General features: G+C 45.7%; 6 protein-coding genes, 5 long non-coding RNA genes, 2 other non-coding genes and 1 pseudogene across 30 annotated transcripts; 10 read left to right on the forward strand and 4 right to left on the reverse strand.

The window, feature by feature from the left end:
* The first annotated feature begins 37,259 nt into the window (after positions 1–37,259).
* On the forward strand, positions 37,260–56,450 carry LOC132655199 (uncharacterized). The gene is made up of 3 exons (XR_009592898.1): positions 37,260–37,362; positions 43,309–43,414; positions 56,222–56,450. It is a non-coding gene; the product is annotated as an uncharacterized LOC132655199 (long non-coding RNA).
* LOC132655198 (uncharacterized) lies at positions 49,651–68,899 on the reverse strand. Of its 3 annotated transcripts, XR_009592897.1 has the most exons (4): positions 68,600–68,899; positions 54,023–54,460; positions 53,250–53,335; positions 49,651–51,004 (listed from the first exon to the last, which is right to left on the reverse strand). It is a non-coding gene; the product is annotated as an uncharacterized LOC132655198 (long non-coding RNA). The 3 variants fall into 3 exon arrangements; XR_009592895.1 differs by having other exon boundaries at positions 53,250–54,460; XR_009592896.1 differs by lacking the exon at positions 68,600–68,899 and adding an exon at positions 64,977–68,254 and having other exon boundaries at positions 53,250–54,460.
* A 5,625-nt stretch (positions 68,900–74,524) lies between these two features.
* Positions 74,525–74,596, reverse strand: Trnat-cgu (transfer RNA threonine (anticodon CGU)). The gene has a single exon. It is a non-coding gene; the product is annotated as a tRNA-Thr (tRNA).
* A 9,359-nt stretch (positions 74,597–83,955) lies between these two features.
* On the reverse strand, positions 83,956–193,345 carry Rab11fip4 (RAB11 family interacting protein 4). 5 transcript variants are annotated; one of them, XM_060387177.1, is made up of 15 exons: positions 193,049–193,345; positions 164,796–164,883; positions 163,394–163,482; positions 108,552–108,781; positions 104,639–104,764; positions 103,952–104,086; positions 103,685–103,720; positions 103,103–103,202; positions 102,731–102,834; positions 101,608–101,748; positions 98,811–98,892; positions 98,064–98,201; positions 97,831–97,986; positions 96,750–96,893; positions 83,956–95,949 (listed from the first exon to the last, which is right to left on the reverse strand). In XM_060387177.1, exons 1-15 carry the CDS (start codon positions 193,205–193,207, stop codon positions 95,833–95,835), a joined length of 1,845 nt encoding a protein of 614 aa, XP_060243160.1. In that variant the 5' UTR covers positions 193,208–193,345; the 3' UTR covers positions 83,956–95,832. The 5 variants fall into 5 exon arrangements, with proteins under 5 accessions (XP_060243160.1, XP_021486643.2, XP_060243162.1 ...); XM_021630968.2 differs by having other exon boundaries at positions 104,639–104,833; positions 193,049–193,344; XM_060387179.1 differs by lacking the exons at positions 163,394–163,482; positions 164,796–164,883; positions 193,049–193,345 and adding an exon at positions 129,688–129,795 and having other exon boundaries at positions 104,639–104,833.
* On the forward strand, positions 134,607–140,681 carry LOC132655201 (uncharacterized). Its single transcript, XR_009592900.1, has 3 exons — positions 134,607–134,748; positions 136,537–136,697; positions 140,009–140,681. It is a non-coding gene; the product is annotated as an uncharacterized LOC132655201 (long non-coding RNA).
* Positions 142,284–154,733, forward strand: LOC132655200 (uncharacterized). Its single transcript, XR_009592899.1, has 3 exons — positions 142,284–142,481; positions 142,994–143,102; positions 152,050–154,733. It is a non-coding gene; the product is annotated as an uncharacterized LOC132655200 (long non-coding RNA).
* On the forward strand, positions 151,887–151,993 carry LOC132655526 (U6 spliceosomal RNA). Its single transcript, XR_009593326.1, has one exon. It is a non-coding gene; the product is annotated as a U6 spliceosomal RNA (small nuclear RNA).
* Positions 193,346–203,004: 9,659 nt separating the features above from the next.
* Positions 203,005–439,601, reverse strand: Nf1 (neurofibromin 1). Of its 8 annotated transcripts, none has more exons than XM_060387183.1 (60): positions 439,473–439,601; positions 395,294–395,437; positions 393,202–393,285; positions 389,809–389,999; positions 384,157–384,263; positions 371,246–371,313; positions 370,943–371,018; positions 370,114–370,271; positions 367,925–368,098; positions 367,393–367,515; positions 366,841–366,915; positions 365,267–365,296; positions 361,243–361,374; positions 360,493–360,537; positions 355,510–355,644; positions 352,323–352,436; positions 344,735–344,814; positions 342,669–342,792; positions 340,393–340,548; positions 338,033–338,282; positions 337,480–337,553; positions 337,210–337,293; positions 334,631–335,071; positions 334,129–334,268; positions 333,720–333,842; positions 333,100–333,183; positions 332,027–332,143; positions 331,280–331,461; positions 330,590–330,801; positions 326,103–326,264; positions 325,867–325,970; positions 318,856–318,991; positions 313,458–313,520; positions 308,268–308,426; positions 307,328–307,425; positions 305,466–305,612; positions 302,787–302,933; positions 300,733–300,843; positions 247,010–247,442; positions 245,915–246,255; positions 241,620–241,822; positions 239,835–240,028; positions 238,981–239,121; positions 238,131–238,410; positions 237,499–237,713; positions 234,064–234,125; positions 233,813–233,927; positions 233,092–233,193; positions 231,067–231,207; positions 227,778–227,904; positions 226,251–226,382; positions 225,219–225,354; positions 222,765–222,922; positions 218,145–218,267; positions 217,447–217,577; positions 216,987–217,087; positions 214,280–214,422; positions 213,715–213,761; positions 212,507–212,723; positions 203,005–206,106 (listed from the first exon to the last, which is right to left on the reverse strand). In XM_060387183.1, exons 1-60 carry the CDS (start codon positions 439,530–439,532, stop codon positions 205,964–205,966), a joined length of 8,595 nt encoding a protein of 2,864 aa, XP_060243166.1. In that variant the 5' UTR covers positions 439,533–439,601; the 3' UTR covers positions 203,005–205,963. The 8 variants fall into 8 exon arrangements, with proteins under 8 accessions (XP_060243166.1, XP_060243165.1, XP_060243167.1 ...); XM_060387182.1 differs by having other exon boundaries at positions 340,393–340,551; XM_060387184.1 differs by lacking the exon at positions 365,267–365,296 and having other exon boundaries at positions 340,393–340,551.
* On the forward strand, positions 208,268–209,487 carry LOC110545070 (POU domain, class 5, transcription factor 1-like; annotated as a pseudogene).
* Positions 252,996–257,250, forward strand: Evi2a (ecotropic viral integration site 2A). The gene is made up of 2 exons (XM_021663097.2): positions 252,996–253,213; positions 255,988–257,250. The coding sequence occupies exon 2, from the start codon at positions 256,008–256,010 to the stop codon at positions 256,677–256,679; it is 672 nt and encodes a 223-aa protein (XP_021518772.1). The 5' UTR covers positions 252,996–253,213; positions 255,988–256,007; the 3' UTR covers positions 256,680–257,250.
* On the forward strand, positions 261,886–270,336 carry Evi2b (ecotropic viral integration site 2B). The gene is made up of 2 exons (XM_021663091.2): positions 261,886–262,004; positions 268,633–270,336. Exon 2 carries the CDS (start codon positions 268,648–268,650, stop codon positions 269,986–269,988), a length of 1,341 nt encoding a protein of 446 aa, XP_021518766.1. The 5' UTR covers positions 261,886–262,004; positions 268,633–268,647; the 3' UTR covers positions 269,989–270,336.
* Omg (oligodendrocyte myelin glycoprotein) lies at positions 278,986–281,711 on the forward strand. The gene is made up of 2 exons (XM_021663098.2): positions 278,986–279,147; positions 280,024–281,711. The coding sequence occupies exons 1-2, from the start codon at positions 279,145–279,147 to the stop codon at positions 281,350–281,352; spliced, it is 1,332 nt and encodes a 443-aa protein (XP_021518773.1). The 5' UTR covers positions 278,986–279,144; the 3' UTR covers positions 281,353–281,711.
* LOC132655202 (uncharacterized) lies at positions 439,500–452,591 on the forward strand. Of its 2 annotated transcripts, none has more exons than XR_009592901.1 (6): positions 439,500–439,615; positions 441,031–441,124; positions 441,237–441,333; positions 443,081–443,202; positions 444,962–445,802; positions 447,393–452,591. It is a non-coding gene; the product is annotated as an uncharacterized LOC132655202 (long non-coding RNA). The 2 variants fall into 2 exon arrangements; XR_009592902.1 differs by lacking the exon at positions 439,500–439,615 and adding an exon at positions 440,152–440,374.
* Positions 452,592–523,052: 70,461 nt separating this feature from the next.
* On the forward strand, positions 523,053–542,220 carry Wsb1 (WD repeat and SOCS box containing 1). Of its 4 annotated transcripts, XM_021639788.2 has the most exons (9): positions 523,053–523,387; positions 528,681–528,849; positions 530,431–530,696; positions 532,556–532,687; positions 534,245–534,345; positions 536,626–536,798; positions 537,349–537,462; positions 538,503–538,610; positions 539,042–542,220. In XM_021639788.2, exons 1-9 carry the CDS (start codon positions 523,348–523,350, stop codon positions 539,199–539,201), a joined length of 1,263 nt encoding a protein of 420 aa, XP_021495463.1. In that variant the 5' UTR covers positions 523,053–523,347; the 3' UTR covers positions 539,202–542,220. The 4 variants fall into 4 exon arrangements, with proteins under 4 accessions (XP_021495463.1, XP_021495465.1, XP_021495466.1 ...); XM_021639790.2 differs by lacking the exons at positions 523,053–523,387; positions 528,681–528,849; positions 530,431–530,696; positions 532,556–532,687; positions 534,245–534,345 and adding an exon at positions 534,353–536,278; XM_021639791.2 differs by lacking the exons at positions 523,053–523,387; positions 528,681–528,849; positions 530,431–530,696; positions 532,556–532,687; positions 534,245–534,345 and adding an exon at positions 534,353–535,363.
* The last annotated feature ends 34,496 nt before the right edge of the window (positions 542,221–576,716 follow it).

The following is a 576,716-nucleotide window of genomic DNA, read 5'->3' on the forward strand; positions in this document are numbered from 1 at the left end:
TGCCATTTAGACCGCAGAACTCGGGCTCCTGCCCAGATGCACATGAGTCATCAGCTACGTGCTCACGGGGCTCCAGCTGGCTCTCGTGTGCCTGGATGCTCCAAAGATGCCTTTTCAGCATGCCCCAGAGAAGCCACCAGAGAGGTAGTCCCCATTAGTCAGGGGAAACAGGAAGACCGAGTGGCTTGCCGAGGCACATGTGGCAGTGTGGCCAGTGTGCGGCAGGACCCGGACTTGAACTCCGACTCCAGAACTGGGGCATTGCCGATGAGGGTTACAGCGACCCTGAGACCTTGCTTCCTGCCCTGCTGCTCACCCCTGCTGCTCACCCCGACCATGCCCATGTCCCTTTTCTGGTCCTTTCGTACTCCTCAGAGTCAGGCCCCGGTGTACAGGAGGAAGCCAGGCTCTCACAGGGCATTGCCTAGCTGTCCCCACCCCTGGCTGAGGAGCACAAACACTTGGGGGCATCTGCTTCCATCTTTGACACCTGGTCACACCCCAGACTCCCTGAGTCAGGTTCCCATGAGGTGGGGCCCAGACTTTGAGTATTTTGAAATCACCCCTGAGGTGGTTCTGCAGCGGTTACAGCTGTTCTGGAAGAGTCTTAGGTGTGTCCGTGTACAAAGCAAAGCGCACAGTCAATCCTGGTGTGTGAAGCCGGGAGGTTCTGCCTCTGAAAAACATCTCAAAGAGGAAATGACTGGCATGTGGTCTGAAGGATGTGTAGGAGTCTCCCTAGGACTAGAGTTGGGATGAGAATAGGAAAAGGTATTTCAGGTAAGGAAACCTTTTACACTACTAGTCAGTAGGGACACACTCAGGAGACGATTTAGTGCAGCTGTGGGCTCTGGCAGTCAGCGGCACAGGACCTCTTCACTTCACTTTTGCTCGGAGACTCTTTTAGGCCCTTGGTCGTTTTCTTTTCTCTGTACCCCCTTTCTTTCTTTATTCACCAAAGGCAGCAGAACCTGCCAGCATCCGAGACTGGAGGGGGACAAGCCTCTCCAATCACAGGCTGTCTCCCCAGGGCGTCGGGCCTACAGATGGTATGGCAATCATACCCAGAACCAGCAGGTGCCAGCCATGCCTACTGGTGGAATGCGGGCTCAGGAAGCTCTCTGAACCTGTTGGCTTTGGAAATAGCTGATACAATGGGTGTGGCTCCCTCACGCTACCTGGCACCTAGGCTGGCACAGCTTTTTATAATCCAGGTTGGGTTTTCCCCCACCCCCTCCCCACTGGACAAAAGACACAGAGTGGTGGTCCAGTCCTTTTCGTTTGTTAGTTAGTTGGTTTGTTTCCTGCGCCTCTGCTTGCCTGTCTGTGGCGTGGGGGAAATCCTTCACCCTGGAAACAGTACAGGTCTCTGGAACCCAGATGGGTTATAACAGACGGACAGCTGTCACACACACCCCCATGTCACCCCATGTCACCTCGCCACCAGGCAGTGACATGTGTAGGTTAGACAGTCAGAAGCCTCTCTGGAAAAGATAAGAGCTGGATTAGCCACGAGAAGCCCTCTCTCCTCTGAGCAAAGCTGTGAGGATGAGAGCCTGGGACCTCTAGATCCTTCTGTCCCCCACCCTAAGCGAATGGGGCTGAGGCCAGAATTGGGGCTCTCTGACTGGAACGGAGACGAACCCACATGTGTCCACAAGCTCGTCCGCTGCTTTCCCACCTTCCATGATTCTTTTTCTGGAAAATTCTAAGAATAATTTTTCTCCTTTTGCCTAACGCAGTTCAATGTTTCCCCCAGCCTCCTTCTGTGCCCACTGAGGCTGATGGGTCAGCTTTGGGTTGTCAACCCTGTTTTTAGATGACAAAACTGAGAAATCGAGAGACTTGCCCAAACTCAACCAGGGCATGAGAGTTGGGTGAGGATTTGGGTTTAGAAACCCTGCCCTTTCCTTTCACCCCACTCTGCTTTTGGCAATCCCAGCAGGCTCCTTGGAGGACCCCCGGCTCTGTATCAGCTGAGACAGGTCAGAGCAACACAGGCCACACCTGGATTTGAACCGAGGAAAGCTAGTCTAAGGGTTTAGTTATAGAGAACAGGAAAAAAACAAACAAACAAACAAAAGCAAGTTTCTTAGAGGAACCCCTTGAAAATAACTCTAGAATAAGACTCCCAGCACCAGGACTGAAGAAACTGAAGGTAGGGGGCTAGGGGGTGACAGTGACCTGGGGGTGAAGACCAGTCCCCAGGGCTGTTAATCCTCCTGTAGAGGAGGTGTGCCACCTGGCCCTGCAGGAAGGCGGACAGAGCTGGACACCGGGACAAGTTCCACTTCTGTGCTGTGCTGACAAGGATGGCGACTGGTAATAACCTGTGCCCCTCTCCTGCCAGCCCCTTTCCTGCCAGCCCCTCTCCCGCCAGGGCCTACTGTGAGTAGCATCAGAGAGAAGGACCCCTGGCAAAGGAGCCTGGGTAATTTTGGCTGCAGAACCAAGCTGAGGAACAACTGGTAAGCTCATAGGGAGTATGGCCTCTGTCCTTTCCACTCCGGCCAAGGGCCAGGTTGTCCCAAACAAACACGCGAGCCCATCACCTGTTCCCTTCTCTGGGCCCAAGGCCTGTGTTTTGGAACATGGTGTGACCTGAACACAGTCCTGTCTGCCCAGCAGGCTCTGAGCTGCCAGAGGAGGCGTACCCTGGGCCCTCCCATGAGAATCCTAATTCTGCTTTGCCGGAGTCTTCTCCAGAGGGCTTGGCAAGCCCAGACAGCCAGCATGGTCTTGTTTTAGGACCATTGGCCTCTCTCTGTGATTACCAAACCGTCCTACCTGTCTGGAAGTTTAGCCGGCACTCCAGTCCGCTTAGACATGGGTGCTGATCTCAAGGCTGGATGAGAAGATGGCCCTTGGCTTGGGCTCCTCCCTGGTGCCTCGCCCTGTGCTTGGCACCAGAAGCCCTGTCAGTGCTGGGTCAGAAATGAGGCCTGGGAATGCTGTGTTCAGCAGCCATCGGGCCCCTGGGGCTACTGGAAGCTGTTAGACTCCTGCCTGTCTCTCTCTCTCTGCCTTACTCACTTTGCTCATCTGATGAAGAAAAAGCATGGGGATTTGGACATTAGTCATACGCTCTTTCATTACTTCCAGACTGGAGGACATAGACCAATTATTTGTACCCTTCATTAAATATGAACCCTTGCAGCCGTATAGGTTATCGGCATGAGCTCCTCTATCCCTCACAAAGTATGTGCTGTTGCCTGTCACATGTATATGTACCGTAAGCACTACAATATGCTACTGTAATTCTGCTTTTAGGCAGCAATACACATTTAATCATTTTGCTTAGTGCCTAGTACTTTGCTTTTTACCTTGAGGTAGGCACCTCATGAATTACCCAGGCTGGCCCTGAATTCGAGCGTCTCCTCCCACTTGGCCTCTTGTCGCTGGGATACCAAGCCTGTGTCTCCCAGATTAGCTTTTTTCATTTTCTAAAGAGACAAGGTCTTGCCATGCTGCTGGCCAGTCTTGAACTCTTGGGCTGAAGTGATCCTCTCTTAGGCTGAAGTCTGCCTCTCTGCTCCCAACGTGGCTGGGAAGCAGATCTGGGCCCCTGCATCCTGCTGATCACCCACGTGTTGAGGAAACCATAGGGCAAAGTGTCCCATCCGTCTGCGATTTCTCCACCCCCTGCACGTTCCTATAATCTGTTTCCACTCCGTATCATTCCCTGCCCCCCACCCCAAGCCTAAGACCTTCCTCTGCCAGTGGATCCCCATAGTTTCCAGTTTTTGGTGGTTTTTTTTTTTTGTTGTTGTTGTTTGTTTGTTTTTTGGTTTTTTTTTTTGAGTGAATATTTCCCTTTCATTCACATACAAAAAAGGATTTTTGTGGATATTTCATTTTGAATTAACAGTTGTCTTTTTCTTGTATTTTTCCCCCCGTGCTTTAAAGATGTTTCTGTCTTTCCGATGGGATGTGATAAATATTTATATCATTGTTCTCATGTATGAAACATGCCACCTTGTTCCTAGCTGTGTTCACAATTTGTCTTTATGTTTGTTTGTTTGTTTGTTTTTTGTGGCCTGGTTATATGCTTAAATTTGTACTTCGCACTTATCCTGTTTAGGGCTCCTGAGTATGTAAATCTATATCTTTCACCAAACTCTAGAAAAGTTCAGCCACCATCTTCCTAAATGTCCTCTGTGCCCCTTCCCTCTTTCTGTTCTTTCCCAGACTCCTATTATGAATATTCAGAGTTTCTGATACTGTCCTGTGGAATGCCAGAGCTCCTGTGAGACATCCGTGTGATGCTCAGTTCTGCTCTTTTTTCATTCCTGGCCACCCATCTTGCTCAGAAATGGTCCAACATGGACATGTAACCCCCTCCAGAGTTAGGACCCAGCCTTCACAGGTTAAAATTGATTGGACAGTGTTTTGTTAGGGTTACCATTGCTGTGTTGAAACACCATGACCAACATCAACTTGGGGAGGAAAGGGTTTATTTGGCTTCTACTTCCAGATCATAGCCTATCATTGAAGGAGGTCAGGACAGGAACTGAAGCAGGGCAGGAACCTGGAGACAGAGGCAATGCGGAAGCCATGGAGGGACACTGCTCCCTGGCTTCTTCCCCAGGACCTGCTCAGCCTGCTTTCTTACAGAACCCAGAATCACCAGCCCGGAAGTGGCCCCACCCACGTTGGGATGAGCATCTCCATCAGTCACCAATTAAGAAAATGCCCTACAGGCTTCCCTACCACCTGCTCTTTCAGAGGCATTTTCTCACTTGAGCTTCCATCTCTCTAACGACTGTAGGACAAGTCAACTCGGCATAATCTGGCTAGCTCATGCAGCCAATAGATTGGCTCCCCTTTGGCCAGTGACTAGCTGCTATCCAGTCATATACGTGGACGAGGACTGGTGAGTCGTGTGCTTACGAACCTGATGGCCCGGAGGTGCACTTTCAGCAGACACTAAAGGGTGCCTCCTAGAGAGGGAGCCGCAAAGCAGATTCATCTGGCCAATGCTGAGCAAGGCTGGGTCTTACTCTTGGGTTAATAACCCACCAAGCACCCTGGTTCCCAGAGGTTTGGGCAGCCTAGCTCCTAAGTTCTTCCCATCTAGGGACTCAGGCCAGTCAAGGGATGTACAGGACCTGAGCCCATCCACGTGGCCCAGGAGACCCTTAAACTCTCATCCTAGTGACCAAAGCCTACCTGGACTGCTGTTCTGCTCTGATCCCCTCTCAGAGTCATCTATACTCAGTTTGTGTGTTGATAATATTGTCTCCTTAATCTTTAAAAAAAAAAAAAAACTTACTAGAATATAATTACATCATTTCCTCCCTTCCTCTCTTCCCTCTATCTCCTCCCAAACTTCCCCATTCTTTCAACTTTATGGCCTCTTATTCTTTAGTTATTGCTGTTGCATACTTATGAATAAATATATTAATCCAACCTGCCGAGTCTGTTCAGTGTTATTTCCATGTACATATAGTTTAGGGCTAAGCCCTTGGGATTGGATAAGCACTTAGGCACTTATGTCTCGGGGAGACTAATTCTCCTTTTCCAGGTGGATTTTAATTGCCTGTAGCTCTTCACCTGAGGGTGGGCCCTGTTGACATGTGAGCTGGTGTTCAGGTCTTTAATTTAAGCAGCCATATTGTCCAGATTTCATGGGTACAGCTTCTGTGTTATACCTAGAGGCAGACTTCCTGGTCATGTAGCTCTTACAACCTTTCCGCCCCCCCTCTGTAATGTGTCCCGAACCTGGTGCGTAACGGTTGTGCTGTCGATGTGTGTGCTGGGGTTGGGCGCTATGTGGTTCTCTGCTGTTGGGCCAGTTGTGACTCTGCCGTGGTCTCTATCTAAAGAGAACGAGGCTTCTTTGAGCGGTGAGAGTTACACCCATATCTGAAAATTCAGGTGGGTTTTTAGTTCTTTAAAATAATTTCTAAAGCAGACACATGTATGTATTTGAATACGTGTATGTGTGTGTGTGTGTGTGTGTGTGTGTGTGTGTGTGTGTGTGTGAGAGAGAGAGAGAGAGAGAGAGAGAGATTAGGCCAGAGGTCAAGGAACCACACACCTTGCTTTTTGAGACAGGCTTTCCCACTGCGACCCGAGGCTCGCTGATGAGACCAGGCTGCTAGCTAGAGCACCCCAGAAGTCCGTCTGTTTCTGCTTCCCCGCCTGGCACTACACCTGGCTTGTTCACCTCAGCCCATCCCACCCCCACCCCCATGTATTCCGGGGAGCAGACTCAGGTCCTCGTGCTTACCTGGCAAGCCCCTTCCCAGCTGAGCTGTCCTCCCTGGCCCAGATTGATTTTTGCTAAGCTCTCAGCCTACAGGAGCTAACTCTGATCAGGCGACAGGGAACACACGTCAGAAGAGAAAGCAGTGGAAGCGATGGGGTCGGTGGCCGGTGGGACCCCGCATGTCCCCTTTCGCAGATACGACTAGAGAACTTGCTGGTCCGGACTGCTCCCCCGTTTGTGTCCTTCGATCCCCCTGCCCTCCAGCAGCCACCTTCCTCAGGGCCTTTGCAGAAGCAGCAGGAGGCCTTTCAGGCCCAGCGCTGCAGTGTGCTGTCTCCATGGCAGCAGCTGTCTCTGCACCAAGCATACTCATGGAGAAGCTAGGAAAAAAACAGCCAAGTTCCTTGAGACCTGACCTACGAAGCTAAAGAGACTTCTTCCCTGCTGCCCCCAGGAAGGAGCCTCAGAGAAGCATAGTGACAGGAAGACGCTGGGGCCTTGACCACATGGCTCACTGCGGCTCCACTGCCAAGTGACAACAGGCCGGGAAGGCTGTCCCCTCCCTGCAGACAGGCTCCTTCACTCAGAGGTGCTCCCCGCAGGTCTGTATTATGAGCTGAATTGTATGGCACCCCCCTCCTGGTTTGTACACTGAGTACAGATCAAGAGAGGTCTTCAGGGAAGTGATGAAGCCTACAGAGGGTGCTAAGGGAGAAACCGAGTTCATAGGACTGTAGTCTTCCTGGAAGAGAACACTTTTTTTTGTTTTGTTTTGTTTTGTTTTGATAGCCTGTGAACACCCAGCCAGGTGGCCATTTGTCAGTCACGCTGGTCTTAGTCTTCGGTTATGCAGAAATAGCCTGTATTGAAGTGTCCTGATCTGAGGTCTTTTGGAAGCCTGAGAAGACCGAGCTGGTCAGGCTTCTCCTTGATTACATTCGAAATCAGAGGATCCGGGAAACCACAGCCGAGACCCCGTCCTAACGCGTTAGAAGAAACTGCATTGGTTTTCTTCACGCTGGCGGCAGGCCTGTTCGTCTTGAGGTGGTGTGGACTACCTTGATCCGGGACTGCTGAGAGGAGGCTGCACCAGCTGTGGAGGAGTGTGGCTTGGGGTCTCACGGACCAGTGAAAAGAACGGGGGTCTTGGATCTTTCCTCACCCCAGCAGCCCCAGCGGTCATACTCTTGAAGCTGCACCTTCTCCCCGTGAACCCCAACCTCCCCCAGTGTCCCTGGGTGCCCTGTTGGCCATTCTTGCATGCTAACACATGAGTTGTCCACCTCCCTGGGATTTACTCCCTCCTTTGTTCGCACAGCCAATGTCCAGCCGCCCTGCAAGTCCAGCCCGTCCTTTGGGTCCTCCCCAGGGAGTCTCCTGACACCTCTCACCTTGGGTTAGTCGCTTTTCTTGTTTCTGAGACAGAGTTCCTGACCACTGAAGGGAGGAAGAGGACGTTTGGGCCTCCAGTTTGAGGCTACGGTTCATCTTGCAGAGGAACCGTGGCAGCGGCAGTTTGAACTGGCTCCTTTGAGTCTGGAGTCAGGAAGCAGAAGAGGAAGGAGGGTGCTCTGATGGATTTCTCCCTTTGTATAAATTTATTTTTATTTTTTTACAGTCTTTGTGCATGTGTGCTTGTATGCACATCAAAGGACAAAAAATGTCAGTCCTTGCTTTCCATCTGCTGTTTTCCACTCTCAGGACTAGCTGGCCCTCAGCTTCTAAGGATTACCCCATTTCCAGCTGTAGGAGTGCTGGGACCACTCTGCTGTGTGTAGATTTACCCGGGTTCTGGAGACCAGGTCCTCATGTCTGTGTGGCAAGTGCTTTGCCCACCGCTGGCTAGTTTTATGTCAGCTTAGTACCAGCTGGAGTCATCAGAGAGGAAATCTACTGCTGTGAGGAAACATCGTGACCAAAATCAACCTGGGGAGGAAACGGTTTATTTCAACTCACAGTTCCACAGCACAGTTCACCACTGAAGGGAGGTAGGGCCAGGATTCAGTCCGGCTGGGAGCCTAGAGGCGGGAGCTGATGCAAAGCCCCGGAGGAAGACTGCTTACTAGCTTGCTAATTATGGCTTTGCCAGCCTGCTTTCTTGTAGCATCTGAAGAATGCATACATACATACATACATACATACATACATACATACCTGTGTGTCTGGACAATTCATATATTATATAATAGAATTTATTATATTCTATTATATAATATTATATTATACTATACAATATAAATATTATATATTTTTATGTGTGTGGCTTTGGATAAATTTAACCACACATGATTCCATTAAAAGGATGCTGGGCTTCCCCTGGAATGACAGGACAAGTGGGAGCCAGGTTGGCTATGAAACCAGCAGTGAACTCCCTCAGAGCAGTGCAGAAGGCTATGGGTGTCTCGCAGTGACACCGAGCCAGCTAGCGAAAGCATCCATCTGGGCATTAGAAGTAAATATTATCAAGTAGGCAGATTTGCAATCACAGAAACCACGAGCAATGAGGGCTGGCGGTACTAGTTAGGACTGTGGCCCTAAATGCAAGTTTCCTGTATGTACACGGCATTTCCTGCCATGTGTTTCCACGCCCGTGACTCCTGTGAGGGAGAAGCAGTGGAGGGATCTGCTAAATAATAACCACAGTGTACCATTGTCCAGCTGGATCTTTACTTGATCTCACAGCAAGCGCTTGAGAGCGAGGCGTGGAGGAGAGGCGGGAGCCCTCAGTTCCCCTGGCATCCAAGTCATCTGTCACAAAGGACCCGTCATCGCCCCCTCCACGAGTGTGAGGACCATAGAGGTGCCGCTTGGAGTCGAGAGCAGATCCAAGCCAAAGAAATCACAAGCCCAGAGCCCCAAAGGACTTGGCTAAGAATGAGGTCCCCTGCTTGAGGGAAGAAATGTGCCAACAGGCACAAGAACCCTGAGAACACCAAGCTAGGGGCCATGTGTCCAGCAGTGAGCTCTGTGGAAACGACCACCTTTAATCAGTTCAGCTGGCCTGGCTACCTGGCGGGGTTGGTAGGTGGTGGGTGGCGGTAGGAGAAGGCTTGCCTAGTGTGCACAAGGCCTGCATTGCGTCTCCACACAAAAGCAGCACTAGTGAGCATATTTTTATGTTTTCTGAGTACTTTTCTAAGATCAAGTTCAACACGGATCACTTGCACACTAAACCTCCCGTGGCCACCAGGCGCAAACCAATAGTAGATGAAGTTGTGGAAGTGACCCCGAAGCTCTCTTCCTCAGAGAGGCTTCCATCCTGGCTCAGCTGGGAGATGGTGGCCAGGTTAAGGTGAAAGGCGATGAAGCCTGACTCATTTGATCATTCATTCACTCTGGGCCGGGCACTGTGGGGCTCCAACAAGAAGCCAGGCTACCTTTGCCCCGCAGGGACCCGCAGCTGCACAGATGAGAGAGGGTCTGGACAGTCGTGATGTCTGCGGAAGACAGCAAAGGATAGTGACCTCTCAAGGGCAGAGCGTCCATGTGCAGCTGAGATGTGAGGAGGGTGACTTCCTGGAGGAAGCAGCCAACTCGCTTCAGTGTCCTGGGGATTAGTGGTTTTATGAGAACAGCGTAATAGGATTAAGCCACATCAGTCAGAGCTGGCTTGCTTTTGGCAGGGAGCCCTTTAAAGGGGTGAAAAGGCACAGGCAGCTATGGGTTTTAGCCTCATTCGGAGGGAATGGCTTTTACTGAGGGCACACCCTGGTACTGCCCAGGCACTGCCTGGTCTGCAAGAAATGATCGGGCAGGCCCAAGGGTCCTTGGCTACTGGGCCACCTGACCAGTGAGTGGGTCACACTGCTCTTGGAGATGTATTACCCAGTTGGCTTGACTGAGGGAAGTTAGCTGCAGAGGGGGAGGGGAGAGAATGGATGTCTCTTCCTGGTTGCACACCTGGAGGACTCTTTCTTATGGTGACATTTGTTTTTGGCTGCTCCCCTGCACCCCAGCCATCAATCCTGCTCAGAACGAAAGCTTGCCGGGTAAGGGGAAAGGTTGGAAGTGATTCTCCACCCCCTCTCTTTAGGAGGAGAACACAGAGAAAAATGTCAGTCCTGGCAACCTGATGGATTTTACATAACATAGGCTTTTCATCGAAAGAAATAGGGTAATTGGATGAAAAATGTCCAGTTCTATAATGCTTGGGCACTGCAGGAAGCCAGTGAGCTGTTCCCACACAGAGACCAGCCAGGAGGGACTGGTGGGCCCACTCGACTCCTGCTCTATCTCATGCTAGGATTCTGGCCAAGGGTGAGATGAAGGCAGGCAAGAAACCATGCGGGCTTTCAAGCCTTCAGAAAGGCCACCAGAATCCCCAGGTCCCTGGATTGTCCCAACAGCTTCCTGAGGGCCTGTAGGGCATCGATTGTTCTGATGTTTATTTGACAATCGAATGTTCAAAGAACTAAAGTGAGTTGCCAAGATCTGTTCACTTGATCACTACCCAAGCTAGGACTGGCCTCCCTCGTTCAGCCAGCTTCTCCTGGAAAAAAAAAAAAAAAGGGATGAGGAAGTAAGTCCCCGAATCCTGCTGTGCGTTTTCCAAATGGACTTTGCTTTCAGCAGATGAGAAAAGTGGCTGAGAGGGGGTGATGCTTTCACCCAAGGGGCCGGTTGTCTGTATTAGCAGCATTCCCAGAACCTGCCACGGCCCCTGGGGAGGCCATGGGACATGAGGTAGGCATAAGTAGGCATGTCCACAGTCTTCGCCGGGCAGAGCTGGCCCAGGACCATGCCAGCTGGCTGGGTGACAGAGGAGGGCGAACTATTTGGCCTGGAGTCAGGCCAGCCCGACTGAAAGTGTCATGTCGCTCTGCCCCGAAGCTTTGTGGCGTCACCCTGGATGTCGCCACCCCCTTCATCACACCTCACCCCACCACAGCCAACTGCGGCTGAATGGATCTCTGGGACTTAGAAGGTGATGGCACCCTGCCTGCAGCCGGGATGAGGACACCATCACATGGCTGACCGGGGGTGGGAGGAGCTGTGTATTATTGTCATCAAATACAAAAGTCCAGGAACTGGAGAGATGGTTCAGCAGTTAGGAGCATGGACTGCTCTTTCAGAGGACCCAAGTTTGATGCTAGCACCCATGTCAGGCAGCTTACAATCACCTACAATTTCAGCTGCATGGGATCTTAAGCCTCTAGCCTCCGTGGACACTGGCACTCACACACACACACAAACACACACACAAATGTGCACACACACGCCCATATAATTTTTAAAAATATTTAAATTCAAGCATGGAGTAAACTCATAAAAAGCCTTTGTAGGCTCAAGGACATGGTCATTGCCTTAGGGAAGTTTAGCTGTCACTGCTGGGAGATGGCTCTCTTGGGCAATTTGCTTAGAGATTCTTGTTGTCCCAGGCACCAAGGGCATGGCTGAATTGAGTGGCTTGGAGCCAGGGCTGTTAAGTACCCCAGAATGTGTAGGGTAACCCTTCAAGCCCTTCACAACAGGACAGGCTACTTGAAATGCCAGTGGCTCTCTCCCAGAAGATGCTGGTCAGAGGCCAGTCAGGCTACTCAGCTGCCGGGCGAAGAGGTTCTCTGGGCTGCCCACACTCATTCTGCGGTGTAGACTCTGAAAGCAGGGGAAGTTAGGGCCTGGAATCTAACACAAAACAAATTTCCTCTACAAGGGTCAAAATGAATTTTTTTTCTTTTTTTTTTTTTTTTTTTTTTTTTGGTGATGGGGGCTGGGGGGAGTGAAAGAACTCTTCACAGTTCTCAATTTCTTTCAGCTACAAGACAGTCAATATGCCAGAGCCTGTGTTCTTCCTTGGCTTTCAAGGTTTCCTCTTCCGGACCTGCCATGGTAAGGAGAGGTAGTGCTCCGGGGTGAATATAGCACCTGCTTCCAAAAAAAACAGAAGGATAAGATGTCCTGGGAGGCAGGGCCTGGATGTGGCTGCTGCAGAATCAGGGAGAAGAAAGGGGGAGAGAGAGGAGAGAGGTTTCCGTTTCTTTCTTTCTTTCTATTTATTTATTTATTTATTTATTTACTTGGTTTCTGTTTCTTAAAGCAGCTGCTGCACAGTCTTGATGTAGGCTCTCTGGGTAGTGAAGTCTCTGGGATTCATCTTCTGAAGCCGTCAAACATTGAAGATGTTTTATTTCCTCAAATGAAGGGATGAGATGGCACCTAAGCCTTTCTAGATCTTTCTGAACTCTGGCTGGCTGGTTCAACTCAGCTGTTTTGGCTCAAACTCCTCTCCAAGCTGACTGATTCAAACTGGCTTCTCTTACTTCTGACTGAATTGCTCTGCCAGGTCTCAAACTAATTCTGGAAATGTGTTTTAAACTTCTGTCTTTTTCTAATTCTCTGGATTGTTCTGTCTTGATCTGTGTCTAGTTTATTCTCTCTACAACAAAAGTATGTCCATCAAAATAGAGAACTACTCAACATACATCCTTAGTAATCAGACTTCCTTTCCTTCAGAAACATAAACAAACAAACAAAAAAAACAAACAAAAACCAAGAGTCCTGCGTACTCTGTTATTCCTGTGGCCTCTGTCACTATTGACAGCATATCAGTTATTCTGTGGCTTTGCAAATCTGTGTGTCCCTTTCTTTCATTCTTAAACCAAGAACCAGGAAACTCTGCACAGACTCTAGCCACCGGCAACACCTGTGTGCAATCAGCCCCTTCAGAGTAAACATAGAAAGGGCTGAAATCACCCTCAGGCAGTGTACATGCCTGGGAACAAAGCACTACAGAGGCTGAGAGAGAGGTCTGAAGTTTGAGGTGAGCCTGGGCCACTTAGAGAGATCCTGTCAAAATATCAAGCAGCACCGATGATCAGAATTCATTTCTAGCTGACGCTTCGCTAAAGCCCAGCATCTTTACCTTTTTTATTTTTATTTTTTAGCTTTTTATTTGTGTGTTTGTGTATGTGTGGCAATGTGTGCGGGAGGACAGAGACCGGAATAACTTTATGGAGTTCTTTTCCTCCGCTTTTGTGGGTTCTGCGGATCAAACAGAGGTCATCAGGCTTGCATGGTCAGGCAGCGAACTCCTTTACCCACTTCACAGGCCTGGGAGCCGGGATTCTTAAATTAGATGTGGGAAGTTAAAAATGAAACAAAACAAAACCCAACTTGGCAAGAATAAATGGTTATTAGGTATGCACAGACAAAACATTAATTCTAAGTCAAACACGTAATCAGGGATGTTTCTGGCAGCGTTGGCCTGCGCGACTTTGTAACACCTCCCCGCAGCCTTGGTTCTGAACCTCCTGCGCACTGCAGGAGCCATGAAGCCGCTCACTTCTTTAATAGGTTAGAGACCACAGCACATTCCGAACTGCGGTGTTTGAACCATACCTGCACAGTTCTCTTCTCCTATAGGAACACGATGGTTTAATTACGGAAAACAAAGAATCTCGCTGCTTCTCTACCTTTGTTCCTTGGCATAGATCAAACTAGTGTGTCTTTGGGTTGGACAGCACTCGAATGTTTGGTTTTAAAACTCATTGTCTGAGTCGCTGGCTGGAGCCTCAGAAGCAATATTTAAGGAATTTTAGCTTGAGACTGGGACAGAATTTCCAACAATTTCTGAAATGGAACTAAACATGCTTCTGCCGACTCGTACTGTGTGTCTATGTGAAGGGCCACTCTTCACACCGACAATTATGAAATGGAAATATTGGCCAACTCCATAAACAGTGAGGATGCTCTGTCTCCTGGGGTACTGAATGTTTGGCCAATATTTAATTCTTTATGTAAGATAAGCAAGGATATTATCTCATTAGCATACACACTTGTTTTCATCTTTACGAAACAGTTCAGTTATATGCATACCAAAGAATTGTTTTAAAATAATGATTTGTTAACAGAAAATGTTTGAGTCGTATATCTACTTTGCATACTTCACACCTAGGGTCATGTAAAAATTTCTCAGGGAAAACCAGGTAGGGAGTGGAGAGACATTAGCAGTCTTGCCCTGGAGGACCTGCGAGACTCTCAGCTTGACAGTTCAGACTGCTGCTCCTGGAGTCCGAGACGTCAGGAACACGACAAGGGTCGGGAGAGAGGGGAGGCCCCCACCTCATGCTCTGTGGAGCTTACCTGTCCTGCCTCAGCACTCCCCTTTGTCCTCCAAATACCAGCTCTTCAAGCATTGTGACTACCCCAGAGCCTAAACATAAGCTTTCTTAATCGAATAAGGTTGCTCTAACAAAATATTACAGAGTATGTAGCTTATAGACAACAGAAGTATACTCACAGCCCTGAAGGTGGAGAAATTCAATATAAGGGTGCCTGTAGATGGAAGGCTTCATGAGGGCCAATTTCCTGGCTCACAGAGGGTGACTTCTTACCATGTGTCCACACAGTATAAGGCATGAGAAGTCTGTTTTATATAGGACGCACACACACACACACACACACATCTTTGAGGCCCTGATCACCAGCTCTGTGTGTGTGTGTGTGTGTGTGTGTGTGTGTGCCAACAGAGACAGAGGCAGACAAAGACAGAGGCAGGGAGACAGAGAGATAGAGAACACAGACACACAGAGAGACAAAAAAAGAAGAGAGCATAGACATAAACATCCAGGCCATAGCAAGCAACATGCTCACGACCTTGACTCTAGTCAGCCCTGCAGCCTTGTCCCTGCCTGAGCCGGGGAGACAGGCAGAAGGGCTGCTGAACTACAGAAAACGTGGGTCCAGCCTCACCTTGACAGCGAGGCCACAGGGACTTGGCATCACCCAGCCATGCGATATTGGGCAGAGCCTTGGCCTCCTGAAACTGAGAAAAGGGCGTCAATCGCTCACTCTTCCCCCAACCTCTTTCTTTCACTGTATTTTGTGAGCTGTCTTCATCGTGAGAGTAACGGGAACCCTTGCTCCCGCCCCAGCTCTGCCAAATGTCTCCACGTTACCACTCTTGTTCTCACAGAAAGGAACGTGACTACGCCGCTCTGCCTGAGGCTCCCTGGAAGCTCCCTGGAGTCATTTCCTCTCTCCTCCTACACAGACACTGGTGGCCTGGACCTATTATTTTCTGGTTCTGTACATGTTCTGTTCTTGGAGCACATTCACGTGTGGAGTCGCACATGCCTTTAATCTTTCCGTAGGTAAAACTGAGGCATGCATCACGATCCTTTGTTTCCCCAAGCGCTATCTTGTTAAGATTTACTCTGGGCGACCTATATTGATATGACTGTTTATTTTAACTTATTCTGGTTCTGGGAGTTTAGCCCTCGCACACGTGAGGTCCACTCTTAACTCCTGAGCCACACCCCAGGCCCTGACACATTTGTCACGAGATACATAGCATTCCATAGTCTGACTCTTGCACAGTCTATTGAACCATTCCTGTTGATGGAAATCTGTGTTTTTTGTTTGTTTGTTTGTTTTTATCATCACCAAGAACATTTTGGTAAGTACCTGCCTCACTGTGCCCCTGTGAGAAAGCTTGTCTTGAATCCAGCCTACGAACAGAACTGCCGGGGTTTGGCCACCTAGTTCTGCGTAATCTTTAGCTTATAACAACTCAAATCGACTACATTTCCATGTTCCTGTGGGACATTCTGCCCCCGGAGGTGTTAGCTGCACTACAGGACAGCTGGAAGGTTCGGGTGTCACACGGCTTCACACGGCTCGCTGGGACCTCCCTGCGGCTTGGCGTCAAGAAGGAGCATTCCAGATGCAAAGGTGGAAGCTACAGGTCTCTCAGTCTTGGCTGGAAGGTTACAGAGTTTTGTTCCCATCAATCCTTTCAGCCAAACCAAAAGATTCAGGGGAAGCGCAGGGGCACACAGTTCCTAGAGGTCAGCATTGGTCCTTTCCCTAGCATCCTTTGTTATTTTTATTTTTTTGAGATTATTTTTATTTATACTTTTCTTTCAGGGTGGTGAAGGATGCTTGCAGAAGCCGGAGTCAGATCCCCTGGAGCTGAAGTTACAGGCCTCTTTTGAGCCATCTGACATGCATGACAAGACTCAAACTTAGGTCCTCTACCACAGCAGCCAGTGCCCTTAGGAATGGAGCCATCTTTCCAGCCCCACCGCCTTGCTCTTTAAGGCAGGGTTTGGCTAGGCCGGCTGAACAGAAAGCCCTGGATCTTGTCTCAGCCTCCCCAGCACTGTGATGACAGACGTGTCACCACACCTGGCTTTGTTTATTTATTTTTTACTGACCTGAACACAGGCCTTCCTGATTGCTTAGAAAGTGCCTTACCTGACTGCATACTGAGTCACTACCCTCCCAAATCTGAATACAAGCTCTTGTCTAAGTCGACAGGGTTTCCCCTCATGCTTGGTGTTGTTGGGTATGAAAACTGTGAGTGTGAGACAACACACAGGTGTTGTATAAAATTTCCATTTTCCCAAGTGAAGTTGAGACCCTGTCGTTGCCCTTTGTTGGCCTGTCTCCTCTCTGGTTTGCATTTTAAATTTTTTATCCATTTTGCTATTTATTTTTAGTTTTAAAGACAGTATTATTTTGAATTATGTCTCTGCATGAGTGTGTACGTGTGAATGCAGTTGTCCCCTGGTGTCAGAGGCACTGGATCCCCCGGAGCTGGAGTTGTAGGCAGCTGTGGGCCTCCTGACTTGGGTGCTGGGACCTGAACTCAGGTTCTCCACAAGAGCAGCATGGGCTCTGGACCACTGAGCCATCTCTCCTGCCCTCTTTGCCCACTCATGAAATAGTTTGTTCTATGACTTTGTAGGAGAGATTCTTGCTCTATTCTTCACATGCTATAACTACTTCTCCAAAGAAGGCTGGGTGACAGAAAACAAGCGGAGTCAGCCAAAGAGCTAGGCAGCACAGCCAGGAGGTGGTGGCGCACACCTTTGATCCCAGCACTCAGGAGGCAGAGGCAAGTAGATCTCTACGAGTTCAAGGTCAGCCTGATCTACAGGGAGTTCAGGGCCAGCCAAGGCTACACAGTGAAACCCTGTCTAAGAAGCAAACAAACAAACAAACAAACAACACCCAACCAACCAACAAAAAAAAAGAGCTGCGAGCCAAACTGGGGAGTCAGGAAGGTGGGCAACGAGTATGTACCAGAGGCTCCTGGGAGGGAGAACAAGGGTCAACCTGCTGTAAGGTTTGTAACGCAGGCTCAGAGCTTGGTGTGCGAGGTGCTCACAGCCCGATAGCCTGCCAGGCTGTGCAAAGGGCAGAGGTCTGCGGGAGTGTGCTCTGGCTCACAGAGTTCTGCTTGTCCTGTGGAGTGGCTCAGGATCACGTTGCAATGCAGCGAGGTGACCCAAATCAGCTGGGCAGGGCCGGGGGGGGGGGGGAGGGAAGGGGGAGGAGGCACTAAGGAAACGGCCACGCCCGCCACTTGAGGTGGCTTGTTTCTGGCCCCCCGCACATGCCAGTTAGAGCCTCGAGGGGCCTGTAATTGAAGGCACTTCAGCCTGTAATTCTGCTGCCAGGCTTGGCTGGACTGTGGACAATGACGCCGTCTCATCAGGAGGCTGGGCGTGAGATGGGCAGGCGGGCAGGCAGGCTCTGGGCTGCTGGCAGCAACTGGGCAGGTGATGGAGCCGGAAGTAAGGGTCGCACCAATGACCTCAGCTTCTTCTTGCCCGGGACACGGGGGTCAGCAATGCGCACAACACCTAAAGGCCTAGGACACGGGAACAAGGCAGATTGCCCCTGGACTGGTGTGCAACAACCCCACTATAACGTGTGAATAAACTTTGATGAGCAAATGTTTTCACTGTAGCATCACTTGGGTGGTTTTATGTGTATTCTTTCTGGGTGTTGGGTGTGGCACATGCCATAGCTTTCTTGTGAAGGTCGGAGGACAAACTATAAGAGTCGGCACTCTCCTTCCCCCATGTGGGTTCCAGGGATCAAATTCAGGCTGGCAGGCTGGACAGCAAGCACCTTAACCTATGATCTCTCTCGCAGAGCCACCCTTCAGGTGGTTTTAGAAGCGATCGGACGGTGGAGGGCTGATTTAACTATGGTGCTTCGGTCACATGGGGTGTCGTGGAGATACAGGAAACCCAGCGGAGACAGTTTACAGTCCGCAGACTGCTCGGCTCCTTCTCGAGGTGGCTGCGGTGATGGGTTCCTCTAATTCTAATACTTGGGAGGCAGAGGCACAGTGATTGAGAGTTTGAAGCCAGTCTGGGCTATGCAGGGAGGCACTGCCACCGTCACCACCACCGCCACCGTCACCACCGTCACCGCCACCACCAATAGCAACAACAACAAAAGAAAGCCAGGCGACATACCTGTAGCTCCACACCTAGGGAGCCCAGAAGTGAGGCAGGAGGATCAAGGGTAGCCCCCTACACAGCGAGCCCTTGTCTTTTTAATTTTGTTAATCTGTTCGCTTTGAGTGTAGAATAACATCACACATTTTTAACCTATACTGCAAGTATTTGTCATTTAAAGTTATATAGAGGGGAAAATAAGCATAACTAAGCAGGGACTCAGTCTTCCGAGTCTCCTGCCTCCACCTCCACAGCACTGGGACTACAGGTGTGCACACGCCTGGTTTGCATGGTGCTAAGGATGGAAGCTCCGGCCATGACAGCCAAGCGCTGTACCAGCTGAGTGCATCCCAGCCCCTCACTCGGCAGCACCTCAAGTCTTCTGACAGTGCTTGTGATACGGAAATAATGACCGCTCTGGGGGCCAGACACCTGGGCTCTTGGATTTCCCTCTGAGAGTTTCTTTCCTCCCTGTCAACAGAATAGAAAACGGGCCTGTCCTTTGTTCCGTTATCGGAGGAGAAAGCCCCGCCGCCCACGGACAGGACAGCCAGGATGTCTCCAGGGACTAACTGGCCACTGATCTGCGGCCTACCTGGAAAGTCCCAGTGAGCCACGAGGGAGAGATTTCTCCGCTCATGACTAACAGGCCCCCGAGCCCTCCAACAATGCAGCCACATGCCTGCCCTGCTTCTGCCCTCCCGATTAAGACTCACGCTGAGTACTCCCGGCAGGATACAGTCTCCGCACATCTGGCGTCAGTCATTTCTAGCGTCATCCTAAACTGGTTGTTTGTGTCCCACATCAGGGGCCAAACACTGTGTATTCCTTTATGTTGTCTCTCTTTGTTACCTTAGTTAAAATGCTTATTACTTATTATTGTGTACAGGCTAAGGGTACATGGCTACAGAAACACAGACGCCCCAGCCCACACGTGCAGGGCTGAGGACGGCTGCTTCTCTTCTTCCACCGTGGCTCCCAGGGAAGGAATTCGGTGGTTAGGTGGGTAGGTGGTTAGGCAAGTGTTTTACCCACTGAGCCATCCCACTGGCCCTCTACCTTCGCTATTAAGGTCTTTCCCTAAGTGGGGAAATTAACAAGGTTTTTGTTTTGCTTTGTTTTTTTGTTGTTGTTTGTTTGTTTGTTTGTTTGTTTTTCTAGACAGGGTTTCTCTGTGTAGCCTTGGCTCTCCTGGACTCACTTTGTAGACCAGGTTGACATCAAACTCACAGAGATTCACCTGCCTCTGCCTACCTGAGTGCTGGGATTATAGGCGCGTGCCACCGCTCCTGGCTACAAGCATTTTTAAAAAAAGTGCCAGCTGTTTCCATTGTAGGGAGAAAAGATCAGCTTCTTTCTCCTAGAGACATGGAGGAAAACGTTGCTTTTTCTTTTTTCTTTTTTTTTTTTTCCATCACCCTCCTGTAAATTACAGTAATGTAAGACAGGTGTACAGAGAGAAAGCACTCCAGTTACAGGCATGCTCAGTGGGAGAGCTGCAGAAATGCAGACTGGAAGAACTAGCCAGATGACTGACGCTGAGGTGTTACCCTGTGTTCATGAAAGGGAAAGGGGCTTGGGGACGGTCAGGGATGATGGAGGCAGGTATGGGAGGGTTGAATGGGAGGCTGCCTGGTGACGTCCTGTTAAGCAAATAAAAGTGTCCTGTGGTGAGGTTCAGTAACTTTATGAATGAAAAAAAAAATTTACACAAACATGAATTTCCCCTACAAAAAGGCAAAAGGCAGCTTCCTTTTAGGTGATGGAAGGGGATGGAAAGAACTTTCTGAGTCTGTTCTCATTTCCTTTCCTCTAAGAAACAATCGACATTTTCTGAATCCCTTTAGGGGACTGATAGTTGAAGAAAAAAAAAAAAAAAAGCCAAGTAAGTAAGCAGTGTGATGCTAGGTGAGTGATGATCAGAGGAGGAGGAAGAGGAAGGAGCCATGGGGTGAACCGGAGACATTAAGACATCCACGGAGCTGCTGGGCACATAGCTGCTCAGGACATCCTGCCCCTGTGTCCTCCGTCACAGGGTGGACCCTGGCCAGGCTGGTTTCCCAGGTGAAGTGTCCGGCTTGCACTTGAGGCCGTGTAAACTTCCACTTAGCTGAGAGCCAGCCCTCCACTGTCCACCTCAGGATCCCGGGAGCCACTAGACGAGAGAGAAACAACCCTGCCCCCACCCCCCGGCTCAGTGCCATTTCTGCACCCACATCTCACTCCACACCACTGTCTCAGGCTTCTTCCAGATCTTCTCGTGGCTCCTGCGTCTCTTCCTCCTCTGTGAGGGCTTCATTCCACTGTAGCGTCAACACGACCCAATGAGCTTACCTAAGCACCTGCTTTGGTGGGTGACCCTGATCGCAGCACATCCCAGTGTTCCACCTGCTTCCGCTACCCAGAGTTTTCTGTTGGGAGGCTTGCAGATTCCTCACTGAGATTCAGAGGCTAGGGGCCTTGTTGGCTGCCTTGTCCCTCCCCCACCCCCCACGAATTAATCTATTTACTTTACATCCCTGTAGGAGGTTCTCCTCCCTCCTTTCTCCCAGTCCCTCCCTGCCACACCTCCCTTCTCCCCCCTCCCCATCTCCCTCCCTTCCTTTCTTCTCCGAGGAGGGGAGACTTCCCATGGGTATCAACCCGCCTTGGCATATTGAGTAGGACTGGGAGCATTTTCTTCTGTTGAGGCCAGACAAGGCCGTCCGGTTAGGGGGAAGGGATCCAGAGGCAGGCACCAGAGTCAGAGGCAGCCCCTGCCCTTGCTGTTAGAGGTCCCACATGGGGACCAGGCTATACGTCTGCTACATACGTGTGGGACTAGATCCGTACCATGGCTGCTCTCTGGTCGGTGGTTCAGTCTCTGTGAGCTCCTGTGGGTCCAGGTTGGTTGACGCTGTGGGTTTTCTTGCCATGTCCTTGATCTCTCTGGCTCCTTCAATCCTTCCTCCCCATCATCTTCCACAGGCCTCCCCGAGCTTCACCTAATGTTTGGCTGTGGGTCTGTTTTTATCAGCTGCAGTGTGAAGCCTCTCAGATGACGGTTATGCTAGCCTCCTGCCTGAAAGAATAGCAGAATATTATTATCAGTGTCAGAGGCGGGCTCCTCCATGGCATGTGCCTCAAGTTGGGCCAGTCACTAATTGGCTGGGTTTTGTGGGCGGGTCACTACCATAGACTCCCAGGAGCCACTCACCCGGCTGCCTTCTCTTGGCAGGCCCTGCTCTAAATCTTCTCTGTTGAATTTAACATGCATCTCGTCACAAGTCTGTGACACAGCATCTCACACCTGGGGCCACCCAGGCCACAACAAGGATCTACCTGAAGATCTGGTATGACACCTTAAGATCAGTGAGATGTAGAGACTGCAGTCAAATCCTGGCGATGTGCGCTGTGGTCAGGCTGGGCAGCCTTGTCCAAGGAGTGGGGATTTGGGGGTTGAGAGACAAAGCAACGGACGGAAAATGTGTGTGTGCGCATTCAAAGCCTCCTTGTGTCAGAGACCATGGCCTCTCTGGGCTGTCAGCTTCATGGCAGCTTCATCCAGCGATCTCCTGGTAGGTCCACGCAGGTGGTAGGGTGCGGGAGATGGGTTTCCTCACAATCATTTCCATACACCTGGGGACATGCCAGTTGCCACTTTGGCCTGTTAATATGTTGCCTTAGTCCCAGTCTCTCCCCCCCCTTTTTTTTTCCTAGACAGGGTTTCTCTGGGTAGTCCTGCAGGCTAGCCTTGAAGTCAGAGATCCACCTGCCTCTGCCTCTACCCTCTACCTTGGAGTGTTGGGATTATAGGTGTGAGCGTAGCCCCAATCCTTAATACCACGAAATCTCCAGACACATTTCCCAGCTCTCTTGTTTCCTCTTGTTGCTTCTTCTTTTTCTTCTTCTCCTTTTCTTCTTCTTCATGGCAGAGACTGGATTTACAGCCTGACGCATGCTGAGTGGAGTGCTACACAGCCATGACCCTTTCACCCCTTTGGATTTTGAGGCAGGCTCTCACAGCGCTGCCCAGGAGTGGCCTTGAACTCACTCTGCAGCCCAGGCAGGACTTGAAGTTGTGATACTCCTGCCTTGGCCTCCAGAGTTGCTGGGATTAGAGGCTTGTTCCACCAGGCCTGTCCGGCCAACCTGCTTTCTAAATCAGCCTGCTTGCACCCTGCACAGCCCGCGCCTCTCAGAGGCAAAAAGCTAGTTACCACCCGGAGCCCCCGAGGCTGCCATCTTTACACCCTCCTCAGAAAGAACAGGGTAGATTGTTGTTCACGAATGTTCAGAAATGCTGATTTATGATCTATTTAAATAGCTGAAACGGACTTTTTGAAGGGTCAGGCTGGCGGCTCCCCTGTTGTGAGATCTTGGGGGGCTTCTGAGGCAATGCTAAGCAGAGATTCTGTATTTGATTTCCGTGCCTTAAATCCTTGAGGAACAGGAAAGAGGAAAATAGGAAGTGAAGACAGAGAGGGGTCCTGGAGGCTGCGGATGTGGGAAAGGGGAGGAACCAGAATCCTGCCTGGGGCTGACACCTGCCTCCTTCATTCCCAGCCCCAGCCGTGGGCTAGGCTGACAGGACCCTGACGTGCTCTCTGACCCAGTCAGATGGCACGGGGCTGTTTAGCCTCTTCTTGCCCAGAGCCTCTGTCGGTGAGCTTGTGTTGCGTGCTCAATGCCCGGCAGACAGCGTCTGCTGTCCAGTGGGGCCATGAAGTACCGGCTCCTCATCTTTTCCCACTACAGGGCACACAGGCACTGGCTGGCACCTCTGACGTTAAGCTATGACACTTGGTTGGCACTTTCAGAGCCAACCTATGACTCATTACACTCTTTCCCTCCGCTACAATGTCCAGCCACACTCCGGAGAAAGACTACTCCCACGGCCGGGGTCCCAGGACAAGGGCAAAGCCTCCAGCGGCAATGTGCAGGGGGCTGGCAGCGGGATAACAAGCAGGCCTTCTGCCCGAAGCGGCTGCAGCCTGGCCTGTCCTATCCCCACCAACTGACGCTACATTTGTAGGGAGGGATCACTTCCTATCCAAACATCAGCCGCCCCCGATTAATTTCCATTAGCAGCAATTGCCCTGATTCGGCTAGAAAACCACCGAACTCTGTCGTTTATAGAAGCTCTTATTTGTGCCCATCCTGAATCGTCCCTGCTGTGTGCAGTCCTCTGATCCTGTACATGTGCGAAACAGGCCCCATCTGGTGAGGCTGCTTCCTGCTCATTCAGTGGAAGCTCCAAGTAAGCCCTGCTCACTAAAATGCTCACCCGGCTTATACCTGGCTTTGGCGACTCTTCCAGGGGCATGTGTGGACTCCCTTTCCAAAACTGCTGGTCTACGGCCCAATGAGATGATGACCCAAGGCCCTTTCCACCAAGCCTGATGACCTGAGCTCATTTCTGGGACCCACATGGCGGAAGGAGAGGATCCACTCTTGCAAGTTGTCCTCTGACCGCCACACACACATGCTGTGGCACACATGTACTCACATACATGTGCATACGAACACACTCATAGGTACACACACACATGTACAAAATGTAATTTTTAAATGCACGCTGTTGACTGTTCTCTGATCGTGAGGACTCGAACATTTCCTCATCCATCTTGGGCTTTAATTCCATCTCTGTGAGGCGTCTTCTTCGGGCTGAAGGTTGTTCTGAAGACTGAAGCAAAACAAAAGTGGCTCTGCTTTCTCCCCGAGGTCTTTTTGTAGCGAAAGCCCCAAGCTCTGACACATTCTCTGCTTTCTTTCCCTTTTCTCTGAAGAGACTTTCAAATTTCCTTTAGCACATTTCACAGGCTTCGACTTATTCTGGGTTCATTTGTCTTTCCTAACAAGATTCCCAAAGACGTTTTTAGAAGTTTCTTTATCAGAAAACAACAAAACGGCACGTAGTCACCTTAGAAGTTACTTGGAATTACATGAAACAGTCAAAGGAAAGCCCCCCCCCGCCGCCCACATGTTGTCTGATTCTTTTATATTTGAATATATATTTTTAACTGGGCCTGGGTCTCATGTACCCCAGGCTCATCTTGAACTCACTGTGTCATCAAAGAAGACCCAACTCCTGATCCTCCTAGCTTCACCTCCCAGGTGGCCATCACTGTCCTCAGCTCAGGAGTACCTGCTTACAACAAGACAAAGCTGGACTGAGGTCGGGGATGGAGGCTCAGCGGGTTAAGACCAGAAAGAAAGGTAAGGACTGTGGTCGGTAAGGAGGCTTCATGGTTGAGAGCACTGGCTGCTCTTCCGGAGGACGGAGATTCAACTCCCAGGTGCCACATGGCAGCTCAGGCCGTACCTCCGGTCGCAGGAGATCCAGTGTTCTCTTCTGGCTTCCTCGGGCACTGCACACATGGGCTGCACAGACACACATGCTGCAAAACACCAATATACATAAAGTAAACAAATAAGATAAGGATGTGATCGGCATCAAGACTATAGCTACAGGGTAGGTGACCAGGCAGAGTTAGGCAGGTGAGATCTCCCTGTTTGTTGTTGTTGTTTGTGGATAGGGGATGATTGCTTTACGCTAACTCAGAGAGGAATGGTTTTCCCCCTTCCCCTTTGTGTATCCATGATGTATTTCAAAAGAAAGTTTAAAACATTGGTCTAGAGCTGGGGATGTCGCTAACTGGGAGAGTGTTAGCTGAGTGGGTTTACTGGAAGCTGCCCAGGATGGATGAAACCCCACACCTTAAACTTTAAGGAAAGCATATTTCTTTTTATGTTGGCCTGCACCACATCCTGAGAGGCCTCTACTTGCGTCCTGTGGCTATACCTCATCCATCATCTAAATGTGCCAAATTTGTTTATCCACCCCATTCCTGGGGGCCCCTGGGTTGCTTTTAGCTTGGGGACTTCGTGAAGGATGCTGCTATGAGACAGAGTCCCCACGTGCATGACCCTGCTGCCGGTAACGAAGTCGGGTTCTGTTTTAGAATACACGGAACAGTTTTCTGCTGTGGTCATATCAACTTGCACCAGACAGCAACATGCGGCCATAGCTATTGCTCTGTATTATTTTGCTGACACTTGCAGTCATCACTATTTAGTTTTAGCCAGTCTGTTGGCTGTGTAATTGTACCTTGTCTTTTATTTGCCAGTCCCCCCGTAAGTAGCCAAGACAAAGGTCTTTACAGTTTCTTAGCGGCCATTTGTATGCGTCATTACTGTAGAGTGCTTACAAATCTCTTACCCAGTTTTCTTTTTGCGTGCTTTATTTTCCTGACCAATTTGAAAGAATGTTAAAGTTTATTCTGAATGGGAGCCTGATCTGTGTTCTTTTACTTCCCTTCTCTCAGTGCCCTTTTTGCCTTCCCCACCTCTCTTTGTGTGTGAGTGTGTGTGTTACTAGAGCTCTTTCATTTTATTATTTTTTTTTTCATTTTTTGTTGACTCTATCTCATTTATGGCCATGTTTTTTATCTGCTTGAGGGGCATTTTTCTTTTTGAAAGATTTGTTTGTTTGCTTATTCTGTATTTATTTATTTATTTATTTATTGTGTCGGTATACATGCATGTATAAATGTATGTGTGTTACTGTGGGCATACAGTGCCATGGCCTTCACTGGGAATCTTCTGGGGAGTAGGTCTCCCCTTCCACCCTGGGGCTCTCTCTTTTGTGTATCTGCAGTTCCACAAACACTAGCTCCTGGCCAGTTCTCCTGCAGTTTCCTCTCCCGTCTCACCACAGGACCGCAGATGCCTGCCTTCACATCCCACTTTTTTTTAAATCAAGATTTGCTTATTTTCACTTTTATGTGGATGACTGTTGCCCTGGATGAAAGCGTGTGTGCCATGTGCAGCTAGTCCCATACAGGTCAAAACAAGGTGTCAGGTGCCCTGGAACAGAGTTACAGCCAGCTGTAAGCCATCTTGTGAGTGCTGGCAACCGAGCTGAGGACTTTGGCGGGAGCACCATTAAGTACAGAGCCATCTCTGCTGTTAAACACAGGCCTCATGTCTGACTTTCTACAAGGATGTCAGGCTTCTTTGCAATTGCTTTCCCCACCAAGCTGCTGCCCTGGCCCCGCCACTCTTAATCAAACAAATCTCCTAATGAGCTGATGGGAGGATTCTACAGTAAAGCTGGAACAAAACTGGAAAAGAAGTGTTGAGGAGATGCAGTGAGAGTATTGAAAGATTTCTAAAGCCAGGTGTAATGGGACATCTCTGTAAGCTTAGCATTTGGGAAGCAGCATCCCCAAATTCAAGGCCACTCTTCGCTGCATAGCAAGTTCCAAATCAGCCTAGGATGAGCGAGATCCTGTCACACACAAAGACACTTTCTGAAGCCAGGTGTGGTGGTGCATGCTTATAATCCCAGTGCGCAGAGGACCGTGGCAGGAAAACTACAAATTCAAGGCCAGCCGGGGTTACATGGCCAGTCGGTCTCAAAAGCAGAGTTCTAGGATTTAAAACACGGCACAATTTGGAATGTTAAACAGCTACGGAGTACTGAAAGCTAGGATGTCCTTAAAAATCAATGCATTCATTGACAGGTTCCCAAGATGACCCCACTAGGCATTTAAACAGCATTCCGAGCTTTGCTTACAGAAGTTCCTGCGTGTGCATAGGCCGCAGCCTACATCTGTCATGTGCTGGTTATTGATTCTCAGTTTGGGGCAGGCCTCACCTCCTCGTCTCCACTGGGGCAGTAACTGCTAATCTCAAATGTGGGGGAAACGAGCCAGTGAGATTGTTCAGCTGATAAAACAGTTGCGGTGTTGATCTGACGGCCCAAAGTTCAAAGTCTGGAACCCACGTAAATGTGAAAAAGGAGAGCCAGCTTCTCAGATCTGCCCTCTGACCTCCACATGCACACCATGCATGCACAGCCCAGTGGTTAAAAGAGCTTTTTGGTCACGTAGAGGTCATGAGTTTGGTTTCCAGCTCCTTGTTCCTGCAGCTCCAGGGGATCCAACGCCCTCTTTTGGCCTCCTCAGGCAACTGCACTCAAATGCACATACCCACAGAGATACACTCATATACACATACGTTAAAATAAATCTTTATTTAAAAAAAAAAAAAGGAAGAAGAGGAGAAAATTTGGGACCATTGTGTTGCTACTACCCCTAAGGCAAGCGTACAAAGGGGCTGGGGAGACGACTCAGCCAGGAAAGTGTTTGCTGTGTAAGTGTGAGGGCCTGAGTTTGATCCCCAGAATCCAAGTACAAAAATCCAGACATGGTGGTGTGTGGCTGGGAAAACAAAAGGATTCCCGGGCGAGGCTACTGCACTCAGCTACAGGCCAGTGAGAGACCCTGTCTCAAAATACAAGGTGGGTGATGCCTAAGAACCAATGTTCGGGCTTGACTTCTGGCCTACACACACACACACACACACACACACACACGCACGTGCACAAACCCCACCCCACCGCCATGCACACACATTCACACGGAAGTGAGAAAGAGAAAACGAGTATTGGAAGAGGATAAGGCCTGCACACAGGAGCTAATGGTGGGCCTCACTTCCCAGGCCACAGCTCTCTGAAAGCCATTAAGCAGCCAGTTGGCACACTCCTTTCATAAGGAGAAACCTTCAGAAGAGAGAGAGCCTTAGAGCTCAAGTGGGTCCAACTCGGACTTTCACTCTGCCTTCTGTGGTCTGTGAGACCTCAGGCAGCCGCTTCCATCCCTTGGACCCCGGGCTTATAACCGTTAGGGCCAATCGTATTATTATATTAAGTATTTCCGGTCCTCCCCAAAGAGGTGCCTTTGTACCTCATTCTCTATCCGCCTTCTGACTGATGTAGGCCAATGAAACCTGAGCAGAGCTGAGGCAGGTCAGCTCAGCTCTGGGCGGAAGCTTGATTCAGCATACTCCCTGCAGTGGGGCCCTGCAGAGATGCTTCTGGACTGCTGTGGGTGAAGGCTTCCCCACTGAGATTAACCGTTGGCCTTTTGAATTGTGTTTAGTTTAGTTTTGTTTTTGAGACAATGTCTCACTATGTAGCCCTGGCTAGCTTTGTAGACCAGGCTGGCCTTGAACTCACAGAGATCCTGCCTTTGCCTCCCAAGTGCTGAGATTAAAAGTGAGGGACATCCTCCTGTCCAGAAATGGGGGGGGGGGTTGTTTGCTTGTCTGTTGTTTTTAAATAATAAAATAAAAGCTTAAGCAGAAGTTTCTTTCTCTTATACTTTATTTCTCTTACAAAGTGCAGAAGTTGATAGCCTTGCTAGTGATATATCACATTTATTAGGAACCTAGGATCTCGGCTCTGTCATTTGTAGGTGTTCTCACAATCCAGACTGCAAGAGCTCAGTCCATGGCATCTGTGTTTTCTGTGGATTGGGGGTGGAAGAAAACAAGGCTGGCCTTGTGAGTCACGAATAAAGGTGTGTTGGGGGGGGGTTGGCAGAGGTGACAGAGGAAGAGGAGGAGGAGCGTAAGGCCTGTGGACCAAAGGAAATGTCCTCTTATAGAACACATGGATAGTAATAGTACGGACATTCTGGTAGCTGGGACTCTGGTGTCTTCATGGGCCAGGGAAGGTTGAGACAGAGCCTGGCTTCCCAGCTGCCTTCTCTTCCAGAAAATCCCATAAGGAAGGACCTGGGGTCAATCTGGAGGCTGATTTGCTGTGAGGAGAGTCCAGACCTTCCAAGCCGGGATGGAGGGAACAAAGTCAGCTGGAACCTCAGTGGCAGGGTTGTGCATCCATCAGGGCAGACCAACTAGATGCCAGCCGGCCAGCATGGAAACAAGAAAAGCCTCCCTGTTTGTCCCCACAGAGCCAGGTCAGGCTTTGGGTTAGTGGTGGCTCTGCTCTGTGTGGTCCACTTACCAGAGTGAGGTGAAAGCAGCAAGCCTTTTTTTTTTTTAAGTGTTTTTTATATTTAGTTATTCATTATTTATATTTTGTGTGTAATCATGGCACACATGTTGATGTGTGTGTATGCATGTGTGTATGTGTGCATACATGTCCCTGCTCCTCTTTCACTAAGCTTTTTCATATGCCACTGTGACTTGGACACCACCCCAGTCAGTATGAAGCTCAACCTTCACCCATTCTGGCAGCTACATAATACTCCATTGTGTATTGGACTTTCTTTAGCCAGTCTCTAATTGATGGATGTTGGGTGGCTTTCAGCTTTTGCTAGTACAATTTATGCCGAAACAATTAGCTTTGCCTGTATACCTGTTATACCTTTACCACTGTGACATGGAGGTAGATTCTTAGAAGCATGACTTTACATTGATATTACCAGATTCCCCCGGAGAGTTGAGATTTCATTTTGGCTCCCTTACCAACAGCATATGATTGGACCTAGAACAAAAATCACTTGTCCAACTGCGTGCAGTTTAGATGGAAGACCAGGAACATGGGCACCTGCCCCAGTCCCAGAGCTGGTGAGTGGCACAGACAGGAGTCAGGCCAGCCTCGCCATGCTTCCCTCACAGATAACAGGACGGAAACTGGGTGGGGTGTCACAAACCTCAAATCCATCACTTGGGAGGTAGACGTGGGATGATCAGAAGTTCAACGTCATCCTTGACTACTTGGTGAGCCTGGGCTATGTGAGACCCTGTCTCGAAAAGGAGGAAGAAGGGAGGGCAGAGGGGGGAGGAGATGGTGTAATGATGACGGTGGAACCAGCCGTGGTAGTGCATGCCTGTTATCCCAGGACTTTGAGCCTGGAGCAGGAGGACCATGAGTCCAAGGTCAGCCTTGGCTGCTTAGCAATACCCTGCCTCAAAGGTAAAAGGGACCCTGTGTCTACCTCTTGGGAGAGGAACCAGGAAGACAGAGACCCCTAACCCCAATCATCAGCATCCCGGCTCCCCCGAGGTTGCGCTGGTCTCCAAGCATTACATTCCAGCTTGGGAAAAGCTGGGTCTCCATCCCATGGGGCTGTGCTCCAGGACCTCTGAAGAGTGGCTGTCACACTATGTGCTGTTAGGAACAGCCATTCCTCCCCATCCCACAGGGGGTGCCACTTAGCAGGACAGAGCTAAGGTCCCTTCTCCCTACCGAAAGCATGTGAAACTGTGACTGCCGTGTGAAGGAGGGGCACAGGCTGTCTATGGCTGCTCCTAAGATAGTGGTTTGGCGTGAGGGGAGAGGGGTGGTGGGGACACACCCTTGAGCCTTTTCAGAGTCGTGATGAGATGGCTTAGCACCCTGCAGAGTGTGCAGAGAGTGGCTCCTCCCCCAGAGGACAGAGGGAGGGGCAGAAACCACACATACACACACACACACACACACACACACACACACCTGGCCTTCACCCACATCATCCCCTCCCCCTCCCAGCCCTACTGTGACCGTGTCCCTGTCACCGCCTCTTTCCAGCCCGAGAAGAGCTGAGGCTGGCTGGAACCCTTCAGTCAAAGAGGCCATCCACCACCAGGGCCTGTGTGATCCCCTGCACCCTCACTTCCTGTAGAGACGTCCCATTCCCAGGGCTCCTTCTACTACTGTTGCGTCCAGAAGGCCAGCAACCTTTTAGCAGACTTCTTCAAGGCCAGGCGCCATGTGCCATGCTGCCTAGAGCATGGCACCTGGCTATCACCAACCACTCCCCCTTGAGTTGTGATCTGTGTGTTGACACAGAGGCCAATACCCTCTTAATTGTGCTGCCACAGCCAAAGTACATCCTGTGTAGTTCAGTCCCAGGCCCTTGCGGCCTCAGCCTTGTGATTCAGGCGGCCACTGTCCATTCATCAGACTGACACGAGGACAGAAGCCATTTTCCAACTAGACCCGTCCAGTGTGTGTGTGCCAGAGCGAGAGCTAGTGACGAAGCCAGGCGAGGGCACTGGCCGTTTGGTCCTATGTAGTTCAGGGTTCTATTATCCAAGAGGACTAGAGTTCTGACCTAACTGGGCATGAGGACTTTTACAGGCTCAGGGAGCAGGGCGTGCTGGCAAAGTTTAAAAAAAAAAAAATCTGAATCAGGGTTTAGGGATCCTTTGACCTCTAGTGAGTCCAGTCCTTAGGCAATGTGGGACTCAGACTGGAAAGCCCAGGAAGAGGCCGGCCAGCTCGGAAGGTGGGAAGCAAGGCGGCACTTGGACCCAGTCTCCTGGAATCAGTGTGGAGAATTTTGTCCACCTCCCCGGTGCTCACCTTTGCTTCTCCGAGTCTCCAGATTATTACATAACCCGTCTCAAGAGTGCATAAGAACAATACTATCCTCATGCCTGGCTCACGTAGGAAAGGGGAACAGCAAAGGAGGCAGAGCGGAATGCAGGAGGAAGGGTGAAATGAAAAGTATTTGTCTGTTTTAGATGAGCAATTTGCTCTAATGTTCTGTTCTCTTGTTCACTTGTCCTTCTGAGAGCTCAAGGACCTTTTAGGGTGGAATGCTTGGGAGCTGTTCTCAGGGAGCCCAACAGCCTTGGGCAGCTGGAAATGTGAGCACAGAGAGCTAGAAGCAGAGCCCAGGCGGGGCTGAGGGCGGTGTTTGAGCCAGGAGACCCTGCTCTACATGCCTGAGCCCTGCGTCGGGAGAGATTCATGGGGCTGGAGGCGCCCAGGGATGACGCAGCACCTGCCGAGCACGCACAGGGCGTGTTAAAAAGATAAAGCGCTAACAGCTTGTCCCTCCACCCACAGCAAGCCCTGCAAAGTACTAACAACGCCTCCGCTTTTCAGCGAGTAAACTGAGGCACAGAGAAATTGCTCTGTCTCTGTCTTTACCCTGGAGCATCTCACTCTAGTCTGCAAGAGCCAATAGCCACAAAAAGGGCCAGGGACAGCAAGCTGGGTATGGGGGCACACGTATGGGATCCCGGCACTTGGGAGGCTGAGACAGCAAGCGCACCATGAGTTCAAGGCCAGACCTTGTCTCAAACAACATAATACAGGAACACATAAATAGCCTGGCACGCCAGAACACTGGGTGAGAAAATAATTGGCACTGGAAAATGTTAGCATTGGAAACTTTTCTCACTGATACATTTTAATGGAAAGAAGTAGCCTACGGAATTACAAATAGCAGACTCACCACTTGTATTGGGTTGTCCTTCAACTAATTCAGGGACAGCTAGGCAGTCCAGACTGTGAGAGAAACCAGTCTGGACTTGAGAGCAAGCCCTGACCAGGCATCAGAGGCTTCCCAAAATGTGCACACGGTAGCCCAGCACCCGTGCTTCTGGGAATGCATCTTCTTGACATAGACGGAGAGGTGGGCAAGGAAGGATTTAAAAAGCCAGAAGAAACATAGTTAACATTTAACTCTATAAAATATATCACGCTCGGGCCAGGCATGGTCACACGCTTTGGAGACAGATCTCTGTGAGTTCAAGGCTAGCCTGGTCTCCATAGTAAGTTCCAGACTACCCAGGGCTACATAGTTTTATATATCTATATACATCTATATTGAGAGATAGAGCTATATAATACATATTATATATATATCATATATACACATACACAATATATCATACATACACATACAATATCACATAGCCATGAGGAGAGGTGCTGTGGACGTACAGATGTGGACGCCAGAAGCAGGGTCTGAGCGAGAAAGGCTTGTGGTGATGTGATTGTGCTGAAAGGAAGTAGACAAGGCTGGCGAAGTGGCTCAGCAGGTAAAGGCGCCTGCCACCAAGGCTGAGGACCTGAGTTTGATTCCCAGGACCCACACGGTGGAAAGAGAAAACGGATTCCGTTTGTTCTCTGACCGCCATACCCCACAACATCTGCACATATGCCTACACAAAATAAAGGAATAAACAAAACGTAACAAAAATGTTTAAAGGAAGAGAATACATCTCAGTGTTGTGTAGTAACGCGTAACAGATGCTTCCGACACGAACCACCATGCTGGTTGTGGATTACTGGATTTGTGTCCCAATACAGCACGGGAGACCGCTTTGTTTTGTTTTGTTTGGGGTGATACTGTAATTATTGTTAATTTTTCCCCCTTTGCGTCTTTTTTTCTAGTTCTTTTCCCCAGGGAACGGGTGTCACTTGCGTGATTAAATGAACGCTTGGAAGGGCTTGCGGCGAAAGCTGCTTTCAGGGCCCTGCAGAGCCAGCTGTTGCCAGGGCTTTCTCCAGAAGGAAAGCAAAGCCGGGCCCAAGGCTGCTGATCAGAGAAGGAGGCAGAGGGCAGCTCTGGGATGTGGGAAGGGGCTAGGGGCCTCGGGATTGGAGTCAAGGCCAGGACAAAGGCAGGAAGACCTGGAGCACATAAACCGCTATGGACCCACGTCACAGGCCCTGGCAAGGGGTGCCCAGGCTGGCTAGGTGTGCTCTCTCAGCTGGCCCCATGCTGCCTCGTAGGGTTTGGCACCTGCACACCTCCCACTGCTTCTGCCCGTTACACTCCTACCTCTGACCCCTCTGCCTCCCCACCGTGGCTTGTATACGAAGTGTCTCCTGAATGCCCCGTGGGTTAAAGGCTGGGCTCTCTGCCAACTGGCTTTCAGGAAGCGGCTGGATCCTGGGGCTCTGGCTGACCTACCTGGTGGGTCAGCCCCTGGTGGATTCCTGATCTGAAGGCATTACCGTGAGGTGGTAGAAACCAGACGGCAGGAGCTCCTCAGGGAAGCAGCTCACTGGATGTGCTGGCTAGTTTTATGTCAGCTTGACACACGCCCGTGTCCTCTGAGAGGAGGCAGCCCCAGCTAAGACAACAGCATCGGAGCTCAGGCTGTCAGCAAACCAATAGGGCATTTACTTAACTCGTCGCCAACGGGGGAGGCCCGGCCCGTTGTAAGCAGAGGTTCTGCTGAGCTGGTCGTCTTGGGTTCTGTAAGAAAACAGGCTGAGCAAGCCATGAGGAGCACACCAGTAAGCAGCTCTCCTCCATGGCCTCGGCTTCGGCTCCTGCATCCTGGTTTGATTCCTGCCTCAGTGAACCCAAAGGAACCCTTTCTTCCCCGAGTTGCTTTTGGTCATGGTGTTCCACCACAGTAAAAATAACTCCAACTAAGACAGTAGGGTCCCTTTGAGTGGCATATCTTGTCCCTAGGTTTTTTCTGCGTCCCTTTCTGGGACCTGTCCATCATGAGCTGGGCAGTTTCCTCCACCTCTTGCTGTCCCACCACTGTGTTCTGCCCATAGCAATGGGCTCACCATTACTGACTCCTCCAACACCAAGAGCAGAAATAGACCCCTCCTCCTTTTAAATAGTTTATTTCTGGAAGGTTGTCCCAATGACAAAAGATGAGCACATCACCTCCCCTCCCTAAGCCTCTTACTTCAGTGACACCTGAAAAGTCTCCTTGACTCTGTGAAACAGTCAATCTTCACTGTCAACTTCACTGTATTTAGAATCATGTCAGAGCCATGTGGCTGGGTGTGTGTGTGTGTGTGTGTGTGTGTGTGTGTGTGTAGAGGTTTCACTGAGGAGGAACACACACCCTAAATACAGGCACCATTCATCTCTCTTTATTTCCTGTATACAGACTCAGTAAGACCAGCTGCTTCAAGCTCTAACCACTACATCTTTCCCACCATGATGGACTCTGTCACTTTAAACTGTGAGCCCACATTTGTTTGAGTCACTTTTGTCAGGGGCTGTTGTAACACCATGTAACTAATACACCATATCAGGGAACATGTTTGCAGGCTCTGGGGATTACATGCAAGCAAGCATCTTTGGGGGTATCAGTATGCAGCTGATCCCTGTGAAAAAGTACACAGACTAACTCAGAGGCTTCTAAAAAAGACACGAGGGATTAGAACTCAGAAAGCGGACACCCGGAATGAGCCAGCTTTGGCATTGTATTAAAATGTCCACCCAAGTCACAGATTAATAAGGTTTAGGGATGGTTATGGTTCAATACCCATGGGTAAACTGAGGCCCAAGCAGAGTTGGAATCTGTCTGAGGCTGCACGGACAGCTTTCTGCAGGGACATAAGAAAGGGTAAAGCAGCATTGTTTGTGGTGGACACACTTTAAGGCAGACAATAAAAGCTCCCAGATTATTCGTTTTTCAGATAAAAGTCTGTGGCTGAGCCCCTGAGGCTCCCCAAGGGATTCGACTGTGGGCAAAGGTTCTTCCTGGGTAGTACCCTCCCTCTGGAAGCCATACAATGCCTCAGTGCGGGCGAGAAGGCGCCAAGTGCTCACAGCGCATGCCACGGTGCTCAGAGCACATGCCTGGAAGCTGCAACGGTTGCCAGCTCTTTGATGACGCTGGCCTCTGCTTCCAGGTGAAAAGCAAACACTGGGGGCCCAGCTAGTGAGAACTGATTTTGTTCGGTGCCTTTTACTGTCTACAGACCCCGTATGTGTGTGCTTGGGTAACAAGGAAAAAGAGAAAGGCTGGACTATTTGGATCATTTTCCCCTGATTTTTTCTATATGTGTGTGCACGAACACCACAGCAAGAACACAGAGGTCAGAGGACAACTTGGGGGAGTCAGTTTTTCTCTTTGACCATGGGGGTCCCAGGGATTGAACCACAGTCCTCAGGCTTGGCAGCAATCTCCTTTACCCTCTAAGCCATCTTTCTGGCCCTCCGTTCTTGTTCTCATAGCACAAAATGGTAGGTTTCCTTATGGGATTTTCATATGTATAGATCATGCGCTTTGCTCACATTCACCCTCCCAATCATTAGCCACTCTCTTCGTTTCCCTACCCCCAGGCCCCTTCCTTTCCAGCCACTGCTAAACTCTGCATGTGAGAGGAAATACTTGATATTTGTCTGGCCTCCTTTATTCCTCTAATCTTGAACACTCTGGGTTCTCAGTGAACCTGTGTTCACACGGCCCCTGCTTCTCCCCCAGTTGACTATTCTAGATAAGTCATTTGATTTTTTTTTTTTTTTTTTTTTTTTTTTAGGGTCTGGATTCTGGAGAATCAAGGATCACCCTGGACTGGTCTCCCGGGTGCTTTCCAGGATTCTGGGATTCACCCAGCTCATGTTTGAATACGTTCTTCAGCCTGCCTCCTTCCGGTCACTTCTTTCTTCCCCTCCAGAAGCCCACCTGGTCGCTGGCACCAAAACCCCTGTCCACACTTACAGCTCTCCCCCAGGCACACCATCTAGCCAGGTGCTTAGCCCTCAGCACACAAACGCTGAAAACTCTAGGGGTTGCTCAGAGCCCGAGATGAGCCTGCAGCCAGCCCAGGGATCCGAGCTTGCTCTGCACACAGGCGGGGAAGCTTTCCAACTCATTCTGCTCCAGGAAAACAGAATCCCAGGAAAGGGCTTGTTAAACAGCCAGCAGCCAGTGACCAAGCGAGGGGGCGGCTGCTCGGGTTTTCCCACCCTGTCTACCTTGTATTGAGTACATGAAAATGATGTCACTTGTATGCCTTTCCTGTTGGTACAGGGGACAAGGTCTCTGAGCCTGGACTCTGGCTCCACCCCAGAGGTTTCCCCTCTCCTTGCAAGGCCAGTCAGTGTCGAATCATAGCTCTCTCCAAACAGTCCTCCCAAGTTCAGCCACAGCATCTGTCACTGTCTGCCCCTGGTTCATCGCCTCAGCTCCTTCACACTCCTGCTTCCTCAGGCAGCCTTAGAAACAGCCTCCAGCCTGGAACCCTCGGCCCTACCTTAGAGTATTACATTTGCTGCTTTGTTTTTCCAAGCAGGATTTCTCTGTGTAGCCTTGGCTTTCCTGGACTCGCTCTGTAGAACAGGATGGCCTCAAACCCATAGAGATGTGCCTGCCTCTGCCTCCCAGAGTGCTGGGATTAAAGGCGTGTGCCACCGCACCCCAGTATTACATTTGCCTGGAGATAAGTCCACACACCTCCCCACCCTGACTGACTGTCCCCCCACCACACCCTGGGGTGCCACCTGCCAGAGCAGCTCTACGTTCAGCTTCGGCCCTGGGGACCTCTCTTGGTATTGTCTTCTTCAGCCTCCTTCCCTTGGGGGCGGGGGGGGGAGGGCCTTCAGGGCCAGCCCCAGCCACACCACTTCTCCTTTGTATGTTCGGCGTGTTTGTGTAGAAGAGACGCTAGGACTATCATGGGTGCCGGCTTTGCGAGACTCCAAGGGCCCCGAGGCTGGCAGCTCCCTCTGGGAAGAGGTGTGCATGGGGTTGAGGGGAAGGGTGAGGTGTGGCTTGGGAGGTGAGCTAGCTCCTGGAAGAGTGACTACACAGGTAAAAGGCAGGGACAGCTGGGAAAGCTGGGGGAGGCCCTTCTCGGGAAGGAGTCACAGCCGAGGGACTCTGCCAACATCGCCTGCCCTCCCTTCTCCCTGCCTTAGCTACAGACGTCTGAGTTCTTCAGCAGCCTCTGAAGTTGGCAGGGCAGAGGGAGGGGTTCCCTGACCCTTGGTCAGCAGACAGGAATAGGGGACCAGTGGGTGGTGCTGTTCCCCCCATTAGTCACTTCCGTACCTCAGACAGGAACTTGGGGCTGAGCCTGTCCCACAGAATACAAAGGAAGACACAAGCCTCCTCCCACATTTTCCTGCTGAAGGGGTCAGGTTTCCAGTTTTCCCAGTGGCTCTCAGCTGGTTTCAACCCGACTGGTCCCAGTCGGCCTGATGGAAGTGTCTGCCACTTAGGAAATTGTGTCCCACCAGAAGGGCATGAGGACAGAAGGCCTCCCAGCCTGGCTCCCTGCCCAGCAGCCCCACTGCAGGCGACTCTCCTCATTTCGGAGAATGGAAGGGCCTCTGATGTCACCTGGGCAGGAGGGACTCACCAATCTCCCACCGCATGCCAGGCTCTAGGGAGGGACCTGAGTCTCAGGAGGGATGAGACTCCTTCCCAGGCCTCAAGAGTTCCTTGTCCAGCACAGCAAAAATTGGCCGCAGGCTCAGATAGGGACTGAGGCAGCTGTGTAGACAGGTCTTACAGGCCGTGGCGTCGAATGAGCAACAGGCAGGGTCATGGCACTTGTCCCCCACAACACTCCTCAAAGAAGCAGCTCATGTTCTACACACGCCTCTTCGGAATACATTGTACATGTGTGCAAAGTAAGGTGAGGCCTTAACTGTGCTGAACTTCAGTTCTGCTTCAGCCTGACTTCTGTTTAAGTGGACGTACATTAAAAAGCCGTTGTGAGGGGCTTTGGGTACAGCTCTGTCTGTCTGGAAAGCATTTGCCTCATAAGCACGGAACCTGTATTTGATCCCCTGCACCCAGGTAAAATACTAGGAACAGTGGCACACGCTTATAATCCCAGCACTGAGGAGGCAGAGACAGACAAACAGCCAGGGCTCACTCGCCAGCCAGCCCAGCTTCTGTAGAGCCTGGTTCACATAGTGAGTTCCGGGCCACTCAGGGCTATGTGGCGAAACCCTGTCTCAAACAAATAAAGCAGGTGGGTGGCTCCTAAAAAGTGGCACATCTGGCCCCCACGTGCATTTGCAAACACGAGCAGCTGGACCCCCACCTACAGGGGTCCATACGTGCATGCCCAGACTCGAAGGTGTCGACAAGCCAACAGATGTCATGTGACCGGTATCAAGGCCTTATGAGTTTCCTAAGAGCAATCAGTTTGCCTGGACACGAGGCAAGATGTTTGGGAAGAGAGTAAATTCTCGAGGCTACCAGGCCACTGGGTACTCTCCGATCAGAGTCTATAATAGCAGTTCTTAACCCATGGGCTTGATCCCTTTGGGGTCACTTTTCATACCCTCCATAGGATATTTATGTAATAATTTGTAACGATAGCAAAATTACAGTTAGGAGGTAGCAACGAAATACTGTTATGGTCGGAGGTCACCACGACAGGAGGTACCTGGAGCAGAAGGTCACAGCATCAGGAAGGCTGAGAACCGCTGGTCTAGAAGGTCCAAGCCACCTAATGTGGACCAGCGCTTTGTTGGTTTGAGACAGGGTTTCACCACGTAGCCCTGGCCGGCCCAGAACGCACTATGTAGATCTACGCCCACGAGGTAGGCTTGGCTGGCCGGCTGAAGAGGAGTCCCGGATATCTGTCTCTGCCTCTCCAGTACTGCAATTACAAGTGTGTGCCACTGTTCTTAGTATTTACGTCAGTTATTCAACTGGTGACTTGTGTGACCATACAGTCCCATCATCCGGGCCTGGTCTAGCCTTGGCCTTTCTGAGCTGGTCCTAGCCTGGAAGCCCCCCTCCTCCTACAGAGGCTAACTAAGGCCTCTGTAGGAGGGATGGTATGCCGCCTCTCTCAATCCCACCTCTCTCAGCCTTGGTTCCTGACTCGCTGCTCCCATTCTCCTGATGTGTTGGCCATTTCCTCCCATCAGGCTAGGCCAGCAGTCACACTGCCTATAAATAGAAGAGTGAGATTCCTTGTAGCCCAGTGAATACTGCTGACATCCTGCCTCCGTCTGACTAGCCCTGAGTCACAGGTCCTGCCGGAGGCCCACCCTGGCTGGCCAGGCCCATACCACTGACACGCCTCAGAGGAAACGTTAGGGCTGCCTGAGGGTCCCTGGGGAGGCTGAGCCAGCCTTACAGAAATGTGGCTGGCATTTCCTCCCTGTGAGGCCTGCCAGGGCTGCACTCCAGCTTGCTCGAGAGGGAACTCGCCGAGGACCCTGTGTGTGGGAGCCTTGCAGAGGCAGCTGGCCTGGAGAACGAAGCAGCCCCACCCCCACCCATGCCCGAGACGGAGGCTATTTTTTCAGGAGGCTCTCTTCTCTCACCCTTGTTAAAGCTTTGCCTAGGGAAAGCCCAGATCCACCCTTCCCAGCCATGAGTGGCAGCCAAGACTGCTTCAGCGGCCTACATGTTGGAAAAGGGCAGGCAGGGAGCTGGATGGCATTGTGTAGTGGGGTGCAGCTGGAGGACTCGGCTGGCATGCCATTCTATTCCAGAGTGAGGAGTCTGGCCGTGTTCACCGGCTGGGCTGGAACCACTGTCCATCTGCTAACAGAATGTGGCCGGAGGTGCTGGCGGACTCTGTTTGATCAAACATCTCCTGAAGGACAGAGCGATTGATGGCAGGACAGCTCTGTGGGCAGCTTAGGCCCACGGGAAACTCAACCCTAGCCCCCCTGAGACACCCATCCAATAGGTTCTTTGCTTTGGTCCCTTAGCACCCCCCCCACACACACACACACTCAACCTGTCTCATACTCTCATTTAGTGAACACTTTTCCCCCCTCTTTCCTCACTGGGTCTATTGGGTTATAGATGTGTTCCGTGGGGTTGGGGGGGGAGTTAGTATTTGCTCATCCTTAAACAGCTGGCATAGATTGTCTTGTTGAATTGATGAAAGAAAGGGGGGGAAGATGTTAGGAAGGAATAAAGGGAGGGGGAAAGAAGGAAGGAAGGAAGGAAGGAAGGAAAGAGGAATAAAGAAAGGAAGGAAGGAAGGAGGGAAAAAAGGAAGGAAGGAAGGAATGAGGAAAGGAGGGAAGGAGGGAAGAAAGGAAGGAAGGAAGGAAGGAAGGAAGGAAGGAAGGAAGGAAGGAAGGAAGGAAGGAGGGAAGGAGGGAAGGAGGGAAGGAGGGAAGGAGGGAAGGGAAGAAAAACGGGCCTGTGCCCTGTGCTTACATGGGCATGCACACAGTGTCCTTATATAGCTTAAGAAGCCTGGGCAGCTCCCTCCCTCACGGTCACCGTCTAAATCCCTCTCCCACAGGATACCACCAGGGCAAGAAGGCCCAGCTGTTTGGTCGCATTCCTTGCGTTTGACCCTGGAGGGGTGAGGCAGTTTCTGACTCACACACAGGCATCTGTGATTCCTCAGTCCACAGGCACTAGGGGAGAAAACCTGCCCCTTCTCTAGAAGGATGCACGTTTCTACCCAACTTGCAAAGCTTTGCTAACTCCCAGCCACCCATGGTGGAAGCCTCTGCTGAATGGATTCATAGTCCACGCCAAACCCTGGGGCCACAGGGCATTTCTGCATTTCTGCATTTCTGCACTTCTCCAAATACTCTTTTTTTTCCCCCTTTGTGTCCAGGGGTGAGGGATCATCCCACTGATCCTCACACTTAGGTACCTTGCAGAGTCCTAGTTACACTTCAAGAACCATTGTGATTTCATATTTTTGCAAGACTGAGTCAAGACATCATTCAGAGCTTCTGCCCATCTTTCTCCAACTTGGTTTGCGTTATCAAGCAACAAAGGCAAAACTCTTAAATTAAGATACACAGTGGTCTGAAAGTCAGGGATGGTTGGAAGCAAATAGCAGTCCTTCGGTTGCCATAGTGACAGAGGCTGCTAATAGGCAGGGGTCTGAGAATATTATCCAGGAAGCATTGCTCCTTCCCAAAGATAAACAGTGCTCCATAGAGAGACACTGAGCTGCCTCCAGGAGCCTCTTCAGTGCTCCCTCCCTGCAGAGGCACTTGTGGGAGGTGGGACTGGGAGCAGCCTACTGACCCTCCAGGTCATTGGATCCTGGGCTGGCCCTGGCCTATCAGCACCAAGGAAGCTATGAGAAGTGTGTTTGTGAATGCACTTCAGTTCCCGCCAGCTGTTGCACCTTCTCCAGCCCGTGCTGGTGGCCAGATGGCCTGACATGGCCCAGGACGTGCCTGAGGGGTGGGAGGGAAGAGCCTGAGCTGTGGGCTGGGGCCCGAGCTATTCTACAATTACAGTGTGCAGAGGCATGAGCTCATCCAGACATGAGGAAAGCTCTCTTTTGATGTGAGCCTGGGCGCCAGTGGCTGCAACCTCCAGGGCCCAGCCTGGCCAGGGGAGGGAGGAGTAATAAGGTAACCCCAAGTCGGTGCTTCTGTGCTCCTAGAGGCATGGCCGTCCTTCCCCAAATGTCCCTCCCCCAGATACCTGCCGCAGGCCACAGGAGTCTTTTTCATTTTTATTTCTTTATTTTGAGACAGAGTCTAGCTGTGTAGCCCAAGCTGGCCTCAAATTCTTTATACTTCTCCCTTGACCTCCTGAGGGCTAGGACTACGGGCAGCAGAGAAAGGTCCTTTTAAAAATTAAAAATAATAACTTACTTCCTAGTATGTGCAAGGCCCTAGGTCTGATTCTCCAGCACTGAAAACAGGTAAGAAACTCAGACATAAAAACGGACAAAGCAAACTCCCTTGTCCCCTCCACTCAATGTGACAATCAGCACTCAGGCCATGCTGCCTCCTGGGGCCCCTCCTCCCCCCTCCACATCCATCCTCGGTGCTGTTCTGAAACAAATCCCAGGCATGGCATCATCTCACACATAAATATTTTGGTATGTGTCTCCACAAGGACCATTGCGGACAAAAGCCGAGCGGGAACCATTGTGACAACACCATTAGCACACGACAACAACCATTATCCCCGGTATTAGCAGAGATCCGGTTGATGCTCTGTTTCTGTTTATTACCCGACCGCTTCTTGTCAGTTTAGGTTTAGGCCCAAACGAGGTCTGCTCGTTGCCGAGGCTCGGTGAGTCTCCGGAGCCTCTTCTGGTCTCAAGGTTTTTCGTTCTGTCTTTGCCTGCAGTTTATTTACGGGGAGAAGCCAGTCTGTTCTGCGGCGTCTGGCTGTGTCTGGACTCTGCTGATTGCGGCTCTGTGGTGCAGTTCAACAGGTCCCCCTTTCCTCTGCTTCTCCTGTAAATGGGCAGTTGGGCATAGAGGCCGGGTCAGGGTCAAGCGTGTGGTTTAGAGTTTGCTTTGTCAAGACTATATCATTAGATGGCATTGAATTATATCGGGAGACAACACACGGTGGGCACCTCTCGTGTGTGTGTGTGTGTGTGTGTGTGTGTGAGAGAGAGAGCACGCACATGTATGTGTGTGTCTGTGTATGTGTGTGAGTGACAAGCAACCATTGTTACTGTATTTGATACTGGTCTTGAGACTGAGTGTTGTTACGCAAATTGATTCATTAAAAACTGAAAGTGATGTCTGTATATATGCATGTGACATACATCTATACATGTACATACATGTATAAATACATATGTGTGTGTGTTTATGTATGTATGTATTTCTTGTTTTGTGTCAAGATCTCACTTTGTAACCTAGGCTACCCCTGAACTTTGCATCCTCCTGCCATAGCCTCTAATCGCTGGGATAATAGGTATGTGTCACCACACCCATTTGATGTTAGAATTTGCTCATTTTGTATCAATAGGTTGGAATCCATCTGTGAAGTACTGCCTCCTCTTTTGCTGGCTGCACAGAGGTTCTGTTTAATAGGCACCTTCAAAGCATCTTACCTTCCTCAATGGGCCCCGAGGGTAAGTGGCTTGAAGCACTTACGAATACAGAAAACTGTACACACTTTCTGGTAGACTGCCTCTGTGTCGGGGGAGCATCCTGGTGGAGTAGGAGGCTCTATAGTCTGAAAAGTAGGAGCTCGGACTTGAATGCAGGACCTGCCAGTCATAAGCCCTAGGAATTGGGCAGACCCTGGGGACATGGGTTCTCTGGAATGTGGGGATTGGTCCTCACCAGAAATAACAAAGGTCTATTCATTCCCAGCATTACCCCTTGGGTCCAGGGCCCCTCACTTGGATTTTTGCTGGCTGGCTCTGGAAGGGAGAACATTCCTCAGCAGGTTCAGGCTTTTCCTAGCAAGACGCGAGCACAGGACGGCTACAGAATCTTTGAGGCTTTGGTGAGACATCGTCATGAATTTCAAGATTGTGACAGCAGAGCATTCAGACAGGCCTAGTTCCTTTCAGAGCACAGGGCTTTGCTAGACACTCCCTCTTGGCCCCAGGAATATGGTCCTGAGCTTGTGTTTGAAAGCATGTGGACACATTTCATCTAAGTCAAAGTCTTAGTCACTATTCTATTGCTTTAAAGAGATGCTATGACCAAGGCAGATTATAGAAGAAAGCATTTAATTGGGGGCTTGATTTTGGTTTTAGAGGGTTAGTCCATGATCATCATGACAGAAAACAGGCAGGCATGTCGATGGGGTAGTGCCTGAGAGTGTAAATCCTAATCCAAAGGCAGCAGACAGAAGAGACTAGGCCTGACATGGGCTTTTGAAACTTTAAAGCCACCCCTAGGGTTATGCCTCCTCCAGCAAGGCCACACCTCCTCCAGCTAGGCCACACCTCCTAACCCTTCCTAAACAGCCTACCAACTGGGAACCAGACATTCAAATATTTGAGCCCATGGGGCCATTTTCGTTCAAACCACCGTAGTTAACAGGAACTGAATGTGAAATATAAGAGACATTAGCCATAGGCAACAAATGGAGGTCAAACCATCTTCATTTAAAAAGGGGGGAGTTTAAGGCCACAGGCAGAGCTTAGTGGTAGAGCATTTGCCTAGCAAGAATAAGGTCTTGGCTTCCATCGCCATTACAACACACACACACACACAAACACACACACACACACACACAGCAAGATCAAAGGGGAGTTTACAGTGAACAGTACCTGACAATCATAGTCACATTAAGTTGCTGGAGGTGAAACCCAGTGTCTCCGGCAGGCAAGATGAATGCTCTACCTCTACCCCTGAGCCACATCCCAGCTTGCCTTTTCATGAGTTAACTTGTGACCAAAACTGTAAAAAAATTCGGTTTGAAGTGGAAGAGACAATAACATGGGCATGGTAAGAAAAAAAAAAAAGTGACAGATGATGAGGCATTGGCAGGAAGGTCCATAGTTGTCATCTGAAAAGGATGGGACAGATTTAAAACAAAAACACATCTAAAGTTGAATCAAAAGAGAAGACGTTGAGCCGGAGGAGAGCAGGATATAGATTTGCTGTAAACTCTGAAGATGAAAAGGAATAAGATGAAGCTGGTGTAGGAGCTGTGACCCTGAGCCTTAGGAGGTAGAGGCAAGAGGAGCTGGAGTTCAGAGTCCTCAGCTAGATAACAAGTTCAAAGCCCAGCTGGGCTGAATGGGGCTCTGTCTCAAAAACAAAAAAAACAGGGCAGAGACCTAAGTGAGCTAGATCCTCAGGGTTCTTACCGTGGATGTTGGTCCAAAGTTAGAAGTCGAGAAAGAGGTGGGTAAGAGTGTTAACTTGAGTCGTGGGACACACAGAAGGAAGTAGTTCATTCTCGGTGAAGCTGGGCTGGAAAGGGCGTGGAGCAGGAGTCTGTTTTCCTTTATGCTCTCTTGCCCTGTATGATTTCTTAGCACCTTCCTGTATTACCTTGATGATCATGCACAGGTTAAGTGAGGGTGGTGTCTATAAGCCAGTTTCGGGGGGGCCTGTCTTAAGGGTCACCATTGCTGTGATGAAACACCATGACCAAGATCAAGTTGGGGATGACAGGGTTCATTTTGGTTATGATTCCACATCACTGCTCATCTTTAAAGGCAGTCAGGGCAGGAACCCATTCAGGGAGGAACCTGGAGGCAGGAGCTGATGCAGAGACCATGGAGGGGTGCTGCTTACTGGCTTGCTCTCCATAGCTTTCTCAGTCTGTTTTCTTAACCCCAGGACTACCAGCCCACGGGTGGCCCCACCCACAATGGACTGGACTTTCCCACATCAATCACCAATTAGGAAAATACTCTACAGCCCATGTTCTCAATTGAGGCTCTCATCTCTCAAATGACTCTAGCCTGTGTCAAGTTGATATGAAAGCAGCCAGCACAGAGGGAGAAGGGCTGGCCTTGGGCTTTCATATTCTCAAGCTCTAGCATGTGGCTCCCAGCAGATAGAATCTTACAGCTTAATGATCCACAAGGATGATTTGGGATGTTCTGTTTGGATCATGTCCAGTTCTTGAACAAACTAAGGTAGGCTAGGCTATGACTGGCTTCAGCAAGATCACGTGACCACTTGGTTTAAAATATTTCAAGACCTGAGAAGGATATACAGTTTGTGGGCCTATGATATGGCTCAGCAGGCAAGGGAGTTTACCATGAAAGCCTAGAGGCCTGAGTTCAGTTGCAAGAACCCATGTGAAGGTGGAAGGGGGGCTTCATAAACTTGTTCTCTGATCTCCACACACGTACTGCAGCAAGTCCCCACTGGACAGTAACAATCAATAAATTACTGGTGGTGCAGGCCAGCCAGGAATCTCAGCTATTCAGATGGCTGGGGTGAGAGGATCGCAAGTCCGAAGCCTGCCTGGGCTCTGGAGTAAGGTCAGGGCAGGCTCGGGTAACTGAGGCCTTGTCTCAAAACAGATTTAAGGGCTAAGGGATAACTTAGTGCTCTCCTAACACAAGCAAGGGCCTGGGTTTAATCCCCAGCACAGTAACAGTACACACACACACACAGAGAGAGAGAGAGAGAGAGAGAGAGAGAGAGAGAGAGAGAGAGAGAAAGAGAGAGAAGCAGTTTTCTAAGGAAGAGGTTAACTACCACTGGCAGGAGAGAATGGATGCTGTAGGAGACAGGGAGATGTTCCTGGCACTAAGACTTTAGCATTGGCTCAGCCTCAGTACCAAGCGCAAAGTATGTTAGATGCAGAGACGAAGGCTACATGTAGCTGTGACTGGGAGGGAAGATGAGGGAAGATTCCACCTGGGACAGCGCAACAATGTCAAGGGCCCCCCCTGTATCCCAGGCTCCCCAATCTTGCTCAGCGGCAGATCAGACCTCTTTTCTGTTCGAGAAGGGACTTTACTGTCTCCACCAGTGAGGTGGGACAGAAAGTCCAGGTTGGCTTGAGTGGAGGACCTCAGGAAGGTAAGTACAGAGCTTGGCACACAGTTGGTATTTCCCTCAGACCCAGGGCCCACCCACCGACACTCTGCCTTCCCTTTGGCCATGGATAAGCCACATTCATTCCAGCTTGCTTAGGACCGAGCTTTCCTTCTTAGAGGCATTTTATTATCTGGTCCACAGAAGAATACAAGAATTATCCAAACACGTAAAATCACCCAACAACTGAACTAAAATCGGCAATAGCTTCCCTCGCTGCTAGATCACACACACACACTCCTTTCAGGCAGGAAAAGGCCTGGTATTTCAGACACTGGGCACACTCATGGGGAATTGTAAAATTGAGTATATGAACAGAGATATTTGATCTATGAAGCCCTAGACTGAAAACTTTCATGAAAACATCATGAGACTAGTTTACCACCACAGACTCCTAGAAGCCACTCCAGAAAGATCACAGGTCAGCCAAGGATGAGCAGAGAAGGCAAAATGGTCTCCTTATATGAGGACTGGAATGCAGGGTACACCAAAGGAGAAAATGGGCAATGGACCTGCTTTGATACGTTTGCTAATTACCTGACATGTGTCAAGCACCCAGGCTGTGTGAGCAGCAGGTAGATCACACACACACACACACACACACACACACACCCGCAAGCCTCAGGAAGCTGATGTCTAGGGCCTTACCTGGGCTGTGTACCCCTTGGTGACACTGTCTGTAAAGAGTAAGTTGTTCTAAGCAACAGAAAGTAAGCCTGAACTAGCAAGGCAATAAAAGGGGGAAATTTGACTGACATGTTCCTAAAATTATCAAGGGCCAATAAGCTTCTGGCAGGGCTAGATCCAGGCACCACAGTGACACCATCAGGGCCCAGTATCCTGCTCTGTCCCTTGGTACCCTTCCGACTTCATTCCCAAAAGGCCGAAGAGCAAAAGTGGCCCTTGCAGCTTGGGGCTCATAATCTCCACAAGACACAGCAAGACTTGAGGGCGCTGTGTCAGGGACTGCGTGGACTCGGGTTCTGTGCCTGGGCCTTTGCCAAGGTTTATGGTTGGCGTGATAGTAGCCTTGGTCTGGCGGTAGGCTGGGGATGGGGTGGGGAAGGGACACCATCCACTTCGTGGGAACTGAGACAGGAAGAGTGAGAGGTGACTGCAGTTCCCCTCCTCACACCCACGTACCAGGCACAAACCTAATTCACATATCCTAGTGGGCCTGTGGGGTTAAACCATCGGTGTCCCCCACCTTATAGACAAGAAACCGACTCAGGGGGTGCAGGCATTGCCAGTGTCCTCCTCAGTAGGTGGACAGCTCCTCTGTTGATGGGGAGGAATTTGTCCTCTGTTAAGATGGCCTCTGAGATACACTGAAGGTAAGAGAGGACTTGACTAACTAGACCCAGTAAAGGGAATGGATGCGACCAAGAGACAACATTGCTGATGACTTGGACAACCCTCCGTGTCCCCTCCCCACCGCACGCCAGGGATATGTCCTCCACAGAGGGTCACTCAGCCTTCCTCCGCACCTATCCTCTGCTGAAGCACTGTCGTATCACCAGGCCACCTGGGCCCCCTGGAAAGCTGAGCCTTTCGCAGCGGACCAGGCAGGAAGACCACCCTCCCGTCTCTCACAGTTGCAAGTTCATTATGATGAACTCAGCACACGCTGGGCCATGTCCTGTGGCCCCTCTGGCCACACTCTGGGAGCCTGTTCATGTCCTGGGCTGCTGTCTGATGGGGTCAGGTCACCTTCAGTTAGGAGATTCTGTGGGGGTGCCGCACCAGAACAAACAGCCAAGGACCTGATGGGGAGATGGAACTGAGGGGCTCTGAGGCAAGAGGTAAAGATATATGTGACACATCTGTGCCTCTGTTTCCCCTGCAGGCCCTCCCTCAGAGCCGGGGCGTGCATGTGTGGGATGTAGAACAAAGCAAAGTAGGCTGGCCCTGGGTTTTGCCTATGGGTCTTGGAGTGTGATGTCATGGAGCAGTGTTATCTTAGCCAGGGGCAAGCTGGCTCATAAAACTGAAAGGTCAGTGGGGTCCGGTGGTGAATGTCTTCAATCCCAGCCCTCAGGAGGTAGAGGCAGGAGGATCTCTGAGAGTTCAAAGCCAACCTGGACTACACAGCGAGTTCCAGGCCAACCAGAGCTACACTGAGACCTTGTCACAAACAAACAATCCTGAAAAGTCTTCACTCTGGTGCTGTTGGCACAAGGATCTCAAGGAAGATGCCCCAGTGAGTTCGCAGGTAAAGGACACGGCCTCCTTCACTCCCGGGGACACGCTAAGCAGAGACCAGAAGGGAGTGGCGGTGGTGGCAGCTAGGAGAGGGCCGAAGCTGAGATGATCAGCCTGACTGCCCCTGTTGTCCAGGAGGTATCTGCGACCTGTTGATGTCAACCAAAAAAAAAAGTTTTTGCTTGTTTTTTTGCATCTGTGGCTGAGATCACAGCAGCACAAGTCCTTCTCCCTTTGGCTTGGAGTTGGGGAAGGGTAGCTCGGTGGAGCTCTGAACCCAAGGAGAGGGAAGCACCTGGGAAGTGATTCTGCCTCTGGACAAGCATCCTTCCGGAGTTTGTCTCCCATCCCTGGAGCCTGGGATGCAGTGAGAAAACCACTGAGCTGCCAGTGACAAGGGCTATAGCTCTTGTGGCAACCTCTCCTGGCAACCATGTGGTTGGGCACCAGGAGATGGTGAGTGGTCCTGAACCCTTTTACCAAGCACACCCAACACTCATCACCCCAGTGCATCCACCACACCTACCTGGGTTCCCTGTGCCAGCCGTGTGACCTCAGACAAGTCTTTCTACCATCACAAACCCATTTCCTTAACTGGAGAATGAACCTGCTATCCATATGCAAACATACACCCAAGACATGATACTTGAACATTCAAAACAGCTTTATTCATAACAACCAAAATCTGCAAACAGCCCAGCCATCATCTGCAGGATGGACAGACAAATTCAGGGGCACCCACGGGTGGTGATGCTGCCCGGCCTGCAGAGGAGTGGCTGAACTCTAATGCACATGGAGGAGTGAATCTTGAAAACACACTAAGAGAAAGCAGACGCACAATGCACACCACACAACCATCCAGAAAAGACAAGAGAGAAAGACAGGTCACTGGTGGGCCAAGGCTGAAGGACTGACCATCAAGGGAATGGACGGAGCTTTTCAGAGCAGGTGTGAAATAATCCAACCTGATGGCGATGGTTATCAGGGAGTGTGTTCCTGAAGAAACTCTGCGTTCTCTCTCTTCGTCAGCTGCATCCTCAGATGCATAAAAAAGTTGGCTGCCATCAGCCATTCTGAGGTGATGTCCTGTCAAATTAGGAACTCCCGTGAGAAGACGCAACTGAAGCTCCACAGTGGGAAAGTCAGCAGTCTGCGCCCAGGCTGGACCCTGGTGACACAGAGCAAAAGGTGGACCTCTGGAGGGACAACAGTTCATCAGAAACGAGATCCATGGGAAACTACCACACAGCTGCCCGCCCCTCTGCCTACCTAGTGTACCGTGCTATTACCGGACAGCTCCGCCATGCCAAGCCATCAGGAATAAACCCCACCTCCATCCAGAGTTGCTTTCCTGACACAGGAGTTAAAACAGGAAAGCAGGTGGGCATGGTGGTACACAGCTATACTGGTAGCACTCTAGAGAGAGAGGCAAAAGGATTCTGAGTTCAAGGCCAGGCTGGGCTACATAGCAAGATTCTGCCTCAAGTCAAAAAAGGGACTTGGAATACCCTCAGTGGTGGCGCTTGCCTAGTATGTCTAAAGCCCTTAATTCAAACTCTAGGGGAAAAAAAAAAAAAAAAGGAATGAGGTGTGAGGGGTGAGGGGATTTCTGCTTCTCTGCAATCAGGCAAATCAGAAAGCCATTGGGTACCTGCCCTCAAGACATCTGGCAGATGCCATGGGTCTAAGCCAGAGCCTGAAGCTGTAGAAGTCTAAAGTTGAAACTCCCCAGGGGAAGCCCTGGGCTTCAGTGACCCAAACCTCAGGGAATCCGGGGCAGAGACAAGGCCCAAAGCTCAGTCCAGAGCCACCTGCCCAATTGGGTTCAGCCAGAGCCAGAGGCCAGAGAAGCAACTGTCAGGAAAGGTCATCCTTACAGGATCAACAGCAGAAGACAGTGTCCACTGTGCTGGAGACCCAAATGTCACCTCAGTGCTGGTCCCCAAGGGACCAGCTTCCCCCCTGAAGACACCAATGTTCCCAGCTCACGTGTCCCCCTGGAAGGGAAAAGAAAGGCAGAAACAGTGTCAGATCTGTATGTAAAACAGAGAACTCCTGCCGCTATCCAATAGGCAACAGGGGCAGAGAGGACGGGAAGGCTTCCCAAGGTGGCTGCCCTTGAGCAGACCCCTGTGCCTGTGCCTGTGCTCAGGGCTCTTGGTTCCACTGAGGCAGGGCTTTGTGGCCCAGGTAAGACAAGGCAGCTCAGGGTTGCCTCCCAGCCTCACTGGGAGCTAGCCAGAGCCAATGCTGTGCAACCCCCCCACCCCCCCACTGTCGTGTTGGCCAAGTCGGCCTGCACGGGCCTCCTGCTTTCTGGAAAGCAGGCTTCATGGATACCATTGCCAAGAGTGTGCAGTCTGCTGCAGAGAGGGCTGGGTGGAGGGAAGGGCATGAGCCAGACCAAGGAGGGGAGAAGGCCTGTGCCAAGCTGGGCAAGAATGGCTTGCTCACTTGGGGGCCACCCCCCCCTTCCAAAGGAAGCCTGAGGGCCTGGCCCAAAGCCCAGAGGCTCCAGGAAAGTGGTGTTCTCAACTCCCATCCGCCAATTCCAAGGCAGGCTGGCTGTCCGGCTCTGCAGACCAGACCTGCAGGAAAACAGCTAACCATTTCCTGGACCCAACAATGCAGCCACGGTCAGCTCACTGCGCTGACCAACTCAGCTAGTCCCCAGGCTGTGCTTCTGGGGCTGACCTGGAAGAGAAGGAAAGTCTGCCAAAGGCCATGGCAACCCAGCAGCAGGGGCTTTCCCTCAACTCAAGCCCCAAGCATGGCTATGTTCCTTCCTGGCTGTCCCTGAGCAGAGAAGTGGCAGGCAGGGGTCTTAAGATCGTCACCCAGAAGCAAACGACCTGAGCCGACTGTTTCTGTCTGTAAAATGGACCTAACTGTGCCCTACCTGGAGCTTGGATTGGTGGGAGTGTGACAGACTGGGGATGCAGGCCAGTGTACCTTTGCCATCGGAGGCTAATGGAAGTGACCCACCCTGCTGTGGGTCATGTACTTGCAATGATCAAGTGGTGGCTATCAAAGAATATGCCAGGGGTCTAGAGAGATGGCTTGGTGGCTAAAAGCATTAGCTGCTCTTCCGGAGGACCTGTGTTCAGTTTCCAGCACCCACATTAACCACGCACAACTCCAGTTCCAGGGGACCTGACTGTCTCTTCTGTCCTCTGTGGGCACTGGCATGCACATACTACACACACAGGCAAACACATACACATAGAAAAACATGTTTCATTTCTTATGTACTGACAATGAATGCCACTACTATTAGAGAAATGTCAGCCATTTCTTGGGAGTCACAACGGGAGATATGAATCCCAGCTCGGTCATTTCCTTGTGGTGTCCTCAGTGAGTCCCTGGACCACCTTTTCCTGCCAGAGGCAAATGGTCCCATCATCCAAGGGGCAGGCAGACCCTCGTCCGTTGCCTCTTGTGGGCTTGTAGCCCAATAGTTCCTCCTGGCTGCTTAGCAGAACACAAAGACATGTAAGAAAAAGCCAATCATAAGCCCAGACACCCACCTCAGGCTCCTCTTGATGCCTTCAACTCTAATCGAGTTTATATCAGCAGACACCCCAGACACAGGGTCAAAAAGGCCGACAGAGCTGTCAGCCAAGGACATCCTCACTGAGGACTCCATCCCTCCAGCAAGATCTCTGAGCTCTTCCTGGCTGGAAGGCAGCAGTGGCCCAGCCTCTCCATACCTTCCAAGAAAGAGAGAAAATAGAAAGAGAGAAAGAAAGGAAGGAAAGAAGGAAGGAAGGAAGGAAGGAAGAAAGGATGAAGGAAGGAAGGAAGGAAGGAAGAAAGAAAGAAAGAAAGAAAGAAAGAAAGAAAGAAAGAAAGAAAGAAAGAGAGAGAGAGAGAAAGAAAGAAAGGATGAAGGATATCCAGGCTCCTGAAGGCACTGCCCTGTGGCTCACTGGATTAGAGCTCCCATTAAAAACCAAACCAAACCAAACCCCCCCCCCCCCGGCTCAGAGGATAAAGGTGCTTACCCTGCAAGCCTGACAAACCTAAATTCAATCCCCCCAGGAATTCATATGAAGATGAAAAAAAGTAACAACTAACAGAATAGTAAGTTTTTAAAAGGTGCCAGCAAGATGGCTCAGCAAGCGCAGGCAGTTTGATTCTGCCTTTACTGGCACGTCTCTGACCTCCATGTGTGCACCAAAAAAAAATCTCCATTCTGTTAATGGGGTGTGGCCAGAAGCAAAGTGTGACCACGTGGCTCACCAGAGAAATTCAGGCACGGGTGTTTAAAAGCTTCGTTCTTCCCACCAACGCATGCTCAGCAGCATTTGAGAGCAATTCTTTCCTAGCTGGGGAAAGAAGTATGTTTGCTTTTTAAGAGCTAATGTATTAGGCCAGGAATAGCAGCACATACCTTTAATGCCAGCGCTTGGGAAGCAGGGGTAGGTGGATCGCTTGTGAGTTGGAGGCCAGCTTGGTCTACAGAGTGAAACCCGGTCTCAAAAAAACCAACAAAACCAACCCCACCTGATGTCTCTGTGTGTGCTCCTGTTCATGTGTGTGGAAGTCAGGGGTCCGCCTCAAGGTGCCTTCCTCAGTCACCCTACACCATATTCAGGGCAGGGTCTCTCACTGAACCTAGATTTAGCTAAACTGGGTGGCTAGCCAGTCCCACAGAACTGTCTCTCCCCTGGAGATCACAGGTGAGCCACCAGGTGTTCGGGAAGGAACTTGTGACAAGCGCCTTACTGACGGAGCCATCTCCCCAGCCCTGCCCTGTTGCAAATGCTCTGGTAAAGAATGAGGACCGTGGGAATGAACAAGGAGGTTTGAGGCAGGCGTAGGCAGGGGCAAAGAGGCTCCGGGGAGGTGGAGACTGAAGTTGGCAAAAGCCAGCAGAGCTGCCTGGAGCTGACAGAACCGCTGTCCCCCTTGTCCAATCCATAAGAGCCCCACTCAACTTTCACCAGCAAGGCTAAATCCATTTCATCTTTACCCAGCAAGGCGCCAGCAGGCAGCTCCCAAGCAAACCTGACCTCTTGAAAGCCATCCACAGATCCCGGGGACGGCTGGCAGGAGAGTGTACGCCAAACACTGAGACTATCTTGTCAGATGATGAGAGCTTCCAGGCAGGGTTCCCGGGGACTCAAAGGCATCTTGAAGGCGACTGTCCCCTGCCGATGTGAGGTCCCTGAGACCCTGGGTGACTTGTAGCAAGCAGGCCCTGTGATGCTTACTGATCGTTCATCTCCTTGTCTGGCCCTCCATGGGCAAGGCCCCAGCCCAGCCTTAGCTGGCAAACAAGACTGTTGCTTTGAGACTTGGTGGCATCGTTGTGTCGTGGTCGAGGTAGGAAAGAAGAGCATGTTGCAATAAGGCCCAGAGTGGTAGCTAGCACGTGTTTACAGTCTCTGGGCTTGGAGGCAGAGGCCAGAGGAACAGGAGATGAAGGCCAATCTCGGCTACATGAGACCCTGTTTAAAAAAAAAAAAAAGAATAAATGAATGAATGGATTAAAAGGCACATACGCTGCTTTGCAGCCCCCTCTCCACACCCAGAGCCCCCCCCCCCAGTCAAAATACATGGGGGTGGGGCTCGGAAAGGTGGAGGCTCCAGCTGAACGTGGAGGTGGTGGTCTCTGAAGTAACGGGGACAGAGAATAAGCAAGTTCTGGGATCCAGGTATCCACTTCCCAGGAGACAGGGAGACCCAGGCATGTCCCCCAGCCCTTTCCCGATCGATCCCAGCCCTCCCCCAAAAGGTGTGGTGAACATATTTGCAAATCAACGTGCAACCCCTTCGACAACCAGCCTGCGCCCACCCACCCCTCCTCATTTGCAACCTAACAACAGGAAGTTTCTTCCATCCAAGAAGGGCCTGGTGGGGGGAGGGGGCGGCAAGGGCTGGGTTGGTGGCCACCGCAGCTGCCCGAAGCACACTGCAAGAACAATAAGGATTTTTAGGGGCATTATGACTGAGTCAGAAAACACAGCTGCCCCTGAAAGTCCCTCATTTTTCTTGCTGTCCTTGAACACTCTTCCAAGTAAGCCGGTGGATCACGCCGTCGGCCCAGGCGAGGAGAGGCGGAGCATTGGTCCCCTACCGAACCCTGACCCACTGCCCCCCAGCCAATCAATCCAGAACCCAGCTGGTGCGGTCTGCCACAGACGCATGGACTTGAGCTAAGGAATACAGTTCACTTGTCCCCGACGTGGGACACAGATCTGCCCTGCTGAACTGGGCCTCAGGGGGTCAAGTGAAGGTCTCAGGTCTGATGTGGCTCAAGACGGGAAGAGGGGCCTGTAGCCTATTCACAACAGGGCCCTGGTGAGACTAGGCCTGACTCAGGTGAGAACACCACCAGCCCAGCCTGGAGCCAGAACTGCCTCCCCTCTCAGTCCCGACGATGAAGAGAAATATACAGGTGTGAGAGCCTGAGAGATGGCAGTTGGGCTCTGCCCGGTATTTCAACAGCACCCTGGCCTGTGTAGCCTGCAAGGAGGGTAGAAGACTTTTCCCATCATGCCAGCCCCCGTGAAAAACAGCCCTCCAGAGAAACCACGTCAGGCAAGGCAGCGCAGGCCGGTCATGCTTGGCATTTGGTGCAGGAGCAGTAAGAGTTTAAGGTCAGCCTTGGCTGCACGGCGAGCAGAAAGCCAACCTGGGCTACGTGAGACCTTGTCTTAAAATCAGACCCACAAACCAGGGGCTGGAGAAGTGACCCAGGGGTTAACAGCATTGGCTGTGTAATAGGAAGACTGGAGTTCAGAGCCCAGCATCCACGTAACAAGTCAGATGTCCCACGAACACCTGTAACTCTCCTCCGAGGGCACGCGTACTCGCACATGCCCTATCTAAAAAGGCACTGAAATGACTTCTCTGTCACGGAACCCAGCAGGCCTGCCATCGCAGAGCAACACAGTGGCTGCGATCTGAGACACAACACGGGCAGGGAGGGGCGCCCTGGTCGGGTGCTGCTTGAACAAACAGCACTGGCCCACTGGCTTCACCACGGCACCCTGCCCCGCCTTTCACGCACAGTGAGGAGCTGCAGGTGGATCTAACCCTAGGCCCTCTGTCAAAACAGTGGGCAAAGACGGACGGCAGCAATGTTCCACATGTTTTTAGGTTTAAACCATCAAAGGGACCCAGCGGGGAATTGCGCGCTTTGAAAGAACAGCAGGGTATGGAGGGCATCAGGCAGGAAGGACCAATAACTATTTTTTTCCTTGTAGGAAAATGGAAGAAAACAAAAACCAAAACCAGAAAACCTTTCCGGGCCAGTGAGATGGGAAGATGGCACGACAAGTAAAAGCACTTGTAGCAAAAGCCTGGTGACCTGAATTCAATGCCCAGAACCCACAGTGGAAGGAGAACGCGCTACTGAAAACCAGCCTCTGCCTTCCTCACGCGTGCTACGGCAAGCATGCACACGTATGAGCACTCTCCCTCCCTCCCACCATACACATCACAAAATAAAATTTTAAAAAGATCTTCCAGAATCGGGGTCTTACTTAGGATTCTCTTTAATGGGATGATTTCTCCTGCTTCAGGCCTGGGCGAGCCACCTGACAACAGAGGGTTAATTCCCAGCAGCACCAGGCTGGAAACCTGGAAGTCCCCAACAGACCCTACTCGGCTCAACCTGGTCTTCCACTGAACGGCCTTCATCAACAGGACACTGGGTTCCAGGCTTCCAGCAAGGCTGGAATCCACCCCACTGGCCACCAGGAGTTTGGCTCATCCAGTTAAGACAGGTTCCCCGGGGCCATGGGCTCTGCCTAGCACAATGGACACTTTTCCTCTCAGAACACTCTGACCCACAATGGCAAAAAGTACATCCCCAAGGAAGAGGAGAGACCTGAGGCCACTGCTTTCTCGGTGTGTGACTGCAAATCACCTTGCAGCCTGGCTGTCTTTCATGTCTGTCAACGGGAATAATAAACCTTACTTTGCAGGGCAACGTGAGGATAGAAAGAACCAAAGCAGACAGTGATTGGCAGGCTCACAAGTACACTCCACTCTATGCCAAGGGCTGTGTGGGACTGAGAGAACTCGTGCCCCCTATGGGGCTGGGGACAGGGGTCAGGGGTACCCTCCTGTGCCCCAGACTCCAGCTCCCTGCCCTGCTCATACTGAGAGGAGCAAGCTCAGCTCCAGCCTTGCCTACACCTGCCCAGAGCTTCCTGCCCTGACCAAGATCACAGCCAAGCACTCCACCAGTAAACCAAAGCCCAAGTGGTTCCCCAACCTGCTGTGTCCGCTACGAGGCAGGCAATACCATCTCCTCTCCTACTAGCTATGTAAGCCTAGTAAAGGTACTTCCTTCCTGGAGGTGTGGGGCTGAGCTTGTGAGACTGGCTGGGGTCTTTGCATCTCACAGGCTGTCAGGAGGACCAAAATCAAGACAAACCGAAACACTGTTTGGGCTCAGAACTGCACCCTCCCTGACACGGTTCTCCAAGACTGGCCATCATCACCATCCTCCCTCCCCTGTGCTTCAGGCTTAGCTCACCTTTTCCGGGTGACCTTTCTTGACCGCAGCCCCTCCCTGGGCTAGCGTATTTTTCTGCTCCACTGCCTCAATTCACTATGTAACACTGTGCCTCACCTGTCGGTCCGCCCCATCTGCAAATGGTCCCAGAAGTGCTCTCATCGCTACCTCATGGGGAGGCCTGGGGTCTGCATAGGCAAGAGTCTCCCTTGCAATTCTTGGGACTCCTCAGCATTTCGTTGCATGAGCTCAAAACTGAGACAGGGCCTGACCCCTGGCAATGGTCAATGGAACACCTCCTGCTATGCTAGGTGATACTTCCAGGCCTGGCTTTGCCACTACCAAACCCCAGGCCACCCAGCCTTTCCAGAATCCTCACTCTGGGCAGGACCATGCTGGGCACACGCTCCTGACCAAGTTGGCCCAGGCCTTTCTTCTGGGGCTGATGATCCTCCAAGGCTCCCCAGGATGCTGGAGGGAGGGAAGGTTCCCATCAAACAGAATCCCGAAAATAGCCAGTCACCCACAAAACCATGATAGAAGGAAAAGAAAAGCCAACCAGATATCAGCCCTTGTTTGGAATGTGCTTTAGAGGGAAAGCTATGTAGCAGCCCCACCCTGGCTGGAAAGCGGCTCAGGGAGAAGGCGCCAGGTCCCACGAGTCGCCAGGGGAACATGTCTTACAGAGAGCAGCCACTGGGGCTGCAGGTCAGGGGCCAGATGCCTGCAAGGTTTGGTCCTCCTTCCAACCACCTTAGTAAGTCAGGTCCAGGCCAGCAGGCTGTGGGGTAGGGGACAGGCTCTGCTGGATTTCACCCCGGGCTGCAGTTAAAAGCCTTTTTAGCCCTTCTGGCCTATGATGAACAAGCCAGGAGATCTAAAAGTTATTCATCAGAGCCGCTGGCTTTATGATAACCAGTCTCCGTGCCAGAAGTTCTGGGAAGAACGCTCACTTTCAGGGCCTGGCTCCTCCTCAGCAGCCCCAGCAGCGGCGCTGTCTGCTCTATGCTCATGGCTGACACACGGCAAGGCTCGGCGCCCAGAGGGTGGAGCCCAAGGCGCTCCTCAGCACGGCTGGAGCTGGGCCTACATGTACTCTATAGATAAAGCATATCTGCCCCCAACACCAGGCAGTCCCTCCGCTCACGTTTCCAGACCACGGAAGGCACATTCCGGAGAGATGTGCTATTCTGGCCGGTCTTCACGTGGGTTACCTAGGGATCCAAACTCGTGCAGGAGTGCTCCGCCTTGCCCAGTGAGCCATCAGCTGATGGAAAGCGTGCTAGGTATGCGTTTTCTGTGGGTGTTACGAGGCCATAATAACAGAACGGACTAGAGAGGGCCCTCAGTTTCCATGGGATCATGTCCATCACCTATCAGAGGAAACGCATGGGCTGCGCCTAACCTGGACCTCCTCGCTAAGCAACAGCTCACTGCAGAGGACATTCTTTCGAGATCACAGGGCAGGCTGGAAGCTGCCACTCATGGCCACTGGGCAGCATTAGGAGAGAGATACACACAGCAAATTGTTAGCCAGGAACCGGTCAACATTCTAAGGGCAGGGCCGGAGAGATGGCTCAGGGTTAAGAGTACTTGATGCTCTGGCAGAGGACCCAGGTTTGGTTCCCAGCACCCACACGGAAGCATCTAATATGCAGTTCTGGCTTCTGTGGGCACAAAGCACACACATGACCCACATACGGCCGTTCACATAAACATATGGAAAAAAAATCTTTTAAAAAACACTTTTTTTTTTTTTTAAACTTAGTTTTTTTGAGATAGCCTTTCACTGTACAACGGTCCTGGCTGTCCTGGAACTTGCTTTGTAGACCAGGCTGGCCTCAAACTCAGAGACCTGTCTGCCTCTGCCACCTGAGTGCTGGGATTAAAAGCGTGTGCCACCACACCTGGTAAGAGAGAGAGAGAGAGAGAGAAAGAAAAGAAACTTCTAAGGGCAGAATTTAATAGCTGCTTGCTGCTGAGCCAAGCGACGCAGCGTGGGGTCCAGACCCTACCCACATTACCATATACAATGCCCAGAGCTGGATGAGCCAGACAAACGCATAGTAAGGATATTCCCACGCATGTTGTAAGGTTCCGAAATCACAAGCTGAACCACTGTATAACTGAGAAACTTTCTCAGTTATAAGACACCGCCCTCACAACATAAAATATTAGTAATCTGGACCTATTAAAAAAAAAAAGTTTCTGCCTGTTTCTGAGCCACAGTGGCTCACATGTAGCAGGCACCGTGGGCTAAATACAGAAGACAGGTAAGCAAAACCTGCTGAGTTAGCTCGCAAGGCCTGTGATGAAGCAGCTGGGAGCGCTGTGCGGAACAGCCCAGCCACCAAGACTGGCAGAGGTGTGATTATTTGGGCAGCTCGCCTGCAGGCTGGCTGGCTCCTACGGTAGCCAGAAAGGAACCCTAGAAAGCCGGACTCTGCCCCAGCTCTGAGCCCATCACTGCTGTCACCTCCATTAAGTGGACGCTACAATCTCTTACCTCAAACTCTCAGGCCAGATGTGCCTGGAAACGTTCCAGCTTTTAGAATGGAACATGATGCTTACACACTCTACATCACTCAAGTGGGGACAGCAACTGTAAGCAAACGAGTTCATACCTCTGCAATGAGACCTCTGAACATTCATATACCCAGGGAGAAGCAAGTCGGTTTGCTTCAAGTTTTCCCAAAGATTTAGTTACAAAAGTTGCAATTTGGGGTTTTCAAAGTTCCCTAGAGTTCAGAATTTGGGAGACAGGGTGTGGGCCTGCAGCAGCAGCCGTTACAAAGTGCAGATACTGTGTCTGGACTTGAGGTTCCCGGCCTTGGCTGGGCAGCACTGACCCTGGCCAGATGGCCTTCGCTGCAAGGAGATACAAAAGCAAACACAAGACATTCAGTAATGACCCGCTGAATGAACAGGAGACATCTTTTTCCTCCAAAGAACCCAGCTACTAACATTGCTGGAAGCGGAGAGAGTTGCAGCCAACATTCTTAGGAGTAGGGGAAGCTGTGGGCGCTTAGTTCTCCTACTTTGTTCATGCAGACAAGGGCAATAAATAAGCCGTCCTCTGGTCCCTGCGGCTGGCCGAGGGGCAGGCATGACCGTCAGGAGCACAGGGATGGGTGGGAGCTGAAACTTTAAAGACCCCATTTTTGTTTTTCCCTCGTGTACTTTCTCAGATCCTCCCTGTGGCCAAAGTTCCATTTGGAAATCTAAAATGATTTATCTCATCACAACTTCCTAGAAGCTAATTAGAAAAAAAAAATGTGCTAATTGGATAATCTGGTTTCAGATGTTCTAATTATACTCCTTGGTGGGAGGGGTACAAAATATAATGAAAATATAAAATATAACAGGAATTCTTCCAAAAGTATAAAACATTCAGAAAGCCCAAGGTACACATTTCCAAAAATAATCTTAAAGTAGAGTAAGAAGTAGGATTTTTTTTTTTTTTTTTTTTGGTCTTGTTTTGTTTTTTAAATTTAGTGCTCATGTACACCTGTAGGGCAAAGAACAATTTGCGGGAGTTAGCCCTCTCCTTCCTCCATGTAGGTCCTGGAGCTTGAACTCACGGCCTCAGGCTTAGCAGCCAGCACCTTTACCTGTTGATCCATTCTGTCAACCCCCCACTAGGAGCATTTATTCTAATACACCCCGTTATTCACAGACACCCCACAGCTCTCTGCCACCACCACTGAAGAGACTTGTGGGGAGGCCTCCCACCTGACCTGGAATTAAATGAATTTTCTCTGTTTAACGCAACCCAGTTTCAGCTTTCTGAAATGTCATGCCCTCTTTCTTAAGACGACTCCTACGAACGACTACCAGCAATTTCCTCATCGCCTGAGATTTCTAAACCCCCAAATTGGGAAAGAAGTTCTTGATTCCACTGGTGATTTCCACCTCACCCTGGCACTGGGCAGATCTGTGGGAGTCATTTTACTCCCCGGTTGGGAAACACTTTGGGTCTCGCTGAGAACAAGCTCTGGGGACAAGAAGGCAAAGGAGATGGCGAGGGCAGGAGGGGGTGGAGGTGGGGGTCTGGACAGGAGAGCACGCCCTTCAAACGCCACGTACCTGGGACAGATGTGCTGCTAATGTCGGCAGGGGCCTGGCACAGTCAGCTGGGGCACTCTGGGCTATATTTAGTCAAGGCTAGCCACCCCAGCCACCTGCTACAGCAGGGCTTTGCAGCTCAGCAGGGCGGTAAAGACCCACGAGGGCACCTTCCCTAGCCCTCCGCAGCGCACATGTTACCCATCAGGCAAATAATGGACACTGTAGGGGCAACATGAGGCTGACATGCACGGCCAGGGTAAGCAACACGAGACAGCCCAGGGCGACAGGGTGGGTGTGCCCCGGGCCAAGGACATTAGTTTCACTTTCTGGGTTTTATTCCTAAGAGTCACCTCTCACTCTGAAAGGAGAAAACATCTTTTGAATGACAAGAGAGAAAATCCTCAAAGACATTCAACAATGTCCCGAGTCACTTTTTTTCTTTCTTGCTGGAGACACTGTTTCTCTCTGAAGACACTAACAGACTTTGGTGAAAAAAACTCCACATACGTAACTTCAGTCCCCTGGGCTGCCTGCCTCTAATATGATTACACATCAAATGCAACAAATGGAGCAAAGTGGTATTATTTTTCTGGGAAAAACCAACATCATAAAAGAGTCTTTATTGAATCAGAGGCCCATGAACTGTTCTCTTGCCTAATTATGGCTCCGAGTGAATGAGGCTGGGTTTCCAGGCAGGCCTCTCAAAGTCTCCAGCCCAAAGAGCGATGGGATATTTGTCACAACTTGTCTTAATTACAACAAAATCCACCAGGAGGACGGACAGGGAGAATGCCAGGGGAGGTTGGCAGCAGCCCCTCCCCAACTCGGGAGCTGGCGAGGAGAGCCTGGTTTTCTGGCTACTTCTATTTTCAGAGGCTGGCCCCTGCTCCACTCCCACCGCTCACATCCAAAAGTTACGATCCCAAGACCCTTTTCCTAACATTCTAGCTCTGCCCCTCCAAGCCTATCTCCAGAGAAAAGACCTATTGTGGAAACAGGATCTTTCGCCAGATGTTTCAACACTTAAAATCTGGCCAAGGTTAGCATGAGTGTGCGCGCGCGCATGTCCTCAGACCTGGTCAAAGATGAGCACTTGCTGTCACCAGATCCCGGGGGAGAGTAAGAGAGCGTGAGAGTGGGTGTGTCACGGGCTCTGGGAAGGGAGGGCTCATCCTCCACACCGACCAGGTGGGAGCTGGCGGTCTTCGGGCTTCTCTCAGATACAGAGGGCTCTGGCCAGGCACACCGGACTCTAACTTCCTGCTTAGGCTTAAGTCCTGCTTATAAGTATCTGTGGCTCTCAAATTCCAAGGGCAAGAGCAAGCTCCAGGCCAGCCAGAGTTACACAGTGAGACCCTGTCTCAAACAAACAAACAAACACAAAACCTCCCAAAAGCAGAGACATATTTTCTTCCTATAAATCTGCCCCTGCCTCTACAACAGCCAAGTCAGCAGTGAGAGGTCAGGCACCAGCCTGTCCCCCGCCCCCCACACTGACCTGCCAACAGCTCCAGTCGTGAGCACAGGACTCCCCTGGGATGGTGGGCAGTGCTGGCACCCACCCTCTCCCAAGCTGGTTTCAGGTAGGTCTCTCTGGCAAAGGCTGTCCCTCCAGAGTTTTCTCGACCGATCTCAAGTTGGCAAGCAGGCTTGCCAGCCTCAGGCTGTCCTATCTTGACCTCACCAGAGTTTGCTCCCCGGCCCCACAAGCCTGAACTCTGGTATCACCTGGGAACAGTATCCATGCCTCCACCTTGTGCCTGGCACTTCCCAAGGTACTTCTGTTCATTTTTCATAGTGCCTCACAAAGCAGGTTTGGATGGAGTCGGGAACCTGGGTCTTGGAAGGCATTACCACCCCATCCTGCCAGTGTCCACGACGGCCAAGCTCCCAAATCTAGTCAGGTGGTGCTTTTCCCCAGACCAGTCTGCAGCAGAAGCGCACATTCCCTGATAGCCTCCTGGAAAGCAAGACGCTGCTAGCAAATGGGTACCTACTGTGCCCTTCCTTTGTTTTCTGAGGGACAGGAGGAAAAGGGGGAAAGGTGCAAGGTTATTTTTAAAAATTATTTCTTATTATTTGTGTGTGTGTGTAAAATGCAGGTGTGCCCATGGAGCAGCACACACTTGAGGGTCAGAGGACAACGTTCAAGTCAGTTTTCTCCTTAGACTGTGAGTTCAGAGGAATAAAACACAGATGTCAGACATACTTAGCAGTGATTTTACCCACTGAGCTGTTGTGGATGGGAGACTGGGATTTTAGCCTCTTAGGAAGAGAAGCCAGTGCTTAGCCTTCAACCCTGGGACATAGAGATCCAGCGAGAGGATGCAGGATGCATAAGCATGGACCACGGATGCTTCCTAGATCCAAACTTGACAGCTGCACATCACCAGATTCCTCCTACACTGTCCACTCTCTCCTACAAGCAGACCAACCCCCCGCAGGGCCCTCTCCCTACGCCTGCACCTCCAGCCAGGACTCTCAGGAGCGCTGAGATCACAATTGGGTACAGTATATCCAGTCCAGTTTCCTGCTGGGCAGAGAAGGGACTTTCAGGCCTCAGAGGGGCAGTGTTGAAATCAAAATCACAGGACAGCTGGCTCCACAGGACACCTTCATCTCCTCAGTCCTCCTGGGCAAGCCAACACAGGGGGACTGGCTTCAGACTGATTTCCAAATTCCCCAGTTGCCCAGATCATGCCAAAAGGGAGGTGGGAGCGGGGACAGGGGCGGGGCACACCCACATCGGGTGAGAAGTCATCTGCCTGTCCGTTCTCCTCAGGCCCGGGGCCAGTTAGGGCAACTAGAGACTGACGCTCTAAAGACGGTGGTTAGTGCTTATAATGTCTAAATAAAAACATTGCTATGCCCTAAGTATAGGCTCATGAGAGTCTGATCCCCTTCCCCTCCCCCATGGCGCATGCTGAACTTGCCACTGAGCCAGGGAGTAAGCCAACCAGGAGCCACCAGAGAAACTGAGGTGTCTTTTCTGTGCCGGGGTCAGAGATGGAGGAGTTCAAACCGTCCAGGCAGATTGTTCTGCAGAACACACCAAACGACCACACCCACAAGCCAGGTTCCTGCAGGGTCTGTGCTGGCTGATTCAGACCTCCCATCTCCTGTGCCGTAGCTCAGGCTTGCTGGCTTCTCCACCTGGGAGCTACACCCAGAAGAAGGCCAGTGAATCCGCTGCCTTGCCACCAAGGTCAGCTGGGAGAGCCTGGGAGAGGCTCCGGATCTCAGCCCCCACTCTTCCCCTCATCCGCCCTCCACAAATGGCCCGCATTCCCACTGATGGTCCAGTGGCCACTGAAAAGCAAAAGGAGAGCCGCTGAGAGTGAAGTGAAGCCCTCAGCTGCCCAGCGTGATGATCTGGGGTTCGCGGAGTAGAAGATATGCCTACACATATACATACCAATAATACATACCAATACTCAGAATATGCTGAGTTATTCCAAAATGCAAAGAAGCAAGCCTGAGGCAGGGGAAGGTCTCCCAGATAGCACCCCCAGCTTTTGATCAAGAAGCCTCGGTTCCTGGTGTGCCTCCCTGAGCACTCCATGTAACTTCCCCACGGCCATGTATGTCGGCAAGGTACAGTCAACATGAGAGCCTGCCAGGCTCAAGAGCCTAAGCTCTCAGTCACACTGCACCCTTCTCAGCCAACAGAGAGAAACAGGGAGATGCAAAACACAAGCCACACTACCTGAACACGCCCAACCTCCCAGTGTGTGTGGGAGGGGGCACTCATGGGAGAGCTGCCAGGTTGCGCCAGCCACTGCACACATTTTAAAATCTAAGCCTCACCATGACACCCCAAGGTAAGAATCATAACCCTTGCCTCACAAAGGAGAAATTGGGATACAGTCACCTAGCCAAGGCTACCCTGCCTACAGGGGGATCAGAACTGGAGCCCCAGTACACCCAAACCCACCATGTGCCCCGGTGGCACATGATCCCTGCCTCCTGCTGCAACTCTTTCAGGGACTTGCCACAGATTAGGAGCGCCTGCGCTTCTGTGCACAAGTCCTGACGCTAGCCAAATATTTACCAGCCTTCCAGAGGGCAGCCAAGCACCCCGAGAGGGGAATCAACCCCCATGAAGTAGGGAGGGCCAAGCAGTTGCTAGATGAAGGGGGTGCAGGGTCAGGGGTAGAGTGTCACTATCCTGGAGAATTCAGACAGTTCAACATTGTACAAAGAGGCAGCTGTGAAGAAAGCCCTGAGAGGCACTCAAAAGGCCAGCAAGGAAGGCAAGAGTAAAATACAGGGCCCGGGTGGCTTCTAAGTATTATCCCGCCTAGGGCTGGAGACGTGGCTCGGCGGTTGTGAGTGCCACACAGCCTTCTCTAACTCCAGACACAACCTCTCCCAGCCTTCTTGGGCACCAGGCATGCACATGGTACAGGAACATTTGTTCGGACAAAACAAAACACCTATGTACAGAAAACAAATAACAAAGCTTTCAAAGCTGCCAGGACTGGAATGCAGAGACCAGGGGGCTAGCTCCTCTCAGCGCTCTCTTCGATCATTCCTATCCCACTGGGCAAAATTTGATCTTTAATCTTTAATAAGTTGAGATTTTATTTTTTAAAAAAAATCTAGAAGGGCGAGGTTAATTATTCACAGGGTTACAATTTACTTAAGAGTTGAGGAAACCAAAGTCTCCTCCCAGCAAGCAGTACCTGAATCCAGCCTGGTCTCCCTGGAGGTCTGGCTAAAATCCTCCTCCCATCAGCTTTCCACCTTGCACTTAGCTGCTTCCGGAAAAAGGCTCCAGCACAAACAAGCCTGGCCATCCAGTCACTTCCTCCTGAGAATCCTTGAGGTACCCATCTTCCAAGGATGGAATAGGGTGTGGTGCTGGGACCAGGAAGGAGGTGTCTGCCAGGAGACACAGCAGAGCTGCAAAGCCCTCAACTATAACACTTACTTTTGCTAAACGCATTTGCAGAAATCAGTTGCTGGAGGATAGGATAGCCCAGCCTAAGGCCTAGCTCAGTCACTCTCCCCCTCCTCATGGAGAAAACAAACAAATGAAACCCACAGAGAAAAAAAAAAAATCAAACCATTCACTTCCCCCAAAGAAACGAGGGACTAAATCATTAAAAAAAAAAATTCTACCACCTGGCTAGGTACTGAGGCCTCGGATGCTGGGGGCTCCTGACTCCCAGTGACTTATGTCCCACATTTCAAAGTTTGACCCCTGCAGGGGCAGGTGCAAAGCAGCCGGTTTGGCAAACTTTTCTGCATCACGTGGCTCCAGCTCACTTATGTGTCTGTGGATGGTTCACGACCACAAAATACTATGGATATTTTCACTTCATTTGCTTTTCGATGCTCACACTGGGGGCTGGGTTAAGAGGATAACTTGTTTTTCCAGCCTGATCCTGCGCCCCAAAGAAAGCATTCTCCGTCATTAGGAACAAGGCCTCCAGTTAAAGTGCCCACCAGTTCCGCTCCCTAAACAATTTCTGTCTCAAAACGGAGTCTGTCAAGATGCTAGGAAATCCACACCAGGGTTAAAGAAGCTCTTTTCTTCCATCCTGCAGGCAATAGTGCATTCCACCAACTAGAGCCTGTGGGACAAGGCTCTCGGACAAAACTCAGGCTATGATCTTGCTGGGGCTCACCAGCCGAATCCCACATCTCTGAGACTTCTCTCCACACCTGGCTCCCTCTCCCGTTCCCACTGCTACATGCCGGGGGGGGGGGGGGGGGGCAGGGACAGCAGTCCGAGTATGATTTGTACAGGGACTACCTCTCATGGTACCCACAAGCATGGGAAAAAACACCTGTGGGAAAAGTACCCTTTACATGACCTTTGTTCAACTGCCCAAAGGGTGGGCCAACCTGGTTTCTCCTTCTCCAGCCTCCAAGCTTCTAGAAACCGCTCTCATTTCCCAAGGCCAGGAAGAAGGGGCCAGCGGTGCCCTATTTGGCCAAGTTGCCCTTCACACACAGAGTTCAAGTCTCCTAAGTGCACGCTCCTAAATATTTTTCCAAGGCTGCCGAGACAGCCACACAATGCAACATGACATAAGGGGCCACGTTCAGGGACCCGAGATTTCAAGGCTTTGTGTGGAATTTGCGTGTGTGTGTGTGTGTGTGTGTGTGTGTGTGTGTGGTAGGTGGAGATAAAGTTTTAAGAGCAATAGAGCTTAAGAGAAAATGGGCTTTTTTTCAGTATGAAACTTGATGGGGGTCAGTATTGGGTTACATATGAAAAGGAGCAGACTCTAGCTAGAGAAGTAGCCACAGACTGTGTTTAAGACCCGGAGTGGAGAGGCAGGGGCTCCGCACCCAGCCCGCCTACCCAGGAGCAAGTCCAGAAATCAGGCTCTATCTTCCCCACCCCCAAGCTCAAGGTTGGCGCCACACTGCAAGGCAGGCCGGTCCAGAAAAAAGAGAAAAAAAAAAAAGGCCATTTTTCCTCCGACCCCAGGTCACCCGAGCGCGGACCCAGATCTCTTCTGGAAGATGCCGACTCACACTTTCAAGTGCGTGGAGATTTCTCTACTGAAGCACGGACATTCCCCCCTAAACGGCTGGGACTCCCTCCAAGCCCAGGCGGAGCGCACGAGGACCGCGAAGGGGCCGGCCTCGGGCGCCGAGGAGCGTGGAGAAAATGCCGGTCCTGGGCACCGAGGACTGGGACTTTGCAGGCCAGTTGAACTGACACCCTCATCTTGCCCGCAAAGACCCAGCTCTCAGCTCCCGTCCGTCCTGCAGTTCGGGCCGCCGCGTGCCCCCGACGGGCTGCCGGGGGCCGAGTCCCGCCGCCGCCCGCTCTCGGCACCGCTGAGGCTCTGGGGACAGTTTCGCCGCGAAGCCACCTGCCCCTCCCAGCCTCGAAACGCGCGGCCTCCGAAGCCAAGCCTCGAAGGGGTCCCACGGCGCGAGGCGCACGGGGCACCAAGGACGGTGCCGGGGGACGCGGAGGTGTGCGCCCCGGCTTCGCCTCCACCCGAGGGCAGGGGCTGCGCGCCCAGAAACTTCCCAGCGCCCGCACGCCGCGCCCGCGAGGCCCAGCCGTGCGCCGCCCGGTTACCTGTGCCCAGCCCGGCGACGCGGGACCGAGCCCCGGCGACCCACGCCGCCTCCTCCCGCACCGCGGCCGCAGCCCGAGTCGCGTGCCCCGCCGTCCCCGCAGCTCGGTCCGCGGCCTCTCCAGACCTGCTCCAGGGACTGGGGGACCGCCGCGCCGGAGAGGACGCGTGCGCGGCCGCGGGGCCCCTCGAAAGTGGCGGGGTTCCCCTCGGCGCGACCCGGCTCCCACGTGCTGGTGACACATCGGGGAAGCCGCGCGCGCCCCGCGCCTCCCGGACGACCGACGCGACCAGCGCCCCGGCCCGCGCAGCCTCCCCCAGCCCGGCCGGCCGCGCTCCGCCTCGGCCCGCCCTCCGCCCGCCCCTCGCCGGCGCCGCCCCCGGCCGAGCCGTCCCCCCGCAGCCCGGCGCCCGGGCGGGAAGACCCCGCGGGGACTGCGGCGGGCCGCCCCTCTCCGCCGTCGCCCCGGGCGGAGGCCCCGGGCCGCCCCGGCTCGACAGTCTCGAGTGCCTTCCACCCAGTCACGCAGCGCTTCCCGCCTCCCCCCAGGCCTCGGTAATTTTCCCCGTTCCTCCTCCGGCGGGTCCGATCCGCGGTCGGCGCTTCCTCCGGAGAAGCCCGGCGCCGGGAGCCCCCTGCCGGCCACCCTGAGGCGGGCCTCGACCTTCCCACCCGCCGCCCAGGCTGGGCCTGCCAGTCAGGGCTGCGCGGCGAACCCAGAAGAGGAGAAGCCCGGGGTGCAGCCCCCGGGTAGAGGACCTCTTGAAAAGCTGGGTTCCTTTAAGGGTGAGGCAGACAGGCTGCGGTATGGAGAGGCCAGGTCCCATCACTTGAGAGGTGCGGACCTGACCCGCTACCTGTTTCTGTCGCCTCCTCTGCCAGTGCACGGAGGCATGGGGGGGCGGGGGGCGTGTGGACCAAAACAAGTTAGCGAAGATTGATTTCCAGGGGCCCTGACCACCGAGACGGAGTTCCCCAACCGTCTCCAGATGGACGCTTGGAGTCGTTTGACTTAAAATAACGTGACACTTGTGCTGTGGCTATTGGCCACGCTCCTATCCGCGTTCTCCCGGGCCCCACTTCCGATGCCTGCTTTCTCTGCAGGTGGCGCCGAGATCCCCCGCTGAGGACAGACGCGGGGAGGTGCCCGAAGAACGACAGCTCCGGAAGGGTTTGAGGGCTGAAGGCTCCTGCCCTCAAGGGGACCCGCGCCTGCTTCAGGCTTCTGTAATCCCCATTATTTCCGAGGCTCGGATTAGAAGGGCAGAGAGGAGGGTACCCTGGCATGGCTGGCGACGCTGCCTGGGCTGGATGCACTCTTGAGTTCCCCTCTCTGTTATTGCTCTCTGACAAGCCCTTCGCGTCTGTGAGATTCGGGAGCCTCGAGGAGCCAGTGTCCTGGGGGGATGAAAGAGCAGCGACGTAATGGGCTTACCCAGGCGCTGGGTCCGGAGAAGCCCCCCAGAGATTAAGATTTGCTCCTTGGGCTTGAAATCCCCTGCTACCCCCTGCCCACATCAAAGGACTCGGCTGGGGGGAAGGGGAACGCTAATCCCATCAATGAAATCAGAGCTGGACAAGAAAGGAAATTCTACAAATGTGGGAGAGCCACATGCAGGTCGCAAGAGCAGGACAGTAACTAGGGCTTTGGCTTCTCATTACGTGACATAAACAGGCAGGGCAGGTCCATTGCTTCTTAGGGTTGGCCCTGTAGGGAAGTTGAGTCAGGCAGTGGGGATTGGTCCTGCCTCCAGGGCAAGAAAGGGACCCAGGGAAGGCAGGGACTCTCCGAAGGTCACAGTCTGCTGGTTCCATCTTTGCAAGGGCTCCTGATGCCCCAGCACCTCCCTAGGCAGATGCCTCTCAGAGGTGATGTTGGGTTAGAAACAGCAGCGAACAGCCTTAAATCTAATTGTTTGAAGTACTGCGGTCACCTGGTGTTCAGAGAGAGCAAAGAGATACGAAGAACCGGTGACCTTGGACAGCATTGGGCCCTTTTTGCTGCTTTTTTTTTTCTCCCCCTCACATGTAGCAATTTACCTTGATCTCTTTTCTTGGCTGGACAGTTTTGTGAGGGAGAAACTTCCAAGGCCAGAAACGAACTCTTTCTTGCAGGAAATATCACTGGGATCACTAGTCTTGTCAGCATGTGGAACCTGTTTCAATTCTGCCCACGAAGCCTTGCACACACGCTTTCCTCGCTGTGGGCCTCAGTTTCCTCATCCGCAAGTGGAGAAGCATCTCCCTCTTCGACTTCCTCAGCTTGACTGGATCTAGCGGCAGGAAGGGAAGGGTCATTAGAGCTGACTGCTACTTGATTTTGCTGACTTAGTCCACACAGAATTGCTGCTGACAGTGGGGTGGGGGAGGAGGGTGGGGTTGGGGTGGGGGAGGAGTGGGTGTTACAGGCACCTCCCGCAGGAGTCTCTGGGTGACTTTCTGTGGACAGAAGTGTTTGGAAGGTCCCAGAGTCCTTGGTTGAGGGCCAGGCCTTTGTCCAGAGTTCTGTAAGTCTCTGCTCTGCTCTTGTCATGTAAGACAGTTTTTTGTTTTGTTTTGTTTTGTTTTGTTTTGTTTTGTTTTATGGTACTGGGAATGGAACCAAGGGTCTCATTCATGATAAGCAAGTGCTCTAGAGCTGAACTGTATCTTCAGCCCTTAAGACTTTTTTTTTTTTTTTTTTTTTGAGACAGGGTCTCTCTATGCAGCCTTGGCTGTCCTGGACTCACTTTGTAGACCAGGCTGGCCTTGAACTCACAGAGATCCGCCTGCCTCTGCCTCCCTGAGTGCTGGGATTAAAGGTGAACGCCACCACACCCGGCTGAACAGTTGATCTTTCTGCTTCAGCTTCATAAGTAATTGAGATTACAAGCGTGTGCTAGTAGGCTGCCTGGAGGCCTGGCTGAATCTTGTCTTTATTAGCCCTGGACACTGTGTGTGTGTGGAGGGGGATAGGTCACTGTGACCTATTACTTTTTAAGAAGGGTATACAACTATCTACAAGGCTCTCCTCTCTGAGTCCCCTGGTCCAGCTCACAGCCAGTGATGTATGGGGGAGGGTCTTTGGCCCTGTCCATGCCTGTCTTCCATGCTTCCTGAGTGTAGGACAAGGGCCCCTGGGAATGCAAGCATGTGTGTGTCTGAAACCTCTTCCCTTGTCATTTCTGAGGCTCTGAAATGGCCTGATTGGCTAGTGGCTTTAGGTTAGCTTTTGTCCCGAACGATGGGCTTGGACCTTCAGAGTCTGCAAACTACAACCATCTTCAAAGAATAATTATTTATGTCTTTATTCAAAAATATATTTGTCCTGTGGGTTGTGAGGGTTGTATAAGAGGAGGAAGAAAAGTAGCTCTGCCCCCTATACAAACGCCGGTTCACGGTGTTTGAGTATCCAAGCTGAGTGGGATGAAGACAAGCATGGTGGGAACACCTGCGCCTAGAAACAGAAGGAGGAGAAAAAGTCCACTGGTTGACAGAAGCTCGAAAGATCCAGCCATTAAAAAAAAAAAAAAAAGGCAAACAGACACAAAGAGATTACTAGCACCTGGGAGCACTGAGAGCTCAAGCCAGAGTTAGACCCCCAACTCAACAAAATAAGTGATTACTACAGAGGCAGAGAAAAAGGCTGCTGGAAAGGGCCATATAAAAACAGCTTCTAAGCTTCCATTAAAAGTCTTTGAGTGGGCAGGGACCCCTTAAAACTCAACACATCTGCCTATTTTGAATCATTTGGGAATCTGGATTTCTTTGTACAATAAACGATTTGAGATTATGTGTCTCCAGGGCCAGAATATTGGAGTAAAACTCACAGCAGAAGACATAAAAGGTACAGTTGCCAAATTCTGCGTTTTAGTCAAATAGTATTCTCTATTTGACTAAAGAAAAAGGAAGAAAAAGGCCTGCTGGTAAATGTATTGCTTTAAATCTGCTGGAGGTCACAGGCCCACAGACCACTATGGCTGCACTGTGGCTCTCACACTGCACAGCAAACACTGTGTGGTTTGTTCTAGATCCTGGGTGTATCGTGGGAGTACCACGGGAGTGACAGAGACTAAAGCCTGCAGCTCCAGTCCTGCCATCAAGGAGGATTTCGACTGGATTGCAAGGGGTCACAGAGTTCCTACAATGGGCTCACAAAGGCTAAACCTGGTGATACAGTCATTAAAAGGTTGTGGAGTACTTGAGGTCCCTGGCTTGGCTCTAGCTCTGAGGTAGAAACCACTGAGCATTTGGAAGAGACCTCTTAGCTGGGCAGTGGTGGACACACCTTTAATCCCAGCACTCAGGAGGCAGAGGCAGGCGGATTTCTGTGAGGTCGAGGCCAGCCAGTTCTACAAAGCAAGTCATCATGCTGGGTTTATGGTGTGCTAGGGATCAAATCCAGGGCTCTGTGCATTCTAGGCAAGCACTCTACCAACTGAGCCCCCTCCACAGCCCTGGGAAGCATTCAACAGCTCTGATTTAGAGACAGAAGCAATGGGAACCCAGAGGCTGGAAGAGATTTGGGGAGGTCATTCCATAAACTCAGCCATGCTGTCCCCTTCCTGTTCCTGGCCTGGCCTGCTAAGCTTCCAGTATCCCCCCACACCCGCCAGTCTGGACGCAGCTAGCTTTCTGAGTAATTGCAGGAACTGTCTGTTCTCTGCCTTGCTTTAGCGCTCCTCTGGCCTCACAGGTGTTGGCGGGGATCATGCTTGACTCCTGCCTCAGGTCCTTCACCTTTGGGGAGGTGCACACTTGCCCGGTGTCTGCGTGTTGACCTTCTCTGTACCTTGTTCCTCTTTATAGACTTTGACTTGTCCCAGCCCTGTGGGGTCAGAATTCTCTGTTCCGGCTACTACAGAAAAGAGGAGTGCAGCCGTCGGGTGCCTTCTCACCAGAAACCCAGAGGCGGGGGCAGGAGTCTTCCTCCCCATCCTATCCCAGAAGTCTAGACCGTCAGTCCAGGGCCTTGGCAGAAGCAACTCCTCCTTGTATTTAGTGACAATTTCATGATGACGTTGACGCCTTCCAAAGCCAAGTGTTTCTCTTTCACATACTAGGATCTTCGGGTAAATATCTCAGTAACTTACCCCATGGTCAACTAAGCGACAAGACCTGGGGGAATGAAGTATGTTCTTAGTTGGAGAGGAATGGGAGGGAGGGGCGGGAGGAAGAGCCACATTAACAGAAGTGGGATAGAAATGGAGAGGTGGAGTTCTACTCACGAAAACCCAAGTGGCATGTTCAACACCAAGTGTTGCCGTCACAGTAACCCACGTTATTAATCCCCCGCTTGGGAGGCAGAGGTGGGTGGACAGTTCAAGGCCAGCCTGGTCTACACAGGGAGTGCCAGGACAGTTAGAGCTACATTGTTATATAGTGAGGCACTGTCTCCAAAACCAAACCAAACCAACAAACAGCATTAACAAAACAACAACATAACAACAAAATAACAACAAGAAGAAGCTACTCTTTATCATAGTTTCAAAGAGAGAAGCTAGCTGATTGTGGCGTGCTGCTCCGTCACCCCATCACTACACAGCAGACCCCATCCTGAAACAACAGAATGGCACCAGGGATCCGAGGCACGGTCACGTGAAACCAGGCTCTTTGCCTTACAGACGACTTGGTTGTGTCACAACTCTCTGGGGTCCAACACAGAAGGTCAGGGCTGAGAAAGGGGTGGGAACGGACAATGGGGGACAGTGATGCAGGTGGCTGGGCACAGGAGAAATCTGCGACACGCTCGTCGCAGGCAAGGAGCGCTCAGAAAGAAGGCACGCCTCCCACTGCGCGCTCCGCGCCGCACCGGAGCTCGGTTGCTCCGGCGGTAGAGGAGGAAGACTCACAAATAATAAAAAAGAAAAAGAAAATGCAAGTGTTACAGAGAGAAACAGAGGTGAAAACACGGGAGTTCAAGCAACAGAGCGCCACCTCCGAACGCAGGCACGGACGGGGTTCGAACCCGCGATCTTCGGTTTACGAGACCGACGCCTTACCACTTGGCCACCGCGCCTGACAGCCGAGCGAGCGGTGGAAGCTCTCAGTGGAGGGGAGGTGGTGCGGGCGGGCTGCCGGGCAGACCCCGCCCCCTCGCCCAGGCCCCGCCCCTGCGCTAGGCCCGCCCACCGAGCGGCGCTGACGGACGTCCTCCCCGCCCCCTTCCGCCCCGCGCCTCGGCGGCCGGCAGTGCGGACCAGCGGCCGCTCCCGCGCTCGGAGGCCGCGGAGCTGTCGGCTTCCCGCTCCGCACGGACCTCACGCCGGGTCCGCGTCTCTGAGGTCCGGCCTGAGCGTGAACCCCCGCAGCGGGGAACCACCCTGCCGGCCGCGGGGACCGGGCGCGGCGCGGGGAGATTAACGGAGGCCGAGGGGGTGGGGGTGGGAGACGGCCCAGATGGAGGGAGGACACCAGAGGGAGAGCGAGCGGGCTGCAAGGACAAACGGGGCTTTAATTTGGTGAGATTTGTTCGGTCCTGTGCAGGGAACAGGTGAGGGGTTGGGGTGTGGGTGCTTCTGCCAGTGCCTGTTGTCGCTGATCTTAAATTTGGTGGGTGTTTACGTCGTCACTCATTGCTGGAGACAGAGGCTCGCGTAGCCCAGGCCGACTTCAGTCGCTGGGGCCGAGGGTGACAGTGAACTGAGGATCCTGCTTCCGCCATCTCCCAAGAACTGGGATTTCAGGGACGAGCCACTAACGGCCAGTTTGCCGGATGCTAGGGATTGAACCCAGGGTGCTAAACTAACGCAACTGAGCTGCATCCCTAGTTCCCAGATCTATTATTTTAAAAAAACCTTTAAAATTTTAGCTTAAAAACACATTTTTAAAGAGAATGGGATCTTACATCCCTGGATCTTATGCTGTGTTCCAGGAGAGAGGAGAGGGGGTGGCCCTCCTCCCCGTGCCGAGCTGCGATGCCCACAGGGCAGTCAATGGCCCCATTTACCACCCTTCATAAGTAAGTAGCACACTGGAGCCTGGAGAAGGAAGCGCCCTTCCGAGGGCTCGTGCTATCACAGCCCTGGCTGTCCTGGACCTGCTTTGTAGACCAGGCTGGCCTCAAACTCACAGAGACCCACCTGCCTCTGCCTCCCAGAGTGCTGGGATTACAGGCGTGCGCCACCACGCCGGGCAGGTACAACTTTTTAAAAATGAAAAAGAGGGGGCATTTGTAAAACCTGAGCATAGATGACCTTATGGATGTGTAAAAGGTATCTACAGTGTTAACTGGACATGCGTACTTTGTGCAACACAACCACTACAAAAAAAATTTTTTTTTCAGTGCTGGGAGTGGGCGGAACCCCGGTTCTCCTGGATGGTTAGACAGAGTTCTGTTACTTTATTCACCGCACCCCCCCCACACACACACTTGACATGTTTTAGATTTATTTTTACTTTATGTGTGTGAGTGCTTTGCCTGTGTGTATGTGTGTGCACCAAGTGTACGCCGGTGCCAGCAGAGGTCAGAGGAGGGGATAGGATGCCCTGGGACTAGGACTTGGGGAACCAGCCCGCGTCCTCTCCATGAGCAATAAGTGCTTTTCTCCAGCTTTCTACCCTCTGCTTTGAGACAAGGTCTTCTGAGTTGCCCGAGGGCTTCGAACTCCCCCCGGAGACCAGCAGTCCGTGAACTTGTCTGCCGCGGTAGGCAGGGTGACTGCTTCATTTTGCAGGACTGAAACCCTGCCTGTTAACACAGCGTTCCCCTTCTCCGAGGGGAACCTCCGAGGGAACCCTGCCAACCACCCTTCTTTCTGCCGATAGAGGCTGGCAACATTAGCCGCTCCAGGTAAGAGCAGCGATGCAGCAGCCGTCTGGTGGGGACTGACTTCAGGTAGTTCCGCAGCCTTCATGTCTTAATAACCTCCAGAAGGATGTCCTGGCTTCGCAAGACTGAACCTTACTCTCGCAGACATAGGCCACATTCTCTTTACCTGTCACTGCCTGGTGGACTTCTTTGGTTGTCAATAATATTTCAATGAGAATGATCTGAGATACACACTCAGGAGCAGCACTGTGGATTATATAGTAATTTAATTTTTAATTTTTTGTTTGTTTGTTTGTTTGTTTGTTTTGAGACAGGGTCTCTTGGAGCCCTGGCTAGCCTGGAACTCTTGATTTGTAGAACAGAGGTCTGCCTGCCTTTGCCTTTTAAGTGCTGGGACTAAAGGTATGCTTCACTATGCGTGACTTATTTTTAAAGGAATCTCTGCCTTTTCTATAATGGCTGTCCTACCACAGCCAGAGGCTCTGATTTCTCCAGCCCCGTGCCAGCCCTCGCCACCTCATCATTTTGTTGGCTGTGGATGTGGCCGTGCTCGCCGTGCAGGTTACTGTCGTGGCATCTTTTCCTGGCTTGCTGGACATTTGTGTGTCTTTGGAGAAATGCCCGTTCAAGTCCTTTTTAAATCGGATTATTTGTTCTTTTTTGTGTGTTTCTGAGGTACAGTTTAAAACATCTCCTTCGGAGATCAGCCCCCTTTGAGCCTGTGCTGAGCTAATTTCTATATATGAAGGGCAGGATCCAGCCCAGCTGGCCTTCAAGGAATGCAGGAGGGAGGGGAGCTAGACGCAGGCAGCAGAGGGCCCCCAGCTGAACTCAGACTTGGAAAACTGTTCCGGTCTCACTTCAGACCACAAGGGGAATGGAAGCAGACTGCTGCGGGCCGTCACCTGTGGCTTTCCATTCTAGATTTGAGGGTGGTTACTGCATCGGGTAGGTAAGACGGCAGTGGGGCGGAGTACATACAATACGGGGCATGCCTGTGTCCTTACTGCAGTATTTCCTGTCAGTTTCTTCAGCCCCAAGCAGGTGTCAGCTGATAGCCCTGGCCCTGTGTGAATTAAAATAGGACAGGTAGCTGAGCATGGTAGCACGTGGCTGTAATCCTAGCACTCTGGAGGCCGAGGCAAAGGGATCCACAATCCAAGACCAGCAAGGGCTATTTGAGACTCTCAAAAAATGGAAACAGACTGGAGAGATGGTTCAGCGAGGAAAGGTGCCTGATGGCTGACAACCGAGCTCACAGTGGAGAGAGCGCCAACTCCCGCAGGCTGTTCTCTGGCTCCACAGACACCCCGTGGCCTGTACACCCCTCCACATGGAATTTTAAAGGCTGCTTCGTGTTTCACTGCTAAGGTTAGTTCCCAGGAATGGGAAGGGCCAGCCTGACCCCTTTTCCTTTGGTACCGTGGCAACCTGACACTTTTCCCATTGATCAAATTTCCCAGACACCACAAAGCTCAAAATAAGTCTGCTAATATTGGGGCAGACAGTGCAACTTGTAACCTCTTAGAGAGTTGGTAGCCACACTTTCAGACATGTTCAGTTAGACTGCTTTTCATATTATGATTAGGATGGTTTATTCTCTCCCTGACGTTTCTACTCAACGGTATTCGTTCTCCCCGCTGCCTTTTTTGTTTTTTTAAAGAAAAGGTCTCGTCCTGATGAGACCCGATAGACTAGGGTCAGATGGAATTCCCCTATCCGTGGTCTTGGAGAAGGGCATGGGAGATGAGGGAGAGGGCTACAGCTGGGATACAAAGCGAATAAAATGTAACTAAGGTAAAAAATAAAAATTTAATTAAAAAAAGTTCTCATAAAAAATAAACTGAGAGCTGGCTCAGAGCTTAAGAGCACTGGTTGTTCTCCCCAAGTTCTGAGTTCAATTCCCAGCAACCACATGGTGGCTCACAGCCGTCTATAATGAGATCTGGTGCCCTCTTCTGGCGTGCAGGTATACATGCAGACAAACACTTTATACATAAATAATAAATCTTTAAAAAAATAAGCTGGATGGTGGTGGTGCATGCCTTTAATCCCAGCACTCTGAGGGCAGAGGCATACAAATCTCTGAGTTCTAGGCCAACCTGGTCTACATAGTGAATTCAGAACAGCCAGAGCTATACATAGAAACTGTCTCAAAAAAACAGACAGACAAATATAAATAGATAAATGGGCAAGAGGTGTCTCATGAAGCACAGGCTGGTCTGGAGTTCCAGGATAGCCAGGACTACACATAGAAACCCTATCTAGAAAAACCAATCAATCAATAAATGGGGGGGGGGGTGTCATGAAGCCCAGGCTGGCCTGGAACTCCTGATTACTCCTCCCTGCCTCAGTCTCCCCAGTGCCTGGGTCCCGGGTGTGTACAACGATGCCTGGCTTGGTAGGCATTTGGGAATCAGAGTCAAGAGCTTAATCCACTGGGCTTCCCCAGGAGACCCAGAGAAGGCAGAATCCTCTCCAGGTATCACCCACAGCGTCTACAGGCTGTGGGAGTCTTCCCCTGAGTGTGGCCCTGCAGGGGCCCAGTGAGGCCTGCCCATGGGGCTTCTGGGTAGTGAGGCCTCAGCTTGGCTGACACCAGGGGACCAGCTCTCAGGGTTCCTTTAGGGAAAGGTGCTGAGGGGAAAATGGGGGGAAGCTGCCAACTCACATACTGTTGTCATGTCACTGAGCCGACCTTCTCCTGGTTCTGTGACAGCTCTCCTTTGTGTCATCAAGTTCTCCAAGGTACAGTGTCACCCCACATAGCCTGTACGTAAGTGTGCTCAGGGTTAGTGTCATTGCACTCGAGTGTAAATCTATCAAAACCTCAGATAGTGAGCTGAGGCCACAGCCCAGTGGGGAGAGCAAATGTCATGTTAGTGCGAGGACCCGAGTTCAAATCTCAAGAACCCTGTAAAGACAGACTGAGTACTGTTTGTAATTCCAGAACTGCTACAGCGAGATGGGAGGTGGAAACAGGAGAATCCCAGAAGTCTGCAGGCCTGGGTTTGCAGGAGTTAACAAAGGAGGCAAGGCAAACAAGGCAGAAGATGAGGACCAATACCCAAGGTGGTCCTGGCCTCCAGCCGCAATGTGGCATATGTCTGCTTCCACCATCCACACATCTCACACACGTATACACACATCTCACACGCATATTACACACCTTGTACAAACAGACCAAGAAAAAAAACTCCAATGCTTTAAAATTTTTATTATTTATTAGGGGAGGGTTGAGACAAGGTACATAGCTTTGGTTGGCCTCAAACACACTATGTGAGCTGGCCTGGCCTTGAACTCGCAGAGATTACTCTCTGCTGCCTGGTACTGGCATTAAAGTCAGGCAGGCACCACTATGACACAAGAGTCTCACTTGTAATGTCGTTGTGCCCAAGTCAAAATCCAGGACATTGAAGTTAGCTCATAAATCTGGGACTCAAAAAAGAAGCAGGGCTGATGAGGGTGGACAGAATGAAGAGGGGTCCCTGCAGGCCCACAGCCAGTGTCCTGATAACTGCCAGGCAGCACGGGCCAGATGCTGGCTTCAGAGTTACTGGGTCCATGGCCCCATTTACCCAGAAAACTCCCATCAACTTCTGATCTCTTCTGCCCCACCCAGGCAGCAAAGCTGGGTTGCAGTGTGCCCATCATCCTTCCCAGAGTTCTCTTGTTCTTCCTGAGCCCCAGGTGCCTACCCCCTCTGCCACAACCTCCACACAGCCCTGTTAGGGAAGGTGGCCCAGCTTCAGGGCTCCACATCTGCCCTGCCGCCTTCTTGGGGCCTCTCCAGGACAGCAGTCCCTCCCCTCACTTGAAACAAGTCAAGCCCTGCTCTGTGCTGATTCTCCTTATCAGCAGAGCCCGTGACTCTGCCGTGACTGGCTCTGGGTGACTGTGGCAAGCTGGGTCCCTGCAGTGGCTCAGTGTCATCTGGTAGTAAGCCAACCTCCCCAAAGCACTTCAACACTGGCCACAGTGAGCCCCAAGCACCTACAGGCAAGTACAGCCCCTCTCTGTGTACCCAGTTTCTGTGAGTTCTGTGCCGTGGATAAAGCAAACCACGGGTTGAAAATGATCTGTTATGGGCTGGGGAGATAGTTCAGTGGTTCAGAGCACTGGCCCTTCTCCCAGAGGACCTGGGTTTGATTCCCAGCACTCACACAACGGCTCACAACCATCTGTAACTCTAGGTCCAGGGGATCCAACACCCTCCTCTGGCCTCTGCAGGTTCCCAGCATATACGTGGTGCACCCGTACACATAATTTTTTTAAACTTTAAAAAACAGTATGGGTGGGTGCAGCAGCACATTGGTTCAGGTTAGAGAACTGTTTGGTCAGTTCTCTCCTTCCATGCTGACATGGGTCCAGCGATGGACCTAAGGTCGTCAGGCTTGGTGAGCCTCCTTGATGACCTGAAAATATCTGTAGAAAAAAAAAAATCTGGGGTGGGAGAACTGGAAAGACAGCTCAGGGGTTGAGAGCACTTACCCTCCTGCAGAGACCTGAGCTCAGCTCCCAGCACTCCAATGGAGGCTGACGACCATTTGTTCCTGGGGACTTTATACCCTCTTCTGGACTCCGGAAGGCACACACATAACGGCAACTACTTTTTAAGATTGTACTCTTAATTACATGCCTATGTGTGTGGATGTGTGGATGTCAAGGCACTTGATCCCCTGGGAGCTGTCTGACAGGAACGCTGGGATTGGAACCCCATCCTCTGGGAGCAGCCGGTGCTCTTAAGTACGGAACTTCTCTCCAGCCTCCTAACAAATATATAAAAAAACAAACTTTACCTGGAGTCAAGCATGGTTTACAGTCCCAGCACTCAGGAGAACCTCTGCACATGTGGGGGCAAACATACAGGCTCCAGGCCAGCCAGCGCTCCGGAGTGAGACCCTATCGCAACCAAACAAATCCCCAAATCTGTACAGAACATACATAGACTCCTCCTCGTCATCTCTTCCTAAACTTAACACCATTTATACAGTATTTAAGAATAATCCGGGGCTGGAGAGGCCTCAGCAATTAAGGGAACTTGCTTTTCTTGCAGAGGCCCCAGGTTTGGTTCCCAGCACCAAAATGGTGGTTCACAACCATCCACAGGCGCAGAGAAGGTGCGCAAACACACATACATGCAGGCTGAACACTGAAACAACATCAATAAATCTTTAAAAAGCTACCTAGAACTTCTTAGAGAAAGCTCAAGCTGGTAGTGACACTTGCCACTAAAGCCTGACAACCTGACTTGGATTCCCCAAACCCAACGGTAAAGGAACAACTAAAAAAGTTTTTCTCTGATCTCCACACACTGTGGCGTGCCCTCCCCCAAACAAATGTAAGAAACACTGGTAAGGATTTAAGGTAAGCCAGAAGGGTCTTAAAGAGCACGGGAGGGCTGACGGGCCACATGCAGTGCTCCACATTTCATTCCAGGGACTCGAGCACCTGCAGGCGGGGGTGGCTGCTGGTGGCCCCGGAACCAGGAGAGAGTGGGATGAGGCCCACCGGAGCCTCCCGGTGTTAGCTACAGGGCCTGGGTCAAAGCAGAATGATGCCCCTCCAGCCCGCCTCCATGGACCAGAAAGAGCTAACAAGCAAACTAGACGTGAGGCAGAACAGAAAAATGAAGAAATAAAGAGACATGAAAGTGAGAGGGCCCCTTATCCCCAAATTTAGTTTGTGTATCTTATTGTCTGTGTGGGGAAGAAACAACACAACGGACAAATGAGATTGGAGCACAGCAGTCCCTTCTCGGAGAGACGATCTAGACGAGATGATCTCCTAGGTGCCTGTGTGGTCTGTGGACTTCGGCAGCAAGCCTCTCCCCCCCCTTAAACCTGAGCAAGATGCTCCATAAACCACCGCACCATTTCATTTGCAAAAGGAGCATTAGGAATCAGTTAAATGATCTGTATGCTTTAACTTTTTAAAAAGTATTTTTTCTGTATGTGAGAAATGTTTTCACGCACGCCCAGAAGGACTCAGATCCCATCACAGATGGTTGTGAGCCACCATGTGGTTGGCAGGAATTGAACTCAGGACCTCTGAAAGAGCAACCAGTGCTCTTAACCACTGAGCCAGCTCTCCAGCCCCATGTTTTTATTTGAAGCCGGATGTGGTAGCACTCTCTTTACTCTGAGCACTATCAAGCCAGCCGCCAGCAGACCTCCCCGAGTTCAAGGCCAACCTGGTCAACCTAGTGAGCTCCGGGGTAGCCAGATATACACAGCGAGACCTTGTCTCAAAAACTGCGTTAGTTTGAGAGATGGTTCCACTATGCAGGCCATGTTGCCTCTACCTCCCGAGTGCTGAGATTAAGGACCTGTGCCACCACGTACAGCCTGCACTTAATTTTTAAACACCGGACCTACCTGTAAATTATGTTGAGCATTGTAACTTCAAGGGCCACAAACCCACACATATAGCTCCTGTGAAGCCTCTTGAGGCCCATCCCTCGTTCTTTCTGAGTATCCAGGCTGTCTCTAGCATGTTTAGACTGCCGACTGCCATCTCTGTTTAATGAACCCAGCTCTGCTTTCATGTGGACTTATCCTGAAATTCTTTTCCATCCGGCAGTCAAGATGCCAGTTCCACCTGAGTGGAGGTCCAGAGGCAGCAAAGCTCCACAGGCCAGGGTCAGGTTGCCACACTGCCACGTGGGAGGACCCAGTGAACCAAGGGGGGGGGGTCCATCTCCAGCTGAGCTCACTCCCACGCCTCCCAGCACTGTGGCAAAGGTGACTCCTTCAGTGGGGGCCGAGTTGCAGCTTCCGAAAATAAAGTCCCTGTGAACCAGACATGACCTTGAGCCCATGCAGATGCAATCTAGTTCAGATAGTCTTGCTGGAGTATCTGAGATCAAATTTATTCAATTTAACGTCACTGGGTTATTCTGCATCTTTGTCAGTCTGGAGGCCCTGGGTGGTAAGAAAAGACTACACTGAGACTAGGTTCAAAATCTCTAAATCTGCACTTGACGCTGATTCCCCGTGGGCCCAGGAGGCAGGTAAACCTGCCCAGTGCAGGGCTGCCTGCCCACGCCAGAGCACCCACAGCACAGGGCCTGCGTGGGAAGGATATATGGGTCAAGGCAGCTGGCCTGGAATTTCAAAACACTACAGAACCAAGGGTAGAAATCTGGGGTCCCAGACCACACAATTCCAGGTAGCCATGGTAATCCATGGCACAACAGAATTCATCTCAGGCGAGTGAAAGCAGTTTAAGTGGGGCCTGGTCAAAGTGGATGACATGGGAAAAGCATGACCCAGGACCCCTTAAGCACTGGAAGGCCCCTGCTGAGAAAACATGGCTAAGAGGACAGAATTTTCAACCACAGCCCTGAGGCTAGAATGGGGAAGGGGGTAACATGGAGCTGCTGTGAACCACATCTCAAGGCAAAGCGGGCCTGGACTGCCTGGAGCCAGATCCTGCTTCGGCCTTCCTCTAGAGGGGTGCACTAACCCCCTCAAGTTTTTGAACACCATAAAGAAGTTTATTTCCTAAGGGAAATGTCAACTTGAGGCCAGGACACAAGCCTGCCTTTCTCCACCGCCTCCATTCCCCCATCCCCATCCCCCCACAGAGTTCACACAAGTCAGGCACAAAAAGCCAACTTTTTTATTTACACTGTGGTCTGTACATTACAGTTCCTTGGAAGGTGCCCACCACTAAAGCCTGTTTCTGCAGAGAACAGGCTAAAAGCAAACAGTTCAGGGCCTGGGACTCACCCCACTCTCCCCCACCCTGGGGCCTGAAGAAGTTTCTTTCCGACCCCAAAGCTAAGGCCATTTGCAATTCCTGGCTTCTGGGGCAAAGCCCCAGATGTAACCCCCGGAGAGTCAGAACCTATCTGCCTATAGCTTCCTCCATCTGGGCCGCAGAAGGCCCAGCCCCATAGCATGAAGAGCCGAGGTTGGGAGCCAGCAGGCCGAGTCCTCGGCACACAGCGTCTTGTCCGGGCCCTGACGTTAGTCTGGTGATTAATGGCACTCTGGTCTGAGCACCAGCAGACAAGGAAGGGCTGGACAGGTGATGATAGCAGGCAGGGACAGCAGCAGAGGGCTTCCTTCAGCACACATGGGGGACACACAGGAGGCAGTGACCCTAACCCCAGATGTACTGCAAGGCATGGACACCACATGGCTGGGGCTTCCTCTAGAAGAGCCATACACAGACCTGCAACCTCCCTGCTGGGGCCCGCTCAGGATAGAGGAGGTCTGTCTTCTATAAACATCCGAACCTACACAGAAGGGGTTTGTGGGAGAAGCTGGTCCGTACAAAGCTGCCCTTGTCTGGAACGCAGGGCTTCTAAGCTAGCTGCAGGTACTTGGGGACCACGTGGCTCCTATGCTGAAGACTGTAACGAAATCCTGTACAAAAGTCACCAAGTCAACAGAGGCTGGGGAGCAATAGAAAGCTGGGCCTGACAGGGCAGGGGTGGAGGTAGGGTACAGTGTCTGCAGCTGGCCTCAGGGGAGGCATATGGCTGCACACGTGAGTACACACAAGACGAGGGAGACAGGGTAAGGGGATGTACAAAAGGGGGCAGGGGATAACAGAGAATCCTGTGTGGTGGCAACAAGGAAAAAAGGCACGAGGACCCCAAACCATGCAGACAAGAAACGGTTTGTGCAGATGGTCCCAACAAGAGGCAGGGCCATCAGGACTTGGGCCTGTAGGAGAGGTGGCCTGGGAGGCTGACCCAGCTGGTACCTCTGGGGCACACGTCCCTACAGTCCAGCCATGACGGGAAAGAGGAGCCCACAAGGAAGGGACATCAAAGCTATCCACTGAATAGGGTGACAAGGCCTGTCACCTTGCTATGCTTTCAGAAACGCCGTCTGGAAGTGGCTATTTTCTTAGCTGAAAGACTAAAAGATTTCATAGCCACAGAGCCCCCTGAAGGTGCTACCACTTTCTCCTGGCACACCCATCACACGTACACTCCGTCATGGGGGAAGTCAGGACAGGGGAGTCCTGTGAGCTTGAGACCCCTCAGTAAGCACTTGCTAGTGACACCAACCTGAGGAGCCACCACAGAGGGAAGTCCTTGAGCCCTAGTGAGGGGCAGGGTAGGAGGGAAGATTGGGGAGAAGGGGCAGCATTGAAGCCCTGAAGAGCTTCCTCTAGACTTCTACAGAATCACCGGGTGACTAAGGTCTCGGTGACTAACCCTTTCCCAGGTCCCATCAGTCATGTCTACAGACAGGTGTGGATTTGCCAGTGCCCTACGGACAAGTGAATTCCTCCCGCTTCCTTGTATCTCACTGGAGAGTCTCTCACAAATCCCTTACAGAGCCCAATGTGTACCAGAACCTCCTGGACCATCAGAACCAAACCGGCCATCAGACGATCACCTCGAGTCTGGTGTGGGCTGGGTGCAGATTTGGCACTGACAGGGAAGCAACTGTGACACTCTCACTGTCCAGTCAGAAAATGGATAACACCCATGGGGGCAAGTGGCCACTGCATCTGAGGCTGCTTCCAGGTCCAGCGCTTACCTGACTATCTGCCTCCACCTCAAGCCCGTACCCAGTATATGCTGGCACTTGTTTCCTGTGACTCCAGGGGTCCCATGCAGAGAACCATTAAGGGATACAGGCTTCCAGGTTAGTGGGAGTAGCTGGACTCTCTCGGGGCAAGGACCACGCAGTGGCATCATTGCCAAAAGTCATCCATCATCTTAACCAAGGGCATGCTTCTCCAGCCCCGCCTGAACTCAGCAGACATTTCATGGGTTTTTCTCTACTTGGACCAATGACTTTCTAGGACAGGAGCCTCCACCTTGAGCTGTGCCCGAGCAGCCCTTGGGAAGACCACTGAAAATAAAGGTGCCCAGCCACCCTGGGCCACCAGTTAGCTACGGAGCTCAGAGCTGGTCCTGCTCTCATGCTGCCAAGGACTGAACCTCACACTAGGCACAGTATCACCGTGCTGCATTTCCAAGCCCTCCATCATCGGATTCTTTTCAAGACCTTCCCAGGTGACACCAGCACACAGCCAAACTGGCAAACTCAGTCTCAAGTCCTAAAGTCCTAATCTTCTGTTTGGTTCTTGAGCGTTGTGTTTTCAGCGTATCAGAAATAAAATTTAAAAAGGAACTTAAAAAAAAAAACAAAAAAAAAAACAACAAAAAACTGGCTTAAAATCAAATCTAGCTAAGTCAAAGCTAACAGGAAACAAACAGGAAGGCGTGAGCTCGTTCTGTCTGGCTTCCAGTGGAATGTAAGGATGGCTTAGCGCCACATAAAAGGTGCACCCCTGGATCTGGCAGGTTACTGCTGACCCTTCCCTGAGGGAGTTGTCCAATCTGGCAAAAGCAACACCCACTTCACAGGGCATCTAGCTAAATGAGCATCACTTGAGGCATTCGTAAAACATTCCAAGGCCTGGGCCACACCTGGACCAACTGTTAGAACATGTGAGGAGCAGAATGTTAAAAAGCTCCCTAAACATCAAGCATGGCGTGGAATATCATGATTCTAAAACCACTTGTTTATCGGACACTCAAATCTAACTGAATGCCAAGTCCACAATCAAGACAAAGGGAAGTCGAGGGATAGCTCACAACTGTAAATCGAGCCAGGCAGACATCAGACATAGAGATCAGATTCTTCCCAACCAAGGAAAGTTCTGGAACCTTCCACGAGTGACGTGGCGCTGGGACCCCTGGGCTTTCAAGTCTAGAAGAACATTTTAAAAATAAAATGGGCGTGGTAACTCATGCCTGTAATCCCAGCATCCTGGAGGCTAAGACAAGAGAATTGCCTTGAGACAGCTGGAGCCACAGTGAGAGACCCTGTCTCAGGAAATATAATTAAAAACCTATTCCCAGCGCCCACATGGCATGCAGCTTACAACTGCCTGTAATTCCAGTTCCAAGGCTTCTGACACCCTCACGATATACATGCAGGCAAAATACCAACGCACATAAAAAAAAAGATAAAAAAGAAAAAGGGCGGATATTGCCTGAGGTGTGTGGCATGGACGTCACCCACATTCAGAAGCCGCTTGTCCAGAAGCCAATGTAGTGAGAATCCTGGAATTCTGCTTTCCTTAAAAATCAAAGAAATAAAAACTGTATCCAAGGGTGCTTCACGCTCATTGTGACGGGCTCAACGATGAATGCAGATTCACCAGCTTAGGATCACAAGCTGAAAAGGGCGTGTTCGCTTCAATCACTGACACCACAAGAGGACGACACAGTCATTCCTCCACTGGACCTGGTCGCTGATGCTGTTTTAAAAAACATCGAAGGAGATCCTGAGACTCACAGCCAAACTTTGGGCAGAGTGCAGGGAATCTTATGAAAGAAGGGGGAGACAGACAGACCTAGAGGGCACAGGAGCTCCACAAGGACAGCAACAGAACTAAACAATCTGAGCACAGGGGTCTTTTCTGAGATTGATACTCCAACCAACGGCCATGCATGGAGATAACCTAGAACCCCTGCACAGATGTAGCCCATGGCAGCTCAGTCTCCAAGTGGGTTCCCTAGTAAGGGGGACAAGGACTGTCTCTATGTGAACTCAGTGGCTTGCTCTTTGATCACCTCCCTATGAAGTGGGAGCAGCCTACCAGGCCTCAGAGGAAGACTATGAAAGACAGTCCTGAGGAGACCTAATGGGCTAGGGTCAGATGGAAGGGGAGGAGGACCTCCTTCTATCAGTGGACTTGGGAAGGGGTATGGGAGATGAGGGAGGGGGTTACAATGGGGATACAAAGTGAATAAACTGTAATTTATAAAAATATTAAAAAAAAAAAACCTTAGTGCCAGAGTGCAGTAAGCGCCAAGACACATGGAGGAAATGTATCATGGCCCATTTTTCGTCTTCTGTCTACCTTCCCTCATCTTTAATGCCACTGGTAAGCTGATCTTGCTACCACTACTACGGCTAGCCGGGAGTGGAGAGACCAGTGCCAAGAGGCCAATGTCTGCCCTCGGTCAATAAAGATGTTGATGACACCACTTGGTGAACATGACATTCAAAGTTGCTCTTGGCCTCAGGAAGCCACAGCAAGCCACGGCACAACAGATCACCAACCAGTTTCACGTGATGTAACTATGTAATGGAAGTTTTGGTTTTTTTGTAAACTCAGCTATGCTATGTCAATATGTTTTTGTTTTAATCCTAAGTGTGGGATTTTAGTTGGGGTAGAGTTTGTCCACGGCTGTTAATTGTCACATGCAGGGGTGTGGCCTCTGCCAGCTGGTAACGGCAGGGAGGGAGAGGGGCGTGGTCTGGGACTCTGGGGATATAAAATGAGCCTAGAAAGAAAAGAAGGGGTGGCGTGCGGTGTTGGCAAGTGGCACCTAGTAGTTTGGAGAGACCCGAGGGATGGATGGTGTGGTTGTTTGGAGCACACAAACGCTTCAGGGTGCAGCAGTGTGGAGGAGACTGCTAGCTGCTTCTGTGGCTGACAGAGCTTGGAGTATCCCCCAAGACCCTTCGACCCTAAACAGTCAGAAGTAAAGGGGCTCTCTCTTCCCACTAACCTCTGTCCTACGTAGGGTTGGGAGGTTGGAAGGTTGAGACCTTAATACCTCAAATAAAGTAGTTGTAAGAAAACAAGTGCTACAGAACTGTATTCCAAGGACCAGCCCTCCACACGACATTAGCAACTCTTTTGATATCAAAGGAGCAACAATGTGGCCCCACTGCTCAAGAATTAGACACCAAGTCTTTGACCCATCTCTTTGAGCCTGAGGAGGACACAGACCTTGGTGGAAGAGCATTTATCAGCCAGGTCAAGTTGATTGTGGCTTATGCTAAGGTAGATAACATACTTCACTGTCAATCTTGTACTGAAGGATTCCCAGGGTGGGGTCTGAGACAAGAGCATTCCGGGTTGCTGAAGCTGGTCTTGGGGAAGCCCAAAGAGAATAGTTCCTATACAGCAAGGCATTAGAGTTAGCTGCCCATGAAAGGCTAAGTCCCAATCTGTGCAGTGGCCAACTCAAGGGAGAGAAAGCTGGATGGCAACCTCAAGGATTACAAATCAACTGCAGAAGGCCTGTCTCGGCTGACAAACCATGAGGTGGAAGCAGCAGTCAACAAGCCTCCAAAGAGAGGTCGTGGCATCAGCACTGAGGACTGGGAAGGACTCAAGGCAGAGTTTGCTATGCCAATAAGGACATCAATCCAAGCTTTGCTTGAACAGCAAGGCAAGCTCCAGCCAATGAGTATGATACTGTAAGCTTAGAAGAAGATCTCCCTGCTCTAATAAGCATCAGCTTTAGGAATTAGAAACAAATAAACAAACAAACAAAAAAAACCAACAACACAGAAATGTTCTAAGAATGTTTCCATTTTGATCCCAGGTGTTGGGATATCAGCCCATTGCAGACTGTCGGAAGCAGCTGAGCACGATTGCCTTGTGTTCTAGCACAGGCATGGTTTTGCAGGTTGCAGATAGGTTCTGTGATTGTATGACGTTTGGAATTCTGGAATCTTTTCAGAGTGTACATAAATGCCCTGACAGATGGGGTCAGTGGTTGTTGGTTATGCAGGGGGGTTGTTAGTAGCTGTGCTCAAAGAAGAAACGCAAAGAAATTAGATTCAAGGATCTCTCTCTCCCCTCTATCCTTCTGTCTAGTGGTAGGGGGTGAAACTGGGGGAATAAAGGACAGGAAAAAAGAATCCACAAAGTAAGCAAAGACTAGCTTAGAAGAAACAATAAAAAAGTTAAATTCATGGATCTCTCTCTCCCTCCTCTATCCTTATTTCTCTATCTAGTGATAGGAGATAAAACTGGGGTGGGGGTAGAATAAGGAGCGGGGGTGGGGGGGGAAGAACCCACAAAATAGCAAAGACCAGATACAAGTGGTGCCTCAGAGTGCAGCTCGAAGGTTAAGTGTAAAAAATGATATCCCGGCTGGAAGTTGTCTCACACCTCACACCTGATAATGGTGTGGAACAAGGTTCTGGCAGGATCGGATGGAATCCTACGGAAATGATAGACCTAAGGCATTTTTAAAAAAGAGGCCACAGTTTCATATGGGATGTACTCACCTTATGGGAAACAAATTCTAAATAACTGGGCTACTCAAAATAGCATTATTCCCCAAAACTGGAAGGGACTGGTGGCAACTGTTCTAGAGGCTGGTCCACAGTTGAAATCAATGGTTAACATGGGGGGAGGGAAGAAGCGTCAAGTGCTGAACAGCAAAAGAGAGGGAAGAGAATGAACAAAGTGAAAGACCAGTTGCTGGGTAAAGCGTGGCACTCGGAGAAACAGGAACAAGTTCAATGTGATGAGGCTACTACAGACCAGTGGCGCTTTGTGGCTTTAAGACCTTGGGACGAAGCTGAGGATCCTCACTTAGATCATACAAAGCTCTCGAGAAGACTTCGCTGGTTTTTACATAGACTGGGCTCAGCCATATCAGACCCTGGTGGGAGACAGCGCTAATTGAGACCTTGGCAGTTGAAAATGCAAATATAGTACAAAAAAGTTGTTAGGTCATTAAAGGTGAGGTCAGCACCTGTGGAAGAGTGGGTCAGGGAGATGACAGTTACTGGTCATTATTAGACCATTACTGCCACGATAATTGGACAAGCCATAGCTAAAGGTTTCAGATCTCAAAATGCCCGGTGCTTCAACCGAGGGAAATACAGTCATTTGCAAAGAGTCTGTGAGCAAACCAAAAGCCTCAAATTTCAAAATGCCCACTGCATTGTGAGAAATACAGTACTTCGTGCCGGAAAAGACAATGAGCCGTTTCTAGGGGCAATGGTTTTCCTAAATCTCAAACAGAAAAAAAACACCTAGACTTCCCAGAGTGTGTATGCAATGTGGCAAAGGCAGCCACTGGGTTCAGGAACGCAGATCCAAGAGACACATTCAAGGTAATTTCTTACCATTAGAAACAACCTTGAGAGCCTGAGCTCAGGGCACCAAAGCAAAAATTATGAGCTGTTTCAGTCAAAGAACAATAGCAGCCAAGACACACTGGGTTATAGAAGAAAACAACAACAACAACTGTGGAATTAAACCAACCTATACACTATAAGGATGTTAACATCAGAATGGAAGCCAGTGAAAGTTTTGCATTGGGGATGCATATTTGTTTACATTTCCACAGGAAATGAAAAGCTGTGGATACCATCAAAACAAAGACTAGAACTGAGCAGGAGAAGTCTCCTGAAAACGTTGGCCACTGACCCAAAGAGTGGTTATTTCACTGAAAAGGTCCGTTTACAACTTCCCAATATGAAAAAAAAAAAACACCAAACTGCTACACAGCAAATAAACAGGAGGTTCAGTGAAATGTATGTATCTTTCCCAGGGCAACACTGAAATAGAGAAAACCACTGATGTTAAGGGCACAGCCACTTGGCTAGTGGCATGTGATCCTGGTACTGCATTCCTGCCATGAGAATCTGACACCAGTGAAGCAGCCTTTACTGAACAGGTGCGGAAGGTGGCTGAATATGCAGAAATGACTACCTGGCAGGACCATTCACTGCTTTACAGATGAAGGGCTTTCTGACGGCTCTATGCTACCTGGAGTTGCCAAGCAAATAAAGCGATTCATGGCTTCAGAAGCAGATCTCAAGAAGATGCATTGTGAAGATATCAAGTTGGCCTTACATCAAGGCACTGAAGCTCAAAGACCATGAGGAGACAAGCCCCGTGAGCTTCCCGAACCTAAGTAAGGTTGGACATTCACACAAGAGGAAGATGGGTGGATCATTCAAAGACAGTACAAAGCTGCAAAGGAAAGCCTATCTCACTTAACTGACCTGGAAGTGGAAGCAGCATCAACAAACCATCACAAAGATCTAGAGGCATGAGTGAGGACGATCTGAAAGGCGTCTCTGGAGTAACTGATGACATCTTACCCCAAGAAGGCGACTTGCAGGCATAGAGTTATCATGGAATTCCGGCTGCGGATTTCTGTACCCCGCCCCCCATATCTGGCTGCAGTCCTTGTTCTGAGAATCTCCTGTCTTCGTGTTGTATGAAAACTGCTTCCCCACTGTCCCCTGGTCTACCAATAAAGCCAATTGCTCAGCACAGGAGAGCATAATGGAGGTTTTGGTTTCTTTAAAAACTCAACAATGTTATTTATATAAATATGGTTTTGTTTTAATCCCAAGTGTGGGATTTTAGTTTGGGCTTTAGTTTGCCCATAGCTGAAAATTGTCTCGTTCAGGGCATGGTCTGTGCCAGCTGGTAGTGGCCTGTCTCGTGTGGCGGAGTGGGGTGCTCTAGGACTCTGAGAAAGCTAAATGAGAAATCCCAGCGAGAGAAGGGGTGGTGTGTGGTGTTGGCGTGTGGGGTGTAGCAGTGGGGAGAGGACAGAGAAGGGCAGTGTGGAGGCTTGGACAGGTGGGGAGAAACGTTTCAATGCAGGGGCTTTGAGGAGACTGCTGCTGATTTTGCCATCAAAGGAGATTGGTATTGCCCCATGCAGGGGCTTTGAGGAGACTGCTGCTGATTTTGCCATCAAAGGAGATTGGTATTGCCCCTAAGCACCCACTGACCCTAAACAGCTGGGAGAAGGGGGTCTGTACCCCGTCTCCCCACTAACATTCTCCCTCCTACCTAGGGTTTGGGGGTTGGAAGGGAGAGCCTTTAAGGACCCCCAAATAAAGTAGTTTTTAAAAGGAGTGCTATAGGAGAGAGTAGGGCTGGACTTCCTGCCAGACAGGGGAGGAGGAATTAGAAGAGGAAGTAGGGGTTTTAGTCATGGCAGATGTCCAAGAGGGACCAGGAGAAGGAGCCGAAGCAGGAAACCTACAAAGTCCAAGTATCTCTGGGATGAACTCTGGGAAGAAGCCAAATTAGCTGAAAGGGTTAAGAATAGATTAATAACTGCTCAGTTCTTGTGCTGTGAAGCTTGTTAAAATAATATAATAGAGTCTCAATTATTTGTGTGATAGCTGGGTTAAGAGAGAAACTGAGAAACAAAGACAGTTTTATAAAAATAACCTTAACAGCGACTAGCCTCTTCCATATCACAGCAGGGTGCCCGTGGTGGAGAAATGATTAGCGTCACTTAACTTCTCGACCTTATTAAAGCAGGGATCAAGCCACTATGAGCAAGGCCTTTACAAGAAGTTACAATGCAAGGCATGCACCACTCCTTGCAATGCAGAATTGTATATAGATGTACAGATAACACATATGTAAGAAAAAAATTTCCCACTACACCTAGCATAATTAATGCCTTAAAACAGAAGGGTAAAATGTAGTGACAATTTTGAAATTTTGGTTTCTTTAAAAAATATGTTTTTGTTTTAATCCCAAGTGTGGGGATATGGGGATGGCTCAGCCTGTCCAAAGCAGCTATTATTTGCCTTGGGCTCTGGCAGAGGCATGGTTTTGCCAGCTGCAGATAGTTTCTGTGATGGTGTGACATTTGGAATTCTGGCAGCTCTTCAGAGGGTGTATATATTCTAAAGCCCTGAGAGGCAGATGTGGTTGTTCAGGGGAGGGTTGGTTGCAGTTATTGGTAGTAGGAAAGAAAGTAGATTCATGGATTTCTCTCTCTCCCCACCCCCATCTTTCTTTCTCTCCTATCTAGAAACCAGGAGGGATAAGGATGGGAAAGAACCCACAAAGTAGCAAAGACAAGGGCCCAGACCCCACAGCAAGCTTCAAAACTTGGCATTTCCTCGGGGAGTCCATTCTTCCAGACCAATGATGTAGGCCAAAAGCCTTCCTCCTGCCTGTTGCCCTCACAGAAACTTCTTCCCCTTTTGTGATGCTGTGACTCTGGCCTCTGCAACCTTCTCTGGAAACCCACACACAAGTGAAGCTGGTGGCCAATATAATTTCAAGTACAAAACACCCCTGGAAGCAGACTCCACAGACCAGGGTCTATACTCAGCTGGCCTCTGCAGTACTCCTGACAGCAACCTGGACCAACCTCAGGCCCTGGTTTATTCTTCCTTCCTACTGACATAGCCTCAAGCAACTCCCTACTGAGCATCCTTTATCCACATCTTCCCAGACCTCGGGGGATGCCCACAGACACCTGTATCCCTGGTGTCGTTCATCCAGGCAGAGTAGGGCATGGCAACCCACCCACCGTCTATGCAGCATGAGAGAAAGCTCGTGCACGTGTTTTAAAGAACCTCAAAAGCCGAGAAAAACAGAAGTGACTAGACTGGAACTGGCCACAGCCCTGTCTCTGCCAGGTAGGGCACAGAGCCCAAATCCCCTCTTTACCTTTAACTATGCCCCCTTTCTGCTCACTAGCCTCCCCAACATGCCCAAACCTTCCTCTTTACACAAGAAGTGCTCAAGAAAACAAACCGAAGGGGAAGACTTTTAAGACCATACACGTTTACAGGAGCTGGGGTAAGGAAGCCAATCAAGAGCCATTTAAGACCATTTAAACCAGACACTCCAAGCACAGTACCTAATCCCAGGTGCCTAGAACAAAAGTTCACATTTTAAACGGCCCCCCTAGGCGGGGGATGAATTCCCATCACGTATTCACAGAAGACTAAGATTCCCCACAATGTTCTCCACTGGACTTCCCATCAGCGCGTCTGCTCTCTAGCCCGGGACCACATTCGGGTGTGTGTGACAGCTGTAGGAAGGGATGCTGGTCTTGGAAATACTTCCCTATGCCTGCCCTCACCGAGGCGACAGGGGCCCAGACAGGTCACATGTTAAGACGCAGCCATGGAACACACCTCTCCCAGGCAACCACTCTTTTTGGCTCCCAGTGCCTTGGGCGCCCCACCCTTCTTCTTGGCCTTCCCTGCACCCCTAAGTGAATGTTGCTCATATTTCTCTTCTTCAAAACAGAATGAAGCCAAGCCAGAAAGGGGAGGTAGGAGAACAAGACTGGGAAGGGCATGGAAAACTACGACGGACTCTGCCCAAAGGTACGAACAAAGCACGCTAGCTGCTCTGCAAGTCCGAGTCTGCTGGACCCGTTTACCTGCACCCCAGAGGGCTGGCCCACAGGGGTCTCCGTTCCCCCAATACCCCTTCCTCCTCTTTGAGCTTAAAAAACAAAACAAAACAAAAAAAAAAAAAAACAAAACCTGGGCTTGAAAGGTGGCCAGAAAGGCTGGCAAGGACACCAAATTCTGGAGAATGTAACTGTCTAGTCCCTTCTCCAGTGGGGGAAGGGAGAGAACCCATCTCCCGAGAGCATCTTCCAACCCTTTTCCAGAGAGGTAGAATCATTTCAATCAGTATCCTAAACGCAAGCTTCCAGTCCTTGCTGTTAACTCCTGAGAGCGCCCCTCCCACATCCAGTCCCCTCTGCCCCTCACAAAGGGGCTGCAAAGTGCACACACAGCTCACCATGGGTTGTCACCCACAGCATGGCCCCAAGCTCACTCCTTGCCTGTGTGCGCGCAGCTTCCTGCACATACACCAGCACGCACGCACAGGGTGGTCAGAGGTACGTTTACAGAGTGAGTGTGGGGTCCTGCCTGCGCCTTTATCCTCAGGCAGGCCCGGCCCCAGGCCCCAGGTCCAGCGGCCACTCTGGAGCTAGCCCTGCCTCAGTGTTTGATCTCCAAGATGGAGGGGTTGTGGTCCAAGATAGCCAGGATGATCTTGTCCATGTACTGCCTCAGCCGGAAGTTGATCTCCTCCTGCTCCTTTAGGGCCTCCATCAGCTGAAGGGAATGAGAAAGGTGGATCAGAAGCTGGGCCCAGGCTGGGCTTACAATGGACCAGTGACCCATGACAGCGGCCCCAGAACAGCCTAAGCACACTGAGCTGGGACCACAGCTGAAGGCAATTTCATTGATCTGGGGATGGGCTAGAGCAGGCTGGAAATCCTGGCCAGATTCACTCATAACCAGGGCTAGTGTGTACGGTTCCTGGGCACAGCGTTTTCTCTGCTTAGAACAGTGCCCTCCTCACTCCAGCCCCGCCCTAGTCAGTGACTCTCACTGTGACATTTAGGCTCCAACCCTAACTGCTCTCCTGGAAGCCAGAGAATGGGGGGTGGGGAGGTGGTCAGTTTCACATTAAAACGCAGCTGAGTGTTTTGGTATCTGGCTGCAGTGCTAGTGCTGGGCTCCTTTCCTGTTGCCACTGACATGACCTGTTATTCTACAGGGAAGTGTTTATGAAGACCAAGTATGTGAGAATAAGTAAACACGTATGCCTAAGAACCTCCGGTCACCATCTGGGTTAAGTCCCACGAGGACCTCTGATTTGAGCTCCACTCTGACCTGAGCCCAGAGCTCCTGAGTTTAGAGGGCTGAGCTCCTCCTCTGTGCTGCCTCCTGCTCAGCTGTGACACCGTGATAGCATAAGTGGAGCACTATTAGGGCCAGGCCTTAGCCTGCCTTTTGGGTCCCATGTGGTCTGAGGTTCATGGTCCCAGCAGGTGGGGTATGGGACAGGACCCACAGAATGGGGACCAGTTACCAATGTGAGAGTCTAAAAGAGTGAGGGGCAAGGCTACCTCGTCACGAGATGCCGTGTCGATTTCTGCAGCCAGTGACTGGGCTTTGGTCTGGGTGGCAAAGAGGTTCTTTGCCTCGTACAGGCTGAGGCTCAGGATCTGCCCATTTAAGTCGTCGTTCTGATCCCGCAGCTTGTGGTTCTCCTGTGGCAACAGAACAAAAGCAACCTGAGGTCTGGGAAGCAGCCAGAGGCTGCTGGAATCCACCTCTCTCAACTGTGTTATGTCCTGAGCCTGCCTGGGAGAAGGAGAGCACAGAGGTCTCTCCCCCTGTTCTGTGGGAAGCACTCACTGACCAGCTCAGCGCTCAGCATGCAGTCCTGGACCTGGCTGAGGGAGGAACTATTCTGGATTCTCCATGCAAGGAGGAGGGCTCTTTCTGCAGCCAGGTTCTGGAACCTATTTCAAGATGCCCTTGACCCTGAAGGCAGCTGATACTACAGCTCTACAGGTGCCCCCTCCAATTTTTTATTTATTTTTTTTTTAAGATTTATTATTTATACAGTACTATGCCTGCATCTATGCCTGCACGCCAGAAGAGGGCACCAGATCTCATTATAGATGGCTGGGAATTGAACTCGGGACTTCTGGAAGAACAGCCAGCGCTCTAAACCTCTGAGCCATCTCTCCAGCCCTGTCCCCTCCAATTCTTGCCAATAGTTCACCCCAGAAACCTGGGAGCCCCTCCTGGGTGGGTAATAGCTAGCTGTACTGCAAGAGATGGCCACCAGGACTTTTGCCTGGAAAAATGGGCTCAGGTGTGAACCGTGCCCAGCTTCCAGTGCAGAGGCCCAGCTGAGTTTGAACCTCACTCCCTTCTTTAGCCACCGCCCCTTCCTGATCCTACGCATAACGACAGGATGACGGCGCACTATGAGAAGCAGAATCTCAAGACTTAGGTCTTATTTGCCAGAGGAAAGCTGCTCGCCTGAGCATGGGATGGGATGATGGGCCCTGGCAATCAGGTAGCTGAGAACAGACGGGAAAGGCAGCAGGGGCTGGGCTGCTGCCCGAGAACCCCACGTGGTTGGCTGGCCCAGCAGCCTCTTCAAAGCTGCTGAACAGTGGCTCTAAGGCCTACCTGCTTTAGTCGCTTGACCTCATGCTCAAGTTCCACCTCCCGGGCTCTGGCGTTGAACTCGCCGAGGCCAGATGAGTTGCGGCCCCGACCTGGCCGCTCGCAGTCCAGCTTGTACATCTGCAGGTGCTCCAGCTCCCTCCGCAGGTCCTCGATGAGCTGCGGGGAGAAAAGCCTCAGCCAGGCGCAGCAACAGCACCGAGGGCCACCAAGCCCTGGGGGCCCCGACGACTCACCTCCTGAGTCGCCTCCCGCTCCTTCTGGAACTCGAGGCGGTTCTGCCGCAGCTTGTCCATCATGCGTTTGTACAAGTCCATCTCATCCTTGAGTCTCAGGCTGGTGTCCTCCAGCCGGTCTGACATGCGTTGCCGCTCCTAGGGACAGGCAGACCCCGTCAGGGCAAGCATCTGAAGGGGGACCTTAGACTCCGGAGGACCTTAGCAGAGCAGCTACCCTGGGAAGTGCCCTCCCAGAACATTCTAGAAACACAGCAGGAAACGCCCAGGCCCCTGATGTCCTTCCGTGGTGTCAGGTAGAGCCCGAGAAAAAGCTGTTTGTCCCAACAGAAGCTAAGCCCACCCTCTAAAAAAAAAAAAAAAAAGGCATTTTACAATGCGTAATGCAGATTAAATTTTCACTGTAGAAAACTTGAAATTTTGTAAATTCAGAAGTGAAAGTCATTATTCACTTTTCCTTCCTTTTTAATTAATTAAAAAAAGAAAACTTGCTTCTGTTTATCTTTAAGACAAAACTCTTCGATCATCCTCGGTTGGCCTAGTTCATGATGTAGCAGAGGATGACCCCGAACTCCTGATGGTCTTGCCTCACCTCCCGAGTGCTGGGATTACAGGTGTGTGGCACCATGCCCTGGCACTTCTTCTCTGCAGGGAAATCGTGAGTTCTCCACAGGTGACGACCCGAAGGCCCTGAGACAGCCATCACCTCTCTACGAACCCAGCATCTTGCTGGGACCCGACGCTCACCTCATCCAGTTTCTCGGTCTGTGACTTGAGTCGAGTTACCGTGGTCCTCAGATCAGTGTTTTCTTCTTCTAACTGCTGCACCCTGGGAAAGGAAGACAGCCCAGATCAGAGAATCTGGAGGAGAAATGACCTCACAGAGAAGGCAACTGGCAGCTGGTCTCTGCTTCCAGGAGAAAAGAAACTATCAACTGAGAGTGACATTGAGACAAAAATAAATAAATGTCTCACAAGATAATTCAGGTCCAGCATCCCTGATCCAAAGATCCAGAGCTTCTAAACAAAGACATGATGCCACAAGCCAAATGCCATATTATCATGTAGCCAGGAGTGATGGTGTCTGCTTTTAAACCCAGCACTGAGATGCAGAGGCAGGAAAACCTCTGTTGAGTTGGAGGACAGCCTGGTCTATATAGCAAGTTCCAGGGTAGCCAGAGTTATAAGACGGAAATTTAAAAAAATAAATATAAATATCTAAGAATAAAAAAAGCCAAATTTTATATGCAAAATTCCTTTCAGGTTGTAGGTTACTTTTTAATTTTGTGCATGTGTACAGGGTGTGTGCATGTTCCTGCGGGGGTAGTTACGCATGTGCCACACTGCACGTGGAGGCACCTTCACCTTCACCTTGTCTGAGATGGGATCTTTCACTGGTTCGCCAGGCCAGGGGACCCTCCACCTTCAGGGGGCTCTCCTAGCTGCCGCAGAACACGGACTGCAGAGACACACTGCTGGGTCTGGTTCGATGTGGGTTCTGGGGACTCGAATTCTGGGTGGTAAGCACGCTACCCACTGAGCCATCTCCCCAGCCCTATAAGCTATTTCAGAAACAAAGAAGCCGGCCTGGCAGTGCAAACCTTTGATCCCAGCACTCCAGGCAGAGGCTGGTGGATCTCCGAGTTCAAGGCCAGCCTTGAACAGATTTAGTTCTAGGACAGCAAGGGTTACCCCTTGGCTTAGGGAGGTGGGGGAAGAAAGAGGGGGCGAGGTATGTCATGCTTAGATGGGTCCCATTTCCAAGACATGTATATATAAATATGTATTTCAAAATTTGAAAAATTCTGAAAGCTGGCCTCCACACACACACATGCATACATGTAAACACACATGTACATACACAAAGAATCCATGAAACAATGAAGAAGAGGGTTTCTTCCAGGAGGAGAACAGTCCTATGACTGGAATGCCCGGGGCTCTCTTGTTAGTATCTGTAGTCTGAAGGCCATGGTCATATTTACTCTCTCTCCTCCAGCTCTAGCCTTCACCTGGGATCTCCAGTGCTCACTGCAGCCACTTCTGCTTCAGAGGCAATAATCCTCTGTGGGGGCGTTTACAGACAGCTGGCCTGCAGTGACCCCACTGCACTGACTGTTTACAGGCAGGTGAGGTGGCCACCAGAACTGTGCGGAACATTTGATTCTGCAGCACCCTCAACCCCAGCTACTGTCCCATTCTGCAGAGGCTTTTCTTGACCTTAATGAGGTCCTGGGGTACTTAATGAGGTACTGGAGACGAGGGCCTGAGACTGTGAGTGCCGTCCATGCCTCCCCATGAACAGCAACCCCTGCAGTTGAGGGGACAGAAGCAGTTAGACTACTCTCGGAGCCTGGTGTTCTGTGTTCCTGCATCAGGCCCTGCTCACCCGGGTCCTCTCCCCTCTCCCTCTCTGGTCCCAGACACCTTTCTTAAACCCATCGCCATTAAAGCAGGAGTCAGTAAGCTGAGCAGATCTTAGGATCTCAGCCCCAGAGCCATCCGTAAACAGCCTCTTCTAGAGCAGTGGTTCCCAACCCGTGGATGGGGGGGGGCATGGGTCATTTATCAGACATCCTGCATATCAGACAGTTACATCATGATTCTCAACAGTAGTAAAATTACAGTTATGAAGTAGCAAAAGAAATAGTTTAGTTGAGGGTCACTACAATATGAGGAATTATATTGAAGGGTCGCAGCATTAGGAAGGTTGAGAACCACTGATCTACACCAGAAGTCCAAATTTAGCATGAGACACTCTCAGGGAAGGAAGGAGTCTGGGAAGGGGTGGGGGTCAGGCCCAGGACAGTTGGGAAGTCTCCTCATCAAACTGCACTGGGTTAGGAATCACCCAATCCCCTGGGCTTGTCTGGACCAGTCCCTGTCCAGTATCCTCCGCCGCCGCCCAGGCTGGGCTTTGCGCCCTCTGCTTAAACACCTGGGGCCCAAGGATCCAGGGCAGTGGCTGCTCTGCCAGAGGCCCCAGCAGTCCCGGCAGGACCACAGCTGCCTTTCAGTACACACTGTTCACAGCTGTGGGGCAGGCAGAGAGAGGGCGGGAGCGAGGGGTTACAGAGTTGGTAACGCCAACGTGACCAGGGCCAGTGGTGCTCCTCCTGCCCCTGGGCTTGGCTTCCAGCAAGGATGAGGCAGTACCAGTGCTGGCCATGGAACGCAGGGCCCCAGACTCAGTTTACCCATGCTCAAATTCAGGAGAGAATCTGACAGCAGGGGGAGCTCCAGGCCTAGAAATGAGACTGCCTTCCTCTGCCTGCTTCCTCAGCCCAGCCACCAGGGCTACTGTGAACTTTCATTCTGCTTTAAAGTATCTGACGTAGAAAGGCTGGACTGATAGGCTCAGCTTTACCACAAACACTTGGGGACAGCACTAGCCCAGGGCCACCAGGGCAGAGGGGCACAGAGGGGGGGAGGGGGGTGACAGCGGGGTGTAGAGGGGGACAGGGGGTGTAGAGGGGGACAGGGGGCGCAGAGGGGGCGGGGGCACAGTGGGCAACGGGGCACAGTGGGCAGAAGGCCTGGTGCCCACCTGGTGTTGAGCAGCTCCAGCTCAATGCCCTTCTCCCGCTCCAGCTTGCAGTAGACCTCACGGTGCCGTCGGGCTTCCTCCTCCAGTGCCTGCTCTGCTGTGGTCTCCTGATCCTTCACCATCTCCTCCAGCTCATGCACCCTGAGGTGGGGCACAGTTTTCAGTCAGGGTGCACTCTCATTCCATCCAAGAAGGCCCAGACCCCGCCAGAGCTGCTAACACATTCAAAGGACGGCGGAGGGTTTGCCAGGCCGACAGGTAAATCAGGGACACTGTGACATCTAACGAGAAGTGTGTCAATCACACTCAAGGGAGAAACAGATCCAGTGAAGAAACTCCAGACAGGAGCAAAGCCACACAGGAGACAGAGAAGGCAGCGGGCCTGACCACAGCTATACACATGGCTTCTAAGTCTTACCCTCTCTTTTTTGCTGACTTCCTGCCCTGCACCCTCCACTTACTTAGGTACATCCTGGCAGATGACCATAAGAAATCCAGAGCCAGAAAAAGGTCACACCCCTCTGTGACTACTGGAAGCCCTACAGTTCACAGTCCTTCCACCAGGCTAAGCTGGGTCACACACAGAGGAGGAAGGGCTAGACCTTCTTGCTTCTGGGGAGGTGAGTCAGCATGGGGGGGCATCCTTCCCAATGCCTCCTCTCTGTCCGTGCCATCACCACAGCCAGCACCACCTGGGCCCTCTCTCCCAGGGACATGTCACAGGGGCATGTTCTCAGGAAGGGAAGCCTGCTCTAGTCACTCGATGCCAGTGGCTCTCAACCTTCCTAATGCTGCGACCCTTTAATACAGTTCCTCATGTTGTGGTGACCAGCTACAGAAGTATTCCGTTGCTACTTCCTAACCGTAATTCTGCTACTGTTATGAATCTGAATGGAGATATCTGACATGCAGGATATCTGATATGGAATCCCTGCAGAGGTTTTGGCCCGCAGGTTGAGAACCACTGTTCTTAAGCAGTGGGCCTCAAGCTTGGGGCTCTACACCCAGAGCAGGAACTATCAGATCTGAAACCAAGGCAAGTGCCTCAGAGCCGGGAAGACAGAGGGGCCTCTCCCTGGCAGAGGGGGCACCCCACCCTCCCCCAGGCCCCCCTGCACCTGACCTGTGCACCAGCTGCGTATTCTCCTGCCTCAGCTTGCTCTTCAGGTCCCCACTGGTCAGGCTGTCATTCTCCAGCTCTGTTACCTTTTTTTCCAGGAAGCTCACCTGCAGCATGGGGATGGGGCGGCAGGATTAGGCAGGGTAGAGAAGGCTTTTGAAGCCACAGAACCGAGAACCTAGAAAAGCTCCTGACAAGGGCCTCCAAAGGACTATGCATAACTGAAGAGTCACATTACAGAGGAGGGGGCATTTGGCCAGTGCCCCTCCCTGCCCTGAACTCCTAGGTGGGTGTAGGTCCAAGAACCCAGAGAGCAGCCGGGGCACCTCCCCCCACTCCCCCCATCCCAGGACCGTGCCGAGTCCCAGGGCTCACCTTCTCTGTGATGTCATTGTCACAGGAGTCGATGCTGTCACGGAACAGGTCCTCAGTGCTGCCGTTGCTGCTGCTGAAGTTGCTGTTGTGCATGAGCTGCCTGTGGGGGCGGAGTACACCTGCCTGCTGAGCCTACCACAGCCTGGGGCCCCAACTCAGTGCAGGGGCTGCCGGAAAAGAGGTCACAGGGGCAATGCTCCATTTGACCTTCCGCCTAAATGACTGTCTGTGCTAAGGATGGTGGGCAGGGGTCTCCCCAAGCCCAGGTCCTGTGTGGAACGGAAGGCATCAACAGACATGGGTGGGACTGTGATTCTCAGAACACCCTAGAAGGCCCACTAAGGCTGAAACTGAGGATCAGAAGATGCTGACCCTACTAAGTGGGGACATGGTGGCAAGGGCAGGAAAGGGGCTATACTTGCCCTTACTGTTGTCTCCTCTGCTCAGCTGGGGAAGCAGTCACTTGGCTACATGCAGGGCACGGGCTAAATCTGGGCTGCCGCCATGGAGCCCTGGCCCCGGGACAGCAGAAGCAATGACGGTGGAAAGCACTCGGCTCTATGTCTCCCAAGAGGCTCTTACCTTCCAAAAGCTGTGCTTGAGATCTTCCGATTGGGGCTAGAGAGAGAAAGGGGGCGGGGAGGAGATAGTCACTGAACAGAAGGGCACTGGTCCGTATCCACACTTGCCCACCGCGAGGCACTAAGGAATAATGGGATGAAGGGACATCATTCCTCAGCCTGGTGCCGAGGTGCTGCAGGACCACCCCAGGACCAGCCCTGCTTGGCACCTCACCACACAGCAGGGCGCTTGTCCTGACCGGGCCCCGCCCCTGGGCTGCGGCCTCACCTGTTGGCCTTCAGGTTTTTCAGCCGGGCCTCCAGGTCGTTGAGCAGGTTGATCTTCTTGCAGCACTGAGAGCAGTACACATCCAGCAGCTCACTGTTGTAGGCGTGCCGCATCCTCCTCGGGGTCTGCCCCGCGCTGGACCAGAGGCGGGGGGAGGTCATTCTCTGTGCCGCTGGCAGGCTGCGCCCTGCCCACCCCGCTGAGCTTCCTCAACCTTGGTCCCCGAGGCTCCCATTTCTACTTTGGGGTAGAGGGATGGAAATAAACCAGAACATTCCTTCCCCGGTTGTCAGAGAAAGCAGGGGAAATGAACCCAATCAGCAGATAAGGCGTACTGAGAACTAATGTCACAGGAAGCGATGACTCAGGCAGGTAGAAGGGGCTATAGAAGGTCACTTGGAAGGGCCCCTTAACACTGAGGTTCTAGGAAGCAAGATGACAAACACTCCCTGCAGGGTGTGCAAACCCCCAGACCAGTTAACTGTTTCTTCTCCAAGATAAAAGGGGAAGGGGGAGGCCTGACCCCCTTGCACCAAATCAGGATATGAGAAGGTGGCCCCCCACATGCCAGTAGAGCCATGTAGCCCTGGACAGAGAGAGGATGTTCTTTGCCCGTCTGACCCACTGGGATGAGGCTAGACTGGCCTTTTCCATGGACTCCAAATGCCACCCAGAGCAAGGGACCACCTGGAAGACACTGAAGATCCCAGATCTGAGTAGACGTTGGTTCTGGTCTCATCATCGGGGCAGGGGCTGCTGGGGGCGCAGTCCACGTCTTCCCCCTCTCCATAGTCTTCAAACTGCTCCTCGTTGCTGATGAGAGAGGCGGTGGAGTGAGTGGAAAGGTCTGACGTGGTCATGGATGGAGTAAGGACGAGGGACCTGAGGGCCATAAGCACCCAGTTAGTGAAGGGCTGGGGCATGACCTGCAGGTTCTGGGGGGACCAACCTGGCCCGGCAGACGGCAGGAGCCTGCCTACGTCTACACCTTTTGACTTCGGGGACCTCATCCTAAGGGGAACATCTCACATAGAAATTTCCTCCATTAAGAGATATGCAAATTGTGCCATTCCCAAACAGCAAAACACTGGCTACGTCTTCACAGTTTAGCAACAGCTAGATTAAAATTACATTATAATTACAGTCAGAATATGTTATCACTAAAGCAAATCATTATTCAGAATATGTTATCACTAAAGCAAATCATTAGAGTATCAAATGATTGTTGAAAGGCTTTCACAAACATTGGCAACAAGACCAGAGAAATAAGTATCAATGGTTAAGTTAGATACAAACTCTGAGACTTAGTAATTTATAAACTTATTTTGAGACAGGGTCTTATGTTGAGAGTGAAGGTGCACACCTTTAATCCTGGCACTCAGGAGGCAGAGGTAATTTTATCTTTATAAATTCAAGACCAGCCTGGTCTACACAGATCACTCCAGGCTGGCCAGGGCTATACAAGAAAGAAAGAAAAGAAGAAAAGAAAGAAAGAAAATAAAAGAAAGAGAAAGAAAGAAAGAAAGAAAGAAAGAAAGAAAGAAAGAAAGAAAGAAAGAAAAGAAAAGAATGGAAAAGAAAAGAAAAGAAAAGAAGTAGAAAGCACAAATAGTAACATGGTGGCAGAACTTGGGTTAAGGGTGTGGGTTATTTTCTCCCTTCTCACTTTCCCCATCTTTTCCAAATTTTAATTAGCTCTTTATTTTTAAAATTTTATTATTATTGTTATTATATTGGGGGGCACACCCGTGCCATAGCCCAGGAATGGAGGTCAAAGGACAGGAGCAGAAGCTCTGCTTTGTCTGCAGCATCCTCCAGGCCAACTCGCCTGGGAGATGCTCCTGTCTCCACAGAGTGCTGGGATTACAGGTGCTCACCACCACATCCAGCTTTGTAGGTGAGCTCTGGAGCTCAGACTAGCCACGGGCAAGCACCTCTAGCCACTGAGCTGGCTCTCTAGCCCTCACTAGCTTTTTAGCATGACAGTGAGCTACAAGGTGAGATTCAGCCCCCAATTTATAAAAGGGCATTTCTAGCCCCAAGATGCCCAAGTATTCTAAAGAATACCTGTCAGAGACCCCGGACTCTAGGACTCATGGGCGACCCATGTGATATAGGAGGCCTGGTTGGGGCCATCTGCCACCTGACAGCAAGAGAGGCTCAGCTTATAGGCTGCCCATTTCCCAAGTGACAGATCATGACTCCCCAACCTCAGAGAGTCCACAATCAGAGTGGGAAACTTGGAAGGGCGGTGGCAGGGGCATTGATAATGACACATGACCTGACACATGGGATGGGCATGCAGGTTAGTTCTCAAACATGGCCCCAGGGAACCCCAGGATCATAGCACTAATGACAGGGTCCCCTGGCATTCATGCTGTCTCCCCTGGGGGGATGAATGGCTCACACTGCTCCTTTCCCCCTCATAAATGTCAGCAGAACTTCCCCAGGGCTGAAGAGACTGCTCAGACTGCTCAGAGAATACATTGCTCTTAAGAGGAACTGTGTTCAGGTCCCAGTGAAAGAATCAGACTAATTTTGTAACCTATGTTTCTTTTAATTGCCTTATAACTTATATTTGCAAGTTTTAGGCCCATGTTAATTAAAGCCTCTTAGTGCTTCTCCAGAGAGCTGAGGAATGTAAAAGTTCCTGACATTAGCCATCTGTGAGGGCAGAGATAAGGAAGAGAACAAGCAGAGATCTCTACTAAATGGAGAGAAAATCACCGGCTAGTGCCGGTGAGATGGGCTTTGTTTGGAAACTGGGCCAAATGGCCCCAATCCTTCTCCTGACCTTTGATCCAAAGCCTGTAACCCCCACTCCTCAGAACAGACATGGGATGAGTTAATCACCCTCCCACATTTAACTATGGATGGCAGGAAATTCCAAACTGACTTGAAGATCAGATATTTACGACAGGGCTGACTGGACCTAAGGGTGACCAGAACTAACCAATTACTTTAAAAGTCAAACACCTCATCCAATCCTAAATCACCAAGAAGCAACCCCAGGAGATTCCCGCCTTGTGTCTTTTAAAAACCTAAGGTCTTTGTCTCCCGGTGCTACTCCTAGCTGACCAGCAGGGGTGACCCCATTACGCAATGGTCAAGAGTAACCTCTTGCATTTTTTTGCATCGATGGATGATTAGTTTCCTGAGTTCTCTTCATACCTTCTTATATTTAGGCTCTTGTTGGCCCTAACACCAATATCTGCAAATGCCCCTACAAACTCACACTCTCCTTTTTTGGGCCTCCACATACCCAAGTGCACGCGTACAAGATTAAAAAATGTAAGTAAGTCTTAAACCCTCAGGCAAGAGCGATCGCTTGGTGATGAGGAACACTTGTTGATCTTGCAGAGGGCCCAGGTTTGGTTCCTAGCATCCACATGATGGCTCACAACCATCCAGAATTCCAGTTCTGGAGAATCCAACACCCTCTTCTGCCACGTGTGAGCAACAGGCACACATGGTACATACATGTGCACATATGTGGTGCATGTATATACATGCAGGCAAAACATTCATACATATAAAAATAAATCTAAAACCAAGTCAGATGTGGTGGCACATTCCTTTAATCCCAACACTTGGGAGGCAGGGGCAGGCACATCCCTGAGGCTAGCCTGGTCTACAGGGTGAGTTCCAGGACAGCCAGGGCTACACCAAAGAAAAGTGTCTCAGGGGGAAAAAAATGTTGGCAATTTCATTTGGTTCAGCCACTGCTAAAGCTCCTTATTCTCCCCTCTCTTCCCCCTCTTTCTCCCAAAGAAATTCCCTTTTTCTGATACCAAACTAAACATCAGCACTGCTGCTCTGCAGAGAAGTTAGGCAAATGTTCAGTCTCCCTTTCCCAGTGCTGGGACTTGAACCTATGACTATGCTGGACAACTGCTCTCTCAATGAGTTACATACACAAGCCCAGTCCACTCAGACCTCACCACTGTCTTAAAACACTTCTGATGAGAGCATATCATCAACACCGAAATACAGACTGCAGAAAGTAGCCGGAAAGCAATTTAAACGAGAAATCCCCACCTCCCCAGCAATCATCAGCTCAATCTCTAAGATCCTTTCCTGGGCATTTCATAACACATCTTTATAAGCAGCTTTTCCTTTTCTTCCCTATTCTTTTTTTAAACACAGGGCTGGGACCACCATCTACTCAGGGCCTCCCCTACGGCAGGTTAAGTGATCCACCGCTAAGCTATGCCCTAGGCCCTGTACCTACTTTTTAAAACTAACCAAGATCACACATCCCAAATCACGGAGCGGTCATAGAAGTGGAGTTCTGAAAACTATTCATGGTGGTGCATGCCCTTAATTCCAGGAGACAGGGGCGGGCATAGCTCGGTGACCTCAAGACTAGCTTCGTCTACACAGCAGGTTCTAGGCCTGTCAGGAAGAGAGTGAGACCCTGTCCCAACCTCCCCTTCCCTGCCAGCGAGAGTTGACTTTTGCACAGCAGCCTGAAATCCCAGATTTACCCCTCCTATGCAGAAACCTATGACCCTCGCAAGGAGTCACGTGTACTTTCTGGGGATACCTTCCAGGACCTGCAATTCTGGCCCTGGGGCCACAGCCGATTCTGTTCACTCACTTGTCCTCAGGCAGGAACAGGGCCCCCAGCTCAGGCTCCTTCTCCTCGCCAGAATTCCTGACAGATCCCTCCGGGCCCTGGCTGCTCTCCATGGGGCTGTCCATGTCTAACTCCTGGGGTCCCTCAGGCAGGGCCACTGTCATCGCTTCCTCCTCGTCTTCCTGGAAGAAGCCGGGTTCCCTGAGGAGGAGCTCGCCATCAGCAAAGGTGGAGCTAGAGATGTCGCTGCCCTGGCAAAGACAGAAGAACGGAATGAGTGCGGCTGGCTCTCTGGAACTCAGTACTTACCAGTCTACAAGAATATCTGCAGGGACTGGGGGTCAGGAGGGCCAAGAATTCGACGCTAGCTATGAAGAGGGCCTCCCCTGGTGGTTGACTCACAAGGGTTCAGAAGGGCGTCTCCTAGGCTGAGCCACCCATAGAAAAGGGACACAACCAGGTCAACTACCTTCTGAAGACCACGTGCGCTGTGTAGCCCTCATCACGGTCTACACAGAAGGCCATATGCCTTCGTGACTTGGTCATCTGTCCTGAGGGTGGACCCACCCTCGTCTGCTGTCTCCTGAGGCAAGATGGTGCAGGCGAGGTCTGCACAGCCAGGGGGTTACCCTCCAAGGCCCTGGACAGCCTTAGGACCTCAGCACCCTGTTCTGTAAAGCCAAGAGCGGCTGTGGGCCAGGTTTGGTGTCACACACATTTAATCCCAGCATCGGGGAGGCAGGAGGATCTGGTCTCTGAGTTTGAGGCCAGCCAAAGCTATACAGTGAGACCTTGTCATCCCCCCCTAAAAAAAAACAAATATAAAAATGACAATGGACTTTTACAGGAACTTTGTGTTCACTAAATATTTCCTGCTTGCCTATGGCACATAGTAGGTACTCCCAGGACTCAAGGAGGAAAAGGCAGGAAGGAGGACTACTGTAAGTTTGAAGTTAGCACAATTTACATAGTGAGTTCTAAGCCAGCCAGGACTACCCAGTGAGACCCTGCCTCAAAAGAAAATAATAATAGTAATAATAATAATTACTATTACCTAGCTACCTACCTACTTTTTTTTTTTTTTTTTTTTGCCTTAAGCCAAGTTGTCAGCTTTCCTGCAGCTGTTTCCTCAAAACTGAAACACCCTGTCTTCCAGGTAACCTCCTTAAGACAAAAGGTAAACTCAAAACAGTTTCAGGAACTCCCTTGAAACTGACCAGATTCTCTCAGCCCCTCCCTCCCAAGACGGCTGACAGGCACTCTCAGGCAAGCCGAGCTCAAACAAATCTAGACCAGTCAAGCAGCCTAAAAGAAGCAGCGGCCAGTGGGGCTGCCTGGAAAAGGCTTAGGCCAACTGAGGCGCCTGGAAAGGACACTCCCTAACCTACTGAGCTGCCTGCACACTCCCTAACCTACTGAGCTGCCTGCAGGCCGCGCTGTGTGCTCCAGGTTCCCAGACTTCTGTGAGCAGTATCCTGAGGTGCACTTTGGTAATATTCCTCTGATGACCCCAATGAAACTCACTGATTCACTAGATTTGCTGGTGTCTGTATCCCTACTTTGGTCTGTCATGGGCTCCCTATTTGAAGTAAGTAGACAGGAAAAGTCTATCACACACCACCAGCCAGGATCTCTCTTGCTGACATCATCTTATAGATTTCAAGGCTGGCTTATTTAACCTAACGTGAGGAGCAGCCTCAGCAAACCATCTCCTGGGGCGCTTGGCTTTTGAGAGGGTGGGCACTCCCAACAGCTCTACCAATCCTATGGCATACTGTATGTCTAGGGCTGACTGAGAACTCCTCCAAAGATGATTTCCCCCAGATCCCAGAGCTGCCAGAAGCATAGCTGTGAATGCCTCACACGGTCTCCACAAGAAAAGGTCCGGGACACCAGAAGCAGCCACTTGAAGAAAGGCTAGGCCTATGCCCTGAGGAGACTGAGGGGCTATGCAGAGAAAGCGAGAAGCAAACTTGGTTCCTGCCTATGCCAAGACTCAGTTAAATACAGATGGACCAATGAAATCAGCCCTGGGCAATCCCAGTGGCAGAGGTCAGGCGGTGAACTATTAAAGCCATCCCAGTGTTCCCAGGGTCTTTCTCAGCTGCACATTACTAACCCAAGCACACACGGCTCTTAACTCACTGACCCTCATACTCTCGGCATGCACGAAGCTCATGAAACAACGGACTCCAATGCAATGGAGCAGCCGCAGAATAGCAGAGCACGGTGAGAGTCCACGCTGTCCTACTTCTGTTTACGAACACCCTGGGATGGCTGTCTTTATTCCCATTTTTCTGACGGGGAAATAGGAGCTCAAAGAGTGGCCTGCCAGAGTTCTCTGTCCTGGTAGGCTGGGCAGAGGGCCATACCTGCTTCTGGCAGCCACACACTGTTCCCTTTGCCACTGCTACCCTCACACTTCACTGGCTTTCAGAGCTGGGTGTGACAAGGAGGTGAGTCACGCTTAGAGACCAGAGATGCTGGCAATGATGCCCGGGTGCTCCTCCTAACGCCAGCAGTCCACGTGCACACTGCCACTCCCACGGGAGATGCTGCTTAGCACAAGGACACCCGGGGGTGAGGGGAGAGGAGGTGGCCCTCCAGGGAACACCACGAACACCCTATGCCATCCCTACTATGAAGACCTGCAACCTTCACCTGACCAGAGAGGCAGGGAGCGCATGCCGAGCTGTCGGGAATGCCACCCGCCATTAGCTACCCTTTCTAGATGGGAAACACAGCCCACAGCACACAGGGCTCATCCAGTCCTTCACCCAGCACCCCACAGCAGCGCTGTGGCACTCCTGTGAGCCACACAAGCTCCTGTCAGTCACAGGAAAGACAGAAGGAAGACCCCAAGCGTCCCTCCCACCCCAAGCCCAGATGACCCTCCTTCCAGGTGGACTTTTGAGCAGAGGACACACCTGTTTGCCCTTCACCTCTGTCCATCTCTCACGGCAGGTCCCTGAGAGTGCCATGAGGTGTACAGGGCAGCATGTCTCCAGAGGCCTAAGAAAGAGCAGGCTGTGAGCAGGCAGCAGACGCGGACGACCAAGTGTGGGCCTCCATGTGCCCCCGGCTCTGTGTCCACAGGTGCACGCCCACACGCTCACTCAACAGCATCTCCTTTTAAAATTAACTTCTTCCTTTATTAACACCTTTCCATTAAACCCACAACTGTTTGAATAAGGCAAGTGAAAATTTTAATTATAACTTCGAAATGAATTCCTGCAGCTTCCTCCCAAATTAAAGTGGCATAAAGTCAGCAACAGGAAGAGTGAGCAAGCTGGTACTGGTCCCGTGCCTGTCCCAGAGCAGCCCTCCTTACCCTGCTCCGTCCCACAGGCCAGGCCCCTGGGGAAGAGTGAGGGCAGTGCTGGGCCAGCGGCTCCCACCCCAGACACCTTAGGAAGGCAGGCAGCTTTGGAGGTACAGACAGACGAGGCCTGTGCCCCTCCTCTCGGGCAGGGAGAGCCAGTCACACAGAAACCTCTTCTGAGCCAGCCACGCTCCTCTACGACTCTGACATTGCACAGGAAAGGGAAGCATTCCCTTGTAATAAAACCACTCACAGAGTTCTAGGTGGTCCAGGATATGGGCTTTCAGAAACTCTGGGCCACCCTCCGTTGCTCAGGCCAGGGCCCCAAAGAAAAGAGAAGCTGTTTCATGTGGCTCTGGGCAGAGGCTCCCTCGCTGCATGCACTCGGGAGCTTTGGGGACTGTGTAAGAGCTGAGGATGAATTGCCTGGGGATGCCACGCAAACTCTACTCAGGCTGATGCAAGTTACAGGCCTCTGTGCTGAACGTATGCAAGGCTGATGTCAGCAGCCCCCAGAGGTCAGGGTCTCTCCCAAAAGTGCTGTGTGGGACAAGACGAGGGCCAACATCGTCATCATCCCACCTGACCATCATGCTGGCTGGAGATCCAGAAAGCAGACATCCATGGTACTTCATGGTAGTCAGGACCCATCCTGAGGGCTGGCAGGGCAGGAAACGGGTGTCCCAAGAGGCTGAGTTTCCACTGCGAAATACCAATACCCAGAGCAGTTTCTGAGACTCTAGCCCTCAGAACTTTGTCTTGATGACCAGTGTGTGTGTGTGCGTGTGAGTGTGCGTGTGCGTGTGCATGCGTGCATGCATGTCTACCTAGAGCATCCAGTTGCCCTGGCATCCAGCACAGGCCCAAGCCTGGAGCTTACAGAGACCTCCTCAGTCTGTACAGAAAGGCTATGTCTGGTCATTAAGAAGCTTCCGGGAGTGAGTGCCCTTAGCCGGCAGTATGGCTGTCTGGGGATCCCTCTAGCTTCTCAGGCTTCTGTCCCCAAGGAGGCAGAGGTGACCCTAAGTACAGAGCTCCTGTCCTTCTAGGACACAGGGACTGTACTCCCATGAGCCACCATGGCTTGCTGTGTCCAAACTCTATCAGGGAAACTTTTCTTTCCCCATCCTTGGGGTCTGAGGGGTGAAGGAAGATAAAGGAGATGCAGGGTGCCCCTGTGTAAGCCCAGTGGACCTATGTGGCTGGAACCAGCGGAGGGCACAGCTGTAGAGCCTGGCAGTCAGTCCTGGTAGACAGGGCTGCTCTTGAGCCCTGTGTTCCTGGACAAGAGACCACCTCTATGAGTCCCTGGGATTTCCCCTGGAGAGCAGGGACTGTCATTTCTGCCTTCAAGGCTCCCTGACAATTTATACAAATACCAGTTGGCATCTGCAGCAGCCTGAAGTCAGGCCTGGCCTGGGGAGAGGCTGGAGGCTGTGCGCTCAGAGCCTAGGCTATCCGACCTGCCTTAAGTCCTTGGCTGGTTGGCTAGCAAGATCCTGACAGGTATATATGGTTGGGCCTGGGGATTAATCCAAGGACAGATTAATCTGCTGGAGACAGCCCAAGCTCAGGGAAATAGGACCTAGCCAGCTGCATGCCCTAAGTGTGCCCACCTCCACCCTGTCCTCATCTGGGGATGGACAGAGCTGGCACCAGCTGGGTTGCCAGCAGGCACACAGCCTGCCTGGGAAGCCCCTCTCCAGTCTCAAGAGCTGCGTTCACCCGTCAGTAGGCCCCACAGCCAACCCCCTTCCTCTGTAGGAAGCTGGAAAGGGCTGAACTCCGAGGCTGCTGAAAAGACCGAGTGTCAGTACACGTGGAGGGCTGCCCAAGGCTCACAATGGCCCACTGTCCCTGCTGTGCAGCCAGGAGCTGTGTCAGGACCCAAACCAAACAGCTCCGTTCGGGCTTCACCCTCATCCACCTCTCGGGGGTGGGTGGGCGCTGGTGGTGGCAGGGACACGGGGTATGTCTCAAGGTCACACACCCTAGGTTTCCTGGCGGTGAAACAGAGACGTACAGAGAACACGGACGGTATGGACTGACTACACATTTCCTACAAGAGAAGAAAGACTAAAGCTGCGGCCACAGGGAGGGCCAAGACCGAGCCCCTGCAGCCAGCACTACAGACATGTGGCTGGTGGGGACTAGCACTGCTTGAATGAATGCAGCCGCACTGCACCACGGGACCTGGACGACCAGTGCGAGAACACCCAAGGCAGTGGTTCTCGAGCTTCCTAGGGCTGCCTGCCGCCCTTCCCTACAGTTCCTCATGCTGGGGTGACTCCCGGCCATACAAATTACTTCACTGCTACTTCCCGACTGTAGTTCTGCTTCTGTTCTGAATCAAAATGTAAAAGATCTGTGTTTCCTGATGGTCTCAGGCAACTCCTGCCACTCGACAGCCCCAATGGGTCGAGAACCACAGGCTGAGAACTCGTTATCTAAGCCTTATGCTGCCCCGAGCATGACCACTGGGTCCTCCTCACTCTCCCCTCCACCCCAGTCTATAGAGCTGAGAAAACCACAATATGAGTTAAGTGGATCGGTAAGGCACGGGCAAGGCCTAATAAATGTGAGCTACCACTGTCATCGGTGTATTAAAGGGAGGCACTCAGGGGGTTCACCTCAGCATCTTGGGAGGCTCTCCCTCTGACTGACCCCACTAGGGTGAACAGAGGGAGGCTCAGCTCTGGGAGGCCAGGTTGCTTCTCCTCCCTGCACCAGCGTCCTCTCTTGCCCACTGCCTTGGCCGGTCTGTCTGCACATTAGTCACACCCTGTAATAAGTGTTAAGATGAGATGCTGCTTAGGGAAGGGAGTCCAGGAGGCCCTGAAGCGCGGGCTCATCCACCCCCAGCCCTGGCAACAGGCTCCACTCCGCAGGCGGTGACTTGGAGCCAAACCGTAGCTCTGTGGGGACAGGGCTGGGTAAAAATAGCCTGGGCGGGCACATCTCAGCTTCCCTTGAAAAACCAGGCACCCGTGGGTACACGTGGATCCCCCGCTGCAGGGAAGAGGTGGTGGGTAGGCACAGGCCAAGCCTCACACTGGTGAAGTGCAATGGCTGTTGGGCCAGGCCAATACTGGAATCTCTTGTGTACGTGGCCAGCCAATAGCTTGGAGACATGGGACAGGCCGGGTCATGATAGGTTTTTCCTTTGTGTGGCAGGAACCTCTTCCAAATTGGTGGGGAGCTTGTGGTACTGACACCCCAAATTCAAAGAGGGTAGGATGGTACTGCCTAGAATGACATACACCCTCAGAACCCACCATGGCTTGGCTGCTCTCCTCACATAAATATGGTGACAGTGGGGCTGGGAAGCAATCCTGAGTGGCGCTTACTTCTCCTGTGGCTGCCAACCCTGCTGGAAGCCAGGCCCCGCTAGACACACACTGACCAGTTCATCAGTGGCTGCCCAGTGTCAATCAAAAGGCAAAGGTGGGACACCACGGAGTTGGGGGTGGCATCCCCACGGAAGACCAGAACCTTGACCTACTTCCAAGGCCAAGAGAACCCACAGGAGAGCTGGTCACTGAGCCGGTCACTGAGCCACCTCCACTGCTCTGAGAGTGGCCTTCCCCTGTGAGATCAAGCTCTGTATTCTGGTGCACAAGGCGTAGGTCAGAAGACAAGACAGACCACCTTGTTCCTTCCGAGAAGCCGTCCCACCAGTCCAAAGCAAAGTTTGGGCCCTGGATTCCACGTCAGCTTCTGAACTCCCACAGGGTCCCATCTTGGGTCAAGACACCCCTCGGCAGGGGTCCCTAGGTGTCAGTCTCAGTGCGGCCATTCCCATGTCGCTGTCAATCCCAGCTGGACCCGCAGGCCCAGGACGGGGGAAGGAGCAACGATCGGCATTTCCTCATTGGTTTCTTGTATGGAAGAGAAGACGGGGGTGGGGGGGAGGGAGGTGCTCAGGCAGGCTCTCTGTGGGACCTCTGGCTGGCGTTGAGCAGCAGCAGAAGAGAATGCCATGGAGGAGTTTCTCAGGCCTCCAGTGCTATATACGTAGAACACAGGCACTCGGATCTAGCCAGCCACTGCCCGAGCCACAGCCACCAACGTGGAAGCCCACGTGGCCTTCAACCATCTCCCTCCCCAGTTCCATTCAACTCCCACCTGCCGACAGAAATGGCAGCAATGGAGGGAAGGTAGACATGCAGTAGTTCCCAGAAAAACTCAGAGAGGAGACATCAAATAGCCCAAAGCAGACCCGAGATGGAAAAACTCCCCAAAGGAGCAGAGGCCTGGGCAGCACGTAAGAGCTAAGTCCATAGAGAGGGGCTGGAGTAAGGCGCCGCACCGAGGACCTGGGGTGGACCTGGGCAGTGCCTTTCTGGCCATGGGTATTGTCTGGCCCACAGCCATGTCCAACTGCCTGGAGGGCTGTGACTCAGCCAGCACCTGACCGGGAAAGCAATCAGTGCCCAGACAGACCTCTGACCCAGGCTCCTGGGCCTCTGATCAGGGGTATACTGACCGAGAGGAGACAAAAGCTATCCATGTCCTTGGCGAGGGCATATTTGGCACTGTCACGGAGCTGACTGCTGCTCCTGTTTTCTTCACGCAGGTAAGCAAGAGCCCTACCACTGAACCACGCCCCTCGCCAGCACACCAATCAAAAGGAAGCCGGCAGGGTCCTACTAATCTCAGAAGTACTTCATGAGGTAGGAGGTACTTAAAAATGATGCGGGCCCATTTACCAAGATACAGCCTCCTACATACTCATGCATCTCTCAGCAGTTTCAAAATACATACAGAAAACTTCAGAGAATGCAGAGTTGAAGCTATCTCCCTTGGGGTGGACGGAACAGGCAACGGAGGATTAGAGGGGACACCTTCAATCTGTCCGGGTCCACACAGTATACCTCCTGACAACTGCCAGGAGAGTAAAGTCAACAGATCAGAGGCTGATGGGAAACTGGATACTCCCATAGTACCAGAGAAACCCCCTCCCCACTGCTGATCAAAGGAAAGCACAAACACACACACCCCCACCAGGCCTTTGATCACGAAGCAGGCTAATGTTCCTTTAACACAGTAATCAAACAGCATCATTAATGGGAAGAGATGGACACTGGCCTCCCAAATTGGCCCACAGCAGGAGATGCCATAAGCAGCATGATGTAGTCTCAGCAAAATAGTTAATAAAATGTTTAACAGCTAATCAAGCCCTAGCAGCTAATTTATTAAATGGGGAGGAACATATCACAAATTACGTCCCCAAGGAAAAATAGACCGACCAACCGACCGACCGACCGACCGATCGATCGATCGACCAACCAACCGATAAGCAAACAGTATCTTCTATGAGGTAACTGGCCTGGTGGACCACAAAAAAAAAAAAAAAAAAAAGTCATAATGCCTCACACCTAATCCCAGCACTCAGGAGACTAAGGTACAGAGAGTACTGTGAGACTAATGCCAGCCTGGGCTACAGTGAAACCCTGCCTAGAATACAGAGAATGCCATGCAGCTAGATTAAGGAGGCAGGGGGAGGGGAGTATCTAGATCACTATCTTCTGACCTCAGTGTTCCATCCTGTCACACAGTGAGGGCATTAAACTCAGACGAGACCTGTCTCTGGTCAGGAGATCTGGAAATGTACATCTGCAAGCTGAAAGAAGTTAAAGGAAACATTTCCAACAAAGTACTGGGGGAGCCATGGAGATGGGGAGGGAAATCCAAACCCCTTGTAGAGCTGAGCTTAGGACAAGACACTAAGGCTACACTGCCTGATGGCTGAAAATGTGATTGGGTCCTGCCTTCAGCTGCTGTCCAGGGCGGACAGCGGCATCTGCAGACATCATGTAGGATGCTCCTCCTCTAGGGCGTGTAGGAAGCAAATTTTAAGCTAGAGCGCAATGGTAGGGCACTCAATTCCCCCCAGGCAGGTCCCCATATGCAGTTCAGTCTCCACAAAACAAAGCAGTAACCAAAAAACAAAACAAACAAAACATCTGACAGCAAACAGGAAAAGAGCTTGCCCTCGGTGTGCTCACCTGATTATGGGAAAGTATAAGAGCTCTGAAAAGCTTTGTAGCATTTATAAGGGTCATGAACAGCTGGGAGGCGGAGGCAGAGGCAGAGGCAGAGGCAGAGGCAGGCGGATCTCTGAGCTCAGGCCTGGCTGGTCTGCAGAGTGAGTCTAGGACAGCCAGGGCTACACAGAGAAACCCTGTCTGGGGGAGGGAGAGCTGCCAGTGCAACAGCAGGGGTGACTCTGTTTGTCCACATCCTGTCCATGGGGTTATAACGCAGATGTGAACGTGACTGGCTAACGATCGCAGAGACGCAGGCGGCCTCAGAACCACAGGCCCCGTATACACAGCCTCTAATCCTGGGGCAGCCACCTCTGCGGCCAAAAGGGCCCTGTAATTGAGCAAGACAGTTCCAGTTTCTCCACACCAGACAGTATTTCTGGCTACTTAACATCCAGAGCAGATTTCTTCCCTTTGTTGTGGCCAGGACAGGAAGGAGGGCCTCTACTACTCTAGGGACATGTGGGCACCCTGCTTAGCTGTGGTGCCAGCCTGAGTGCCTTCCTTCCCTGCCGATATGGCTGTCCAGGACAACAATAATGACTAAAGATGCAGCAGAGTCTGGCTGAATCATTTGAGAAAAATTCACAGGAGAGGAAGTAAACCCATCTTCAACCCAGGGGCTCATACCCAAGTGCCCCAGTGAACCTAATTTTCAGTAAGGGTTCATGGAGGATATCTGGTCTACCCCCCTTCCCACTTGTCAGTGTCGATGCCCTTGATTTTCAAGTGAGCATGTGGACTTCGGAGGCAAACTCCCAGGGTTTATGAAAACAGAATTTAAATTGCTTCCACATCTGGAAACCAAAGCGGCAGCTTGCCCCAAGAATTCCAGGCATGCCAGCCACGGAGCAGAGGGTCCAAGGAGGCATTTCCTGTTAGCTTGGGGTTCCTTTGCCCATCTATCTGAACCAGCACAGATCTCCCACACACATGGAGTGGGCTGGCGGGGCCATACCTGGAGAAAGTTAGGCCACCCATGGCCACCCTGCTCCACGCGTCATAGGGAACACTTGCTTTCTGATTTAGGTTTCTCCCCTAAACCCTGTAAAGAGGCATATTCTACAGAGACCTGCGTACCAAGCGTAGTCCAGGCTCCCCTTCACCTACTGCCATCTTCCGCCTTTACATCTACCAAGGAAGGGCCACATGCCTCTAAACCTGACTTCAGACATCCCACCTAAATTCTCTCCGTTTTGTTTCTGAGGTAAGACCTTGCTGTGTATGTACCCTTGGCTGGCCTGAGACTCAAAAAAACCTGCCTGCCTCTGCCTCCCAAGTGATGGGATTACAACCTTGCCACTACACCCGACTCTTAAGCTCTCAGAGAAATATTCCCCAAGCACCCTGGGAAGATTCTGCTCCCATCAATCACGGTGCTTCAGGCTCTCCTGAAAAACCATGGGCCAGGGCAACTCACGTGTTACCCTCAAAGCAAAGCGCACAGGCTACACTGAAGAACGCCCAAGGGCTCTCCTGGCTCCTGGAACAGGCAGCTATTTTGGGCTCCAAATTAGAGCTTTTAAAGACGGGGCTGTTTGAAGCAAGTGCTTAATTATTCCCATGGCCCAGTACTCCCGAGCTTGTATTCTTTCTTTCGTTGTGACGAGAGGAGCAGCACAGGGTTCAGGTGAAGACTTAGGAAGCAATGGCGGGGGGTGGGGAGCGCGGAGGGGCTGCTTGCTGTGTGGTAAGTCTCAAGAGAGGCAATGTGGAACTCCCAGAGAAACCACTGTTAGGAAGAGTCCCCAGAGGAGTGACACACAGCCTGAAACCTGATGCCAAAAGAGAACCTACCTTCCTCCCTGTGCCACAGAAACCCTCGGGCCATGGAAGGCCCAGGGAGGTGTGGGCCACTGCCCAGATGGGTGGGATGGCTGGGTAGCCAGGGGCTTTCTTCCTCTCTCATCGCAAGCAGCACCCTGTATCCTTGACTCCTCCCCTGCAGCCTTGTCTTGTTCCTCTCATCTGCTCAGGGCTCCCACTGGTGCCAGCTTGGTTGGAGGTCCTTGCTGGCCTGTGGCCTCTGCTGGTGCCCTCCCACTTTCCTTCCTGTTCTATGGCTTCAACTGGTACCCTCCCAAGCTCTGCCCAGTCAGGACAGTTAAGAGGGCATTAGGCCTGAGTACAGCCATTGCCTGGGGTTCAAAAGGCTGAAGATTCACAGGGGAGACCACTGGAAGCCTTCAAAGCCTGCCAATAGCCAGGGCTTGCTCCTCAGATCAGCAGCTAAGCCCTTCCACAAGCTCTTCTCCTGGCACACCCCAAGCTCCCATTGTCTCTCCCACCCTCCGCCTGCCCCTCCCTGTTAGTGCTAACCACTTAAAGAGGGGGAATGAGAATCCGTGACTGCACAAAAGGTGGAGAAGTCAGCTAATGGCTACCAGAACCATAAGAGAAGACAGGGAAGGGACTGAGAGGAGACCTGAGGAAATAAGGCTTAAAGCCGAGACCTTCTCCTAAAGCCTGCTTCCAGCCAGCAGCTCCCACTGAGACCCTGGCAAAGCCACATCACCTGGATGTTTCCAAGACCTGTCTTCCAGGACCTCAAACACAGTCCACACTGCCTCCAAGTCCTGCTCCCACCTCAGAGAGTAGCCCAGGCCCAGCTATGCACATTGCCTACCAGAGCCCTTGAAGGGGGAGGCCTCCACGCTCACGCTGCAGCCCAGCACCCATGAACAATGGTAACTCAGCAGGCCCTGCTCACACGGGTGACTCCACCACTGCTTCCTGCCTAGAGTTCCATCACCATCCGCTGACCCTCCTGTGATCCCTGTCACTTAGAGAAGCATGCCATCATCACAACCACAGACAATCTCAAAGCCTGGGGTCTGATATTTAGCTCAGTGAGGACTCAGAGAAGTTCCTGAATCCTTGGCAACGAGCCCTGGACAACCCCAAGTTGAACCATGCAGGCTGCTCCCACCAGTGTCGGTAGCCGTGGGACTTGGGTGGAAGGGGACAGAAACTGTGACACAGACCCAAACGTAATCTTCCTGTTGTCCCGGCCCCAGGAAACTCCGGTTGGGGACAGGTCTGAAAGAAAGCTGCTAAAGGACAGCATATGTAAGAACAAAAACTCAGGCACAGTGAGAAAGTGAGGGAAGGGAAGGTCCTCCCAAGGATTCTAAACTAGTCAAGGAGGCTAGAAAGGTGGCCCACGGATGAGGGCATTTGGTGATCTTCTGGAAGACCTGGGTTCTGCTCCCAGCACCCACAAAATGGCTGACAACTATCCATACTCCAGTCCCAGAGGGTCCAACCCCTTCTTCTGGCTTCTGCAGACATCAAGTAAGCACACACTGCAGGGACATACACGCAGACAAGACATCTGTACACATAATTAGTTCTTACTTTCACCTAGTCAAGAGGCTCTCTTCCTTGCTGCCCATGCTCCTTCGGAGCGGGGGTCAGCAACAGCTCCCTGCTCTCATTCTCCTCTCAGAGGAGTGTATAAACTGGGATGATAACCAGCAGGAACAGAGAAAGGTGACTAATCCCTGCAGCCAGTGTCAACTGTGGCTCTGGCCCCACGAATCGGGGAAGGAACCTGAGGCTCAGAGAGGCTGCCCTGCTCTCCCAGGCCCACACCGTGGCAGAGCCCACCGGGATCCCAGCCCAGTGAGCCCGGCGAGCCTGGAGTCCAAGCGTGCCCATCTCAACCACATAATACTGTTCCTCGGTCAATTCTCCTGCCACTACAGGTAGCTCTACTGTCCCTGCTCTGCAGAAACTGGGAAGATTACATAATTTCTCCAGAGGTTACCTAGTTTCTGCGTTTCATTAAATCCACGATGCCTCCGTCTTAGAAGCACTGTTATTTTAAGTATACCACGAAAGGGAAGGTGCTACCAAGTTATAACACCACCAAGCATACAACACACACCCATCTGAGGCGTTGACATGAGAAGGGAAGAAAGTGTCTCAAAATCTGGAGAGAGTGTAAGTGGGGATGGGGAGCCAGTCAGTTCTATATCCTGCATGTGCCCATGACTGTCAATGACTCCATTCACACTTTTACACAGGAGCTCTTATTGTGCATGTACCCAAGTGCGCACACACACACACACACACACACACATTCTCGGTCTCCTCCCCCCCAGCTTCGATCAGAACCTTTAAGCCTTCTTGCTAATAATTGGTACGACCAATGGGCGTGGTGGTGCACGCCTGTTCCCAGCACTCAGGGAGGCAGGGGCAGGCCGACTGCTGTGTGAGTCCAGGACAGCCAAGGCTACAAAGAAAAACCCTGTTTCAACCACCCCCCAAAATGGGTACAACTACCAACTACGCAGATATGCACAAAAGATGTGCCGGCCAGGCCTGCCTTGCAGACGAGGGCTTGCTTGGCACGAAGGCCTCCACCTTTCAAGGTTATTAACTCACTTTGCCAGGTGGACACTGCTCTGACCACCACCCACTGGACCAGCCAAGTCAGGCTGCCTGGCCTCACTTCAGCGGAGCTCAAAGTGGCCAAGCTGGACAAGCAAGTCCGGCCCTGGAAGACTACCAAGGACAGTCTCCTAACGTGGCCAGCGGCGGCACAGCCTGCACCTTTCAGCCTGGCCCGGCTCCAGACCTCCTGCGGCCTCTGCAGCTCGCCGAAGCCGCTGTGCTTTCATAAGGCGGACCGGGGGCTGCTGGGCAGACGGTGTCACTGCTCCAAGTGAGCCTTCCCCGGGGCACAGGCAGGTCATGGCTACAGCGAAGGGTGGTCGGGCAGAGGGCAGCTCAGCTCTCCCCTGCAGACCACTGCAGAGCTGTGTAGCGTGGGCAGCCTTACACCTGAGAAGGCTGTCACCTCAGAATGTGCTTTGCATCTCATTCACAGATTGCCAAGCTGGAGTCTTTAAAATGGCAAGCAAGCACTGAGCTGAGGAAAGACTTTGCTTCTGCTACTGCACAGACGCCCCTCCAGGTCCTGTTTCATCAAGACAATGCCTGCTGGCCACTCCACTGGGGACCGAGTTATCAGTCCAGAGAAAGCTCGGGAAGCCTGCAGGGTCTGAACCGGCAGTGCCTTCGGTTGCCAGGCATACCGCAAGCGCCCTTTAGGCTTTGCACTCGTGGGGTCATGAGCTATGCGCCGGAGGCAGGCACTGCTGGTGTTCTCATGCCACAGATGAGGAAGGTGAGGCATAGAATTAAACAGTCTACCTCACGCAGCGAGTTGGGGAGCCAAGAGCCAGGTCTATACTCAAGATGTCTGCCGGCTCCCAAACCTATTTTTCTAAGGAAACGAGCCAGGGGAGTCTGGGTGTTTGGGGAACAGGAACAAGGCGGCACTGACCCAGGCATTTCTGTCAGGGACACAAACAACTTCTACCTGCTCGCATCTGAATGCAGGGACTTCAGCTGGGAGCCAAGAGCATTCACACACACACACACACACACACACAGCTCCCTACCTTTGGCTCTAATCCCATTCTACTTCAACCAGCTGGGCTATGAAATATGGCTTTTTTTTTTTTTTAAAGACACCAGGTATTTGTAGGACATGGAGGTGGGAGGGTCGAGATACCGGAGAAAGAACCCCTTGCCTTCTCCCACACCCTGAATCTGTTTAGGCCCTCCTCTTTCAGTCCCTTAGAAGATAGACAGGCTTAGTGACACATTCCTGTGATTCCAGAACTGGGGAGGCAGAGACAGGAGGATTGCTGTGAGATCCAGACCAGCTGCATTAACACAGCAACTGCAAGGTCCTCCAGGACCACACAGTGATACCCTAGTTTTAGGTCTTTTTTTTTTTTCTCCTGGTTTTTATTTTTAAAGAGGAGGCGGTACTGATGTCTCAGAGGTTCCAAGCATGTGTTGCTCTTCTAGAAAACCTGAGTTTGGATCCCTGCACACCCACGTCAGAAACTTACAGCAGGATGAAAGCTTCAGGGGGATCCAATTACTCTGGCCTATCAGTACTTTCACTCAGGTACACAAGAAAGTGCGCATGTGAGCACACACACAGACACACACGCTCTTACATAAAAATTCAGGGGCTAGAGAGATGGGTCAGTGGTTAAAAGGGTCCAAGTTTGGTTCCCAGCACCCACCTGAGGTAGCACACAACTGTCTTTTAACTCCAGGGGAACCCGATGCCTCTGAGGTCACTCACACTCACATGCAGACACACACACACACACCTACACATAAGTAAAAAATAATATGAAATCTTAAACCATTTTTTAAAAAATATTAAAGACAAGGCTTCCACAGGCAAAGACACAGATCTTAACAACTATCACATCTCTGCTTTCATCTGAATTATGTTGACATGGTTGGGAAAGAACTCACTTGTCTGAGAATATAAAGCTGGTCAAATCATCTAAAACTGACTAGCAAGGGAAAACCTCCTTCCTCTTTGGAGTCAAGCAGCAGGGTTAGACATGCTGCCAATACCAGAACCCTACAACTGGAGGTCACCCAGACACCTCTGGCTCTGGGCCACTGCAGAGGGCCCTGACCTACAGCTGACTCTTCCAGGATACACACATCCCTAGCTGTTGCTTTTACCCCATCGTCCCCTTCCCAAGTCACTGGAAAATCAAGGAAGGATCAACAGGCTCCCCTCCCTGGATACCCAAGAAGGTTCTGAGAATCCACGTTCCAGCTCCTTAAGAATCAAACTTTAGCCAGGCCGGAATCCCAGCACTAGGGAGGCAGAGGCAGACAGATCTCTATAAGTTCAAGGCCAGCCTGGTCTACAAAGCAAGTCCAGAACAGCCAAGGCTACACGGAGAAGCCCTGTCTCCAAAACAAAACAAAAAAGACTCAAATTTCACAGGATCCAGGGTAAGGTCAGCTGTGCACCCCAGAGTCCCTCAGTGCTAATGGGCCCATGTGAACTGGACAGTACTAAACTCCATTTAGTTAACAAGTGTCCAATGAGGCCCTAGACACCTGGGTAAGTACTGCCCTGAGCAACACCTGGCATGAGAAAATGAGACCTCCAAGCCCAGGCCTTGGAGGGAACTCTCTCCACCACCTGCCGCCATTGTAGTCTCTAGAGCACACTGCTTTGAAATGAGATCAAGCTGAAAGCAGCCAACAATCCTACCCAGGAGAAACAGCCACTAACTCCTAACAGCCACTGGGAACTCAAATGGCACCTTAACTCTTGGTCACAACCCACAGGGAAAGTGGATGGGGAGGAGGTGTCTAAAACACAAACTTTGAACCCCAAGATGATAAAGATGAACCTCAAAGCTGCTGCCCAGGTGTGTGAAGGCCCCTTTGGGCTCCTTAAGGGACAGGTGTCCTGAATTCCATGCTGCCCACAGTGGACAGGTGGAGGAATGTCTAGGCACCTGTGGCAGCATCTGCCGACAGATGGAGATGGAGCCAAGAAGCCAGTCATCGTGTGGGGCTTAGAACTGGTCTTGCCCCACCTGGTAGGAGCTGACGGGCTCCAAGCAGATAGCAGCTCCAAGACTCAGGGACCAGCGCGTCTCCTGCAAGGCTTCCGCCGGTTTCAGCTGTGTGATAGAGAACACATGATCTGCAACCATCCACAGTCACGTGGGCAGGCTTATCTGACCAGACTCAGGCTGAGGGCAGGAAGCTCAGAGTCCCATCAGTCACACAGGCTTCCCTGAGAGATGCCATTTACCCCTCAGCTCCAAAGACCGCAAAACAGCAGAGCCGTGGACGGCAACGAGGGCCTTCTATTCTCAAAGACACCAGCTCTCACCCTACCTCCCAGGTGTCGAGCAGCAGCAGGCATCCCTCTCAGAGCTTATTCCCCTACTGTTTCCATGCACGGCTAAACTATGCAGTCCTGCTAGATACATCATGTTAGACAAGACCTTTACGGCTGCTGCTCCCTCTGCCTTTTGCTCTTCTATCAAGACGTATCTTCTCAGCAACGGCTTCCCTGGCCACTGTTTAAAATCCTGCACCCCACTGCTCTTCCTCCTGCTTGTTCTCCAGCACATCTCACAGGCTGCCTGATTTCCGGCTGGTCTGCCTCATTCCTGTAAGGCAGCTCCGTGAAGAAAAGACTCGTGTGTCCATCTCCTTCACTGCCAGAGCCCCAGCACCAAGCACAAAAGCGGGCAAACATCAAATTCCTAAGCTTCTATGCAATGAGTAAGTAAAGTGGCATTTGCCCTGTGCCAGGCAATGTGGGCTAACAGAAATGGGAAAAGCACTATGCCCTGAAATGCCACCTAATAGATACAGGGCACCATCCAGGAAAGATCTCCATGTCCAGTGAAATAACAGGTGGGCATACCAATCAATATGACCCACTGATGGGGCAGAACTTCATTGATCTAGCAGGGACACCTGAGTGGTCTCCATTTCATGGCCAGTGATTTGATGCCATAAAGACCTACTTACTGAGTCATGAGCTAGCCCAGCTGACCCAGATAAAACAGAGCACCACTTCAGGATCCTGAGTACCTGGGTGAGGCCAGGGCACCAGACCCCACTAATGCCAGATGGTGAACCAGATGAGGAATCTTCCTATTTAAAACACAAACCCTGTGCCAGCACACAGCACAGGCCAGAGGGTGGAGCGGGCTCTCTGCATAGCCTGTTCTAACCCTACCCTAGAAGTGCCCGCCCATTTGCAATCTCAGGAGAAACCTCTCCCGCTCTATCTCCTCCTGACACATCTAAAACAAATACACAGATGTGAAATCCTAAAACCCCTCAGGACAAGATTCACTGTGGAGAAAGCCAGGGCACAGCAGGCTACCTGAAGGGATTGCCAGCCTCCTAACCCAAGGCACCTACCTACTCATCGCCACCAGGATGGGGCGTGGGACGACAAGGGAATGAGCTGTCAGAGCCCCCAGGGAACAGTTCCAGAGAAAGGGAGACCTGGGAAGGGCCAGCTAGCTTTAGGCCTGGCACTGATGGTCAGAAGGGAACCTCCCCCCACTTCCCGCCCCTGTGCTACTGTAGAGCTCCCCAAAAGACAGTGTGGTCCTTCTAACTTCAGCCTTTCCTCCTTCGCCTGGCTAAAAGTCCTTCCCAAGGACAGGCTCCAGGCAGTCTGTCCCATAATATCTCCCTTGGGGCAAAGGTCAGACCTTCCAGCTTGCTTACCTGGCCTGGCTAGTAAACCATCCCTGCCCTGCGGCCCAGTCTTATCTCCCGGGTTTGCCTTGTCATTTGCTCACCTAAACCCAGAACCCAACATTCCAAAGTGGTTTCCACCAGGCAGCCAACCAAACAAGCTGTGCTCCCTACAAGCCAGCCGCGGCCTCACATTCCTCAACAGCTTCTACAGACTAGCTCCACCTTAAGGTCCCCACGTGAACTGGCCCAAGCATTCAGGGTAGTTGGGTGACAGCAGAAGGGACTCAGGAACTCAAGGTCCCCTGGAGCGCAAGGCTGTGTCCCACACAGAATGCTCCCTAGGCATTTAACACCCTGCATTTCCTGAGAGGCTGCAAAGCAGGTTAAAAGTCTGGGTCAGGGCTACAGTACCAGAACCTAGCCAGCTGGGTCTGAAACATGAGATCTCAGCTAGTCAAGGTGGGTGGAGGAGAGAGACATCCCATAGCTGAGGTCTTCACTGTCGTAAAATCCTCCCCTGACTCCCTTTTCCTAGCAATCACAAACACTATCCTTCACGTGGGGAGGGTCTTGGAAATTGCCCCAGGGAATGTGGGGACCCAAGCTATCATCATCACCTGCTCCTTGAAGGGAGGCAGAGGTGTGAGGCTCACCAGGAACCAGTGCAACATGGGGCCCAATCCGAAGGGAGCGCAAGCACCAAGCCCAAGGCAGGACCGTCGACCCTCTGCTACTTTTTTCGGGAGGGGGGGCCGCTATAAATCAGTCCCGGGAGAAATCATTTCTAGCTCTTTCGGAAATGGTAGAGGTGGCAATGAAGCAGAATGCGGTCTAGGACTGTGCTGGTGCCAGGTTTGCAGAGGCTGCGATGCTAGGCCCCGGGAGACACTGATCCAGGCAGAGAAGCAGTTTTATCAAGTACTTACACCGAGATCGACTGTGGCTCTTACAGGACTCAAGGACGTTGGCTGGTAGCCTGCGCACACCTCCACCACATTGCAGCATCTGAGGGGAAGCAGGTCCTGTCTCCAACCCCCACCCTAGGCTGGTTCTATCTTCTGACCCCTAAGATAACCTGGGAGAGGAGCAGGAGAGAACCGGCTCCTTGCAATCGCCATCACCTACGCAAAAAAACTTCGCTACTTACAGCTCCCTAGGGAAACAGCCCAGCCAAGAGCAGGGCACTGATGGAGGGGGGAGCTGATAAGCCTTCTTCCCAATCTCACCAGATCCCCCTAAAAACACTTCTGGCACAGCGCCGTAGGGAGCTCGGCCACCCTCCTAGAGCACCGAGCTGGTTCCGCTCACACTCGCACCTGGGCGCGCGGCCGAGGGTTCAGAGCAGGCTCGTGGCTTCTTCGCCTCTGAGCCCCGGCCGGGCGGCGCAGGTAGGGTGGACGCGATCGGCGTCCGGGGTTCAGGCCAGGTCGTCCCGCGGTCGCCGCTTACCTGGCATCCGGGAGCCGGCGGGCTGCGCATCCCCCGGCCGGCCGCGGGTCGGGCCGCTGCAGAGGAACAAGCAGCCGGACGCCGATCCAGTCGGGGCGGGCGGGGCGCGCGGGGCCGAAGCCAGCACCGTGCTCAGAAAACAATCCGGGCGGCGCGCTGCTCCGCACCAGTTGAAGCCGCCGGTCCCGCCCCCGCCCGCACCCGTTGCCGGGAGACCCGCGTGGGCCGAAGGGGCTCTTTGTATCAAAGCTGCCGTGACATCACGAGGCGCCCGGGCTCCCCGGGCTCCGGCGGCGGGGCCTCGCGCAGGGGGCGGGTCCTGAGGCCCGGCGGCCTGGGAACCCGAGCTGCGGGGGCGGGGCCCAGGTAGCCCCGCCCACCCAAGGTAAGGGGCAGGTGGCGGGGGCGGCACCCGCCAATGGCCGCACGGTCGGCGCCTCGGTGGGTGGAGCTTGTCCGAGCGCGCAGTTACTGCAGCGGCAGATCAAAGGCCAGAGTTGGTGCTTACTCTCCGGCCGGCTCAGTGCAGTGTCACTGTTTGATGTCACTATCCGGCGAGATTCGGGCAGCACTGTCTGGCTCAAGCTCACGGCCCGAAAGCCTGCCAAACCCTGCCCCAACCCACCACCAGCTGGAGTCTGATTTGTTTAGCCTCAGTCCTACCCACCACTGTTGTCTCTTCCCTCTAAGCGAAAGCTATCCACAGCCAGGCCAAGCGCCAAGATACAAGTGGCAAAAGAACTGGAGAACTCAACAAAAAGGATTTACAGCGGAAACCCCATCCCTCCCAGACCTTCACATCGTTCAGGACTTAAACAAGGCGGAAATGTTAGGATTTAAGCGAAGCAGCAAACTTAACACAGTTTCCCTTCAACTTGATGGTGTTTTATATAACTGGGGAAAGCAGAGTACGGGCCTGAGTGGCCTCAAGCCACCTTCTTGACTTCATACTGCTCTACAAAGTGAGACAAGCACTTGTGTATGGTTAGGATGGACAAGGTGGCTTCTCCCTCTCTCACTCTCTGTCTCTCTTGTGTCTCTCTCTCACACACACACCTGCTGCTCTCTAGCACAGCGATTCCCAACCTGTGGTTGCAACCCCTTTCACAGGAGTCAAATTCATTACCATAGCAACACCACAGTTATGAGAAATAATCTATGGTTGAGGGTTCGGTAGTCACCATAACATGAGGAACTGTATTAAAGAGCCGCAGCGTTAGGAAGGTCAAGAACCACTGCTTTAGTCCTTTGCTCTCAACTTATTTCTCACCCACTGTGTGTTTGGCAATAAATTCCCAGCTACCTCTCTGCTTACCTGGTCTAAGCCCAGGAGAGTTGCATCTTTGCTGTAGCTAGAGAGGACAGCTGTAGCTAGAGAGGACCTCCAGGTAAGAGCTGTTCTCTGAATTTGTCTCGTAGCCTCTATGTGACCTTTGGAACTGTGTGCAGACACCACAGACTGTTTCTCACACTGTCTCTGTCTGTCCAGTCTCACAGTCCTAGATATATGGGGTCAGTGAACTGTATTTTGGCTTCAGAGGAAGGCAGACCTGGGTTTGAGTCCTGTTTGTCAGCTCTTTTGTCCTGGGAGTTTCCATTACCTTCTGCAACTCAGTCTGTAGGAAGGGGAAACCACAGTCCGTCTCCGTGGTTGCTGTGAGCCCTCTCAAGGTGAGCACGCTGAATGTTTAGCCCTGGGCAAAGGCAGGACCAGATGCTTGGGTGCTCGGCTCTGAGCCTCCAGTAGTTTCAGGTGTGGCCATGTCCAGCTGATCTAACTTCTCTTCATTGCTTCCAAGGCCCAGATTCTGAACTACTCCAGGCAGCAGGACTCAGGCATCATTCCTCTGGGTCTCTGCTGACATTCAACCAAAACAGTGGGAAAAGTGAGACCTGCAAGCCTCCTGCTGGCCTGGAAAACCCAGCTGTGGATTTTAAAGTGTTTTTAAATCACTGGCTAGTTAAGCAGTCTTTTTTTTTTTTTTTTTTTTACATCCCCCCTTCCATGACAAGTTTAAGAACTCTGTGCAGTGGGTGGTATGAGTGGGGCCCTCTTGCTTTTTCTCACAGGAAATGGGCTAGGTTATTTGTCCTAGAAACCAAAGAGAGCTGAGCACGGTAGTTTATGCCAGTAACCACAAGAGAGGCAGAGGCAGGAGGAGTGCCATGAGTTTGAGGGCAGACTGTGCTACAAAGGGAAACCTTTTCTCAACAAAAAGTACCAAAAGGCAGAGTGAGAGGTGTGCTCAGGGGCACTGAACGTTGCCACTGCCTTCTGTTTACCACCAGGAAGCTGCCCAAAGTGCTGGAGCCTCGGTCTCTTCCTCCATAAAACAGAAATACCACACTTCCTCTTTCAGGTGTGAGGTTTGGGTGAAATACTGAAGTTCCTGTCCAGTGCAATGCTGGACTCACTGATTCCTACAATCGCTCCTGCTAGCCCAGTAGCACTCGCCAGCTGTCTGACTCAGCGTTAGGTGTGTGAGCCCCAGAACCAAGGGCCTAAAAGACCCAGGCAAATTTAACTCATCTATACATTCAAGAGATTGTTGGTTGGTAAGGCACTCTAGGATTTAAGAGTTAACAGTGATGGGCATTTTAGAGTAGATCTTTTTCTTTTTTCTTTTTGTTGTTGTGTTGTAAGAGACCGATTTTTTTTTTTTGTCCCTGGCTATCCTAGACCTAATCTGTAGACTAGGCTGGCTTTGAACTCAGAGATCCACCTGTCTCTGCCTCCCTAGTGCTGAGTTTAAAGGTGTGTGCCACCCTCCCCCAGCAATTTTAATAGCTGGGAATTAAATTGTTGGGAACACTTCCAAATGTTGGGAAGATCAAAATAAAACAACAACAAAAATAATACTTAGCGTAGAGTCTGAGACATAGCAGGCACTCAGTAAATAGAAGCCATTGGTAACTGTATGAAGAGTGAATACCGAAAAAGCTCCAGAGAGCCCGAGAAACTCTCTGCAGGAAGATTTAACACGCTCCCTGGGCAGTTAGGGGCAGGGAGGCTCTGGACTAAGGGTCAACACGCCAGGAGGCCTCCTGGTGCAGATGCCAATGTGAGAAGGACCTCTGGGAAAGTTGAAAATAGATCTTCGGATGAGAATCTTCCCACTCCAAAGTTCCCTTTTCTGCCCTAAAAAAAACCCCAAGCCCCCTGCACCCTGGTGCACAGTCTCCATTCCCTGATGTTCTGATCAAACATTTCTGCTCCTGCAGAGAGGTTCCATTAATCCCTACCTAACGCTATCCTTTTGGCTAGGGGTTGCAGGAGCAGAGTGGGGAGCTGATCCCTGACTTCCAGGAGAGGCCTATTGTCTGCTGGCAGGGAGAGGGGAGGTGGTAACTGGATTGACTGGCTTTAAGGCCTGAATAACAAACATATTGGGGACCCACGAGTTATGGGCAAATCTCTGTGTCCCTGGTTCAAATGGGGGTAAAAGCTGTGATGCTTTGTGTAAGCCCAGCACCTGGGAGGGAGAGGCAGGATAAAAAGTTCAAGGTAGATAATGAGTGTAAAGTCGACTGGGGTCACCTGTGCGCTAACTCAAAAAAACAAACAAAACCGTAGCAAAACAACCCACAATGACAACATAAAGTCACTTGTCCCTGGGAACTAGTTACCTGAGTTCAATCCCTGGATACGACAGGATAGACTCCCACAGACTGTCTTCTGATCTACATATATGCACTAAATAAGTAATAAAAAGTTTAAAAAAAAATTTTTTTGAGACAGAGTGTCTCTACATAGCCCTGGCTGTCCTGGAACTTACTATGTAGACCAGGCTGGCCTTGAACTCGGAGATACAGCTGCCTCTGCCACCACACCTGGCTAAAACATTTCTTAAGATTAAAAAAAAATAAGAGTTTCCCTTCTGTCTACTTAGCATATGGTCTTCCCTGTGAGGTCACTTTCACAACCCCTCCTCCATTGTGACCACACCCTAAAGCAGCTCCAAGTCAGGAATGGCGTCATTCCTCCCTGCTGTCCAGTCCACCTGTGACAGCCATGATCTTAGCCAGGCTTCCCCCCCCCACGTCTCTCACGACGGACATCAGTCATTAACCAGAACTGTCAACATCAGTCACACTGGGGCCACCTGAGTGGGTTGCTTCTGTCAACACACTCGCCCTGCACATGGCTCCTGTTCCACCGCGCAGCAGAGCCTGCTGGGACTGACTGCACCACATGCTCTTGTCCTTCGTCACCTCTCTTTAGAGGTCCCTGGAGCACAGACTTAGAAAGTGTCAGCCGCGGTTTAAATCTCAGAATACAGTAATGCGTCATAACTGTACAGCGGCCTGGGAAAGGGAGACAGGTACAAGCAGGCAGGCAGGAGCCGGAAGTGGCAGTGACCTCTCACCCCAAAGGAAAGTCATTTCCAATCCCCTCCTCAGGAAACCTTGGAGCCCCCTGGAAGCCTGAGCCCTTCCTCTCTCACAGGTTTGTAACGGGGACTGCACAGCATCTTCCTGGAGAGCAGGACTGCTCCTCTTTCCTGCTCCCAACCCCTGGTCTGCTTTCCCAGGTCCACAAGCCTCCCCTGGAAAGCTGAGGCTGGACAGCACAGGGGAGGGAGGGTTCCTCCACCTCCACACCCTATGCCAGGGATGGGCCCTGCAATGCCTCTCTGTTCTCTGCAGCCATCAGGGCCTCCAGCCAGCCCCCTCCTAAAGCCTGGATGGACCCTTCCCAGACTGGGTGGGACCAGGGCTTCAGCTCCTTCTTTCTCTCTCTCTCTCTTCTTTCCTCGTGTCCTCCTTTTCTTTGGATACAGGGTCTCACTGTGTAATTCCAGCTGGTCTGGAGCTCACTATAGATGGGAGCTGCCTGCCTCTGACTCCTGAGTGCTGGGGTTGAAGGGGTGTACCACCTTTCTGGGCCTATATCTCCAGTATCCACAGGAGGAGTGGACTTTCTTAGTTATTCAAACCTGACAGGATGGTGAGAAAAGCCACGTTTCCTCTTTGACATACATCTCTGAGTCATTCAGTCACCCAAGAAGAGATGGCTGAGGAAGGGAGAGGGTCAAGGTTCCTTTTAATTCAGAATGGGGAAGACTAGGGGAACTTCCTTTTCCTTCCATTGGTGACATCAGGTAACTGCATGCCACACCCACGACCGTGTAAACACTTCTTTTTTCCAGACTCCTCACCTCTCACCTTCCCCTAGGCTGGGGTAGTTAGGCTAGGCCACCCAACCCAGCTCCACTCACTGCCAACTTGGCAAGCGTTCAGAAGGGCTGGTAAAGCAGTGGTTCCAGACCTGCCCTGCTTGCTGAGTCACTGGGCGCCTACACCTGTCCTCTGGCTGCTTACAGTTTAGTGCAAATGGCAGAGTGAAGTCAGGTGCTCATGGCGCTGGGTAAAAAGATGCTCAGGTGAGTATGAAAACCCTAGCAGCTGCCCTGCTTTATTTAGGCTTGCTTAGGGAAGTGGGCATGGCCACGTGATCCTGGCCGAAGGCATCATTTAACTTCACTCCTTCCTAATGGATGAAGATGTGCTACATGCCCGACACTGTCTTCTGGGTACAGCTGAGAGTGGTACAAAGTCTCACCAGGTGCCGTGGAACTGGCACTGTATCAGGTCACCATATTCCTGCTTGCTGCCTGGACGGCTGTTACTCCACCATCGTCAGGGGCAGCTAGCGTTTTCCCCTTCAGCAGCACTCCTGGCAGAGGCCAGGCTTCCTACACCTCGGGCTCCTCAAGGACCGTCTGTGCAGCCCCCAGCAACGTCAGGCTTATGAGGGGTGACTGGTCTCCAGGCCTGGCTCGGCTGCACAGCGGCCCAGGGCAAGCAAATGAAACTTCACCTCCCTGAGCCTCAAAGGGCTGAGGTACACCTCAGGGCAGAGCACTCTCCTAGCATGTGTGAGGCCCTGGGTCCAATCCCCAGTTTTCTGGAATAGGGGTGGCAGTGTTAAAAAAAAAAAAAGGAAATACAAAAGTGGGAAATTGAAGCCTACATAAAAGAAATGACTTGCCCGTACTCACCGAGCTTGGTAGAGGTAACTGGGCACAGACTGGGAACATTGCTTTATTATCGAATGTGTGGTCCCTTCTGGCTACTGGAAAAACTCCTGTTTGTCCTGCAAAAACTCCATTCTAGTGTGACCTCCAGATAAAAACTCCCCTGTCTGGTCTAGTGACAGTGATTTCCTGGGTCATGACCTCTATGCTTTAAGCTGCTGCTGTGAGGAACTCATTGTTTATTGGCCTTTGTTAGTCCCCCACCACGCTGCAGCTCCTGAGGACGAGGTCCATGTTGATGGTTGTCTCTGAACTCCTGTTCTTTATGTGTCTGGCATGCAGCGGGACTGAGGGTCACTCACACACAGCACAGAGCAGACGGTCTGCCTGGGCATGAGGTGAGTTTGATAAGTTCCTAAAACACGTGTCTGTAGGCTTTTGGAGACCAGGCCTTGCTGTGTATCCCAGGCTGGCGGCAAGCCTGAGGTGATCCCGCTGTCTCTGCGTCTTACCTGCAGGCACATGACACCATGCCCAACTCCAAGACATGCATTCGAAAGAGACAGCTGAGGGTACCTCCTTCAAGACCCAACACGCTTTTCCCAGAATAGATCTGAGTAGACACCCCCCCACACACACCCCATCTCATGGAGCCTGGGCCCCAGGGGGTGATCATTTCTTCACAGTTTTCTGAAACAGGGTTTTTCTGTGTAGCCTCGGCTGCTCTAGGTAGACCAGACTGGCCTCCAGTTCACAGGTCATCAGCCTCTGCCTCCCAGGTGCTGGATTAAGGGTTGTGCACCACCACACCCAGCCTCCAGCAGCTTATTCTTAATAAGAACTAACAATTATTGCCTGTCTGCTGGGTGCCTCCCTCTTCACTTTCACCAGCTACACAGCAGCTGTTACCACAGATGAGGAGAGGAGTGACAAGCCGGGGGACAGAGCTGAGACCTGCCTCAGGTCTGCCTGGGCCAGAAAGGGTCTGGCTACGCTCACCATCATCTGTCAGCAGGTGTCCACCGTCCACCCGGTGGCTTTTCACCGGGTGCAGCGCACTCTAGGTCTTGGGGATTTGCCCACATCTACCTCAGCTGTATCTGTTCTTAGTCCCTCCTCAGTCCCATGGATGGACGCTCAGGCTGGGGTTCTCTGCTGGGTCACCCCAAGCCTTCCCAAGAGCTGCTACACACTAGGCTCTTTGCTACTCCTTAGCATGCTCCTGTCCTTCTGAGTCCTCTGCCTCATCCTCGGCCCAAAATGAGGTCCTCTGCAAGTGACACTCCAGGGGTCTGGCCATTAGTCTCAGGGTACACACACACACACACACACACACACACACACACAACTACTTTTGGAGATGGATGGGTGTAGACAGTGATTTTTCTGGTCAGAATACACTAAACGGCTTATAATTCCTCGTTAAAAGCCAACAAATCCCTTAAAATTGTCTCCCAAATCATCTCAGTGGGAAACAACCCCAAACTGCAGCAGACACGTGATTCCAGCAGGCCTGAAGGCCCGGCACTGCAGCAGAGCCACTGCAGCCCAGTGTCAGTAAGGCAGAGAGCTGGGGGCGACTCCAGGAGGGCCCAATGCCACGAGCTTACTTGGGCCTGCCCAATCTATCCCTGGATAAACAGAAGGCTGCAGCAACAGAGGGACCGGCTGGTAGGGGGACAGGAGCTGGCCTCTCCTCTGGGCACACACACACAAGCTCTTTGTGGCTTCTTTGCCAGGGCTGGGCTCAGCAAAGGAAAACCAAAGGCGCCTGGCCTCAGGACACTGAGCCACTGTTCTTCCTACTTAAGGAGAAACCCCAGCCCAGGGCTGAAGGAGCCACTGTGTTCAGGTGGAAACTGGAGAGGCTGAGCTCAGAGGCCAGTTCAGGGATGCCCTAAAAAGAAGCTGTTTTCAGGCCAGGTTTCCTGCTGGTCCTACTTAAAGCACAAGGCTACATTCACACAGATTGAGGTCCCCTGCTCAGGCTGCGGCCTACAGCCCCGGCCAGCCTGTTGCTGACCACCTGTTCTTAGAATCACAGCTTGTGGTTCTCACCAGGATGGGGCGGTTGACAGCAGCTCACTCCCCTCTTGCTTTGTTTTTGATTGTTTGCTCTTTGATTGTCTTTAGTCTTTCACGGCTGAGCCAGCTCATCTTTCCTGCCCATTTGTTTGCTTTTTCAGGGCAGGGCCTCGTGTATTCCAGGCTGGCTTTAAACTGGATATGTGACTGGGATGATCTTCAACTCCTTATGCCTCCCGGGAGTTGGGATTACAGGTGTGCACTACCATGCCCAGCTCTATGTGGTGCTAAGAGGCAAGCCCAGCAGCCTAATGCAGGCTAGGTAAGCGCTCTTCCAGCTGCTCTCCACCCTGCTCTACTTTATCATCGTTTGTTCGGTTAAACAGAGCTTTTAAATCCTGAGCCTCCCGCTGCCGCCTCCCAGAATGCCAGAGTTACAGGGACACGCCTCGGCATCCGGCCCCTCATCATTATTTGCTGTGGCCGCATCCCACATAAAGTCACCACCAGCTCTGACTCGGTGAATACTGACTTCTGCAGTGACCCAGCATTCTTCAACATGCTTCCCCCGGTGCCTGCCTCTGTTCTAAATGTGCTCTGCCTCGTGCCTCAAGCTCTGCCCTCCAATTCTTTGCCGGGGATGGTGTGTGTCTTGTCTGACCTGTGGCTTTAAATTCCATTGCATGTTGATGTCCTGCCTGGACCCCTGCCCTGAGCCCCAGGACACCCCCACACCGGCACCCAGCCACTTGGAGGAGGCTGTTGGGCTTTCTAGCCACGAGACCTTTGGAAGTATAAAGAAGGCAGGAGGCAGAGAAACTTCAGCTCCTCTCACAGGGCTTCAAAGTAGGGATGATCTTGCCAAGTGGTCCAAAAAGAGCCACCTGCCTTTCATGGCTGGCCAAAAAGGATACAATTCCTTGGCAAGGCAGATCAGACAAGTGGCTGGAGGGCCTACCACAGCGCACGCTTCTGACCGTAGAGGAATGAGGGCCTGGGACCTACAGAGACCTGAATGTCTGCTTCCACTTGTTGATAACATGGCCCCCGTATCTGAGAGGCCTCCAAAGGCAACATGGCAGCATAGTAAATGCCTACTTTCCCCCAAAAGCTGCCCTGTCTCTCGGCCCCATTCCCACGGCACTTAGCTAACTATGAAGGCCTCCACCCAGAGCTCACCGAGGGGGATCAGCCCAGGATGAGTCTCTCAACCTATGGCCTCACAGTAGCAGAAACTGTGTCTCTCCTCACCCGCTGTCACCGTCTGAGACTAAAGCTACTACCTCCTTCCCCTCCCCCTGGAAGACTCCAGCAGTCTCTCAAATGCCAAGAGGGGCTCTCTCCATGTGCTAGCATTGGCCTCCTCTGGCCCCTGGAGACCTAGCACACACCCAAGGGCTCCAAGTCAGTATTCACCGAGTCAGAGCTGGTGGTGTGGTTCAGGTCTCTGCCAACAGCCCCCTCCAGTCTCCCAGGCCCAACCCTGAACTGTGGCAACTTCTGGAATGTTCCATCAGCCAAGCTCCTTTCCACCTCATCATGAGCATTCTCTGCTTCTATGTCTTGTTAGCCTCATGGCCGCTAGGCTTAACTCATGTCATCTGTCACCTCCCAAGATGTCCTCTCCAGAGAAAATATATACCTCTCTCTCTTACTGTCTCCATGCCACTCTGGCTTTCTTTTTATCACATGGTTTGCCTTCTGGCCTTACATCCCTCTCTTCTGACTGGTGTCTAGCCTTCTCTCCTAGCACACAAATCCACCGAGGAAGGGAACCTTGTCTTGCTGTCAGCAGGTGTCTCCCGGTGTCCCACCAGGATCTGTACACTAAGTATATGGCTGCAGTTTTCCTAGGGAACTTGTGAGGCCCTGAGGTGAGAGGCATTGGGCATTCAGTACATGGGTGTTGGGAATTGAGCCTGAGTCTTCTCCAGGAGCAATGAGCACCCTTACCTGGTGATCCATCTCTCCAGCCCCCAAGCTTTTCATTTAAAAATAAATAAATAAAATAAATTGTGTTGTGGGCCAGCAAGATGGTTCGGTGGGTACAGGTGGTTCCTGCCAAGTCTGACAACCGGAGCTCAATCCCCAGGACTACAGGGTAGGAGAAACCTAACCCCAAATTGTAGTAAGATACATTATATAGTGCAATGGCTACTATAGTGCTATCATGTCACAGCCTCCCCCTTCTAACCCTTTCTCAAAGATTCCCTCCCACCAGCTACAGCCTTAGGCTTCACCTTTGCTCCTTAGACTTGCTCATCTGCGCTGACCTGCCTCTGCCCATCACTTCCCTGCCAATTCCTGGGAACCGTTCTATTCTCTATCTCTACATAGCTGACCTCTCCTTGTCGTGGTCCCGGGGATCAAACCAGTGCCTCAAACATGGTGGGCAAGTGTTCTGCCACTGAGCTACACCCTGGCCCCAACCTTTAAAATATTTTTAAAAAAATATTTCATCATTTTTAATTATGGTGTTATGAGTCCGTGTGTCTGTGTGTGGGTGTGTGCACATGAGTGCTGGTGTGTGAGGTGACCAGCACCAGAGTTATGGCCAGTGAGCCACCTGACATGAGTGCTGGGAACCAAACTTGGGTCCTCTGCAAGAGCAGCAATTGCTCTTAACCACTAAGCCATCTTCACCAGCAACTTTCAAAAATAACTTTAAGGTTCCATAGGTAAGAGGGATGGTGAGGTATTTGCTTTCCAAATGAAACTGTATGATGATGACCATGACTCGGCTTTCAAGGCCTGGTGTGACCACAGCTCCCCATGCTTGCTCTGACCCCCATGGCAGAATTAGGCTGCTCCCCCAACACCTGATCTGAATACTCATCACACGCGTCCAAGGTCTGGCCTGCCCGATGAAGTACTCACCTGAGGTCTGTACTCAGCCTCGGGCAAAGAAGCGCTTCCCTGCTCAGCATCTAACCACCTGATAAAGCTGATTTCGATCCAAGTCCAGGCAGAGCCTGAAGGCTTTATGACTGGCACGAATGTCAGGTGAGGGGCTCTCAATCTGGCCAGGGACAGAGTTTGGGGACTTACATCTTGCATCTATGAAATGGACATATAAGTGCTTACCACACAGGGAGCATTGAGGGGCAGGTTCCAAACACACAGTGGTGGCCAGCACAGCATTTGTCCCCATGCTGTCCAGGCCACCTGCTGGGTAGCTCCTTCCTCATGGCGGATCTTGATCGCTATTATCAACTTCCCCTCTGCTGGGGACCTTGGTCGAAGGCTTGTTCCTGTTTTACTGTTTGCTGGGCCTCCTACTTGGGTTCTCTCTGCTTGTTTTTTAACTTCTAAACTTTCTTTTTATGGCTGGAGTGCATCTGTATCTCTTTGTGCGCATCCCCAGGCCTGAGAGGCAAGGAGCAATAGAATCTCAGTCATCCTTCCAGGGAGAAAGAAACACATGGGGAACCAGTCAGGAGAGGGCTGGTGTTTGAGGCTATTAGACAGTTGGATGTGGCTGCATCAGCATGCAGGGGCCTGAGGACCACAGGAAGGTTGCCTGAGGCTGGGAGACTGTTTCTGGACTCAGATTCTCCAGGGAGACCACAGCCACTTTAATGAGTGGGTCCCAGAAGCAGAAACTCAGCCCCTTGGTTTCCTCCTGTCCTACAGCCCATACAATATCTGAGATTCGCCTACAAGGGTCTACTGGGGAGCCCAGAGAGCTTCAGGCCAGCTTCAGTGGCAGCTGCTTCTCCCTGCTTCACCACACCTCAGCTGTGCAGCTCTGTGAAACCACCTCCAGCCAGTCTCCAGGACCTCACCAGGGAGTCACCTACAGAAGTAAGGTGCAAAGGAACCAGAAGTAAAGAAGAAACTGGAATGGCGAGACTTCTTTCCTGCTGCTTGTCAGGGTCTCCCAGGCTTCACCTCATGCCCCACTTTCCCCACTGTTGCCCAGCCGATTGTCAGAGAAACACAGCAGGGGACCAGCATCCTCTGCGGATTCCTTCACTCGCTGCCCTGTTTTGTTTCTGTCAACTTGACACAAGCTAGAACTACTCAGGAAACGCCCCCACGAGACTGTCCTGTGGGGCGTTTTCTTGATTATTGGTTGATGGGGGGTTGGGGGTGGGCTAGCCCACTGTGGGTAGTGCCACGCCTGGGCAGGTGGTCCTAGGGTGCGTAAATATAAGAAAGCAGGCTGAGCAAGCAGTGAGGGGCAAGCCGGTAAGCGGCCCTGGCTGCCGCACTGCCTTTGCTTCAGTTCTCACCACCAGGTTCCTGCCCTGGCTTCCCTCAGCGATGGACTGTTGCCTGAAAGTGTAAAATGAAATAAAGCCTTTCCTCTTCAAGCTGCCTCTGGTCATGGTCGTCACAGCATCAGATACCCTAATGTAATTCCTCCAGGCTGAAATCCTGCGAGGGGCCACCACACCCTGTGTCACAGCAGCCACCTGAACCCCAGGCATCAGGTGAGACCGTGAAGGCGGGGGTCTAGGGTACTGAGCACGTTCAATGCTGCCTGGGTAGTTTTGCTCACCACAACTGGAGAGGTGAGAGTGGTGACAGAGCATCCCAGAGGCCTACTCTGCAGGGGCTAGGAGGAAATTGTGGTCAGTCAGCCTGCTCCGCCCCTCTTGGCCCCCCAGGCAGGGTGCAGCTAGCTACGTTTGCAGTGCAAGTTTCCCAAGCCTCTGCTCCTAGACCTTTCCAGTGTGTGAGAGGGGCCCTGCCAGTGTGTTCACCTGCAATACTAAGATGAGCTGCCGTGCCTTGCCCTCAAAGAGCTTCAGGCCCCACCCAGTCTGGATGCACCCAAGTCTATACCGTTCTTCCCATTTCACAGATGAGAAAGGTGAGACGCAGAAAGACTTGCCCACCAGAGGATACGGAGGGCCAGCATGCCGGCCTGCCCGTCTCCCAAGTCCTTTCCACTCGGCACTGCTCTTCCAAATCCAGCAGAAAGAAGCCTGGATAGGGTCAGCATGTGGTTGCCCAAGGGGCAGCTTTGCAGCTGTGCGGGCTTCTGTGAAGAGGGAGGGAGAAAGAGCCTCTGATCAGAAGGCTCTCAAGTCCTGATCCTCCTAGGTCTGAACCCTGACTCCCACCCTGTGCGTACTGTTTACCCTTCCAGTTTCTGAAGGCACCGTGCCATCAAAGGCACCAGCTCACCCTAAATAAACCTGCTTTCTGTTGCCTTCCCCTTCCTGGGCCCCTCCTTTGGGGCCCCATGGCCTAGTCTGTGTCTAAGAATAACAGGCTGGGGCAAACAAGAGCTGGCAAGCTTGCCTTGAGGACAGGCTCTCCTTTGGCCATTCTGCAAAGGGCCAGTTTTGGCGGCCCAGGCATTCAGTTTCCTTCATTAGAATGGGCCCCGAGCTGGCTACCACTGACCTCTGGACCCATTCCATCACAGCAGGGGTGAAAGCGGAAAGGAAGGTCGGAAGGAGCTGCCCCTCCCCGGCAGCTGGGACGGAGATCAGAGTGGAAAGTGGGCGCAGCGCAAGACACTCCACAGCTCACCTGAAGAGGCAGGACCCTTTCTGAGGGCATCAGGGACAGGCTCACAAAGGTGGCCCTCATGAGAGCCAGTCGGAGGAGAGAGTGAAGGCAGGGAAGGAGTGAGACCCTAGTAGCAGCAGCTTTTCTGGAACACTTGGGAGGGGAGGCAAAGACAAGGACAGGGTCCTGGTGGCATCCACCCAGCACGAGAGTGTGGGGTGAGATTCACAGGCTGCCTAGACCAAAGGCAAAGATTCCAAGTGTGAATTCTTCCAGAAACTGGGGAGGTTTTGTGTGTCGATGCACATTAGCATAACAAATGCCCAGCATTCTAGACTGGCTGTGGCAGCTTCCCCGGGGGCCTGTGTCCCTGAGGGACATTCAGACCCTTGGGAAGCTGAGCGTTGCAGCTCTGTAGGGCCACCTGTTTTCTCCTGCCTGGCTAATGGGTTGGGAATTTGTCAGAAACTACAGTGTGTGTGGCCAGAGAGGAGCAGCTGGGAAGTGTGGGGGGTCTCTCAAAGCCAAGCTGTGTGTAACCCACCAGCTGAGCTGGCCAGCACGATCGCGGTGGCAGACGCCCACACAGAGGCTGCGTGTCAAAAGGCTGACCAACCTCACCACTCAACTCAGCGGCTGGGTAACCTTGGGAAAATCTTTTCGCCTCTCTCGGCATCACTTTCCAATGTCGACAATGGGCTCAACAGGCAGATGTAATCCTAGCAACTCAGGGTGCTGAGGCAGTTCAAGGCTAGCCTGGGTTACAGATAGAGAACCTGCCTCAAAACACCAAAATAAATAAATAAATGATATCTATAGCTATATATCTATTTTTTTTAATTTATCATTTTAGGGTTTGGGAGAGATGACTCAGCAGATTAAGAGCACCTGTTCTTGCAAGAGGCCCTGCGTTTGGTTCCCAGAACCCACATGGTAGCTCACTAAAGGCTTTAACGCAGTTCCGGGGGAACCTGATGCCCTCCTCTGGTCTCTAACCGGGCACACACGTGGTGCACATTCACACACATGCAGGCCAAACACCCCTACATATAAAATAAGAATAATTTTTTAATTAAAATTTTAAAGTTGGAATCTAATGTAGCTCAGGTTAGCCTTGGCCTTCTTACCCTCCTGCTTCCTCTCCCTCTCTAGTGCTGAGGCTGCACCAGGCCCCGTCTATGTCATGCTGGGGGGCCCAGCTCGGAGATTCACAGATGCTGAGGAAGATTTCCACTGACTGAGCCACGTCCCAGCTGCTAAGGTTTGTCTTGACAAAGCTAATGCTCGCAACAATGCTTTCTGTGTGCAGTACCAGCATGAGCTCTGTCCTAACAGCACGGGGGGGGGGGGGGGGGGGGGAGGCGTTCTCACCCTCATCCCGCAGGCGAGAAGTCACAGAACTAGAGGCAGCAGACAGAGCTGTGAACTGTGAACCAGGTGTCTAACTGTGATGTGGGACCTTTTTGGTGCTCTCCTCCCCCGGGGGCTGTCAGGTGTGCTGGTGAGTGCCTTTGAGGGTGGAAACACACTGGCCAGGGCTGGGAGGCTTGAGAGGCAAAGTCACTGCAGGATTGGAGAAATGGGACCTGGGGCTGGGGCTGGGACAGTGTCCACAGCAGTGATTCTGGACTGGTGGTTGGTCAGGGGAGCTTTTGGGATTCTGATTCTCAGGTCTCCCCAGGATTGGGGGCCAGTGAATGTGGCCTGCGATCTGCACTCAGTCAAGGTGTAAGGTCAGTGGGCGCTGATCTTGAGGTTGTCTTAACTACAGCTGTTGAGCAGAGTACAAGGGACCAACCTTGCAAGCATCATGGGTCCTCTACAACCTCAGTTTCCCCATCTAGGACATGAAAGTGTTAGCCAACCACTGACTTCCTTCCAGGGCCTGCCTCCCTGTAGCAAGCTGCAGTGTGGACACTGCCCTTTGATTACAAGCTTCCAGAGGGAGGAATAAAGGGAAAATAGCCCCGAAGGCAGCAGTGCCCTATCAGGAGTGGGCCCACCCCGTGGACAGGCTGCCGCCAGCTGTGGCTGGCAAGGTTAGCTGGTCCACTGTACTGGCACCTCAGGACACAGGGCTCCTCCTACCCACATTTGCATATATGAGGCCACAGGGATGGCCGTCAGGCTGAGGACCTGGCAGGGAGAAACAAGTGAACTAGCAGAGGGTGAGTGCAGGCAGCTCTGCCACACAGGGCGTCAGGGACTGTTGAGCTCCAGCCAGCTGAGAACCTCTTTGGGGTCTCCTGCCCCCCAACAACTCCAGCCAAGTGACCAGCACGTGCTGGGAGGTCACCTCCTTTATTTCTCTGCAAACAGCGTGGACCACTGTACCCAGTACGTAAGCAGGTTTACTGAGGCTGGGGGGTTCGGGGGCAAGATAAGGCAGCAGAACTGACAAGGGGCAGGGCTAAGGCTCTAGGCTCCCTGCCTAGAACTCTGGGGTCTTGCTCTATAACAGGACCAAGCCCTGATGGCTTGCCCTCCTTGACGGCTTGAGCTTTACAGTTCTGGGAAGGGTTTATTGGAATCCTGAGCTAGCAGTGGGCAAAGAGCAGAGCTGGTTTGGTGATCAGGCTCAACCAAGGCTTTTGTTTGCGGTCCAAAGCTAAGGCTGAGGGGCCAACAAGATGGCTCAGGAGGAGGAGGTGTTTGCACTGTAAACCTGGAGACCTGGGTTTGATCTCTGTACCCATACTTGACATATACACGGTGGCACACGTGACCCACCTCCCACATGATGCCCACACAAGCTGAAGCTCTGGGAAAAGAACTTTTCAGGCCATGGTGTGGGGCGAGTTATGACCCCAGCTAGAACTGGAGTAGCATTTGCCTGGCTTGGGCCTTGCAACCAGCCAGTGCTGGGGCCCTGTTTTCCTCTGGCCTTACTGGGCCTGTTCCAAGATTTCAAATTCAAATGGGTCCTCCTGACCCTGACTGGTGTGCACCCATCCATATAGCTGGCTGCACCTTAAAACCACCTGGGCAGCTTGGCAAATTCCCAATGTCTGGTGAAACTGCAGACCAATTAAATCTGGAGGTTTTAAGGCTCCCCAGGTGAACCCAGTGTGTGACCGTGTGACCTACTGGAGTGGCCAGCAGACTGGGCATATGGATAAATTGCCTGGAAGTCAGAATGTATGAATTTGTACACACCCAGACTGGGTGGTCTAATTAACTACCAGGACGCATACATAGATGCAAGCCACAGGAGGGGTGGCAAGGCCTATGAATGTCTCAAATGTCCCATGGAACCCCATGGGAGAAGAATGGCCTCCCTGGTCAAGTCTGAGTGCAAACATTGTATGTTCTCCCTGTTCCTTTTGACAACCCACACAGGCTTGGTTGGTCAAGTTCAGAGGGCTGCTGTCCTGAGGAAACCAGTCTATCGCCTTGAGGGGTCCCAGAGTACCCAGTGCAGCCAAGTGCCCGGAAGTAGCCTGCTTCGCCTGGTGCTTTTCAGCTGTGGGCTTTAGGGACTTCCTGAAGGGTCCATGGGGTGCTGGAGGTATAGACGGTGGATGGTGTCTGGGTCAGAGACCATGCCAGGCTGGGGAGGGGTTTTACTGCCTCCCTTGTACCTCTGGGGTACGGCTGTGGGGAGTGAGGACCAAGAAGTTGGTGGGGAGGCTGTTAAAGCCAGGGGTGGGGAGGGAGCTTGCGGGCTCAGCAGCTGGGAGCTGCAACACAGTGCCGTTTGCCAAAGCCCCACTGGCTAATTCCTGTCATAATAAAACACACACACACACACACACACACACACACACATACGCATGCACACACGCATGCATGCACAGTCCTAGGGAAAAAGCCACTGCCTGTAGCTAGTCACAGGAGAAAGGGGAGATGGACAACAGGAAATAGAACTAAAGTATGAATGCTTACAGCCACTCCCTAGCTAACACTGAAAGGCTCTACCTGTACCTCCTAGAACCATTCCAGCAGGCCCAGGGGTACAGCAAGATGGCACCCATTTCACAGAGACAAGCTGAGGCCAGGAGGGATGTTGCCTGGCTCCCTCAAGATCTTCCTTATTGGGAAGGGCAGGCTGGTAGGGAAACCTGCCCTTCCCCCAGGACTGATGGAGAGACATGGTTGGTTGCTCTCTACAGCCCGTCCTAAGAAATTGAAATGTTATGTTTCACAAGCTGGGGTGTCACCCATGGGCCTTCAGTGCTCCTTCTCCATCTGGCCCAAAGAATGACTGTTATTTTCAGGAAGGCATGGCAAAGGTCCAAGTGTCCCTGCTGTTGCTTTGAGATAAGTTCCTGCTTCCTAACCTGGGCTGGCTTAGAACACTCGCCTCCTGCCTCAGTGCTGGGATTACCTGTACTACCACACCCAGCCCAGATGTTTGTTTGTTTTTCCAATGGGTACCTTACCCATGAACTTGAAGTGTCCTCCCCCAGCCCCAGTCAGGCTCTAGCTACTGGGCAGGGTCTGAGGAGTCAGCAGCTGCTCATCCTGTCCAGGTGGGCACTGGGGCACCTGCCTTTTCTTCCTTTGGGAAGGTGTACCTTGAAGGTGAGAGTGGCCAGAAAGCAGGAGTCACTGACTTGAATGCATCTGCCCCTCTGCGCCCAGCTCTAGGGATTACAGAAAGGCATGGCAAAGGCCCAAGTATCCCTGCGGCACATTTAAGGCACAGAGGATGGCCTAAGGCCCAGCCCATCATATGAAACAGGGCTATCCTGATGCAGGGGAGGGCTGCTTCTGGTTAGGTCAGAGGGCTAGTAAAGCCTGCTGGGGCAGAGGCTGCCCCCAGCGAATCCAGCAGAGGCAGAAGGAGGGCCTCCTCTGCAGGTAGGAGGACCTTGTTGCCAGGGACACAAAGCAGCAGGCAGGAGGTAGGGACAGAGATGAACTGGAGATAGCCCTGACCTCCTGAAGCTCAGAATCCAGCGATGAATAGCAACAAAAACAACTCTAATCTGATGGGCATTTTATCACTATTTTTTTTTTTTTCAAATAAGGATACTGGCTTCAGCGACGCTACTCGGGTTGCCCAGCACCACACAGCCCACCCATGTCATGGGCAGGATTCTCCTCTCAGGGTCCCTGTGTTTGCAGAGGATATTCATAGTGAGCTGAGGGAGGAGGACTTGATGGGAAGGACTGGGGCCCTGACACACAGAAGGCGTTAGGCCAGATTAGAGGGGGCAGATTAGAGACAGAAGGTCACAACAGCCAGACAAAAGACCACAGAAGAAAGCTGGGCCTGGGGCTGCCATGCCCAGCTGCATGGGCTGTACCCTGCGTTAAGTCCTGGGGTGGCATTCCCACAGTCTGCAGGAAGACTAGTTCTTCCTTGCAGTTGTGTAGCCCAGGGGCTCTAGGGAAGGGATAAATGGAGGGAATAGACACACGTGACTGATGGGGAGTGTGGGAACTAGCCTTTCCCTCTCTGAGGAACAGCTGTCATCCAAACCCACACTGTTATCACAAGTTTTGTTTCCTCCAGGGGAGGAAGTGGCAGCTAAGCCCCAAATGCATTGCACAGCACACCCTGAGCCAGTTGGCTCTGCATTTCTATAGCAAAGATCTTGGGCCTGAAAGTGGTCCCAGAAGCCAGTGAGATGGCTGGGGTCATTCAAAGTCCAGAGGCACAATGGCTCAGCAGATTAGAGTTGGCACCAAGACCTGATCCCAGGACCCACACGGTGGGAGGAGGAAACTCCCACAGCTTGTCTTCCGACCTCCATATGCATACACACACACACACACACACACACACACACACACACACAGGCATAATGAAGTTCCGAGAGCAAGAAGCACAGGTCATCTCCAGGCCCCCTATGGAGGAGGCCCTTTCTGGGGTGTTTCTCATTTACATTCTCTTCGAAATTCCCTGCTCCACAGCCAGACAAAGGTCCTCAGGTCAGGACCTCTGTGTCCAGGTGGGGCCAGTAAAGCAGGCTTGGGAGAGCACTCTTCTCCCTTGTTGCTCACCCTGGGGGCTCCTGTGATGCTCCGGTTGTCTCCTAGTAACAACATACTCCTGATGAGGAGCCAGGACAAGCTCTGCAAGTCCTTCATAGCCAAGCTGGACCTTCCTCCCAGGCTGGATGCGGAGAAGCCGCAGGACGAGTGGAAAGGTGCTGGTTAGCTGGAGTCCAGGGTTCAGGCAGGTGTGAGAGGCAACCCAGGCTCTGCACACTAAATCTCAGCCCTTCCTTCAGTGCCTTAATTGTTGTCCACAGTGCAGTGGGTACAACTGGCTATCGTCTAAGCAGAAAGGACGGTGGCAGTCAGAGGCCAGCCATGGGAAGTGTGGGCACCTGGCCTGCACTGCAAACACTCCAGCAGCCTGCCCAGCCCAGTGCCTGCCTCTTGTGGAGACCTGGCTTCAAAGGGAAGGTGCCCTGTGCTGAGATGGAAACCGCAGAAAGACAGGATGGAGAGGGACGGGAGACTGGGCGAGGAGGGAGGAGAGAGCAACAGCGCAGAACGTGTAGTTACCTAGTGAGCCCGGGCCAGCAAATGGACATTTGGCCCCTGGCTGGCTTCTTCTAGGGGTACAGCCTGAACAATCCATCTGGGACTCCTGGGAGGGGACAGGCTATGGGGTAACCGCTGTCAACTTTCCACAGGGGAAATGGGAGGCAGTGATCAAGGGAGAGGACCCACAGAGATGATTGCAAGAAGCCAGGCCATGGCAACTGGGGAGGATGCAGGGTGAGGCCCTATGAGAGGATAGGGACTCTCCTGGTCCTGGGGTTTAGGGATAAGCCAGCCCCATCCTCTAGCAATACTCTCCTTTCAGTCCACAAACATGGAGTAGCTGCATTATTATAAGATCTCACCCCATGAGGAAAGAGCTGGTACAAAATCCAGAAAAGAATGCTCTGAGCAAAGAGTACAGACTGTAAACGGGCTCTCGCCGCAGTTCTCAGGGGCTCAGCAAGGCTCCCTACTCACATACCTGTACTGGGTGTTTCATGGAGAGTGACGAGAATGGGACACGGAGCAGACACAACCAAGCTTGGAGCAGGATGTCAGGATAGAGAGGAAAACTCTAAAGGAAGAGGCTCTATCTTGTCCCATGTCTCCTGGAGCTGAGCTCCAGCCCATAGTCAGGACAGGGGCCATGCAGGTGGGGGAGGGCAGCACCAGCCCATCCCTGGCAACATGGCCCCAACCTACCACCCATCTCAGAGTACTTCAGCTTAGATTAAAAACTTCCTTCTGAGCTAGGCGTGATCTCAACACTCAGGGAAGCAGAGGCAGGCAGATCTCTGAGTTCAAGGCCAGCCTGGTCTACAAAAGTGAATTCAGGACAGCCAAGGCTACACAGAGAAACCCTGTCTTGAAACCCCCACTCCCCCCGCAAAAAAAAGAAAGAAAAAGAAAAGCTGGGGTGGTGGTGCATGACTTTAATCCCAACATTTGGGAGGCAGAGGCAGGTGGTACACAGCCAGGGTACACAGAGAAGCCCTGTCTCAAAAAACAAAAACAAAACAAAAAGAACCTTTCTTCTTCTGGGAGCTGGCTCTGCAGCTAAGAGCATTTGTTGCTCGTGTAGGGACCAGGGTTCAGTTCCCAGCACCCACCGACATGGTGCGTCACAGCCATTCCTAACTTTAGTTCCAGGGGAGCTGATGCCCTCTCCTGTCCTCCTCAGACACTGCACACACAAGGCACAGTGACATAGATGCAAATGAAAAGCCCACACACATAAAATCAGAATAAGTAACCCTAAACAAAACAAGGCAAAACAAGAAAACCCACAACAACAACAACAATCCCCCAACCAAGTAAACCTAAACCCAACAACTCCTCCAGGAAGAGTGCTCCAGGAGGAAGCCTGCTACTATAGAGACAGGACTGGGCTGGGCTAGCAAGGCAGCAGCTGTGGTGCCTCAGAGCAGGGCAGACTCAGCTTCCCTTCCTGCAGCATCAAGAGACCTAGATCAGGTAGACATGAAGGTGTCTGCGTGCATGAAGGTGCTGAGAGAGACTTAGGCAGGGACTGAAAGGATCAAAACACACCCCCAAATATGCTACATTCACATAGGATCTTTATCTTTATTCTGTTTTGTTTTGTTGTTTTGAGACAGAGCATCCCTATGTAGCTCTGGCTGTCCTGGAACTCTCTCTGTAGAGAAAGGCTGGCCTAGAACTCAGAGATCCACCTGCCTCTGCTTTTTGAGTGCTGGGATCAAAGGTGTGCACCACCAAGCCCGGCTGACATGAGTTAAAGGCAACAGAGAAACAGCAGACACCAGGAACAACTCCCTGCTGTCCCATGTCGGGGGAAAGCAGGTCAGACATCTCGGTCCATAAAGCAGCCTTGAGCCAGGCCCTGCAGCTCAGGCCTGTGATCCCAGCCTTAGGAGGCTGAGGTAGGAGGACTGCTATGAGCTCAAGCCTCGCTTATGCTGCAGTGAGACTTCATCTCAAAAAAAGAAGGGAGAAAAATAAAAAGTAAAAAATAAATCAGAAAAAGAGGAGGAGGATGGAGGGGAGTGACAACATGAATTTGTAAATTTGTGCCAGGAAGAGACTAGCAAGGATGTGGCTCTTCAGTCTCCACTACAGAGCAAGTTCCAGGATGAGGGCTTATACTGTGTGTGTGTGTGTGCGTGTGTGTGTGTGTGTGTGTGTGTGTGTGTCAGGGTGGGGAGGGGTGTCAGGGCAGAAACTGAGGCAGACACACAGATCAGAGGGAGGGAGGAAAGGAGAGAGAGAAAGAAGAGGAAAGAGGGAGGGGAGGGCAGGAGAAGGGACAGTAGGGAAAAGGGAAGGAGAGAGGTATTTTGATATTTTGAGAGAGGGGCTAAGTATTGAGATTTCTTTATTTGTGGGCTCTGGATAGAGAGCCTGGGAGAGAAGAGATAACATTCTTTCTCCTCTACAGAGACCAGTCCTCCCCCTGCCACTTGTAAGGGGCCAGCCTGGTGCCACATCAGTGGTCCTGAGTTCAGTCCCTACCATGCTCCCCACAGAAAGGTTATGCTGTAGTTCAGCATTTTCAGCCACTTGTTTCCCTGTTCAGGAAGAATGTGGTGGGAATCGGTGTGAGCTCAGCTCTTTACCTCCAAGAAGCCTTTCAAACATTTTCCCCAGGGACTAGGTGGTCCCCACCCTGCAGGAAGGCCTAGAGCTGAGTTTCCTGGGTCAGCAGGAGCAGCTGATGACAGAGGGGTGGGGATGGGGCTGAATGGGAGTCAGAGATATCAGCTTCGCCACCAGGGAAGGTCAGCGCCCCTGGGCGAAAGATATCAGTCAACCAAGACCTGTTTTACAATCCGAGATTCCAGCATCTTCTAGGCGCTGGGCTGGGTGCTTTACAGGCTTTCCTGGAGAAACATACCTCCCGGTCAGCAAGGGAGACAGTGATGGATGGAGGTTAGAAATTTGGCCCTGGGCCCAACTAGTGCTGAACAGGATCAAGAGGTAAACCCAGGACCCTAAAACCTTGCCCTCAAGTTTAATTTCACCATTTGGGGTAGGTGGGTGGAGAGGTGGCTGCTCTTCCAGAGGACCTGGGTTTGATTCCCAGCACCCACATGGTAGCTCACAATTATCTGAGGCTGCAGTTCCGAGGAATCAAATGCCCCTCTTTGGGCCTCCAGGGACACTGCACATATGTGGTGCACAAAACTGCAGAGAAAACACTCACATGCATTAAATAAATAAATAAACAAACAAACAAACAAACAAACAAACAAACTGGCTGGTATAATGGTGCATGTCTTTAATCCCAGCCTTGTCTACAGGCCAGTCATTAACCCCGTGTGAGTTCAAGGCCAGCCTGGTTTATATAGTGAGTTCCAGGGCAGCCACAGCTACGTAGTAGAGAGATCCTGTCTCAAGAACAAAACAAAACAAAAAATAAGTTAATCTTTCTTTAAAAAAAAATTATTAGAAAAAACAACACAATTTGAAACCCAGCATGGTGGCATGTATCTATAGTCTCAGCTACTTTGGAAGTTGAAGCAGGAGGATTGCTCAAAGAAGAAGTTTGAAGCCAGACTAGACAACAGGAAGACCTCCATCTCAAATCAAAAGGAAGACCTCCATCTCAAATCAACAAACATGAGCGATCGCTTCAGCAGCACATGTAGTAAAACTGGGAAAATACACGGAAGATTAGCAAGGGCCCTGCGCAAGAATAGCACAAAAATGCATGAAGGATTGTAAAACAAATAAACGTGAATTAACTCTGCCCCCAACACCACTTAAGTGGGCTTTTATCTCTCTAGGTCCGAAAACCAATGACTGTCAATTGCCTTCCAACCCCCACCCCCACCCCTGACAGTGACAGGGCCTGGCTTATGGCGGATGTGACATGCCCCAGCAAAGAGAAAGCCCATCAGACTCAGAGGCAAGAGGCTGAGCGAGAACCTGTCCTGTGATCACTGAGAGTGGCAGCCGGCCTGGAAATAGCACAGAAGAAGAGGAGCGGCAAGGAAGAACTGCCCCAGTGGCTCTGTGGCATTTAAGGCGAGGCCAGGGCGAGAACCTCCAAGTCAGGTGAGGTACAGGTGAGACTTGGTCAGCAAGGCAGCCAAGGCCATTAGAGAAACAAAAAAAGGCAGGGAATCCACGTGAAAGGATAAAAGCCTGGGAGCCTGGGTGTGGCTGGGAGGGGCTCTGGGCCTCCTGCTAGCAATTTTTAGGACTTCTTTCCCAAGCACCTGTACACGGTATGAATTTTGAGGCCTTGGGCTGTCTCCTCAGTGCTCCTGCGTTTCTAAGCTGGAACCAGTCCCTCCCCAGCACCACGTGACCTTCCTCCACCCAGTGTGTCCAGCAGCTTCTGGACACACAGGCAGGGTGCCGAGTGGTCTTCATCATGGCAATGGAAAGCAAACAGGACAGCAAGGAAGACAGAAAAGGGCAATACGGCTGGGACAGCGAAACCATGAGGCTGCAGGGACCAGGTCGGAAGTTCAGGCAGAGAAACCCGTAGGACATGGAGAAGTTAGGGGTGAGGACTTCATTCAGACAAGGCTGTGACAGGACTTGGAGGCTCTGTTGTCAGGGGCCAGATGGTGTTAACAGCGAGATAATATCTGCCCCTCTGCTTTTACCCTGTGTCAGCTTCCTTGGTCCTAAAACTGTGGGTCAGACCCCTGCTCATCTCCGTCAGCATGTTATTCACTCGGAGTGTCCGTCTAAACACTAGTGACACAAGGATGAGTCGCCCCGTAGTTACCTAGATAAGAATAACAGGAGGTTTTGCTATCCCGGCATCCTCCTCCAGACCCCCGAAGTAGCGCCTAGGAGTCTCCAGTCACTGCCCTAAATCTGGATTCCAGAAAATCCCAGCAGACTGATCATCCACGATGAGACTGGCCTACCCTCCAAGCAGCAGCACTATCCCCCGGCAGGAACAGAAGCAGCTCTACCCTGCTAAGCAGAGCAGCCATCTCCTGGGAGCCCAGCTGATCCTTGGAGCAACCACCAGGGTGATCTCTGAAGCCCCTCTCAGAGCAAGAGCTGGGAGGGTGATCAGCGGGGCCTGTCTGCCCAGGAGTATCACACCTCTTCCTCTGGCCCACTTCTTCCTCTATGTAAGCCTGCATCTCAGGGCGGCATCCTGCAGGGGGGCTGAGATGCTTGCTCTGCTGTGTCCTGTACGGCTGCATTCAGCGTGTCCAGCGTGACTTTCCCATTTGCTTTCCCAGGCAGGTGGAAGGGTCCTTGTTTGTGGGGAGTCTGGCCTAGGACTCTGGTAAGAAGACTTAGCACGGGAGGTCTCAAACAAGAGAGTTCTGAAGCACGATGGAAAGACAAGGAAAATTCTGGGGACATGGCAAAGGGAAGGAGGAGCCCCTTGCTCTGGAGACTGGCTAGGGCCTCTCCATCCTAGAGGCAAGAATTCCAACCCAATTAGCTTGCTGCAGAGTTTCTGGCAGCGTCACTCCCCCTTTCACACGTGGACCTTTGATGTTAACAGCGATGACTCGGCCTAAGGCCTTGATGCGTATAATCCCGGGCAGGGCCTCTCTCAAGGCTGTTGGCCCTGCTTACAGAGAAGACACCTTCTTATCGACCACAATCCCACCAGGCTCCCCTCAGGGGCCATACAATGATCTCATCCGGGTTTCTAAGCAACCGTTTGAACATAATAGTCTCAAGTCTCACAAAGTCCTACCTGTGACTATATAAAGGCTGCGAAGGAAGAGTCTCGCTCAGAGAACCCCACAGCTGTGCTCTACGGTGTCTGTCTTTATTTCTAAGCATCCCCCCCCCCCAACCATCACGGTTACAATCTATATTTAAAACGCGTTACAATAAAAAAGATCAACTCGGCTTCATCCGGCTTACCCTGAAACTCGTTTCTATGTCAAACCCGCAAATTCCAGTTTGGCCCAAGCAGAGGCCCTTAAAAGATTAGGGGAGCTCCTGGGGCTGCTGCGGGCACAGAGGAGCTGAGCCACCTGCTTCTGTGCCCTTGACAAGTTACAGCTCCTGACTTAAGGGCCTAGAAGAAAATTCTGTCCGTTGTATAGAATGTTTGTGGGAAGGTGGCTTCAGTGGGGAAAAGCGCACAGATGGCTTAAGACACGTTCAAGAAGAAATCCACAGGCCTTTGCAGCTGCAGCGCTCCAGATGAGGAGCGGGGAAAGGGGGGATGGAGGAGGCCAGGATGGATTGATTGATGACCACTGGCCTTCTAGCTATCCGAACGGATGCCGAAGGGGTACATTCCTGAGGTGGAGGGGTGGAGCAGACAGAAGAGTATACAGGCTGGGACCTCTCTCAGGTACAAGTCTGCAAACACACCACCCACCATGTCCTGGGCACTTGCATCTTGCCCCATGGTACCTCAGCTAAGCCGCCAGACACTAAGCCCTGTCTTAAGTTTTCTATCTGCCACTCCGATGTTCTCAGCTCAGCTCAGAGAAGACCCGGCCTTGCTACGACATAATTCAGAACACCTGCCCAGAGGAGCGGGGGGTGGGGGTGGGGGTGGGAGGGGAAGGGACGACTCAGGAACCATTCTAGGCTGAAGGCTGCTAAAGAGACATGACAGTCAAAAATACCGTGCGGTTCTGGCTTAGGTCTGAGGTCTGAGGTCAGAACTAGAAGCTTGAGGTGTGGGAATATGAGAGCAGTTTATGTGAGATAATGTTTTGCATCCACCCTAATTTCCTGCAAGTGACAAGACTGCTGTGGTTAATGGGAGAAGGCGCTTGGGCTTAGGAACCACCAAGAATTTAAGAATCAAAGCCACTCAGGAGGAGGCAGGAGGATCATTATTGAAAGGTCACCCTCCTCTACATACTGAATTTGAGGCTATCCTGGGCTACATGAGACTCAGTTTCACATAAATAACAACTTTTTGAATCAAATGTTATGTTGGCAACTAACTTTTATGTGGCCCACCAAAACAGGCAAACAGGGCTGGAGAGATGGCTCAGAGGTTGAGAGCACTGGCTGTTTTTCCAAAGGTCCTGAGTTCAATTCCCAGCAACCACATGGTGGCTCACAACCATCTATAATGAGATCTGATGCCTTCTTATGGCATGCAGTGATACATGAAGGCAGAAAAATGTATACATAATAAACAAATAAATAATTAAAAAAAAAAAAAACAGGCTGAAATTTGCCCATCTATGTCTTTTTGTTTTCAATCAAGCCTTTAATCTTTCTTAGATGAGGGACAGAGGTCTAGTCTTCCTTTTTCTGTATGTGCTATCCAACTTTCTCAGCATCATAAACTAAAGTGACCATTCTCTTTCCCCCTTTGTCAAAAGCGAGATTAGCTGCCAATGTGTGGACTTATTTCTGGGCTCTCTGTTCTGTTCTATTGCTCTGTATGTCTGTTTTCAAGACAGCACCTTGTCAATTTGGTTACTGTAGCTTTGTATAGTATCTGGCTACTGTTGGGAGAGAGACTGAGGCACAAGTATGACTGTTACATTGCTTTCGTTAATTCTCAAAATAATTAAAATATGTGTGTCAACAATAAGGAGTGATAAGCAGTAACGAGTTGTCTTTTATGGTACTAGTGAGGGGAGGCTGCAGTGGCCTGGTGATACCAGGACTTGGTGACGGGGAGCAAACAGCACTTGTAAACTGTACAGTCTTTGGTATAACTGGTAAAATATAATTGGTGCAGTCTTCTTGGCTGCATTCATTAAAGACAAAAAAAATTACTAAACTATTAAAAATCTATTTTAAAAAAGATTTATTTTTCTTTCATTTGTTTTGTTTTGCCTGTAAGTATGCATGTGCACCATGAATGCGGTGGCCACAGAGGTCAGAAGAGGGCACTGGATTGCCTGGGACTGGAGTTACAGATAGTTGTGTGCTGTCATGTGGGCGCTGGGAAGGAAATCTGGGTCCTCTGGAACAAAAGCTCTAACCCTGGAGCTATCTCTCCAGCCCTAAACATCTGTTTTAATTTAAGCTGGATTGGTGGCTCATGTCTATTGGTGGGTTCCAGAATTGGGAGGTTGAGGCAGAAGAATGACTGTATTTCAAGGCCAGCCTGGGCTACATAGTGAATGCTAGGCCAGCCTGGGCTTCGTACTGAGTTTGAAAACAGCCAGAGTCACGGAGTGAGATCTTGTTTCAAAGCACCAACATCAACAAAAATTTGTGCCGAAAATAAAATCTGTGCTTTCTTTGCTATAATGACTCCATTTCTAGATAGCTAATCTTCTAGATGCTTAAGGAAACACTGAGGAAGCAGGTTCTGCCCTGCCGTGAAAGAGAGGAGCTCCATAGAGCCTGCTGCTCCAGCATCACTGGCACCCCACAATGGAACAATGGTACCACTTGGAGAGTAAGACTGAGGCAGGGACTGAGATGGGCCAGGACCCCAGGAGGCCCAACGCTGATCCTCCTCCAGGCTGGAGCAAAGGGCACCCCGAGAAAGAGATGCCCGAGGAAGTTTTAAGACACAGCACCAGGCAGCCTGTGACAGTCAGTGGGCAGAACAGAAGGCCCAGAGAGAGACAAACTTCACTGAGACCCAGAGTTGAGACGCAGCACAGCCTTCCCATATAGTAAGTAGATGGGGGCTGGAGAGATGGGTCGGTGGACAGGTGTGCTTGCTATTCAGCCATGACTTGGGGCTCAGCTCTCAGATCCCAGCACCCGTGTAACCAACTGGGCGGAATCCCAGCCAGTCCTGTAACCTGAACCCTGAGGAAACTTGAGCTTCCGGCTCAAGGAGGGACCCTGCCTCAAAGGAGTACAGAGTAGAGGTGGGCACAGTATGTCCTCTTTTGGCCTTCACAGTGCACACGCATGCTGACACAGTAAAGTTAAATGAAACAGGGGAGGTTTGGCATCACCAGCTTTGGGGTGTGAGAAACAGGTGGGACCTGAGGTCACACTTCATCCCTTGCTGTGGGCTGTGGTCAAGGTGGGCTCTGGAGAGAAACAGCAGGGAACTGGGTAGGCAGCAGCTGTGACAGAAGAGGGCTCTGGGGAGCAGAGCATGGGAGCCTCAGAGGATGAGAGCACCACGGGTGACTTTCTGGCCTGGGCTCAGGTGAACGGTAACACTAGATTCTGACACAGGCAGCCACGCCGGGGGAGCAGGTAACCTGACGCCCTTTTGGTGTGACGGGTTCCCTATTAATCCGCCCACACAGGCAGATGACCAAGCACCCAGAATCTCACCGTGCGTGGTTAGGTTTCGCTTCTCTGCCTGCCAAGGGGTGACCACAGGCCGGGCTAGCGTCCCCTTGTTTTGATGCCCGTGGGCCCATGTCTCCACAGCTCTCCTCATCGCATGGACTGGGGGTTACACAAAAGCAAACACCAGCAGCCAGCCCTTGGAGCAGGCTGGGCTCAGGAGGGGCTTGTTCTGGAGACACCAGCCCTGGACACCTTCTGGCATCCTCTCACCAGACCAACATTTCCTGAATCGAGGAACACGTTCAAGGTTTGGCATACTCAGTGCCGCTTTCCCTGACAGCTGTGACAGGCTCTGAGGATGAGAACACCCTGCAGAGTTGGAATCTAATGCTTAGAGAAACATCCGGAATGGACTTGCCCAGGCCAAAGACCCAGGGTTGTGCCCGGCATCAGGGGTTCCATGGGACCTGGAAGAGGAGCACATGGCAGAGGCCTACCCTGCAGCCAACAGGAAAGCATTTCACCGTGTCAAGGTGACTCCCACCAAGCCATGACGCTGGAAGTGGTGCCCACACCCCGAGGGGCTCATCTCCCTCCACTGAGGGTGTGTGCTGTGTCCTGACATTCAGCTGGTGCTACACTCCACCTTCCTTCCCCAGCCACTGCTCAGATCTGCATCCCCTGGGGACACGCTGGCAATGCACAGGAGCCAGGAGTTGGCTGGCTTCTTGGTCTTGGTCTCAGGCTGACCTCTAGGGGACAGACAGAGCACAGCATGGTGCTGGGAGCCTGGTCCCTAGAGTTAGGATCTGCCTCTAGCTGCCACCTCAGATCCTGCCTCTGATGAGCCATGGTTTTGCCCCCATCTGCTCCCGGAGCTGGAATTCCTGTGAATTCTGAGGATTCACTCTGCCTGGCTGGTTCAGTGACACTCAGGAGCCCACAGGAAGGAACTGACCCGGGTCCACCAACTCTGCTAAGCAGAACAATCCAGGTCACCTGCCACGTCTGCCTAGATACAGCCTCAGCTCAGTGGATGCTCTGGCCAGATAAGCCACTTGTTAGGGCCTGGGCTGTGTAGAGAATGGAAAGAGGTCTTCCCGGAAGAGGCTTAAAACCACAAACACATACATATTACACAATCCCACAGGAAAGAGGGAAGGAGCTGGAGGCTGCTGTGATCGCTGACTCCATCTTTCTGCCTCCCTGGAGCCTCTGGACTTCAGAGAAACAAAATAAAACAAAAACAACAACAATAAAACCATACTGCCTCACAAAGAATTCCTTTTGGGGGTCAGGTCCTCCAACATTATTTCTCTGCTTTGCTGAATGCACCATCTTTTTTGGCAGGGGGTGAGGCAGCATGGACATCACAAAAGCAGCTGGAGCCCACAGGAGCATGTCCCTGCTCCTGGGTACCCCTGCAAATAACCCTGACCTCAGTGTTTCTCTGTTCTCCAACTTCTTGGCACAGGCTCCATTTTGACATGCCTTTGAAACATTGGACCCCGAGGGTAAGAGGGATGAAGAGGTTTGGGGGACTGTGGGTCCCTGATTTGGCTTCTCGTTAAATCAGACCTTGACTTGTTGAGCAAGTCTTGCTTTATGGTCAAGGAAACTGAAGTTCTGAGATGTTGAGGAGAACTTGCTGAGGTTGCATGGCTGGCTGGTCAGTGGCCAAAGTGAGGTACAGACCCCATTTTAAATGATGCTACAGCCGACTCACTCTGCAAAGGCTGGACCCCAAAAGACTCTGGGGTCACTTAGTGTCTGCCCCATGCTGGGGGTTCTTTGTCTCAGATCTGGTTCCATGGGCCCCAAACACATCCACCCCCACCCATGTACTAGGCCAAGTAAGGCAGATCGGGAACCCTTGGCATTGGCCTTGCACACAGTTGGAGCCACAGTTATCCTGGCCCACCCCTGACGCTTCTCATGCTGGGCACAGCCTGGTCACCTGACTCCTACCCGGCCCCATACCTGCTGGGGCTTTAGTCTCTGCCACCTTCACACTGTTAGACAAAATTTACAAGTTCTCTTGGTCCGGCCCCGGCCTCCGCACTAAGCAGGCTGGACAGAAAGAGCTCGTTCTCAGGATGGTGTTTCATGCCACTAAGACAGGAACTAAGCTGCTCCATGCTTTACCAGAGATCAGGAGGGTTTTAGCTGAGACAGTAAGGAGGTCCTCTGCTGCCTTGACCCTTTGTCCAATTACTCAGTTTCCTTGTTCCTGTGATGGCTGGAGTTATGTTTTAAGTTTAAATTGCTGTGCTTACGAGATCTATAAAACAAATATGGCTCACTGGGTGGTGCTGGTGCATGCCTGTGATCCCAGCACTTGGGAGGCGGAGGCGGGTAGATCTCTGTGAGTTGGAGGCCAGCCTGGTCTACAGAGTGAGTCCAGGACAGCCAGGGCTTCACAGAGAATCCCTGTCTCAAAACAAAACAAAACAAAACAAAACAAAACAAAAGCCTCTAACCTGTAAATTCCACCTGCCCAAGGACAGGTAACTTCCTGGAATGCTGGGGGCTGTTGTCATGGAAGGTGACAAGCCACAAGTTTTCACGTCTGTAGACAAGCTTGGTTGCCCCAACTGCACAGGATGAGCTTGATCACAGGCAGGTGGAGGGACATGGGCTGGGTGTACTCTTGCCCCTCACTGGACGAAGGCAGAACAGATGAGGCCTCATGAGTTTTGCCTTTATAGGCCCCTGACTAATGTAATTATGAGTCACACTCTGAGCATGAGTTTTAGGTATGTACCTGGCCAGTGTCCATAGGCCTGGCCACTATTTAATAAAGCTTCTTATGTATTAAATTGTATTCATGGTCACTCTGGTGGATCTCTGAACAACCCCAGACCCACAACAGTTCCCACCTTACAAATCTCACTGCTCTGTTCCTGCCCTAGACTGATGTGTTAGACCTGTTGTTTCTGTGACAGAGGCCAAAAAAACAAGGAAGGAAGGAAGGAAGGAAGGAAGGAAGGAGGGAGGGAGGGAGGGAGGGAGGGAGGGAGGGAGGGAGGGAGGGAGGAAAAGAGGAAGGAAGGAAGGAAAAGAGGAAGGAAGGAAGGAAAAAAGGAAGGAAAAGAGGAAAGAAGGAAGGAAAAAAGGAAGGAAAAGAGGAAGGAAGGAAGGAAGGAAGGAAGGAAGGAAGGAAGGAAGGAAGGGTTTGCTTTGGTTCCACTGTTTGTAGCCTGAGGTAAGGCAGAGTAACATGACAGTAGCAATGTGTGGCAGAAGCTTCAGACCTCCTGGTAGGAAGGACAGCAGAAGGGCAGCGGGGCTTTTCCCTTTCTTGTCCTTTGATTCCAGCTGATGGCAGGGTGCTGCCCGTGTATTCAGGAAAGATCTCCTTCTGGTTAACCCTCTCTGGAAACACCCTCTCCCACACACCCTGAAGTGGCCCTTCCTAATTCTCTAGGTCAGTGGATCTCACCTGTGGGTCCCGACCCCTTTGGGAGTCTCACAATTCATAATCACAGTTATGAAGTAGCAGTGAATATAAGTTTATGGCTGGGGATCACCACAGCGTGAGGAACCACATTAAAGGGTCACAGCACTGGGAAGGTTGAGAGCCTCTGCTCCAGGTGCTTCTCAGTCTGATCAGGGTGACCACATCGATCACGGTAACCTAGGTAAACAATCTACCACCCGGCCACACTCAGCCCTGGCCACCACAATCTTTACCTGAGTTCCTTACAGCTCTGCCTCTTGGCGACTCCTCGAACGTCCCTGACACAGTCTGCTTGGCCACCCTCAGCATTATGGGATGTCTTACAGGTTCCTTCCCCCCTGTCCTACCCACAGAAGCCCACCTGTACCCCAGCATCCAGAAGCTTCCCAAGAACCTGGTCAGAAGCTACTGTGGCCTCAGGATTGTTTCACTTCTCAGGGGAGTGGCCTCTGGGTGATGTACTACCCAGAGCCAGAGAGGTTTTGGAGCTGACGTGGGTGAGAAACCAAAACAGTCCTTATCCAGCCAGAAGGTTCCCTGGAGACTGTAGATAGTGATTTAAGCCATCTCTGTAGTACAAAGCTGTGCTTGCAAGAATAGTTCTTTGCTTTATAAACACATCATCTAATAATAATAACAGAATGGATCAAAAGAGACTATAATGTAACACACGCACACAAACACAACGTATTTATGGGAATCAAGTATGTATAGAAGGCAGGAAACCAGAAAGGGACAAGAGAACCACAGAGGCTTTAAGGGAAAGGGGCAGGAACACATGTACCATGAAAGTAAAAAGGGAAAGTACTAGGGACAGAAAGGTATGGGGAGCAGAGAGAGTGGGGAGAGAACAGAAGTCAACTAAAACCAAAGATACGTAAAAATACAAAATAAAATTAGAAGAAGAGTCATGGCATTTGATCTGTATGATGGCTCTTGTTGGTCGTCAGCTTGCTACATGTGGGAAGAAGGGACACCCACAAGTGATGGTTTGCCTGCTTCTGGCTGAACTGTGGGTATGACTGAGGTTTTAACTCATGCCTCGTGGACGGAAGAGGGTCCAGCCCAGGGCAGGCGGGCCCGAGGTGTGTGAGGAAGCTAGCTTAGCAGAAGCAGAAAGCACCCCAGCATACAGGGCACCTCCTCAGCCTTGGCTTCACTTCCTGCCTAACAGGTCTCTACCTTGTGTGACTGCTCATGTTTCCCTCTAGGACGTTCTGTGATCTCCCTAACTTCTTCTGGTCACCGTGTTTACCTCAGCGGCGGACAGAAAAGAGGCACAGAGCTCTGGAGATCTGGGGGTTTCCTGACAGGAGTGGGTTTCACGCCTAGCCACTTCCTGTTACCCACACCGGAGTTCATGACGCTGACGTGACAGGATGGTGCCTCTAGATGCCACGTGATGGGGCTGGTGGAAGAAAGGTCATAGTTGGGACTTTCATCCCCTCCCCAACTCCACACTCCTAGGTGGAAGGGGGGGATAGAGGATGGGTTATGAAAACTAATTTAAAAATTTTAATTATATGTTTATTTTGTGTGTGTATATGTGTGTGTGACTGTGTGTATGTAGAAATGTGAGTGTGTATGTGACTGTGTGTGTGTGAGTGTGTGCACACCTGTACTCAGAATAGAGGACCACCTGTGAGGAGTCAGTTCCCTCCTTCCACCTATGTGGGCGGCAGAGACTGAGCCCAGGTTCTCGGGGTTGGTGACGGGCACCCTTTACTGTTCTGCTATCTCAGAGTCCCCGGGTTACGGACACTCCTGAACAATCAGATTTGAGGTGGTCTCAGGCTGGTAAGCAAGCAGCTCACGGGGAAGCCAGTGCCTGCAGATGGGGCATACAAACACCCAGCTCCCCATACCTCTCTGCATGTGTCTCTTTCATGAGGCTGTTCCTCAGTGAGCCATCAACCCCAGCATGAAGAGAGAGTCCCTAACCCTGAACTCCGCACTCACTGGGAGGCGTCGGGCGGAGCCTGATTGCTGGGCACTTCATCTATGCCAGAGCCTGGAGAAACGACTCTTTAGGCAAAACAGACAAACAAACAAACAAAACAAGAAACCACCCAGAACCTATCTGCACAGACACAGTGGATGAAGAGAAAAAAATTTCATTCCTGCCCATCTGGCCTCAAGTCCACCATTCTCTCCCGGGCCTCAGTTTTCCCTCAACATCACCAGGAAGGTGGAGGAAGACACTATGTGGCCCCAGTTCCTATTCCACCATGCCTTCCTAAGAGCTTTACTGTGCCCATTCCTAAGTGATATTTTTTTCTTTTCTTGTTTTATTTTGAGACAGAGTCTTGCAATGCGGCCCAGGCTGGCCTCGAACCTGTAGCAATCTTCCTGCCTCGGCCTCCTGGGGGCTGGGCTCAGAGGTATGTGCCACCTTACCCAGCTCTCCTGAAGTTGTTTTTTTGACTTTGATGCCGGAAGGTCATCAGTGGAAGGCTTGGTCCTTCCCAACGCCACAAAGCCGAGCCCAGATTCGAATGCAGAGGGTAGCCAAGTATGGCGGGCGCAGAGGCCACAGCCCTTACCTGCTCCCCACAGTCTGGGATGTCTGGGGAACATGGCAGGGTCCCCGCACTCTCCATCGACAGCACGTCCTTCAGCAGCTCCTCACACCCTGTGGATGGACAGATGGACGGACGGACAGCGAGTGAGTGGTCTGAGTCTCAGCCCCATGGCTGCTCTCCTGACTAATAGGCCTAGGAGGGAAGAGCTGGAGGAAACAGGTGGCCAATGTCCTCAAACACAATGGCGGATTTGGGAGGGGGGGGTTCGGGTGAGGGGATGCTCAGTTGCTTGGGGCTGGTTCAGGACGCTGCTGCACAAGGTGTCAGAAAGGCACCTGCTTCTTCCACGGGACTGACTCCAGGGGGCACAAACAGAGGGGACACCCGCACATGCAGGAGCAGGCTGAGTTCAGGGAAGCGCCTAAATTAGGAGGTACTTTCCTCTGTGCTCCACCTGCAACCTTCCTTCTTAGCCCAGGCACAGGGCAGGTGTGGTCTGAGTTGGCCTACAGACTCAAACAAATCCCTGCAGAACTTCTTAGCTGGGGTTTCTGGGTCCCCTCCCCTCCCCCAATGAGCTTCTGTTTCCCTCTCACTTCTGCTTCAGAATTCTTGCTTTCTTGCTACTTCCTGGGCCTCCAAGGATGCTGCGGAGATGAGCTCGCCCAGACCTGACCACAGACGGGAGAACCTGACCCCTCACAGGTGACAGGATACCTCTGGAAGTAGCTCCCGTTCTCCAGGCAGCCGGGGGGTGGGGGTGGGGGCTCAGAAGTCCTCCTGGCCCCCTGAAGCCATTTTCTCGGGAGCTTGGGGGAACGTGATGGAAAAGTTGAGTATTCTATGAGTGTCTCAAAACTGACTTTGGAATTTTTTTGGGAAAAAGAGGATTGGGGGAAGAAAATAGGGAATTAGGAAGGGCTAAGAGGAGAGAAGGCAGTTAGTAAATAAGGAATACCTAAGAGAGGAGACAGAGCAGCCAGCTCTCTCTAGATGTGGCCGGAACTGGGTTCATTTGACTATTTTTTTTTTCCTCTCTCTCATAGCTGGCAATGGAACCCAGAGCTTTGGACTAGTTAGGTAAGCCCTCCTGACTGACTGAGCAAATCCCTGAGGCTGAAGTGGGAAGTCCTGGGAAACTCCTCTGGAGCCCAGTCATCCTAGCAGAGAGAGACAGCAAGAGGAGGAAGTTGACAGGAGCGGTTTTCCTGAGGGAGGCAGATATGAGAAGGGCCGAAAGGCTGTCCTGCCCTGCTGGTGGGACCCGAGAGAGACACAGCTCCATGCACTACCCACACCCAAGACCATTCCCTGCAGCCTCCATGGGTCACTAGGAACAGAGCCCATTTTGGGAACCCACCCGGGGCTCTGGGACCCCTGTATGCTGGCCTCCTTGCCAGACAGGACCCCAAAGGGACCTCACCTTTCATGGCGAATACTCCTCGGCAAAAGTCCTTGAAGTTGATTCTCCCCAGGTCATTGGGATCCAAACACTTCACAAGTTTTTCCACCTTTGGGAAGGAAAGAGGACGTGTGTGAAGCACCCCAGGCACCCCAAGAGAAGAAGGTGGAATGAAGTGGGGTGGGGTTCGCTGATTAAGTCAGAAGGACCAGTGTTCCCAGCTTAGTCTTCTTGCCTGGGATTATGTAATTCCCTTCTGTTTAAGACCCAAGTGAAAAAATAATAATAAAGAGGCTTTAAAACAGTGTAGGGTGTAGTCCACAGCTTTTCCAGACCCTGCCCAAAGACAGCCCACCGAAAGCCAACAGTCTGCTACCAGGTTCACTGTCTGTCTTATAGACAGGGTCTGGCTACGTAGCCCAGGCTGGCCTGGAACTCTGGGTTCTCCTGCCTCAGCCTTCTGAGTGCTGGGATTACAGGCATGCACCAGCAAGCCTGACTGACAACTTCCCCCCACACACACCTTTTTTTTTGGGGGGGGGGCAGACAAGGTCTTATGTGTCCTAGGTTGGTTTCAGAGTTGCTATGTAGCCAAGGATAACCTCAAATTTCAGGTCCTTCTGCCTCCACCTCCAGAATGCTGGAATTAAAAGCATATGTCACTGTGCCTTTTTCACGAAATGCTGAGGCCTGAACCCAGGGCCTTGTGCATGCTAGGCAGGCGTGCTAAGGAGCCTTATTCCCAGTCTATATATTTTAGCTTCTTGATATTTTTTTCCAAATTAGCTTGTATCTTGGTAGCGGCCCTTCATAAGACTCGTTCATTCATTCATTCATTCACTCACTCACTCATTCAACAACTGGCCACTGAGCCTCTCCTACATGTCTGGTGTTGATGGTGGCAGCTGGCTAGTTACACATGGTCACCTGGACACACGCATGTACAGTCACACATGTACACACACCCACGCTCATGCACCACATTAGGCTTCCCCCCAAGTCGTCACCATCTGTGGAAACCGTCATCTCCAGTAGGGGAAGACTTTTTGGTGATGCAGCTATTTTGGGGTGACCCATACTTTATAGGTAAGCGTGATAGTCTCAGTGGCTCCCCAAGTTGTACTCTGATGGAATCGTACTTCGGTTTGTCTCTGGTGCCCTGCACGATGGAGAGCAGGTGTCTGTATACATCCTCCTCGAGGAAAGGTTTATAAAACAGGGACGAGCTCTTCCTGGAATTCCCTCTCCAGCTGGGCTGCAGGTGATGGTACAAGAGGATGCTGGGAACACAGACCCACATGCAGGGAAGGGCTCTGTCCCTGCTGTGGTTGTCGGCGCCATTACCGGCAGGTCTGCCCTCCTTCCTGCTCTGCTTGTCACAAGTGCCAAAGCACAGGCAGGTGGGAAGCCTCACCTGCTCACAGACTCTTTCCTGCACGCCCATGCTTGTCCAGCATGGCCACTGCAGCAGGCATCTGAATCCCTGGGCACTGCAGTAGTTCAGCATCAGGAGCTATGTTCAGTGGGCTTCAGTGAGTCCAGCCCCTACCACAGCAGCCTCCTTTCCTGAGCATGTTGGTTGTGAGCCTGTACCTCTACTCCAGCTTTTTCACCCTGCTGAGTTTAAGGGATAACCCATGGCCATGCAATGTCCTAACATGTTTCTGAACCCAGCACCTAGTGGAGCATCCCTGGATACAGGCATCCCAACTCTAAGAAGGATGCTATAGCAGAGGTTCAGAGAGAACCATAGCACCACTGTGCACTAGCCACATCTGAGGAGGCCCCAGCCCCTTCCCCTCAGCCTTCGTGGGGCGGCAGAATTTCAGGTAAGAGGGAAGAGGCTTTCTGCCAGCTCAGGCCTGGCCAGAGTATCCTCGGCCCCTCAGCTGTCAGCCCCACCCCCACCCCACTACCATGGAAGCCACTGGCACTGTCAGGCAATGACGTGGCTTCTGAGAATAGCACTGCCCAGGTGCCACCTGCAGGCTATGGGGGAGCTCACCCACAGCTCCAGCTGGCCACCCTCCTCTCCTCCTGCCACACCCCCTGTCATTACAGAGAGCCCGTGAATGTATGGACCGCCTGGGGTACCCCGACCCCCATGTTCCAGCCTCCAGGACCTTATCCTTACAGCCCTCTCCAAGGTCAGGAGCTATGACTAAATTATTTGGGGGACAAATCCAAGGCATCTACGTCAGAGGGCCTGAAGAGAAGGTCCAGCCTCATGCGCTCTGAGGGACAGCTGGGTTCTGAAGTCCACAGGACTAGGACCCTTTAATCCCCGAGTCCCTAATGCCTAGGGCCTGGGGACATCACTGGGACTTCCTCTGATTCTAGAGAAATCAGAGGTGGGAGTCGGGGTGTCTGATGACAGACAGATGTGAGGTTGTAAGGACCACACTGTCCACAGAGCTATGGTCCAGGTTGCAGTTAGGGACTCACAACTGCTCTACAGCTACTCCCACAGAGCTACACCCCACAGGAGGGTGGCGGTTCCAGGGTAGAGGCCATGTATATTAGAAGACAGCCTTGTGGAAACTGTGTGGTTAGGAAATCCTTACGTCACATACAGTTAGCATCCATAAAGGCCCCAACAGTGGTTGCAAATGGCTTGTTTAGTTTTTTTTTTTGTTTGTTTTTGTTTTTGTTTTTTTTTTTTTTTGAGGCAGGGTTTCTCCATGTAGCCTTGGCTATCCTATAGTTAGCTCTGTAGACCAGGTTGGCCTTGAACTCAGAGATCCACCTGCCTCTGCCTCTTGAGTGCTTGGATTAAAGGCGTGTGCTGCCACCACTTGTCGCAATGGCTTTTTAAATGAGACCCAGCAGTGCTTTGTAGAAAGGGGTGAAAAATCCTTGCTAGGCCCATCAGGGCTCATTTTGAGCTACTTAAACAGTAGGTGTTATGACAGTTCCCATGCTGCATTTGAGGACACTGAGGCTCAGAGAAATTAAGCCATTTAGGCAGTCACCGGCAGTGGCAGCTGCTGAACCAAGTCTTCCTGACCCCAGAGTACCAGGGGCTGCTATCTATTGCTTCCCTGACCTCTGCAAGGCGTGTGGCCTCTAGTGGGCCAGAGTGGGGCTCTAAGCAGCCTGAGTGCATGGAGTACTGACTCAACTCCCCTATGCCCCCTGTACAGAGACAGCTCTGTGCTGGAAGTGTCACTCTGTGGGCATGTGCAAGCCTTGTCCTCTATCCCTAACGTGGCCAAAAAAATATGAAGGCACTGGAGGACTGAATTTGAAGTCAGCCTCTGCCGCAAGAGAGACCCTGTCTCAGGAAACAATCGAAGCCAGCAAAACCAAACCCCACAGAGAAGGGTGCAGAGGGATGCCTGACTTTGACATTGCTAATCTGAAATCCGTCAGGGGCTGTCTGCTGACTGGCGAGGAAGCGAGTCCCCGGAAGGGGAAGGGGCCCTCTCACATCAGCACCGAGATAACACCGAGAGCCAGCGTGTGTGGCTGCGGGGCAGTCCCAGGCGCCTCCGGCTCCCACGAGAGGAGAAAGCATGCTACAGGCCTGGCAGGGATGATAGGAACAGCTGCTGCACGCACAGCTGGACCAGAGCTTGCTGCCAGGGGAACTGGTGGTTTTGCTGGCACAGAAATACTGATCTTAAGTATTGGGAACCATTCAATTACCAGGCTTCCCCTTCTGTTTCTGCTGCTCTTCTCCTCAGGCAGCTTTTCTCCATTTATCCCCCAGAGTCACAGCTCTCTGACGGAAGGATGCTGTGACGCTGAGCCACTCTGTGGTTAGCTCACCAGCAAGGTCTCCCCAGGCCCAACTTCCTCCCACACTACCCCCATGCAGGCCTGGCCAGCCAGAGAAGGCCAAGCAGTCCTCTGCTCAGGTCTCAGCTGCCTCTTTGAACAAGAAAATACGCTTAGCTTGTGGCTTTCAGCACCTCGAGGTGCTGAATTAATATAAACTGTTTCTACCAGAAGTCAGAGCACGTGCCGGGCAGCTGCCTGCTCGCCTGGCCCTGTTCTATCATTCCATAGACAGATTTATTTCAGCCTCACTGGCCTCTGGATCTGAACAGAATTCTTATTCCCATTTTATGGATGAGGAAATATCCAAGGATCAGACATTTGGGGTTAAGGTCATATAGCCATGGGAGGCAGCTGAGCTCAGGCAACCCCCAGGAATTGTTGCTACGGAAGTGATTATGACCTTATAATTTTGGGGGCTTCTTATGACCAGAGAAAGAGCAAAGCTAAGGATTTTTTTTTCCTAGAAAAACTGACACCAGTACAGGAAAACCTGCTTAAGAATGTTAAAGGGAAGTTAGTTAAAGGATAGTGTTCTGCTAAAAGGAAGGTCGGCAGCTAGCATCCGAGACAGATGGTAGGCTTCAAGCCTGTCACTAAGATGCCAATACGAAAGCTCGGGGAAGAGGAAGGTGGGGACATGTCCCAGAGCCTCCAGCGGGATGCTCACCAGTTTTAGCCCAGTCCACACAGGGAGGCCTGACTCAAAGCAAGCCCCCTAACACAAAGAGAACCAAGCAGGGAACACACTTGCTTCTGGGTGAGCTAGAATAACCGCCCCCACAGCCTGTCTCTCCACTGGCCACCACTGAGCACCCTTGTGGGGAACTTAAGAAGGCTCTGCAAGGTGAATGGGGCGGGGAGCTTGAACTTTAGAGGTTATCTTTACTTCTCCTTTCCTATTTCCTGTGCAGCAGATGTGGAGAGAGGAGGCCCTAGAAGAGACCCTTTCTGATGCAAAGCTGAGGAAGAGTCCCATCTGAGACACAGAATGAGGAAAACGCCGAGTTGTTTCTTTCTCTCCCTCCATCCCTCTATCTGTCCCTTCCTCCCTCCCTCCCTCTGTGTGTGTGTGTGTGTGTGTGTGTGTGTGTATCTCAAGTCCTAAAACTGAGTGCTGGCAGCAGCCACTGAGTCGTGTTTGTGTAGAGAGGAGTAGTGGGGGGTGGACAGGGGTGGGGAGAAAGAAAAAAAATGGGAAAAGGAGCCCCTAAGGCAGAGCTCGGGAGTAGATGGCAACCCTTAGCGTGTGGCTGAGGTCCTGAGCACTGCCCTGGGCTGCAGAGGAAGCAAGCAGGTCAATTCAGTCCTGGGCATCTGGGGAGGGCACTGGACCGGCCCTGGGTGTGCATCCTTGTGGGAGTTCTGAAGAGACTGGCAACAGCTCTGGGAACTGAGCTGGCTAAGTTAGAACTGTGCTTACAGAGGACAAGTGAGGATGCGAGCTTTCAAGCTAACTGGAAACATCTCTTAATCAAAAACAAACCCACACCACGTTGACATTCTTCAGAGACTTTTAATAGGACCCAGAGTGTTAACAGTCCTCAAGGTGCTAGCACATAATCCAAGATTATCCAACTCACAAACAGGAAAAGCTGCTAACCATGTGTAGTGGAAAAGATGGTAACAGACAGTTAGTGACCCTAAGATGACCCAGCTGTTACAATCTTTCATCAGAGGGTTGTTGTGCTAGATTGCTTTGGGGACTGTATATTAAAATCAGAGTAACAAAAATATTTTAAGGCAGTTGACATAACCATCCTCCATGAAGCAATGATGAACATTTACAATTTTATTTTATTGTTTGTGTGTGTGTGTGTGTGTGGTGGCGGGGTTTGCACACAGGAGTGCAGGTTCCTGTGGAGGCCAGAGAGGATAGTTCTGCCCTTCCACTGTGTGGGTTCCAGGATCAAGCTCAGGTCACCAGACTTTGTGGTAAGCACCTCACTAGCCCATGACTAAGAACTTCTAGTAAGGGAGCTGTAGAGCCGGCTCAGCAGAGGACCTGAGCTCAGTTCCTGGCACCCACAACTGCCTGTAAGTCCAGCTCCAGGGGTCCTGACAATTCTGGCTTCTGCATTTGCAGACACAACTGTGCACAGTGGCTGCGGAAGCTTTATATGTGATTGCTCCGATCATGAAACATCTTAACTTTCCTCCCCGTGGGAGGTGAGCAAAGTCACTGTAACGGAAGGGTGAATCCAACGACAGGACAGCCCAGACGCATTCTGCTGAGTGAAAGACAATGCTCTCAAAAGGTTAATTTATAAGGGCTGGGAAGCTGCTCAGTGGTGAGGGTTTTAGAGGACCTGAATTCGAATTCCCGGCACCCACATAAAAAGCAGGGCCCGGCTACATGGGCCAATAAACCCAGCACTAGGAGACCAAGACAGATGCTGTCTTGCTCGCCAAGCTGAAAAGATTCAGGTCCAATGAGAGGCTCTGCCTCCAGGCAATGAGTCAAGGGTGATAGAGGAATACAGAGGAAGACACCCAACATCCTATTTTGGCTTCCATACACATGGGCACATGCTCCCATCCTCATGGGTGTACACCACACACACACACCAAAACAGGGTGTTACTTTTTAAAAGGCGGGAAGCTCGAGAGATAGCTCGCTGGTTAAGAGCACGGGCTGCTCTTCCAGAGGATCTGGGTTCGATTCCCAGCACCCACATGGTGGCTCACAGACATCTGTAACTCCAGTTCCGGGGGATGGGACACCCTTTTCTGGCTTCCACAGGTACTGAGTGCAAATAGTGCACACACATACGCAAGCAAACACCCATATACATAAAACAAAACCAAATAGGGCTGGAGAGACGGCGCCACGGTTAAGAGCACTGGTTGCTCTACCAGGTGACCGGGATGTAATACCCAGCACCCATACGGTGGCTCAGCAATCTGTAACTCCAGTTCCGGGGGATCTAACATTTCCAGTTCCAGGGGACCTAACTTTTTCTGGCCTCCACGGACCCCAGCCACTAGTGTACAGACATGCATGCAGGCAAAACCCCTCTACACATAAAAAAGAAAGTGCAAGGGCCAGAGAGGTGGCCTAGCCAGCTACTGATCCCAAAGATTCTGTCCTCAGAAGCACATTAGGACCAGGGAAGCAGCCAGAATGGAGGTCTGAAGTTTAAGACATACCTGTGAGAGGTCAGGTTCAGAACCTGGATTGGGGGCAGCGTAAGTTCCGGGACCAGTGGTACGGGGTGCTGGGAGCTGGCCAGGAGAGGGGAAGCAGGTGTAACAGACAGCAAAGGGAGCAGGGGGAGAGGGAGTTCTGCAAAGGCCGGTGGCCTGGGACGGCCGTGAGATCCGAAGCCTGAGGCTGGGGTGTAGCTAAGATGGAAGCTCCGAGTTAGAGCCTCTGCAGAACATGGGCATGGTGGCGCTCTTGTAATCTCAGCACTCAGGAGGTGGGAGGAGGTCACGGTTATTCAGGGTCTGAGGACAGGGCTGGTCAGCAGGCTGGTTGCAGTGCTTTAACCTACCAGCATGTCCTACTAGGGGTGGGGCACCTAGAGCAGTGGTTCTCAACCTGATGGTCATGACCCATTCAACAAACCTCTGTCTTCAAAACTATTTATACTGTGATTCGTAACAGTAGCAGAATTAGTTATGAAGTAGCAATGGAAACCATTTTATGGCTGGAGGAACTGCACTAAAGGGTCCCTTCCTTGGGAAGGCTGAGAACCACTGGCTTAGAGAAGCAGTGACTAGCTGGTTCTTCCCCTCTCCCTGCCCTGGCCTCCTCCCACAGTAGAGGAGGCAGGAGGCAGAGCATGAAGCACCCTACCTCTGCCCTCTCTGTAGGCCAGTCTCTCCTCCTGCCACCCCTCCAGAGGGCTCTGGCCCTCCTCTGGGGCCTCAGGGCCAAAGGCCCCAGCTGCTTGTTTATCCACTTTCCCAGGCACACAATGAGGCCTGTGTTCTAGAGTCCAGGAGACAAAGGGTGCAGGCATCCCCTGACCTCTCCATTAATTCTCAGGGAGGGAGGGAGGGCAGGGGAGCTGGGCAAGAGCCCTGGCAAAGCCAGGTGCAGACAGGGTGAGGGAAGAGTTTCCAAAGAGGGGCACACCAGTCCCCACACCCCAGGCCAGGCTGAAGAGTCCAGTTGTCCTGTTATCAGTTCCTAATCACCACTCCCAAAGCGTGCACTCTGGGTGCTCAGAACCTTATATTCTGTGTGATAAGAGTCACGTTTGCCCTCTAAGCCTGTTCTCCATACATATCTACAGTGCTGACTCTCAGGCTCGTGGGGAGTATCAGCTGAAACCATAACTAAGAATAATGAACACTGCCGGCATGGAGAGCTGGACATTTTTGCAGTTCCACCACCAACCTCTTCAAGAGAGATTGGAGTCTTGGAGAACTCTTTCTCTCTGTGTGCCTCAGTTTTTCCTTTCTGGAAAATGAGAGTGCTGAATAACACTAATAACTGAGTAACTCGGGAGTCTCTATGGTTGGGGCATCTCCCCAGGGCTGTCTGGGGTGCGCGTGAGGTTAGCGAATAGGCAAAAACCAGAGAAACAGTGAACAAAGGGCATGAAGAGAAACCAATGCCTCCCCTCCAGGCCGCGTACAGGGCCCTCTGGGGTGACTCAACCAAAGTCCCCAGACCACAGCAAGAACTGAAGCAGATCCTGACGGCCACCTTCCTCTCCTCCTGGGCAGGGCGGCCTTTGTGGGGACCAGAGACCCATCTCCTGTTCGGCCAGGTGTCTCAGGGTACCTCAGGCAGGGCCAGGACACCTGATTGGGTCAAACCTGTCAGGTGGGCTCATATCTCTGGCCAGTGTTTGGTTTAGGCAAATATATGCTAAACTCTGGTCAATGAAGGGGAGGAGAAATCTGCAGGGGGTTCTGATGGGTGAGGGGTGAGCCAGACACACAAAGTTCTCTTCCCTTCTGGGAAGAAGACCCACTGAGGGAGGCTTCTAGGGAGGCTTTGTCCTGGATGAGGCCTCTAGGCCGCTGAAGGAAGCAGCCTTCGACCTGCCCTATGTTTGACCTTTGCCTTCTCAAGACATAAAACATACACACAGGCACATACATGTGGGATCATGGGGACGTCCCCAACTAGGGTCAGATATCAAGAAAGGAGAGCTGCCACCTCGTCCTGGGCAGTGTGGTCTGAGCAGAGCTATGGCCAGAGCCCTGTCAGGACTCCAGCATGTCCAGGTGTCACCAGCAGCCCCTGAATCAGCCTGAGCTGCCACAGTGGAGAATCCCCCGGCCACCCACTGGGGCTTTGTTTAGTGTCTGAGTAGCAATGAATAAATGACAGCAGTGTGGGTGGCCCATGAGTGGACTGTCATGTCCTCGGTCCCTGCCTTCAGCAAACATTTCTTCAGCCCCCCGGGGAGAATGACAAGCTCCCAGGGAAAGGACAGATGTCCCACTGCACATTGTGAGTAAAATAAAAATAGCCCCGGGAAGAGCATAAAAGCGTGTAGGTGACTGATCACACTCCCACAGGTCTGGGCCGTATGTCTGTGGTAGACGGAGCTGGGCTGGAATGCCCCCTCTTCCTCTCACCAGCTCTGCGAGCAAAGGCGAATGACTCACCCTCGGAGCCATAGGTTCCGCCTCATTGCCTGCTGGGATTTGGAAATAAGCAGGCTCAAGAAAGGCAGCCCAGTCCCAGCTCTGGCACAGGTGCCTCCACAGGCTGGGTGCTAAGTCCTTCGCTTCCTCTCACAAGGCTTTTCAATCAGCTGAATTCAAAGACGGAACTGGATCGTTTAAACTCAAGCTGGGTGGTGGTGGCGGCAAAGCCCTTTAATTCTTAGCAAAGGGAAGGATCACAGTATTTCAGGGGTAGATAAGGCAGAACTGGCTACTGTGTGACCTCCGAGATGAATCCTGACAGTGGGCGCCCGCAGGCAGCAGAGCCCAGAGGGACTTCACATGGGGTCAGCCGGCAGAGGTGGCTGTGCTGGACAGACACAGCAAACACGCAGCTATTCAGGATGCCAGGGGGACCCAGGAAAAGGGTCGTTAGAGCAAGAAGACACGGCAGTGGTGGACGGTAGCTCAGGCCAGGCTGTCGTGGACTCAGCCAGCTGGGGGCCCAGCAGCTGCTCTGGTGGCTGGACAGCATGGATGGCAGGAAGCTGGCCATGGACAGTATCCTCTGGTGGGGATGAGGATGGGGACTAGCAGGGGCCCAAGGGCAGGCTTAGAAAGGTGCTGGGAGCTCATGCTCCCATGGCATGATGAGGCTACCACAGTCCAGAGGAGGAGCTGGGGCCATGTGGGGCTGGAGAGGAGAGTATTTGCTTTGCTCATTGTGACCCACACAGGGAGGCCAGGTTGACCCCCAGGGGTCAGTCATTTCAGGGGTCTGGATAGACGAGAAGATGGTGTGCCTGGGGGCGTTGGGTAGGTTTTGGTCGGCCAGGATGGCAGGCCCGCTTGACCACAAATTCAGGTCCCTGGGGCTCCCAGACACAAGGCCCTCCTGGCCAGGCTGCCATTTGTCTCACTAGTGACACTGACCTGTCTGCAAGGGCAGCAGGGGCAGAAGAGAGAACCTGTCTCCCACAAGGTGACGGGGGTGGCTCCGGCTGGATGTGACGGAGAAGGTTCTGTCCTACGGTGTCAGTGGCCAGGCCTTGGGGGAGGCCACAGACATAGCTGCTTCTCAGAGTCACCCAGCCAACACCAGCCCCCAGGTGTGCCAAGGTCCACAGGGTGAGGGCAGCTGGGTACAAGGCTGGATAGATGATGGCGCAAAGGCACAGCCTCCGCTGCCCTGTTCTCTCTGTGGGTAGGGAAGACATGGAAACCCACACTCTGAGCTGCTGACGGAGCAGACACTGGGAGGCGCTGGACCTCTTGTCTGGGTGGAGGGTCCCACTCTCCAAGACTGGGGTCTGAGACTGCATTTCTGTCTTTTTTGTTTTGTTTTGTTTTGCGTTGAGGCAGGGTCTCAGGTAGCCCAGGCTGGCCTTGACCTCCTTGGGTCTACCTGTGGAGTGTTGGGTTAGAGCTCCGTGCTGGGCATCAGGCTCTGTGCATGCTGGGCAAACGTTCTACCAACCGCGCTACCTCACCAGCTCTAACTCTACATCACCTGCCCTTCTAACTGCTCCTAGCCGACGCCAATCCCAGCCATCCTTGGACTAGCAAAGTTCTAGTTGATATCTATAGACCTGCACTGAATTCTGAGGCCGAGGCCAGAGGCAGTGAGTCTATGCACGCTACTTGGATCTTTAGGATACTTGGAAGGTTAGAGGTGATGAGGGCAAGGCTGTGCTCACCTCTGAGAACGGGAGCTCACCCTGCAAGAGGAGGGGCTTCTGCCAGGGAGGGGCGCACTGGTGGCCACCCATGTGCGGGTGATCCCTGGTGTCCTCCGGCCCAGTGTCTGGGCCTCTGTGGACACTGCCGATTCTTGGAGCACTGCTCATCCCAGGGCCTTGCTGGAGCTTCTCCTGCACTCAAGTGAAATGCCTTCCCTCTTCCTCAGAAGCTGCAGCTGGGATGAAGGGCCTCTCAGCCTCTGGGGAATTACGATTTAGCTTCTGAGGCAAATCATGGCAGCTCCGGACAGAAGCTCCAGCGCTGTTCCTTCCCCATGATATATGAAAGGCTGCAGGTCTTGGGAGCCCACCGTGAGGGTTCTAAAATTGGGGGAGAAACAGGGCCTCACCACCCACCCGGACACAAACAAATCGCAGCCTCTTTGAGCCTGGAGTTTTCTCTTGTGTAATGGGCAGGTTGCAAAGGCCATGTCACACTACTACCATGGAGACCAAGGGGGAATTTTGGATTTGAAAGCTACTGACTTGAGTCGGGACTTACTAAGGGTCCTGTGGAAATCAGGTAGATCCCTAGGATGGCTGCTGGGGGAATGAAGATGTCCTGCCCTCCAGAAGGTTCCCCTGAAACCCCACAAGGGTGCAAAGTGGAACCTCGCTGCCTTCAGGCCAGCAGAGGACCTGCCCCACCAGCCCATGGACCACAGGGGCCTGTCTCAGTTACTTTTGTATTGCTGTGGTGAGACACCATGACCAAGGCAACTCACAGAAGGAAGAGCTTACTTGGGGCTTACAGTTTCAGGGGGTGAGTCCATGACCATGATGGCAGAGAGCATGGCAGCAGACAGGCATGGCACTGGAGAAATAGCCAAGAGCTCACACCTTGATCCATAAGCATGAGACAGAGAAAGTTAACTGGGAATGCTGTGGGCTTTTCAAACCTCAAAGCTTGACCCCAATGACACACCCCCTTTGACAAAAGTCACACCCTCTGATCCTTTTCAAGCAGTGCTACCAACTGGGGACCAAGCATTCAGACTTATGACCCTATGGAGGCCATTCTCATTCAAACCAGCACACGGCCTATTTCCATCTGTCCTGTGATGGATCCAGCCAGGCCCTGCTGATTGACAGCAAGTAGACATTTCAGACCAATGAGGAGGGCTGAGACTAAGCTGGCCCAGAGCCATCCATCATGTCTGTGAAGCAATGGGGACTATATGCCCAGTTTCACTCATGAAGCAAGCTGTGCACAGAAAGGTGGACCCCTGGCTACAGTCTCTGGAGGCTGTGATTTTGAGAGTGTCAGTATTACAGGCAAAATGTTTCTTAAGAGGCTGGAGCTGTAGATTGGCGGTAGGGCCCATGTTTAGCATGCACAAGGGCTGTTCCATCCCCAGGATGACCACAGCCTTCTGTCACCCGGGTGTGGCACTGTGTGCCTGTAACTGCAGCACTGGGGAGGAGCCAGGCCAGCCACCTAGGCTCCACCGTGACTACAAAGGAACAGCATTTTCTTCCCACAACAGGGCAGCTGCACTTATGAACTCAGTGGTCATGACAGCACGTGATGGTAAGACCTGCATAAGCTCAAGCAGGACGAACTCCCAGCACGGAGAGGGAGACAAGTCCCACATCAGCAGAGGAGCTATCAGCAAGTGACAGCTGCTAGGAGAGGGGCAGCCTCTAAGGCGTGGCTCCCAGTGCGTGGAGGGCACTCCAGACGGCCCCACCTGAGAGCACTGGACTGGACTTGTAAACTTTAAAAAGAGGGCGCACAGCTGGGCAGATCCGGGAGGATTGGGAGAGGGTAGGTAAATACGATCTAAATACATCACACAAAATTCATAAAGAACAAAATATTAAAAAAAAAAAAAAAGAATCAAGAGACTTTAAGATGCAGCAGCCTTCTGCCTGAAAGCTGTGTAAGCGCCCTTCAGCCATTTTCAGTCCCGTCCACTTCAGCATTCGTCTTAGCTGTACGCCGTCAGGAGAACCCGCAGAGCTGGGGAGGTGAGGCAGGTTCAGCCTGCCCGGAATCCTCAGCTGTGAACGGAGCTGAACTCGGTCCTTCTGGTGCTCTTCTCTCTGCCACAGCAGTGCCCTACTTAACTAACTTAGGAAAAGAAAAAAATATATAAATATGTAGAGGTGAAGAGCAACAGAGACAGTGAACACGGCCTCTGGCTTCAATACACAGGGGTCCATGTGTATGTGTGCACACACACAAACACGTGCATACATCTACATGAACACACACACAGCCATCTCAGACCAGTAAGGCTGAGGCACACAAGGCCTGTCAGAGCCTTCCACTCGCTCCGCAACAGCCTGCTCATTGGGTTTCCCTCCAAAGAAGCAGGATTCCTCATGTCCTGGGTGGACACTGCCCCTTACAGCTGATCTGCTTTGCACATGACACTAAATAGGCCAGTTTGGCAGCAGAGACAGAATATGGGTGAGGGGGATTTCTGGTCCTTGGTGAAGACACACAATCCACTTGCCCAACCCCCGCTGCTAGCAGTTCCTAGGGCAGCTTCCACCCAGGCTGTACCCTGACCTCAGGAGGCAGATTCTAGGTGATCTCTGTGACCAAGCAACTTCCCAAGTGAAGAGACTGCTGTTTTCAGACTCCCCAACATGGCTGCAGCTCTCTCACAGCCCCAATCAGGGCAGAGGCCCAGGGCCAGGACCAGGGCTGCCTTTCCTTTCCATCCTTTCTCCACAACAGACAGCCCTGAAGTCAGCTGAGGCAGTTCCTTAGGGACTAGGAAAAGTTCAGGTCTGTTCAACCGAGGGCTCTCTGCAGATGTAAACCTTTTTCTAGCAGGCGCTACAACATCAAATGGGGCGAGAGGCCTCATACATGATTCAGGCCCTGATTCATAATTCAGATCTCCTTTCCTAAAGTGGGAGGCTGGGGCAGAGCAGGGAGGGGCAGAGCCAGAAGGTCCCAGGTACCAGAGGAGACTAAAAAGCACACTCAGCGCCCAGCCAGCCCCGACGTGATAAGTTTGGAGGTGATGAGCCAGAAAACAAGCCTTTGGCCCTCCAGCCCAGGAGAGAGACAAGCATTCAGATCCCGGCCCTCTGGGCTCCAACCCCATTCTGCAAATCTCACCGCAGATTTGCCCAGCCTGGCAGCCAGCAGTGAGTGCCTGGAATCTGCATGTTCAAAGTTCCCTGTAAGCCCTAAGGAACCCACCCCCTGGGAAGGAGCAGAGCTGAGCAGCTAGGCAGGAAGTGGCGGGTCTGGCCTCTGCTGGGGGCACACTCAAGCTCTCTGAGCTAACTCCAGGGCAGTTAGGTACAGGGAGAGGAACAGAAAGATAGAGGGGCTTTGCTGTTACCCCTACCCACCCCAGGGCAGATTCCAATCCTCCAGCCCTTCCCACCGCGCCAAGCTCCCTGAAGGGAGGTCCCTGAGTCACAGTAAGGATAATAATGACACAATAGCAACCGGCAGCAGGAGCCTTTACCCTGAGCCAGGCGCTCCTATGAACAGTACCTGAATTAATGCAAACACACTCCACAAGCCTATGGCCCGGTTTCTATTATTAGGTCCATTTTTACTGATGACAAAACTGAGGACAAATCATACCAGCTTGTTAGGAAGTGATGAAGGCAGAATTCACCAGAGCTCAGCCTCTTCTGTGTGATACCACTGATCCAATCTACCCTGCGTCTGCCCTGCTGAGGGGTGGTGTCACCACCACCACCACCACCACCACTGCCACCACCATCACCATGACCACCACCACAAAACCTCCTCCACCATCACCACTGCCACCACCACCTCCACCATCACCACCACCACAACCAGCACCACCACCACCACCAGAGCCACCACTGCCACCACCATCACCACGACCACCACCACAAAACCTCCTCCACCAACACCACCTCCACCATCACCACCACCACAACCAGCACCACAACCACCACCACCACCACTACCATCACCACCATCACCACCGCCACACCACAACCTCCTCCACCATCACCACCGCCACCACCACCTCCACCATCACCACCGCCCACCATCACCACTGCCACCACCATCACCACTGCCACCACCATCACCACTGCCACCACCACAAAACCTCCTCCACCATCACCACCGCCACTACCATCAACCTGGGTCATCTGGCCGGCACAGCACAGCATCTTTGGAGACAATGCCTCAGCGGCCCATTCCCAGGGCCTGAGTACTATCTACCTCGTCCTGCGGTACCTTGCCTCCTCTTAATGTGCCTAAAGCCACTGTGTTCACAGTGACACAGAGCAAGGAGCTTAGGACACACCACTTCCAACCTGGGCCACGTGCCTGGCCCTCATTCTTCCACTCACACGCACGTCCCCTCCCCAGGAGGGCACCCACACAAGGCGGAAGGACCCAGGACATAGCCAGCACGTTGGGAAATTAAGAGTCTACCTGTGATCTCTACAATCCTGGACCCCAACACCCTTCAGCCTCTCAAAAGCCTCCCGGGTGTCTGGGGGAGGCAGAGGAAACTGCGCGTAAACCCCGCGTCGGAGCAGGCTGCGCTCTGGGCTGCTCGCCATTCACTCCTATTCACTCACTAACTCAGCTAACGCTGGCCACACCTTTGGTATGTACCGTGCCCTCTCTCATAGAGGAGGAAAAGTAAGGCCCTGCTCAGGGAGTGTTGGGACTGCAGAGCACCAGGCCAGGACCTTGGCACACCTGTGGGTCCTGCCCAGCGCCACCTGGTGGGCACAGCTTGACTGCAGGTGTGGGAGTGCTTTCAGAGAGCTCTTTTCCCTTGTATGTGTGGGGTTTTGTTTTGTTGTTGTTGTTTGTTTTTGTGTTTGTGTTTCTCTGTGGAGCCCTGGCTGTTCTGGACTCTCTTTGCAGACCAGGTTGTCCTCGAACTCACAGAGATCCACTTGCCTCTGACTCCCTAGTGTTGGATTAAAGGTGTGTACCGCCACACCAGGCTTCCTTGTGTTTTTTTGTTTGTTTGTTTGTTTTTTTTTTGAGACAAGGTCTTGCCTAATTCCTTGACTGGAATTTGATACTTAGTCAGAGATAGCCTTGAACTCCTGATCCTGCTGCTCCACCAGCCGAGTAGTGGGAACACAGATTCAGGTCACCACTGTGCCTCACCAGCTCTTTGCCTCAACTGAAACACGGCAATCATGGCAAAGGGCGTTCGGCAGCTGTGAGAAGTCGTTTACTACAGCGAGCCTTCCGCTCTGCGATAAAACCACAACTCCCTGCTGCCACCGCAGACAATCCAGAGAGCAAACTTGGGTTGTGAGGCCTGCACGCAGGCAATTCTACCTGCTGAGCCGTCACTCAGGACCACCCCGCTGTTCTCGCGGTAAGAAGAGAAAGACGCAGTCCTGACTCTGCCAGACCTCACCGACCCATAATTATACCCACCGGCTCTACCAAGGGTCTGGCCCACTGCAACGGGCCGAGAGCTACCTGGGCTCCACAGCTGCTCTGGATGGCCCAGGCCAACTCTGTACCCAAGGCTGGTGCCTGCCACTGAAGCCCAGCACCAGCTGGCCCGTTCTCTCCGAACTTCCAGCCTGCTTATCTTGCTTCTGCACTGGACTCTCACCATATCTGAAGCCAAGAATCCTGACTGCTGGCTGCCAGGCCTCTCCCCTCTACATCAGCACCCAGCCTGCAGCCGCCCATCCCCGGACGCCGAAGCCTCTATCATTTCCTGCCCAACACTGCCTGCCATTTGGGCAGCAGCGCTCAGCCACCCACCCTAGCCTAGCCTGTCTCTCTGACTCTGGATGAGACCATGTGGCAATGTCCCAGCATACCCCTCTCCCTCTTCCTACAGGAGACATGCCTCCCATGCTCATCCTGTCTCACACCTCAGAAGGAAAGGCAATATTTACCTTTGAAGAGGACAGGCTTACCTAGGAAATCCAAATAAATCAACTGGAAAATTGTTAGAATAAATGAATTCATATTAGTGGTGAAATAGGAGATTAACTGACAAGAATAAATTATATTCCTATATGCTTATAACATGTAGCTAAAATATAATAATAATAATAATAGAGCCAGGTGCCTTTAGTCCTAGCACTTATTTGACAGGCAGATCTCTGAGTTTGAGGCCAGCAGGGCTTCATAGTAAGACCCTGTCTCAAAGAAACAAACAAATAAACAAGGGTGAGGGGCTGGAGAGGTGGCTCAGCAGTTAAAAGCACTGGCTGTTCTTCCAGGGTCCTGTGTTCAATTCCCAGCACCCTCACGGTGGCTCACACTTGTCTGTTACTCCCACGGGATAGGATACCCTCTTCTGAACTCTACAGGCACTGTGTGTGCACGGTGGATAGGTATTCAGCTAAAGCACCCATACACATAAAAATAAAAACAAACTAATTTAAAAACAAGTAAACAGTGAAAAGTACGTTATTCTTAGTGGTAACAGAGTACTTTAAATATTTAACACTAATTGTTGGCATAATGTTCTTGTGGAATGCATACAGTTTACCCTTGTTCATTCCAATGCTGATTTCTCTACCCCACTAACTGGTTTTAATCCGGATTTGCACTGTGATGTTTATTCTAAGCATCACCTGTCTCAAGTTTGTGTAAACATGCCGCCATTTGTCCTCAGTATCGTCAATTAAACAACCAGCCAATGCTGAGCAATGGAGAGGATAGGGTGGGAGAGAATAGAATGGTCTGGAGGAGAGGAGAAGGAAGTGAGGGGGAGGAATAGGAGAGATGAACCAGACCCAAGATATGACTTAAAGCAAGTAGAATGGGTGAAATCTGAATGGGAGGAAACTTTGCGGGCTTGGAGGTTTAGGACGGAGTAATCATTGCCCAGCACTGTGCTCTAGGTTAACTAAATACATTCTAGTCTCTGTGTGGTGATTTGGGTGTAAAGCTGGTTCAGGAATAACCGCTGTTTAACTAAAAGATAAATCAACAATAAATATTAACATTCAATGACAATTAATTTAGTGTAGTTCTAAGATACTAATTTGCAATGCTTTGCTCCTACGGGGGAGATGGGCTGTACAGCAGAGGCAGCACTGTCTGAGTTAGGGGGTTGGATACAGTATCTATTAAGGACCTGGAAACGGTGCTATGTATTTTAAAGTCTATTAGCAGAGCCACGAGCACACCTGTAATCTCAGCCCTCAGGAGGCTAAGGCGAGTTCAGTCAGCCTGGATGGCACAGCAGGATTTTGTCTATAAAGGTTAGAGGATGTCAGAGACTGAACTGTCTGTCTGTCATCCATCTCTCTTTGTGGTGCTGGGGACCACACCCCAGGTGTCACACAGGCTGGGCAAACACACTGCCACTGAGCTATAACTCCAGCCTCAGGAAGTTCCTTGACAGGGGCTGGTGAGGGAGGGACTTGGCAAGAGTCCCGGGTCCACCTGCAGCACCTAAGCGGAACCCGCGGCTCACGCCAGTAATCCTCACACTTGGGAGGTGTGGAACGGAGTGTTGGAAGCGCGGAGTCATCATTCCACACAGTTTGAGGCCAGCCTGGGTCACACGAGACACCGTCTCAAACAGAACAACAACTGAAAGCAAGGCAGTAACGGCTAGGGTGTGGGTCTGTGTAAAGGCCAAGGCTCCCATCCTCAGCACTATAAATAAATAAAACTTCATCTCAAATGAAAGTGCCAAAAACGTCACAATTCTACCTTAAAACAAAGCAAAGGAAACCTTTGAACATCAAAAACAACAGTGACCTGGATTGCAGCCTATCAGAAAGGGAAGCATCCACGAGTTCACGGAGGGGCTGGGTAAAGATGGGTTGGGGACAGCTCCGGAGTAGACCAAGTTCTCAGCAATGCACGCATGTACTGCACAGGCACACACACACAGGCACACACAGGAACAACAGCCACCACAGCACTTAGGGCTGAGGGCGAAGCACGGTGTCTCTGCACTTGCCCAGCATGCCCAGGGCCCTGCGTTAAAGCCTGATAGTGACAGTAGGAGACAGCTGGCAGTGTGCATGTGGGGTGTGGGCTCTGAGACACCCACACCGCAGTGCCGACCTCTGGCCAGCAGTCATGCAGAAGGGACAGTGAGCGGGCCCAGAGAGGTCCAGCCCAGTGGGAAGAGACCAGGAGTCCTCCCTTAGGCTTAATTTCAGGTCCAGGCATACCGGCTTCCACCCTCTGGAGGCTGTGCTGTGGGGAGGGCTACTCCTCCCTGCCAGGGCCAGGGTCATGAGGGATCGCTGTGCAAGGGGAGGGACTTTAGGTGACCATCCCCTGCTTTGCAAGGTGTCTGCAGCCTGCAATTATGCCCTGTGCTGCCAGGAGGGAGTTTTCAGCGTTCTCACCAGGTCAAAATGCTGAGAGCTGGAGGAAGGAGGTCCGTTAGCTTCACGTGCTCACGCCACAGCACATGTATGCACGGAAAGGTCACCCTGCACGCCATCCCATTCCCAGCTACAGATTGTCAATAAAAACCACGCACGCACGCTTTAAAAAAAGCCGCCACCCACCCCACCCCACCTAAAGCCCACCGGGTTTCTCTCCTAGGCTTCCGGCCCACTTTAGGGAGCTCTCTAAGGACAGGCGTGCCCTGGTCATTTGTAGATCGTAGCCACCAGTGTGACACCGAGTAGGCACTAGAAAAGACCTGTGGGAAGGGCGGCAGCAGCAGCACAGGGTCATTTCTTGGAATCCCACAGTCCGGAGCTGCCTGTAGTCAGCGCCCTCTCTGGCCAGCGCTGCTTTTGATGCAGGATGTGGCTGGGACAGGACAGAGAGAACAGGCTGCTTAGGAGTAAGCGTGTGGGAAGGCAGGGGTGCTGAGGACCTTGAGAACCCCTTCTCTGGCCTGCTTAGCCACGGTCTGAAACTGAGCTGGGTGTGGCTGCTGGTGGCCTCCCCACCTTGAACCTCAAGTTCTGTGGCCCCCAGGCCTTCCACAGAGGCAGGCCAGCCTCCTGCCTCCCCAGTGCTTATGCTGCCGCTGGGCTCTAAGGGGCTCACGGACCACAACCTGTTTCTGCTCACTCCTGCCTCCAGCCGAGAACACCCAGGCTCCGAAAGCCAGGCGAACCCTCCTCTGTGCTTTCTCCTGACCTCTGAGACCCTGAGACCCCAGCTCTCGCAGGTGTAAGAAGCCAGCACTGGAACCATCAAGGCCTGTGTTCACCGTGGCCCCTGTGCGCGGCACTTCAGCTCTTGCTGAAGGATGAACTAAGAAACACAAAGGTTGGACAAATGGCTCTGTGAGGAGGGCTGCGGTGCAAGGTACCGTGCAGAGAGGGGTAGGGGCACGGGAGTGAGGGCGCTAGACACCGCCATAGTCCAGGGCATCACAGGAGGATGCCGTAAGCCTACGCCAGTTTTATTGTGCGTTCTTAACTCTAGCCTTCCAAACAGCCCCTCAAAGAATGGTCTTGACCTCTACTTTATGAATTCTTTTTGAAAAGATTATTTTAAAATTTTAGGCCGGGTGGTGGTGGGCACGCCTTTAATCCCAGAACTCGGGAGGCAGAGGCAGGAGACTCTCTTGAGTTCCAGGATGGCCAGGGCGGCACAGAGAAACACTGGCTTGAAAAACAAACAAAACCAAAATTATCTGGGCTGGAGTTAAGAGCATGGGCCGCTCTTCTGGAAGACCTGGGGTTCAGCTCCTACTGTCCACAAGGTAGTTTTACAACTGTCTGTATCTCCAGTTCCAGGGTACGGGAACCACATCTTCCCGCCTCCTTGGGCACCAGGCACACACATGGTACACAGATATAAATACAGGCATGACATACGTACAAAAACTTTTTTATGTGTATGAGTGTTTGCCTGCGTGTCTGTAGGTGTACTGTGTGCATGTCTAGGGCTCAAGGAAGCCATAAGGGTGCTGGATGCCCAGGAACGGCAGCTAGCTATGAGTTGTGAGTGCAGGGGAGCAAAACCGCCTTCTGCAAGAGCGGCAACACTAAGTCTCTTCGGCTCTGTGAGATCTGCTGCATAGAGAAGACAGCGGGCCCACCTCCCCTAGTAAGCGTCTCTAAGGAGCCATCCTCTCAGGGTGACCCCAGGCCCTACCACAAGCAGCAGCCCTCGGAAGCGAGCAATTACAGAAACAGTCCACGCCAGCCAGGACAGTATGTGCCAGACAGCTCTCCTTCGCCCCTCTGGTCACCATCTGCCCCTGTTCCAGCCCAAGTCCTCACTCTCCTTGCCCTTCCTGTGGCATTCTCCACACAGCCGCTTGGCATCCAATGACAACGCCAGGCCCACCCCTGAGTCTGTACTTGGCCATATGCACTGCAGCAGTAAAGACCGGATCAGTGGGTGGATGAATGGACAGGCAGATGGCTAGAGAAGGGCGGGTGCACCGGATAGTTTTATGTCAACTTGACACAGCTAAAGTCATCTGAGAGGGGGGGAACCTCAACTATAAAAATGCCTCAGGGCCGGAGATGGCTCAGCAGTTAAGCACACTGGCTGCTCTTTCAGGGGGCCTGGGTTAGATTCCCAGCTCCCAACATGGCAGCTCAGAACTGTCTGTAACTCCAGTTCCAGCAGGCAGATCTCTATGAGTTTGAGGCCAGCCTGGTCTACAGAAGAAGTCCAGAACAGTCAAGGCTACACAGAGAAGCCCTGTCTCAATAAACCAAGAAACCAACCAACTAACCAACCAAACAAAAAAACCCCAAAAGCAGGCTGAGCAAGCCAGTAAGCAGCACCCCCCCCCCAGACTCTGCATCAGCTCCTGCCTCCAGGTTCCTGCCCTTCTTGAGTTCCTGTCCTGACTTCCTTCAGTGATGGATGGTGATGTGAAAATGAAAGCCAAATAAACCCTTTCCTCTGCATGATGTGTTGGTTGTGGCATTTCACCACAGCCATAGAAACCCAAACAAACCACACGCTGGGTGGGAAATGAATAAAGATTTTGCTGACAGCTGTCTTGGTAGATGGATGATGGATGGATACAGGAGATGATGAATGAGCAGATGATGGAAAAAGGACTAGATAAACGGATATCCTAGTGTGTAGACTGGTGGATAGGTGAATGGGTAGAGAGAAGGAAGGACAAATGGATGGAGTGCTAAGAGACAGCCTCCGCTCACTATAAGAGACTTCAGGCAGAGCCTTGCCTATAGAGAACAGCCTGGCTCTGGAGGTGGTGGGGCCCCATCTCTCTGTAGGATCATTCCAGAATGACACCAAAACTGAGTGAAAGGTCTCACAAAAACCTTGGCTCCCTCACCGGCCCCAGCTTCAGTTTTTGTTTTTGTGCATGAGTCTTAAAGCTGCCTTATCCAGGGACAAGCTGCCTTGCCTGGGACCCTCTTGGGGACAGGGCTCACTACAGGCCACATGAACTGCATCCTAAGAAGGCTGTCAGTGTTCTCTAAGTTTTGTGCCTTGAGCTATGGGCAGTAAGATGTGGGCTGAACTCAGGGCATTAGTCCAAAGGGAAGAAGAGATGTCTCACAGTGATAACCTAGGCTAAGGCTACATGGAGGTCACATAACACATTGTGGGTTTGATCTCTTCTGCTACCCTGTCCCTAAGAACACAGAAGCTGTAAGTAATGGATCTTTAGCAGGGTCCCTATGGATGTCCACTTTTACACTCTATCTCCCTTTCTCCCCCTCCGCTCCTCCCTCTCTGCCTCTCCCTGTCCTTTCTGTTTCTCTGTCTCTCTTTCCCTCTCCCACCCCAACAGGGTCTCTCCACATAACACTGGCTGTTCTGGAACTCACTAGGTAGATCAGGCTGTCCTTGAACTCACAGGGACCCACCTGCCTCCATCCCCAAGTGCTGGGATTGAAGGCATGCACTGGCCTTGCTGCCAGTCTCTTTTCTAGCCATGGCTCACAGCCCTGCTCTTCCCAGTCCTGGCACATAGTAGGGACACAAGAGGCAAATGGAGGGGAAAAGGCCTCACGCTAGAAAGCTGCTAGAGCAATGGTATGGGAAGCATCCTTCAGGATTACTCTGTGGAGCTGGGCATGGCCACACACTGGTAACCCCAGCACTCAGGGCACACAAGAAGGAGAATCAGGAGGTCAAGGTCACGTTAGCCTACATAATGAGCAGGACATCAGCCTAGGCTAAATGAGACCCTGCCTCAAAACTAAAACAAAACATAACATCAAAGACCCCAACACAGAATGACTACACTGTGAAAAGATGGGGCGTTGCACTGTCAATAGGACAGGTATGGGAATGCAGAGAGCACACTGTTTCCCAGGCCGCTCTCCCTGCACCCTGCCTGGGCTCTGCTCTGCTCAGCTCTCAAGCCCAGGCAGCTGTCTGGGTTCCAGGCTCTCTTCTCTAGGAGGGAAGGAGCCCAGAGCCAAAGCTGTACCCCTCCTACCGTCGGCCTTCCTGCTGTGGTGTACCATCAGTGCAAGGGGGTCAGGGACACTGGGTCCTCCAGGAACCATCCCAATTCTGCATTTTCCTCCCAGGCAGCATGCTCAGCATGGTTCTCCCCTGAGTGTGGGGGCTCTGGCCCAAGGAAGGAGGTTCAGGTGTGGTGTCCATGTGGGGCGTCAGGCCTGGGCAGCCCACAGGATTAATCTGGCCCAACTTCCCCTTCAGTGACATCTCCCCAGGCTGAAACCTTTCCACAGCCTCATCTCCTTTCTCCTCCATTGCTTCTGGTGTCCTTCCCAGTGCTGGGCAGAGCTCCTGGGCCTGCACTGGGCTCGGACTGAAGACTGCTCTGCACCCATGCATTTGTGGTAAATGTCTAACCCACATGCCAGGCACCTAGGAGAGCTCATGGATGCCTCCTCCCCTCAGGGCTCCCTACCCACTGAGCCCTCCTTAGAAAGTCTGAAAAATCCAATTCTCCCTCATTGCAGGTCCACACATCTCGTACAGATCCCAGCAAGCGAGGCAGGGGCATGCCTAGCACCTGGCAAGCCCTTACGTCCTTCCTGCTCCACAGCCTGTGTCTTGGGAACTTTGCTAAGTGATTCAAGCCGCATCAAGGATGCCCAGCAAGAGGGACAGGTCCCCGGGGGCATTCTTTCCATGCCCTGCTCCCAGCATAGCCAATCACAGCTCAGGCTTCCGAGGCCTGAGGGTGGCACCATCTTAGGTCATTGAGTCGGGGGAACATGAGAGACCAGTTTGACAGTAACATGATTGATGACATCATTCTTCAGACCCTCTTCTTTCTAACCAGTTACCTCTTCTTGGGCTAGGACTCCATTCAGGATTCCACACTGCAGACACTTACCACTCTCCTTGGCTATTTTTAGGAGCTGTGGTCAGTGCCTAGTAGAATGTCCTCTGGTCATGTGGGAGGAGGGGTTGTCTGCTCTTTCTCTCATGACTATCACTACACCACAGTCATGGGTTGGGGCAAAGCACTCTCATCCCATCACATCGAGGGCTAGTATGGACCTTGATGACATTCTGGGGTGGCATTTGTCAGGTTTCTTTCTTTCTTTAGACAGGGTTTCTCTATGTAGCGTTGGCTGTCCTGGACCCGATTTGTAGTCCAGGCTGGCCTTGAACTCACAGCAATTCGCCAGCCTCTGCCTCCCTGAGTGCTGGGTTTACAGGAGTGCACCACCACACCCGGCTCATCTGTCAGGTTTCTTCACTGTCAAGTTGCCCTTTTCCCTCTTCTCCTAATGGACCCAGGCTGGCCCCACACACCCTCTGTAACTAAGGATGGCTTTGAATTCCTTTTCCTGATGTGTGTGTGTGTGTGTGGACAGGCAGGTGCCAGCGCGCACTTGTGGAACTCAGAGGACGGCTCTCAGGAGTCAGATCTTCCGCCGTGGGATCTGGGGGACTGAACTCCAATTGCCAGGCTTTTATGGCAAGCTTGGCTCTGCTGAGCTATCTCCCTGGTCCCAGCCTTGAACTTCTGACCCTCTTGCCTCTATCTCCCAAGGACTGGGATTACAAGTGTGTGATGCCATGTCTGACTTTAAATTTTTGCTTTTTATTAGTCTGTATAATAATGGGATGGTAATAATAATGCATATAATAATGGGATAATAACAGATAATAATGGGATTCTCTATATTTTTGTGCATACATGGAATGTATGTTGACCATATTCATTCTCCACCAACCTCTCCTGCCCTCCTCCCACTACTGTACCTCTTCCCAAAGAACCACCTTTCTCCCCTTCATGTCCTCCCGCCCCAAACCCGGCTTCTTGTTGACTCAGTGAAGCCCATTAGGGTTACTTACAGGACCATGGGGGAGAGGCTTTGTCTATAGGAGCTCGGACACCCAACCAGCAGCTACATCATTAAAGAAAGTGGCTCTCCCTCCCCTCAGCAACCATTAGCTGCCTATAGGTCCTTAGGGAGGCGCAGTCCTCATGAGCCCCTTCCCCATGGCTACCATTAACTGCCTATAAGAGTTCACGGAAGGCTTGGGGCCCTGCAGGTACACACACACACATACACACACTGTGCACACCGTGACAGGATTTTGACAGGCCCAATCTCGTGTAGCTAAATCCATTTTGTTCTGTTTGTGTGTTTTAAAAATGTAGCTCTGAGAGTCAAATCCAGGGCTCACACGTAGCCCTCCATCACCCAGCTCCATGCTCCTGGATTTCTCCTGTGTGTGTGTGTGGGGGGGGTTGCATTATTAATTCATCTCCCCAGCTTAGGCCCTCACAGCTATCTCATCCTCTAAACCTACCGTGTTTGGCCCCAGGTCTCCCTGGTGTGCCGGGGCAGCTGGTGAAATGTAGCTATGGAGCCTTGTGTCTAATGAATGAGCAGCGGTTGCCTACTCCAGAGCACCGCTGGGTTGGGGAATCGGTGTCTCGGGCAGATGGGCACACAGACACAACAGAAACAGTCCCGAGCCCGCAGCCCTCTCGAAAGGAACGCCATCTACGAGGAACAGCGCTCCGTGTTTGCGGAGTTGGAGTGTAGTAAGAAGTGTGTTTCCACAGCCTCAGCATGGAGACAGCGGCAGAACGGGCCCCACTGAGCGTCAGGCCCTGTCCGTGGTCCTGCCCTGAGTGGTCCTCGCCTTCCTCAGCCCCAGGATCCCCACACAGACAGCACCAGCTGCTGCGGGACAGAGCATCTCACAAAAACGACAGCAAGATGAAACTGAGAAGGAACAAGGTCTAGCCACCGGCTTAGATTTAAGAAACTAACGAAAGACAACATCCCTGGCCTCTTTAACAAGTCCTGGAGGGGACTGTGCCAAGGTCACACAGAGTAGGTGTAGTGCACAGACCTGGAGAGAGAGAAAACACGCTTCAAACAAAAGAAAACAAAAACACCGGAAGTGGGCGTTTGGGGGCCAAAGAGAGAAATGTGGAAAGGGTCTGCCTCATAAATATGACGATAGCTTATATAATAGGCTCAGACGTGAGGATCGTTTCTGGGCATGTGTGGGGGAGGGGCGTGGTAGACTGCATGGTGCAGTATGAGCTCATTTCATGGAGAAAGCTACATGTATGTACAGGGGAGACCCGTGAAGGAGGCGAGCGGTGTCACCTCCCTGGGGGACAGGACTATTTTTGACTGTCCACATCTGCAAACTGCCGTAGCCCACAGGACCGCCTGAGTCATTCAGTAAGAAAAGGGACCACTGGCCAGTGCCAGGGTGCAGGAGCTCTGCTCAGCGGAAGTTTGCTGAACAGCTCCCTGCAGGCTTTAGCAGCCAAACTTGGTGTGAGATGAGAGTGTCTGGGACCACCGGAAAGGTAGCTCCCCCCACCATCCTCCGTATGTGTGTGAGCTGACCAGGTCTAGCCCTTCTAGTGCTAGGAAAACATTCCCACAAGTCACCAGAGGCACCTGCAGAGATCCGGCCCCTGCTGGGTGGGATGGAAATGGCTTGGGGCTTCAGACAGGGGAGAAAGGGTGGGTGGGGAGTGACAGGGCAGAGGAGTGATGTTTTCAAGTATTTAAGAGCTACAGTGCAGGAGGCAGAGCCATGGTGAATAACTGACACGCAGGTCTGTTTCGGGATGTGGAGGGAGGAGGACCTAATGATGGGAGGTGTCTGTCCAGCCCCGGATATGGCTAGAGGCGGCAGCGAGGCCATTCCCACACCTGAGGTTTCCTCATTCTGGATTCCAGGTTCCGGCCAAAAGCAAGGAGGATTCTCCACAACAGCAGCCTGTGGCCTCCTGGGCCTGCTGGGATGGCAGATGCTGGCCAAGAGGAGAGACACTGCCATCCTCTGAGGGAGAGAGGCTGAGGAGACGCTCCCAAGCAAAGCAGAGAAGCGATAGAGAATGGGTGTCCAGGAAAACTGCTGCAGTAAGCTGCCTGGCTTGAAACAGGGTCCTCACACCTGCCCCCTGCCTCTCTCCTCCACCTCGTGCCCTCTCAGGGATCTCCAGGTCTGGCCAGTGCCCAGCCGCCTAGAAAGGGACGGCTGTTACTGCTCACTTGTCAGGTGACAAGACGGCACCCGCTCAGCTGGTCAGAGCCCATGTTCTAAGTCGCCGTCCTGACCTGTCCTAAAAACAGAATACCACCCAGTCCACTTTTGGGACCAAGCCCCTTAGCTCCCCACAGAGGGCCCGGGCTCTCGGGTGGCCTTGGGAACCCAAAGCTCGACCAGGGCTTCTGAATGCAGAGACGCCGGGCGTTGCAGGGTTTGCACGAACCCGGTGTCCTGCCCTCCTTCCCTTCCGACCACGGATGCCAGCCCCTGGGCGGATGGCAAGACGACGATAGCCCAGCCGGTAGTTCTTCGTCACGCACTGGCGGTTCGGATCCTGCCCTTCCAGACCGGCTGACAGTCCCCATAAATCTGCGATCCGCCCGCCACCCATGCGGCGCGACACCAACAGCAGAAAGCTCGGCTAACCACTCCCCAGCTGGGTGCCCGCCGGCCCGCTGTACAGCCCGCCGCCGCTGAGGCCTGCCCATCTAGCCTGAGCGGGAGGTTACCAGGAACTGGGACAGGGTCCAGGGTGGCCCCGGGCGGGCATCTCCTGTGCTAGGTAGGGTAGGTGCAGCCGAGCACCAGACACTGCAGAGCGTCCCTGGCTGTCCCTGTCACCCCTAGGCCTAGCGGTGCCCACGTACTCCTGAGACTTGGGGTGGGGGAGGCGGTGTTGAGAGGTGGATTCTGAGAGCATCTCTTCCCTCCCCAAACATCAAGGGGGACCGGGATGGCCCAGAGGGAAGGGCAGGTGGGCAGGCCGGCCACCGCGGGCGTGCCCTGTGACACACAGGCCCGGAGCGTGACCGCGCGCGGGGTCCCTGCGGGCTTCCCCCCCCACGACACCCCCCGGGGCTTGGGGACGCGCAGCGCCGGCCGCCTACCTCCTCGCCCTGGCCGAAGCGCAGGCCGAGCGCCGCGACGCGCTCCACGCGCAGGAAGCCGTCGGGGTCGCGGCCGCACACCTCGAACACCTGGCGCAGGCGGCGCACGGAGCGCAGCAGAGCCGCGGGGGCGCCCGCCCAGCCCGCGCCGCCCGCCATCCGCGCCGCCCGCAGCTAGCCGGAGCCCCGCGCCGCCGCCGCTGCCGCCGCCATCGCGGAGCTCGCAGCGCCCGGCTCCGCGGCGCGCAGCCTCCGCCCGCGGCGGCCGCCCGCCCGCTCGCTCGTGCCAGCCGCCCGGCTCTGCCGCGCGCCGCGGGCCCGCGTGGGGGCGGGGCGGGCGGGGGCGGGGCGGGGCCGCAGACAAAGGGCCCCGGGCCCCGCCCCTCCGGCCCCCCCCCGCCCCGCACGGTCCCGGCACCCCACGGCGAGCCGGCGCGCGCGCACGGCCTGCGTCCTTTGTCAGCTCTGGGGGTCGCAGGTGACCCCCCACACCTTAGAGCGCTCCCCGGGAAGCCGAGACCCTCCCGGGGGACCCCGCAGCTTGTGGAGGGAGAGTGGGGGCGCGGGGAGGAGGCGCGGGGACCCCGGGAGGGGGGCAGCTGGAGGGGCCTGGGAGTGGGTGGGGGGAGGAAGGGCAAGGCCTTCCGCTCGGCTCGGCGTTGTCTGGGGGACCCGGAGCCCCCGGCCGCCCGCGCTCCGCCGACGGCCCCTCGGGCCCCAAGTTCGGAGCCCTTCCCTCCGGATGCCCAGGTTCTTTCTGAAACTGCTGGGAGTGCGCGTCCCTCACCGCGGTGGGGAACCCTGAAGGTCGTGACCTGTCCGGCACCTGGTCAGCCCTTACAGGGGCTCGGAGCAGGCGGCGGCCTCGCCAGGGGCGCAGGGTCTCCCAGTCCTGCGCGGACTCACAGGCCTCCACTCTCCGAGGCCCAGGCTCCACTCTGGTCTTAAGGATGAGTCCTAACCATGGAGGTCCCCTGTGGGGACTGCTGACCCCCCTAGTCCTGACTCCGCGGGGTGAACCGGGCTGTCCCCGTTTGACCTGAAGTTCGAATCCTTCCAGAGGTCGGATCTCCCTGGGAAGAAAGCCTTGTGGGCTTAAGGAGTGGAGCATAGTGTGTTCGTGATGTCAGCCCATGGAGAGGGCTGCTTCTAGGAAGTGGTTTGTTTGTTTGGCTTTTGTTGTTTTTTTCCTGGTAACTGGATGCCTCTCTGTGGGGTACTAACACAATGAGTGAATGAATGAGTGAGTGAATGAATGAATGAATGAATGAATGAAAAATGGAAGGTAGATGGGCGCTGGGGTTTGCCCCTGGTGCCCACCCTGGCAACACAATCCCAAGTGGCACTTGGGAAACAAGAAGCCTCACTCGCCTCCACTGGCCTACGTGGGGCCTAGGATCAGTCCCAGGGGAACCAGGCCCATGACCACATTCCAAGCTCTCCACAAAGACGGGATGGAAGCAAATTCCAAAGCTGCCCCTTACCAGATTCCTGGGACAGTTCTGAGCCCTGTAGCCCAGGCTGCCCCCAAACCCACAATCCTCCTGCCGTTTCTCCAGGGCAGAGTTACAGGACTTTGGCATCACCCCTGCCTCCTGCTTCTCCTTAACCATTGCTGCCAGGCCTGGGGGGGCGGGGGTCACTCGCTCTTGACCCTGCCTCTTCCACTTCCTGTGGCCAATCTGCTTGCCACCAGATTCTGTGGAGGGGGCGCGTCCTGTGGGAAGCCTTGTCCTTGTAGGGGTCCTATTACAACCTCGGGAATCCTCAGGGAGGGTCAGAGGTGAGCTGGAGGACACCAGAGGTCCTCATGACCACGGGTAGAAGCGGGAGCGCCCCGGCTGCAGCTGAGGAAGCCAGCAGCCACCAAAAGCCGAAGGGGTCAGGGAGGGAATCTCCAGAGAGCCTCTTCAGGGGCTCTCCAGCGCGGGAATTTGACCTCCTGACTTCCAGAACCGAGAGAGAACATCTGTGCTTTTGAAGCCACCCAGCTTTGGGTAGTTTGTGGGGTGGTACGAGTTGTCCTGAGTCATGTGGACGGCTGGGCCTGTGTGGTGCCCTTTCAGCCCTGTGGCGCTCCGTTTCCCGCCTGGAAAGCCGGGGTCACATGCTCTGCTTTGCAGGCGTCTGGGATTTGTTTAAGGAGGGCCTGTGTGCAATGAGCCCGCCCGGTGTCGGGCACGAGGTGGCTTATCCGTGTGCCGGTATAGACAGGCTCAGGGCCAGTCTGTGGGGAATGGGCTGCCGAGACAGGGTCTCCGGTAGCCCGGGTTAGACTATGACTTGCTCTGTAGTCAATGACGATCCTTCGATCCTCCTGCCTCCACCTCCCGAGGGCTGGGATTACAGGCCCAGGCCCTCCCGCCGGGTTTCTGCACTGTTGGTGGCGCAGCCCAGGCCCTCCCGCATAGTCTCCACCACCTGGGCATCACCCCAGCCGCGAAGGGCTGCAGTTTCTTCTGCAGCCAATCCGAAGTCTCACCGCCCAGGCTGCCCAGAAATGGAGCAGGACTCGCAGGTTCTCCCTGATCATAACCCGCTGCTGCTATTTCTCAAGCTGTGAATAATTATCACTTCGGAGGGGAGAAGGTGGCAGAATTCTTTTCCTCCTTCACCTGTCTCAGAATATGCCTCCGTGGGCTGCGCTCAGCGGCTGGAGACCTCCTCCCTCCCTGTCTCCAGGAGCTCGGCGGAGGAGGGCTGCCCACCCAGGACCTCCCCAGCTCTCCAAGCAGAACGCGGGTGGCTGAAGTTCCTGCCAGCGTTCTTTCAGTATTTTCACTTTTAACGTGTACGGGTGTTTTCCCCGCCTGCATGCCTCTGCACACTGAACACAGCAGTCCTCCAGGAGGTGCAAGAGAGCATCGGGTCTCCTGGGGCTGAAGTGACAGGCGGATGTGAGCCGCCGTGTCGGTGCTGTGAATCAAACCCTGGTCCTTTGGAAGAGCAGCCAGTGCTCTTTACCTTTGAGCCAGTCCCCCCAGCCCCCCATTAAACATCATCATCATCACTGTTTCTCTGAGACAGGTTCTCACTCTGTCGTCCTGGCAGGCCCGCAACCGCACCTGGTTCTGGAGGGCTGGAATTAAAGGCATGGGCTACCGTACCGGTTCCTTACAAGAGTCTAAGAGAAAATGGCAAAAACCTTTCAACTTCTGCTCCACCGGCCTTCACACCCCACCATCAGCTGCAGAAAGGGCCCCCGAACATGGCTTGCGGGCTAGAGTCTTCTCGGTTTCCCGAGCAGCTATCGCCTCCTGCCACCCCCTTCCCCCACTCCCGCCGACCCCCGGAGGGCAGGCTGCAGCGGCCTGCGTCCTCCGCTTTTCCTTCGCTGTCGCACCTTCTGCCTACCGGAAGGCTGGGCCGAAGCTCCAAGCCCCCTGTGGAGCAGCGCCCCCGGGGGACCCCGTTCCTCACACCCTGGCTCTCACACTCCGCCGGGCGCCACGCGGTGCAGGCTCCGCCCTCCCTGTGTGGCTCCTCCGGACACACTCTCTCCTGGCTGGCCCTCTCCTGCGTGGTCCTCGCTTCCCCATCCTCCAGGAAGCCCTCCGGAGCCAGCCGCGCTCCTTGCTCCGCCGTCCTTCAGAAGCCTTTCCGTGGCTAGCGGTGAGCCCCCCCCCCCCACACCGTCCCCTCGCTCTGGCCAGGACGCCGGCTCCCTTCCCAGGGCCGAAGGGGTTGTTCCAGGTTCCGAAAACGCAGCCTCAGAGACCAGGGAGAAAGGGAAGACAGACGGCAGGTGGTTGGAAGCCTGAAGAGCCCAGGCACCAAGTGTGCACCCTGCCCCACGTGCTCGTGCTCACACACACACACACACACACACACACACACACGTATATTCCCAGGCCCCTCCCCAGCCTGAGAGGGCAGGGCAGGGCTGTTGGTGACTGCCGGCCTTCCTGCCTCAGTTTGCCACGCCCTCCCTCTTTATGTCATCCTGCAAATATCTCCCCAAGGAAGGAGGAATAACCCCCCCAACTACATCAGCTAAAAACCCACTGTGTTCATTCCTAAGGAGCCACCCACCTCGGTTTCTTGTTAGATTTCACTTACACGTCTGTGTGTACGCCTAGGAGAATGCCACATGCCTGTGGATGCCTGAGGAGATCAGAAGGGGATGTTGGATCACCTAGACCCAGAGTGACAGGCCATTGTGAGCCGCCAACGTGGTGCAGGGGACTCAGCTCAGCTCGCCTGGAAGAGCAGGGGTCTTAGCCACAGAGCCACCACATCACTCCAGCCCCTCCAGCTTGTTTGGGACCGGGTCTCTCCTGGATCCTAGGACTTTCGGGGTAGGCTGGGGCGCCTGCTCCAGCTCAGTGTCTCTGCCTCCCCAGCTCGGGGATTACAAGTGTGCACCACCATCCTCAATAAAATCTACTTTTTGACAAATGGAAAAAGAAACATCAGGACACAATAGCGAATCTGTCATCTGAGCCCACTCCACTATCAGGACTATGTTTTGTGGTGTGACTAAAACCGACCTAATTATTATTATGTTTTATATTTAAAAAGTTTTAAGTTGGCATGTAATGTGTTTCATTTTCATACATACATGTCATTGACTTTAGTTCCTAAAGCAGTGATACTTTCTGTAAAAACAGGCAAATACTTAAAGAAACAAAACTTCCCTGTCATTATTCCTGTTGGCTGCATTCCCCCTCGTCCTCCTCTTCACTGAAATTATCTAAACTGTATGTTGACACATTTTTATTGTCATAACTGGGGAGCAACCCTCAGGTGATTTAAACACTCTTGATTCTCTTAGAAGTATTCCTTCTCAACTTAAATGTTATTTTAAAAATAAGATTTATTTATTATTTATACAGTATTCTACCTACTTGTGTGCCTGCAGGACAGAAGAGGGCACCACACCTCATTATAGATGGTTGCGAGCCACCTTGTGGTTGCTGGGAATTGAACTCAGGACCTTCAAGAAGAACTGCAAGCACTCTTAACCTCTGAGCCACCTCTCCAGCCTTCAACTTCAGTGTTATTGACACCCTCCCCTTTTGCAGTCCTCGGGATTAACCCCAGGGCTTCAGGCCTGCCAGTAAATGCCCTACCTCTGGTCTACACCCTCAGGCTGTGCCCATTTTCCAAAGCTGCGCCGTGGAAATGGTCAGCTTCGAGAAACTGTTAGAGCACTGGTTCTCAGATGACGTCTAAGCGGGTGCTGGAGCTCACACTTGCAGTCCCAGTCCAGGAATTCCAGGCCGGTTTGGACAGCACAGCAAGCAAGGGCCCATCTCAAGGAAATAAAACTGTGTCCCACTGTTTCAGGCTGCACCTTGTCTCAGTCGAGGTCTCTCTTGCTGTGGTGAACACAGCGACCAAAGGCAAGCTGGGGAGGACGGGGTTTATTTCTAGGCTTACACTTCCACATTGCAACACATCGCCGGAGGAGGCCAGGGCGGGCGGGAATCATGGCTGCTGGTTCAGCCTGCTTTCTCACAGAGCCCAGGACCACCAGCCCAGGGATGGCACCGCTCACAGTGGGCCCTGCCCCATCAACCACTAATGAAGAAGATGCCCCACAGCTGGATCTAACGGAGGCCTTTCCTCGGTGGAGGCTCCCTCCTTTCCGCTAACTCTAGCTTGTGTCAAGTTGACGTAAAGCCAGCCAGCATGGGTGCAAGGTGGTCAAAGCGGGCATGATGGGGCTGTCGTCTCCCACTGAAAAGACACAAGATTCTCTCTAGGGCAACTGTTGATGCTTGTGCCAGTGTTTCCAGAACACCTCATTATGGACAGAGGACAGTTCCGACTGAACCGTATGTATGACTTGGTGACACCTGGAGGTTCCGGAAGCGGAGCAGAAGTCACTGCGGATGTGGTCCTGAGCCTTTTGGGGGGGGTGTTCTGTGCGGTCCGGCACCTACGCCTCACACCTAATCATCCACACTTCATCAAAATGGAAAACGCACCTCCCCCGCCTCTCTCCTGCCTTTCTAGTGCCTGAGCCTATTTGTGTAAGTGCCTGTGTACACGCGTGTGTACGGCCAAGCCGGAGGAGCACATCCACAGGAGGGCGTCACGCGTCTTTCCGTCACTCGGGGCCTCCTGCTTGAAGAGAGTCACCTGCCTGGCACACACACACACACACACACACACACACACAATTGCAGTTAGAGCTGTATATGGTGGAGTCCTGGATAATGCCAGGACTTGGGAAGCAGAGACAGGTGGATCTCGGTGAGTTTGAGGCCCTCCTGGTCCACATAGTGAGTTCCAGGTTAGTTAGGGAGACACAGTGACACCCTGAATCCTCATGGTCACATCGTACGTGTCCAACATCTGCATGTTCGTGGGATACCGTATTGCCCAGTGCACGCATGGAGCCGACCCGTCTCTTCAGGGCGGAGGGGCAGTGCAGCACCAGCTTTTGCCCTGGCTTCATCTGTTTGTTAGGTTGGGGCTTCGATAGAACTGGCTGAACAGAGCCCCCTGCTGGCTGATGACAGATGCACAGCAGGGTAGAAAATGCGCTTTGAAGGCGAAAGGACAGAGGACATAGGACACATGGTATAAACGGGTCCTGCTCTAGTCCAATCACGACAGTAAGTTTGTTTGGGCCGTTTTCAGTGCTAGGGTTTGAACCCAGGACCTTGCACATGTTTGGTGAGTGCTCTGCCCCCGAGCATATTCCCAGCCACCACCAGTTAAAAAAAAAAATCCCTTAGCGTATGTTCATTATACAAAATTACGTCTCATTAGAACATCTTTGCCTGAGTGGACCGCGTGTAGACTGCCGTGTGCTTGCCCATAGTCACCATACTCACCGCCGCCTCTGGCCTCGCCCCCCCCCCCCCCTGCAAGTTTAATTTTGTTTTAATGTGCATTGGTGGGTTTTTTGTTTTTGTTTTTTGCCTGCATCCATGTCTGAATGAGGGTGTCGGATCCTGGAGTCACAGACAGTTGTGAGCTGCCACATAGGAACTAGGAATGGAACCCGGGTCCTCTGGAAGAGCCTTCTCTCCAGACCCCAGTTTTAAAGATTTTAAAATGTGTCTTACTCCTTGAGAGTTTCCAAAAAAAACAGCCTCACAGTGCCTTTCCCCAGCCGTGCTTTCTTGCTCATTCCTAAGGTGCTTTCTGTGGTCTGGGGCTGAGGGGTATTTCAGGGGTGGGGTCAGGCCCTGTTCACATGAGACAGGGAGGACCCACTCTCTTCTTGATGGAATCTTTTCACTTTTCTTTTTTTTGGACAAAATTTGACTCTGTAGTCCAGGCTGGCCTCAAACTCATAGGAATGCTCCTGCCTCAGCCTCTTGAAGTGCTGGGATTACAAGTGTGTGCCACCAGCCTCTTCCCATCCAGCTCGACAGGTCGGTTGTGCTTGCTCGGTTTCTTTCCGACTGGGCTGCATGCTGGCCGTGGGTGAGTGCAGACTCGCCGGGCAGGAGCCGCAGGATGAAACCAGGGCGAGCCGTACCTTACCAAAGCAGAAAGGCTGCCCGCCATTCCTCCCTTCTCCGCTTGCCGGTGAAATGAACTTTAGTTTCCTTTTTGCATGTGTATGGCTGATTGTGCAAGCTGATGAAGTAGTTTGGAAGTTATTGTTTGTGAAATATCCATGTGCACTAGAGTTTGGCTTTTCTCATTTTACACCCTGGGCCTAGGATTATAATTTCTCAATGGGCCCTTTCACGCAGGTTCTATTTTGTTGGGGATTTTGCACGGAGGATGATTCTTTGCTGTTTCCTGCCTGTCCAGTTCTGCAGCAACACAGAACCTTAAGTGTTACCGGGCATTTCTGACCAAAGCTTCCTTTTGTCGGAGCCCCTAGTCTAAGCAGGCCAGGAAGATGGGAGCCGAGCAGCTCTCACCACGACCAGGGGAATGGGAACGCCCGGAAGACGCTGAGGCCACAGTCTATTCTGAAAAATCAGGGGCACGGGAATCACCAAGTGACTGACTGCTACAAACCCAAAGGTCTTTGTGTCTTGGGGATGATTTATTTTATGTGCTTGGCGGTTTTGCCTGTACGGAAGTGCACAGTGTGCATGCAGTGCCCAGAAAGGGCAGAAGAGGGCACCGGAGCCTCTGGAACTGGAGTTACTGGGTCCTATGCAAGAGCAGCCTTTGCGGGGCGCTGCATGTGTGCGCGGCGTGTGTGGGCAGTGGTGGTGGGGTTCGGTAGAGGCGGAGACCACATTCCCTTCTGCCTTCACTCCACAAACCAACCAAACTGCTCGGAAAACCTCTGGCCAGCGATGGCTAATTTCCCCACAACTCTGGGCCAGACTGAAGCATCTAGCATCCCCGGCTGTAAAGAACGTCCTTTGTGTGGCCCAGGGCCAAGGCGTGTCTTTAAGCATTTTTGGGGGAGGTGGCATGGGACTGAGCTCTGCTCTTAACTGAGACACTGGCAGACAATGGGAACCCAGGAAGACAGCCCCACGGCTGTGCTTTCTGCTGAGGCAGTTCCTTCAAAGCCTCAGTTCCCCTCAGACACCGAAACCTTCCTGTCTGTCATTAGTTCCTAAACACAAGCATGGGGACAGACTTCCTGATTATTCCCAAGCCCCAAAGTCTCAGTTACCAATTCTGCCCGCCACCGCACCCCTCAAAAAACCCGTCTATATCTTAGGACACGTGCCCATCAGTGAAGTGGCTGTTTTCTCCACAAAATCACAAGTTTACAGCAGGCGGAGGCCAAACCTCCTGCACTACCTGGTTTGGGAATAGGCTCAATCATTGAAGGTGTTTCTTTTAACAAAGAAACTCAGGAAGTGGAGATTACAGATGTTGGCCTTTCCCCCCATGAAAGCATTCTGCTTGGCTACACTCTGAACTGCTGAGCAGGAAGGGCCCAGGCAAGACTGAGTGCGACCCCCGCATTCTACCTGCAGGTCACGGGACGGGGACAGGGCATTTCTAGACAGGACTCTGGCATGCTCCAGTTGAAGGTTACCATTTTGTCTCCTGGCCAAGTGGATCTGAAGGAGCCCAGAGAAAAGCACCTGTGCTGGCAAACGCTTGGCCACATCAACTATCCAGGAATCGTGAGAGCCGAAGAGACACGACTAATTTTGACTAAGGTGCTTTAGGCCCTAGGGACAGGTTTGTACCACCAAGTTTCCAGTTCTCAGTTTCAGGGGTCTTCTAACCCGGGTGTCCAGCAAAATTGCCTGAGGGGCTTTAAATGTACATAATCTTTCCCTGGCGAGTCCGCCTTTGCCTGGGGTGGGGCCGGAATATTCCCAAGCTCTCAAGGTAGGGTGTCACCTGCCCTCTCCACCTGCCCACGAACAGACCAGCACCCTTTGGGTCGTTGGCTCAGTGAGTGTTCTCTTCTGAGGCAGCTACTCCATGGCCAGGAGGCTTCCTTCTCCAGGAGCAGGGCGGTGGCCCTGGGTGAGCGGTCTCAGGGGAAAGTGGTCTCTGCACTGCTCGCTCGCGACATCACAGGACCCCAGCACTGATGAAAGGCTGCTCCTTCCGAAGTAAGTCTGCCTATCCCAGGGCAGCAGTCGCCTGAGTGACAGGCCCCACCGGTTCTCCCCCAATGGCTTCACCTCCTCCTTTCAGGTGAGCAGAGGCGGCAATCCATAGCACACCTGAAAGGGTGGAAATGGCCTCAAGTTTCAAAAGATTAAAGAGGACGTGAGAAACAATCTGTGTATGTGGAGATGTTGAATAACGCCTCACAGCTTAGAGCAGATTGAATTTACATTTTACTTAAAAAAGGGGGGTGGGAGGACATACACAGAAGGGTGGGGGCGGGGACGATGATCTGAAACAGAGTTCTAAGGATTTCCCCACGGTAATGGAGTCTGTGTCAGGCAGAATTTCTCCTGCTGGTTACAGTATCAACAAGGCGGTAGGCAGGGAACTGCCCGATGGGAAGGGGAGTAAGTTGGTCATGTACAAGGTCTGGTCACAATACACAGCATTTTAAGTGATGTAACGCAGTCGCAGGAAAAAGTTAACAATACGAACAGAAGAATAATCAAAGTTTTGTTTGTTATCCATGTACAGCAACTAACTGCTTTACAAAAAAGCAAAATAATACAATATATCATCACTTGTATTTACAATGTAGTAAATAGACTTTTCTGTCAAATTTTACACAAACTATTTACAGGTGAATATACCGCATTTAAAAAAATTGTGTGGCCGACACTAAGTGAATTTCTGTATTTAGTCCGTTGCATAACATTGAATAAGACATGCCTCAATATGCTTGGGGGAAATGTAAGAAAAAAGACAAAGTAAGGGAAAAAAAATCCCCAACCTGAAAAACAAAAGCCAATCTCCCACAGGGAACTTGTGGCCCCTAAAACCCAAAGAGAGAGTTGCTGGCTCACATCCCCCATTAGGTCAGTCGTGCCAGGGATGGGGGCTGCCTGCATCGTGGTGTCCGGGCCCTGGGTCAGCATGTGCAGGCAAAGGTAACTGGCCAGCGAGGGCTGTGTTCCCACCCACAGCGGAGGCCAGGGAAGCCCAGGACAGGAGCAGAGTCAGCCGACAGATTACTGCAACACAAACATGGCGGAGTTCCTGGTTTCTTCTAAGTCAGGGAAACACAAATTGAAAACAAATCACAGAACTCACACCAAATTATGTGAAATGAGCCATTACTCAGACACTCAGTTGCTCTCTTGTAATTAAAGTAGTAGGACGGACAAAGAGCCGCCTTTGGGGGAGGGGCAGCTGGTGACACTTTAAGCTCCTTAGGTTGGAAAAGTTAGATTTTCCTCAAAAGTTGGAAGTTCTGTACATTAGATAAAACTGGAACTCTTCACAAGTTTCTGGTGTACTGGTCAGAAGCATTTCATATTTGGAGGTGGTTCCATTTGATCTTTCCGAGGAGAGCTCCAGCAGGGGCGGGAAACTCTCGGGAAGATTGCTACATTTCCAAGTTTTTATGTTTTGATGGGAGAAGTTAAGGAGCAGTAATGCCCACCATTAGATGCACCAGTCTCCAAAGAGGAAAAACGAGCAACCGAACTTCCAAAGGCCTCATGCTGCCTGTGGCTGCAGGAGCCGGCGCTGTGGCGGTGTGCCCCAGCAGCACAGGTGTGAGGGAAGACAGACCCTGGCGGCCTCGCCTGGGCCTCCTGCTACTTCTAGAGCCAGCGGGAAGCTTGGCCTCAGAGCCTTAGTGGTCTGCTCTGCCCTGTTATTCTAATGTAGCCTTTACAACAGTTAAAAACGAGCTCAGTTTCTGCATCTGTCTTTCAATAGTTTCCAATGATTCTGTGTTAAAAATCACTACTAATACTAAGGGTTTTTCCTTTTATTTTGGCAAATGGTTCTTACTTTTCTCAGGACTGTAAACAAATTAAAAAAAATTAAATTCTTGTTATTTCTGAATATCAAAAGCAATTTTATTTACATTAACATATTACATTGTTACTGTATGGATAAGTGTTATATTATTAAAGTCAGAATACTTAACTGTACCATTTTTATTGACTTAGCTGTGGAGTTTATTTACTGAAATCCACTAGTGAACTAGCACTACAGGACCCTCCCCCACCCCGGTTTCTTTGTGTCTCCCCCAAAGCCATTATACCTTGATATATGAAGGGGACCTGGGAGTAGAGGGAGAATACCTTTTGAAAATAAATATAGCTCAATCTTAACTGAGAGCGTCCACGCACTACTGTGCCAACCAAGGTCGCGCTGTCTTGCACACTGCAGGTACCGTGAAGCAGCCGGAAGGCCCAAGCCCCCCTGCTCCAGCTGTTCTGCACAGCAGCAATCCTAGAGGTCCCGTGTCCACACCACGCAGGCTGGCCAGACTTCACAGTGACTAAATGTAATCCTAGTAGATAGAATCCAAATGTTTTGCTAGAGATTCCTGATTTTATTTGGAGGAGAGGTGGAAGATTAAAAGATTTAAAAAATACATCTTATCAAAGAAATTTATGATAATATACAGCATATTGTTTCTTGGAAAAATTATTTAACAAAATAAAAATATCAGCTACCCTAAATCACGTACCATTCCGTTTTGCTACAGAGCTAATGGGAACAGCTATGGAAATCACCTTGTGGAAACAGTGTCAACACTCTCTGCTAATTACCCTGCTCACAATCACTTAAGAAGAAGAAAGCAAGTGCAAAGACAAGTGTACTTACTAGACTTAGTTCAGTCTTGGCTTACAGAAAAAAAAGAAAGAAAGAAAGAAAAAAGAACAGAACACCTTCATATGTAAAGATTAAAAGATAATCAATAGGAAAAAAATTACCTAGTTTGGATGACCAAGTATGTATAAGGCCTCAGAACCGATAGCTTTAATTCAGCAATGTTAAGATGTATGTGGTCATGCTTATTTTCCTGTAATTATTGCTAATACTCAAATGTTAGTATTTCTTAAGAATCCATTACAAAATACTAGTTTATCCCCCTCCCCCAAGTACCTGGCTTGTGGCTTTATGGTGTAAATTGAGGATCGACCTCTATGGTTCCTTCAACTTTGTAAGGTTAAAAAAAGTCCACAGCTAGAAGATTAAATACACTGGGGTTAAAATATTATTTCTCCCCCGAACTTGGTAAGTGAGTAAATAAGACGATCACCTCACTCTGTCAGACAGGGGAACCAAGAAGGCCGCCCTTTCGGCCGGCCTACAGCTGGCAGCAGCAGCGGCCCTGGAGGGTTCGGCCGCTCCCACAATCCATGCTCTCGGTTCAGGTCTGCTGGCCTCCTGCTTTCCGTGCAGCTGTCAGAACAAGTGCTCATACCAGACCCATGCCAAAGCAGAAGAAAAAACATTAAAGAAAAGCAGCATTAAGTTTAGGCAATGCTTCCAAGAGTTGGTCGTCTGGCAACATGGCAGACCAGATGGGCTCCTAAGACACGAAGTGCAGCAGTGCAACAGGTGGGCCAGGGCCGGGGGAGGGGCCTCGTGAGACGCCCATGTTAGGCTGGCTTGAAGAGGGAAAGAAAGAAAGCGTCACACCATCTTCTTGACGCTATTACGTTTGAAGCTGCCAGCACTTCTTTGCTTCTGCACTTGGCTTGCGGATCCATGGCGAGTTCGTCCACTGTTACAGTGGCCAGTGGTGGGGGAGAGTTCAACGTTCTCCTTGTCGATTCCTGAAGAGAAAGAGCAGCTGGTTACTCCTTCTCTCCTGCTGCTAGCTCTAGGACCAAATCTCATTACTTGTGTGTGACGGACAACCTGGTGAAGAGTTTCAGAACATTCCATTTTAATAATAAGCTGCTAGGACAATTATAAAGGCCTTGTCGCGTACAGACCTTCACACTTTGCTAAGCCAAATTTGCTGTCATTGCAGTAAAACAGTCTAAAAGAAAAAGAGAAGTTGCAAGAAGAGCTGGAGGGAGGCAGAATGAAAGGCTGGCCACAAGGAAACCTAGGCGAGCACCTCCTTCCAGTCATACCGGAAGTGTCCAGCAGAGGGCAGCTTGTAGCCATGCACCTGCAACACTCACAAACAGCAGCCATCTTTCTGCATATCCATCATTTCAGAAAAGGCATTATGCTTCTCATTTCATCAGCCTCAATGCCTGTTCTGGAGGAATGAGAGCATTTCCTGAAAAGCTGGTCTACTACACAGGCTATGTGATGGAACTTTTACTACTTTACAGCCATGGCTAGTCACCAGTGTTCTCACCCTCGATCAAGCAAATGATCTCTCTCTGTGTCTGTGTCTGTGTCTGTCTGTCTCTCTCCTCCCCTCAAGGTCCCATAATGAATTTTATAAATAATTGAAAACTGGTATTTTCAGAAAGGTGACAAGAACAAAGGGGAGACTGAAAAAGATCTCATCATATTGGTGAAGGTTACAAATGAAGACAGCACTGTCTGAAAGAGGCAAGAGAGGCCATCTAGGCAGTTAACATGATCCCTTACAATCCCTGATATGGACCTTGACCATTGGTTGCTTGACTGATTGAATGACTGATTAAGATAGGGTCTCTCTGCTAGTCCTGGATGTATGAGACCTTGGTATGCAGACTAAGCTGTCCTAGAACTCAAGAGATCTGCTTCCCTTTGCCTTCAGAGAACTGGAGTTAAAGGCACATGCCACCCTGGATCTTGGTTTTGAGTAGGCTTGCTTCTAAAAAGCTCGATACTGCATCAACCTACGATTGGTGTACTTTTTTGCTTCCCACGTAGACACTGTAGTCATTTCTAGAATAATCACTGATGGGAAGCACTCTGGTACCCAGTTTAAACTGTTCACAAATACGGGAGCAAGAGCACCAAGGGAAAGACAATCCATGTGCCAAAAATAAGGATAAAACAGGTGGGGTGGGAAGGTAGGGCACCATCTGTCTACATGGTACATCTGGAAGCATACTTATTCCAGGTATAACTTTAATTTTTACTTTCTTTCTTTCATTTTGTTTTGTTTTATGAGATAGCCTTTCTCTGTGTAGCCCTGGCTGTCCTGGACTCACTTTGTAGACCAGGCTTGGCCTCAAACTCACAGAGATCCACCTGCCTCGAGTGCCGGGATTAAAGTTGTACGCTACCACACCTGGCTTTAACTTACTATTTGAATTTTAAAAGAACCATTACATTTGGGGAAACATTTCCATTTGGGGATAAGAGGTATTTATTATGTTACAGGGAAATGGAACGGATCTGTGCAGCAATTTGTAGGCTCACGAAGAAAATGGAACAGGGGATGACCAATCTCTAGATGGCACATCTTTCATTCAGATTCAGTCTCCATTCGGATTCAATCTATTCAATATAGTCCCACTACCCTCTCTCATCTGTTAGCTCTGTGATGCATTTTTCTGTCTTCTACCAGAACCACTTTCTATACCCTAGTTACTTGTAGGCACTAGCTTTTACCTATAATCATAACCTGTATAAACATTTCTTCAACTAGAGTGAAAACACCCAGAAAGGGACAATTATCATTCATGTTTTGTTTTCTTATACAATTTAGCTAATCACTTTCAGTAACTACTGGTTTGAAACAAATGCTTCCACTTTAAAATGTGACAGTGAGAGCCTCCAGTTCACAGCTCTCAAGCACACAGCCCTTGCTTGGCAATATGGAACGACACCATGTGTATCAGAAAGAGAGGAGTATTTCCATGCCAGCTTCTTCCCTCTGAAATGAGATAGACTGTCAGTGCACCTGACATCAGTGTATCCACTCTCTGATATCAGCATGTGACCTGTGAGTTCAAGTCCAGCATTTCTTCAACTGAGGTTATTTCCTTAATAGGAATCTTATTTTCTAATGAGGAAGTTGGAAAGCAAAGTAAATACGGCATGATAGGATTCCTAAGTCTAACTAGAGTAAGGGAGGGTACTGGGTATGTGCATAAAACTGTCAAAGAATAAATAAAAGGTAGATATTATAAACACATTTCTGGAGTTATTTTTTTAAAGCAATAAAAACGAAGCATATTTACATCAATGTACAGAATCCTAGAAAAGCAGAGGTAACAGCATGCACCTCATGTCACAAATTTCCTTCTGAAATTCTGGCCACATTCTTTTCGCCTCTAAGATGAAATCTAGAGCCTTCTCCATGTGCTGCTGCGGGACTACTGACGGCTCATGTGGAGACAGGGCCCTGTGTTGGCACAGGCCTTACTTCAGATCTGAGAGAAAGGCCTGGCCTTGCACTGCTCCACTCCAGTGTTGTACTCCATGTTCTCATACCCCAGGCACGAGGTCCTCCCTCCTCCCATGGGCACAAAAGCCAAGAGCCATATGGTCAAAGGAACCAGAAATCACCTCCCAAAGGACACAGAGCTGAGGCTTCTGTGTCCCAATCTGCTGGTGGAAACTCCCAAGTGCAGCTGTACTCAGACAGGCGCCCAGTTAAAAGCATGCAGGGCAGCAGACCACGGACACCCTCTGCTGGGAGTGCTAACAGCATGGTGAACAGTGGCCGCCTGGCTCCAGATGAATTTTAGACACCAGCAGGCATTTGGACCAACACTGTGGACTGAGTGTGCTGGGAAAACAACTGTCAGGCCCCACTCTAGACGCTCCCACCTGCCTCCTGTTATGGCCCAAGTTCCTTGAAGGCAGGTATCAGAACTTGCTTTAGCAGCTCAGCTTCAAGAACAAGGGTACGCCTCAGCCCCTGCTGGAGAACTGGGTGGAGGAAGCTGACAATGAGAAGCTTCAGGAAATATGCAAAGCAGAGACCCTCGTGCAGGCCCTCAAGAGAAAGCCGGGGAGCCCTGAGAACGGTGGCGGGACAACCTGGAAAGCATGTTTCTGCAGCAGATCAGCTTCATCGCCCAACAGGCAAACGACCAAGCATTGACTTCCCAACGAAAAGAAGATGAAGCTGCAGGTCTCCTTTCCCCGGACAGCCTGTAGCCTTCCCTCTGCTTCCAGGCCACCATTTTGGTGTGCCAGGCTACGGGAGGCCCCATTTCACTATACTCTACTCTTCGGTCCCTTTTCTTGAGGGTGAAGCTGCTCCCTCTGTTCCTGTCACTGTTCTAGGTTCTCCTATGCATTCAAACTAAGGCGCCATCCCTGCCTCAGGATGAGGTGAGGCTGTGGAACAGAGGCAAACAAAGAGAACCCGGGAACCACCACAGCTTTGGGGTTAAGGCCATTTACTGAGGGATCGAAAGCACAAAAAAGGTGGGGGAAAATGAAGTCTAATGATGCTGTTGATGTAATCTGTCCAAAGTTTCTCTAGAAAATGGAGTGACTGTTAAATAAGCCCACTCTGGTTCAGACTTCCTTGCTGTTTTCTACAAACCATAAGGCAAACCTGTCATAAAACCCTTTTCTCCACAGGAGCTGGCAACCATGCTGATGGGCATGTTGTCTTCTCTGGGATGCAGAGAAAGAACCTAAGGGCCTCATGTATGCTGACAGCACTCTACCACCAAGCCATATTCTCAGCACTAAGGCTTCACTGGATTAGACTATTTGGATGCGGAAGAGTGTAGGCATAATTTCTTGCATACGGTATGGATTTTTCATCTGTCAGTAAACAGCTGATCGGTCTATATCTCAGACAGGAATTAGGAGAGCAGAGTTCCAGTAGAGAGAGTGAATGCTGGGATAAAGTGAAACATGCGGAGATTTTGCCCTGGTCCCTGAAGACAGGATGCATGAAACCCGAGCAGAGGTAAGAGGCCACGTGGCAGAACTTAGAATAAATGGGATATTAGTTATGAGCAAGTCAGGAAACATGCCTAGTTATACTGGCCTAGGCTTTTGTAAATGTATAGACCTAAGAGCTGTTATTTCAGGGAATAAGGGCATGGGTTAAAAACATGGGTTAAACTAGGCATGGTGGCACACACCTTTTATCCCGGCAGGAAGGCAGATTCCTGCCTTGTTTTTGTTTTTTTTCAAGATAGGGTTTCTCTGTGTAGCCTTGACTGTCCTGGACTTGCCTTGTAGACCAGGCTGGCCTCAAACTCACAGTGATCTGCCTGCCTCTGCCTCTTGAGGTGCTGGGATTAAAGGCATGTGTCACCATGACCAGCTGAAACAATTCTTTTCTAAACAAACAAACAAAAACAAAAAACCCCTCTTCTTCAAAGCCCATGGTCTGCTTCTCTGCTGATGTCCCCTGAGTTTTTGGTTGACCAGTTCCAAGGACAGGACAGCTTCTACTGCAGGTAGAAGTGGCAATTTAACTAAATAGGCCACACTGGCCAGACAGTCTACAAGCCCTGAGACCTCATCAAGCAGCAGCTTTCCAAGTTCCTGCGGTGCCTATGCCACACTGAATTTCCAGGGACTCGGGCTGGTAGAGTCATGTTGAGGGCCCAGCTTGAGTGTAGAGGAAGCAATGTTTTGTACAAGAACAAGGAGGCAAGGACCTTGATGAGGGAGAGGCTGCATGAAAACTGCTGGCTTAGAGCACGGCAGAGAAACTTCAGGGGAGATGAGGAAAGGACAGAAGGAGTGATGTCCAGAAGAGTAAAAAACGGGGGGAAGCCATTAGGCACTGGATACTTCATCCCTTCCCTGGTTTTCAGAAGGAAGCTGGCTTTGTTTATGGAAGTACAGCCATTAGTTTACCAAGAATAATCTGAAATAAGCTGAAGCTGCAGACTCCTGTAAGCACAGCAGGGTAAGTATATTGGAGCATCAAAAGGGCCTCCTGAGCACACTGCGCCACTCTTGATCCCTGAGAGCCCTCAGAGGCAGGCAACTGCCCCAACAGATCTGTTGCTGTGAACGTATGTAGGATACGCACACAGAGCTTTTTCTTTTGTTTGAGACAGTATCATAAAATAGTCTAGCCTGGCCTGGAACTCACTATGTAGCTGAAGATCTCTCTCTCTCTCTCTCTCTCTCTCCTCTCTCTATGTATACTCATGCATGAGCCACAGCATGAAGTCTACATTTTGGGAATGGAACTGTATGCAAGGACCTCTATCCAAAATTTTCACTGGCTTCAATTATGGTTATCTTCTACAAAGCAACACAGTATTAATCTTGTATTTAAGGAAAAAAAAAGAGAACTGTGTCTTAGAATCCGTTATACATCACAAATCTGTAAGAAATAACTTTCATTTAAAACTCAATACTAATTACCATAGGCAAAAATGATCAAGCCCTTGTATTCAGGATATGTTGAAGAAGGGCCTGGAGAGGTGGTTCAGAGGTTAAGGGCACTGGCTGCTCTTTCTGAAGACTTGGGTTCAATTTCTAGTACCCACATGGCAGTTCACAACTGTCTGTAACTTCAGTTCTAGGGGATCTGATGCCCTGCCCCTTCCCCGAGACAGGGTTTCTCTGTGTAGCCTTGGCTGTCCTGAAACTCACTCTGTAGACATTCATCTCAAACTCAGAGATCCACCTGCCTCTGCCTCCCGAGTGCTGGGACTAAAGGTGTGCGCCACGAGGTATTTCCTGCCTCCATCTCCATCTCCCTGGTGCCGGGATTGCAAGCATGTTATCACAAGCACCGTTTAAAAATGTGGGTTCTGGGGATCGAACCCCGGTCTTTAGGCTTTCAAGGGAAGCATTTTAAAAACCTAGTGATCTCTGTAGCTCCAAGACGTTATTTTCTTTTAAGGACCTTTTGTCTGGTGGTTTACCTAAACCCAGATCTTAGGCTGGCCAGTGGTCAATGGACAGCTGACCTCTTCCTACCAGTAATAAAGTAAGGCTGTGACTACTAGATTGTGTTTATGTATTTGATGGTAGGCTGCATGGGAGACATACAAGTAAGTTCTAAAGGTAATGTTAGTATAGCTGGTAAAAATAAATTAATTAAAAAAACAAAACAAAACAAGTTTGTGTTCACTCTAGGTAATGTAGCTTAGTGTGTGCTTTTGGTCCAATCTGTGTGGAGACTAAACATGACTACACATTTCCCTCTCCTCCACACAGCTTACTGAAAGCAGACAGCTCTGAACAGGAACAACACTCAGTCACATAGTAAAGAAATGTCAAGTGAACCTCAGGATGAAAAGGAGCAGAATCTGCTACAGTCTGACCATAAGGGAATTCCTAATGTTAGGATCGCAGGATCATTCTCAAAGTCACACAAAGATCACATTTACTGACCTGGGGAATGCTGGGAAGTTGCAAGTGAGGTCATGGAGTTAGAGAGGTTAAGGTTGGCAGTGATGCTAAGCTGGCTCTGCAGTGCAGGCGGGTAAGGAGATGTGGGTGTCAGGAGGGACTCCTCACTGCTTTCTTCATCAATTCCAGGCAAGTACGTGTCAATCAAGGCATCAAGAAACTTAACAATAAGCTCAGCATAGTCTGGGATTTGTGTTTGCTGTAATGGAAAATAGGACATTATTTTAGCTCCATTAAAAAAAAAAATTCCCTCTGAAGCTAAAAAAGGCTAACTTGTTATCTGGGGCTTAGCCGACTGCTTTTCTTCCTTTGTACTTTAGCTCATTAAAAAGGGGGGCTGGAGTGGTATTAGAGACAACTATGGAACTTACAGCTTGGAATTTTACTTAGTTTCCCCTAAAAGCTTCCAGACAAACCTGCAAGTTCTGAAAGCCATGCACAGACAGTTATTGAACACCTAGACAATGCAGTCCTCAGTAATGATGTCTAGCTAATTTCCCAAAGCAGAGAAAATGAGCAGAGCATCATCATCCCAGCCGCCATTCAGATCCCACCCATGAGACACAGAAGCTCAGCAGGTGACAGCCACCACCTGTTAAAAACTCCTGCATGGCACATCCTGTGCATGTCAACAGGTGTTACACATAAACGAAAGCCAACTCTTAGAACTGTAAGAAGGTATAAATAACTCATCTTTATTTAACACCCCTGTATCTAGGACACTGTGTGGGGGGTGGGGCAGAAACCCTGCCTTCAAGGAACTTCAGTTAAGAGCCCACCTACAAAAAATTAAATGCAAATTCATATAGTGTACCAACAAACGCCAGTCAAAGAAAATGAATAGCGAAGAACAAACCCAACACAGTAGATGTAAAAATGTTTCCCTGAGGCAGGTTTAACATGCACTCTTTACTAGTCACAAGACAGGTGTGAGTCACCATCACATGTACAGAGGTCTACAGGCGGACAAGCTTTATAGAGGTCTATCACACCTTGCTGAGAAGTCAAGCCTAATTTAAAATAAAAATTAATCTATCAACATATTTCCTCTTTGGAAAAAAATCTTTCTAAAACAATGTGTTGCTTTTGAGACGTTACTTTGGTTTGAGGATAGCGCATGTTCTCAAACAGGCTCATGAATATAGCTAAAGACCCTGGCTTACCCAAAATTAGAGAAAAATATTGTTTACCTTTGAAAATGGTCCTGCAAACCGCCATAAGCCATTAAAACCAAAACCTGCAAAACATCAAACACCACTCTTACAACAAGCAAGGCAGCTCTAAATAGCAACGAAAATTAAGCTGTATAGCAGATAGATGAAATCTATGCATATATATGACATTTAAAAATGAATATCAAAGATGACTAAAATGCCCTTAAAATAGATTTAGCACTTTATTTATTTATTTGTCTTTTTTTTTTCGAGACAGGTTTTTTTTTTTTTTTTGTGTAGCCTTGGCTGTCCTGGACTCGCTTTGTAGACCAGGCTGGCTTTGAGCTCACAGAGATCCACCTGCCTCTGCCTCCCTGAGTGCTGGGATTACAGGTGTGCACCACCGTGCCCAGTTTAGATTTAGCATTTTAATGAATGGTCGAGCAGTTATCACATTGAACATATAACTAGAGTGAGAGGATGGCATGGAGAGAGAGGCATGAACAAGCCTATCCCTTAGGCAGAAGGCTGCAGGGGCGCTTTCTACAGCAGTGCTACAGATGCAGGCTCATCAAGCACCCTCTCTTGTATACTTAGTTACTTTGTAGGTAAGACGTTTGGTACTGTGGAGGGGATTCTTCATGGTACACCACACTCTGCACGATTCCATGGATCGGATTTAACAAATTTGGATCTTGGCACAAAGACAAGAGGGTATTGATCTTAGAGTCCAACAAATTGTGCCTAAAAAAAAATAAATAAATAGAGGAACATTAAATAAAAAGGTTTACTGGAAAGCATATAAATTCCATAGAACAATGTGGCAAACCTGGAAAGAGTGCTTTTAACTTTCTGCTGCTTTTCTAAATTACCTTGTGAATGAATGTGGGGGGGGAGTGTGTGTGGCCTTTCATTCTAAGTCATCTGGGAAAATAGAATAAAAGCAGATAACTAGTAGCTATAACACAACCTTGTCAAACTCTACAAGGAGAACATTTTTCAAGACAGGCTTGTTCGTTTGCCAGTTAGCACACACTCTACCCTCTCTCTCCACGATTGTTTGTTTCTATGCCCTTAAAGGGTTAGAATGACATTTAATGTTAACCAGTGCCAAAGCAGAAAAGCAAAATTAGTTTGGAAGGCCTGGACTGTGGAATACTGCACGAAATTGTTTTCAAACCAGCTGCAATCTATTAAAAGTCTATTTAAAAAGCCAACACCTAATTATGCGAAATTCAGAAACTTTAAAATGAGATTAAACAAGGCTGAACACTTACAAACTATACTGATGTACTCATGTTTATGAACTAAAGTGTAACTATAGTATCTAGCTGTTTGACATAGTTGTTTCAAAATGTCAAAAAATATGTTCATTCACCTTCCCCTTCCAGAGGCATGGAATTTTCCAGAATTTATCTCAGCAATGAGACCATTACCAGCCACTTTCACATAAACCACCAATCTAGCAGGGCTCCTTAGGGGCCTACCCTAGTCAGCACTCAATCCATTACTAACTTCCATAACTGTTACTTCTGAAGTGGGATTTCAACTCTACCTCTCCTTAAATTCCAGATACTGGCCTCTCGGAGTCTCCTTACTACAATCTGCCTGCATCTGGTTCTTCTAACTCACGTTCAACATAATAGCCAGAGTCTTCAGCATCTCACTACCAATTACAGATCTCCCAAAGCTCTGCACTGCACAAAGGACTATAACTCGGTATTTAACAGAGACGTGCACACAGGCTTTCGCCAGACCTATGCCCTAGATCCAGCCTTCCCCTTGTTCTGCTTTCCACACAAAGGTCCTTTTTAAAAGTTTCTTTAATTTGCCAACAACTGTCCATCATAGTTGTCATTTGACATATCCAGGAAGAACTCTTAACTGAAGAACTGCCTCTATCAAAATGGTCTGTGGAGCATTTTCTTAGCTGCTAACTGACGCAGGAGGGCACAGCCCACTGTGGTTTGTGCCAGTCCTGGGCAGGTGAGCCTGGGTTGTGTTAGAAAGGTAACTGAGCAAGCCAGTAAGCAGCATTCTTCCACGGTCTCTGCATTAGTTCCAGTCCTGGCTTCCTTCAGTGATTGGATTCTAACCCATAAGGTGAAATCAAACCTTTCCTCCTCAAGTTGCTTTTCTTTTTTCAAAAATTTATTTTATGTATATGAGAGTTTTGCCTACATGTATGTCTGTGTGCCGTATGAGTGCCTGGTATCCACAGAGGCCAGAAGAGGGCATCAAATCCCCTGGAACTGGAGTTACGGACAGGCGTGAGGCACCGGGTGGATGCTGTGAGTTGAACCAAGGTCCTCTAGAAAAGCAGACATACTTTCAACTGCTGAGCTATCTCTCCAGACCCTTTCCCAATATGTATTGGTCAGGGTTTTATCCTACCAAAAAGTCAAACTAGAGTAAGTGCTTTTAAGCTGAAAGTGTTAAGAGTAAAACCAAACTCCTAGATACAGGGTCAATTCTATTTATAGATACTCTACTAAAAAGAAAAGCAATGGCTAGCAAGATGGCTCAGTTGGTAAAGGTGACTGCTGCCAAGTCTGGTGACCTGAGTTTGATCTCCAGGACCAACATAGTGGAAGAAGAGCACTTACTCTCTAAAGCAGTCCTCTGACCTCTAGACATGTGCAATAGTAGACATACATGTGTGTACTAAAATAAATAAATGTTCAAAAGAATATTTTGGACCACCCCTCCTACCAAAAAAGAAAACCAACTATGTAGGTTGGTTTAAATATAGCAACCTATCAGTTTGCTCTTGAGAAAACTGTACAGTACTCATTAAGCTAACCCACTAAAATAAATCAGCAAGATTAGAAGAAAAGGGCTTTGTAATAGATAGGCCCAAAGTAGCTTAGCCATTATTAAAGTATGGGATTTAAAAAAAAAGGTTTCTTTCTCTTCTCAGTTATATATATATATATGCATGTGTGTTTGCTTGTGCAGGTATATGAATGTATGTTCAGAGTGTTGGGAATGGAACTCAAGCTCTCTGCAAAATCATACATGCTCAGAACTGTTGAGCTGTCTTTTCAGCCCACAACTTTGTTTTTTTTTTTTTTTTTTGGGTGTTAGGGATCAAACCTGGGCCATTGCATTCTAGCTATGTGCACTTGTACAGAGCTGTAGTCTCAAACTCTAAAACCACAAGTCATCTCTATGGTAAAAATGCTAGCTACAGTCCCCTTCTCTGCAGGAAGTGGACATCACTGAGAAAAACATTTTCTACACTTTCACAGAATGCCTGACATAAAGACAGATACAGAGGCTATTTATAAACAATAGGAGGTACTTACACGACGGGAAACACTTTGGGAAACACAACACTGGCCTCTGCTAGGTATTCATAAAGAATTCGTTGATCAAATTCATCTGTAGTATATTTTACCAGTGTAGCCTGCCAAGATGCAAACAAGTAAACATTTTTATGTTGTGGCTGAATCTTTCTATTTTGGTGATGTGAAAACATCTTCCTTTCATGTTTGTAATATTTAAGGGCCTGCTAAGAGCAGACTGAAATAAAAAATTGAGGGGGAAAAGACCCTGAGAAAGGGAAAATCCTGCCAGGAGAGGTGGTACACACCTTTAATCCCATCATTCAGGAGGCAGAAGCACATGGATCTCAGGGAGTTCAAGGGCAGCCTGGTCTTTATAGTGAGTTCTAGGCTAGCCAGAGCTACATAGTGAGACCTTGCCTCGAAAACGAATGAATGAATGATGCAATGAATGAATGAATGAATGGGGGGGATTCCTTACCAGAACAGTAAGAAGCAGTGCTTGGATCTTTGGGTCAGTAAGTACTTCTTCATCCAAAAGAACATTTGACTCAGACACTGAGACTTTCCGTAAATGAGGGTGCTGCTGGGAGGAGGAAATCCTCTGGGTTTCTGCAGTAGGATATGGATTAATGTAAGTGGCTGCATTAGCAGAGCTTTACTCAGCATATTTTAATGTTACATTTTAAATTCAACAGTTCTGTAATAGACATTTTAGTTATCAATAAATTACTATCATATAGTGACTATGCACTAATGTAACGGTCAGCTAGTGATGTTCAGTGCTGTACTATCCTCTATGTGTATATGTGTGTATGCACACATGCACACAGAGTAACTTTCTTTTTGAGGCGTGGTCCCACTATGTCTCTCTGGCTGCCTGGAACTGTCTATGAAGACCAAGCTGTGCTTGAAGTCATGGAGGTCCTCGTGCTTCTCCTCCAACTGTAGTCCAGGCAGACCTCAAGTTTTTGTTTCTTCTTCCTCTGCCCCTTCAGCATATTCCACTGGCATTTGCCAGAACTGCCAATCACTTTTACTGCTAACTAAGGGCTAGAGAGATCTGAACAAGAGTGCATGTTTCTGTACTGTACCCTAAAGACCATGAGGCCTAGATGGAGGCAGATACACCTCCACTGTTGGCAACTATTTACATTCCTTATCAGCTTTGTTTCTCACCCATTTCATAGTCAGTTTCTGCCACTCTTCTCATTTTGGGGGGCGTTGTGATCCCTGATTCCATTTCTTGTCTTTTAGGAGCCTTTGTGTCTGATATCAAATGATCAAAACTTTTTCTTGTTCCTATAAACAAGTCACAGAATAAGAGTGCATTAACCACAGTGCCTACAGACGGTATTATTCTAATATACCAAAGCTTCACTCAAGGGCTTAAATCAGGATGAGTTATCCCTGGTGCAGAATTCCTCCGCATCACTCTTCTTTCCTCATCTAGGGGTCTGGCCCCAAAGTTTTCCAGGAAACGAGGCTCCTTACTGGTCTAAAGGAACTTTAGATTATATTGACTAGCCTGAGAATAAACTAGAAGAACAAGTGTTGGTAAAAATATAAGGGGTAGATTTTGGTTGGTGGAAAGCAGACAAAAACCTCAATGGCCTCTTCAAGTAAGGCAACTGGGTTGATGTCAAGAAATTGTCACTAATGGATGAGCAATTTCCAAACATGGGTAAAATTAAAGTTTGACTTCAATTGTTCAAGATATGCCTGCCTGGAAGTACTAAGAATTAGATACACAAGGAGACACTTCAAAGGTGCAGCAAGTAGGCCAGGCTTACACTTGGCTTGAGTTTCCCAACCATGTATACTGGTATTTATTTAAGTAGAAGTATTTATAACAGATAATGTGGAATTTATCTGACTTTGCTTTTTACACTCAGAATGTCTCTTCTTGGAGCAGTTCTAAAAACAATCTAGAGCTGAGTTTGTAGCTCAGTGATACACTGCTTGCTAGCGAGTGCAAGAACCTCAGTTTAATGCTAAGAAGCACACACACACACACACACACACACACACACACACACACACGGGAAAAGGAAAAAGTCTGAAATGCATTAAATAAATTAATTCTTAAAACCAGAATTGAAGCCAATATTACAAAATCTGACAAGTGAATGTTTGACAAATACAATGTTCTGTTGACCTCATGGACTAAGACTAATAATTACAAATCACAAATATTCTTTCCTTTCATGGGAACAGAAGATGCTGAGAGGTTAAGTGGTTAGCCTGAGGCCACAGGTCAAGCGCTTGCACTGACCAGGCTGAAAACGCCAGTTTCTTGAAACCCATTAGTGCTTTCTATAGTGCTTGCAGTTAGGCTGCCTGCCACTATTCATTTTGTTCTACCTTCTTTGACTTTGTGCCAGATTCTGGATGACTTCCTTCTCTTACTACAGCTTAATTATCTAACTCTTTAAATATTTGTTTGTTTTTTGAGACAGTCTCTTCTATTATGTAACTCAGGCGATCTTTGAACATGCTATGTAGAGCAGGCTGGCCTCGAACTCACAGAGATGTGCTTGCTCCTAGGAGTGCCCCATCACACCCAGCTCTGCTCGGAATGTATGGTGTGCACTGCTGCTCTCCTCAGTTGCCCTATGTGCAGCTGCGCAGCAGCTCTCCTGCTCCTCAGGGCCCATCCAGTCTCTGGTGACCATTTTGTCCTTAACACTGATGAGAGCCACATTTTATCTGCATATTTGAGTGACCTCATGTAATGCTTGTTTCTGTGCCTGGCTTATTTAACACAGTAATCTCTAATTCTATCCATATTGTCACAAATTACAGGATTTCATTTTTATGGCTATTGTTTGTAGATTTGCAAACGTACGTTCTCTTTATCTCTATTTTTTATCTATTCATTAGCCACACACTGAGGTTGTTCCCTTTTTTCTTTCTTTCTTGCTGTTTGTGAAGAGCCCTGCAATCTACACAGAATGCAGCTATCTTTTCAACACACCGGTTTGAATTCTTTTGGATATATACTTGGTAGTAGAAAATGATGGTTCTGGCCCAGCCAGGAAAGTGTTATTTAATTTAATTTTATTTTTTTTTTTTATCAGTGGGGTCCACTCTGTAGCTCAGACTAGTCTGAAGCATGTTGTGGGGCTTAGTCTGGCTTCTAACTTGTGCTCCTGCTGCCTCTACCTCATGAGAATCATAGGCAGCACAATCATGCCCGATTATCAGGCTTTTTTAAAGATTTATTTATTTATTATGTATACAGTGTATGTACTCCCGTGCACCAGAAGAGAGCACCAAATCTCATTATAGATGGTTGTGAGCCGCCATGTGGTTGCTGGGAATTGAGCTCAGGACCTTTGGAAGAGCAGACAGTGCTCTTAACCTCTGAGCCATCTCTCTAGCCTCCTGATTCCTGTTTTTGAATCCAGAAACCTATGTCATTTTTTACAGTCTTCTCTCTTCCTATCTGATTTATCACTCTTTCCTGTTCATTCTCCTTTGAAAACACACCTCGTATAGAGGTCCTGCCTTAGTGTGCGCTGGCACTGTGTTTTCCTCCCTCACGTTGCTGAATCAATCTTATAAATGGTCCCCTGAAAAATAGCTCTGTCTACATTGCTGTCAGGAAATTGTACCAAAAATGAAAACTTCGTCTTGTTGCTTCCTTATTATAATCTCTTTTGGATGTATGATATGATAAATCTCTTATCATGGCAGTCTTTGTTACTGTTTTGAGTTAGGATCCCTCTACATAGTTCTGGCTGTCTTGCAATGCACTGTGTAGACCAGGCTGGCCTCACAGAGATTCACTTACCTTTGCCTCCAACTGCCGTGATTAAGGCTGAGCTACCATGTCCAGCCATGGCAGAATCTTTCACAGTCATGTTCTGCTTCTCCAGCCTTATTTCCCCACAGGTTTCCTGTGATGCTCTGCTCTGCTCTATTGTTCACTCCTTTCCTCACTCACCACACTTCTCTCTGATATATCCCCTTCCTTGTTCTGTGTCTACCCGGCTAGCAGGTATTAACTCTCTCTCTTTTTTTTTAAATTAACTTAATTTTACGTGCATTGGTGTGAGGATGTCAGATCCCCTAGAACTAGAGTTACAGACAGTTGTGAGCCACCATGTGGATGCTGAATATTGAACCCAGGTCCTCTGGAAGAGAAGCTTTTAACTGCTGAGCCACCTTCCCAGTCCCCACACTTGTTAAATTTTTATGATCTGTCTCAAATATTACCTCTTAACTTCCTAAGAGCCTCAGTTTCTTCATCAAAACATTACTGCTTTAATGCCACTTGCCATGTACTGTTGCCATCTGCTGATTTTAAGTCACAACCACCAAAAGATAATTTCCTCTTTGAAGGGTAGAGACTCTATCTTTTACACCTAGAACACAGTTTGAGTAATTTAATACTGTATTTTCTCTGAGGTTAATTTTTCACTTACAACTTCCTTGGTATGAAAACCCATAATTACAAAACACAAAGTAACCAGGAAACTCCTGCCAATTACTGATGACAAAGGATTAACAGAAAGGAACTCAAACAGAAGGAAGGTGACAGACTGTGTAACAAAGACGGACTTTTGTTTTTCTCCTTTCGACATTTACTGGAAGGTTATTTGTGTTACACTTTGTTGTCTGCTCACTAATGTCCTTATGAACACATTTTCACAATACTACCTCAAGGTACTAAGTATGTTTGCATGGGTAACTGAAACCCACACTCATAGTTTTGATCACTGATTACACACTCCCAACATATCTGACTAACAATGAAAATGGCAGCCAAAGAAAGGCAAGCACTGCCTCATACTTGCTCTGTGGGTGAGTGAATGTTCTCTTTCAGGAATTCACTTACCAGTTACTGGACAGGAGAGGGCTTAGCATTGTACACGCATTTCTCATAGGAATGTTGACAGAAGTTAACAGTGTTAACTGCCAAGAATCACATCTGGGGCCGGCAAGATGGCTCAGTGGGTCAAAGGGCATGCCTTGTGGCTTGGCGATGCCCAGAACTCACTTAAAGGTGGGAGGAGAGAACTGACAGCACAGGCTGCCCTCCGATTTCCACCTGTGTGTGCTCACACACACACGAACTTCTAAAAGTAATATCCTCTTCTAGAGATTAAGAAAATACCTTGCATTTTTGTTATTTCAAACAAAGTGCAGTGCTGGTTTCAGGTCTCGGCCATATATTCTGCTTTCAAATCACAATTAGGGAAAGTTAGCGTTTGGGATCCTAGTACAGCTATGCCTCCTTTCTTCTAGGTGTCTAATGGCTCTACGCTACTATCATCTGCTGCCTCCAAACCAAAAGCCACAGTACTTGAAAACAGAAATTAAAAACACAGACATAAAAACCAAATCAAACTCAAAGTCTCATTCTCATTTCTCTATCTGAAAATATGGCTGAACTGAACTGCTTTGTTAAAATCAAGTTAGAAAAGCCACACAAGGGCTGGAGAGATGGCTCTCAATCACCTGCAGCTCCGCTCTTCTAGAGGATCCAGGCTTAGTTACCAGCAGAATTCACTGAGCTCACAGACTGCTATAACTTCACTTCCAAGGGATATGATGCCCTTCTGGCGACCATGGCACCAGGCACACATGTGGTACACACTCATACAAAGGCAGGCAAGGCACTCATACACATAAAATAAATGAAATAAAAAATCACAAAGGATTTTATTAAATCAAATCAGCAAATATTGATCATCTAAATAGTTTCAAATAATTTTCCAGGAGAGAAGGTAACTAACCATTTTTCACAGTAACAACAATGTAAGGATTTATATAAAACGAAGATAAACTAACCAAGCAATTTCTTTGTGTTGGCTTGAGAAGGCTGCCCCATGTCCAAGCTCATGGATTTTCTGGCTCGAGGACTGGTCTGGCCTACAGTTGGGTAGGTAGCTGCAAGGTATCCTTCTGAACCTTTAGGAGAGGACCATGGCTGGTTCTCCTTTAGTGTCCTGAGAGATTTAAACAATTTAGAAGAATTAATTAACAAGAAGGTGACAAACATAATCACTGTTGACTCATTCCTATTAGTTACTCTGTTTTCTAATGATGGCAATTAGTTTGAGAACTGCACTTTAAAGTGCTATAGGACACAAAAACTTTTTTTTTTTTTTTTTTTTAATAAGTTCCCATTAGGTTGCCCAGGCTGGTCCAGGACTTGCTATGTATTCCAAGTTGGTTTTGAATTTCTAGTCCTCCTGCCTTAGTTTCCAGAATGCTAACATTGCAGATATGTACCATCACAGCTGGCTCTTCCAGTACAACTCCTAACCGATAACCTTGGACAGGAAGAGCTATACTACATAATTTTGTTAACTTTTTTCTTTTCTGCTGTACAGGGGTAGATCCAGAACTGCACGTATGTATGACAAGCGTCCTACCTCTAAACTACACCCTGAAACTCCTAACGACTTATGTATTTATTGATTGAGATAGAGTCTCACGTAGCCCAGGCTGGCCTCAAACTTGCTATGAAGCCAAGGACAACACTGCACTTCTGATGCTCCTTCTCCTCCCAGGTGCTGAGAGGATAGCTATGTAGCACCACAGTCAGTTTCTGCAGCACTGGGGCTGAACTCAGGCCCTTCTGCATCTCAGAAAAGAGTCCTTCAGCAACTGAGCTACATCTCTAGTCCCTATTCTGTTTGTCTTTGAAACAGGGCCTTATGTAGCTGAGGCTGGCTTCAAGCTCTGTATATAACTGAGGATGACCTTGAATTCCTGACCCTCCTGTCTCTATTTCCTAAGTGTTGGTACTATCGGCATTTGCCATCATGCATGGCTCCAAACTTTAATTTGACAAGTAAAAAAAAGTTTCATATTTTTACTGTGTACATGTTTTAAAAATATATACATCTGGAATGCCTAAATATGTCAATCTAGGACATGTATTACCCTACATATTTGTTATTTATTGTGATGAGAACACTTATATTTTCTTAGCACTTTTCAAATATGTAACAAACACACTGTCATTAACTGATGTTGAACTTAATGAATTGAATCATATAATCAGGGAAATAAAGTCTAATTAGGCAATTATATTACTGCATTATTTAAAAACCTATAAAATTAAGTTTGAGAATTAAGCTTTCCATAACACAGACAACTAAGTTACTTTTTCCTTTCCATAACCAAAAGAAGGGTCAAAGAATTAAACTCAAGGGAAAGACTGAAAAAAAAGGCTACTGTGTCTGTTGGGAAAACTTGCATACATTGTTGACGGTTCAGTCAATTCCTTGGGGGAGTCTTTTTAACATAAAAAAGCAGTATTTTAATACGTTTAATGATACAATCTCTCAAAAATTACTTTCCTATGTTCCAAACCTTAAAGATATTTTTGTTTAATTTACATTCTAGAATAATCCCCCAAAGATGTCATCTTTATGTAACTTTGTGTCATACTGGAAAAAAAAACCCTACATAAACCAATGCATAATAGTAAGCATAATTTTATGATTATGTCCTGTAAACCTACACTGTAAGAGCTCAGTGTGGAGGTGGATACCTTTAATGCCAGAATTTGGGCAGGAAGATCTCTGTGAGTTCAGGGTCAGCCTACTCTACAGAGTGAGTTCCAGACCAGCCAGAGACCATGGTGAGACCTTGTATCAAAGCAACAACAATAAAACTACATTATAGAAAGGTTTTTAATGTTAGTGACATTAATATACAGTGCATGTAAATGTTTTTTTCCAATCCATATCACTTAAAAAAATTTATTTCTGTGTAGGAGTATCTTGCTTGCATGTATGTATGTGCCATGTGTGTGCCTGGTGTCCAAGGAGGTCAGATCCTCTGGAACTTAAGCTACAGACGAATTGTGAACAGTCATGCAGGTGTTAGGAACTGAGAGAACCCAGGTTCTCTGCAAGAACACAAGTGCTTTTAAACCACTGAGCCAACTCTTCTTCCCTGCATCACTTATTTTTTTTTATCATTAGGCATGCACTGATGCTTGTATTTCACATTAGATTTTTTCTCCAGATCCTTTTCTGCAACCAAAGATTGCATTATTCACGTGTTTGGTGTTTAATGATAAGATGACAGCAGACTGGAATAACTTTAACATGACTATTTAAAATACTGTGCACCTGTAGAATAAGCTTTTATACCTACACTTGCTGGACCATCGGGAGCTGCCACTCTGCTCCCTTCTAGATTATTTTGGTCCTAGTCTCCATCACATGGAAACTGAAGCCTGACTCCTGACTATAACTGTGTAACTATGAGACCATAACCACTCACCTATAGCTAGGGTCACTGTGATGAATGGGATATGTATCCATAGGAACATTTTCCATTGAAATATCAGTAAGAAGAAGGGACTTCCTATGCTTGAGGCTACAGCGACTTCGAACCTCTTCGGACACTGTGAGTAGAGCTAACAGGAAAAGGAAAAACAGATAAAGAATTGTAAAAAATACAAGTGTGACCTAAAACAGGATCTATTTCTTCCAAACTTAAGAGGTTTTTACTATTACACGTGCCCATAAGGCGCCCTGGGGAGGGTGAGTCTGCAGTGTGTGAACATGCAGGACAGGCTCATCTTCAAGTTTCCAGTCTGCCTTGGGAGACTGCATACACATGAGACACGCAAAGAAATTCGATAAACACCTTACTTTCTCCAGCACCTGAGCACATATGTGCTTTCAATAATCACAAAAAGCAGGCACAGCATATATCTGAAATGAATATTCTGGGATGTAAAAAGGTTGCATGCTTGAAGCAAAAAACTTGGCAAAAATGGATATTTGCTAAAGTGAGAATGGGTATCTTCCATCAAATCATACATCAAACTACATTCTCTGAGTAGGATACAATAGAGAAATATCAGATAAGACATCTAGAAAGAGTTTAGTAAAATGATGGGAGACAAGACAGGAATCCCAGGTAAAATAGCACAAAGAATAAATATTAAAGAGGCAGAGGCCCTGCAGGAGACAGCAAGTGATTGGTTTGTAACAGCCTGTCCATTTAGCAAGGCTATAAAAAGTGATGCTTATGAAATTTAGATAGAGGACAGAATAGGCTACGAAGGTCGAGGGTAACAGGCTCAGGCAATTTGATTTTAGCACATTTCAGATTCCAATGCAAATTCTTTTATAATGAACACTGTTTTGGCAAAATGCTTACAACTTTAAATACCAAAGGACTAAACTGAATGTTCTACTTGGCCAAAGAACCAGCTGCAGAGGCCCACAGCAAGGCATGGGAATCTTTTGGTGATTCTGAGACAACAATACAGTCAGACTAATTTTGTCAATTTTGTGCTTTTACCTGCTAAGTAAGCCACACTCTGTGTATTCACCTCAAATTTGTCACAGTTTCTATGTTTGTTAACGAGAGTTAGTAGTGTATGCAAAATTCTGACTGTTCTTGCAACAATGGCAGGTGAAGGATGCCTGTACCCTAGAAAAAGAAAGAAAAAATAAACAAATAAGTTAATTAGTCCATGAACAAGTGTCTGAGCTCTTATGTTGTGACAAGTAACTCTACAAGAAGAATTCCTGCTAGCCAAGAATAGCCATTTGTGAAGGTAAACCATAAAAATATGAAGTTTTATACGTAAGATTAAGCACCTCAGACTGTGTAGAAACCAGTGTTCCCTGAAGCCCTAAAGGAGAGGGCAATAGAAAAGACAGTAGCATTATTGACTTTCCATTTCCTAAAGAACCATAGAGGTTAGAAATGAATACCAACAGAACGACACATTAGCGTTCCTCTTGAGATTTCATTTGAATTACTTAAAAAAGTGTTTCTTCTTTGGGGCTGGAGCAATGACTCAGCAGTTAAGAGCACTGGCTGTTCTTGCAGAAGACCAGGGTTTGGTTCCCAGGACCCACACACCGGCTCACAACCACTTACACCTCCAGTTCCAGGAGATCCAGTGTGCCTTCTGTCCATCTCAGGTACAAGTACATGGGTGCTATACATACATACAAATAGGCAAAACACTCATACACATAAATCTTTAAAGATTTCTTTTTCCTTCCTTGTTTTTGTGTTTTTTGAATCAGGGTCTCACTATGTAGCTAAGGACTAGTCTGTAAGGACTAGGTTGGCCTTGAACTCACAGAGATCTACTTGCCTCTGTCTCTCAAGTGCTGAGAGTAAAGGTGTGTACCACTATGCCTGGCTTAACATTATTTATTTATTTTATAGATAATCACCTTAATAAAGCGTGGCTATGAAGCTATGAAGTTGGCAATGAGCAGTTAAGGTAAGGTAGAAAGTGAATTAGCTCTAGTCCAGTTGGAGATAGTTGGCTATAAAAACAGCAATGAAAACTGGAAAAGTATTACCAGAATGGCAAGATTTTGAGGGACACAATAAGAGTACTGATGGAAAACATGCTAGAAACATGTTGAAGATCTATGATCGTATCTGAACATCAATGTGTAAACTGGAAATCCCTTTATCCTCTGGTAATGCTGGAGACTGAACCTATGACCTTGGACACATGTTCTTTAACTGAGCTAATCCCTAATCCTGTGATTAAATTTGTACAGTAACATTCTGTAATACAATATAATGAAATAATGAATGTGCAGTGTATCATTAACTAATAACACAGCAATTAAGTCTTAGGAATTTTACTATCAATTTCTTTGCTCTTTTAAGATCTGATATGAAAATTAGGTTCTAGTTAAACACTTACCAATTGAAACACCTCATGCAGATACGGTTTTTATTTTAAAGTAAAACATATGGGTTAGATAAGGGCAATTTATCTCAATTTCCTTTTAGTTATTTCTGGCTTCTGGATACTACTTCATGAAACATCCTAACAAAAGGCCTCTTTACCTTTTAAGAGGTGTCCAACTAGTGCAAAGTTAAAGTTAGAGTTGAAATTGAGTCCAACAAAATGATCCATTTGCTTGCAGTGCCATTCCAGAGGATTCCGGATTGCCATAAATACCTCTTCTGGACTCTATTAAAAACAGGAAACAGAAAATTAATGGAGTTCACACAGAGGCTTCCCCTTTCATCTTCCAGTACTAGAACCCCAAGTCCACACACACACACACACACACACACACACACACACACACACACCCCTATTTATTTATTTATCTATTTATTTATTTCTGGCTCAGACACTTTGTTTAAAAACTCACTTTGTGTGTATGTGTCGCACAGCACGGCATGCTAAGTAATTCTTTAAGTTTCAGAGAAATTAATTTTATATAACAAACCCATATAAGAACATTTAGGGTACTACAAATTAGCTGGTGTAAGATAATAAAAAAAGTAAGTAATAAGATAGTGGAAAACTCAAATTGCTTTGATGTGTGTGTGTTTTGGGGGTTGGGGGTGCTGGGGACTGAACCCAGGGCCTTATGCATGCTAGGCAAGCACTCTAACCACTGTGCTGTATCTGCAGCCCTACAATACACAAATTTGAACTTGGCCTTTGGAAATGGGATGTCATCTATCCCAGGCTGGTTTTGAACCTCTATATAGCAAAGGCTGGCCAAACTCCTGATCCTTCTGTCTACATCTCTCAAGGGCTAAGTGCTAAGATTACAGCCATCAGCCATACAATGCCCAGCTACTTTTCACTGTTGATCTCGACCTCAGCAGTGGTGTCTTAACCTCTGAGCCATCTCTCCAGCACCCTCAGCAGTGGTCTCACTATGATGTTGCCTTCTGCTTCGGCCTTTCAAGGAGCAGGACCTAGAGGCAAGCCCCATTACACTATCATCCCAGAGAATATTCTGTTGAGTGCAATAAAGCTCTAGTAACTCTGATTCCTAATACTTTGGGGCCCTGGAATCAAGATTGGTCTCTCCTCTGCTGTTCCAGAAGTGAAAATGGCAAGGCAGGGGCTTGCTGCCAGTTTGGATCAGCTGAGTTCTTCCTTTTGATATACATGATAGAAGGAGCAATGACTCCCACAAATTGTCCTCTGACCTCCACACATACTGTGACATGCACTCACCCCAACAACACATAAATACATGGAAAGGCAAGAAAGAAAGTGGCAAGGCATATGCTTTTAAGACATTTATTTCATTTGTAAGTATTCTTAGCATACAAACAGCCAATAGCTAGCTGTCACCCACAGTCACCACTGTCTCAAGTCCAAAGCAGAGCAGTGAAGTCAGGAGGGAGGGCTAACTCAGAGCCACACACACTCCAGTTACTTGGCTTTGCTTCCTTCCATTTGTGAACAGAGGTCTCACTAACAAACATCAAGGTATCTTCTACCCATAATTCAATTTCATGCTTCCTAGACTTCCAGCTCTTTTGGGTCAATGCCATACTATATACATTGAACAAGTACTTTGGACCAGTTATCTTCACACCTACGCCACACTCTGTTTTCCCACAGCTCAGTTCATTTCAAGAAATTTTCAAACACAAAAATATGTGCACATGTATGCAAACATTCTCTTTTCTCTTAAGCTGTTTCCATTTTTCTCAAAACAAAAGAAATGTAATTTTGCATTGGCTATGAAACAATATCTTTCATTTACTTACTAAGATTGCACTATGTGAACTGAGAACTGAACTAGGGTCGTCGGGGTCAGTGATAAATGCCTCTATTTGCTAAGTCCTATCACAAACCCTGTTCTGTACCACTTAATTTTCTCCTCTATGCTGAGACACAATCCAACCCTCATGTAGGTTAATCAAAGTGAAGGAGGATGCTAACAGTATCCTCTATAGTGAGATTAGGCAAAGGGAGAAACAAAGAAAAAACTAGTAGAATTAAGTACCCAAAACTTCTTTGTGGATTCTCCAACTTGCTTATCTTTTACTAAATGTACAGATTTTTCATTATGCACAATTATTCAATAAATATAAGTTTTCTTATTAAATAACTAGGAAATATTCCCTCTCTATATAGAAATATATAATATAAATAAAAATAAATACAGATAGAGAATGTTTCTAGAGAATGAAAAATCAGCAATAATGAATGCACAGGGCTTGAGCTATTATTACTCTTATGTATTACTTTAAAAAAGTATTCTGTTATTTTACATGAATGGTGTTCTGCTTCCATGTATGTGTGTCATGTGTGTGCAGTGCCCAAGGTGGTCAGAGAGGGCACCGGATTCTGGGACTCAGTTAGAGATAGTTGTAAGTTGCCATGTGGGCACTGGGAAGAGCAGCTGGTGCTTATAACAGCTGAGTCACGCCTCCAGCTCTGCTTACTACTATTCTAATCAATAATAGTAGGGCATACTGTTCTTGGCTATCGCCCCCCAAAATTAGATAAATCTTTAATGCTTAAATTTCAAACACTGATTAAAGTAGACTTTATACATCTTTGGATATAATTACTAAGTAATCACATGAAAGAAATATAAAGTATGTAATTTCAAACTAATCCTATATAGTAAAGATTATCATCATCTTCACCAATATCTGCACTTAACTCTCAAGATATGTTAAGGAGATATTTTTTTAAATTTTATTTATGTGTTTCTTTATTACAATTTATTCATTTTGTATCTCTGTTGCAGCCTCCTCCCTTGTCTCCTCCCAGTCCTACTCACTTTCCCTCTTCTCCCTCTATGCCCTTTCCCTAGTCCCTGATAGAAGAGGTCCCCCTCCCCTTCTATCTGACCCTACCTATCAGGTCTTATCAGGACTGGCTGCATCCTCTTCCTCTGTGGCCTGGCAAGGCTGCACCCTTCAAGGGGAGGTGATCAGAGAGTTCATGTCAGAGACAGTCTCTGTTCCCCTTCTAGGGAACCCACTTGGAAACTGAGCAGCCAATGGACTTCCTTTGAACAGGGGGTCTAGGTCCTCTCCATGCATGGTGCTTAGTTGGGAGTATCAGTCTCTGCAGGTCCCCCTGGGCCCAGGTATTTTGGCTCTGTTGTTCTCCTTGTGGAGTTCCTGTCCCTCCAGGTCTTTCTATCTCCCTCTTCTTCCATAAGGATTCTGGCACTCTGCCCAAATTTGGGGCTATTTTTATAAAGGAACTATGGATTAAATAATGTTTAGTGAGCTACTAAGGGGCTATACTCACATTATATTTTAGGTCATTGGGCCTCTCTCAGTTTCTAAAGCACCACAGAAGAAAAGGAAGGGAAGACTCACTCTGAGCAGGTGGGACTGAGGGCCGCATACTCACCTTGTCATTGAATATCCGGAGACTGTCCAAGGTGTGCAGGTTTTGTTCCAGAAGTGCAGTGCCGGCTGAATACAAGTTGACTTCATCCAGCTGCAGCACAGCCACAGCAACCCAGAAGAGGGCTTTGTGCAGTGGGGAGTCCTGGAAAAGGAGACATACTCCAGGTTAGTTCGTGCACGCTACAGCAGGTAAAAGAGCAGGCAGCCTCACCAAGTATCTGTTATTCTCTCCTCTGGGAAATGTGAATCGACAGCTGAGCATTTGGTCCTCTCCATGTAGCTAATGGGAGCTATCATCATTGGTGGAGAGTCTAAGCTTCCTCAGGGATCTCCCCCAATTCTGCGTGCCAAACCCAGGCCCAGGGCTTGCAGAGTCTCCACAGTAGGCGCTGCCATCTGCCACTCCCTTGTTACTGCTGCAGACGGTACCCAAGCTGACCTTCGTTCTGCCTCCACTTCTTCCTTTCTCTGGGCCATAGTGTCTTACTTTTATCACACTGTCTACTAGGAGATAATAATTTCTAAACTCCTTTCTGAACAGTATTGAATATTAGATTAATTCTACTCAATTTTTACAAGCTTTTCTGTCAATTCTCCACTAGAATGGTCTTCCCACCACCCGTACACTGCCCGTATTTCTAATTCTAGTGAGATGTGACCCTTTCAACTTACCACGCTTACTAGGATAAAAGTCTTACTCATATATACACCATTCCTCCCTCCTCCCCTTCCCCTTCTCTTGGTAGAGATTGTATCCAGGCTCTTGTACATGCCAAGGAAGTGCTATGCCTTGATCACACCCCTAGCCTACCATATCTATTCTTCTGATGATCACATTTACTTTACACATTTATACATTTCTCCTGGTTTACATTTCCCTACAGTAATAATCACTAACTCACTTAGCAGTTGTTTACTGACTTTATTCACCCACTTCTCAACACACCCATACCAATCTCAGATACAGGCCACTTTATTAATTTTGTTTAGTACTCATATATCTCTAAGTACTACCAGATACATAGAAGACACTCAACTAATTCTTCTTCGGTTGTTTCTCTGTGCAGAAGAGCCCTGGGTGGCCCAGAACTAGCTCTGCAGACCAGGCTGGCCTTGAACTCACAGAGATCTGCCTGCCTCTGCCTCCCAATTAAAGGTGTGTGCCACTACCACCCAGCTCAACGAATTCTTTTTTCCTCCAGTTCCATAGGTCATACGAAATGACAGTTTTCTGTAAACTACCCTAATGTAATCTTTGCCAGAAATAACTGATTTCATGAGCTCTGTATACAAAGATCGGTTAATAAGAGATCTTTACACTTGCAGGTTCACAGTAATTTCCCCATTCCCCCACCCAGAAAACAGTCCCAGTGGAGGGATCAAAGTAGATAGGAACAGACTACATTGAGTATATGCTGATGGATGGCATGGAGCCTGCTGTGTTCTTGAAGCACTATGTGGGGGAGGGTCAACTAATCCTTAATAGATGAAAAGAATTAAGAATTTATACCTATCTTTCTTTTAGTACCAAAGAGAAAAAAATACCACCAGCAGGTAAGCACAGGAGCGAAGATATTCTGTGTTCTTCTTCCACCTCACACAGCTAACCAACTCTTGCGACAGAGGCTCCACTGTGCCTACTACTTCTTCTTTACACCCCCTTTTCAATCCACCCTTCTCTTTCCTTTCCTCTCCACTCCCCCTTCCTCACCATCTTTCTTTCTCCACCACCCCCTCTACTTCCTTTCTTTTTCAGACAAATATTCACTATGTAGCCCTGGCTGTCTTGGAATTTGCTGTGTAGACCAGGCTGGCCTCATGATCACACAGATCAACCTGCCTCTACTTTCAGAATGCTGAGACTAAATGTGTGGGCCACCACGCTAGGCCACTCCACCTTATTTTCTAACTCTTCTGTCAAGAGGACCCACTTTAACTCTAGTTTCTCCTTTCTAACTTTTCAATCCCTCTTACTTTCTGAACTCTGTATAAGAATAGAACACGCAGTACCGACCCCAATAATCACCTTATTAAGGAGCGGCTGTAACTTTGTTAGTGCTATCACTGTAGCTTCGATCAGAACTTGACTGTTGTAAGTATCAGGTCCTTTTAAGCAACTTTCAAGTGCCTTTTAGGAAAACAGAAATCTTTATTTTACTTTTCACTGAAATAAAACATCAGTTCCTACAACAAATCTCAGATTTAGCTGAGAAAAATTTAGGTATATGACTAGTAGTTTATTTGACAAACAATTTCTAACATTGGTGAACACTGTGTACATGGTTTCTTATTTTAAAAATATTTCTGTATTACATTTAGTAAGTAGAGCATTATTATATTATGAATTATTTAGCTTTATATTAAAGCTATAAGGCTTTGAAAACTGATAATATTATTGAGTGTACCAGATTAGAAAAGAGGTAAATACTATTAAAAATATTTTTCTTTTCTTTTTTCTTTTTGAGACAGGCTCTCTCTATTACGCAGCTCTGGGTGTCATGGAGCTCATTATGGAGACCAGGCTGGCGTAAACCCTGGTGCCGAGTGCTGGGACTGAAGGTGTGCACCACCACGCTGAACTTAACGGTACTTGGACAAGATTTTTATCACTTCAAAGATTTATAGGAAGAAAAAAATGTTTCAAAGCTTAACAAATACATATTCAATTACATTTTAATGTATTTTAAAAAGTGGAAGGTATAATTTGTAACTTGGGACAAATCTTTGGGAAAAAAAGGAGTAAGTACCTTGCTCAGAATTCGGATAATCTGCTTTATCTGCCCATGAGACACACGTTTGCTAATACAACCAAACACCACAAGGGCTCTAGGCTGCAGGGATGGGTTATATTGAAACGCAAACCTGCAAGTAAAAGAGCCAAAAAACTTATGAAAAGCTTTGTGCTTAAACACACTATAAATCCAAGATTGATGATGCTACAATAGCTACTTTTAACAATACGCATACTTTTACAGTTTATATTCAACTTAGGACACACCTTTGAGCTAGTTCTGTCCACTGATCCAGCCACTTGCATGTTGGAATATCTCTCATGCATGCCTGAAAAATAAGATATTTTAAATATATATGTATACATTAATGGTTCTAGAAATATTTAATATTCATCATGCCATTAAATGATATCTTATTTTAAAAAAAGCAAAACACATTTCAAGGGATAGAGAGATAGCTCAGCAGTTTAGAGCACTTGTTTCTGCAGAGGACATGGGTTCTGTTCCCAGAATCCACAAAATGGTTCATTTTTTAAAAAATATTTATTTTTTTTTATTTTAATCACAGGTCATTCACTTGTATCCCAGCTGTAGCCCCTTCCCTCTTTCCCTCCCAATCCCACCCTCCCTCCCTCATCTCCTCCCGTTCCCCTTCCAAGTCCACTGAGAGGTCCTCCTCCCCTTCCATCTGACCCTAGTTTATCAGGTATCTTCAGGACTGGCTGCAATGTCCTCCTCTGTGGCCTAGCAAGGCTGCTCCTCTCTTGGGGGGGGAGGGGAAACTCAACGAGCCAGTCATTGAGTTCATGTCAGAAATAATTCTTGTCCCCCTTACTAGGGAACCCACTTGGATACTGAGCTCATGGGCTACATCTAAGCAGAGGTTTTAGGTTATATCCATGCATGGTCCTTGGTTGGAGAAACAGTCTCATAGAAGACCAATGTGCCCTGATATACTTGGTCCTTGTGGGGCTCCTGTCCCCTCTAGGTCATACTAACTCCCCATTCTTTCATATGATTCCCTGCACTCTGCCAAAGGTTTGGTTATGAGTCTCAGCATCTGCTTCGAGAAACTGCTAGGTAGAATCTTTCAGATGCCCTCTGCAGTAGGCTCCTGTCCTGTTACTTGTTTTCTCCTACTTCCAATGTCGATCCCCTTTGTCTTTCTAGGTGAGGATTGATCATCTCACCCCTGGTTCTCTTTCTTGTTTATCTTCTTTAGGTGTACAGATTTTAGTATGTTTATCCTATCTTACAGGTCTAGTACCCACTTATAAGTGAGTATATACCGTGTGTGTCTTTCTGTCCCTGGGATACATCACTCAGGATGATCTTTTCTAGAGCCCATCATTTGCCTGCAAAATTCATGATTTCCTTGTTTTTAATTGCTGAGTAGTATTCCATTGTGTAAAAGTACTGCAATTTCTGTATCCATTCCTCCACTGATGGACATCTGGGTTGTTTCCAGATTCTGGCTACTACAAATAAAGCTGCTACAAACATGGTTGAGAAAATGTCCTTGTTGTGTACTTGAGCATCTTTTGGATACATGCCTAGGAGTGGTATAGCTGGATCTTAAGAAAGCAGTATTCCTGATTGTCTGAGAAAGCGCCAGATTGATTTCCAAAGTGATTGTACAAGTTTACATTCCCACCAGCAATGGAGGAGGGTTCTCCTTTCTCCACATCCTCTCCAGCATGTGTTGTCACTTGAGTTTTTGATCTTAGCCTTTCTGATGAGTGTAAGGAGAAATCTCAGGGTCATTTTGATTTGCATCTCTCTGATGGCTAAGGATGTTGAGCATCTCTTTTAAGTGTTTCTCTGCCGTTCTATATTCTTCTACAGAGAATTCTCTGTTTAGCTCCGTAGCCCATTTTTTAATTCGATTGCTTGAATTATTGCCTTCTTTAGTTCTTCATATATTCCGGATATCAGCCCTCTGTCACATGTAGGGTTGGTGAAGATCCTTTCCCAATCTGTAGGCTGTCATTTTGTTCTGACGACAGTGTCCTTTGCTTTACAGAAGCTTTTCAGTTTCATGAGGTCCCATTTATTGATTGTTGCTCTTAGAGCCTGTGCTGATGGTGTTCTGTTCAGGAAGTTGTCTCCTGTGCCAATGAATTCTAGGCTCTTCCCCACTTTTTCTTCTAACTGATTTAGTGTATCTGGTTTTATGTTGAGGTCTTTGATCCACTTGGACTTTAGTTTTGTGCAGGGTGATAAACATGGATCTATTTTCCTTTTTCTGCATGCAGACATCCAGTTGGACCAGCACCATTTGTTGAAGATGCTGTCACAAGTGGTTCATAACCATCTATAACTTCAGTTCTGGGGAATTTGATATCTTCTTCTGAGCTCTTCTCTGACACCCGCACCAGGCACACATATATACACACAGGTAAAACATTCATACACACAAAGTAAAATAAATCTAATTTAAAAAATGAACACATTCTAAAGAAGTATCTTTTATTTTTCTTTTTTTTCATTACAATTTATTCACTTTGTATCCCAGCTGTAGACCCCCTCCCTCATTTCCTCCCAGTCCCACCCCCCCCCTTCTCCTCCTATGCTCCTCCCCTAGTCCACAGATAGGGGAGGTCCTTTTCCCCTTCCATCTGACCCTAGCCTATCAGGTCTCATCAGGACTGGCTACATTGTCTTCCTCTGAGGCCTGGTAAGGCTGCTCCCACTCCACCAAGGGGAGGTGATCAAAGAGCCAGCCAATGAGTTCATGTCAGAGACAGTCCCTGCTCCCCTTACTAGGGAGCCCTTGGAGACTGAGCTGCCATGGACTACATCTGAGCAGGGGTTCTAAGTTATCTCCATGCATTGTCCTTAGTTGGCGTATCAGTCACTGCAAAGAACCCTGGGCCCAGATTTTTTGGTTCTGTTGGTCTCCTTGTGGAGCTCCTGTCCTTTCCAGGTCTTTTTATCTCTTCCTTCTTTCATAAGATCCCCTGCACTCTGCCCAAGGTTTGGCTACGACTCTCGGCATCTGCTCTGATGCCCTGCTGGTAGAGTCTTTCATCATGTTTGTAGCAGCTTTACTCTTAACAGCCAGAATCTGGAAACAACCCAGATGTCCCTCAACTGAAGAATGGATACAGAAACTGTGGCACATTTACACAATGGAATACTACTCAGCAATTAAAAACAAGGAAACCATGAAATGTGCAGGCAAATGGATGGAACTAGAAAAGATCATTCTGAGTGAAGTAACCCAGAAGCAGAAAGACAAACATGGTATATACTCACTTATAAGTGGATATCAGACACATAGTATAGATAAACATATTAAAATCTGTTCACCTAAAGAAGCTAAACAAGGAGGAGGACCCTAGGGAAGTTGCTCAATTCTCATTCAGAAAGACAAAGGGGACAGACATTAGAAGCAGGAGAAAACAGAGAACAGGAAAGGAGCTAAAGAAGTATCTTAAGTACAATGTGTAATATAACAGACTGACCCAGTATTTCTTCTGTATATTACAGACCTTTTTTTTTTTCCCCAGACAAGGTGTTACTATGTAGCTAGCCCTGGTTGACCTAGAACTTTCTACATAGACTCAGTTGGCTTCAAACTCACAGAAATCCACCTGCCTCCTGAATGCTGAGATTATAGGCTTGTGCCACTACACTCTGCATATTACATACTTTAAATATTATTTAAATTTAGTTTCTTGTCATTTTTCTTTATATACCTCCATGATCTCCAACAAAGCTTCTGTGACTGTTTCCAGGGACGTCAAAGCAAAAGTCTCCCTCTCGTAGGAGCCAGGGGAGAACGAGCGGTCGCGGTAACTGGAACGGAAGGCAATGACAGCGGCTGACTTAACTTTGCTAATGCCAAACAGTAAGTAAAATTTGGGTAATGAGAATTCTGTTAGACTGAGCCTCAAAACTTGCTTGGTCTCTTCTGTAAAAGAAAAAGAAAACATCAATATTTTAATTCCAAAGTAATGTTTGATCTTGAATTCAAGAAAATATAAATATGCAAAAATCACGCAACCATGCTCCCTAAATCAAATTCCTAGATATACTACCTTGGTGGCTACATAACAAACTGGCCCTAGTTAATGTAACATGATCAACTAACAATAAACTTTTAGATTCTGTTATAAGTATTACGTGACAAACAAAGAGAGCCTTTGTTATAGCTTGCGATGATGTGCAAGTCATTTTTGTTATTTTCATAATAATAAATTACTATTTGATAAAATTTCAAATTACTGCTGCTAGGCCTGGTGAGACGACACTATGTCAGTAAGAAACCTGCAGCAGTCAGGAAGGGGAGCTAAGAGGACTAGGAAAAAACATTACCTTCTGAACTTACCACTAAAATGAAGCTGGGAACAGGTACACAGGGAGTGAATGATATTAATGACCAATCCATGTGTCGAAGCTCGAAGGGACAAGGGACCTGTGGCTACTAAGAAAGTGACAACATGGAAGAGATAGGGAAGATGAGCTGCTACATCAAGGGAATTGTTGAAGGACAGCATCAGCATGTATCGGGCTAAAATAGCAATATCATCCCACATCAGATGTTGTTCTAAAGTTGGAGTTGGAGATAAGCAAGTCTTGTCAATTATTTTACACATCCTTCCAATAACCTGTAAAGAAGAACAAGCTTTAAAAACACAAGACTAAAAGTTCCATCATAAAAAAACACTTAGGGGGCCGGAGAGAAGGCTCAGAGGTTAAGAGCACTGGCTGCTCTTGCAGAGGACCTTGGCTCCCAGCACCCACACTAATAGTTCACAACCATCTACAACTCCAGTTCCAGGGGATCTAACAGTCTCTTCTGGCGTCTGCAAACATGTGGCACACAGACATAGGGCCAGTCACACACATACATATATAAGAAACATTTAAAAAATAAATTCACACACACACACAAAAAAATTCAGGATTGATGAGATGGTTCAGCAGGTTAATGTGCTCACTGCCACATCCATCCTTGGGACCATCTGGTGGAGAGAGAAGTGACTCCCACAAGCTACCCTCGGACTTCTGCATGTGTGCCATGGCAGATGTAGAAGCACACACACACACACTCTTTCTCTCTTTAATAAACAAACAGGTGAATCAGTTTAATCTTAGTTTTATAAGATAAAAACTCTCAAGATGATAACCAGATATACTATGACATAGTCAAAGAGGTGTACAGAAAAAGCGGTTACCTTACTCGACACCAATTTCACATTTCCAGAAGCCAAAGCCACAGCTGTGTCTGCCATCACCTCAGCTTTGATGGACCCTAAGCCTCCTGTTGCACTGGTTTTGATGAAACTGTCAAGCACAACATCCAGCAGGTCTGTGATCTGGTGAGACAAGGACAGCCATGTTGCTTTCAAGCATGCTGCCAGCTTACCCTTTAATTAAGAAACACTCAAAGGAGCCCAAGTAACAGACATCTTGTTTTACCCCAGACCTCCAAAGTTCTAGAGTTAGAGACCTGTACAACACCCAGGGAAGGACAGGTTATTACCTGATTCCTTCAGAGTAAGATCAGCATTCAGAGTCTAAGCATTTCTACATAACGAGGCACTTAGAAACTATCTCTGTGCTCTAAGACAGTAACACATGCCTAATCTAATTATGGTAATGACATCATATAGCCAGAAAACTGGCTCCAAAGTCGCTTACAATCCTTCAGAGGATTCTCAGCATTGTCTGCGTACAGGCACTGATTTTTGAAGGAGTACCATGCACGTCTCTGTCTGAGTCCGGAATGTTGTAGCACAGTCTATGCTACAACTATAAATGAAAGCAGATGTCCTGAATAATAGGTAAGAATCACTTCCTGAGATCTGTGGTGTAAGACTGGGATACCCATTTAAACACTAGGTACTAGAAGTGACAACAGGCTTCTGCAGATAAACTCTACACAGTTATGCAAGGAGGAGAGCTCTTAGCTGCTTCCAGGCTGGGCGTGTCTGCACCTTATAAAGGAGAAGGGTGTGCCCTGCGCAACATGAGCGAAGAGTTACTAGCACAAAGGGGCACCAGATCAGTGTAAGTATGAATACAATACCTGTCCAAGGCTCCCCCATATTTTTGCTTGAATAGAAGGGTACATCTGCTTCTCATTTATGGTCATTGTTATCAGCTTATCAAGGATGGCAGTAACCCTTTGTCGTTTGGCATCATCATTATGCTTACAAAAACGAACTAGATTTGACAGCCATGGGGTCATATATTCCAAACAAAGGTGCTTCAATTCAATACCTGTGGAGAAAATACTCCATTAGCACAGATAGTCAATGAAAATTACAGGTATTTTATTTTTTATGTGTCTGAGTATTTTGTGTACATGTATGTCTGTTTACCACGTGCTTGCCTGGTATCCACAAGGCTGGAAGAGGGTGTCTGATTGCCTGGGACCAGAGTTACAGACTATTGTGAGCCATTACATGGGTGCTGGGAATTGGATCCAGGTCTTCTGAAAGAGCAGCCAGTACTTTTAACTGCTGATCTACCTCTTCAGCTCTAGTAATGATTCAATCATGAAGGAATGGAGGGGAAGATGAAAGTAAAGACTGTTATCTTGAATTAGGCCTAGACAAACATTTTGGTAAGAGGTAAAGACACTAAATTTTGAAAAAATAATTTTACAAGTAAGCAAGCTTTATTGGTGCACACCTTTAATTCCAGCACGAGGCAGAGGCAGACAGCTCTCTGAGTTTGAGGCCAGTCTGGTCTACAGAGCAAGTTCCAGGACAGCCAGGGCTACACAGAGAAACCCTGTCTCAAAAAACAAAACAAACAAAAAACTTCACCAAAACATATCATCAAATATAACATTCTAACTTTCTTTTAAAGCTATTTTTATTTTATGTACATGGGTGTTTGACTGCATGTATGTCTGTATGAGATCTCCTGGAATGGGAATCACAGACAGTTGTGAGCTGCCATGTGGGTGCTGGGACTTGAACTAGGGTCCTCTGGAAGAGCAGCCAGTGCTCTTAACCACTGAGCCATCACTCCAGCCTGCATTCTAACCAGGGCTACACAGAAAAACTGTCCTGGAATTTGCTCTGTAGACCAGGCTGGCCTCAAACTCAGAGAGATCTGTCTGCCTCTGTGTCTTGGGTGCTGGGATTATAGGTGTGAAACAACGTGATCATATTATTTTTATGATGCAAAAAACCAGAAACTTAATTTATCTGACATAGTCTTGGTGAACCATTAAAACATTCAACTACCTAATAGTGAATTAAGAAATGTGTTTGAATGAAGAATGCAGAAAAAAGTTGTATGTATTTTAGGGAGGAGAGAAGAAAATGTCAGGAATGAAGCCAGGCAAAGATCAGCAGCTATGCTACTACAGTGTATGGAGGCAGACAGATATTAAAATGAACTCAAGATTGAGTCTGGATCTGGCATCATCCACCATGACACTCTGTATGAAACAACAAATGTCTGATAAAAATCATAGTTTCAAGAAAATCAAGGGATGTGTGTAATGCTTGTCTAAGGAAAGAAATGCTAAAACTCATGGAGCTGAAAGGAAGGAAGGAATCCCTGTAAGCGGCCCAGAGACAAGAGGACCCTACCTGGTACCTACGATTTCTGCCAAAGTTCGGATGGATTTCTCTTTCAGGATTTTCATTTAGAATTATTTTAGTTACAAAGTACCACAGACCAAAAAAAAAAGTGTGTGTGTGGGGCGGAGGGGTAGCTTCTAAAGAGTAAAAATACATTAGGTGAAAGACTCCTGGTAAATTTCCCAGACAAAAAGTTATGTTTGAATTATCCTAGAATGTTGGTATTATACAGAAAGTAATATATTCTAGCATTAAAGATGATCATTACTTACTAGATTTGCTAAATCCAGAAATGCACTCTTCCAAAAACTCTAAGGTGAGGTGTGGCTCATTGGCTGCAAGCGTCTTACTGATGGAGACAATAAAGAGGGTGTTGTTGGCAGGGATGCATAACCCTGATGTCTCTAGTAACTGACCTTCAATTTTTAAATTAAAGGTACAGGTTAAGGCACACAGAAGATTATAGGCAGCGGACCTAAGAAAAAGCACAAAGGAGATTGTTTTAAATTTTCTTCTTCCTTGTAATTCTATTTTCCCCACAACATAAAACTCAAGATTTTAACTGCGAAACATGGTCAGTTCTTTTTCAGTATGGCTGACTACAGACAGAATGTATGGCAAACCCCAAACAGAAGATTCATGGAATCAGCACCAGAAGCGCCCATGATGCTCTCCTAAGACAGGCAGGTGTAGGCTTTCCTAGAAATTTTCATGGAAGCATAAAACAGCAAAAATTGAGGGGCTAAGGTAGATTAATAAGAACAAATGACACAACAAAGGGGTGTCATATTATTAGTGAAGTCAAAACTTTGCTCATGGTTCCTCCCTCATAGATCCAGTTAAGGAGGAAGCCTGGTGGTGCATGCCTTTCATCCTAGCATTGGGGAAGCAGATGCAGGCTACAAATATGAGGCCAGCTTGGTCTACGTAAAGAGCTCCGGGCCAGTCAGGGCTACATAGTGAGAGACCTTTATTTTATTTTTTAAGAGGAGGCGTCTAATCAAATTATGTTAGGGTATTCTTAGAATGTCTGTGTGTTCTACAAGTTACGGTGCAAACTAGAGGCTAAACCCAAAATAAACTGTAGTTAAAAAACATGCAGTTACATCTTCTATTCCATAATCTCATTCTATAATATATAACCACTGGAACCAATATGCGCTATCTGGGGTCTGTTACAACAAAAAATATGTTATAGTGACATACAAATATATTTAAGCAAACCAGAAAAGCTGGAGTAGCTCAATGGAGTGTTTTCCTTACATATGTAAGGCCCTGGGTTTGATCCCTAGCATTTCAAAATAATACCCATTATTCTACCCCACCCCACCCCATCCCACCCCCCAAACAATAAATCTCAAGCTCAACTTTAAAATGCAGCAAAACTCTGGCTAAGATGCTCAATCCCCATTCAGAAAGACAGAAAGGATGGACATCGGAGAAGGGAGAAAACAGGGAACAGGATAGAAGCCTACCACAGAGGGCCTCTGAAAGGCTCTACCCTGCAGGGTATCGAGGCAGATGCTGAGACTCATGGCCAAACTTTGGGCAGAGTTCAGGGAATCTTATGAAAGAAGTGGGAGATATTAAGACCTGGAGAGGACAGGAGCTCCACAAGGAGAGCAACAGATCCAAAAAGTCTGGGCACAGAGGTTTTGTCTGAGACTGATACTCAAATCAAAGACCACTCATGGAGATGGCTTAGAACCCTTGCACAGAGGTAGACCATGGCAGTTCAGTGGGTTCCATAGTAATGGGGACAGGGACTGTCTCTGACAGGAACTGATTGGCCTGCTCTTTGATCACCTCCCCCTGAGGGGGAAGCAGCCTTACCAGGCCACAGAGGAAGACAATGCAACCACTCTTGATGAGACCTGATAGATTAGGATCAATGGACTGGGGGAGGGCATGAGTGGGAAAGAGGGAGGGAGGGTAGGATTGGGAGGGGAGGAGGGAGGGAGCTTAAGGGGGATACAAAGTGAATAAACTGTAATTAATAAAATAAATTTTTAAAACGAAGTAAAACAAACAGTTGGATTGCTTACTAAACTTCAGGTTTTCATTACCTCTAAATTTTTTGCCATGTTGACACAAGAGAAAAAAGACATGAAAATTTAAGTTTTCCTAAAAGTGTATTTTTTTCCTTCTTCTGGGATGATATACTTTACCAATAAGTGAAAGCTATCTGCTTTCTGTAATCACTGGAAAATGGTGCAGTTTCACTTAAACTAATAATAACCAAGATGTCAGGGGGCAAGGTATCATGGCACAGGGCTGTAATTTATTAGCAAGTCAAGGAAGGAGGGTTGTAAATTCCAGGCTAGAAAGACCCTGTCTCTCCAACCAAAATACCCTATCAATAAACTACAAAAACTATTTGGAATTGAAAAGTAAAGACAGGCTTATAGCCCACTTTTCCTAAAAATGAGAACACTAATGTTACTGCTGGTGAATTTGTTTACCTTTCAGGGACATGTATGTCATACTATGCTGATGCTATTTTATACTAAGACTTGTAAAAAACTGGGCTTCCATAATCTGGGTCTGTCTCAGAGAGTCTTCTAAGATAAGGGTAGCCAAAAAAAAAAAAAAAAAAAAGAAAAGAAAAGAAAGAAAAGGGTAGCCAAGCATACATAAAATTTAGTGAACCATTTCTGGGAATCCATGAGGCCTATTTAAGTTAAAAAAAAAAAATTCTGTTGCTTATTGCCCTTAAAATATTTTCCCCTCCCCCCCAAGACAGAGTCTCACTATGTAGACCAGTCAGGCCTAGAACTCACAGAGATCCATTTGTGTATGCTTCCTGAGTGCAGGTAAAAATGTGAATGCTACCACTCGACTTAAAAGAATTTCAGTTACATTTATGTGTATGTGTGTGTGTGTGTGTGTGTGTACAAGGCAGCCAAAAGACAACTTCTGGGAGTCCATTCTCTCCTTCCACAGTGTTACACACACAGTGTTGAACAAGCTAGGTTGTCAGGCTTAGTGCTGAGCTTTGTCTGTCTAGCCATCTTGCTGTATGTTTCCTTCTAAACAAAGGGAATTTTGAAAGCTTAAAAGGCACAGACTAAAACCTCAGCTACGTTATAGCCTAAGAGAGAGTTTGTGAATCTGAAAATCAAGTGTCTCTTTCCCTAGAACAAACGTGGGCAGATGTGATTCAGGGTCTGAAATATTCACAGATTTTGCTGAATGAGCACCGTAATTAAATGCTCTTGAGTGGGGTGGGTGTGGCGAAAGAGACTTTCATCCCAGCAAGTTCTTGGCCAGCCAGAGGCACACAGTGAGAGCCAACCTTGATCAAAAATGCGAAGTGATACATTCTTGACAGAAATATATAAGAAGTTCTGGTTTTGGAGCATTTTGGATTTCAAATTAGGAATGTTCCACTTCCATGAGTAAAAAAATCTTGATATTCCCAAGATATCTAAGATAAAGAACCATCCAAACATAAAAAGGAGAAAGAGAGAAAAAAAAGGAAGAGGGTGGGCACAAAGGAACGAAAAGAAGGACTAGGGAGAAATGCCATTCCCTAAGCACAGACTATTTGCTGGTGCTGTACTAGCCTAACACAAATGCTGTTCCCCAACCTTTCTCCCTTCATTAGGAAGACACTGTCCCTGTTACTCTACCACAAAGAAGAGTTTCAGCACTGTGCCTGAAAGCATGCTCCTTCACAAAACTGCAGCTCCCCACCAAAACCCAATCTGCTGGCTCTACCAGCTGACAGGGCAGCGTGCTGCAGATCACAATGCCCAGGCAGCAATTACACTGCTCAGGGATGTGTATGTCGGTTCGAGACCTTTAAAGGACTGGAGATGCTGCTCAGCAGCACAGCGCTTGTACTCTGGGCCTGCGCCACAGGAGGGAGGGGAGGGAGAGGAGGGAGAGAAAAAGGAAGGAGAGAGGTAAAGACCTTTTTCTTTCCTTTTTTTTTTTTTTCCTCTTCTTTAACAATTTTGAAACGGAACATTTATCTTAGGGCTGATAGTTGAAACCCTGAGATGTACTAGGTTCTGCCACAGCTGCCCTCCTGGGTTCAGCTGTTGTTCTTTCATAGGATCTGCATCTGAATCTGCAATTAGAGGATGTATAGGTGTCTCAGTAGTGACAATGTGTGTGTTTTACTGTGATGCTCTTTTTTGTCACATTGCTTCTGTTGCTGAGGCAAAGTAGAGAGCAACATAAAATGTCTTTAGAAAATACTACTAAAGTGACCTAGGTAGGAAGCAGTAATGATTTTGATTCACTAAATTTTAGGCCTTCCCTAAACAATGACAAAAAACAAAACAACAAAGAACAGAAAATGCTCTTTCCCCCCAATCCCCCAAGACAGGGTTTCTCTGTGTAGCCCTGGCTGTCCTGGACTCACTTTGTAGACCTAGCTATCCTGGAGCTCACAGAGATATGCCTGCTTCTGCCTCCCTGAGGGCTAGTATTACAGGTGTGTGTAAATCACAATGATACTCTTAAGTGAACAGTTATATACTGTTTAACTTGAAGTGAATTTTAAAGAAATATTTTTTAAATAAAAATAAAAAAGGAAGGGTGGGAGAGAAGTACCTACCGTAAGCTAGGGTCTGAACTGCCCAAATTTAGTAATGCAATATTAAGAAGTGTCCCAGGGACATCTTTTGGGCGGATCTTGGTGTGCTGGGGGATGGAGTCAGGCTGTGACAGCTCCCAGCGGGTCCTAATATGAATGATAGACTGTACAATGGCTTCACACTCCTGGTGCATGAAGGTAAGTGGTGTGCCTTGGTTTGCAATGGTTAAGGTGAACTGGTTCTCATCCACAAGGCAGATCTCTTCAATTTCAGAAGCATAGTAGATATCATTTAAAAAGACGGATTGCCCCAAAACCTTTGTTCTTTCTGCTGAGGTTACTTGAACTGCAGTAGAACCAACCTGAAAAATTGTGTGAGGAAGAGGATTAAATTCCAGTTATATATAATTCTCAGAAGCTTCAAAAACCAACTCATTCACCAAAACCGACACCATGTTTGCCATTTAACAATCACTCCGGGGATATATTCAAATTACTTTAACAATGAATTATAAGCACTCTCAAAGGAAACTGAATCCAAGAGAAAAAACAAACAAAACCATGTTCCTTTAAATAGAATTCTATAAACATGTACTGAAGGGTCAAAGTCATCACTCTGAAAACCATGAACGGAAACATCACTAGACCCTTTCCACCCTGCACACCCAACTGCTGGCAGAGTCACAGTGAAAATTGTCTGCCCTCTCCACAGCGTTCTGCTCCTCGTACAGACTAAATGCCTTAAAATAAATCTATCTTATGTGTGTGTGTGTCTGAGTGCACATGTCTGTGCATCACATATGTGCCTGGTACCCTTGCAATCCAGAAGACAGGAGAGCCCCTGGAGCTAAAGTTACACACAGTTGGGAGCCACTGTGTGGACCCCTGGAAGAGCAAACAGTGTTCTTAACCATTCAGCCATCTCTCCAGCCACTAGAAGAGTGTCTTTTAAGTGTGCAATTTTCACACCTTCTGCAGGACCACAGTAAAGACAGAAATTTTGGTCTTCCCACTTCTGGATGTGACTAATATTAGATATGCAACTATGAGAACACTTAGAATATAACTTGGTTAGTCAAGAAAGGCAACAGATATTCAAAACAGAGCAGAGGTTACCTTAATAGAAACTTTGGTGTCTTTGTGAGCTAGCTTAAGAGCATTGTGGAACACCTTCAGATCCTCTTCCAAGGCCAAGGTGGCGGCAGGGAGCTTCTGTTGCTCGTGTTCTATGTGTTCAGCCAGCTTCCCAGGACAGTCTATGAAAACAAGCCTTTTGCTGCCCTTGAGGCCAGTCAGCAGCCGCTCGTGGTATTTGGTGTATTCTCTGACCCAGGAGTTACAGTTGTAGATATAGACTGCGGAAACGTTGTCATAGGCAAAGCCAGGAAAAACAACAAACCACTTAGAGAGGAAGTCTGTTTTAAAGCGATTGCTAGGCCCAGTATGGGTAAGGTCCACCACAATTTCATATGGCTTTGCATAATATGGCTTTAAAGTCAGCAAGACATGATATATCAGCAAATCACCATTGATTTGGCCAGTTTTAAACCTAAGGAAGGCAACAAAAAAGGATAAAGATTGTTAAGAGTTCTGAATGTACAGAATATAAATCTTTTATATAAATATAAATATTTAAATATAAATATAAATTTGAATATAAATATAAATCTGTTTTCTTTTGTTTTACCTTTATTGTGTGTGCATGAAAGTGGAGGTCAGAGTCCGTTCCCTTCTCTCCCTACCATGTATGCTCTGGAGATTGAACTCAGGCTGTTAGCCTTTCAGTTAAAAGCCTTCATCTGCTGAGCCATCTCGCTGGCCCCCTTTTTAAAATTTTACAATTAATTTTCTCATATTTTTGGCTGTGAGCCTAGCCTTTAACAGCTGAGCCATCTCTCTGGCTCTCATTAATTTCCTAAAGGGGACAATGATATAAACAATTCCTCAAAATGTAGACCTAGGTTTTCTATTTTCCAGACATTAAGCAATAAGGATAAAGAGAGAAAGGACAATCTCCCTTAAAAAGCCAGTGGGAGGGCTGACGGACCCTGGATGCACCACCTTCTCAGAGAAGTCAGTGGCTGGAGAAGACACCCATTTATCAGACCCTGAACAGAAGGTGGCTCAGCAATGAGCACAAAGACTCACGTAAGGACAACAAAGTCGAGGTCCAGTTCAAAGGCTGCTTTAAATTGTTGGGGTTTGAGAGCCATGCCCCATGTTTGTAATTAAGAACATACATAACCCTGGGAGTTTTCCTTCCTTCCTTCCTTCCTTCCTTCCTTCCTTCCTTCCTTCCTTCCTTCCTTCCTTCCTTCCTTCCTTCCCTCCCTCCCTCCCTCCCTCCCTCCTTCCTTCCTTCCCTCTCTCTCTCTCTCTCTTTTTTTTTTCAAGACAGGGTTTCTCTGTGTAGCTCTGGCTGTCCTGCAACTTGCTCTATAGATCAGGCTGGCCTCAGACTCGTAGAGATCAGCCTGCCTCTGCCTCCTGCGTGCGGGGACTAAAGGCGTGTAGCACCACTGCTCAGTCCAGAGATTATTAACTTACGTCCTGGGATAAGATGGAAAAGTCAAAACCTGAAGAGAAGGAACTGATAAATGAATACAGTCTGGGGTCTTGGCCATAATCTGGGTCATAGATAAAAATCTCCCCCACGGTTAGATTTAGCCCCAGACTGTTTAACTGTGTAAGCTAATAAGTTCCACGCTTTGATTAACCATATTAGGTCATATACCATGTCCACTTGGCTTGTGCCCTGGAGACCTGACGGGGGCAGTGAGGGAATCCACAAAGGACTGTCACAAACATATAGACAAGCTGGGATGAGGTGGGCTGTGCGCACTCTGATGGAGCAGCACCAATTACTACAATGACCCTAACCCTCAGTAAGTTTATTAGGTCCAGCTGGGTGAGACAGACTCGATAGGAGGCCTCTACACGTGAGCAGTCTCAGGCTTTACAGATCAGGAAAAAGGAAGCTGCACTTGCTACTTTTGGCACACACTAGTCAATTGTTGATAAAGACTCACATTTGCACACACTGCCAACATCCTCAGGGGCCAGAAAAAGCCTATGTAGTCCTGAGCCTCACTATGGGTGTGGGCCTTGGGGCTTGGAACGGAAAGAACATTAATTAACACAAGTAGGCATAGTAAGGAAGCTGCAAAGAATACGGTGCTTGACTTTCATCCAAACAACTGTATTAACTCAGGCACACTGTTCCTTATGCTTCATTATCTCTGAGTTATTTTTTTTAAAAGATTCATTTATTTATTATGTGTTTATAATATTATATTTATTTATACAAGTGTTCTGCCTGCATGTACACCTACGTGACAGAGAGGGCACCAGATCTCATTATAGATGGTTGTGAGCCACTATGTGGTTGCTGGGAATTGAACTCAGGACCTTTAGGGAGAGCAGCCAGTGCTCTTAACCTCTGAGCCATCTCTCCAGCCCCTATCTCTGAGTTATAATAGATATCTTCATGTAAGAATTTTTAGTCTTGTGAAGGAATAAAATGACAGGATGAATTAGTTTTAAAATGAAATTGTAATTTTTTTTAAAGATTTGTTTATTATTTATAAAGTTCTCTGCCTGCATGTACGCCTACACAACAGAAGAAGGCACCAGGTCTCATTATAGATGGTTGTGAGCCACCATGTAGTTGCTGGAAATTGAACTCAGGACCTTTGGAAGAACAGACAGTGCTCTTAACCACTGAGCCATCTTTCCAGCCCTAAAAATAAATATTTTAAGATAAAAATAATGAAAATAAAAGAAGCGCCCCCTCCACACCTGAGTCAGTTGGGATAGCTGGCCTGAGGGCTCAAGAGAGGAGGTGAGTTGTCTTCTGACCCTCACCAGCTGCAGTCGTCTTACCTGGGCAGCAGAGTAGATCTGGCCCTAATGGAGAAGGTACAGGTGAGCCAGCCCATTGGGTGTGAGAGAGGAGGAACTGGCAAAACCCCTCAAAGATTGCAGCGCTTGGGAGTGTGCCCCATGCCTTGACCAGGCAGCACAGTGGAGCTGGCTCTGGAGACATAAGTGCTTGTGAGCTGGCACCTAAGGGCACGAGGGCAGGAGAGCTGACCCTGTCTCCTGCTGATGGCAGCACTGGGTGGGTTAGCCAGAGCAGTGCCGGAGAGTTAAACCCTGGTAGTGAGGATGCAGGACAGCCAGCAGACTGACCAACTCAGCTACCACCCAGGCCCAGATCCAGGGCTTTGAGTTGGCCCACCCCAAAATCTACATCATGTGTGAACTGTTGGAGCTTGTGAAGAGCCAGTCCTTCTGATCCAGAGCTGCAAGATTTTCAAGACACAGGGCAACAACAGGATATCCATGAGGAAGCCCGGTGAGGACCCAGGATTGATGCTGACATAGAAGCCAGAGGCCTTGAACCAGACCAATGAATCAATGAGTGGACAGTGGGGGGTATACTGTGGGACACACTATGACACACTACAGGTTCCATGACGAGATGTTTTCTACGCTTTGTTGTGTATTTTTTGTCTGTTTTTTTATTTTCTTTTGGTGGGGGAGGCTGCAAGGGTAGAGGGCAGATACAAGGGGAAGGGGAGATTGGTGGGATTGGGATGCATGATGTGAAACTAAAAAACAAAAAACAAAAAAAATCAATAAAAAGTTAAAAAAGTACACAGCCTGAAACTCACATACCTACGGATACTTGATTTTTGACAAAGAAGCCAACAACATACGATGGAAAAAAGACAGCATCTTCAACAAATGGTGCTGGTCTAACTGGGTGTCTACATGTAAAAAATGCAAATAGATCCTTATTTGTTACCCTGCACAAAACTAAAGTCCAAGTGGATCAAAGACCTCAACATAAAACCAGACACACTAAATCTGTTAGAAGAAAAAGTGGGGAAGAGCCTTGACCTCACTGGCACAGGAGACAGCTTCCTGAATAGAACACCAAAAGCACAGGTTCTAAGATCAACAATCAATAAATGGGACCTCATGAAACTGAAAAGCTTCTGTAAAGCAAAGGACACTGTTGTCAGAACAAAACGACAGCCTACAGATTGGGAAAGGATCTTCACTAACCCTGTATCTGACATAGAGCTAATATCCAGAATATATATATAAAAAACTCAAGAAGTTAAACACCAACAAACCAAGTAATCCAATTAAAAAATGGGGTACAGAGCTAAACAGAGAATTCTCTGTAGAAGAATATCAAATGGCAGAGAAAGACAAATGTTCAACGTCCTTCATCATTATAGAGATGCAAATCTAAACAACCCCGAGGTTTAATTTAATGGGAAAGAGAAGTCGGGCTTGAGGAGAGAGGTGAAATAGAAAACATATGAGTAGATATGTTCTATAGTAGCTAGAGTATTAGATCCACACAGCTAAGTTTCAAGAGATGCAGACGGGAAATAAGTGATGGCAAAGCGATGAGGGACCATAACATGCCTTAGTCTTTGCCTGGGGTTGGACATTCCTCAAGCTATGTTCTGTGGACTAACAGTGTAAGAGTCAGCTGTCCTACTTGCTGAAAATAAAATATCGGCACCAGAACAGTCCTACTGAATGCGAATGTATGTAGAGAGCATGGCATTTCTCTTGTTTTAAATAACCTTCCCATTTGTATACATATTTTTGATACCTCAGTAAGTTTTTCAACTTTTAGTAAGAAACAAGGAGGCTGGGTTTTGTTCAGTTGGTACAGTACTTGCCCAAGTGGATCTATGAGAGCTTGGGCTCAGTCCCTCACATCTAGATGTGGTGGTAAGCCTATAGTCCTAGCACATGGGAGGGAGGCAGGATGAGCAGAAAGACAAGGTTATCTGCAGCTACATACTGAGGCCAGCCTCAACTACATGAGAACTTGTTTCAGGCCTGCTCTTTTCTGAAGGAAAAAGGAGGAGCAGTGGATCTGGGAGAGAGGGAGGCATGGAGAGAACTGGAAGGAGAGGAAGAAAGGAAGGATGTGGTTGGGATGGATTGTATGAGAGAAGAATAAAGTAAAAAGAAAAAAAAACAGCAAAAGTATTCAAAGCTATCACAGGCAACTTAATGAAACTGATTTGAAATAAAGGAGAGAAGGTCAGAGAGAGATGGCTCAGTAGATAAAGGTGCTTGCCATGCAAACCTGGTGATGACAAAACCTCCATAAAGGAAGACAGAGATAACTGATTCCATGAAGTTGTCTTATCTCCACAAATGTGCCATGACACACATGTGCAGTTCCCTACCCTGCCCAGCCCCAAGAGCACGTACGCATATACATAGGAATAATAAATAAAACATTTAAGATAAACTAAGAGGGCTGGGGATAAAGCGTTGCAGTAGAATGCCTTCCTAGTATGTAGAAAAGCTGTCTTTTTTTTTTTTTTTTTTTTTTTAAGAAATGAGGAAGTGTCTAAGTAGCCCAGTTGGTTAGTGTGGTTCTCTCTATCTCTCTCTCTAAAAGGAGGCTCTGATCAAAGAAAGCATTAGATATGTGAAGTACTTGGGGCTAGTAAGGATGTTTAGTAGTCTGGGTATGTAAGCACAGTGGCATTGAAATTAGAAAAGAAGTAAAGCCAAATATCTGAAAGAAGGATTCAAAGTGTGATACAAATTAAGAACACTTGTTGTAATCCAGGCCTCTGCTGTCATCAACAGAGCTAAGGATGTCATCAGGGGCAGCTGTTTTCACAGAAGACAATGTAATCCATTCCGGACATGTCTAATTGGAGGCGATGCCAGGAGTTGTGCACACACCACACCCAGCAAGCCCAAATTCTGCTCAAATCAATGTTGCAGTTCCCAGCTTGAAATGTGAGTTATGTGTGTGACTGAGTCTTCTATCTGATAAATACCTGCAAGGACTCCACACTTACATTTTCAAATTAGTCTGTCGTATAAAATAAAAATTATAAAAATGATTTTAATGCCACATTATATATGCCATCACATAACTTCCACTGAATAATACTAATTTCAAAAGCAGAGAGCTGGTACAAACCAAAGAATAAGCGAAAGGTTTAAAAAAAAAAAAAAAAAAAAAAAAAAAAAAGTGGCAAACCCTCCCCATTCTGGGGGTGGAGATTTGCCCTACAAAGCCTCTTGTCATCCCTGTGGCCAACTAGACAAGTCAGAGTCTTTGCTTTTCCCCGTGGCATGTGTTTGAGTTGCAGCAGAAAGGAAATGTGTCATCTGTGGTTTGGTTTTAAAAGTGGAAAGCTAGCTGTACGTATCCTCTTAAAAAAACTGCAGATTTAGTAGTCTCCAAACTATTCTACTTAAAATAAGAAGAAAAGAAGTGGTTTATTAAATAAAGATTGTGACAGAGCATTTTGTAAGGTAGGTTGCACATACGGCTTTTATTCCTTTTCACTTAAAACTATGTTCAGATTAGTATGCAGGAAGTGCTTTTTCAAAGATGTGTAACTCTAACAAAGTAGAATCATTATGTGTTTTCTATACTACTATAAAATATGTAACCAGCATAATCAATTAGAGCTAAAAATTGTAATTATTAAAATGGAGTTTTAAGTAAAGATAAGAAACTGAGTTTGGCCTCAAATGAGTTGAAAAGCTTTTTTTTTCCTCTCTTTTTTTTTTTATAATTAAGGAAATATGTTTTTCATTCCTAAAGCTTAAGCATTATAAATCTGACTAAAAATGATGAGACCAAAAACAAAACCAGAAAGTCAAAACCTTGCTAACCCAACCTGGCCTCTGGGGCATAAAGCGGAGATGTAGAACAGTCTTCATGCTTCTGAACAAAAGGGAAGTTTCATTTTTGTCAGCAGCTTGTTTACTGGGGCATGACAGCACATCTGGATGAAGACAATCAACAGCAGGCCTATTATCTGACCCGTGGTACACTGCTAGCGTGTAGAAGACAGTGAGTGAGCTAATGTGATTAAAATAACCTACTTTAAATCATGTTAATATTGAATGCATGCGTCTACTCTGGTAGAAGAGGATGGACTCTTCTTAGTAACTCAATTTAAAGTACTGCTTTTTGTGAACAATTTATAAGGTAACCAGAGATTCTATCATTCCGTCTGAAGACTGAAGGTGAATACTTTTACACAAGTCAGTGCACTACATTTTTAAGTGGCTACCAACAGTTATAATCCCAAAGTGATCTGGATTCCACAACATTAGGCACAGGTTTCCCCCTCTCTTTCTACTCTTAGTATAAAATATTATTCAAAAGTTAGTTTCCAATTAGCATCATTTACTATATGCTGTTTTTGTCTGTGCAACTTAACGTATCTCACCTGTTAGTTTCAATTTCTGTATTTTTTTTCCTTCCTTCTTTCCTTTCTTTCTGTTTGTTTTTCAAGGCAGGATTTCTCTGTATAGCCCTGGCTGTTCTGGAACTCACTTTGTAAACCAGGCTGGCCTCAAACTCACAGATCCGCTTGCCTCTGCTTCACAAGTGCTGGGATTAAAGGCAAACACCACCACTACCCAGCAATCTATGTGTTTTCTTGGCATTCAGATGTTGTCAAATAGCATGTACTACCCCACAGAGCACCTCCCTGCTCAAGTGTGACTAGCAGAGTAGTATCTGTGCCACTTGGGGGTGGTTTGGAAACATCTCAGGCCCTAACCTAGACCTGAGAAAAAGGCTCCCCGACACATTCAAGTTTGAAAATAACGTCTATAAAACACACAGGGTTTCTTTTTGTTGTTGTTTTGTTTTGTTGAGATAGGGTTTTTCTGTGTAGCCCTGGCTGTCCTGGACTTGCCTTGTAGACCAGGCTGGCCTCGAATTCACAGAGATCCACTTGTCTCTGCCTCTGGAGTGCTGGGATTAAAGGCGTGCACCAGCACTACCCGGCTCACACACGGTTCTTAACAAGACAATTCTATTCATTAAGTCTTAGAACAATCTAGTGTTTTTCCTGTAAGTCTCCTTACATTTTTACCTCTGAATAAAGCATGCTCTCAAGAGCTGCTCTGGAGAACTGGTATCGTATTATGAACAGCTCTATTGGACCTGGCCATCTACCTTTGATCCCAGGCTTCAGGAGGCAGTGGCAGGGTGATCTTTTAAAGATAAAAACTCACTTCACTTAAGGTGCCAAATCTCTCTTGCTAGGTTAGCTGTACCTGGTAGGGGCACAACAGCCCTAGTGAGCTCTCTAAGCAGATGGCTGATAACAAAGAAACTTTGTACTTTTTTTGAGTTTCAGTTTTTGGGAGGAGGGTGAGGTGAGAGCTGAGCATGGGCTACCACAGGGCTGCCCGGCTGCTGAGCCTCAACCTTCTAATGTGAAGATGAGTTGCTCACAGTAAGGCACCGTGTTCTAAGACCCCCAATGGCCTGATGATTGATTCCTTTTAATTTTTCTCTATAATTTATTTTAAGATGAGGGAGAAAAAAAAAAAAAAAAGAATGCCAGTTACAAAATGACAATAAAAGTGACTTGTACAAAGGAAAGTTTTGTTTTTCCTGATTCTGGGTTGACATAACAGCCATGCCTCTACTATTTAGAAAGTCATACTCAGCTAAGGCAATAGAGGTGGACTAAGCAGCAACCACAAAGCTGCATTCACAAATGTTAGGACAATTCTAAGGCTGTTTTCTCATCACACTTCAAATTCCTACTTGATGTACACTTGCTTTCAGTCTCTGCCAAACTTCTTCTTGTGATTTCTTTTTATACTTGAAACAAAACTTTCAAGGCCAAGTTCTCCTTTACTTCGAGATGAGGACGTGCTTCTCCGAAGGTGGACACTTCAGTAAGGAGAAGCCTTAAATGAGAAATCACAAGCACAAAAGCAGAAGCCTCTGACTACAAGCTGAGGTCTCTGGCTTCCTTAAAAGGGAGACTATGTAGAGCTGTGGTCCGCAGTTAAAAATGGTTACTAGGTATTTGTTATGCTAACTTACAGCATCAAAATGCACAACACAAGTTTAAATTTTTATACATAATCTAAGAACAAGAACAAAAATTCAGTTAAAACAACAAAAGAAAATCAGTTGAGCAGCAAATGGTAGGCGTGGATTCCAGTTTTCCCTGTGCTATCTCAAGCGCAGTCCCTTAATTACAATTACTCCACACGCCAGTCATTAGTTTTCCACAAGCTAACGGTTGCTATTGCTGTCTCAACAGGTAGCAGCATACCCGTGGGCATGGAGCACACAGGACAGTACCTGCACCTTCTTTTCCTGATGACAGCAGTGTGTTCCTCATCTCCTGGAACAAAAGCAAACTATGCACACCCGTGGACTAACAATATCACTGCCTGGGCTTCCATGAATCCAAACAGCACAAGTAGACCTCCGAGTGAGACCAACACAAGCCCTGTAACTCCCCCAGCCGTGGAGCATAGAATGAGTCCTACAAACATGCCTGCCTCATCTGCCACTGTGCCTGCAGTCCCTACATCTACACCGAAGACCTCTGTGCCCCAGGCCTCCAGAAACAGTTCTCCAACAGTGGAGATCAAAAGTCAGGGGGAAAGTTTTAAAAAGGATGTCTGTGAGGAAAACAACAGCAACACCGCCATGCTAATCTGCTTAATTGTAATTGCAGTCCTTTTCCTTATCTGTACCTTTCTATTTCTATCAACCGTGGTTCTAGCAAACAAGGTGTCATCTCTCAGAAGGTCAAAACAAGTAAGCAAGCGGCAGCCTCGGAGCAATGGCGACTTTCTGGCAAGCAGTGGGCTCTGGACTGCTGAATCAGACACTTGGAAAAGAGCAAAAGAACTCACAGGCCCCAACCTCCTGATGCAGTCTACTGGTGTGCTTACAGCTAGCAGGGAAAGGAAGCATGAAGAAGGAACTGAAAAACTCAACTAGGCCATGGTTTGGAAAGGAAATGCAAAGCAGCAATGAGGAAAGCCGAGTTAAAAATAAAGCTGGCTGGAGCACTGCATAGCAGTGTTTGCTCAGATGATCCAAAGTCTGACAAGCAGCTCAGCATCAAACAGACCAGAAAGGGAGATGTGTGCCTGCTGAAGTTACTTAAACCTGCATTTCTGTTTCACACTTCCTATTTTCAAAGAAGTAAATAGAACAACAGCAGCTGAAGAAACTAATAAATAAGAGGCAACTAGATATTCCTGTTCAGCAGTGAATGGCCTATCTGAATGTACAAGAACGTGGAAGAGTTCTATGAAGCCCTCAGAGCCAAGCAGGAGCCACAGTGCCTAGCAGGATTCAAATTCCTAACATGTATAGAACTCAACTGTGTAATGTGATCATACATTCTCACTAGACGACAGAGAACCCAGACCAGTTTGTATCTTAGCACAGCTAATGATAGGCTACATCTCTTTACCTTTACATAAAGTACAAGACAAAAGTGCTTTTCTACTACACATAATAAATTAAAACTTAATTTTGTACAATAAATAGATTTCAGAACAAAGCTGACCATGCACCTCTCATTTCTGTTGTCTTAGAACATGTAATAAAAATAAGAAAAACACAACCAAAATAGGTGAGATTCATACCCACAAAAGAAGGCTATGAATAAATATGAAAAATGTTTTAGTGTTTAAGAATAACATTTCAAGAGGCTGAAGGAATGGCTCAGAAGTGAGAGCACTGACTGTTCTTCCAGAGGACTCTGGTTCTATTCCCAGCACCTACATATGGTTCATGGCTGGCTGTAATTCCAGTTCCAAAGGATCCTGGCTTTCTTGGGCACCACACATATACATGGTACATAGACATAAAACATGCATATACATAAAATCATTTTTAAAAATTTGTATTTTGCAGACACACTGTTTACTAGATTAATAACAAGCACCAGCCAAGTGCAGTAGCACACACCTGTAATTCCAACATTTGGGAAGATCAAGTCAGAGAATTCTGAGTTTGAGCCTGGCCTGCAGAGTGAGACCCTGTCTGAATCCTTAACAACAAGAAAACATAACAAATGCCCTAAAGCTGTTTAAGGTTTAGAGTCCAAGGGTGCTAAGTAACTTATAAATCATCAATTTTCACTTTTATTCAAAAGAGCAGCATGAATAAAGAGCACTCAGGAGTGTGCGTGTGCGCGCACGCGCGTGTGTCTCTGTGTGTGTGCGAATGCATGTGTGTCTCTGTGTGTGTACACTTGTAGATTATTCCATGACCCTCTACAGCGGGAGTTACAGGTGACTGCGACCCGCCTGACGTGAGTGCTTTGCAAGAGCCGTACGTTCCTTTTAGAAAGGTTTAAACCATTTATTTATATGTTATCTGAGTGTTTTGCCTGCATGTATGTCTTTGCACAGTGTGCATACAGTACTCTTGGAGGCCAGAAAAGAATGGCAGATCTCCTGGAACTAGGGTTACAGATGGCTATGAGCTGCCAGGTGGGTTCTGGGAATAGAACCTGGGACCTCTACAAGAGCAGCCAGTGCCCTTAACTGCTGAGCTAGCCCCTTAGCATTTCCCTTTTAATGAGTGAGTCATCCTGGCTATGTATCAGAATAAAAAAATGTTAATGCCAATATCTAATTTTTACGTCCCACATCTGATTTCAGTTATAATGATCTAAGTTTCAAGTCAAGTACTAGGCATTTTTCCTAACTATCTAAATGGTATTACCCTTGAGTCTTAAATTCATTTTTGTTAAGTTCTATTACTTTAAATACATAGGTTACATCTTTATTTGTTATTTTGTTGTTGTTGTTTTTGAGATAGAGTTTCTCTGCGTAGCCTTGTCTGTCCTTCAACTCACAGCAATTCGCCTGCCTCTGCCTCTGCAAGTGCTGGGATTCCAGGTGTGCACCAGCATGCCCAGTTTAGGTTACATCTTTAAATGCACTGTGTGTTGAGGGACACAGGACATCAAATTTATTTTCTTTCTTTTTTAAAAAAGATTTATTTATTATGTATACAGTGTTCTGTCTACATGTACACCTGCAGGCCAGAAGAGAGCACCAGATCTCATTACAGATGGTTGTGAGCCTTTCTTTCTTTTTTAATGTATATAGAGTTTTGCCTGCATGTATGTTTATGAACTGTATGTGTACCTGGTGTCCACAGAGGCAAGAACACAGGCATACACAGGCACTGTATGTGTACCTGGTGTCCAAGAGGCAAGAGGACATCAGTTCCTCTCTGAGACTACAGCTACAGACAGTTGTGAGCTGCCATGTGGGAGCTGGGAATTGAACTTAGTCCTTTGGAAGAGCAGTCAGTGCTCTTAACTGCTAATACCATTTTTTAAAAAAATCAATTTACTATTAGTTAAAAAAAAAAAAAGTTCTTTCCCTAAACAGTAAATCATAACCATGTTATACTAGATAAAGCAAAATGTCAACAAAATGAAAAAGGTCCTAGTACACAGATGTCTTTGTTTGTCTTACTATCCCTTCTTTCTTCTTTGCTCTAATCCATTTGCTTTTAGAAGGTAAGTGGGCAGAGTGAGGGGTTTTGCTTGTTCTGTAAGTGAGGCTGGCCTCAGATTTACTATGTATGGTGATCTCCAACACTCCGAGCCTCCTGCTCCACCTCACAAATGTACGCATCATCATGCCAAACTCTGGTTGCCTTTTTTTCTTTTTGTTAAATTTATTTTTTGATTATTACAATTTATTCACTTTATATCCCAGCTGTTGCCTCCTCTCTCATCCCCTTCCTTCCTCTTCTCCTCCCATGCCTCTCCCCCAGTCCACTGATTGGGGCGGTCCTCCTCCCCTTCCATTTGATCCTAGCCTATCAGATCTCACCAGGACTAGCTGCAGTATTCCTGTGTGGCCTGGTACAGCTACATTCTCCCCCAGGGGGAGGTGATCAAAGAGCCAGCCACTGAGTTCATGTCAGAGAGAGCCCCTGTTCCCCTTACTAGGGCACCCACTTGGAGGCTGAACTGCCATGGGCTATATCTGAGCAAAGGTTGTCTCTATGCATGGTCCTTGGTTGGAGTGTTGGTCTTTGCAAAGACCCCTGGGCACAGATTATTTGGTTCTGTTGATCTCCTTGTGGCGTTCCTGTCCCCTCTGGGTCTTTCTATCTTCCCCTTCTTTCATAAGATTCTCTGCATTCTGCCCAAAGTTTGGCTATGAGTGGTAGAGTCTTTCAGAGGCCCTCTGTGGTAGGCTCCTGTTCTGTTCCGTGTTTTCTCCCACTTCTGATGTCTATCCCATTTGCTTTCTGAATGAGGATTGAGCAACTTCCCTAGCGTCCTTCTTGTTTAGGAGTATAGATTTTAGTATGTTTATCCTGTATTATATGACTAACTCCTGAAACTGATAAAAACCTTCAGCAACATGGCTGGATATAAAAGTAACTCAAAAAAATCAGTAACCCTCCTGTATACAGAAGACAAAATGGCTGGGAAAGAAATTAGGGAAACTACACCCTTCACTATAGCTACAAATAACAAAGTACCTTGGTGTGACTCTAACCAAAAAAGTGAAAGACCTGTTTGAAAAAAACTTCAAGTCTCTGAAGAAAGAAACTGAAGAAGATATCAGAAGATGGAAAGATCTCCCATGCTCATGGAGTAATAGGATTAACATAGTGAAAATGGCCACCCTGGTTTGTCTTTTCAAGGGTAAAACAGTCCTGATTGGAAATGACTATGGGTAGTGATCATATTGGTCAAACATTTCCAAGTAAGACATGCAAGTTTTATGTACTCCAGGAATATTTAAAATCTATTATTCAACCCTTGATTTTTAAGCATACATTCTGAGAATGATGCCTCAATGAAAGCTTATGAAAAAGAAAGTAGTTAAAAGCATCTATAGCTTCAAAGTTTCCTAAGTTACTTTTTAACAAAATCATTTTATTTTCTACCCCTGGATATAATGATTATTATCTTAATCCAAAGATTTTTAAAGTGAATTAAAATAGTAAAGTAAAAGCTTTTTAACAGCAGGGTGTGCTGGCAGAACAAGCCTATAATCCCAGCACTTGGGAGGCTGAAACAGGGAGAATGAAAGATCAAGGCCAGTCTAGGTAACATGATGACACCCTGTTCTCAAAAATAAACAAAGCTGTCTACCCCCAATAAAAGGGTCACTTCATAACATTTTATTACAAGTTAAGAACTGAGTCATAATACTCTATGTTCCTTGGCTGTGACCAGAGAAAGTGTCCACACACTGGTATTTACTGTTTCTGCTCTACCGTGCACCGAGGAGGCATTTACATTTACTTAAACCCCATAATAAATTGGGGATGACAGTCTCTACTGTTCAGATGAGGAAGAGGCTGCCTAAAAATTTGATTCATACTCTTCATATTCTTTGCTTAGTCAGTTTCATAAAAAAACAAAAACAAAAACAAAAACAAAAAAAACAACACTGGGGAACAAGGAGTGCCTGCTGTTCTTCGGAGGACCTGAGCTCGGTTGCCATCACCTGTATCCAGCAGCTCACCACCAAGAGGAGCTCAGCTTCAGGGAATCCAGGGCCTTCTTCTGGCCTCTGAGAGCACCCACACAGATGTGGCGTACATATATATAAAAATAAAAACCTGTCTTCTCTTTAAAGGAAGTATTGGGGCAAAGGTACAGCACATTGGTAGAGTTATGCCTGGTATATGTGAGGCTTTGCGCATGACCCACAGTACCAAAATCAAATTAGTGACAGTAGCCTAACTATACTTTATTTGTGCTCTGCCAGTCCTTGGTGCTGTCAATGAAGAGCCAGCATTAAGATGCACTGGTTACCTACTGTGTGAGGCATCATTTTATCCAGTGCTCACAGTATTTCCAGGGAGGGAAATACTCCTTCAGGGGAGGAAATGGTGACTGAGAAAGGCACTGACTTGCCTATGACCTAAACATCATTCACTTCTTCCAATAAGAAATCTCACTCAGCATTTTCCTCAGGATATATAATTTCTCAGCAAGACTCCATCCTAAGTGTTTAGATTATACAATCACATGACTGGAGAGTAAGGGATATTTATTTACAAACATCAGTTAAGAGCACTTAAGTTACATAGATTGTGTTTCAATATAAGCTCTTTGAAGGAGCACATTTCTTAGTCATTCTGTGGCTTATTGCACTTCCTGTAACTGCTATTGATAAACTTCCTCTGCGTACGGAAACCATTTCAGTGTGCTAGAGGACCATTTTTAACCTGCACCGAACCAACTCTTTTGCTTTCTCAGCCAAGTCAAAACATGTCCTCTTAGAACAAGAATTTACATTCTGCGAAAGAAGTTCTCAGGTAAGTGCACCCCGACACAGGCCATCTGATTTCAGTTTTGCTTATGTGAAATTTATTTTAAAAACCAAAATATCATTAGTGTTTACAGATGAATGCAGCTCTCAACATTTCAAAAAATGTCTACAGAAGATTTCTGTGGCTCTGCTGTGTGAATTCTATGTTTATATTCAGGGTCGATATTGTCTGAAAGACTTTCATTGAGGTTTTAATATCATCAGACCTTTGAGGTATACTCAGTCAAAATATTTAACATTACTTCAATAATTTTTAAAAAGCTAGGAGCTAAAAATAAAACTAAATTACACGGGCTCTGACTGAATTTACAACCTTTACAATACTGTTTAAAAATTCTAGGGCTGGTGCTACAGGTCGGTGCCAGAGCTTGCCCAACATGCATGAGGACCTGGGTTTGATACTCAGTATCACAAGAGAAAGAAAACAGTCTAATTTACTTTCTATAAGGACTTTCTACTCATACAGAACATCTCATTTAAGTTATCTAATCATTTTTGTTCATTAAAAAAGAGTCAGGTTTCTATATGCAGACAAGGCTGGCCTCTAAGATCTTTCTGTCTCTACCTCACAAGAACGGGAATTAAAAGCATGTATCATCATGCCTGGCCTAAATTAGTTTTATTTGTCTATCCCTTTTAGTTTATAAACTACAAATGGTTACCTTCGTTTTGACTTAACTTAAAAAGAACTTATGTGTTGTGTACAAAACAAATTTTATATTTAAGTAATAACTGTGATGTATAACAATTATGTCATTAAAAAAAAGCTCCATAAGACAAAAATATTATGATGAGTACGTACATACTTATATCATGTATGTGCTTATGCCACATACTCTGGGCTGACTTTTTAGTGAAGAATATAAAGCACAGGAAAACAAACAACCAAACAACCAAACAAAAAACATCCACAGAAAGAACGTTTTGTAAAAACTTGTTAGTAAATGAAAAAGATACTTGCCTTGTGACTAAATGGAATAATTACAAATAAAATAATAAAAATACATGGAGATTCCAGAGATCTGCAGTCTAAAGGAAAAATAATTTGGAACTGGGTTAGATCCTATTTCAACCATTCATCAACACAACTTTTCCTTATAGCAGTCTGCTTTGAATTTTTTTTTTTTGGGGGGGGAAGAAAGTTCAACTTGGGTTTTATCCCTGTAGCCCCAGCTGCCCTAGAACTTGCTCTATAGACCAGGCTGACTTCAAACTCAGAGATCCGCCTGCCTCTGCCTCCCAAGTACTGGGATAAAAGGCGTGTGCTACCACCATCAATCTTGGTTTGAAATTTTTAAAGTAATGTATGTTACATACACTAAAAAGTAGAGATATTTTTAAGCTCAAATTTCTCTGAAACAGGGCTAGTCTCAAGTTTAACAGTTTCCATGTTTTCAACAAGTTCCTACATAATCCTACTTAGAAGTATCAGGTGAGTAATTCTGAACATGCTAAATATAAATTGATGGCTTTTAATGCTTAATCTTTAGAGAAGTATCATACAATTTTCAGTTAACTGTAATTTTGACAGCTCACATGCTGAGCACTCAAAGCTCCTAAACTATCTGCCCAGATCCCTGGACTGGTGTGTGCTGTCTAGTACTTCTTTTCCTACCCTTATGTAAGCCTGGCCCCAAAGCTATTTACACTGTCGCAGAGACCTTACAAGAGTCCTTTTCTGGCATGAAGCCTTTCTCGTTCTTAATTCCACAAAAGGCTCCAGCAGGTAACAACAGAAATCAAGGGCTCAGGTCAGCAAGGTTTCCATGTTAGTGCCACTGCTTAGAGCTGTGACAGCTTGCAAAGTTAACCAACTCTCTGTCTCTCTCAAGTCTGGAAGATGAAAATATAACCACCTCGGTCATACAAATAAATCCTACTACATAGGAATTTTGTGGGTGTTCAGTAATGGTATTTCTGTGGTACTGAGGAATCAAACTCAGGGCCTTGTGCATAGGAGACCATCACTGTAGCCCCGAGCTTCACCCCCAGCCCTGGCAGTATGTGACAAACACATGCCTAATCCTAGGGAGTTCCATATTTATTGTAACCATGCTTAAAATACTGATTCACTAAAACAATGCATTGCTTTCCTTTTTAAAAATTAAAAAAAAAATCAGGTAAAACAAAGAGCCAAAATGACAGATTTAAACCTCATGCTGTAAATACAGAGAGAAGTTTTACTATAGGAAGGTTGAGCAATCTGGATTTTCCTGAGCTGGCGATTAGAGCGTTTCTAAGGAAGATCCAATACAGACTGTGCTGGGTTCTCTATAGTTAGCAGGCATACTTCTAGGTAGTGAGTGTTAGGGAAGTGACAGTGGGGGCGGCTGGAGTGAAGGTGGGTTCATAGGCCCTCCATTCTGGATGGTCAGCTCCTGTTTGTTAATTCTTACTCCCACACACAGGCCAGTGATAAGAAGTGACAATTCCCAATAGCCTTTTACCCATGTGAATCCTCTCTTCCCTTCTTCAGTAACCTCCTGAAAACTAATAAGCAACTAGCATTTCCAGCTATTTCCTTTTCTTCAATACCTTTCCTAATTAACTGATCCTTTTCCACATACCTGGTGCATCCTAAAGTTTTTGTGAAATTTCTCTTTCATTTTCTTTAAATTTTTTTCATTCCCATTTCCTGTCTATTCTAAATTTTAATCTCTTTTTTATCTTCTGCCCCAAATTCAGCTGACCATCACCTTTCTCTGCAGAAACAGTGTGGACTGTAGGTAGATACCAGTTACATAGTTGACAAATGTGTTCAATAACCTTGTATATTAAGGGCTATAACAGTGGCTTCATTAACTCTGACAAGAGTCAGGCTCCCCATCCCCCAAAATTAAATTATTAAATCCCAAATTTCTTCTTTTTGTCTTGATACTTCTTTAGATTATTCTGAACTGCCATAGTAAGATTCTAACAGATTCTAGCATTCTGCTGCAGCAGATCCTAGGAGGGTTCGTAATGTAAGTGATGAACTGGAGAGAGTGGCAGGGTATTTGAAAAATGGGTTTTGCTTTTACTACTGTGGCGAGTGGAAACATCAAACATCTAACTTCCTGTTGACACTAGAGGTGATGAACCTATCAGAATTGACCTTACAAACCAAACTGGGTTGTGTGATGATGCTCCTGTTTTGACTGGTTCCTCCTCTATTTTCCTTTTTCAGCCAACTAAAAAGAGGAACTGTATGGTTTCTTTATTTTAAGTGAAGTCACAAAAGAGGAAACATTTTTAGCTGAAGACAATTCATGGCCTATATCTTCTGTTGCTTTGGAAAGCATTTTCTAAAAACATTTACAAAATGAAACACTGAACACCATTTTCTAACCAAGCCTTTTTTTGGGCAACCTATAAAAATTACTGCGTGGGATGGCATGAATGATGACCATTTAGAGATGAGTCAGACCTCACATCCCTGCCAAAATTTCAAAATGTTTCCCCTAAAGAACCCTAAAAAAGGGAGAAAAACCAGAATTTACCTAAATTTTATTTTCTCTGCTTATATTAAGATATATGTCTTAATAAAAAGTAAAAGTGAAATAAACAGCAAGGAATCAAGAGGTTTAGAACACATGAAATATTTACTGAGCAACTAATACAAAAGTTAAAGGTAAGAAAACACACCAGTGGAAGAACAGAGAGAATGCACACTTTAGGGTAACAGGGTCTTAGTAAAATTCTCAGGCTGTCACTAACAGTCATAACCCTCCCCCCCCCCATGTTCAACTTATTCCAATTTGCTTCTGTGAAGGTTAAATGAAATAAATTATGTAAGTCACAAATCTACAGCATATTCTATACAGCTATTTTTCTTCCCTTTTTTTTTCTACCTTTGTAGAGTAAAAAAAAATCTTGTTTGAAGTGATGGCAATAATAATAGAAAATGTGAAAATGACATAATAAAAAACACAATTATTTAGGCAAGGAAAAGCATGAGGTGCATCCATGAAGAACTACCGAAGAGATCAGCAAGACAAGAACTGAGGAGATTTAGGGAACAGCTATTTGTGGCTGTGGTCAGTCACAGAGAACTTGGTTTAAGAGGGGGAATTTAAATTGAGGTCTACAAGAAGAAGATAGGTTCAGACATGTAGTCAGCAAGGAAGAGGATTAGGCAAAAAAGAACACATTTAAAGTCAATGAAAACTGGCATAACTTAATGTGTTTAGGAAGTATGCAAGGACGTTAAAGATTGGTTTGTAAGCTTTTCTCTAGACAGATACAGTGTATCCTTACATGAAGTAGCAAGGAAATCATAAGGGTAATTTATCAGCACTAGGCAAGGGACTTCAAAGAGCTATTTTAAACTTCAGGCTTCAAGCACCAGAGAAAAAATATAAAGAAAGAGACAGAAAAAAAAAAGTATCTTTTCTTGAAAATCTAGATCATTCTGGCTCAAGCTTGAATCAGCTCAAGCTTGAATGTGATCCCAGCAGTCAGGAAGCTGAGACAGAAGGACCAAATGCAAGGCCAGCTTGGGCTACACATGGAGACTGCTTCTTTTTTTTTTTTAAAGATTTATTTATGTATGAGTGTTCTTTCTGCATGTACACCTGCATGACAGAGAGGGCAGCAGATCCTAGTATAGATGGCTGTGAGCCACCATGTGGTTGCTGGGAATTGAACTCAAGACCTTTGGAAGAACAGACAGTGCTCTTAACCACTGAGCCATCTCTCTAGCCCCAGAGACTGCTTCTTAAAACACAAAAAGCAAAAAACAGAAATAAAGAAGGAGAGAGAGGGAGGAAGAAGCAAAGGCAAGCAGGCAGGCACAGGCAAATGGACAAGAAGGGGTGTTATCATTATCCTTTTATGATACTACTGGTAGATGAGTAAGAAAATAAAAACTACTCAAATTGTCAAACCATTTTATTGTATCTTCAGAGTCACGGAAAAACTAGTTTCTTATCATATATAACAACTAGTTTCTAACAGTCTAAGATTTTCCTTTCTATAATGTTAAGACAATACTGCTATTTCAGACAGTCAACACTGTCTTTTGGTCATTTCCAAAACAAGCCCCATTATACTCAGCACTGACAACGTCAGTCAGCACAGAACTCATGTGAGAGTGTAAGGCAACTGAAAACAACAAATTTGCATGGCTTACATGCAGAGTTACTTCTTATCAGCTATTTTTTTTTACCATAAAAATTTAAAATGCTTAAAAGCAGTAACTTCTTTTTTAATATCTCAAATATAGAATAGGGTCTGAGACAAAAATGGTTGTCCCATATCTGAATGAAAGTAAGAGTGGGTTTACTTACTTGACCAACTGGGCCAGGGGGACCTAAATCACTTTAGCATTTTCTTGCTTTTGTTTCTTTCTATTAGATTTTATTTTATTTTTCAAAAATAATTTATGTATTTTATTTTGTGGACACTGCTGTTTCGACTGCGTGTATGTCTGTGTGAGGGTGTTGAATCCGCAGAACAGGTTTCGGTTCCCCACTGTGTGTGCGTGTGCACAGGAGTGCTGGTGCCTGCACAGAGCAGAGGTGGTAGATTCCCTCTGGGATTGTAGTTACGGGCAGTTGTGAGCCTACCAACAAATGCTTTAGCTGCTGAGCCGTCTCTGCAGTCCTATTTCTCTGAAATTGTAAGCCCAGAACTTGGAGATTGACTCACTCAAAACTGTGAGTTCCTTAACATAAGCCAGTTCTGTACACAGCACAGAGTGCGGATCGCCGGCGCGGCAACTGTACGGCCGGGATCTCAGAGGAACGAGCAGCGTACTTGGGTTGTTTATTTGTTTTTGTTTTTTGAGACAGGGTTTCTCTGTTTAGTCCTGGCTGTCCTGGAACTCTGTAGACCAGGCTGGCCTTGAACTCTGTAGACCTCTCTGCCTCCTGAGTGCTGAGATTAAAGGTGTGTACCACCAGGCCCAGCTGGGGAATCTTTTAGATATGCTGAATTTGCTGATCCTGAGATATCCACATGAAGTGTCCACTAACACATGAACATACAGTAAAGGGGAAATGGACCGGATGCACACGCTTGGTGGTTATGGCGAAAGGCTGAGAGTGGAAACTTAGAGAACTAGGAAGAGAGAAAATTAAACGGAGAGAGAGACTGAACATTGAGTAACTATTTAGGAGACAAGAGGAAAAGAAGAGCTGAGTGGAGTGGTGTGAAAGGAAAACTGTTAGGAGAGCTACTGAAACACTGGTGAAGAAACAGTACAGTAAAATGTAGCGAACAGAAAGGAAAGGGTAAAGACAACAGTTGAAGGGCGCTGGTCACTGCTGTTCTTTGCAGAGGCAGAGCCACTGTATTTCTAGGGACAGAGTGAACAGACAGCACGTGGCTCAGCAGGTTGAGCCTGCACATTCAAGACAATGTGGAATAAAGGAATCTGAGGAAGCTAGAGGGGCTGCAAGGTTATGCAGATACTTTATAAAAGATTTAACATTATTTTCCAGGAACTCCAAATGCTGTACTATGAATTGGAGTTATTATAATCTGTCAAGTAGAAACCAGAGTAAATATTAACCAAAAGCCCAACAACTCTGTTTCAGACATTGTAATGAGGAGTAAAATGTAACTGGACACTAGATGATAGCTAACTGTCTTTTTTTCCCTCCCTTCCATTCACCATGAAACCACGGGTAAAGAAGAAACATTCTGAAATGGAATTCAAGTATTTCATCTTAATTTTGCTTTGTCAGTACTTGAACAATCGGTTTTTCTCAGAGACAGAAGCAGTTACAACAGAGCAGCAGCCACAGTCTACTCTACTCACATCATCCGTACTGTATGTTGCAACCACTTCTCCAAACACAGCAGGGAATGCTTTGAGTCCAACACCACAATTCAACAACACTGCTTCTGGACAACAATCACCACCTGCCCAAAGCACTCCTGGACAACCAACACCAGCCGTTTATGTCTCTGCAAGACCAGTTGCCCCCAACATCACCAGTCAAGCAATATCAGCGGTCAACAACTCCTTTCCACAAACATCACTACCTGGGTTCACATTGGCCAATCAACCATCCTCTTCTTCCCATAATTCCACTAAACCACCACCAAGACCTCTTGTCTATACACAACAGCCGCCACCACCTGCTTCTACCTCTTCTGAAAAACCAGTACTACAGACTATCCATAATCAGTCCACAAAATCAACACCACCTACTAATTTACATATGACTGATGACAATTTACCAGGGAACACACCACCACCACCAGCAGCAGCAGTCACTTTAGAACCAAAAAGTGGCAAAGGAACTGCACATAAAACCAACGAAAATACAATAGCTGCCATATTAATTGGTACAATTCTAATTTCTATGTTGGTAGCTATACTCATGATTATACTGTGGAAATACTTGAGGAAACCAATTTTAAATGATCAAAACTGGGCGGGTAGGTCACCATTCGCTGATGGAGAAACACCAGACATGTGTATGGATAACATAAGAGAGAGTGAAGTACCCACAAAACGCACATCAGTTGTTTCGCTTATGACCTGGAAACCAAGCAAAAGCACACTGTTAGCAGATGATTTAGAAATTAAGCTGTTTGAATCAAGTGAACACATTAATGATAGCAACAACCTCAAAACTGAGAATGTAAAAGATCAAATAAATGGTTTATCAGAAGACAGTGCTGATGGATCAACAATTGGTACAGCTGTGTCTTCTTCAGATGATGTAGATCTGCCCCTGCCACCTCCCCTTCTCGATCTAGATGGGAATCTCTCAGACAAGCCCACAATGATAATGGATTCTCCTGTACCACATGATTCTACCAGTCTCCAACCATCTCCAGACAGTCTACATCAAGCATGTGAAGACCACACTTCCATGATTGAACAGTCATTTCCGCCACCCCCTGACTCATTTAACTCGCTTCCGTTAGCAGAAGAGGTTATAATCAATCAAGAGACTAGTCTGGAGTTCTCTACTCCTGACTTCCATCAGGACCTCACAGACTCCCTGTCACCTTCTCCTATAGAGCTGCTGTAAAGTGACAGTTTGCTTTCTAGCTTGTCCTCCATCCTGAGATGACTCATCTCATTTCCTGTCCTCCTGGTACGACACATATGACAGCTGGCAGCCGAGTGACTTTGTTTAGGAACTATCTGACACCTGAATGAAGCCCATGTACAAAGGTTGATTATTACAGTGGTATGCTTACTAGCTATAGAACTTAAAAGCAAAGTCCCTTTACATATATGAATGATTGATATGTCAAGAGCTTAATCATTTTGCAAACATGAGATCTACATATACTTATTATTACAGATTTTCCCCTTGAAAAGCTGTACATAAACTTATCTTGAATAAAAAAAATTCTATTTTTCCATCTCATAATTTGCGGTGTAATAGAAATGAGAAATATTAAATAATCCAAGTATTAATACTTCAAATATTAAATCACTATTTCAATTTATGAATAAGAGATTTTTGGCTTTAATGGAAACACACAGACACAAAACTGTATTAAAATATGAAATCAGAGTGCTGTGCTGAGGAACATTTACCCTGAAAAAATGAGCATCTACCATAAAAGGCAGATTTCTTGTTTTTATAATTAAAAAATTTATGTGTACAAGTGTTTTGCCTACATATACGGCTGGTGCTTGAGGAGGTCAAAAGATGACAATGTGCATTGGATCCCTGGAACTGGATGGAGTTACTAACATTTGTGAGCTTCCATGTGGGTGCTGGGAACTGAATCAAAATCCTCTATGAGAGTAGTAAGTGCTCTTAACCGCTGAGCCACTGCAATTTCTTCTCTCCTCCCCCTCTCTTCAAATGACTGAGGAGCTGGGGTGGAGGGGCTTGGCGACAGGCTGCATTTGGAGGCTGGAGGACAACTTGTGGGAGTCAGTTTTCTTCTCCCACCTCAAGGATAGAATTCAGAACTCAGGTCATTAGGCCTGACAGCAAGCACCTTTATCCATGGAGCCATTTAACTGGCCCCAAAATGTAGACACTTTTCTAAAATGTCAAGGAAGCAGAAACTAAGCATTTAGACAAAATCAAGTGTTGCAGAAGAAGGGAGAAGAAAAATAAAAGTGGGTGTGTGTGATTTTTGTTATATAGTTCATACTTACTTAAAAATCAACTTTTAGTCTAGAAATATTTTTTTAAAAGTGTGTGTGAGTGTGTGTGTGTGTGTGTGTGTATGTGCGTGCATGCTATCTGCCTGTGGGAGGGTGTTGGTAGAAGCCGTAAGAGGATGTCAGCCACCCTGGAACAGAAGTCACAGGAAGTTATGAGCTGTTGTCTAACACGGGTACTGGGAACTGAACGCTGGTCCTCTAGTATAGCAGCAGCTCTCTAGACTGTTGAGCTATCTCTATATCCCAAACCACCTTTTTAAATGTAGAAGTTCAAATGTTAAACTACCACCTAACAATTGAGGAATATGAGATAATGGAGAGGTATGGGCACAACCTTTGTCAAAGTCGAAGGGGTCAGTGGGTATTGGCTTACTTTGTATAGATGTTAGTGAGGCTACAGAAGTGCTCATCTGCCCAACAAGGACATCCTTCTTCCTATTCTTACCTAAAGTCCAAGGGAAGAGAGTTACTTAGAGCACAAATTCTGGAACTTTTCCAAATAGAATATAGTATTCATTTGTAACATTAGTGTTCAAACACTAAAAAGCCCATCTGGAATAAAAATAAGCAGGCTCTTGGGCAAATTACTATTATTATTATTATTGTTTGTGTTTTCTGAGACAGGGTCCCTCTACATAGGCTTGGCTGTTCTGGAACTATATAGACCAAGCTGTCCTCAAATTCACAGAGATCCACCTGTCTCTGCCTCCCAATTGCTAGGATTAAAGCTGTGGCCACCACACCTAGCCTAAGTGTTATTTTACATACAATGCTTGCCTTATTTCTTGCAAGCCACATCTAATTTACTGACAAGGAATACTTTATCTGCAGAAACACTCACTGAGCTACTTATTTCAAACATGATGGTTTTCCGTCCTGTTACACTGGTTCTTTTCTGTTATCCACAAAATTTGTTTCATGTGCCTTCAAATATCATTTTAAGACTAATTTATACTGTAGCACTCAGAAATTTTGAGAATTTATTCTTTACATGTCTTGATTAAAGTGATGAGCTCTAGCAGTTCGGGTTTGGAATGTTACAATCATCAAACCCCTCTCATTTCACATACAAGAGCCTAAAAGAGGGTTGGGGCCAGAGAGACAGCTCAGGGGTTAAGAGCACTAGCTGCTCTTTCAGAGGACCCAGGTTCAACTCCTAGCACCCACATGGTGGCTCACAATTGTCTGCAACTCCAATTCTAGGTGATCTGTTACCCTCACACCAACGCACATAAAATTAAATAAATTATTAAAAAAAAAAAAAAAGCCCAAAAGGCTCTTCCCCAATGTTTTGTTTTTTTTCAATACCTTCCTTACTGATCTTCTCTTGGGAAAAAAAAAAATGGACATTGAGAAATACTTCTTAGATAAAACAAGAGTTAATGGAGGAGATGCAGAGATGGTTCAGAGGTTATGAGTGCTTGCTGCTCTTTCAAATACCCAGCTTCAATTCCCAGTACTAACATGACAGCTCACAACTGTCCAGTTCTAGGGGATATGATGCCCTCTTCTGACTCCATGGACACCAGGCACACAAATAATACACCGGTGTATAAATCCAGGTAAAACACTCATACATATAAAATAAAATTAATAGGATTTATTTCTTTTTGTTCTATGTATGCATTTTGTCTGGATGCATGCCTGTGTACCACTGTGTGCCTGGTGCCTGTGAGGTCAGGAGAGAGCATTGGACCCCTGGGATTGGAGTTAAGAGTGAGTGGCCCTGTGGGTGCTGTGACAAGTGTTCTTTACCACTCACTCACTTGCCCATCCCCAAATAAAGAAACAAACAGTTCAGGAGCTAATGACTTGGTTACAGTCTTGTCAGATTTCTTTAAGCACTACCCTTAGCTTTTCTCCTGCTTTCTGTCTAGCAGATACTAGAGCTAGCTGGATTTTAAATTTTGTTTTAAAATCAAATTCAGAGAGAGAACAATTCAGAGTGACTGTATGCAATTCCCCCACTCAGGTCAGTGGAGGCTGAGCAGCCCGACAGTGCATCCCTGCTTACTCAGCAGGCAGAAAAGGAAACTAATCAAAGAACTACAACAAAGTAAAAAAAATGCAGGAGGGAAAAAAACAAAAACAAAACAAAAAGCCTCCTGGAAAGATGAGGATACAATTAGGATACTGCAGAGAAAAGAACAAGGCATGAGATGGCTCCGCAAGCAAAGATGCTTTTTACCAAGCTTGACTCCTGGGCTCCAAGGGATAAAGGAAAGAGCTGCCTTCCAAAAGGTGCCCTTTGACTTCCTTGTGTGTGCCAAGGCATGTAAGCACACGTGACGCAAACACACACAAACACACATAATAAAAATTGAAAAATAACCAAGCAGTGGACTAAGAGGCCCCGTGAACATCACACTGCACACCAGTGGAGCTCTTACCAGAACTGTGTAACAGCCTGGAAGACCATTTAGTAAAAGCCCTGGTTTTCTTAACTGCTGAGGAAAACAAAACCAGGGAAAGCAAGTGACTCAGGAAGAAATCAGCCTTAATTTTGCTCAAAAAGAAGAATAGCAAAATACTTGGGAACTTATAATTCAAATTCTAGAGCATAGTGTTTAGAAATAAATTCAAATACCTGATCAGGAGGAATAAGTGCTGGGTCAGCTAAATAGATACTTGAAAAAAGAAAAGTGGATTAACATGACACATTATTTAGAAGAGACACTGAGTAGAAGGAAGATCTAAATAGAAAGCCTGAGGTCGACACAATGCAAGAGGAGGTTGCTGAACCCCTTTACAATTGGACATGGGGAAACATCTTCCGAGCTGAGGCTCAAAATCTAGAAGCAGCAAAAACAGAATAGAAGCTCAATTATATGAAACTTTTCAAATGTTAAAACCAAAATATAACTCAGCATTAAAAAGTCAAAAGACACAAAGTTAAAACACAAAGTTAAAAACTTTAAGTTAAATCAACTCAGTACAAACACCTATAACTGTAAGAAACTTCCTAAAGATGGACAACAGAATAACTGGATGATGGACAGTTAAAAAAAAAAGTATAAAACATCCAGAGAAGAAAAAATACAAATGGTTTAGAGGCAAAGGCAGGTGGACCTCTTAAGTTCAAGGCCTGGTCTACAGAGTTCCAGGACAGCCAGAGATACAGATACACTGTCTCAAAAAGCCAAAAAACAAAACAAAACAAACAAACAAAAACAAACCTTAAAAACAATCACTGGCAAAAAAAAATATATATATATATATATATATATATATATATATATATATATATATATATATATATATAAAGCCGTTCAAGCACAAGGGTCATAGCATGTCATCATTTGCAGTAACAAAAACATGACAACAACTCAGATGCTCCCAGTATAAGGCTGATCACATAAACCATGGTGTATTCCCCAATGCATCATGAAATGAATAAATCAAATCCCTGTCTCCTGAGACTATGATCTTTAAAATAAATTATTAAAAAAGAGTAAGATATAGAATACTTTGTACAAACTTTTACATGAGAAGACAAGAATATATAATATACTTATATATTTTATCTGTTTTTCAAAAGAAATACTGTTAAGATGCAACTAAAAACAAATAAAAGTAGCTTTTCTCCACACCAACAAGAGGAAGAAAATTGACAGGAAGGATCAAGCCAGAATAGCATGAATCATCTGTATATACAATTTTGTGTTTGTTTTTTAAGACAATATTTAACTTGTAGCCCTGGATGTCCTAGACTCAGTTTGTAGATCAGAATTTGGCCTCAAATTCACAGAAATCTATCTGCCTCTGCTTCCCTGAATGCTGGGATTACAGGCATGCACCACTGTGCCCAGCTCAATTACATAATTTTGACTAATCAGCCATAAATACTAAAAACTAGCTGAAAAAAATTAACATTATCTCATGTTTTTGACAAACAGGAAAGAACGACTTCAAATAATTCTGGGTATAAAACTGACTGTCCCTCCTCAGTGAAAGAGGTCACACCTGGTTCAGCTGTCTATCCTCTAGCTACATTAATGCAATTATCCCTTTTAGACTATTCTTGGATGAGGCAAAAGGCAGTTAGGTTAATGTTGTTAGGGACATAGTAGAAAATATGGAGATAGAATAAAAACTTCAAACATTTCCAGAAACCAAGCAGATAAATTAGGAATATTCTGGAGAAGAGGAAGGGAAGATGGACGCTCAGAGGATAAAGATGGCTCTGTGGTTAAGAACATTTATTGCTCTTCCTGGGGGACCTGGGTTACTGGGTTTGATTCCCAGCATATCTTCTGAGATACCATATGGGTGACCTTTTGTAACTCCAATCCCAGAAGCTCCAATGCCATCCTCCGACCTTACCAGCAGCAGGCACACATGTGTTACACAGACACACACTGTAGGTAAAACATTCATAGATAAAATAATAAATCTTTTTTAAAGGGATGCAGAACCTGCATCAATGACAGTACATTGGCTCACAATTAATTATTGGCAATAATCAGTTTTATCAGTTCACAAAATAAAGGAAACCAGGCGTGGTGGTTCACACCTTAGATCCCAGCACTCTGGGAGGCAGAAGCAGGTGGATCTCTGTGGGTTTGAGGCCAGCCTGGTCTACAGAGTGAGTCCAGAACAGCCAGGGCTGCACAGGGAAACCCTGTCTCAGAAAATAAAACAAACAAAAGAATAAAGGAAAACTGGAGCTGGTGAATAAAATGGAATGGCTACTGTGTACCACACAGGAACATACAGAATCTACGCTGGATTTACGGCCACATACTTAGCCATCTCTCCACCCCTCAGCACCCCTTTTCTAAAATGCTTGAGACCAAAAGTATTTCCAAGCCTGGAAATTTTAAGATACACACGTACGTACATATACATACATGCTTATGGCTACTACTACAGCAGGTGGTCTGCTGTTTCCTTTGCAATGCTAGAACAATACATCCTGGGGTGCAAAAGATATGTCAACTCATTGAATGCTTAATCTAAACTAGTTGCCTAAATAGATATAATTTGTTATTTTGGTGAACTTATTTAAATTATAATTAATGCTTCTGTATAGGATGTAAAATAAGCTGTAACAAATACTTGTCTTTTAAAAATTATTCTTCTTGCTAAGTATGATGGCACACGCCTTTAATCCCAACATTTGGGAGGCAGAGGCAGGTAGATCTCTGAGTTCAAGGCCAGCCTGGTGTACAGGACCAGGTTACAGGATAGCAGGAGCTACATAATAGAGAGACCCTGTCTCAAAACCCAACTAAACAAACAAACAAAAAAATGGAGTATTATATCTATTTAATTTTCTCAATCTTTAACAGTGTTAAGACTGCTGTATTTCAAATACACTGAAATGACAACTTCTTTTTCTTTCTGAGAAGTCACAGTCATCTTTAATAAAAGTAAATTTGAGATGAAATTGAGACACAGCAGAATCCAATCCTAATGTGCTTGGACACTTGGTCTTACTGTGGGCAGCGCTGAAGGGACAGGTTCTACAAAGGGTTTAGCTGGTAGTTTTAAGGCTACTGGGGTGGCCTCTGAGGGTCATAGCTTGGATCTCTTTTGTATCTGCCACTGGATATGAGCTGATCGTGTGAGCAGAACAAATCCTTCCTCCTTTAATCGCTCCTCTCAGGTATTTTATCATAGTGCCAGCAAAGTCATTAATACAGACGAAGCTTAAGTTAATTTAGAACACATTAATTAACTAATGACATAAAATTTTCTTTCAAATGGAAGTATTTGTCAGTGTAACTCAAGTAGGTAATTCCACGTCTATAAGGGCATAACGAGCGTTCCTAAGAGAGATTTTAAAGTTCGGCAAGTTGGTTCTTAGTCATACCCCTTGACGTGTACTGATAGGCGTGTGAGTTGACATGGAATGCTGCCAAGAGAAAACCATGCTCACCTTCAAAACAATTCTGCTGAATGCAGTACTTCAAACATTATTTTAGGGATCATGATGGCAACTAGATTCTGAGATCCATATAAAGAGTCTAACATCCAAATGAACACTCAAAGCAGCAGTAAAATCCTGAATCAATAACAATCACTAACGGTGCAGATTGTTTAAATGTAGAGCCTTTTCTAGGAACGCTGCTTTTACTACAAGATAGTTCTCTTCTAAGAAGATAAACTATGGATTTCAGTAACTCAATTCCTTTCCAGATTCAAATAAAACAATACTTCACAAAATTTACCAGCAGACAACATAAAGTAGTGCCTAGGCATTTTTCTTAACACGTAATATGCTAATAACTGCTGGTTTTTAAAAACAATTTATTTAATGTTATCTTATGTGCATTAGTGTGAAGATGTCAAATCCCTTGGGACTGGCGTTACAGACAGTTGTGAGCTGCTGTGCGGGTGCTGGGAATTGAACCTTGGTCCTTTGGAAGAGCAGAATGCTCCTAACCACTGAGCCATCTCTCCATCCCCTAACTGCTGGTTTTTAAATGGTGACAATTTGATGATAAATATACCGTAATTTTCTTGTTTTCTTTTCCTATGGTAAAATGGTCATTTTGCAAATTAAAACTGAGTTTTAACTGATTATATAAATAATACATTAAGAGATTCAAGATGCCATAAATCTAGTTTCATTTTATAAAATTCTTAATTATGGTTTTATCTTTTACAAACATTGCTGCATGTATTTTTAAATCTATTAAGTTTATGAGAAAGATATAATATAAATATGGAACACTGAATAAATAATTTGAAAATAATAGTTTTATTTTATATCTTGAGACAGGTCTCATGTAGTCTAGGCTAGCCTTGAACTCACTGTGTGGTCAAGACTGGGCTTGAATTTCTGATCTTCCTGACTCCAAGTTCTGAGTGATGGGATTACAGTGTGCTGCCACTCTAGCCTTGATACTGTTATTCATAAAATAAATGATTTTTTTTGTACAGTCCCAACAATAGCTCTGAAGAAAGCAATACTCTATCTATACTATCCAAAGCAAGTTTCATGGAAAAAAAAAGAAAACTCCATCTAACCCAAATACATCAAATATGAACAATTATTTTACCATCTGATTGATAATTAAAAGTTGGACATTGGAGAAAGGAGGGGAAAAAAAACCAAACCAAAACAAAAACATCTGCCAGGTATGGTGGTGGACATCTTTAATCCTAGCACTGAGAGGCAGAACCAGGCAGATCTCCAAAGTAGATTCTAGGCCAGCCAGGCACACACAGTGAAAACCTGCTTTTTGTTTGTTTGGTTTTATTTTAAATATGGCATTTCCTAGATTTTGATCACCAGCACTAAGGCAGGGGTTTGCATGTGCTGGGTGAGGGTGAGGGAGGGAACATGACAGTGATATACTTGGCGTGCGTGTAGCATTAGTCAAATGATCTTTTGTATCAGGAAGACAAAAACAAAATAATCATATTGAATTATTCCTGTGCTTCCTAAAAGGTATGATGAAACATGTAAGTGGTTGATAAATTTGAAAAGCTAATTAAATATAATAACCATGATAAAGGGAGACATGAATTTAAGATTTTATCATACCATAAAAAAATGTTATGTGACAACTGAACCATTTCTGAAAAGAACATACAGAGATTGAAAACAGTTCAACGAGGATCTTGGAAATGAATTCACAAAGAAGATTAAGTCTATCTTCAATATTTTCTAACAAATAAAAAGAATGTAGAGGCTTAAAAAATATATATCGCAGCAAGAGAATGTTTAAATGTGCAACCCAAGCTCAGAGAAATACATAGAAAGAAGTAAAGTCCAGCCCTAATTTGCATGAAGTATTCCACCCGGTAGCAAACTGAAGCTATGTAAGGTACTCTCAGGGCTGTTAAAAAAAAAAAAAAAAAAGTCCATTTTGTTGCGTATGCACCTCTTGCAATAAATTTGAGTCACACCAATGACAGCTCTGCAGTCCTCCTATGTGGTGCTGATCAGGTGGTTGCAGAGCTTCGGCTCACAGCAACACAATGCAGCTGAGCAGGCAAGCACAGCCCACAGCCAGAAACCCTTCCGACTCCTCAGAACAAGACGACCTTTAAGCCTCCAGCTTCCCGGAGAAAAAGAGATGCTGGTGTTGAAGACGACATTATGGTAAGCAGTTATTTAAATTGGTAAAAGACCGACTTTATATTTTTTCTCTTATTTAGCTTTTTTTCTTTTTAAGCCAATGTTAGGATTTGAATATATTCAAATAACAAGTGCATGCACCAAAATTTGCTGCAGTAATAGTTGAGTTTTTCTTTCTAATGTCCACTCACTTTGTAAATACATATATTGCTTTTCCTTTAAAAGTGGTATTAAAATATACAGGGGAAAAAAAAATCACCTGACAAAACATGATGTTTAAAGGTATGCTATCGGTCTTGATTTGTCTGAGTTCATTAAAACGTTTTTTTACAAGGATATAATTATCCATGAAAAGATGAAATTTCAATAAACTATTTTAATCTAACTGCTTTAACATCTAAAACTACAAACATACTGTGTCTTAAAATGCTGCAGAGATTTAAGAAAAACAGACATGACAGCCATTTTTTTTCTGAATAAGAAAACATCAAAAATAGTAACAGCCTAAATAAGACTGTAAAACTCATTTGTAGACAATGTCATTCTATCACGTTAAGGCTTTGAGAAGATAAATAAGAATAAATATAGGGTAAAAATAAAGAAAAATGCAGGAGAGCATCTCTCTCTGTCTCTCTGTGTCTGTCTCTCTCTCTGCCTCTGTCTCTCTCTCTCTCTCTCCCTTGATTCCCCCACCCCCACCCACCACATAGCCCCAATTGAAGGATTAGGCATTTGGACTATAAATGAAGGGCAGCTTTGTTAGTTTAATCACTGGAACAATTATAAAAGGACTCGACAACAAGGAGGTTTATTGAAAATTTTGCCGAATGCTAAGTGACCCATGCAGATGCTGAGAGTATATTTGCATATTAAAAGAAGGATGTATCTGTTTGTTTGCAGGCTTTGATGGAATATCAGATATTGAAAATGTCCTCCTGCCTGTTCATCCTTCTGTTTCTCACGCCTGGCATGTTATGCATATGTCCTCTCCAATGTATATGCACAGAGAGGCACAGGCATGTGGACTGTTCAGGCAGAAACTTGACTACATTACCACCCGGACTACAAGAGAACATTATACATTTAAACCTGTCTTATAACCACTTCACTGACCTGCATAACCAGTTGACCCAATATACCAATCTGAGGACCCTGGATATTTCAAACAACAGGCTTGAAAGTCTGCCTGCTCAGTTACCTCGGTCTCTCTGGAACATGTCTGCTGCTAACAACAATATAAAACTTCTTGACAAATCTGATACTGCTTATCAGTGGAACCTTAAATACCTGGATGTCTCTAAGAATATGCTGGAAAAGGTTGTTCTCATTAAAAATACCCTAAGAAGTCTTGAGGTTCTCAACCTCAGCAGTAACAAGCTTTGGACAGTTCCAACCAACATGCCTTCCAAACTACATACTGTGGACCTGTCTAATAACTCACTGACACAAATCCTTCCAGGGACGTTGATAAACCTGACAAGTCTCACACATCTTTACCTGCACAACAATAAATTCACATTCATTCCAGATCAGTCTTTTGACCAACTCTTGCAGTTGCAAGAGATAACTCTTCATAATAACAGGTGGTCATGTGATCATAAACAAAACATTACTTACTTACTGAAGTGGGTGATGGAAACACACGCCCATGTGATAGGGACTCCGTGTTCTAACCAGGCATCTTCCCTGAAGGAAGAGAGAATGGACCCCACACCCCCTGGATTTACCTCCAGCTTACTCACTATCAGTGGGATGCAGACAGTGGCCACCATTAACTCTCTGAGTATGGTAACTCAACCCAAAGTGACCAAAATACCCAAACACTATCGAGGAAAGGAAACAACATTTGGTGTCACGCTAAGCAGAGGTCCCACTTTTACTAGCACTGACAGGGCTCTGGTGCCCTACCCAGAAGACACACCCACAGAAATGACCAACTCACATGAAGCAGCCGCTGCAACCCTAACTATCCACCTCCAGGAGGAGTCAGTTTCAAACACAACCCTCACTAGTGCAACAAAATCATCCCCAACACCCATGACCCTGAGCATCACTAGTGGCATGCCAAATAATTTCTCTGAAACGCCTCAGCAAAGCACAACCCTTAACTTACGGAGGGAAGAAACAACTGCAAATGTCAAGACTCGACTACCTTCTGTGGCCAGTGCTTGGAAAGTAAATGCTTCACTCCTTTTAATGCTCAACGCTGTGGTCCTGCTGGCTGGCTGAGGGTCTGCAGTTTCTGAAACCAAGGAGAACCTTCCTCCTGATGTACAGTTGGGAAAATATGCCCCTATCTAACCAGTGATTCAAACTATATTATGTATTCAAGAAAGCCAGTCTTGTATTTCTGACTTTGACGTAAAAAAGAAGTAATTTGTCTTAATTAAAAATGCACAATGTCTTGGTACTTGCTGCTATTTTATGGTCTTAAGTAAAACTAATGACTTTTTTTTTTAAATGAAATGTTTCCTTTTTAAGGCTTCAACTTATTGCAAAAATATAAAAAGCATCTAAACTTTAATATGTATTTTATGTATGTTTACACTGTCAAATGTCTGGGAAAAAATAAAAGGTCTATGCTCATAGTTGTGTCACTTAATTTTCTGGACATTATCATAATAATCATTTAGTAGAATAAAAAAAAAAACCTAACAATTTCTGCTCTAGAAAATCCTGATAAGGCCTTTAAAATGAAGGAAATGTGGGACACTCAAGATTTTGCCTCTAAAGTAAAACCAAGACTGCCACTCTGTAAATGGTTACACATCATTATTTTACACCCAAGCCAGAATTGTTTTAAATCTAAATGATGCCCTGCTTCTGAAGAACTCTTGGCTACTTTACAGATTATATAATGGACAACTGCTCTTCAGAAAGCTAGGAAGCACTTGGCTTTGCATCTTAACAAGGAAAATTTAACTTTGTTTTGCATTTAAGAAAAAAGAAAAATAATAAAAAGTTCTAGTTTAAGGATGTGTTAAAGAGTTTTCTTGCATACTTAATAGATCATTCATTATTAAAAATTAAATATTTACAGAGTTAAAATCTTACTACTACTATTGTAGGAGAAACTTATCTTTTATAAAATCTGAGATTATAATCTGATCTACCAAATTTAAAATAAGATTAGCTAGTGGCTACAGCTATGAAGTCTGACAACTTGGGCCATGCTGAGGGAGTGTGTGGTGTGGAAAGAAGGAGGGAGGAGTGGGTGGGATTCCTTTAGTTCCACAACCAGGTAATTATCGAGGAGAATGGACTAACAATGAGGATGGACAGGGGACAGATTTAACAGTCCAAATCAACTGCACTGGACTCCAATTAGAATAAATAAAGTATTGAGAAATTTGGACAAAATATAAAAGTATTTCACTTTATGAATTAGCAACAAACATAAGAAACAGCTGAGAATCAAAACAAGCCTCAACATAGGTACTCATTTTTATAAGATATAAAAAAGAATCTAACTTCAAGCATTTCTAAATTTGGGGAGACTACAGAAGTAAGTTATGTTTTTTCCTAAAAAAATTTGAAAAATCAGATAGTTTTCTTTCCTGGACTAAGAGCATAACTGCCTCCTCCCTGTCCTGTTTACAGGTGTAGGCTGTATACACTTAAGACTGGACATATCAGCTATCTTCCTTTACTGCTCTTTGCTTTACTGGCTTGAGACATCATTCTCACTGAACTAAAGCCTGTCATTCTGGCTAGGTTAGGTGACAGTGATCTCTTGAGGCTCTGTCTATTCCCACCCTAACCCCAATGCTAGGGGGTACAGACACATGCAGCCATGCCCGATTTTTTTTTTTTTTCTTTTACATGGGTGCTAGGAACTCCAACTCCTGCCCTCATGCTGGAAGAACAAGGATTCTTACCCAATGAGCCATCCCCTCAGCCACTTAAGAACACTTCTATTCAGAAAGTAACAATACTACTGAACTCCTCTCCATACCTTTTTTTACTGCTGTGTTGAGACAGGGTCTCACTATGTAGCACTGGCTAGCTTGGAACTCCTCATCTAGGAGTGGTCTCACTATATAGACCAGGCTGGCCTCCAACTCCCAGAGATCCACCTGCCTCTGCCTCCAAGTGCCAGGATTAAAGACAGCAATACCATTCCTGTCCTAAACTTTTCTTTTTTCTTTTCTTTCTTTTTAAAGAACTAAGCTTATAAAAAATAGTTATATTTCAATAAAATACTTCCTTATATTGCCTCTACAGTGGCTTCTGAATATTTTCCTGCCTTTATAAACGTGTCTCACTATATTAAGTAATCTTACCATGAAGAAAAGCCCCTAAAATGACTTACAAACCCATCACCTCTTCAAATGGTTGTGTTGTCCACTCTCCCTTCCAAAATGATCCACTGTCTTCATTACCCCTGACAGAGGTCATCTGCTTTTAGTGCCTAATCTACAACACACATAGTGTGAATTGTGTTGTTTTTAACAGATAGGCTGAGTTTCACAAGACCAGATTGTTTACAGTTCACTTTTAAATCATGGATGTTAAATCATGGATGCCAAAGTTTAACACTGTCTTCCTGTGGAGACAGTGACAGCAAAGTATAATTATGGATTACCATTAGCAGTACCCATGGACTGTACCATCCTGACATGCATGCAAAATGCAGAAGAAAAGCTTGGTAAATTTGAAAGTACAACATCTGTCAACTATACTGACTGTCCTTAGGAAGAAGCATTACCTAGCCTTAGAGTAATTAGATAATGCTTCCCCTCTAAGGAAATAATATTTGCATCATTATTAATCAAAGAGGGCTCATCTCCAAATGCTACTATACTATCACTCCCAAATGCTTCCTTAGGCACATACATATACATAAGTGTCGGTATACATCAGCATGTATCACGGTTTTTTGTTAAATGGCTTGGCCAATTATAAAGTAATTTAAGGGTTCTAATAAACACATTTTGAATTTAGGATATCATAAACTAACAAAAGATTTTTTTCTTGAGATGTAAGTCTAACCCAAGTCAAAGAGTCTCTATTCTGTATACGCATGTACATACAGTCATGAGGCTTTGTTCTGTCTGGTAAGTAATTCACCTCTGTCACTTCTGTACAACCAACAAAACACCTGATTTCTCTAACTCATGAGGACATCTAGAAAATGGATTGACAGAATAGTGTTTTTTTTTTTCTTCCTCCTAAGAATTAAATGATGTTAATTCCCATAAAGCTTTCAGTGTCTTGGCCATTCATGCTATTAAGCAATTTATAATGATGCAATGAATCAACAGCAAATTCCTTTAATAGACACCAAAAAAAAAAAAAAAAAAGTCAGAGAAAAGATACCTGAAATCCTTCACAAGATTATACTCTAGAAATTATGGATCAAAAAAAATTAAAAGTCAGTCAGCTGTGGTGGTGCACACCTTTAATCTCAGCACTTGGAATGCTGAGGAGGCAGGTAGATCCCTGTGAATTCAAGGCTGGCTTGGTCTATATAGTGAATACCAAGACAGACAGGAAGACGCTGGCTCAAAGAAGAAGAAGAAACAAAGAAAGAAAAGAATTAAGAACTGTTAAGGGATGATCTCAATGAATAGCAAACCACAACTCTATGTTGTGCCATACTGGCGAAAACAACATTTTTCGTTTGGTTGGTTTCATTTTTAAATGGAGACAAAAAGAGTCACTTGACCTTAGCCATGCTGCACAGGCATCCATCTTGGTAACAGCGGCACAGGACTAGAACATCCTGAAATAGCCCTGAAGATGCTAACCAACCGCAAATCTAGCTGCACAACAAAGAGCGAGTCCACTATTAGCCATCTTATAAAAAAGAGCACTAGGGAGAATAATTCAGTGGCTAACAAGGCACAGTGTACAAGCCTGGAGAACCTATGCAAAGGTTGAAAGAATCAATTCCGTGCAGTTGTCCTCTGATCTCCACATACGTGCTGGGGCATGCACATGTGCTCCTATGAGTGTGCACACGGGGCCTGAGAGATGGCCCATCGCTGAAGAGTACATATTGACCAATTGCTCTTGGATAGGATCTAGGTTTGGATCAAAAGGATTAAGAAAGATTCACTGGAACAGTGCAGGGAAAACTGGAAGACATGGACTGAAGAGAAGGATCAGTGGTTAAGAGCACGTGTTGCTCTTGCCAACAACCTGGATTTCCAGCACCTAAAGGTGGCTCAAACCATCTGGAAATCAGGGGATCTGATGCCCTCTTCTGATCTCAGGTGCCAGGCACAAATGTAGTGCACACACATAAATGCAGGCAAAACATTTAAACACACAAAAACAAAAAGGTATAAATATTAAAAATAAGAAAACCGGAAGACACTTCAATTTAACATTCAATTCATGTGATGCACACAACAACATGAAATATAAAGAGATTGCCAATAAATCTGTCAATACAAACCTTCTGAATTTTTTATGTTGAAACACGAAACCTGATAAAAATATTAAAATAGAATACTATAAAGGAAGATTGTTAATATTAAAAATAACAAGGGGCTGGAGAGATTGCTCAATGGTTAAGAGTGCTGTCTGCTCTTCCAAAGGACCCGGGTTCAATTCCCAGCACCCACATGGCAGCTCACAACTGTCTGTAATGCCAATTCCAAGGGATCTGACACCTTTACACTAATGCACATAAAATAAAAATTAAATAAATTATAAAAAGAAGATTCATTTAAAAAAATAACAAAATTTTTTTTCCAGTAGGTATCTGGGCAAAGGACATAAACAGAATATTTATCATACAAGAAACATGATGATTAATAAACATGAGAATATGGCCAGCCACATAACTGAGAGACACAATTCAGTTCTTCCATTTAGGTCAAAGCAAAGTCCTAAGGGAGCGTAGAGAAAAGTTACGAATGAAGGAAGTCCAGTGTAGAAGAATGTACTTATAGTACCTGCTGCTTAGATGGCTGACAAGGTCAAAGCCAACCCAGGCCACTTAGCAAGACCACCCATCTCAGAGGGGAAAACGAAACCAGAATGAAGGATCTGGCTACAGTACTACTGGCCATCCAAAAACTAGTTCAGGCAGTGTAGACTGTGAACCAATTCCACATAATTGCTAATTATTATTAATTCTGAAAATTCCTAAACAATTTAGTATAGTAAGCTGCTCAAATGAAGTCTTCCAGGGAGTGAAAGCCAATGTCACCTTAATGTATTAATGTGTTAAGCAGATTCATTTATTTCACACGCCGAAAACTGTAGTGCAAAGTGAGGCCTTTAAGAAGCTCAGCTTTAAAAAATGCTGTTTTGGTTCAACTGTCTTTCATTCATTAAGTGTGTTTAAAAAAGTAGGTGACAAATACAGGATAAACACACCTACTTTTTAGCATCAGAATTCCTGGCTTGAAAGTCTGTGTTTGTTGAGGTTATTCACAAAGTATAGAAATCAAGCGTGTACACAAAACAAAATAGCAGAATTATTCAGTTGTGCACTGTAGTTTAATGGAAAGAACAGGATTAAGTTTTGTCATTTTAAAGTCTATTATCTTGTTAACTGACTGTGCTCTGATTTTAAAAGTAGTTTAAAATATACAAATTATACAAGGGTGTCTTAAGGAATGGGTTAGGGTCTGAAAGATGGTTCAGTCAGTATAGTGTCTTCTGAGCAAGCACAAAAATCTGAGTTTGGACCCCGAGTACCTACAAAAGACGCTAGGTATAGCAGCATGGTGTAACATCAGCCCTAAAAGGTGGAGACAGGAGGATCCTGAGGGCTTGCCTAGTCAGCTAGTCTAGCCAAATCAGTGAGCTCCAGAGCCACAGAAAGACCATGTTTGAAAAAATAAGGTAGAGAACAAAAAAACAAAAAACAAAACAAACAACATTCAACACCAACTTCAGGCCTCTGGATGTGCATGCACATATACACACAAAGAAACGGGTTAAATCAACTATACCAATCAACTTCGTGTAGGCTACACAAACCTTTGTTTTAATTACAGGAATTTTGTTCTGTTTTATATTTCTGGTGTTTTGCTAGCATGTATTTTTGTTCAGCACACTGTATTCCCCACACGTATGGCTGGTACTTGATGAAGCCAAAAGGCAGCACCAGATTCTTAGACCAGGAGTTGAGAGCTGCCATGTAGGTGCTGAGAACTGAACCTAGATCCTTTGTAAGAGTAGCCGGGGGTAAATGCCAGGCCATCTGCCCATGCATAAACCTTTTAACGTGTAAGAACTCTTGGGTCATTAACTAACTCAGGAAGAGAAATGATTGAACCCATAACAGCAAATAGACTCCTCTTCACAGTTATACTTCAAACTGCTGAGTTGTTGTTATCTCATGGAAAATATGACTTGATTTAAAAAGCTTATCTGTCTGCATGGATGTGCATGTGTACATCTGTACAGAGGTCAGAGGTCAGGTAAGCTCACGTGTTGGTCCTTGACTTCAACCTAATTTGAGGCGGTCTCTCTTGTTGTCTGTTGCTGTGCTACACACACTAGCCTAAGTGGCCCGTGAGCTTTCAGGAGAGTCTCTTCTTCCTACCTTCCATCCTTCCATAAGAGTGCAGATACTACAGGCGTGCTCCAATGCTACCACACCTTTTGCGTTCTGAGGATCTAAACTCAGGTCATCAGCCTAATCACACCAGGAAATACAGCTTTTTGTTTTGCGTTATTTTGTTGCCCCTAGCCACGGTTCAAACACAGTGAACACTTCCAAAAGCTGAGGGAGTTTGAGTGACTTTCTAATACTTGCCTCAACAGAAAATAAACTCACATTTAACGGCTTTTCATCAAGTAGAGAGAAGAGGGAGACACCAAACCATCAGTAAGGGAAAACAAAGATGCCATATACCACAAAAGCCACTAGGAAAGCTATCATCTGCCAGCCAAAGCCTCAGTGCCCACTAACACATCTGACATATTATATAGTGTAAGAGTATCTGGCACACAGCCATTTAACAGCTCTATTGTGTAGACACCCAATATTCAGCTGTACTGCCTCATACTAACGACAGTTAAGTAAAGTAATTGTCTAAAAATAATTTTATCTAACTGTTGGTGCTAATATTTCCTCATGGTATGGCTTTTCTGTGAGATCATATCTAATCTCTTGTTTTGTTTTGCTTAGAAGCGAGGTCCTGCTGGCTCTGAGCTCATTATCTCACTCTGCCTCCCTAATGCTGGGATTGCAGGTTTATGCCATCTTAGCCATCTCTCTTGCTTTCATAAAAGATCCTAAGGTTTTGTCCTGACTTTAAATTGGACCAGAAAGCTTTATGCTATTAAGTAACCAAAGTTTCTTTAAGACTAATTAAAGAATTAAGGAGTCAGTTGAAACTAGGAAAATATTTTCATATAAATCATAAAATGACTAGTAATGCATTTTTAACTTAAGCATAAATAGGTGATACACCTAATTTTTTTTTATATTTCAAAGCAACCATGTTAAGTCATTTTACTTACTAACTCTCGTCCCCACCCCCAAAAGAGCCCAACCTACTAAAAGGCAGTTTCAAAATTTTTATTTGTTTGTTTTGCTTATGTTTGTTTTTCAAGACTGAGTTTCTCTGTGTAGCCCTGGAAATCACTGTGTGGCCCAGACTGGTCTTGAACTTGGAGATCTACCTGCCTCTGCCTCCCAAATGCTGGGATTAAAGGCATGCACTACCTCCCCATGGCAAGAGGCAGTGTGTGTGTGTGTGTGTGTGTGTGTGTGTGTGTGTATAATTTTTTCTTTTGTTTTATTCACTTTACATCCTTGCTGTAGCCCCATTCCCTCCTGTCCTCCCAGTCTCACCGTTCCTCCTTTCCCCCTTCCCTTTTCCTCAGAAATGGGGAGTTCCCTTTCCCATCCAGTTGCATCAAGACTGAGTGGGTCCTCTTCCCCTGTGACCTGGAAAGGCAGTCCCACTGGCAGAAAGCAATCAAAAAATTGGGAAGTGAGCCCACGTCCGACGCAGTCCCCACTTCCTTTACTAGAGGAACCACATGAGGCCTGAGCTGCCCATCTGCTACATCTTTGTAGGGGGGCTAGGTGCACTCTGTGAATGGTCCTTGGATGATGATTCAGTCTCAGTAAGCCCCTCTGGGAAAAGATCATCCTGAGTGAGATAACCCAAACATAGAAAGTCACACGTGGTATGTACTCACTTATAAGTGGATTTTAGCCATATAGTACAGGATAAGCACACTGAGGCACAGACCTAAAGAAGATAAATAACAAGGAGGATCCAAGGGAGGATGTATAAATCTCAAACTTGGAAGAGGAGATAGAAAAGCTAGATATAGGGGCTGAAGAGAGGGAACAAGGTAAGAGAAGGGGCACAGAGAGCTATGAGGATGGAGATCAGACCTGGGGAGAGCAAGGGCGAGAGGACAGAAGGCCTGTAGAGAAAAGAGAAACTGAGGGTAGAGATATCTCTGTGACAAGTTGGAGACCTAAGTCAGGGTAGGCTCTTGGAAGGAAATGATGGGGTCTCAAGCAGAGACTCCTAGTAGCAGAGGCCATAGAGAATAAAGAGAACACCCACAAACTAGACTAGTCTCTTAGCAGAGGGAAGGGAACACCAACCCACCCACAAAAACTTCGACCCAAAATTTATCCTGTCTACAAGATGTGCAGGGATAAAGAGAGAACAGATAGAGCAATGGCTGGCCCAACCAAAGACCCACCCCATGGGAGAGTGCCAATCCCTGACACTATGAATGATATTCTACTAAGCTTGCAGACAGAAGCCTGACAGAGTTGTCCTCTGAGAAGTGCTACCCAGCAGTGCCTCAAAACTGATGCCAAGACTCACAGCCAAACATTGGGTGATGCACAGGCAGTCTTGTGGAAAAGTGGGAGGAAAGAGAAAAGAACCTGGAGGTGACAGGAGCTCCACAAGAAGTCCAACAGAGATAAAGAGGAAGTTTTTAAATGACACTGATAAAGAAGCAAGCCTCATTGTAAACAGAACTGTTTTAAACTTGATATTCTGTCATCTTAAACAAAAAAATACAAAAGAAAAAAAGGTCAAGTATGTTTTCCCACCATGTTCTTGAAAAAATGTGCTTCAAACATTGAGCACACTTATCCAGATGTGCTTACTCTCACACACTTGCTGTATATTTTTAAATAAACCTTGTAATTATTCTCACGGTTATTTACTTTCAAGGACTGCACGCACTAAAATGTAGTTAATTCAAGCACCTATTTTTATAGAGCAGCAGCTGGATTATATACTAATGTTTTAAAAACAAACCTTAAGTCAGAACTACCAGGTCAGTCCATGTGTATCAACCACTACAGCATCTCTGGAAAGCAATGCACTGAACACCAGCATCTACAAACCAGAATCCCAGAGGACAGAGCCACTCAAGACCTCTTCTGCTTCAATTCACAACTTCAATTCCACTTTCTCCTCTTCTTTTTTTAAATGTGGGATCTAGATAAAACGGCTGGGCTGAGCTTGAACTCACGTTCTGTGTTCCAACCTACTGAGTAGCAAGGGTTCTGAGTGTGCAGCACTACGCACAGCTAAAACTCCAATTCTACTCATTAACATTCAATCAAGGATTCTCTCTTCAGGTCAAAACCATAGACGCCTGCAGTTTACAATAGGCAAGTTTAAATACTATTACTGAAAAACTGTGTAGACAGATAGATAGATATGTATATATCATTAAAAATAGGTAAGATTAGGCTTGGTGGCACACATCTGTAATCTAGCACTCAGGAAACAGAGTTAAGATTATAAATCAAGTTATAAAGCACATCCCCATCTCAAAAATAAAATACCACAAAATTTGGGTCTATTTGTTAACTGTTTTATGAAATCCTATCTCTATCCTAGATTTTCTGTGTATCCACATAAAGATATGTAAAATCTAGGAACTAGATGTCCAATGTAGAAACAGAACATTATATTCTGTCACGGTCATTGTAAAATAGTAACAGAACCCACTGTGGTTTAGAGGAGGAAAGAGTTCTCAGAATTTGCCTAGACAAACAAACAACAGAAAGCATTTGGTCAGGGTGCATAGAATGTGGAGCTCTCACGCCCTGCGTAGGGAAGTAAAATGGCATCAGTTCTCACCTGATGACCATGTTTCAACAGCTCCACTTTCAGATACTCAGAAAACCTGAAAACACAGACTCTACACAAACACATACAGAAGTGGTTATGCAGCAGTGTGCACAATGACCAAGAAGTGGAGAAAAATACAAGAAAAATTAACTGTGATATAGCAACGCAATGGAATATGGTTACATATAAAATGAAGTTTACATACATGTTACAACACAGAGGAACTTGAAAATATGTGTCAAGTCCCAAAGGAACATATACTGTATGATTCACTTATGTGAAATATCTATATGCAACTCACAGAGACACGAAGCAGATTAGTAGCTACTGGGTGCTAGGGAAAATGGAGTGTTCTTAGTTAATGGCTCTAAGGTTTAGGGTTGATCAAACTCTTTAAAATTGACTGGCAGTGATGAAAGTACAACTCAAAATATGCTACAATCCATGAAACTGTGAATTTTATAATCAGTGAAACTTAAATACAACCTTATTTGGGGAGGAAGGCAACCTTACTTAGCGGACTCAAGAATGGAAAGTTCTGAGATTAAAGCTATGTGCCACTACTATGTGCCTTGTTACTTTTTGTTTACTGGATTTTCATATTCTTAAACCAACGGTGCCTCTAACTTACTTGCTATATACTGGGCATTCTAATAAGGTCCATAGAAATCTTGCAGTTAATACAATGAACCTGCAAATTCGACATAGCTCGATAACCCTGCTTTGAAATCCTAGGAGCAAGATGCATTTATGAATTCAAAATACTTGATTTTAGAAGAAAATAAAGTACATCATTTGTAAAAGTAAAATTCTAGTCAGTGGAACATTCAAATTGGGACCCAAGAAATTCCATAAAAGGGGGTAAGGCAGAGCTTATGACAATTACAAAAGGATTGGAAACAACCGTTCAAGTGGAGAAGTTACCAGAAAGCAAATATGAAGACAGGATTGCCTAACAAGACCATCATCTCAAGGAGAGATGTAGCCAGCTATGGTGACCAAGAGACCATGTTTCCACCTGTTCTTGTATTCCCTATTAGTCAAAAAGAATTAGGAGATGAGAAAAGTCTAATAAAATTCTTTATAAAGATCAGCCTCTCAGGTAAGAAAGCAGGATGGAAAGTAGAGTAACATGATATTTGGTACACAGCACAGATGGGTTTCTATTATAAATAGCCCCCAAATATCACCAGCTATGACAACAAAAGTTTATTTCTCACCTCTACAGTGTTACCTAGTTCTACTGTCTTCTAGGGTTTTGAAGAAGCCATCCACTGAGCCTTCGGAGAACCAGTGCAAAGCCAAACATCGGGTCTGCAAGTGATGTAGATATATTGTTTTCTCTGAGCTGAATGCGACTATTGCCAACTTGATCAGAGCAAAGGTGATAACCTTCACAAAATGGACCTATCAACGTTCTCATGTAGAGGCTGGGAAAGCTCAGGAGCCCCACTCCTTGACACCAAGGGTACACAGGGGTAAGGATTTGCTGGAGGGAGAAGACTCCAGGGATGCAACTTTGAGACTTCTCATTGATGCTGGAAGTTTTGGCGATGCTGCAGGTGGAGTTCCCGATGCTCCTGCAGCACTATTAGCCAACTTGGATGGAATAGCTCCTTTGGTCTGTCATGTCCCTCTTTGTCTAGAGTGAAGAGAAATAGGCTACTCTGGAAAAAGTCATACAACTCATATCACATCACCAGAGCACGTTACCACCTAACCACAGGCTGTTAGGAGTGGGGTGGCAATATACTGAAAGGAAGCTTGAGGTACATATACTAAGTCCAAGTCTTGTATCAACCCAGGTAAAGTCTTCCAAATATCTCAGGTGTCAAACTTCTACTGATTCACCTTTAAGATGTCAGAGATGAATGTGCACAAAACAAGAGCCAGAAAGTAGAAGAGAGCTCTTAAATTTAGGTCTATGACTTGTGAATCTGTGTTTATGACACAGAGGAAAGAAGTCAAGTGACCAATAGTTGATACTTTAGACATTAATAATGGTATCAGCTCAGACCTGAAGAAACTGAGAGATTTTCAATGAATTCCGGTGCTTATTATCTTCTATTCTTAATAACTACTTACTATGCTAGAAGATAGAGGAAATACAAAGAATAAGGGGCATGCTTGACCAGAAGACAGGGAAAGAAAACCCAGACTCTGATAACTGCAATGTCCTAAACTGACTAATTCTTCACTAAAGAATTAGGGAAGGCTCATACATAGAAAAAAGGGTACTGACAGAGTGAGGCCTCCCCAGGAGGTATTCTGAGTAAACATGGAAAAAACTTCAAACAGAATGGTAATATGGGGTGCTGAAGAGATTAAAAGCAGTGGTTAAAAGCACTGTCTGCTCTTCCAAAGCACCCAGGTTCAATTCCCAGCAACCACATGGCAGCTCACACTGTCCGTAACTCCAGCTCCAGGGATTCTGACCCTTCATACCAATGCACAGAGAGTAACATTAAATAAACTAAAAAGAGAAAAAAAAAAAAAAAAAAAAAGAATGACAATATGGAGGTCTTTAAAAGCTGTGTAATGGTGAATAATTTTGTTTTTTTGGTTTTTTTTTTTAGAATCATTAAGATTAATAAAAAAGACACGATAAAGAGAAACCCAAGGTTGGAGAACTGGCCATTTAGCTAGGTAATAAATGAATTTACTAGATTATAAGAGCCAAGGCTACATAGTGAGATCCCATCTCAAAAAACAAAACAAAGTGATCATGAGAAAAATAAGGAGAAAATACTGAACTAAGCATGGCGAGACCGGGTTGTCAGAAGCACAGTAATAAACTGAGTAGCCAGGCATGATGGATCACACTATAATCTTGGCACAACACTGAAGTTTGAGGAAAGAGGAAGGTGAATTCAAGGCCAGATACTTGGGAGATTCTTTCTCAAAGGAAAAAAGAAAACAAGAGAATAAACTCCAAAGGTCAGGAGTAGAAAAACATAATTAATTACTGGGCAATAGTGAGCTCAAGGACAAAACATCACAACAAGCGTTTCACAACTATATCCCTCAGAGTAAATGCTCAGAAAGAGCAAGCAAGTAGGTGAGGCATGGCACCAGGCATTATCTTAGGGTTATAGCATTTCTCTGGTTGCCAAGAGGCTTCTTTTGTTTATTTCCTAAGAATGATCACCAGTACCCGCCATTAAGTGAGGCTAACGACTTGGCAAGCATTTGCCTATTCACTCAGAAGGAGAAAAATAAATTCCCAGCAGAGTAAAGTGAGGCACATGTCCTGACTTGCTCTTTGCCACTTCCTTGTGTCAACACCACTGTCCATGCTTGCTGCGACCTCAGTACTGGCTAGGATGATGAAGCTGTTAACACAACACAGCTCAACTTCCCCATACCCTCATCAAGGAGAAATTGACAAAACCACGAGATTCCTTCAGAGAATTGGCTTAACCTCGTCAGGTAGGTGGTTTAATACACTTTTTTGAAAAGCAAATTTTTGTAAACTCAGTCTTATACTATCACTTCCATGAATAGTTTTTTTAAAGTTCCACAAGAATATTCTTTAACTTTCTGTCTAAGAAACATTTACCAACATTTAACTTCCTAAAATATAAAGTTCCTAAATTTGCAATCTTCATTTTTAACATTCTTAACTTGATTTAAAATCCTGATAATCACGAAAGCACAACCGTATATTCATCTAGTTAGAGTCACCGCAATGAAGCAATCTATTAGGGTGTGCGAGGCAAGAGTAACTGCGGTGAGGCACCCACTAGATCCTTTAAATAAGCAGAGAGATTTTACAAAGACTTTATTGAATTCCTTAATCTCTGTCAAAGTCTGCCTGTTTACACTACATGTTTGGATACACTCCTTGGACACTTTCAAAGATGTGAGGCTCTAAGCACGTGACTGTCTCTAGCGGTATTATATAGCAGCCAGTGAGTGAGAAAAGATTTCCTTTCAGAGTCATTCTCCAGTACATTAGAGGAAGGCTTAATTCATAACCTTCAAAAACAGTTCACTAAGTCAAAAGGTAAGAGTAACTTGAAAATGTCTAACTATGTATTAGAATGAAATAGAAGTTCTTGTATTCCTAGAATTGAAGCTTAAGCTTTGAATAATATAAATTGTGTTAAGGGATCTTCTGAATTGTCACAGATGTAGCAAGCTATTGGATTTGAATATAGGCTAAAAGAAAAAGAGCTTAACTCTAGAAATAGTGCTGATGCTATGGTGACAGAGCAGAGGGTCAGGTGCTCAAGAACCAGGACTAGGATTCAGACTCAGGCTCTGGGCCTGCTCACTTTAAAAAGACAGGCATCTCTAGGCACGCTGTGCCCCTTGTTTAAACCCAGTTGTGAAACGGCAGCTTGATGTTTAATCAGTCCTAGGTTTCCTTATTTTTAAAAAGCTATGAAATTCTCTAACAGCTAGCTGCTCTCTCCCACCCCGAAGAAGGTCAAATGAAGAAAACCTCGGCACTGGGGAAATCACTGACTTAGGGTTTTGGTTTTGTTGTTTTCCTTTCATTTTTGGTGTAAATATTTAAAAGAAATATTCTAATTTGTGTCATAAGGCTAAACAAAGTGCTAAATGAGAGGACACAGAAATGCCAAGAGGGAAGTTTGGCTGCTTCACTCCTCCTCCTGCTATACTCTACTCTTCCAACTTGTCTCACCTTTGCTGCTATCCTGCTCTTTACACCAGCCCCAGTCTCACAGTTTCAAAATTCCTCATGTTTAACTGGTTTGCAAACTAGGAAAACAAAATCAAGCTCATTCTAATATTCAGAATGCTTATTTTTGAAGTTAGTGACCTCAACAGAAAACAGGTTCTCCATTAGGAGGTGTATAGAAGAAAAGCTTGTTATTTGTTCATTAATAAATAATAAAAGCCCACTTATATTATATGAATATACTGAATAAACACTAAGAATATGTGGACTAAGTATTGAATTTTATAATCATTTTAAAGCAAAGGAAAATGATGATCAAGCACTCATCCACCATCAGCCTGCTCCTCATGTATGCTCATATTACGGGAACAGTTTCAACAACAACCTCAAATTCTACAGAAGACTCGAATCCTGCGATGTTCTCATTTCTCACCACGAGCCCACAGCCTACATCAAGCCCAAATCCTGCAACGACACCGCAGCTTGGAAGCAGCCCACAGCCTACATCAAACCCAAATCCAGCACCTACAGCGCAGCTCGGAAGCAGCGTCACTCCTGTGACAAAGCACTCAGAGCTAATTTCCAAGAGCACCTGGCAAGGAAGCACATCCTCAAGCATAAACACAACTGTGGCAGGTGGCAGCACACCACTCAAATCAAGGTTTAACACTCACTCTCTTTTTTTGTGCATTTTTACTCTTGTGTGCATACTCAGTCAGAAATGAGCGGGAATGCCTGCTCACTTCAGCCTCTCATATTATTTGGTAAATGACAAGCACACTAGGAAAATAAATTTTATTTTAATTTCCTGCTTAAGAAAGTATCATTATTCTATTGTGATTTGGGTTTTGGCAAGTTTTAACCGAATAAATTTAAATGTTACATTAATATCAGTTTCCTTCCTATAAAAGTATAGTGCTCTTAGCAAAACATCACGTTTGTGTTTTAAATGTTTGCAAACCAGAATCAAACTCAAATGTTTATGCTAAAGATATGAGAAGAAATTCTGTAAGAGGCATTTGAACAAATGAGATAGGAGATAAAGAATGGTATGGGGGAAGCTGTTTTGTATTTTATTGTTTTTACTTAAATAGACTGAAAAGCACCAGCATGATACAAACAAATCTTTTACAAACACACCCAATTTGTGGGATGCTATTTTCATTAAACTATGGCAGAAATATATTAGCCCCTATATTCTCCAGGCACGCTCACTCATCTTCTAAGAGAATACCATGAACATTGTAAATGTTCTGGTGTTTTGCTGGGCACTGTGTGTCTGCGTGTTGAACCCTGGACCTTGTGCATATTGAACAGATGCTCCTCTGCTGAGCTAGCCCCCAGATCAACTATAAGCAATTTAACGTATATAGTTATATACATTTTTCTGTACACACAAACTACTTTGCACCTTTCTAGGAAGTGGCAGTCATCTTTTTTGGGTCTGTTTGTGAGAAAAATTCTGATGGTAGCCAAGACTGGCCTCAAACCACCTATGTACCCAGACTGGTCTTGAACTTGAAACTCCTCTGTTCTCACCTTCCCAGTGCTGCAGCTGCAGAGTGCACTAGAACAGTTGGCCTTTTCTTGGACTTTTATGAGTGTATGTAGAGAGTTTGTTACTTCTGCCTGCCCACTTGTCCACTGTTCTTGGTTTGGGTCTTAGCATCTTAGTTTCCTCTGGAAAACAATACCTGCTTCTCACCCTGCCTTTCAGTTCATGCCATCCATGACACCTAGCTTTACTGCTGAGCTCTCACGACCCAGGCCTAAAAAGCCAAAGAATACACCTACCTTGTTAAAGTGACAGTCTTGGAAACTGACATGTGACTCAAGACAAGGCAGTCGAGCCTTGCTGAAGTGACTAAGAAAGGTATCTTCTAATGGGCTCGTGAGGCTGGAAGAACACAAACCACTAGCTGTTACCCTTTTCTGGTCTTCAGAGTGACCAGGCACACACAAAGGATGCATGAGTGTGCATGTGTGTGTCCATACATATGCATACATATGTGCCCATATATGTGTGTGTGTGTGTGCTCACACATATACATAAAATAATAAAAACAAATAAAACTTAAAAAAAAGACATTTCCAAAGTATCATATGGTATGACTACATCATGAAGACCTAATTTAAAATAACTAAAACCCATACCTAAGAACAGTCACTGATGAAGATTAAATAGTTACATTTTGAAATACACAACTCTTGGGCCGCACATGCACATGGCTAGGAAAGTCTTCTTAACAAAGGTACTTTTCAGCTAACCCATGGATTTCCTCTCAAGAACTTCAGGTATGCAATACTGAGGTAATAAAGGGGTTACTGGCTGAACTAAAGAGAGAATGATACAGAAATCAGCAAACCATGTGATGGAGCTGAACACAACTCCAAGAAACAAAGTGTATGTTGGTTTTAGCAGGATTTGTGATTTAGATCTGTTTGCACCTAGGATGGCTCTACTCTGATTCATGCTTTTCTTTAGGCCCATTTTATTGAGAAAGTAAGAGATACGATAATCACCAAAGCCTACACTACAATACCTCAACTGACACCTCAGCTCTTAAATATCTGTAGGGACTGGAATCCACAATTCCAAAAATTTTTCCTAACATACAGTAGTCTATATAAGCCACTGAAATATGGGAATGCCAGCAAAGAAGCCAGACTCTAGAGCGACCTGACAAGGAAGCTGTACAGAGAAAGCCTTCACTTACTGCCAGTCAATGAGAAACATGGCCTCCACTGTGCCCATGTGTCTTGGAGCTAAGCATCAGACCCCATGAAAATGAGGGCCAGAAGGAACTCTACTAGATCTCAGAAACCAAAAGGGCACCATTAGAACACATGGCTATAAGACCAGCACTCAGAGCTGGAGAGATGGCTCTACAGTTAAGAGGACTAGCTGTATATCCAAAGGATCCAGGTTCAATTTCAAGCACCCACATGGCTACTCACAACTGTGTAACTTCAGCTCAGAGGCTGTGACACTCTCTCTGGCCTCTGAAGGCAGCAGGGTGCACAGATAGACATGCACTCTCAAACACATTAAAAAAACAAAAAACAAAAAACAACAACAACAAAAAACCCAAAACCAGCATTCAGGAGGCTGAGGCAGAATAATCCTGAGTTTTAGGCTAGCCAGGCTTATTTGGTGAGGTCCTATTTCAAAACATAAAGCAAAACACAAAAACTCCAAAGTATTGAAATTTTGACTTAGCAAGGTCATATCCAAAACTGTAAAAAACAAAACAAAACAAAACAAAACATGTAACTTAGTTTGTTACAAAATCATACAGGAAAGAGCAGCAGTTTATCAAGAGTACTTTCTTCTCAGAAATGAAGGGTGGGAACAGCTACTAAGCAGCAGAGTGAGAATCCCTGGCAACGTGAAAGCTGTGCTAGGCAGGCACAGCACACAGCTATGACAACCCCACTGAGGAAGCCCATTGGAAGGCAAATCTGCTTTTCCTTAGCCTTTGCTAGATCCAACAGAGAAAGAACACAAACTTACAGTTTCTTATCCTAAAGGGGGAAAAAAATCCAACTTCCACATGTTCTTCGTTTTGCTACCTTTAAACTACAAAGACTTCAGAGGGGGCTGGGAATCGAGGCACAGATCTACCTCCCTCTCCTGTCCTTGCAACTTAGATATAACAGGAAAAGCCAAAATACCCTGGTCGTACTAAAGACTAAAGTTGAAATGAACATGCTTATGTGCAAAAGAAAATTAATAAAATTATCTTAGAAATAGCAACTGAGACAAGAACAAAGTTTCATGAAAAGATAAGGGGGTGTTTTTTTTCCTCCCATTTTTGGAGGAAGGTTTTTTTGTTTGTTTGTTTTTTGAGATAGGGTTTCACTCTGCAGCCCAGGGTGCCCTTCTAACTCAATGCCACCCTCCTGTCCCATCCTCTTGAGTGTCGTAATTAGAAATGTAACAACACACTTGGCTAGAACAAGAAGACATTCCTTAAAGTTGTTAAAAAGGATGGGCAGAGATAAATGCAATCGGCTGTACTTTTACTATTCCCTGGTTCCCCAGTGCTCTGGACAGCTGAATATCTAGTTAAACAACTTTCACATTTTCCATCCTTCTTTCTTCTCCCACTTTGTATGATATCTTAATCTGCCAGCTTTTTGCTATTCACGACTGTTAAGTCAATTAACATAACAAATCAGTTTCTGTTAAGATTGGGAAACTCAGAAAGACTAAGTCCCAAAGCTGCTCGACTGTCCTTGACATTTCCACATCACTGGCTGCCGTGTAGCATCACTTCACTGTCAAAGTTCGCCCAGCTTGAGGAATGCCATTCTCATGGGAAGAAGAAAGAGACGAACCAAAGTACCATCACACATTAGTTTTTCACATGTCAGGGAAAGCAAGGCAAGCCCATACCTATGGAGAAGGCTCACAGCGAGATGGAGGAAACCACAGTCTATTTTCCAGGCCACCTCTGTCCATCTTTCCAGACATTTCCCACAGCTCTTGAAATTTATTTCTTAAATCTCCCTGATTCAGTCTCACATATCACACTGCTAAAAGTTCTCAGGAACAGGCTCTTCAAGTTTTCTTTCTTCTTAAGAAGGGGGTAGGGTGGCTCTGATTGTTGGGTTGCAGGTATCATAAAATCAGAATATACCTGAAAACAAATGAGAGCTCCTTCTGACCTCTCACTTTGATATAACTCCTCGTGGTGGTATTTTAACATCTAATATACCAGAGAGACAACAGTGTGAGGTGAATACTCTGAAAGTAATACCCAAGACCGAGCAGCCTCTTGAGATAGATGACAGACTATCCAGGGAAGCATGTCTTTAAGGGCTAGTAATTCAAAAAGGAAAACAATAAAGCCTATCACCTTTCTTCATGTGCTATCATTTGAGAAATTCTATTAAAAGAGACTAAAGCATGTTTCTTACCTCCGTGCAACGTAATAGAAAATAGGATTCCCAGCTTTGGAGGTGCCAGCTTGGTAGAAGATGCTTAACGTTTTTAAAGCTTTGAACTCTTCTTTTTCATGTACCTGATGCCTAAAACAAAAAACAGCGTCACTTACAGAATTTACACAGATTGCTGAGTAGTTAAAAATTTAAAAATATGATTAATCAACAGTAACATTAAAGAACAACAAAATAATGACAAAGTAATAGGTTTTCTTAAGGATAAACTATGACAGTGTTTTCCTGAGTCATGAGAGTTCTCTTGGGGCTACTTAACACGAATGGACAGGGAGAGGAGCCACAGGACTACTTTTTAATCATGGTATGTTTTCCCAGATAAAAGGATTTTTACTTTGTTTGTTTGTTTTTGTTTTTTTTTTTCCTTGCAAGTACACTTCATCAATCTTCTTTAGTTTAGGGATTTTACAGAGATGAGAAGGGCCTTCCTTCCCCTGTATTTTCTTCTTTCATTTTTATAAGTGTATCTTCACAAACAGCCATGAACATCCTTTGTCTGATGATTCAGCGTTTTAGTCCATCCTCGTTCTCAATACTTTTTTCACATTAAATTAGCATATGTATTGAAACAGATTTCTGAAAGAGCACGACTTAAATTTTTATATATTCTGCTAAAACTCAATGTGTTTTTTTAATCTGATGTTTTAAGTGATTTACAAATCCTGGGATATGAATGGAAGGTTAATATCCATTAGCTCTACCAATATATTACCTTTTCCTATTCTCACTAAATGTGGCTTCTGTAAATATATATTGAGTTGAATTTTCTCATTCTATCTTCCTTCTCCCTCTCCTCTACAAAACAGGGTCTTACTATATAACTTAACTTTTGTAAATTAACTTCAGAATGTCAAATGAGAGTGTTTTCTTTCTGTCTTTGGCATGTCCTGTGACTAAAACAACCAACTCAGAGTCACAATGCAGCATTTGTGAAGTATAAAGAAATATACAGCAAACATGAAACCTAAGTCTTGCAGTGAGAATCTTTAAGTTGACAGATTGAGAGTCCTCCAAATGAGATGCAAAGCCAATGTCCAGAGGAATGTTTGTTGTAGCAATACTTAAGTGTACTATATTGTCTGGGCCTTAATCTAAAAGTAGTTAAAACTATTAACTCTTTGAAGGATTTAAAAATGTATTAGTAGAGTAGTAAGAATTCAGGATTTAAAACCAAAAGAAACATGAATCAGGTGTATAGTTATATCTGTTTAATGTATTCTCCATAACTATAATGTAAAAGTAATGTTATCTATGTGTTCTTGAAAGTATTAAATTAAAAACATGTCAAAGAGAACCTGCAATATGTTTCAAACAGGTAAAAGTAACAATCTTCACTTGATCCCCGGGACCCACAGGGTGGGAAGAGAGAATCGGCTCCTGTAGGTTGTTCTCTGACTTCACATACTAGCTGTGGGCAGGGAAGGACACACCAGCATGCACACACAAAATAAGCAAATGTAAAAAAAGAAACAAAAAATTATCAAAGCTAGATAACAAGCTATCATTTCGTGAGACACCGTACTTTTTATAAGAAAATCAGTATATAAAAGCAAAACAAAATATGACATGTTCCACCTGACGGGGGGAGCAGCCTTACCAGGCCACAGAGAAAGACTATACAGCCAGTCCTGATGAGACCTGATAGGGTCAGAGTCAGAGGGAAGGGGAGGAGGACCTCCCCTCTCAGTGGACTTAGAGAGGGACATGGGAGGAGATGAGAGAGGGAGGGTGGGGTTCAGGGGGGACGAGGGAGGGGGCTACAGCTGGGATACAAAGGAAATAAACTGTAATTAATAAAAAAATAATTAATTAAAAATACTTCTGGCATTTAGTAACTGGATTCCATAAATGGATTATCTTTTCCTCATTCAAAACAAATTAAATGAAAAAAGAAATATTACCTAAAAAAATATGACATGTTAATGTAATATAAGCACATTTAATAAGTGATCTGGTGGTAAACTTTGTTTCTCAACCCCTCAAAATTCAATAATCCTTTCAAAGTTGTGTTTTACCTGGTCATAAATTCCTCAAACTTTGAACTGGTAAGGTTAAGGCTGGACCAGTGTGTATCTGCCACAGGCTTGTGCTCTGGAGGACCGAGGTATGCAAGAAGTGTGGCCATCTTATCAAAAGGTCGTCTTCCAACAGCTTTATGATCCCTGGCAACAACAATGTTTAGGAAATGGTACTTCACATTAACTGGGTATTTTAACATTGTCTTAGACTGTCGCTGACTGCCTGCTTTCCTTCCTTCCTTCCTTCCTTCCTTCCTTCTTTCTGTCTTTCTTTCTTTTCTTTTCTTCCTTTCTTCCCTTTCCTTTCTTTTTCACCCCCATCCATACCTCCCCAGACAGGGTTTCTCTGTGTAGCCTTGGCTGTCCTAGACTCACTCTGTAAACCAGGCTGGCCTAGAACTCACAGAGATCTGTCTGTCTCTGCCTCCCCAAGTGCTGGGATTACAGGCATGCGCCAGCACACCTGGCTTGGTTGCTTTTCTTTCAGCTACTTATTCCTGGCTGATTTGTAAGCAGCATCGAAAGATCTCATGATCTAAGAAGCATGACCATTTCCTACTTGTAAAATTTACTGTTTTAAGTTTAATTATTTTTTAGATACTTGTAACATTCTCATCTACTTTTCCTTATAGTAAAAAGAATCTGTCTTGAGAAAAGAGATCATGGGCATATGTAATCAGAGGTAACTGATTATCTTTTTTTTTTTTTTTAAACCTTTAGTTGATGTGTATTGGTATTTTACCTGTGTATGTCTCCACATATGAAGACATGTCACATGCATGAATTACAGACAGGTATGAGTTGCCACGTGGGTGCTGGGAATTGAACCCGAGTCCTCTGGAAGAGCAGCCAGTGCGCTTAAACTGAATTATCTCTCCACCCCCAAACTAATTACCTTTTATGCACTTTTTTTTTTTTGAAGACTGGGTCTTATTATAATTAGCCCAGGCTGGCCTCAAACTCATGATCCTCTTACCTCAGCTTCCCAGTGCTGGGATCATACTTGTGTATACTACCATACACAGCTCAAAAATTCATGTTTTTAAAGATTTATTTTATTTTTTATTTTACATATGTGGGTGTGTGTGTGTGAGACCAGAAGTCCAGAAGTCATTATAAGTGCATTCTGGAGCTAAAATTAAGAGGTGGTTGTGAGCTCTTTGAAATGGGTGCTAGGACTCAAACTTGTGTGGTCCAGAAGAGCAGTATGCTAGTTTGAGTAAGAATGGCCCCACAGGCTATGTTTGCATACTTATTCAGTCTATGTTCCCTCGCTCTCCCTCACCTCCATCTCAGCAAATAAAATCTTATAAAGAAAGACCTGTGGTCATATCAAAATTACATAATGTTCAAGCTAGTTGACAAACATGAAACTGTCAAATCACTGTCTATATTTTCATGTTTGAAATATGTATTACTTGGGGCTGAAGAGATGGCTCAGAGGTTAAGAGCACTGGCTGTTCTTCCAGAGGTCCTGAGGTCAATTCCCAGCAACCACATGGTGGCTCACAACTATCTATAATGAGCTCTGATGCCCTCTTTTGGCATGCAGGTGTACATGCAGACAGAACACTGAATACACAATAAATCAATCAATCAAAGAAAAGAAGTATGTATTATTTTAAAGCAGTACATTTTAAAACACCAAACTTAAACATGTATTCAAATCACAAAAGAGACAAGAATGTTCATCTTTAAAAGTTCCGGGTTACTGCTGGGTGGTGGTGCACACCTTTAATCTCAGCACTAAGTAGGCAGTGGCAGGAGGATCTCTGTGAGTTTGAGGCCAGCCTGGTCTACAGAGCAAGCTCCAGGACAGCCAGGGCTACACAGAGAAACCCTGTCTCCAAAAACAAACAACAACACAAAAAGTTCCTGGTTATTTAGTTGTCACGAGGATATTTTAGTGGCACACATCAGTTATGTTATGTCCATGACTATTTCAGTCTGTTAATAATTCATACCGGACTAAGAAGTCTTCTTTTAAACTCCCATCTCCTAATTGTTTAGTCTTAGTGTTATGGTCTGCCTTTCTCATAAATGAGAAAATAGTATTTTTAAATTGGTACCTAATGGAACTTCTCAGATATAAATGGGAGCCTTCTATGATTCTATATAAACTCAAAAGGAAAGAACTCTCAGAAAAAACAAAACAAAACAAAACAAAAAAACAAGTAATTTATGTCAGAAGACATTTTGACTAAAAAGCTAATAAAAGAATTTCCAAATAATTTCAGTTACATTCTCCTTCTCTCTCTTTTGCATTTCCTCTCTGAGACAGGGTCTCACTAGACAGCCGTGGGAGGCCTGGAACTCTCTATGTAGACCAGGCTGGCCTCAAGTTCACAGAGAGCCACCTCCCTTCCAAGTGCTAGGATTGAAGTGCACCATACCACGCCTGGCTGATTGGGTACTCTCTACATGCAGCTTTATTTGCATTCACTTAATAGCATCATAAGCAGGACAGCTGGTGTTGTTGATCATTTAACATGAGTCAGTTTTTGCCATGTGCATGTAAGTCTCCATTTCTCTTTCCAAATCAAAATTGTTAGTGCAAAAAAAAAAAAAGCTGCAAAGTTTTTTTCAGGATCAATAATTTTATTAATTCAGGATCAATAATTTTATTAATTCAATTTAAACTAAGTATTTCATTTCCCCAAGACTGGGAAAACATACCTGTTGCTGGAAAGATACTGGCCAATTTTCTCCTGATTGTTCCAAAGCAGCCGATGTAAAGCAAGCACATTGCCATCACTGATGAAGGAAAGGCTATGATTTACTGCGTCACTCGTGGGACAATCTGATGCTATATCAAGGAAAAATCTGCAAAAATTCAAAGCCAGTAGAATTTTAACACCAGGTATACTCATATATGCATTAAATTTATACAGAGTCTAGTAATATAGTAACTGATTGCAAAAGTGGAGAGCGATGCCCACAATAAACACAAGAAGCACATGGAGAAAACTGGCTTTCCACTTCTGACACTTTGTTTCCACTTCAGCATCAGAAGCCGGAGGACAACATAGATGGGGGAAATCTGAAAAACAACCTAGTATCTTATAGATAAATAACTAGAAGCCGAGGTAAAGACTTCTCTTAAAGTTATACCACCTGCTGACAGACCACGATTGGAATTTTGGCGCTCTCTCTCTCTCTCTCCCTCTCTCTCTCTCTCTCTCTCTCGAAAGTTATTTTCTACCTGAAAACAGCAAAGGTCGGGAATTGCAGCTGCAGACGGTGGGTGTCTACATCAGAGACATCAGCTAGGTTTCTGAAGGGATGCAGGCTTTTGCCCTCTCCCCATTCCCTCTGACTTGCTAAAAACCGTTAGATTACATTCCTAAAGTTAGCCACCAAGGTCTGTTCCCTTTTTTGGCCACTTCCAGCTCCTGAGGTTGACTATGGAAGTCCAGCAATCAAAGGCCCCTTTGACCACCTTAACATACCCAATTATAATTAACCAATTTACCTTAACACAGGGTTTCCCCTTTTACCTTTATAAACCTCCATTTTCCTGTGGGCCATGTCTGTCTCCTCTCTATCCAGAGGCAGTCCTTGTCATCCACTGAACCCTTCCCAGGGGAATACCGCTGCCCCTTTCTCTTGTTCCCTTCTCTCTCCTCCTCTGTCTCCAGTCTTTTGTCTTTTGTCTCCAGTCTTAGTCTCCTCTTATCCCCTGCCTCTTACTATTCACTGTCCCTTCTTTACTGGTAAATAAATCTCCTTTGAGCTGAGAACTTGGGCTTCAGTTTCTCCTGCTGCAAAGCAATTTCTGGAGATCAACGTCTGCTTGAAGCACTTTCTCAGGAAGCATCTCACCTGTTTTCTTTAGAATAAACTCCAGCAAATACAACATTTCTCTGAGGTCACAAATAAACCAACAACTCAAGGACTAAAGTAAATGATTAGTTATGGATACACAGTCTTCAAGCCTCAGCGGTTATCTGCCTCTTCATACACAAAAGCTTGTATTTCTGCATTATTTGGTTTACAGAGTACTGTTTTAAATCCAGATATACTTCAAAAAAAAAAAAAAAAAAAAGGTGTGGACTGGAAAGATGGCTCAATGGTTAAGCCATCTCCACATCCTACAATTCCAAAGGACCCCAGTTCAATTCCCAGCAACAGCTCACAACTGTCTGTGATTCCAGTTCTAAGGGATCTGACACCTTCATACTAATGCACATAAAAATAAATAAATTATTTTTTAAAAAAGTTGTTATTAACGCTAAAACACTCTATTCTGTATCTGTATCACTTGGTTTTAGTTTTTAATAAAAGAAATTTTCTTGAAGCCATTCTGTAGCAACGCCAAAGTTAGGGAATGCCAAAAGTTCCTATCAGTTTCCAAATAAGAAAACTACTGTAAAAGTAAGAGTGTATAGATTTTTCACAATGTCTCTTAAAATGAAATAAGACAAAAATGTGTTCTTAATCTAAAAATGGGATGGAGGGATCACACACAGGAATTTAATGTAGACACAGATTCAAGTGAAATGGAAACATGACAATCCCTGAAGAGTCGGGTTGCTTACCTTCGTGCCAAGTCAAAGTTGCTTTTCACAAAATCATTAAAAGGCCTCATATGCTCTTCTTTTGTGAACAGTACATGATTGGCAATGCTCTGAAGTATCTAAACAAACAGAATTATGAGTAATCAGATTATTTTCAATATGAAATCTATACAATATAGTCATTAAAATATAAAATTCCCATTAATATTTTCTATTGGCAGTTCAAATTAATTATTCCTTACTGTAAAAATTAACCTATATATAATTTTCTCTTTCCAAAAAGAAATATTATATACATGCTACAAATATAAAGCATATTTTAAAATATCTACTGCATGTGCATGATATATACGCATGTGTGCGCATGTTTGCAAGTGTGTGAGTTGGTCATGTGTGTGGGCATATGGAGGCTAGAGTTTGACACTTGAGTGTTTCCTTCCATCATTCTCCATCTTCTATATTAAGACAGCATCTCTCACCTGAACCTGGAGCATTTGGATTCGGTTAGTCAAGCTAGCCAGCTGGCTCCAGGGACCCTGTCTCTGCCTCCGTGTGCTGGGATTATAGAGTTAATGCTATGCCCTGCTCCTGACATTTATCTGGGTGCACAATGACCCATGTTCTCAGTCTCAAATGTTAATAATGGTAATAACAGATTAATAATAATAATAATGAAACCATACAAGCTGTATTTCTAACTCAAAATTTCCAGAGTAGTTACACAGAAAACCCTCACTGGAAGACAAACACTTATTTGCTAATATATTTTCCCATCATAGGGCCTGTCATGTACATACATAAAGAATTCCTCTGGAATATAAACCAATTAAAACAAAATGCACATAATTGAAAACGATGGAACTTTCAAAACCAAATTGAAGACCAAGTACTTTGAGCATGAAAAACTGAAAATTTAGCTGGAAGGGAAATTAAACATTTCAAGAATATCAAAATAATTCACCTTTGACATTAACTTCAAGCCCCTTTCGATTCTAGGTGGCGGTTTTTTATCTAAAATCCCTGCTTCATACGGCGAGACAATGGCAGGATTGATAAATCTGAGGAACATGGCGCTTCCTACTGCACCGATGCTGTTCTGAGGGAAACGCTGGCTAACCACCTAAGAACAAGGAGTTGAGAGTTGAGCAGACAGTTCACACTGAAATAACGAAGTGGAAACAAAAGATTGAAGTTCAAACTATGCACAAAATCTGAATTACCATATTTTTTTTCTTAATTACCATTCTTATGGATGATCTGTTTTAAATTTTTTTCCTTCTCCCAAAACACCAGAAAATAAGTTTTATTCTTAACTGTAATAATGTGTGACTTTTTAAAGGCACAATTAAAAGAGAAGGAAAACTTGCTCATGGAAGAGACCTGAAAAAGATTTTACTTTATAGTCATTATGGGCAGTAAGAGTAGACTTCCTTGCACACAAAGATTAGCATATTTTTCTAAGATCTAGAGACATGAAAGCGCAGGTGACTTTCCTAAGGCCCTGAGAGCCAAGTTTCTAATAGCACACCTTCTAAACACCCTATTCCTAACAGGAAACGGTTACACTTTGTACACCTGTGAAAACTGACATTTTCGTGCGGCTTATCGTGTGCATCTTCTATGAGATTTCTACTGAGTGAAAAACTTACAAGTCATGTTCCTGCCAGCAACTTTTCTCCATAAGCATGCTTCCTAAAACCTACCTATTATTTAAACCACTGGAGAAACAGGAACTCTTGGGGACCTAAAAGAAAAAAGTATCCCACCAGAAGACAGAACCCCTATGCCCTATGTACCTCAATTTATTCTTTTGCCAAATAAGTAAAAAAAAGAAAAAGAAAGAAAAGAAAAAAGAAAAAGCTTCAGGGCTCAGGAAATAGCTCCCCTCCTTGAAAAGTAACACAGCGCTGATATTAAAAAAACCTTTATTCTCTAAACAAACAAACAAACAAACAAACATTCTGCATAGAATACAAAGAAACAGGCACACCAGATTGAAGACAATGTCCCAGAACAAGCCGGCCTTCCACCTCTTCCTAATACCTCCCACTTAAAGCTAATACATGGTTTGAGACCAGCCTGGTCTACAAAGTGAGGCCAGGATAGCCAAGGCTATACAGAGAAACCCTGTCTCAAAAAACCATAAGCAAACAAAGCTAACTCATGGAAACTGAATTATTCTAAAATGTAATTTTTGTATATATTATATACATTTTTCTTTTTAAAGAACACACACAATACTTGAAAAACAATTCTAGTTTGGTGTGACTGTGACGGGAGAGCCCTGGCACTTCCACTTCTGAGAACACAAGAATACCCTGCACCTCAAAGGTCCTTGGGTGGGGAAATGAGGAAATGGGGTTTCTGTGAAATGTATCTCATTTTACTTTTTTTTTTTAACCAGGTATTATACTTGTCTTTAATTCAGACATGACATCAAATTAACTCTGACCATCTCACTTCATTCATTTTATGCTTATCAGGATCTGCATTTATTTATTCAATTGTTTGTTTAAATTAATACATCATTGTTTTTTATGTTTAGGCACTGTGCCTACATGTCAGTAGGTCTGTGTAAACTCACAATCTTGATACTCACAGGGGCCAGAAGAAAGAGTCACATCTCCTAGAACCAGTATCACAGATGGTTGTGAGTTGCCACGAGCCTGCTGGGAACTGAACTTGGCCTCTGGGAGAGCAGCCAGTGCTCTTAACTACTGAGCCTCTCTCCAGCCCGAGGGTCTGTATCTTAAATGTGTCCTTACCCCTAACCTATAATCTCAAAATAATTTTCTATCATTTCTGATTTGAAAAATTAGAGAAGATTTCAGAAAATGATTTTTTGGGGGTAGTCGTAGAAACTGGCCACAGAACAAGCTTGGGAACTGTATTTTCCCATTTACTTACACTCAGCAGCTTCTTTGGGCTACAGTTCTTTTGGGTGCTTACAGCATGCACAGAGAACAACCTTAGGATATCAGGGAAACTGTGGAGTTGACTAAATATAGCTGTCATTTTTAGCTGAAATATAATTTTAGATACAGAATTAAGAAAAAAATTCAAGTGTCTTTACTTTTCTAGGATACTATTTAACCTTTTGAGGTACTATGAATCTCAAATCTGATAAAAAGAAAGCAAAGATGAAATTCATCATAAAATTTCAGAATGTGCAAAGACAAACTGAGTTCTTTCAGAATATCCAATGTTTCATTAAAAGAAACAAAAATATCAGTAAACTAAATGAAGAAGAAAGAAGGCTAAAACTACCTTTGGGGAATCATGCTCCCAGTTCACCAAACACTTAAGATTTAATGTTAAGCAGGTTGTTATGTTTTCAGTTTAATCCACTAAAATCCTGAAATAGTTTTAAGAGGCCTAACGTCATGGTTTGCCTTTGAAGAACTAGCTGGTTTATTAAGCTTTTGTGTCAGTGTCTTCATAAATATCAATAATGGCTGCACACAGACAGCCTTTAAAATATGTTTGGAAGTGGTTGTTTAAGAGACTGGGTGTGGTGGTTCATACATATAATACCAGCATGAGGAAAGCTGAGGCAAGAGTACTGCCACGAATTCAGGCTATGAAGTCAAGACCTGTTTCAAAAAGATAGCTACTTGCTGCTTTTCTCTAGAAAAAAGATCTTATGAAGTACAACTCATACTGAAACCAGGTTTATATTTGAAAATACTTAGCTTCTGAACTTAAAAGTCTGAATTAATTACCTTCTAAGGAAGAATATTATGAAATTAATAAATAACTACTATAACTTTAGAACATTTCCAAATCACTAAAAATAATCTCAAAACTGCACGTTTCAGAAAAAGTTTCATTTGTCATAAATATGCATCTCTTTGATGGTGATATCTCTATTTTTTGGACCTAAACCTAACAAAAATTAAAACTAATAGGGATACTGTATAAAAAGTTTCAATAGTCAATTTATAAAAAAAAAAAAAACACTTTTCTTTCACCACTATTTTAACACCAATGTACTTTTATCCAACACCATATACTCAAGTTTTTTTGTTTGTTTGTTTGGTTGGCCGGTTTGGTTTTTGGCTTTTTGAAACAAGGTTTCTCTATGTAGCCCTGGCTGTCCTGGAACTCACTCTGTAGACTTCGCTGGCTTCGAACTCAGAGATCCGCCTGCCTCTGCCTCCTGAGTGCTGGAATTAGAAGTATGTGCCACTACACCTGGCATGTTGTTCTTTATTTCTTAGTCTATAAAAATCTAATTTATATTCTAAATTATATTCTACATGTAAGGTCAATGCTGGTTAAGTCTACATGCTGAAACCAATGATCAGCTAATACCTTCTCCACTTCCCTTGGTAATGCTGAGCTACAAAAGTCAGATAATAAATTACACATCAGCAGAGAACCATTAGCTGTACACGATGATGAAATCCTACAAAGTCTGATTTGGGCAGGTAACTTCCCCTGTATATACGTATAAACTATGTTGAGTATAACAAACTCAATCAGCTGTAATGTACCAGCATAGCTAAACACCAGAAACCAAAAACCTCCCTTTATATTTCACTTATTACAAAGAAGGTCAGGCTGCTCTTAAGAGAAAAAAAAAAATAAGTACTGTTAAACAATTAAAAAAAAGACATTCTAAGTTTTCAATGATTATAGCTTGTCTTCTGTTCTGAAGTACTGCCAATTAGACTCCTCATTTTCTTAAGGACTACAACCTGTGCTGAGAAATATATTCCAAAAATTTAGCATATATATACTTCATTACATATATAAAATAACTTCTAGAATAAAGTTCCAAAAATATTTTATATAAAACCATAATAAATAATGTTAGGAAATCTATAAAACATGCTCTAAAGAAACACAGAAAGCCTGACTTTAATTTTGTTATGCTATACAAAGATATTAGTAAAATTAAGAATGTTAGAAACAGCAAATTAATTTCCACAGTTGTGATGTATAATGTTAAATCCACAAATGCTGCAAATTAGAATGCTGAAGCATTAGAGGAAAATGTTTTAAGCAGGAGAGACATTCAATCCAATCCCTTTTTTCATAGATGATCAATTTTACTTAAATACTCAAAAAGAAAGTTCTGAACGGATGTAATAAAAGTATGAGTCTCTAAAGTTTAATTTAGTTTCAAATTTTAAATACAATCATACATGTAAAGCTAAAGTAAGAAATGAAAGATGAAACCAGACAAACATGATTTTAAATTATTCCTTCTTAATAAAACTCCCTCCAACTTGTGAACATTTTCTTTTCATCATTCTCTAAAATCAGTTAGACCATGTGAACAAAGACAGGTCTAAACTGGACGAGGGTAAGTCACACCTGCAGATGATAATCATTTTTTTAAAAAACGCCAAGTTATACTGTGAACAAATGACATTCACAGGAAGAAAATAATAACTTTCTTCCTTTTACAAGAAAGCAAGGTTAGAAGCAGGCAATAAATTCATGTTTGCATAATGATATGCTTCTGTATAAACGTGACCCCACTGTGTTTTCTTTTCACTAAAGTAACTTAATGTGTATTTTCCTCTGAGGTAAAAGCATTAAAATGTCTGTGATCAAATGTCTAAATCAGGGGTGGCTGAGACCATCAAGGTAAGACTAAAAGGAGTAAAAATTAAAATTTAGCAATTTTAGATTAGATTGAGAAAGTGAGCCTTGGTTTTGGTAGTTGTAGTATGTGCATCCTGAGTTTGAGGTCTAGCCCCAGCAGGAAAAGAACGACACATTCCTATCCATAATTTATTTACTAAGAAATGCTTTTGTTTCTAGGAAAAGAAACCACTCGCATGATCTGCAAACAAGAAGCAAGAATGAAGACAGTCAGCATCCTCTAAAGCCTTGAAATTAAGTTTCTTTCCCATTCATTTACAATTTAAAAAATAACAGTAAAATTAGATCAAGGGTATTCAATGTAATAAACGCACACAGAATGCCTTTGGGATAAATCAAACCAAAGGAACACAGAGAGTGTTTCAATGTAACTTAATTCCAGGGTTAATTGAAATGAGAGCTATTTTGTGCCAGAATTAGTAGAATGATTTTACAGTGAAGGTCAAATAGCTGAAGTGAAGATGTTCTTAACAAATAGCAAAGATTTTGGGTTTGCTTCGAAAGAAACAGCTAATAAAAAGTTCTCCAAACTTACTGATTTTTTGTTTTCCTTTTTTTCTTTTACTGTAGCTTTATTCAGTAGGGAGTGGCAAGTTGCCTACAGAACAGAGATGAGCACAAACAAGTCACAGCACCGACTACATACAGCAACAAAAACAATGTTGGCTTGTACATAAAATTACACGGTAAATGTAACACAAATGGAACCAACAAAAAATGTAGAAATCAACTGAATTTTGAGGGATGAAGTTTAATCCTGGATTTTAATTTTTATTACATTTTTAAGCCAAGCACAAAATAAACAGCAAGAAATATTGAGACCCAATCATATCTACTATTTCTGGCTATAAGTCACAGAAAAGTTGTCCTCAAGCGAATATGAGGAATATTTACACTTGAGTCAATATTCCTAGCTTTTGATACATTTTACATAAAATATTTGTTATAAAGTATGCCGCACACTTAAAATATTGTGTCTACATAATTTTTCTGATATATAAAATACTTCTCTGTGTATCCTTCAATTGACTTAAGAGTTATTTTTCCAATACCTGGCAGTTAATTAAGATGTTATTAAATGGCTAGATATGCAAAAAACAAACTTTAGAGACTCTGAATCTAAAATCCATCTTTTAAAGAATTATTATTATAATCTCACATCCTGCAATGTTTGCAGAGTGCTTCCTGAAACGGTGCGAGTCAGTCTACTAAAAGCTGCTGAATTTGGGAAAAGAATGTTAGCATCAACTAGGAAACAAAGTTAATTAATACCAAAGGTAAGGAACTGCAGAGACTATTACAGAATCAAACTTAAATATGATTAAAAATTTCACTTATGATAGATGATGACTATAATCTGATGATTATCAGACTGCCCTGCCCCATCCAAAAAACAAACAAACAAAAAAAATTCATGCAAACTCACACAAAGATGTGTTTCATCACTTAGAGCTACAGAAGATTTCTTCAAAATTAAGACTTCTGATTGGATTATACCAATTATTATGTTTCTCCTATTTTAAGACTTAAAAGGCAGTTATAATGACAAATACCTGTAATCCTAGCCTTTGGGAGGTGAAAGCAAGAGAGTCAAGAGTTCAAGCCCAACTTGAACTACAAAAGACTTTCTCAAAACAATAAAACTTACACAAACTTTTTGATCCAGATACACAGCATCTTATTCTAGCAATTCCAAGGCAGCAAAAACCATAATCCACAAATTACTTGAGCATAAAGTCGGTTTTAAATCCATCCATCTATCTACCCACCATTTATCATCTATCCATCATCTATCCATCCATATATCCATCTATCATTTATCCCTCTGTTCATTACCCATTCATCTATCATCCAACCACCCACCAATCCATCTATCCATCCATCCATCCATCCATCCATCATCTATCTATCTATCTATCTATCTATCTATCTATCTATCTATCTATCTTTCCATCACATTCATTCATCATTCATCCATCCATCATCCACTTACCCATCCATCAACCATCATCAGCTATTCATCCATCCTTCATCCATCTATCCATCCATCATTCACCCATCCATCCATCGTCTATCCGTCCATCACCCATTTATCCATCCATTCATCAATCATCATCACCCACCCATTCATCATCCACTTATCATCCATCCATCCAGTAGCTCCTGTATACCTAAATACCAACACTATCTTAGGCCTAGGAGGCAGAGGTAAAAGCTCATCTCAGCAAGCTTTGCTTCAGGCTTTAAGACTGTTTACAAAACTACACCATGTAAATATGCAGTGTTTTTTTTTCCCCCTCTTCAATATGGTATGTGATTACCATTTGGAGCTTTAACATATGTGTATAAACTCATTTGGAGAAGAAGCTTTACTGGAAAAGATGATGTTTACTTAAAATCACAGTAGCTGAATCCCTGTTTGCTTACCAGAACTGAATACTCACTCTAGGGATTATTTTTTCTTTGTTCCAAATTTATCAGAAAGAAAAAAAATTATTACATGAGAAAAATAGTTTAATTATAAATCTGCCATACATTTACAAAGAACTACTATTCTTATGAGGCATTAACCATCTTGTTTTGTTTTGTGTTTTGTTTTTTTCTAGACAGGGTTTCTCTGTGTAACAGCCCTGGCTGTCCTGGACAAGCTAGCCTTGAACTCATAGAGATATGCCTGCCTCTGCCTCCTCGGGTGCTGGGATTAAAGGCGTATGCCACCATGTCTGGCTTATTAACCATCTTTTCTAAATAAAGAAGGCAAATACATAGAGCTGCTAACAAGAAACAAAAAGGCTTAAAAACCCAAATCTGGACTCAGGTAAAAAGACTAAATGAGTAAACTGCTAGCAATACACTCACTTAGCTCTGAGAGCTTCCCCAGCAGATCCCCAAAGCAGGAGCTCTCTTTACTGAGAAAAAGAGAGACGGGTTCCTATGCTTCACAGCAGAGCACGGAGGTACAAAGGTACCACTATGTCACTGCCAAAGTTACAAGGGCAAGTAAAAGCCTAAAGAGAAAAAAAAAAACAAATAAAAAGACGCTAACAAAACAGAAAACAAGTTAGTAAGGAGACTCAATGAAAAAAACTCATCAGTCTGAAGCATTTTTATTTCTTTCTCTTTGGTCTCTGTAAAATTTGTTTATTAAAAACAAAATCTTAGTTATAACATAAACTTTGCTCCGCGGTAGTCTGCAGTAAGTTTACCCACTTAAAAATGTGTAACATAACATTTGCATCGCGTCTTCCATGATGCTTTAATGCGGTAATTCAAGTATAAAGGCAATGCAGGCTGTTGTGAGGTGTGCTCTAAGCAGCACAGCACAGCACAAGTGGTAGTGATCCACCAATCAGCACTTCCCTGTCTTCACCGTTTCCCTTCGCACCTAACTAGGAAGGCTGGCAAGAATCCTGCTTATTTATTTCTTCATGAAATATTTCCTAGATGCTTCTTAAGTGTCCGATTCTTTTTACATTACTAGCATCATGCTCTCAAACTGCTGTGTCCAAGTTTGCTGATGATACAGACATTTTTCATTATGGAGGCAGGCACACGAAGAGCTTCTATTAAAGTCCAATAGGACAGACCATGTGATTGGTACATTTCTCATTCACTTTCAACCGAGACAAGGCCACTGCCATTTTAGAAGCCCATTTTCTTTCTGCAAACTAAGAAGCCGATTCAGACTTTTAGATGTGTGCTGTTTCTTGTTAGGCTCATTTTACAAACAGAAAACAACTGAAGTAAATTTAAAGAAAAGCCTAAGGATAAAGTTACGGGAAAATAGCAATGCACAACACTTTATACTATAACTAACCCATTCTCTAGCCTCACATTTAACTAGCTGAATAGACTACGTGGAACTTCCCTGAGCTTCCTGGAGCTTTCTGAAAGCTTTTTGAAAGGCAGTGAACTCAGAACACATCCAGAAAACTGAATGCTACTGCATTTTATTATATTTCTATGCATGCAAAGTTTTCTTTTTATAGACACAGCAGATACATCTTTCAAAATAGCAGTGGGGAAAATTTCACACAGCAGCTTCACATAGCTTCTTAAAATGGTGATTTCACTGATGATGTTAATGTCTCTAAGCAACTGAAGCTGCACGCCAAAAAAAAAAAAAAAAAAAAAAGTTGGGATGACACTGCAAAATCAGATAAATGCGTGGGATTTTGGTAAATGTTAAAAATCTTTCCCTATTTGCACCCTTATTCCAAACCCCAGGCCCTATGTTATTTTTTTTTTCCTCTTTGAAAAGTTAATAAACATTTATAGGTCACCCCTTGGAATAAATTATTTCTAAAACTGAATATGCAATTTAAAAACAGAAGCTACAGAAGAACACAGGCCTTATTCTTTCATTATGGAGGGAATCACTGTGGACATCTGAACTCAGGAGCACCATTTGCCATAACAGTGTTAGCAAATCTGTTAGCTATTGGATTACGGTAGACTGTATGTTACAAGCAGCATTCTGTACTAAATATACAGGACAATTGAGGCAGCCCTGAGAGGAAAGGACACAAATCAATGATCTCTTAGAGCAGAAACCAAAATTACAGAACAAGTCATTTATAATGCAAAAAGCAATGAAGTTGCCTCAAGTGTGAAAGTTCTTGTAAGTAATTTAGGCAGAAGATAAGCAAAAATGCATAATATACCTCATTTTGGTACATTCAGTGAAATTTTAAGCTGCTTTCAACCCTAGGAAGATTAATTTATTTTCCTTAAAGTTCTTTATATGTCTCTGAAGAAAATATAAATGTTTCTTTCAAAGCCAATCTAACAATAGCTCTTTAAAATTTTATTTTTAAGATTTATTTTATCTTATGTGTGTAAGCGTTCTGCCTGCTTGCATATATATGCACCATATGCATGCCTGGTGCCTGAGGAGGTCAGAAGAGCACTCAATTCCCTGCAACTAGAGTTATAAGATGGTTGTGAATCACCATGTGGGTGACAGAAACCAAACCTGGGTCCTCAGCAAGAGCAGCCAGTACTCTTAACCACCGAGCTGTCTCTCTATTCCACATTAAATTATGTGTCCAGATGATGGTCAGCAGCTGACTCTACACAGCTGTAGAGGAATTTTAATTTAGAACATGGCTGCTCTGGCAAGAGATCACGTCCAGGGACCTTCTAGGTCTGTGTGATGTGGCTGGAATACAAACACACCTTTAATCCAGGAGACAGAGGCAAGCAGATCCTAGTTCAAGACCAGCCAGGTATAGAGAAAGTTTCAGGTAAAGAAAAGCTTAGGTCCATGCCTTTAATCCTAATCCACGAAAGTAAAGTTAGCTTGTAGAAGTTGAAAGTGATGTTAAATTGAGGGGCAGAAGTACAGATGAATCAGAGAAAGATTTGACAGAATAGGATATGTACAACTCTCACATGAAGAGAGGGGAAAGGGAAGCTACTAAAGAGGGAATGCAGAGAGAGAGAGAAAGAGGTGAGGCAGTTTTACGGGGAGAGTTTTACAGAGAGTGGTTGAATGAGATAACAAGCAAGACACAGGTGAAGACACAACAAGCCAGAAAATGAGAAGAAGCCAGAAGATTAGAAAAGATTGCTGGAGTTAGTTTGAGGCCAAGCAGAATAATTCAGAGGCTAAGAGAAAAGCAAGAGTGAATAAGGTTGCTGAGAGAGGAGTCTGAACCAGAATAGCTGAGCTGAACCAGCCAGCAGTGAGCTCAGAAAGAACCAGAAAGGGTGAGCTTATTAAGCAGTAAGTCTCAGAGGCTGAAAACATTCTAGACCTAGGTTAGATTATATGGAGTCTACGAGCTTCCAAGAATAGGCCTCGGTCAGCAACGGAGGCCGTAAGCCTCCGAGACAACAACTAAAAGAGGAAAATAAAAGTTACGTTTATGCACAGCATTCCTTTTATTTTGCTTTGGATTGGGAGTGGCAATCCCAAACCTTCAGCATACCTGATATAAGCAATGGCAGACACTTCGCAGCTGAGATGGAAATTCTGAGGAGGAACTGATGATGGCATGGAAGAACTTCTCTGTCATTTGAAGGAGGTTCCTCTGGTTTTCATCAAGGCTCTCAGAAGGTTCTAACCTGTAACAAAGAAAAGGTAAAACCAGAACATGACTGTTGAAACAAAACATTCCTCACAAGACTTTTGATCCTGATTGAAATAAACAACAATTTGTGTTTTAAAAATAGCAATTCTAATACCAGTGTGGTGGCTCACACTAATTCCAGCATTCACAAGGAGAGACAAATGACTGCCATGAGCTTGGAGCCAGCCTGAACTACACAGTGATGCTGAGGTCAGCACAGGCTACAAACTGAGACCCTGTCTTAAAAAGAAAGAAACCCAAAATGGAAATTCCAATACTCAGAAGGTGAAGGCAGGAGGTCCAAACGCTCAAGGTTATTCTTAGTTTTGTAGTGAGTTCGAGGCTAGCTCCAGCTACAGGACCCAGTCAAAAACAAACAGACAATAACATAACAAAAACAATTTTGAGAAAACCAGAAACTAAGCATAAAATTAGGCCTATTAGATATTATATATTTGAGAATTTTTTGTTGGTACAGAAATACTAATGCTTTGCACCATTTTGTTTGTTTGTTGTATGTGTGTGTATGTTTAGTTCAGAGGACAATTTGTAGGAATCAGGTTCCTCTTTCCACCATGTTTGACTTTCAGCTTCAACTCTGGTCATCAAGTCTAACAGTAGGTACCCTTATCTGCTGAGCTATCTCCACAGTCCTATGTTTGTGCTCATGTTCATTTCTGTTGTTTTGTTTTAGAGACAGGATTTTACTGTATAGCCCTGGCTGGCCTAGAACTCAAATAGCAGACCAGGGTAGTTTTACACTCACCGAGTTCATCTGCCTAAGTGCTGGGACTAAAGGCATGCGCTACCACACTGGATAACACATACATATGAACAGTGATGGTTTTTAAAATCTCCATTAATAATGATAAAATGTAATTTTCATCTTTCCCTCTACATCTGAGATTACCCATGTTCATGCAGGAAGATTGGATGTATTCACCTGGAGCATAAAAATATTCTGTGTTATATACAGTGATTTATGTGCTCTGCTAATGAATACTTAAAATTTGCCAGGTATGGCTGCTCATGCCTATAATGCCCTCTAGTGAAGGAGAGGCAAAAGGATCAAGAGTACAAGGCCAGTTTCAACTACATGGGAGTGTGCGGCTAGCCTGGACTACATGAAGACTGTCTAAAATTACTTTTATGTCCACTTTTACAGATAGCAGTTCAGTAAGCACACCAGTGCAGACACAAGAGCTCCACTGGCATGGTTAATGCTAGCATTTCTTGGAAGAAAAACATGTTAATTTAGCTTTCTGTAATGTCTCTACAACACTGCATAAGATTCTTATTCCGTCAAACTCTCACACTGGGTGTACAGGTTAAATAACAATTATGCAAAATGCTTGGGTAAGTGTTTCATACTTTTTCTGATTTTGGATTAGCTGCATAAACTTTAGCAGTTAAACAATCCCAAAGTTAAGTGTTCCAAAAATCTGAAACCTTCTGAGTGCCAACACTATGTTTAAAAAAATGTTAGTTTTTGGAATCTTTCTGACTTCTGGATGCTCAGCCTGAGCTCATCTAGTCAGTCAGAACCAGCACTGCAGTTTTTAAGGTTGTTAGAGAGACCCACAGGTAGTTAAAATGCTGATGAGCCAGTGACTGGGTCTTCCAGTCCCAAATGTGACATCCATAACACAACCCCTCGTTCTAAGGCTCAGGGAACATCAAAGAAGAAGGGAACCAACTATAATCTTTTCAACAAGACAGGATGTCGTTCCCATGAACTCTCAGGCTGTCTGCTCAGGACCTGCAAGGACCACACCAGTAGACAGGCCTATGTAGATGGATGAAAATTTTAAGAAGGCCTCACCCCTAAAAGAAGAACTATAGACAACCAATGGCTGCTGAGAGAGGGAGAACCAGATTTTTTTTTTAAAAGTATTGTTCTTTCAATAACTGGCTCTTTGGCCTCCCCACCCCCAAAGGGAAGAGCAGTCCTGTTAGGCCACAGAGGAGGGCTTTGCAGCCAGTCCTGAAGATACCTGATAAAACAGGATCAGATGAATGGGGAGGAGGTCTCCCACTATCATTGGACTTGGAAAGGGGCACGGTGGAGAGGAGGGAGGGAGGGGCTGGGAGGGAATGGTGGGATCGGGACACGGCTGGGATACAGAGTTAATAAAATGTAACTGATAAGAAAAATAAAAATTAAAAAAAAAAAAAGAATGCAATATGGCAGGTTCTTCCCCTCAGGACATTACTGGACCTCACCCAGCTAGGTTAGGCCTTAAACTTTAATAATAATGGCTGATTCTTAATCTTTTGGTCTCTCAATGAAAATGAAGGAGGGAGACTTGACAGAGGAGATGGTCAGGAAGCCAACTAAATGGCTTCCTTAATGTTTAATTAAGTGAGAAATCAAATTTGGTCCAGGGCCTCGGTTGATTTTCCCACAGAAATACAGGGGGTCTGAAGCAGACAATCACATTGGAAGCAGAGATTTACTGCTTATGCAAAGAGGCACCCTAGTTCTTAAGAAGGCTGGATTCAGTCTCCTTCATGAACAAATATTGAAAAATAGTACTGAATTCCTGAGTATACACAGTCTTATCAGCTTTGAGAATTGCTGTTTAACATGTTTCTAGAGTCCCATAGAAATCAAGCCTACCTTGTGTTTGGCTAGTATAAAGAGAAGAGGAGCTGATGAAAACAGGCAAGAAGAGGGTCCTCTCCCCAAAGAGAAAAATCAGAGCAAATTACTGTTCTGAGAATAGGGGGTTCTCTAAGCTGTGTAAGTATGCTTTATCTGAAAAGACGTTGGTCTAGAAAATTTGTTTTGAGTGCCCTGATGAATAAATGACAAAGTTAATATAAATCAATCATCTCACATGGCTGGGATACAGAGTTAATAAAATGTAACTGATAAAAATAAATAAATAAATTAAAAAAAAGAAAAAAAAATAAATCAATCATCTCATCTCTTAACCTCGCTAATTTCGTATGAAATCAACAAAATCTTTAATCATGGAAATGCAGAAAAATTATTTGTTGCCGTTCACAGAAAAATAAAATTATAACAATTTCCTAAAAAAAAAAAAAAAAGTATTGTTCTTGAATTTTACTTCAAAAGATGAGATCTCTCAATCCTAAATGGTCCGCCCTAAACACATTCAAATAATGGCAACATTAATTGAACTCATTAGGTTGTCTGTATATAAACACACACACACACACACACACACACACCCCAAAATAATTCTAGAAGGCATTCTAAATTCAAGAGTAAGTAGTTTAGGGAACACACAGAGTTGGATAGGGGAGTGAAAATGATGCAAAAACAGTGTACTCATTTACAAAATCCTCAAATAAGTAAAAGACTAATGCAGGAGAATATTCCATATCAAACTCACTAGTTAAGGACTAGCCTTCATTGTACTGGAAGGCACCATCAAACTTCTAAAGGAAGGACGTAACCTACATTCCTACCCAGCAATTTTTTTTTTCACATGGGTTCTGGGCTCAAATTCAGGTCCCCACTTCTTCAGAGAAAATCCTTACAGACTGAGTAATCTCCCTACCCCTCCTTTCCCTCTAATGTCTTAACAGGAGTTAAAGAGTATCTTTCTTCCCTTCTGAGGTATATTTGATGCTGTGTGTTTCTAAGTTCCTCTTTGACCATCTCTGTTCTTTTGGAAGGTGTGTTTTCACTTCCGTTCCATCTGGAACTTTCCACTAGTGCACCTTCAGCTCATGGACCCTTTCCTCCGCTGCATCTACTTACTAGTCCACCACCACCACTCTTCCTCTGTTAAGCTGTTGTTCTAGCATGTTTTGCTTTTGTATTCCTTGGTAGCATTCCTCTCTCTGCTTATATGGGTTACTGGTGCTTCCATGGTGTCTATATTTTCTCCTAGTAGGGCTCTCAGCATAATAACCATAGTTTAAATATTCAATATAAAATTCCAAAATCTCCACCACAACCAACTGCAGTTCTGACACCTGCTTTGTGTCTCTTCAGACCAAAACCTGTCCTCTCTCAGTGTGCCTTGTAGATTTTCTGTTGAGCATAGACTGAGATACACGGAACTGAGGTGGACAGGCCTTTCGTGTAAGGCTTTAGTGTCTGTTTGGGAGGTAGTTATACTGAATGTCTGCTGAAGCTGTGGGTGTCCATTTCCTCTGGTGTCCTTGTTTTCCGGTTTCCCTGGAAACTTCTGAACAAGGGTTGTGTACTGTAGCTATAATTCACTGTTGTTATACTGGAGCCGAGTGGCTATGATGCAGGTAATTCTGAGAGCATTGTTGTATGAACCGATTCTATCCCCACTCTATGCTGGGCCAAAGTCCCTGAACTACAACCTTTAGAAGGATTTAGCTTTTTCCAAATCTTTCTCCACATGTGAGACAGAAAGGCTGTGGGTGAGGTATAGGGGTAGAAGTAGCTATGTACCCTTCATCTAGGTGAGACAAGGCTAGGAAAGAGTGGCTTTCTCTTGAAACACACGTTGGTAAGGAATAACAGAATCCAATGAGCATATTTTCAAAGGATTCTATGTCTTTTTCTCCTTCTCAAAGCACAAAGGAACTTTTTCCTCACCTTCTTCTTGAAAACCCAGCAAGGCTTTTGAAGGTCAAACTCACAATGGTGAGGTAGCCCCCTCAGACTGAGCCCCAGGAATTCTAACTGTTAAGCTAGTCCACACTCCACCTCCAGGACTCATCAAGTGTGGCCTAAGCACACCTGCTAGTTGCTGGCTCCAGCAGCTCTCTCCCACGATGAGCACCGACACTCTTCGGCCAACCTGTTTCTACTCAGTGTTAGTATGGTTTGCCTAGTGACCTCAGTCCTCTGTTGGATCCAAAACAAGTTACTACTAGCGAAGATGTGGCTCGGTGGCAGAGAACTTCTACAGCCGTGTGTCCACAGCTTGATTCCCAGCATGGCAAAAACCAAACACAATCTAAACTACATGTGCTAGATGTTTTTGTTTCTTTCAGCCAATCTGTTTCTCTCTTCCTTTTCTTGTTCCTCTCTTTCCCAACATCCCCTTTCTCCTTTTCTTTTCTTTCTTCACCTTTCTCTGGAGAGCTAACACAGACCTTATGCATCCATGCAAGTATTGCATTACTGAGCTACATCCTCAGCCCTTAAGCATTCTTGGACAATTTTTCCTGTTTAACATGGGAGAGTAGACTTTCAATAATCCTGACTAATCAGAGTGGGTTGCAGTCTCAAGTGTAAACAAGCCTGTGTGCCCGTGCGATCTAGAGCCTCTTTCACTAAGCTTCCTAAGGTTTTTGTTTACGTGTATGAATCTATGTGAGTGTATGCCACACAGTTTCAAGGCTAGAAGATGCCTTGAAACTGCAGTTACAGGCAGTTGTGAGCCAACTAATATGGATGTTGGGAACTGAACTCATGGCCTGTAGAAGAACAACAAGTGCTGTTCATCACTGAGCCATCTTTCCATCCCCTCAAGAGTCATTTTTAATCAGAAGTAAAAGTTACAGCTGATTTATGGATGTCTCCCTTTCCTACATCTTAGATTGTGTGTGTGTGTGTGTGTGTGTGTGTGTGTGTGTGTGTGTGTGTGAGTATTTTGCTAAGGATGGAACCAAGGGCCTTACATGTGCTACTAGGCAAGTGGTCTACCACTTAGCCATCAGCCATATACCGAGCCTGCTTTCTCGATTTTTTATCGTGGTCAGAAATGGAGGGGTGACCTGGCAAGATGGCTCAACAGACAAAGGGACTTGCTAAGAAAGCCTGTTGATCTCTGAAGTGTACTCCGACCTTCACATATGTACCACAAACACACAGCATGCACACACACAAAGATAGTACTTCTTTATAAACATGTATGGGAAACGTTATCACATAGCTCTAATCCCAAAGAACCTTGTGCAAGAACATTTTAAAGTATGTATATTTCTTTGCAGCGTAAAGTATGAAGTGAACATGAAATGAGGTAAAGGTGGCTTATACAAAGCAAACAATCTGTGCTGCATTTCACTGTCAACAGTGAACCACTGATGGCTTCTCATAAGTGACAAAAAGATTTCTGCTAGGGTTGGAAATAAGCTTAGTGGTAGTGCAGAAGGATCTCAGTACAATTACCAACATCACCAAAACAAAACATAGAAACAAACAGCCTCATTTGCACTTAGAAAAATCATTTTTATAGTAAACACTTGAGTATGGAAAACAATGCTAGAAGAATAATAACAAAGTTGGGCTGGGTGTGGTGGTGCACGTCTTTTACCCCAGCAGAGGAGGCAGAGGCAGGCTGAGTTCGAGGCCAGCCTTGTCTACATAGTGAGCTACCGGACAGCAAGAATTACAGTGAGACCCTGCCTCAAAACAACCATAATAAAGTTATGGCAAAAGTCAAAGGGCTATGCAACCAAGTAAATATTTAGAACTAAATTGTACAAAACCATGCAACAGTATAAAAGAATAAGATTAATCTTCATAGAGTGTCATAGATCTAAGACCCATAGCTAAATCAAAAGAATGAAGTTATAAACCACAGATTCAGTGTGGTACCTTTTAAAGTAAGCAACCATATTACAATGTACATCTTCTACAATTACATATATGTTTATACAAAAGAATGGAAAAAGAACAGAGTAAACCAGAAAGGTGTCCATAGGTGGGACTCAATGATGCCTTTAATCGTATCTCTTAATGTTTTTATTCTTTAAGGAAAAATGTGTTTGTGTGTTAACTTTTAGTGTAAAACTCCAGTACTGCAGAATTGAGGCAAGAAGACTTCAAGTTTAAGGACAGTTTGGGCTACATACTAATGCATAATCTTTATGAAAACAAAAAACAAAACCAAGGACAGGAACCTAAGATAAGGTACTTCATGCAGTACTGTAAAGCAGTGAGGGAGCAATTGTGAAAAGAAGACAAACCTGGTAGGGTCCACTTCAAAGCTGACATGTTGCCAATCAGAAGATGTAATAACGATACGTAATAAAGGGTCCAGGAGCTTTTGTAGGTAAGTAGCACCATATACCTAATGAAACACACAATTAAACACTAATCCATACATGCTGCATTAAAAAGATAATCAACCTAGCACATTCTGGAGGTAATTTCTTCTCAACAGACTTAGTGCACACATACACACAACATGAATGATACAAACCTTGAAACAGAATGTCATTATCTTACTGGCCAAGCTGTTGCCTCGGAAGAGTGTCTGCATGGAATCTGCCAGCTCTACTTCCTTAGAAAACATGTTCCAGAGCAGCTGGTAGAGCAAATGCCGAGAATCAAACAGAGTGACCAGAACACGAGCCAGCTCATCCTGGTAACAAAACAGAATCAGGTTTGTGTGAATAATTTTACTTTTTTCTTATGTAGATTTAAAAATTTGAAAAAGGTTAGAAAAGAGGCAAATCTAATGTTCAGAGTCACCTGTTAAAGTCAAGGTGAATGATTACTTCTAAGATTTATATTATCCACAGGAGACTTTTAAACCTGTTTCTAACTGATACTGATGGTGCTCAGGATTAACTGTTGAAAGATACGAGTCTACTGCAGACAGACTTCCAAAAATTGGCTCATATTAACAAGAGTTCACTTTGAACAAACTGTTTCTTAGAACTGACTAAATAAAATACCACAAAGGCAGAAAAACAACAAAAATGCAAACACCAAAGAATTATTTAAAAATCAGAAAGGGTGTGGAGGCATGTCTAAGCATTTAAAACCCAAAACTCAATCAGATTTACATACAGGTAGAGAATTAGGATTGAAGTCAACCTTTTATTATTTATATGATAAACCTTTCATTGCTTACAGAAATTTTTGTGGTTTTTATTTTGTTTTACACAATTGGTAAAACTGTAATCCACTGTTAAAGCCAATGTTGAGAGGAGACAGAGAAAACAGTGGTAGCTATGAGAAGAACCCTCAAGCTCCAAACAATAATAAAGGCATCACAGTCGCAAAGCCCTATCTTAAGTCTGGCTTGGTCCCAGGGTTACAAGAGCAAGGCCCTGGAGGAAGGGAAAAGACTGAATAATCCTAACCACAAATACCCAGGAAGCCAGAGAATTACAAAGACTCAGCATTCTCCTTTATTCCCTACAATTACACAATACAGCTTTGACAAAATATAAAAATTCTACCCTCTATTATGAAGTTAAGTAAAAAGGACAAGAATTTAGAGACAAATTGGAAGTTGTTGGGTTTAGGATCCAGCTTGGGTGGGGGAGGGGAGCTTGCCTAGTTACTGGTTAAAATTTAGAGCCTCATGTTAAATATATTTCTACTCTCATTTCTTCTCCTAAATCCCGAAAACTCTAAACAACTGAATTTTAAAACATGCATTTACATAATCAAATAAATTTTTTAAATAATTTTTTGTTCACTTTAAATAAAGTTTTAACAAATGCAATAGTCCACACTTTTAATCACAGTACCCAGGAAGTGAAGGCAGGAAGATCATAAACCTGAGGCCGGGCTGAGTTATATAGGAGATCCAACGGTGGGGGTGAGGGGTGTGAGGAGGAGGTATTGTTCATAGGTACCCACAATTCCTCAGCAGCTCTAGCTAATATGGCTGGTCCTGAGGTTTTTGTGTGTGTTCCTTTTGCTTTGCTTTAAAAAGTATTCAAGCCATAGTGAAATCTTGTCTTTAAAAAAAAAAACAAAAGGGGTGGGGTGTGAGGAGCCAAGGCTATCAACCTGTGGGACCAGACTCCTTTGAGGATTACACAACGCTTTTACAGGGGTTCCATTTCAGATATCAGACATTTAAATTGCAATTCATAATAGCAAATTTAAAGTTACGAAGAAGCAATACAAATAACTTCATGGTTGGGGGTCACCACAACATGAGCGAACTGATTAAAGGGTAGCAGCATTAGGAGGTTGAGAAACACTGGTGTTTGTGATCAAAAGACATTGTTTATATGTATGAAACTGTCAAAGAAGGAAAGTAATTTAGAAGCTGGAGAGATGGCTCAGCCATTAAGAGTACTAGCTGCTCTTCCAGAGCTGGCTGCACTATATTCAATTCCCAGAAACCACATGCAGCTTACAAGCCATTTTACTTTAACTCCACTTTCAGGGGATCTAACAGCTTTACCAAGCCTCTTTGGGCACTGTACACACATGGTGTATAAACATACATGCAGATAAAATATCTATATACATAAAATAAAAATAAATAAAATCTAAAAAAAAAAAAATTAAGTAACTGAGGCCAGGTATGCCTTTAATCCCTGCAACAAAAGGCAAAAATCCTTTGTGCATTTGAGGCTACACCTGGTTTTAACATAAGAAATTCTAGATCAGACAGGCATAGCCAGAGACAGCCTATCTCCAAAAAAGTAAAAAAAAATAAAAATAAAAATAAAAAGTATTTAATAAAGAAACCAATTAAAGTTATTTAATATAATGCTCAGAAATCCTTACTGTGGGAAAATGAAATAACGCCTCTTAGACTTAAATCAACTTTTGTTTTCTTGTGTTAGGGATAATCTCATGCATGATAGACAAAATCTCTACCACTAGGCTGCATCACCAGACCTTGAGTCTTTATTAAGAGAACTACTAAGTTATCTTTAATTACAGGTAAATACTAAAAAGAATTCAGAATATTTATTTATAACACATTTAAAGATGTATAAAGCAAGTTTCAGGCTAGCCAGAGCCACAAGGTGAAACCCTTCCTCGTCTTTGAAGAAAGGAAAAAAACAAAACAAAAACAAAAACAAACAAACAAAAAAAAAAACAAGAACAAAGCTCAATAGTTCAATAGTCTTACTAAAATCAAACTGAATCAAATCAAAACAATCACAGAAGCATATTAAAAAGTGGCAGCAGCAGCAGCAAGGATACCCTAGAGCAGAAACAGAGCAAGAACATTTGAGGAACAAAAAGAAGGCAGAGATAAGGCAGGGACCAGATTAGGTACAGGATTATAAGCCAGGGCAAAGAATGTGAGCTTTATTTTTAGATGTATAAAACATGATCTCACAGACTCTGTTTGTAACTTCTAGGTATTTTTTAATGTATATATTCAATTTGAGTGTAGGAGTACACATGTGTCCATGGAAGTCGGAAAGGAACCTCGATCTCTTGGAGCATGTTAGCATCTGTTTATGAGCTGTCCCATGTGAGTGCTGGGATCTGAACTCCAGTCCTTTTATACAGCAGCAAGTACTCTTAACCACCAAACCATCTCTCCCACCTCTTCTACAGGTGGATTTTCTTGGGTTTTGTTATTGTTCATTTAATGTGAATGGTTGCTTTGCCTATGGAGACCGGAAGAGAGCACCCAAACGCCTAGGACTGGAGTTGCAAGCTGTTGTAAGTGACCATGTGAGAGCTGGGAATCCAACCCCAGCCATTGGAAGACTGCTGTCCTGTCTTTCTAGTTACTCATTCTTCCATTTACAGCTTTTAAGCAAAAACTAAGATTAGTTTAGTAATTCGAAGTTACTCTTGAATAAGAATAAGTCTTTTTTTTTTTTTTTTGGCAAACTACGTGGCTTTAGGAAAGGGGGGGTGGAGGGAGACAGGGCTTCACTGTATAGTTCCAGCTGGCCTGGAACTTGCTGTGTAGACCAGGTTGATCTTGAACTCACAGAGATCTGTCTGCTTTTGGCACTCCAATGCTGGGATTAAAGACACAGGCAACAACATAGGGATCCACATGGATTTCGGAAATGGAAACGAGCCAGAGCTTCCTCCAAGCTTTCAAATGTGTTAAGAATGCTGTAGTTTTATGGGTGGAGGGTGCAGCTCCGTGATAAAGCAGCTGCCTAACATGTATGAGGTCCTGCCAGCAATCTCCAGAACGCAAAATAAACAGAAGGCCAAAAAGCCATCTAAGTCCACAGTATTTTATTGGTCCATTTTGTTTTGAGACAGGGTCTTATGTAGCCCAAGCTGGCCTTGAACTTGCTACGTAACCAAAGATGACCTTTTATTCTTGATTCTCTTGCCTCTACTTTCCAAGTGCTGGGAGTACAAGTGTGTGCCACCATATCTAGTACACTTTCAACTGCAGATTTCAAATGCAAATGATAAGATGTCAAGTAAAAATTAAGTTATATAAGGCAAAGGTAGTTATCAAGCTAAATCACAGATAACAAATTTAGCATTATTTAACAACTAACATTAGGTTTACTAGTTACTTTAATATGTAAACATGGGATCACATTAGCAGTTTTACACTTTCTTTTCATTTGTGATTAAATGGACTTTTTCACTGGGGTGGAATGAAAGAAAATACTAGTCAAGGGTAGGAGTACCAACCACTTCTCCATAGTTAAAAACAAAATGTTAAAAAAAAAAAGTTTAGTGGCTCAAGTTGGTCTATTTTTATTTTTTGCGACAGTCTTATAGTGCTCAAGCTGGCCTCAAACTCACTGTCTAAGCAAGGAAGACCTTGAACTTCTGATCCTCCTGTGCCCTCCCCCAAGTGCTAAGATTACAGACATGCACAACCATGATGGATTTTCTGGGGTGCTGGGAAATGCATTCTACCAACTGAGCTTCATTCTCAGCTCTATATTACATAATTTTTTCTAGTTCTTAAACTTCATCAGCTCACACTTATTTTGAAGCACTGGCCCTGTCAGGCATTCCACGTCTCTCCTTTCTCAATACACTTACCCACTGAGAACAAGGCACCACATTGGCCAGAGCCATAGCTATAGGGAGCTCTCCCTGGTCTCCCATCATTGTGACCAGTTCCACGAGTCTCTCAAAACGATCCGCCAACACCGTTTCAGCAAGTGTGTCGAATTCTGTTCCTTGTTGAAGGATTTTTGTCAGAACCTCCATAAATGTAGCTCTTGTCTGGAGATCCTTGTGATAACCTAAACCTGACAAGGACAGACAGATGTAAATTTACTACCACAGACTAACTAAAGCAATTTTCATTTACATGTCATGACAACTCTTGAGTTTTCATTGTACATGTACATGAGTGTTTCATATGCAAGTATATCTGGGTACCACATGTGTGCCTGGTTACCATGGAACCCAGGAGGCACTATCATATCCCCCGAGTCTGGAGTTACAGATGGTTATGAGCGACCATGTGGCTGCTGGGAATTAGGGCCTCGAGAAGAATAGCCAAGGCTCTACCAATGAGCAAGTTTTCCAACCCAGCCCTCGAGGTTTTATATTTCTTTTTTGTTTTGTTTGTTTGAGACAGGGTCACTGTGTAGACTTGACTGTCCTGGAATGCAATGTGTAGACCACACTGGCCTTGAACTCAAAGATCCTCCTGTTTCTGGGTTTAAAGCTGTACACCACCTTACTGGACCAGTTTGATATGCAGCTTTCACTTGCTCTCACCTATGGAGTGCATGAGTCCACTGTCCACATTAGCATTGAGTAAGTTTGACATTGCAAGCACTGTACAGTGCCTCAAGGATGCCAGCCTCCGAGACATGCCACGTTTCCTGCCACCTGTTTGTGCATTTTCATCTTCAACTTCACTACAGTCATTCAAAAGGTTCATAAATAATGTGAAGTACCTGGGAAACACAAGGATTGACCTTTATACAGCGAAGGCCACACCAACCAGAAAGCTAAACACACATTCTGAGTAATCATATATGACACTATGTGTGGCTGTGAATATTTGCTTTTCTAATGTTGGGGTAAGAAGTCAAAGTGGCTCATTATTAAGGTGCTGTGAGAATTATTTTATCCTGACAAAGTACAGTATTCATTTCATGACATAAGCATTAAAGATGTGCAACGTTTGCTGGCAAATGTCATTTTGAATATTTAGGTACAAAATTAATGTTCCAAATAGTTTAAGACATGGTCATTTTAAATGACTTAACAAAGCAATCTAGATTTGTTAACAAAAAAAAAATTCAATAACATTTTTTTTTCTTTATAAAACACAACAAAATTACTTTCCTATCATGGTCCTATGGTTTCACAAGTAGATAAGGTATGTTTTATGAGAGCAGCTAATGGCAACAATATAAAAGCAATTTTAAATAATTAGCTACTTTGGTTACATTTCTTGTTTGGTAGGGAGGAAGTTCTATTTGCTTTTGGCTGTGATTTTTGGTAGTTGAAATTTACTTAAGAAATAACTGTGATTTGGCCTCCATCAGTTCTACCCCATCTCCTTCTTCAGGCTGCAGTGGAAGACCAGCGAGGAGCGATACTACGGCTTCCATGCTTGCTTGGTCCAAATCTCTAAAGAAAAATAATTTAGAAACTATGAGACTTTCAGACATGAACTTAAGGAGCTCTCTATTCCACTAAACTATAAGCACAACCTAAATAACATAAGCAAACATACCAAGCCAAGAACACACACACACACAGACTTCAAACTGGTGGGGAAACTTACAGAGAAGTAATTTTTAGCATAATATCTATGCTAAGTCAAAATTATGGGGCTTAGGATGTAGTCCATTTTAACATCTACAAATCTTAGGTTCAAGTTCCAACATCACAATATAAAAAACTCGATGGGCAGTGGTGGCGCATGCCTTTAATCCCAGTATTCAGGAAACAGAGGCAGGCAGATCTCTGAGTTTGTGGCCAGCCTGGTCTACAGAGTGAGTTCCAGGACAGCCAAGGCTACACAGAGAAACTCTGTCTTGAAAAAACAAAAACAAAAACAAAACAAATAATGATGAAGAAGAAGATAATGATAAATAAGTAACTCAATCAACCAATAAATAAAAAGTATATACTACTAAGTTACAGCTGGCCAGAGAAACATATGAAGTTGTCATACGGATAATAGTTATCATTTCTGATATGTATCAATCACCTGTCATTAAAGCACCTAAGCAATTATTCCTTAAAAAGACTTACTACAATTATATTCCTCAATCAATACCTTTATCTAATCATAAAGTAATACAATCTAATACTTTATTTATCTTCTTTCTCAATACCGTTAACCATTCTTCTCAAGCCAACACCACTTTCCTAAGCCTCTTGCACATTAATTTTAACTAAAACAACTTTCCATTAAAATAAAAAAGAAACTTTATATTTAAAATGCAAAAGTCTACAACTTACAAAACAGCTTAAATAAAGTGTGTTATGCACCTAACAGCTATACCTGTTTTCCTGAGTATTAAAACATGATAGTACTTAAAGGTCTCTTTACTCTCCCTGTTTTTGTTTTGTTTTACCTTGTAAGACACTTTACATCATCATCTGCTGCTTGGTTTGATGTTCCCATAACCCAGTCTGTTAGGTATTCTACCATCTTATTCCTGCAAAATGATGGGGGAAAAAAAAAAGAGCAAATTTTTAACACACATACTTACCGTCTGATTATTAGGAAAAAAAATTTTATTGCACAGTTGTAAAGGCCAGGCTGGCCTTAGCATTCTGACTGTTGGGATGGCAGGTATACACCAACACATCAAAAGACTATTCTATGACAGGGCAAATGGTCAAGAAATCCAGTGTGATTTCATAGACCAGATACTGCTATCAGGAGTAACGAACCTCAGCCTCAGAAGGGTACAAAGAGACACAACTTTGATGCTGATCCTTTGCTATACTGCCAATGTAAAAACAATCAAACTTTTAGTGCCCATGATTTAGTTTTAGGAAAGAAGAGATTAAATAAAAAGACAGAAAACAAAACAGAAAAGCAGAAGCCCATGGGTACAGAGTTTAGAGAAACTTGAAAGACAAATAGGAGCACACTCCCTTAGCCACCTCCCTCCCCAAACACCCCAGCACTACACCATTCAACACTCCACAATTCACAAGATCCGACTCCGCCCTTCTGAGAGCTCACCTAAATTTCATCTCTTGACAAAATGAGAGATCATCTCTTCTTGCCATCATTACTTCAACTAACTGACACAGTTTTGTTTTTATTTGAATTGCATGGACCATATTCCCAAGAACACGAACATATCTAATTAAATATAAAATAAAAAAATTATTAGATATGAACAAAAGATAAGGCAGTCTAAATGCTTTACTCTATAAGTAAATATAACTTTATACTTTAAATTTTGTTTAGGTAGGAACATATACAACTTCTGATTATCTTACTGTCACAGTTTATACTAGGTGAGTAGTAAAAAATAAAAGGCAAATTATTTCATCATACCCATTTCATCATACCAATCCTCCCAGTGCATAAGAGGTCTAACCTCTTAAAATGTGGCTCTGCTAGGATTCAGTAGCAGAATGCTTACCTGACCAGATTTAACATCATTGTTTCAATGCTAGCCTGTCCCAGATGCTCAGAGCTCCCTTCGGTGTGATTATCCAGCAGGTTCTTCATTATGGCTATGGTTTGTTCTACAAACTGAGTATTGCTATCAGTTAATAATACCTACACAAAAACAAAATACATTAGTGATATCACATCAATGCACAGAAAACACATCACCAGAACAACAGCACATTCAGGAATACCACAGGCAAATATACAAACACACTGATTCACACAGCTATTAGTTCACATATCCAAGATTCCTAACTCCAGGCACACCCACAGGCCAGAGTTCTGTAGAAGTAGGCCAATCCTTACATAACATGATTTTTTTTCTCTAATTATAACAATTTTTTAAATTGTGCATGAATTATCATGTTGGTACCTAATTTAAATAATTTAAAAGAAACAGTCTTCATTTATTTCAAACATATTATTAAATTCATAGAGAAGGGTAAAAAACAAAGTGGAGAAGACTTCACCTGTCCTTGAGAGTCAAAAAACTTGCTGATGGTATTCTTCAGTTTGTTAAACAACATTGGATACAGAGCAGGACTCAACTCCAGACCCACCAGGTCCTTAACATTGGTCCGTATCTGAAGCCCCACTTTTTCATGGTTACACACCATTAAGGACAGAAGCCGGTCCATAAATCTGCTGACAGGTGTATCAACATTCCCTTCGGAAGACATTACAGAAATCATAGACCCTTTGCGCTCACTGACAGGGCCCATAGGTGGGCTGTAGGTTGCTAGGCCAGAGCTGCTTCTTTGTTGCAGGCACACCCCTCCAAGGGCACAAAGGAAGCCAGTCATGTTGATCCACTCCTGCAGAGAGTCTGTGTCAGACAAGTCTATGGATCCTCCTCCACTGACATGGGACATCCGTCTCTTAACAATGGTCTTATGAAGGCTTTCTGCAGCCTAAACACGACATGTTTGTGAAAAGAATGAATTCAACATAAATTGACTAAAATTTTACAAATTATTTCTTTTCCATCTCTTCCAGCAGGATAAGTACATTTTATATTTTAAAAAAGAAAGCCTGAAATTACCATATATATTATTTTTTAAATTCTAGTTTCATGTATATAAATGTTTTGCTTGCGGGTATATCTGTGTACCATGTGTGTACCTGGTTAGTCTAAATAGGCCACTCATGATAAGACCTGATAGAGTAGGGTCAGAGGGAAGTGCAGGAGGACCTCCTCTATCAGTAAACTGGGGGAGGGATATGGGTGGAGAAGATGGATAAAGGGTGGGGGTGAGAGGGGACGAGGAAGGGGGCTACAGTTGAGACACAAAGTGAATAAACTGTAATTAATAAAAATACATACATAAATACATACATAAGGCTAGGGGAGGATGTTAGATTCCCCTAGAATTGGTATGATAGCCATTGTAAGCCACCATGTGGTTGCTGGGAATTGAACTCAGGTCCTCTAGAAGAGCAGCCAGTACTCTTAACCACTAAGCCATCTCTCCAGTCCCTACCATACACATTTTTAGAGAGCTACATTTTTTGTCATACCTAGGACTACTAAAATCAACCTGAAGTGTCAAATTCTTTTAAAAATCTCTGATGGTCCTAACACTGATGAACCTTAAAAAGAAAGAGAAAAGAAGCCAGTCACAAAGGTTTATAATCTATGATTCCATTTCTACAAAATGACCAAAAAGGGTAATTTTGTTGAACTAGAACATATATTACACCAGGCAGCAATGGTGCACACCTTTAAGCCCAGTGCTAGAGAGGCAAAGGCAGGCATATCTCTGAGTTCAAGGCCAGCCTGGTCTACACAATAAGTTCCAAGACAGCCCAGGATATACAGAGAAAATGTCTTGAAAAAAAAATCAAAATAAAACCAAAAAAAGAACATAGATTAGCAGCTACTCAAGACTAGAGCAGTGAAGAGAAAGAAGAAGGAAAAATGGCAAGTTAAAGCTAGTAATAGCTAAGTGGGGGAGGGGTCATTCTTTGAGAGGATGAAAATGTATTAAAAATGACTGTGTATCCACTGACAGTTACACAATTCTGTGACTATACTAAAAACAATCACTAAACTGGTCACTTTATGAGAGAGAATTCTATAGCATATGAATTATATGCTGATTGAAAGCTACCCTAGTAAGAAAAACTTTGTGATCTAAAGCTGTATTATTTCCTCAAAACAACTTTTTCTTGCTCTAAGTGACCATAACAAAAAAACAGCAATGGAAGAATAAACAGTTTCCCTCAAAGACCTAATAATGAGAACAGTATGGGTGACAGAAATTAATTATATACAAATACCAATTAATTATTAATTTCTGGGGTAACTGGTGGTAGATGATGAATGATACACTTGATAATAATAGTTAAATGAAATGTTCAAACTTTAAAATTGCATTTAACCTTAAAATGGGCTTAATTTGTCTGTTCACCAGATCCTTTACTTATAGAGTATCTAATAGCACAGCACAATGGGCCAGACAGGGTGGCACACATCTGTAGTGCCGGCACTTGAAAAGTTAAGACAGGAGGATCACTGCAAGCTCAAGGACAACCTGTCCTACTTACCAAGTTCTAGGCAGCAAAGATGAATAACCAGATCTTGTCTCAAAACAAACGCACAGCATGAAAACTGTTAAAAATTTTGTTTTTTTTTTCTCTATATACCACTGTTACATCTTTTCTAAAAGTTCTCTGAAATACTTCAAAGAAGGGAAAAAGAACACCAAAGAGCAAATGGTCCTTTAGCTAAGTGATTTCTAGCAGAGATATTTAATATTTCTGTGGTGATGTAAACTTTTACATCTCTACTGTCCAACAGAGTAAATAAATGCTTAATTTTGAATACTGTAAAACGGAGAAAGTAAGTTTAACTTAATAAATTTGAACAAGTTATAAGTTACACTCTAGCAGACACATGTGGCTAATAGTTACAGGATGAGGCAGAGCAGACCTAGATGAAGCACAAGTAGTCTTGAAATAACCCCATATAGCATCCTACTCTGTGCAGCCCACAAAGATTACTTAAATGAAATAAGAAATACACAAAACCCTCACTGGACAAACTCACCTGGCCATCTTCCATTTTGGCTTTTGGGTAGTTAAGGATTAGTTTTGTAGCCTGCTCCCACTTTGCATGTGTATCTTCCCAGGCCTAAAATGAAGTCAAGTGTCACTAGGAGTAAACTCAACATGATGAAGTCAAGATGTAACTGCAGGTTTTGAGTACCCTACTTGTAATAAGCACACAGCTCAGCTTTGCTTCTCAAGTTGTTCCTGATCACACAACTAACATGAGGGTAGGGGCCTGGGAAGGATGTTGCTGCTGCTGAGGCCATACCTCAGTGTTTCCTGAAGTAGGGTGCTCAATGCGCCTTAGCAGGGCCATCACTCTTTTCTGGAGTGCTGCTCTTCCTAAGCAAAGGAAACAAGCAAACCCAGTTAGTGCTTAGAGCTGTCTTCCCATCTAGGAACTTGCTAAGCCCCCAACCCCACACCCGATCAGAGCTGAGTGAAGGAACGGAACAAATGATCCTGCACTCTCACCAATCTCTACAAGAGTACTGATCTCCGACTCCATAATGTCTCGAACATTAAAAAGCCATCTCCTCACCTCTGTTCAGGCAAATATGTGACTAGGTGTTTAAAATCTCCCCAATTACTATTCAAGCAGAGTAATTTCCATAGTCTATAACAGCAACTTACAGTGCCAGTTATTAACAAATGTACACAGTAAAATTTCAGTTTCAAATGCCACTGGATTTTATCCTACCTTGCTCAAAAATGGATTTCAAGTAAACAGTTTGAATTAGCCCTGGAAACTTTCAAATACACTCTGTTGTAAAAACAATTAAATGTTTAGTTAAAAAGAAAGAGAAATTAGCCACATTTACCTGTCGACATCATATTGCTGACAGAGGCAAATTCCATGAATGTGTTATAGTTGGGCAAGAAGTTGTGTACTGACACCTCATCCACCCCACACCGGATGTCAGCTTCCTCACAGAGGTGGCGGAAACAGGACATGGCAACCAGAACAGCTTCAGTGTCAGGGCTCCACAGAAACATATACAAGGCCACTTCTAGCTTGGTCTGGGCTTGTCGGCATATTGGTGGGGTTCCACTGCACCCCACTGTGCTATCCTGGGAGGCAGGAGGGATATACTGCAACTCGGTGACTTTTATACAAACTCAACAACGTACCATCTATCACAGCACACGAAACTAACATGAACTCTCCTTCTTAATAATACATTTTTTTCCTGGTATACCTTACTCTAAATGAGATGATATGAACCAATATATGGTTTACATAACAGTAGTGCATTTTAATTCAAATAGGCAGTATCTTAGATTACAGAAATGTAAATAAAGTCTGTAACAAACATCTATGAAAGACACCACAACAGCAAGTCTCTGCAGCAAACTGTAATCCACCTGACATAAATGACAAAGGAAGGGGAAACAACAGAAGGCGCTGTTTCTTAGAGGGAAGGAATAAACACACAGTGGCACTGACTAAAGCAATGACACACAAACTAACACTGTAGCACAAAACATAGCAATCTGATCCGACTTTCCCGGAACACGAAGTACAGAGACCCATTATAAAGCAAGTGCAAAGCATGCAGGCAAGGCATGCACTGCAGCTGCTGCAGGCTTGGTAAAGCCCCTCACAGGCTACAGGAGAACCAAAGGCTAAAAGGCTAGGCCTGAGAAACAAAGTCCTCCATAATCCTTTCATAATTCTGCTCACGTTATTATTTATATATTTTTAAAAGACTTATCCATTTATTATTTATACAGTGTTCTGTCCACATGTATGCCTGCGCACTAGAAGAGGGCACCAGATCTCAAGTTAGATGGTTATGAGCCACTATGTAGTCAGTGGGAATTAAACCCAGGACCTTTAGGAACCTGAAAAGGCAATGTTCTTAACCTCTGAGCCATCTCTCCACCCCCCCGTAATTTATATTTTAAGGATATTTACATACAGAAATTAGTGTCCTGCTAGGCACAGCAATACAAACCTATAATCTCAGCTCTTACATGGAAAAGGGAAGAGAATCAAGGCCAGCCTGGCCTATATGGGACTCAGTTCAAAAATGTACGGCTTGCCAAGCATGACTGCCCATAATCACAGCACTTGCAAGGCTGAAGCAGGAGGATTAAAGTGAATTCAAGATTAGGCTGGCCTATAAAGCAAAGACTGTGTGTGTGTGTGTGTGTGTGTGTGTGTGTATATATATATATATATATATATGGAATATATATAAAGGCAAACAGAAAACATTAAATCTTAACAACACTTATCTATAATATTAACCAAAATAAAATACTGTGTTTTAATCCTTCTCTAGTTCAACTTCTGCATATGAATAGACTTTCTTACAGGGCTCACATCAGAATGATTATAGCTATCAGCCACAGCATCAAATAATCAAGTGCTATTTACCTTTTACCTAGTTTAAACTTCACAGTAACTCTGGACCAAGAATATTTTACCTGTTTTATTTAACTTTTTTACTACTATTATTGCTTTCTGCTTTTTTTTTTGGGGGGGGGGAAGTCTTACTAGGTAGACCAAGCTAGCTTCAAATTTGTCCCCTCTGGGATAGAGGAATAAAACCAACAGTTAAGGGCACTAAAAGCACTTCCTGCTGTTCCAGAGGACCTGGGTTTGCTTCCCAGCACTCACAACCATCTGTCCAGTTCCATGGGAATAGAAGCCCTCTCTGACCTCTGTGGACAACAGGCACACACAAGTGCACAGATATACAGGTAGGCAAACCACCCATACACATTTTTTAAAAACTAAAATTTAAAAGGCTAGGCACAGTGGTACAGGCAAATATCTCAATTTGAGGCCAGCCTGGTGTTCATAGGAAGTTCCAGGATAGCCAGGGATACATAGTGATACCCTGCCTTTAAAAACAACAACAACAACCAAACAACCAAACAACCAAACAAACAGATAAAAAAACAACTAACTTGTGATCCTTCTGCCTCAGCTTCTAGAATCCTGGGGTTACAGGTTTGTTCCACCCTGTCCTGCTACCTCCATTTTAAATCTGAGAAACTAAGGCACAGAGTTGTGAAGAAGTCGCCCAGGGTTCCAGACTGGGCAGCAGTACAACTAAATTCTAAGCAATCTGTAACTAATGTGCTAAATTATTTAACTGAAATTTGCCAACGTCCACTCAGAAAGATAAGAGTGGACATGATGATGCAGGAGTTACAAAGAATGACCTACCATGGAAGAGTTTCCTTTTCCTTTCCGCAGAGGTGCTCCAGGGGTACAGGTCCGTAGTAATTCATCATGGTCAACTGACATCTGAGTGGTATTTCCACTAGCAGGTACATCATACCCTCCATAAAGGAAGAGGGAATGACAGGAACTTCTATCTGCCTGCTGGGAAAAAAAGGAAGTTCTGCTGAAGCACTGACATCCAAGAAACACAGCACTAAGCAAGAGCTGACTTTTTGTTTAGGGCAGCCCTGGAAAGCCTTCCTCTCAACTCCAATGCTTCATCTTTAGGCACATTCATTTATCCACAGAGGTAAAGAGGCTGGTGCAATGTCTTTCTTTCAAATGCCTCTCATTTGCCCACCTTCCAAATCAAGCCCAACATGGATGCTTAGTGAAATAAAATCTATTACAAGAAAAATTTAACACTGTATGAGTTACAGATAATAATTTGGCCTTGTCAGGATAATTAGAACTTTACTTTTAAAGATAAAATTATATGTTCGGTAAACCAAAGCCACAGCACTTGATATTGTGTGTGTGTGTGTGTGTGTGTGTCTGTCTGTCTGTCTATCTGTCTGTCTGTCTGTCTGTCTCTGTCTCTCGCTCGCTTGGTACCTAGTAGTGGGATTACATGGTAATTCCATGTTTAAGTTTTGGGTGAATATTGTTTGTATTTGTGCGTATGTGTGAGAGTGTAAACATACATACATACATGCATACAATGGAGGTCAGGTGACCTCTATCACATTCTATCTATTCCTTTGAGGCAAGCTTTACCCCTGAACTTGGGAATTATTTCTCAGCTAGGCTAAAAACCAAAAGTTCCAAGGATCCTCAAGTTTCCGCCCTCTAGGAGCTGAGGTTGTACCATGCAGAGACACCTACCTCACTTGTTACATGGGTGCTAGGATTTGAGTCCTGGTTCTTATATCTGCTCTTAACAGCTGAGCTGTATCTCAGCCCTTGACGAGAATATCTGTGATTCACTACCAGATCACTAACACTGACCATGTTAGATAATGCACCAAAGGCCCCACACAGAGTTCTTAAGTCTAAGATCTCCAGGGTAAACTTAGCTCTGCAACATCAGCACAACAAGATAACCCCAATACAAATAACCTTACCTCTCCATCAGTACACCTCTAAATGGCTTGGTAAGGAATACGATGGTAGGCCTGGATAAAAACTGTTTATTCTTTAAACTGTGTCGTAATAGAAAAACTTTTAAATTGAGTATAAAAATCACATGTTAAAAGAATCGTACGGTTCTTTCCTATTACCTAGAACTTCAACATGTTTCAACAACTCATGATCAAAAATGTTTTTCCGATTAAAAGATGATTCTTGATCTTTTCAAAAGATTAAATCATCCCCTAACCCTACAGACTGCTGGCTCTACCATTAAGCTGCATTCCCCGGCCTTGTCTAAAACAAGATCTCAATGCATAGTTCAGGCTGGCCTCAATAGTGCTAGAACAACAGGCATGTGTGACCATACCTAGCTAAAAGACAAAATCTTTAGGGGAGACATACAAATTAAACCTACATTAAGAACTTCTGCCTTTTAGCTTTCTGAAAGATTATTTCCTGGACTAGCCCTGAGAGCCAATTCATATGTATAGACTAAAGAATAAAAGGGAAAACACACTCTTGGAGCCTTCTGTGATTATAGTAGCCTCCACTCTTCATAGGCCTGACCCAGAATCCTACTTAAGTCAACCAGAATTCATTATCATTCAAATTATCAGCTCAAAGCCTAGACTATTTAAATGTTAGACTACCAGGTCTTTTTGTACTTACTTTTATCTTAGGGATTCAATGAAAGAGGAACTGAAGTAGAATATAATCTAGCTAACAAAAATCTCTTTTGTACTGGTTAGCTTTTTGTCACCTTGACACAAGCTAGAGTAACTTTAGAAGAGGGAACCTTAGTTAAGAAGATGCTTCCATCAGGCTGTGGACAAGCCGGTGGGGCATTTTCTTGGTTAACGATTGATGTGAAAGGGCCCAGTCTGCTGCAGGTTGTGGACCCAGTGGTCCTGGGTTGTAGAATGAGCAAGCCACAGAGAGCAAGCCAGTAAGCTGTATTCCTCCAAGACCTCTGCTTTACTTCCTGCCTTGGCTTTCCTTAATAATGGACTGTCAATTAAGACATGTAAGCCAAATCCACCAACCCAGGTTGCTTTTGGTCCTGGTGTTTATCAGAACAACAGAAAGGAAATTAACACATCTCCTTACTATCCAGATATTTCCAATTTAAGAAAGGTTACTGTGCTTACCTTATTTTTAAGAAGAAATTTATTCCTGCAAATCAGAATTTCCCGTAACCACTTGAGAATTTCTGTGCTACTAAGCATTTGATGGCTAGTTAATTTCTTGCAGATGTAAAAAAGCATTTGTGAACTGCAATAATAAAGTTCAACGTTACAAAATCATCAAGAACCTATTATAAATATAATCATACATGAAATTACATCTCATAATAGACATAAGTTTAGAAATGTACTTTCCCTTGTTCAAGGGCTTTTTTTAATTTTTGTGTTTGTTTGTTTGTTTTTCGATTTTTTGAGACAGGATTTCTCTCTGTATAGCCTGGCTGTCCTAGACTCAATTTGTACACCAGGCTAACCTTGAACTCACAGAGGTATGCCTGCCTTTGCCTTCCCGAGTACTGGGATCACAGGTGTGCACCACCGTGACCCGGTTTCTTCCTCAGCTTTATCTAAATTAATAACAAATTAGAAAGAGTCCTATCCTTGAAGTAGGATGAGAAGAAATCACAAATTCATGTGCACAGAAAAGACTGCAAAGAATCAGAGTCGTCTGGAGCCAGGGCCTGCAAACTGCTGCTTGCAGGACAAGGCCATGTAACTTCTAAAAGGAAGTTCCAATGCAATATGGCCACACTCCCTCAATTCCATGTGTCTGTAACTGCTTTCTTGCTCCTTTAGAGGACAAAATTGCTGAACTGTTCTCTATGCTATGTACTATATACTACACAATGCTATAAAACTCTACTGTCTAATAGTTTAGCTACTAGCGAGACATATGTGACAATTTGAGCACTTTAAATGAAGCTTGTCCAAATTGAAATGTACTTTGTGAAACACAGTACAAAGTTTGAAGACTTCATGAAAAGAAAAATAGAAAATATCTTATTGACAATTTAAATTTATTTTATGGTGGAATATAGATCAAGTTAAGTAAAATGCACTAAAATTAAAGGTTTTTCTTTGATAATATGTTAAATTAAAAGTTACATATGCCTCCAATGATTACATCATTTTTTCCAAAGATTTATTTATTTATTACTATATAGTATTCTGCCTGCATATATGCCTGCAGACCAGAAGAGGGCACCACACCTCATTATAGATGGTCATGAGCCATCATGTGGTTGCTGGGAATACAACTCAGGACCTTTGGAAGAACTAACTGCCAGTGATCTTAAGCTCTGAGCCATCTCTCCAGCCCTTGAGTACATTATTATTAGAGTTTAGGTTTTAGCTCAGCTTCCAGGTGACCTAGCATACCACGTTTATGATGACACAATGGCAAAACCTAAGGTTTATAGATTTATATTTTTTAATGTGATGACTTCATGCTCATTAAAAGACTGCCATCATTCAGCCACAGAAATAGACACAAAATCCTGTATATTTTGTTTATAAATATATGCCTGTTTTTTAACTTATTCACCAAAACCACTAATATATACAGAAAATTTACAAAGATCATTGTTCCTGACCTTTCAATGCGGGGTTATATCCAGTCTCATACCTGCTCATCATGTTCTGCACTACTGAGTGATGTGCGTAGTTTAAAAAATAAGAACTTTAAAAACTAAAAACAAAGTTACAAAATGTTAATATTTTAGTCTTAGAACTCCAAACATCTATCAAAAACAGAATTATAGCTAGGCATGGTAGGACACACCTTTAGACCCAGCACACACTCCAGAGGCAGAGGCAGATAGAGCTCTATGACTTCAAGACCAGCCTGGTCTACATACTGAGTTCCAGGCTAACCAGGGCTACATGGTAAGACCTGTCTCAAAACAACAAACATAATTGTAACTACATAAGAGTACACAATAGAGAAAAATGCATGAAGCAGAAGAACTTGAAGCAAGGTGATAAAAATTAGCACCATTTAAAAAACTTGTTTTGCATATACGTGACATTTCTGACAGTTAAACATTCTAATATTTTCAATTCAAATGAAATACAAAGTCATAAAACATCTCTAGGTGTAATTGAATAAATATGACAATGAACAAATACTATAATACTTAAAGACAAAATTAAAAAATTTAAACTCAATTAAAATTTGAAAGTACATATACCTTATTTCCCAAAATGTCTCTACTGGAGCATCAGGGTTCCATAAATCGATGCTATCTAACTGATGAAGAACCAGCAAAGCCTGAAATTTAAAAAAAGAGAGTGCACTGAAAATTTTTTAGAAAACTAACACTGGAGTACTTATTTCACAAATGCTAACAAACAGAGTACAACAGTAGTTCTGAGATACAGTGGGAACAACCAGTCGGAGAGCAAACCAGATGAACATGATTCTCACCCACAGCGTCACCCACCCAGAGCTCACGCCCTCTGCCTCCATCACTTTATTCTAAGTGGCATAAACATAGAAAGTTGTGAATGAATTCAGAACAATATATACATACAAAACTGTTTTAAGCAATAACAACATGATTCAATAATTTAAACTCTAGAACAAAATGATCTCCCCTAAAATTAACACACACAATGAAACACAGCAGAAGTTAACTTGCTTGTTACACCCTTTTTGAATCAAAGTTATTTTCTAAGATTGACAGAGTGCCAAACTAAGAAAACTTTGTATCAAGTATTCAGCAGCAGTTTCAAGTATTCCATGAGTACTAACAGGAGTTAAATGAGTAACTACCATATAAATATGCTATCTTACAAATTAAAACCATCAAAGGTTATGAAAGCAAAGACTCTTCCTTCAAATCTGCGCAAGCTAGACTCCACTTCTATAATGTTTCCCCATTTCCTAGCAAATCCTCTGTGCTCTGTACATTCAGTCCATGGTAAATACACATGAGGTTCTTTATGCCCTTTCAGAAAAACATTAATGAAATGTTATTTGGCAACATTTAGTGATTTATAGTTTCCATTTAAAAAAAGATAGCACAAATTAAAATTCAGTTTTACCATTATTGTAAAAACACTTGGTACAAGTTACTGGTACTTTAGGATTTTCTGTTGATTTTCATACAGTGGCACAGAGTTGATTGGGAAACTAAAGCACTCATTTTCTCTTACTCCATTTAAACTCTGCAGACAAAGACACGTAGAAGATGAAGAAATAAACAGTAGTGAGGCGCAGGCCTGTGGGCTCTGGTGCTTCAGGGGTTCTAACTCTCGAATGGGAACCTGGGAAAGTTTTTGATCTGGAAAGAAAGCAAGGCATACTAAGGCTTTCTTTTTAGAAGGTGTTAAACTGCCAGAGCACATTTGTTTTTGAAAGATTTCAAATACATACAGTGAAAGAAGAGAAGGCAATATTAGAACATTAGTCAGAAGTTGGATATGAAATCCCAACTTTATGCTTGTCGTTTACAAATGGTTTGGCCTTTGGTAAGACACGGGTATTTTAGGGTTTTTTTGGGTGAAACATTTTCTGTTTGATAGTTTATTGTTTAATCTGGGTGAAAATTTATTAGCTTTTTTTCTATTTCAATGATAAAAGAATACTCATGTCCTCCCCTGCTTTAGTTTTCCATACCAACATGTGTCACTCAATGGAGCTATACCCTGAGAAGTGCCACAAAGGTGACTCTGTCATCATGCCAGTATCACAGAATACAGTAATATTTAAAAAAAAAAAAAAAAAAAAGATGACTATGGGGCCATTAGATGATACAATTTGTTGGGAAACACCTTACTGTTCATGGTTTGTGGTTTAATATATTGCTACATAGTGTGTGACTGACTTACTTCAATAAAACTGAAAACACATTATACTCATCTGGTATCCCATAAGTATTTTCAATACTGCTCAATGATTTACACAGGCTTTAATGGATACTTAGCAGCATGTCAAGTTGAAATAGCACTCTCTTCATACTAACCCATTCTCTCATTAATGAATAAGTAAAGTCCTCCCGATACTCTATTAGAAGAGGAATATACATGTATTTTTATCTTGAATTATACATAACATACATAAGACAAGAAACATAAGAATTAATTATCGGGGTGAAAGCAAATATTTGAACAAATCCTCCAAAAAGAATATAAGCAATGTACCAATTTTTAGGATGAATCCTGACATACATACACACAGTAAAACAATGTATGAGGAGTGCACAAGTGTTCTAGGCAAACATTTCAAATACTCTGTCTCGAAGCACAAGGGAGAGGAGACAGAATCTGACCGTCTGTGTGGTGCACCGACACCTTCTCAACACTGCCAACACCAGAAGGCCCCCGACCTCACCTCCCAGGCACTGCCAACACCAGAAGGCCCCCGACCTCACCTCCCAGGCACTGCCAACACCAGAAGGCCCCCAGACCTCACCTCCCAGGCACTGCCAACACCAGAAGGCCCCAGACCTCACCTCCCAGGCACTGCCAACACCAGAGGCCCCCAGACCTCAGCTCCCAGGCACTGCCAACACCAGAGGCCCCCAGACCTCACCTCCCAGGCACTGCCAACACCAGAAGGCCCCCGACCTCACCTCCCAGGCACTGCCAACACCAGAAGGCCCCCAGACCTCACCTCCCAGGCACTGCCAACACCAGAAGGCCCCCAGACCTCACCTCCCAGGCACTGCCAACACCAGAAGGCCCCCAGACCTCACCTCCCAGGCACTGCCAACACCAGAAGGCCCCCAGACCTCACCTCCCAGGCACTGCTCTCTTTACATGAAGGCATTCTTCTGAATGCCATCATCATATTGCTGTGCTTGTGTTTAAGCTGTATATAAATGCATTTTGCATTTGGTTATTTTCATTCAATATCATATCTATGAGATTCGGTTATCATTTTGCTTTCTTTTATTTTTAGATGGTGTCTCTCTATATAGTCCTGTCCTGAAACTCTCTATATAAACCAGACCGTTTAGAGTGTTGTTATTTTGCATTGGTTGGAATTTACTCAAGAAAAATGAAAAATCTGTTCACAACATAGATTTATAAATAAGTGAACCTAGAGGCTATCAATTTTTCTTTTCTTTTTCTTCTTTACCATCTTCCTTTTGGTGACAGGGTCTTACTGTGTAGCACTGGGTGGCCTGGCGCTCTCCATGTAGATCAGGTTGGCCTGGACCTCACAACAATGCGCCTGCCTCTGCCTCCCGAGGGCTGGGAGTGTGCCACCACATCCAGTTTATTTTCATTACTGCATAGAATTCAGTTAAATAAGCAGAACCGAAAGTGTCTATTCTGTCGACACGTCTGAGTAGATGCCACTATGAAGAGATGACACATATTCTACTGCTGGCAGTTCTGTGGGCTTTGTGAATGGACATTTGCATTTCTGTTGGCTCTATGACTAAGAGTAAAGCATAAGCTTATATGTTTAATTTTGTTAGTATAAAATAAAATTTAATGGTAGTTATGCTAAATTATACTCAGTAGTGTGTAAATGAAAACATAGTATCTACATTTTAAATTTTATAAATTAATTTCAATCTTAATCTACTATAGTAGTAAAATAGTATTTTAATACTTTGGAAGTTTTAAGTCTTCCCCTATGCTAAATATTTTCCAGGTATGCATGAAAAGAAAGTACTATGCACATTCAGCGTACTATTCTACTGAATACAATGACATACCTCACCCTTACTCTTCTGGATGTCAGGAAAGTGCTTGAATTTGCCACTATATCTGAATTTGTAAACAGTTCCTTTTTTTGTTGTTTGTTTGTTTGGTAATAGTTGGAGAATTTAATATCACCCCAAGATATACTATTATCCGGGCAAACAACTCAGAATTCTTGATGTTAAATGAAACCATAAACCAAAAAGACATAATGCACATTTTTAGAACATTCTACCCAAACAGATTCAATGCAATTCCCATCAAATTACCAACACAATTCTTCACAGACCTTGAAAAGAAAAATTCTCAACTTCATATGGTTAACAAGAAACCCAGAATTGCTAAATTCTTCTACAATAAAAGATCTTCTAGAGATATCTCCATCCCTGATCTCAAGCTGTACTATAGAGCAACAGTAATAAAAACTGCATGGTACTGGCATAGAAACCGACTGGTGGATCAATAGAATTGAATAGAAGACCCTGAAATAAATCTACACACTTATGGACACCCGATTTTTGACAAAGATGCCAAAACCATTCAATGGAAAAGAAAATAGCATCTTCAGCAAATGGTGCTGGTCTAGCTGGATGTCTACATGTAGAAAAATGCAAATAGATCCATATTTATTACCCTGCACAAAACTAAAGTCCAAGTGGCTCAAAGACCTAAATATAAAACCAGACACACTAAACCTGTTAGAAGAAAAGTGGGGAAAAGCCTTGAACTCACTGGCACAGGAGCCAACTTACTGAACAGAACACCAAAAGCACAGGTTCTAAGAATAACAATAAATGGGACCTCATGGAACTTAAAAGTTTCTGTAAAGCAAAGGACACTGTCGTAAGAACAAAAAGACAGCCTACAGACTGGGAAAAGATCTTCACCAACCCTTTATCTGACAGAGGGCTAATATCCAGAATATATAAAGAACTCAAGAAGTTAAACAGCAACAAATCAGTTAATTCAATTAAAAAATGGGGTACAGAGCTAAACAGAGAACTCTCAATAGAGGAATATCAAATGGCAGAGAAACACTTAAAGAAATGCGCAACATTCTTAGTCATCAGGGAAATGCAAATCAAAACAACCCTGAGATTTCACCTTACACCCATCAGAACGTCTAAGATCAAAAAGTCAAACAACGGGGGCTGGAGGGATGGCTCAGAGGTTAAGAGCACTTGCTGTTCTTCCAAAGGTCCTGAGTTTAATTCCCAGCAACCACATGGTGGCTCACAACCATCTATACTGTAATCTGGTGCCCTCTTTCTGGCTTACAGGCATACATGCAGGCGGAATATTATATGCTATATAAATAATAAATAAATAAATCTTTAAAAAAAAAAACTCAAACGACAACACATGCTGGAGAGGATGTGGAGAAAGGGTTGGTTCCCATCCATTGCTGGTGGGAATGTAAACTTGTACAACCACTTTGGAAAGCAATCTGGCACTTTCTCCGACAATTAGGAATAGCACTTCCTCAAGATCCAGCTATACCACTCCTAGGCATATAACCAAAAGATGCTCAAGTACACAACAAGGACATTTGCTCAACCATGTTTGTAGCAGCTTTATTTGTAATAGCCAGAAGCTGGAAACCAGGATGCCCCTCAGTTGAGGAATGGATACAGAAATTGTGGTACATCTACACAATGGAATATTACTGAGCAACAAAAAACAGCTCCTTTCTTTACAGCTCTGTATATATTTTGTCTTATATATTCTGAAGCTTTATTAACTTGATGCAGTTTTCCTGAACCTTTGCAACAATAAGATCTCTATCTGTCTCCAGTGTATCTGGGGCTGGAGTGATGGTTTAGGAGCTAAGACACTAAACAGAAAAGAATGAACCTTAAAAAAAAAATCAACTAATACAATAAAGCTATAGAAATTATGCTAAAGTAAAAAATAAAAACTTTTATTCCATTTATATAAAATGTGAACTAATTTATATTAACAAAGTAAATCAATTATTACAAAGGAGGCAAAGGCCAGACCAGGGGTGAGAAGGGATGAGGACTGCAAGGAATACAAGGTTAACGTTCAGTAGTAATGGGTGCTGTCTACCAATGACTCTATTAATGAACAAATAAATAGAATATTCATCAACAATCAGGAAAAGAAAACAGACACATGCAACAATACATATAAATGTTTTAAAACACCCACTTCCTAATTTAAGGGGTGGAGGAATAAGATCACATTTACTATAAGCTTGTAAAGCTAACCTAGAGGGACAGAATCAGACTGGCTAATGTGTAGAACAGGGTAGGGTATTAACTGCAGAGAGAAAACTCTCTGGTGTGAAGAGAGATACCCTAAGTCTTAAATTACTTAGTATATGAAAATTATATAGCAACAGATTTTATTTAGATTAAAGGTGTGTGTTTGTCAGTATAAAAATAATGTTTGAAAGTAAACTTTGAGCTGATGAAGTAGATCACTGGGTAAAGGCACTTGCTATCAAGCCTGACAACCTGTGTTCGATAACTGGGACCCAATGGTAGAAAGAGAGAACGAAATCCTGCAAGTTATGCTCTGACCTCTACATGTATGCTGTGGTATGCATACATGCCCCCACACACAACAGATAAGTAAACGTAATTTTTGTCGTTGTTTTGAGATAGGGTTTCTCTGTGTTGCCCTGGATGTCCCAGAACTCACAATGCAAACCAGACTGGCCTCGAACTCAGAGATCTACCTGACTTTGCATCTTGAGAATTGAGATTAAAGGCATGCACCACTACCACCCAGCTAGAAACAGAATTTCTTAAAAAGTCAACTTTGTTAACTCAGTAGGTTTGTTATAACTTAAAAAGAGACAGTACCAAGTGTCATCAAGGATGGAGAAATACCAAAACTCTGCTGACAAATACAAATACAAGATGATACAGTAACTTTAATGTCATTATTTGTAGTAACCCTCAAAAAGATAGAACACTGAATGTCTATCATGCTGTGGCTCTTCAGGTAAGGTACTGTCACAGAAGCCTGAAAACATGAGTTCACTTTCTGCAACTCATGTAAAAGTGGCAGAAGAGCAAGTCCACAAGGAGACACAAGGTGCCCACACACCGTACCCCCACCATGCAGACAAAAACACAAGAATAAATTTAAGGAAGAAACAATGAACTTCCAAATTTTTTCATACAATATGGCTTGTGACACATAAATGTAATTCCAGCTAGTACAAGGGCTGAAGGCGACGAACTGCTTTAAGATTTGGAGACCAGGCAGAACAATATAGTAAAATCTTGTCTCAAACACAAACAAACCAGAAAATTGTAGGAGCTAGTGAACTGGCTACAGCTGGTAAAAGTATTTGCCATCCAAAGCCAGAACGTGAGTTTCTCTGACCTACGCACACACACCACCACACCCCTCTTCTGGCAACCTCAGGCAATACACACACGACACGCATATATACATGCACACAAAACAGCCATACGCACATACACTTATCAGTAAGTCTTTAAGAAGAATTGGTACAATGCTTTGTTGCTACAAAGCATAAAGCAAATAAATAGAGGCCCTCAACGGAGTTTATAAATATAAAGACACAAACATGCCATTTCCAGAACAGACATCCATTCATTACTCCAAGAAACTACACACACAAAATCAAAACAGTACACAGAAGGTCCGTGTGGTAGCACCCACCTGTAGTCCTAGTACTCAGAGGGGCAAAGGCAATTTGATCTCTGTGAGTTCGAGGCCAGCCTGGTCTACAAAGCGAGTCTAGGACAGCCAGGGCTACACGGAGAAACCCTGTCTCGCAAAAGCAAGTAATAGTAGTAGTAGTAATCGGAGCAGCAGCAGTAGCACACAGAGGGGCTAGAGAAATGGCTCAGGGGCTGGGAATGGACACAGCTCTTAGAAAATAACAACGTTCCCAGGAACCACACTGGGTGTCTCACAATGGCCTGGAACTCCAGCTCCAGGGAATCCAACACTATTTTCTGGCTCCTGAAGGCACTGCACTCATGTGCAAACACACACACACAAACACACACACACTGTTTTATTTTAAATATATTTTTTTAAAAAATAAAGTTCTTAGAAAAAGAACACAGACAGCAGCAGTCTTTCAAGAACCCAGAATCCACTTCCCCTTACCTCCATAGCTTCCTGTGCAATCTCTGGCATGTGTGACTGAGGAACCAGTTGGACGAGGCCTGTAATTAGTTCTGCTGTACTGCCTTGAGTTTCAGGACCCTGTTTTCTTGGATTCTGCAAGAGAAAAGCAAACTTCCATTTTTATTTTCATTAAATTTATTTATTTACGTGTCTGTGTGTGTGTCTGTGTGTGTAACGTGTGCAGGTGGCCATGGAATGCTGGATTCCCTGGAACTGGAGTTAAAGTCAATGGTGATCTGCCTGATGTGGGTGCTGGGAACCAAACACAGGAACTCTGAGAAAGTAGGAAGTGTTTAAGCACTGAGCCTTCTCTCCAGCCCCTTCAAACAATAAAAAAGAAATATGTCCCCTAATCTGATATGTCTTCAATCCCAGCACTTGGGAGGCAGAGGCAGGCAGATCTCTGTGAGTTTTGAGGTCAGCTTGGTCTACACAGTAACTTCCAGGACAGACACAGCTGCATGATAGAGAGACCTTGTCTCAAAACAAAACAAAACAAAACAAACAAAATAAAAAACCAAAAAAAAAAAAGGAAAGAAAAGAAAGAAAGCAAGAGAGAGAGAGAGAGAGAGACAGCAAAAGAGAAAAAAAAAGATGCCCTGGCTTTCCAGCAGTCTCATGAGGAAAGCAAGTATTAATTAAACTACTAGACAGATGCCAAACTGCAAATGAAGCAAGAGCCATAAAGGAACCTCTGCTAGGAGACCTAGAGGCTGGAAATGAGGCGCAATCAGGTAGGTCTCCACAGAACATTGATAATAGCTTAGAATGAGCAGGAAATGCTATATAAGGAAGAAAAAGAAGCAGACTGCAAGCTGAGGGAAGAGCAAGAAGAAGTAGAGAAGCAAGGAAAGGGGACTGGCGGGCAGGCGCTCTGACGAGATGGGAGAAGACAAAAGGAAAATGCTAGGTGCAGAAGAAATAACAGAGGACAGATGATTTGAATGAACTTCCACTTCTATTTGGAGTTTGATCTTTAACCCAAGAGCAACTTTGGCCAAAAGATGGACCAGGCACGACAAGATTTTTAAAGAGGACACTACAACTTAGTGCAGAGAAATGATTGGGGAATATAAGAAATGCTGGCAGTTATTTAGGAAGCTGGAAAACCATGGAGTGACATGAACCAGGACAAAGATGGCAAAAAGAGAAGATGGAATCATATTACTTTAAAAAGATACCATGATTGAGACCACTTTTACATTTCTCCTATTAACTAAGGCTTAGAATTTATGTGTAAAATGTTCTATTTTACTTTCCCGTGGTTATGGAGGAAGTTATTTAACCACTAGATGGCAGCAAAGGATGCAATTTCCAAGGAGCTAGGCTTGGGTCAGAAGTAGTGACAATTACCTATCAAAGGAAAACCCAGCCCCCACCCAACCCCACCAAATACAAAACAAAAGCCCCACAAAGGGCAGGGCTAGGCCACTGGTAGAACCCTCGCCTGCATTACACAACTTTGGTTCAGTCCCCAACATCATCAAGGAAAATAAAAAAGGATTTTCCTAATTCTTGGAAAATAGCAAATTTTACTTAAACTCTTTTCCCTCAAACAATTCAACCCTTGTTCTTCAAACAATAACCTATTTAACATGAAGGACACTGGTGACTCTGGGCTATTGTTGGACATAAATTACAGCCATGTAAACAGGCTGACCCTAGCATTATGTGGCATGCACAGTGAGATGCCATCACAGCTCACGCACACACCAGAGAAGCCAAGAAAAAAAAAAGTGTTATGATTGTCACAGTCCACTGACAAAGTTTCACGAAATTTTTCCAAGCCAAGGATCTAACTATTCTATTAGGCTCCCAAATTTGGGTGGACTTTTCAAAAAGTGCAAAAAGATCATAAGTCTTCTTTGGGTAACCAATCCTTTGGGAACTTCATCCTCTCTGTGTCCATTATTTCTCATTAACAGAAAAACTGCTCATGTGTAAGTGTTTTTAAAATTCTGGAGTAGAGGCATGATGGCACATTCCTATAACTGCAGCAGTCAGGAATGTCTAGTTTAAGGGAAACACAACAAATCCCAGGTCAGTATGGTACACAGAGCAAACTCGATGCCAACTCAATATACACAGCAAACTTCGGCTTAAAAATCAAACAAATACACATGTGCACAGACACACACACACACACACACACACACACATGCACAGACTTCTTGGATCCACAGGCACTTAGTTATGAATGCCTGTATTTTAGTAATCTGAATAGCATAGCAGCAAAACTGTAAAGCACCAAAGCATTTTTAAAGCCTGAAATTGAGTAAAGCAATAGAAAATTATACATAACAGTGTTTTCCGGGGACTAGACAGACCTGGTAAAAGTTGAACATGCCATCCTATGAACCATTCAAGCTGTTTTACTTGGACATTAATGTTAATGTGAAGAGTATTTTATTAATAGTAGAAGTAACTAATTTTATTGCTTATTATATGCCAGGAATTGTTCCTGAAAGCCTTATACATACTACTTCACTCTTCTTAACGAACTCTCTGAGGTAGGAACTATAATTACTTACTATTTCAGATGACAAACCCAAGGTGCAGAGGTTAAATAAATTTCCTGCTAGCAATTACTCTTTTTCCAGAGCCCATGCTTTTAATCCTGTCACATAACTATCACCTGGTTACAGTGTTCACATTAGTTCTTCATTACTCTGTGTACCAAAGTGATGTTCTCAGGGATCTAATACCATCTGAGGCAATAAAAAGCAGTTATGGCAATAACTGGATACTAATCATTCTCATTTTTACTTTCTTTTCTAATGTGGTTAAGCAGAGCCAATGATAATACATGGATGATGAAAGAACACAGGGAGCTTGCTATAAAAGCAACTGTCTCAGCAGTGTTAAACAGATGACTGGATAGACACAGAGCACACTGATTTTACAGCTGCTTGTTCCATGTGACCCCAGGGATATGCCTGATTATGATGCATGAGCTAAGACAGAACAAGAGCAAATGGTGCCACTAAAGACAGTTCATCGATAAGGGAAAGGTTAGAAGATGTGATTTAATTATATTAGAATTCTCTGGCAGTCAGTTTTCTTGGCAATGTCTTAGAGGTTACTCATATAATTAGAAAGGATTTTGGTCTTTCAGCTCAAATAAATTAGTGAAATAATATCAAAGCATTTCATTGAAAATACTTACACAAAGCAAAAGCTTTGGATCAGCATGAATTAGTTTCACCATGGACAAAAGAAGATACTTATAGCTCCTTGTCTCCAGGTCTGTAGGCTTCTCTTTAAATTTAAGGCTCGTTACCTTTTCTTTAAATGTAAGACTCTAATAACAAAACAAAAACATGGCATCACCTTAGTATCAATCAGGCATCAGATTCAGAATAATAGCTATACTTTTTATAAAAATTATTTTAAAAGCTTTGAAAACACACATTGCATTCCACCTCATGTATGATACTGGTAGAAGCAAGCTAATAAGCACACACTTAACGTTGCATTTTAAAAAACATTTTTATAGCATGTACATTGTTCTTATATAATAAAATGTAATAATGTTTAATAAAAACCTAAAACACTAAAGGCATATCAAGTTTGCTCCTGGATTTAAAAAACTGGTTCTTAAATATGAAAATGTAAGAGGAAAAATATTGGGTCTCTATCTCACACAACTATACATCCTGGAGAATTCAAATTAGCAAACATCCCACATGCACATATACAAATATCCTATAGCCTGTGCAACATTATCAACGGTAAGATGCATCACTCCTAAAAGAAATGAAAACTACTGTGAATTCTAGGATACTACACAAAGGGAAATTCACATCCACTCTCAGACAGAATTAAAGTATGCTCTTTAGAGCTGAGGAAACATTCTCTGTAGGCAACCTCTGTATGGCTTTAGTAATGAATTCACTCTTTTATTTTGCTGGCATTTCTTCTTTTTAAGTTATAGAATGCATGCATTTGCCTTTTTTGCACAAGAATATTCATAAAATAGAACTCTTTGGTGAAAATGTTCAATCACAAAGATACTATGGTCAATTAAAAAATTATGACTAGTTAGTCAATAAAAAATCTAGCAATTACATTCTGGATTCATTTTCACTCTTTCTCTCTAGTCCCATAAAATATTTTCTTTAACACACAAAAATAAATCTGCTTTGACCTGGATTCCTGCACTGAGTACATATAAAGATACAGCGATAGCAGGGAAGGAAGCCTTTACGCAACTATGAAGAAAATGTCTCTGTAGACAAGCTGTTTCCTTTCACAGTTAACAGCTGGAGATGAATACATCCCACAACACACACAGGTCTCAATTTTTAAGTGTTTAAGAAATGAAGTACCCAAACTCTCCAACACTAAGGCAAATATTTATTAGATGTACTTCATAACTTCTGTGTAGTGTTTGCTCTATAGATATGTGTGGGTGCATACATGTGTGCGTGCGGGTGTGTTTCAAAGTCTAACTGGAAATCAAAGTGAAACCGTCCCTGAACAAATTTACTATGATGTAACTGAGTGTGATGCGAGATCTCACAGGAACCACACAATCAGGTGACAATCAGCTGGTACAAAAGTTTTCTCTGATTCAGTAACCATTTTTAAAATAATTTTTAGTTTAATGTCAGGTGTTAACATGTATATTTTGTTTTATAGTATAACTGACTACTAGAAAATCTAAGGTTTGAGAAATTTCAAATACTTCTTTCAGTTTAATGGGCGTTAGTATTAATGGGTTATACAAAGTCAGGAACAATTTGCTGCTTAACAAATTGTTTCTAAAGTAGATGTATTTTTAAAAAGAGCCGTCTTTACTAACTTATCTTCTGCAGTGCAGATCTAAAGTGACACATGTGCTCTGGTGAAAGACAGTCAGCTACGCCAGGCAAGAGATTCCTAAGGCAGAGGTCTGGAGAGTTTTTAGGAACTGAAAACACCTAACTTGAGACCATGGGGCTGACTTAGAGGCATGGTAAGAAACGTGTATGCCAAGACCCCACCCAAGACAAAAAGAAAAAACTTCACATTTTAATTTTATTAAAGCACATTTCTAGTTTTAAAATGTAAATTATTACTGCTGAAAAATATTTCAAAAATTTAAAAATACTGAAGTACAAAAAAAAGAAACATGTACAATATTCATATGAAAACTGCTAGTTTCAAAGATCAAAAGCAGCATTTTAAACAATACCTAGAAACATGGTACCCAGACAAACATTGTGAAGACAGGTCTTTAGAGGGTCATCTTACTCTAGAAATTTTATTAAACTGGTTTTGCAGAAGAGAAAAAACACAAATAGACACATTTTTATTTCAGTCAAATAAATTCATCCACTAATTCATTCAACAAGCACACACGCAGCATACCCATTGTATGCCTGGTGCTGGTCCGGGAGCTGAAGAGCCTGTGCTGATACAGTGAGCGCTTCATTAGCCATCAAGCTAATTTGCTATCAAGAGGACAACTGAGGAGTTGACACTAGGCTGGATGTCAAATCAACCTCAGAACTAACTAGGCTTGACCATTCACTGGCCATGTGACATTTTAATTCTTTTAACAAGATTTGGCCTAGTTTGCTTGGCTATCAGAACAAATCACTTCCAAAGAGTTACAATAATAAAATCCCACCCAACACAAGCTATATATAAATCTTAGGGAACTGAGTGAGTTTATTCAAAGCATCTTCATAACTGCTCTACAGAAGAGTCAGAAAGAGGAACTATGAGGGCTAAAAGTGACAACAACTTATTTTTATCCTGTTTAAGAAAAACAACATCCAAGTAATTAGTATTTTTAAACTTTTTTAAAATTCCACATGTGAGAGTAGTTTACCTGCTTGTATGTATGTTTGTGCACCATACACATGCTGGTGCTGGCAAAGGTCAAAAGGGGGTGTCAGATCCCCTGGAACCGAGAACCAAGCTCGGGTCGTCTGTAAGGGCAACAAGTGCTCCTAGCTGCTGAACCATCTCTCCAGCCCTCAAGTAAATAGTTCTTGGTAACAAGTAACATCTCCAAAATACCAAGCAGTGGTCAAAATTTAAAATACCTATCAGTTTGCCTTTTCATAGACAGGACCTTTTTTTGAAACAAGATTTTACTAAGAGCCAGGCGGTGAGGGCACAGGCCTTTAATTCTAGCACTCAGAAGGCAGAGACAGGCAGATCTCTGGGTTGGAGGACAGCCAGGGCTACACAGTAAGATCTTCTCTGTGTCACCCTGTGTGACCTCACACTCACAACGATTTGCCTGCCACCCAAGACCTTGAAGTAAAGGTGTGTTCCATCATGCCCAGATAGACAGAACTTCTGGACAGCTACTTATGCAGCAAAGTGAAGCCTCAACTGAATTCCTAAGAATCTCCAAATCAGTTCAAGCAAAGCAAGCACGAAGTAACCCACAATTCTAGCATTAGCACCAGGAGCACCCATGGTCTATTTGCACACTAGCACAAAGATGAATGGTGCTTATCTTAAAGATTTCCCCAAATTTTAAACCGTTCTTACTCTATATAATTGAGTCATATTAATTTTCCATTTTCTCTGATGAAAACATTGACCAGAAAGTTTCCCTACAGCATTACACACATACATTCAAAATCCTATAGAGACAAATACACAGAGCACAGAAACATTGGGAAGGGTTAGGGTGATGGCTCAGGTGAAGTGTGTACTGCTTTACGAAAAGGCCGGTTTAGTTCCCAGCACTCGTATCAGGTGGCTCAGACTCACCTGTAACTCCAACTTCAGGGGGAATCTAATGCCTCTGGCCTCCATGGGCACATGCTTTCATGTGCACACACCCATGCAATAAAAAATAATAAAAATGAATCTTTTAAAACACTGAGAATGTGGAAACAGAAGACAGTGAGTTCAAGGTCAGCCAAAGCTACATAGCCTGTATCCCAAAGGGGGAAAAAGCTTGAAAATGATTCTGAAAACTAAATGTAGACTGATACTTTAAAAAATAATAATAAATAAAAATAAAGCAAAATTCTTTCCATGTCACTGAGCCACAAGAAACCCTCCCTAGTTCCAGCTTGAAGAAAACAGTGACAGAAGTATACTGTAGGGCGCTTAGGCCAACTAACAACCAAATATAAGAAACTTCAATATGTAAAATAAGCCAGATTATTAATCAAATCTGTGGCTGTTCAAAAGAAGAAAGGGGATTCATTTTGTTTCAGCACTCATGCTTAAAAATTAAGTGGCAGAGGTGTTAGGCTGAATTTACACAGAAAGCAAATATGGTTCTTCCAATAATTCCTATTATACACCTTATCAGCAGAACAGGTATAATAAACTTAGGTAATAAACACAAAGTCATTCTTTGCAGTGCTGAAAATTGATCCTAAGAGCCAATGCATATTAAGTAAGCACTGCACCAATGAGCTACACCAAGCATATAGGAATCTGGGGCTGGAGATACAGCTCAGTGGTACAATTGTATGACTGTTAGCATTCCCTCCTAATGCAAAAAAAAAAGGGGGGGAGGAGAGTAGATGGGTTTAAGACATTACTAAAACTTAAGGAAAATAGTATCCAGTTAAGTAATATTTGCATATCTACTATATATGTTACCACTAACATATGTACCTGTAATAATTTTTTAACATTAAAAAGGTACTGTGTACTGTTCATCACAAAAAATCAACTAAACTAAGCTTGCATATTAAATTTTATTTAATAAAATACCATTGGGGCATGGGGTATAGTACAATACATGTCGGGCATTCATGGAAAACCTGGGATTGATCTCCAGCACTGCAGGGAAAAAAAACAAAATCAAAGACATTTTCTTTTGGCTATTATTTTCAGGATGAATAAAGCCAAAGCACCCTCTATAAAAAACTTCCTCACTTGAACGTCTGGTATAATTTTAAAATCCTCAGAAGCTGCTACTGACAACTGGATAGGAGTAAACAAATCATTCTGCATATTTTCTATATTGTCTGTAAGATCTTAGAAAGAGAAGCATGCCAGGGAGGAAGCTGTTCAAATTATAAGTGTGAGATGGACGGTTTATTAGATAAGTCAACAGGTAAAGACATGCTACATTTTCATTTGAAATGACATGATGTGACTATAATGGTAACTATACACAGAAAAGTCAAAGAAATAGAGGACTTTTCTGAGGTAGTTACAATGGGTCATATATACTTACAGCCACAGAAGCCCACTGCCATGCAAAACAGTGACTGGTTGGCATCTGACCATGTGAACGACAGCAGCCAATAAGAACAGAAAATAAGCAGAGACAAAGCACCACCAGTCAATGTCAAGAGTTGCCATGTAAATGCTCTTCCTACATATAAGTAAAGAAATCACGGACACAATCCTATCATTAGCGGTGGAAACTCATGTTCTATGAGCTTTAAATTCTATTTTAACCAATCTCTTGGAACACAATTTCAAAGTACGCCTTTGTTAGGATTAACTAAACATCAGTGTCAAAGTGACTATCAATTTTTCCTCAAATTTCTCTAAATGACTGTATTGACTAAAATATAAACATCTTTAAGTGAAAGCTGTTTCACTCTGTGTCTACTTTTCTGTGTACTATTCAGCATCAGGTCATTCACTCTAACACAGGGGTCTGGTTCCACTGCTCATCCTTGAAAGTAAGAAACCAATCAAAATACCTGAGTAAGAAAAAGTTAAACTGAAAACAGAAGAAGCAAGGTGACATTCACTAAGATGTTAACAGTTAAAATTCTGGAAATTTTTCTTTAAAGTTCACCTAACAGAAATAGTGAAAAACAAATACTGTTCACTGGGCAGCAATGGCACTGCAATACGGCATTCACAGGGAAGGAAGGACCCAGTCAACCCTCTAAACTCGAGTCCTCAGGAGTGAGAGGAAGACACTAAAAACGCAGCATACAGGAGGAATTCAAAACTCAGGGTTTCTTACTGGTGCCATTCGTATTGTTGGGTGTGCTCCACAGCCTTGAACTGCTTTATGAAGTGTTTCACCAAACATATTTCGAAGTTCAACTGAGTGACAGTAGACAGCATCAATCTTAGGCCACCAATCCAACGCAGACTAGAGAAAAACCAGAGAACATAGAGGACAAAAGTCATATGAGCTGTACACTCTTGAACCACAGTAATGCTAGCTTTTATCCTTTTGTGAGAAACTTTCTAAGACCATGCAAACACATAATATGATTTTCAAAGTCTTCAAATGTCTTTAAGTCCAACACTAACTAGACACACTGTGCTTTAAAATATAATAATGAGCATGTGCAAATAAAGCTGTCCTTTCTCAACAATGTCATACTGAATTTAAAAACAAAATATTTGCAAAAATCTTTAGCCAATCATTGTCCTTTTGAAAAGTTTAGTTATCTAACACATTTCAGAAACACATGCATATATTATATACTTTTCACCAGGTAAGAATGCTATCATCACAGCTTTCCACGAGATTAGTGGTTCAGCACAATGTTGAAATCATTAGTTAAATGCTTACAAACAACAACTAACAACATGGAATTAGTAAATGAAGTAAAGGCATTAGTAAACCAATAATCTTTAAGTCGATAAGCAGATGGCACAACACATGGACAATTACATAGTCACCATAAACAAAGACAGCTGATCCTAGGGAAGTTTTTTTATTTCTATAATGCTAGAGATTGAAGCCAAGACGTTGGGGCTTGTGTAGTTAAGCAAGTGATCTACACTTGAGCTACATCCCCAGACCTAGCTAAGGATTTTTTAATAATTATTTTATATAGATATTTTCCTATTTCTGTTTAGCCTACCTAGCTGATTAAAAAAGCCTGTTTTATTTATTTATGTGTATCTTTACTGATCTTTTCTTTAGATTTAATTAATATATTTCTGTTTTAAATGTTTCAAAAAGTTACTAATTGTGAAAAACCACTAAAGTTTATTTATCAATTTACAGACAAAGACTGGATAAACTTTCACTGCTTATATAGATTATGCATGTTTAAAATATAAATTTTCAATTTGTAAGACTCTAGTTAGAAACTTGATAGAATAATAATATATTCATATAGTAACTACAGGTGATTTAACAGCTTCACACATCCTACTAGCGGATTTGGTTTTTTGTTTGTTTGTTTTTAAATTCAAAATCAAGCTAGTCTTTAACATTTAAGTTCTCATTCACTACTCACATTACTTTTGAGTTACAAACTATTTGCAGGAAATCTACATACAAAATTAAGGTAGGCAGAGTGGTGGTCACCTTTTTAATCCTAACCCAAGGAAGGCTAAGGCATGAGGAAGTTCAAGGACAGCCTGGGCTACACAGCAAGACTTCATCTTAAAAAATAAACTCGGACCTAGAGAAGTAGGTCAGCAGTTAAGAATACTTGCTATTCTCACAGAGAACCCTGATTCAATTCCCAGCACCCACAAGGCAGCTCACAACTATCTGTACCTCCAGTCCCAGGGAATCTAGCGCCCTCTTTACGGCCTCTGCAAACACCAAACATGCATGTGGTGCACAGGCAGATAGCAGACAAAACAACCACACACTGAAAAGGCATCAATTAAAGAATATGAACGTTAAGATATGGTTATACTGTCTCTCAGTTATTTAATTTAGTTAATTCCTACAAACTGACATAGTTTACTGTCTCCATTTCTTTTCATGTTGTTGTACTTAAATATTCTGACAAAAGCAAAGAGTTATTTAGGAAAAATAAACAAAAAATAAAAAATAAAGGTTATTTAGCTCACGGTTCCAGGTTATAGTGGCAAGTAAGGAATAGAAGCAGGAGCCTGAGAGAGCTGCTCACATCAAATCCATGAACAGGAATGAAGAGCAGTGATGAACACATGCTGGTGCCCAACTTTCTACTCTATAGCACTGACCAAGGCCTGGTGCCACACGGTGGCCAGGCCTTCCTACCTGAATTAACATAATCAAGATAATCTTTCCTGGACATGCTCAAAGGCCCATTTTCACATTTTATAAGGTTGGCAACACTAAGCGCCATATTTATACAACAGATTTCTCTTGGGGCACTGATTTGCCCAGCTCAATCAATGCAACTGGATTTCCATGTTTTGTTTGAACGATTAAAAAAGAGTGCACTGAGTCCCTACTTCTCCCTACATATTGCATAAAATCTTGCTAGAAATCAATAAACTAAATAGACAGCCATCCCATTTAACATCTTACACAAACTCCTGGGGGTAAGGGGTGCTGTTCTCAGCTTTGGTTGAAGTGTACCTCTGTTTGTTTTTAACAGAGGACCTTACTGGAATTCACTATGTTATCCAAACTGGTCTAGAACATATGATTCTCCTGCCTCAGCTTTTAAAGGCTAGAACTACAAGCAAAAGCCACCATCAGCTTAATATGTAATAATTTCTGACAACTGTAAAGCTGTACCTCAGTAATATGTATGTACTACAGATTAACCTTCAGACTTAAGATTTAGTAATTTTGTAATTTTCTTTTTTCATGAGGAATTAATTCATTTATTTCAAGGTAAAGAATACACTTTCAAATAAATAGAAACAAAAAATTAGACATCACTGAGTTAGTAAAAAAAAGCTTAGTATTATGATCAGTTACTAAAAAATGTGTCCATTCTGAAACTAGCCAATAAACATTTCCCCTTAATAACTGTTTTATAAAAACTTTTATAAAAACATTTATACTTATATAAATGCATTATGTATATTCCTCAAGAGGGTATGTAAATGATTTTCAAGTACCCTGAAAATATTTCTTTAACTACCTCTTGGCAGAGATCGCTTTCAAACTATAATTATTAATAAGCAAACTACAATAAACTGCTACAAAAAAAATCTGCAAGGAACTACTATCCCAATTGTCGCAAGTTCACTTGCATGTATATTTTTTAATTTCCTAGCTCCACATCTAGTTAACCTTTTAAAAGTGTATACAGACGAAGTATGTAACATAGATCTTAAAACTATAGTTTATTTCTTAGTGCATATCATTTTCAAAAAGTGACATTATAAATACCATTTTAAAAACTGCTCAAAATATATATTGCATCAAAATTAAATAGTGAATAGACTTAAAAATTCTTAAAAGAAATTGAAATGTTTTAGATTTAAACACAGTACTTACAAATTACGTATGAGGACATTTCACAGAAGCAAAATAAAACTCCAAACATAATTTCTAATTCTACATAAACCCACAAAAAATAATACAACTTCTACCTGTTAGGGGAGCATAGTAATTCTTAAAACTGTAAACTGGCTTAAGAGACATGGAAAAGGACAGCATAGAAGGTGTACTAACCAAACTGTTTAAAAATATTTAAGATCTAGACTCCATAAATCTAGGAAAGAATTCATGTGACTTGAAAACATAAACATTTTCCTTAAAATTCCAGTGAAACTCTAATATTCAATTGCATAAATTTACATATTAACTGTCAAAAATAGTCCTTAACAATTGAAAGTACTTTAGAGTCAGTTTGTTAGCTTCAAGACTGGGTAGAGGGTGAACTCTAATAAAAACCATTTACCAAGCAATTTCTAAGGACTTGGAAGTATAACCTGAAAGTCACTTTGGAAGCCCGGTATGGTGGCTCAGCCCTTTAATCCCTGCATTCATGAGGCAGGCGGATCTCTGTGAGTGTAAAACCTGCCTAATATACACAGTGAGTTCCAGGCCATCTAAAACTACATGCTGAGACCTTGTCTCAAAAAACAAACAAACAAGAAGACACATCGGCATTATATAAGTTTTTTACACGCTTTTCCACTGAACGGATGTTGATGTATTTAAAGATTAGTCAGTACGGTGCTTTCTATACACAAACGTCCCCAGATGCAGACACACTCTGCCTTCATACATGCAGCACTCCTTAGAAAGGGGTGCACACACCTTCATCAGGCACAATGAGGCATGCAGGAACTAACACTCCAGGCATGCTTGAAACCCAGAAAGGAGCAGCTCAGCCACTTACAGCAGTGCCAAGTCCATGCTTGAAAGTGCTCTATGTATTCAATTATAGACAAAAATATTTCACGATTAAAGTAACTAGTCACAGAATATTCAAAGACTATAAACTTGGATTTATTAAATTTTAACCATTTATATAAAGTTATCAAATTAATAAGGGGAATACTTCTAATATCTTGAATCAAAGGGGTGGGGGAGCAATATTTTTTAATAAACACACATAAACTTGTGGACTAGAGAAACAATCTTTTTGTTGTTGTTGTTTACCTTTAAAACTAAACCTTGGAACGAGTCAGTGGTGTAAGTAAATTAGGCAATGGCCTGAGTCATTACACTGGCAAACACACAGCTTTTTATATAAACACGTTTTATCTACACCTAGATTCATTAAACTAACCTCTTTGGAACTAATCAGATTTAATGTAATTTCTATAACTTAAGTCAGTGATACTCAACCAAGGGTAGTACTGTTCCCCCAAGCACTTATTTATTCACTATGCAGGAGATATAGCACAGTCACCATTCCATGAATTGAGCACCAAAATGATCAATGTCCTGCAAGGCACAAGGCCAGGCTGAAAACAGAAAACTAGCATCCTAAAATGCTATTAGTACTCTACAAAGCAAAATGAATGTGTCACTAAGTGACTTTATCAGTAGTCATTTTCCCCTGTAAAATAGCTTTAAAAAAGGATAGCTTGATTTAATTTGAAATATCCAAGATAAACGAAGCAGTGGGGATTACTTTTAATTTGCAAGAGTCATAAGATGCAATTTAATCATAACTAACACAAATATATACCAAGGTATCAATAATCAAAGACTGTATTGGAGAAAAGCAGAAACAAAATGAACAGTTACTCATAAATGTAGCGTATCTGTCAACGTATAAAAGAACCATAAAAAATAAAATCAAAGAACGTTTTACAACTGTTCATAAAAGGAACAGAATTTTGAAAATCTACATCTAGGAAGGTTTTAACTGTCTGCTTTTCACTTAGTACATTCAGATCACTAATACCTCTCTAATGAATTCAGTTGTTTTCTCTGATATGCTTTTGTATCTTGTGAATGTATCTCTTGAAATATGTTAGTATTTTACTCTAACTAAGGAGTGTTAAAAGGTATAATCAAATAAGATCTCACCATTTGTAAATGTACCATACTCGGCTACAATATAATTATTATTCTTCTGAAATGGTGAGATAGTAAGTCAAATATATCAAATGCTTTGTCAGGAAAGCACTAAGTTATATTTGCAGTGGCACTGTTCTTAATACATTTTGAACTTTAAAATAAATTTCTTAGGTTTACTCTTTACAAAAAAATTTTATTAACTCCATCCTTCTCAGTAAAAGCTTCAGGTCAAGATCAAACATAAAACTACTACTTGTATCAAATGCTGGTGTAATCACCTCAGAGAAGCTTCCTGTTTTATACAAAGAGCTAAGATCAGAATGTTTGCTAAAACCAGCGTCTATCTTAAAAAAGAAGAAAAAAAAATATATATATATAACCCAAAACAAAAACGAAAGAAAAATTACTTTTTGGTAATACAGCAATACCTTTTAGACTTACATTGGTGATGATGCGGTGGAGTGAGTTTACCAACACATAGTGAAATGTAGAAGGGGAATTCTGAGCCAGGCAGATCTGCCAAAGAAGAATTCATTAAAACAAAAAGGACAAAAAAAAAAAAAAAAAAAAAAACAGCAAAAAGTAAGTTATTTTCAATAAAGTAAACTTAAGGCCTTGAAATTAACATCAATATAGAATATTAAGAAATACTAATAAGAGGTTAGAAAGCTATCTCAAGGGTTAAGATCACTGACTGCTCTTGCAGAGGACCTAGGTTCAGTTCCCAGCACCCGCACAGTAGCTCACAACTGTCTGTAACTAAAGTTCCAGGAGATGCAGTGCCCTCTTCTGGCCTCGGAAGGCACCAAGCACATACATGGTGCACAGACATGCATGCAGGCAAAACATTCAGATACATGAAATAAAATAAATAAGTAAATCTGTTTTTAAAAAGAAATACTAATAAGAGTACACCTATTTATCTTTATAGTGTCTGCATTTTATAAATATAACCACATCAATAAACATGGTAGTATAAAATAATTTTCTTACCTTAAAGTGTTGGTTGTTATGAGGGCTTATCCGAAAGCAAGAGACAAGACAGTCAATCATGAGGTCCACATCTGCAGGCTGACTGCCTCTAGAGAATGGTTTACTTGGATTAAAAAGCAGGTTCTATAAAAATCCCAATAGAAAACAATGGCCTTTAAATAGTCATGAAGTATTTCTTTAACAAGGTACATAAACACAGTCAACATACTCGTATGGATTACAGTAAACTTTAGTTGCCAGAGAAAGCATAAAATACTGGCTACTATAGTCCGTAAATGTAACGTATGCCTTACTATGCCGCATATGATTCCTCTCAAGGCAAGTCTCTACATTAAGATCCAAGCGTGTACACATAAAGCAAACTGTGTGTCCTTCGCGCTCTCAGGCTAGGCTAACGAGCACAGTAGCGAAAGCAGACCCTTTCAACTTACCATCAAAGCTAACTCTTAGCAATGATCTCTAGCAGAACACTTACACTACATTTATGCACTTAATTTCCTTAGTCTACAGAAGGAAAAGAACAGCGTATTACCTTCAGATCAACCACCATGGACTGAACTAGTAGGAAAATGACAGAGTTATCCTCCCAGTTGATGTAAGTACTTGCTTTACACAACTTGACACAAGCAATGGCAGCACTTTCTGTCAGCTGCCTGCTTCCTCCATGGCCAGCAAGTGCTTTCCGTAAACTGTCGAGAAACAGCTTCTACAGAATTTAAATAGAGGAAGACAATGCATCTAGTTTGTACTACTGTAGATTTATGTAACAAAGTAGCAAATCAGCAATCCCTAAAATTCAAATCATAAAAAAGAATGGTATATATTTGGCTTTCATTTCATATTTAAGGACTCATCACTTAATCTCTCTCAAGTTTAAACAAAACAAAACACTTTACTTACACCTCTGAACTGTGCACAAGTCGGATGACCGTATCTTCCCTTTCAGTGTTATCTGTGAGGCTTAATTATTAGCCTGCCTTGGGTGCGGTATATGCCAACTTGTTTCAATCTTTTCGACTACTCTAGTGTACACTCAACCTCCAACCTTCTAAGTAATGGACCCAAGGTATTCTATTGCTCTAAATTTCATTTCTAGAAATAACATTTTGTTTTAAAAATCCAGCTTTGCCACAGGCTATAGATAAATCCAGCTATAAACAAAATGTTTCTCAAGGGCTGAGGGTCTTACATAGATCTAACCCAGGTCTCAATGGTCTTGGCAGCTAATGAAAAAGTTTGTGCAGACCTAAAATGATATTGAAGACTTCTCTGACGATGACAGTATCCAGTCGCCTATGTGCTGCTTTTGTGATGTGTCCTGAACTGGTCAGAACAAGGTCAAATGCATATAGAGACCTTATGAAGCTCGCTAGAAAATCAGACTGCCCAACCAGAGGACAAAAACTGACCAACTGCAGGTGCTGATCATCTCCGAGTATGTTGGGCCTCTGTCCTCGTATGTTTTAATTTTAAAAAGTAGCACCAAAGCAAGATATTACAATAAAAAAAACATGACCATTGGTTCAGTGGTTAAGAGCACTTGCTACTTTTCTAGAGAATCAAAATTCAGTTTCTAATACCCACACCAAGTGGCTCAAAATTGCCTGTAACTCTTGCTCTAGAGGATCTTATGCCTCTGTGGGAACAAACACACGCACACACATATACCACATTTTTAAATAAAAAATAAATATTAAAAAAACAGGGGAGGGGAGGGCAGGGGAGGGGACCCTTATTAGTCTTTTTTAATTCTTTTTTTTTTTTTTTTTTTTTTTTTTTGGCCAGGTGGTGGGCAGCACTCACCTTTAATCCCAGTACTTGGGAGGCAGAGACAGATGCAGGTGGGTCTGAGTTCAAGGCCAGCCTGGTCTACAAAGTGAGCTCCAGGACAGCCAGTGCTACACAGAGAAGCCCTATATTGAAAAACTTTAATAATCAATTAATTAATTTTTAAATTATTTTTATTTCTCTGTGTGTGTGTGTGTGTAATTTGTACCCACAGAGGCCAGAAAAATATCTCTCAGAGCTGGAGTCACAAGAGGTTGCTAACCGCCTAACGTGAGTGCTGAAAGCTAGACCCTGAGTCCTATGCAAGAGCAGAAGGTACTCTTAACCAATAGATAACCATCTCTCAAAATCCCTGCTTTTAAATTAATGACAATAAGCAAAAGTCAAAGAAAACCTAGAATCACCAAGACCAGATAATTTTATAACTGACTTTTTTCTAATTAGGTTATCTCAGACCATAGAAAAGATTGCGACATCCAGATTTATTATTAATTTTGCAAAAATTAAATTAAGATAGTTATGTTTCATAATAAAAAAACATATTCAATAAACATTTCCTCAATTCACTGTGCTGAAACCTTCAAAAATGCATTGTTAGCTATAGAATTTATTTGCAGATAGCCAAATTTAATCCATAAACAATATAAACAAAGTTAAATTATAAAATTCTAAATACAATTTTAATGATGAGTAAAGTAAACCTCAAATTTAGGTAACAGAAATTATCTGGTTTAATATTACTCGGCATTAAACCCAAGAGTTCAGAGTACTTTGGCCACTGACTATATTATTTATCCTTCTTTCAAATAAAATAACACGTGAACACATCTCTGCTAAGGCCAGCAGACCTAGAATGGCTATAACTAAAATGTACACCTTGAGTGAAACAAACGGCCTCTCAGGAAATGTCCGGAATGCATTTGCCCTCCTCACCTTGTTGATGTTGTTCTCATCCACCACATCCTTCGATATATCCTGGATGATCTCTGGACACAAAATAAGGAGTATAATCTGCAGTGGCCAAACTGCTGCTTTACGTTTGGTGCTTTCAGCAAAACCATCCACCAAGTCGAACAGCTTTTCTGCACACTCTATGTGAAAAATAAAACATTAAATGATCTTGTTAGGTAAGAAAATCTTTAGCATTAAATTAAAATTCAGAATTATTAAAAAAAAAAAAAAGGCCAAAGATCACAGTTTTAAAAGAATGTGTGAGATGGGCTATCTTGACCCATCCTGGAAAAGTCCACATTTTAGAATGGTTTTGTATTTTATCACAGTGTTAGGGTCTTACCAAAGGAACAAAAGATTGACAGTTTCACAAAAGAAGTGCCAGTTCCTCAGGGGTCTCTAGTCTCTCCTATGCCAGTATTTCCTCTTTAGATACACCTACCTAAATATAAAATACAGTCCTAGAACTCACACAGGCACGCACGCGGGAACACACACACACACACACACACACACACACACACACACACACGCTCACATATACTGTGAGGGAGCCATCAGTATTCAATCACAACGTGAAAGACTAGAGTTTCATTTCAAACTTCTTTTTAGCTACTTGCTCAAAGGGGAAAGGACTGGGAATCATACAGAAACAGGAGAGAAAAACCGTAATTCCTATTTGGCAACAACTGACAAGAGAAGACAGAGAAACCACTTTTATAACAAAGTAAGCTGAAAAGCAGAACATTTACTTCTGAGAGCGTAACGGTGCCACGCCCACTCCTTGCCCCACACATCACTCTCAGCTTACCGGCCATATCAGTCTGCGGAATTTGGTACAGCTTTGTAAATTCATCTGGATAGTTTTCTACCCAGTTCCAAAAGGCCTACAAGGAAAAAAAAATGTGTTTTTATAAGATAGCACTCAATATTTCAAATATATTAAACAGCACAGAATTTCAAGTTTCTTCATAAAAATACTGTAATGCATTCTTCCCACTAGGGTAGTGTGGAGCTAACATACAAGACTTGACTTTCTTATACTCAAGATACAAAATACAGCAAAATTCATAACCAAGACCAAAATTTGAATACCCAAAAGGGTGAAGCTTACCTTTTCTAGGCTATTGATAACTGCTAGCTGTGCGACCTTCTTCAGGGCTTTAAATTTAAATGCTGTTTCTAAAGGGAAAATTTTTGTTTTATTAACTCAACTATTTAATACAAATACAATTCAGAACTACTATAAAAGAATAACTATTTTGCTTCCAGCATTATTAATAAGCAATTTAACAGTTATATATATATATATATATATCCCAAACTCATGAGCTACACTGATAGAGACAGAAGTAAATAAAAAGCAAACATGCCTTGAACTTCAAGTTTTCACTTTGCTCTATTTTGTTAACTGATTTACAAAATACAAAATCAAACATGGGGCTGGAAAGATGGCTTGGTTAAGAGCACTAGGCTCTATCAGAGGGCCTAATCAGGTGCCCTCTTCTGGCCTCTGTAAGCACCAGGCACTCACATGGTACACAACTCATTCAGGCAAAACACCTATACATGGAAAATAAAAATAATAAATCTTATTTTTAAGTTTAAAAAAAAAAATAGAAGCCAGCCATGATGGCAATACCTTTAGACCTAGTACTTGGGAGGCAGAAGCAGGTGGATCTCTGTGGGTTTGAGAGGACTGGCTGGTTTAGAGAGTGAAATCCAGAATAGCCAGAGCTACTTAAAGAGCCCCCCACACACACTCAAACAACAACAAAAACCAATACAGGCAGCTGTTGAGATGGTTCGGTGGTGAAGAGCACTGGCTGCTGTTCATAAAAAGAACCTGAGCTCAGTTTCCAGCACCTGCTCACAACCATCTACAACTTCAGCTTCAGGGGATCCAGCACCCTCTTCTGGTCCCTGAGGGTACTGAATGCATATGCATACACATAACAAAACCTAAGGAAAAAAAAAAAAAGATACAGCCAGGCATAGTGGTACATGTCTTTAATCCCAGTACTCAAGGAGGCAGAGACAAGAGGGTCTCTGTGAGTTCAAGGCCAGCCTAGTCGATAAAACAAGTCCAGTGACAGCCAAGGCTATACAGAGAAACCCTGTCTCAAAAACAAACAAAAAGACAGACTGACAGACTGACTGGCTATTTGATGTTTTTTAGTTGTACATTTAACTAATTTCTAATATTTCAGGATTATAAGTAGCAATGATAAATACTTGTTCTTATTCAAAGATTTTTCCACACTTTTTTTTTTTAAGGAAAGCAACTGTGTAAGCAAGGAGACAAATACTCCCTGAGGATTCTGAAATCTAAAGAGCTGCTTTTCAGAAGAGTTGGCCGCCGAGCAGCATACTGATGATCTACCACATTCCTGCCACCACTGTCTCGTGGGACGGTTTTAATTCTGCTAACCTGAACACTTAAAACAGATTACACTTTAATCTTTGAATTCTTTTAATTACTTTCTAAGTTATGTAAAGAAAGAGGGTGTAAAATTATGACATCTCATGAATGTGTCAGCACATTCTTCTCCATCACAGTCCCCAAACCACCCTGTGTTACCTGCCTCCTCCCAGATGACTCCCTTTCTTCCCAACCAGGCAGTCCACTCTTCTGCTTTCATACTGCATGTATTCTGTTACCATCTGTTTACCTATCTCTTAAAATCTTTTCCTATCTATCTCTTAAAATCTTTTCCTCGGAAGAGGGAGAAAACTGGGATGTCCTGTTCCCAGAGGAACAGAGGAACCAAAGAGGGCCTCTGAAAGACTCTACCCAGCAGGGTATCAAAGTAGATGCTGAGACTCAAAACCAAACTTTGGGCAGAGTGCAAGGAATCTTATGAAAGAAGAGGGAGATAGGAAGACATGGAGGGGACAGGAGTTCCACAAGTAGAGCAACAGAACCAAAATATCTGGGCACAGGGGTCTTTTCTGAGACTGATACTCCAACCAAGGACCATTCATGGAGATAACCTAGAACCCCGGTACAGAAGTAGCCCATGGCAGCTTAGTATCTAAGTGGGTTCCCTAGTAAAAGGAACAGGGGCTATCTCTGACATGTACTCTGTGGCTGGCTCTTTGATCACCTCCCCCTGATGGGGAAGCAGCCTGACCAGGCCACAGAGGAAGACACTGCAACCAGTCCTGATGAGACCTGATAGGCTAGGGTCAGATGGAAAGGGAGGAGGTCCTCCCCTATCAGTGGACTGGGGGAGGGGCATTGGAGGAGAAGAGAGAGGGACGGTGGGATTGGGAGGGGATTAGGGAGGGGGCTAGGGATGGCATACAAAGTGAGTAACTTGTAATTAATAAAAATAAATTAATTAATTTTAAGAAGATCTTTTACAGCCCCTCATGATCCACTTTGTAGTTACCACCACCACCACCACCAACACACACACACACACACACACACACACACACACACACACACACACACACACCTTTAAATCTAGGTTCCGTTTAGAAAAGCAAGCATGACTTGTCTGGACTAGGCTTATTTAACTTAAAATAGTGAATTCCAGTTCCATCCATTTTCCTGCATATGTTATGACTGCATTTTTTCTCTTCAGTTGCATAAAATTCCAGTATGTCTATATAGCACTTTACTTTTTATTTTGTAAAAAAAAAAAAAAAAAAAAAAAAGTTTTCACTTTTTTTAATTAAAAATACAAATAAGTCTGGCCAATCAACACACAACTGTTATCACACAAAAAGGCACTTTAGCAAACTCTGAGTCAAAGAATATAAAAATGTTTCTTTCATCGTGACTACAGTAATTATCTACACTTTTCCATTTAACAGTTTTTTAAATCCCACATGTTCTAATTGTTGTCTTCTGTTCCAGTGACAGAACAATGGGAAGGAAGGAAATTGGTTAGAATAACCCTCGTAGGCAGTTTTCTGGCCTTTCTTTGCAATCTCAGATTTGGGGATGTAAAGGATCATACTCCCCCCAACTATGGCAGCCTTAATAAGTGACTCCAAGTCTTCCTCCCCACAGACTGTAAGCTGTAAGTGACAGCACGTGATAGACTTCCTTGTGAAGCCTTTGCTGCCAAGTCCAATGCTCTGCAGAATCACAGCACGTGCACATCAGCAGTGGCACCCACCTGTCCAGGACTCAGGGTGAGTCTCTTGGTGGCCCACAAGAAAGGACACAGCCCAGCAATCTGTGAGAAAGAAAGGAACTCAATCCTGGCCTTCCCACCCTTCCCAGCTTTCCCTACACTCTGCCATACGAATGCCCTGCTGCAGCCGCCACTCACTGTACCACATGTTCTGTGTCCAGTCTTCTCTTGATGGACATTCACCCTGGATCCATTTCCTAGCCACTGTGAACAGTGTGACAGTAAAAATGGTTGTACAAGAATTTCTGTTGATATGCAATATAGTGGTACATCTGGCTCATAAAGGCTACTACCAGTTTTCTGAGCAACTCTTCAAACTGACTTCCAGAGGCTATTCAAATTTACATTCTCAAAAGCGGCTAATAACGTAACGATTTCTTTTGCCCCACCTACATCCTCACCAGTATTTGTTGTCTTTTGACAGCCATTCAACTGAAGTGAGACAGAATCTCAAAGCAGTTTTAATTTGCATTTCTGTTATGTTTAAGAATGCTGAACAGTTTTTCCAAGTATCTACTGGTCATTTGTATTCTTCCTCGCAGGGATTATCTATTCAGTTCATAGGCCTGCCTATCTATAAACAAAATGGTTTTAGAGTGCTTCATTTTAAGTTAATTTATATCCTAGATATCAATTCCCAGCCAGATGTAAGGTTGGCAATTTCTCCTTCCAAAGTCTATAAATGGTTTCTTCACTCTAATGACTGTTTTCTTTGCTTGGCAGGAGCTTTTTAATTTCATGTAATTCTATTTGTCAAATCTTGATGATGTTTCCTATGCTATAGTCCTTTTTAGAAAATATGCCTACATCTTGAAAGTGTTTTACCTATGTCATCTTCTTACATTAAGGTTTTGATAAACCAAATTTATTGTTGTACAATGTGAGAGATGTAGACTAATTTTCATTACATGTGTAGAAATCCAGTTTTCCCAGAACCACTTGTTAAAGAGGGCACCTTTCTCCAAAGTATATTTTTGACAGCTTTGTCAGAAACTTAGGTAGTATGATAGCTAATCTTGGTTGTCAACCTGACTACATCTGGAATCAACTAAAACCCACATAGTTAGGCACACCTGTGAAGGGTTTTCCTGACAGAATAATTTCAGGTGGGAAGAGCCATCCTGAATCTAGGCCACATTTTCTGGTGACAGCCTACAAAAAAGGAAATGTAAGAAGAAACCTTTTTCTTTTTGTCTGCTTGCCTTCACTCCTGCCAGCCAAGTGCATGCCTCCTGTTGCTAAGGTAATTTCCTTCACTAATATTAGAGCCTAAAGGAACTGACTGACTGGGAAGAAGTGGGATCCTGGAACTTGAGATGAATAAGTGTAGAAGGCTGCTAATGAGGCTGAGGATTTTGAACCCTCATATTTTAAAGGGTTTGTCTAACCTGAGGAAGTAGTCTCCCCACCTTTAGGGGAGGATGCATCCCCAGCCCTTGTAGTATTTCCTTCTGTACCTTCGCCTGAGGAAATTAATCCTTCATTCTTCAAACTAGCAATGACTTGCCCTGAAACAGAAATGTCAAGCAAGACAATACTGATGTCCCTCGGTGCCCACCAGGAGTTGACTCTAAACTATAACCAGAATCAAGGCTAAGCAGGCTTCTAGAGGTGAAATTCACAAGAAGGTGTGCTACACCTTTTCTGGGTTTGTGAAATCATTCAAGCAGGAGTCTGGGGAATATGTGTAAGAATGGATTTGTAAGGGTATTGAATAATGGTGGAAGAAACATAAAAACTGGGGTCCACTGAGTAAAGGTTCTGTTCTATAATTAAGTTCTCGGGGTTTTAAAAGGCATCAAAAGCTTGACTGGTTGGCTAAAGCATATGGTAGCTATGATACCACAGACAGTCTACTGCAAAGAAATGGCGATACCCGATGTCTACTGACTTGGTATTGATGAAAAGATTTTAGAGCTCAATGTAATTGCAATAGTGGGAGCACTGTGTAAAACCAAATCCTCCACAATGAGAAGGCTCAGAAGATACTCTCTTTACTAATTCCACAATACACAAAATGATAACAAGGGGCAAAAATAATTTGAAGAGCTTTATCATTGCTCTTTTCTTGTACAAGACCTTAGGGTTGCAGACACCGATGCTCACTTCAAAAGGTTAAATGTGATGGGCTTAACTAGGACCACAGAGCAGCAGGGGCCAGGCAGCAGCACTGAACTGCCAAAGGCAAGGTAAGCATATTTACTATAATGAGCAGCACAGAACAAGTGGCTTGTACGATGCTAGGACTCCAATGGATCTTTTTGTACAAACTAATAATCTTTCCAGGAATGAATTAGATAAGAAGTTGACTATGTGTTTTGTTTTGTTTTGTTTTTACATCTGTACAAGCAGGAAAAAAAAATCTCAAACAAAGGAAAGGCTACATTGCCTACTAGCAGGAGGGCATCTCTGCTTATGGACCAATTTCCAGACTTGAGCTCGTTTGCAGACTCCAAAGCCCTTGAATGAAGAGAGGGCCAGGTCCCCCTGAGGACCTTGTTAAAATACCTAAAAAGTTTTACTACTACACTTTCTGCTATCCTTTCCAAGAGGCACTTATGACCTTTTTTTAGGGTAAATGTGCCCTGGGAGAAAGGAAACAATCAGACTTTATAGGGTTTACTGGATATTGATTTTAAACTGACACTAGTTCCAAGAGATGCCAAATAGCACTGTGGCCCTCCAGTTAAAGTAGGGGCTTATGACTATCAGGTGATTAATGGAATTTTGGCTGAAGTCCAACTCACAGTGGGTCCAATGGATCCCCAAACTCATCCTATGGTTATTTTCCCAGTCCCAGAATGTAAAACTGGTATAGATATACTTAGAAGTTGGCATAATTCCCATATTGTTCCCTAACCTGTAGACTGAGGGCTATTATGGTTTGGAACAACAAATGGAAGAGAGTGGAACTGCCTCTACCAGGGAAAATAGTGAACCAAACATAATAGTATATCCCTGGAGGAATTAGTGCCATCAAGGCCTTGAAAGATGCAGGGCTGGTAGTTGCCACATTTCCCTTCAACACAGAAGAAAGACAAATGGATTGTAGAGAATGACAGTTGAGTATCAAAACTTAACTAAGTAGTGACTCAAATTGCAGATGCAATACCAGATGTGATAGCCTTGCCTGAGTAATTAACAGTGCTCCTGGCACATGTAATTCAGCTAAGGATCTAGGAGATGCCTTTCTTTCCGTTCCTGTCTATAAGCACAACCAGAAGCAGTCTGCTTTCAGCTGGCAGGATCAGTATATACCTTTATAGTTTTACCTTTATAATGTTACCTCAAGGTTAACATTAACTCTCCAGTCCTGTGTCATAACTTAATTTGAAGGAATCCTGAACATCTGTCTCTTCACAAAATATCACACTGGTCCAATATGTTAATGACATTATGCTGATTGAACCAAGTGAGTAGGAAGCAGCAACCACATTGGACTTGTTGGTAACACTTACACAAATGGGAGGATGTGAAATAAATCTAACCAAAACTCAAGGGCCTTCAAACTTCAGTAAAATTTCTAGAAGTCCAGTGGTGAGAGGTATGCAGAAATATTCTTTCTAGGGTTAAAAATAAACTTATTTGTATCTGGCCTCTCCCAGCACCAAGAAAGAAGCTCAAAGCTTAGTGGGCCTATTTGGATTCCAAAGGCAGCATATTCCTTATTTTTTTCTTATACCAGCACATCTATCAAGTAACTTAGAAAGGTGCTAGCTTTGAGTGGTGCCTAAAACAGGAGAAGAAGGCTCTTCAACAGGTCAAGGCTGTTTTGCAGGTTGCTCTACCACATGGACCATGTGATCCGGCAGACTTAGCAGTACTTAATGTGAGAATATGGAGAAGTACTATGGTCATGTTTATTTAGGAAATTTTCTGCTTCAATTTCATTCAACATTATTGTACCTTTAGTGTTTTCCTTACCTTCTCTTATCTCAGAGATTCACAGGTTTGATCTCCTTAGAATATCCTGGAGCCCTTGAACCTGTGTTCATGCTCATTGCTTTTTTTTTTTTTCCAGTTCAAGTGCAGTATTCAACAACCTTGTTGTCTGTCCCTGTTGGTCTTTCTTATGCTTGGTGGAGTATATTTGTGATGTCATTCAGTGTGTGTTTTATATTTCGTTGAGTTTTTCATTCCCAGCATGTCTTTATTTGTTTTAATCTCAATTTCTTTGCTGTATTTTTCTTCTGTGTTCTTTTTCGTCCACACTCGTGACTTTCTTATCCATTCTGCTGGCTCTTTTTTGTTGCTGACTTTCCTCTCCAGATCCTGGATTGAATTCATTTGCTTGTTTGTACTCTCTTTCATGTCACTGATCATTTTTACTAAAAAAAACCTGAACTCTTCATGTGGTATTTTGCCATCTCAGCATCTTTGAATGCAGTGGTTGAAGATATACAATCTTTTTGAAGGAATCATATTGCCTTTTTTTTTTTTTTTTTGTCTCTTGCATTTCTGTCATAATGCACTTCTGTCTTACGAGGGAAGATTTTCTTCCAAATCACCCTATTCTTGCAGGCTCAGTTTACAGCACGATTAGAGAAATAACGGGCTCTTGAAGCCACTTAGTCTTCCCCTCCCTCTGCTAGGGAACTGAACTGCACAGCTGAAGCTCTATTCTCTCTTTACTTCTATGTGGCTCATCTCTCTTCTCTCCAGCTATCCTTTTAATTTTGTGAGTTTCCCCTTCTTGTATACACCAAGACTTTAAAGAGCTTGAGATGTTTCAGGCAACTGAAGATCACAAGTGGTCATATGCATGGCAGCCCAACTTGCCAGCTATGCATTATTCTTATTCTTAAATGACAATGTCCTCAGACCCAGGCTCCAAGTACTTTCAGGACTGCATTTTCAATACAAGATTAATTATATCTCCATATAAATATCCTGAACACATTTACATTCATCTTTCATAAACGCACTGTCCACATCTTAGAAAGAAAATTCTTATCTGGAAAAGATGATCCTTCTACAAACCACTTTAAACCTAACAGTTCCTCAGCAAAGCAACACAAAACTTCTCCCCAAGGACTTTTAATGAAGGGGTATAGCAGGTTTTTACTAAATTTACATAGAATGTTTCTTAAATGAGTCCTCCAATACTTATCTAGAGAATCTTTTAACTGTGAATTTCTTTTTCTCAAAATAAAAATGAGTAACTTGTTCCCTAAATCAATTTTCTGCCTCTAGGATCCCAAAGAGTACGCCAGAAAATTCTTCAGAGAGAGATTAGAGAGAAAAAAAATCCATTCACAATAGCTTCAAAAACAAACGAACAAACAAAATACCAAAACTCCAATATAAGTAATAAATAAATCCTAAAGATAAACCTAACTAAAGGTAAAACTCCCTTATAATGAAAACCGTTCGGGACTAGAAAGATGGCTCAATAGGTAAGGACATTTGCTGAGTTCTGATCCTAACGACATGTGAAGAAAAGCCAGGCATAGCTGCCGGGACAAACAGGAGGACTGCTGTGGCTTGCTGGCTGCCAACAAGTTCCAGGTTCAATGTCTGTACCCTGTCTCAAAGTAGTAAGTAGAAAGAGAGAGTAAGCCACTTCCTCTGGCCTTCACCCATACACACACTGCACACACACCTTTAAGACACTGAAGAAACTGAAGACACTGTTATGTTCATGGATTTGCAGAATTAATACTGTAAAAATAGCTACAGTGCCAAAAGTGATGTACAGATTCAGCGAAGTTCTCATGAAAATCCCAGTATCATTATTTACAGAACTAAGATAAATAACCCTAAAATTCATACAGAAATATGAAACATTTTATGTAGCCAGGGCAATTATTAGCAGAATGAGCAGCGATAGAGGTGTCACAATACCTGATCTCAAATTATGTTACAGAGCCATAGTAACAAGACTAGCACAGTACTCCAAACACACACACACACACACACAAACATGTAGATTAATAGACTAAAACAGAGGATCGAGAAATCCACACAGCTATAGCTACTTGTATTAGCAGCATTCTCTAAACAGAACTTATTTTTCTTTGCTCCTAGTCTTTTGACATGAAATCAATGGCATTATTTCTCTCCTTGGTCCTTTTGTCTTCCTTCATTCATCAACTTTACCCTTAAAACATTGTCAATGCGTACAAAAATCTGGTCCCAATCCCAATGTGTGTATATTTAATTACTGTTCTACAATTTGTCTTTTTTTTTTTTAAGACAGTCTCATGTATCTCAGACTAACCTCTAATTCCTCACGTAGGTGAGGATGTGATGACCATGACCTCTGATCCTCTTGCTTCTACCTCTGAAGGGCTGGGACTGCAGGCATGCACTATCAAGCCCAGTTACCACGGTGCTTGGGTCCCAGGCTTTAGGCAGAGTAGGCACTCTACCACCTGAGCTACTTCCCCAGCCCGTGTCCTTTAATTCCTTATTGGATATCTTTCTGAAGCCAAAGAATCAGTAGATCTAAAGCTCCATTTATCATTTACATGGCTATTCTGTTCTCTATCATCAAGCTTCTCTTTTCCGCTTTAACTGAGTGCTTTGTAATAGTTTGATTCCTATATATAACTTCATGTATTTAAATTAATTCCCAAATGCTACAGATCTTAATCAAATGTTATGGATTATACCTCCAAAACACCTTGAGGAGCCAAAAGGTTAGAGCAGATTGCTCAAGTTAGTTTTAGGCCAAGCAGAGAAAATTAGGGGCTGAGAGAGAAGCCAGACTGAAAAAGTCAGCTGGGAGAGCAGTTTGAACCAACAGCTGAGTTAAACCAGCCAGCCCAGTAAGAGCTCAGTAAGAACAAGAAAAGGTGAGTTTATTAAGCAGTAAGTCTCAGAAAAAAAAAAAAAAAAAAGTCTCTTTTTTCAGTCACAACTGAAAAAAGCAAATAAAGTTCCTTTTACAATACCTATCACATTGGCCCCCATATCAGCCATTCATTCTATCAAGACCTATACCACACCCACATAATTTTCATTAGCGTGGCAGTAGTTCACATAACATAACCTTCTACTAAGCCACACTGCAGACTGGTTTCCAGAGAAAACATGATGATCAAAACATGAACTTCTTTATGGACGTGTTCAAAATTGTATTAACCTCTGAACTTCCAGAAATTAATATGGTTTATTACATGTAGTTTCTCAACAAATTCTTGTCAATGTAAATTTAAAACACACCATTATTTGTATTAACCACAGAAATTTTCTATTGCCCTTGTTATTGTCATCTTGAGCTAACTTTATTTTTTATTTTTATTTTTTAGATTTACTTTTTGTATATGAGTGTTTTCCCTGTATGCATGAAAGTGCACCACAAGCGATGCCTGAGGAAGACATAGTGAATGTTGGAATCCATATAACTGGAGTTACAGATGGCCATGAGCCACGATGTACATGCTGGGAACCAAACCAAGATCCTCTAGGCAAGCAATAAATGTTCTTTAACTCCTGAGCCAACTGTCTAGCCCCTAAACCTAACTTTCAATGGCCTATTTAACACTAGCTTTATTTATATTTTATATGTTTATCTGCATATATTGCTTACAGGGAACTGTCTTCAATAGGAGAAAAATAGGGCTGGAAAGATGGCTCAGTGTTTAAGGATGCAAGCTTATCTTGTATGGATCTGAGTTTGCTTCCCAGAACTTACATGTGGCAGCTCCAACAGCCTAAAACTCCAGCTCCAGAAGATCTAACACCCTCGTCTACAAGCACACATACAACCATGCAGATAGATACACACATACACATAAGTAAAATAATAAAAATGAAATATTTTTTAGAAACAGGAGAACGTAGACTCAATATAAAATTAAATCACAAGGAGAGCAACAGAACCAAAAAATCTGGGCACAAGGGTCTTTTTTGAGACTGATATTCCAACCAAGGACCATGCATGGAGATAACCTAGAACCCCTGCTCAGATGTGGCCCATGGTAGCTCAGTGTCCTAGTGGATTCCCTAGTAATAAGAACAGGGACTGTCTCTGACATGAACTCAGTGGCTGGCTCTTTGATCACCTCCCCCTGAGGGGGGAGCAGCCTGACCAGGGCACACAGGAAGACAATACAGCCAGTCCTGATGACACCTAATAGACTAGGGTCAGAGGGAAGGGGAGGACGACCTCCCCTATCAGTGGACTTGGGGAGGGGAATGGGAGGTTAATAGGGAAGGATGGTGGGATTGGGAGGGGACAAGGGAGGAGGCTACAGCTGGGATACAAAGTGAATAAACTGTAATTATTTAAAAAAATTAATGATGTTCTGATTTGTATATAAAAAAATTAAATCATTCTTCTCTACTTTCATCATATTTGGACATAGAAAAGCACAATTACTCATCACAGATTGAGCATCAGTAAGAAAAATTGCTATTCTAACCAAACCCTTATTCATGTGTAACCTGGACTCGATTTATTTCCATAATGTCACTGTGATGGCTAATAGCCATTGTCAGCCTGACTGAATTTAGGTTAGGAGACACATCTCGGCCTATCTGTAAGTGAGTAAATGAGTTTCCAATTAGGTTTACCAGAGAGGGCCCAGGAGGGGAAAGGGGGACAAATTAAATAACTCTTTTTTCCACCTCCCTTACAATCTCACCCTTCCCACATGATACCCTTTCTTGATTCACTGCACACGCAACAGACACATTCTTGTATGCACACAGTTTTAAGTACAGGCTCTACATAAAAAAAGAGTAAGTACTAAATCTGAACAAGGATTATTGACAGCACAGAATTTTATATTACTCTCCCTACAGGGATGCATTCTAAAAAGTCAAATGTTAAGAAAACAAAGAAGGGCCAGGAGGATAGATCACTATAAAAGCACATACTACAAAATCCTGCTGCGGATGAACTCAATCCCTGAAGCCACGGAAAGGTGGAAGAGAACAACTCCAGTTGTCCCCTGACCTTCACACTAGTACACAGCACAGAAGTCCTCACACAAATGTATACCATAATAGTTTTTTTCTTTTTCTGCTTGGGGGTTTCTTTCTGTTCGTTTCTTTGTTTTATCAAGACAGTCTCACTATGTAGCTCTGACTGTCCCGAAGCTCACTATGTAGACCAGGCTGGCCTCAAACTCAGAAGATCCACCTGCCTCTGCTCCCAAGCGCTGGGACTAAAGGTGTGAATAACTACACCTGGCTTAAGAATTTTTTTATATTAAGCATTTTGAAAACTGTATTACATAACTCTTGAAATTCTCATACCCTCCATAACTCAAACTCAGTTTTTCAGGTTAGAAATTAAAACCGTTTGATATTTTAATACCAAAATATTGGGGGAGGTAGTTTGCTTGTTCATTTGTTTTCTGGAGATTGGGTCTCACTCTGTAGCCCAGTATGGCCTTGAACTCACTACATAGTTCAGACTAGTCTTGAAAGCTCCTTCCTCGGCTGCCTATGAGCTGGGATTACAGGCATGCACCACCTCACCAGCTCAAAATTCTATTCCAGGTGTTCTTCGAGTCCCTGGACAACCAAACCAGTAATTTCTATGACCCAGAGTGACCATAAGGGATCAAATTCAAAAAAGAAAATTCTCTGTATTTTAAAACCTGCCAGGCATTGATGGCATACACCTTTAATCACAGCACTCAGGAGGCAGAGGCACGTAGATATCTGGTTCAAGGCCAGCCTGGTCAGCAAAGTGACACAAAGAACCCCTGTCTCAAAAAATAAAATAAAATTCATGTTCTCTACTGTATTACTTTCAAATGTCCAAAAATCAGTCAGCTACATATATTACTTGCCCATTTCACAAGAACATGCACACTATAAAATCTATTTTGATATCTAGTTCAAACAGAATTACTATAACCATAATACTGAGATTAATTACAAGCTAACTGCAGATACATTACACATTTAAACCTACCCTTCAAGAGTCGTTTTAATTTTGCACAATCCACATTGATATACTGTAACAATTCTATATCATGGACATCAACATTATCTTCTGAACAAACAGTCAACTCCTGTAACCTAAAAAGTAAAAATCAAAAATAATTATCAATTTAAGTCTTAGAAAAGTCCAAGATTCTGATGCAAAGAGAGGTTTATGAAGACACATAAAATAAGAACATACTTATTAAAAAAAAATACAAGCAATTTAAGAGTGTTATTCCAGTAAACTTTGCATCCATATCTTTAAAATTGAGGGTCTGAATTCTATTTCTCACATCAGCCATGGCTTTTCTGGAATAATTAGTTAATTCCAAGATTAGAGCATATTTTCAAATGTGTCTAAGTATCTGTGAAATTGAAGACAAGGAAATTAGCAACTACCATAATCATATCATAAATCATACAGCTGGAGACTGGAGAGATGGCTCAGAGGTTAAGAGTACTAGATGCCCACAAGGAGAGCAACAGAACCAGAAAATTTGAACACAGGAGTCTTCCCAGAGACTCATACTTCAACCAAGGACTATTCATGGAGATAACCTAGAACCCCTGCACAGATGTAGCCCATGGCAGTTTAGTGTCCAAGGGGGTTACATAGTAATGGGAAGAGGGACTGCCTCTGACATAATCTGATTGGCCTGCTCTTTGATCACCTCACCCTCAGGGAGGAGCAGCCTTACCAGGCCACAGAAGATGACAATGCAGCCACTCCTGATGAGACCTAATTGACTAGGATCAGAAGGAAGGAGAGGAGGACCTCCCCTATCAGTGGACTTGGGGAGGGGCATTCGTGAAGAAGGGGGAGGGAGGGTGGGATCGGGAGGGGAAGAAGGAGGGGCTTATGGGGGGATACAAAGTGAACAAAGTGTAATTAATAAAATTAAAAAAAAAAAAAAAAAGAGTACTAGCCAGTGTTACAGAGGTCCTGGGTTCAATTCCCAGCAACAACATGGTGGCTCACAACCATCTACAGTAAGATTTAGTGCCCTCTTCTGGCATGCTGGTGTACATGCAAACAGTATTATATACATAATAAATAAATCTTTAAAAAAAGATTTAAAAGATCACATAGCTGTAACAATTAAACACTCCAATTGTCAAAACAGACAATTTTAACACCAAATTGTCTTTCTTTTTTTTTAATTGCATTTATTTATTGTGTGTGTGCATGCCTGCATTAGCAATCAGAAAACAAACTGTAGAAACTGGTTCTCTTTCCATCTTATAGGTCTCAGGGACTAAACTTAGTCATCAGGCTGGCAGCAAGCACCTTTACCTAGTGAGCCATCTTACCACCTCCTGGCCCCCCCCCCCTTTTTTTTTTTTTTACAACTGCAAAACACACAGGAGAAAAGGGGGGAGGGGAAAGCAGTAATTACTAAGAGAAGAAACTCACAGGTAATCTTTTCCAACTTTTACAATCACTTAATTCTAAAAAGGAATAATGGTGGAACAAGCCTCTATCCTTAGATCATATTGTAAGAAAGTGATATAAATAATGTAAGAGAAAATATTTTACAGGAATCACAATTTCAGCTAGGCATGGCGGCCATGTCAGTCATCCAAACACTCAAAAAATTGAAACAGGAGGATGACTGTTAGTTTGGGCGGAAGGAAGGAAGGAAGGAAGGAAGGAAGGAAGGAAGAGAAGGAGAAAGGAAGGGAGAAAGAGAGAAAGGAGACTAAGGAAAAACAGAGAGGAAGGAGGAAAGAAAATAAAGAGAAAGAGTATAATTTAATGCAAAAAGCCCTGAGTTTAATTCTCACAACCACAAAAACAATAAAGAAATACAGTAAATCCAATTTAAAACTATGGAATAATAGAGCAGAGCCAGATGTGACAGCACACACCTCTAATCCCAACATTCTGAAGGCAGAGGCAGAAGCAGAAACAGAGGCAGGTGATCTCCATGAATCCCAGGCAAGCCGCAGCACCGTCAGCCCAGCTATGCAGCAAGTTCTAGGCCAGCTGAGGCCACACAGTGAGATCGTGCCCCTCCCCAACCCCTCACAAAAAGGACTAGAAAGTTTATCATTTGCAGTTTCCTATTAACAATGGATCCAAAGATTATCAGCTAGGTAAAAGTTTTATGAGAAATGTTGGATAATGCAGATAATGCCTATATATAACAACTGACTGGACTACATATGAGACCGGATTCCAAAAGAAAAAAAAATTACCAAATTAGGTATTATGAATGGTCGGTTATAAAGAAATTCTATAAAGAAACCAACTAATCTTTTATGTAAGAAAACGCAATGTAGGCTGGAGAGATGGCTCAGTGGTTAAGAGCACTTGCTGCTCTTCCAGAGGTCCTGAGTTCAATTCTTAGCACCTACATGGTGGCTCACAACCACCTGTAACGCCAGCTTCAGGGACTCCAACACCGTTTTCTGTCCTCCACAGGCACTGACACACAAGTGAATATATAAAACACACACATATAAAACAAAATGAAAATAAATATTTTTCAAAGAGCATAATAACCCTACAACACAAGACACTTTAGCAGAATAAAGCTATATTATATTGTTCCAATTGAAAGAAGCTGATTTTGGTGGTACAGGCCTGTGAGGATGCTGAGGGAAGACAGTATCAAGTTCAAGGCTAGCCTGACCTACAAGTCAGAGTTCCAGGGCAGGCTGAACAACTTGGTGAAAAAGCCAATCTCCAATACTGCCCCTCCCCATAAAAAAGATTAAAAAAGATTAAAAACAAAAAGAAGAACAACTGTTGACAAGGAGACTGGTGAAGCTCAACTGATTTTCATGAGCTTCATTATAAATGAATGTAGTGAGTGGTGGTGGTGCACACGCTTAATCCCAGCACTCCAGAGGAAGAAGCAGAGTATCTCTGCGTTTACAGAGAGCTAGCTGCAGACAGCCAGAGCTACAGAGAGAAACCCGAGGAAAACAATAGGAAGAGGAGGAAGAGGGGGAGGAAAGAAAAAAGAAAAAGACAGACAGACAGAACTCAGCCTTCAGAACTGCTATTCATGTAACTTGCATAGCTTGACCACCTAGCTGTAAGAACACATCAAAAGATGTCCCTGTCTAAACTAAACCATCACCGTGGTCTGATAGGTGAGTGGGCCTCAAAGACCGGCAACTAATCCTGGTACTCAGTACATTAAAAGACAAATGTAATAGTCTTTTAATTTTTTTTTCAAATAGTAAAACTACTCGAGTAGTCACCTAATGAAAGGGTTTTTACTTTCTCTAACTTTCTGGCATCCTATTTCCCTGCTTGTCACCCTGCTGGCTACATCAGTGTATACTGACACAGAAAATAAAATAAATCTACAGGCCAGCCTGCTCTACAGAGTGAGTTTCAGAACACCCAGGGCTACAAAGAGAAACCCTATCTTGAAAAACAAACTATTATTATTATTAATGAAAATATTACATAAACATTAACCAATCATATATCATTAAGTAAAATTTTAGTTTCCATTCAACAGTTAAGATTGCAGAATATCACAGAACATTGTCACCTACCATCATAATTACAGAACTATTTTTTTAATTAAAAAAAAACTTTTTTTTATTAAAACAATTGCAAGTCAGTTCTTAAACATTGGACTACAAATTCTCAAAATTTTAATGTATATTCTCATTCTTTCCTGGGAAACAAAAGTGAACACAATAGAAACCCATTTGTACGACACTAAATAAGTCAAAGATAAAGAAACCAAAGGGTCAAAAAGATTATTTTTCTGTTTGCATTTGTCTTTTAATCAATAATTATCTATATGGGCTGTGTTCTATTTTTTTTATTTGATCTTTATTAAGAACCCATTTAGTGGCTAAAGAGATAGCTCAGAAGTTAAGAACACTGGCTGCTCTTTCAGAGGTCCTGAGTTCAATTCCCATGGTGGCTTGCAACCATCTATAATGAGATCTGGTGCCCTCTTGTGGAGTGCAGGTGTACATGCAGACAAAACATTATATACATAATAAATAAAGCCTTAAAAGAAATCTTTTGACTGTACTTAAGAAAGGCAAATCATTTCCATGAAAGCAAGTTACAATTTCTTTATAATTTCTTCCCACTGCACACCATTCTAATTAATTTTCCCATCTTTAATATCATGATTATGATTCTGACTTATCAGGAAATACGTAAACTGTAATTTTCATTTTTTAAATTTCATTTATTTATTCATTCATTCATTTTTATGTGCTCTATCTGCATGTACACCTGCATGCCAGATGCTGGTTCTTTCCCATTTTTACATGGGTTGCAGGAAGAGAACCCATGCCCAACAGGCTTGCTCAGTAATCACCTTGACCTACCAAGTAATTTCCCTAGCTCAACACTTTTTGTCCTTCTTGCTCTACCTACACTTGTAAAAGTCTGTTTCTATTTTATTTTATGCATGTGCGTGCCTATACGTATGTGTATACATTAGTGTGCTTGGTGTCCAGACAGGGTAATGAATTACCTGTAACTGGATGGGTGTAAGCCACTATGTGGGTACTGGGAACCAAACTCAGGTCCTCTACAAGAGTACCACATCTTAATCATTAAACCATCTCTCCTGCCCCTTTCATTTTTGAAAGCACTAAATTAAGTATAAAGTGTTTTTAAATTCCATAAGATACAGTTAAAATAGAAATATTGAAAACAACTAATATAATGAAATTAATGTAGATACTTAGGCCTACCTGGCTTAGAAATTTGGGGTCTTCCTTTATTTGACACAATTCTTTGTTTGTTTGTAGGAGTTTTTTGTGACAGGATCTCTCTGTGTAGGCTTGGCTGACTCTGACGTCACTGAAAGCTGACCTTGAACTCACTGAGATCCTCTAGCCTCTACTTCTCATATACTGAGATTTTAAAGTTGTAAGCCGCCACACCAGCACAATACTTTTGAGGGGTATTAATTCATTTGCCTATAACTACCTTTCAGCATCATTGTGAGAAAAAAAAGCAACATGGCGTAGACTGTGATTAAACCCAATAAATGAGATTTTTCATATACTCTTACTTCGCAATTACTTCCTTTTATTTCTTTATTGCTGTTTTTTTGTTTGTTTGTTTGTTTGTTTGAGACAGGTTTCTCTGTGTAGCCTTGGCTGTCCTGGACTCACTCTGTACACCAGGCTGGCCTGGAACAAATAGAGATCTGCCTGCCTCTGCCTCCCGGAGTGCTGCGATTTACACACGTGTGCCACTGGAACCTGGTTGCCTCCCTTATTTTTAAAGTAACTTAGGAGCCATGAGAGTAGATCATCATAATGCTCACTACTTCTCAGCTATTCTACCTAATTGCACAGTCAATCTAAATGACTATGTTTAAAACGCCAAACCATGGCTGGGAATGTAGCTCTGTAGTGGAGTACTTGCCTACATATGCAAGACCCTGGATCCAACCCTTGGCACTACAAGAAGGAAAGCGAACAGGTCTGCCCTTTGGAGGCATCTTCTCCAAGTCTGAAACAGTATTCATATCCATACATCAGTATCGCCAATATAATCTTCAATATTACATAATTAAAATGTCAAAAGTTAATACATAAAATTCCTACAAAAGCCCAGATAAAAGTCACCCTGTTAACTATTTTTATGCAAAGAATTTTAAAATTTTACCTAATAGCCCCACATGATTTATACACTAACCTTGTAGAAATGCGACTGAAGACTGCATTGAAGTTGTTGCAGCTGAGAGAAAATAAAACCCCAGAAGCAGAATTCCGAAGTTCGGCCGCATGTTGGTTTCCTTCACGACATGTGTGAAGAAAATGGCAGATTTCTGGTAGTAACTGTTTGACCAGCATTGTTTCATCTAATCTCATTGTGTCCTTTGGTTGCTAAAATGGAAATAATAATATCATTCTAAAACTTTAACTGTAACTGCAAAATTCACTGTTATGAAAGTTTCGAGCATACGAAGAAGCTGAAATAGAAGGAACACCCACACCGCCACTGCTGGAATTCAACAACTGCTATCACCTCCCCACATGGGCCACATACACCTATATATGGTCAGTAGGGAGACAGCTCATCCTGCCGTTGCAATCGCAGCCTCCCCTTCCTCAGTTGGGCTCCTCCCTTCTGGGAAGTCTGGAGTCCCTGTGAGCTCCCAATGGACTTTACTCTAATATACTGGTGAGCACACTGTACCCTTTGTTTCTAACACCCAGAGAGATTCCCAGGGGCCACATGATCTTCGTACAACCTGACCAAAGTATACATTATGCACTACAAAGACCGCTGAGTTAAGCCACTTTAAAGTACATTGTAAGCATTATAATATCTCAGCCCATGTACATGTAGGCTTATCCTAATAAAGAGATTCTCCAATGTAATTTCAACATAATTAACATATCAAAAATAGTAAAATTCCATGTATCATTAATTCCCCATCCATATCCTATGACATTGAAAAATCTCTTTCATGGCTTTCTATTCCATGAGGATACAAAAATGATTTCCAGATGATAGCAGCTTCAGTTTCTTTACTAGAGTACTTTCCCCATACACTCCACATGGATCATTTCACATTCCCTGAAATTAACTTTTAAAACTGGGTCAATTGTCTTAGAGATTAGCTGCTTGTTTTCTAAGCAGCCTAACTTAGTAACGTGACATAGTTCTAGGGTTGTGGCTCAGTGGTAGTACATGCACAAGACCCTGAAGACAAGCTCTAACTCCACAATCAAAAAAGAAAGGAGGAGGAAAAGAAACAAAATATAAACAATTTCAATGGGAGACCTAGTCAAGGTAATATGTATTTTCTAACAGTTATACAAGGCATACCAGGAAAATTTACCACCACTATAACTACAATGTCTCCAAAGAATGGCATCAATCACTCTGCAAGATACATTACCTCTCAATTAAAAATATTAATGAAGAAAAAGTGGAAACTTCAAGAGGCAATACACCATCCTACCCAACTCAATCATGGGTGTGCCTGATATACCAGAAATTACAAAGTACTAAGACCACAGTCAAGTTTAAAATCTCTAGCCTCCCAATTCTGCCCCACTATATAATAATCTTTTCGTTCTTCTATTCCATTCTACAAGTTAACAGGGGACACCAGAAGAAAACTGTTCCTATCATTTCATGTATGAAACTTATAAATGCTTCCCAACAATTCTGGAATATGGCCAGAGATCAGTAAATATTAGGAGCTGGAAAGGTGGCTCAGAGGTTAGGAGCACCAGTTCTTGCAAAGGACCCAAGTGCAGTTGTCAGCACCCACACAGTAGCCCACAACCATCTTAACTACAGTCTCAAGGGATCTGGCGCCCTCTTCCGATCTTCTCAGGCACTGCGCATGCACACAGTACACAGACATTCATTCCTGCAGATGAAACATTCATACACATAGAATAAAATGAATGTTTCTTTAAGGACTTCAACATTATGCTGGGCTGGCAGGAAACACAGTACTTACTATATGAGCACTGCTGACCTAAGCCCAATCACCAAATCCATGTGAACGTAACAGAACTGTTGTTCTGACCTCCATATGGCATGCATATGGCATGCATGTATGCCCACACACACAATAGTAATAAATATATAAAAATAAACACTGTGGAAGCTGGAGATTTGGCTCAGTGGCTAGGAGCACATACTGTTCTTGCATGAACTTGAGCCTGAGTTCAGTTCCCAGCACCCATGTTGACTCATATTTCACACCCTAGCAGTTGTTGAATGATATAACTCCAGCTCTAGGGGGATCTAAAGCCTCTGATCTCTGAGGGTACCTAAACTCATATGCTATCAAATACACCTAATCAAAAACAAATTAATAAACTCTTAGAAAAGATAAACATAATGCTTAGATCATTCTCTGGCCCACGAGCTTCCGTAACAAAAGTTCTGTGACATGTTTTGATTTTCTAAGTCCCTGCCTAATCCCAGCCATGTCTACAGATTCTTCCTCTCAACTACACATCAATCCTTGTATGTTAAAACCTCTTTCCTTTTGAGGCTAGAGAGGTGGCTCAGTGGTTAAAGAACTTACTGCTCGTGCAAAGGACCTGAATTTGGTCCTTAGCACCCACATGGTAGTTCACAGCCACTAGTAACCCCAGATTCAGGAGATAGGATGGCCCTTCTGGCTCTGCAGGCACCAGTCACACACGTGGTGGGTGCACACACACGCACACAGGCAAACCACTTATCCACATAAAATACCTTTTAAAAACTGTTTTAAATGTCTCCCCTCTAGATTTACTGTAGAGAACTCATATAAGTAAGAGAGAAGCTATACTGAGTAAAAGCAAAACTCTGTATTCTGTGCTGAATAAAAAAACTTAAGGAATAAACTAGCATATACAGAGTAAGAAATTTTAAAACAGAAATATTCATCATGAATTTATATACCTACCCATGTTTGTGAAAATTTAGGATTAGTAAAGACAAACACTTTATTTAGCAGAAGACATCTTGAAAAAGCTTAAATAAAGTCCTAACTGAAATAAACAGTGACAGCTACTCAGAGAGAACCTGAGCAAGAAACTGTGGTACCTGGTGACTGCCACATGCCTACAGTGCTCACATTTACAAAGTGATCTAGCAGGAGCTACCCTCAAAAGGATGGGTCCAAAAAAGAAAGGAGAGATCCCATTTTCACGGTCTGTGTAAGGCCGCAGCTGTACCCATGAGGAGGGAAAATAAGATTGCCCTTGATCTTCTGATCACAGTCTTCTAGTTGCACAATGCCACAGGGCTTAGTAATATCTGAGAAATTAATTAAATCAAATACTGATTTCTTCATAAAAATCCTTTCTTTAAAAAAAAAAACTTAAGAAATATAAATGGGGCTCAAACTTAACACTCTGAGTAAACATAAATACTATGTAATTTATAAAAGCTGAGAGAAAATTTTCTCTAAATTCTGCACCACCAGGGCAACTGTATTAAAATTCATATTCATCTCGTGGACAAAGACTCTTAGAATATCCCCAGTGTCCATAGCGAACTTTTGGCACTTCAGATCGTTCCTCAGGTTGAAGTCACACAACCAGCCTACTTTAAAATACATTTACTTACCCCAGCAAGACATTTTTCCAGTGTGTCCAATATAATCAACTGAGAGAGATACAAATTTTTTTCAGCAGCTTCTCCAAATATCCTCTAAAAGAAATATATTCAGAAAATTTGATTAATACTCTCTACTATAAATTAGCATACATGAACTATAAAGACTAAAGATCAAGAAAAGTATTAATCTCCCATTTTGTCTTCTACAGTCAATGATACATCTATCATTCCTTTCTTTACCCTAATACTCAAAAAATACATTCCAGGGTAAACAAAAATCGAGGCATTTATTAAAGCCTTCCAATTAGCTACAGAGCAGTAAAACATTTGTGTTTTTAAAATATCTGCAATTTGGCCAGGCACAGTGGAAAGACATCGGTAATCCCAACACTATGGAAATAGTGGCAAGAGGATTAGAAGACCAACTAGCCCTAGGGACATAACAAGTTCAAGTCCAGTAAAGGGTACATGATGTACTGTCTTAGGCAGAAAAAAAAAAACAGGGAAGGAAGAAGGAAGGATAAGAGAAAGGGAACAAAGGTGGGGGAGGATAATGAGTCAACGAAAATTAAAAATAAGTCATGAGTTAGAGGTTTGTGCCAGTCTTGAATTAAGCATTTAGCCATCCCTTCCTAGTACAAACAACTAGGTTAATTCTTATCAAAGCAGAGTGCTAAACATCAATTACAGTGAGCCTTAAGCATTCACTACTTTCAAACTGAACTGCGTCACCTACCTACTTACCAACAACAGATTGACTTCCACAGCATAACTTTTCTTTTAAATTTTTCTATTTTATTGTTGTTGTGTGTGTGGTGCATGTGCTAGCATGGGAGTCAGTGCACCACGGTGCCCATGTGGCGGCCAACAGACAGACAACTTTCAGGGTTTGTTCTCACCTTCAACTAGTATGTTCCAAGGATCAGTGACAATCGCCTTAACCACTTGCCATCTCACAGGCCCTGTAACTTTTCAGTACGTTTTAAGTGAATGCCAGCATCACGGTAGTTTTAAGGAAGATTCCAAGTATACAAATACTGCAGTTTAACTGGGAATACAGCCATATACTCAGACATAAAAATTCTACTACTGTGCTCCACAGTGGGCAAAAAGAGCTACAGCAAAATATTAAATGCATCCTGTAAATCACTTTACATTTTTATAAAAGGTCCTCTGCTTTTTACAAGAGAAAAAATTAACAAAGAAAAACATTGATTGGACTGTCCACACCTCCAATCACCAGTCCGGTGATTCTGGTATTAAACAGCTTTCTGAAAAGGAAATTATCCAAAGATGATGTGACTATAAAATAGTAAAACCAATCCTCAGAATATGGGAAGCAGATTCTGAGTTAAGAAAACCCTGTCATTTGGATGAGTGTAAAGTGGATCACTGGATGTTGTTAGAGGAAGGGAGTACGTGGGAACACGCAGAGGTGCTCATGCTCAAGAGCAGAGGGACAACAGTGGAAGGGATTCCAGCTACAGGATGGGAAGGATGTGATGAAGGACTCAACAGTGATAAAATCAGTCAACCGCTGACAACTGAGGAAAGCTGTTTGAATACCAACTCTCTAACTACTATCCAACCTGTCACAGGTCATGGGAAGGGGAGAGAAAACTCTATTTAATATGGCCATAAAAAGTAATCCCACATTTTAGAAGTGAAAGTTCATAGTTTATTCATTATGTAGTTTGGACATGAACAACCCAGCAAATACATTCAAGGAAGCAGCTAACCAAAAGCATATTAACAGATTCTACACTACATACCTGGAGGAGTGGCTTAGGAAGGAAGAGAAGGGGAGGAGAAATCTATATGATAATCAGTTTACATACAATACAAATGTCATATAAAATTCTAATTCCTGAATAATGAAAGAGAATAACAAATACGACAAGCTTCAAAAGGAAAGAATAAAAAGCTGAAATCAAAATTTTAAAGTTACATTTGTGATTATCCATAAAGTACAGTGACTCACATCTTAAATCCTAAGAAAATATTTCTCATACTTTACAACATGCTACTCCAAACTTCCCAATCAGAATCAAAAGAAAGCAAATTCTCCACAACACAAAAATGCAGTATCTCAAAGACTCACCATATTGTTAACATTCTTTAAGATGGTGGTGAGGCCGCTTATGACCAACGAGAACTTGTATTTGGAGATGTTGATCAGACACTCCTTGTTGTGCTCGGTGCTGACTTTGGTATGTGTGTTTTGCTGTCCGGTTTTTATTGGAAGCTAAAGGGGAAAAAAATAGTAAAACTTTACTCTTCAAAATGACTAAACATGTATTTTCAATGAAAAACACAACATTTTATGAAGTCTTTTTCAGCCATGTCTAGCAATATTCATTCAACCTCTAATTTACAATACAACATGGAATTTAGAGCTAATCCTAAATGATCTGTCAATTTTACTTTTTCCAGTTTTCTTTCTGAAAGTTGTAATCCTCTACCTACAAGTCAACCCTTATACCCAGTGCTTTCCGAGAAGAATGATGACCCACAGAACCAGAGTATGTCCTTCTAGCTACAAATAAAGAAAATTCTGCAACAAATACCATAAGCCTTTACTGTATACACTGAACTCAAGCATTTAATGAACTACAGAGAAAGGAAATGTAGGCTGCAAATCTCTAATCGATGGAAAACAGCAGCCATTTGTTTAAATACAACAAACTCTAAAATCAGGAACAGAGTTAAAACTGACCCCAGTAAAGATAGCCAACCTATAACTGAGGCAGTAGCAATGCAGCCAAGAAATTCACTTCACAGGAAAGTCTTTAAAGGGCTCACATTTACACCAGCCTGTGGATGAGCTCAGACCCACTGCACAGAAATGCGGCTCTACTCCACTCAGAAGCATAATTCTGTACATAAGCATCAGAACTCGGCACTATTCCTAGACCCTGCTAATGCTGAAAGTGAAGCAAGTAGGCTCTTCTGTGAAAACCACACCCAACACTATCTCCACGGTGCAAGTAAAGATGAGAAGAACAAGTGATACACCCAGGTTTTTGCTAAGTCAGTAGGAGGTGATTAATTTGACAACAAGGAAATAGCAAATATAGAGGGGATGGAGTTAGGATGTAAAGGAGGACATGTTCAGAGTCTATAGAATTACACAGTGAACTATAAAAGAGGAAGAAGATAGGAGGTGGTGGCCTTTAATCCCAGCAGAGGCAGGTGGATCTCAGTGAGTTCAAGGTCAGCCTGGTCTACAGAGTTCCAAGACAGCCAGGGCTAGGCAGAGAAACCCAAGTCTCAGGGAAAGGAGAAAAAAAAAAAAAAAGATTGCGTAAGAAAAAAACCCTGAAAACTCAAAAAAGCAATTTTAGAAAGTGAAAATGTCAACAACTTAGCTTGTGAATTTTCCCAGCCCCTCCATACAATCAGCAAAGAATCAAGAAGAGTAAAGCTGCAAACTCACATATCGACAGATAAATGAGAAGACAAGGTTCTCCCAAGCACAAGTGTGCAAGTGTGTGTGAAGTGTGCATGTATATACAAATGAGACCAACTTAATATAACACTAGGATGGTGTAAGTATATACACAAAAAGCAGCAGAAAACCTAATGAATGAATAGATTTCCCCAACGTCAGTACGTTCTCCATGAAAACACAGCAAGCCAATTTAGGAAAAAACAGGGCTATTTTGAACACGGCTATGGCTATGAACAGACATGTACCATGGGCCCAGGTCAAGTCTGAAGAACTGTGGCACTAAATCCCCACTAACAGAATTCCCTGCAATGATACTCTGTATCAGCAAATGACCAGACCTCGCCACTAGCCAGCTCTCTAATCTACTGTAACATCTGCAACATGGGGAGTGCAGAATGATTTTATTTAAGTTTAACTTTAAGTAGCTATAGAAGATGCCGCTAACAAACCCCATTAGGCAATAAAGCTCTGAACCGTTCAATTGAAGAATCATTTATTCCAAAAAGCAGCCTACATTGAGAAAAAAAAATGTAGAAATTAAACTCCAAGTTGACCATAGGGGTAAAGTAATCAACTAATGGGATTAGATAAAGGCAAATAAGAAAAAGGAAGGTAGCCAAAAGAACTCCAAAAGAACGAGACAACCTTTTGTTTTTGTTTTTTTTTTTAAATGAAATTAACTTCACCACGTGGGTTGTAGGAATCCAATTCAGGTCATCCAATTTGTCGGCAAGCACCTTTGTGACTCCCTGGCCCCCTAGACCTTTATTTCCCTCCTTAATGACGGTGCCCAGGCTTGGACACCCTATGTCCTCTATTGCTTTCCCATGTGCATCTGCTCAAACTCTGTGCTCATACACTCCCCATCCCACCACACAGAAGAGTCACACAGCCCACCACCCCTTTCGGGGCCCGCTCAGGTACCGACTGACACCCATTTCGGGCCACCTTTCTCATAAAACTCTACCCTTACCCCATTCGGAGTTTGGCTAACCTGTGGCCTACACTCCCCTTCTTCCCTGTTTAAGGTGATGTCCTGTCTCCCGTCTGACCCTGCCGAACCTGCCTCAGTGGACTCTGTCTTCTGCTGGTTTCTTCCGCAGGGATGCCCTTTCATCCTCAACCATGTTCTTCCCCAAGCATGTACAGACACCGCCTTGCTCTGATTTACCTAATGGATTTTGTACTTTACAGAGGGAGAGAAGAAAACAGAAGAGCCAGCACTGTATGACTGTAATTTAGGTTGGTAAGAGACAGGCTCCTACTGGGGTGGTAGCTATCTGCAGAATCTAGAAACGGCATTTGGGAATTGGCTTTTGGAGCTTCAATAGTGGTTGGGTAAAAAGGTTCTTTATTTGTGAATCGAGTATGAATAGGTTCTATAAGACTCAAGGCTTCTGTTATGGAAAAACTTGGGTAGCTGTAAATTCAGAGTAGCAGGAAAAGAATAAACTAAAACTCAAGTATTCAGAGAAGAGTAAGGCTGGAATTCATTTCTTGGCAAAATTTGTTTGGTTCCATGCTAATACCTTTGCTTACAGATGTGTTTATAGTATCTATTGTTTTTAAAATGGTAAATACGTAATATCAATATTAAATTTCAGGCTGCTATTCCACTCTGTCCAACTTTTGTGATTAATATACTATTAGCTTAACCATATCCTACCGTGTATTCCTGGCTTAACAATTTGCAGTTAGCATACTTTTCATTTAACTTTGTTATAGGTATAACATCATTGTTTGATTGCCAATTACATACTTACAATGACATTAAAATGAAAACAAACTTCATAATGTTAAGTTTATTTAGACTATATAAAGCACTATTACACACTTAATATAAAACCAATGACAAAGAATCCTCTGGGAAATGTGTTTAACATAACCAGCTATAATATTTGGGGGTATAATTTTAATAGCCAGATAGTGGAGGCTCATGCCTTTAATCCCAGCACTAGGGAGGCTGAGGCAGGTGGATGTTTGTCAGTTTGAGGTCAGCCTGGTCTACAGAGTGAGTTCCAGGACAGCCAAGGCTACAAAGAGAAACCCTGTCTTGAAATAACAATAATGTATATATCTATGCACCATGCACACACAATGCCCTTGGAGGCCAAGGAAGGGAGCCAGATCCCCTGGGACTGAGCTGCTGTGTGGATGCTGAGAATCAAAATAGGTCCTCTGGAAGAGCAGCCAATGCTCTTAATCTCTCAGCCTATTCTCCCGCACAGAATACACCTTTTTAGTGTGTTTGTTTCTTAATAGCTAAAGATGATATGCTGAGTGTTCTTCCTCCTAGTAGGATTTTTTTTCTTTGCTTTTTTCCAATACACTAAGTGAAATGTAATGTCATTCCTAACTCAAATTATCGTCTACGAGGCCTTTTAGAAACTCATTAGAATGTACATGGAAACAAACATTTTAGCCTGTGACCTTTTAAAGAATTTCTGAGTGAAACTAAAAACAAACTACTCATTGTTCACAGTTCTTTGCTTAATGTTAGACTTTCTTTTAAAGAAACCCCTATTTGTTGAGATCTTACAATAGCTCACAATTTGTTTTAAACACAGATAATTCATAAGTGGTTGTTTTCTTTATACGGTCTAAAACTGTTATATTCTATTTTATTCAAAGATACTACAAATTCTACTATATCCAAAGATATTTAAAATATACCACAAAGTATTTTTTAGAAATTTAATGTAGGGCATGGTGGCGCATGCCTTTAGTCCCAGCACTCAGGGAGGCAGAGGCAGGTGGATCGCTCTGAGTTCAAGGCCAGCCTCATCTACAAATTGAGTTGAGGACAGCCAGCCACGGCTACACAAAGAAACTCTGTCTCGAAAAAAAAGAAAAAAAGGAGGGCAAAAAAAGTTTATTTCACTTTTACCCAGTTATGGAAGTAATAAATGCTCACTAAAAGCAAACCTATAAAAGAAACCAAACAGGCCTGGAGAGATGGCTCAGTGGTTAAGAGCACTGCATGCTCTCCCAAAGGACCTGGGTTCAATTCCCAGCACCCACACGGCAGCTCACAACGGTCTGTAATGCTGATTCCAAGGGATGTGACATCTTCACACTAACGCACGTAAAAAATTAAATAAATTATTTAAAAAAACAAACTCTCAAATACAATTTATTTTGCTCAAAAATTTTTTACTCTACTTCTCATGTACCCCAGACTCAAACTCACTATTGCAGCCAAGGATGAACTTGAACTTCTGATCCCCCTGACTCTACCTCCCAATTACTAGAGTTACGAACATGTTCCACCATGCTCAATTTTATATAATGCTACAGACAGAACCTACAACTTCATTTATGCTAAGAAAGTACTCTCTATCAACTAAGCCACATCCCCAGCATGCCTATACGATTCTTGTAACAAATGTAATTAGCCACATGTAACAAATATAATTAGCCACATGATAAACTGTTCAATGCATATCACTCATGCATTTTAAGTTCCTTGGTAGTCGAAGGTATCTTTCTCAGAAGTCATTTGATCCTTTGATTAGGAGGGTTTTTTAAAATTCATTCATTCATTTTTGTGTGAATGTCTGTCTGCATGTACATCTGCACGCCTGAAGAGGGCACCAGATCCCTTTATAGATAGCCATGAGCCACCTGTGGTTATGGGAATTGAACTTAGGACCTCTAGAAGAGAAGCCAGCCAGTATTCTTAACTGCTAAGCCATCTCACCAGCCCTCATTAGGAAGGTTTTTGTTTTGTTTTTAAGACAATTAATAAACGTTTATTGAGCAAAAGAGTAAACCAGGCATATTACATTGCCTTTCCTACCGCCTTTAACAACAACCTTTTTATTTCCAGGGCAATGTGCCTCACCCTGTGACCCAAGAGCAGCAGGCAATCCCCGCTAGTCTACAGACTAAATACAGTTTAGTGAGTTCACAGGGAAAGACTCAACAACCATTTTCTTTGTCTATATTTTAAAACCTGAACTATAAAATAACCTTTCCACAATAATCCTATTACTTCCTTAAGAGCTGAAAATCTCCATAATATAAACTACAAGGCTCTTGGTTTAATCCTTTAATCAAACATTACTTCCCAGGCAACCAGTAAGGCAATATCCTCCTCGATAAAGTGGCTCTTCAGAAAGACTTACATTTGGAGGGTCAACACCCAGGAAGTTCGCTCCCTCCAACCTGCTCTACAGAAAGCACGCACATGCACAGGAGCTTCCCACTATCCCTCTCCCCACTTTACAAAGGCATAATTAGCAAATAAAAATTTTATGTATTTAACTTATATAACATGATTTCAATATCCCGTGAAATCGTAACCACAATTGTAACAGTTTGAAACAGGTTCACATATCTGAATATGTGGTTCCCAGCTGGTAAAATTGTCTAGAAAAGATGAGGTGTGGCCTTGATGGAAGAGGTGTGTCACTGAGAGTTTCAAAAGACTCCTGAAATTCTCTGCCCCGTAATCATGGATCAAGATGTGATCTCTCAGCTGTTCCTCTGCTCTGACTTCATGGACTCTCACCTCTGAAAACATACGCCAAACTCAAGTTTCTTTCATAGTCAGTAACAATCTGAGGATATTTTCTTACTTTTATAGAACTGGTTTGTGTTTGCTCGATTCCTGTATTTTATATTAACAGACTTTGTTTTTGTTTGATGGTTTCAGGCTATGTATTTTTTTTTGTTGTTGTTGCTTGTTTGTTTGTTTTATTTTTATTGAGACAGGGTTTTACCATGTAGCTGGGGTTGGCCTTGAACTTGGTATATAGATTAGGCTGGCCTAGAATTCACAGAGATGCTGTTCTCTGCCTCTAAATGCTGAGATTAAAGGCATGTGCTACCATGCCTAGCATATATATATATATATATATATATATATATATATATATATAAAGTGTTGTTTTGTCTTGTTTTTTCCTTTTCCAGGCAGAGTTTCTCTGTGTAGCCTTGGCTGTCCTACACTCAATTTGTAGACCAGGCTGGCCTCGAACTCACAGCAATCTGCCTGTCTCTGCCTCCTTGAGTGCTGGGACTGAGGCAATGTGCTACCACTGCCTGGCTAGTTTTGTTGTTTAAGTTATGCTGTATGTGTGTGGATCTCTGAGTGGGGATGGTACATCTGAGTGTGATACCCATGGAGGACAGAGGTATAGGATTCCCCTGAAAGAATAGTTTAGGCTTTGGGTGTGGGTGCTGGGAAACAAACCAGCAAGTGCTCTAAACCACTGAGCCATCTCATCCGACCTCTTACTCTATTTTTTATTTTTGTGGTGCTGGGAACTCAATGCAGGACCTGACTACGCGCTAGGCAAAGTCGTTCTCATGGGGTTTTTGTAGATCTTCAGTGTTCTTACCGTTTCCTTCTCACCAAAGGTAACTATGTTGGGTAATGAGTGCATTAATTAACTTGATTATTGTCATAGTTAGTTTCCTACTTCTGTGATAAAACACAGCTGCCAAAGTAATCTATAAAAGAAACTTCAGTTTGGTGTATGCATGAAGACAGTCTCTCACTGTATAGTCCAGGCTGACCTGGAATTCTAGATCTCCTTGCCTCCTGAATGCCAAAAATTTTGTAAGTGTATGACACTGCTGAACTTGAAAACACATTTTCTAAGTATTATTGATCCAAGGCTATTAGGCTAACTCTGCATTACCAGGGTTTTGTTTTGTTTTTTGGGTTTTGAGGTTTTTGGTTTTGTTTTGTTTTGGAAAAACAGTCAAGGCTCTTCTTAAGCAAATAAACAAAAAAGAAACATACCATGAAGAGAGAAAAAATACTTAACACATGACTTATGGGCTGGAGGGATAACTCAGTAGTTAAGAGCACTGGCTGCTCGTCCAGAGGACCCAGGTTCTATTTCTGACAACCACATGACAGTTCACAACCTCCTATCTGCAACTCCACTTCCAAGGGGACCCAACGACCTCTTCTGGCTTCCAAGACCACCAGGCACACATATGATATACAAACGTGCATGCAAAAAATACACATATTTTTAATTACTGACCAATTCTAACATGTAATGGAAATAAGAAAACATGGAAGGAAGACATTATCAAAGAAATACACAAGAATTTCCTGTTCTGAAGCACACAGTCTCCAAACGTAAAGATGCCCATTTAGTATCCAATCATGCATCATTAAGCTGCAGCACAGAAAGATAGCACGACAAGAAATGAAAAAGTAAAAAAACTGCTGAGCAAGTTATAGGAACCAAAACAGTGTGTGAATCAGCCCTTACCTCAGAGAAAAACTGTTGGAAGTTGGTGTAATGCTAATTACTGGCACTCAGAATCTGGTTACTGCCCCCGGGGTACACCCATCCTGGTTCGTGTAAACCTGCCTAAAACACTATACCTGATTGATTCATTAAAATACCCACACCTGGGCAGGGCGGAATGGGGTAGGCGGGGCTAGGTTCCTGGGCTTTTGAGGATGGAAGAATCATGAGAATCATGGGACGGATGGATGGACAGACTGAAAGAGAGGAAGAAGGAAGACGCCATAATAGGTTAGCCTGGATAATGAACCATATGGGGGCCAGGAGGAAGAACTCCAATAATGGTGAGAAAAGGCCCAAATGAAGAATAAAAGCAAGTATTTATACGACTATGGATGGAAGATAGGATGGTTAAGGAGGATGGCATTGGATGGGGGCTGGAAGATGGATGGTGAGGATATTGAAACAGTGAATGTAGGAATATCTGCCCGGCCCAAGGTAACTAAGGCAATCATAAATCTAACAGGTGTCTGTGTCTCATTATTTGTAAGAGTAGGTTAGATAATACCGCTACAATAATCATAGGGCTAATAATAAATATAGTCCAACAATTCTAATATTATTTATTTACAACAACAACAAACCAACAGCAATGAAGAAATGCTTCCAAAACTCTGGGGAAAACAAAACAAACAAGGAAACTTTCTTACTAAAACTTACTGGCCAAACAAATGATTAACGAATAAAGACTACATACCCTCCTAAACGTGCAGTCTCGAGAAGCACTGCCTCTCATTCTCCTACCAGAGCTAATGCTGTCTATAAACCATGGATGTTAACAAAGAAACAAGAACAATTTCCAAAATAATGATAGAGAGCCCAGTATGACAGGTACATACCAGACCTAACAGTTAACCCAAAACAAATGGGAAGAAATTCTCAAGAAAAATGGAATGTATTGGGCACATGGACAAGTTTTATCCTATGCAAACAACAGCACTGGGCCCATACGGATAAAAACAAAACAAAAACACCAGCATAAAGAAAACAAAGCAAGTGAAACATTAGGCAGCTATTAATTTTAGGATATATATAAAAAGTTGCACAAGAAAGTAAGTTTAATCACATCTCATTAAATGGGTCAGCCTCAAACAGTATTAGATACATCTAATTGTAGAGACCCAAAAGATTGAAAGAGGTATAGGAAAAATCTATGAAGTAGTGATAACTGAATTTGTAAAACTGTTTAACACTGATAATTTTAAATTCCAAGAAGTCTAAAACCCCAAACAAGGAATTTTTAAAACACACACACAAACACACACCCCTCTAAACCATTTTCATGAAACTACAAACAACAGAAAAATAAACATAGATCAATGAACAAAGATGGGGCAACAAAATAACTCAGTAACTGTAGCTATCCCCAAAGCCTAACAACCTGAGTTTGATTCCTAGGACCCACAAAGCTGTCATCTGACCTATACACCTGTGTGCATGTACTTACGTGTACGGACAAACACACATGCTTGTGTGTAGGCCTGTGCATACATACACACTCACACAGATAAATTTAATACAAAAGGTGAAAAAGAAAAAGCTAAGACTACCCAGGCTTGGGACACATGGCTTTTATCCCAGCACTGAGGAGGCAGAGGCAGGCCAATCTCTGTGAGCTCAAGGACAACCCAGTCTAGAAAGTGAATCCAGGACATCCAAGGCTCTGTTACACAGAGAAACCCTGTCTCTGTCATGAGAAAACCCAGCCGGGATAGGGGAAAGGGGGCTTAAAAACAGCCAGAGAAATTCTTAACAGTAACAACAACAAAAAAGTAAGAAAACATTATCTTTAACATACTGCAGAGAAAAATAACTGCCTAGGTTTCTACATGATAGTGAAATTATGACTCAGGAATAAGGAGGAAATTAAGACATTTTTAAGAAAAGAAAAAAGAGCAATTACTACAATAAACTCTTATTTAAAATAGTTCTAAAGAATACGCTTCAAGAAGAAGGAAAACGGGCCCTAAAAGAAAAGTCAGATTCAAGAAGGGGAGTGAAAAAAAGACAAATAAAAATCTCATAATAAAGTAGCAGAAATAAGTTCAAATATACCAGTAATCATGATTAATATAAATAAAACGTTTCAGTTGGACGAAAAAGCCAAACTAGTTTCACATGTATTATTTATAAGAAAAACTTAAAACACAAAAACTCATGGTCAGTGAATGGAAGATCCACCAGATACCACACAGAAACCAAACAAGAAGTAGGATGCATGTAGCTTGGTGGCAGATGGCTTGTCCAGCATGTACAAGGTACAAGGAACAAAGGAGGGAGGTAGGGGGTGAAGAAGGCAAACAGACAGTGACTCCACAGCTTAAGATTCTATCTTCTGTGCATCTAACAACATAACACACAACAACACTGTCACATCCATGAATGTGTCCTAGAAAGATGGCTCAGAAGGTTAGAGCGCCTGTTCTACAAGCATGGCAGCCTGGGCTTTGCTCCTGGTACTCCAGTAAAAAGCTGGGCTTGGCTGTGCATGAACCTTTAACCTCACTGATGTTAGGGGTAAAGACAGGAGGATCACTGGGGCTGGCTGGCCACCAGCCTAATTCTAAGTCCAGTGAGAAACCCTGTGTCAAAAGTATAAGGCAGGGCAGCCAAGGTTACACAGAAAAACTATCTCAAAAAAAAAAAAAAAAGATGAAAAAAAAAGAATAAGGCAGAAAGTGATATAGCAGGACATTCAACACTCTCCTCTGGCCTATGTGTGTGTACATGCATAGATACAAGCATGTGTGCACACGTGAACACACAATAAAAGAAGAGAAAATACCATCAATTTCAGTGCAAAATTGTCATATATATATAATATTTCTTTCAGTTATACAATGTAGTAAAGAAAAATAAGAAATTAGAAGTGCTAAACTGTTTAACAAAGTTGATCAAAACAACACATTAAAAATTATACCCAAGAACTAGAAATTATACATTATTTTCAAGAACATATAAAATCTTTATAAAATTAACTTTATGACTACCTAGACCACAAGATGGCTCATAATTCTTCCTACCTTCTAGTGTCTATTTCTTGTGTAATTCTTGCATCCTATATGACAGTCTTCTGCAGAAGGGAAGGTACATCAACCTTCAAGGCTCTAAAATACTTTGGCTTCTGATTCTCTCCAAATAGTAACCTCTAGAATGCCAACTGTCATGTGACAAGCAGGCCTATGGCCAGGAAATGAGCCCTTTGCAAGCTGCTAGCAAAGAAAAATAAGAAAAAGAAAAAAAAAAAAAAGAAAGAAAAAAAGAAAATGAAGTCACCTGCCTGTAGCTTTAAGAATGACTTCACTTGGAAGTGAATAATGAAGCATATGTCAAGTCTTCAGATGACTGCTGTTCATTTGCAATCTTCTGAAAAACTGAGCAAAAAGTATTTCACAAAGCCACTCATGAATTTTGAGAAAGCAGACCTTTGAAGTATTGAATGTCTGTTGTTTTTGAAACTAAACATGGTATAGACAACTCCCAGCTACTCAGGAAGCTGAGACAGGAGGTCATGACTTAACTGCCAGCCTGTGCTTCAGAGTACAAAGCAAGCCCAAGGAATTTGGCGAAAACTTGCTTCAAAAGTAAAAAATAAGATTGGAGAGATGGTTTAGCAGTTTAGCTCATTGACTGCTCTTCCAGGGGACTGCTCTGATTTATTCTTCCAGGGGACCCAGGTTCAATTCCCAGCATCCATATGGCAGTTCACAACAATGCATAACTTAACTTCCAGGGATAAATTTATTAAAAATAAAATTCTTTTAAAATAACAAAATAAAGCTGGGTGTAGTGGTGCATGCCTGTAATCCCAGCACTCAGGAGGGCAGAGGCAGGTAGAGAGCTCTGTGAGTTCAAAGCCAGTCTGGTCTACAAAGTGAATCCAGGACAGCCAAGGCTACACAAAGAAACCCTGTCTCAAAAAAAAAAAAAAAAAAAAAAAAACAAATTCATTAATTGATGTTAAAAGTAAAGAAGATCAGGGATAAAGTGCTTATTTAACATATACTACATTTTGGAAAATTTTGCAACAGCAGTAAGTAATAAAATGTTCAATTATAAAAAGTTAAATTCAAATTTAAAAGTACTAGCAACATAAAAACCTATTTGTTCCAGGCATGGTGATACACGCCTGTAATCCCAGCACTCAGCAGAGACAGACAATCTCTGTGAATCCAAGGCAAGCCTGGTCTACAAAGCGAGTCCAGGACAGCCAACACTATATACAGAGAAACCCTGTCTCAGGAAAAAAAAAAAAAAAAAAAAAAAAAAAAAAAATCTGTTTAGAGACACACTATAAAGCAAGGACAGTTTCTAAGCAGTTCAGGAGAGAGGTAGCTGGTAAGAAAAGCAATGTGATTTAGGTCACCAAGAACATCACTAATGTTCTTCTCTAATCCACATACGAAAGCCTACAATATTGTTGTTTAGTACTGTACAAACACATTTCACATAATCTTTATTAAAAGACTGATTTATTCTTAAGTATATGAGCTTTGTGCTCACAGAAACCAGAAAAGGACACTGGATTCCCTGGAACTGGAGTTATGGATCATTGTAAGTCTTCATGTGGGTGCTGGGATCTGAACCTGGATCCTCTAGAAGAACAGCAAGTACTCTTAACCACTAAGCCATCTTTCCAGCCCCGCAAGATTTATTTATTTTTATTTTATGTGTATGGATGTTTTACCTATATGTGTATTTGTACACCAAGTGCATGCCTGGTGTCCTTAGAGGCCAGAGAGGTTACAGATGCTGTGTGCTCCCATGTGGGTGCAGGAAACAGACCAGGATCCTCTGAAAAAGCAGCAATGTTCTTAACCACTGAGCTATCTCTGCAGCCTATCAGGTACTCTTGTATATGATAATTCTCTAAAATAGATGTATAAGTGATCTTCTATAGTACAAAACAAAAATTGATTTGCTGAACATAAAAGCACATGACCTATGATCCCAGCATTTGGGAGCTGAGGCAATAGGACTGCAGTGAGTTTGAAACTAGTCAGGGATACACAGCAAAGATGCTGTCTAAAAAGGAAGAGGTGAAGATGGAAGAAGGTAAAAAATAAACTAAAGCACTCATATAATGGGTAAACTGACATTCTTAAAATAGCCAAATTTAAGTCAAGTTAATGCCTATGTCTAAAAAGAACAAACATAAACAAAAAAAAGTTGGGTTTGGTGGGGGTTGTGGGGTTTTTGTCTTTTGTTTTGTTGTCTGTTTTTTCAAGACAGGCTTTTTCTATGTAGCCTTGGCTATCCTATACTCCCTTAGACCAGGCTGGCCTCAAGCTCACAAAGATCCTCCTGCTTCTGCCTCCCTGAGGGATAGGATTATAGGCATGTGCCACCACATCCAGCTTTTAAGGCATTTATTAAAAAACATTCCCCATATAAAAACATTTTGTTTTGTTTTTCATTGTGTTTGTTTGTTTTTTTGTTTTTGTATTTGTTTTTTTAAGACAAGGTCTCACTATGTAGCCCATGGCTATCCTGGAACTATGTATCCCAGGCTGGCCTTAAACTCAGAATGTTCTACCTACCTCTGCCCTCCCACCCCCCAGTGCTGGTATTAAAGGTGTATCTTGCGGGAGACAAAATACGAATACTAGTAGTTAAAAAGTAGAGAGGAATAAAGGGGATCAGAGGATGAAAAGAAAGCTTCAACTGTATGTACCACAGTTTGTGAGTTACGAATACTTATACTGCCCAGGTTAGATGGTACACACCCATAATCCCATCATTGAGTAGGCTAAGGCAAGAAAATATTGAGTTCCAGACCAGGGTGGGTTACATCCTAGGACCCACTTTCAAAATAACAAACCCGTCTGTGATAGCCAATCTTTACTGTCAAGCTGACAGGACTGAGAATCACAGAACCCTCCCAGCATGTGTGATGGTTTAAGGGGGTAAGAAGACCCCCCTGAGTGTGAACACCACCATTCCATTAGTGGAGACTGTGTGCTCGCTGGAAAGGAGAACACTGGGGCTGGAGAGCTGGCTCAGCAGTTAAGAGCACTGGCTGCTCCTCCAGAGGACCCTGGCTCAATTCCTAGCAACTACTTGGTGGCTCATGACTGTCTATAACTCCACTCCTGATCTGACGTCCTCTTTCAAATGATTTCTTATAGCAAGGAGAAAGAAAAGTAACAAAGACATCCTCCAAAAGGAAAAAATAGAAAGAAACTCTGTCCCCAAAACAAAGAAACACACACACACACACACACACACACACACATTCAAAAGCAAATGCAACCCACACGGAAGCTCCTTGCTTCCCGAATGGGCACACTATACAAACATGAGTGTAGCGTCTAATGACTTATTAAAAGTGACTGTCAGTTAAAAAACAAAAAACAGCAACTCCACTGTTTTGGGTTTTGGTTCACTTACCAAAATTAAGTATTGCTATATTGACAACTCATTATCATTTTCTAACTGAACAAAAAGGGGAGAACTAGCTACAAATTTTGATCTACAATGTTAGACACTTTGGTTATCAAAAATAAAAATAGAACTGAATATGGAATTGTCCTTTCTACTATTGTGGTTTTGGGAGTGTAATCACTTTTTTTGAAAAAGGGTCTCACGTCACCCAGGCTAGCCTTAGACTCAGAATGTAGTCAGGATGACCTTGAACTGGAGAGCTACCTGCTATCTCCCAAGTGCTAGATTTACAGGCATCAACCACCACTCCTTTCATTATTAAAACAATCATGAGTTATGGGCGGTTTTCTTATTATAAACCTGTGGTGACTTTCCCCAAAACTACTAGCTCAAAACTTCAACCTAATAAAAAGGTATCCCCTTAAAACACACCAAGAAATCAACACCTATACTGCCAGGTTTTACATCTGAAATTTTTATTGTTTTGCCAACCTACACATATTGTTATAGCAGCCCAAATACAAATAGAAGTTAGAACCAAAGAGTGTAGTTGTTACACCATAAATCTAAAACTGCAGAAACAGCTTTAGAACTGGATAATGGGTACAGACTGGAAGAATCGAGACATGCGTGTAGAAAAAGCCTTGTCACTGTGAACAGAGCCTTAAAGATGATTCTGAGGTGACGGCAAAGAAGAGAACTACACAGAATGCCTCTGTCTTTTCAGAGATTACACAAATGCTGAATGAATGAAATGCTGATAGAAATATGAACAGTAAAGGCCATTCTGATGAGGTCGCAGAACTGAGGAATGTGTTAACTACGGACTGAAGAATACAGGCCCTTGTTATAAAGAGGCAAGGACAGCTGGGCACAGCACAACAGTGGAGCTGCACAGCATGCTAGAGGCTCTGGGTTCAACTTCCCATACCAAAAAAAAAATTAGTAAGAGGTAAAGGCCCAGTCTGAACTGTGTCGTATACTGGCACTCTACAGACTTCCGTGTGTTTAAATTAGATGTCTGGCTGAGGAAATATCTCAGCAGAAGCAGGAGAAGCAGTATGGCTTCTCTTGATAGCAGACAGTAAATTCAAACAGAAAAGACTTAATGATGAAATTTATAATCAAAAGAAAAGCAGACATTATACTTAAAAGCTTCTCATTCTGGCCATGCTGTAAAGAATAATGTATGCCTGGGAAAGCAACCCCACCGCTGCATGTGATGATATTCTTAACAGACTGGTGAAAGCCAGTTGTGGAGCATCAAGACAACAGAATGGCCACAAAGAAATCCAGAAGATTATGGGTGCTGCTCCTCTTGTCACAGGCTCAGAATGCCAAAGCTTGGAAAAAAATCCTGTCAAAAGAAGGGTTTGAGTAGCCAAACTTTTGACTCTAGCCTGGAAGAGCCGCAGACCAGCATTCCAACCTATGCCACACCAGCTGCTCCCATCCAGCAGAGCCGTTAACACCAGCTTTGAAAGCTCAAGTGCCAACCCAGGGTGCGCCTAAGGCAAGATGTGGAATAAAAGTAGTAATTCTCTTTCCCACCCCACCCCCTTTGGTTTTTCCAGATAGGGTTTCTCTGTATAGCCCTGGCTGTCCTGGAACTCACTCTGTGGACCAGGCTGGCCTCAAACTCACAGATATCCAACTGCCTCTGCCTTCTGAGTGCTGGGATTAAAGGCGTGTGCCACCATCAACTGGCTTAAAACTAGTTATTCTTGAGCCATAAAAATACACTGTTGACACTATTGACTCATACAAGACCCAGAAACCCCTTCTTCTTTCCTATTGCTCAGCTTTTAGGACTAGGAAGGTCTATCTTCTGAATGCCCCATCCTTGGACCTTACAGGCAGATAACTTAATTTCACAAATCCATAGCTGGATAGCTTAACTCAAGGTGAACAGTATCTTAAATTAACTTTCACCTATGACTCACTTAAATGATAACAAAATGAGACTCTAGACTTAAGAAAAAGCTCAGACTTCTGTTGCTACTGGAACAGAGTAAACATACTCTACCTACACGTGAGAAAAACATGGATTTTACAGGAAAATGGGAAATACTATGGTCTGAATGTTTGTTTCACACCACCCTACATTCATGTGTTGAAACTTAGCCCTCATTGTAAGAGTTTTACAAGACAGAGTAGAAATGAAGTCATGGAGACCTCAAAGAATGATTATGTCCTTAAGAGGCCCACATGAAATTAACATGACAGCTCACACTTCTAACCATAGCACTTGGGGAGGCAGAAGGAAGAGGACAACCATGAAGCCGGCCTGGGCTACACAGAGAGTTCAAGAAGCCAGCCTAAGCAACAACCCCTCAAAACAAAACAAAACAAAATTCCAAGAGCTAGGGATGTGCTCAGTTAGAGGGCTCATCTAACATTTGTTAAGGCCTGGGTTTAATCCCCAGCACCACAAAAATAAAATTGTGCCCACGTGAAGAAAGGACAAGGAGGGACATTTAGGAGGCACAGGCCCTCTGTCTTCTTCTTCAGACTTCTGGGCCCCCTGGAACGTGCTGGATGCTTTTCTGCTGTTACAGCTTCCTGCTGTGCTAGCTTTACTACTCAGCCTAAGCAGACAAAGCTCCCTTCCACACAAGCTGCCTCCAGCCACCAGTGTAGTGATGCTCTAGTTATCTTCACTCAGAAAAAATATTTTCCTATTATTTAAAACACCAGCCAAAAACTTCAAAATCATTCCTCTTTTGCTCATATTAAACTAAAAAAATCTTATCACTGAAGGTAAATGAAAATGGGGGGGGGTGAGGAGATGGTTCAGTTAGTTCAGTGCTTGCAAGACCTGAGTTTGATTCTCCCAGAACCTATCCAACAGCTGAGCAAAGTGGTACACACCTATAACTGCATACCTGGGAAACAGAGACAGGAGGATTCCTAGAGCTTACTATCAAACATCAGCCAGTCAAACAGCCTGTCTCAAAAAATAAAGGTAGAGGAGTAACTGAGGAAGATCTCTGATGTCCACACATGCAGGAAAGGGGAAGTGAGCAAGGATGGAAAATAATGATTTTTTTAAAAGACTAACAATAAAGGCTAAAGCCATTTAATCAGATTTATAAATGTGGATGTTAATTCACCATACAGTCAAAGATGAACAGTTTAATGTTTATGAAGTGGACATAAGGGATTCAAAATTTTAAGACAACAAAATCCTCTAGCAGGGTTTACAATTTATCAGATTTAATAAGCTAAAATGACAGAAGGGCAACAGTGCAGATCCCCATCTAGGTTTTACCTCCTTTACAGTAGTTGAGAAAATGGGCTCTGACTAACAGAGATGCTATATATGCTAGCAGTTTAAGCACCTATCACCACGCTAGGTTTACAGCTTAGTTCAAAGCAAAAGCTGGAGCTAGTTGGTGGTGTGCTAATGGCCGTGTTATTATCAGGCTGAATCAAAGAGAACTTCATGCATAAAATAAGAGGATGCAGATTAAAATAAACTTGGAACAGCAGAGCCAACAGAAGTTCAACTTCCAGGCCTAAGTCTAGTAACCCTTTCAACTTTACATTGAAATACTCAGACTATTTTTAACTAGCCTACTTTTAACATACCCATTCTAAAATAATACCGTTATAGTCTGTGGGGGTGGGGTAGTTGAGAGCTGGACTTGCTGGTACTTACCTATAATGCTAACACTGGAAGGAAATGAGACAGGTGGATTACAAGTTAGGAGCCAGGAAATATTGAGATCCTGTGTACCCCACACCCATTAAAAAGATACACACACACACACACACCTTTAATACCAGCACTCAGAGGAGGCAAAGGCAAATCTCTGAGTTTGAGGTCAGCCTGATCTACAGAGTGAGTTCCAAGACAGCCAGGCAGGGCTACACAGAGAAACACTGTTTTGGGAAAATACATTTTTTTTCCAATAAACTTGCTTTGTAAATATTAAATTACACAACAAAGACTTTAGCTAAAAGACTGCTACCTCCAGGATGATTGGAAGTTTAGTGTACCCACAGACTTGTTAGAAACTGTGAGAAAGAAAAGTCTGTATCATAATTGAAGTTTGGGGTTGCTAAAAAAGTTTCTGCTACTAGAAAATTTGAACACAGGGGTCTCCCCAGGGACTCATATTCCAACCAAGGAACATGCATGGAGGTAACCTAGAACCCCTGCAAAGATGTAGTCCATGACAGCGTAGTATCCAAGTGGGTTCCATAGTAATGGGATGAGGGACTGCCTCTGACATAATCTGATAGAACTATTCTTTGATCACCTCCCCCTGAGGGGAGAGCAGCCCTACCAGGCCACAGAAGATGACAATGCAGCCATTCCTGATGGGATCTGATAGACTAAGATCAGAAGGAAGGAGAGGAGGACCTCCCCTATCAGTGGACTTGGGGAGGGGCAATCGAGAAGAAGGGGGAGGGAGGGTGGAGCTGGGAGGGGAGGAGAGAGGGGCTTATGGGGGATACAAAGTGAATAAACTGTAATTAATAAAAAATAAAAAATGTAACTAATAATAAAAAAAGAATAAAAGAAAGTTTCTGCTAATGTTTATTCACCAAGATTGACCTCCAATGAGGCTCTATTCCCATAACAAAAGGAGACAACTCTGACTTAAAAGCGGCCATTAAGCTCATCCCCCATATCAAAGAACATGGCGCGGAAGGGCAGCTCTAGGGGCACTGCAAGGCCACAACTATCATTAAGTCCTTGTCTGTCCACTGAGTCCCCTGTGCTCTTAACAGAAAATAACGTAGTTGTGCCAGGTGGGTAAGAAGAATCTGAGTAACAACTCTTTAAAAAAAACAGCACTGGCACTCTTTTAAGTCTAACAATATCTCTGCTTTGTAAATCTCCCACCTGTCCTAGTGGCGAGACTTGCAGTCTCCTCCCTGATTAGATTGTTCAAAGTGTCACCTGGGGCTGGGCCTACAAGGGATTAAAGGATGGCAGAGTGTGTGGAATGCATAAACCTAAGGCTTACTTAAATTAGTAAAATCTTCTATTTGAGGTTGGATCCTCTTTGACAAGTAGCCAGAGCTGGACAAGCACTATTAAAGAGCCTTCCCTTCACTAATCTCTCAGTGTACGGAAGATCTGTACTTTCTGTAACAGCAGCACATGGCTGTAATGCTGCCTTTTGAGAGGTGAGAGAATCAGGAGCCAAAGAAATCTCCAGATACATAGGTAATTCAAGGCCATCTTGAGCTACAAGACCATGCCTCAAAACATAAAAAAATAAGCCCAATAAGTGTGTGTGCATGTATCTTTGATGGATATTATAACACACATACATTTTTTGTGTTGCAAGAAACCAAAATCAAACCCTGGCCCTTGCACTCTAACACTAAGCCACATCCCTATCTCAGAAAACGTGTTTAATTTACCTGAAAAGTAACCAAGTCAAATTCTAGAAAAGGAAATGTTCCTCTGGAGCAGTGGCTGTCAACATTTCTAATGCTGCGACCCTTTAATACAGTTCCTCATGTTGGGGCGACCTCTGACCATAAAATTATTTTCATTGCTACTATTTTATAATTTTGCAACTATTATGAATTGTATTGTAAATATTTTTGGAGTCATGATCCACAGGTAGAGAACCCCTGCTCCAGAGCATATGCAAACAATTTAACAATTAAAGAGGGAAGGGTGAAATTGGGAGTTAAAGTCAATATATAGTCAAGCCAAATAAAACAATGTGCAAGGATCAAGACTCTGAATGAAGAAGTGAAGGTGGGATGTGGTTTAATGGCAGAACACTTGCCTAGCATGAGCAAGGCTCTGAGCTCACTCGCTAGCACCACAATCAAAGGGGAGTGAGTCTCTAGCCTAAGGGGTAGGACTGGGGAGGTGGAGATAGACAGACCCTATGGGCTCACTGGCTATTCACCTATCCTAATCGGCCAGGGCCAGGTCCCAGTGAGAAAAAAAAAACCCTGTTGGAAAAAAAAAAAAAAAAGTATCTTCATTGGTTTCTATTGCTATGATAAAACACCATAACCAAATGCAACATGGGAAAGAGTTTATTTCATCTTACAAATCTCAACATCACTGAGGAAAGTCAAGGCAGGAACTCAAGGCAGGAACGTGAAGGCAGGAAATGAAGAAAAAAAAAATCCATACAGGAAAGCTGCTTACCAGCTTGCTTCTCATGGCTTGCTCAACCTGATTTCTTATACAATTCAGAACAATTTTTTATACAATTCCACCTGCCCAGTGGTGGAACAAACCACACTAGGCTGGACCCCTCCCATATCAACTGTTAATCAGACTTGCCTAGATGCAAGCTAATGAAGACAGCTGCTCAACTAAGGTTCTTTCCAGCTAGCTCTCTGGTTTATGTCAGGGTGACAAAAACAGAACAAACCAGGACAAGGTAGGGAAGGAGAGTTTTCTCTGGAGTGTGGTCCATAATAGGTTATCTATGCTCCAATACATGGTCCTACACTAATGTGCAAACCAGCAGCTCTAATTAGAGTCAGTGCATTATGGATGGATGGATGGATGGATGGATGGATGGATGGATGGATGAAAAGAAGGAAGAAAGGAAGGCAGGCAGGCAAAGAAGAGAAGACATGAAGGTGGGAGGGAGTTGGGGGATTCAGTTATAAAATTCAGTTATAAAATTCAGTTATAAAAGAATACGTAAAAATTGAAAGTTTTAAAAGACGGATAGTTCCTGAGGAATGGTACCTTAGGCAACTCTGCTCCACACACATGCATGCACATGTGTACTCCTGCATGTGTTTGAACATACATCAGCAGAATTTAAAAAGCCCTGTCACTCATAACTTCTCCCTATTTTCAACTAACCTACTCCCTTTAGTTTCTTCCTACCCTTATTTCATCATCTAACTCTAATATCACCTCCTATACAAAACTCTCACAGTCAGGCTCCCTAAATTCCTACAATCAGTTCCCTTTCAGAGCTTCATTCCCATTACAAGTTCTCACTCTCATTGTCTTTAATACTGCCCCCTCAAATCCATCTCCATTATAACCATAGGGAAACTATTTACAACATGTGGCCATGCCATTCATACTTAAAGCCTGTCTCACACACACTCTCACACTCTCTCTCTCACACACACACACACAAAGTCAAACTCCTTCAACAATCAACGGCCTATTACAAATCATCTAAGCTAGAACTCTGCTGTGTCTGGAGAAATTAATAGTGCACTATTAAAAACTTACATTCTTCAGACCTAGAGTAGTTTCTGTAGGATAGGAACACCAAAATAAAACATTTCCAGAAAAAGTTTCCAACATCTGCACTGTAGTTGAAATGCTTTTGTTTTAAAAGGTCCAGTGACATCTTTGCAAGTCCACTGAATTCTGTGATTATTTCAAAAGTTAAAGAAAAATAAAAGTCCCCTCAAATTCTAGGTCCCAAACTACATTTGGAAACATTTATTCATATGACCCAATATATAGATTAAAACCATAAAACGCTGAGTAGAAGTAGAGTTTTTTGTTGTTGTTTTGATTTGGCTTGGTTTTGGGTTTTTCAAGACAATGTTTCTCTTGTTGCCCTGGCTGTAGACCAGGCTGGCCTGGAATTCAGAGACCTACCTGCCTCTGCCTCCAGAGCACTAGGCTTAAAGGCGTGAGCCACCACACCCAGCTTAATATAAAAGTATTTTTACTTAATTTGAAATAGTAAAAAGCCAGCTCACTTTAGTTAAAACATGTACCATATTGGAAAGGCATAATTTGTCCAGAATTCAATCAAACTCTATAATATACAAATACTGACATAAACTTTACCTATTTTTTTAAAATATCAAATAACTGTATTTATTTTAATTTGGTTAGAACAAGATCAGAATGAGGGGGAAAGGGGCAGATGAAGGCCAGCAAGATGGCTCAGTAGGCAAAGGTGCTACCATGCAAGTCTGAGAACCTGAATTTAAGCCCCAGAAAATGACATGGTGGAAGCACAAAACCAACTCCCACACTTGTCTTCTAACTTCCACTAACATGCTGTGGCACGTGTCCCACAAAACAGAAAATAAAAATATAAACTTTTAAAAATTAAGAGCCATTCTATAATCTATTAAGACGTGTCATCTGCCAGAGAGTTCTCTTGAAGAGCACAAAAAAATCCTCTCTCATAAATGTACTCAGTAAATGCTGAGTCTCTTTTATGTGCATAGTACATATGCAAAAGTGGGAAAAAAAGCACAAAAGTTCACCTTTCTGGAATATTGTAATAGAGAAGATAATTAGCAAAAAATGGCTTTAGAGTTCTAACAATAAAATTTCCTACCCCTAATAAGAAATAAGGTTTTATAATTGGCTATAGTTTAATAGGTCTTTGAAGGGAAGAACTTTATAGCTTTAAGTTTTTCAATTCCAAATCTCTGGCTTACTGGCCAACCAGTCTACTCAAAATGAGTAAGGCTGAGAGCAACTGGCCTCCAACCTAGGTACACACAATCTCTCTTTGAGTTGCCAGCTTTAGCCCACACCCAACCCCAACACACACACACACACACACACACACACCATCGGTTTGAATGTTTTTAGGAATTTCCAAAAATTTTTTTTTAGGAATTCCCAACAATTTCTGAAATATTTCTACCATTTTGAACTACATATGTGCTTATGCAAAACAGCAGTCCCAACACAACAATTATAAACCAAAATATCATCTCTGAAACACAATCAAGGTGCAGTATCAAACAGCCCAAGGCTTACTTTTACGCAAAAAATCATCACATCGATTGCTTTAGCATGCATAGTTGCATTCATTTTACATGATTTTACTTCCATTATTTGTTTTGCCTGCATGTATATCTGTGTGAGGAAGTCAGATTCCCTGGAACTAAAGTTATAGACAGTTTTAAGTTGTCATGTGGGTGCTAGGAATTAAACCTGGGTCCTCCAGAAGTGCAGCCATTGCTCTTAACCTTTAAGCCATCTCTCCCGCCCCTTGCACACATTTTAAATAAATAATAAAATCACATTTATGCCAAAGACTTGTTTTTAAAATAAATTTATTTATATTTATTTGAAATAAATGTTTGGTTCATACACCTATTTTATGTACCCATATACCCTGGGCTGTGAATTTTTTCCTCTGGCCATGTTAGCCAGTAGAAAAGGTTTAGGAAGCCCCACTCCATGTTACTCAAGGCAATCTAACAAAATCTATAACTTACAACTATTTTGTTTTTCTTTCCTTTTTCAGACAGGGTTCACTATGTCATCCAAGCTGGCCAAAACGTCTCAGCATCTCAAGTGCTGAGACTGTGGGCAAGGGAGCCGTGCCAGGTCTTGCTCCCAACCCCTACATTAAGAAATATTAAATATCACAAAATATTAACGATAGTTAATTGCTAATGACAATGCATAGTAACACGCTTTTAAGGAGAAAGTAAGTCATCTGCAAACACACACATGAACTAGTATACATGCTCACTGAAACGTGTTCTAGACAGATTTGCATCTCTTCCTGAAATGTTTCTGCTGGCACCATTAAAGGACTCAGGAGACGCTGTTTATGACAAGCTATATGCTAACAGTGCTTTTGAACAAATAACTCCCTTTACAAGAAAAGAAGTGCAGATGGGCTCTGGGCTTTTGATTGCCTGGTCTCACAACACAGGCCAACACCCAAAAGCAGATTGTTCTAATAGAAAATGCAAGCTGGAGAGATGGCTCAGTGGTTAAGAGCACTGCCTGCTCTTCCAAAGGACCCAGATTCAATTCCCAGCACTGACATGGCAGCTCACAACTGTCTGTAACTCCATTTCCAAGGGATCGGACACATTCATACTAATGCACATAAAATGAAATTAAATAAATTATATTAAAAAAAGAAAATGCTTGTTGAGAAATCAATTCCTCAAGGCTGCTGCTCCTATCTGACAGAGTGCACTTATTCTTAGAATCAAATCCTGTTTTCTCCATAGCCAGTGTACATAAGACTGAAAAATAAAGAGCACAAGTAGCTCCTCTCACTCAGCCTTAAAAACTCTACCTGCAGCAGGGTATAGTGCTGCACTAGCCTACGCTAACAAAGTAAATTCCAGGACAGCCAGGGCTACATACAGAGAAACCCTGTCTCAAAATTAAAAAAAAAACTAAAAATTTTAAAAACAAACAGAAAACCTCTCCTGGCAGTTTTCCTTCCAATACTTCCAACTTAGACATCTGTGGTTTAGATGCTTTGATTCCTGAGAAAGAAACAATTCCAGCAGGGTCCACTGAAAGAAGATGGCACTGCTTAGCCACCAAACCAGGCTTTCTCAGCATTACTGACATTTCTGACTAGAGAATTCTGCACTGCTGAGAGCCAACCTTCACTTCCCTCCCAAACACCGCAGAATGCTTAGCAACATCCAGGTCAGATTCCCCTTCCCAAAGCTGCACCTACTAAAAATATTTCCAAATACCGTCAAATGTCTTCTGGAAAACAAAATTACTCCTGGAGAATCACTGCTCTACAGCAACAGTTGAAGGCCATTCCATTCAATGGTGTAAGCCATCCCATAACCAGCAAGATAAAGCACTGCTGCCACATAAAGGAAACAGAAGACTGGCACCTTGAATCGATGAAATGTCTCTGAACTCGTACTGGGTAAGAGGGGAGCTGGTGAAAGTCACCACACTAAACCATGCCTCGCTACGCGACCCTACACTGCAGTACACCACACCACACTATGCACATGCGCAGGCCCAGGACACATTCATATTCTCCTCTGAGAAAGTCTGCATTCCCACACCAGCTCAGGTACAAAATGATGGTCAGGGTTGGATGAATCAGGCAGCAATAGAAAGAAGTTAGCCCCCCCCACATACACACATACACACACACACACAATCCTCCTGTCTCCACTCCCCTTTTGTGCTGGAGTTACAGGCACATATGTGGCCACCTTGACCTGTTCTATCAGTGCCAGGCTCTAATCCTCATGCTTGCACAGCCAACTACTCATACCCACTGGAGTCATTTATCTATCTTCCACAGCTCCCAGCTTATTTTTTGAGACAGGGTCTCTCATAGGACCTGGAAATACATAAATAAGCCCCAGGGAACCTCCTGACACTGATCACCCTTACAGCAAACAAGACAGTCTACAATCTCATGAATCTTAAACAGTCTGTACTCAACTGAACTGTTTTCCAAAAGAAGAGAAGAAGGAAGTGAGGGAAGGGGGAAGGCAGAGAGAAAGAACACAAATGAAAGAACAAACAGCAGTGAAGAATATAGCAATGACAGGAGCAAGTCCTCGAGTCCTGGACCTAAGTTTTCTAGATAAATAAATGAAAGACCTTAAGCAATTAATAACTGTGTTGTTGATTTCTAGATGATTTGATTCATCAGGGAAATTCTCATTCATTACACTTGTCTTTTTCCCTATTTTCTTTAGTAAATTGCATATTGTTTTGTTTTCTCTTGAAAACAAATTTTATTTGTGTGTGCATGTGTCTACACGTGGGTACTGAGTGCCCTTGAGGCCAGAAGACACTGGATCACCTGAAATCAGAGTAAGAGACAGGCAGCTGTGTGCGGCCCAACAGGGAACCAAATTTAAGTCCTCTGGAAGAACAGCAACTGTTGAGCCATCTCTCCAGCCACACAGTACAGGTTTTTGTTTGTTGTTTTTGTTTTTTAAGTCTTTGTTTGCTGCCAATTTTCTGAGTCCATTTCTACAGTTTACTTTGCTTCTTGAGTATAATCCACAATTTCCCACCTTTTCACATCCCTAGAAACTGTCTGTTGTACTCTGAATATTACAAATGAAAGAACCTTAAAACTGTAAAGTGTATCTTCCTAATCAGTGAGACTTTCTACTTCTTCAGTTAAGCAAAAAGAGTGAGAAAGGTGCTCACTGCAATCCAGCCAGTGATCGAGTGGGCCAGGATTATGCTACACTTTCATTAAGATTCTGTTCATTTCTGGTTTATCTTTTTCCTTCAGCATGTGACCATAATCAGCCCACCTACAAATGCCTCTTGGATTCCCAAACTCTAAATCATTTGGTCTTCACTGATTCAACAGCCTTCCAGTATTTTTTAAAATGTTGACTCTTAAAGTGCATTTTTGTTTGAACTTGTTGCAGTGTATGTAAGGTTATGCTATCATCTGCTAAATAAATACTATCTAGAAGCCAGGGGTCCTGCATATATCAACCCAACAGTAGTTTACAAGACCAGCTGTACATAAAAACTATCTAGGGAGGTTCTTTTAAAACTGTAATTACTTCCAAGCATCAAGAACTCATACTGAGTTTAGGGGATCCAGGAAAACAATCCTTTTAAACAAGCATCAACTGAACTTATTTAATGCTAGTATGTCTAAAGAAATCATTGGGCCTATATCCATGACTTATCACTCCTCCTCCAAAGCTCAATAAGTACTTGTATGGATATTTTTAAAAGAAGATATACTACACACAATAAATGAAGAGGTAGAAGAGTTAAAACATTCAAAAATTTAAGAGTAACTACGGACTTGGAAGAAAAACTAAACACTTGAAGGTTTTTAAGAACTATACTAAGATAAGAAGGTGAGCAAGAGCTCAGAAAGTCAGCATGTGACAGCACCCACTTAGCACGTGCAGAATCCCTGGACTCCTCCCCCAGCACTAAACAAGGGTACACAGTACTATGTGACCCAAACTTTGAACTAATTCTAACAGAAATAAAATGACCTTCAGATGTGAAAAAGCATTGCTAAATATCAACAGAATGCTTGCATAAAGCAAGCATTATTAATTCTAGCACTCAGGAGGCAGAAGTAGGCAGATGTTTGAGTACAAGGCCAGGCTGGTCTACATAACAAGTTACAGCCTAGCCAAGACTACATACTGAGAGCCTGTCTACACACACACACACACACACACACACACACACACAGAGTATGTCAATTATTGAAGAGCCCATCTATCTGCTTTAAGTTCAGGTCTACATGAATTAACCCAAGGGTATAAAGACAACTTGAAAATATGAGACGTCAATGAACTTTGAAAAGTCATGCAGAAAAGACAACCAGGCTGAGAATGAGAAAATGCTGCATCCACTGTCAAAATGCAGGGGTACTGGTGACAAAGCGGTTTCAGTACCATGAACTTACTTTAATTACACAGATGACTTCTTGGCAGGTCTACAAGAATTTCGCATTTACTTCCAATAATGAAATCTTACATGTGTAGAGCTCCTCCAACCTCGTTTTTATAGCTCTGGCTGTTCTAGAATTCACTCTGTAGACCAGGCTGGCCTTGGCCTTGAACTCACAGAGAACCGCCTACCTCTGCCTCCTGTGCACCATCATGCCCAGTTATGTGGAGAACACTTTTATTTTTGAGGTTAGTTCATAAAGTATCTTTACTTATATTTCTATCTCTGAATCTCACACAGCGTGGTCTGTAAAATAAAGGGATATGTCTTTCTACAACCAGCACATCCTTCAAAATATTCAATAGTTAGGGCTCAAAAAGCCTAACTTGACCATGCTATAAATTACTCCCACAGAAAATCAGGAACCGAGATGGTACACACGCTCAGTGCATGCCACCCTGAGTTTAAACTCCTAACACCCACATGAGAAAAGCAGTGCATGGTGACATACGCCTTGAAAGGCAGAGACAAGAGGATCACATGGGTTTGCTGGCTACCAGTCTAACCAAAACTGCACACTTCAGGTTCAGTCAGAGGCCCTGCCTTAAAAAAGTGAAGACCAGGGCTGGAGAGATGGCTCAGAGGTTGAGAGCACTGTCTGCTCTTCCAGAGGTCCTGAGTTCAATTCCCAGCAACCACATGGTAGCTCACAACCCTCTAGAATGAGGTCTGGTGCCTCTTCTGATGTGAAAGCATACATGCAGACATTGTATACATAATAAATAAATAATTTTTAAAAAGTGAAGACCAATAGAGGAAAATCCCTGAAGTCAACCTCTAGCCTCCACAGAATATATGTGCAAGTACACGTGGGTGTACATACACAATTAAAAAAAAAAAAACAACTAAGTAACGTTTTCTAATTCCTGAGCATGACTGAAGACTAAGTTATGCTGAAATGACACATGTGATTACTTCAATGGTGAGCAGCACATGGCTGCAAACAGGGGAAAAGCCAAGTAAAGATACCTATTGGGCTTAATGCTAATGGATACACAGCCATTTAAGACTTATGTGTCTGCGTGTATGCTGCACAAATGTCTGTGTGTCACGTACATGCCTGGCATGCTCAAAGGCCAGAAGAGGATGTCTAGTACCTTGGAACTATAGCTGCAGATGGTTGTGAACCACCAGGAACTGAGCCCAGACCTCTGCAAGAACAAGAAACACATTTAACTGTTGAACCACCTCTCTAGCCTTTCTGCTTTTACTTTTATAGATTTCTATAATAAATTTTAATAATAAAATTTATAGGCACAAGTCAATATTTTTACAGGTTTACTACACTAGTAATAGACAAATATTAAAACTTAATGTTAACTGAATTTTTCTTTTCCATAGCACTGGGAATTTCCAAGACCCTGTGCCTAATGGCAAATGTTCTAGTGATAAGCTATAACCCTGCTACATCTGGGTTTTTTAGATGCTGGCCTTGAACTTGCTATGTACCCCTGGAACAGCTAAAGTTTATGATTCACCTCCCTCTGTCGCTGATGGGCTAGAATTATGCACCTGTGCCACTACACCCTTTGCCTCAGTATTTTTTTTAGGTCATTAATTTTATACTTAAGTCTCATAACATCCTCTTATATTAAATACTGGCAGGAAGCTGGGCACTGTGACATACCTTTAATTCTAGCACTCAGGAGGCAGAAGTAGGCAGATGTTTGAGTACAAGGCCAGGCTGGTCTACATAACAAGTTACAGCCTAGCCAAGACTACATACTGAGAGCCTGTCTACACACACACACACACACACACACACACACACACACACACAGAGTATGTCAATTATTGACCTCCACTGCACAAAAAATAAATAGACTAACAGACAGAACCTTAGAGTGATAAGATGTCTGGGAAATATACCTCCTGTAAAATGGCTGAAGAACACAAGAGAATGGAGTAAATCTAGTACTCTCAAGTACTTTTCAAAGTAAACAAACTTACTGTTAAGTTGTAGAGGATAAAATTAAAAACACTTAATAGAAGACTGAAGAAGGCCAAATTCCAAATTTTTATTCTTTTTTTAAAATCCCACTCTTCTTAAGCTCATGACTCATAAACTACCCACTAATAACACTGTCACAATCACCCAACAGTCTTTTAGACATTTTCTCATTTAAAAAAAAAAAAAAAAAAATTCTAGCTAGGCATGGTGGCGCATGCCTTGGATTCAAGGCTCAGGGAGGCGGAGACAGGCAGATTGCTGTGAGTTCAACAACAGCCTGGTCTACAAAGTGAGCTCAGGACAGCCAAGGCTACACAGAGAAACCCTGTCTCAAAAACAAACAAACAAAAAAAAAAAAAATCTGTATCCTGGCTCAGTTTCTCTTCTTTCCCACATGCACCACCCTCTAGGTAATATATGTTATTGCTCCTAATACTCAGATAAACTTGAGTACTGTGTAAGCATGCCTCAAACCATACTTAAGAAATTCTTATACTAAAATTTTATCCATTATTTAGTAAGACACTCAGATTTAACTAGGCCACTAGGCACAGTGAGTGGTTTAGATCTGTAGTCCCCAGTGCTCAGGAGGCAGAGGCAGGATGAACACAAGCTTAAGCCCAGCCTGGGCTACAAACTAAATCTGAGGCCAGGCCAAGCTGCCAAATTTTTTTTCTTTTAAACTGGGCATTATGTATCTCTACTTGTTAAATCTGGCAATCAAAACTGAATGCCTATCTAACATCTGTCCTCAGCTTTCCTTATCTCAATTCTAGTGACTAATGAACATTAACAAAGACAGGATCTCAACATTTATTTACAGCCATACTACTAAGTGTCCAAAACTGTTCCATCTGCTCACCCATCCTTCCTCCCTCCCACGCCAAACCCTCATTTCCCTAACTATTATGCTCAAGCTCCCTCCATCTCCATAATCTCACACGTGAGAATGGAGGCAAGGTCTAACTAGCCCAACCTCATCCTGAAATTGTGTCCTCCTGCTTCAGCTCCCAAGTATTAGGATTATAGGCAAGTACCACAATTCCTGGCTTCAGCTCTTTTTTTTAACTTTGTGTGTCGGTGTGCGCGCAAATGAGTGTGCACACACCTTATGCACATGTGCCGACTCCCCCATGAACATGTGTGGAAGTCAGAAGAGCCCTTGATCCATTCTCTCGAGCATCACAGGGGTCCAGAGGATCAAACTCTGGCAGTTAGTTTTAGTGGCAAGCATCTTTACCCACTAAACATCTCACTAGCCCTCATCTCCCATCTATAGTGCAGCATCTAGTCTAGGTTATGCCAAAAGCATGGTAATGAGCACCTATATCCTAATGGTTTAACTACCTATTCGCTTCACTCTTACATTAAACTTACACTGCTGAAATTTAAATTTGAATTTTTGGGGGTGGAGGACAGCACTAAGTCTTGTGCATAAAGAAGCCCTGTACCTGAGCTATATCCCTAGTCCAAGACAATAATCTCTGATTAGAAAACTGCAGGTTCAGTATAGAAAAACTGAAAAATGTTCTTTAAAACTACATGTAATCCCTTAAAATTTCTAAAGGTGTAAAAAAGTGTAACCCTAAAATGTTGACATTGTAAATTTTTAAAAGTGAATTACAAAACGATGTAGCTCTGGCCAGGCCTGGTGATGCACACCTTTAACCCCAGCACCAGGCAGAAGCAGAAGGATCTCTGTGAACTTGAGGCCAGCCTGGTCTACACAGAGTTCCAAGCCAGCAAGGGCTACACAGTAAAACCTATAAATACATACATACGTACATACATACTCACTCATTCAACAATGCTTCTAGGTTGTGATACTGCAAATAACTGTTTCCCCTGGGACTGTTCTGTACTTCCCATATCTTTAGCTATGAATTACTACTTTGCTTTTAATCTAAGAAATTAGATAAGTATCTATGGGAGCTCCAACAGAAACAGGACTTAAATAATCTCAGACTCCTAACTATGACTAATTAATTAGTGATGGGGATTTTTTTTCAATCAGAGGACTAGTTCAAAAAAGAGGACAAAAATTAATACATTTGAAGAATTATAAAGCATCTGTACTATCACATTACACATCCACTTTCCATATCAAACAGTATCAGAATTAGGGGAGTCACACATAACAAAGGTAGTTTACATTGAGGCAGAAATGAGAACTCTGGTCTTAAATGATTTTTGCTGCCAAGATTTTATCAAAATAAGCCCTATTTTCTTTTCCCATTTCCTGAAAATTCACTTATGAGGGATCAAGACCAAAATAAATAAATAAATGCTTCTCTTTCTCTACTCCCTTACCAATTATCCAAAGAGAGTAAGATCTGCCTGATACATGAAAACATATTAACGTATTTCCTAGCCCCAATGTAGCAAAAAGTGTTAATAAAGGCAATAGGATAGAAATAATACTCTAAAAATCAAGACAGTGGGCTAGAGTGCAGCTCAGGTCACAGAGCATTTGCCTAGCAAACCCGGAGTGTGGCACTGCATAAAACAAGGGGTCCCTGGTGGCGCAGGACTGTAATTCTAGCATTCTGGAGGTAGAGATAGAAGGATCAGAAACTCAAGGTCATCCTCAGCTATGTAACAAGTTGGAAACCCTGTCTCTTAATTAATTAAAAATGAAGATTAGAGAATTGCTAAACAGAAAAATAAAAACTGAAAAACTAGAGAATCAGAGACAAAAGCAAAATCAGCCAGGAACTCACCAGAGGCACTTTAATGCAATTCTTTTTTTTTTTCTTTAATAATTATTTATTATGTATACAGTATTCTGCCTGCATATGTGAATGCATATCAGAAGAGGGTACCAGATCTCATTATAGATGGTTATGAGCCACCATGTGGTTGCTGGGAATTGAACTCAGGATCTCTGGAAGAGTAGCCAGTGCTCTTAACCCCTGAGCCATCTCTCCAGCCTCAGAGGCACTTTAATACTACCAAAATCCCAAGAGCTGCTTCCAGGGCATCAAATTCTAAGTGAAGTGTACTGCACAAACTGGGTGTGATACTGCACATCTGTGACCCCAGCACTTGGGAAGTGGAGGAAGAAAAATCACAAGTTCAAGGTCATCAACCTAAGATCATGTCTCAAAAAAGAAAAGAAAACCAATTTATTGGTACACACCTATAACCTCAGCACTCAAAGCTAAAGCAAGAGGCCAGCATTGAGAGCAGCCTATGCTACCATACACCTACCTCAAAACTCCAGAAAAAGGAGGTGGGGGAACATGACTGGGAGACAGCTCAGCAGGTAAAGCACTACCATGCAAGCCTGGCAACCTGAGTAACATGAAGGTGGAAGAGGAAGAACGGACACAAAGTTCTCTGAACTCCACACGTGCCCTGAGGGAGGTGCATACCCACACAAACAAGAATAAGTATTTTCAACTGACAATGTAAAGATCCTGTGTTTAAATCTCCTAGCCACCTCTGAATATAGCCAAACCAAACAAAATGGATCAGTACTTAACATGAACATAAAAGATAAAATGCCGTGATCATCTGAGAGAGAAGAGCAGCAAAGTACCCCTCCCCTTACAAGCTGTATACAGAAATAATCATCACCAAACTTGAAAGGGCAGAGACAATACCACACAAATTGGATACATTCTTGTGACTACAGCTCCTACCACATAAAAGATCCACACTTAAGACATTAAATGACCCCAAGATGTAAGATAGATGTTATTCCCACTTTACAGATGAAAACACAGAGGAAAACTGATACAGAGGAAAAGAGGACAAGTTGCACTGCTAGTTCCACAGTGGAGGCAAACCTGAGGTAGTAAGAATTGTTTCCTTATGTCCCAACTACTTCTGATGACAAACTAAGCAGATCTGTGAACAATTAAGCAGAAAAACATCACTTAAATTGTTATGAGACATAATTACTCAAAAGGTCAATATCTAGATATAAAATTATGATTAAAAAACAAGTCATTCTTTTATTCATAATAGTGCTGATAGTGACTAAATTAATATCATAACTTTTATGCTAGATATATCATGTTACTTGGTTACTGGGCAGAGAAAAGGGAGAAGTAGGAAAATCTTTTCCTCTGGAAAAATAGTTCTCTGAAATTCAACAGGATAAGATACCCAAAGCTATAAAATATGAGCAAGGGCAGGCCACAGCTTGTTGGCTGTAGAAGCAAACCTCAGGCAAACTAACTGGGAGTACCAGACTGTGGTCTATAGAAAATATGTACCCTGGAAGTTACCATCTGAAGTTATTGCTACCGCAAGGTAATTAATTCAATTTTGGGGGTGGGGATGTAATGTTTTAAGTCTTCATTATAACTAGGTAGAATTGCAAATTAGCTTGGGGCTATATGTCTCAACACTTCTTTTGATGATATAACCAAGGACTCAAAAGCCACTTTTACTTATACTCAAAGCATATAACTACATACCAGGGGTATGTAACTTTTTTTTTTTTTGAGACAGGGTCTCTCTATATGGCCTGGCTGTTCTGGAACTCAACATGTAGATCAGGCTGGCCTTGACCTCACAGAAATTCACCTGTCTCTGCCTTTTGAGTGCTCAGATCAGAGGCAAGAGCTACCACTCCCAGCTCCCATATAATATTTTCAGTGGTCAAATATATTCAGTGTACTGCATACACTCTAGGACACTTCAGTGGGACACTATACAAGCCAATTACTACTTACAATCTAGCAGAGACGTTTTCTTCAGCACACTTCTGAGAGCTGTTTCCTGCAGACTGTACCATAGTGATACAGGGGTTTACAGGTCACTGAAACCACACAGCAATTCACATTCACTGCAACCTGTCTGTTCTCAAGGTCAAGCTTTGTCTGATCTTTCCCTTCCCTAAGAAAAGGGGAGTGTTCTAAAAGAAGTTAGACGAAATAACTCAAAGCTTTTATAAACAAGTCAATCCCCTGAAAATAGCTTAAGATGCTCATATTTTACTTCAGTATTGATCCTAAGCCTTTTAACAGTTTAAGCTGACCACAAGCCCCCCCTTCCATTTCTTTTATAGAACATTCTCCTCCTTAAAGTTCCGTTTAAAAAAAAGTCATTTATATACCTCTCACTCCTTGTCTTATACAAACACAAAATTCCTAATAAAAGTAAGCATGACATGGACATGAAAATCCTGTTTTTAATTAAAGGCTATGTCCTTAGGAAGCATATTGTTATAATTCAACAATATGGCCTCAAAACACCAAATATGTAATATATATAATAAAAATGTCCTACTGCAGTCTAACTTAAAGATGAAAAAATAAGGCATTACAATGGCTTACCATGTATCATATCACTAAGCTTTCACTTTAAGAACAAAATTCTTCATGTTAAACAGATTTTTCAAAAGCAGACTAAAGAAAATAATCCGGGTCTGTCAGCTTAACTCAGTCTCTTACCCACTACTGCAGAGCAGAGTCCGATCCCTGGAACCCACATGATAGAAGAAAAGAACTAACTCCTGCATGTTGTCATAACCTCTGTTAAGTCATAGCATGCACATGTGCGCACACACACACACACACACACACGCGTGCAATATAATAACAATAATAATAAATTTTCACGTCAAGTAAAAACTGTGTAAAAAGACTGGGATATTTAAAATAAAGTACAACTGGCCCAATGCTGGCCCAACCGTATTTTACTGTACTTTCCAAACTCGAAGACCATACCATATGTATGCCACAAACTAGATAATAAAGCAGGAAAAACAGATCAATTACTAAGATCCAAATTTTTCAAAAGGAAGCTATCAGTACCCTAAGTATTTGTCAATAAATGCTAAAAGGTGAGATGGAATATACTAACCAATGTACATACCAGGAATATCTAGAGACTAGTCACTCTCCTTTACTCCGTGAAATGCAACAGTCAATAAGATAAAAAGAAAGTGTATGTGCTTATGTATGAATATACGTAGACTTTCAAAGTGCTCACATTCTTCATTCAGATGTCTATAACCACAGAGAAATCCAAGCCAGCATGGTAGCAACGGCAGGTGGATCTCTGCGAGTTCAAAGACAGCCTGGTCTATAGAGTTAGTTCCAGGACAGCCAAGACCACATAAAGACCACCTGTCTCAAAAAATAAAAAAATAAAAATAAAAGCAAGAGGCAAATCCAAGATCACAAAGGTAGTTAATCCAACCTGAAACTGCATTCAAAACATATGTTCACTCTATAGGAGAAAATATAAATACATGTAAGCTCCTGTCAAGCACTTTTTAAAAATCTATTCCTAGTCAAAACCTCCTGATTATGGACACTGAATTAAAATTCAGCTTTCCAACATTTAAGACAAAAGTAAAATCTCCACTTTTTTTAGCCCTTAGCCTTGGTCATACAAACACCTTACCACTGGTGATGTACTGTGTAGCTCTAACCGTGCTTAGCACTAGGGTGACCAACTTTCACAAAGTTTGCACCCTATTTGGTTAGAAGACAAAACATAATTGTGTTCAACCACAGCTCCTAAGGCCTTATTTGCAGTGTGGCTCTATAAAATGCCACAGAGGAAGATCAAGAAGAGAGTGGACTGAGTTTTGTCTAAAAAGACTCCATAGCAGGGTGTAGTTGCCCAGGCCTGCAAACCTAGCTACCCTTGAGGCTGAGGTAGGAAGAGCTGAAGTTTAAGTCAGCATAGACTACACAGCAAGGTCAAGTCTAGCCTGGCTAGCTTAGGGAGAACCCACCTCAAAATTAAAAATAAAAACAAGAGCTGATCAGTAAATCAGTGATCAGCTCTTGCCTACCATGCATAAAACCCTAACTTCAGCGGCCAACGTTGTAAAAGCAAGAAAACTAAAAGACTTCATTAAAATAATACATTTGATACAGACACAGATGGATAGATAGGAATTTTTAGAAAACAGAATTCCCAGCTGGGTGTGGTGGAGCACTTCTTTAATCCCAGCACTCAGGAGGCAGAGGCAGGTGGATCTCTGTGAGTTCAAGGCCAGTCTGATCTACAAAGTGACTCCAGGACAGTGAGCGTTACACAGAGAAACCCTGACTGGGAAAAAAAAAAAAAAAAAAAAAAAAAAGCAAACAGAATTCCCAAGCATGATGGCTCACATCTGTAATCCTAGTACTCAGAAAGCTTACTTCAGAAGATTGCAATGAGTTCAGGGCCAGCAAAGGCAACAGATAGTAAAACCCTGCCTCAAAAAAGAAAACAAAAGCGAGGTAAAGCAGGGCTCATCCTAATATATATAAACCTAAGAGACCAAACCAACTTGCCTATTAAGTGCTGCTGAGGCAGTGAGAACTTCAGTAACCTAAGTGAGGTCAGTTCTCAATAGACTGCTATGTTCAAGGCCAGCCTGGTCTACACATAGAGATCCAGGACAGCTAGGGGTACACACACAGAAACCCTGTTAACATATTAATATCATCCAATATTTAAACCAGAGAGAACTTTAAAGATTTTCTGCTGGGCAGGGCAGTGGTGGTGCACAACTTTAATCCCAGCACTTGGGAGGCAGAGGCAGGCAGAGGAAGGAGGACATCTGTTCAAGCTGATTATTACACTAACACATAAGGATCTGATTTTGTACACACAAGAAAGAGCATGTCCTGGGAACTTGGCGAGAGGTGCCTTAGAGCGGTTATTACAACAGAGTAAAGACCACTGTGTTTTTCCAGAAGAAATCCTTTTCAAGAAAATAGTGATCTAGACGGAGGGGTGAAGCAGAGCCAGCCTGTACAGCTATAAAGGAGATGAGTGAGCAAACTGTAGAGATGGGCAGTGTCTGGCAAGGGGAGGAAGAGAAGGACAGTCCACAGTGAGGAAAGCGGAATGCTCCAGGACCACGGAAGAGTTGCCTTCCTGTTGGTATAATGTTCTTTTGGAATGTATACACTTTACCCTTGTTCATTCAAATGGTGATTTCTCTCCCCCAACTCTCTGGTTTCAATCCGGACATCGCATTGTGATACTTATTCTAAGCATCCTTTCTCAACTTTGTGCAAACAGGCTAAAGTAAAGCAACCAGCCACAATGTTGAGCAATGAAAAGGAGGTAGGCAGGAGAGGGGAGGAGCCAGAGGACAGGAAAAGAGTGGGAGAGAGAAATCAGTATTTGAATGAACAAGGGTAAAGTGTATACATTCCAAAAGAACATTATACCCTTCCCAAAAGAAGGGAAATGTAAGTTTAAAAGTGAAAAGGAAAATCCTAAATAAAGTACAGAAAATGTGATGCCAACTAAGAATCAGCTGGAAGAGATTGCTTTACAAGATCAATCTCAAAATAATAAACATTATTCCCTCACATAAAAGGTGTATATTTCAATGTTCTTAAAGCCTTATAACTGTAGACCAGGAGTTATGGAGGGTAGATTCTCTTTTTAACCTAAAATAGGTTTAAATTTTTACAAACATATGTGGCCAATGAACGTGGGATTTATAGCACTGAAGATACTTGCCCATCATTTTATACTGTGAACTCTCCACCACACAGTAGTCAAAGAACATTCTGATTAGCACTCAATGTACAGGGATGGAACAACACTTTATTATAAATTTAAAACCTAGATTTTATACAGCCAAGCATGGCAGCACACGCCTTTAATCCCAGCCTTGGAGGGTAAGGTGGGGGACAGAGGCAGACGAAATCTGAGTTCAAGGCCAGCCTCATCTACGTAGTGAGTTCCAGAACAGCCAGATCTACATAGTGAAACCCTTTTGGGGAAATAGTTGAATTTTATTCTGTAGGAAAAAAAATTGTCTAAGGGGGCTAGAGAGATGGCTCAGCAGTTAAGAGCACTGGCTGCTCTCATAGAGGACCTGGGTTCAATTCCCAGCACCCACATGGCAGCTCACCACTGTCTGTAACTCCAGTTCCAGGTAATCTGACACCTTCACACAGGCAAAATACCAATGCACATAAAATAAAAATTTTTAAAGTAAAAATGTTTTAAAATTGTCTATGTCTTGCTTTTAAAACCAGCTGACTTGCCTATGTATGAAAAATAATGTTATTACATTTATTTATTTTTATTACTTTGGGGCATTCAAGTGCTCAATACAACTTGTGGGGGTCTCAGAATCAATCCTCTCCTTCCACCAAGTGGGTCCTGGGGATGAAACTCAGGTATCAGGCTTGGGGCAAGTGCTTTCTCCTGCTGAGCTCACTACATGAAAATAATGCTTTAGGGCTGGAGAGACAGCTAAGTGGTTAAGAGTGCATATGCTCTTCCAGAGAACCTGAGTTCAACTCTAAGCACCCACATCAAGTAGCTCACACACTTACATACATACATATAATTAAAAATATTAAAAAGCAAGCAAGCAAGCAAGGAAGGAAGGAAGGAAGGAAGGAGCAAGGAAGGAAGGAAGAAAGAAAGAAAGGAAGGAAGGAAGGAAGGAAGGAAGGAAGGAAGGAAGGAAGGAAGAATATTGCTTTAAATGAACATACTAACAAAAATCACAGCCAGTCTTGATGAAACCTGATAAGCTAGGGTCAGATGGAAGGGGACGATCTCCCCTATTAGTGGACTTGGAGAGGGGCAGGGAAGACATGAGAGAGGGAGGGTGGGGTTGGGAGGGGATAAGGAAGGGAGCTAAACCTAGCATATAAAATAAATAAACTATAATTAACATTAAAAATAAAATGTAATAATAAATAAATCATTTGGGTGGTGTCATTTAAAAAAGACTTTCAAATATTCATATTTTTCTCCAACCAAGGACCATTCATGGATATAACCTAGAACCCCTGCTCAGATGTAGCCCATCACAGCTCAGTGTCCAAGTGAGTTCCCTAGTAATGGGAACAGGGACTGTCTCTGACATGAACTCTTTGGCTAACTCTTTGACCACCTCCCCCTGATGGGGGTACAGCCTTGCCAGGCCACAGAGGAAGACTATGCAGGCAGTTCTGATGAAACCTTAAAATCTAAGGTCAGACGAAAGGGGAGGAGGACCTCCCCCATCAGTGGACTTGGAGAGGGGAACGGAAGGAGATGAGGGAAGGAGGGTGGGATTGGGAGGAAATGAGGGAAGGGGCTACAGCTGGGATACAAAGTGAATAAACTGTAATTAATATAAAAATAAAAATTTAATTAAAAAATGAAAAAATATTCATATTTTTTCTTATTCTCTTTCAAAAATAAAATCCCCATAGAAATTTGAGGAGCATGGTGGCACATGCCTTTAATTCCAGCAAAGGCAGAGACAGGTGCATCATCTCTGAGTTGAGGCCAACCTGGTCTACAGAGCGAGTTCTAGGACAGCCACGGCTACACAGAGAGACCCTGCCTCTGAAAAAAACCCTGCCTTCTGAAAAAAAGAAAAGAGAGAGAGAGCTAATGAGGGCTGGAGATAAGGCTCAACTGTTCAATTCCCAGGGATCATTTCCTAGCACCCACATGGACACTCGCAACCTGCTGAAACTCCAATTCCAGGGAATCGGATGCCCCCCTCTGGCCTCTGTCACACTGCAAGCATGTGGTACACACACAAACATGCCAGCAAAACACTCATACACATAAAATACTAATCATTTAAGAAAAAAGAACTACTGAACCACAAAAATCAACCTATACATTTAAAAATGGGCTAGTTTTAATTTAAAAACCTATTTGACACCATAAAAGCTGATTAAGGAGACAGAACATGTATCTCTTCCATTCAGTTCTACCTGTCCACCTTTACAAATGCCATTTCCCAATTAAAAAAAAAAAAACCTTCTAAAACTGGCAAATCGTTCAAGTTCAATATTACACCTACAAGCATTATCACCAGACAGCATGGATTTGAGCTCAAAATGTCAAGATGAAAAGAATACAAATTTCAAGTCACAGTGGAAGGGTTGGAGATGCAGCTCCATAGTACATCAGTACATGTGTTTTTATCAGGTCTGCTGTACAAACTGCACCAAATTTCTAAACAATTTCCACTAGAATTCAGTATGCCTGCTATCATGGTGGCTAGTCATTCAAATAGTGGCAAGTACAACACAATCAGTCATCAACTGTGTCATCCTTACACAGGTGCATGCCCCTGGGGACTAAAGCAGTTCAACTCACAAATGTCGTGGCCGTAGGAACAAGCAGCTGGGCACTCCCTGAGGCCAGCGAAACAACTACAGACAAGAAAATTGAAAACAACCAGGTGTGGTGGCACACGCCTTTGATCCCAGCACAAGAGGTAGAGGCACACAGATCGATTGAGTTCAAGGCCAGCCTAGTATACAAAGAGTCCAGGACAGCCAAGGCTACACAGAAAAACCGTCTTTAAAAATAAATAAATAAAAAGTTGAAATGACTAAGATTCTCACATACAAATACCAGTACACAGTAGGCTTTTTCTGTCTTTGGTTAAAACGTAAACTCTGGCTGGGAATAGTGGCACATGCCTTCAATCCCACAGCAGGCTCTCTGAATGGCCAGCATGATCTGTATACAGAGTTTCAGAGCAGTCAGGACTACACAGTGAGACCCTGCCTCAAAAGGAAAATAAAACAGTAAACTTCTAACTATACACAGTGAGTTATTAAAACAAATTCTATGAGCTACTTACAAAAGGCATTCCCCTAATTATCTAGCATTCAAAACAATTTCACACTAAGGCTCACTGGGGCTATTAGATCATTCAGCATCTCTCAGCTTCAGTTTTTCACATACATACATACACACACACACACACACACACACACACAAAACAAATGTAAGACAAACTTGAGCGGGGGTTGGGCTCAGTGGTTAAGACTGCTTGTTGCTCTTTCAGAATCCCATAGTTTGGTTTCCAGCACCCAAGTCGGAAACTCACACCCACCTATAAAGAACCTCAGGTCCAACAGATTCAACACCCTCCTCTGACCTCTGAGGGTACCACACACACAAATAACAAAAACAAACATTTTACAAACCCTAATTTAAATTAAACCTTTACTACTTCAATAATAAATTAACATTAATTTCTCATGGTAAGCCTTGAAAACCTTATGTTTTCCCACCTCAAAGTCCTATCTTTAAAACTGGAAGAAAAAATTGGGCTGAATATTTTATGTATCTTTCTCTTAATTACACTATAAGAGATGGCAAAAAATGGTGTTTTAAAAACTAATGTTCTTAACTTTTAATAGATGATAATGAGTCTGAGTCTACAACACACATAAACAATAAAGCCTAAAGCTTTCTGGGAACAAAGAAAACCTGGGTATTTAGCCATAATCATTCTACTTTTAAAACTCAGAGCACTATCTTTTTCTAATATGATAAATAAGTCTAGAGACCAAAAGGTAAGAATTGAAGGAAAAAAACCTAGACCTAGTAGCACATGCCTGTAACCCCAGCACTTAGGAGACAGGAGAATCAGAAGGTCAAGGTCATCCTCATCTATACAGCAAGTTCCACAACCACCTGAGCTATTTTAAAAAAAGGAAAAAAACTGAATTTAACTTTTAAAAATTAGGTAAAGTTGAGGCTGGAGAGGGAGCTTAGCAGTTAAAAGCACTTGCTGTTCTTCCAGCGGATCCAAGTTTGGTTCCCAGCACCTACGTCAGGCTTTTCATAAATGCCTGTAACTCCAGATCCAGGTGAGCTGACATTTTTGGGGCAGCCATAGTACATGTGTATGCACATAAATAAAAACATAATCTTTTCTTAAAATCAAGGAACACTGTATCATTCTTGACCCTCCATTAATCATTACGATTCAGTTTTTGTTTTGTCTATTCCAGTGGTTCTCAAGCTTCCCAGTGTTGTGACTGTTTAATTCAGCTTTCATGTTGTGGTGACCCCCAACCATAAAATTATCCTAACTGTAATTTTGCTACTGCTGTGAATTGTAATGTAAATATATGTGTTTATGATGGTTTTAGGTAAGCTGTGTGAAAGAGTCAGTTGACCCCAAGGGGGTCATAACCCACAGATTGAGAACCATTGATCTATGCACGTGTTCCTTAAGATGTATTTATTTATGTATATGAGTGCTCTATTTGCATGTACGCCTGCTTGACAGAAGAGGCCATCAGATCCCATTATGATGGTTGTGAGCCACCATGCCGATGCTGAGAACTGCACTCAGGACCTCTTCTTAACTGCTAAGCCATTTCTCCATGCCCCAGTCTAGGCACATTTTAGATCTTTCTCCTTTTTTAGATTTCTTTATTTCATTTTATGTGTATGAGTGTTTATTTGCATTTCTGTGGCACCACATGCATGCCGGGTACGAGAGGTCGGAAAAGGGAATTTGGAGCTACAAAGGGCTGTGAACCACCACCATAAGAATGCTGGAAAGCAAACCCAGGTCCTCTGCCCAAGCAACAAGGGCTTTTAACCACTGAGCCTATCTCTCCAGGCCCTTAAATCCTTTTTTTAAAGTTCTGCACAGCAAGTCTTTTCTATCAAGTTTAGAATATAATGCTCTACTTTATGCTCTACTTAAATCTAACATTCTATAATTCAATCTATTTACCCAGTAATATCTACTTCATCAGACGGGTTACTCGGACAGTTTGTTTGCCTTTTGGTCCAGAAGCAGGATGAATGAACTAACTCCTTGAAGTCTCTGACAACTGTGAAATTGTATCTATGTAGGGTTTGGGGAGGGTTGATTGGTTGAGACAGAATCTCCCAGTGTAACCTTGGCATCCTGGAATTTACTATGTGGACAAGGCTGGCCTCAAACTCACAGAGATCCACCTGCCTGTGACTCCCGAGTGCTGGGATGAAAGTCACGTAGCACCACAGTCAGCTCTATGCAGGTTCTTAACTTCCTCTGTCTATTCCCCAAACTGTCAAATAGGTCAAAAGGACCAAGTCCTATAAAAATGCTACTAGTCAAATTAAAAAGGAAACCCTTCCCCTACCTGTCAGATCCCATAATCAGTTTTGTGATTATACCCAGTAAACAAAACAGATTGGCTCAATTCTAAACAATTCCCTCATCAGAGGAAGAACTGAAAACAAACAAACAAAAAAAACAATCCTTTAAACCAGCCCCAACTATTTCCAGTTGCGAAAAATTAAACTAGTTCTTATGGACAAAAGGCTACGTGTGGATTACCTCTTCATCAGCCTTAAAATTTTACGAGTGGAAAACTCAGGGAATAAAAAGTAACCTTCCTAAACTAAGAAACTTTTCCCTCTTATCCCAAGTACTCTCAATGAAAAGTTCTCTTGCAAAGAGGCAAAAACAAGTCAAAATAACAACAAACCAGGAGCAGGATCATCAGCCCTAGGACCACATCCCAGCCGGCTCTGCTCTCTAGTCTGTAGCTCAAATGCCCGTTTCCTCCTCTTCCTTTCACCCTTCTCCCCTTACTCCGGCAGTCACACTTAGAAAGCCAATATTCACATTCTCGGACTCTTGGCAAGCAGGGGCTGGCGTGTGTGCGTGCGTGTGTGTGCGTGTGTGTGTGTGTGTGTGTGTGTGTGTGTGTGCAAAGATCAAGGAAGGAAGGAAAAAAGGGGGAAACATTTCAGACCCACGGTTTCCCCTGCAAACAGCAACGTAAAGGGCAGCCTTGTGTCATCGGGCTCTCGGGGACGCTGGTGGGAACATGAAAAAGATGTTCAGTGTGTGTGCACTTGGGAGTCTCCAGGCAAGCTGACGCCCCGGGGCAGAAAAGTAAGAAAACCTGTGCTTTCCCTACTCCTGCCCCTAGCAGCTACAGAAAATGGGGGTGGGGCGGGACATTATCTTGCTCCTACTAAGGATACATACACAAATAGACAGGGGGTTCCTTCAGTTATCCCCAGTTAGGAGGGTGGGGGGTTACGGGAAGAGGGAACCCCTAACTAGTATGACCTGCCTCCTTTCAAAAAGGGGGAGTAAGGGAGAACGATTAAATCCAGATGGAGCGCCCCTGAACGAGCCCCCAGGTCACTCATTCCCCAGCAGCAAGCGGAAGGGCTGGGATAAAGGGGATGGAGGGCTGGTCACGGGCAAGGCCCCACCCCCCGGTTTAGGAGGGAAGGCGAGCCCATGGTTAACATCCGAATCCCCGGGCCGCCCCCTCGCGTCCCACCTCCCGGGCCCTTCCCCGGCCTGCGGGGCCCGCGAGGCGGCCGCTCCTTCCTCCCCTCACCCACCGCGTCCCCACCCCCACCCGCTCCCGCCTGCCGCGGGCCCGTTACCTGCTCGTCGAAGCGGCTGACCACGGCCTGGACCCATTCCACCGGCCTGTGCGCGGCCATGTCCTCCCCGCGACCCGGGGGCGGCGGAGGGCCGGGTGGGCCGGCGTCCGGGACCCGCCGGAGGGCGGGCGGCCGGCGCTGAGGTGAGGGCAGCGGCGAGCCGAGCGGCGGAGGAGTGCGGGCAGCTAGCGTTCCCACGGGGGTGGGGACCGGCGCCCGCGCGGCCCGCCGGGAGGGGGACGGGGGAAGGGGGGCGTTGGCGAGGACGCCGGGGGAGGGGGTGGGGAGGGAAGCCCGGGGAGGGGAGGGCGCCTGTGGGTGGCTCTCCCCACTAGCGCCGTCTCCCCTCAGCCATCACAGTCCGAGACGCCGCCATGACACCCCACCGGAAGTGGGATCCTTTCCACGGGCCCGGGGAAAGGGAGAGCGAGCGAGCTCGAGATTGAGAGCGCGGCTGGGAAAGGGGAGGGGGAAGCGAGAGGGAAGGGGCCTGCTGCGCATGCGCCCGCGCCGGCCGGTTTCATTAATGAAAAAGCGAGTCCTCCTGGAGGTGACGTCACCTAACTCCTCCGGGCCCGGAGGCGCGCGTCCCTCGCCGCCGCCGGTCTCCCCACCTAGACTGGCGCGGGGCTCTGGCCGGAGAGTCTGAGCCGGCTCCGGAGCGTCGGCTGTCATCACCACCGCCGCCTCCGTCAGCCCTTCCCCCGGCGGCCTCCGGGCATGGATCGCTCCCGGGGTTGGAAGTTAGGGTGTCCTGAGGCTAGGCTTTCTCTCCCTTCGCGGATCTCCGCCGCGGATCTCCGCGAGAGGCTGTGTTCAGTTCCTCTCTGCCTTCTGGACTCAAAAATATAAGGCGCACACTGCCACGCAGTCGATGGCGCTTCTGAAGGCTGCTGAAAACGGTTTGTAAAAGAAAGAGGCCAAGAGGGATTCCGTGATTTTTTTTTAAGATCTCTTAAATTCCAAAGCAAGACCCAGGGGCCATCCAAGTTCTCAAGAGATTCCCCGAGTCCCCAAACCAAAATTCCTCTAACTGAACTGACGGACAGCCAAGTTAATCAAACTTTTGCACGGTTGATAGACTGAATACTAATTCACTATACTGTAAAGGCCTTTAAAGGGCCTGGCATACCCATTCATCGTCTCGTTTCAGCCTTTTAGCGAACCTTTCCAGGAGGGCTCATTAACTGATGAATACCAGGGCACTAGAGGTTCCAAGATATACCCAAGATCAGAGCTGATAGGTGCCAGAATGGTTTGGCTTTAAGGACCATCGAGAAGGGCGGCCTCTCCAGAAAGAAGGGCCTTCCGAATGCCCACTGTCAGAGTTCCAAGGACTTAGGCAGAATTGACTGTGCACTCTTAAGAGGCTATATCCAAAAGGTAGTTTGTTCAAGGTTAGCCTATTCTGCATGGGGATTTCCAGGCCAACCAGGCATACAACAATGAAACCACAAAGTGGAGCAGGGAGGAAAAGGGTGCTCTGTATCTAACATTGGTCTTTGAAATGAGTTCTTCAATGCACTTTGCTTAGGTCAGTGTTAAAATGTGTTTGCAGATGGGCGTCGAGGTGCTTCTCTTATTAGAGGCAGGCGAATCTTCATGAGTTCCAGGCCACCCACTGCTCCATAGTATGACCTTGTCTCAGAAATGTAAGTCTGTATACACTCCGAGCACACATTAGAGTCATCAACCATTAGCCACACAAAAAGATACCCACTGGTGATAAGGTGAAACAAAACCGCAATTTTCATTTCACCACAGAAAATCCACGAAGCCAGTAACCCATGTACAAAGTGAAATCCGTAAGAGAAGTTTCAAGCCTGGGCAGGTTGGTGATCTTCCAAAATGCATATTCAAGGTAAGGTTTCATTTCACCAAAAGGAAATTGGCTGTTTCTATGATCCCTTCTTGAAAGATGCAGCATGGATACTGACTAATTTCTTTACATGATGTCAGAAATGATGACAGTGCTGAAAAGAAATGAATGAATATTAAGTAGCCTTCTGTGCTTTCGACATCCAGGACTCTGAAAAATCTCTTAGTCATAGCCCATAGCCCCAAATAGTATCCCAGTGTGTCTACTTCACTGCTAAACATCTTCAACCTCCCTTTCCTTTTCTCATACTCTGAAAACCCTTGGCTAGCTCCTCTTTGCCCTGGTGTTTTGTCTTCATCTTTGAAACTCTTAGATGTGGCTGAGCCTTGGGTTCCCTTCCCAACGTTGGCATTCCATTGCTGAAAGTCTTCTGTCTCCGTTCCTCTCCAGCTAGCTTTTTAGATTCTTCTTTCTTTACTCCAACCCCCGGGAGTGGGTCCATTCATTTTACTGTGCATGTGTACAAACTGCTATCTCCTCCCCTGCGCACCACTTCTCTCTCATTGCAAATGGAAGTCCAGCCTTCTTCACCCAGCCTCCTCTCAAATGAATTCAGCCAGTTCTGGTAAACCAGTATTAAATATATACCTGCCTGTTCTACACCAAAGCTTTATTAAACAATGCTTAGTGGTATGATAAGGAGTCTAGTCACCAGTGAAGATAAAGCCTGCTTAACTAAGGAGAATCCCTACCCACACCCACCCATGTTTAAAGAATGGATATCACTCAGCTGCAGACAGTTATTATCAAGAAGGAATGCTGACCTTATGTTCCTAGAACTTCCAGTCAATCAAGAGAAGCTAGAAATCCAAACTTATATATGGATATTTCTCATTTTTGCATTGTGACAGCTAAATCACATTTTCCAATGTTGGACAGTCAAACAAAGTTAGCTGTCTGAATCTAGCTTATGGAAAGCAAGTGGACTAGCTATAGTCTAGTTGGGGGAAGGCATGCACTTCTGAGTAGAATTTGGTTTGTACCCTAACTTCCCCTCTTCCAGTCAACGGTGAGTAGTATTAGCAATGATGTACATGTTCAATACAGTATTTAAATGTATTTAAATAAATCTCCCTCATTTATTCCCCACTTTGTTAAATTAAAAAAAAAATCCTGGAAATTAGTTTTCAAGAGTCTTTTCATTTTTGTCTGTATGAGTGTTTTGCCTGCATTGACATCTAAGCACCATGTGTGTGCAGTGCTTGAGAGACCCAGAAGAGGGCATCAGAACCCCTGGAACTGGAGTTACCAATGGTTGTGAGCAAATAGGTGGGTGCTGGGAATCAAACCAGAGTCCTCTGGAAGAGCAGCCAGTGCTCATAACCACTGAGCCATCTCCCTCAAGAATCTCGTTCAAAGTCTCAAGGTATTTCCTCTATTCTACCCTCTCTCCTGCTCCACTGGCACATTCCTTCCCCACCCCTCTACCCCTGCATACCAAAGAGCACAGGCTCTTCTGAATGAAGACACTTGTTTGCCAGGAGGGTTAGTGGCCAGTAGCCCTCAGCTGAATACCACTCCAGGAATTGCCCTCAGCAGAGGCAAGCTTCTGCATGCCACATCACAGCACTTCCAGGAGAGCCTTTACAGACTAGATGTGCGTTCAGGGTGGGACCACTCTGAAGGCTCTCTTGACTCCACAGTACCTTGGTGGCATAAGCTGCCAAGAAATTGATTGGCTGCAGCTTTTTCTGTGACTACATTTAATTCATCTTCTATTTCTCCTCAGTCCCACTCACTCTGTTACTACAGTGATGCCGATCCCAAGGACACTAAGTCCCATGAAGGGAGTCTGACACAGTGGAGCTGAGTTACCCTATGACAAGCTGGCAGTGAGGACGCCACAACCTTGTAGGTCTTTACGTGCGCGTGAATAAAAAATAAACCTTTTTTTAAAGAAGGCTAGGATACCATGGAAGGACATACCAATAGGTGCAGTCTAGCAGGCTTTTTTTTTTTTTTTAATGTGAGGGAAATGGTAGCTTAAGGACAAGAATAGGGTATATACCTGTAACCCTAGCACTTGGAAGATTAAAACAGGACAGTGGTGAGTTCAAGACCAACCTGAGCTAGGGCGACCCTGACTCAGAACAACCATGCATATAAAATTATGTAACTATGGCTGCAGTAAACCTATGCCGTGGAGAAAGACAATGGAAGTCTTAGAGTGATTAATTACCAAAGGCTAAGGATAAAAGTCAGGGTGTCTCCTCATCCCCTTGAGAGAAATCGTAAAAAGCTGAGTACAAGACCAGGACTTAATTATTACAGCAGTAGAACTCCAAAATGATTTTCTGGTCTGGCAGGGCTGCTAGGCCAAGGTCTGGGCTACCAGTTGGGAAAAGTGGGACACTGATATCTGTGACAGGGGATCGTTTTCTATCATTTACAGACCTTAAAAACCCCACATCCCCTGCCAGACAGGCATGGTGGCACTCAGGGAAGCAGAGCCAGGAGGATCTCTGTAAGTTTGAGGACAGTCTGGTCTACAAATCAAGTCCAGGACAGCCAGGGCTACCCAGAGGAACCCTGTCTCAAAAACAAACAAAAGTAAAAGCCCTTTTGAGAGCTCTGGTGTTGTAGAAGCCTCTGTCCTCTGCATGAAAGGCTCTTGCCTCATCATCTCTCATCCATAAGTGTACTACCTTACAAAACAAAATACGCCCTTCTCAGACTCTACCAATACTTTTTCACCTATATACCAGACTCATAACTGAAGTCAAACCACAAAATAACCTTTTCAAGGAAATGTTAGAACCACTAATGGAGGAAAGGCAATATGTATATAAAAGGAGATAAAGCCAGCTGGGGTGTGCGTGTGTGTGTGTGTGTGTGTGTGTAGAAGCTAGGAGAGTATGGGATCAGGTCCCCAGATTGTTTTGGGAAAGGAGGGAGGAGGAGAAAACATAATACTAAACAAAGCAGAGTTTATTGATATAAGCACATTCCTGTACTGTGGTGTCTACATCCTGGTTAGGCCCCCAGGAAATAGTGCTAATAGATTACTAGGATGGCTCTGTACTTGGCAAAACAGAAAAATCAGAGCTGTCTGAAAAAAAAAATACAAAAACAACAGAATAAGAGAGAAATAAACACAGGGAAGCATGCGCAGGTATTGCCAGCATCCAGGCACTCAGGCAGGAGGATCATGAGCTGGAGCCTTGGAATGCATATGAGTATGAGACTAGCTTGAGCTCAATATAAGACACACAGAGAGAAAGAGAGAGAGAGACTCAAAGAAGTGGGTTGCTAGAGTGTACCTCCCCAGGCAGCAGTGTTCCTGTCGCCTTTCATAAGCTGATGACAGGGATGCTGCATTGCTGAGAATTTTCTTATGGTTCTTCTGGAGACCAGGGCTGCTGACAGACAACATTAGAGTTAGGAGTAGGCGTCAGAGACTTCTAGATTAAGTAGCATTGTTCTAGATGCCAGGGTTAGAGTGGGCCTGACCCCCAGTAAGCTGTGCACATAGTTAATAGAACACCAGAAGAAACTTAGCTGGGCAACCAATCAAGTCCAGTAAATATATTTTAAATCCCAGGGTTAGAGGGGGGAAGACTGAGAAAGGCTGCCCCCAGCAAACAATCTCTCTCCCCATTTCTTGATCCAGGCCAATTTCTAGAATGCAACAACTCAAGAAGACTGGATTTTCAGCAAGTCAATGCAACAAAGAGGCCACTGGTCCTCCCTGACTGTGGAAGTAGTGTGGACATATTTAGTTGCTGGTAGAATTGCCACCTCCGTTTCTTTTGGCCTGTGGCACAAAAGCTGTCATAGCAGGAAAGATCAGGTGGAGGGCCCTGAACCTGTTCCTGTCCATGCCAACCAAAAGCATACATTCTCAAAACTAGCCTGCTGCCAGACACAATGGTACAAGCCTGTCATGCCAGTTCTCAGGAGGTGGAAGCAGGCAGATCAGGAATTCAGGGTCATCCTTAATTACGCAGGGAATCTGAAGCTGAGCTGTGGTGTAGGAAACCCTATCTCAAAAACAAACATAGCTATCTTGAGGGGATGGCGGAAATGATAGAGCAAGGACAGAGCAGCAGAGGCTTCTATTCACAACACTGACCTAGCACCTGATTCTGCTGGGCACCCAACCTGCCAGAAATGTAGTGCAGTTTTCGTCATTTGCTTTCTATCCTCCTTTCTGCAAAGAAACCACAGTCTCCAGGAAAAGTTAAAAGAAGCCTGAGCCCTCATCTTTCCTCAGGCGGTGATACTGATCCTGGACCATCCACATCTGGAATTCAGGTTACATAGAACAAGGAAACCCTCCATTCTGCTAAGCATGTCCATCCAGATTCAGAGCTGTAGAAAGCCCTGCCAATACCAGGGGGCGCTATGACTTGCAAAGACTGAGAGGCTTAAGTAGCCACTAAAGGAAGAACTCGGGAATGGAAAGAGAGATGACCGTGAGAAGAGTTATGGCGGATTATAACCTGGAAGAGGTACACTAGAGTTTGGGGGTTGGGGGGGGTTGGTTGTTTTGGGGTTGTTTTGTTTGTTTTGGTGGTAGCACACACACCACCCACCACTCACCTTTAGCCCACTGGCTTGGTTCTTTGTCTGGGTGTAAAGCCACACAACTGAGGCCAAGGGTCTGCTTGGACCACTTGTAAGGGCTTACATAATTCTCATTAGCACTGTTGTAACAAGACACTGTGAGAACGTCAGGTTAAGTCAGCCGTGGTCCTCCAGAGGCTGAAACAGGAGCACTGATGGGTGTCTGAGGTCAACCTGGGCTACCCTGTGAGCTGCAGGCTAGATGTGGCTACAGAATAAGACCGTGTCCAAACAGAGCCAGAACAAGCAAGCAAGCAAACAAATCCATGACTGCTAGGAAGGGATACAAAGAGAAATGAGACAGAAATCAACACCATCAGTCCTTCACTCCTCTTTTTTTTAATAATTTATTTTATTTTATTTTCTGTGCATTAGTATGAAGGTGTCAGATCCCTTGGAATTGGGGGCATAGACAGTTGTGAACTGCCATGTGGGTGCTGGGAATTGAACCCGGGTCCTTCAGGAAGAGCAGACAGTGCTCTTAACTACTGAGCCATCTCTCCAGCCCCCCTTCACTCCTCTTACCATGGCCTGAAAGAATTTCTCTCTTTTCCCTTTCCCCTAACTTCCACCTCTCCCCCTCCTCCACACTTGCTTCAGCCACTCCAGTTCTCCCTCCCCTGACCCTTTAAGCACATAGTCATCTCGTCCTCATCTCAGTCTTGCTAAGCCTCTAGCTCTGCAGATATCAAACCACAGGCACGCCATGATAAATTAGTTTTGATTGATTAATCAAAGGAGAGCAGCTGGAAGCAATTAGCTACAGGCTAATTGTTATCAATGCCCAGGTAACAAAAGCTACTGTGTGGACTCATGCCTGTGTAATGTTCTGATCTGGGCATTAAAATGGGAAGTTATAAACAGCTAAGAAAAAGGTGTCTTTCCTCCAGGTATACTAGTGGTTGGGGGAAGGCATTTTCTCTTCAGCCTTTAGTGATATAGTTTCATAAATATTCCTTGCAGTGAAGCATCATTCATTTCTTTTTTTTTTTTTTTTATTTTTGGTCTTGGTTTTTTAAAGACAGGGTTTCTTGGTGTAGCCTTGGCTGTCCTGGATTTGCTTTGTAGACCAGGCTGGCCTTGAACTCACAGAGATCTGCCTGCCTCTGCCTTCCTGAGTGCGGAGATTACAGGCTTGTACCACCACCAGCCATGTCATTCATTTCTTCATGAATCCCTTTGCAGCTACATGGGTTGTACTGTAGCTGGATCATGTTTTAATTCAAGAGGTGAGGCCTTGTTATACTTCCAAGCAGGTCTCAGACATTGGACACAAATCACTCTCCTGCCTCAGCCTTCCATGTAGCTTGCCCAGCTTTATAGTCATGCCTCAGGTGTCTCCCAAAAGTCCACATGGTAAAAGATTGTCCCCAGGCAGCCTTTAAGACGTGAGGCCAGGTAGGAAGTCTTCAGGTTATTAGGGTCCTGAGCTAAGAGAGAACAAGACTGCAACTGTTTCCTGTCTCTGCTTCCAGGGTGCTATAGAGAGCAGCTTTGCTCTGCTGTGCGCAGTGTGCTGAGTATTCCTGTAAGGAATGATGTAAACATGTGCCTCAGGCCCCGGCAGCTACCGTCTCATCATGACTGCGCTCCTTCCTCAGAGATGGCTCCTGTTCTTGTTAGCCGCTTAGTCATGGGTGGAGGCTATGGGCAGAGGAAGAAAGGAGGCAGCCAGCTCTCTGATATGGCAGCTTCTTCTTAGGGGCTCTCGTTGCTCCAAGACGCCACACCCACAGCATGGCAGTGTTGTCCTGTCTGCTGCCGCTCACAATGAAGGGAAAAGGGGGAAAAGTACAGGGACTCCATTGATCCTCAGTCACAGACCCTGATGAGCCTGACCCCCTTGATGGCTCCCACTTCCCTGGAGAAAGACAGGGCTTGGCTGCTCAGGTGTGGCTGCCTTGCCCAGTCTGAAGGGAGAAAGGATGGAACAGAACGGGTTCTTTCCTGTAGTTCCCAGCAACCTCAGAAGTTTCTCCAAAAGTCTTACAGAGTCTCAAGTGAGAAACTCAAGGCCGCACCATAGGAGAGACCTCTAGCCTTGTCCTGTGGAGACTCAACTCTGCTATTTCCCTCAGGGCTCTGAGAACCAAATCCTCCCCTGCTCTCAGTTTTTCCAGCTGTGCCATGACACTCACCAGAGTGAGCTGCTCCATTTACACAATCTGGGTTGTGTGACAGAAGAGCAAGACGACCAGGTGGCCGCAGGTGCAAGCCAGGGCAGTAGCCCTCTTCGTAGACCGGCACAGGGGCAAGCAGTCCTGTGACCTGTTCACAGATCACCTAAGATGTAGAAAGCCACGTGTCCTTGCATTAGAAGAAACTGGCTTGGGAGGCTGTGGGGGAGGCAAGGAATATTTGGGTAACAACATATGAAACATGGCTATGAAACAGACAGGATGGGTGGAGTTACGAGCGGGTCCAGCAGAGAGTGAGGGGAATGCCAGGGATGGAGCCATTTTGGGCAGAGCCCTGGAGGTCTGGCTGAAAGACTGGAACTCATTGCTCCTAGCCTACATACAAAAGATGAGTGTTGCCCAGGTGCGAAACCACAGCTCCGGCCTCGCTTGGGTCTCAGAAAAGCAAACATCTTTAATCATCTTCAGGAGTCGGAGATGCAGGTTTATCTTTGCATAACGCATGCATCTTTTTGTAATGTCAAGATCTTGGTTTCAGCATCTGCAGTTTACCTAAACAGAATGGGAGCACGTGGGAAGGATGTTAGAGGTCACAGCATGGGCGGAAAGTCTGGGGTGCTCATCCCAGGAAACAAGCAGGAACCATCAGAGCTGAGTCAACAGGAAACCCTGCCAGAGTGGTGACTTACAGGAACATCACCCACAGCCACAGCCACTGCCAGACTATCCCATGTCATCTGCTATGGACACCCCTAAGGTCTCCCATGTCCTTGCTCTAGGACCCTCTGTACATCTTTCTGGCTATAAGCATCCCATGAGCTAAGCCAGGAATCAGAGGCAGGGGTGTTCAGATTCCCCCGTCAAGACTCTAAAATGAAACTCTCACTTATAGGAAGGGGATTTAGTGTTGTGTAATCCCTGGCCTCCCAAAACCACAGGCACCTTTGCAAAAGATTGAATCTTCTGTTCTCTTCCAACTTCATCCAAAAACATGATAGGCTTCTGAAGAATATGTTTAAAATTCAGCTCTTTGTTTTATATCACACGTGGCATGGAGCTGTATATGACACGGTGAGTTAAGTATGTGGCCTGCACTCAGAGCAGATCTGGCTTGAAGCACAGAGCTGCCATCAGCAAGATAATGCGAGCACCTTGATTGCGTCATTTCCTAAACTTCTTTCACCCTTAGCGTTTTCTTTGCAAAATAAGAACAATGGAGCTGTTGGCAGTATGGTGCGCACCTGAGGTTCTAACTTCTTAGAGGCCTGAGGCAGGAGAATGGCTTGAACCCAGATTCCAGGTCAGCCTGATCAGCGTAGTGAAGTAGAAAGAATTAGTAGTGTAAGCCTGACGATGTTTCACTAGGAAGGCTGAAACAGGAGGATCACAAGTTCAAGACCAACCTGGGAAGGAAGAAGAAAGTGAAACCAGGCAGGGTGGTATATGCCTGTGATCCCTGCTCTCAGGAGACAAGGTCAGGAAGATGGGGAGTCCATGGTCAACCCTGGATACATAGTTTATATTTTAAGCTCATTTTCGTTTTAGATGCATGGGTGTTCTGCCTACATGTATGTCTGTGCACATATGTTCAGTAGTACAGAGCCTGTGGAGACCAGAAGAGGCCGTCAGATCCCTGGGTCTGGATTTAGAGATGCCCATGAGCCACTAGGTGGGTGCTGGGACCTGAACTCAGATCCTCCGAGGGAGCAGCAAATTCCCTCTGCCACCTCTTCAGCCCTGCCACACAGCAAGTTTGATGCCAGCGGGCTTATTAAGGCCCTGCCTCAAAGGGGTTGGGGTCTCGGCAGGGAGGCGCAGACAGAGGCAAGCAGATCCCTTTGAGTGTGGAGCCGCCTTGGTCTACATAGCGAGAGCCTTTATGAAAGGAAAACTCAAAAGTCACTCTCTCTGCGCCTAACACCAGACCCTCGACCTGCCCACGCCTGAATGCTGCTGCTGCCACCTGCTGAAGTATTTGCACACATGGAAGAGGGCTGCGCTGGGACCCTTCCCCATCCTAACACAAGCTCCTTGTGACCAGAGGCTGTTCATTTCAAGGCTCTTTCTACAGCTTCAGGGGATCTGGTGCCTCGGGCCTCACCTCCCCCGGCACCTGCACTCAGGCGCACACACGAGAGAACACGCAGACACAATTAGAAATAAGCTTTTAAGTAAAGAATAAAAATGTTTGCCGCATAGCTGTGCATGGAGAATGAATCAGATACCTTCTGTACATTTTGGTTCATACTAATAAATAAACACCAAGTGTGTCTGCGGGTTGCTAGTGAAAAAGGTCCTCCCAGGAGGGTGTGCGTCCTTCTGCAGCATTGCCACATGAACGTTTCTCCTTTGGTCATCTGGCTGAGATCCTTTTGGCAGCAGGAAGCCATATTGTGGGAAATGCTAACGCTCACGTAACTTAACTCCAGATCGCTGGAAACTGTCGCTTCTACCCAAAGCAGCTGACCCTCTCCGAGTGTGTTCGCTGACCTGTCCTCCAGGGATGCCTCTCAGGAGAGGGTGCTATGGCCAGAAAGTTTGGCAAGTGACTCCACTTCTACATAAAATCCTGGCACATGGAGCTGGAGAAATGGATCGACAGTTGAGAGTGCTGGCTGCTCTTCCAGAGGTCCCAAGTTCAATTCCCAGCAACCACATGGCAGTTTACAGCTACCTGCAATGGAATCCTATGCCATCTTCTTCTGGTGTGCGCATGTACACATAGGATTTTTCTCTCTCATATACATAAAATAAATAAATTTCAAACTAACTAACAAAACACTGGCACAGGGCTAGAGAGATGGCAGGGGAGGGCACGTGTGGTTGAAGGGGAGAAATAACTCCTGAAGTTACCCTCTGCTATCCACATGCACACTGCTGCCTGTGAGAGCCCACAGACAAGTAAGTAACTATCTTGCTGGGGTTTGTTTTGGTTTTGTTTGTTTGTTTCTGAGACAGGGTTTCTCTCTGTAGCCCTGGCTGTCCTGGACTTGCTTGGTAGACCAGGCTGGCCTGGAACTCACAGAGATCCATCTGCCCCTGCCTCCTGAGTACTGGGATTACAGGCGTGCTTCATGCCTTTTTTATAGGTAAATATCTTTGTTGGAGTTTGTATTTCTGTGATAAAACACTATGGCCAAGCCAGGAGCAGTGGTGCACGCTTGTAATCCCTGCACTTGGGGAGGCAGAGGCAGACGGATCTCTGTGAGTTCCAGACTAGCCTGGTCTACAAAGTGAGTCCAAGGCTACAGAGAGAAACCTGTCTTGAAAAAAAAATTAAAAACAAACAAACAAAACCCACCATGACCAGCAGCAAGTTGGGGAGGAAAGGATTTATTTCATTTTACATCTCGTAGTCCCTCATCCAGGGAAGTCAAGCCAGTAACTCAGGACAGGAACCTGGAGGCAGGAACCGAAGGAAGGAAACAAGCCATGGAGCAGTGACGCTTACTGGCTTGCTCCTCGTGTCTTGTTCAACTGTTTTCTCATAGCACCCCAAACTGCCAGCCGAGGGGTGGCCCTGCCCACAGCAAGCTAGCCCCTTCCCACATCAATCACCACTCAGAAAATGCACACAGGCTTGCGCGCAGGCTTGCACACAGGCCCAAGCTAGTGAGGGCATTTTCTCTGTTGAGGTTTCTGATTCCCAAGTGACTCGTCTGTGTCAAGATGACATTAAAAAAAAAAAAAATAGCCAATACAATAAGTAAATGTAACAACAACAACAACAATAATAATAATATCACCCTGGTGTGGTGCACATCTGTTGGGGGCAAGGGGAAGGTTCCCTATTGCTTACTGGCTAGACAGCTGAATCAATGATCTTCAGGTTCAGTGAGAAACCCTGCTTCAAAGGCTTAGGTATTCAGCGATGTTGACCTCTGACCTTCATTTGCACAAAGCCACAGAAACACCTCCACACATACACACAAAGGAGAGGGACAGGGAGAGAGAAAAAAAGATAAGAAAAAGGAAAGAAAAAAAGGTAGACGCTGGAGAAGCAGAAACAAGGACCCAGCCAGGTCCCCAGCAGGAGACCCTAAAATAAAAATCTCACCCAGCTGGGCGAGGTGGTGCACACCTGTAACCCTAGCACTATTCAAGGAAGAAGCAAGTGGATCTCTGTGCCAGCCTGGTCTACAAAGCGAGTCCAGGACAGCCAACTCTACACAGAGAAACCCTGTCTCGAAAAAACATAAAAAGAAAAAAAAAAAAAATCCCAGGCACTTGCAGACTCTGCTGGAGGGGAAAAGTCCTACTCTAACAGCCCCAGGGGAGAATACCAAAAACTCAGGTGCAGGCCTGTGTAAAGTGATAAAGATCTGGGAGGAGGAGCTCATAGAGCACCTGTAGGAATCGCTCTCTCTAAGAACCAGAGCTGCCATAAAGCCATTGCCCAAAAATAAATTTAAATTTTTTTTTAAAAACCATGGATAGCAGAATAGCAAATCAACAACAACAACAAAAAAGTGACACAGCAGCTCAAGCCACAGAGATAATGTGGCCGCGGCTTGCATGCCCTAAGGCTTGGGGACTGGAGAGTTGGCGCCCTGATTAAGAGCACAACTGCTCTTAATAAGTGCACCAATGGGGTTGGGGATTTAGCTTAGTGGTAGAGCGCTTGCCTAGCAAGCGCAAGGCCCTGGGTTCGGTCCTCAGCTCTGGAAAAAAAAAAAACTGCACCCACATGGCTGCTCACAAGACCAATTTTGTTGTCCTTTTCTGGCCTCCTCAGGCACCAGGTACATTTACATACATGATGCAAAACACTCATACACATAAAGTAAAATTACACACACACACACACACAAAAAAAAGAAATTAGAGTGCTTACCATTCCTGCATTGGACCAGAGTTAGGTTCTCAGCACCCAGATGAGGCAGGTCACTACCACCTTAAATCCAGCTAGGGCGCCCTCCTCTGGCCTCCACAGGCACCTGCACACATGTAGCATAAACAAACACATTTTTAAAAAATAAGCTGGGCATGGTGGTAAATACCTTTAATCCCAGCACTTGGGAGGCAGAAGCAGATCGATCTCTGAGAGTTCATGGCCAGCCTTGTTTACTTGGCAAGCTCCAAGACAGCCAGGGCTACCTAGAGTAAGCTTGCTTCAAATAACAACAAAAAGTTAAAAATATTTTTTAATGGTCTGGACATGGTGGCACACACCTTTAATCCCAGCACTTGGGAGGCAAAAGCAGCTGGATTTTGTGAAATTGAAGCCAACCAGGTCTACACAGTGAATTCTGGGTCAGCCAGGGGCTACAATCTGAGACTTCCTGTCTCCAAAAAAAAAAAAAAAAAATGAATGACTTCTTTTTTTTTATTTTTTTAATTTATGTATATGAACTCTCTGTTTTCATGCACACCGGAAAAGGAAATCAGATTCCATCACAGTTGGCTGTGAGCCACCATGTGGGTGCTGGGAATTGAACTCAGGACCTCTGGAAGAGCAGCAAGTGTTCTTAACTGCTGAGCCATCTCTCCAGCCCCATGAATGACTCCTTGCCAGCTGAAAATGGTGACATACACGTCTGCAATCCCCCGGTAGCTAGACTGTGGCATGTTCAAAATCAGCATAAGCTACATAGTGTGTGAAATGATCAAGTCCTAATTTTCCATCTGCAAATCTCATCCTTTTCTTTTTGTCTTTTGATTGGTTGGTTGGTTGGTTTTTGTTTTTTTGAGACAGAGTTGGTTTCTCTGTGTAGGTTTGGCTGTCCTGGAACGCACCCTGTAGACCAGGCTAGCCTCAAACTCACAGAGATCCACCTGCCTCTGCCTCCCGAGTGCTGGGATTACAGGCGTGTGCCCCCACACCTAGCTTGCAAATCTCATATTTCATCACCCTCTTTGCACTGCCTAGTACTCTGTGGCTTGGGGGCTGGCCACTGCCCTTAGACAGTCCTGGTTTTGAATAGGAAGTCTGTTCCTCCTTAGCCAAGGGACTCTGTCAGATTATGAAACCTTTGTGTGCCTGGGTTCCCTCATCTGAATAACAGAGACAATGACAGCTCTTAGGGCTCTTCTGAGGAATCCACGAGTTATGAATTATAAATCCCTCAGAATAATGTTTATTAGTGAGGAAAGCACTTCTTTCAGGGACTGTCCATGAAATGGATTTCTTGTTAGGGCTACTGGTAGAAAAAAAATGTGGAATTTTTTTTTCAAAGTTTATTACATGTTATTTATTTTATGGGGTGGGTGGGGCATGATCAGACCGTGCTGGTGGACTGAAGGCAATTCACAGGAGTCTACATCTCTCCTCCTACCTCGTGAATCCTGGGGACTCTATCTCAGGTCACCAGACTTGTCCACAAATAACTGAACCCACTGAGCCAGCTCCCTGGCCTGACCTTGGGTATCTCAAAGGGAGTTCTCTGCTTTTCTCACCCAGCTACCCCTAAACAGTAGGATGGGGTAAGCATGGAATAAAAGAAGAAACTGTGTTCCAGATAGTCACAGACCCAGGAAAAAGAAAACCCAGTGAGAAGAGAGAGGTGACTGGATCAGAAAGTAGTTAACTCACAGATCTAGAGACAAGAAGCCCAGAGAAAAAGTGAGAGCCTAGCCTTGCCAAGCCATCCCCAGTGTTGGATTTCAGACCCCAGACAAGTGGCTGAGGTACATATTTAACACACCAAAGTGGACCTGGCCTCCAGATTCTCCCAGAATCCCTCAATCCTGCCCCCTATGCTCAACTCTCCAGCCCAGGGGCTGGGCTTCCTCTTCCAGAAAAGCTCTTCCCTATATATGCCAGAAATTGGTCCCTCTCCCTCCCCGTCTCTGTCCTTTCTCTCTTTTTCTCCCTCTTCCCTTCTGTCTACCTCCCCATGGCGACTTCCTGTGCCTCCTCATTCCTTGGGACCAGTGAACCTGCCTGAGCTACACCCAACAAACCTGCCTTTATGCTTTAATCTGACTTGAACTGGCTCATTTCACCAGCAGAGAAGACCTATTACCTGGTACCAAAAAGTAGAGGTAGCTCAGACCTGTGACCCAGGAGGAAAAGAACATGGCCTGAAGGCCTAAGAACCCAGAGTGTTTTCAGAACATGATCATTGCAAGTCCCTGCACAGAGCCCTCACAGCCAAGATGGCTGCCATGAAATAGAAATACCTGGACCACTACTGCCAACCACTAGGCAAATGAGCAGACTTTAAAACCGGGTCCTAGAGATCAAACCCAGGTTGTCAAGCTTGGCAGGACAACCTACTGGACCACCCTGCCGCCCCAGTACTAGGGTTTTGTTGTTGTTGTTTTAATAGCACACAAAACTAAGAGTTACAGTTAAAATGTCTGTTCATCATCCCAGCTGGAGGCTGGGTACACACTCCCTAACTGGTAGACTGCCCAGTCACCAGGAGCACACAAACCAAGTAACCAAGTAGAGCGGCCCACCCCTGTACTCTCACACTTCTGAGAGGCAGGAGGATCAGAAGTTCAAGGTCACCATTTGCTGCATAGGGAGTCTGAGGCCAGCCTGGGATCTAGATAAGGTCCGGCCTCAAAACGAAACCAGAAACATACCATAAGCTGGGCCTCACAGGCCTCGTGTGCCTGTCATCTCAGCTATCAAGAAGTTGAAGCAGGAGGATGACCTGAGCCTAGGAGTTTGAAGCCAGACTGCAGAGCAAAATTGTAACTAACTGAATGAAGGAACAAACAAGTGGATGAATGAGTAAGTTCATATCTCATTTAATACTTACTAAACAGCAGCAGTGATTTCCAAATTACACTTCAAAACATATTATTCTGCATGCAAACAAGAAAATGCTTTAGCTCACCAGACCAAGCCAGGATGGAATTTCAAAATCCAGGAGATCCAGGATTTTCGAGGCCCTGTTTCCTCTGGGCCCCAACTCAACAGGATGACACAAGTTCCGAATGAAATTAAAGCATGACTACAATGGATCTGGGTTTGGGATTCTAATTTAGAAACAGGAGGTGGGAGGACACTGAATCAGATGCTCCTTTCAGCGAGAACCCAGTAGGTTCCACCCGCTTCGGAACGGAACGTCGGAGTTGAGAACGGTGAAGTTTTTGTCCTTGATGCCTGCCGAAAGTGCTTTGGGAGGGGGTGGGGGGAGGACGCTGCTCTGAGTCCTCCATTCCCAATCACAGCAGGATGCTGCATGGCCAGCCTCGGTGGTGCGGAAATAATCCACACCTTGGTATGTTAATTACACTTGGCCCTTGGCGGTCAGGCTGAAAACACAGCTGGACTGCTGTGTGATGCTACAGGCCCTGTCTTGTCTGGCTGGCTCCGCTTAGAAATGAAGAAAGAGAGGAAATTCATTCAAGTTTTGCCTACAGTTAGGATTTGCTCTTTACAGTTTTTTTTTAATTTTTTCCCCCTTCAGATAGAGCATCCCAGAGAGACTAGACTGGATAGAGAAGTTTAATCCTCTTTCCTCTCTTCAAAGGTAACACTTCCCAGTTGACTTTTTCCATTGGGTGCACATTCTCCTTGGGGCAGGTCACCTTGTATTGGACACAAAAGGTAATATAATGTAGGGCTGGTCAGACGAACCCTCTTTGCCATCCGTGTTCACAATATCTCATTGCTTTTTCTGGCTAAAAGCAAAGGGCCTGGAGAGATAGCTCAGAGGTTAAGAGCACTGGCTGCTCTTCCAAAGATCCCAAGTTCAATTCCCAGCAACCACATGGTGGCTCACAACCATCTATAGTGAGATCTGGTGCCCTCTACTGGTGTGCAGGTGTATATGCAGGCAGAATATAAATAATAAATCTAAAACAGAACAAAACAAAAATCTTCATTTAAAAAAAGTGTCAAAGTCCCAAAGTTTTGACAGAATCTTCTAGGAATTAGACCTTCAGATGGACTGAAAATGAATAATGGGGGCCTGAGGGATGATGTTTCAGTGGATAAAAGTGCTTACCACAGGGCTAAGCACAATGGCTCAGGGTTAAAGTCAAGTACTTCTCTCACAGACGCCCTGATCCTTAGCACTTTTCTGCCCTCTGTGGGTGCGTGTGCACACACGTGTGTGTGCACTCGCTGGGGGAAGGAGAATTAAGAGAAATATTTATAATTTTTAAATTTGTGGTGGGTAGTTTGCCTGCTTGTCTGTATGTATACCACATGCATGGCTGGTGTCAGCGGAGGCCAGAACGGGGTGTCAGATCGCCTGGGACTGGAGCTGTAGATGTTCGTGTGCTGACCTGAGTCCAGGGGACTCACTGGATAAGATGACACGCATCTGTAATCCAAGCACTCCCACTGCAAATTACCAGCTGGCCCGGAGTACACAGCACAACAGAAACAGCCAGGCAGAGAGAGGACCAGCTCCCCAGAATTGTTCTCTGACTTTCATGTATGATCTTTGGCACACACGCGCGCGCGCACAAACACTCGTGTGCATGCCTGTGCCATAATCATAGCTATAACTAAATAATAATAACACAATAATAACAATGATTAAAATTTTAAATAACCATAAGAAAAATATTAGTGTGATAGTTGAAAGCATAGATTACTAGACAGCTGGCTGAATGAATTTTGGCTCAGCTTACCGTGAAACTTGAGAGCAGTAAACTTTCTGTTTCTGTATCTTCATTTTTTATTTTTAGAGGTTTAATTATATGTATACAAGGTTCTGTCTGCATCTACACTTGCACACCAGAAGAGGGCACTGGATCTCACCGTTGATGGTCATGAGCCACCATGTGGGTGCTAGGAATTGAACTCTGGACCTCTGGAAGAGCAGCCAGTGCTCTTAACCGCTGAGCCACCTCTCCAGTCCCTTGTTTTTGTCTTGTTTTGTTTTGAGAAAGGGTTTCTCCATGTGTAGCCATGGTTGGTCCGGATTTTGTTGACCAGACTGGCCTCGAACTCGCAGAGACCCGCCTGCCCCCGCCTCCCGAGCGCTGGGATTACAGGCCCGAGTCCCCAGGCCCTGTATATCTTCGTTTTTAACTTAAGGGCACAAACAGTCCCCGCATAGTTAAGTGCGGTGTAGACAGGAGGTGTTAGCAGGCCGTCCACACACCAACCTCGCTGGCTCTCGCTCAGCGCCATCGTACACGGTGCCGGCAGTAGGCATAGGCGTTACGGCACACTCCACGCGCAGATGCGTACCACACCCGCCCTGACCCCGTCCGAAGCCCACCGTGCCGGAAGTTACCCGTAAGCAGCAGGCTGCTCCGTGTATCCCAGCAGGGAAAGGGGCCCGGATGCAGCGGCAGCCACGGGCAGCGGGAGCTGCCTTCCTGTAACCACTGCGGGAGTGTAGAAGTTGTCGTGGCCTGACCCAGCCCGTGGATGCCCCTGGTGAGCTGCGGGGCTTCCACGAGAATGTGCAGTGCACAAGCGTAGCCGATTCTGCAGGCACTGCCGGGGATCCTGGCGACTGCGAGGCTGTCATCCTTCCCTGTGGAAAGTCACGGCCCTGAGGCCCGTCCTCAGTGCTGCTGCCGAAACGACCAGCACTGGGATTAGCAGAATAACCCTTCTCATTGTAGCCACAGGGCTTCCTTTATTAGACCCCTTCAGGCATGCGTTAAAAACGGAAAGGAAAACCAGGGGACCGGAGCGACCGCGTAGCAGTTAAGACCGTTTGCTGCTGTTGCGGGGGACCAGGGTTTTCGATGGTTAACATTTGTTTAGTTCCCAGAGCCTGCAAGGTAGGACGCAACCCTCTGTAACTACAGTTCTAGGAATCCAGCACCTTCCTCCGACCTCTGCAGGCACCGGGCAAGCGGGTGGCTCACAGACAGAAATTCAGATGAAACACCCGTACACACAAAATAAAAATTAATTAAAAAATATTTTCGAGGGAGGGAGGAGGGAGGGGCTTATAGGGGGGATACAAAGTGAATAAAGTGTAATTAATAAAAATTACAAAAAAGAAAAAATATTTTCAAATTAAAAAACAAAACAAAACTGACAGCTCTTGCAGAGGCCCCAGGGTCGGTTGCCTGGTAGCTCACAACTGTCCGTAACTTCAGCTCCTGGGGATTCAATGCCCTCTTCTGACATACATGGTACACTTACATACATGCAAGCAAATACCCATACACATAAAATAAAATTAAACAAACAAACACGGGCTGGGGTTGTTGCTCGGGGGTAGGGCGCTGAGCTAGTGTGTTAGTCCACAAACCACTGAAAGTTACATGTAAGTAAAACAAGAGACACTCAGCATAAGAGTATAGGATGGGGCCGGAGAGCCCTGAAACTGGGGGAGCCAGCCTGAAGCAGGAGTGAGATGGAGGTGTGTCCAAACCCCGAAAATCTCATCTTGAGACCAGCAGGAATAGGGCAGGAGGAGGACCATTCCCTCCCTGTGCTGGGCCGGGGTGTCCTGGCCAGGTAACCTTAAAACCCTCACCTCTGCCGCGCTTGACGCAGCCGCATAGCTCCTTCTAAGGTCGCGTCCAGCAAGCACCTGGAATTCCTCTTCAAGCAAAGAGGGCATTCCCAGCATCTTGGCCGGCCAGTGGTGTACACTCACCCGAAAGCCTCTACCCACTTCCCAAAGGTTTAAATAACCTTTGTTCCCCCTAATTACACTGCTCAATGAATCCTGCCTCCACAGAGACTGTTTGTGTTCATTGCCAGCCGTGGCTGCACAGTGGGACTCTTGACTCGAAAAAATTAAAATTAAATCCTAAGAAGAAAAACTTCATTAAGCTCTAGGTTTTGTGTTGTGTATGTGTGTGTGTCTGGGGGGGGGGTTTCCTTTTCTTTTTTCTTAAAGATTTATTCACTTATTATTTATACAGTATTCTGCCTGCATTTGTGCCTGCAGGCAAGAAGAGGGCACCAGATCTTATTATAGATGGTTATGAGCCACCATGTGGTTGCTGGGAATTGAACTCAGAACCTTTGGAAGAGCAGCCAGTGCTCTTAACCTCTGAGCCATCTCTCCAGCCCCCATGTGTGGTTTGGTTTGGTTTGGTTTTTTGAGACAGGGTTTCTCTGTTATCTCTGTATAGCCTTGGCTGTCCTGGATTCACGTTGTATACCAGGCTGGCCTCAGACTCAGATCCACCTGCCTCTGCCTCCCGAGTGCTGGGATTAAAGGTGTGCGCCATCATGCCTAGCCACAGCTATTTTAAAATCATATTTTCTAGTTATTTCTCCCTGCAAAGACTTCTAACAACTCTCCTGTCATTTCCTTTTTTTTTTTTTTTTTCCACCTTAGGTCCTCTGGCCAGAGGTAAGGACCTCTTCAAAGCAGATCTGGGAAGTTCCCACAATGCTAAGTTTATAGGAATCACTGTCAAGTGTTCAGTGTTCTTATTTTCTGTCTTTTAGAAGGAAGCACACAAATGGTGGGCTTATGGTTTAGTCAAGTGGCACATTAGTCCCCTGTTGCTGCTGTACCAGACTGCCACAAAGTTAGTGACTCAGAACAGCACGCATATACAGCCCTGTACTGCACTCTCAGAGGGGAAATTCCTAAATCAGTTTCACTGAGATGCAGCTCAGGGTCTCCACGATGGACCCTTTCTAGAAGTTTTGGGGAGGGCCCACTTTGTTGCCGCCTACCTTCCCAGGACTGGCAGCATTCCCTGCCTTCATCCCCACCCTCTAATTCCCGTGGCCATGTCTCCCCCTCCTGCCTCTGTTCCTCCTGTCTCTCTGGGAAGAACCCTTACGTCCCATTGAGCTTACCTGCATATTCCAGGTTACCTCCACACTTCTCCCAAGTATGATTTTTGCCATATAAGGTAGTGCTTACAGGTTCTGAGGACTAAAGTTTATCCGCTCCAGCGCAGACAGCAACAAACAGCTGTCTGGTTTCCTTGGTCCGTGGGTTTCCATGCAAGGTTACATGAAGAAGGGAGAACATGAAATCAAGAGAGCCAACAGACACAGAAAAGGGTATCTCTAGTGCTTTGTGCTAAAAATTCTAACAGACAGGGGGCTGCAGCTTGAGGCTCTGGGGCAGCAGTTAAGCCCTCATAAACATAGTTAAGTGTCTGTAAGGGTGGTAGTGTTGTGTTGGGCTGTCTTTAAGGTTTTTTGTTTTGGTTTTTCGAGCCAGGTTTCTCTGAGTAGCCTTGGACGGCCTGGAACTCCCTTGGTAGACCAGGTTGGCCTCGAACTCAGATCTGCCTGCCTCTGCCTCCCAAGTGCTGGGAATAAAGGCATGTGCCACTGCATCCAGCTGTCTTTAAGATTTTTTAAAAGTACTATTATTATAATTTATGTATGTGGTGATTTGCATGTATGTAGGTAAGTGCACCATTTGCATGCCTGGTGCCCACAGAAGCCAGGAAAGGATGTCAGATCCTCTACTTGGGAGCTGCCCTGTGGATGCTGGGAACTGAACCTTGGTCCTCTGCAAGAGCAACCAATGCTCTTGGCCATTGAGCCAACCCTCCAGACCCTCTTTAAGTGTGTTTATTGTAAGTACCTTCGTGTTCTGCTCTATGAATGGGCGAGCAGGGAGCAGGCCATTCTGGCCTTTGAATGGCAGGTCTTTTTTTTTTCTGTCTAGTAGCCCAGAGTGGGGAACAGAGCCAGCCTGCACCCCGGAAACCGATCAGGTTGTCTTCCCGCAGCCTGGCTGTTTCGTGACCACTCTGAGAATACTCTGGCTATGAGGACCAAGGTCTATGGCAGCAGAAGACAGGACTTCTCCAGGAGGCCTTGCTCCAGTCACAATGACTCAAGACAGACTGCACGCCCAAGATAAAACAAACTCCAGTGAGCTTTAGATGACCCTGAAGCTCACTTCAGATGGTATGGGAGCATCTGGCCAGTCACTCGGCAAGCGTGCAGTGATTGAAATAAAAAAAAAAAAATAGAAATAAAATCACGAAGAAGCCAGTGTTTGGTGGCACTGGTTCTGTGTGCTAACTGATGCAAACACAACCCTCTACCTCCATGTCGTACCCAGCACTCCTTGCAATAAAATCAGGCTGGTCATATCACCTTCTTGAGTTAGCCAGGTGACCGTCTCCTGTAGAGCTCCCAGATAGTACATTAGTCCCTAGTTCCAGTTTAAAGTAGCCCTTTCCTGCTTGGTCTCTTTGCCTGCTCTTTATTTTTTGGTTTTGTGAGACAGGGTCTCACTATGCAGCCTTGACTGGCCTGCAACTCACTACATAGACCAGGTGGGTGTGCCACTCATGGAGATCCTCGGCCTCGGCCTCTGGGCTGCTGCACCCGGCAGAGAGGCCCGCACTGATAATGAAAACAGATGGTGGGGCCACAGAAGCACTGGAAAGAGAGCAGTGGGGGAGTTCCAGAGAGCAGCAAGAGGACAGAGGTGACAAGAGATGGAAGAAGAATGGAGAAGGCAAAGAGCTAAGACCTGAAGAGAGCAGAGGGCAGTTCCGAGGCTGGAATAGCCCCCAGGAGCTGCAAGCCCCCGAGAGCTGGCAAACGCTGAAGGCTGAGGTCCCGGCGCTCAGGGCTTGTTGCAGCTCTAGCTCCTGCAGACGTCAAAGGTCCTGACACTTTAGGCTTAGACACTGTAACACTGGCTGGCACCGGTGGCTGCTGTCTGCAGCTGTTCTAACTGCCGGCTAAAGCCAACGATTTCGCTAACTGCCAAGTACAAGGCCATTGGCAATTGGAACCCAGAAGCGGCAAGAGTTCCGCTTGAGTTCCTAGAGTTGTATGTTTCTGGCTAGGCCACAAGTCTCTAGTCATCAAGACGTGGAGCGATAAGCTTCTGAGTTTGTCAGCCCAACCCATAAGTCTTGGTTTCCGAGGACCCAGAATGGCCAACACTGAGGAGCTGTTTCTTGCCTATTAATGATTTCTATTTAGGAACAGCAAAAGGCCCTAGGCCAGTTCATTGGTGACTCCTCTACCATCATAACGACTATTTTAGTTTCCTCTTCTTCTTGTGTTTCTTTTTTGTGTCTTCAGCAGGCAGAACAAGTCATCCAGATCCCGTTCTGAAAAGGGATCTTCTTTTTGCCCCATAATTGTACAAGGCTGTTTTGTTGGCTATTAAAGCCTTATTTTACTTGTGTGTGTTTGCAGAAGGGGCATCCACAGGGGCCAGAAGAGGGTGTTGGTTCCCCTGGAGCTGGAATTACAGGCAGTTGTAAGCTATCTGATGTGAGTGCTGGGAACCAAACTTGGGTCCTCCAGAAGAGCAGCAGGTGCTCTGAACCACCGATCCAATGGCAACTTTTGGATCAGTCACCAGTTAACTTTGCTCAGGAAACCTGGACAGAAAAATACCCAACCAATGCATAGGAGTCATATGTCTTTTTCTTCAAAAAGGGTTGGGAGGTAGCAGCCGTTCTGAGATGGCCTGTCTCCTCAGCCACCCTAGCCTCCTGATCTAGCTCCAGGTCAGTAGGAGACAGGAAGGATGAACCCTGAGAAATAAGAACCCCTCTGAGGGGTCCTCCACCCTCCACAGGAGCAGAAACACACCCTGAGATGTGAACACACGATAATTGAAAAAGAAAGATTATAACATGCTCCCAAATGCAAAGTGCTTTGGAAAAGCTGAGGTCTGTCAGGGTGACCCACACTCTAATCATGGGCTCTCGTGATGGGAAAACAAATGTAAATCACCGAAGGAAGTCTTCATGCTACCTCGGGTTATACAGAGCCACAGACGGGCGTTCCTAAGCTTTGAGCCAGCCATGAAAACCAGACCTTAGACAAGCTCCCAGGACCCTGAGCTTAACTGAGAAACCATCATTTCAAAGCTCATTCTCTTCCATGAAGAGGGCAAGGAAGGGGAAAAGGAGAAAGCCTTCCTCAGTCACACAGACTCATGCTGGCTTCTCTTTAATGAGAACCTATTAAGAACCTATTACATGGAATATTCTTGTATCATGCCAGATAATCATAGGTTCAGCCACTGCATTAGTCACATCATGAATTTCATAATCGCCATGTAATTGACACAGACCTTTAAGTGGTCCTTTCTGCCTGGAAGCCAGTTTATTGCTGGAATTAAGCAACTGTCACTCTGAGGAAAAGGAAGCTACTCCCCTGGATCACCTTGACGGTGAGTGGAAGCTTTCTAGAAGTCTCTGCTCTTCCTTGCCAACTGTTCCAAGCGGAAACAGGCAAACTTGACCTTCAGAATGCAGAGGCTGGGGACTAGGGACTCCCGGGCGGAAAGCTCAGGCTTCGACACAGCCTGGTATGGCTGTGTAGCTGTAACCACCACACTGAGGATGGGACCAGCAGCAGGTGGATCCTGAGAGCTACTTGGCCAGCCAGCTAGCCAGAATAGTTTCCAGGTCAGTGAAAGACTGTGTCTTGCCGGGCTTAGTGTCGCACGCCTTTAATCCCAGCATTTGGGAGGCAGAGGCGGTTGTATCATTGTGAGTTCCAGGCCTTCCAAGGCAATACAGAGAAACCCTGTCTGGAAAAACAAAAACAAAAACAAAAGAACGTGTCTTGAGGCAATAAAGTAGAAAGTGACAGAGGAAGACACCCAACATCTTGTTCCGGCCTCTACATACCACACACACACACACACACACACACACACGGATACAAAGGTTTTCTCAGCAAATAGAAGCCCAGAGCAAAGGTAAAAGAGAAACTGTTTGATGTCAGAGATGTCAAGAGAAGTAATTAACCGACTGCACCCGTGGGCCCCTCTGCATAAACACAATTAAACCTTTAAGCCTCTCAAAGGCAGCAACTGTTGCCAGGACTCTGAAGCCAGAAGGCTGCAAATCCCAGCTTGGCAACCTCCCTGCAGTTTTAGCTTTCAAATTGCTGTGACCGCAGTAGCTGATGGTAACAAAATAAGGGCAGGAAGATCGATTTATTTGGGCTCATGGCTTCAGAAGCTTTTCTTCCCATGGTGACGGGAAAGGCGGAACGGAGAAGGTCAGTTCACGGGAGCAGGGACACATGATGCAGGCTGTTCCCATCATGGTGGGCCAGGAAGGAGAGAGCGAGGCAGGAAACAGGAGGAACATTATGACCCTCCAGGGCCAGCCTTTAGTGACCTACTTCTCCTGGCTAGGCTTCACCTCCAAAAGCTTTCAGAATCGTCCCTGAAATCACCACCAGCTGGGGGCCAAGTGTTGCAAATACGAGCCTATAGGGAATATTTCCTATTCAAAACAGAGCATCCGCATTAATGGCCACTAGCCGATGGGACCTACAGGATTTCGTATCCCAAGAGAATGTCAGAATGACTGAAAGCACATAAAATAGTGTGTGCAAGGGAAGGCCCTGGAGAGCCTTACTTACTTCTTTCACTCGGCATTCAAACTCACTGCCCTGTCAGGTAGTCACACTCAGAAGCCTGCTCAAACCACCATGCTACCTTTCCCGTCAAGAGGCAAGGCTGGAAGCTGTCGGTGCGTATTTGGAATCTCCACCAGCCTTGCAACACTACCTGACCCTGAGCCCAGGGGCTGCAAGCAAATACTGCATTTGCCTTCTGTTTGTTTTGTTTTAAAGTGGGTTTTATTAGCTGGGTGCAGTGGCACATGCCTGTAATCCCAGCACTCTGGGAGGCAGAGGCCAGTCTGTGAGATCTCTGTGAGTTCGAGGCCAGTCTGGTCTACAAATCGAGTCCAGAATAGCCAAGGCTACACAGAGAAACCCTGTTCTGAAAAACAAAAAAATTAAAAAGTAGGTTTTGTTCTTCTTGTTGTTTGTTTTCTTTGTTTGATTTTTTTTAAATAATGTAAGCATCATCTTATAACAAATTTTCCCTCAAACCTTCACAGCAAATAGACAGCATGATTAAAAAAAGAAATTAAACAATGTTTGCCTCAGATCATTCCTATTCAAACTACACAGGTACCCTCAGAGAGCTGCTGTCCCCAGCTGTCCTCTAGTCCCCGGCAGCTGACAATCAACAGTGTTTACAATGCCTTCTTCAATAGAATTCGCTCTGCTTGTGAGTTTCCTGGCCAGAGCAGGCTCCTTGGGAGTTGAGGATCACCAAAATCTAGTGATTGTCTAATTCAATTCTTATTTTATTCACAACAGTAACTTGTTACATGGGCACTTCAGTCCGATTCTTGATGATTTGCTAGCAAACAATGCTTAAGAGACGAGGTTCTAGGTCATGCTACATGCATGTCAGCTACATTTCCTAGTATCTATGGCTGTCTGCGAGGGGCCAGGTAGCAGGGTTCTGGACAACTGAATGAAGGCAGGTATGTATTTGCTTAAGAAGCCTGGCCCATAGCTTCCTCCCCAGCCCTCTCTTTCTCTTTGTTCCCTCTCTTCCTGTCTCTCTTTCATTAGTGTATATTAATTATGCAAAATAGCATATTTCATTATGACATTCTCATGTGTGTTTATAATGCACTTTCCCCAGATTCTTCCCCATTAGCCTGTCTTGTCTTCTTTCCCCTCTCAAATACATCCTTTTCCTAGTCTCATTTCCCTCCCTTTTGGTGGTTGTTGTTTTTAAGGTTTTGTTGTTGTTGTTTTTTTAATGTATCGTGTGTGTCTGCTTGACTTTGTGTGCACCATATGTGTGCAGGAGCACTGAAGGCCAGAAGAGGACATCAGATCTCCTGGGACCGTTCCAGGTGGTTGTGAGCTGCTGAGAACTGAACCCAGGTCCTCTGCAAGAGCAGTAAATGCCTTCAACTGATAAGCCACTCTCCAGACCCAGTTGTTTAGATTTCTGAGATAGGGTCTCACTATGTAACCCTGGCCGGCCTGGAACTCTCTGTATTTCAGGTCGGCCTTGAGCTCACCTGTGATCCACCTGTGTCTTGCTGGGATTAAAGCCACCACACTCGGCTCTTGTTTTAATTAATTTATTTGTGTGTGTATGTGTGTATTTTATGTTGGTGTGTATACACATATGTACCTGTTTGTGTATGTTAGTATGTCTACTCAAGCCCTGGTACATGTGTAGAGATCAGAGTCTGTCTCTCCTCTTACCGCGAAGGTCTGGAGATCACATTCAGGTTGCCAGGCATGGCAGCAAGTGCCTTTACCCACTGAGCTATCCCACCAGCCCATCACCTTTGCTCTCGAGTCTATTTTATTAAATCTTAGGTTGCACATGTGTGAAAACCTGGATCCCAGAGCCTCAGCCTAGAGGAGATTGCCCAGGAAAGGGGCCCAAGCATGGAGAGGAAGCAATGAGCAGGACAGGAAATCACAGAGACGTGGGACTTCTTCACTGTTGTAGCTAGTGGTCATTAACCTGGCTGCATATTTTAAAAGCTCCTAGCACATAAATGTTAGTTCTTATTAACAGTGTTGTCAGAACAAGGTCCAAGAATGGAATTGTATGAGTAGAATTCTGAGTGCTTGCGGGAAACCTCCATAAGAGAGGGTTTCTTTCTGTAGCCCTGTATCCTCTCCTGGCCTCTTGAGGGTACCAGGGATCATGCATGTCGTACACATACATAACACAGAAAAAACAGTCATACACATAAAAAAAAAATCTTTTTAAAAAAAGATTATAGCTAAAGTGTGTGTGTGTGTGTGTGTGTGTGTGTGTGCGTGTGTGTGTGTGTATCTGTAAACCTTTTGCATTTCAAGACAAGTCTCACTATGTATCTCTGGCTGTCCTGGAACTCACTCTGTAGATCAGGCCGGTCTCACAGAGATCCACCTGCCTCTGCCTCTGAAGTGCTGAGATTAAAAATGTGCACCACCAAGCCCAGTTCAAATATGTTTTTACTCACAAATCCTTCCCAAACTTCATAGTCCAGGTCAGTACCCCTCCTTTAACTCCTGAGCCATTTGGTGTTTAGAGACAAGGTCTCTCTATGCAGCCCTGGAAGTACTCAGCTCAAAACGTACTGCAGGCCAGCCTTGAATTTGCAGTCTTCATACCTGTGGTTCGCAAATGTTGGGCATGCAGGTATGCTCCACAGTGTCCAGCCCAGCCCCTTCATTCCATCTATTAATGTTTCCCTTGTACCTAGCCTGGTGCCTGAGATACAAGACTTACTTTTTTTTAAAGATTTATTTTATGTATACGAGTGTTCTATCTGCATTTACATCTGCCAGAAGAGGGAATCAGTTCACTTTATAGATGGTCGTGAGCCACCATGTGGTCGCCAGGAATTGAACTCATGACCTTTGGAAGAGCAGACAGTGCTCTTAACTGCTGAGCCATCATTCCAGCCCAAGATTTACTTTTTAAAAAACTGGACTAGAGCTGGAGAGATGGCTCAGTTGTTAAAAGCTCTCTGTGTGCATATCGGCCCATGCACCTGCACACGCACACACACACACACACACACACACGCACATAGACACAGACATGGACACAGACACTTATATTACACTCACATACACAAATGAAAATAAATAGCTTTATAAGAATGAGAGACTGAGCAGGCATGATGGTGCATATCTATAATCCCAGTACTTGGGGAGGAAGAGGCAGGCAGATTTTGTGAGTTCGAGGCCAGGCTGGTCTACAAGTTCAAGGCTGGCCTGAAGTGTATACTAAGTCCGGGACAGCCAAGGCTACACAGAGAAACCCTGCCTTGAAAAACCATAAATACATACATACATGCATGCATACATATATACACACATACTTACATACAATGAGAGACTGGGGAAGGACTCAGCAGGTAAAGGCACCACTTGCTGCCCAGCCTGACCACCTGAGTCCTGTCCCTGAGACCCACACGATGGAAGGAAAGAACTAATTTCTGCCAGTTGTTCTCCAACCTCCACACAGGTACAATAGCACTTCCCCCCCCCAAAAAAAAAACAAAAACAAAAAAACACGCACATAAATAAATGAGAGTAACTTTTAAGGTTTTTGAACATTGTGGCCAGAGAGATGGCTCGGTGGGTTAGGCGCTTGCCACACAATCTCAAGAACCAGAGTCTGATAAAATCCCCAGAACCCATGATAAAAGTGGGTGGTGGTGTACACTCGTAACCCCAGCACGGGGGAGGCAAAGACAGAAGGATCCCCAGGGCTTGCCAGCCAACTCGTCTAGCCAAATGTCTCAGAACATAAAAGTGGTGGGGACCCAGTGTTGACATCTGGCCCCCACGTGTACTCATTTTCACAGACACACACACACACACACACACACACACTTTTTTCAAGCTGTTTGCACGCATGTGCTCAGTGTAGACCAATGGTCAGTATGTTTTCTTCGTGGGTCAGGTATCGCTTGCTGCATCTGGTTTCTATCTTTGGAAGCTTGGAAACAAGTTTTCGTGATTACCCAGAATCTGGAAAACCATTCACTGTAAGCTAACCGCGTTTACAGTGAGTAATTTACCTTCCCAGGAACCACAGAGATGTGGCTCCTTGTAGAAGCCAGTTTGATAAAGCAAGGACAGAGATGGGGACTTCTAGGTTGTGAAAGTAACTTTGATCTCTCTCTTTGTTTTTGTTTGTTTGTTTTTCAAGATAGGGTTTCTCTGTGTAGTCTTGGCTGTCTTGGACTCACTTTGTAGACCAGGCTGGCCTCGAACTTAGAGAGAACTGCCTGCCTCTGCCTCCCTGAGTGCTGGGATTAAAGGTGTGTACCACCACAGCCCTGTTATGTGCTAGCTCTTTGGCTCAGAACCAGAATACTTTCTGTAAGACATCACCTGTCCATTGCTTGGAATTTGGGGAAGAACCAGTGAGAATGAGTCATATTTACAGGATAACAAATTCCTTGATGTGCTTCACATTGGAAACACACTTTTAATCCCAGCACTAGGGAGGCAGAGGCAGGTAGATCACTGTGAGTTCAAGGCTAGCCTGTTCTAAAAGGCAAGTCCAGGACAGCCAAAGCTACACAGAGAAACCCTGTCTTGAAAAACATCAACAATGACAAAAAGAAAAAGAAAAGAAAAAAAAAAAGAAAGAAAAAAAAACGAAAGAAAAAAGAGAGACTTAAAGAAAGAAAATGTAAATTAAGAAAGATAATTTAGTGTTCTGGGCTGGAAAGACGGCTCAGCAGTTAAGAGCACTGCCTGTTCTTCCAGAGGTCCTGAGCTCAATTCCCAGCACCCACATGGTGGCTCACAACTATCTAAAATGGGATCTGATGCCCTCTTCTGTCATGGAGGCATATGTGCAAACAGAGCACTCATAAATAAATACTTAAGTACATTTTTAAAAAGGTTTACATTCTCCATTACCATAGCTTGAGCTTTGTGCCTGGCCAGAGGAGGGAGAGAAAGAGATAAAGAGAGAAAGGAAAGAAGGCCAGAAAAGCCATTTATCATCACTGCCAACATTTTTCCCGCACGTGTCCTCATCAGGCACTGTGTGGAACCCTGCACAGCCATGACTACATTTGATCCTCGTTACTGAAATGTTTCAGATGGGAGCGATTTAAGGTGACCCTGAGGTGTGGTACTAAGAAGCACGGGATTTATTAGAAAAGTAGTAGACAGAAAGGCAAGAGCAAGGAGTGCTCTCTGAAGAGAACTCAGAGGCAATGTGGCCAAAGCACCAGCCTCTTCTTACTGCTCTCTGAGGTTTCACATCAAGAGCCGGGCTTTTTGATTCCCAGATAAGAGGCAGGGAAGGGGAAGGGAACCAATGCCTTTGCTGATGTTAACTCACTTCCCAGCTGAGAAATCCCGGCCCCAGGATATCTGTTAGCTAGGGACATGGTATCTTTTAGAAGTTAACCTGAGCGGGAGCTGGGTTCTTTTAGTTTTTTATTTACTTTAGACAGGCCTCATTCTGTAACCTTGGCTGGCCTGGAACCCGGTATGTAGACCAGGCTGGCCTTGAACTTGTGGATACCTATCCACCTGCGCCTGCCCAGGTTTGGGGATTAAAGGCATGTGCCATCATGCGCAGCCCCAGAGGCTGGATTCTAACACCATCACACTGGTACAATAACAATCCTGCAAGTCGTGTCTGCAGTCTGCAGTTAAGGCAATGGCACGCTGAGCTGATAAGGCACACGCGGAGGCTTACCCAGCTGGTCAGAGCCCAATCCAGCTCTCAGGTCTTGCTGCAGAGGGTGTCCCCACACACTCTGCCCAGGGTGCCTAGATTATATTCACCCGGTGTCAAACGCCTAGGGCTCAGCTTGGGGCAGCACACTCCCAAATGCGAGCATAGTCAAGTCCTCATTTTCATACGACTCATTCCTACAACAGAGGGGAGATTATAAAGAGACCAAGAATTTACCAGGGGCTACAGAAGACTAAAGCCAAAGCACAGGGCTAGAGCGAGGCTCAGTGGATGAAAATCTTTGCTGCTCCTCCAGAGGACCAGAGTTCAGCACCCACAGGAGGTGCCGAACAACCTGCTGTAACTCCAGCTCCCCAGAACCCATCACTCTCTTTTGGCCCCTGCAGACCTGTGGCTCACACTCACGAACATATAAATCAAAGGAAGTATTTTTTTTTCTTCAAAGTTTAAAGTCAAGTCAGAGGGCAACCGTGCGGCACTCTGGCTGATCCTGTGTTCGAGGAACTGAGGATGGAGTTCCGTGGCAGAGGACTCGACCAGCACGTGCGAAGCCCTGCGCCCCATCCCCAGCCCAGAGAAAGACCAAGAGAGGGAAGAAAGAACGAGAAGGAAGGACGGTGTACTGAAAAGTGCTACCGTGACCACTCTGACCACAGAAGCAGACGCGAGACGCAGAAGCCCAAGGGACAGAAGGCAAGGCAGTCACATTTTTGTAGCCAGACTCTAGGACAAGAGCCCCTGACAGGCCGGCCTGCTCTGCTTCGCTCCGCCTAAGAACAGGGAAGAAGTGGCCTGTAAGCCTTGCTGCTTCCCCAGTGGGAGGCAAGGCTTGCCGTGACCAACCCAAGGGGAAGTCTTTCCAGGTACAGGAGGGCTTGGGTGCTAGGCAGCCGTCATCACTGACAAATGGCTGTCACAGCAGGAGTGGATTCACTCGGGCCTGCTACAGGTCGGCATGTGTGTTTTAGTTCCCTTACTGACAGCAAGAGGTAGGGGGTAGCTTCTCATTTAGCATCATTTAAAAGCACCATTCACTTTCTTTGCAGAAGGTGACTGTTTTTGAGCACCATTGAGATTGGGATCCTGGGTCACGCCTCCTGGCTGTACATTCAAACTTCCAGGTTTTAAGATGGAGTGCGTGGGTCCAGAACCAGTGACAAAGAATTATCTTTTTTTTTCTTTTGAAGAAAGAGTGTTCCTGTATGCCGGGTTAGTCTGGAACCCTCTATGTAGCCCTGTGCTGGCCTCCAACTCACAAACCTTCTGCACGCCTTTTTTCTTCTATTTCTTTTCTTTTTTTTTCCTGGGGGAGGGAGTTTCGAGACAGAGTTTCTTGGCTGTCCTGAACTTGCTTTGTAGACCAGGCCGGCCTGGAATTCACAGAGATCCGCCTGCCTATGCCCCCCAAGCACTGGGACTACAGGCGTGCGCCACTGCATGTGGCTGCTTTTTTCAATGCCACACCTGGTCAAGTATCCTTCTTTCTCCCTCTGGGAGGGTGATGAGACAGGGTCTTAATATGCTTAATCTATAACCTAGGCTGTCTTAAGTTATGTAGCGCAGGCTGGCCGCTAAGGTCACCCTTTTCCTGGGGCTGCCTTCCTGAGTATAACAGGCATACATCACCACTTAGGGGGAAGCTTGTTTTAATTTGTTATTCTGATTGTCTGTATGTGTTTATGATGTGTGTGTGTTTGTGAGTGCAGGTCCACACTGGGAGGCAGAGGGCAACACTGGGAAGTTGGTTCTCTTCTTCCACCAAGAGAAACAAGGGTCTCTCTTGTTTCTGCCAATCTGCACATTCCAGGCTGGCCCCCGACTGCGTGCTGAGTCTCTGGTCTCCACCACCCATCATACCACCCATCAAGCCTCAGGACGGCTGGGGTGACGGGTGCGGGCCTCTTCATTTTCCTGGATCCAGGGTTGAAGTCAGGTCCACAGTCTTTTGCTGTTTTATCTGTGGAATCATCTCACCAATCCCTTCCCCTTTTTAAAAGACTTGATTATTATTTTTTTTTTGTAGGGTGTTTGTATGCACATGTATGTGGGGGGATGCTCACACACACACACACACACAGGCACTCATGGAGGCCAGAAGTTTTTAGGAGTCCTCTCCTGTCACTCTCCACCTAGGCTTTCCGAGACAGAATCTCCCTGAACCAGCAAGCCCTAGTGTCCCATCTGTCCCCACACACCTAGGTCGAGCTGGGGTTACCGGGGCCTGAGGGACGCTGTGGTGGTTTGAATAGGAACGGCCCCCACAGACTCCTGTGTCTCAGTGCTCGGCCACAGGGAAGTGTGGCCTTATCAGAGAAGGCGAGGCCCTGTTGGAGGAAGCCCATCGCTGTGGAGGCGGGACTGTGAGGTCATAAATGTTCCAGCCATGCCCCCTGTGAAACACACCCAGGCTCCTCCCTGCTGCCTGTGCTTCTCCAGGCCCCTCCTCCAGCACCGTGTCTGTCTGCACATGGCCATACTTCCCATCACAACGATAATGGACTAAACCTCTGAAAACTGTAAACCGGCCCCAAATTAAATGTTTTCCTTTGTAAGAGCTGCCTTGGTCTTGGTGTCTCTTCACGGCAATAAAACCCAAACTAAGATCGATGCCCAGCTGGTCATATGAGTGACAGGAAGAGATTCCTCAAAGGCCAACTGTCTTTGTCACAGTGTAGCATGGGCATGTCCTGCCTCTATGGCATCTCTGTACCCCTGGCTTCCTGACACTTCCTGACAAATGCTACATTTGTGTTTATCTTCGGCCTGAGTCATGAGAAGACCAGTGGGCACCATGACACCTGACCAGCTGTTGGAAACCAGATAGAGGTTGACCACTGCAAGGGCACCGAGTAGCTTGGAGACCTGTGGCCTCCTGTTTTTTTTTTTTTTTTTATGGCTCAGAAGGGAAGCACACACACCTGGCTGAGGGCTTGCCCCAGGCCATCGGCCAATTCCACTCCACACCGCTTGGCAAACACAGTAGGTGGCGGAGAGGCGCCGCCTCTTCAAAGAGGCTTCGGCCCTACCCCGGCTGCTTTGCACAGCTGCTTCCCTGATCCCATCCTTCACTCATACTTTTGTGAGGGAGGCCCTTTTCTCTCCGGATGCTTACACCCACGCCTAACACACCGTCCAGAGAAGGGTCACCCCTGGAATTGTACGGCGTATAACCTACGCAACTTGTGAGGCGGCCCTGAGTAAGAAAACAGGCTAGAAACAGGAAAACCCGATCCTCACTCTCACTTCTGCTATTTGTTCTCTGCTAAAAACCGTAAGCCGGTTGACCTTTCTAAATCACGCTTTCCCCACTTGCGAGGCCGGGATAATTACAGCGCCCCCTCCTTCTTAGTGCCCGAGGATTCCAGTGAGATTATTATACACACGTAAAATTTTACCACAGTGCTTGCTACACTGAAGATGCCTAAGAGCATAATAATTATCATTTCCCGCAGCTAACTTTTATTTTACTTTTACGATCAAGGGACCTTTCCTGGGTAGCCTTTTTTCTGATATTCCCTAAGCTGAGTCACCTACGTCTGTATATTTCCATCCCCGTTTGCACAGCTCTCATCCTGTGGGGCTTCCTCCCAGAACTGTGTGACCTCCTGAAGTCAAGGACTGTATCTTTCCTATTTCCATCACCGGCCTCTAAAACAATACGGGGACACAGTAGGTACTCAATAAATGCTAGCTGCGCGAAGGGATACCTGCCTAAATGAACGGATGAGAAAACGACTCGGTGCTGCTTTTGATGGGGCCGGGGTAAACTTGCCTTTTTTATTTTCTGGTAAGAGCCAGGCACGGGGGAGGCAGAGAAGTGGGACAGGAGGTGAGAGCTCGGACCTTTGGCAAGAGCAGCCCAGGCTCTTCCTGTGGTCATTTTTCCGTGGAAGGAGAGCAGAGTGAAATCTCGCTCGGGGCTGGAGTCTGAGAAGGCAAACAAGCCAACTGGCGCACCTAGACAATGGCTCGATTCTCTCCGAAGGGGAAGGTGGGAGGCGCGGGGAACCAGACAAACATCCTCTTCCCAATTTCCTTCCTCTGCACTCAGCTCCCCTGAAGCGTCCAGCCGGCACCCCGGCCCTGGCTTCACAGAAGGCGTCTTCAGACCCCAGACTGGCCCCGGAGATACCGAGGGCGGGCGGAAGCTGCAGCAAGTCTGAATCACTTGGAGCCACAATGGCCTTCGAACGACAAGAGCCTTTCTGTTTCCAGGGCCCGTCCAAAAGTGGGGTTTATTTCTTGTTTGTTTGTTTGTAAGCACACAGCGCTTCCACGTGGCCCCTGCCAACAACCGGGAGCTGAGTTTACCAGCCTGCACGGATCAAATTATTGAACTCCAGAGCACCCGGGAGAGTTTTGGAAAAATAAAATACGAAAAGCCAAAGGCAGATGTACAAAGCTGAGGGGTGGATGCGGCCGTGCTGGAGCAAATGTGAAAAGGAGCTTAGCAGCCCAGATGTCAGGGGGACCAGCGTGAGTCAGCTGGAGGAGGTGGGTGCCAACAGCCTCCGGCAGGCCTGGACCAAATGGAGCATCCAGAAAAAGAAAGGTGCGGGCTTGTCTCTGCTTCAGCCGCAGTCAGGCCACCCTGGAGGGCTGGCTCTGTCTGAAGGCCCATCATGTGACAGGAAAGGGTGTACTCCTAGGACAGTTACAGAAAGTGGGGAGGAGGGGCACTCAGAAACTGGGTGTTGTGTCACGAGCTCGGGAGACTGAGGCAGGAAGATAGAAAATCGAGGCTAGCTTAGGGCCTGGCTTGGTGACCTTATCTCAAAAATAAACAGGGCCGGAAACATAGCTCCGGGCAAACGTGCTCGCCCTCAAGGTGCAAGGCGCTGGGTTCCAGACACAGTAGTGGAGAAAAAAAAAAATTGGAGAAAATAAAGAGAGGCTGGCCTGGGGGTGAGGGAGGGGGCTTGAGTGGGAGTGGAGTTTACTGCTGGGTTTGTGCCTAGAAATCCTTTGATTCCTGTCACTCTGGGGAACTGCTATCCACCATCGTGGCCTCAGCTCCCGCCACTTCTGCAAGAAGCTTCCCTTCGCCTCTGAGCAGAATCAGCAGCACCTTCCCGGGAGCTCCTTTCTCCCGGCCTGGTGGGAATCCGGCTCCTGCAGGACAGCCCCTAGAACAAGGAGCCGTGTTTTGAGGGTGTAGTTGAGCAGAAACCCTGTTTTATCCCTGCTTCCCTAGTGTTTGGCAGTCTGATTGTTCTTCAGCAGAGCGTCAGGATTTTGAGCATGAGGAAGAGAGACTGCTCTTTCCATGCGGCTTTGGAAAGACAGAAGTGGAAGGGAGGGTGGACATGACAAGACGGTGGACTTCATCTAAAATCGGGAAGTGTTTATAACAGTAGTGACGGCAGCTTTATCAGGTCTTACTCATGCGATGCTACATGATAAATGACTCTAAACAGCAAAGAACAGCAAAAAGCACTCTGTTTATTATCTCACACAGTTCAAGCCAGCCAGGAGCTCAGGAGCCTGTGCGTAGATTGTCGATTGGTTCTCTCTTGGCAGCTGTCATGGGCTGCAGTTATCTGAAGATGACATTCCGGCACACTCACATGGCTGATGCTCAGAGGCCTTGGTTCCTCACATGATCCTCTCTAAAGAGGGGGTCATATGATGTCACAACATGGCTGCTCTGGCTCTCCAGAGAGTAGGCAGCTGCAGAAAGAGGAGACTGTGCTGTCTTTCATGACCCCAGTCTGACAAGTCCCACTGTTAGTTCTACAGCACTTCAGAAGGAAGAGACTGAATACAGGTAGGAGTGCTACTTGGTTATAAAAATGAGGTCATCAGGGAAGTTGACTACCAAGTTAGGTTTGTTTTGTTGTTGTGTTCATGTGATAATTGGCTTTTGCTTTGGCTCCTTATGCTATAAGACAGGTATAATGAGGCCAGGCAGTCTTTAATCTCAGAGCTTGGGAGGCAGAGACAGGCAAATGTCTGAGTTTGAGGCCAGCCTGGTCTAGAAAGCAAGTTCCAGAACATTCAGGACTACACAGAGAAACCCTGTCTTCAAATAAACAAACAAACAAAGTAAAGTGAAAAAGAGAAGAATAAGAAGGTATAACGAGAGGAAACAATCCCCAAGGTGGTAGTGAGGATATCATGAGAGAGCCAGTGTTGACCAGGCGGTGCCGTGCTGAGTCTCCTGTAACCTCACTGTCAGCGTTGGGCTAACCTATTTGAGTGTTCCCAGCTGGTGGGCTGTACGGGTTGGATTAGAAGGTGTGCCTGCCGGGTTGGAGGAAATATGTCACTGGGGGTGGGCTTTGAGGTTTCAAAAGCCCACATCAGGCCCAGTCTTGCTCTCTCTCCCTGTCTCTCTGTGCCTACAACTTACGGCTCAGATATGAGCTCTCAGCCCCACTCCCAGTGCCACACCATACCTGCCTGCCTGCCGGCCTTTCATCCTCGCCACCATGATCAAGGGCTGACCCTCAGGGCTGTAAGCAGCCCCCAATTAAATGTTTTCTTTATAAACTGCCCTGATCATGGTGTTTCTCACAGCAACAGTAACAAAGACAGTACTTGCTGTGTTGCCTCTGGGGCAGTCGCTTGTCAGAGAAGCCGGAGCCGTGAACGAGTCTATCCAGAATGGCAGACTCAGGACCTAATACTAGGAGAGGACCAGGAGTAGAGATCACCAACAGGAGGTTTTTCCCAGAAGTCTTCCTTCATTTAGATTCATCCACGATTGCCAGCCTGAATCCTCTCCTTCCTCATCCACTCCCTCAGCTTCTGCTCCCAGTTTCCTTTGGTCAGAGACCCCTGTCTCAATGCCGGTAAAGGAAATCAGAAAAAGAGAGAAGTGCTGCCCCTGTAGAGGAAGAAGGAACAAGAGAGAGGGAGAGCATTCCTTTTCGTCCTCTGTCTGTGTCCTCTGGGTCACATGCCAGGAAAGCAGTCTCCCATCGTAAGATGACAATCCCCAGGTGCCAGTCCTCAGTTCTTTCTCATGTAAGCCACAGTTTGTACAATTCTGTTCAAAACTCGAGCTGAATGTTTTTCTCTAAAGAAAGGGGGTCAGGCGGGCCGTAATACCAGCACTTGGGAGGCAGAGGCAGGTGGATCTCTGTGAGTGTGAGGCCAGCCTGGTCTATAGAGCAAGTCCAGGAAAGCAAGGGCTACACAGAGAAACCTCTTCTTGAAAAACAAAATAAAGTAAGCAAACAAACAAAAGCCAACGCTAACAATAAAGAGATGGGGTCTTGCTACGCTGGCCAAGGAGATTTTGAACTCCTGAATCAAGTGGTCTTCCTCATTTGGCCTCACAGGCACACCCCACCAAGGCCAGCTTCCGGCAGGACTTTTGGAGGTAAAACACATTTTTTTTTTTTTTTTTTTTTTTTAAAGCATGGTGACGGCCTTGCCAAGCCTGGCCAAGCTTGAATTCCAGTGAATGACCCCATGTAGGGTCTCGCTGCCTCCATCTCCCCTCTGCTAGGCCAGGATGGGGACTCAGTCCTCCATATGTTTTGGGGTCCCCCTCTGCCAGCTGAGTGTACTTGTCCTAATTCTCAAGAATTTGAGGATTGGGATGAAAACAGGGTAAGACGTGAGAACATCTTACAAACTGTAAAGTGTTTTTTAAAACCAGTGCCACTTACTTTAAAGGAATTTTCCAGTCCTTCTCATCCTGGATTAAAAAACAAACAAAACCCCACTTTATTTTAACCTGAAATATTTAATAAGCTATAAGAAGCATTTTGATTTGTGGGGAAAGACGAGACCTCAAATTGAATTCCTAAGTGCTTGGTTTCTGTTTATTACTAATTTATTTATGTGTTAAACTTTGGGTGACGTGTGATAAACTGTTTGTGTCACGACGCTATTGATTGCCCTGCATTATAAGCTGAATTAAATGTGCATTACTCTGGGGCTGGTCACCGTGAGGGAAGCTTTAAAAGTTTTTGAGGGAGAATAAGTGAAGACCATTAAGGCCCTCTAGACTTTGTCTCCCATTGACCCCCTCACCCTGGGGAAGTTCTCCTGCACTTTGGTCCCATGTATATCTTCGTCTTAATGCTTCCTCTAATGGCTGCTAATGGCTGCTCGGTCACACCACATACTTTGTAAAGAAAGAGCTGTCTCCCCCCAACCTTGTCTCGGGCACTTCCTAGAAGATTGGGCCTTTGTGTATACCTGTGTCAAATACAGGATGCTATGGTGAGTCTTGTGCTGGGTACGCCTCTGAGGGCAGAAGCAGCTCACAGAAGGAAGAGTGTATGTGGGTTCTGGAAGATGAGGACACAGCAAGGAACCGGGGCGGCAGGTTGCAGGCAGCAGGAGCGAAAGCTGAGGGGTTTCACCTTAAACCTAAAGCATGAGACAAAGGGCAGGCTGAAGACGGGGTGAGGATCTTTAAACTCCCTAAATCCGCCTCAAGTGACATGCTTTCTTCAGCAAGGCCACACCTCCTAAGCCTCACCAGGGAGCACCTATGGGGGACATTTTTAAAGAGATGTATTTATTCATTATATTATATCCATATATTATGGATATAAATAATGAATATATATATATATCGTTCTGCATGCATGTGCACCTGCACGCCAGAAGAGGGCACCAGATCTCACTATAGATGGTTGTGAGCCACCATGTGGTTGCTGGCAATTGAACTCAGGTCCTCTGGGAGAGCAGCCTCTTAACCTCTGAGCTATCTCTCCAGCCCTATGGGGGACATTTCTAATTTAAACCATTACAGACTCTTGTTGTATAGGTTCCTTTGCTCCTTGGTTCATTCATCTAGCACTAGTTGAATATTGACACTGTTCTAGGCTCTGAGACAATGGTTTCTTTCACCACTAAATTACTTATCTCTGGAATCAGTACTTGGGAAGGAATTACTGTTGACTTTTCCCAGGAGAATATTAAATTATTGGGAAAAAGCAAAGTGGGGGAGGCCTGAATTTGATTGATCCTGGTCAACTTGAATTTGATTCTGGTCCCTCCCAGGTGGGTGGCCTTGGTCAAGTCACTTTTTAAAATGAATCGCACATTTCTTTGGAGCCTTGCCTGTGGTCAGTTTTTATAAATATGTAGGTGTGAAAGGTATGTTGCTTATTTTGTATAAGTTTAGCTCAGTGACTTAACCAGCATAATGAACTACTGGCCATACTTTTCTATGTTCTTATAGACTCGTTTTACTTCCGGAATTTAAAGTGAGACCAAGCTCGGTGTGGAAATGCACACTTGGAATCCCAGCACTGGAAATGTAGAGAAGACAAAGCAAGAGTTCAAGGCCACTCCGAGCTGCTTGTGTTTCAAGACTAGCCAACGTGGTAGCACATGCCTGTAATCCCAACTCTGAGGAGGTAGAAGCAGGAGAATCAGGGGTTCAAAGCCAGCCTGGAATACATAGGGTTGGGTAGTGCTGGAAGATGCTGGGGACAGTGACAAGATGGGAGAAAGAGATGTAGGCCCAGGCAAAGACCCCAGAAAAACTGGAACCAGGAACAAACAGACACACACAGGCCTTCTTAGCCTCCTGTTCTGCCATAGGTAGGCTTTTGCCCGTTGGAGACAGGAACCCTGGAAATGCCAACTTCATACCCTCTTGACACTATAACCGAACAGGTCACAGAGGTTCTTGCAGCTCCAGACTTTGGGGTCTCATTCCCAGGCCTGTGTCCCACTGGATGAGGCCAACTGTCAAGCGAGGTCAGGGACAATGCTCAATAGATGAAATAATGACCGTATTATTTCCTAACCCGTTACAGACATTCGTTTCTAGCGGGCGACATTCTCCCGGGTGCTTCTCGACTGTTGATTGACAGCATCTTTTCTCCCTGCTTGCTCTTCTGGCAGGAAGCTCACGGATGGATTGATCTGCAAGCCTGGGCAGTGGACTTCTCGGGAAAACGCTTCCTGACCGGGCTTTCGGCTGGCATCTGCCAGCTTTTTCCTCCAATATGGAGTTCACTGGGCACTCTTTCAATTAAAAACTGTGGGGGTGAGGCTGGAGAGATGGCTCAGTGGTTAGAAGCACTGGTTGCTCTTCCAGATCCCGAGTTCAATTCCCAGTAACCATATGGCGGCTCACAACCATCTATAATGTGATCTGATGCAATCTTCTGGCATGTAGATATACATACATACATACATACATACATACATATTTTTTAAAAGGTAAAGACATACCTGTGCTTCCATGCAGTTCTGTGCATGCCTGAAGTTCAATTTCCAGATCCCACATGGTGGCAAGAGAGAACCTAATCCTAACAGTTGTTCCCTGACCTCCATACATGTGCTGTGGTACACACACAAGTACATGCTTACCTGTGCGTGTGTGCGTGCACATGCACACACACACAAATAAATAGATAAATGTAATTTCAAAACAAAAGCCAAGCAATGCAATGGCTGTGGGTTTCTGTCCTCAGGACCTGAATGATAGAGAAGACCCTTTCCCACAGATTGCCCTCTGACCTCCACAATATGGCTCACACACTTTCTTGTTCGTTCGTTCGTTCGATCTATCTACCTATCGTCTATCTACCTACCTATCTATCTACCTATCTACCTATCTTCCTTCTCTCTCTCTCCTTCCTTCCTTCCTTCCTTCCTTCTTTCTCTTTCTTTCCCTTCCTCCCTTCCTCCCTTCCTCCCTTCCTCCCTTCCTCCCTTCCTCCCTTCCTCCCTTCCTTCCTTCCATCTCTTGCACACATACACAAATCGAATAAATGAAATTCCAAGAAAAAAATGGAGGCAGGTTTCACTGGTATTGGCTGGCCTGGAATGTACTTTGTAGAGCAGGCTGCCTTCCAACTTACAGAGACCCACCTGCTTTTGCTCCCTGAGTGCTGATATTAAAAGTATAACTACCAACCCCCCATCCCAAAAGAAGTTAAAGGATGTATTGGCTCCTACAGCCAGAAGATGAACCACTAGGGGGCTCCTTAGTCCTTCCCTTGCTCTGACAGAACAGGTGAACTAGGAGCTGGAGATGTAGCTCAGGGGTAGAGCACTTGTCAGAGCACAGCTGCTGCCATCGTTATCCCTAGAAGCATGTAAAGACCTGGGTGAGGGGTGGGAACTCAGGGGCCAGCCGCACTAGCAGAGAGGCAAGCTCTAGATTCAGCTGAGGCCTGACAGGTAGGTAGGTAGATGGATAGGTAGGTAGATAAGGCAGAGCTTTCTCATTTGAGCTTGGCAGAGTGGCTCTGGCGAAGATAAGTGCCAAGAGAAAGAACTGTAATTCTGTCTCAGCAAGAAGGTGACCCAGAGTACTCACACCATCCTCACCCACCATTTCACAAGCGCATCCTTGGGATGGGCTTTGGGATGCACCCCTGGGCATTCAAGGAGACTCCGAAATTAAGCTTAAAGGATATGGGGTCTTCAGATGTGGCCCTGATACCAGGCTCAACAAAGCTGTGTGAGCAAAGGGACGGGGTGCTTGTCCACAGAACACAGTGAGGATGAGAAGTCACCAAACAAGCTCTCTCCTCTCGTGACCTCTCTCCCTGTTCCTATTTTCAAACATCTCCGGATGGGCTGGAGAGACGGCTCCGTGGTTGAGAGCATGTGCTGATCTTGGTTCGGCTCCTGGCATCCAGGTAGGGTAAAACTCTGGTTCTGCCAGCGGATATAGCACCTTCTTCTGGCCTCCAAGGGTGACAGCAGTTACATAGTGCACGTACAGACAAGCAGGCGTGCGCACACACACACACACGCACACGCACGCGCACACACACACACACACACAGGCACGCACACATGCACACGCACACACACACATAAATTTTAAAACGTATAGATAGTCAGTGAGGATGAGAACTAACTGCTGAATGGGCTATTGTCTAGTGTGATGGCGCACGCCTTTAATCCCAGCACTCGGGACGCAGAGACAGGCAGATCTCTGTGAGTTTGTGGTCAGCCTGGTCTACAGAGCAAGTTTTAGGACAGCCAGAAATACACAGTGAAACCCTTTCTCAAAACAAACAAACAAACATCCAACCAGGCCAGGCATGGGAGCACAAGCCTTTCATCCAGCACTCAGGAGACAGAGGCAGGTGGCTCTCTGTGAGTTCGAGGCCATCCTGGTCTACAAAGCGAGTCCAGGACAGGCAGGGCTACACAGAGAAACCCTGTCTCAAAAAAAAAAAAAAAAAAAAACGAAACAAAAAACTTGCCAGTCACAACCCTCTGCCTCCACATGTGTGTGTGCAGTGGGCATGCCTTTGCACACACATCAAATGATAGAACCCTGAAGACATTCTATGCTTTGCAGTATCATGTGGTCAGCCAAGACATGCCTGTCCACGTGTTCATGCAAAATAAGCACAAAAAAAACCTTAAAAAGCCAGCACATTCATCTTCTTAGCGTGTGAACTTGCTTTAATCTCCAATAAATAACAAATTATGTGCACCAAGAATTTAAAATCAATTTCTTTACAAGTTACTGTAAGTATTTGATTTTTGTACCTAATTTGTCTGTCTATATAACTGGGGTTACGTGAGTATTTCCTGGCAAGGATGGACAGATCAGCTGATCATGGTAGCAGCATGCGCCTGCATTCAGAACTGGGGACAAGGCAAAGGCAGAGGTAGGAGGATGGTTGTGAGTTCGAGGCCAGCCAGCCTGGTCTTCAGATCCAGCCTCACGCGTCATAGCCACACAGGAAGAACTTGTCTCAGAAAAAGATTAAAAAATAAATAGACAGGAGGGTGGAGAGTGCTAGTGAAATTTTTCCGTTTTATTTTATCTCTTTGTTCAAACAAGGTGTCACACAGCCCAGGCATCAGAAGGCTGAGGGTGACTTGAACTCCTGATTGTCCTGCCTGCATTTCAGAGGCTGGCATCACAAGTGTGTGTCACCATTTCTTACTAGAAAGAGGATTTGTTGCTGTTGTTGTTGAGACAGGGTTTCTCTGTGTAGCCCTGGCTGTCCTGGACTTGCTTTGTAGACCAGGCTGCCCCCAAACTCACAGAGATCTACCTGCCTCTGCCTCCCCAAGTGCTGGGATTACAGGTGTGTGCTACCTTGCCTGTCTTAGAAAGAGGATTTTACAACTAAAGAAAAGCTTTTATGAATGAGGTAAAGTGGCACATGCCCGTAATCCCAGAGTTTAGGAGGTGGAAGCAAGAGGATCAGGAGTTCAAGGTCAGCCTCAGTTTGAGACCAGTGGGCTACATGAAATCTTATATCAAGAAAACCAAAGAGTTTTGTGAATATGAATTCTCTAGATCTCAGTCAAACAAAAACTAAAGATAATTAGAGTATTAAGGCATATAGGATACAAAAAAACAATAACTATGACCATGATAAAATAATTTGAACTTCAACTTTAAATTTTTATTTATTGAACATTGCGTGTGCCACCGTGATATGTGAGAAGAGGGGTACACATTGTCACTGCACGCCCAAGGAGGTCAGAGGGCAAGTGTATGAAGTCATTGCTCTTCTTCAGTCTTTACATGGGTTCTGAGGATCGAACTCAGGTCATCAGGACTGCGCAACAAGTTCTCACTGCCTGCCTAACAATCCCCCCACCCCGAGGGAGGCATTTTTGAGTCACATTATCACTGTATGTAGACTTGACTGACCTGGAACTCACAGAGATCCACTGGCCTCTGCCCCTGGGTGCTGGGATTAAAGGCATCACCACACTTGGCTGTTTTTTGTTTTTTGTTTTATTTTTTCAGACAGAGTTTCATAGCCTTGGCTGGCCTGGAACTCACTGTGTTGACAAAGCTGGCCACAATTTTTTTTTTTTTTTAATGTGTGTGTTTTATGTCTGTGCACCATGTGCATGCAGTGTTCGAAGAGGCCAGAAGAGGGGGCCAGAGAGTCTGGGGCTGGCTTTATAATCGGTTACAGACTACTATGGGGGTGCATCTGGCTACAGTTTAAAATTATTTTCTCCCTCCCAACATAATGTTGTTATTAATTATTTGGGAATTTCATACGACGCACCCTGATCACACTCAATTCCCGTTCCTCCCAGGCACACCTTCCCAGCCTTGCACACACACACCCTAAAACCCATGGATTACAATTTATGTTGTTCAAATACTCACTGGAGCATATTCAAACTCCGTGTGTGTGTGTGTGTGTGTGTGTGTGTGTGTGTGTGTGTGTGTGTGTGTGTGTTGAACCGAGGCTTTCTGCCACTTAGCCACAGCCTCAGCCACTAACTAACCCCAGACCACCTCACGTCTGTGTTTTTTGGGTGTTGTTCACCCTGGGGGAGTGCTCTCTCCAAGCCTTTAGCCCCAGCACAGCTGATAAGGACGATTCTCTGCAGGGAATCTACAGTCTGTTCGCTCACCCTAAGGGAGGTAGTCACCGTCTGTAATCCGAGTTTGCTAACGGCAGTGCACGGCTAGGGACTGGTCCTGAGCGGGTCGCTCTATAACTTGAGTCACGCTGAGCGGCTGCTGGTGAGTTGTTTCGTACACTGGCGCAAGCAAAGCCCTTTCTTCAGGCCCTAGGACCACAAAACCACCTCCTTTGAATAAACCCTGGACTGCACGTCCCTCATCCCTAAAAAAGCGATTTAGACTCGATGGTCCCTAAACCTCATTTCTAAAGTTCTTTGGGACTGGAGCTAGCTCAATTGGTGGGAGCGGGCCAGGGTTTGATCCCAGTGTCCCGTAAAGCCAGGCATGATGGCACCAGCACTCGGAAAGAGGGTCATGTCATCCTTGGCTGCAGAGCGACTTCAAGACTAGTCAGGGGTACATGAGACCCTGTCTAAGAAAAAAAAAAATTAAATGTATAAAATTCTGATTTTGCTGGTTTGCTTTGGAAAACGAAACAAAACAAAAGCTACAAAGGCAATGCAATACCAAACATTGCCAGCAGAGGCCAGGAGAGGCCCCTTAAAGCCCAGCTCAACTTCCTGGTCTGCAGTGCTCGGTGCCTCTTTTCCCTGTTTGTTTAGCCGTGTATTGTGTGCTTTTGCCTTATTTGTCAAACATAAAACCTTCCTCCCCTGATGGGCGAAGGAAATTGCCTGGCAGAAGGGATGTGTGCAGTGGTTTTCTGCTCAGGGTGACTGTAAATAAGGAGGCTATCACAGCAAGGTCTTACCAAAGTGGAGGGAGCCCAGGCTGGTCTGGAACAGGTGATCTTTCTGGGTCAGCCTCCTCAGTACTGAGATTAAAACAGCCCCCCTTTGCTTTGTTTGTTTGTTTGTTTTGAGAAAGGGGCTCACTATGTAGCTCTGACTAGCCTAAAACTCACTACGAACCAGGCTGGCCTTGAACTCAGAGTCCGTCTGACTTGAGAATTCTGGGATTAAAAGTGTGTGCCACTACGCCGAGCTAAAACTTTAACAAAATATTCCTGGGTGTTGTTATGCTTGCTGATTCGCTTTATTTTATGGGCGTGTGTGCCACAGGTGTTTAGGAGGTCAGAAGAGGGTGTTGGATGCCCTGGGACTGTAGTTCCAGGTGGCTGTCGGTGCTGGGAACTGAACTCGGAGCCTCTGTAAGAGTACCAAATACTCTTAACTTCTGAGCCATCTCTCCAGCTCCCAATTTACCATTTAAAAACAAAATATTTACATCGGAACAATTTTTCTTAGACTGGAATATAGCTAATATTTCTCTCTCTTTCTTCCATTTTCATAAAAAAAAAATATTTGAAAGGCTATATGTGATGGTGATGTCTGGAATCCCAACACTCCAGGACTGAAACAGGAAGGTTGCCACGAGTTTAAGGTTGGCCCGGGCTGCGTATTGAATGTCATGCCAACCAGAGCTTCCCTGTCTCTAGAGGGGGAAAAATACTTGGGAGGCTGAAGTGAGAGGATTATTTGAGCTAAAGAGTTCTGGGACAGGCTGGGAGGGTGAGGACTCACTGGCCCTGCCGTTTTATGATTCGTGTTGTCTTAGGGGGTGGGGGTTGTTCCGTTTCTTGTTTTGAGACAAGGTCTCACAGTATAGGACAGCCTGGCCTGGAACGCACTATGTAGCCTACCTACAACTCACAGCAATTTTCCTGAGTGGTAGGATTGTGGGTATTACCCAGCCACCGATCCTGGCTCTGTTGTAAATGCTGTTTTAACATGTGTAATTTACTTGGATGTATGTGTGTGTGATGTTTTGATGCACACGTTAAGAGCAGCTTCTCTTCTTACAGGAGTTGACTCTCACCTACCACCTGGGTTCTGAGAATCAAACTTAGGTCAGCAGGCTTTGCAGCAAGCGCCTTTTCCTGCTGAGCCATCTTGTTGGCTAGAGAGATGTATATTTTTAGTGAAGTGGGTGTGAAAAGGGTTGTGTGTTTGTTTGTTTATTAGACTGGGTCTCTATGTAGACCAGGCAAGCCTCAAAGTCACAGACATCCATTAGCTAGGAAAAGACTCATTTTTCCTGAACCTTTCCCTTCCATCTCTGCTCTGCGCCAGCTGGTCAATTACATCAGAGTTCCCACCATGAGATGAGCCGCAGTCACCATTTTCTCAGCGTGACTCAAGTGCTGGCCCACAGGCTGCCAGCCCAGTCTGGGTTCTGGCACAGTCTTTGCAAAACGAGGAACAGCCCTTCTGAGGCGCTTCTGTATATTCCTTGTGAGGCATTGGGGTTCCTCCTCACACAGGGATGGAAATCACCATGCTTTTTATTCTCCTCCTGAGACAGTCTTACTCTGTAGCCCAAACTAGCCTTGAACTCTCAGCCATTCTCCTGCCTTGGCCTCCTGTATGTTGAGACTACAGGTTTGCACCAATACACTCAAACACCATGATTGTTCTAATGTGTTTAGAGGGGCCATTAGAGACTAGATTCCGTGTTTCTGCTATGTCCATGGCAGGTGACAGTTCCCTGACATGGCTGTGAACCCTGCTGGTCTAGCCTGGATTCACAGAGTACCAGGTGGTCCTTGATGCCCAGTGCCCATCACTTCTGCCCATCAGTCTTTACCTCACCTCTAACCCACCAGTGAGTCAGACTGTCTCTTCATGGATCAGAGACAGTCTCTCCAGCTTTACTCAGTGTTTGGCCTTGTACTGAGTTACCTGCTCCCCAGAGGAATGTTCATCTCAGGGAATCGTCGCCTTTGACCTCGGAGTGTTTTGTCTAACCACTTGTACTGGCTAGGTTTTTGTCAACTTGATACAAGCTAGAGTCCTCAGAGAGGAGGGGCCCTCAATTGAGAAATGAGGGCCTAGGATCAGGCTGGCTGTGTGGTGGTGGCATTCACCTTTAATCTCAGCACTCAAGAGGCAGAGGCAGGTGGATCTCTTAGTTTGAGGCCAACCTCTGGTTTACAGAGTGAGTTCCAGGACAGCCAGAGCTGCACAGGAAAACCCTGTCTTAAAAAACAAAAATAAAACAAATGAAGATGATCAGGTTGTAGGCAAGCTTGTAGGACATTTTCTTTTATTATTATTATTATTTTAATTGTTTTTCAAGACAGGGTGTCTCTGTGTAGTATTGGCTGTCCCGGAATTTGATCTGTAGCTGCCCTTGAACTCAGAGAAACTCTGCCTCTGCCTCCTGAGTGCTGGGATTAAAGGCACGTACCACCACTACCCGGATCTGGACATTTTCTTATTTAGAGATCGGTGGGAGGGGCCATCCCAGGGCTGGTGGTCCTGGGTTCTGTAAGGGAGCAGGCTGAGCAAGCCATGTGGAGCAAGCCTGTAAGCAGTATTCTTCCAGATCTCTGCATCAGCTCCAGCCTCCAGGTCCCTGCCCTGCTTGGGTTCCTGTCCTGACTTTCTTTGGTGATGAACTGTGCTGTGGAAGTGTGAGCTGAATAAACCCTTTCCTCCTCGAGTTTCTTTGGTCAGGGTGTTTTATTGCAGCAATAGAAATCCTAAGACACTGCACGCTGTCCTTGCTGTACTCTTTCCACTGTTGTGACATCTCCGCCAGGACAGGTCTGTGCTCTACCAGACAAGGCAGACCAGGCTGTGAGAGAAGCCAAAGCGAGCAGCTACACATGGCCTGCAGGAGAGAGAAGCTGGGCCATGCCGGGCTCCCAAAAAGAAATGTGAACACCAAGCACAGCGGATCACGCCTATAATCCCGGCACTCTGAGAGGCAGAGGCAGGGGGATCTCTGTGAGTCTGAGGCCAGCCTGGTCTCCAAATTGAGTCCAGGACTGCCAAGGCTACACAGAGAAACCCTATCTCGAAACAAACAAAGAAAAACAAAACAGAGAAAGAAAAGAAATGTGTGCACTGCTGAATAGAGAGGTGCTTTGTGACCCAAACACCTGCCTCAGATGGCACCATCCATCTCCTGGCCTAACAAGGGTGAAAGACCAGGAAGGATTAGAGGCAAGACTCAGGTAAGATCTGTTTCTTAGGGACCGCCCAAGATGCACACTCAAAACCCAAGAGAAAGTGATGGCAGCTGGGTGTGGCAGCACATCCCTGGACCCTCACAGCACTGGGGATACTGAGGCAAGAGAATCACAAGTTTTGAGCCCGCCTGGACCGCATAACCGAAAAGCCCTCAAGACTCTGAAAAATAGAGGAAAATAAAATCCGACATTCCTTTTCCCTTCCACTAACCATTACTCAGTTGACAAGAAAGCAGAAGGAAGAGTTGATTCAAAGAGAAACTTCCTGCTTCCTTTTAAAGACCTAAGTCCTGCTGTGCAAGTGTCTTTGGAAGGCCATCCATGTTCTTTCTTCCTCTGACCTGGCTCTGGGTCCCTGTACCAGAGGTCCGGTGTGACAGAGCAGAAAGTTCTGCATTTGAAAACTGGGAAAAAGTGTCAACTGCCGCTGCCAGTAAATGGTGCCAGCTTTCGCCAAACACAGCACCTGTGGTTGCTGATGTAATCTCATGTTTTGTTTTGGTGTGTACGTGTGCACTCGCAGGCACACATGCATGCTCCCACATGTTGAATTCAGTTTCCCCACATACCAGGCTGTGTTCATCTCTCTCTCTCAGCGTGCTAGGCTCTGCCCACCAGCAACCTCATTCTTGAACCCCTCCCCACAGGAGCCCACACATCTCTCTCCTATTCCTTCTCGGGTTCCTCTTGACCCCTCACTTGCTTAGATGTCCTCGGTCTGTCTTCTCCAGCAGAATGAAGTCCCTGTCACAGGTCAGTCAACCAGGAATTGAATGAGCAGGCTTTGAGACTGGAGAGACCTCAGGGTCCAGGTGCTAGGCCTGAGGTGAAGCTGCCTCCAGGCTCGGTACCGATACAGGAACCTAACTACACAATACGGGAGGTTCTAGAAGACTGGGCAGCCACATTGCTCATTCCCAACAAGTGGGGAGAAAAGGGAGGCTCTGGGGGAAAGAGGGCGGTAAACACTTCATACTTGAACCCAGGAATTCCACCCTCATATCTCTGTTTTACTCAACCAGAATAAATGTCCCTTTGGGTTGATGAGTGGGGGCCAGGGAGGAGAGTTCTCAGACCTGCTTAGCCACCTTTGTCCATCTCCCCGCCTTACCTATCCAGAGTCCTAATTAAGACCCTCCTTTCGACCCTGACAGTCCCAGAAACGCATTATCTCAGCATGCCTCCGTGCTTTTCCAGCATTTCCCTAGAATACTCCAGAGGCCACGCCTTTGTTCACCCGTGGCTACTCAGTAAACCCTTAGAGGGCCTCAGATTCCTCCAAGGAAGACTTTGTTGGGCGGGCTCTGGAGTTGTAACTTGCTGGGAGTGCATGGCTGAGACCCTGGGTTTCAGCCCCAGTACAAAAGACAAGTGCTAAGAGCACGCCTTAATCCCAGCACTCAGGGAGGCAGAAGCAGGCAGATCGCCGAGTTTGAGGCCAGCCTGGTCTACAAAGCGAGTCCGATGTTATGATACAAATTACACGCTCTGCAACAGGTTGTGGTTATAGGTTTATTATGGGAAAGGCATACTACTGAGACAGAAGGAGAGCTTGGAAGAGAAAGGAGAATACAACGTGGGGAGGGAGATAGAGAATCAGAGGGACAGGCAAGAGGAACAGGCAGAGAGAAGAAAGGGAGACAGAGAGAAGAGGCAGGGGTCCTTTTATGCCAGGGCCCCTGGCAGAGGTGACTAATGATGGCACTACAGGTTGCTAAGCAACCTAGGAGTGGGCTGGTGCCTGGACTTGTGAACAGGCCATCCAAGGCTACACAGAGAAACCCTGTCTCAAAATACCCAAAAAGAAAGAAAAAGAGAGAGAAAGAGAGAAAGAGAGAAAAGAAAGAAAGAAAGAAAGAAAGAAAGAAAGAAAGAAAGAAAGAAAGAAAGAAAGAAAGAAACTGTTGGAAAAAATGGAGGGGGGATTGCCTGCAAGTTTCCCTAAGAAAACTGCCCTCAGCTCCCACCCCTAATCCACGCTGCGCCAGGAGAGCAAATTTATCAGACTTCCGTGTCCTAGCTAACTACGAACAGTGCCAGCCCAGATCTCACTTCAGCTGACAAGCGATGATTTGCTCTGCAGGTAGCGGACACGTCACAGCTCCTCCAGCTCCTCCCACAAGTACCTCCCCTTGGGAGGGGCGTTTGGGGACAGAGCTTTAGATGAAAGAACTTGGGTGGGGCTGAAGAGGGACCTTCCCTTCCGACTCATTTATCTCCTAGTTCTTTCTAGCTTCAGGGTATGGGGCTCTTCCTGGAAGGATTTCAGAAATGTCCGGGAAGCTGAGGCTCATCCGGAGGCAGGCAGGGATGGAGGCACAACTCTAGATTGTCATCCACAGCAGCATATTTTTTTTAGGGAGCCTGGAAGCAGAGGTTTGGATTCAATGGCGAATAAATAAATAAATAAATAAATAAATAAATAAATAAAATTAAAGGCTCAGTGGCAGTACAACGGCAGGCAAGCCTGGCCTGAGTCCTGGATCCAAGCAGGTGGCAGGCGAGAACCAGCTCCCACACCTGCACCATGGCACTCATACGTACCACATGAGTTAGTTTAATTTCAGAATAAGCTGGTGTGAAGTCATGCTGGTGTTTATTAAAAGACATTCTTTTTTTTTTTTTAATTATTTTTTTAATTTATGTGCATTGATGTGAGGATTTCAAATTCCTTAGCATTGGAGTTACAAACAGTTGTGAGCTGCCATGTGGGTGCTGGGAATTGAACCCGGGTCCTTTGGAAGAGCAAACAGTGCTCTTAACCACTGAGCCATCTCTCCAGCCCCTAAAAGACATTCTTAACACACACTTTACGCATGAGTTGAGAGAGAGAAGGCATAGGTGTGACCCTCTCCAAGAGAGTGTATTTTATTGCCTCTACACCCATCGTATAAACCTTGGTGGTGGCTTTTGAAGTTATTGTCTTCGGGGACTACTGAGAGGCCTAATGAGATCACCAGGTGGTTCCTGGTTCCCCCTTACAGGATTAAGGTGTCTACACTAAGAATAAGGTAGAAAAAAAAAGTGACCTCCCAGCTGATAAGGCATAGCTGTGAAGATCCCAGGATATGGTCGCTGTAAACTGATAGTCTTGTTTGTGACTCCCAGAACCGTCTGGGAACTGAATGAGGTCCGCAAGCCCAGTTCATCACCACCTTAACAAAATATCTGTGCACGAAAGAGGCATTATCTCTGTTTGCAAACTTCAAGGCAAGTGCTGGGATTCTTGTTTCTCTGTTGGTGAGAAGCGCCTTCTCTTCCTGTGTCCCTTAAGTTTTGTTGTCTCTATCCTGACAAGCTGGCCCATACCAGGAAAGACTGAATGCGTATTACCTGCTGTTTTTTCCAGATAATTAGGACCCAGCCCCCTTCACCCTGCCCACCACCTGCAAAGATGAAGCAGTGGCTCAGGGGCCATCCCCCAGAGGAGCGGCGCAGTATAAACAAGATAGAAGGAAATGTGACTTCCCAGTTGATACCCTGGCCTCAGACAGACAAGGGCGACAATGGGCCTATTGGGCCCCTTTCCTACCCACCATACAAGCGCAGGCGGGTCTCAGGCTGTTGGGCCTAACAAGGAGGAAGGTGATGGAGGTGGCTCATGTCATCTCCTCACCAGTCCTGGGAAGCACCTGAGAAGTGCACCTCTGGGCATCCCCAGAACCATCTAGTAGAATTCCCAGACTGTGCCTTTGGTCTGGCTGGTTCTGGTCTTGAACAAATGTAGGTCCTATGATGTGCAAGGCCCTTGGCTCCATCCTCAGAACCGCTACAGGAGAGAGAGAGTTCGAGTTGTTTTGGTCATCATTATTGACCTCAGGGGAAAAGAGGTGAACTTAACTAACCTATATGTGAAATCCTAAAAGGCATATGTGGAGAGTGATTTGGTGGGGCAAGCATTAATTAGTTTTCTGTTGCTATGATGAAACTCCAGGACCAAGAACAACATAAGGAAGACAGACTTTACTTTGGCTTTGATTCCAGAGGGATTGAGCCTGTCGTGATTGGGAAGGCATGGCGTGATGGCAGGAGGAGGAAGCTGGCTCTCACATTTCCATTTGCACACAGGAAGCAGAGAGACTAAACAGGAGGTGGGACAGGGCTATAAATTCTCAAAGTCTACTCTTGGTGATGTTCTTCCTCCAAGGATGTTCTACCTCCTAAAGGTTTCATAAACTCCCCAAATAGCACAACCAACTAGAGACCAAGTGTTCAAATACACAAGCCTGTGGGAGGCATTTTTTTCCTTTCTTTTCTTTTATTTTTTTTTTAAGTTACACAGTTTTCTTTATTTTTTTAAGGATTGGTTTATTTATTGTGTATACAGTATTCTGCATGCATGTGTGCCTGCACGCCAGAAGAAGGCACTAGATCTTGCTATAGATAGTTCTCAGCCACCATGTGGTTGCTGGGAATTGAACTCAGGGCCTCTGGAAGAGCAACCAGTGCTCTTAACTGCTGGGCCATCTCTCCAGCGCTACGGGAGGCATTTCCAATCAAACTACCACATACATGCACCTGTAACAACGTACTTGGCAGTCTACTTCCTTCACCTGGGCACACTGTGTGTCTTCACAGTACACGCTGCAACCCGGAACCTCCTAACCCCCACCTGTATTCCTAGTCCTGACCCATAGTGTGTCCTGACCCCCAGTAACAACCACCTGTGTTACCTAATCTGTCAATCGAAACAGAGAATCACCCAAACTACCTCCTTTGTTTTTGTCCCCTAAAGAAGGAGACCCCCCGGGGCCTGGAGAGATGGCTCAGAGGTTAAGAGCACTGGTTGTTCTTCCAAATCCCAGCAACTGGGTTCAAATCCCAGCACCCACAGGGCAGCTCACAACTGTCTGTAATTCCAGTTCCAGGGGATTGGACACCCTCACACAGACATACATGGAGACAGGACACTAATGTAAATTTAAAAAAACAAAGAAAGAGACCCCAGGCTGTAGCCTTCTGTCCCTTGGTGCACTCGCTCATTCCCGAGGCCTGCTATCAGTCTTGGAAATGTATCCTTCTATAACCTGCACCCTTCCCTTGCTCAAAATGAAATTATCTTGCTTCTTTTGCAAATCTGTGTGAGCCCTCATTTCCAGTTCTTTGGAGAAGAGGCCAAGAGCCTGGAAGCAATCAGCCCTATCGCCCAACCACTGATAATCACGCCAGCAACTGGGGCAGAGGTAGAGGACTGTGGCAAGTTTGGGGCTAGCGTAGGCTATGAACAAAGAGCCCGGTTTGAATGATAGCATTCATCCTGAGCCCTCGTGTTTTCCTGTGACTTCACCGAAGATGCCGGCCCTTACAAGTCTTGCATCCGTACCTTTGTGCTTAGAGAATCTTTGCTGAGCAAATGGAATCCTCGGCGGTAGCTCAAGAACTCTGAATTTCTGAGATTGCAGAGGTGTGCTCATCGGCTTGCATGGCATGCAAAGGAGAAAAAGGCTTTGCTGTGACCGGGCTGTGCTGTGTTCTAAGTTACTCAGTACTGCGTGGAACAGCGGCTTTTCAGGCTGCATCTTGCCCTGGGCGACCATTTTTCTCTTAAGCTGGCCTCCAACACTCAGAGATCCGCCTGCCTCTGCCTCCCAGAGTGTGGGGATTAAAGGCATGCCTCACCGCCCCCCAGGTTACACTCTATTCTTTCTGATGCAGAGTTCTCTTCCCTGGACTTTTAAAGCCAGAACACATCCCAGACTGTGTTTGGAAATCCAGACTGACAGATGCACTAAAATGAATAGACCATCAAGTTTTCTTGCCTGAATTACTGTCACATTATTGTAGGAAAGACAAACAATACACTCCATTAAGCCAGAACAGTGAGCAGAGATTTCTAGCTACAAGCATAGAAATTATGTGGAAATTGTCGCCCCTTTAAACCTGGAGTCTCCTAGACCACGTGACAAATGAGCTCCAGAAGGAAGTGGCCTGCAGAATAGCACTGGGGTGGTTTTAAAAAAGTGAAAACTAAAGAACTTAACTCCTCTGGGCTGAATGCACACCTCAGGTCACCTTCCTGGACCCCAGGGGAGGAGTCTGCAGTAGACACAAGCACCTGAGCCTTCCTCACAGGTGCTGCGACCTTGTGGTGTCAGCTCTTGCTCCCAGTGAGAAATGCGGAGAAGCCAGTGGCTCAGGGACAGCAGGCCTGCCTTGGGTCCTGGATTCAAAGCCACCAGCACAGATTGTGAACTCAGGCGACCACATACCCAAGACCATTGGGAGGCCTGAGAGGGACGCTCAACCCCACCGGCAAAGGTCCCCATGGATCTCATGTGCCCTGAAACCTATGTGTGGCAGAGATAGGCAGCTTTCCTGCCCCATATGTACCTGAACCGCATTTCACAGGAATCATTCCTGAGAGCTCCTGGGCCCACCTAGACTGATACAGGCCCCTTTGTTGGCCCAGACTCTTCTGGAAAGGGAAGTCTGAAAAAAAAGGAAGTTGAATATTTTTAGTTGTCCTAAAAAAGTTTACTTCCAATAAACCCATATTGTGTATGTGTGTGTGTGTGTGTGTGTGTGTGTCAGGGGTGGTGGTGGGGAGACCTCCATTAAAAAGGGATATGAGTTCAAATGCTAAGTGGCTAAAACTAAGAATACCAACACCTTTCGCCTATTGGCAGTGAGAACAAGAAGCTTGGGTCCCAGGGCTGTACACGGGAAGGAGACGCTCAGGCAGGGAGAGGGGACAGGTGTACCACTTTTACGGCTTAGGAAGGCAATGTGGGAGGCAGCTCCCCACTGTCTCCACCTCCACGGGGCCAGAGTTGACAAACGTAAGTCACATGCTGGGGGAAATTGCAACACAGGAAATGAAATTGAGAAATCAAGTCTAAATATGTCTAGGGAGGAAGGCAGAGGCATTGTCTTGTGTGCTGGGTTAAGGTGTGTGTGTGTGTGTGTGTGTGTGTGTGTGTATGTGTGTGGTGTGTTGTTGTGTGTATTCATTTGCGGTAGTGTCTGGGCCCATGAGTCCCAGCCCCTAGATTCTTGCTAACCTGACCTCTTGGATTCGGAGAAAGAGAAACTACACGTGTTGATGGCCTGGGGTGTCAGGAGACCCATTCATCAGTGTGGCGTCTTACCAGCCCCTCTCTCCCTTCTCTTTGACCCCTCCATGAAGCAGGAGGGTGACGTCAGCTTGGCTTTACCTTCCACTTCCCTACAGTTACAATCCCCCTCTCCACCTGGCTGGCCCTGAGCCCCGCCTTAATGCCGCTGGCTACGCCAGGAGGCCCTGGGCTCTCTCTGGTGTAGAGTTCTGTTTGTCTTTGCTGGGCTGGAACTCAGAGCCTTGAGTATACCAGGCAGGCGCTCTGCCATTGCGCCACGCCCCTCCCTAATTCTGGGTCGGGTGTTAGGAAGCTGGAGCACCAGTATCCTCCTGTCTTTGTCAGGAATATCAGGGATATTGCCATTTATGCATGTTCCACTTCACAGTACAGGAGAGAACGCAGAGGGAAGCGATGGGATCTTTGCCAACAGGTTCGAACCGGAGTCGCATGCTGGCTAAAGCAGGAATAGTGGGTGTTTGAGTGTCTGCAATCCTTAGGGCAGAGGAAGATTAAAGGAGCAGGATGTAATGAGAGGCAGGTGCAGTCTGCTCCGGGCTGGGTTCAGTATTTCAGCATGCTCACTCTTACTTCCTGTTGTAGCCTCCCAGAACCCCTCACTGCCTCCGGAAGTGCTCTCCTATTAGCTGCCTTACAGTGGTCTGCCAGGAAAGGGAAGGCTTCAGTCCCCTGTCCGCCTGGGTGAGGGGCCTCTCTGCTTGCTTCCCATAACCTGATGCTGTCTCCCTGCACCAGCGGCCAGACCAGCCCGCACTGTTTGCCTTCCCTGATGTTGACCTAGTTGGAGAAATGTCAGGCCTGAGGCCTGCTGCTTCCTCAGATGTTAAAGAGAAAACACCCGTTTTCTGGCTGCGTGGATTCTGATCTCACCAGGAAGATGAAGGAACTGAAATAAACCGGAGAGGACTCTGCCTGCGACAGGAAGCCGACTGCCTGCCGGCCTCATTTTCTGATTATTTCATAAGACCACAAGATTAACCCATTTCAAGTGGACAGTCCAGGGCCGAGGGTGTGGGTGAGGGGCAGAGGGTAACATGTATGAGCATAACATGTAAAAGGCCCTGGTTTCAAATCCCAACAACAAGGAAGGATGGATGTTTCAGTGTTTTTCACTGTATCCGGAGTTGTGTAACCATCACTGCAAACAATTTTAGGACATTCCCATTACCCACCAAAGAAATATTTGCTCCAGCTGGGTGTGATGGCACAAACTTGTAATCTCAAGACTGAAGATGTGGAAGCAGGAGAGGATCAAGAATCAAAGCTCCAGCCGAGCCAATGTCGGATCTCCGGGAGTTCGAGGCCAGCCTGGTCTACAAAGCAAGGACAGCCAAGGCTACACAGAGAAACCCTGTCTCAAAAAAAAAAAAAAAAAAGACTTAAAGCTCAGCCTGGGCTACACAGGGAGACCTTGTCTCATCAGACAAAGGAGATAGCAGTCATTCCCCTGCTCCCACTTCTATCTTTTCAGCTCTTGACAAGTGCTGTTCTCACTCTCTGGTTCCCCGGCACATTTCCTGTGAATGCAGTCATCACGTGGCCTTTTGTTAGTGTTTCACTTAACACAGAGCACTCCTTCATGACTCATCAGTATGCTTCGTTCCCTTTTATGGCCCGGGAATACTGCATCCCATTGACACACAGAATTTTGTTTTTTTCTGCTCATCAGTTGACAGATATCTGGCCTCTCTCTACTTTTCTGCTCTCCTATCTTCCCCCTTATGTAGCTTTGGCTGGCTTCAAACTTAGTATTTAGCCGAGGCTAGCCTCAAGCTCTCTTTAAGAAGATATGTATATGACTGCTCTGCCGGCAGAAATGTATGTTCACCTGGTCCGTGTTGCATGTAGCCTGTGGAGGCAGGAAGAGGGCATCAGGTCCCCAGGAACTGGAGTTACTGGTAGTTGTGAGCCACATGGTGGATGCTGGGAACGAAGCCAGAGTGCTTGCTAAGGGCAGCAAATGCTCTTAACTACTGAGCCATCACTCTAACCTCCGACTTCAAACTCTTGATTCTACTGCCTTCATTTCCCAAGAACTGGGACTCTAGGCATGGGCCAGAACAACCAGCTTTTTCTGTTGTTTTGCTTATGACTATTTTGGAAGAAGGCTGCTGTGTGAGAGATTTTTTTTTGTTTTGTTTCGTTGTTGTGGATATCTTATTTTTATTAGGCTTAACCTTAGGAGTGGATTGATCACTGGATCATATGGTGACTGTGCCTAACCTTTTGAAAAAATTGTTAGATTCTTTCCCAAGGTGCTCTGCCTGAATTACACACTTCTCAGTGTATATAAGGGTCTGGTTTCTCTATAACCCCGTAAACACTTGCTGTTATCTGCTTTGTGGTTGTAGCCATCTTAGTGGCTGTGAAGTGATATTCTCTTCAACTATTAAAAAATAATAAAGAATATTTGGGGCTGAAAAGATGGCTCAGAGGATAAGGGCACTGTCTGCTCTTCCAGAGGTCGTGTGAGTTCAATTCCCAGCAACCACATGGTAACTCCCAACCATGATAATGAAATCTGGTGCCCTCTTCTGGCATGCAGGTGTGCATGCAGATAGAGCACTCATACACATAAAGTAAATAAACACATCTTTAAAAAAGAAAAAAAATGCTTATTTTATGTGCATGAGTGTTTTAGCTGCATGTATGTGTGTCTACCATATGTATGCCTGTGTCCGTAGAGGCCAAAAGGTATTAGGCCATTGGCATTGAGATTATGGATGGTGGTTAGCCACCACACGGGTCTGAGAACCAACCCTGGCTCGTCTGCAAGGATGAGTGCTCTCAACCACTGAGCCATCCTCCAGCCCTCCGCTGAAGTTTTCATCTGCAGCTTCCTTATAATACGTGGCTCTTAGAATCTTTTTGTCAGTTTATTGAAAATTTATGTATCTATCTTCTTGAGAGAAATATCTATGTAAGGTCTTTACCTACTTTTAATTGTCTTTTTTTTCCCCATTTTTTGAAGCAGGGTTTCTCTGTGTAGTCCTGGCTGTCCTAGAACTCACTCTGTAGATCAGACTGTCCTCAAACTCAGAGATCTGCCTGCCTCTACCTCCAAGTGCTGTAATCAAAGGCATGTACCACCACTACCTGGCTAAAAGACCTATCTATCTATCTATCTATCTATCTATCTATCTATCTATCATCTATCTATCTATTTATGGTGGCTAAAAGATCCATTTATCTATTTAATTATTTATTTATGGTGGCTAAAATATCCATTTATTTATTTATTGTGACTTAAAAGATCCATTTGTTTGTTTGTTTGTTTATGGTTTTTTGAGACAGTGTTTCTCTGTGTAGCCTTGGCTGTCCTGGACTAGGTTTGTAGACCAGGCTGGCCTTGAACTCAAAAAGGTCTGTCTGCCTCTGCCTCCTGCAGTGGTGGGATTACAGGTATGTGCCTGGCCTACATGTATGTCTGTGCTAGGTGAGAAGACATTGGCTCCTCTGGAACAGGAGTTACAGATGGCTCTGAGCCAGCATATAGGTACTGGGCATTGAACCTGGATCCTCTTTAAGAGAAGCAAGAGTTCTTAACGTGTGAACCATCTCTCCAGCACCGGGTTTATTTATTTTTATTTTATGTGTATGAGTGTTTTGACTTCATGTGTGTGTGCCACACGTACGCAGTGCCCGAGGAGGCCACAAGGGAGGCAGGATCACCTGGAACTGTAGTTACAGTTGGGTTCCAAGCACCCAGAGGCAGTCCACAGCTGTCTGTAACTCCAGTTCTCAGAGACTCGGCACCCTCTCCCTGCTCTCTCTGCATGCAGACATACGTGCAGCCAAAACACCATAAACATTAAATAAATAGATTAATTTAAAAAATTAAAAACAGACAATGGAAGGAACAATTGGGACTCCTGAGTCAGCTTCAGAGAAGAGATGCTGTTTACAGAGAACAATAGGAGCGAAGAAGAGACTCGTGCAAAAGTCCCGGAGGCTCACAGAGGGTGCGCGTACTGTGTCCTTATATTTTCAGTGACTCAACAATTCCTGTAGCCGGGTCTTAGTCCAGACAACTAGCCCACCTTTTTCTCCCTCTCTTTCATTTTGAGCTCATGCAACCAGCTGTCTTTTAATTTGCTATGTAACCAAGAATGACTTTGAACACGCGCGTGCTCGTGCACACGCATGCACACACACACACACACACACACACACACACACACACACACACACACAGGTCAGAAGCAGATTTCACGAATCTTCCTCGGTTGCTCCCCACTGATTTTGTAGTCGGTTTGCTTTGGTTTGGAGACAGGATCTCTCGCTGAACTTGGAGCTCACTGGTTCCACTAAGCTGGTTGGCTGGTGAGCTCCAGGGGTCTGCTTGTCCCTACCTCCCCTGTCCTGGGATTACGCATGCATACCACACCTAGATTTTCTTCCGTGATTACTGAGGATCCGCACTCAGGTCCTGATGCGGGTGTGGCAAGCACTTGACTGGATGAGCCTCCTCCACCGTTCCACAACCTGCTTCCATTACAGGGGTGTGTCATCATGCCCTCTTCATGTGACGCTGCAGACTAAACCCAGGTCCTTGTGCACCTAGGCAAGCCCTCTACCTCTGAGCCCTGGTTTTCTTCTAGGTTCAGAGTAGATGTTCAGGTGTGAGAACAGGGTTAGGACATAAAGTTCCCCCTGAGCTGATGGCTTCAAACCCAGAGTTTCCTAAGTTTTCAAGGTCTGTGCTGACCAGCCCATAGGTAGGATCATATACAGGCTATGTATAATTCTACTTCCTCTGAAAGACAATCAAGAAGGTCCAGGTACCTGGGAAGAGGGGTGGGGATAGCAGCAAAAAGAGGATTGGTGGAGGGGGAATGGGGAGGAGCGCCAGAGGCAGACTATGTTGACACATCTGTGTGTTCTTCCTTTTTACCTTTTGTCTACACACTTGTAATGAGTAACTAAATTGATGACGTCCAAAGCTGGCCGTTTGGTGTCAAACAGGTACTCCTCTGCAGTCCCCATGTGCCAAAATACATCCCAGTGTCCCAGGACCCTTGTCCCTTGGGAAGCCAGAGGGAAGCCAATGGCAGGCTTTCCTAGAAACCTCAGGCAAGCTGCCAGCTGGATGTGAGATCTGTCCCTGCTGTGCTTGACCTGCCAGCCCAGGCTTGCTGGAGCACAGTGGCAGTCAGGCTGGCTCTCTCCGGAGGCAAGCCACAGGCAAGCCATTGACACACCCCAACTTCCAAGAGCGTGGAACAGCATTTCACATAATATTCTAGAGTCAAGCATTTTCAGAGGTTGTTGCATTAATTTACTAGAAAAAAAAATTGCCTCATCAAGGGCTTAGGGTCTCTTCTGTTGGCTATTAAGCTTTTCGAGTTTTGCTAATGCCAAGAAGTAAACATTTGTGTAAACAGAATAAAACCTCATTGAAACTCCGAAGAAGTAACTAATGTTTGGGAAGGAGGATGGAGGGTAGGATTGAGTAAATATTCAAATCCCAGGAAGCAAGCCTGTCAATAAATTCTAAAGGAAATTAGCTCATGATTGCAAGCCCAGTATTTAGAGTTTGAGTCAGGAGGGTCACCATGAATTTGAGGCCACAGTGGGCTACAAGTGAGACTGTTTCAAAACAACAACAAACAAACGAACAGGCAGGGGTCGAGGGGTGGCAATGTGGAGACTGAGCCAGCCTGGTGATAAACCCATGGTTCCTTCTCAACACTGAGGAGCTGGAGGCAAGAAGATCAGGAGTTCAAAGTCATCCTTAGTTATACAGAGTTCGAGGGAAGCAGGATTCATGTCTACAATCCCAACCCATCCCCTCCAGCTAGCTAACTGTGGTCGGCTGGGCCACGTGAGATCCTGTCTGAAAACACCCAAAGCAAAACCATACAAACAGTAGAAACCAGTTCTCATTCTTGCTCCCCAAACAGATTTCGGATCAAACTGTTAAGAGTCCCAGCCCCCTAGGGCCCAAGGTGTATATCAGAAAGGAACTCCCCACATTCTGTGAGGAAGAGGTGTGTTTACAGTGCCTGCATCTGGCCAGATGTGGCTGCCCTGGGAACAATCGGCCTTTGTCTCAAATCCCACTTAAACGGCTACAGATGATGCTTTGTAGACCAGAGCCGTCCTCAAAGCCATCCTGTGATGCTGATGTGTCTTGTATCCCAGCCGTCCATAAGGCAGCCACCAACACTGTGACCAGTGAGCACTTAAAATGTGGCTACTGTGACCAAGAAGCTGGAACGGTTATCATTTTTTTTCTTAATTATGTTTATTTTTAATATATCTATTTGTGCTGAGATTACAGGCATGTGCCACCTTGTTCTACTATGCTCAGATTTTAACAAACATAAGACACACAGTGGAATGTGGAGCACACCTATGAGCCTAGAATTTGGAAGATGGAGGCAGGAGGATCAGGAGTTCAAATTCAGCTCCAGCGACATGAGGTCCTGTCTCAAACAAAAACAAAAGGTAAAATCATCTGTGACATCAGTTGCAGGGGATCCGATGTCCTCTTCTGACCTCCTCAGGCAGCATGCACACACGTACACTTACTACATACATACAGCCAAAACACTCACACACGCAAAATAAATAAATCTAAAATCACTGTAATTAAAAAAAAAAATATCTTAGCCAGGCATGGTGGCACATGCCTTTAATCGCAACACTCAGGGAGGCAAAGGCAGGCAGATCACTGAGAGTTCAAGGTCAGCCGGTCTACAGAGTGAGTTCCAGGACAGCCAAGGCTACATGGAGACCCTGTCTCAAAACAAAACAAACAAACAAACAAAAAAACCAAAGTAAAAGCCTATGAGAGGGTGCTCTACTTACTTTTCTGAGCCTCTTTCCTCACAGGGTCTCACTATGTAGTCTAGGCTGGCCTCAAACTCACGTTTCTCCTGCCTCAGTTTCCCAAGTGCTAGATTACAGGTGTGTACCCCCCACGCCTTGTTAAAGTTCTTTTCTTTCTTCCTGCTTTCTTTCTTCTTTGTCTTCCTTTTTCCTTTTTGAGACAAGGTCTCTCTCTATAGCCCCGGGGCTTGCTCTGTGGATCAGGCTAGCCTGGAACTCAGACATCCAGCAGCCTCTGCTTCTCCAGGGCAGAGAATTACTGGAGCGCGACACCACATCCGCTCAACCTCCGGAACTTTTTAAAAACTTCCAGTCCTTCCTCTCCTGGGACTCTCTCTCCAGGTCCCTTCCCCTATGGCCCGCTGCAGGCTCTACAAATCAATCCGGCGTCACTAGTTATCTCAGTTATCGTTTTGCTCAGCAGACTGTCTTGGCTGTGCCTGGACGACACACCTTCAAAGCTGTCCCGCTCTGCGGGCTGTGTTTCTGAACACACCACCTCTCTGTGGGAAGTTAAGTACTTGGCTCAGAAAGCTTTTTCCTCCCAGCATCCTACAGTTCACCTCTTTGCCCATCAGGGTTTCCCCCCTGATGCTGCTTCCTTCTCTGACATAGAACCATTTCCGGTTTCCTCAGTGGTTTTCCTTCTGAGGCTCAGTTAAAGTTCCTGCGAGCCGCCAGGCGGTGGTAGCGCACTCCTTGAGTCCCAGATCTCGGAAATAAAGGATCTCTGTGAGTTCCGAGGCCAGCCTGGTCTACAGAGTGAGCCTAGGACAGCCAGGATTGTTACACAGAAAAACCCTGTCTCAAAGAAACAAGAACAGAAAAAGCTCCTGCACATTTCTGGCGAGGGTGGGGTGACGCTCTGGAGTCTCATAACTAGGTGTTGCCCTGATGCTTTCCCTCTGGTCTTCATTTGAATACTTTCTGGATCCTTACACTAAGGGAAAGAGGAAGGCTCCAAGGCTCCGGGCTGAGGGGCAGAGGCTGTGGTTTGGGTGTTTTGTGATGTGTCTGGTGTCGAATTAATGGTATTAGCAGGGCCTTTTCTAGTACTTGCCCTAGGTCCAAAATAATGACACAGAGACCTGTTAGATTTACTAATAGGCTTTGTTTGTTTGATTTGTTTTTCAAGACAGGCTTTCTCTGTGTAGCCTTGGCTGTCCTGGACTCACAGAGATCCACCTGCCCCTGCCTTCCCTGTGCTGGGATTAAAGGCGTGCGCCACCATGCCTGGTGAGTTATTAGCAAGCTTTAAGCACTAAACTGCGCACATATTCACCTATTCTAATGCAGTTATGCTGGCCTGGCTACCTCCCAGCCATATACCCCTTTATTTGCCCCTTTACTGGCCTCAGCCTTCTGCTATAACTCTCTATCATGGTAACTTCTTCCCCTTCCTCCCTCTGGTCCCTAAGTGAGAATCCCTGACTGAGAATGAAAGTCCCACCTTCCTATCTTATCTACCTCCCTTTAGGTTTTTAAAAGAAAAATTGCGGGAGATTTGAAGTTCTAGTTTTGGCAATTTAGGATTGGATGAAGAAGCTATAAAGTAAGATAATTGGTTAGTCTTAGGTGTTCAAGCTTGGCCAGTCCTGCCAAGTGTGGATGCAGCTGCAATTGAAGGTGGGGGTGGTTAGCTCATCCTTGAAGATTAGGGCTGCGGGCTCTTGGCTGGAGGTCAAAAGCTACTCAGAAGAAGTCTAGGTTTGTTGCTAAGAAACGCTATCTCAAGGACAAGGGTCTGGTCCTTCTTTTGCTGAGTGAAGGTCATTGCTTGCTTGCCCCCTTTTTTTATATCTGTCCTCACGGATAGGGTCACATTCCTTCACTCTCTGGAAAGGTACTAAGAGGCTTTAGCTTAACCTGGACCTAAAACTCAAAACTCTAGGCTTTAGAAGACATATAGGTTACAAAGTTAGTCTAACCCTTTCAATATCCCACGCTATCCATAAACTCCCTATGTTGCCAAGGATGACCTTGAACGTCTGATCTTGCCTCTACCTCCCCAGTGCTGGGATTCACTGATGAACTCATCATGGCTCATTTATTTGGCACTGAATCTCTCTACAGTAATCTCTCTACCAACTCTAAACAATTTCAATTACATTTATTGATTATTTTATTATTGTTATCTATGTGTATATGTGTGCATGTACTACATGTGTGTTTGTATGCCAGAAGAGGGTGTTGACTTCCCTGGTGCTGGAGTTACAACGTCATGCCCAGTTCTCGAACCCCAAAAGACCAGGAATAAATAGACTCTGCTGTAAATACATGAGGTTTTTTAATTGTATACACATTCAAAAATGAAACAGAAAACCTCCTGTGGAAACAGGAGAGGAATGAGGCCCCGAGATCTAGGGGTACAGAGTTTTTAAGGGAAAAAAAAAACCTGAAAGCAGTGACTTACATGCTTTGGTATCTTATTACATGATTGGATAAGGGAAATTGACTTTTGAAATGATTGGTTCACTTTAGGTGCCAAGACTACAAACAGTTTTGGCCTGGTCATATGGGCTGGTTTCCTAGCAACTGTATAATCAGAGGGCGGGGAAAGAATGCAATAAGGCCAGTTCTTCCCCTCAGGGCATTTTTGGACATGTCTCCACCTAGTCTTCCTGCAGGCTTTAAACTTTAAAACACCCACTGATTTTTAAGTCTTTGGTCTCTCAACAAGAGGTTGTGAGCCGCCTGATATGGGTACTGGGAACTGAACTCAGATCCTTTGGAAGAATAGCAAGTGCTCGTAACCACTGAGCCATCTCTCCAGCCCACACTTTTTTAATTTTAATTTTTTTTTTGTTTATAGTTTTGTTTTTTGAAATAGGGCCTCTCTATGTATCCCTGGCTGACCTGAAACTCATAGAAATCTACCTGCCTCTGCCTCCTAAGTGCTGTAATTAAACATTTATTTTTGTTGTGTATATGCGTATGCCATGGTTCATGTGAGGAGTGAGAGAGCCTGCTAAATAAGCCTGACCAACTCCATGACAGGCTTCATTTTATTGCTAGACAATACAGGCCTAAGAGTTACAGGGGAAAAAAAAAACAACAACAGCACAGAAAAAGGGCAAGCAATCAGAAACAGCCAAGGCATCTGGCCTAAAGAAGATAAGAGTCAAGCCAATTCCAATAGAGGTCACATAAGCATAGCAGGAATTCCCTTTTCTGGCTTTAAAGGGACCTTCCCGCTCCCCCTCAAGGTCACTGCCATGTTGCCTAGGTGGTGGCCCCAGCATGCTGGACTTTGGCAGAGTAAACACCCTTTGCTTACATGCTACTTGAGTCTGGGGTCATTCTTTCAGCATATTCTGGACCCTTACAGGAGGTCAGCTTATTGTGGGCAGTTCAATTCCTGGGCAGATAGGTGGTCCTAGGTTGTATAAGAAAGCAGGCTGGGGCTGGAGAGATGGCTCAGTGGTTAAGAGTGCTGTCTGCTCTTCCAAAGGACAAGGGTTCGATTTCCAGAACCCACATGGTAGTTCACAAATGTCTGTAATGCCAATTTCAAGGGATCTGACACCTTCACATTAAATGCACATAAAATAAAAAATTAAATAAATTAAAAAAAAAATAAGAAAGAAAGCAGGCTGAGGCTTTGCAGACGCCGCTGTCCCCTGTTGTCTTTTGCTGCAGCCATGGTCAACCCCACTGCGTTCTTCGACATGGAGGCTAATGGCCAACCCTTGGGCCACGTCTCCTTCCAGCTGTTTGCAGACAAAGTTCCAAAGACAGCAGAGAATTTCTGCTCTGAGCACTGGAGAGAAAGGATTTAGATATAAGGGTTCCTCCTTTCAAAGAATTATTCCAGGATTTATGTGCTAGGGTGATGACCTCACAGGCCATAATGGCACCATGGCAGGTCCATCTGCAGGGAGAAACTTGAGGATGAGAATTTCATCCTGAAGCATACAGGTCCTGGCATCTTGTCCCTGGCATATGCTGGAGGAACACAGACGGTTCCCAGCTCTTTATCTGCGCTGCCAGGACTGAGTGTCTGGCTGGCAAGCATGTGGTCTTCGGGAAGGTGAAAGAAGGCATGAACATGGTGGAAACCATGGAGGGTTTTGGGTCCAGGAATGGCAAGACCAGCAAGAAGATCACAATTTCTGACTGTGGATGACTCTAAACTAATTCCTTTGACTTGCGGGCATCTTACCCACCAGACCATTCCTTCTGTAGCTCAGAAGAGCACCCCAATCCCATTTGCTTGAAGTACCCTGTGATCTCTGTTCTCACTGAAGTTCTCTGGGTTCCATATTTTCCTCATTCCCCTCCAACTCTAGTTGGATTGCAGAGTTAACTTTATGATTATGAATAAAAAGTAAATAAGAAAAAACAAGAAGAAGAAGAAGAAGAAGAAGAAGAAGAAGAAGAAGAAGAAGAAGAAGAAAAAGAAGAAGAAGAAGAAGAAGAAAGCAGACTGAGAAAGCCATGAAGAGCAAGCCAATAAGCAGCATCCTTCCATGGCCTTTGCATTAGCAAATGGCTTGAGTTCCTGTCTTGAGTTTGGTCTCAACTTCCCTCAGTGATAGACAGTTACCTGGAGATGAAATAAACACTTTTCTCCTCAAGTTGATTTTAGTTATGATGTTTATCACAGCAACAGAAAAGCAAACTAACACAGAGAGAGAAACATACATATGCAGAGAGAGAGAATAAATTAAAAACAAAAACAAAAACAAATGACAACGCAGTGCCTTGGTGCAGAGGCACTGGGCTGAGGCGCATCCTACCTAAAGAGTTCTGCTGTTTCTGCCACAGCTGGGATCATTTTGTTTATTTAAGTTTGGTGTCCCCAGGGGATCTGTGGGTTGAGAACAGAAGCACACAATATGCTCTTACAAATGTTCCCTGTCCTTGTGACCTTTGAGGGGTCTGCTAGGAAATGCAAAACCTTGCTCGGTTTCCTGAGAACACCATAGCCAAAGAATTCTCAGCTGGGTATTACTTTTGGGAAGTGTTCGAACTTCTCTAATACAACAAGGGAGGATAAACTTGCATTTGGTCAGCAAAGTGCCCAAACACTTCACATTAGCCAAGCATGACAATACATCCCAACACTTGGGAGGTGATGCAGGAGGACCAGGAGCTGAAGAGCATTCTTGGCCACATGGTGAGTTGGAGGCCAGCCTGAGCTACGTGAGCTGAAAAGAAGAAGAGGAGGAAGAGGGGGAAGAAGAAAGAAAAAGCCCCTTACCAGAGAAACCCGGGATGGGCCTATAGAGATTTATTTATTTGGATTTTTGTTGTTGCTGCTTTGGGTTTGTTTGTTGAGACGGTGTCTTTTTATGCCCTAGAACTTGCTGTATAGACCAGGCTGGCATCAAACTCACGGAAACCTGACTACCTATGCCTCTTGAGTCCTGGAATCAAAGCCTGGTTGGAGTGGCAGTGTTTTAAAAGAATATTTGCAGTGTTGCACAGAGACACACAGACAAAGCAAAAGTAATTTGAGGCAATTTTCTTCTGCAAAAGGGTGTGCAAAGACCCAAACCCAGCAAGCACTCACTTAGTTTATACTGGACAGAAGGGTGATGACTTTGTCTCACTCCCCTGGTGAGCTTGACCTCACAGTCTAACATAATTGGCTGATCGTGCGTGCGTGCATAATGGAGAGGGCTGTGATAGTCCCAGGAATGTCCTGTATCTGTGGGCTGGGCAGAGGGACCCACACACAAGAGTTTTGACAATGGTGGAAGTTTATAGAATACTGACCGTTAGCAGGTTACTTTTAATGGAAAAGACTGTTACTCTATGTGTGTGTGTATGTGTGTGTGTGTTTATGTGTGCTGATGCATGGATATGTGCAGGTATGTATACTCAAATGCAGAAGAGGACATTCAGTGTTTGATTTCTTTTCTTTTCTTTTTTTGTTTTTTTTTGGGACAACCGTGGCTGTTCTGGGCTTGCTTTGTAGACCAGGCTGGCCTTGAATTCACAGAGATCTGCCTGCCTCTACCTCCCCAACAGTGCTGGGATTACAGTGTTTGATTTCTTTTGTCACTCTCTACCTCATTCTTTTGAACCAGGGTCTCTCACTGTGAGAGACCAAAAGATAAATTAGCAGCTATTATTAAGACCTGAAGTAGGTATGTAAAGAAGTCTAGTAATGCCCTGAAGGGAAGAACCCACCTTACTGCATTCTTTCCCCACCCACTAGAGATACAGTTGCTAGGAAACTGGCCCATCCCCCTAGGGAGGGACACCAGGTCATGGTCTGGGGACCTTCCTATAGCCAATCGATTCAAAATGTAGCATCTTGACCAATAGATGCTTGCCAGGCAGGAATTGTCCCTGCCTTGGGCATGCTGGGAGGGACCAGAATCTATAAATCACCCAACTAACCTGGGGCGGGGCGCTCAGCTCCCACTGCTTTGGTAGTAGGGCTGTGTAGGCCCAAGCTGCAGCTTGTAATTTACAATAAAAAGAACCTCATGTATTTACAGCAGAGCCGTTTATTCCTGGTCTTTTGGGGTTCGTGAACTGGACAGAACAACTGAAGCAAAAACTCACCTTTTTCAGTCAGGCCAGCTGACCTGGGTGTGCCCAGGATCTGCTCTTTCTGTCTCCTGAATGCTGGGATTAGTTTTTGCAATTGTGTGACATTTGGAATTTGTGTACTTTTCAGAGCGAATGTAAATGCTAGGGCTCCAAGAGGTGGGGTGCATTGTTGGTTGGTTGTGCCAAGAAGAAATGAGATATCTTGATGGCAAAGATCAAACTTTCCCCACGGATCTCAATTCCCCTAAGCAGCAGGGAGCAGTCTAAAGGTAATATCATACCTTTTCCTTTATTCAGGCATCTCTTTTCTTTCCTCTCTATCCTTTTTTTTTTTTTTTTCTCTCATATCTAGTGTTAGGAGGTTGGAGGGGTGAAAGAAATGGGGTGGAGACAGGTAGAAGAAAGAAGAGCCCACAAAGTAATTAAAGTCCTGCTACACGAATGTGTAAGGTGGAGAGTGATCAAGGAGACACTTGACATCAACCTCTGACCTCTACGGGCTTGTGCTCAGAGTGTAATGCCAGGATAACTTAAGCTCAAGAGAGACACCTACACATTTGAACATGCATACATATGTACATTCATAACCCCTCCACACACATACATGCACACCCCCCCCAAAAAAAAAAAGCAACAGTTGCTTCAAAGTGTAAGACAGAACTAAGAAGAAACAAGCTTACTCTGGCAGGCCTTCATGACTCAAAGTGAGGGCCTAGGAACATAAACTCGCCAACGAAAAACTTGTTAGAAATATAGACTTCCCATGCAGGGCAGAGGTGGTGCGTGCCTTTAATCCCAACACTTGGGAGGCAGAGGCAGGAGTTCAAGGCTCTGATGTTCAAGGCTACCCTGATGGACAGAGTGAATTCCATGACACGCAGGGCTACACAGAGAAACCCCATCTCAAAAAACAAAAACAAACAAAAATATAGGCTTTCATGTCCAGTCTAATGAGTATGCCAAGTATGAACACCTGATTCATATGTTTACCCCAGTGTAAGAGGTTCAGAACCTGAACTGAAACATTTAAAAGATTAAAGGAGAGAGAGTGAGAGATGATGATGATGTCTGCAGCTCCAAAAGATGCCTGGAGGGGAACAAGCCTTAGAAGTCTTGGGTCCTGGGTCACGATGAGAGCAAAGCAATTTTGGCAGTAACTAGGAACTCAGCAGCTCTGACCCCGTCACCTGCCCCAGAATGGAGAGGCTGTCCTAAAAGATACTTCAGTATGCCTGCCCATCTGTCCCAGGTGTATCTGATTGACATGCTGCCCACCTGTTTTCTGAGCTCACTGGCCAGAGCCGTATAATCTGAGGGAGGTCAGGTGTGAGAGCCAAGGTTATGTTTTGAGCCAAGGTTATGTTTCAAATTTTGATTACTGTGCCTAAGAAATCCATGATACAAAAATGCCTCTAACCTGTGGGGGAAGGGGGCACCCTTTTAATCCTGGCACTTGGGAGGCAGAGGCAGGCGGATCTCTGTGAGTTCAAGTCCAGCCTGGTCTACTAGTGAGTTCAAGGACAGCCAAGGCTACACAGGAAAACCCTGTCTTGAAAAACCACACAAAAAAAGGCTCTAACCTGAAAGTCCCAGGAAATCTACTTCCTGAAATGCTGCAGGCTCTTGTTTACAGGAGATAACTAGCCACATATTTTTGCTCTCCTAAACAAGTTTAGGAGCTAGGTTCAGATTCCCGGGACTCACGTGGTGGACCACAGCAATCGATAATTGCAGATCTGGGGTATCTAATGCCCTCTTTTGGCCTTCAATGGCACATGCATGCACATGGTGCAAAGACACACATGAAGGTAGAATATTCATACATATAAAATACATGTTTTGTTTGATTGATTTTTATTTTTGAGCTGTACCCCTGGCTGTCCTAGAATGCACTATGTAGACCAGGCTGGCCTTGAACTCACAGAGATCCACCTGCTTTTTCCCTTTGAGCGCTGGCAATAAAGGCCTTCACAGCACATTTGGCTAAAATTAATTAAAACAAAACCCAAAAAGCTGTGTTTGGGGATGTAGATCCATTGGTCGTGTGCCCCTCAGCACCCCATAAGCCAGTCATGGTAGAACACACCTGTAATAGCAGCAGCTCTTAGGCGGGTGAGACAGGAGGACCAAGAATTCAAAGCTGTCCTTGGATGTATAGAGTTTGAAGTGATGATTCTAAACTGTATAAAACTGTCTCAAAAAAATAAAAAAATGTTGGGCATAGTAACTCACCTATAATCCCAGGACTCAGGAAGTTTGTCAAGAGTTCAAGGTCAGTCTGGGCTACTATCCTAGTTATGGTTACTATTGCTATGAGGAAACACCGTGACCAAAGAAAATTAGGGAGGAAAGGGCTTATTTCAGCCCACAGGCAACAGTCTATCACTGAGGGAAACAAGGACAGGAGCTCAAACAGGGCAGGAACCTGGAGGCAGGAGCTGATGAGGGACCATGGAGGAATGGGGTTTGCTTACTGGCTTGCTCCTCCTGGCTTGCTTGGCCTGCTTTCTTACAGAATCCTGGGATGGCACCACCCAAAATGGGCTGGGCCCTTCCCCCAGCAAACACTGATTGAGAAAAATGCGCACACCTGGGTGTTATGGATTCCTTTTCTCAATTGAGATCCCCTCCTTTCTAGCTTGTGTCAAGTTGACACAAAACTAGCCGGCACAGCTACCCGGTGGGTCCCAGACCAGCCTGGGCCACAGAGTTAAACCCTGCTTCAAAAGCCAAAGGGGGAAACATTGTGTTTGAGTGTTTTGTCTGCATGTATGTATGTGGACCACACGTGTGCCTGGCTCCCTCAGAGGTAAGAATCGGGAATAAGGTTCCCTGATAGCAGAGCTATGGATGGCTGTGAGCCGACTCCAGTCCTCTGAAAAAACATCTGCCCTGAATCCCTGGGTCAGCTCTCCAGCCAGAAAAAGAATATGAGACCAGCTAGGTCTACACATCAAGGTTTAGGCCAGCTACATAGTATGATGCTGTCCCAAACAACAAAAACAAACCAACAGAGAAAAGGAAGAGAAAAGCAATTGTGTGAGTGTGTGTGTGTTACTTTTTTGTTGCCATAATTAAACACCATGATCAAAAGCAACATATGGAAGATTGTCTCATGTTTGAGGAGAAATGAGAAGCCAGGAACTTTTGTTTGTTGGTTTGTTTTTTTGGTTTTTTAAGAGACAGGGTTTCTCTGTGTAGCCCTGGCTATCCTATACTCACTCTGTAAACTAGGCTGGCCTTGAACTCAGAGATCCACCTGCCTCTGCCTCCCTAGTGCTAGGATTAAAGGCTTTAAACATCACCACTCGGCTAAGCCAGGATTTTTAGAAAGTTGAGAGCATGATATTGTCTTTAAGACTCATTTGCTACAAAGAAAATCTTAGCAACTTTCTCAGCTTCTCCCTTCTCAGCCACCTTGCTTATCTATAGCCACTCTGCTAAAATGACTCCAGTTCTGAGAGGCTGTTGCAACATGATAGCTCATTTAAGAGGCTCCCTTCTGAGCTGCCAGTCCAAGAGAACAGATAAGCCCAGAGTTTGAAGAACTGTATAGGAATTTCCATGAAAAAAAAAAAAAAAATCATGGACTCAGTACGCAGAGGTGCTTGCTGGGAAGCCTGGGGAGCCGTGTTCTAGCCCTGGGACCCATCGATGGGAGGAGAAAACCGACTCCCACAAATCGTCCTCTGACTCCACTCGTGCACTGTAGTGTAATATGCATGTGTGCACAGAACACTTGAACACATACACATAAAAAATGTAAAAACAAACAAAAAATGAGCTAAGGATGTAGCTCAGTTGTAGAGTACTTGCCTAACACGCACCGTGCTCCCTTTTGTGGGTGCTAGAGACAGAAGCCAGGACCTCGAGCATGCTAAGCGGTACTTTACTGACTGAGCTGCACAAATCCTAATGAGTCCAAGGAAGCTGTGGGCTGAATGACGAGTAGAATACTAAATTGTCTTCACGTACTGCTCTCACTCTTAGGAATATAAAGTGCTCTGTACATAGAGTCATCTCCTCACTACAAAGCATTTCTAAGACCATAAGAGCAGCTGAAGTATTAGGAAGAGAAATCTGTATTCCACATGAAGTTAGAGACTTTTCCACCGACTTTGTTACTCTAGCTGAGCCTGTAGGTCGCAACACCTCTGGGGGTCAAATGATCCTTTCACAGGGGTCACCTGTGACCGTCAGAAAACACAGATGTTTCTGTGAGTGCTGGGGTTATAGGCATGCCCCAACATAACTGCGTCCTGTGCGACTGGGGGTCAACCAGGGCTTCATGCCTGCTAGGCAAGGGCAAGCACTCTCTATCCACATCCGGTTGTTTTGTTTTGTTTTGTTTTTTGGTCTGGCGTTGCTTTTTCAAGACAGGGGTTCTCTATGTGCAAGCTACAGCCTGACAATCCATCCATACTACTTTTAAAGTAAATGTAAGATATTGATAGGAAAGAGGGTCCCAGCTTTCAAGCAGCAGCTTTTCCTCCTCCTCCTCCTCCTCCTCCTCCTCCTCCTCCTCTTCCTCTTCCTCCTCCTCTTCTTCAGGCTGGAGGTGGAGAAGACAAGGACCTCAAGCATGCTAGGCAAGCATTGCACCACTGAGCTGTCTGTCAAGTTCCAAGATTTTTAATTTGCCTTTTATTATTTAAAGTCTTTAAATTTACCAATGATACATAAAAATTATGTGTGTATGAGAGAGAGAGACAGACAGACAGACAGAGACAGAGGCAGAGAGAAAAAAGAGCAAGCCTTTGACTGGATAAAAGACAATAGGCAAACAGACCATGAGGATCTTTGGATCTTTACCATCACCACATTTCTCTGATGACAGAATAGCGCAGCTCTTCAAAGGCATAATTCCACGGTGTGACTGAAGTACAGGAGTTCAGAAGCGAAATACAGGAATTTGGCTCTGCTGCTTCCTAGAAGCATGTGAATGTGAGAAACCTCTTGGAACCCATTTATCTGAGGAATGGAGATGCCTTTGAGGGTGGATTAAAGGAGCCACTCTGACGGAGAGCCAGAGCTGAGGGGAGGGAAGCCTGCTCCAGGCTCTCAGCTCTTTGTTGATGGGTGGAACTGACTCAGAAATTCCTCAAGTCCTGATTTCCAGATTTTCTCAGGGGAAGGAATGTCAGCTCCTTGCCCCTGGCTTAATCACAGTGCTGTGCTCTGCTGTACATCATGCTTCTCTGAACGCCTCTGGAATTAGGCTCATATCTCTGGGATGAAGAAATACAAGGTTAGACTAGAGTCGATCCATATGCCTAACTACACAGCTACCCAAGGAGGACAGCTCAGGGCTACACACATCTCCACAGGACAGTGTCTCCCAAAACGTGAAGTGTAAATTGTGAGTGGAAAACAGCGGCGGCGTAGAATGGCATTAAAGGGCTGGAGAGATGGCTCCTCCTTTAAGAGCACTTGCTGCTCTTGCAGAGGACCAGAGGGAGCTCACAGCCACCTGCAATTCTAGCTCCAGGGGATTGGACACCCTCTTCTGGCCTCCACGGGTTCCTGGTGCACCCACACATACTCAAGCGTACACACATAAAATAAGTCTGTAGAGTTGGCCAGATGGCTCCATGGGTAATGTACTTCACCCATGGGGGGGGGTGGTAAAATGTAATTATTCTTTTCTTACTTTCCTTTTTAAAAAGTATGTGCATTGGTGTTTTGCCAATGTGTATTTATGCTATGTGATAGTAACAAACATCTTGGAATTGGAGTGACAGACAGTTGTGAGCTGCCTCGTGGGTGCCGGGAATTAAACCCAGTTCCTCTAAGTGCTCTTAACCACTGAGCCGTTTCCTAGTCCCCCCCCCCTTTTATTTTTTTCAAAAAAGAGTTTCTCTGTGTAGCCCTGGCTGTCCTGGAACTCTGTACACCAAGCTGACCGACCTCAAACTCAGAGATCCTCCTGTCTCTGCCACTACTACCCCACAAAAAATGTAACAATTTTTAAGATTAATAAATATGTATAGAGAAAATCATTCTCCTCTTCATTGTCTTTGATTATGCAAGGAAGCAATTCTCATTTTGAAAAGGTTAGACTAACTTTGTAACCTGTATGTCTTCTAAAGCCTATAGTTTTGAGTTTTAGGTTCAGGTTAAGCTAAAGCCTCTTAGTACCTTTCCAGAGAATGGAGAAATGTGACCCTATCTGTGAGGACAGATAGAAAAAAAAAAAAAAAAAACCAGAGCAAGCAGTGACCTTCACTCAGCAAAAAGAAAGACCAGACCCTTGTCTTCTAGATAATGTTTCTTAGCAACCAACCCAGACGGCCCCAATTCTTCTTCTGAGTAGCTCCTGACCTCCAGCCAAAAGCCAGCCCTAATCTTCAAGGATGAGCTAACCACCCCCACCTTCAATTGCAGCTGCATCCACACTTGGCAGGACTGGCCAAGCTTGAGCACCTAAAACTAACCAATTATCTTACTTTATAGCTTCCTCATCCAATCCTAAATTGCCAAAACTGCAACTTCAAATTTCCCTCAATTTTTCTTTAAAAACAAAAGGCCTTTGTCTCCCAGTGCCACTCTTTGCTGACTGGCAGGGGTGACCCCATTACGCAATGGTTAAATTAAACCTCTTGCTTTTGCAACGAGTCGTGGTCTGTGGGAGTTTCTGGGAAGGGCGCGATCTTGAACCCCTGAGCTGTGAGACCTCAGGTCTTACCATTTTACAGTTGATGAGGATGGTATTTGTAAAACGGGATCACAGTGTGCAGCCTCTCAGGGTCCTTCACACTGAGTTTGGCCATGATGCTATGGCTCTGAAAGGTTAGTTAATTTATTTATTGAGACAGGGTTTCGTTGTGTAGTTCCGGCTGGTCTGGAACTTGCTATGTAGATCACTAGCCTTGAATTAGGAAGATTCACCTGCCTGGACCTCCCAAGTGCTAGGATTAAAATCCTGGGCCACTGCCTGGCGGTTAACATTCCTTGATACATGTGTTTGTGTGTTGGCATTCCGTATGTCCAGCTGAATCTTCAGAAAATTGTGTTCTCTTTAATCTAGAACTTCAGACTTAGTACTGCAGTTCTCCTCATATGAAACTCCCGGCCAGAATCCAAGCCCTAAATACTTAAAATATATCTATATATTTATATATGTGTGTGTATATATATCTATTATATGAGTATTTGTTGGTGTGGGAGTGTATACAAGCAAGCACGCGCAGGGGCCTAGAAAGGCCAGAAGAGGTCAGATTCTCTGGTCCTGGAGTTACAGGCATGTATGAACTCTCTGACCCGAGTGACCTGAATGTGGTGGGTGCTCTGAAAGAGTAGCAAGCACTTTTAACCACAGAGCCATCTCTCCAGGCTCTACACCCTGGCTAGGATCACTTTAGATGACATCTTGTGTTTAGCTAAGGATTAGCTTATAGGGGCTATAGTAACAGCAGCGGAGAGGTCCAAAAAGCAAAACTGAGCCATTCTCTTATCCTTTCTCTTATGCATTCTCTTAATCTTTCTCCCAACCTTCCTGCCGCTGTGACCCTTTAATAAAGATCCTCACTGTGAGGCCCAAGGACTGTGCAACCGGGGAAACCTTCGTGGAGCCAGAGTGAGGCTGAGACAAGTCCGGACCTGGAGAATCTCAGTCTTGACACTGGCAGGAGTTAAGGATCACTCCCTCCCTGTGCTGAGCAGGTCCCAGGGCACCTTAGCCCTGAGAACCCGCCTCAGTTCTCGAGGTAGCCTGGCACCTGGGATTCTTCTCCATGCAAATGAAGCACTCCCAGCGCCTCAGCCCCAGCCAATGATGTTCATGTGCCCAAAATCCCCTACCCCACTTCCCGAAGGCTTATTTAGCCCTCATCTCCCCTGTCAAGTGAACTGTATCACTGGAAAAGCTGTCCCCAAAAGGGCTAGGACACTACAAGAGCTGTTTCAGAGCCCAGTACAGAACACCCTGAAGGGAAGAAGCTGACCCTGGGCTACAGGCTGATACCTCATGTCGTGGTGACTCCCCAACCATGAAATTATTTTCTTCTTCTTCTTCTTTTTTTAATATTTATTTATTTATTATGTATACAATGTTGTGTCTGCATGTGCACCTGCAGGCCAGGGGAGGGCACCAGATCTCATCATAGATGGTTGTGAGTCACCATGTGGTTGCTGGGAATTGAACTCAGGACCTCTGCAAGAGCAGACATGCTCTTAACCTCTGAGCCATCTCTCCAGCCCCCCATAACATTATTTTCATTGTGACTTCATAACCGTAATTTTTCTACTGTTATGAATCATAATGTAAACATCTGTTTTCCGATGGTCTTGGTGACCCCTGTGGTAGGGTCATTTGATCCCCCCCTCCCAAATTGGTCATGACCTACAAGTTGAGAACTGTGCAGACTTGCTGAAGTGTGGTTCTTTGATCTCTAATTCCCGAACTCAGAAGATGGAAGCAGATGTCAAATTCAAGTGGCTACAGGGCTCAGTTACTTAGCAAAACTGTGTCGAACATACACACACACAGGAGGGTACCAATACATATTTTCTAAGTTGGTGGTGACGATTACAGAGTAAAAAAAAACACGTCAATCTCTTTTCATCTTTTAAATCATTTAATCGTGATGGGAATCACCACATCACATAATTGAGTTTGTTCAATTTGTGTGTATACGTGCATGCATGTATGGAGTGGTGGCAGTGAGTGGGCCCAGGGACCCCAGTTGTACAGTTAATTAATATAAGGTCTCACTATGGCTGTGTCACCTTGACTGTCCTGGAACTCACTGTGTAAACTGGGCTGGCCTCTGTCTCCCAAGGAGGACTGGATAAGGACGTGAGCCACCACACCTGACAACTACCTTGGTCTCAGTTTGCACTGGTTGTGGCTTTTGGTGAATGTCACATCCCCGTTTTTACAGGGAGCAGGTATGTTCACTCTTTTTTTTTGTCAACAAAATGGAGGACTCTCTAGAACTCTGCCCCAGTTTAGAACCTGTCTAGCGTTCTGTCTGGAACTTGAGAGACTTGTATAAGCTGCAGTTTTAAGCTGAAACATCTCCTGGGGGTACTATTTTGGGAGGCTGTGGAAATCTGAGAAAGCGAGGTCTGTTTGGAGGAAGTAGGTCAGTGGAGGAGGGCCTCTAAAGGTCATTGCTGGGCTCCATGACATCTTGCGCAATGCTTCCTGCTCCCCATGAGGTGATAAACCTCTCCTACCCCCGCTCCTGCTGCCATGACATTTTGGTCTAAGTGCCCGGAGTACACCAACTATGGACTGACCCTCTAAAACTGAGAGCCAAGATATGTTTTCCCTCCTTGAAGTTATTCTAGAAGGTATTTGATGACTATGATGATGAGGGAGTAGCCCATGGGCACACACACGGCAACTCCCTTAACCGGCTCTAGGTTGTAGTGAGCAAAGGAGAGTGACGGTTGGGACCTGCTTATATTCATGGCATCAGGGGATGCAGCCACCTTGCCCGTGAGCTACACATGAAGTCCACCTTAGTCCTCCCATTAATCTCAGTGCTGGGGGTGGGGGAGTATGATTTTGAGGCCACTCCTGGGCTGCTAACATGGACCACAGAAGAAGACCACATCTTAAATGAATAAAAGAAAGGACAGGAGAGGGAAGAAGAGCTGGTGTGTAGCTCCAGGCTCTTGGTACAATCTCTAATACTGTTCCCCGAAAGTTGTCCTTACTATATGCCCTAATATGCTTCTTTGTTGCTGTAATTAAATCCTGACCAAAGCAACTTGGGAAGGAAAGGGCTTGTTTAGCCGACAGGTTACAGTCCATCCTGGAGAAAGGCTGGGGCAGGAACTCTGCACAGGAACCTGGAGACAGAAACTAAAGCAGGAACTATGGAGGAATGCTGCTTCCTGGCTTGCTAGGTGCTTTTGTTTTTCTTAAAAAACTCACAATCATCTGCCTAGGAATGGCACGTCCCCCTTCTCTACCCCAAACCCTTCCAAGAGGGAGGGATTGAAAGATGTTAGTGGGGAGATAGGGTGTAGTTCTCTTTAGGATTTAGGGTCATCGGGCTCCTTGGGGCAAGACAAATCTTCATAGTCAGGGTACTTCACATTTCTCATCAAACTGCAACAACCGCAACCAGGAGCAGCAGGGAGGAGCAGCAGCCTTCTTCAGCCCCAGAGTGACTCCTCCCACCCCGTCCCCCAGGCTCTGGCATTTATTTCTTCTTTGACAAAGATTACACAGGAGGCAAACAGTCTGTGGCTGTGGATAATCTGAAGCAGCCCCATATCCCACACCTGGGATTAAAACAAAAGCATGTAGCTGAGCTCAGTGTCCCACGCCTGTAATCCCAGCACTCAGGGGAGGGAGAGGCAGGTAGATCTCTGTGAGTTCAAGGTCATCCTGGCCTACAAAGCAAGTCTAGGACAGCCAAGGCTACACAGAGAAACCCTGTCTCAAAAATAAAATAAAGCCCCTAAAACATTTTTATATAACATAACTGAGTTTTCAAAGAAACCAAAACTTCCACTAAGTTGAGTTTTTTGTTTGTTTGTTTGTTTTTTAATTTTATGTGTATATTTGTGTGGCTGAGGGTAGGTACTTACATCACATGCGTTCAGTGTGGAGATGGGAAAGGATCCCCTGTAGCTGGAGTTATGGCCAGTTATGAACCACCATATAGCTGCTGGGAACTGAATCCAGATCTTCTGGAAGAACAGTAAGCTCTCTTAACCACGGAGAGACCAGACCTCTCTAGCCCCTAGCTTTGTCTTTTGAATTCACTTCAGAACCCTTTCCCAGGGAATGGTCTGCCCAAAGTTAGGGTGAGTCTTCCTACCTCAGTTAACCAAATCTAGAACCTCTCTCATGGACATGGCAAAAAGTTTGTCTCCTGGATAATTTAGATCCTGTTGACAATACTGACCTTTCCAATGACAAATGAACTACTCTTATTGTCACCAGTGTTAAATACTTATGTAGCACAATGCTCAGAATGTAACACGGACTCTACAAATATTAGATATAATCACCACTGGGTACACAAATGATATAATTGTGTAATTTTCATTTTACTGTTACACTTTGTAGTTAAGAAAATGTACTAAAATAATAATACAGAAAAAAAAAACAGAACAAACAAGCAAACATCATCCCCCCAAAAACAAAATAAAACAACAATAACAACAACAACAAAAACAGAGTTAGGCAGATGGTGGTGGGGTGGTACATGCCTTTGATCAGCACTTGGGAAGCAGAGGCAGGCAGATCTCTGTGAGTTCAAGGCCAGCCCAGTCTACAGAGTTCCAGGACAGCAAGGGCTACACAGAGAAACTCTGTCTCAAAACAAAACAAAACAAAAAAAATGAACCAGGCATGTTGGTGCATGCCTGTCATCCCAGCACTCTGGGAGGCAGAGGCAGGCAGATATCTGTGAGTTCAAAGCCAGCCTAGTCTACAGAGTTCCAGAACAGCCTGGGCTAAAACAGAGAAACCTGTCTCGAAAAAACAAACAAAAACCAAAAAAGCCCCGTGTGATTCCTATACAAGGACGACTCACAAACTCAGACCTTCCAGATTTTTTGAAGATGTCTCCTGTAGCCAGGGTAGCCTCATACTTGCTACATAGCAAAAGTGGCTTTAAATAAATTCTTGATTCTTAAAATCTTGATTCTTCTGCCTCCTCAAGTGCTGGGCTTTCAGGCATGTACCATCACACTAGGTTTACGAGGTGCTGGGCATGGAATTTAAGGTTTCTGTATGCTAGACAAATACTCTACCAACTGAACTATACCCCCTCTCCCTCAGCCCTGCAAAATTATGAAACATTCCATATTTTTGTATGAAAACTCAAAAGAAATCAAAATTAAGATGGGGAGATGGCTCAGAGATTAAAATGCTTGCCACACACAACAAACCTGACAGGGTTTGGATCCTCAGAACCCAGGTAAAAGCAGAAAGCAATAGATTACAGATTCTTCCTCTAAACCCTTCACTCCTAACAAGAGAATCCTGGGAAGTCATGGGGCTGGCTAGCCTTGGCACAAGGCACTGAATCCTGAGAGATCTTTTCTCAGGAAAGGTGGAAGGTGAGAACCCACATCCTCTGACCTCCGACCTCCGCAGCAATTCTACAGCACGCAAGAGCCTACACTCACACGGGAGCACAGAAACACAAACACTCAGACAAAAATATGCACACATCTCATACCCACACAACACATGAATATGAACAAGTAAATAATGAATAAACTAAAAAATTAGGAGAAAATGATGTTCTGTCTACTACAAGACTGCATTTTCTCTTTCTTTCGACTCTGTTCATCAGCTAGGACCATAACAAACAAATGAACACCCCCCTGCAAAAAAAGAAAAAAATAACCCCCACCCAAAAAAAAAAAAGTGTTAGCCAGGCGGTGGTGGTGTGCATGCCTTTGATTCCAGCACTGGGGGGGGGGGAGGGCAGAAAAAGGTGGACCTCTGTAAGTTACAGGACAGCCTGTTCTACAGAGCGAGTTCCAGGACAGCCAGGGCTACACAGGCCTATTTCCAAAGGCCCGGCATGAAGTTCTTTTTTGGTTTTGGAGACAGGGTTTCACTCTGTAGCCTTGGCTGTCCTGGACTCGCTTTGTAAACCAGGCTGGCCTCGAACTCAAAGAAATCCACCTGCCTCTGCCTCCCCCAGTGCTGATATTACAGGCGTGCGCCACCAAGCCTAGCTGCACGAATTTCTAGATAAACATATTGACAGAAAGTAACCAAGTAACTGCTTTTAAAAAAGAGAGAACGGTTTCTGTCTATTAATTATTTCATAATTTGAAGTCTTCCTCCCTTGAGCAAAGCAGCAAATGAAAGTCGACGTGCACTGTGCGCTGTCTTTTGAGATCTGAAGAATTACGCTCGGCAGCTCCGTCTTCAGGGACTGAGGAAGTCTAAGCCTTCATCTGTTCTCCTTTGGAAGAAAGAGCCCCCAGGAGGGCCGCTGAAGTGCAGTGATGTCATCGGTAGGTGGCACTGAAATTGGGATGTGGGGCACGCCCACACGATTAGTGTCTCTGATGTGGGATAGCTAGCTGCTTCCTAGAGACCTAGGCTTCTGCGGGGGAACGGCAGGTTCTGAGATGGAGATGGTATGGGCCATCTCTTCAGGGACCAGAGAGCAGGGGCAGCACTGGGGAGGCCTCAGAGGTGAGGCCCCACCACCCTGGGGCTCCTCCGTCAACTGAGCTTTTCCTAAAGCCAGTGACTAATGTCCTGACTTAGGCTAATTTTCCTCGTTTTTCTCCCATCAGTGCAACCTTCACTTCCCTGGCAGCACCCCGGAGCCAGGGACGGAGCTAAGGTGGATTTAGGCACCTGAAACGTCTATCTTGCTTTCTTCAGCTCGGTCACGTGCATTAGACGATCTTCTGCTGATCTTGGACTTGGAAGCCGCCCGCAAGCCTGAGGGCTCGCGGTGGGCCCTGGGCCCCGACGGCGCGTCTGCTGCGTCGGGAGGCGGGGCCTGCTGGCCTGACGTCACGCGCCACACCCCGCCCCCCAGATATTAGCGGGGCCGCCCGCCATCTTGTCTCAGTGTCTGGCTTGGCGGCGGAGGCGTCGGCGGGCTGCGCGAGTCCGTGAGTGCGAGGCGCGCCGGCTCTTTTGTCTGAGTGTGACCCGGCGGCGCGTTCCCAGGCCTTCCGGTGGTTTGCCCCGGGCAGTCCGCAGAAGCCACAGCGGCCGCCCGTGCTCTCGGTTCGGTCCCCACACCCGGGAAGGACCCAGCCCGCGTCACGCCCCTCAGCGCCCTCCGACTCCCTTCTCTGTCGCAGCGTCCGAATCGAGTTCCCGGAATCAGACGGTGCCCCATAGATGGCCAGCTTTCCTCCGAGGGTCAACGAGAAAGAGATCGGTGAGGCCCAGGACGGAGCGGGGGCGCGGGGACGACGGGCAGCCTGCGAGGGGGCTGGCGCCGGGGCCGAGCGGTGGGCTGGGGGGAGAGCGATGCCGAGGTCCGTGAGAAGCGGGGCCCGGTGCTGAGGCTCGGCAGAGGCGGGGAGAGGCGAGGACCGGCGCCGTGCGGCGGGAGGAAGCGGCCGCGCGATGGGCGTCGGCCAGCCCTGAATGGACCCGCGCCCCGGAGCGGGCCTCCGACTTGCAGCGAGGCCGGCTTCCCCGCCCCGCCTACCCCAGGGACCCCGTCACAGCTCTGCGGGCCCGAGGTCCCGGGATTCTCTCGGCCTGGGGCTTGGCTGTCGAGTGGACCTGCAGCATTGCTAGCATAGGCTGAGTGGCCTGTCTTAGGATCTCTTAAGTCTGTAGTGGAACAGAAGTGAACGGTGGTGTTTGGAGGTGCGGTAGAAGTTTCTTTATGCCAGGCACCCCCAATGAGAAAGCGGCCGGAAGAGGTTCCAGAGGCGTGGAAAACTTTTTAGTTTTTCAAAGGATGGCGCTAGGAAAGTGAAGGGTTCAGAGGAGGGACTGTTTTCCCTGTACACACGGTAGGAGCAGTGTAAATAGGTGGGGTGACTGATGGAGGGCCGTTGTACAGAGGATGAAGTCTGGGAAAGGGCTCAGGAGAGGCCCGAGTGCGCTAGCCCTGTCGTGCGCTGGGCAGAAGACAGGACAATGGGAAGTGGAAGGGTGTGGACCAGACTTGCCCAGTGGCCCCTTTAAAGCATTTAGCATTATTTAAATCCTCTCAAAGGAGCCACTTTTGAGGCCATTGGATGAGATTCATTGATAGAATCATTAGCAGACACTGACATTACTGGTTGTTGTTGTTTTCTTTTGTTTTGTTGTTAGTTGCCCTGGCATGGTAGTTCTAGAGGCAGAGAGGCAGGTGCTCGAGATGAGTCTGGTCTGCATAGCCAGTTCCAGTAGCCAAGGCTACATAGTGAAATCCAGTTTGCATTTTCCTGGTGTTCCGGTGGGTGACTTTGTCAAGTGTTTGGAGGAGGTATTTCTAGGAAGGGTGGGAAGGTGAGGTAATCAGAAGTTTCTTTCTTTTATGTGAATGGATTTCTGTACACACATGGCTGTTATCAGAATTGGATTTTTTACCCCTGAAGGATGAAGTTGAATGGCTGATTAGCAGGTGACTTTAATGTTTTCTAACCATGTTCAAGCTACAGAAATCTCTCCCTGATGGGGGAGCAGCCTTACCAGGCCACGGAGGAAGACAATGCAGCCAGTCCTAATGAGACCTGATAGGCTAAGGTCAGAGGGAAGGGGAGGAGGACCTCCCCTATCAGTGGACTTGGGGAGGCGCATAGGAGGAGAAGAGGGAAGAGTGGGAGTGGGAGGGAATGAGGCAGGGGGCTACAGTGGGATACAAAGTGAAAAAACTAATTTATAAAAATTCAAAAAAGCTACAGAAATCATAAAATTTCTGCTGTTTTTTAACTGTACTTTAAGATAAGTGTTTTGAACCCAGACATTTAAATTTTGTTTTATTAGTAGTAGTAGTTGGGATTGAACTGGACCTTGTGGATGCTGGCCAAACATTGCCACTGAGCTGTGTCTCCTGCCCTCAAAGTCTTAGGACCTGAGCAGTGGTTTTTCCTCTGCTGTCTATACCAGTAATATTGATGGTACATTTATCTGTACTTTAAAAACTTTCTTGCCCTGTCCTGGACTCACTTTGTAGACCAGACCAACCCTCTGCCTTTGCCTCCCAGAGTGCTGGGATATAGGTGTGTGTCACCACACCCAGCTCTCTTGCCCTCTTTAAAGAGAATAAATAGTGCTTTATTTATTTCATGAGGATGATTCATTAAATACCTGCCTGTTAATTTTTAAGAGTTTTTTTTTTTTTTCCACTTTGTATCACCTTATTGCCTGGATATAATATAAAAAATTAAGTGCTAAATGTCTTGGAATTTGGCCTTTCCTAAGCCAAGTTTTTCACTTCTTTTTATTTGAAGTGTCATTAGGATACAAGGTTAGACATGTTTCTCTCTGTATAGCATGGTGTTTATAAATGAGCCCTCCCCACCCCACCCCCTGGCATGAATTCTAGTCATGTCCAGTTTGGATTTTCTTGTACATACTGAAAGAGGAGGTAGGACTCTAAAGAGTTCTAGGGCAGGGGCATAACTGCCCTGAGCTACTGCCCTCTTTAACAAGACACTGTCACACTTTCTTTCTAGTTATGAAACTGGAGGGTGGAATGTGAAGAAATCTGGTTGGCCCTGTTGAGTGGTGACTCATGATGTAGCTGCTGTACAGATATGTTGTATTTTAGAGCCAGTTTCCCACGGCCCCTTCAGTGTTGGGACTGTGTCCAGGGTCATGAAGTTATGATGCTAACATTAAACAGATGCCGTCATTAATAAATTTTTTTTCAAAGCACTTTAGTATAAACCTTACTCCAGGTTAGTAATATATTTCTAGTCAGTACTTGAGCATTGATTAAAGTATAAAAATCACTTGGTGTTGCCTGTTAGCCAACAAGGAAACTTGAAGGCAATTAAAAAAACACTGACCAACATTTATTTTATGGTTTTTCTAGTGGTGCTGGAATTGCATTTGAGGGTTGTTAGTTTATTGTTTCGTGGTGTTTGGTGTTTGAACCAGTTACATCTCTATCCCTTGCTAACACTTCATAAGGACAAGTGGCCAAAAATCTTTTCTTTTTTTTTTTAAAGTAACCTTAAAATATAGACTTAAAATCTTTTGTGGGATGTGGTGCATTCTACTTAGATTAACCTAGGAACGTTCTCTTTTAAAACTAATACTTCCATTTCCTTCTCTCTCTTTTTTTCTTTAAGTGGAATTTAAAAACTTGCTTCTCTTTATTTGTGAACAAGGTCCTTTCCACTAAAATTCATGACTTTTGGCCAATAGATGAAGGTTAAATAGGAACCCCAGTTTTGAGAGTCATGCCATGAAAAACCATTCTGCAGGCATCTGAGGCTCACTAGCTCATGGATCTTAGGTCATACTCATGTGACTGCCAGGAAAATGAATGTGAGTTTATGTTGTGTTGCTGCCTTTTGAGTAAGTGGGGTGCCCTATCTCTGCTAAAACCACACCAGAAAGTACAGTGTACAGTTCTGGACACCACTTTTTTTTTTTTAATGTATTACAATTTATTCACTTTGTGTCCCAGCTATGGCCCCCTCCTTCTCTCCTTATGCTCCTCCCCTAATCCACTGATAGGGGAGGACCTCTTCCCCTTCTGTCTGACTCTAGCCTGTCAGATCTCATCAGGATTGGCTGCATTGTCTCCCTCTGTGGCCTGGCAAAGCTGCACCCCAGGGTACCACTTTTCTAAGGACCACTACTAACTGGAATTTGTTCGGGAAAATTAAGGTAGAAAAAGGTAGAAAATGGACTCAAAACTTTGTAATCTGGGGAATGATTGAAAGAACTAGAAATAGTGTTCCCTGGAAAAGACTCCAGTGTTTATATTGTATATCATGAGGACAAGATTTTTGTTGTTGTTGTTTTTGAGACAGGGTTTTTCTGTGTAGCCCTGGCTGTCCTGGACTCATTTTGTAGGCCAGGCTGGCCTCGAACTCAGAGATCCTCTTGACTCTGCCTCCCAGGGTGCTAGGATTACAGGTGTGTGGTGCTATAGGCTTGAGAACAAGGTTGTGTTGTTAATTAGGTTTGTTCTCTCAGACCGGAATGAGGATTGAATAAGTGATAAGGTAGAAGGAAGATTTTGAGGGGTTTTTTTTGTTTTGTTTTTTGTTTCATTTTCTTGAGGCAGGGTTTCTCTGTGTAGCTCTGACACTCTGTAGACCAGGCTGACCTCCAGAGATTCTTGTCTGCCTCTGCATTCCCAGTGATGGGATTAAAGGTGTAGCCACCACATCTAGCAGATTTTGAGTATTTAAAAAAGGAAACATTAGCCAGGCGTGATGGTACAAGACTGTGATCTCAGCACTGGAGGGGTAGGGGGGGCAGAATCAAGTAGATCTCTGAGTTCAAGGCCAGCCTGGTCTACAAAGCAACTCCATGGTCCAGGGCAGCCAAGGTTACTCAGAGAAACCTTGTCTTAAAAAAAAAAAAAAAAAAGAAAAGAAAACAATGTTTAAGTATAGTTTTATTTATCTTAGTGATGGGTATTATATTTTCATACAAGAAGGAAACTTTGAGAATAATATAGGAAAGTGACTATCAGGTTTTTTGGTGGGTTTTAAACTACTCTTTTGATTTGTTAAATGTATCAAAAATTGGGCTAGAAACATACCTGAATACCTTACACGTGGAAGTTTATATGTGTGCTTTTCTGTTTGTTATGTAAATATGAATTGAGCATTTGTCATGCTAGGTGCCATACCAGCTACTGATGGAGTACACAACAGACTAGAGAGTTCCCTGAACAGGTCCTCTTTCCCCCACCTGGACCCCAGGGCCACGCTTGCTAGGCAGGCATTCTGCCTTTGAGCCATATCTCCAGATCCCACTCCACCTTTTTAAAATTACATTTATTTATTAGGTGCGGAACAAATTGTGAGAATATGTTCTCCCCCTTCTGCCGTGTGGGTACTGTGAATTGAACTCAAGTGGTCAGGCTTGGCAGCAGGTATATATACCCACCAAGCCATTTTGCTGGCTGCCTCGCTCTCCTGAGTGATGGAATTTATTTTATTATTATTTTTTAAAATTTTAGCCTGGGCTGGCTTTGAACTGTCCCTGTAGTTGAGGTGACCTTGAAATTTCAATCTGTTTTCTGCCTGTCCTGTACTATGATGAAGATGGAAACCAGGGCTTGTTATGTGCTAGCAAGACCATCTGAGCTTAAGGGTTTATAGTTCTTAAAAAATAAAAATCTTATTTCCCCTCCCCTTCTTTTCTTTTTTCTTTTTTTTGCCTTTCTCACTTTCATGGAATATGCTTACATAGTCCAGGCTGGCCTCAAAGCCTTATCCTGTCTACATCTCCACACCACACTGAAACTATGTGATAAGTCTCATTTAGCCCAGGCTGGTTTTGAACTACTGATCCTCCATCATAAGCCTTCTAAGTGCTGGGATGATAGGTGTGCCCATCATGCCTGGTGATGATACTTAAATCTTGCATTGGAAAACTATTATAAAAGCAAAATTAATCTCTAATGTTTTATGGGTGGAAAGCAAACAAAACCCTGTCTAAAAGAAAAGGAGACAACCTCAGCAAATTCCAAAGTAATGTGGGGGCCATCTCAATTCGTTGTTGGTTTTATATAATGTCTTGCTCTTTGTTTGTTTTAGTGAGATCGCGTACTATAGGGGAACTTTTAGCTCCAGCAGCTCCTTTCGACAAGAAATGTGGTGGTGAGAACTGGACTGTTGCTTTTGCTCCAGATGGTTCCTACTTTGCATGGTCACAAGGATATCGTATAGTGAAGCTTGTCCCGTGGTCCCAGTGCCTTAAGAACTTGTAAGACTTCTTTCTTGCTTTGTGTTTGTAGAACATACTGTTGTCTTTTAGTGTTGTTGGGTAATAAAATATTTAAGTTTTCTTTTCTAGCCAGTGTTATAAGTTTATCTGTAATTTGAGTCAGCATTGAAGATTAGTGTGAAAAATTACCTGAGCTGGGCATGGTAGTGCATCCTTTAACCCCAGAACTTGGGAAGTGGAAGCAAATGGGTCTCTGAGATCAAGGTTAGCCTGGTCTGTACAGGACAGCCAGGGCCATATGTAATAGACTGTCTTATTTAATAAAAAAGAAAAAGGGACTAGTTCTCTAGGTGGGTGTGGTGGTCCATGCCTGTAATACCAGCACTGGGAAAGCAGGGGCAGATGATCTCATAGTAGACCAGCCTGGTCTACATAGTGAAAAAGTCTGGACTTGTACATCATAGAGTCTTTTAATATTTTCTCAGGTATTTATACTGCCCCACTGAACTCCAGGGCCTTATGTGAGATTAATTGTGCCGCACATTAGTGTGTGTCCTGTTGTGTGAGATCATGTAATCTTTGTTGGGTAAAGCTTTTTGTTTCACTTTGGATTTCACACACTTTGTTGGCTAACAGTAGTGTATAAACAGATTTTTCTCTAATAAGATAGTTCTACAATGTGGCCCAGATTGCCTTTAAACTCTTGATCCTGTCTCAGGTTCCTGGGTCTTGCTGTCTGGGTGTGAGCTACAGCCCCTAGCTTTTTGGAAAAGTGGGTGGGGCTTTAGCCTAGGCCACCTTCAAAACTCAGTATGCAGCCTAGGATGACTTTGAACTTGTAATCTTTCTGCATCTTTACTCAGAGTTGCTGGAATAACAGGGTATACCACCACACCCCATTTATGCTGTGATCTCTATCAGACTTCAAAGTTCTCTGAAGTCTCTAGCTTCTAATTTTTTGAAACCGTTTAGTTTAGGATCCATAAAGATGGGTTATGTAAAACTTGATACTTTGGTAAATGAGCTAAGTTAGTCCTTTTCATGTTGAAAAGTTACCATGTTTCTCATCATCTCTGCACTTCTGTGCATGAACAAAATGTTACAGGTCTTAGGGTCACCATTCCTGTGATACGAACTGTCTCAGGAATGGCCAGTGTTACACACTGACAACAGCGTCCACTCTTAAGTAGAACCAGGCTGAACACTGCACTGTTAAAGAAATCCTATTAAAGACAGTTTGGAAGGAAATGTTGTAAGTTGCTCTCTCATGGAGGATTCTCTTCCACCAATAGTTTTTAGGAGTTGAAAAGTCTGGTCTCATATTTCAGATACCAACTTTGCCTTCTGTAGGAAAAAAAAATATTTTTTGGAGACAGGGTTTCTCTGTGCAGCCTTGGCTGTCCTGGACTCACTTGGTAGAACAGGCTGGCCTGGAATTCACAGAGATCTGCCTGCCTGTACCTCCCAGAGTGCTGGGATTATATGCGGGCACCACCATGCCCGCTTTCTTTTGTAGAAATAATGTTACAATTCTATTGAAAGACTTGACAATGTTAACAGTTAGTGTCTATAGAAATTCACTATAAAGAAGAATTAATTTTCAATCTTTTCCCCTCTCAGTCTTCTGCATGGTTCCAAGAATATCACCAATTCAAGCTGTCTGAAATTGGCAAGACAAAATAGTAATGGTCAGAAAAATAAGCCCCCCGAACACATTATAGACTGTGGAGACATAGTCTGGAGTCTTGCTTTTGGGTCTTCAGTTCCAGAAAAACAGAGTCGTTGTGTTAATATAGAATGGCATCGTTTCAGATTTGGACAGGATCAGCTTCTTCTTGCTACAGGATTAAACAATGGTCGCATCAAAATCTGGGATGCGTATACAGGTATGGATTCATAGTTTCAAAGGATGAACCTAATTATTTTATGATGAAAGGACTGGAATATGTGCTTTGAGGATTTTAATGAACAGAAAAATGAGAATTGATGTGATGTGTCTTTATAATTGTTCTAAGTCTTCAGTTCATAATTTTAATCTCAGAGAATAATAATAGTTCATACTGCATGGTAAAGTATACAAAGCATGTATGGGTCTTAATTTAATTAATTATTTACAAACTAATAATTTAGTTTATGACTCGTGTCTTATATGCCTTTTCAATGATAGAAGTTTTCAAGGGAGATTGTTTTTTTTTTTTTTTGTTTTGTTTTTTGTTTTTTTGTTTTTATCTCAAGCAGTCCTCAAACTCACTGTGTAGCTGAGGATGACTTTTAGCTATGCTCCTCTAGCCTCCACGCTCTTCCAGCTGCCACATTCCTGAGTGCTGGGATTGCAGGCATGTGCTACAACTCCCAGTTTTATGCAGTGCTGGGAATCCAACTCCAGGGCTTCACATTGCATGCTAGGCAAGCACCTGTCCATGTCCAGCTACAAACCAGAAGTTTGGTTTGATTTGTTTTGGAGACAGGGTCTCTCTAGAGTTCTATTTATGCTAGAGCTCACTATGTAGAATAGGCTGGCCTCAAACTCACAGAGATCTGCCTGCCTCTGCATCTGCCTCCCAAGTGCTGGGGTAAAAGGCATGTACCACCTTGCCCAGCTTGCAAATGAGCCTTTAATAATCGATATCTAATCTTCAGAATGTTTTAGTTACTTTATCCAACGTCCTATATCCATATAGGTTGAAAAGTTGAATTCTTTGAGCAATTAAGTGTTCAAGGTGGGCAGGGGTGGCACACGCCCAGTACTCAGAAGGCAGAGGCAGGAGAATCTCTTGTGAGTTTGAGACCAGCCTGGTCTACAGAGTGAGTGCTAGGTATGCTAGGGCTATGTAGAGAGACCCTGTCACAAAACAAAACAAAAGAAAAAAGTAAGTGTTCAAACTGGTGATCCACAGTTGTGATTCCAACATGGAGAAGCCTGAGTGCCCAGCATGGTGTATATAACAACCTCGAGGCAGTTAGAACTGCACAGTTGAGATAGCATCTCCACCAAGGATGAGGGACGGACGGACCTCAGTGGGAAAGTAGGTAACTGAGCATTGCTTCCACCTGAGGTTCAATGCTCAGCAGCAATAAAGGAAAAACATTTTGATTTTGTTTTAGTTTCTGACATATTCTGTGTATTCACAAACATAAAATAATCTAGTGGGCATTAAAGCAAGGTGTACCTCAGAACACAGTAATAATGACATTAAATTGGGGGCGAGGAAGCAGTTTGATTGGCTTATTGGGAAAAAATTAAGGTGACCACAGATGTTTCTAGAAAACAAAACTTCTAGTAACTGATAAGTACTTTGTTTAGATAATGTTAAAATTAAAAGGTATGAGATAATGCTTACTTTGTGGGATATTTGATAGTCCAAGGCCAAGGAAATAGAAAGCAAAGAGAAAAGTTGATATTTTCATTTTGTTTTAAAGTTAGACTGTACAAATACTTAGAAAAGACAGTGGTATACACCTTTCTTAATGCTAATTTGATCTAGGGGTTTTCTTGCATTTAAGCCAGTCTTACATGTTTCTATTAAACACAGGGTTTGTTGTCTCGGGAAGGTAGTACTGGAAAGCCTGAGTAGTGAGTCCTCACAGGTAACAGCAGCCACTAATTAAAAAGGAAAATAGTTTACTTCATAAAGCAAGGAGATACCCAAGAATCTCCATTTTTACAATCAGCAAAACTATAAAAATAGAAGATAAGTAACTGATCTTGTCTTTTTTTTTTTTTTCTCCTTTCAATCACATTTAGGAAAACTCCTCCTTAATTTGGTAGACCATATTGAAGTGGTCAGAGACTTAACTTTTGCTCCAGATGGGAGCTTAATCCTTGTATCAGCTTCAAGAGACAAAACTCTCAGAGTGTGGGACCTGAAAGATGATGGTATGTGTGTCTTTTGTCTTTTCCCCAGCTGTGTAAAAGAATGTGTTTTGTTTTGTTTTGTTTTGTTTTTTTGTTTTTTGAGGTAGGGTGTCTCTATAGCCTTAGCTGGCCTGGAAATCACTATGGTAAACCAGGCTGGCCTCTGCCTCTTGAGTGCTGGAATAAAGGCGAGTGCCTCCATGCCTGGCCAAGCCTCTTAATATTACTATTAATACTAGTATTAATATTAGTAATAGTTACTATTACTATTGAGTGATTATTGAGTGATTTGGGGGTTGCCTTTGCCTTCCCTGAAACTCTTCCAGGACACCAGTAATCATAGCTCTAGGAGGTAAGGCCAGGAGAATTGAGAGCTCCTGGACAAACTTGGCAACTTAGCAGTATATCAGAAAACTACAAACCAAGTGGCTTGGTGATCAAGGTTTCCTTCCTTTTGTCTGATTAATACTTGGATCCCTTTCCTATATATATTAAAAAAAGAAAGAAAGAAAGAAAGAAAGAAAAGTTAAGACAGAACAGGAACCAGCAGTTACTATAATAAACAGTCTTGACACTGCTCAGAAGCCAACCACATAGATCCATAATTCTAGTTCCAAAGGATCATATATCTCCTGGCCTCTGTGGACACTGCATGCAAGTGTTACACATACATATATTTAGGCAAAATACTCATTCTAAATAAATTAATTTTTAAAATAAAAAAATTAAGTAGGCCTTAAAGCAATGACTTCAGTCATCCAATAAGATTTAGATTATAGCCTGATTTTCAAGTCAGGATTTGTAACATGGTTAAATGCTGGTAAGCATAGGTCATAAACTCTTTCATAAAAAGTGAGAGATGTTTTTACCTCTAATCTCAGAAAAGCATAGTAGTATACTCAGTTTTTTTCTGAAACATGGTGTATTGATGTTTGCAAAGGTTTTTATTGCTAGAGAGGAACAGAAATGAATGTAGATCAGGCTAAATGCCTGCCTTTGTGCCATAAGTACTGAGATTAAAGGTATACTTCAGTGTGCCTGGCTTTTACATGCTAAAATGAATTTTTAGTTCTGTATATTCATGTGTGTTTATGGTAGGGTATGTGTGGGTGCCTGAGGAGGCCAGAGGCATTAGATCCTCTAGAACTGCAGTTACAGGCAGTTAGGAGCTGCCCAGTAAAGGTGCTAGGAGTCAAACTCAGGTCCTCTCCAGAGCACCTGAGGAGTGTTTCCAGCCCTGTGTAATTTTATCAAGTAATAGATGGTACCTTCTGTGAGTTCAAGGCTAGCCTGGTCTACGATAGTGAGTTCTAGAACAGTCTGGGCTACATAGAGTAAGAGACCATGCCTTGGAAAAAAAGGAAAGCAAGCAAGCAGGTGGCAAATATGCAGGCCTCTCTCTCTCTCTCTCTCTCTCTCTCTCTCTCTCTCTATCTACTATCTACTATCTACTATCTATCTACTTTTTTTCAGCTGTAAAAGTTGATAATAACTGTAGGCTACTGTCATGTCAGTCAAGGAGTTACTGATTTGAAATGCATTCTCCTGACACAGATGATTTTTTTTGTTGTTGTTCAGGAAATATGATGAAAATATTGCGGGGACACCAGAACTGGGTGTACAGTTGTGCATTCTCTCCCGACTCTTCTATGCTGTGTTCAGTTGGAGCCAGTAAAGCAGTATGTGTCAAAGTTCTCGTACATGTATCATGAATTGGATGATAATGTATGCTTAATCATTTTAAATCTAAGTAACCTATTAAGTCTGTGCTCGGTGTCATGAATATCTTAAATGCTTTATTTCATGATGGAGAGAATTTGCATGTAGAAAATTAGTTATTTATTAACTGAGAAATTGAATTGCTTTTAGAGATGTTTATAAAATGAAGTTTTTTGTGAAATCTAGGAACACTTACTGTGCTATAAACAAAATCTAGTTCATTTTTAAGGTATTTTTTTCCTAATTATTTTCTGTGTTTTTGTTTTGTCCAGTTTGCTGGGGTTGTTGTGTTTTTTACTTTTGTTTTTTAAGATTTGAGTCCCAGCTGATTCTGGACATTTAACTGAAAAAAAAAAAAAGTAATTTAAAAGCATAATAAAATGATCACTCATGTATGTGCTAGAGTAAGTGAGAGATGCAGCTGCATATAGTTTACAATGTACCTGTAGACAGCTGAAGTAGTGATTGTCGAGGGTTGTGCTTTTAGTGAACTGTCAGTTTACTAGCTCTGAGTTAATGTATCTTTAGGAGCTTAGCAGCATTGAGTATCTGTTTAACTGACTAAACTCCAAAAATGTGTATGATCACAATACTTTTTGGACTAAGGGGGTGGGGGTAGTGGCAAGAGAACACATTTTTATTTTACCAAAAGTATGTTGAGATGATAGTTGTGAATGTTAGAAGTTTAGAACAAAATAGCTTAGGTTTGTTTTTGTTTTTTAATCATAAAAGCAAGCTAGATGTTGACATTGCTCTTTTAGGCTGTGTGTTTTCCATATGCTTCTTGCTTTCCCTGTCACAGGTGGTGGCAGCAATATTGGTGTGATTGAGGTTATGCTGGCACCACTCGCACACAGGCGCACAATGGTGTTAGCTGGGCAGAAAGAGTGGCATCTCTGGCTACCGGGCTGGGGGCGACCTTTACCGTAGGATGAAGTAACCTTGCATTCGGCTGCAAGGTGTACTGTACGTACACAGGTGCTGGTCGGCGTCCACTTTCTGCTTCTCTTTCTTTTCTTTTCTTTTTCCTTAAACATAATTTCCCCACAGTAAAATCCAGACTCCCGAGTAAATTGATCTTACAGTTTGATGGAATTGGGAGTCTGACAAGTGAACGCAATTCATGTTAATATAAAGTAATTGGTTTTTGAGTACTTTCTCTGTTTTTTGGAGTTCTTGAGATGCTTGGCAGTACCTTAAATCACTGACCCAGTTACTGTACTTAACGTTCCTGTGGAAAAAATGTGCAGAAAGGAAGTAGCAGAAAGGAGGGAAGCTGCCTCACTAGGCTTGCTGTAACCTCCAAGCTTATGTTTAACCTAACAGACTGCAGTAAAAGTCCTGTGTAGAGACACTTCAGAGGTCGAGGCAAGTGTACCACGAATTCAAGGCCAGCCTGGGCTACTTAAAGGCCAGCCTGGACCTCTTGGTGAGACATTGCCTCAAAGCAAACAACCAGCAAAAGTTATTGAGAACCTTCTGCACACGGTCTTTGGATGTTTAAAATCTAAACTGTACGTGAACTTATTTTTAGTAATTTAACTGTTTTCTGCTGAAAATAACTTATTGATTATAGTCATTTTGGAAAAAAAAGTATTAAATCTTGAGTACCAAAAAAATGTTGTAATTATTTTCATAAAATAGCATTTTCACTTGTAATGTGGTTTAACATCCTTGTTTGTTTGCCAAAAAAAAAAAAAAAAGTTTGGCTGTGAAAATTCTCTTTGCTTGCAGTATCTGTTTCTCTTCCTAGGCTCTCGTGGTGACCCAAGCCTATTGTAAACAAGTGATTATCTCAAAGGGAGATGCCAATGGAGTAACAATTTGCTAACATTACATTTTCTGTCTGTATATATTTTTAAAAATAGTAGTTTCTGGAAAAAAGAGAAAGGGGTTTGTAATACTTAACCCTATTTATTTCCATATATTTTAGTTAATTAGTTTTTTTGAATAAATGGATTTCCGTATTTGTGGTTAAATTGCATTGCCTTTATTTTCCCTTTAGGCTTATTTTTTAAATTAACATTTAACAGAAACATTTGAAATAGAAATTTGCATGTCTGCTTTAATTAACTTAAAGACTGATTTTTAATCTATGACACTGAGCATATTCTTTAAATTACTCATAATTTGTAATTAATTTAATATAATGTTAAAGTAGCAGTTGTAGTGTAAGCTGTGCCCCTTTGTCCTCTGTGTGTCTGAGTGAGACTATAACATTTGCCATTTTATTATTTCAGGTTTTCCTTTGGAATATGGATAAATACACCATGATAAGGAAACTAGAAGGGCATCACCATGATGTTGTAGCTTGTGACTTTTCTCCTGATGGAGCATTGCTTGCTACTGCATCTTATGATACTCGTGTGTATGTATGGGACCCACACACCGGAGACATTCTGATGGAATTCGGGTGAGTACAACATGAATGATTTCCGTCTGTAATCCAACATTGACTATCACTATAGCTTTGAAGACGTGAAAAATTAGACTCACTTAACAAAATGTAAAATTAATCTCATTATGTGAACACTTGAATAATATAAAGCTTTAGATATACTCAGAGTGGGTCTTGGTATTTAAGAGTGTCTGGGTCTGTAGAAATGATAATATACTAGAGTTTTATGCTTGGGGAAAATTGATAAACAGAAGTTGGACTTAAATGCTGTCAATGTTGTGAAAAAGGTGAACAGTTCTTTCAGAAGCTCTCACTTTTGTCAGTTCTAGCAGGGAAGCAGATTCCTGTGTACCCTTGGCTAAAGGACAGTCCTTAGGGGACGGTCCTCCTCTGACTGAACATATACTTCCTATTGCGTTTAGCTGAACTGTAACCACTTTCCTTGGGGTTAATTGTGTCAGAGAGGCCCTACTTTAAACCTTATCAGAGGCTAGTGAGCTTGGTACCAAGGCCATTTTGTTTCTTTCTTGATTCTGAAACCCACTGAGAATATGTCTGACCCCAGGCACCTGTTTCCCCCACCTACTCCAATATTTGCTGGAGGAGCAAATGACCGATGGGTACGAGCTGTGTCTTTCAGTCATGATGGACTGCATGTTGCCAGCCTTGCCGATGATAAGTAAGTATATGGAGTCTAGTTTTGACTTTATTCATACTTTTTAAGGTTTTTTTCATCCTGCTACCAAATGAAAGCATGTTTTAATTCATAACACCTTTGTTAAGCTAAATTTTTTTATTCGTTTGTATTTGAAATGGTCTTAGTATGTGGGCCAAGTTGATCTTGAACTTAAGATTCTTCTACCTTTGCCTCTGAGTGCTGGGAATTCAGTATGGACCACCATACTGGCTCTAATGTCTCTAAACAACACCTTAGGAAGTGTTGCTTTTTACCTAGCTGGCTGTGGTGGTACACACTTATAAATTGGTAGGCCACTGCTTTTGAGGTTACGCAAATGTGGAAAAGAGTAAAGCAGATTGTGTTAGATTTTATTTGAAAGAAAATAAGAATGGAGCCAGGGCTGTGTGCATGCTAGATAGACACTTTACCAAATGAGCTTTATCCTCAGCTGGGCATGGTGTCAGACATTTGTAATCCCAGCACTCAGGCAATCAATCAGAGGCAAGCGGGTCTCTGTGAGTTCAAGGCCAGCCTGGTCTATGAGTCCAGGACAGCCAAGGCTACAGAGAAACCCTATCTTGAAAGACCAGAGAAAAAGGGGTGGGGGGTGGAGGGAGAAAAGGAAATGAGAACACTTCAGTTTTGAACATTATAGATCAAACACTTGAGATTACCAAGCCATGCCTTGTGATTTCTTTGGAATAGTCTGTATATAAAGCACAATAGTATAGGAAGAATATGGAGGCTCGTGCCTAAATTGTAGTACTTGGGAAGCTGAAGCATTCCAGTTTGGGCTATGTAGTGAGGCCCTATCTCAAACAAAACAAAGTTATATTAGCTGGATGGAGAGGATACAAGCCTGTAATCCCAGTTCTTGGGCAGTAAAAGCAGGAAGATCAAGAATTTGATGCTGGCCTGGGTTACATATGAGTCTGCCTCAATCAAAGTTTGAGAGTGATTTGTGTGCATGTACACTGATGCAGAATGCAGCTTTGCTTTCTGACTTACTCAACTCACTAGATCACTTATTTCCCTTTCAGAATGGTGAGGTTCTGGAGAATTGATGAGGATTGTCCAGTAAACGTTGCACCTTTAAGCAATGGTCTTTGCTGTGCCTTTTCTACTGATGGCAGTGTTTTAGCTGCTGGGTAAATAAGCCTTTCTTGTTTCTTTCTCTTTTGAAGATTTGTTTTTATGTGTATGGGTATTGTGCTTGCATGCCTGTGCGTGCAGCACCACCTGCAGAGGCCAGAAGCAGGTGTGATCTAGAGCTGGGCTTACAGGTGGCTGTGAGCTACCACGTAGGAGCCGGAACTGAGTCCTGGTCTTCTGGGAAAGCGTAGAGCACAGCTGAGTCAGTTCTCCAGCCCCCTCTCTTCTTGTTTCTTGACAGAGAAGGTTCTGTACATTTCCTAGACAAACTGTTGATAATCCTGTCATTACTACTTTGTCCTGAAGTCCATTGGCTAGTGCTTATTAGGTTTGAGGTGAAATGTGTGAATCTGATATACAGCTGTAGGGACATGGGATAAATGCAGTTGGGTGACTGTGCCTTTTTTCTTTTCCCATTTCTCTAAAGGACACATGATGGAAGTGTATATTTTTGGGCCACTCCAAGGCAAGTCCCTAGCCTTCAACATTTATGTCGCATGTCAATCCGAAGAGTGATGTCTACCCAAGAAGTCCAGAAACTGCCCGTTCCTTCCAAAGTTTTGGAGTTTCTCTCCTACCGGGTTTAGAAGGAAGGCTGCCTTTCCTGGTAGGGCCAGACAGAACATCCTTTACAAAACACACCTCAAAGCTTTACCAGCTCAAGCATCTGTTCTAGAAGGCTCGGAAGATTTATTTAACTTGATCAACTCTTATACTTCATTTTATTAATTGGACTTTTAAAGCATTATTTATAGACCATAGGAGAAATATTTCTGAACATATCATGTAATTTTTTAAAAAGATTAACTGTGAAAACATATACATACATGTATGTATTTAGACATGAGCTGCTATGTATTGAATGTGCCCATTTAGTTTTCTAATTTTTAGTTCTGACCTGTATATATAGCTTTAGTAGAGCCACGGTGTGTATATGTGCTGTTTTTTTGTTTTGTTTTGTTTTTTTGAAAACAGTAAACCTTAACTTGGGCCCTACAAGGTAGTTTTAGTTGCAATTTCTCAATGAAGGTGGCACTTGCCTAGATAGCTAGATCATAAATGGCAGCCAGTTCTGGTGCAGGTCCATCAGCAGCTTGAAATCAGGCAGACATTGTGTGCTGAATGGTATATTCTGGGACCCAAGCATCAATTACTGTCTTTTTGGATGGTGTATTTGTCCTAGCTTCGATACCGTCACATGGACAGATTCCCATCCACCTTGACAGTTAACTGAAGTGCGGCATATAGCAGGTTCACGAACTCTGCAGTCTTGAACATACAGAGCAGATTCCCAGCCTGCCCAGTGACCCCCTGAGCTTGACCCTCACTGCTGTGCTGGCTGAAGGCTAGCACACTAGTGTACTCATCCTTATCTGTTCAGGCACGAATAAGATCAAGCAAGGCTAACCATGGGAAGCCTCGATGGCACACAATGGTGTCACAATGCCAGTCACCATTGTGAATTGTTTGTTGACACAGAAACCCCAAGTACAGGGCATGAGGCACAACAGCCTCCCCGATCCAGTTAAACATCTGCTTAAAGTCTGTGCGGCAGTTTCAATGCTGCTATTGGACTGTCAGATGGTCTCAGACTCTCAGGATTTGGTCTCAAGCAATGTCAAGAGTGTCAACCCTTGTCTTATGTGGTGGTTGTCGAATCTTCCTTCTCTGGCATTGGTTACATTCCCATCATTTGTTGTTATTGCCACAGCCGGGGCAACAGATTGGTGATGTGATTCTGTGCAGCTGATGCAGCCTACATGCAAGACACCAGGACAAATAAAGCAGCCATGACGGCTTGCAGTACCTCTTGGTCCTGCAGGTTGGCCATTGGTCACATCAGGTGTCATGTAGGGTGCCAGTGCCCATGGTGCAGGTCCCCACTGCCAGGAGGGTTTGATACTCCAGCTGGTGGCACACCTGAAATTCTGTCTTGAGGCCGGTGTGCTGCCAGATGATGCATCCATGGCTCCCAGTTCCCCAGGGTTGAATGTTATGACCTTGTTGAGCAGTTGAATTGGGAATGCATGTGGCCAGGCAGGTCCAGCCAAGCCCATCAACCATGCCACATCTGCTAGGTCAACATTTTCATCCCCGAAGCTGTTCTGTGTCAACTCCATCACTTGCTGAAAGTTCCCTGTCTAGGTTTGAGAAACAGTACAAGCATACTCATTGCCACATGGCTTCCTGCATGTCATGGTCTTGAATTATGCCTTATCTCAATTTAGTGATTACCTCCCTCACTTAGAGCCCTCTCAGCGCCTGTTCAGCGAATGGACGTTCGTGAGTGTGGAAACAAGCTTTGTTCCACCTGCTCCCAGCCCCCTCTCAGGTCCTCAATGCCTTCTAGAAGGAATGGATTGTGAGCAGCCCTGATTCAAGCATTTGCAAGCACCTGCAATGCAAGAGTCCAACTTTTAAACAAGTAGGATGGTTGTTACTTGGTTCCTAACTATATGTGCTGTTTGGAGGCAAATTCAGTGGAATTTTTATTCTTTTTTATTTGGGGGCACTGAGTTTAGATGTTTGTTGATGATTATTAATATTTAATACTGATTTATCTTTTAGTTAAACAGCAGTTAGAACTAAACCAGCTGCATACCCAAATCCCTGCATAAAGACTAGGATATTTATTTAATTAGCTTAGAGCACAATGCTGGGCAATAATTACTCCATCTTAAACCTCCAAGCCTGCATAACTTTCTCCCATTCAGATTTCTCACATTATACTTGCTTTTTAGTCCTATCTTAGGTCCGTTCCATTTCTCCTGATGTTTCCAGGTCTTCTCCTTTCGGGTTCTCTCCTCCCCTCAGGACCAGGATGTCCCACCTTATTCTCTCCATTGCTCAGCATTGGCTGGTTGTTTTTATTGGCAACACAGAGAACAAACGGTAGCATATTTACACAAACTTAAGGCAGGTGATGCTTAGAATAAGCATCACAATGCAATGTATGGAAAGTTTTGAAATGTCTTGAAACCAGATAGTGGGGGGGGGGTATCAGCATTTCAATGAACAAGGGTAAATTGTACACATTCCACAAGAACATTACACCAACAGATGACGCTGAATTTAAGCAGAATTGCTTCATAGGAAATGGAATTGGTTAGGGTGGGTGGTGTTGAACTGACTAGGGAGAGTTTTTGTATATGAAAAAGAATTTTTTTTTTTCTCAAAGAATTGTGTCAGGGAGTTTGAATGTGACATTTTAAAAAAGAGCCAGGAAAAAGGTAGCTAGAGAAAGGTGATATCTCTGTAGGCCTTAATTTTGGAAAGCAGCTACTTACCGCTCAGAGAATAAAGTATTATGCATTTTTGTCAATTTGAAATATATATTCTACTGTATTATTGCTGAATATTTTGTTACTACTAAGGGACAATTATTATTTTAAAACTGGTTTTTGGTTTGTTTTTTTTTTTTTAACATATATTCTGTTTCTGCAGAAGATAATCTTGGTAACTTACCAAAGAGAATCAGTACAATATGTCCGCTTCAGCCTTCTTTTATTTATCTCATCTGCAGATGTTGAGAATGTATGTATTATGTAAAATGCTTGTTTTATATCTTTGAGTTTTTTAATTAAAGGACAAAAATAACACTGCAAATGTTTCTTTCATGTGTCGCACCGTTTAATGCCTTTGTCTAGCTTCACTCTAAGTTTAACGGTGGGCCCACCAGCATGCAAGGTAAAAAAACAGGAAGAAACCATGCAATAGGAAGGCATTGCTTCTTGAGCACAGGCATGCTGCTGGGTTCTGCCATTGTGTTCTGGGGGCACTGCCATATTTGTACTTATTTAGTCGCACCCAATGCTGTACAAAAAAGGGAAACAGCTTCTGAGCAAAAAAATATCTTTTAGAGAAATAGACAGCTCAAATTAAACCTGCTGGTTAAATAGTAGCCTGGGTCCTCGGAGAAGGCAAACACTATAGCCTTGTATGGTCTCAAGGATCTGACCATCTCCTGAGAATATTTGGATGTTCCTCTTGTTGGCTATGTTAAAGTAGATGGAAATAGTTATGAAAGTCGGAATCCTAGTAATTTCTCAAGTGGCATCTATGTTATACAAGAAACAGAGACAGCTCTACCTCTTATGGTTTGTTTGATTTTTTTTTTTTCCCCATTTCACTTGTATATCTACTATAATTAAAATGAATAAGATTTAAAGGGCTGGGTGTGGTGGTGCTTTAATCCTAGCACTCAGGAGGCAGGGGCAGTCTTATCTCTGAGTTCAAGGCCAGCCTGGTCTACAAAGTGAGTCCAGGATAGTCAGGGCTATTCACAGAGAAACCCTGTCTCAAAGAAAAAGAAAAACAACAAAAGAGTTTAAAAATGCTTAAAATTTAAAAATTAGATTTTAAGTATATAAAAAATAGGATTTAAAAAAATTATGCTTAATCTCCACACGACTATTTACTTCCCAGAACCATACCAAATACCAGTCATATAAAGATATTTAGTTGAATGATCCATGCTATACTTATGATAGCCCCAGCTGTTTGCAGCCTCAGAGCCATAAGAAAGAGACTCATCAGAGTATAAGACAGATGCAAACATGCCTGAGCTTCCTTTTGTCTTAGAGGGGAAGGGGGGTTAGTAACAGGATGGTGGTTCTACATGCCCAAAGGGAGGCAGAAAAAAAGGTGGTTGGGCTCGCTCTTGGGTCAGATTCTAGCCATGTGATTTTAGTTGGAGGTTGCTTTTTCTTGTATATTCCTTGTCACAAAGACATGCCATTTAGAAAACTGGCAAGAGATTATTGACGTTCAGATTTGATTGCCTGAGTTTTTGTTTTGTTTTCTTTGGAGACAGGGTCTTACTGTGTAGCTCTCCCTTGGGTGGCCTTTAACTCAGAGTTCTCCCTATTTCTGCCTCCTCTCTCTGTGCCTGTAGGGTGGGTATGAATGCAGGAAATACTATCTTAATGATGCATACCACTTTAAGGCCTGTAACCTGATCTTAGATTGGCAAACCCACAGTTTATGATCCTTGAAATTCCTTGCCTGCTTGTGATTGAGATAAAATTGGTTTGGGCTGGTCTGCCCTGCCCTAAGGGCAGCAAGACCTACAACAGGCTAGAGGAAACTAGCAAGATTCTTAGTCTAGGCAGTGGACTTGGCTGTCAGCCGAGCTCAAGGATAAGAAAAGAAAGTGCATGAGAAGTTAAACATTATCTCCTACAGAAACCATAGGAGGCTGTGAACTCCCATCAGAGGTGCCAAAGCAGTCTATCCAGACAGTTCCCACCAGCTGTCCTAAGTGCATTTTAGCTACAGATAAATGCTAAGTGCATTTATACAAATCATAGATTCGGGGCTGGAGAGGTAGTCCAGTTTGGGTCCTGGCTGCCAAGCCTTGAGGACCAGCGTTCAGAACCTCCATGGAAGAATAGAGAACTGATTGGCACAAAAGCGCAAGCACTTCACCTCCACTTGTGGGCATCCCCTTCACACCGCTAAATGCATAAAGAGGTGACCACAGGAGCCAAGCTACTGCTTTGTTACTTAGCACACAGTACCAGCATGCCACACACAGAACCCAGCGAGCAAGTTTGCAGAACTCAGATCTGATGGGTAAGGAAAGCAGAAAGCTTATGTCCAAGAGACATAAGCTTTGTTCAAAACAAAACTGAGGCTCCTGTGGGCTGGTTAAATCTTCAAATGTATGTGTGCATACAAGGTAGTCGCCACTGGACGCTGGCATAGGGTACACACAAATCCACACCTGCATGTGTGGATTTGTATTCACAGCAACAGCCCTCTGCTCAGTGCAACTGCAAGTAATTTAAGGTATGAGGGTAAATGTTCTAGTCTTTTTTTTCCCTAATTCTAGGACCCAGAGATGGAGGGCCAGAAGACTGGGGTTCAGGTCCCAGCACACAACTAGAAAATCTGACACCCTTTTCTGGCATCCTCTGGCACCGGGCATGCATGTGGTGCCCAGCAGAGTTATACATGAGTTTATAATTGTTGTAATAAGAGCATTGATAGAATATTGTTGTTGGTCTACTGGCTCTCTTGGTTGTATTTAAATCCTGTATCTCTGAGAAGTCAGAGCTGCTGACAACAGACAGTATGATGGCGGCCTGAAGGAACAATTGTCATAACGGTGTGTGTTTATGTAAAGTGTTCTGATGGCTGAACATCTTTGCCAGATGCTGCTCAGATAGCTCAATGGTTAAGAGCATTTGTTGCTCTTGCAGAGGACCAGTTCAGTTCCCACCACCCACATGGCAGCTCACAACTGTTTGTAACTCTAGTTCCATCTTCCTGTGACCTTGAGCACTAGGCACATCTGTGGTGCACATTCATACATACAGGCAAAACACTTATAAAATAAACCTAAAACAAAACACAAACAGAAAACCCAGAACAACAAGAACAAAAAACATCCATTGCTCTAAAGTTTGCCCTTATCAAAAAGCAAAAATTAGTTCTTGACCAGGGATAAATGTAAACTGAGACTATTGCAGGTGATGCCTAGCTTTATGTGGTAGTTTTTGATCCAGTTTTTTTTTTTTCTTTTTTACGACAGGATTTCTCTGTGTAATAAGCCCTGGCTGTCTTAGATTGCCTCTTGATTGCTGGGATCAAAGGTGCGGGATACCACACCCGGCTGATCAGTTGTTAATAACCCCAGCAGTTTGTATTCCTGTTAGAGCCAACTGATGCTTATCTCGTGGCTTACTGACAAAAACCAGCTTTCAGGCTGGGGAGATAGCTCAGTGGTAGTGGGTTTCCCCAGCCTGCTAGAGGCTTCCAGGTTGAACCCACAGCACCACAAGGGGAAAAGAAGAAAGAAAATGAACTTTGGGGCTGGAGAAATGGCTCCTTAATAAAATGTTACTTGCTGTGCAATCTTGAGGACCTGAATTCGGACACCTAGCACACATGTAAAAAGTGAAATGCCTGGCACATGAGCCAGTAATTCCAGTCCTGGGGAGACAGTTCCCTGGAGCTCACTGGCCAGCCAGTCCACCCACATGAGGGAGAGACCTCGTCTAAAGAAATGCAGTGGAGAGCTATCAAAGAAGACGCTCAGATACGGCCTCTGGTCACACACACTAGAATCGTGTATTGCAGGCCCAGAAGGCTGACGCAGTTATCCTAATAGGTTATGGCTCCCAACTGTCAATTGATAAAGCAGCGTTGTAATGCCGTAGAGAATGTGGATTGTTGCCCACCCGGCACTGCAGGCGATGAGTCAGTATCACACAAGGGTAAGGATGATGTAGTAAGAGGCGCCTGAGGACAAAGATACAAAATAGAGCCAGGCCTGAGGGCAAAGGTCAGCTGAGAACCACAGGGCCCTACACACAAAATGGAAGTCAACGTTGCATGGTTCTCAGTGTCTGTCTTGGCAATTGCTGAGGAAAAGGACAGTTACTGTATGGCAGGATTTGCACATTGACCAGCAGCCGTTCACATGTAGAAATGTTCATCCTAATTGTATGATGTTAGGATGTGGGGGCTTGGGAAAGTGGTCTCAAGGGCGGGGGCCCTCATAATGGGATTTGTTCTCTTGTGAAAATGACCTTACAGGGCTCTCCACCCTGTTAAGATACGAGAAAGGGGCCTTTACCAGTCCCTAATCATGCTGCCTCCTGGATCTGACTTGCACCCTTCACAACTGTGAGAAACGTCTGTTGTACCTAAGTTTCCCAGTCTATGTGTGCTTTGTAACACAGCGCAAATAGACCCGCAAGATATGTCTCGTTGGGCTGGGCGGTGGTGGCACACACTTTTAATCCTTGGGAGGTAGAGGCAGGCGGATCTCTGAGTTCGAGGCCAGCCTGGTCTACATAGTGAGTTCCAGGGCAGCCAAGGCTATCCAGAGAAACCCTGTCTCAAAGAATGCCTCCTCATACGAGCAAGGAGTAAGCCCTGCTATGGTACAAAGCTATCCACTTCTGTGCATTCCGCACTACTGGGGTTCAAATCTGAACATTCCCCAACAGGCTCAAAGGTTGCTTTTAAAGGTTGTAGACTCTTGGAGGTAGGGTCTGCCTGATGGGTTACGGAATGCTGGGGACTTGTGAACGTTATACCTACTTCTGGCCTAGCTCTACTTCCTGATCTGCTACGGGTGAGCATCCGTGGCCTCATGTTCCCACTGCCATGCCTTCTCTGCCTGCCGGGCCAGGCTGGTTCTGTCGGGAGCTTTGGTCACAGTGGTGTGAAAGTCAGTGACACACCTGATGATAGCCGCCTCAGCAGGGGATTCAAGTCTTCTTTTGGATGATGGTGGGGCTGGGCAGAGAATCAGCTGCCTCCGTGGGCCTTCTGTGTTGCAAGGGCTTGCAGGCCCCGTCTGGGAAATGGTCCCCCCTTTCTCACTTTCTTTCAGCCTGTTCTGTCTTCTTCAGTTTCATCAGGTCCAGCTGTCAGGATAGCCTCCTAACTAAAGGGCCTCTTTGATGGTCTCAGATCAGCTGCCGCAGCTCACTGGTCTTGCCTGAATCCTCTGAGACCTCATTTCCTCACTTCCTCTTTGGACTTTCGAATAAAGCCCTGTTTCAAATAAGTTAATCATTCTTAGATGTTGATTCCTTGTTTAGAAGGCAAATTCCTTATACCTGAGCAGCCTTTCCACAGGAGCTGTTGACGCCTGGCATTTGGGTCACAAGGACTGGTTGTTGGTGCCAAGGCTTGAAAGGAGCCAACCACTGGTGAGGAGACATGGACACAACCTGAACTGGGGGGTTTAGACGAGAGACCCGGGACCCAGTCACCCAGCTTGTGCTATGTGGGGAAAGCAGCTCCCTCAGCTGGGTCATGCTGCTCAAAGCCTGGCCAAACCCGAGCCTTCTAAGCTTCGTCCACCTGGCTCTCAGCAGGAGGGGCCACGCTCCTCACCCCCAGGCTGCTGCTCAGAGGATGGTACAGGCGTGATGACTGAGGCTGCTATTCTGAGGAAGACCTGTGTGATTGCTAGCTTGGCTGCTAAATGCTGAGTGTCTCCTCACAAGGGTGATGCTGGCTCCTACTTTCTTTCTGCAGTGTTAGACCCTGGCAGCTACTTTTCACCAACATTTGTTGGGCACCGACCACAGGCTCGTTTCACTGTTCCCGGTGCTGCTCAGCAGTTCTGGGAAGTTTTATGGCATCCTTTTATGGCTGTGCAGGTTGAGAGACCAACTCCCTCGTCTACGTGGAGATGGTCAGATGACTTAGAGGTCCAAGATGGCACTGAATGTAGACTCCTGGTCCCCTCGTAACAGTTGCGGGTGGATGGTAGGAAGAAAACAGCCAGTCTCCTGTCTGTGTCTTCGCCAAGCTCCCCTTCCTATTTCCCAGGGAGGCCAACCGTGATGTCAGGCTAACTCTCTCCTTTTCACTGCGCTGTGGAAAAAAACAAACAAGGGGTGGCCCTGAATCAAACGAGGCAATTGAAAGAAACGCGTACCGACTGTTGTGCCCTGCCCTTTGCTCGGTGCCTGGGAAAGCTGCACCGGAGGTTGGCTACTTTTTCCCTTCCACTGCTGCCCTTGGGTACACATACCTCATTCAGACAAATCATTTTTATTGCCCATGTGACAAACCCGACTCAAGCGGGCGGTGGCAGGATTCAGCGGGGCTGGGTTGAAGGTGAGAAGCGAGCTGGCCTCAAAGCCATCCTGTTGAGGATCAACAACTCACCAGGCCACAGGAGCCTCCTGTACCAGCAGGATCAGCCTCACCGGTCAGGAGATGACTGGGACAGAGTTCTCCAGGCTGGATTGGGCTGGATGGGAGTTCTCTGTGTCAGCTCACAGAGGCTGTTGATGGAGTGGGGCAAATCCAGGGCAAGGCAGCCCTCGTCATGAACAAAGCTCAGCCACTCTTGCCACACATCCCTGGTAAAAGGTTAGACTTTAATGCTCCTCCCAGAAGCAAGGTATGGTATGAAATAGTTGTGTGCCCAGCACTGGGAAGGTGCAGGCAGGCGAAGGCCACCCTGATCTCAATGAGACCTTGTCTCAAAATAAAATCTCCTTTACTTTAAAGGGGATAGGGGCCTGAGATGCCTCAGTGGTTAAGGGCTCTGTCTGCTCTTCCAAAGGACCCAGGTTCAATTCCCAGCACCCACATGGCTGCTCACAACTGCCAGTTCCAAGAGATCTGACACCTTTGCACTAATGCACATAAAATAAAATAAAATTAATTATTCTTTTTAAAAAAGAGATTACCATTGGCACAATAGCCTGTAATCCCAGCACTCAGCGAGGCAGAGGCAGGTGGATCTCTGTGAGTTGGAGGCCAGCCTGGTCTACAAAGTGAGTCCAGGACAGCCAAGGCTACACAGAGAAATAAAACAAAAATAACCAAAAGAACAAAGCAAAAAGATTATTTATGTATTGGGGCATCAGGCATGAGACAGGGTTTTGTGTGTGTGTGTGTGTGTGTGTGTGTGTGTGTGTGTGTGTGTGATGAACAAGCCACATGCATGTGGGTGTCCTTAGAAGCCATAAGGGGACACCCAGCCCTTGAGGCTGGAATTACAGGCAGTTGTGAGCTACTGACACAGGTGTTGTGAACCTAGCTGGGATTACCTGAAAAAGAGGCAAGAGCCATCTCTCCAGGGCCCTGCCATCGCATTTTAGTGTTTCTGAGACAGATATACTTGGTGATCAGCGTGGTTTTCAAAAATGTTGGGTGTGGTAGCACATGCCCATAACCCCTGCACTCAGGAGGCCCCGGCTAAAGTTGGAGGCAAGCCAGGTGCTGCAGTGCGCACCTTCAATCTGGCACCTGAAAGGCAGAGGCTAACCTGTTCCATTGAGCAAGTTCCAGAACAGCCAGGGCTATACAGAGAAGCCTTGTCGGAAAGGTTGAAAAAGAAAAAAAAAAAAAGAGAAGAGAAAGGAAGTAGAGGAGAAGGAAGAAGAGGAAGGAAGTAGAAAGTTAGAGGCAATTTGAACTACAAGCCAAACCCTTTGAGAACAAAAACCAGACATAGACCTCTCTCTCACAGGGCGCACACAGAAATGACACATTATTGCAGTTGCTCAGATGAAAGTCAGTGGGGTCTAGAATTTCATGGAAAAGCCAGTACTGCAGCCAGGCATGGCGAAGCTTCCGGCTATCCAGCATTTGGGATTTGGAGGTAGGAAAATCTGGGACTCTAGACCAGCCCAGGCTATGTAAGATGCTGTCTCCAAAACAAGACTGGTTAGGTCATTGCATTTTACACATCATTTAAAACTCGGTAGATGGTTTTGTGTACTGACAAGAATAAAAGATGGCAGAGACAGGCCGTCAAGAGGGAGGGAGGATGAGGCAAGGTGGGGGCAGGGGGACAGAGCATCTGTGACAATGAGGATCGACCAGAATGTGTCAAATCATGAAAGACATTGAGGGCCTGGGGCTGGAGCTCAGTTAGGATGCACCAAGCCCTGGCGTCCTCGGCATTACATAAACTGGGCTTGGGGGTCCATGCTTCCGGTCCCAGCACTGGGGAGGCAGAGGCAAGAGGAGCTCTGTGATTTAGAGGTCATTGTGGTCTACAAAGCAAGTTCTAGACCAGGCAACTGAAGCCCAGGACAGGACAGAATCCCTGCTGTAGGGGCTGGAGAGATGGTTAGTAAATTCGTTAAGAGAAAGTGTTGCTCTTTCAGAGGACCCAAATGTAGGTCCCAGCTCCCATGCTGCCTGGCCAACTCCCTGGCACCCAACACCCTTTTCCATCTTCTGTGGACTTTACACACAGGCTGTGTTCACTCACAGAGACACGCACATACATATGAATAAAGCTCATTTAAAAATATTGGCTCTGACCACCTCCTAGCTATGTCCGTAAGCAAAACCCTTTCCCTCTGAACCTTCGTTACCTGGACACAGATATGAACACCACACTTAGAGCCCAGCTTGTCACACCCTGGAAGCACTTGGCCAATGGCCTAGTCGAAGCCCAGGACGCATTCTGTGTACGCTCACATCTCCACAGCGACACTAGCCTTGAGTGTTTATGACGATTTCATCATCCATACTAATCTGAGGCAAATCAGAGAATTGGGGGAGAGGGATTGGTGTGCTGAGTAGGTGTTTTTGTTTTGTGCCTTGGTTTTTATTTTCCCCTGAAACAATTGCTGGTGGCCTTAAAAACAGCCACACTCATGAAGGGCCTCTCGTGATTGCCAGATGACACAGGGCAGGGAGGAAGGGATGAAGAAAAGTGCATGGCAACCCAGCTTGGCTCCTTGTCCATAAAACACCAGTGCTGGAGCCTGCAGCCTTCTCCCACAGTCGGTCCTGCCAGGGCCGGGCAGGCTGTAGTCCCAAGGGCTGGAAGTTTTGCTAGACCCAGTACGTGGACCAACTTCTTGAGGCAGGATCAGGATTTAGGTGGCCCCTTAAGTACAGACAGACCAGGACTCAGCCCCCCCCCTCCCCGCCTCAGTACCCTGGGTGCTGGCTGCTCATTGGTTCATTCTCCCATCAATCTGACGGAGGAAGCTTGAGCTGTAAAGGATAGGCTGATTTGTTTTGGTTTGGTTTGGTTTTCGAGACAGGGTTTCTCTGTGTCGCCTTGGCTGTCCTGGACTCACTCTATAGACCAGGCTGGCCTTGAACTCTCAATGATCCGCCTGCCTCTGCCTCCCTGAGCGCTGGGATCACAGGCATGGGACACTGGGCCCAGCAGGGTATACTAATTTGTGAAGAAGTATCAAGTTACACACAAAGTTGATTTTGGCTAATGGACGCAGCCTCCAATACAATTGGAGGGTAAGCATCGGAAGCAGGCTTGTTAGGAAGGCCAGGCGGCGGTGCACAGCTTAAATCCCAGCCCTTGGGAGCGAGGCAGAATGAAGACACCTGGTGGGAACTGGTCAGCCCACCAGCAGCTTTGTCAGGCATCCTCACTTCTTTTCTTTTGGCTTCCTAGTCCTAAGCCTTGATCTCTGAGCCCTGAGCCAACACCCCTGCGCGTGCACAGGGGATGCCTTCACTTTTCACAGTGCTGTCAGGCTTCTGTAAAAAACAAAACAAACAAACAAAACCAGGAGTATTAGTCCAGGCAAGATCAGGCCAGTTCAAACCAACATGGCCGCCATCTTGACCACTGTTCGCCTTCTTGTTTCATAACTGAGACAGATCAGAGGGATTCAAGTCTTCCCAGGCCACGGGGGGGGGGGGGGGGGCAGAGGTTACACACTGTTAAATACTGCTCAACACTGCTAAATGTCATTGGGAATGTTAGCCAAGCTTCTGTTGATTTTTTTTTTTTAGTTTAAAAATATTTTTTTACTACAAAATATTTTTATATATTTGGGGAGGGACCTCAGGGATACCATCACACAGGTGGGGCAGTAAGAAGACAGCTGGAAGGAGTTGGGTCCTTTCCTATGCCGGACTTGAACTCAGGTTGTCTGAGCTGGGGGCAGGCCCCTTTACCTGCTGAGCCATCTTGATGGCCTTTTTTCTTGTTTAGCGTTTATCCATGATTATAAACTTACTCCTCAATCCAGCTAGACATGGAAGGGGCTAAGGAGAGCAAGACCCATGGACCTGCAGTCTTTGTGAGAGCACAAAGATTATGGGATGTTTGGGGCAGTTGGGGTGGAGGGTTCTTCAATGAGCAACAGAAGGAATGGTCCAGTGGTTATGATGCAACAGAAGTCAAAGGGATTAGAGCTGTCCACCGTGAGCTGTGGTGCATTAGAGTGTCCATGGTTAGCAGTGGTACCCATCTGGCCCTGTCATTCCTGGGCCCCATGCCCTCCACGGCTTCCATGATGCTCATGCCTTCTCCTGCCTTCCCAGAGACCACATGATTGCCGTCCAGCCACTCGGTGAGACGAAAAACAGGGGCCCGTTTGTGTTCGGTCCAGCATTTGCAATGGACAAGGTACCAGGACTGGATCCTTCAGTATGGTGTTCTCATCATCATCACATGTCTCACTGTAGATGGACTCACCACTAGGGTCGTTAGGGCATGGGAAGTCATCCCTCTGGCACGGGGGTCCTGGAGTAATTTTGTGAAAGAAGGAACCTTGATAACCAAAACATCCCTGGTCCTACTTAGCCTCTGCAAGTGCCCTTTGATGTTTGTCTTCAATGTCACAAGTGGGTCTCCAAAAGCTTCCACTGGGCTTGGCAGCCCTGGGGGGGGGGGGGGGCGCTACATAAGGAGCTGCACTCCAACCACAGATGGGGTTGTAGTGACAGCTGTTGAAGTGAGGAGGCCATTCTTCAGTCACAGCCTGTACCCATGAGACTGCGCCCAGGCGATACTAGGCTAGATGAAATGTATTTATTTAATGTGTATGGCTGTTTTGTCTGCACATATGTCTGTGTACCATGTGTTTGATGCCTGAAGAGTCCAGAAGAGGGCATTGGATCACCTAGGAGAGGAGTTAGAGACATTGAAAACAGCCAAGTAGGCATGGGGGATCAAACTCCGGCTCTCTGTAAGAGCAGCCAGGGCTCTGAACTGCTCTCTAGCATGGCCCCTGGATGAATTTTAAATGGTTTGTATGCAGCTACTTCACAGAGCCCCACCCTCCCTTCAAGGACAGACTGTTCAAGCAAGTCCAGAGGAATAAGAACATTCCCCTAGTGATTCAAAGAAAGGCTGGCGAGTGACAGATGGACTGCGGTGGACACATAGGAGAGCTATTCGTACACTTAGGGGTGACTGGTCTTGATTTAGCACTTGAGAAGCTGAGGCAGGAGGATAGCCCATGGGGTGGAAGCCAGCCTGGACTACCAAGCAAACCTGTTTATAAATAAATAAATAAATAAATAAATAAATGGGATTGTTTAAACCACACAGACAGAAGACCAGAGGTTGGGTCCCTAGGATCCCTGGAACCAACATAAAGTTGGACACAGTGGTGCAGGTCTATAATCACAGCAGTCCTGAGGTGAGATGGGTGATGGAGACAGGAATGCCTGCTGGAAGCCTGCGGGCCAGCCAGCTTGGAAATGGGCACCCTGCCTTGAACAGGGAGGAGGGAGAGGACCCATACCCAAGGCTGTCCCCTGACCTTCACAGACGCTCTGTGGCATTTCAAACCTGTGCCCTTGCACATAAACATATGCACACTCATGCACAAAAACAAGTGTGTGAATACATACAAACATTAAAGAACAAAGGAAGAGCCCTTGGAGACAGAGCTGTGGATGGGGCCAGCTAGGAGGGACCACATCTGCAGGCCGCAAGTTCGTCGAGGCTAAACACAGGAGCTACGCCGTCCACACCCCGCCCCCAGAAGCCTTTTCCAGTTTGTCTAAAGGAAAACGAAAACCCGTGAAACGGATTCCATTTCAGTTTCCCATGACCTCACCCCTGCTTCCTTCACAACAGAAGCTGCGCATATCAGAGAGCGCCTTCTAGATCGCCAGCCTCTGCCGGCTAGCTGGGTAGGCCTTCCTGTGCTGTCACCTGGTGTCCCAACAGAAGGCCCAGCCAAAGGTTTCTCCCAAATGCTTTTCTTGCCCACCTGTGATGTTCATGGCAGAGACAGCAGAAGGTGGACAGCGACTGTGGAGGAGCTGGGACGGGAAGAAACGGTAGACTCCGATCACAAAGCTTTCAGAAAGGGACCAAAGCCTCGGGGCAGAACATGTGTCTGCCAGAGCACCCAGAGCAGCAGCAGCAACAGCTATTTGGTTAGTACAAAAAAAAGAAGAGGTGTAGTTTCAGATGGTGAATGTGAACTCATAGGCTAAAGCACATCTTTATTCATCAAAATAGAAACCATTGCAATTGTTATTATTATTATTATTATTATTATTGTCAGTGAGAAATAAATATTTATTCCTAGAGTGTAAAAATCCATGCTTTGGTGGGTTTGGTGAGTTCTTGGAAAGCGCTTTCTTCACCCTGATGCTTGTGGAAGGCTTGTCCTCGCACAAAACAGCCAAGATGCTTCAGGAAGTGGTCCTTGACTTGTTCACAAGAGGTCTGGTGGTGGACGCTTGGGGGAGGCTAAGGCTTAGTTATTGAAGCTGATGCGGACTTGGCATTGTCGTCAGGAATGACTGGGTCCTCCGTGTCTTCGTGTGGAGCCACGTGGCTGTGTTCTCCCCCCCCCCCCATGTGCAGTGCTCAGCGCCCCTCTCTGCAGACCTCTCAGATGCAAAGCTGCTGTGGGATTCAGAGAGCTGTACAGGATTAGACCGTCAAACAATGATGTGAAGGCTTCTGGGTTTTCATTCAGGCTTTGCTTTGGGAAGCGCTTTTGAGCTGTCTTTCACTGAGGTGGTCATAGGTACTGGCGGGATTTTTGTTTGTTTTATTTTGACTGGGTCTCTCTATGTTGTCCTGGCTGTCTTGGAGCTTGTGAGGTAGTTAGACACAGGCTTAAGCCAATAGAATATACACATGATTTATTATGTACATATGTACATAGATATGTGTGTAAGTACATATATATGTGGGGTTGGTTTTTTTTTTTTTTTGTTATTCAGAGACAAGGTTTCTTTGCTAGCCCTGACTGTCCTGGAGCTCACTCTGTAGACAAGGCTGGCCTCGAACTCAGAGATCCGCCTGCCTCTGCCTACCGAGTGCTAGAATTAAGGGTGTGTGCCGTCACCGGCCAGCTGTATACGATTTATTCGAGTGGCTGGCAGGCTGTGTTCTAGCCCAACAACGGCAGTCTCACTGCAGAAAGGCCAGGGATCCTAAGGCTGTCCACGAGGCTGACTGTTCCAGTCTGGTGCTGGAGTCTTGGAGAACCCCTAAGGAGATGCTGGTCTTCTGTCTACACTGAATCCCGATTACCCCAGCAACAGGAGAGACGAGCTTGTCCTAGAGAGTGAGGACAGGCAGGCAAAAAGCAAAAGCTTCACTCTTCCACATTCTTTTAAGTGAGCGGCCACCCAGAAAATGTGGCCCAAACTTAAGGTGTGTTTTCCCACCTCAGATGGTTGACCAAGAAAACCCACACGGCATGCTCCGCTGCTTGGGGTTCAGTTGGTTTCAGACATAGTCAAGTCCACAGCTAAGATTAACCGCCACACTCAATATTTTTATTTTTATTGTTATTTTTAATTCTTTGTCTGGAGAAGTCGCAGGTGTCCGTCCTTCTTATAACCGCACCTGGCCCTCCTAGCCTAAGAAAGCGCTTGCCCATCGGTCTGACTTGAAAGTTCTTGCCTTTACTGGTCCCTGGGTAAAACTCTAATTCTGCTCAGATAACCTTCTGTTAGGAAAGCTCTGCCGCAGGGTTGAGGAGCTGGGATTCAGCTGAGCAGGAATGGGGAGACGGCTGCTGTGCCCAGGCCGGCCTTCCACGCTGGGCAGACAAACTGCCAATGTGAAGGGAAGCTGTTGACTTGACCCGCCCCACAGCCCAGCCAGGGATCCCGAGGTGACACGCAGTGAACTCCTGTAACCTGGACCTTGGAAGTTGGCTGTCTGTACGTCCCCTCACCCACTTAGGCCTTAGCAGGGACTCCTCAGACATCTGTCACTTGATTGAGCCAGGGAGTAAACCGAGATGCCCTTCGCACTGCGGGGTTTTTCCCTGGCCTGTGCTGCGAACCAGCAAACCAGGCCACATGCCTGCCCTAGTTTTTCCAGTGCAACCTGCCAAGACTCGGGGCAGGAGTGGGTCCAGCGCCAGCATCCGTGGTGACTCAGGATCTTCTCCCCGGCGGGCCGGACGCCTTCCAGACCTGCCCAGCTGGAGTCATCTGGAGAGGGGGGGCCTTTTTCGCGGTGGCGGGAAGGGCGTCTCCGTCCAGCACTGCCCTCCAGTGGCCAGAGGCAGATTGACGGCTTACGAAACTGGCCCCGGCGCTGTGTGACCGGGGCGAGCGTGCTCTCTTACAGACACACTTAGGTCTTCTTGCCTTTTCAGAATTTGTCGAATGACAAATTTAAAAAGATAACAATCACAAGCTATGGTGCTTTCGTTGGCAACAATTTGCCAGGTCATCCCCAATTACCTTGATAATTGGCAAAGGCAAGCACAGGTTCAGGTTTTTTTCCCAACATAATATTTTTTATTGATTATTTGGGAATTTCACATAATGAATTTCACTTTGGGAAGTGTGATGGGAATGCCCAGGTCTACCCCTTATGCTCTCCCCCCAAAAAAGAAGGGAAAAGAAAAAAATATATACCAAGTCTAATTTGTGTTGCCCATATCGTCACTGGAAAGTCGTTCTCAACTTCTGCCAGAAGCCATTGGCTGTGAAGAGCTATACTTTAGCATCCATATCACAAATTTTAAGAGTTCCCAGCACTAGGGATGCAGAGGCAGGTGGATCTCTGTGAGTTCAAGGCCAGCCTGGTCTACAAAGTGGGCTCCAGGACAGCAAGGGCTGTTACACAGAGAAACCTTATCTCGAAACAAACAAACCAACCAAACCAAACCAAACAACAAAAAAGACTTGTCTTCCATGGCTTCCTGTCTAGATGTTTAGACTGTTTGTTTTTTGGGGGGGAGGGAGGAGTAGAGGTTGTCACAGAAGCCTTCTATGTCATTCTCAATGGAGAAGCGTGTTCTTCTATTCTGATCTTAATTACTTTAAAATCTTGTTTGTGAGTGGGTGTGAGAGGAGGTGTTGGGTGAAGTGGAGGTAGCCATGGTTTGTGTGTCGGGGGAAGAGTGTTAACCCCACCAGGCAAGAATGAGTCCATTATCACAATTTTTTTAAGCCAATTTTGAAGCAAGATTTAGTAAATGCTGGCCAGGACAATAGACACTGGCCAGTATGACAGGCACTGGCCAGGACTTCCAGAGAATGGCTACGAATTACGCTAGTCAAAGGCTTACGAAGGCAAACCTCACAAGGCTACACACTTCCTGTCTTTCTCTAATTGGGGATCAAGTATCCACATCCTGACGTACATCTGTCCATGTCCCTCCACCTGCCTGTGATCAAGCTCATCCTGTGCGGTTGGGGCAGCCAAGCTTGTTTACAGAAGTGAAAACTTGTGGCTTGTCACCTTCCATGACAACAGCCCCCAGCATTCCAGGAAGTTACCTGTCCTTGGGCAGGTGGGCTTTACAGGTTAGAGGCTTTTGTTTTTAGATTTTTTTCTTCCTTCTTTTATTTCTTTTCGTTGCTTTTCTTTTCTTTTCTCTGTTGTAGCCTTGGCTGTCCTGGACTTGGTTTGTAGACCAGGCTGGCCTTGAACTCACAGAGATCCTCCTGCCTCTGCCTCCTTGAGTGCCAGGATTAAAGATGTGTGTGTTTATAGAATTCTTCAGTACAGTAAACTTACAACCTCACATGAGCCATCACAGTAGCCATGTGCTATAGTGCTATGTGAGGGTCAGAGGACTAGATCAAATTCAAGTCATTGAACTACCTGTCAAGGGCCTCTATGATTGACCACCATCTCTCCAGCCCTTTCAAATAACGCTACTAACTCTCAGATCACACAGTACATAGCCCTTAGAAAATGAACAGCTGGAGGTTCCGGGTGAAGAGACAAGCCTGACTGCAGGGTGAGAGTGGAGCGGAGCCCCAGATCCAGTCAAGCAGTATAGGCCGGCCAAAAGTATGGAAGTCAGAGACATGAAAGGCAGACTGGGGTCAGACTGCAGTCAGCAGGCCTGGGAGGACGAGGGCCATTTCAGGAGACACCTGCCCCAACTCTGGCCATCTGGACTGTTTCAAGGCACCCAGAAAACAGGCATGTCCCCTAGGAACCTTAGGCGGGGAGAGGGAAACTGTGGAAGCCTGGTGTCAAACCAGAGATTTGCGGCTTGTCAGATGGCTCTGCCTGAAAGATCTGAACCAAGACAATGATGATCAGTACCGCTTGCTTACCAGGAATGCTTAATTACCATATTTCTTGCCTTCTACTTAGACACTGCCTGCTTGCTAGGACCCTGACGGTGGACTGGGGAGGCCATCGGATCTCTTGGTCTTTTTTCCCAATTTGGCCACATTGGATAACTCTCCTTTTACTGCTTTCCACTCTTAGTTTTGGCTTTTAATTAGCTCACAGAGAACAGGTGGCTGGACCTGGCCTACCACCACCTGACAGGCAGCCAGGGGCACAGACTCTGAACCTAACTACTGCTTTAATAAGACGATAGGTCAGAGGGGGCTGCTTCCATGGCAGTGTGAAGTGTCCTATTTATGGGGGCCAGTGGGTGCTGCTTGTGGGTGATATAAATTCTCTGAGCTGGTTTTTCTGATATGATTTTAATGTGCCCATGTGTTATGATAAATTAGAAGTTTGTACTTTTAAATTTTTTCTCCACCCCCCCCACACCTTTGGCTTTTCAAGGCAGTGTGTCTTTGTGTAGCCCTGGCTGTCCTAGAACTCCCTCTATAGACCAGGCTGAACTTGAACTCAGACCTACCTACCTCTGCCTCCAGAGTGCTGGGATCACAGTTATACACTATCACCACCCAGCTTAAATTACTTATTTCTTTATCTATCTATTTATTTATTTAATATGTATGAGTGTTTTGCCTGCATGAATGTTAGTGTTCCCTGTACGTGCCTAGTGCCTGAGGAGGTCAGAAGAGGGTATTGATCTCCTGGGACTGGAGTTCCAGAAGTTGTGAGCCACCACGTGGGTGCTGGGAACTGACCCCAGGTCCTCTGGAAGAGCAGCCAGTGCTCTTAGCCACTGGGCCATCTCTCCCAGGCGGTGCCATTTTACTCTTAGGAGTACAGTTTATCACTTTGTGCTGTGAGGGCAGGTGTTCACATGCCCAACAAGATACAGGCCATCCTGCCTTTGTGTTTGCTTTCAAGATGGAGTCAGATCAGATGCTGCTTGTAAAACAGAACATCTCAGGGCAAGGCAGAGCTGTAAAAGAAACACCATATTAGGGGCTGGAGATGGTTTAGCAGTTAAGAGCACTTGCTGCCAGGGCCTGCGTTCAGTCCCAGTGAAAGTGTCTAGTACCTTTGTGGTGTTTTATAATCTTCACCTGCATCTTTCTTAAAGCACCTATACTCGCTGGAACTAAAGGAGACCCCAGGCCCTGTCAGAAATCACCCCCATTCTGCTCTTCCAAGCCTGACATCTATGAGTTTGATTTGCTTATTCCAGACATTTGATATAAATGGAACCATATAATAACTGTCCTTTTATGTCTCTTTGAAACATTGTTGTGGGGGGTGAGTAGTATGGGTGTGTGTGTGCCTGGTACACATGTGGTGGTCAGGGGACAACTCTGGTGTTGGTTTTCTCTTCTACCTTACATGGGTTCCTAGGATCAAACTCAGGTCATCAGGCCTATATGATAAATCTGTTTACTTACTGGGCGCCTCTACCGGATGAGCCACCTCACAGGCTTTCCTTTGATGCTTTGTCTCTTTCATCTAGTGTAACGCTCACAAGGTCTATTCATATTGTAGTACATATGAGTAGTCCATCCCTTTCGGGGTGAGGGAAGATGCTGGGGATTGAGTCTATAGCCTCACATCTGTTAGGAAGGCACTCCACCACTGAGCTTTAGTCCTAGTCTTAGTTTTTTCTTTTTTTTATGGCTGAGTAATATTCCATTGTGTAGATATACCACAATTTGTTTCTTCCTCTTATTGTAGCTTAAATATGAAATGTCTCTGTAGTGAAGGTTTGGTTGCTAGATGGTGGGACTATTTTGGGAAATGATGGAAACTTTAAGAGATAGGGTCTAGTTGGAGAAAGCAGGCCACTCCTGGCATGCCCAGAAAGATATGCCCTGGTAGTATATGCCCAAGGAAATCCTTCCTGCTTTTAACTTTTTCTCCCAAGTGTTAATTGCTTCATTCAATTACTGACAAGAGATATTAAGTGCTTTCACCATTGGATTATTATGAGCAGTGAAGCTGTGAACATCTGTAGAGATCATTTTGTTGTTTTTGAGGCTGGGTCTCTCTATGTGGCCCTGGCAGTGCTGGAACTCTCACATAGAGTTCAAGGCTGGCCATGAGATCCCACCAAGTGCTGGGATTTAAAGGTGTGCCACCAAATCCTTTCTGGAAGCCTTGGAACTGGCCCTGAGGTGTTGCCTGAAAGTGGAACCCAGCTGTCTCAAGAGAGGAATCAATGTGGAAACTTTGATTGTATGTGCCAAGAAGACTATATCTTGCATGGAAACCCACACTGCCAGGCACCAAGGCTGTGTCTCAGTAGCCCCAGCCTGGTGTTGGAAGCCTGGAAGGTTCCCGGACATCTGCTGGTCCTTAGTCCACCATGAAAGCCTGAAAACATTGGTTTTTGCAATCAGCGGAGGAGCCAGCAACAGGTAAATTCAACTCAGAGCAAGAGAGGCGGCCAAGAGCAGAAAGGGCACCATGATCTTCCTCCTGATGCCACCAGAAGGTGTGGCCAACAATCGGGGTCACCTTCCCACAGCAATGAAAGCAACCAGAACTCTTCTTCCGATGGGGCTTCCTAAAGCCATAGGGACTTTCTATGTCTGCCCTAGCTCTGAAAGCTCTGAATAACGACACGGACACTTATATTTCTTTGTAATAGCTTTAGGCTTGAGCTTACTGTTGCTCCCAACTAGCTCTTATAACCCATGTTTGATCTACTTTGCGCCACACAGTTCTTTATTTCACCTTAGTTTCAAAAGGGGAATCCAGCCTCTCCCAGTGTCCCTGCCTCTGCCTGTTCTCTCCTGCCTTTGCTATAGGCTGTTCAGCTGTATCAGAAAGTGTTAGTGGGAGTGTTTACAAAATACTGAGGCAGGAGACACTTGAAAAAATATGACAATACTAAAGTCCAGCCTGAACTCAACTCTCTGCATACAGAAATCAGCATTTGAACAAGACAAGGATTAATATAATCTTTACACAATGCATAAAAAGATCAGCCCAACGGCTCCCTACTCAGGGGATTCTAATTTGTGGCAAGTTGCTCTTAAAACCAACCATACATAATGCTAGTTGGGCGTGGTAGCCTTTGATCCCAGCACTCAGAGAGACAGAGGCAGGCAGATCTCTATGAGTTAAGGCCAGCCTTGTCTACAGAGTGAGTCCACGACAGCCAAGGCTACACAGAGAAACCCTGTCTCAGAAAACCAAAAAAAGAAAGGAAGGAAGAAAGAAAGCCAATGGTAATGTTATAGAAATAATATTATAGAGATAATGTCTTCCCAGTGAGAAATCATTCTACACACTGAGAAGGAAAAGCTCTAATTGAGCTTGTCCGGCGGCTCTGGCCAACCTGGAATAAAAGATTTCACAGAGTTGGTACACGTTAGGCTTATGTATTCCAAATATTCTCGACTGAACTTTTTGGAACTCCCTCATGCTGTTATCCACCATAGCTGCCTTATATCTTTGCCCCTACCCACAGGCACAGGAGTTCCAATTTTTTTTTTTTTTTTTTGTATGACTTTTCTTTTCTCAGAAAGTATTTTTAGATTTATACGTATGAGGGTTCTGCCTGAATGTATGCGTGTGCGGCACATGCTTTCCTGGTGTTTATGGAGGTCAGGGGAGGGCTTCAGAGTCCTTGGAATTGGATGATTGTGAGCTGCCAACGTGGTGCCCGGGTCCTCTGCAAGAGCAGCAAATGCTCTTATCCAGTGCGCCCTCTCTCCTGCTTTTGTTTTTCCAAGTCAGGCTGCATTTCTAGTCACTGCTCCCAGCTTTAGTTCTCCACTTTAAAAAATACTATTTTTTATGTGTGCGTATATGTGCCTGAGTGTCCGTATGTGTACCATGTGTGTACCAGGGAGGTCAGAAGAGGCGCCTGATCCCTTGACACTGGGTCTCCTGAACTGCAGTCACAGCTCTGTGCAGCCACGTGGGTGCCAGGCTCAAGCCAATGCTCTTAATCACTGAGCCATCTCTCCAGCCAATTCCCTTCACTGGTTGCTTTCCTATCTATCGATGGATATGAAAGGCTAGCTCAGCTCCCATGGTAGTTTTGCTTCCCTGGCAAATAGACCGGCCAGTCATCTTTTCACGTGTTCTCGTGGCATTCAGGGTCAGAGGACCAGCTATCGGGGCTGGCCCGCTCCTTGCACCATGTGGGTTTTAGGGATCACAGTCTGGTTATCGGGCCTGTTCAAAGCGCTTGTATGGATGAGCCACCTCACAGGCCCCTTGCACACACTCACCGGCCATCTGTGCATTTTCTTTGGCTAAGTGGCTATTCAAGTTCTGAATCAGGTTGTTTGAGGTTGCTGTTGTTACGAGTTATGAGCAGCCTGTATGTGTTCAGGACATCAGTGCCTGATCGGAAAAACAATTTGTGGGCATTTTTCTCCTGGCCCGTGACTTGCATTTTCAGCGTTGCTGGTGGTGTCTTTTGAAACATTCTATGGAAACGACTTTAAAGGTAGAAGTTTCTGGGAGGTGGGGGTGGGGTGGGCGCTGGGATGAGGGGAAGGGGTTTCAGACTAAGGAAGTGACCCTACAAACACAGGACACCTGCCAGCTCATTTGTGGGAAGCAGTTTCTGATGTGCAAGCTCACCTCTGCAGGACATTTTCTCAAAGGCAGAGCCTGAGGGATCCTTTTTATACCATTTTGGGTTCTTTGTCCCCTTGGAGGGTGGACTTTTGTTCTGACTGGCTGTCAGGGAGGGGAAGGAAGAGGTCTGTAGCAGAGGTGGTGAAGATGCAGACACTCAAAAAAACACTCACCACTCCAGGGCACTGGTGAGCCTTCAGGACTGTCTTCTGTTCTTCCTTTCTGCTCTGGGTGGGGGGAGGGGCTGCCGCTGGCGACCCAACAGAGCGGGTAGAGGGGATAGGAAGTGGGGAGCCGTGTAGACCATTTTGACCCAAGGATTTAGTGGCAACCCCCATCTGTTTGGAATGAGTCTGGGCCGGGATCTGAATTGGCTGAGCTCTTCAGTACATAGCTAACTTACTACTTCGTGAGGCAACAGAGGAGGAGGGCATCTCTGGGAGAGGAAATGCAGCAGGCCCAGCAAGGGCTGTCAGATGTCTAAATCCAGACCGGGCCAGAGTTATTTTGAGGTCAAAGGCGAGTTCTCCTAAATCCTTCCCCGGGGAGACCGGGGGACTGACTGCTTTACTGCTCAGGGGAACACTTTCCCTCTGGAAAACAGATCCCAGAGTTGTCACAGCATGACCTGTGTTTTAACTGCCCACGTTCCCTGGGATGTTCTTGGAGTTGGAGTCCTATGGAAGGACCGAAAGGGGTTCTCGGAGATCGAGCTGAGGTTTCAGGAAGTTCAGTAGATGTAGGGAAGATGATATGGGTACCCCGGGCTCGCCTCTGTCCCATCCTCCTCCAACTACCCAAGGCTCAGCCCGCCCTGCTGGAGTTTTGGCCGAGGTCCCCGCCCCCGGGGTGTCTCAGAACCGCGGTTTGCATCCCACTGAGGGTTCCCTCCCTGGTCCAGGGCGCAGAGGGTCCTGGAGGCTGTCCTGGGCCCACATTCCCCTCACTTCCCGCCATTGTCCCGAGTTCCTGTATCCTTATCTCGGCACTCTCCCCAGCTACGAAGGGTGGTGACTCACTTCCTTTCTTCCTAGTGACTTATTTTGCCCCGGCAGGGACAGGCCCTCCTCACGTGGCTGGGGCTCAGCGCGTGGCATGGCTCGCCCAGGCCGGCAGGGGGCGCCAAAGCCCGCAGCGCGTCCCCCAAGAGCCAGAACCCGAAGGGAGAGGCGGAGCTCACGTGGTCTGGCCTGGGGAAACTGAGACCTGGGATGTTCTGCACAGGGACTGTGTCTTGCGCACCCTGCCAAGAGCGAGTAGAAATCCAGCAACAGATTCCTCAGCTTCACACCGCAGGCAGTAATTTCATCCTCCACTCCAGCCTCTTCCTCCCGTGGTGTTCCCTGTTTGCAGACACAGTCCCCAAACAGTGATCATTTATCGTAGGCTCTGCCACGTGGTTGCTCCTGGACCCACTACTTGCCTGGGCCCCACCGGGAAAAAGAGAAGTCCACAGTCACAGAAGGCCTTCCTGACCCGTGCCAGGTCTTTAGGCTCCCTGCCAGAGAACCACGACTTACCTGGGCCTGGAAATGTCAGGTATTTCTCGAGAGCCGCCAGGGAGTATGAAGTGACAGCAAGGCCACGCGCGCAGTAGGTCTCAAACCACGCCGGTCCCGCGGCTGGTCTCCTCACCTCCCTGCATTGCACGGAGTGTGAAAGCCCAAGGCTTGTTCTGGTGTCTGAGGCAAGCCTAGTGAGGGAAGCCGGAAATACCTGGAAAATAAAGGGGATAACAGGAAAGAGAAACCAGCCCCTTCTCTAAAGGGCTGAACGAGGTGGCAGCACACCTCTTTAATCCCAGGCAGAAGCAGACAAGTTTCCCTGAGTTCATGGCCAGCCTGGTCTACAGAGTGAGCTCCAGGGTAGCCAAGGTCACACAGAGAAACCCTGTCTCGAAAAACCAAACCAAACAAACAAGAAATGTGAAATAGTAATGAACCATGCTCAGGGCCTAGTCATTACCACCAAGTCTGGCCTTTCTCTTTGTCCAGCTGTAAAACTGCAACTTTCCTGGACGCTTGCAAGCGAGGCCCTGAGCCTCATTTGCAGTAAAAGATGTGGCTTAACTGCTCTTCCCACAACCTTTGTGACCTATGGCTTATCTTATCAGATCACAGCCCTGTTCGGCTCAGGGACCACCCTATGACCTCATTTACCAGAAAAGAGAGAGGGAGGGGCAGTCTCCAGAAGCCACAGAAGTCCTGTGTGTGGCTGCTGTAAAGATACTCAAGTCTCTTGAGTAGCCCACACTCAGACATGAGTGTGCATCATTTCCTTACGTGCTCCCAACCTGTGCATAAAGCTGTGTTAAAGTCGTTTCTTTTCTTCCTTCCTTCCTTCCTTCCTTCCTTCTTTCTTTCCTTCTTCCTTTCTTCCTTCCTTCCTTCCTTCTTTCTTTCCTTCTTCCTTCCTTCCTTTCTTTTTTTTTTTTGTTTTGTTTTGGTTTTAGAGACAGGGTTTCTCTGTGTAGCCATGGCTGTCCTGGAACTCACTCTATAGACCAGGCTGGCCTTGAACTCACAGAGATCTGCCTGCCTCTGCCTCCTGAGCACTGGGAATAAAGGCGTGTGCCACCACCACCAGGCTAAAATCTTTTCTTATCTAAGGTAGCTTTCCTTAAAAGTTTGTGTGTGTGTGTGATTGTGCATGTGATATGTGTGATGTGTGCATGTGATTGTGTGTGTGGTGTGATATGTGTGTGTGATTTGTGTGTGTGATACTGTATGATACATGTGTGATGTGTATGGTGTGTGTGTGTGGTGTGCATGTGATGTGAGTTATTTGTGTGTGATGTATGTGTGATATATGTGTATGGTCTATGTGTGATTGATGTGTGTGGTGTGTGTGTAATATGTGTGTATGTGGTGTGTGGGTCATGTGTGTGCGCGGTATGTATGGTATGTGATTTGTGTGTGTGCTGTGTGTGGTATGTGTGTATGGTTTATGATTGATGTGTGTGCTGTGTGTGTGATATATGTGTATATAGCGTGTGGGTCATGTGTGTGGGTGCGAGGTACAATTTGTATGTACGGTATGTGATTTGTGTGTGTGTGTGTGTGTGTGTGTGTGTGTGTGTGTGCATGCCGTAGTGGTAGTGTGCTCTTGGAAGACAGAGGATAGCTCTGTGGGCCAGTTCTCCTCTTCTACATTTCCGTCATCAGGCTTGTCGAGCGAGCGCCCGGACCACATGAGCCATCTTGAAAGGCCTCACACTTTTTCTTAACAAACTCTCCGTGCACAGGGAGGTATGGTAAACACCTTGAATCTCAGCGCTCGGGAGGCAGAGGCGGGCAGATCTACAAAGCTAGTTCCAGGACAGCCACGGCTATGGGTCTCAAAAACCCAAACAAACAAGCTGCCAAGGCTTCTTCATAGCATGAGACTCATTCTGAAGTGCTCTTCAGGGCCAGAGAATCCTGGCCTTTCCTGAGGGGGTGGGGCCCCTGAATGGAACTCGCTGGGCTGCCACAGGCGGGGCACAGCAGCCTGACTGCTGCTGACATGACTCACACCTGTTGGTCATTGTGACTCCTCCCCATCTCATCTGAAGACGGTGTCAGTGCAACAAAGGTCAGAGTCGGTGTGAGGAACAAGTGAGCTCAGCCATGGAAGGTGCTTCTTCTAGCGGTCCCTCAGTCCCTCAGAACTTGGGCTCCATGAAGACAGCACTCTGAATTTTCTGTGCATGGCTGTATGTATGACATCTACCTCAGAGTGGGAATTCAGTAAATGCTTGTTGAGTGAATGCCTGAGTGTTAGCCGCTGCCGCTGCTGCTGAAGCTGATTTTCCCTCTAGGTTTTAGGCCTGTTAGACCAGAGGGAAGATGCTGCAGAGTCCATTGCCTCGGACAGCGGTGTCGTGGTTTGGATGGTGTGTTATTTAGGGCTTCTAGTGCTCTGATTAAGCACCATGACTGAAAGCAACTTGGGGAGTGCCTTAGCTACTATTCTGTCGCTGCGAGGAGACACCATGACCCAGCCATAGAGAAGAAGGCGTTTAATTGGGGAGCTGGCTAGTCCACTATCATCATGGTGGAGACATGGCAGCAGCGTGCAGGGAAGCACACACTGAAGGAGCTGAACGTTCACATCTGCTCTGGAAGATGGAGGCAGAGAGAGGAAGAGAGACAGACAGAGACTGGGCCTGTGGGCCTGGCATGGACTTTGGAAACCTCAAAGCCCATCCCAGTGAGACACTTTCTCCAACAGGGCCACGCCTCCTAATCTTTCCCAAACAGTTCCACTAATTGGGAGTCAAGCATTCAAGCGTATGAGCCTGTGGGGACCATTCTCACTCAAACCTTCACAGGGAGGGAAGAATTTATTTTATCTTACAACTCTCAAGAAACGATTCATCACCAAGGGAAGTCAGGGCAGGAACCTGAAGCAGAGGCCGTAGAGGGATGCTGCTGACTACCTTGCTCCTTGTGTCTTGTTCAGCCTGCTTCTTATACCTGCTAAGGGATAGAACCGCCCACCGTGGGTGGGGCCCTTCCACACTAATCATTAATTAAAAAAAAAAAATGCTCTACACATTTGGCTACAGGCCAATCTTATGGAAGCATTTTCTCAAATAAGATTCCCTCTTCCCAGGTATCAAGTTGACAGAAACCATCCGGACACCCAGCATGCACGAAGCTCTGGGATTGGTCACTAGCACTGCATAAAGTAAATTGTGGTCCAAGTCTGTAATCCTGGCCCACAGGAGGCATAGGCAAGAGGCTCAGACCTTCAAAGTGATCCTGAGACCAGGCTGGCTTGCATGAGACTCCGGTCTCAACACAAAATAAATATTTTTTTAAAGTTTTGGAGGTTTATTACACACAATGAGAATAAAATGTATGACAATGTTAGCATACAGGCTGGGAAGAGCCAGGCGTGGTGGAGCACGCCTTTAGTCCCAGTAGAGGCAGGCAGATTGCTGTGAGTTCAAAGCCAGCCTCGTCTACAAAGTGAGTCCAGGACAGTCAAGGCTACATAGAGAAACCCTGTCTCGAAAAACAAACAAACAGGACTGAGAAGAAGCTAGGCATGATGGCACACATCTTTAACGCTAGCGCTAGGAAGGCAGAAGCAGGTGGATCTTTGTGAGTTTGAGGACAGCCTGGTCTACAGAGTGAGTTCCAGGACAGCCAGGGCTGCATAGTGAGACCCTGTCTCAAAAATCAAAACCAAAAATAAGGCTAGGAAAAAAAAAAATAAGGAAATGTGCTCTTGGTCCTCAGAGATGTTGGAACAGGATTGTGACCCTGTCTGGGGGGGTAAGATGATGGGAGTCGTCCATGAATGGGTGCATGGACTAGCTGGGCCATAAAGTTGTGGCTTGGCAGCCAAAGGCACGAAGCAGAGGTGTCTCTGAGGTCTCTCCTCTCTACTCCTCTGGTGGTGTGTCCCCTGAGTGGAGCCTCAGGGGAGGAGTGTGTGCGCGTCAGCGACCTAGAAAATCCAGCTGTCTGTTCTGGGCTTTGCCCTGAGAAGCAGGACAACTTTGACAGCTTTGACAACATCGTGACCCAACTTAGTTGGCCCAGCAGCTCCCATGCCATAAAGAATTGTATGGAAGGAGCTTTGCCTGCGCTCCAGTCCATCGGATCTGAGTTCAAATCCTACTTCAGCAAATGCTTCCCTTCCTTGAGCCACAGTTTCTTCAACTCTGAAATGGGAATGAAAGGGCTGGAAAGGGCTCCGTGGTGAAGAGCACTTGCTGATCTTGCAGTGGGCCTGAGTTTGGTTCCCAGCACCCACGTCAGGCAGCTCACAACCACCTATACCGCTAGTCCCAGGGGACCCAACACCTTCTCCCGGATTTCTCAGGCACCAGCATGCACCTGTTACACACACAGGCATACGCACATACACATATATAAAAATAAGTAAAAATTAAAAAAAAAAAAAAAAGAAAATGAAAACATTCAGATTTTGGAGTCGTTACCAGACAGTATGTTTGCGATGCTTGGCCCAGAGTGCTTGGAGGAGACCACATTCTCTGAGTAGCTTCATATCAAGGACCAGGCCATGCCCGTCAGTAAAACACAAGAGCATTCCCTAAAGAAGTGTTGGGTACCAAAGGAGCCACGTGGTGCGCCAGAAAAAATTCTTTATCATCTTGAGATGCTGTAAGCACACCTTACCCATTGCTGAACGAGGCTCCAGGAAAGTCTATCTGCAGGCCAGACTGTGCCCTGTGTGAAAAAGGACTTTCATTTGTTTCACTTGTTGTCTCTGAGGCTTACTGCCTCTGTCTGCCAACCTAGGCCTAGTCCTGGAAACGTCTAGCCTCTGTACAATCTAACCTAGGCCTAGAGTGTTTTCAGCCTCTGAGACTTACTGCTTAATAAGCTCACCCTTTCTTGTTCTTTCTGAGCTCTGGGCTGGCTGGTTCAGCTCAGCTGTTCAGGCTCAAACACCTCTTCCAGCTGACTTATTCAATCTGGCCTTTCCCTCTAGGCCCATGAATGGCTCTGCTTGGCCTCAAACTAACTCCAGCAATCTGCTCTAATCCTTCTCATTCTCTGGCTTATTTGGTGTTCACCTGAGTGATCCTCCTGCAACCTGTCTCCCTATAACTGTGGTGATAAAACTGCCTCCTTCTCTCTCTCTCTGTTGCCCCTTAAGTAGCTCCCCTTTCCTCTCTCTCCTCGGAGAGTTGAGTTTATCCTATTCTGTCAAGGTCTTTTCTCTGATTCATCACTGTTTCTGCCACTCAAAATACTTTTAAACATGGGTGCTTCCTTCTACAAACTAACTTTATCTTCATAGTTTGGGATTAAAAGCATGTACCACCACGCCTGGACCCAAGCTTTTCTTTACCTAAAACTTGCGCTAAACCAGGTTGGCCTTGAGCTCAGATCTGCTTGCCTCTGTCTCCTGGATTAAAGGCATGTTTGTATTCCAGCCTGATCACACGGGCTTTGGATGTGATCTCTTGCCAGAACAGCTATGTTCTGAATTAAAATTCCTCTACAACTGTGACCATTGTGGCCAGGAGGTAAAAGACAATGTGAGTCACAAAAGCCTTCTTAGCATTTAAAAGGAAAATGGATCCATTACCTATTTGTAACAAATTATTCCACAGCCCCAGCTGGTTACCGCAACCTGAGTTTCCTATTTCACACAGTTTCTGTGGGCGGGAAATCTGGAAGTGGTTTAGCTGCGGCTCTGACTCAGGGTCTCTCAGGAGCTTACCGGCAGGCCGTCTCCCAGGCCTGCTAGCGAGTGAAGACTGGATGACTGGGCGTGCTAACACAGGCCAGCTCCCTGATTCCCAGATACATATGTAACGAACTATGCCACCAGCTCCTGAAGCTGGGAGGTCGCTCTCAAACCATGAACGGAAACAAAGCTTCCATCCTTCAATTGCTCCAGTCAGGTGCTTGCTCACGAGAAAGGCGACTACGGTAGTCACCTGTGGTAGGTGGCTACAGCCCGTTACTTTTTCCACACAGCTGCTTGAGGATGCTTATGATGAGCAAGGGACAGTCAGGATATCGCCTGTGGCCTGGCCTTGGTTACCATAGGCCCACATTTCTGCAATAGCTTGTCCTGTGGCTCACTGGGTCCTGTTGCTCTGTGTTTGTGAGGTGGCTGAGGGTGGGGAGGAGTCTGATTGTGGATAGTAGGTGGGATCAGTAGGATCATGCATCTTGGAGGCCGGTTGACCTGAAGGACGTCAGGATGCTTCTGCAGTCCTAACTAAGGTCCTAGGGAACTTTACCAGAGGGTCCTGCCAGCCATCCAGAAAGCACTTTAAGTTCGTGGGCAGGCTCCCAGGCCCTGGCTTCTCCACACGATCTGTGATACTTTTTCACCTCAAAATCTCCAACAGGAAATGTAAGAGGCATCTCAAACTAACATGTCCAACCCCAAATTTCTGTACCCCCGACTCCCCCATACTCCGTCCAAGAACTCTGTCCTGTCTTAGTGGCAACTCCAACCTCCCTGTGACTTAGATCAAAACACTCAGAATGACACTGTCATGATCATCTTCTCCTCCTCTTCTCTTTCCTCTTTCCTTCTTCCTCCCTTCCTTCCTTTCTTCTCTCCTTCCCTTCTCCTTCTTTGTTGTGTTTTCTATTTCTTCCTCTTCCCACCCTTCCCTTCTATCCCCTCCACTTGCTCACTCCCTCCCTTCTCTTCCTCCATTTTTTTTTTTAAAACAGGTCTCAGTATGTAGCCCAGGATAGCCTAAATATGCCTTCCTCATCCTTTCCCTCTCAAGTGCATTACCATAGCTAGTTTCTTCTTTGGTCTTTGTTCTGCCTTTGCAGGCTCTGTTTGCCACATCCGACACATCACCTCGTCCAGCTACATTTACTTTCAAAATATATCCCTGCTTGCTTCTCATGAGTTCTGTGGCCATGCCCCATCTAACACCGTTGATCTCTCCTTTGGCCACTGAGTGTTAATTGCCTCTTCAGGGATGTTCCTACTTCTCTTAGTCTGTGTTCACACAGCAGGGTCCTGGCACCTCTGTTCTAAACCTGCCATGGCTCCTGATGCCCTGTAAGCCAATCTGTCTGTCTTTTTTTTGTTTGTTTTGTTTTGTTTTTTAGAGCCAGGTTTCTCTGTGCAGACCCTGCTGGCCTCAAACTCAGAGATCCGTGTGCTTCTGCCTTTCAAATGGTGGGATTAAAGGCGTGCGGCAGCGCCTCCTGCCTGTCTTTCTTTTAAAGGTTCATTTAATTTTATTTTTAATGTGTATGGTGTTTTACCTGCATGTATGTCTGTGCACCACGCTCACGCCTGGTGCCCATGGAGGTCAGAAGAAGGTATCAGATTTCCTTGGGCCTGCAGTTTCAGGTGGTTGTGAACCAGCAGGTGGGTCTGGGAATCAAACCTGCGTCCTCTGCAAGAACAGCCAGTGCTCTTAACCACTGAGCCATTGCTCCAGCCCCCAAAGATTCAAACACAATAGACTCCGAAGACACACCAACGCTGAAGAATGAAATACTCGGGGAAATACTGAGTCTCTGTTTTCCCTGATGGAACCATTGTTTCCGTGGAGCAGAACGGTGCGTGGCCATAATGTACAATGATCGTAAATCCGAGCTGAGGTTCCTTCAGACCTGTCAGTACTAAGCATGCATCATGTGTGTTCAGAACGAAGTGTATGTTGGAGTCATACAGTGTGACCAGGACGAGTGCTACCAGAAATACCTTAGGCCAGTCACTCCTTTGATTTCCAATTAATTTTTGGCTATTGTGTTTTCAGAGAGCTTTTAGGAAGCTGCCAACTCTGACGTTCTGTTTGCAGATACACCGCGATGCACTCGTTCTTTTGTAGGTGGTTGCTGGGTTTCCACCAAATTTTGCCTATTAAGAATACAGCTGTAGGCTGGGCCCAGTGGTGCCTGCCTGTAATCCCAGCGCTCAGGTAAGCAGAGGATCTCTGTGAGTTCGAGGCCAGCCTGGTCTACAAAGTGAGTCCAGGACAGCCAAAGCTACATAGAGAAACCTTATCTCAGCACCCTCCCCCCCAAAAAAAAAAGAAAAAGAAAAAGAAAAAAAATACAGCTGTAGTTGGCAGTGGTGATGTATACGTTTAATGCCAGAAAGTAGAAGCAGGTGGATCTGAGTTTAGGCCAGCCTGGTCTATAGAGTGAGTTTCAGGACAGCCAGGGCTACACAAAGAAACTCTGTCCCCAAAAACCAACACCAAACTCAACAACCAAACAAACATTTTCCGCTGAGTGAACATTCTCAGTGTCTGGAGATCACATGTGCTCATTGACTCTGGTTTGTTTTCTTATCTGTGTGTACGCGTTTATGTGTGTGTGTGTGGGGGGGGGAGAGACAAAACTCTCACCTGTAGCCCTGGCCGGCCTGGAAAGTGCCATGTAGACCGGATTGGTTTTGAACTCACCGAAATCCACTTGCCTCTGCCTCCTGAGTGCCGGGACTAGATACACCCAGCTGCTCAGTGACGCTGGATATGACCTAGGAGTGCAGCTGCTAAACCGTGGGCCAGGCATGGGCAGCGCTGCCTTCTCCAAAGCAGGGGTGACAATTTTCGTGCCTGCTGGCAGTGTCCAGCTCTGGTTGTTCACCGTGTCCACTGGTGCTGGCGCCGTCTGCTAACCATCCCCGTGACAGTTGCTGGTATTACTGCTGCTGCTGTGACCACATGCGCCATCCCCAGGGCAGCCTGCTTCAGGGTCCTCTGCTCTGTTGAGGGTGGAGCCTGCAAGCTTCTCTGCTTCTGGGCTCTCCCCCTGTGGTGCTGACCTAGAGGTGTCTCCACACTGCCGCCCTGTGGGGGGGCCTCCCTTCCACTCCGAATACCCCACTTCATATGACAACCCCAAAGAGCTTGGGCCACAAGGACAGGGCAGGGGTGGGGGGGGGGAAGCAGGAGCGTGGGAGGAGCTTTATCCCGTGACCATATGCCAGTTATGTATTTATCTGCGGACCCTTCCCAGCTTATCAGACACAAAACACAGGGTAGGCAAAGCACAGTAACTACAGGAGGTAGGCACTGTGGCACATGCCTATAATTCTAGCACTTGGTGGGTAGAGGCAGGAGGATCAGGAATTCCAGGTCATCCCCTGGTACATAAAGTTCAAGGCCAGCCTAAGACACGGTCGAAAAGAAAACAAGCCTCCTGAAACTCTAAGAGCTCAACTGTGAACTTCTTAGAAGACACGGGGGAACCACCCAGGGTTTGGCAAGTGTCAGTCAGGACACCAAAGCATAAGCCACCAAAGGAAGCCAGCAGGCAGATTGGACCTTGTCAACACCAGTGGCTTCGTGTTTCGAAGGACAAAGGAAAAGGACACGGGTTCCCATGGCTCAGGGATGGAGCACTAGCCCATATGCTCCTTGTGTCCTACCGCAGTTCATGGCTCTGAGCTGGGTCTGCCTCTAGACTATAGAGAAGCCACCAAAAGCAGGAGAAGGTAGGCAACACTTGGGGGCTTGTGGTCCAGACCCCACCTGGATTTCTGACTTCTGGTCTCCAGAACCTTGGGAAAGTGTGTATCTGTTTGTTTTTTTGTTTTGTTTGTTTGTTTGTTTGTTTGTTTGTTTTTGTTGTTGTTTTGTTTTGTTTCCCCCACACAGTTTGTGGTTCTTTGTCTAGCTAGCCCAAGGAAACGATGACAAGGGACTTAGAGCCAACGTAGGGAAGCACCCCTGCTCCTTGCAAGGTTTCCCCGGCTCTCCCCATATCCCTCTAAAGCTTCCTGCTCCTCAGCTCCCAACTGTCCCCATTGTTTCCTCCAGCCCTGCCCCCTCCTGCTCTTCAATATTGCCACCTTACAGCCCACCCTCCCGGAAGCCACAGAGCATGGCTACAAGACTCTATTCTTCTCTCTCTCCATCCATACTTCACCCCTGGCCAAGCAGGCTTTCCATGACACAGGTCAGAGTGGTCCACGGCCCTGCATGTGCCTTGCCAGGGCCTTCTGCCTGTTTCCAGGCACATATGTGGTACAGAGACATACATGTGAGCAAAATGCTCATATACACAAAATAAAATAATCAAGTTGCTTAATTAAAAAATTTTCAGCATAGCAATTGATTCTGAAAAACACTGAAGACGATCTTACCCTGTGGTATCAGATATTCAGACAAGATTTCATTTGTTTCAAACTATGTATGTATGTATGTATCTATCTATCTATGAGCACACACCACAGCCCCATAAGGTAGTCAGAGGACAGCATATAGGAGTGAGTTCTCTCCTTCAGTCTACCTGTCCCAGAGAGGGGACTCAGGCTATCAGCCTTGGCAGCAAGAACTTTAACAGACTGACCCGGCCAGCAGATCCCTTTGAGTTCAGGGCAAGCCTGATCTACCTAGGGAGTTCCAGGACAGCCAGGTCTATGGAGAGAAATCCTGTCCCAGACAAAACAAAACAAAGCAAAAATCTTCCTAATAAACTCCAAACTGAGATGGCTATCAACACTCTTGACGATCAGTAAACGCTTGATTTTAACACCCATTTTATCTACCCCTATACCCAGGGCTGGGTAAAAGTTTCTCAGATCCAGAGTCCTGTGAAGAGAAAACTTAAGTCCTTCTGTACAGCAGTGCTGAAAAATTCCTAAGCCGAACGACTCTCGTCATAGCATTAAGTGGAAGATGTCAGACTTAGAAAAGTGTGTGTTGTGTTACTGAGGACACATGAGGAAGGAGGCCGGGGTGGGGGCGCTTCCTGGTGAAGAGTGCGAATTGTGCTCCCCCTGTAGGTCCCAGGGACTGAAGATGGATGACAAGGATCCGATCACCCCTTCTTAGGATGATGCTATTCACACGAGTGGGTTCACTTTACAACCGTCCTCGTATGATTTCGGGGAGGTGAGGCATGTGTCTTGTCTCATAATAAAAGTTCCAACAGAAAAGACAGAACAAGCAGAAACAGGGTGTGTGCAATGCTGTGGTCACGGGTAGGGTCGGGAGGAGTCTCGGGCGCAGCTGGTCCAGCCCAGGGCTCCTCCTGGTTGACACACTCCTGTTAGAAGCAGTGGGTGATCGTTTAAAATGGAAGGACTCTGGGATGCAAACTCGGGGAAGGTGAAAAGCAAGCTAGTCCTCCCCCCCCCCCCGTTTCCTTTCCCCTCCCTCCCTTCCTGCCCTTCTTTCTTCCTGTGTTTCCCACTGTTTTTCTCCTCCTGTGGAGACCCCAGCACGCTCAGAGCACGCTCTACCACTGAGCCTCGGGCCAGCCCTTGGTTTTCTGAGACAAGGTCTTGATATGTAGCCCGGGCTGGCCTCAAACTCACAATCCTCCTCCCTTTGGCTCCCGAAAGCTGGGGTTCCAGGCGTGTGCCATCACTCTGGCAAGACCCCACTGAATAAGCACCCCCAGCTGCCAAGCCCTGGGTACGCTAAGGTAGGGAGCTCACAGCCTGTGGCTCAGGGAGCTTGAATCCCAGCCATAGGTACCCAACAATACATAAAGGGGGTGTGGTAATGCCTGTCTGTAGCCCCGGAAGCCCAAAGGCTCAGAGGTTCAACGTCATCCTCTGTTTCATAGACAGTTCAAAGCCAGCCTGGGATACAACCCGAACCTTAAAGCTTTGTGACCCGTGCGCACAATAGTTACTCACCTCATGAACATTTGAGCTCCTTGAAGGGCCAGCTATCAGGAATAAACACAGGAATAAGACAGCACCTGTCCTCAAAAACCTCACGAGCTAATAACCTAATCTCAGTCACCCACTGAAATGGACACTGCCAATGCGGTTTTATTAGGATATTTTTGTTTCAAGTGACATAAGACCCAACTCAATAAGGACTTAGCAAACAAGGGAAGCCCCTGGTTCTGGGGCTGGAAATCAGGCTGTGGGGAGACCTGGCCTCAGGCATGGCTAGTTCTGAGTTTAGCTTTATCTCTTGGTTCTTTCCTCCATGGGCTGGCACCGTGTTGCCCGGTGGTAGCCATTTATCATGGTAGCTGCAGGCTCATGCCCCGACTACTAAAGCCAGCGTGAGCTGTGCCTTCACCGCTGGCTCGGGTCACTGGCCTGTGCCTTAACCAGTTGCTATAGTAAGAGGAAGGCACTCTCAAAAGTGATCCAAGATTCCGCCCATCACCACATGCCCAAACCTTAAGGACTGGCAGCTGGAAGGCAGAGTCCTAAGCGGACACCTGCAGAGCGGCTAAAGACGTGGCAGGGGAAGTGCTGTAGTTGCTTTTCTATTGCTACAATGAGACCCTATGACCAAAGCAACTTAGAGAGGAAAGAGGTTATCTGGGGCTTCTGGCTTCAGAGGGTGGCCACATGACCATGGTGGCAGGCAGCATGGCAGCAGGCAGGCAGGCAGGCAGCATGGTAC

This window comes from Meriones unguiculatus, chromosome 7, assembly GCF_030254825.1.
Source record: "Meriones unguiculatus strain TT.TT164.6M chromosome 7, Bangor_MerUng_6.1, whole genome shotgun sequence".
Taxonomy (NCBI): domain Eukaryota; kingdom Metazoa; phylum Chordata; class Mammalia; order Rodentia; family Muridae; genus Meriones; species Meriones unguiculatus.

Excerpts from the sequence above, each read along its gene's own strand:
- Rab11fip4 (XM_021630968.2), bottom strand. The coding sequence starts at position 193,207 with ATGGCGGGCGGCGCGGGCTGGGCGGGCGCCCCCGCGGCTCTGCTGCGC. Across the intron at positions 98,893-101,607 it reads CTGGAGCTGCTCAACACCAG|GGTGCAGCAGTTAGAAGAAG; the intron begins GTGGGCACCAGG and ends TTCCTTTCCCAG. Across the intron at positions 95,950-96,749 it reads ACACGGCATCTCGTGACGAG|CTGATGGAGGCCCTAAAGGA; the intron begins GTAGCCTTGCCC and ends CATTCCCTTCAG.
- Evi2a (XM_021663097.2), top strand. The coding sequence starts at position 256,008 with ATGGAGCACACAGGACAGTACCTGCACCTTCTTTTCCTGATGACAGCA.
- Evi2b (XM_021663091.2), top strand. The coding sequence starts at position 268,648 with ATGGAATTCAAGTATTTCATCTTAATTTTGCTTTGTCAGTACTTGAAC.
- Nf1 (XM_060387182.1), bottom strand. The coding sequence starts at position 439,532 with ATGGCCGCGCACAGGCCGGTGGAATGGGTCCAGGCCGTGGTCAGCCGC. Across the intron at positions 337,554-338,032 it reads CAGCAATATGATGTCGACAG|GAAGAGCAGCACTCCAGAAA; the intron begins GTAAATGTGGCT and ends TCCTTTGCTTAG. Across the intron at positions 335,072-337,209 it reads CCAAAATGGAAGATGGCCAG|GCTGCAGAAAGCCTTCATAA; the intron begins GTGAGTTTGTCC and ends TGTCGTGTTTAG.
- Wsb1 (XM_021639788.2), top strand. The coding sequence starts at position 523,348 with ATGGCCAGCTTTCCTCCGAGGGTCAACGAGAAAGAGATCG. Across the intron at positions 532,688-534,244 it reads GTGGGACCTGAAAGATGATG|GAAATATGATGAAAATATTG; the intron begins GTATGTGTGTCT and ends GTTGTTGTTCAG. Across the intron at positions 534,346-536,625 it reads CAGTTGGAGCCAGTAAAGCA|GTTTTCCTTTGGAATATGGA; the intron begins GTATGTGTCAAA and ends TTATTATTTCAG.